Source organism: Puma concolor, chromosome D2 (genome assembly GCF_028749965.1).
Source record: "Puma concolor isolate L17-30 chromosome D2, mPumCon1.1.hap2, whole genome shotgun sequence".
NCBI classification, from domain to species: Eukaryota; Metazoa; Chordata; class Mammalia; order Carnivora; family Felidae; genus Puma; species Puma concolor.
In genome coordinates this window covers 61549433-62040639 of record NC_141677.1, presented here as the reverse complement: position 1 = coordinate 62040639, position 491207 = coordinate 61549433, and the positions used below count along the sequence as shown (strand labels likewise).

At 46.5% G+C, this 491207-nt stretch overlaps 15 protein-coding genes and 1 pseudogene across 51 annotated transcripts in view; 6 read left to right on the top strand and 10 right to left on the bottom strand.

The window, feature by feature from the left end:
* Positions 1–4305: 4305 nt before the first annotated feature.
* Positions 4306–62454, bottom strand: SFXN2 (sideroflexin 2). Of its 11 annotated transcripts, none has more exons than XM_086680736.1 (14): positions 26843–26940; positions 26383–26594; positions 25058–25185; positions 13480–13664; positions 13117–13305; positions 12067–12165; positions 11247–11322; positions 10886–10971; positions 9545–9605; positions 9112–9178; positions 8337–8386; positions 7953–8002; positions 5382–5429; positions 4306–4542 (listed from the first exon to the last, which is right to left on the bottom strand). In XM_086680736.1, exons 3-14 carry the CDS (start codon positions 25076–25078, stop codon positions 4443–4445), a joined length of 1032 nt encoding a protein of 343 aa, XP_086536862.1. In that variant the 5' UTR covers positions 25079–25185; positions 26383–26594; positions 26843–26940; the 3' UTR covers positions 4306–4442. The 11 variants fall into 11 exon arrangements, with proteins under 11 accessions (XP_086536862.1, XP_025773825.2, XP_086536863.1 ...); XM_025918040.2 differs by having other exon boundaries at positions 13135–13305; XM_086680737.1 differs by having other exon boundaries at positions 26511–26594.
* Positions 27156–64847, top strand: ARL3 (ARF like GTPase 3). 2 transcript variants are annotated; one of them, XM_086680748.1, is made up of 6 exons: positions 27156–27274; positions 33328–33471; positions 38339–38455; positions 53893–53943; positions 55498–55683; positions 64569–64847. In XM_086680748.1, the coding sequence occupies exons 1-6, from the start codon at positions 27272–27274 to the stop codon at positions 64614–64616; spliced, it is 549 nt and encodes a 182-aa protein (XP_086536874.1). In that variant the 5' UTR covers positions 27156–27271; the 3' UTR covers positions 64617–64847. The 2 variants fall into 2 exon arrangements, with proteins under 2 accessions (XP_086536874.1, XP_086536873.1); XM_086680747.1 differs by lacking the exon at positions 27156–27274 and adding an exon at positions 30682–30732.
* Positions 64848–78164: 13317 nt separating this feature from the next.
* On the bottom strand, positions 78165–92475 carry TRIM8 (tripartite motif containing 8). The gene is made up of 6 exons (XM_025917775.2): positions 91528–92475; positions 81809–81904; positions 81223–81456; positions 80368–80399; positions 80120–80235; positions 78165–79767 (listed from the first exon to the last, which is right to left on the bottom strand). The coding sequence occupies exons 1-6, from the start codon at positions 92095–92097 to the stop codon at positions 79160–79162; spliced, it is 1656 nt and encodes a 551-aa protein (XP_025773560.2). The 5' UTR covers positions 92098–92475; the 3' UTR covers positions 78165–79159.
* Positions 92476–93368: 893 nt separating this feature from the next.
* On the bottom strand, positions 93369–218867 carry SUFU (SUFU negative regulator of hedgehog signaling). 6 transcript variants are annotated; one of them, XM_086680730.1, is made up of 12 exons: positions 218486–218867; positions 214989–215123; positions 182139–182275; positions 138030–138172; positions 137010–137095; positions 136661–136733; positions 132923–133079; positions 130977–131088; positions 117456–117590; positions 115483–115621; positions 106687–106755; positions 93369–94812 (listed from the first exon to the last, which is right to left on the bottom strand). In XM_086680730.1, the coding sequence occupies exons 1-12, from the start codon at positions 218665–218667 to the stop codon at positions 94705–94707; spliced, it is 1476 nt and encodes a 491-aa protein (XP_086536856.1). In that variant the 5' UTR covers positions 218668–218867; the 3' UTR covers positions 93369–94704. The 6 variants fall into 6 exon arrangements, with proteins under 6 accessions (XP_086536856.1, XP_086536857.1, XP_086536860.1 ...); XM_086680731.1 differs by having other exon boundaries at positions 132923–133076; positions 218486–218866; XM_086680732.1 differs by lacking the exon at positions 93369–94812 and adding an exon at positions 101036–104267 and having other exon boundaries at positions 218486–218866.
* A 1975-nt stretch (positions 218868–220842) lies between these two features.
* On the top strand, positions 220843–236933 carry ACTR1A (actin related protein 1A). The gene is made up of 11 exons (XM_025918154.2): positions 220843–220989; positions 228654–228718; positions 229202–229277; positions 230021–230146; positions 231000–231124; positions 232557–232773; positions 233519–233611; positions 233971–234145; positions 234247–234308; positions 234920–234960; positions 235134–236933. Exons 1-11 carry the CDS (start codon positions 220942–220944, stop codon positions 235234–235236), a joined length of 1131 nt encoding a protein of 376 aa, XP_025773939.1. The 5' UTR covers positions 220843–220941; the 3' UTR covers positions 235237–236933.
* Positions 236934–238230: 1297 nt separating this feature from the next.
* Positions 238231–251277, bottom strand: SLC68A1 (solute carrier family 68 member 1). The gene is made up of 9 exons (XM_025918366.2): positions 251183–251277; positions 243805–244047; positions 243376–243458; positions 242362–242814; positions 242087–242210; positions 241389–241485; positions 240427–240598; positions 240160–240353; positions 238231–239067 (listed from the first exon to the last, which is right to left on the bottom strand). Exons 2-9 carry the CDS (start codon positions 243970–243972, stop codon positions 238805–238807), a joined length of 1554 nt encoding a protein of 517 aa, XP_025774151.1. The 5' UTR covers positions 243973–244047; positions 251183–251277; the 3' UTR covers positions 238231–238804.
* Positions 251278–257760: 6483 nt separating this feature from the next.
* CD2H10orf95 (chromosome D2 C10orf95 homolog) lies at positions 257761–258955 on the top strand. The gene is made up of 2 exons (XM_086680746.1): positions 257761–258092; positions 258248–258955. Exon 2 carries the CDS (start codon positions 258296–258298, stop codon positions 258953–258955), a length of 660 nt encoding a protein of 219 aa, XP_086536872.1. The 5' UTR covers positions 257761–258092; positions 258248–258295.
* Positions 258956–268432: 9477 nt separating this feature from the next.
* Positions 268433–276342, top strand: CUEDC2 (CUE domain containing 2). The gene is made up of 9 exons (XM_025918019.2): positions 268433–268475; positions 274353–274439; positions 274795–274938; positions 275032–275093; positions 275179–275309; positions 275395–275577; positions 275719–275780; positions 275862–275922; positions 276008–276342. The coding sequence occupies exons 2-9, from the start codon at positions 274366–274368 to the stop codon at positions 276152–276154; spliced, it is 864 nt and encodes a 287-aa protein (XP_025773804.1). The 5' UTR covers positions 268433–268475; positions 274353–274365; the 3' UTR covers positions 276155–276342.
* Positions 276343–276462: 120 nt separating this feature from the next.
* FBXL15 (F-box and leucine rich repeat protein 15) lies at positions 276463–278565 on the bottom strand. Its single transcript, XM_025917957.2, has 4 exons — positions 278443–278565; positions 278118–278271; positions 277292–277797; positions 276463–276780 (listed from the first exon to the last, which is right to left on the bottom strand). The coding sequence occupies exons 1-4, from the start codon at positions 278493–278495 to the stop codon at positions 276591–276593; spliced, it is 903 nt and encodes a 300-aa protein (XP_025773742.1). The 5' UTR covers positions 278496–278565; the 3' UTR covers positions 276463–276590.
* An 878-nt stretch (positions 278566–279443) lies between these two features.
* Positions 279444–295955, top strand: PSD (pleckstrin and Sec7 domain containing). Of its 4 annotated transcripts, XM_086680725.1 has the most exons (18): positions 279448–279561; positions 280902–280960; positions 282215–282951; positions 283234–283336; positions 283826–284186; positions 284915–285355; positions 286577–286771; positions 286936–287016; positions 287223–287335; positions 287902–287960; positions 288068–288157; positions 291847–291890; positions 293282–293472; positions 293557–293627; positions 293737–293894; positions 294067–294211; positions 294500–294643; positions 295133–295955. In XM_086680725.1, exons 3-18 carry the CDS (start codon positions 282298–282300, stop codon positions 295361–295363), a joined length of 3081 nt encoding a protein of 1026 aa, XP_086536851.1. In that variant the 5' UTR covers positions 279448–279561; positions 280902–280960; positions 282215–282297; the 3' UTR covers positions 295364–295955. The 4 variants fall into 4 exon arrangements, with proteins under 4 accessions (XP_025773803.1, XP_086536851.1, XP_086536852.1 ...); XM_025918018.2 differs by lacking the exon at positions 280902–280960 and having other exon boundaries at positions 279444–279561; XM_086680726.1 differs by lacking the exon at positions 280902–280960 and having other exon boundaries at positions 279468–279569.
* Positions 295956–296034: 79 nt separating this feature from the next.
* NFKB2 (nuclear factor kappa B subunit 2) lies at positions 296035–303962 on the bottom strand. Of its 2 annotated transcripts, XM_086680729.1 has the most exons (23): positions 303824–303962; positions 302382–302497; positions 302033–302114; positions 301876–301916; positions 301517–301615; positions 301286–301437; positions 300951–301057; positions 300683–300841; positions 300288–300392; positions 300074–300159; positions 299851–299989; positions 299502–299630; positions 299156–299365; positions 298936–299077; positions 298396–298510; positions 298091–298304; positions 297782–297951; positions 297557–297659; positions 297277–297428; positions 297059–297128; positions 296656–296828; positions 296420–296531; positions 296035–296317 (listed from the first exon to the last, which is right to left on the bottom strand). In XM_086680729.1, the coding sequence occupies exons 2-23, from the start codon at positions 302400–302402 to the stop codon at positions 296196–296198; spliced, it is 2703 nt and encodes a 900-aa protein (XP_086536855.1). In that variant the 5' UTR covers positions 302403–302497; positions 303824–303962; the 3' UTR covers positions 296035–296195. The 2 variants fall into 2 exon arrangements, with proteins under 2 accessions (XP_086536855.1, XP_086536854.1); XM_086680728.1 differs by lacking the exon at positions 303824–303962 and having other exon boundaries at positions 302382–302883.
* Positions 303963–309571: 5609 nt separating this feature from the next.
* Positions 309572–430872, bottom strand: GBF1 (golgi brefeldin A resistant guanine nucleotide exchange factor 1). 15 transcript variants are annotated; one of them, XM_086680709.1, is made up of 42 exons: positions 430618–430872; positions 422940–422992; positions 417821–417926; positions 415606–415672; positions 341768–341899; positions 336733–336851; positions 336091–336199; positions 335502–335562; positions 334163–334217; positions 333367–333465; positions 330365–330512; positions 329808–330031; positions 329114–329282; positions 328469–328680; positions 328033–328131; positions 327243–327437; positions 326820–327009; positions 325280–325420; positions 324877–324965; positions 323469–323671; positions 322930–323053; positions 322540–322665; positions 322188–322270; positions 321282–321518; positions 320899–320992; positions 320311–320487; positions 319924–319988; positions 319717–319840; positions 319446–319517; positions 319206–319300; positions 318793–318946; positions 315369–315594; positions 314437–314597; positions 314056–314302; positions 313726–313931; positions 312466–312616; positions 312229–312359; positions 311921–312022; positions 311530–311643; positions 311218–311398; positions 310924–311052; positions 309572–310431 (listed from the first exon to the last, which is right to left on the bottom strand). In XM_086680709.1, the coding sequence occupies exons 3-42, from the start codon at positions 417914–417916 to the stop codon at positions 310151–310153; spliced, it is 5688 nt and encodes a 1895-aa protein (XP_086536835.1). In that variant the 5' UTR covers positions 417917–417926; positions 422940–422992; positions 430618–430872; the 3' UTR covers positions 309572–310150. The 15 variants fall into 15 exon arrangements, with proteins under 15 accessions (XP_086536835.1, XP_086536836.1, XP_086536834.1 ...); XM_086680710.1 differs by lacking the exon at positions 430618–430872 and adding an exon at positions 427295–427530; XM_086680708.1 differs by lacking the exon at positions 422940–422992.
* LOC147576133 (large ribosomal subunit protein eL37-like) lies at positions 346689–356871 on the bottom strand (annotated as a pseudogene).
* Positions 430873–434212: 3340 nt separating the features above from the next.
* Positions 434213–445055, top strand: PITX3 (paired like homeodomain 3). Of its 2 annotated transcripts, XM_086680723.1 has the most exons (5): positions 434352–434480; positions 441158–441407; positions 443065–443194; positions 443372–443574; positions 444127–445055. In XM_086680723.1, the coding sequence occupies exons 3-5, from the start codon at positions 443077–443079 to the stop codon at positions 444712–444714; spliced, it is 909 nt and encodes a 302-aa protein (XP_086536849.1). In that variant the 5' UTR covers positions 434352–434480; positions 441158–441407; positions 443065–443076; the 3' UTR covers positions 444715–445055. The 2 variants fall into 2 exon arrangements, with proteins under 2 accessions (XP_025773949.1, XP_086536849.1); XM_025918164.2 differs by lacking the exon at positions 441158–441407 and having other exon boundaries at positions 434213–434480.
* A 603-nt stretch (positions 445056–445658) lies between these two features.
* Positions 445659–449141, bottom strand: ELOVL3 (ELOVL fatty acid elongase 3). Its single transcript, XM_086680724.1, has 4 exons — positions 448822–449141; positions 447705–447836; positions 446671–446822; positions 445659–446417 (listed from the first exon to the last, which is right to left on the bottom strand). Exons 1-4 carry the CDS (start codon positions 448920–448922, stop codon positions 445990–445992), a joined length of 813 nt encoding a protein of 270 aa, XP_086536850.1. The 5' UTR covers positions 448923–449141; the 3' UTR covers positions 445659–445989.
* A 36477-nt stretch (positions 449142–485618) lies between these two features.
* Positions 485619–491207, bottom strand: part of NOLC1 (nucleolar and coiled-body phosphoprotein 1) — a 9311-nt gene continuing 3722 nt past the window's right edge. For both annotated transcript variants that reach the window (XM_086680707.1, XM_086680706.1), the window contains exons 5-13: position 491207; positions 489811–489944; positions 489556–489691; positions 489106–489234; positions 488803–488913; positions 488079–488717; positions 487820–487926; positions 487557–487649; positions 485619–487379 (exon numbers count right to left, since the gene is read on the bottom strand). The exon at position 491207 is cut by the window's right edge and continues 165 nt beyond it. In XM_086680707.1, coding sequence (XP_086536833.1) covers positions 487221–487379; positions 487557–487649; positions 487820–487926; positions 488079–488717; positions 488803–488913; positions 489106–489234; positions 489556–489691; positions 489811–489944; position 491207 — 1509 coding nt within the window. In that variant the 3' untranslated portion in view covers positions 485619–487220. The remainder of the gene's footprint in view (positions 487380–487556; positions 487650–487819; positions 487927–488078; positions 488718–488802; positions 488914–489105; positions 489235–489555; positions 489692–489810; positions 489945–491206) is intronic.

Here is a 491207-nt window from a genome sequence, read left to right as displayed (position 1 = left end):
GGCGGGGCCCTGTGGTACGAACATCGGAAAGTCTAATTCGGATGCAGCCATCTTAAGCGTGGCGGAAGTACTAGATTTCTACACTTCTGCACAGAGCGAAGAGGGGTATGGTAATTCTGAAGAGTATTGGAAAATAGGTTGTGGTACTCCTAACGAAGAAAACAATTGCAGCCTAAAAGTCTTTTGACGTCTTTTGTTTTGAAGCACAGCCCTGGTACCTTGGCTCAAATCGCCCAGTGGTAGGTTAGGTCCGTGTGAATTCTCTGTGAAATAATACCTTTACCTGAGGCACGGTGCTGTGTCACCCCAAGTTCCAGGGACAACATTCTATTGACTCTACCTCAGAAATCGCTCTGAAATCCACTCCCATTGTTTCCGTCCGTGTTCTCATCTTCTGGCTAAACACAAATGCTCTCCCTGCTGGCCCTAGTTGCCAATTCTTCCCTCTCGAATGCCTGCCGCACGCCACAGCAAGTGCGCTCTTGCCATACTGTCTTACGGCTTTCCCTCTTGAAATACTTCAACTACCTACGGAATATATAGTCCAAACTACTCAATAGGGTTCTCTCTTGTATCCTGATGCCTGCCTACTTCTTTTTATCTCATCTGCCGCTACATTTCCCCACACATTCCCCTTACACCAAACTCTTAAGAGATGCCCCAGTGTGCTGGGGAACTTCTAGTTCCCACCCCCTCCCTTGTTTCTTCTTCTGGATTCCCATAACACTAAAACACACTGTGTCTGATTGTGGTATCTGCCTGGCTGGCCCCTACCACTAAATTCACAGCTTTTTGTATGGCACACCGGGTGTTATTTTTATTTTTTTTTTTAAGATATCCCTGCAACATCTTGTACAAAGCCCAACCATGAGTCCAACAATGTTCGTAAAATAAATGAACAAGTGAAGAACCATGCCAGAGAGGCCAGATTCCTGTAGCTGCCAATTTCCTCTCAAAATCCTGCCAAAGCATTTTGTAGCCTGGCCTAGTCTAGCCCATGGCTGAGCCCACAGGGAGTTTGTTCTTGGCTTAAATGGTGGCAAAGTGGGAAACAGATAAGAGTGAAGAGATTGGTTCTGCCTCTATCTTGATCCTACTTTCCCAAGTGTTACAAAAGGTAACAAGTGTTTTTGCCAATCTCAAATGTCTTAGAAATTCATCCATACTACAATCAAGCTCCCTAGGGGAGAAATAAAGATTCAGTACTAGGCACAGGCCAAATTATTTTCACAGCACAGGGTCTCAGTCCTGGCTTCAAGGTTTTAGAAGCCTTCCTATATAAAAGCCAGGTATCATCATCAGGATGCTAATTTCAATTTAGCAAACACAGGTTTTTGTCCTAACTTCCCTTTCTTTACCTGAAAGCTTAAATTGAGCCGCTGCATGGGACAAACACTAAACCCTGTCTGGATTAACACTTCTCACACGAAGGCGTTTGAGTCACCCTAATCACCTGGCTTCTGACATCCCACAGGTGCCAACTCAAAGAGAAGCAGAGAGGTCTTGCAAAATGGAGCTGAGGTGCAGTTTGAGGGAGCACTCTCTAAAGTCCTCTAAACTGTAGCCACTACAAACTTCAGACTTTTCCAAAAGAGCGATTGTCTATAAAAGGAGGAGGAATGCTAGGAAGTTTAAGGAGCTGGGAAGGAAAGGAGAAGGTTGTCAATTCTTGAAAGAACATCAGTGTGGGACTGCTTCCAAGCTCTGGCTTGCTCTGGTAATGTTTTTCCTATTTGCCTTTGGAAATGGGCAAAGCGGAGGCCAGAGCTCCTATCCTAAGGAAGCTGGCTCAGAGACACAGACTTTTCTGCTCAGAAATTAGCTAAAGTCAAATTGCACATGTTATGGAATGGATGAACTTTGAAAATATCATGCTAAATGAAAGAAGTCAGACACAGAAGGCCATAAACTGTATGATTTCCTTTATATGAAAAGTCCAGAATAGGCCAATCCATAAAGGCAGAAAGTAGATAAGGAGTTTCAAGGGGGTGCGGGATGAAGGCAATCCAGAGACTGCCAAATGGTACAGAGTTTCTTTGGGGAGTAATAAAAATATTCTGAAATTAGTGATAATGATTACAACTCTGGATGTACTAAAACCCATAGAATTGTACACTTTAAAAGGATGAATTTATGAGTTCTGTTTTGTTTTAATTTTACTTATTTTGAGAGAGACAGAGTGCGAGCAGGGGAGGGGCAGAGAGAGAAGACAATCCCAAGCAGGCTCCCAACATAGGGCTTGAACCCACAAAACCGGGAACTCATGACCTAAGCTGAAAACGTCAGATGCTTAAGTGACTGAGCCACCCAGGCACCCCTAAAATTTTTTTAATGTTTACTTATTTTGAGAGACAGAGAGAGAGAGAGAGAGAAAGAGAGCGCCACAGGCGATAAACAGAGAGAATCCCAAGCAGGCTCCACACTGCCAACACAGAACCCGACACAGGGCTCAAACCCAAGAACCATGAGATCATGACCTGAGACAAAATCAAGAGTCAAGACACTTTAAACGACAGAGCCACCCACACACCCCTGTATGTCTTCTTCAGAGAAATGTCTGTTCATGTCTTCTGCCTATTTTTTTTTTACAAACCTAATTTTATTTAAATACTCTCTACCCAACGTGGGGTTTGAACCCACAATCCCAAGATCAAGAGTCCATGCTTTTCCAGCTGAGCCAGCCAGGGGCCTTTTCCTGCCCTTTTTTTTTTTTTTTTTTTTTTTACTGTATTATTTGTTTTTGTGTGTGTTGAGTCGTATAAGTTCTTTATGTATTTTGGATAAGAACCCTGTATCAGCTATGTCATTTGCAAATATCTCCTCCCATTCAGTAGCTTGTCTTTTAGTTTTGTTGACTGTTTCTTCGGCTGTGTAGCTTTTTATTTTGGTGTAGTAACAATAGTTTATTTTTGCTTTTGTTTTCCTTGCCTCAAGAGATATATCTGGACCCACAATTTCTATTTTAACAACCCATCCAGGTGACTCTGAAATATATTAAGAACCATTGCTCCAGAGTAGGGGTAACATTTTGTGTACAGGGCCAGAGAGCAAATATTTTAATGCTTTGCATGCCACATACATGGGGGTCTCTGTCATATATTCTTGGCTTTTTCTTTTTTTGCCTTTTAAAATATAATTCCCAGGCACACAAAAACAAGTAGCAGGTGGATTTAGGCCCTTGAGCCATGGTTTGCTGCTCTAGAACAAAGCTCCCATTCTGCAGCGTCCAGCAGATTTTTCCTCTGTAATAAGGGAAATAAACAATCACCTCCAGGCATCAGACAGGTTCCCTTATAGTTGTGATAACCTCTTGCATGCCAAGGTCAAAGTGAGACCAGATCCTGCTTTCCATCCAGGCTTTACTAATTCAGTCTGCATACAGTTCATTACACTCTTTCAAGAAATTTATTTGATTCACAGTGATATCCTTTGAACAGTCAGGAAATTCTACTAGATGAAACTCAGACAGACATTGATCCCTCGTAAGCCACAATGGTCTCCTTCCACCCCCACCCCACCCCGAGCCTGAAAAGTCACCTACAGCAGCCAAGATGGGACGGGCAAATGGCTGCATGCACTTTGCTGTGTGTCCTTTAAGGCTCTTTGGTCCTGGTTGGTTACTTCTCAGAGGTATCCAAATAAAACTTCTCTTTCCTATTCAGAACACACTAGTCTTTGGTGTTTAACCCAATGGGCTGAGAAGGGAGGCAGCTAGGAAAATATACCCATTAAAATGTGCTGTTAATGCCTACATATATTCTTTTTACTCACAGTTAGTGGACTTATTTTTCAAACACAGAGAAGCAAAATCAGACATGATTTTAGCATATGAGATCAAAGTCAGTGTCAATAGACAGGGCTTAAAGCACCATGAAACTTTGCTGCCTCATGAAACGGCCTGACTATCTCAAGTTTAGCAGCACTCCCAAAGACGCTTTCTGACCAGGGGACACTGGGGACGAGAATGAGAAAGAACAGAGAAGAGCCCCATGTTGGCAAAGGCTTCTTCCCCTCCCTTCCTGAGTTAGCTAGAATTGCAAGGGTAAAAAGTTTCATAGCATGAGACAAGACGAGGAGGAAGAGGAGTAAGAGCATCTTTTTGTCCCAGGGGCTCTTCCCCAGTTCTGGCTGGAACTAGAATCCCCAAAGATTCCTAATTTTTCCAAACGGTCTGAGTATCTCCCTCAGGGGGGGTCTCAGCTCCTGGTCTCCAGGGGATGGTGGTTAAGGGAGGAACAGATAGAAGACTTGGCTTTTGCTCCCCTTGTTCACTTTTATCCTCTGGAGTCCAATAAGCCTGGGTGAAAACACGAGGCTCTCCACCTCCCAAATCCACCCTGGCCTTCAGGGCCTGTGGGCAGAGGAATGAGGGGACAGGTATACAGAGCAGCTGAGGAGCTGGTGAATATGGGCACAGACTGGTCCTTACTGGGGTGGGGCATTTAGAGGCCCTTATTGAAGTAGACATAAGGCACAAGTTCTCCATACTTGGCTCTGATGGCATCTTGGAGCTCTGGTTCCAGATAAGAAACTGGCAATTCACTGAGAAGACAGAAGGGGATTATGAGCATGCCAACTGGACAAGCAACAAATTATTGTCAGATAAAGTCCAACTCAAATGCCATCTCTAAGAAGCCCTCCCTGATTTTTCCATCAGAATGAATGGCCTCTATACAACATAATATATTGCTTTTACTTCTACTCGGGCCTGACTTCATTTTCCTTGGTGCCAAACTTCCATCTTCTCTGCAAAATTACAAGCACAAGCACTTCTCCTGTGTGCTTGGAACACAGTAGTCTAGCAGACGACACTGAAATATGAATACCACAGCAGGGGAACCTGGTATCTTCTTGGTATATATCCAAGCTGCAGTTCGTCTCCTAGAGCTAATCCTCTCCCCTCCCACAATCTGATGCTTTGTTTCCCCTTTCCATCATCCCTTTTCACATCCCTTCCCTGCCAGGACATGCAAGAGAAATAGAGAGGCCCAATTCATCCACCCCCTAGCAAACACAAGCCAGAATAAGTACCTGTACCTTTGTTCAATTTCAAGGACCAGATCTAGCCAGGGAGGATGTATCTAATAACCTAACCAGCAGGGACAGAAAGTTTCTTGTTGTTCCCCCACTTCCCTCCAAGGCAGTCCTTGCTCCACTGGGAGGAAGCCACTCATGGCTCCACCCCTTGGAGCTCTGTTTTGGTTTACCATTCCCCCCCACCCGGGGCTAAGAGGCCCAGAGTTTAGGCTGATAGGCACTTGTCCTTAGACAAAAATGCTGCCCTTCCTGCCCCTCCTTGTCTCCTTCAGGACAGCAGGCAGGTCAGGGAGAGCAGGGACAGGGCATTCAGTAAAACAAAGCGAGGAACGAAGAGCTGTTACCATTTCTGTGGGAAGAGCCCACAGGCCACTGGCACCATGAAGATGAGGCTGGAAGAAAGGAGAAACAAAGTGTCAGGGGCATCTCCCCACAGGCCTACTCACATCCTATCTCTGAGTCCCCCAAAGGAAGGAGGAAATGCCCACTCACCCAGCCTGCCCTCCCCGCCACCCCATGGTTCCTCTCCCTGCAACTCTTCTCTTGGTCTCTCAGTGCCAGGATATTCATTCTGGGATGGGATGGAATCAGCCTCCCTCCACCTCCCACATCCACCTGTTGTCCAAGCAGATGAAGATAACGAAGGCGCTGGGAGTATAACTAGCAGCCCTAAAGACCACAAGCACTGAGCAGTGAGGGTTATGACACCTGAGGTCCTGCCCCCCATAGCCATGAACACCTGGGCTGGTGGAGACCAGAACAGGGCAGCTTCTCAAACTTCACTGTGCGTGCAAGTAACTCATGGGGCTTGTTAAAAAGCGATGCTGGGGCGCCTGGGTGGCGCAGTCGGTTAAGCGTCCGACTTCAGCCAGGTCACGATCTCGCAGTCCGGGAGTTCGAGCCCCGCGTCAGGCTCTGGGCTGATGGCTCGGAGCCTGGAGCCTGTTTCCGATTCTGTGTCTCCCTCTCTCTCTGCCCCTCCCCCGTTCATGCTCGGTCTCTCTCTGTCCCAAAAATAAATAAAAAACGTTGAAAAAAAATTAAAAAAAAAAAAAAAAAGCGATGCTGACTCGGGAGGTCTGGGGAAGGGCTTAAGAGCATTTCTAAGGTTCTCAGATGTTTCAGCTCCAGGGTCTTGTCTTACAGGACTTGGGAATCTAACAGACCAAGGTTCATATCCCAGCTTTGCTACTTCCTCGCTGTGTCATATTGGGCGAGTTACCCCTGAGCCAGCAGGGGGAAGACAAGGATACCTACTCTGCAGGGCCACCGTGGGGATTAAATGAAAAGTGCACATGTGGCACTCAGCTCGTGGTAACCACTCACTCAGTGGTGACTCACCAAGCAGAGTCACCTCGGAGACTACCGAGGATCCGACCACAACTCCGGCAATTATGGGCTACAGAGCCTTGGGTGAGTGTCTCCATCTCTCTGAGCCCCGGTTTCCTCATTTGTAAAAGGAGATGATGGCCCTATCTATACTTCTAGGGCGGAGGAGATTCAGCGAAATTATAGATGTGAACCATGAGCACAGCAGGGACACACAGGAAACACTCAATACGTGTTGGTTATTCCTGTTATTGTCATTAGCCCCATGGCCTTGTAAAGTGTGACTGACACTAACTAGGACACAGCCAGTCAAGGGCAGGCACCGAAGCACGCCGCCATGGCTTGTGTTTTATTTACTTACTTACTTACTTATTTATTTATTTATTTATTTATTTTTTTTTTTAAATTTTTTTTTTTTTAACGTTTTTATTTATTTTTGGGACAGAGAGAGACAGAGCATGAACGGGGGAGGGGCAGAGAGAGAGGGAGACACAGAATCGGAAACAGGCTCCAGGCTCCGAGCCATCAGCCCAGAGCCTGACGCGGGGCTCGAACTCACGGTCCGCGAGATCGTGACCTGGCTGAAGCCGGACGCTTAACCGACTGCGCCACCCAGGCGCCCCGATTTATTTATTTATTTTTGAGAGAGAGAGAGCACGAGAGGGCGCGCATGTGCACAAGCAGGGGAGGGGCAGAGAAAGAGGGACACACACAGAATCCGAGCTGTCAGTGCAGAGCCCAGCGCTGGGCTTGAACTCAGGAACTGTGAGATCATAACGTGAGCCAAAGCCAACACACTTAACCCACTGAGCCACCCAGGCAGTCCATTTACTTATTTTTCAAATGTTTGTGTATTTGGGGGGCGGGAGGGAGAGAGTGTGAGTGGGCTAGGACCAGAGAGAGAGGGATTAAGAAAGAATCCCAAGCAGGCTGTGCCGTAATCACAGAGCACAACACAGGGCTCGATCTCACGAACCAGGAAATCATGACCTGAGTCAAAATCAAGAGACAGATGCTTAACCGACAGAGCCACCCAGGCGCCTATGGTGTTTTCCTTTTGTGCGAGGTTGGGACACGTGACGGCCACAGGCTGTCCCATCACTGTTATGTCTCAGCAGGTCTGTGTATTTACTTAATTGATTTATACTGAGATATAGTTGGCATAGAACACGGTGTCCATGTAAGGTGTAGAGCATGTTGACTTGATACAGTGAGACATTGCAATACGTTTACCACCTCGGCATTAGCGGACACCTCTATCACTGTCACAGAATTATCATTTCTTTTTTGTAGTGGGACTGGATTGTGGTTTTCCTCTCTTCTCCAGTCTGAAGGTCAGAGGAGGCCCCGGACAGGAGGGCACCCAAGCACTCCGCTCTCCATGCGGATGTGTGCATAGAGCCTAGCCAGCCTGATACCTTCAAGAAAGATGGGGCCAGAGCTCTCTGTGTGGCCCACATACAAAGCTCAGGCACTATGGAAGTCAGGTAAAAGAGAGCACGTTCTCCAGCATGGGCGACACAAGAAGACAGTGCTTGGGTGACCCAGCTGCCACAGAACCCACAACGAGAAAACACATTACTCACAAGCACCCCGACAGCAGAACTTGCAACGGGGCATGCAGGACCTTGACTTTCTGGACAAAAAAACAAATAAAAAGAAAGATCCACGTAAGATTTACAGATCTTAATGTGAACCCCACGCCTGCCCTACCCCTGCTCAGTCAGCCAGAAACCCACAGGCATGAAACGCCTAGCCGTGAAGGAGGGAGAACGGGGTTCCTCTTGCTCTCTACGGACAAAGCCAAGCAACCAGCTATGGCATCTAAAGCGGGCAGCCAGCGGAGACTGGTATGGGCCCTCCCTGAAGGAGGTAAGGCCAGCAGCTAGAGGGAAGGATGAGGATCAGGTGCTCCTAAGTATGGCTGGGGGGCTCTGGGCAGAGAAGATGCAAAAGGGAACCCCACTCACCTTCATGAAACGCAGCTTCTCCAGCCTTTCCATGATGACTGGCAGCAAGACTGCAAGAGACCAGGGAGAATCTCGGGGGAAGGCCATAAGACTCTCTCCAAGACCCCTTCCCAAAGTCAGGTGATTCCCTCCACCTCCCCTGACGTTCCTGAAAATACTTCAAGACTGTGTAGGTGCAGCCACCCCCAAGCTGTCCCCTAAGTCCTAGGAGAAGGGTGCTTCCCAAACTTCTCCACTTGCACACCTGTGACAGGACATGTACTGCAGGCCCCAAGCGTCCTTCTCAAAACTTAAATCTTTGAAGGCTCACGCAAACAAATCTCCTATCCTACTCTGTAACATGCCTCTGCTAAAAGCAAAACCAGGGCAAGGAATTTATTTTCTTTACCACTGTCTTCCTGGCACCCCACACTGTGCCCAGCACATTGAAGGTACTTAAGGAGTATCTGTGGAATGAAAAAGAACTTTCTTCCCCACATCTCTGACTGACTGATGTTCTGGAAACTACAGTGTGGTCTCCCGTGGGCTTCTGCACTCCAGCACTATGTAGGAGTAAGGTATACAGCATGTGGATCTGGTAGATTTATACAATGTAATATGGTCCCCAGCATAGCCTCAGTTGCAATTTCTACCACATCACAGAATTATCATTTGTTTTTTGAGAAGCATGGCTATAGAAGCTGGGGCCCCACCTCCCACCCAAAAGCTGAGTGTGGTTGAGGCCTCCATCACATGTTCCAGGGTCCCCCAGGACAGGAGGACTTCTTTATCTTACTCATGCCAGGGGCTGCCATGGTGATCCGAGAAATGACCACTTGGGTGATGCCTATGGCCGCAGCTCTCTGAGGGCAGAAAAGAGCAAGTTGTCAGGCATGACCTCATCCAGTATCCGTGGGCTGCACCAGCAGGCTGGGTCAAGGGTCAGGATCAGGTCTGAGTTGGTAAAGCGGAAGGGATGGATCTGTCAGGGGCTGCATCCTCACCCAACCCTCTCTCACCTAGCTAGACTTTTATGGCTTCAGGACCAGAAATGATGGAGAAAGGACATGACAAGCTTGTTCTGAACAAGAAATGTACGGAAATCAAGGGGAAGGAGGACGGAGTCAGGGGGACCCTGCAACAGAACCCGGGCCAGCTCTGACCACTAACAACAAAACAGGGTATAAGACAATTCCCTCCTCCCACTCCAAAGGGATGCCTCTGCTCACCCGGGAATGACCAATCTCATTGTGATTTCCGTCCTTCACGCAGATGCCCTGGATGAGTTCCCTAAACACAGACAGGAGCTGCTGAACGTGGGAAGGGTATGCTGGAAGCTTGCCAGCAACGTGACACAGCAGGTAACCAAGGCCAGCACACTCCAGCTCCAGGAAGCCACCTCCTACAGTCTGGCCCTTTGATCTTCCTTCTGTATTCCAGTGAGCGACATCTTGGAAGTGATCTAGGGCAGTGGCTAAGAGAGCTAGGCTGGGGCTCAGACTGCCTAGGTTGGATTCTGAAAATGCTGAGTAAGTCTTTGATCTTGAGCAGGTTCCCAAATCCTTCTAAAGACTCTGTTATCCTCATCTGCAAAATGGGGATAATCATGGCACTCGCTTCATAGGAATGGTGAGGATTAAATGGGACCAATGCCTGCAAAGTACTTAATCCGGCGCCTGACAGAGTGACTGCTCCATAAATAGTGGCTGCACTGGCTATTATTCTCTGGCCAGTTCTCGACAGCACTCGACCCCAGACCAGATAGGTGGCTGGGGCTCATTCATTTGTTGGGAAGGAGCACCTGGATAGAGGAGGGAAAGAGAGGAACAATGTGTATGCATGACTCTTCCCGTCGTGGACTCTTTCCACAAGCGCTATTGTGCTGAATTCCCGCTTGCTAGCAGTCCCAAGAAAACAGGGCTAGTAGAGACTGGTGATGGTGATGAAGGCCGTGACAGTAACAGCAGCAATAATTGCTAACACTTAGGTAGCACTTGATCCCTTCCAAGAGCTACTGTGAGTGCTTTATGTATATTACATCATTAAGTTTTACAACAGAGGAACATCTATGCTTTCTCGAGTCAGAAAACAAGAACTACAAGACACACGGATTTCTCCTTTAACCTTTCCTGCTGCGAAGCTTAGAGCCCGGTGCCTGGAAAACATCTGTCTACTCCTCTGGCTTCTTTCAAAGCTTCTTGGCTCTGTTCTATCTTTGGACGCCTCGCTTTGCTACATTTCGTTCTGTAAGCCATGCCCAGGGCTTTGGAAGTAGGCAGAGATCACAACTTAAATTGCAGTTGCAGTTGAAAGGACACGATCTCGTACAAACCTCCAGAGTCCACCCTACCCCCACCCTCATCCCACACGATCCAAAAAATGACTCCCACAACATTCAACACAGACTAAACCTAAGTCACCTGCCACTCCTGTGGCCATCACTGTTGGAGCAGCCCGGCAGCCCTCCCCACACCCACCTCAGCCCCCAAAGCCACCCACTGCCTTGGTTTCCTGCCCTGGCCCCACTAACCTTAGGGTTTGTAGGGAGGCAAAGGGAGCCCCATACTCACTGCTGTCGCATCATTGGGATGTTGACACAGTTAGCAGCAGCCACAGCGGCAAAGGGCACCCAGCGGCCCACCAGGGGTGGAGCTCTCTGTTGGGGGAAAGGAACAATAAGGACTATAAACCAAGAAATGAGACCTTGCTTCTGCCACTCATCCAGACATTTGGTCTAGGAACCCAAATTCCCTCAAAGACCCAAGAAAGACCAACCTGGGGATAGCTCGGCTACCTCTCCCACTAGTTGGCTTTGGTCTGGGCCATACCCCACTCACCCAGACAAGGGTAGTGCCAGGCCTGGGCAAAGTTTTCCCTAGGACTTTGCTGCCCCCTAGTGGCCACCATGCCCACAGCCGCCCCAGACCGTACCTTTGTCAACATGTTCATGCCCACAGCAGTGGCCACCGCGGTGGTTGTGGCTGTGATGTAGGAGAGGGCCATCTGCCTAGTGGAGGAAAGACATGCGTGGGAGTGGGGAGCCCTGCTGGCTGAGGGCAAGACCGAGACTTCATTGAGAAAGTCTGGACACGAGGCTTCATGCCTGAGAAGCTCATGTGAACTATCCCCCATCCCGTCTTATGACACGCCCCCCTAAACACACACAACGCTCCAGCCCCCTGGGCCACCTTCAGTACTTTAAGCAAAGAGCAAACTCATTTCTGCTTCAGAACCCTTGCATGCTGTTGCTCCCTATATGGGGAATTCTTCTGTCGGCTCCACGTTGCTAAATCCTTATCCTTCAGAAATCCGCAGAAATACGGGCTCCACAGAAAAGATTTCCCCCAACCAGCCTATCTACACAGATGCCCCTCTGCTGTTTGTTATCTTGTCACCTGTTTATTTCCCTAATGGCAGCAGTTACAATCTAAGATTATCGTGCTTGCTTCCTTACAAGTCCTTAAATTCCATAAGAACAGGGACCTTAGAACCATGCCTGGCACTTAATACCTACCCAAGAAATATTTGAGAATGAATGAATGAATGAACTTTGAACTAGTCTAGGAAGATACTCTCCTAGTCAGCCTCAGAAAATACTTGCAAACCGTAAAAAGAGGGACTTGGTCACCTGCCCAGAATAAGCCCCGCCTGGAGAAGATAGCCCGAGAACCCTTTAGAAGGGCTGTTCCCCTCACGAGGACAGCTACCTGCTCCTGACCCACGTGGACAGCCTGGGGTTCAAGTCTCCTACCTGACCGATGTAGGGGAAGCTGCATTCCTGTTGGTATAGTTGACTAAGGCATTGAAGGACTGGTTCACCCACTGCCAGAAGATCACAGCCGGCATCGTCCTACCATAAGGAAGGCCCAGAGACGCAGAGGGGAGTCAATGCAAGGCTTGGTGTACAACCCAGATCACCTGCTGTTCCCCAAACTTCCCATGCTGTTTCATGCACCTGGGCTTTTGCACAGGCTGGTCCCTCTGCCTGGAACACACACACACACACACACACACACACACACACACACACACACACACACCCCTTTCATACATGACTAAATCTTGCTTTGTTGAGACATCACTTCTTCAAAACCTTCCTGACCCTTCCCCGGCCCTTCCTGGAACAATGAGTCATTCTATGCTCCCCGTTCTCACAACCCCATGCTCTCCCCACAACCTACCTATTAGCAAGCTGACCTATAACTGTTTACTTGTTGGTTTCCTCAACAAAACTGGAGAAGCTCTTTAAGGACAGGGGCTAAAGTTTTTATATGCCTAACACCTGGCCCGAGGCCTGGCTGGACAAATGGATGCATGGGGGAGAAGGGGCAGAAAGAAGAGGGGAAAGGAGAGGAGTAAAATATCCAGCAGCTACAGAGAAAGTTTATTCCCTCCTATAGGTCTTCCTAATTTTGGGGGTGGGGAGGAGGGGCGGGGGGGTCACCTTCCTATATTTTTTACTGGGACATTACGTTATAAAAATACGTTAATATTTCATTGTTGAATAAGTACTTTCTAAAGAGGGAAGTAGGATGGCTGATTCGTTGAGAATTCTAGAGAGGCACCCGTATTTCCTGGCTGTGTGTGGACTTGGACAACTTACGTCACCTCTCTAGAACCTCCGTTCTTCATCTATACAGTACCTCTCTGTAGGGCTGATGAGAAGATTAAGTGAGGTAACATACGCAAAGAATTTCACACAGTGCCTGATATTTGGTAAGGGGTCAATAAAGATGGCTGTGATTGTCATCATAATATGGCTCCCTGCCTAGCAGATCCAAGTGGCCACACTGCCCACCACCTTGCTCCCAGGTTCCACCTGTAGAACTGGAGCATGAAGCCCGTGATGATCATGCCACCAGGGACCTGGAAGGACATCCGCCCGATGACATTCATCTTGTCCCCGGTGTCAGGATGGAAGGCTGAGTCGTACAGCTTCTTGGCATACAGCAGCTGCTCCACTTGGGTGCCTGGGGGCACAACACCCATCCTGCCACCCAAGGATAATGGACACAGTTACCTCCCAGGCCCCTTGCCCCAGGTCATCCTGCTCCCCCCTTCCTGAGAGCTCTGCCTATTCCCATATCTTTAGTTTCCACCTTCTCCACAGGGATCCATCAGTGTTGCCCTAGTGCCTCCAGCCCCCTCCCCCCTAGCTGCTCACCTGCTCTTCTCCACCATCACCTTGGCCCAGTCCAGCTCCCGCTCTGGTACCAGGACAGTGCGAGGGTCTGTGATATTGAAGAAGTGCTTCACCCGCCCCAGGAAAGTGCACTGGTCCCAACGGGGAGCATCAATGTTAAAGCCAGACAGATCAGCCTCCATCTTGTTCACACACAAAACTGGGGACTTAAGGAACAGAGAGGGGAAATGAGGATTGTCCCCCAAATTACAGTCTGCCCCGGAGGCCCTGAACACCTCCCGCAGTTGTAGAATGCCTGCTTTCACCCACCACTAGCATCGTTTGACTAAGTTTGGGCAGGCCCCAGTGAATGGTCCCAGACTGAGAAACCGACACTAATATGTTTCCTGAGTGCCTGCTGGTAGCCAGCCCTGTGCTTGACCATACTGTGGGAGACGCTGGAAAAAAAGGGCAACACCGTGCCTATCCTTGGGGAGCTGAGTGTTACTGGGGAACAAGAGCCCACCCATGGAACAGGATATAATATATATGCAACAGTACGTACAGGAGATGAGAGAAAGCAGAGATGGAGGAGCAAAGTAAGAAAAGGGGGCTTCCCACAAGAGCTGGAATGTGCACCCCAGAAGACAGATTGATCTGGGGCGCCTGGGTGGCTCAGATGGTTAAGCATCCGACTTCGGCTCAGGTCATGATCTTGTGGTTTGTGAGTTTGAGCTCCGCGTAGGGCTCTGTGCTGACGGCTCAGAGCCTGGAGCCTGCTTTGGATTCTGTGTCTCCCTCTCTCTCTGCCCTCACCTGCTGGCGCTCTGTCTCTTTCTCTCTCTCAAAAATAAATAAAAGCATTAAAATTTTAAAGAAGAAGAAGAAGATAGATTGATCTGAAAGAGGCCGAAGGCATGGATCACATTCAAGGTAGAAACAATTACAGACAAAGGTGAAAATGAACATGTGGCATGATCACTCTCATCACTTCTGTGTACGCGTGTGGTGCATGCTGGTCCTGTGAGAGGTCTCAGGCCATGGCTCTGACTGAGGTAATGCACCTGCCCTCAAGGAGTTACAGAATGGGACGTAAAAGACAAGTAAAGCCAAAAGGACAGCAGTGTGAACAATGCTGTGGACACTGAGGGCAATGGAAAACCAGAGAAGAGGCATCTAAAATTGAGACGATCTTATCTCCCAGTTTTCCTGGGATTATTGTCCTGAGGCAATTGTTAATAGCATCCCCTTCCACTCTCAAAAGTGTCCTGTTTGGGGTAGTAAATTATATGATCACTTTATCTAAAATGGACGAGGGATAGGGCGCCTGTGTGGCTCAGTCGGTTAAGGTCCAACTCGTGGGTTTCCACTCAGGTCACGATCTCGTGGTTCTTGAGTTCAAGCTCCACATCAGGCTCTGCACTGACATTTCAGAGCCTGCTTGGGATTCTCTCCCTTTCCCTCTCTCTGCCTCTCCCCCACTTGCACTATCTCTCTCTCAAAATGAATAAATAAACTTTAAAACACAAATAAAACAGATGAGGGATTCTGAACATGCTTTGCGAAAACAAGAAATAATGTTTTGAAGGACGGGTAGAAGATAGATAGAGGAGAGGTGTACCAGGCAAAAAGAACAGCCAGCGTTGACCGCACACAGGGCATGTGGGGACCAGATGATATTTATCACAGCTAACACTTACTGAACTTTGACTCTATGCTAGACACTTTGCTTGGTGCTTACATGCATTTTCTGAATTTATCTTCACAATAACCCTATAAAATAAATACCCTTTAATCTAACCCCATGGTAAGGATGAGAAAACTAGGGCACAGATAAGCAACTTTACCAAGTCACACAAGTATTAGCCAGTGGCAGAGCCAGGATTTTAACTCAGCCTGATTTACTTTAGAACTCTGCTTCGGATTCTGTGTCTCCCTCTCTCCCTGCCCCTCCCTGACTTGCGCGCACGCATACGCCCTCTCTCTCTTTCTCAAAAATAAAAATTTAAAAAACATTAAAATTGTTTTTAAAAAAGGAATTTAAATAACTATGACTGATACGCTAAGGGCTGCAATGGGAAAGTGGACAACATGCAAAGAACAGATGGACAATGTAAGCAAAGGAATGGAAACTCTAAGAAAGAATCAAAAGGAAATGTTACAAATCAGAATCCAAAGCGGGCTCCAGGCTCCAAACTGTCAGCACAGAGTCCAAAGCAGGGCTTGAACTCACAAATCACGAGATCATGATCTGAACCAAAGTCAGATGCTTAACTGCTTGAGCCACCCAGGCACCCCACCTTTTTATTTTTAAAAGATTTTGTGATCTCCACACCCAACGTGGGCTCAAACTCACAACCCTGAGATCAAGAGTTGCATGGTCTACCAACGAAGCAAGCCAAGCACCCCATTTAATATGGTGAGTGTCAAACTCCTTTTATTTTTAACATATACTTTTTAATTTATGTATTTATTTTGAGAAAGAGAGCATATGGGAGGGGCAGAGAGAAAAAGAACCCCAAGCATGCTCTGTGCTGTCAGTGCGGAACCTGACGCAGGGCTCAAACTCACGAACCATGAGATCATGACCTGAGTCAAAATCAAGAATTGGATGCTTAACCAAGTGAGCGAAGGGGCCCCTGCCCCTCTTTTTTTTTTAAAAAGTAGGCTCCATGCCCAAAGTGGGGTTTGAACTCATGACTGGGAGATTGAGAGTCACATGCTCTACTGACTGTACTAGCCAGGCACCCCTGAGAATTCCTTTCATAAGCTCATTGGTACCTTGGACATGGCCAAGGAAAGAATCAGTGAGCTTAAATATGTGTCAGTAGAAAACTCCCCAACTGAAAAGTAGAGAAAAAGTAAAATGAAAAAACCAGAATAGAAAATCCAAGAACCCTGGGGCAATTACATAAGGTGTAACATACATGGAATGCAGAAGATGAAGAGGGGAGGAAACAGAAGAAATATCTGCAGCAATAATGACTGAGAATTTTCCAAAATGAATGACAGACATCAAACCACAAGTCCAAGAGGCTCAGAACACCAAGAAGGATAACTACCAAAAAATCTATACCTAAGGGTGCTTGGCTGGCTCAGTCAATGGAGCATATGACTCTTGATTTCGGGGTGGTGGGTTCAAGCCCCACACTGGGTGTAGATTACTTAGAAATAAATCTTTTTAAAAAATCTAGGGGCACCTGGGTGGCTCAGTCAGTTAAGCATCTGACTCTTAGTTTCCGCTCTGGTCATGATCTTGAGGTTTCTGAGTTAAAGCCCTGTGTTGGGCTCTGTGCTGACAGTGCAGAGCCTGCTTGGGACACTCACTCTCTCTCTCTCTCTCTCTCTCTCTCTCTCTCTCTCTCTCTCTCTCTCTCCTTTCTCTGCCCCTCCCCCACTTGCATGCTCTGTCTCTCTCAAAATAAATAAATAAACTTTAAAAAAAAAAAAGAGGGGCACCTGGGTAGCTCAGTCAGTTGAGTGTCTGACTTCAGCTCAGATCATGATCTCACAGTTCATGAGTTCGAGCCCCGCGTTGGGCTCTGTGCTGACAGCTCAGCCTGCTTCAGATTCTGTGCGTCCCTGTCTCTCAGCCCCTCCCCTGCTCATGCTCACGCTCTGTCTGTCCGTCTCTCAATAATAAATAAACGTTAAAAAAAAAAAAAGATTAAAAAAAAATCTTAAAAAAAAAAATCTAGGTGAGCCTGGGTGGCTCAGTCACTTAGGCGTCTGACTCTGGATTTCAGCTTAGGTCATGAACTCGAAGTTCGCGGAGTTTGAGCCCTACATCAGCCTCTGCACTGAAAGCACAGAGCATGCTTGGGACTCTCTCTCTCTCTCTCTCTCTCTCTCTGTCCTTCCCCCTTCTCTCTCTCTCCCTCCCTCTCAAAAATAAATAAACTTTGAAGAAAAAAAAAAAAAACTACACCTAGATAGGAATACAAACTGTTATAGCCACTATGGAAAACAGTATGGAAGTTCCTCAAAAAATTAAAAATAGAATTACCATATGACCCAGAAATTCCACTACTGGGTATTTACCCAGAGAATATGAAAACACTAATTTGAGAAGATATGTGCACCCCTATGTTTATTACAGCATTATTCACAATAGCCAAATTACGGAAGCAGCCCAAGTATCCATGGATAGATGAATGGATAAAAAAAAAGATGTGGTATATGTGTACAATGGAATATTACTCAGCCATAAAAAAAAAATGAAATCTTGACATTTGCAACAACATGGATGGACCTACAGAGTATTATGCTAAGTGAAATAAGTCGGAGAAAAACAAATACCATACGTCTCCACTTATATGTGGAATTTAAAAACAAAACAAATGAACAAAGAAAAAAGATAACAAAAAAACAGACTCTTAACTATAGAGAACAAACTGATGGTTACCAGAGCAGAGGTGGGTGGAAGAATGGATGGAACAGGTAAGTGGATTAAGAGTACACTTACCATGGGGCACCTGCGTGGCTCAGTTGGTTAAGTGGCCGACTCTTGATTTCGGCTTAGGTCACGATCTCACAGTCATGAGTTCAAGCCCCTAATTGGGCTTTGCACTCACAGTGTGGAGCCTGCTTCAGATCCTCTGTCTCCCTCTTTCTGCCTCTACCCTGCTCATGCTCACTCACTCTCTCTCTCCCAAAAATAAACATTAAAAAAAAGTACACTTATGATGAGTACTGAGTAATATACAGAACTAAATAAATTACTACATTGTACACCTGAAACTAATATAACACTACATGTTAACTATACTCGGATTAAAATTAAAAAAAAAAAAACTACACCTAGTCACATTATATTTCAAATTGCAGAAAATCAAGACAAAGAAAGTCAAGGAAGAAGTCTGAGGTAGGGAAAAGAAAACACCTTACCTACAGAAGAACAAAGAACTATATTGGATTTCTCCTCAGGTACCATGCAAGCAAGGAGAGTAGAGTGAAATATTCAAAGCACTGAAAGAAAAAAAACCCCACCAACCCTGGAATTCCACACCAGCAAAAGTATCCTTTAAAGTGAAGGAGAAATATGGGCTTTCCCAGAAAACAAAATTGAGGGAATTTATCACCAATAGACCTGCCTTGCGAGATACGAGAAGTTCTTCAGAGAGAAAAAAAAAATTATACAGGTCATAAATTCAGACCTACATAAAGGAGTGTCAGAAGGAATAAATGAAGGCAAAATAAATTCTTTTTCTTTTTTTTGTTTTGTTTAAGTAATATCTACACCCGATGTGGGGCTCAAACTTACAACCCTTCGATCCCGAGTCACATGCTCTACCAGCTAAGCCAGCCAGGCACCCCTTTATTTTTCTTATTCTACTTATTAACAGTAAACAGATAACAGTTTGTTCAAAATAAGAGCAGCAACAATGTATTCGATGATTACAGCTTATGGATACTCCCCATGAATAACAGCAGTGCTGTAACAGAAGAGAGTAGCTAGGAATACTTGCATAAGTTACTGGCACTACGCTCGAGTAGCTAGGAATACTTGCATAAGTTACTGGCACTACGCTCGAGGCGGTTTAGTGTTATTTGAAAGTGGACTTGGATTAGCTGTAAATGTACGTGGCAAACTCTAGGGAACCACTAACATTTTTTTTTCAAAGGAAGTAAAATTGATACGCTAAGACAGGAAAGAAAATGACGTTATATAAAAAAGCTAAGGCTTGTAGGGCACCTGGCTGGCTCAGTTGGTAGAATGTGTGACTCTTGATTCTCAAGGTTGTGAGTTCAAGCCCCACATTGGGTGTAGAGATGACCTAAAAATAAAATATCTTTTTAAAGTTTATTTATTTATTTTAAGGGAGAGAGATAAAGAAAGGGAGAGAGAGCATGAGCGAGGGAGAGGCAGAGAGAGAGGGAGAGACAGAATCCCAAGCAGGCTCCACACCATCAGCACGGAGCCCAATGCGGGGCTCCAACCCATGAATTGTTGAGATCATGACCTGAGCCGAGATCAAGAGTAGGATGCTTAACCTGCTGAGCCATCCAGGCATCCCAAAAATAAAATCTTTTTTCTTTTTTTAAAAACAGCTTTTGAATTTTTGCCTGAGAAATTTCAGGAAGCCATTACAAGATTTTAAGCAGAGTGACAAGATCAGATGTGTCATTTAGAAAGATAACCCTGTTCCCCACCTGTGTTCTGTCTCTCTCTCTCAAAAATAAATAAATGTTAAAAACAAAATTAGGGGCGCCTGGGTGGCTCAGTCGGTTAAGCATCCGACTTTAGCTCAGGTCATGATCTCACGGTTCACGGGCTCAAGCCCCGCATCAGGTTCTGCGCTGACAGCTCAGAGCCTGGACCCTGCTTTGGATTCTGTGTCTCCTTCTCTCTCTGCCCCTCCCCCACTTGTGCGCTCTCAAAAATAAATAAATGTTAAAAGAAAAGAAAGAAAACTCTGGGCAATGACATGAAAATAAACTCAGTGTGGTAGGACTTCACAGGATACAAAGAGACCAGCTGGAAGGGAACTTCAATGATCCAGGCAAGAAGACGTGGAGTTCATATGAAACCAGATGCACAGGAACAGAGAGGAGGGACCAAAAGGACAGAAACTTTTAAAGCAGCAGAAGCTTGGGATTTGCTGAATGACTGGCTACAGGAGAAATAGTCTATTAGTCAGGGTTCGAGCACAGGTGCAGAATCAATAGGATACATATATCCTTTATATATACTCACCTAATATTGATAAATATATAAAAATGGGTTTAGTATGAGGAATTAGCAAACTGGCTTATGTAATTGTGGGAATTCTGCTAGGCAAGCCTGAAGCCAGCAGCTGCAAGCAGTTACCAAGGGATGATCCTGGGAGGGAAGGAGAGCAATGGAGGCCCAGCTATGGCTGCAGTTTGTGACCCCAGGGGATGCCTAGCCCTCTTTTAAAGGGATTCCATCTGATTAAATCAGGCCACCCAGGATAATCTCCCTTTAGATTAACTCAAAGCTAACCAATTAGGACTTTAATTACGTTTGCAAAATCCCTTCACCACAGCACCCAAATTCATGTTTGATGGAATTACTGGGAGGTGTGTGCGCTACAAAATAGCTGTTTCTCCCTCCCCGCTCACTCTAAACTGGAAGCATACCAGAGAGGGGGACTGGGGGGTGGGGAGTGGGGAGGGTGTTTGACCTAGATAAATTGACACATCACAAGTATCCAGAGTGATATACAGGATTTCTGACTTGGACCATAATGTGACAAGACAAAGAATATAGAAAAACAGTCTTTAAGAGAAAACAGGGAGAGGCGGCTGGGTGGCTCAGTCCGTTAAGCAACCGACGTCAGCTCAGGTCATGGTCTCACAGCTTGTGGGTTCGAGCCCCGCGTCAGGCTCTGTGCTGACAGCTTGGAGCCTGGAGCCTGCTTTGGATTCCATATCTCCCTCTCTCTCTGCCCCTCCCCTGCTCATGCTCTGTCTCAAAAATAAATAAAAACATTAAAAAAAAATTTTTTTTTTTAAAAGACAAAACAGGTAGTTGGATTTTCCATGTGATGAGTTCCAAGTACCACGAGACTTTCTTAAATGCAGTAGGCTGCCACCTGTCTCAGGTCCTTTACAAATGCCATTCCCTGTCCAGAATACTCTTCCTTCCCCTCTTCACTAACACCTACCCATCCTTTTTTTTTTTTTTAAAGGAATAATTTTCAGATTTAACTCTCTATCTTCTACGACTAGGTCTTTTATTTTTCCTTGAAAAACACACCTTGGGGCGCCTGGGTGGCTCAGTCGGTTAAGTGTCCGACTTCAGCTCATGATCTCAGTTTGTGAGTTCGAGCCCCACGTTGGGCTCCACGCTGACAGTGCAGAGCCTGCTTGGGATTCTCTCTCTCCCTCTCTCTGCCTCTGCCCCTGTCCCTCCCTCCCTCTCTCTCAAAATAAACAAACTTAGAAAAAAAAGAAAAACATCACCTTAACTGAGGATTTTCTATATATGTCACATAACAAGTTCATAGGCACAGTTTGAGCAAGATTTAAAGTCATCTCGAGTTATACATTCACCAAACTCCAAAGCACTCACAAAATTAAGCAAACAAAGCCAGTATTGACAGTATTAGGGAAAGGAAACATATTGCTGATGGAAGCCATAGGACTAGTTAAAAATAAATGTTTTATATTAAGTAGAGGTAAAACAAAAGAAGAATTCTACCCAAGACTCCCACCCCAGTAAAGACCCATGCACCCCTATAGCTTCCAGGGAAGGCACAGCAGAGCCAGCTCAGAATAAATAGCAGCTTGAAAAGCAGATGTATTAGCACATAACTTCAAGGGTCCACCCTCTCCCTCAAAAAGTAGCCTTTTGCTACAGTCCAGAGTTACTTGCAAGGAAGCACCTACTCATCCTTTAGATCTTGGCTTAAACCTTTCCTCAGGGAATCCTTTGAAGGACCCTTACCACTTCTATCCTGGCAACTAGATGAGGTGTTCTGTGTAAGCCCTCTTGGCTCTGTGCTCTTTCTTCAGAGCCATACCAGTTTGCCTTAACACTCTGTGGTTTCAGTTTTAAAATTTTTTTTAAGTTTATTTATTGGGGGGGGGGGGCAGAAAGAGAGGAGAGGGAGAGGGAGAGAGAGAGACAGAGAGAGAGAGAGAGACACAGAGAGAGAGAGACAGAGAGAGAGAGAGAGAGAGAGAGACAGGCAGGCAGACAGACAGACAGACAGACAGACAGAGAGACAGAATCCCAAGCAGGCTCTGGGCTATCAGTGCAAAGCCGGACTCGGGGCATGGGGCTCCAACTCCCTAACCGTGAGATCATGACCTGAGCCAAAATCAAGAGTCAGACACTTGGGCGCCTGGGTGGCGCAGTCGGTTAAGCGTCCGACTTCAGCCAGGTCACCATCTCGTGGTCCGGGAGTTCGAGCCCCGCGTCGGGCTCTGGGCTGATGGCTCAGAGCCTGGAGCCTGTTTCCGATTCTGTGTCTCCCTCTCTCTCTGCCCCTCCCCCGTTCATGCTCTGTCTCTCTCTGTTGCAAAAATAATAAATAAATGTTGAAAAAAAAAAAAAAGAGTCAGACACTTAACCAAATGAGCCACCCAGGCGTCCCTCAGTGTTATTAATTAATGTCTACCTTCCCCTCTAGGCCATAAGCTCCTTGGAGCCAGGGATTATGTCCATTTTGCTCACTCTGCTACCCTAGCGCCTAGTTCAAGAATTCAAGTAAATGCTGAATAAAAGGTCAAGTTTCTCAGCAACTGGGTATTAAGGCTTAAAAGAAAGTACGGAGGTCTGAATTAGCAGTAAAACAATGAGAGGCGCCTGGATGGCTCAGTCAGTTAAGTGTCCAACTCCAGCTCAGGTCATGATCTCACAGCTCGTGAGTTCAAGCCCCGAGTTGGGCTCTGTGCTGACAGCTCAGGGCCTGGGGCCTGCTCCAGATTCTGCGTCTCCCTCTCTCTTTGCCCCTCCCCTGCTCATGCCCTGTCTCTCCGTCTGTCTGTCTCTCTCTCTCTCTCAAAAATAAATAAACATTAAAAAAAAAAAAAAGTAAAGTGATGAGTTAGCAGCATCGAGGCAGTTTAAGATGAAGTTTTCCAGTGAGAATGCACAGAACGGGAAGGATAAAGTGCTGAGGACATGCCCTGAAAACCACTACATTTAAGAGGCAAGACAAAAAAAGGAAGCCCAAATAGATGAGAAAGAACATCCAGAGAGGTAGGAGGCCCGAGGAGCCAACAAATGGAATAAAGGGAGAGATGGCCAATGTTTAGATTTTTTTGTTGGGGTGGGAGAGACTTCACCAAGTTGACATGCTGGGGGTGAGTCGTTTCCTGGAAGAAAGGAGCCAGGAGAGAAGGGGAGACCTAACATGGAGTTTCCATGGTATCCTCACCTGGCCCTGAGGCCACCACTCACCTCTGGAGAAGTGAGAAGCCAGCCAGACAGTGTCCACTGCCAGACTCCTACCTCTCTCACTCCGCCACAAAGCCCAAGGGAAAGTTCTGGGCTTTGCCCTCTGTGGAAAGGCTGACTTGGCCTCCTGCAGGTTGGTTCAAAGACCAAAGGTATTTCATGCAGTCAGAACTGAACCCAGGAATGCTAGAGAGGCAAGAGTTTACTTTCCCTGACCCTACAGGGGGCTAAAAGGAGTGGCCAGCAGATCACACACTGCCTTGGCCTACAGAGCCCCGTGCTGCAGCCCCACTCCCCTGCTGGAGACAGCCCAAAAGAACAACATGCTACGCTTCCTTCTTCACACCACACACACACACACACACACACACACACACACACACACACACACAGCCTGTCCTCGGACATCTGTCTCCATCCTCAACCCAACACTGGAAAGTCCTCTGCCTTTCATAACGGAAGTACTTCTATCATGAAGGGGTAATCATTTGCTATTATTCAAGAAAATTTGCCCTCATTACTGAGGTCAGAATAGGAGTTGCTCAGCCCCTGTATTACACAAAACGTAAGGAAAAAAACACACACACACACCTAAATTCTACGTCTAAAACACTTCCCCAGGGGCACGTGGGTGGCTCAGTCAGTTAAGCATCTGACTCTTGATTTCAGCTCGGGTCATGATCTCACAGTTCGTGGGATCAAGCCCTGCATCAGGCTCTGCAATGATAGCGTGGAGCCTGCTTGGGATTCTCTCTCCCTCTCAAAAAAGAATAAACATTAAAAAATAATAATAAATAAAACATTTCCCAAATATCTGCTGCCTGCCCCTCAATGGGCACAGGTCCAGGACTCCTTCATGGCATACTCAAACCCCTCTGTCATATACTCTCACAGCATCCTATCTTCATTTGCAATATGCTTGGCTTTGTAATCATCACTTTCTTATCATGTACAGTAATTTGTGTAAAGTTAGCCTCCCCTGGCAGATTGTAAGGTTCATATGTAGCTCTCGTGGGACCTCTAAAAATATTTACTGCCTGCCTGAAATGCATTTCAGCTTATTCCCGGGCTCTCTAGGCATCAAGGACATCACTCTTTCAAGTCAAACTCAGAACCTGTCTTGGTTACAGAATTAAGAGCAGGCTTTCTGTCACAAAGCTGCTGATGGCCTACCCCTCCTACATGGAGGGGGTACATGGTCCCTAGGTTTGCTCTAACGGTTATGCTCCCTCTTCCTACATGAGCTGCATCTAGTATTCCCTAAAGAAGTCGTAATCATGTCCAGGGTGGCCCCAATTCTGAAGGAATATGGTTCTACTACTGGGAACAAGGGGGGAACTGGAAATCAAACAGGTAACTGACCGATAATTCCCTTTCCTTTGAGGATTGGAGAATGTCACAGCTCAAATACGTAAGGGATCCAAGGTCTCAAATTACAGAAGAGGAAACTGATGCTTAGAAAGGTTCCCATCAATTGAACCAGCAGGGTGAACATCCGTGGTACACACAGCCTACACTAACCACAGCAATAGTGGTCAACAGCTTCCATCCTGTTCATTCATCCAACTATCTGACAATAGCTAGGGCCTACTTTCCCAAGGTCACAAGGCTTAGGGTCAGTTAGATTGGTCCTCTCCATACTACAGGGAGAGGGAGAGAGAGAGAGAGAGAGGAAGGAAGGGAGGGAGAGAGAAAGAAGGAGAGAGAGAAAAAAAGAGAGAAAAGAGGAAAAATGAAACAACTTATTACCTCTCCTGAAGTAATGCTCATCCTTCTTATAGAGATTTGATTTTCAGGGTGCCTGTCTGGCTCAGTTGGTAGAGCATGCGACTCTTGATGTTGGGTTCCTGAGTTCAAGCCCCACGTTACAGATACAGCTTATGTTTAAAAAAAAAAAAAAAAAAGTTGATTTTCTCTGGCAAACAGTATCACAGCTCAGGGAACAGGCTTCCAAACTCCCTGTAGGTATCTTCTTGCAAGTGGAGAAAGGACTCAAGATTGCCTGTTTGTATCCCACATAGGAAGAAAAACAAAACATCATCACTGGTACTTGCATCAGTGGAAGATCAAGGCAGCCAAAGACTCAAGATCAAACACAAAGACCACTTGAGATGGGGGAGGGATGGTGCCAAGGCTGCCTAGAGAAAGTTGGAAGAATGAGGCTAATAATTACACAAGCAAGCCCAGATACACTGCTGTGACCCCAAGGAGACCATGATGTTAGACACCAGACAATTCAGAAAGAGAAGTCTGCCCTGACTTTTTCACAAAAGAAACAACAGGCTACAGATGGGTAGATGGTAGGAGTGCAGGCTCTGAATTAGCCATTCATCTTGCACCTATTTAATCAAGGTTCTGAACTGAGTTTTCTCTCCAAGAATCTGAAGCAAGTATGCAGCCAGCAGACGTTTAAAAACACACTTTAGTTGAATGCATAAACAGCTAAGGACCATTCAGGGGAAATCTGCCTTCATTCCAGTGATCTTAACTAGAATGGAAAGCCTGCTTATAGGAAGAGGGGCAAAGCCCAAAAACCTAGATGGAACAATAATAGCTAAGACCTATGTAGCACTTCCTATGTGCCAGGCAGTATTTTATGTACTTGACACATAACAATTCACATAATCCTCACAAGAAACCAGTGAGGGAGGCAAGAGGTACACACACGACTGCAAACGTCCAGGTTTGTCATTAGTTGCAACACTTTATCAACTCAAAAAAAGTTCTGGGTTCACATCACAAATATAAGTCGTTCTTTTCCACCTGCCTGTACAATACAATAGTGTTAAAGTCATTTCCTCAAGAGTCAGAACTGAGTTCAAGTCCCGACTCTATATAGCTTAAAACAACCAATTTCTAGGGCCGTGAAAATGAAATGAAATCTTATGTGAAAAGCATTCCACTAGGAAGGATGTAATTTCCATGAAGGCAGATTTCGTCCCCAGCTGTGTCGCGAGAGTCCAGAACAGGACCTGGTACATATGAGATTAATTCCTCTTTCTGACGTCAGCATGGGGAAGGGGTGGGAGGTAGCACCTCTCAACCCACCCAGAATCCCTTTCGCTCTTGCTTGCCTGTAAGTGCAGGCCCGTTTTTTGCCTCCTCCAGGACTGCAAACGGTGCACCGCCTGGTCCAACGCTGCTTAGCAAAACCTGGCCATTCCAAAACGCCTTTCTTTCACCCCTGCTGCCATCGGCTCACCTCAGCGTTCAGGGGCAATCCCCAGGCTGTCTCTTGCCCTCCGACAGGCAGCCTCCCACCACCGGGACTCCTCCATCCAGGACCCTAACACAGGTGTGGAGAAAGATGCATATCCCATAATGCCCCCACCCCTCAGCTATGGAGCTGGGGTCCACACGGAGAGGCCCCTGAGCAGCCCCAGGCTACTATTCGCGCCACGTGGCTTCGGCAGGTGGAATCCCAGCTCCGGCAGCAGCCCCTCCCGAGCAGTCAGGACAGAAATCCAAGCTCCCTCCCGGGATGTTGGGCCTAAAGGAAGGTGTGGTAAGCGGCCTCCTCCCAAGACCCCTTACCTGGCCCCGAAAAGAATGCACTGAGACAACTGCCAACAGAAGAACCCTGCGTTAGAAGCCTGGCCAGTACTAACCTGCTGCCCAGGCCCGGAACCGCCCCTCATCCCGCCCCCGCCCCGCTCCTTCCCGACCAATCACAGGCCGGGCAGCGCCCACTAGCCACGTGGGCAAGCTTTAACCATTCCCCCGGTCTCCATCAGCGGGCCGCTACCTCCCGTGGACCCAGCAGCCCGCCTGCGCAGTGGGCGGGCACTTTGGCACGCTTGCGCACTTTAGGGAAAGCGGAGCTGAAACACGCCCCGTACGACTGCTTTGCTCCTCCGCTGTGCGTGCGAGGGACGTCGGGGGCGGTGCCGCAGCAGTTGCCCCTGGTAACGGGGGAGGCCGGAGGAGGAGGAGGAGGAGGAGGAGGAGGGATTCGGCGGGAGGATGGTGAGTGTGGGGGCCCGGGCCCCTCCAGAGCTGACCGATCACCCCTCTCCTGTCCTCAGGCCCAGGTCGGGGCACTACGTTTAAAGCCAAGGAGGGAACGGAACGGCGCTCAGCCTGCTTTCTGGGTCCTGGATTGGTTTCGGGGGGCAGCGGGGAGCCCCGACGGTGGGCCCTTGGAAGGAGACCTGGGCCTGGGGAGGAAGGCGAGGTTTGCAGCGGGTCTGAAGCTACGGGACGGGGCTGGAAGGGTGTGTGGCTATCCCGGTACAGAGCCGGGTTTCCATCCTTACTAAGGAGATGAGGGCGGATCCGAGTAACTGCGGATAGCAGCCTCCGCAAGCAGGCTTCGATCTTCCTAGGGATTCGACTTGCCCGCGCCTCTGGGTCCGCCGGGGCCCAGCCAGAAGCCAGGAGAAGGGCCAGAGCTACTGCCTTTGAGGTCGCCCTGGCGGTACCAGGAGAGATGGTAGCCTAGCTCTCCTCTTCCTCGAGATGTGCGGGCCTCTGGGGGGAGGGGTGTAAATCCCAGGACACAAAGAGGTACCGCTTGGTAGGGATGCCTGGTGGATTTTACGTGGTCCTGGTGGCTGCGTGGCGGGCGCACTTCTGCAGGAACGAGTCATTTACTTGCTGAGGGTTCCGTAAAGGCTATTTGTTGATGATGACCGATTTTCCTGTGAATTCTTAATCCATATTGATGGAGGCAAATTTGCTGCCCGGTCCTTAGTATTTCATTTCAAACCTGTTGCAACGTTTTTCATATGACCACACCAGAACCAAAGATCTTAGTCTCATCTTGGGATCCCCAAACTAAAAAGAATGGGAAATTAAAACTGGAGTGGGTGTCAATTGGCTTTTCCCTGTCAGACCTAATTAAAGTTTTCTCTAATTGTGAATTATGATGTGTGATTGGACCGTTGACACGCTCGCTGTTCCTTTTTTATTTCTGTGTGGTTAGATGGAGAGTATTAAAATGGAACTGAGTAGTTTTAGAGCAAGTCAAAGCAAAATTGACTTTGAAGCACTTAGAATAGGTTCGTTGGCTTACCAACTGAACAGAGCCGGGCACTCAAACTTACAGTTACTTGTCTTTTTGACTTTTAAAAATATTGATCCACGTTCATTAATTTATGAAGAAAAAACTAGATGTCTGCAAGGAAAAAAATGCATGCACCTTTGGTCAGATTATCCAATGAGTAAATTCTTATAGGAAAAAAATTGATTTTACATTGTCAGATTGTTTAAAAAAAGTAGAATTATTTGATCTGAAGTTGCCAATCACATTTCACACTTGCTACACTGCAGTTTTATTAACCCCAGGCTAAACAGATTTTTACATGTTTTCTTATTATTAATCGTTTATACATGAGCTGTCCCTTTAAAGGCTAAGTTTTTCTCAACAAATGAATACAAATATAAATATTTACACAGAAAACAACTAGAATTGGAATGAAAAAGTCAGGCCAAACCAACAGAGAATGAGATGTCATCATGAGAAATGCATGAGAGTTGGCTAACTTTTCCCAGTTTGTTTATCAATTAAGTGGACTGTGTAATTTCATGATTGTTTAATTTATAATTACAGGACACAATAAATTAACCACTGCTCATGTTTCCAGGTGCAAATTGACAGTGTAACAACACTATTGTGTACAACTGTTGCGTTCATTGATCAAGACAGACTTTGTTTTTCTTTTTCTTTTTTCCTAAATTGAACAATATGAAATTAGGGCAAATCATTCTGGATTCTAATCTCCAAAAGTGTGAGCTATTCTTAGAACTGAAAGCGGAACATAGAACTTAAACCATCAGTGCTGTGATTAAATGTGTCACATCTGGTATCCCATGAATCCCTGTGGTAACTGTACAACGGAAGACAGCCCCAGGTTTTTGTTTTTGTTTTCTAAACCTTCAGCTATGACTAATAAATTTTATTTTTTATTTAAAAGCCCAAATGTTTTCTCTGAACATTTAGTCAGCTATTTTATCCCCACATTATGATATCGAGTCTTTGGTGAAATGCTAAGATGGCAGCAATTTTAGTGCATGAGTGATCGTTATTATTTAATAGATGACTTCTTCACGCAGAAATTATTTATGGGGTCCATTCTACATACAGGAACCTAGTGGTAATTATCAAGCATTTTCAACATTTGAAGTTCGTTCCCAAGATTGTATTTTCTGGTCAGAAAATGGTCAGTGAAACGTAGAAAAAAAATGAAAGAAAAACACCCACAACTACTGCTTTGAATACCTACTATGCGCCATACTTTACACACATTACCACATTTCATCTTAATAGCATTTTTCTTAAGAGTATTGTTCCAGTTTTCTAAATGCCCAGGATTATATATATAAGGAAGTTGAATTCAAGTCTATGAAATCCCAAAGCCCATAATAATGTTGTTGTTGTTGTTGTTGAAGTTTATATATTTTTAGTAATCTCTACCCACATGTGGGGCTTGAACTCACAACCCCAAGATCAAGAACCACATGCTCTACTGACTGAGCCAGCCAGGTGCCCCCCTCACCCATAAAGTTTTTATTGGGACTATGGTGAGGTGGGAACCCACTGCTCCTGGGGAAATGCCCCTACTTTGTTCCTCAGGAAACATTGTATTTATTTAGTAGAGCAATGAGAAAGTAGACAAGTTTGGGTGAGTTTCTCCCTATGAAAGCTATAGGAGTTCCTGGAAGTTAATAAGGTCTCAGTGAACAGGGTATTTTGTTGTTGTTGTTGTTGTTGTTAAAGAGGTAAAAATAAATTGAAGTCAGTTTCATTCAGGCTAGTTATGAGGGGGGTGGGGCACCTGGGTGCTGGGATGAGCAACCGACTTAGACTCAGGTCACGATCTTCTGGTTCGTGGGTTTGAGACCCACATCGGGCTCTTTGGCTGTCAGCACAGAACCAGCTTCAAATCCTCTGTCCCCGCTCCTCCCCTCCTTATACTGACTCTCTCAAAAATAAACATTAAAAAAAAGAAAAAACTAGTTATGGGGAGTGCAGGTACCTGACAGTTGGGTTACTAATTTTAATATTTAAATTTTAACTGCTCCTCACAGCCACATACACTTTCCATCACACTACCATCACACACCTCTCTCCCCCTCCGCCACTCCAGTTTCTCTGAATGACCTAGTTTGCATCATTTTAGGTCAGCGCACCATGCCTCTGCCAGTAGTGGAGTTGAAGCTGATTTTGAGGCAGATAAAATATCTGTAGTCAATAGCACATCTATTCATAATTTGCCTGTAGAAAGTTTAAATGTTTTGTGGCTGAGTCAGACCACTTCTGTCCACCAGGGTGCAGATAACTTATATGCACACATGCTGGTAGCAGACCTTATACAATTAACTAAAGTTCTGATTTCTTAAATTGCCTTTATTCAGTGTCAGAGGAGGACATATCCTACACGGAGATCATGTCTGCTTTGCTCCCGTTGCACTTGGGGCACATTGTGGGTGTTTAATGTGAATGAAGGAATGAATGAATATTTTAACCAAAAAATCACTTTAAAAATTCATTTCCTTATGTTTATATGCAAAACTCAGGCCCACAATAAAATTAACTTCCAATAGCTGTCTCCCTTCATTCGACATTTAAAATAAAGTATGGTCCTTGTGTTTAGAAACCTAGGGTAGACTTATTCTTCTGTCTTTCCTCCAGCCTCTTAAATCAGCTTACTTTGTACCTTTCAGGCAGAACTCTGATATCTATAAATATCCTCTTCCCTATTTAGCAAACCCTGATAATCCTGTGATCCCCTGTCCTCAGTAGTTGGGTTAATATGATGTGGTACCGTATTTGCATTTGTCTTCCCTAGACCATGCTTCAGATGCCATTTATCACTTTGATAGAAGAAAATAGTAGCAGAATTTTCCATTTCTCTGTCATGTCACTTAAAGGTAAAGCATATGAAGTTATTGTTTCTCAAGGAAAATTACTCATTAGAAATATAGAAGTATCATTTTTTTTATACATTAAGTTAACAACGTTTAGGTATAGTTAGAATGGTTTTCTCTTCTGTGCTTTGCTTCTCCCTTTTCAAAAAGAAATTATTTTCTCTTCATTTTTCAATTTCAAATATAATCAATGTGTAACAAGTCTCAGCCTGCAGAAAGCCATGTTTTTTGTTTTTTGTTTTTTTTTTTTTAGAAAGCAGGGTTTTTATTTACTGATTTGTTTTAAAAGACACATGAGAAAAAAACCTAAAACGTTCATTTTGAACCTTGCAAATAGTCTATGGAAACATCTTTCATAATTTCTACACTCGTAGATAATGCATGAGAAGACTTTTACCTGTACTGTCATTTCATGTACTGACGTGATAAATTCTGGTTATTTTAGAATTTTATTGGAAGAAGTAATGAGGACATCTAATCAAGAACTCAGGATGAGTAGTACAATGTGTTTTCCCTGTTCTAGCCTTTTTATATTACCAGTCCCCTGAGGATCTCAGAATTCTAATTTTAACTGTTCTGAAAGGTGGTATTATAAATGAGTGATTGCAATGTAGCTAATAGAAGCCGGGGAGACTTCTCATAAATATAGTTTAAAAAAGGAATGGTGTCAAAGTATTCAAGGCCAGATAAGATAAAAACAAAAGAAAAACGTCATGCCCTTAAGAAAAAAAAAAAAAAGTCCTGCCTATCTGTTTGTTTGAAATCTGTTCAATCACTCTTTCCCAAATCTTTTGGTATAGATTTTGTCTCTCTGTTTTAAACTAAATCTTCCATTTTATTGCTGGAAAAAAATTGAGGCACAGAGAGGTTAATGTAATCCTTAGCAAGTCAGTGCAGATACAGAATACTGGAAGTGGTAAACAACGAGTCTCTGAGGCAGAAAGGAATTCTTAATAATTATGCATATTTGCATATCATTGTCCAAAGACTCAATTGTTGAGAATTATTTCACAGAATTATTATTTGATCTTAGTGAACAGACTGGTTTGAATTATTGCCTGGTGCAATAGGGATAAAAGTATATAACCATTTTTATATAATTCTAAGACTCAGCTTGAAGGAATTTCTGTTTGGGCTGGGAGATTAGATTATATGCCCTTTAAACTCTGGAATTCTTTGATTCTTGTTGTAACTCATGCCTTACTGGAACGAGATTGTCAGCTGCAGGACAGAACAAATAACCATCTTACATGATTTTTCTTATGTTCGTAGCTAAAAACCAATATGATTTATTTCCAGCCATTAAAAAAAATAACAAAAACAAGGAACAGATATCAGATTACTAGTCAAAAATACTCTGGTTAAATTTTGACTTTTTTTATTCGTGACTGACTTTGACAATTTTCTAACTTCTCTGTTGTATCAGATTTTTCATCTGAAAAACATAATTTCTACCATGCACCTATAAGGATCTTGTGAAAATTAGATAATAGAGGTTGTGTGGTTTTTTTTTTAGATGAGGATATATATATTTTTTGATGGTAGAGCATTTTGAATGATGAAGTCTTAAATGTAAACTGAAATAAAGTTTTAAACAGCTCAGATACAATTTTATACAACTTTGTTTTTGTTTTTGTATAGCATCTTAAAATCTTTCACTTACTGGGTGGATAATTTTATTTAATTCAACAACTATTATCTAGTGTCTATCTATAAGTGCCAAGCATTTGGGGAGACTGAAGCTATAGCCCTTACCTACAAGAAACTTCACTCTGGTAAAGGAGAAAAATGCAGCAATCAATGCCCTGTAGTCTGATATGATGTGTGCTCTACTAAGTGCACAGGAAGGGCTTTAGGAGTATGAGATTAGTAGTTCACAATCCCAGAAGATTTGGGGTGATTGCTAAGCTGGATTAATAGGAGGAGCAGGAATAAGCCATGGTACTTACTAAATTGCAAAATTTACTGAAAGATTTCTGCCAAAACTTAGAAGGAGGCGGCAAATGGAATAAATCACTTTCAACTGGAAAATAATACGATGAGCTCTCCACAACCAAGAACGTTTTTCAAGGAGGAGAAGACATTCTGATATCCAGTAATATCAAAGTCAGTGCCCCAAAAGTAATCTGTCTTCTTCATGGTTGTTTAAGGGCTTGCTCTCAATTTTGCGCAAATTGAAAAGTGCACCAGACCAGGAGGTGAGAATCCTTCTCCTGGGCTTGGATAATGCTGGCAAGACCACTCTTCTGAAGCAGCTTGCATCTGAAGACATCAGCCACATTACACCTACACAGGTGAGCACTGCCCTGGCCCCAAGGTGCTTGTGTGACACAAGGAAGGTGATCATAGCAATATGGAAGACAAAACGGGATATAGAATTTTGTCCACTCCCAAGTTTTGTTACTGAAGAAAGTCTGTGCAATTTAAAAATAATCTAATATTTCAAAAATCTATCAAGAGGTTCCATAGATATAAGGTACTTAGAGTAGTCAAAATCCTAAAGACAGAAAGTAGGATAGTGGTTACCAGAGGCTAGAGACAGAGAAGAATGGAGGGAGTCATTGTTTAATGGGCACAGAGAGTCAGTGTTGCAGGATGAACAGGTTCTATGGATGGTTGGTGGTGATGGTGTAAAGATACTTGGTGCCACTGAACTGTGCATTTAAAAATGGTTAAAATGAGGGGCACCTGAGTGGCTCAGTCGGTTAAGCATCCGACTTCAGCTCAGGTCATGATCTTGTGGTTTGTGGGTTTGAGCTTCGTGTAGGGCTCTATGCTAACAGCTCAGAGCCTGGACCCTGCTTTGGATTCTGTGTTTCCCTCTCTCTCTCTGCCCCTCCCCCCCCCAAAATAAATAAACGTTAAAAAATTTTTTCAAAAAAAAGAAAAAAAAAGAAAAAAGGGGCGCCTGGGTGGCGCAGTCGGTTAAGCGTCCGGCTTCAGCCAGGTCACGATCTCGCGGTCCGGGAGTTCGAGCCCCGCGTCGGGCTCTGGGCTGATGGCTCGGAGCCTGGAGCCTGTTTCCGATTCTGTGTCTCCCTCTCTCTCTGCCCCTCCCCCGTTCATGCTCTGTCTCTCTCTGTCCCAAAAATAAATAAACGTTGAAAAAAAATTTTTTCAATTGTTAAAATGATAAATTTTATACTTTACCAAGTTTTATATAAATCATTCAAATAAGCATAAATATATCAAGACACAATTCCCTCAGCTCTAAATGATTACTTTTATTTAATTTTTTTTAATGTTTATTTTATTTTTTGAAAGAGAGACAGGGTGCAAGTAGGGGAGGAGCAGAGAGAGAGGGAGATGGGAGACACCGAATCTGAAACAGGCTTCAGGCTCTGAGCTGTCAGCATAGAGCCTGATGCAGGGCTTGAACTCAGGAGCCATGAGATCAAGACCTGAGTCAAAGTTGGATGCTTAACTGACTCAGCCATCCAGGAGCCCTCTAAGTGATTACTTTAAAAAAAAGTAGCTTAATCTTCTGATTATGAAATTAATACATGTAGAAAATACAGAGAGAGTATAAAAGAAAATAAATTTAAAAATTACCTGGGGATGCCTGGGTGGCTCAGTTGGTTAAGTGTTCGACTTTGGCCTAGGTCATGATCTAGGTCCTGAGTTCAAGCCCCATGTCGGTCTCTGTGCTGACAGCTCAGAGCCTGGAGCCTATTTCAGATTCTGTGTCTCCCTCTCTCCCTATGGTCCTCCCCCATTCATATTCTGTCTCTCTTTCTCTCTCAAAAATAAACATTAAAAACATTTTTTTAATTACCTGTATTTTTTAATCCAGCCTGTTTCCTAAGGCTAAGCAAGCAAAATACAACGGTGGTGCTTCCAGTGTGGAAGTTGAAAGACAAATGCTAAGTGTAACAGCCCTCCTTCTTTAGAGCTGTTTCTTTAGACCTCCTTCCCTGTAGGAAATCATGAGAAAGCTTGACCTTTGGCCAACTCGTTGGGCTTCCTAACTAGAGCACAGCCCCGTTGGTCTTAGTCACTTTAAAGTGCATGAGCCTTAGAGGTTTTAGGAAAACCAGAGGTTTTTTTAGCATTTTACTGTGATACGAGTTTGGTGTCAGCTTTGAATGGCTGTGCCAAAGTGTGTGCTTCACAGCTTGTGAGGCTTACTGATCTACAACTTTTTGCAGAAAAGTCACTTCAATTGCTACCAAATGAGCAATTTTACAGCTTCCGAGCAAATTTAATGTATAGCCTAAGGAGGAGCAAATTACAGTAGTCTAGCCTAGAAGGGCTGAAAACACATATTAGTGTGTCAGGATTTCTGCCAGAAAAAGAAAAGTCTAGGGTTTTTTCTTTTTAATTGAGTATTAGAAGTAGGCTGTATCTCCTAAGAGTACCACTAAAATGAGAACGTCCACACTGTGAACATGGAAATGAACTCTTAAGTTAGAACTGGCCTCAAAAGTTCCAATTCTAACTTTCAGGCTTTATTTGATGCGTTATAGGTGATTTTGTTATTATATGATGTCGAGGTTTCATATTTATTCTTTAAAAACAAGCTTTTGTTGTGTTTTTGTTTAATATCAGAAAAAGCAATAGCTGCTCATTATAGTAAATTTACAAACGATAAGTAAATAAAATTGCGAAACTAGAAATCATCTACAATGCCCAGACATAACCACTGTTAACATTTAGGAATGTATCCATTCAGGTTTTTATTCTATGCATGTATGTGATGGGTGTATTTAAAGATTTTATTTTGGGGGCACCTGGGTGGCTCAGTTTGTTAAGTATCAGACTGTGGCTCAGGTCATGATCTCATGGTTCGTGAGTCAAGCCCCACACTGGGCTCCCTGCTGTTAGCTTTGGATCCTCTGTCTCCCTCTCTCTCTCTCTGTCCCTCCTGTGCTCACACACACATACACGCTCTCTCTCAAAAATAAACATTAAAAAATATATAAAAAATAAAGATTTTATTTCTAAGTAATCTCTACACCCAACATGGGGCTTGAACTTACAACTCTGAGATCAAGAGTTACACTGTGTACCGACTGAGCTAGCCAGGCCCCCTATGATGGGTATATTTAAAATAAAAAATAGGGTGCCTGGCTGGCTCAGTCGGTAGAGTGTACGACTCTTGAGTTCAAGGTTGCAGGTTTGAGCCCCGTGTTGGGTGTAAAGATTACTTAAGAATAAACTCTTGGGGCGCCTGGGTGGCTTAGTCAGTTAAGCATCCAGCTTTGGCTCAGGTCATGATCTTGCAGTTGGTGAGTTCGAGCCCCACATCAGGCTCTGGGCTGATAGTGTGGAGCCTGCTTGGGATTCTCTCTCTCCCTCTCAAAATAAATAAACTTTAAAAAATAAAATAAATTCTCAGAATAAAAAATAAAAATGACTCATAGAGAATATACCATATCATTTTCACTGAATAATGCATCTTGAACATCTTTCTACATTGATATATATGTAAATACTTAGTAATACCCATCTCTAAAGGTTTGTACCCATTCATTATTATTTCCTTAGAATAATTTCTTGGTAGACTTGTTGGGTCTGACAACTTACAGAATTTTTTTTCTTTTGATAACTTATAGAATGTTAAGGTAGTTGATATACATGGTCAGATTCCAGGAGTTTCTCTTATTTATCACCTGCTTCATTCCAGAAAGATTTCACGTTACTGGCTTTGACAGTTACTATTGTAGTTAAGTGTCCAATTTTTAAGTACACAAAAGTGGCTTTATCAATGAGTTGAGAATGAAGCTGCCTTTTACAATAAGCTTAAGCCACTTCCCTTTGGAGTTCTTAAACTTCTAATTTATTCGGTCCTTGGCTTCTTACAGGAGCTGTAGTCCGCCTCCTCCCAGGTATCCTCTAGTGACTGTTTATCCTCGGTGGAAACTGGGTGGCAGTGTTCCTGTGCTGTCACACTGTGCCTTGTCCTTCTGTGCTAGGCAGTAGTGTTGGCAAGCTGCCAGATGAGGCAAATGTTTATGGAGGCATCCCCAGGCCCACTCGACTCCAGTTATTCTGGATGAAATGGCACTTCTGTGGTAGCAAGCTGTTGATTGGATTTTTAAAGTCCTGATTTCACTATATCATTCTCAGAGAAAGATTTATTTTTTAATTATTGCTCATGAAATGCCTTCTCTCTGAACCCCAAAGGTCTTGTTAATTTGTTTCTCCGCACACTAACTCCCAGCTCACAGTTCCACCTGCCTCTGATTTGCTCACCTTCCTCAAAGTTCCACCTTGAGTCACTGTCCTGAAAATGAATACTTTCTTTTTGAGTTCATCAGAGATGCTTATTAAAGAATAGTTTCAAATGCCTGCTTGTTTATTTTCATCACTGCCTGTAACTGAGGGCTCCACTTCAGAGTCTGAACATGCTGTTCCAGCAGGCCATCCCTGCCTCGCTGGGTTAATACTCCAGTCACAAACCAGCTTCTCCCATAGTGTTCTGACTTCAGTTCCTTCCTTTTTCTGATTAATCCATATGAGGAAATTTTTGAAAGAATCCTAAATTCCAGATTGTAGCTCTTGCTTTTTTTTTTTTCTTTAACATTCATTTTTGAGAGACCGAGTGTGAGTGGGGGAAGGGCAGAGAGTGAGGGAGACACAGAATCCGAAGCAGGCTCCAGACTCTAAGCTGTCAATACAGAGCCCAACGTGGGACTCGAACTCACGGACCACGAGATGATGGCCTGAGCTGAAGTCAGACGTTCAGCCGACTGAGCCACCCAGGCGCCCCAACTCTTGCCTTTTTTGAAACTTTAAGAATCTGTTCTGTTCTGTGTTCAGATTCAGCTTCTGTTTTTTGGTAGTTAAATGTAATGTTCTATTAAATGTTACCATCTTGAGGATCCATCAGGAAGTGTGGCTGTGTTGATTATCAAAGCTATTCTCATTCCCAGGTGTCCTCACAGGTATGTGTGTTGTGCACGTGTGCACATTTATGGGCACTTACTAGAGAAAGCGCCACGTTAGCCGTGACATTAATACTGACTCCAAAACCTGAATGAAGTAAGCATGTAAAAACACATTTCTTTTTTCCTTATCATAACAGACTATTTTCAATATTACCAGTATCATATCTGGCAGAGTACATAATAATTAATAAATAACATAGCTGTTAAATGTAACTTTGTTGGAATTATGACCTCAAAGCTTAATAAAGCTTGGTGTTTTTGCCTGTTTCAGGGTTTTAACATCAAAAGTGTACAATCACAAGGTTTTAAACTGAATGTATGGGACATTGGTGGACAGCGAAAAATCAGACCATACTGGAGGAATTATTTTGAAAATACTGATATTCTTGTAAGTACTCCTTCTGAGGCATTAATTCATAGTCTTTTCTGCAGTGTGTTAGGAATATTAACATTGCTAATATTAACATAATATTAATGTTCTTTCTTGTTAGTACTTCCATTGCCATAACATTAGTCACTGTGAATTTAGGACTAGCAGGAGGCTGCAAATTGTGAGAGAGAAACATCTTTTTTGTTGCTGTTGTTTTAATGTTTATTTATTTTTGAGAGAGAGAGAGAGACAGAGCACAAATAGGGGAGGGGCAGAGAGAGAGGGAGACACAGAATCCAAAGCAGGCTCCAGGCTCTGAGCCGTCAGCACATAGCCTGACATGGGGTTCAAACTCACCATCTGCAAGATCATGACCTGAGCTGAAGTCAGACGTTCAACTGACTGAGTCACCCAGGCATCCCAAAAGAAAAATCTTTGTATAACTTGTATAAGAGTTTTGTTTTTGCTCAGTGACAACGTTGTACCCACATTCACCTTGGCAAAATATTTATTAATTACCATAGTGATTTGAAAAGCAGAAGGGAAATCAGAAGATCGTGCCACTGACTCCATCATCCCAAAGAAATCCAACAAGTAAGAGTATCCCAAAGAGGCAACCAAGATGGTGGAAGTCCTGGAAATAATGATGCATAAGGAATGGTTGAAAGACAGATGTTCTTTCTACAAAAGAAACTTGGAACTGTTTTTTCAGTTGCTTTAAGAGCTATCAAGTCAGAGAGATTAGCTTCATCATGAATAGTTCTAGAGGACTGGGTAAGGAGCAATTTGGGAAGTATTAGGTGGTAGAGTTTAACTCAGAATAAGGAAAAAGTCTATCATTTTAACCATCCAGAAGTAGAAGCAGTTGACTCATGCATTGGAGATTCCTGGCTCAGGCAGCATTCAGGAAGGGGCTGAGATTTTAGCTCCCAGCTCACTGTCACGTTCCACAGGACTACCATTTCAGAATCCCGGAGATTTCACTATCCACATACTTGATTTCTCCAACACCTCAGCTTCTCCGTTCCTTCACCTCCCCTTCAGGGATTTTCTCACCCACCCGACCTCAGCTACTCGCTGTCACGATCATAACCTAAAACAATGGGGTCTCATGAACTTGCATAGGAAAATAAATTGCACATTCTTTTCATTAAACTCTAGTGAAAAGTTTGAATTTACTACAATTCTGCCTATAGACAAGGAACAGCCATGCTGGTGTGTTCATTCATTACCAATAGACGTCATCCCACGTCTCAAATAACTTTACTCTCTGCTTCTGCTTCCTAAGTGCCTTTCTACTGGATCATTCTTTCGGCATGCACACAGCCTGTGGTTTCTCTTGTTTAGAAACAAAAAACTCTTGTCCTGACCGTGTATCCCATCTAGTCCTAGTCCTAGTCCTCAGCCTCTATTTTTATTTACTTTTTCAAGTAGGCTTCACACCCAGGGTGGAGCCCAGTGAGGCTTGAACTCATGAGCCTGAGATCAAGACCTGAGTTGGGGCACCTGGGTGGCTCAGTCACTTAAGCGTCCAACTATGGCTCAGGTCATGATCTCTTGGCTCATGAGCTCGAGCCCCACATCAGGCTCCATGCTGACAGTGCAGAGCCAGCCTGGAATTCTCTCTCTCCCTCTCTCTTCCCCTCCCCCACTTGCACACACACACTCTCCAAATAAACAAACAAAAATAAATACATAAAATACATAAAAAAAAAAAAAAAAGACCTGAACTGAGATCAAGAGTTGGACACTTAACTGGCTGAGTCACCCAGGTGTGCCCCTCAGCCTCTTTTTAAAACAAAACTCTGTTAAAGAGTTTTTTGAGTTCTCTGTCCTCACTTCCTCCTCCCATTCTCTCTTGAACCCTCCATTCAAGCTCACCAAGAATCCACGTTGCTAAGGTTTTCCATCCTCCTCTTACTTGATGTATCTGCACAGTTAATGAAGTCGGTCATGCTGTCCTTGAAACTTTATCTTCCCCTGTTTTCCAGAAAACCATTCTATCTTGGATTTTCCTCCTATCTCACTGGCTACTCTTCCTCAGTCTCCACTGCTGTTTTTCCCCTTGTTTCCCAACCTGCAAATGTTGGAGGGCTCTAGAATTCAGCCTTTGCTTTTCTTCTCTAAGTTGTGGCTTAAGTGATCTCATCCAATTTAAGGTATTAGTTACCACCTACAAGCTGGTGAATCCCAATGTATTATCTCCAGCTGGAAACTCTCGCTTGAACCTCAGTTTCATATGTAGCCAGCTGCCTGTTTGATATCTCCACTTCAGTGGCCAGTAAGCCTCTTCAACCTGAATAGGTCCGAAACCAAATTCCAATCTCCATCCACCCCTCCCCAAACCTGCTTCTTCTACAGTCTTCTCAGTAAATGACAATTCCGTTCATTCAAAATCATTGGAGTCATCCTTGGCTCCTTTTCTTCTCACCCCCCACCTCTGACCTATCAGCCAGTCCTGTCAGTTCTACTTCAGAATATTTCTAGAATCCAACCACTCCTTTCCATCCCCCTGCTACCATGCATTGATTACTGCAGTGTCATCCTCACTAGTCTCCTTGCTTCTGCCTTTCCTCCCTCAAGTCGCTTCTCAATGCTGTATCTATAGTGATCCCATTCAAACATAAGCTTCCCAATGTCACAATAAAGCCAGTGGCCTTACAATGGCCTACAAGGCCCCCTACCTTCTGGTTTGTCTTACCTGTCTCATCTTTCCCCTCTCTAGCTTGGTGCCAGCCACACGGGCCTGCTTGCTGTTCCTGGAACACTGGCATACTCCCACCTCAGGGCCTTGATCATTGCTATTTGCAGTGCTAGGATTCTTTCCCCTTAGATATCCTCATGGCTTCTTCCCTTACCTCCTTCAAGTCTCTGCTCACATGTCACTTTTACCACTGAGACTTTCTCTGATTACTATATTTAAAATTATGACTCCTATCCCTACCCTTCTGGCACTATAATTTTTCTCTTTTTTTTTTTCTCTTCGATTAGACCTATCAGTATCAGACATGTTTTTATTTATTACCCTTCTCCCTCCTGGAACGTAATGTTCACAAAGACAGGGACCTTGCTTTTCCTCCCAAACTGTTGTATCCCAAGTGCTTAGAAAAGTGCCAAATGAAATGGACAACTGTTACAGATGGATTCTGACATTAGGTATAATATAGAATTATATGACTTCTAAATTCACTTCCAACTCTGAGGTTCTCTGATTCTGCATCATTGTGGTTAAGTCCAAGGGCTTGTTAATTCCTTCTATAAAATAGGTAGAACATTTACTTCAGGAGGGGTTTATGAGAAGTAGTGAATTCATTTACTCCCCACAATTCTTAAATGGAGAATAATACCAAAATGTAAAACTGTGCTATCATCAAATCAATAAACACATGAGGTACTGACATAGGCATCCCACAGCCTTCTCTTATTTCTTGCCCTCAGTGAAGGTAAGTTCAAGTATATACCTAGTGCCAGGTTAGAGGTTTAAATGGATGAGGAGAGGGGTGCGTGGGTGGCTCAGTCGGTTAAGTGTCTCTCGATTTCAGCTCAGATCACGATCTCACGGGTCATGAGATTGAGCTTCTTATCGGGCTCTGTACTGACAGTTTGAAGCCTGCTTGGGATTCTATCTCTCCCTCTCTCTCTGCCCCTCTCACGCCCATGCATTCTCTCTCAAAATAAATAAACATTTAAAAATTAAATAAATAAGGGGTGCCTGGGTGGCTTAGTCAGTTGACTGTCTCTTAATTTTGGCTCAGGTTGTTGTGATCCCAGGGTCATGGGATCCAACCTGCATCGGCTCTGCACTGAGCATGGAGCTTGCTTAAGATTCTTTCTGTTTCCCTTTGCCCCTCTCCCCCTCTTGCACTCACTCTCTCTAAAATTAAAAAAAAAAAAAAAAATGGGGGGGTTGCCTGGGTGGCTCTGTCAGTTAAGCACCCGACTCTTGATTTCGGCTCAGGTCATGATCTCATAGTTTTGTGAGTTCAAGCCCCACATCAGGCTCTGCACTGGCAGCAGGGAGCCTGCTTGGGATTCTCTCTCTTTCTCTCCCTGCCCCTCCCCAAACTCATGTTGTCTCTGTCTCTCTCAAAATATATAAAGTTAAAATTTTTTAATAGGGGCGCTTTGGTGGCTCAGTTGGTTAAGCGTCCAACTTCAGCTCAGGTCATGATCTCATGGTTTGTGCTGTGCTGACAGCTCAGAGCCTGGAGTCTGCTCCAGATTCTGTGTCTCCTGCTCTCTCTTCCCCTCCCCCACTTGTGCTGTGTCTCTCAGTGTCTCTCAAAAATAAATATTCTAAAATTTTTTTAATATTTTTTAATAAATAAAAAATAATTTTTAATTAAAAAAACAACTGTTCATTCCTTTAAAAAATAAAAAAATAATAAATGGATGAGAAGAAAAAGATGAGATATATGCATCTATCTGTTTATCCATCTATCCAGTTATTCCTCCAAAATATGTTATATACCTTCTAGGAGAATAGAAGAGAATTGTGAGAAAAGGAAAAATTTCCATTTATTATAGAAAGAAACCTGTAATCTCAAATAATGTGCCCATTCTTTTTTTTTTTTTTTAAGTTTATTTATTTGTTTTGAGAGAGAGAAAGAGAACACGCAGGGGAGGGGCAGAGAGAATCCCAAGCAAGCTCCGCACTGTCAGCTCAGAGCCCAACTCGGGGCTCAGTCCCCTGAACTGTGAGATCCTGTCCTGAAGTGAGCTGAAATTAAGAGTCGGAAGTTTGGGTCACTTGGGTGGCTCAGTCATTTAAGCATCCAGCTTTGGCTCAGGTCATGATCTCACGAGTTCTAGCCCCGCATAGGGCTTGCTGCTGTCAGCACAGGGCCTGCTTCAGATCCTCTGTTCCCCTCTCTTTCTGTGCCCACCCCCCACTCTTGCGTGCTCTCTTTCTCAAAAATGAACATTTAGGAAGAAAAAAAGAGTCAGACGCCTAACTGACTGAGCCACCCAGGTGCCCCTGTGTCCATTCTTAACATATAATTTTTTAATTTTAGAAATTTCCAAATTTATGCAAATGTCAAGAAAATAGTATAACAAACCATCGTATGCCTACCCATTACCTAGCTTCCTTACTTTCATTTTTGGCAATCTTGTTTCATCTCCCCCTCCACCAATTCCCCCTACTTTTTTAAGTGTTTTAAAACAAATCCAAGCCATCATATATTACTCACAAATACTTGAAATAGAAATTTAAAAGATCAGTCTCTAAACTGTGATATGCAGCTACATGTTAGAAAAACTGATCATTGAAAGTATTTCAAATCCCAAAATCAACAAGGAAACTCCTAAAATAAGTTGCATTTTGCAGGATATAAGGTTAATACACAAAAGTCCATTGCTTTCCTTTATACCAGCATTGAACAATTGGCATTTGAAATGAAAAGAAAAATGCCATTTATATTAGCACCCCCAAAAAAGAAATGCTTAGGCTTATATATAACAAAATATGTACAGAATCTGTATGAAGAAGACTACAAAACTAACAAATCAAAGAAGATCTAGGGGCACCTGGGTGGCTCAGTCGGTTAAGTGTCCGACTCTTGATTTTGGCTCAGGTCAAGATCCCAGGGTTCGGGGGTGCCGAGGTGGCTCAGTTGGTTAAGCATCCAACTTCGGCTCAGGTCATGATCTCATGGTTTGTGGGTTCAAGGCCCACATCAGGCTCTGTGCTGACAGCTTATAGCCTGGAGTCTGCTTTGGATTATATGTTTTTCTCTCTCTCTGCCCCTCCCCCACTCGTGCTCTGTCCCTCTGTCTCTCAAAAATAAATAAATGTTAAAAAAAAAAAATTAAAGGAGTGCCTGGGTGGCTCAGTGGGTTGGGCGTCCAGCTTCGGCTTAGGTCGTGATCTCTCAGTTAGTGAGTTTGAGTCCCACATTGGACTCTGTGCTGACAGCTTAGAACCTGGAGCCTGCTTCCAGTTCTGTGTCTCTGCCCCTCCTGTCATGCTCGCTGCCCCTCCTGTCATGCTCGCTGACTCTCTCTAAAATAAATAAACATTAAAAAAATTTTTTTTAAATCTTAGGGTTCATGAGATTGAGTCCTGCAGTAGGCTCTGCACTGATAGTGTGAAAGTGTGAAGTCTACTTGGGATTTTCTCTCTCTGTCTCTCTCTCCCTCCGTCTCTCTCTCTCTCCCCTGGTTGCACTCATGTGTGCACACACATGCCAGTCTCTTTCTCTCTCTCAAAATAAATATTTAAAAAAAAAAAAAAAAGGAAGATCTAAACAAATAAGGAGATATTTCATGCTCACGGACTGGAAGACTCAATATTGCTAAAATGTCAAATCCACCCAATTTGTTATATAGATTAGATAGATCAGCTATAGATTCAGCACAATCTCAGGCAAAATCCACGTGAGCTATTTTGTGGATTTGGCAAATTGATTACGTGTATATGCAAAGGCAAAAGAATACAATACTAAAGAAGAACAAAGTTGGAGGACTGACTACCTGGCTTCAAGACTTACTATAAAGCTACAGTAGGGGCGCCTGGGTGGCTCAGTTGGTTAAGCGGCCGACTTCGGCTCAGGTCATGATCTCGCGGTCCGTGAGTTTGAGCCCCGCGTCGGGCTCTGTGCTGGCAGCTCAGAGCCTGGAGCCTGTTTCGGATTCTGTGTCTCCCTCTCTCTGACCCTTCCCTGTTCATGCTCTGTCTCTCTCTGTCTCAAAAATAAATAAACGTTAAAAAAAAATTTTTTTTAAATTAAAAAAAAAATAAAGCTACAGTAATCAAGACAGCATGTATTAGAGAAAGAATAAATTGATCAACAGAACAGGATAGAGAGCTCAGAAATAAACCCACGGGAATACTGTCAACTGATCTTTGGCAAAGGAGCAAGACAATTCAAGGAAGGACAGTCTTTTTAGCAAATGATACTAGAACAGTGGGACATCCATTAACTCAAGGGGCGCTTGGGTGGCTCAATCATTTAGGCATCTAATTTTGGCTCAGGTCATGATCTCGCAGTTCACGGGTTCAAGGATTTTTAGAATGACAAACTATCTCTGCTGTCAGCATGGAGCCCAATTCAGATCCTTGGTCTCCTTCTCTCTCTGTCCCTCCCTCACTTGCGTGTGTGTGTGTGTGTGTGTGTGTGTGTGTGTGTGTGTGCACTCTCTCTCAAAAAATAAACTTAAAAAAAATTGGGGCGCCTGGGTGGCTCAGTCGGTTAAACGTCTGACTTTGGCTCAGGGCATGATCTCATGGTTCGTGAGTTCGAGCCCCATGTCGGGCTCTGTGCTGACAGCTCAGAGCCTGGAGCCTGCTTCAGATTCTGTGTCCCTCTTTCTCTGCCCCTCCCCTGCTCACACTGTCTCTCTCTGTCTCTCAAAAATAAATAAACGTTAAAAAATTTTTTAAAAAATTAACTCAAAATGGATCTTAGACCTAAATATAAAACCTAAATCTAAAATATTTCTAGAAGATAATACAGGAGAAAAAATCTAGATAGCCTGGGTTTGGTAATAAGGTTTTAGGTATAGTACCAAAAGCACAATCCATGAAGCAAAAATTTGTAAGATATACTTTATTAGAATTTAAAACTTCTGCTCTGAGAAAGACACTGTGGGTGCCTGGGTGGTTCTTTCATTAAGCATCTGACTTCAGCTCAGGTCATGATCTCACAGTTCGTGAGTTTGAGTCCCACGTGGGGTGAGCTCGAGCCCTGCTTCGGGTGAATATGAGCCCCACTTTGGGTGAGCCCCACTTCTTTCTCTCTCACCCCCTCCTGAGATTCTCTCTCTACCCCTTGCTCACTTGTGCCCTCTTTCTCTCTCTCTCTAAAAAAAGAAAAGAAAGAGAAGAAAAGAAAAGAAAAAAGAAAGACACTGTTAAGAAAATGAAGAGAAAAGCCACAGGCTAAGGGAAAATATTTGTAAAGCACATATCTGATAAAGTACTTATATCTAAAATACAAAAAGAACTCTTAAAACTCAACAATAAGAAAACAAACAACCAAATTAAAAATGGGCAAAAGATTTGAACAGACACCTCACCATGGAAGATACACAGATAAGCATATGAAAAGATGTTCAACATCTTAGGGACCTGAAAATTAAAACACTGAAATGCCACTACATATCACTAGAATGGCTAAAATCCAAAAAACTGACAATACCAAATGCTAACAGGGATGAAGGAGGTCCTATTCATTGCTGGTAGGAATGTAAAATGGTATAACCACTTTGGAAGACAGTTTGCAGTTTCTTACAAAGCTAAATATAGTCTTACCAAACTCTGTGATCCAGCAGTCACTCTTCAAGGAATCTAACTAATTAGATGAAAACTTATATCCACACAAAATCTGGCACATGAATACTTATTTATTACTTTATTCATAATTACCAAAAATTGGAAGCAACTGAGATGTCCAGCGGTAGGTGAATGAATAAACAAACTGTGGTACATCTATATAATAGGATGCTATTTCTTGATAAAAAGAAATGAAAAAAATATTTATTTAAAAAAAAAATTTTGATGACCTATCAAGCCACAAAAAGACATGGAGGAAACTTAAATGCATACTGCTAAGTGAAAGTCAGTCTGAAAAAGATACATACTGTTTTCAATGATATGACATTTTTTAAAAGGCAAACTATAGAAATTAGTAAAAATCTCTACAAGTAAAGGATTAGTGGTTGCCAACTCCCTGGGTGGAGGAAGGGGGGAGTGGAGGGATGGATGAGTAGGCAACATACAGAGGGTTTTTAGAATAACTATTCTCTATGAAACTGTAAGGTGTTTACATGTTATTATGGGTCAGTTGAAACCCATAGAACTTTAAAACAGAGAATGAACCTGATATATCAATATTGGTTCATGAACTGTGACAAATGTGCCGCCACACTAATGCAAGATGTTACTAGGGGAGGCTGGGGGAGGGAGTTGAGGTGAGGTGAGGTACATGGAACTGTACGTGCCATCTATCCAATACTATAAATAAAAACTGCTTAAAAATTAAAGTGAATCAGTGAAACTGTAGATTCAAGTCGAATCATTTTTTTTATGTGTGTTTATTTTTGAGAGAGACAGAGCATGAGCAGGGGAGGGGCAGAGAGGGAGGGAGACACAGAATCCGAAACAGGCTCCAGGCTGTGAGCTGTTAGCACAGAGCCGGATGTGGGGCTTGAATCCATGGACTGTGATATCATGACCTGAGCTGAAGTTGGACGCTTAACCAACTGAGCCACCCAGGCGCCCCTCAAGTCAAATCACTATGCTCTACACCTTCAACTTGTACAGTGCTCTATGCCAGTTATACCTCAATAAAATTGGTGGTGGGGGAGCTATTAGGAAAAAGCAGATGGTTGAGAAAAATAGCAGTTCAATTTGTTCATCTGCTAGATTAGGTACTTTGAAAGAAATACCCAAATAAGAACAATATATAAGGACATTAATGACCGTGAGGCTCCATAAGGAGGCCCCTAAAACTTTCTACTCCACAGATCAGGGTAATTTTAAATCACAAGCTCTAACACCTTGAGGGTAGACTGCAAGGTATTTGTAACATGACCCAGGATTCCACACTTCTTATTAGCCGAGAGTGCCCAGGAATTATCGTACAATCCAGTAAAAGTCAGTTCAGAGCTGCCCCAGAGGAGCTTTCTCCAGCCACCTTAGACTGCCAATTCCAGACAGTGTTTTGGATTCCGAGTTAACCTTTCATTATTTTCCAGTGCTGTTTGAGATTAAACAAGTCTGGGGGAGCAGCTGAGTCCCCAGGGTTAGAGTCTAAGGCCGGTGACTCAGCCCTGTCTGCCAGTTTCATAAGCAGTTTGGAGTGGCAGTGGTTGATGGGTTATATTAGTTTGTCTGTATTTAATAGTTATTCATTGTTAGTTGAAAAGACCTATTACCCTAGCCTCCATACTGCCTAGAAGAGCAGGGTTGAAGCTTGACACATTTAGTTGCCTGGTTAATTCTTTTATCTGTAGAGTGCAATAAGAAATTCTTACTTTGGAGCAGGTGTCTGACAAACTGATCCAGACTACCTCCTATTGTTATGTAGCCTGTGAGCAAAGAATGGTTTTTACATTTTTATTTTTTATTTTTATTTTATTTTATTTTTTTTTCTAACATTTATTCATTTTTGAGAGACAGAGAGAGACAGAGCATGAGAGGGGAAGGGGCAGAGAGAGAGGGAGACACAGAATCTGAAGCAGGCTCCAGGCTTCTGAGCCATCAGCACAGAGCCCGACGCAGGGCTCAAACTCACAAACCATGAGACCATGACCTGAGCCGAAGTCGGATGCTCAACCGACTGAGCCACCCAGGCGCCCCGGTTTTTACATTTTTAAATGGTTGGGGGAAAAAATTGAAAAAAAGATTTCACGACACGTGAAAATAATATGAAATTTCAAGTTCAGTGTCCATAAATAAAGTACTATTGGGACACAACCACGTCCACTTGTTTAGATTTTTTTATGGTTGCTTCTACACTACAATAACAAAGTTCAGTACTTATGAAAGAGATTGTATAGGCCACAAAGCCTAAAATATTTACCACCTGATTCCTTGTAGGAAAAGATTGACAAACCCCACTTTTAAACATTCATTGGTTCTCTAGAGGTTTGAAAGAGTCAGGGAAACTCCTAAAAATGCCAGTTATTCTCATGGAAAATGATATTGACAACAGCTGACTTCAGCTTTAATAATTTAGGGAGAGTGACTAGGAAACAAAACTTGAGGGATCATAAAAGGGAGGGGATAGAAAGTCTTCCATTTCTCTTGGGCCAGAAAATAACAGCTTTTTGACAGATTAGAAAATATACAAATTTTTTCAGATCTGGTACTATTACTACTAAACTCCATTTACTTTATTACCGGTTTTTTGTTCAAATGTAACAATATAAACAAAGCAAGTGTCATCATTTCCATGTCCAGAGTAGAGGCATCAAGTGAGATGGATCTCAAACGGTCTCTTGCATTATTTCCATGATATCACTCACACCTGAGCATCAATCATACTACTAGAGCACAAATAATCAAAAACCACATTACCCAAAAACCTTACTTGTCAATTTCAGCTTCCTCTTAGACTTTTGCTGGAGCTAACATAAAAATCCCACTCGTTAATGTCATCTCTCTTCATCTCTGCTTACCCCTCTTGAGAAATACTTAGGACCAGTAAAATGGCCAAGAGGTGGCAGCAGGAGGGAGGAGGACCAGAAGCAAGAGGAGAAACAAAGAGCTTCTCCCTTCCCATGCTAGATAACTAACTAGTCTGTGGATAGAGTTGGTTGACCTTCCATCAAGAAAAAATCTTTTTCTCTAGCTCTTCCTCCCACAACCAAATAAAAAATTCAAAACAATTGCCAAAGAAGATATGAATTGGCCTTGCTTTACCTAAAGCATCATTCTGAGTACCATGATACCAGTAACTTGATTTTATTTTATTATTTTTTTAATTTTTTTTTCAACGTTTATTTTATTTTTGGGACAGAGAGAGACAGAGCATGAACGGGGGAGGGGCAGAGAGAGAGGGAGACACAGAATCGGAAACAGGCTCCAGGCTCCGAGCCATCAGCCCAGAGCCTGACGCGGGGCTCGAACTCACGGACCGCGAGATCGTGACCTGGCTGAAGTCGGACGCTTAACCGACTGCGCCACCCAGGTGCCCCACCAGTAACTTGATTTTAGAATAGCTTTATGAAACTTGACTTTTGAAGGTTTTAAGATCAGTCAGGAGCACTATAAACATTTAACTTTCCCTGATACTTTCAGAGTATTTTTTTTTTTAGTAGTAGTTTGTTTTGGGATTAAAAACGTTCTTTTTTTTAAGGTTTATTTATTTATTAATGTTTATTTTTGAGAGAGAGAGAGAGAGAGCGTGAGTTGGGGAGGGACAGAGAAAGAGGGAGACAGAATCCAAAGCAGGATCCAGGCTGTGAGCTGTCAGCACAGAGCCGGACGCTGGGCTCCAATCCACAAACTATGAGATCATGACCGGAGCTAAAGTTTGACACTTAACCAACTGAGCCACCCAGGCGCCCCTATTTATTTATTTTGAGAGAGAGAGAGAGTGAGCAGGGGAGGAGCAGAGAGAGAGAGAAAGAGTCCCAGACTCTGAGCTGTCAGCACAGAGCCCCATGCAGGGCTCAATCTCCCAAACCCTGAGATCATGACCTGAAGTGAAACCAAGAGTCATACACTTAACCGACTGAGCCACCCAGGCACCCTTTGGATTAAAAAGTTTCTAAAAACTTTTTTTTTTACATGACTAGATTAACAGCTACTTAAAAAAAAAAAAAAAAAAAAAAAAAAAGATAGAAGGCTACCCTTATCCTTAGCTATTGACCAGAAGAAAACAGATACTCACATGAAGACACTGGACAGCACTGGGGAAGGGAGGTGACAGGGAGAACTGCAGAAAAACAGATTTGTGGGATCACCAAAAACTGGCTTGTGCTAATGACTTTTTACTTGGCCCTTTTAATAAATTCGGCAATTATTTTATAGACTCCAGGAATTACTGTGTAGTAATTTTCAAATTTTATAAGTTATGTGGGCAACATACTAAATGATAGAATTTATGTGTAGTTGAGTAAAATTTTCCTTTTGAATTTTTTTTAAGTAATCTCTACCCCTAACGTAGGCCTCAAACTCATGACCCAGAGAGAGAGATCAGGAGTCACAGACTCCACCAACTGAGCCCACCAGGTGCCTCCTCCTTTTGTATCTTTTAATGAAAATGTTTCCTGTGAAATTTCATGTCAAAGCAATAAATAGCAAGTAATTTAGCAATTTTAAGTTAAAAATGCCTTCTCATTCACCTTCAGACTCTGGTATTTGGTAATCTTTCTTGTGTGTGATTTAAACCACCTTTCCCGTCCTCACTTCTCTCCAACTGCCTGTTTTTCATCATGTCAGACATCAATTTCCTAACTGTGTCTTTGTCTTCTCAGCCTTGTCTCAGCCTCCTCTTTCCACTCTTACCTTCTGACACCCTTTGCTCCCAAGCAGAGTTTTTCCTACTTTATAATTTCTTTCTTGCCCAATGACCTGCTTCCTGCCTTTGGGCAGCCCTCTGAGCCCAAAACCCCCTCCCAGCGATCACCTGACCCCTCTTCCCTCCCTGGCACTGTTGCCTGAGTGAAGACCATCCTAGTCGCCTGTAGACCCCCAACTAACTCCAATCAACTCTATATTGAGGTTTACTCTCCCACTGCATTCCTTCTTTCCGCATCTATGTTTATACAATGCCTCCTTTTCAAAAACATTTTTTAAATGTTTATTTTTGAAAGAGGGAGAGACAGAGTGTGACTTGGGGGGTGGGGGGGGAAGGGGCAGAGAGATGGGAAGACACAGAATCCAAAGCAGGCTCGAACTCAATGAGCCATAAGATCATGACCTGAGCCAAAGTAGGACGCTTAACTGACTGAGCCACCCAGGCGCCCCTTCAACGCCTGCTACTTTAAAAATGCCCACCCCTCCAGGAGAAAAACAAAGCTACCACCATGTTCTACATGCTTACTTATCAGTCAGTATCAAATCTGGGGTATCTGTGGTGTGCGGAACCCATTAATGCATGTATTGACATTGAGTCAGAGTAATATTAACAACAACAATAAGGCTGCAAAAAAAAAAAAAAAAAAAAAATACCAAGGCCAAACACATCCATCTTTCATTCTCCTGTGATTCTCCATGAAAGACACATAGGTAGACACATAGGGTATTCTTCAGAGGAAAGGCTGAAACTTGGTTCCCACTATAATATTTGGCACTAGTTACTCTAAATGAGAGAGCATTAAGCAAAGGAATTTTAATTTTTCTTTCAAAAGAGTGAATTTTCAGAATAGCACAGAATTGGACATGCATACAGAAACGCCTGTGTGCATCACGGTGTACCAGTTTATGTAACTGAAGGGAGGTAAAGGTGAGACTTGCAGATTGGTTTTTTTATTGTTGCTTTTTGGTGAATATTCTCTTTTAAAAGAGTGTTTCCATTAATACCATTAGTTTAATAACAATTCTTTTTTAATGTTTTTAAATGTCTTTTTTTTTGAGAGAGAGAGAGAGGGGGAGAGAGAGATAGAGAGAGCAAGCCAGGGAGTGGCAGAGAGAGAAGAAGAGAGAGAACCCCAAGCAGGCTCCATGCTGTCAGCACAGAGCCAGACACGGGGCTCAAACTCACAAACCATGAGATCATGACCTGAGCTGAAACCAAGAGTTGGGCGTTTAACTGACTGAGCCACCCAGGCGCTCCCAATAACAATTCTTTTGTAGGGGCACCTGGGTGGCCTAGTCAGTTAAGCACCTGACTCTTGATTCTGGCTCAGGTCATAATCTCCCGGTTCATGAGTTCAAGCCCCACATCAGACTCTGTGCTGACAGTGTGGAGCCTGCTTGGGGTTCTCTCTCTGCCCCTCCCTCTCTCCCTCCCTCAAAAATAAATAAACATCTTTTTAAATAAAATAAAAAGATTTGCAAATTTGATAATTTTTAAGATTAGCAACTGGGAAAACATTTGTCATTTAATGAAAAAAAGGCCTACAAAATTATATCTCTAATTTTATTTTTTAATTATAAAGAAGAATTAGAAGGGAACTTTCATAAGAAATTAAAATAATTAACGTGTTTGGGTTCTAAAACTATAGATGATTTTTCTTTTTTGGTCTTCATTTCCCTTGTGATGATAGGATGTTATTTATGCAATTAATAAAATTCAGTGATGGGAGAAAAAGCTTGGGATTTATCATTTTAACAGAGAGTCTTGAGACTTCTCTTACTTCTGGCAAAGCCCTTGCTATTTCCAGTACTTGATCTTAACCTCCCGGCAAGCCTAAGAAGGTGGGGATGGAATGGAGATCAGAGGGTCTCCTACCTCAGCACCTGAAGTCAGTGTATAGTTCATACCACAGGATGTCCTTTCAGAGCCATGATGTTCCAGGACTATAGCACTTGTAAATGCCTCAAAACACCATCCCTTTCTGACATTTTGGGAAGCAGAACAGCAGAGTGCTTAAGAGCACCTGTGGACTTTACTGTCGGGTAGGTCCAGGTTTGAATCCCACTCTTGTTGAGTACCAGATAGAACTTGAACAACGAACTTAACTTCTTTGGGCTCATGTTTGTCTTTGTATAAAATGGGAGAATAATGAAACTGATCTCATAGGGTCATAACAAGAATTAACAGGGTAAATCTAAGCAAGAATGTTTAGTGAGTGCACAACACACGTAGCTGTTTTTGTCCTGCTTGGTTCTCCTGACATCTCTTAGCTGGACATATTTTTTGGATACCCCCATTTAATCAATCAATTAATTTGTTAGTTTACTTTGCATGCATAGATGAGGTAAGAGTTTTCAGTTCAGTTTTTGTATGCTGTGCTAATGAGAAATCTACTGACTGGGGATTCTTTGCTCCTTCCGCAGAAAGTGCCCCGTCTTTTTCCATATCTGCTTATTAAAGTAACCTTCTCCTTTTACTTTACAGATATATGTAATTGACAGCGCAGACAGAAAAAGATTTGAAGAGACGGGTCAGGTAAATAATTCTTCTGTTGAGATATTTTTAAAATAACTGGGTATTCATTAATCTACCTTGTAAATATATGAGAGTGAGGAAGGTATTGTTGTTTAACCTTTGAGGTTTAAACAAGGCAGTCTTTCTGGCAAGCAGGCAAAAATACCAGTTGCAAAAAAAAAAAAAAAAAAAAAAAAAGGTTTCCTATAAGGAAATTACTTGAGAATCCTTTAAACTATTTTTTGGTTACAGCCTTTGAGTTTTAGTCAAATTAAATAAACCAAGATATAAGCAAATGGACCTTACCACCATGCCCAAAAGCTCTTCCAGTGTCTTCCCAGGCTACTGAGAAATGAACCCCGAGGAACAGTTCATTTGTCATTTCTGGGTACAGTTTTCAATACCAACCTAATTGATCCAAGGATACCTTTGACAAATTTGAGGGGATCTTAGGAAATATGCAAGCCAAGACTAAGCTGCCCTTGCTTCCAAGCCAAGAGTAGATATGCTTTGAACCCAAATATGGCTTCAAATGCAAAGTACATGTCAACATGATTACACGGTGCAATTTGTGTACACAATTTTAAATAGAGAAGCAGCGGGCATAGACCATTTTACCGAGACTGAATATACTGATAAGGAGCAAGAAGAAGAATGACCTCTTTAGAGAATTGTGCAGAGTCCTTGGCCTGTGTCCTAAACTACCACAGGTGGCCTTCCAAAGGTAGTACTCCCCATGTTTATGTTCCTTTTTCCTGAAAATTCGTTTGAGAACTTTCCAGACTCCTGGAGACAACCCCTCTCCTTTCCATACCTTGATGGTTTCTCTGTCATCACTCATGTGAAGCAATGCTAAACATGAGCTTAGGGGTAAAGGGTGTTATAGAATGATCTGCCTCTTGAACCCTCCAGTTCCCTTTGACAGCCTAAGTATCTTAAGTAGCTAAAATGTGAGTTTCATAGGGAAGAGGGGAGTCCTCTTAGGTAAATACATACCCTCTCCTATGCATATTGCAGACAGAATCAGCATACGTGTAGACCCCAACCAGTAACCAAAACATCAGAGATGTTGCCAAATGGATTTTAGGATGTGGGTTTGATGAAGTGCAGTGCACATGCATGCATGTTTTGAAGGTAGAGATTGAGGAAACAGAATTAGTCTATAAAGTCATTGTCATTTTCAGTTTAAAATGTGTGTGTGCGCGCGCGCATTGAAAGTCATTTGCAGAAAATAGCCTTGAGTAAATTTTAAATCTCCGTCCACAACCTGTGTTTTCTTTTTAACAGCATTTCTTAAAGTATGAGCTCTAAATCCCCTATAGCAGAGCCACCTGGGGAGTGTATTGAAATGCAGATTCCTAGGCCCTACCTCAAACATCCCACAGTCACCTACTCTGGGGTGGGCCCAGGAATCTGCCAGGGAATTTTTCCACAGCCTCAAGTTTGAGAACCACTGCCCTTGGAAGTTGCTAGTTGATCAGCTTAATACTTTTTTTTTTTTTTCTAATTAGAAGTACATGGTTAAATATCATCATTTTCATCCTTCCCTTCCCATCCATTCCCAAAATGATCCAGGAACTAGCTGAATTACTGGAGGAAGAAAAACTAAGTTGTGTGCCAGTGCTCATCTTTGCTAACAAGCAGGATTTGCTCACGGCAGCCCCCGCCTCTGAAATTGCAGAAGGACTGAATCTGCACACCATCCGAGACCGAGTCTGGCAGATCCAGTCCTGCTCAGCTCTCACAGGCGAGGGCGTTCAGGTGAGATTACCAGAAGGCTTGGTTACCTGGCAACGTGGCACCCAACCAGCGTGGTCTGTCTCACTGGTTGGGCTGATCTAGATAGAAAAAGATCTGAAACAAATAGCTTTCGATTAGTAGATGAACCGCTCCAGGATGTGAAGGGCACAGAGGAGTTTGGTTCTTTTTACTTAGCAACCAATCTGATAATCATTAACTGTTCCAGGAAAGCCACAGATAAACCACCCACACACAGGACAGACTACCCCACTGGGTAGGAGGTCAGAACCGAAGACCTTCGGAGATGCTTTCTAACTCTAGGATTCTTTGATGATTGGGTTGGGGGTTTGTGTTGTGTCTAATATTATGGATGCTAAATAGTTGTGTTCCCGCGGTAACAGCCATCAACAATACGCACACCAGTTATCCTAGAAGTGTTTTGATTTTTCTGTTGGCTATCTCCACTGCCCGCGGGGGTGGTGTCTCTTTCCTGTTACTTCAGGTTGGTTTCCCGCCGGAGGCTTCTGCTGACAGAAAGCCCCATCATGCTTTATACTGAGGAACCGTATAAACCAGGTTCTTCTGAGGAACCAGAAGAGCAGTCTCCCCCTCATTTGTTATTAATTTAGGGCAGAAAATGGTTGTATCCCAGATACCTGAGAGCCTATATCCTCAAAGAATGATAAACCATTTCAGCTCTGATGCTTCCCACCAGGCAGCCTCAGACCAGTTGACACTCAGGGCTACTTCTTTACGCTGGAGCCCCAGCATGTTCCCCATGCCTCATTTTAAACATCTGGTGTACCTGCCAGGGAAGTGACACAGTGCTGTGAGAACCAGGCAGTACTGCTCTAGAATGCTGTGGGGCTTAACAACATCTGAAGAAATGGTATCTTCCCTCATTGCCATATGGCGTGTGTCATAATAGCATGGCCGGTTTGCTTTTCTCTCAGCTTGGTTTGTTGGGATTTGATTCTCAATTTTTGTCCTGCAGCCTCTCTCCATTTCCCTTCTAATACCCTTTTTCCCTCTCTCCTAAGACATTTGACATTGATTTGTCTTAAAACTGCCTGACTGCTTTTATCTCAAGCAAATAATCACTTCCAAGAATTATCTCAGTTGTTCCATCTGTTTGCTGCCTTGGATTTTTTCTTTTTGTTACACAAACAGCCAGAGCCTGCTCCCGTGCTTGGCCTCCGGATCTGAGGGCAGACCAGCCAGCACAGGGCAGGCGCCTCCTCCTCCACACTCCTCAATACCTGCACCCTCGGAAACACTCCGTGCGCGTGCGCGTTATGGGGCTCTCAAGTAGCCAGACATTACCTTCGCTGCGTCCCCAGAATGGATGGCAGAGCTCTGTGGGTCTCTGTGAGTTTTAGGTTTGGGGAGGGGGCAGGTGTGGACTCTTATTTCTGTCCTTCCTTTCTAGACTCTGATTATAAAAGTAATATATTAAAAGTAATTGTTAATCATATACAAGTATATAAAACCAAAAACTGAAAAGTTCTTTACTCTCCCCTAATCCTGCTCAACAAAGGAACTAATCCCACTAATAGTTTTTTCTTCTCGAGTCTCCTCCATAAAATGGCAGTCACATATGTGATTATAGGTCTATCAGGTTTCAAATTAACTGCATTTTTCAGCTTAATTTACAAGCTGGTCCAACAAGTATGCTGCAACCCAGGATGGTTTTGATAGGTAAACTTTAATCATTTTATTTAGCTTCTCACTTAAAAAAAGAAACCCAAGTTTTGCCTAAGGCAGTTAACCTGGATTGTGCATAAAATGCTATTCAGGAAGCCTGAGGTTATTTTGGGGAGGAGGAGGCCCGGGAAAAGACAGTAGCTTTCTTATGTTTGCACAAACTACTTCAGGAAGAGGATTCTGCCTCTAAATGGTTTAGAATGCAAATATAGAAAGTAGAGAACAAGGATGCCTGGCTGGCTCAGTTGGTCATGGGACTCTTGATCTTGGGACTGTGAGTTCGAGCCCCACTTTGGGTATAGATTTGAAAAAAAAAAAAAAAAAAAAAAAAAAAGAACATCTTGAGATGGGGACTCTAAAGGTGGGACTGGAGGAAATAAATACATTTTGTGTGCGTACGCCTGAGAAAGTGGGAACTGACTGCTCTGTAATCCTCACTGGGCCAGAGTGCCAAAAGGAAGAAAAAGCAAAGCTGGAATTAACAGTGAGTCTCTTGTTTCTTCAGCCAGCCTTAGGGATGTCAGAAGGAGGCCTAGAGTTATCTAGAATCAGTATTTAGAGTAGTGGCATTCAAGTCAAGGGTGCTTCTTCAGAGGGGCCTGGAGGTTGGGAGGGAGCCCTCGCCATTGTCTGCCTGGCCTCTGCTCCCCCTCCAGTCAGGTGGAGATTACAAGGGTAGAGAGCTCTGTGTTCCTGGCTGTGTCATCACCACTCTAGAAATGGAGTTCCCTTTAAGTCACAGGATCTTTATGCCAAAAAAGACACAGTGAGCTATTAGACAGAGGGTGGGGGTGGAAGGCGAGGGCTTTAAAATCAACCAGTTTGAATCGAGTGAAAGTCACGTGTGGTTTGATTTTGTTCAGAAAGTTCTTCTCAGATCAGGACCTTCAGCAACCAGGTTCAAAAGAAATGATATCAAGAGAGATACAACAAAGAACTGTGAACCAAAAAAATAATGATTTTATATAGAGGAGAAATAGTTTGAAGGTCACTTAATTAGTTTAGTAGATAGTACCATGGTGTATAGAATTGGGTAGTTAAGACTGGGATTTCAAGGTTAATGAGATTAGATTATGGTTAATAGAATGATATAAATTTAGAGAATTTAACCATTATTTGAAATGGGTTATTTAATAAAAATGTTAATTAAGAAGGGAATCTGCTGTCTATTGTCCTTTAATGGTAACCTTTGGGGACTGGAGAAAGGTCGGGGAGTTTTCTGTGGAGTCGCTTTTCATTGTGAGCCACTGATTGACCATGTCCCTCCCTCAGGTAATACTTCTGACTCCCTCTCTTGCCCATTCAGCCAGTTTCTTGGTTTTCACTTTAAAAAGAGTCACTTACATGGAATTCTTTTCCTGCATGGCTTAGTTCAAGTGCAAGACTTTAATGATTCTTAATTCATTAAGGCTTTAAGTATTCCTCAAAATGAAAGGCGTCACTAGAAAAATGTCCATAAGATCACTTTCAGGCATGGATACTGTGTAATAATTACTAAAATTCCCTAAACTCCTGTTTCCTCCTCCTACTCTACCCTCCCACTTTTCCACTCACTACCCCCTGAAAACTGGTCAGTAATGGGCAAAGCTTGATCAGGCGTTAAATGGGTCAAGTAACATCTGGCACCCCAGCTCTAAGGACCCTGAAAGAAATTGTACAAAGGTTTTTAAAAAGACCTGGAATTTCTGTGACAGTTTCAGGTGTTCAAAGATAATGTCCCTATTTACATTGTGCTTGAGTGTATTTGTTTAATCTAAATTCATTTGTGAGACCTGCCTCTTCCCAGAAAAGTGACACCCTCAGGTGGGTGAATGGAGGAGCAGCCACAGATCTGAGCTAAACCCTCCGGACTGATGGGGCAGGTGTATCATTTCTCCTTAGCTGAGTAGTTTAGACACGTCATTTGAGATTATGAAAGTTAGTGATTCCTGGGATGGATTTCAGGTTCTTCTTCTACCTGATATTCTGGAGGCAAACGTGTGGTCTTTACAAGGACAGGCGGTCCACGTGTTGTTCAATAGCTCCTGCTCTGGGTGTGGAAATTGACTTTTGAGGGCTTTGGGAGAGTTCAGAACAAGTCTTTCTTTGCCTGATTGATGGTGATGAGGAGGCCAGGCCATCATGTGATTAAAGCAGGTTTTCATGGGAAACTGTCAAAAGCAGAGCATAGGTAAAGGGCACTAGAAACTGAAGGAGAACATCAATCTTAGAAACTCTGTCCTGCTGAGAGGCGCATAATCCTGAGGAGTGAACAGAAAAGACCCAGTTATGTCAAGTAGTTGAATGCAGAGAGAGGAGAAACTGAAAAATGTCTGGGATGGGAGACCTGCAGCCCCCTCAGCCAGACTGCCTTGCAGACATGGGGGCAGCCTCCCTCTGTGCCCTTGGGGCTCGGCCCTGTCCCAGTGCATGACATCTGGCTCCAGGACTCTCTTCTGTTCCTGGGCGCCTAGAAAATAGTGAACAAAGGATCTGGCTTAGAGCCAGAGGAAGGTAGTGAAGTCAGTCCCTCTTCCACCTGCAAACCTGAATTGGAACCCCAAACCACAGCTCTCCTCTGCTCTTGTACAGTTCCAGGTGTTTGAAGATACTCCCTCTCTAAAACACCAATGTGTATTTAACTAAAATTACACCAGATTATCATTTCATTTCAGCACAGAGATCAGCAGTTTCAACCTGGCCTCTAGCATCAGTCATAACCGAGGCCTGTCTACACCAGTAGTTTGGATCTAGCAGAAGGTTTCCCTGGGGATTGCTCTCCGGGCCCTCCACCTTGTGCTCACCTTCCTTCCCACATCTCTCCCACATTCCCTGTCTTCCTTCTCCAAACAGGAGTAACGATCTGGCTCACAACCATCTAACCTACGTAGAAAAGACCACTAGCAGTCTGAGCCCCAATGTGTGAGCTGCACTTCAGAGTGCTTTGCAGATGGCCGTTAAACATTCACTGGCCAAGTTTCTTGTTTTTGTTGCTTTTTTCCTTGATCTAGGGGATTTTTCCCTTAATAAGCCAACAGAATTTCAGTATTAAAAAAAAAAAAAACACGACATTTACCACTTCTTTCTAAGGCCTGACATCAGTTATTTTTGACTCCAAGTGTATGTGGAACTGCTTATCTACAAGTCAGACCTCAGGTTTATTTTTAAATTTTCAAACCTCTCCGTAGACCAAGAAAATAAACTTGGGACATGCGATTTTGCTACCTCTCTGGTACAGTACCCTTTGTCTCCAGAAAAAATATTAATAGCAAGCAATATTTTATGTACACTGCACCCAGCTGCTCCTTGACCCTGGGGGCCCAGTGGCACAACAGGACAGACAGCAGTGCCCTGAGCTCCTTGTCATCTTAAAGCAATTACTGATGTGACTGCCTAGTCCTCATAGCGTTACAAGCCAGGCCCACCCAACCACGGCTACTACTGCTCTCTTCCAACCATCAGGCAGTGATGGATGCACTGTAGAGAGAGCAAGCTCAAAGGAGCAGCACAGTCAGAGGCCACTCTTCCCTAGAAAGGGGCATCGCACCTCCAATCTTGGAACGCAGGGATCTGTGTGTGACTCCTTGGCCTCCACCCATGTGGTTAGGGGGAGCCTTGTATGTTTCCCAGCATTTATCATAGGGAGTAACATCATGACATAGTAAATGCCTTTCCTTTCCATGATGCTAAACAAAGCCCAGTATTTGAGGGTTGAGGTCTCTCTTTAGTCTCTATTATTGCACTGAAGCTAATCAATTCAGATCCAGTTTCAGCAAAGCTGGTCAGAGGGAGGTTGTGGTGGAGGAAGAGAGGGGAGGGCTACCCGTGCCATAAGATTGCCGTCCTGTGACGAAGATCAAATGTGCAAAAATTTGGTCAAACCAGTTTTTAAACAATAAAAGTTCAACCATTAAACAAACCTATGAGTTCATTTCCTTCTTTAGAGGCAAAGCAGTAACCTGCTTCAAGTAGATGATCACCTTTACCCAGTCATCGGTTTTTAAAAAACAAAGCCTTGCCGAGTTGAGGCGAAAGCAGTGTGGTAACACGAGGAGCAGAGAGGGTCCTTCCTCTTAGTTTCCTCTAAACGTGGACTTGCCACCGGAGACAGTGGTCTGGCACATAGTTAATATGCTAACGATCGCAGGGTAAATATGCAGGCTTCCACACGCAGCAGCAGCCCTGAGAGTTAAGTGGCCAAAAACAGCCTCTGGCACCTGAGCTGCAGCAAAACCGAGCAGGGTGCCTGGCTGGGGGCTCTTCCGGTCTCATGACCCTGTATCAGCTGGAAGTCATAACAAAGAAGACCCTGGATCGCCCTCTTTCCCAACTTCAGGGCGATTCCCACCTTCTCTCTAAGCTTGAGGCATTCACTGGGAAATGGTAACTGGCTAAAGAGCGAGGGTGCTGGAGCTCTTGCCTGGGTTCACAGCCCGCCTCTGCCTCACGTGATTCTGTGCCCCCATTTCCTCACCGTCCTGTGGAAATTATAATAGTGCTTACTTTGGGCGTTGTTACAAGGATTAATTTAAAAGATATAAATTAAGCGTCTACTGGGGCACCTGGGTAGCTCAGTCGGTTAGGCCTCCGACTCTTGGTTTCAGCTCAGGTCATGGTCTCATGGTTCGAGCCCCACATCCGGCTCCCTGCTGACCGGATGCAGAGCCTGCTTGGGATTCTCTCTCTCCCTCCCTGCCCCTCCCCCCCAAAAGTAAATAAATAAACTTTTAAAAAACTAATTGTCTACTGTAGATCAGATACCATGATACCATGCTAGGTTCTGCGAACACCACCTCGGGCCAGTCTGACATGGACCCTTGTCTCAGGGATCCTGGGCAACACCACTGTCTTTCCTTTTCCGTGGGCAGCTTGGCACAGCCTGCCCTGATTTGATTGAAGAGGCATTAACCCGTTAACCGTGGCCTCCCCAATACCTCTTACCTCCAGCTCAGGTTCTCCACTGGATACGAACAGGAAAGGTACAGTTCCCCAACCTCCAGCCGCTTCAGACCGGGACAACCTCCTCCGAGAGCCAGAGCAGCCACAGGGCTTTGCCCTTATTCGTTCTCCCCGTGCTTCCCACACTCCTTCAGGTTGCAGGCGGCAGCTGTGCGGGCCTAGGGGCCAGCAGGTCAGCTGGTGGGTGCTGACCTCTGAGCGCCCTCTGTTGGCAGGACTGTGGTTGGAAGGGCTTTGCCACCCCTGGCCCACATAGACATCTGGAAGACACTGCCCCCCCCACCCCCCAGGGCTCCCTGGTTTAAATCCCCTCTGCCTCCATAACAGATAACTGGGGAAAAGCTGCCCCTCACCCTCCACATTCTGCTTTGCGTTCCTGCAGCTGAGCAAATATTTTTCCTATCTCTTTGACTGCATTCATGTACTGTTACGTATAATGAAAAGAACCCTCCCCTCCCCATAATCAGCCATAAAACGAGGTGGGGGGAAGTGCCATTCATGTAGTGTGGGAACACGGTTCTTGATTTCTCTGAGAAGATTTGATAAAATCTGCAAGTCTCTCTAGAGGAGAAAATATTGAGGTACACACCTTTTGATAGTGTTCGTACGGGTTCCTGAAGGTGGAAAGTGCTACGTAAGTGCTGAGCTATTCAGCTTCGAAGGCAAAGAGAAGATGGTTATCTTATTCATCGCTCTTTTATTTGTAAAATCTTTTTTGTCTCCTGGCAGGTGATCTTTTTTTTTTTTTCCTGGAAACCAATTAGCTACTAAAATTAAACATGCTTCTCTTTAAATTAATCCTTTTCATAAAATGGTCTTAAAATTGGCCTCAGCTTTTCAGAGTAAGTAGCTGACCCAGTTGTAACTGGAGATGCATTTGGAGCCACCTTCCTCCCACCCCGCATCCCCCCACCCCTGCCCCCACCGTTGCCAGGTGCTGTCCACCTTTGGGCTTTGGGCCATGGCCAGCCACATCTTGGCAAACACCCTAAGGTCTTCCCTGGGACAGCCAATGGATTATCTGGTTCTCCTGCCCAAGTGCTCTGATGGCAACTGGCAGAATTTTAATCACTGTAAATTCAGGTTATGGTCAGATTAGCCAGGAGATAGGATGCCTGCTGGTTGTTTTGCAGTGATGTATTGTTTATGGGATTAATGCTCCGAATGGCTAAGGGTGTCAGCTGATATTTATTACTTTAAGCTGCCTCAGCTGTTCAGGTTCAAGTACTAGCTCCATGGTCACAGGAAATGCGGGGCTCTGCATGTCTTGTGTGCCCTGAGATGTGCAAATGTGACTGGGAGCGTAGTATGTGTTACAGATGCAGAGGAAAGGGACTCATTGCAGGAGCTTCCTTTGATTTTGTGCGAGGCTTCTGAGGGAACTCCATACACCCCTGAAGGTCGGAGGGACTCTGGGGAAAGGGAGAGCATTCAGGGATGGCTCCAGAGGGGGCTGAAAAGGAGGTCATCTCTGGCAGACCTGGCATCCATGAGAAATCATGCTGCCTGCCAGGTGGCTGTAGGCATTGTGTGGTTTTTACCCCTGTCCCTCTCCAGCCTTCTAAGAGAGGACACGTTCAAGGTCACGGTGCCTTTAAGGGAACCTTCTCCCCAGTCCCTCAGCTTGGTAGTGCTTAAATCTGCAAGAATCAGGCCAGCCCTTTTAAACCTCTGTGTAGCGCTGCCCTAAGAGAGAGAAATGCACATTGCCCCAGTGTGTGTCTCGTCACACACACACTGCAGTTTGGCTTGTTTTTCCAAAAAAATTTAATTTAAGCCAAGTGTACACTGTCACACTGTAAATACACCGGGGCACCAGAAGGGTGACTTATTGAATTAAATGCCCTAGCAAAGGTCAGCTTTTAGAAAAAGCCAAAAATGGCTGGAATCTCTGATAGCTCTTCAATCAGGCCTTGGATCCAGGCAGATGTGTTTATTTTTTCAGAGGGAGTTCCTGAGGATCCATCTCAAGTTCAGACACTGGGCACTCCCCCTCCCATCTTCTCCCTGGGCTCTCAGAGTCGCCCCCCCCCCCCCCCCCCCCCCCCCCCCCCCCCCCCCCCGCCTTTCTCCTCCCCAGGAGGCCACTGTGCCTGGTCAGTCACCCAGGTGGGCCCCTGGGGCCACCAAACTCCCTGGAGCTCAGGGGGAGGGGAGGGAGGACCCAGGACACCCGCCCCCGCCCCCCACTCCCTTCCGGGGTTTGAGCGCGTTGTGCCTTTCTTACAACTAACACTGCCTTTCTTTGCCCATTTCCCTCAAAGGACGGCATGAACTGGGTCTGCAAAAATGTCAATGCAAAGAAGAAATAAAATCTAGACGAATGGAGACGCGGGAGCTGCGGGAGCTGAATTCTGTCCTGAAAAACACTAATTTGCTGCTTTCTGACCAAATGTTTTTCCATCTGTGTACAGCTACAGCTGTTTGAAGAGAGGGAACAACACAGTTTAAAAAGAATCCCCATTCCAGCAGTAGATTTAACTGATCTCTGAGGTTCAGTATCATTTTTCAAATAAAGGAATTATATTATTTCCTCGGCATAATTGAAATAGTATTAAATGTCTCAAAGCACATGATTAGAAAATGAGATCTTTTAAATGAGCAAGAGATTACATTGCAGTTTAGACAATTCCAGTGGGCTTTTTTTTTTCTTTCAAAAAAGAAAGAAAGGAAAAGAGGAAGAAGCAGCTTATGCTGCATTCATTTATTTCCTGACCTGTCCCTTACATTCCCCCCTCCCCCCCCATGGTTCTGAAGCCACAGACGGTGTTTGCTGGTGCTGGGCAGTGAGTTTTACCATCACAGACTGAGCTGGGGTGGGAAGGAGCTGGGGGGGAGGGGAGGGATAGCAGATGATTAAACCATCTCGTCCTGCAGGTAGGAGACTGCGTGCGTAATCCTCACCCTTTGGAGAGAGAGGGGGAAAAAAAACCTTTCTTGCAAACAAGTCACCACAGAAACATACCTCCTCCCCGCCAGCCAGCCACACAGGGAAGCAAATTCTTATGACTTTTGACTGTAATGACATCTGGAATGTAAGGAGAGGTGGGAGGTTTAATTCCAGAAAAATTACAAGGTCCTTAAAAAGCCCTCACATCGAGGGCTCAGGCTAGCGTAAACAGGCTTTCTCCAGCTCAGTGAAGCAGTGAGCCTCCGACTCTGAGATTAGCCGGCTTCTCCGTGGCCGTCCTATAGAAGGGATTTCTAAAGCTCAAAGAATTCCGTTTAAATGATCACAATAGGCCGCTGCTATCAGATTTCAAAAATAAATGCAGCTTTACCATGAACCTGCTCCACTGAGAAGAGGCTGGCAGATCGATTTTTAGAAAAGATCAATTTTTACAGTGCTGGCAACTTGGTGTGGGATGCTCATGAGTGGAGAGGGTTTGCTGCTGGGAAGAACACGGGTGTGTGTGATTGCCAAGGCCATGCCCAGGGGAGCCAGAGTCACCCCAGCCGCTGGTGTCCTCTGCCTCTCTTCAGCAAAATGTGCCTCTGAGGGGGTCCAGTGGAGAAGGAGGGCAGGAGACTTCTCCCGCCCTGTGTTGCAGAAAGAGCTTGTTTCCCTGAGCCCTAAGAAATCCCCAGCTTCAGACACAGGAAAGCAGGCCAGGGCGACGCTCGGCTCCTGAATTGAACTCTGTTCTGGTGCCTGAGCTCAGGGGTTTTCAGAGAGTGAATAAGAGACTGTTACTGTTCAGTGGCTGGTGGGTCCCCGGAGGCCAGCTGCCTTCTCATCCTGGGAGGTGGCCCTTCCCAAACCCGCGGAGGCATGGGAGCAGACGGAAGGGGCCACTCCAGCCCCGGGGCCTCAGTACCCAGCTTTTTTTTTTTTTTTTTTCTTGGACCAAGTTGTACAGGTGAGGCTGCAGCAGGATCAGCTTCCAAGATGGTCTGGGGTGAAAGTCATTAACAACGCCAGAGATGAAAAGGTGCCCTGGGGTGGCTGTGGACAGACCAGTAAGGACTTGCAAAACAAAAGCGGGTGAGGTTTTTTTAAACCCCTGAGCTCCTTGCTCTCTGCAGCCTCCTCCTCTGGCTTCGCCGGCTCACCCAGGTGCCTCTCTCGGCTTTGAACAGAGGCAAAACAGAATGAGAAGGAACCAGCAATCCCTCTTCTGTCAGGCTGGCAACGTGGGTCTAGCACTTGAAAATGGCTTTTCCCTCCAAATAGGGCACCAGGGATGTTACCTGAGGGGCAAAATGCCTGCTTTGAGCTCTGCCATTTGGAACACTGTGACGTGAAACTTTTGACTCTGGCAGTGGACCGCCTGTGAAGTATTTTTGTTCTTTTACCATCAACTTAGGGAACTGTTTGAAAGAGCCCTCCCAAGGCCTTGGCCAGCCCGCAGAAGCCACCGGCCGTCCTCTGATAACAGCCTCTGTGAATACTCAGATTTGCTTTGCAGCTAAAGACAGAGCCATTGCGGATGTCACAAGCTTTCATCTTCCCTTTGAGCCCTACTGAACCCTCCGGGGGCTCCTGGGCTGGAGGAGCGGAGCCTGAAAAATGCAGCTTGAAAGCTCCCATTTGTAAAAACAAAACGCTCCTGAAGTCCTCTCTCCTCTCCCGGCCCCACCCCACCCCTGCGGCCAGGACCAGAAGGCGGAATTTGAAGCTGAAAAGGGGACACCGGGTCTCGCGCCCTCCCGCCCGCCGTGGGGGGTGCTCCGCACGCCTCGAGCCCGGCGGGCGGCCTCGGGACGTGCGGGAACCGGCGGGCGGGCCGCGTGCTCGCGCAGCTGCGGGACAGGCTCCCCTCCCCTCCTGCGGCCGCCCCGGTGCGCCTCCCGCCGGCCGGCGCCCGCGCCCGGCGCCGCACACCCTTTCCCCTTCACTCTCCCTCGGTTACTATGGAAACAAGGGTGTCATTGATGTGGGCTGAGCTGGGGAACATGTCGGCGCACAGCTGAAAGTCAGCGATTATGCCGGCGGGTAGAAATGTGCCGGGGCGGAAGAAGTCCGCAGCTCCCGAAACTGCTGGAAGGACGCGGTCCTGCCCCCTCCCTCCCTCCAACTCCACTTCTCTCTCTCCGAGCTTTTGACAAATTTCTTTATTCCCCTCTGGGCTAAAGCGGGCGGCTATTTTTGTGCCACTCGGTGCCCCACCCTCACTGTCGGCCGCTCCTTATCCGGCCTGGCCTGGAGGGTGACACCGTGTCACCCTCGCCAGGACTCGTCCCTTGATTCCCGTCAGAGTTTGCTTTGATTTCTCTTTCCTTCTCAGGGGCCAGTTCTTACTTCCTTTTATTTTTAGCTCTGCACTCCATGTGGTTTCAGGGTTCAGTCTGATCCATCGAAAGGTTCTTTTTTTATAGTCCCTTTTGAAAATGATAATCAAAGGAAGGGACGTGGTATTTGGTCATGTGGAAAATTCAATGTATAATTTAGACGTCTGTCAAAAATCTGACAAATGAAATTTAGCTGAAAGGAAGGCAGCCTGGAATGTGTTGTGTTCTTTGCCAAAGCTCGGAAAGGGCCTCGAATGTGTTTGTCCTTTCAGAGGTTAGCATTCCTCAAGGTGCTTCTTTCAGAAGGGTGAAATACTAACAGCCCACCACCAATAAAAGCAACGCTTTCCGGAGCCCCTCCTACACAGCGTGAGCCTTACATGCCCTAGGGGCAACAGTAGTCCCACTTTTCAGTTGAGAAGACTGAGGTACTGGCCTGGGTTGAGGAGTGGGCTCCACTTCACGGAACCTTCAGTGCAGAAAAGGGCTGGAGCCTGGTTCCCAAAGCTGTGGCCTTCCAAGTCCACACCAGCAGTGCTCCCTGGGTGCTCTCTGTCCTCACCCCAGGGCAACCATAGATTTTGTACCATCTTTGGCACGGGCGGGGAGAAAGAGAAGACACCAAGTATCAGGAAAGGTGTCAGGAACGGCCTGGCGAGAACACTTGCGACTACCTAGTGCCTAAAACTGTGTCTTCCTGTAAGAGAGGGTTCAGAGAGGGAAATAGACTTGCCAAAAGTCACACAGTAGGTGACAGAGCAGGCACCGGTCCAGGGCTCTGCCCCTAGAGCAGAAGAGCGTCTATTTATTCCCCTTGGGCAGCCTCACTTCGGCAGCCTAGCGACTCACCAGAATGGCTAGTCCCGAGGGCCCGCCTTTAAAGGCAAGCTGTTGGCAGCAAAGAGGGGTGCTTGAGGCAGAAGGAGAGAGGTCTAGGGTTGCCAGATACACGACAGGACATTCAGTTTAACTTGAATTTCACATAAACAAAGAAATTGTTTTTAATACAAGTATATCCCGTGTAATATCGGGGACATACTTCTAATACTCAAAAATATTCATTGTTTATCTGAAATTCAAATTTAACTGGCCTTCTCGGTTTTTTGTTTGTGTTGTTTTGCTAAATCTGGCAACTCCATCCAGAACACCCTGCTCAATAAAGAGACAGCGAGGTACAATTAAAAAGTCTGTTCTCTGGAGTCAGAGAGGCCCGGAGTTTAATCCTTGCCCATCATAAATCAGCTCTGTGATCTTGGGCAAGTTACTCTCTTGGAGTCTTGCCTCTTCATCTATGAAATGGGACTAAAATGGTAGGGATGTTTAAAAAAGATATAATGTAAATAAAGTACCTAGACCTGGGGCAACAGCTAGCACAAAGCAGGGACGCTCTGTGCCTCTGTTTCTTATCTGTAAAATGAGGTAACATCATCTAGTTCTCCAGACGACTGGACGAAGCTATGCGTGTCCAGTGTATAGCAGGTGCTAAATCATTGGCAGCTATTATAATAACTGGCAGAAATTCTGGAGTCCAGACCTTCCCAGGCCCCCAAGACCTCTGCCGCCCCACCTCCCCTCCCATGTTGTTCCGGAACTCTCAAGGCGACAAGCAAGAGGCCAACAGTCTCCTGAAGGTGCCGGCAGCCCCCTCCTCTCCAGGGCTCCCAGGGCCACCCCAGCCACACGTCTTGCGATTAGATTTGTAAGTGGGAACAGGCTCTTGTCAGAGGCTCCTGATTGGCTCCAGGCAAAAACACAGTTTAGCGCTCAGTCAAGCTGCATTTTAGGGCCTCTGTCTCTCTCTCCCCCCTCTCCCCTCTTAATCGCAATCTGTTCAGTAATTTCCTTTTCCAACACTGCAGAACACAGGGAAGCTGCAGCACCAGGAGTTGGGCAGGGAGGAGGGAAAGAGAGTTCCTGCTCCCTGCAGTGAAATCTGCTGGTCCAGCACTGTGACAGCGTGTGCGCGCGCGCCCGTGCATGTGCGTGCACGTGTGTGTGTGTCCAGAACCAGCCACACACACGCACGTGTGGAGATGTGACCAACAACCAGGCCCCTACTGCCAGACCAGGGCAAACTGTCAGGGGGACACCCCCTTACACTGGGGACTTCACAGTTACGATCTTATTTAATCCTTTAATCCTTGCAACATTATTAACTGTAGGTATTGTCACAGTTTGGGGATGGGGCTCACATAATTTGAATCGCTTGCTCAAGATCATACCAGCGGGGCAGAATCCGGATTTGCACCTGGGCCTGTTTGCTGGGCCCCAAGTGCGGACCATGACACAGGTATTCGTCGCTTTCCGAAAGTCCGTGTTTCGCCACTTCACTTTTGCGAAAGACCTGCATTGGTACCTGTTTTCACTAACCAAAAGAAATCTGCAGAGGATTTTCGCTTTAACGAAAAAAGCCACTACCATACTAATGTAGGTCTTGCATAAAAGCAAAGTGGCGCAACATGCGCTTTTGGAAAGCAGGGCGTACTCTACACCATTTCGGCTTGTGAAAAGTTTCGTGTGAAAGCTCTAGTTTCAGATGGCAGGGGAGCGGTGGGGGGGGAGGGGGGGCGCGGGGCCTGCCCCTTCTCATCTTTTGGCTTCTAAGCTCCGAAAGGGAGCTAAGGAAGCCTCCTGCACAAAGGAACACGGGGAGATTTTTTTTCCCTACGGTGAATAACAGTGTCCAAGGGACAAAAAGCCTTTGCTTAAGACATAAAACATTCATGACAGAATTGAAGAGATCACGCTAAGTCAAGGAGGGGCAAGGGTTATGGGAGAACTTTCGCGAATACCTGAAGCTGAAAGCTGCAAGGGCTGGGGGCAGCTTTGCTAAGCAAACTGCTAGCCCTGTCAGTCAGTCGCTGACTGGATCCGTGGAGTGGCCCTGCGAGATAAGTATCCCCATTCCTGTTCCCTCACTGGGGAAACCAAGGCTCTCAAAGGTAAGTCACTTGCCTGCAATCACAGGGCTAGGAAATGGCTTGTCTGGGCTTCCGGCTGACTGCAAAGCCCGTTTTTCTCCAGGATGCCTTCTCCACTAGGCACAGGGCCGTGACCTGCTGACACAGGGTCGTGGTGGGGGTGAGGCTCTGGGAAACAGGGAGGTGGGTGAGAGGCCTACCTCCCTCTTGGTCACACCCCCCTTCAGGACGCACGAGACCCTTCCTGGAGTCCCAGAGGTGGCTGCTGCTCTGGAGACCGCCGGCAGGGGGGGCAGGGGGGCCTGGCCCCACCCCGACAACAAAGGAAGAGGCTGGGAGAGCTGTAGCCCTTTGGGCCCCACCCAGGCATCAGCCACCTCCATTCTTACCTGGGGCTTAGTCCAAACCTATGTCCTGGCCCAAAATGGAAGAGAGGGAGCGCTCCCTCCCTCCTCAGACCACCAGAGGGAAGGAGGAAGGGCGGGCTGCAAACAGATGCACAGGGACATTGTCTGCCTACGGTCTTTCTTTGCCTTGTTAGCAGAATGCATATTCCTGAGACTGGACAGGCCCATCACCTGGGCCACTGCTGACTCATATGGGAGCGGATGCCCCACATCAGGGTGTGAGGCTTGGCGCTAGCTGACAGTCCCTCAGGCACAGGCTGCTCAGCCATACTCAGTGGCCCTGCCCATGACACCAGCCAGACCCCTCCCTGGGTCTGGCTTTTAGCTCTCACCCCCTAACCCGGTCCCTGGTCCCACCTGCTTGACCTGCTCTGGGGAGTTGGAGCCCAGCAGCCCCCCTTCTTCAGCCTTCCTCGATGCCAACAGTGAGGAATCTTGCAAAATCCTGCTGGCACGCCACCCCCACGCCCCTTGGATTCTGTCTGGGGGCACACGCAGCAGCCTGATCTAGGGCTTTCGGTATGAATAAGGCTCCTCTGAGGCCTCCAGATGAGAGGGCCAAAGCACATTTCCTGCCTGGATGCCACAGATGGCTTTGGGAGAGAAAGGGATAAGGAGCTTTGGTTTGTGAGCGACGGCCCATCCTGCGGCCAGGGGGTGGGGACACAGCCCAGCCCAGCTCTCCCCCTCCATTCCCCCAGCTCCTGGGGGTTCACCCTGACTCCCTGGGCTCCTTTCCCACCCTGAGACCTCCAGGTCTCCCAGAGCAGTGGGTTGGGAGGAAGAAAGAGGGAGGAAGGGGAATGCAGGGGCTGGGCTGCTGCTCCAGGCTGGGGGAGGCGTCCGCACAGCTGCAGGCAGGGCCCCCCCTGCCCCCAGTCTGTGAATGGGCACATCGCCCCCTCCTGCCCGCCTGCCACCACTCCTGGAACAGTTGGTCCTAATGAACGCAAAGCAGGCAGGGCAGCTGTGAGCATTATCCATATGCATGGGGAGGTGTTTATTTATCCTCACGTCCCACCCCACCCTGCAGCTGCTGCCGCCCCCTGTGCCAGGAGGGTGAGTGGGCATGAGCACCCAGGCTGCTCTGGGGCCCAGGGCCTCCTCTCCTTCCAGCCCTCCCTCCCCAGCCCACGCCCACAGCCTTCACTTGACCCATTTTGGAGGCAGAAGTTTGTGTGTGTGTTTGAGAAAGAGAGAGAGGGGGAGAGAGAGTGCACACATCATTTCCCCAGTTGGTGCTTTTGATTTCCTCTGAAGTATCTTGATTGCAGACGTACAATGGCATCTTGCTGCCAGTGCTCCCTCAGCAGCTTCTGGCTCTGCACCGCCTCCTCCCCAGGGCCCGGGGTTTTCTGCTGACTCCAGGGCCCATGGCTGGCTGGCAGGGAAGGAGAAGGCCTGATCCGGCCTTCCATTCCTTGGCTGAGCAGTGGGACCTGGAGGCCCTTCCCGTCCTTGGGCTGGGGCCAACCTGCACCCTGCAACCAAACCTCCTCTCTCACTTGGGCCTCCCTCTGCCTCCTTGCTCGCCATCTTGTTCCCTGCTATCTGGCCCTCACCCCCTTAGGGCTCAGAGCCAATGTCCTAAAACACAGTTCCCCTGCTCAGATGTCTTCAGGAGCCCTGCGGCACTGGGACTTGAGGCCAAACTGTTTATCCTGTCATTCAAGACCCCTCTGATCTGACCCCAAACCTTTTTTATAGGCCCGTCAATCATGGACTCTCACACATATCCTGACCTTCACATGAGGATCCTCATTGTCCCCCAACCTATCCCCCCCAGTTTTATTTCCCCACCTGTGCTCATAGTCACCTTCTCCCTGGAATGTCTGCCCCCTCTTTTGTGCTTTTCTTCCTCCTCTTTTAGGGCATGATTAAATTCCCATATGCCCAGGAAGATGGCCCAGTACCCTCTAGTCCACAAGGCTCCCCTATGAGCTCTGAAAGCCTAGGCATTTGGCATTTGGTATGCATTCATCCAACCATCCATCCATCCATCCATCCGTTTCTCCATCCATTCATTGGTTCATTCATTCAACAAATTATCACTTGAGCGGAGGCAAAGCACTTATAACGTCTCATGTCCTGGCTCTGTTCCCTCATGCCTTTCTGACTTCACTGCTCACTTCTCTGCCCCTCACTCTTTCCAGCCACTCACACTCCCCCTTGCTGTTCTTGAAACGAGCATCATCTGCCTCTGGTCTTTGTGCTTGTTCCCTCTGCCTGGAATACTGTTGCTTCAGATACCCTGAGACTTTGCCTCCTCACATTCCAAAATATGTGCTCAGTGTCACCTTCTCAGTAAAGCCATCCTCAACCATCTCCCTATATAAAAACTCCCATGCCCCCTTGCCCCTACTGACATGTCCTCTCCCCTCACCTTGCTTTACTCACCTTCACAGTACTTATCACCAACTCACTGTATTGATTTATGGTTTGTCATCTGTCCCTTCCCCACTAAATTCTCAGCTCCAAGAGGGCAGGGAATTTGTCTATTTTGTTAACTGATATATCCTCAACGCTGGACCAGTGCCCAGAGCTGAAGGCACCTCGATAATTATTTGTTGAATAAATAAATGAGTGAATGAATGAAACAGGCACTGTCCTAGGCTCTGAAAAATCACAGAAGACCAATATTTCAGGTCCTCCAGGGACACACAGGCTAGATGGACATGTAAGCTATGCAGCTGGTAAGCTGACATGTAAACCACAATAGTTAGAATACCATGTGAGAGCCCTAAGTGCATGGGTGTGTGTTTGGCCCACAGGAACGTAACCATTGTGATAGCTATCGATGCCCCAAAAGTGGATGGTGCCAGCAGCAGACCGGGCACTTAGCATGCATCAGTTCACTTTTTCCTCACACCCTCCTGGAGAGGGGAGGGAGGCGTACACAGAGGAAGCAAAACTCTGAGTCTAGGTATACAATCCAGGCAGAAGCCTCGGCAGAACCACCGGGGCACGGAACCACCCGGGCGGCTGGAGGACTGACTCTAAGCCTGGGATGTGACAGGTGGAGTTTGGGGAGCTGCAGCTCCTAGAGATGGCATTTAGTGTGGCTGGAGAGTCCCTATCTGTTAGGCCTTGCTGCCCATTTGCCTCCGAACCCCCTCCCTACTCAGTGCCCCGCAGCAGACACAGACATGGAGAGCGTCTGATGACGACATCCAATTCACAACCAGGCAGCCAGGACATCCATAGGTCAAATGACGCACGGCCATTTTTTTCCAGGTCGACCAGGAGTCCACACCATCCTTCATGCTTAGGTCTTGGACACCTGCTCCTGCATTTCACTTTTTACCTGCAATTCTGCAATGTTGCCAATGCCGCTACTAACACCCTATTCTACAAGCTGTTGAAAACTATGCCACACACCACCCCGTGCATCACCCTCTTCTTGCCTCCATGTAAATAATGAAAAATAATCTATGGCACTGAGCAGATGGGTTCTTTCTTAAGAAAGACCCAATTATTGAAGATCTAATGCAAGGGGAAGTCATAAATATCCCGGTTTGCTGCAGTGGAGAGGAATTAACGACACAGCAATTAAAGAAAACTGGTTGCCCATGGAGGAAACATGCAGACTTCCAGTGCAGAACTCAGGGGGAAGCCCATTGTCAAGGCCCTGCGTCATAAATGCCAAGGACAGAGGATTTTAGAGAAGAAGCCCTGGGCTCTTGAAGGCTTCCCTCACTCAGTGGGTGTAATTCCCATATACCATGGAGAATATGGTAGAGACCAAAGCTCTATCCACCAGATTTCTATTTCTATCTGTGAGAGCTTTCCCTGCAGGAGTTTCTTGAGGAATTTAAGCACAGAGTGACTACAGCTTGCTCGGGAAGGGAAGAAAGTTTTTTGGAAAGGGTAGAGTGTTGGGAGGAAGAAGGAGAGAGGCTGAAGGAAGATCATGATATTCTTGAGGCCAGCCCACCTTCTGGTCCCAGTCTAGAACCTCTCCCCTGACGACCCGCCTGTCCTGGCTGCCTCTGCCCCACACCCGGTCTGTCTCTCATTTCCTTCAGCCTCTATGGACGTTTATGAGATCTTAGCCCTGAATCCCAGGGCCTTGCCAGGCACTTCTGCACAGAATATAGGGAAGGGGCAAACCAATAGTGTCCTTAATTTCCTTCCCTGCCCCTTAATTCAAAGAAACAGAACTCACAGGGTTCTAGAACCAGTATAAGGATCCCAGGTTCTAGAGGCTTCTTCTAAGGCGCCTCCAAAGGAGAGTTTTCCAAAATCACACAGGGAGACACTCACCATAGAAGAGGGGCTAAAATGTGATGGGTTCTGTCCAGGGATACCCAGGAATCATTTTTTTTTTTTTTCTACTTCCCTTTACTTTGCAGCCCCAGGAGGATCCATATCCCACCTCCCCTTTCATTTTAGGCCTAGATCACTATGCTGGGTAAGGACATATCCTAGACTCTCCATCCACCCACCCGGAATTTACAGGACACAGAGGTAGGGTAGGGAATCCCCCAGGGGCCAGGTTTGGTCCTGAAAGTGTTCATCGGTTCTCCCCCACCCTCAGATGGGAGAAACTGACGGTGGCTGAGGAAGTGGCATGGTGACAGCGACAGGGCCTGAGTGGGTGGGTGTGAACAGGGCTGGAAGAACCCGCAAGTGAGCTTAGAAGGTGGGGTCTCGCTCAGGAGAGGGGCCTGAGGCGCTGACTCAGCGGCGACGCCTGCAGGGTGTTCCCGGCTGCCGCCCCGCCCGCCCCGCCCGCAGGGTGCCCTTTGAAGCCCGGAGGGGGCTTTGATCTGGGGTCTGCCCCTCTCTCAGCTGGCCCGGCCAGATGCGCTGGGGGGAGGGGCGGAGGAGCCGACCACCCCCTGCCACGCCTTCCCCGCCCCCCTGCATCCCCCCTTCACCGCTCCCCGCCCCGCCCCCCCCGGGCCCCAGGACTGTTTCCGGCTGTTGCGGGGGCACCCGACCCTCCCCCCCCACGCTTTGCAGCTGTTCCCCAGCTGCGCGGCCCCACCCCAAAGACAGCTGGGAGAGAGGCTGGGGGCGGGGAGCGGGGCACAGCTGCTGGCCCGGGCTCGGACGGGGAGGGCAGAGACTTGAAAGGGCTCGGGCGGCGCGGGTGGCGGGCGGAGGAAAGCCCCCGGCGGTCGCCTCCCCGCTGGCTGCGCACATCTGGGCCACAGCAGCCGCCGCCCCCCACCGGTGGGGTGGAGGAGAGGCGCTCCCGACACCCAGCCCTTCCCGGAAAGGGGAGGAGTGACCGCCTCTAGGGGAAGGCGGGAGGGCAGCGCCTGGGGTGTGAGAGCCAGTATCTCTGAGTCGTTCGCGGTGTGAGGCGCAGGGTGTGCCTGTGGGTGCCCAGAGGTGTGGGAGTATGCACACCAGGGCAGGGTGGGGAAGGCCCCCTTCACACCTTCCCCTGCAGGCCTTGTGTCTTGGGGCAGCTCCAGGCTTTTCTGGGCCTCCTCTGCCCCTGACCCTTTTGGGAGGAGGGTGACAGCTGCTCCTACAAAGCCGGGGACAGCTGGGTGGCTGGGGACAGCTGGATGGGGTTAGTGTCTCCCTGCTTCCCTGGCTGCCCAGGCACCCCCAGGCTGGACTACTGGCAGCTGGCTGCTTTGCCTGCAGCCTGTGTCCTTAAGTGTGTAATTGTTGGGGGGTGGGACCTGGTGGGGCTCAAACCGTCCCACCCCCACCAGAGTCTCCCTCCATATCCCAGTCTGACCCAAGTATCTGGAGAGAGGAAGGACCCCTCCCAACAGCTAAAACGAAACTAGGCCAAGTGGGAAAGAAATTGGGCAGCTTTCTGCCTTGGCTCCTAACCCTTGGCACAGAGGACGTCCTAGGGTCCCTGACAACTAGAGAAAGGGAGAGTGAGACAGGAGCAGATGTGAGTGGAGTTAAATGTCTATCTGGCCACCAGCACCTGCCCCCAGGCATCCTTCCACCCCTGGGCTGCAGGGGCCCTGTGCTCCAACCATCTGCCCTCTCACTGTAGCCCCAAACAGGTGCAGGGGAAGAGAAGGGGGCAGGCCAGCTGTTGTCATCTTGTCCTGGCTCTGGCTCCCTGCCAAAGGGAGGAAGGGGGAGCAATGAAGGAAGGGTCCACCCACCCCACACTGAATCGTTTTCTATTCCCACAGGATGGGAAGATGGCTTCTACTTAACAGGACTAAGACTCTGGTTTGGTTGGCCAACCCAGCTGGCCAGGGGAACATGGCTTGACCATGCCTTCCACCCTAGGTCATTACTTGTATGAAAAGGGGAGTAACTAGGGCCGGGTGTGGCTTGGACCCCTGGCACAGGACTCACTCGTGGCTTTTGGGGGTAGGAGGCATTCAGGCCCTGACTCTACCCAGACAAGGGGAGAGAACTAGGCACCAGCAAAGGTTGCCCCTCCTCCTAGTATGGAAGGGCACAGGCTGCTTTATGACATAAGATCCAAGCGGAGTGTTAGGTAACAAACCAGAGATCCTTTTTAAAGTTCACTTCCCGGCCCCAACAGAGGAGTGCCTTGGAGTGCTCCAGCCCCTCCTTCCACACAGGGGTCCCTATAACAAGCAAGACCCTAGCGAGTCCGTCATCGCAGCACTTTTAACTGGGGAACTAAAATGCAGATTCCTGGGCCCTTGAGGAGTCCCACGGAGTCTAAGCAGGCCCCAGGAATCAGCCCTTTTAACAAGCTCCCAAGACATGGTCGAGTTTGAGCAGTTCTGCCAAGGGGGATGGGGGTAGAACGGCTTCACCTACCTCCATGTGTCTCAGAGCCAAGTATTTTCCTGTCTGCTCTTCTTCTATGTGCGGGGGCAGGGGCCTAGACCCAAGTCACCAAACGAAGCATGGAGTTGAGTGACTCCCCCAGTGGTGGCCAAGGCCTGGTTCAACTAAATCCCCAAAAGAGGGTCTGCTCTGTTTATGCCCATGGCCCCACACAGTGCCTGGCACTTAGCATGTGCTCAATAAATATTTGTGGACTGAAGGAGGTAATTTTGCAAGACTCAGAGAGGTATTTCTTTCTTTGTCTGTTCTAGCTAAGAACATGCTGGCAGAACCTCAAAGAGATGCCAGGGCCTATGCAGCAGGGGGCTGGGCCTGGGAGGCCCTCACTCAGCAAATATTTGTCAAATGAACCCAAGACTGAGAGTGGACGTAGTTAGTGCCTGACAAATTGACATTCACAGGCCTGGAACAGACTAGGCCGAGCACAGAATCAAGGCAAGGAAGGCAGGGGCTTCCTTCCCTCAGTGCCCTTTCTTGGACCAACACCTAAAAACTCCAGGCCTGGGGGAGTGGGCGGGGTAAGAGGCGAGGCAGGGAGCGGGACTGCGCCATTATGTTTATTAGAAGGTTGGATTTCGGTGTGTGCTCTAGATAGATTACAGAATAAATACCTGCGTCTTGAGAACAGGAAGTCCACGATTCATACAAAGTGCTCACTACAGGAAGTTGCTGTGTCAAAATCCAGGCAAGGACCCAACTCGGGGCAGCCCCTCCTCCCCCACTGACCTCAACAAGGGCTGTGCTATGGTTTTTTTATTTTATTATTTCTTTTATTTCTCTTTATTATTATTAATATTATTATTATTTGCTTTTGCTGTGGTCACTATCATTGGCAAAGTTCCTTTTCCCCTTTCCTGGACATGGGGTTCCTGTCTTTAAGATTCCACTCTGAGGCTGAAGGTGCCAAAAGCTGCTTGAGAAGTGGCCTTTGAACTCCATCTGGGAGGATGTTGAGAAGAAGGAAGCAGGAGAAATCATTCTTGGTTTTAAAAAAATTAAAAAAAAAAGAAAAAAAGCCCCACAATCTACAGGTCATTCCTTACTCAGTCAGTGATCAAACTGCCCAAAAGAAAAACAAGACGAGCAACAGGCCAGTGGGCACTGGTCCATCCTCCCCGGTCTGGGTGAGGAGGGTGGGATCCCCCAAGGCTTTAGGGGAAGCTGAGGCTCCTACCAGCCAAGGGGGTGGGAAGGGGAAGGAGTGGAAGAAAAAAGGAGAGACAGAGAGAGAGAGAGCTCCATGCCTTGAAGTAGATGCTTTCCCAACTCCAGGGCTACCTGCAGCCCAGCCCAGGCCAGCTCTCACTGTCACCTCCGCGTCCAGGAGATTCATTAAAAAAAAAAAAAAAAAAAAAAAAATCAAAAACAAAGCCCAAAACAAAACAAAATCCAAAAGGAAAAGACTTGGGGGGGGGGGGGGGATGAAGGAGGAAGGGAGGGAAGATAGGAAGGTAGAAGGGCAGGTCTCTGGATGCATAATTCCCGAGCCACTGGGGGCTAGGGGGGAAGATTCCCCAGCTCCCCACTGCCTGCGTGGCGTTAGCTCGTCACGTAGTGTTTGGTGGACGGCTGCCCATACACCCTGTAGAAATCCTGGTGGCCAGGCTGCTGGGAGGCGTCGAGCCAGTCTCTGACCGCCAGGCCAGGAAGGGACTGGGGGACGGAGGGTGTGGGCGGGAGCGGGTGTGAGTACTCCTGTGAGGGCACTGTCCAGGGAAAGTGGCCGGAGCGGGGGTAGGGCTGGTGGCCACCATGGTTGGCCACGGAAGAACAGTAACAGTTGTCCACAGAACAGACGAGAATCTTGCGGCCGCCATACTGGGGGAGCATGGGCTGCTGGGTGGCAGAGCCATTGGGATACTGTGATGGGGGGAACACAGGACTTGAATGCACTGGTTGGGCGCCGCCCGGCAGGGCCACCAAGTGCTGCGTGGAGCTGCAGGGCCCCAGGGGCTGCCCTGACTGGCCCTCGCCGCTGGCTGTGCCTGCTGCCCCATATTGGCTGCCCACAGGGCCTGACGACGTCTCTAGGAAACTGGCCTCAGGGAAGGCCGTTGAGTGCTTGCGCTTTTCCGCCCCAGAGCTGCTCACGCCACAAGGGTACAGGGGGACGCTCTGCAGGAAGGGCACCGGTGTGCTGAAGGGGCCTGTGGAGAGTTTGGGGCAAAAGTCGCCAAAGCTCCCATCCCAAGCAACCCAGGTCTCCTTTCCCCACTTTCTGTCTATAGGACCAAGCTCGTTACATCATGCACCATCTTGGTCAATGCTGACTACTCCATTAGCAGGTAGATACTATTATTATTCCCATTTTATGGCTGAAGGAACTGAAGTTTAGGGAAGGCATGTGGCTTTTCCCAAGGTCCAATAGCTAGAAGGGGCAAAGCCAGGATATGAAGAAAAGACTATCTGACTAGGCCATGCTGCCTCTCAGAGAGAAGGCTCTGGCATTTACCCCTGCCCAAAGGGCTCTCTCCTTTCCATTGAGGATACCACCCTCACCTTCTAGCATCTTGCGCAGCTGCTTCTCCTTCTTGGCCACCTCATTCAGGAAGAGCTTGGAGTTCAGGTGGCCGATCTTAGGGGGAGAAAGGCTGCTGCCCGTGCAGGTCTGGGTCCTGGGGGCAGTGGACGGGGCATCTGCTGTGAGGAGGTATCACCGGTGAGCCTGCCCTACCTCCCCCCGTGGGCCTGGCCCTCCCTGCCCTCCCCCAGATGTGTTCCCTGGGGGCTGGTGGCCATCTGCTCACCTGTCCATTAGGATTTTCACAGACTTGGTGTTCTAGGGGGAGAGAAAAGGGTTAGTCAGTGGGAAAGGCAACATGAGAAAGCAGAGCTGCCCCATGCTCCCTCCCCCCAGGCAGGGCTGATTGTCTGATTCCCCCAAAGTATGGTAAGGGCCGATGGGGGGGGGGGCGGGGGGGGCAGTCCTCCATTTCTAGAAGTTAAGAATAGCTAACGTTTACTGAGCACTTACTATGTGACAAACACCGTCAAGTGCTTTCTATACATCCATCATTTTATCTACACAACTACGGTAGCAAGGTGTTACAGGCACTCAGTCTTTTATCTGAAATTCATGGGGCCAGATGTGTTTTGGAATTTGGAAACTGTTGGATTGTAGGAGGAAAAATATGGTGCCTGTTCTATACGTTACGTATTATCCCCAGTAGGACACGATCATCCAATACATCAATGTTTCTGCAGCAAAATGTTTGAATACTTGTATCAAGCAAGATAAATAAAGACCATTAATTGCCAACATGAGCTCAGGTCAATTTTTTTTTTCTGTTAAATGAGTTGTCAGAATTTTTCCTATTAGTTTTCAGAGATTTTTAAAATTTGGAATTGTGGATAAAGGATTATAGATCTGTATCATCAACCCCATTTTATAGGTGAGGGAATTTAGGCATAGGGAACATATATGACTTGCCCCCAAGCTCACAAAGCTAGAAAGGGCAGAGGAGGAGGGTTCTGAGTCCATGCAGGCTGGCTCCAGAGCCCTGGGAGCATACTGGCAGGGGAAACTGGTTGGGAGCAAAGAATGGCAGACTCCGACTGAGGAATGACCCGGATCCCACTGGCTGGTCCCGGTCCCAGCCCACCTTCATGAAGCTGACGTCTTCTGTCTTGTCGAAGAGCAGCTGCAGGGAGCCCAGCAGCTTCTTGGCCTCCTGCATGCGCTCCCCGAGGTGCAGCGCCTGCGCTGCGTTCTCGCTGCAGAACTTGGCCTGGGCCTTGTCCAGGACCTCCACCGTCTGCCGCAGGTCCTCGTCCAGCAGCTGGTGTAGCTTTTCATACTGCAGCCGCACCTCTTCCTTCAGCTGGCTCACCTTCTCCTGCGGGCGCGGGGGCGGGAGCGGGCGGGCAGTGAGTGCCAGGGACCTCGGGCTGCGCTTCTGCCTGTCTCGCATCCTGGGCGGTGGAGTCTGGGACCCCGAATCCCCAGGCTGCCCACGGCTCCCCTCGGCGAGGTCTGAACCTGCTAATTCCCTGCTGGTAGCATAGGGCTCTGGGCCGGCTACCCCTGACGTCAGTGGGGGCTCAGCAATCGACAGTTCATTGAATAACTGACCAAGGGATTCTGGCACAGCGTCGACCACACAACAGATCCTAGCCCCAACAGGGAGCCAGCCCAAGGCCCTGCACCCAAGCCGGCCCACCCCATACCACGGGCTTGGGCTTAGCTACCTCCACTAGGCGCTTGTCGGACTCGAGTTTGTACAGCTGGTCCTCAATGTCCTGCTCTCGCTCCTCCAGACGGTCCTGCTGCTTCATCAGCATCTTCTGCAGGGACAGGTGGGGAAGGGGTGTCAGAGGGGGCTGCGGCTCTATCCCTTACCAGGGATGGGTGAGCACCATCCTTCCTGCTACAGAACAGACTCATCCTATAGATTCTTGGACTCAGATGACCTAAATTTCTGCCATCCAACCCTTTCTGGCCCCCCATGCAATCCCAGGGGCCTGGTGACAGCTGTCTGGGAAGCCTGTTCCCAAGAACTGAAAGCCTGGAATAGCTTCCCACACGTATCTAAACCATGAGCTTTCTGAGGGCAGGGTCCAGCCAGCCCATTCTGAGTGCTTTTCCTATACACTTATCTAATCATCCCAGTAATGCTGTGAGTTAAGCACTACCATTATCTTCATTTCAGAGAAGAGGAAACCAGAAAGATTAAGTAATCTGTCCAAAGTCACACAGCTAGGATACAAACCTAGGTGATTCAGCAGTAGGGTCTGTTCTTGTACAAGTCATGCCGCTTCTCTGGGGAGCCCCATCTTAGAGATGAGTACCCTAGGTTGCAGAGGGACAAACAACCTTCCGAGGTCATCCAGGCCTGCTGGCCTAGTCCAGAGATATCACCCTACACTTGCCTTACTTGCACTTAAGGGCATCAAGGGCAGCTTTTTCTTGACGCTGAGGGTTAGGCCTCTGAAGTCCTTGCTAAAGCCTCAAATGAGCCTCCAAATGAGAGCCTCAGCCTCTCATTTGGACCCAAGTGGAAGGGAGACTCTGTGGCTTGCTTAAGAACCTGAGGCCAGTCTATTGGAAGGTGCTGGATGAAGCTGCTATTCTCAGCCCTTGATCTCCTGTCTCCACAATCCTCTCCTCCCGGCCCTGTCCATCCTGCCTGTTCCATCCATCCTGTCATCCTCCCTTACCAGACATGCTTCTTCGAACACGGTCTCTTCCTGCTCAAGAACCTCAATGACTCCCTCCTTCCAATATTTTGGCAATGACGGCTCTCTTACAACTTGACACCCCCCCCCCCCCAGCCAGGTGGGCTGGTATCCTTTCTCCAATGCTCTGTGCACACTTGAACTCCCTGCACTCTGCTGACGTTTTTCTTTTTTCTTTTTCTTTTTTTTTTTTTAACATTTTTATTTATTTTTGAGACAGAGAGAGAGCATGAACAGGGGAGGGTCAGAGAAACAGGGAGACACAGAATCTGAAACGGGCTCCAGGCTCTGAGATGTGAGCACAGAGCCCGACACGGGGCTCGAACCCACGGACCGCGAGATCATGACCTGAGCCGAAGTCGGCCACTTAACCGACTGAGCCACCCAGGCGCCCCTCTGCTGACGTTTTTCTACAGCCCACCAGTGCCCCCTTCCTCCCTCTGTCCGTCCTTCAAGGCCCAACTTAAGGCCCACTCCCTAGGAAACTTTCCATGGCCCCTGTTCGAAGTTTGCACAGGTCACTCCCTATCCTTGCCATGCAGTGGGGCTGTCACAGCGTGCCTTCCCTCTGCAGCTGTACTGTCCAGTATGGTAGCAGCTAGTCACATGTGGCTATTTAAATTTAAATAAATTCAAATAAATTAAACATCAGTTTTAGTTGTACCAGCCTCAGTTTGAGTGCTCAATAACTATATGTCACCAATGGCTAATGTTCTGGACACCACAAATACAAAACATTACCATCATCACAGAAAGACCTATAGGACAGCACTATTCATTTTTAAAAATCATTTACTTATTTATTCATTTTATTTTAGCGAGAGGGAAAGTACGAGTGGGGGAGAGGGGCCGAGGGAGAGAGAATCTTACACAGGCTCCACACATAGTACAGAGCCTGAGGCGGGGCTTGATCCACAACCCTAGGATCATGACCTGAGCCAAAATCCAGAGTCTGATGCTCAACGAACTGAGCCACCCAGGCGCCCCAGGACATTATTCTGTAGCCTGCCTCTCAAAGTTGGTCTGATTTCCCTGCAAAGCTCTGAGCCTGCTGAAAATAGGGTTTGCTGCGGTCTTTTTCTACCTCCCTTCTCAGCCAGGCGACACAGAGACCCCAGCACTCGACAGATGCATAGCATGTTGACTGAATAAAGGCACGGTTTTGCCCACAAAAATAAGGTTTGCAAAGCAGGTTACACAGAACCTAGCTCACAGTAAGTGTCCACTCAACAAGGAATTGTTCTTTTTCTTCCTCTGCGGGGGCCTCAGAGTGACCCTCAAGTTTGACCTAAAACCCCCATTCCCACCCACACCCAGCTGGCTCCCCAGACACAACCACCAATCCCTTCCTCACTCTTCTGACCCATTTTACATTTGGGGAAACCAAGGCCTGCAAGAGAGTTCAGCAACCTCGCTGCGAGTTGCTGGCTGCCCCAGAAACAAAAACCTGGGGACAGGAGGAGATGGGGGGTATGAAGCCGGATTCTAAGCTGGAGAAGCCTGGGGTACTGCCTGCCCCATCAACTTGACCAATGACCTAGGACAGGACCTGTAAGAACCAGCCCCAGGAGACCTTGCCCTGTCCCAGGCACTTTGCCCTTCCAGCAGGTCCCCACACCAGCCCAACATGCACAAGGGTTGCTGCCAGCCTGAGAGTCAGAGCCTGTAAGGAGACACAGCTGAGTGGCGGGGGAGGAAAGAGGCAGTCATGCATCCTCCCTGCCAGTGAGACTGCCCACAGCTAGAGCAAGAGGGTAGCAGCCCCTGGTAGAAGTTCCCAGAACACACACAAGCACGCATCGCCACTTGGGCCCTGGCACCACCTCATGCACAGTGCTGCACAGAGCTACACGTATACTTGCATCCGGCCCCCTACAGGTGAAGACTGGGCCTCCTGAAGGCCCAGACACTTAAGGGAGGCCTGCCATAAAGGCAAGGTGGCCAGGACACCCCTTCAGGAACAGTAGGGCTTTTTACCTCCTTTGTAACAACTGGCCCTCAAATCTTTGCCTTCTGGATGCCTTGTACCCACACTGAGAGGACAGGGCCCCTCTCTCCAGATGTGTCTCAGACAGCGGGCCATTCCTGCCTTCCCAATGCTCAGGATATTGGAAAGCCCCCCACCCCTGACTCCATCCCATACATCTGCGCACTGTGGTCTCCCCACCTAGCTAATTCTCATGACCAAACCCATCAGTATCAGATTAGGGGCACACCTGGGGCTAAGTCCCAGATGAGAGACGGGAAGGAGGCAGCACCAAGGTTAGCTTCCCAGCCCAATTTCCCTCAGAGGACTGGAATGGGGGCTGTTCCATTCCCATCCTTTGGAGCAGTGGGAGGCCCCTCTCCCGCCCCTCTGGAACCCTTCAAGGAATTCATGGCTGACTCCTCAGGGAAAAGCCAAAGGAGGCACCTCCTGTCCAGTTCTAGGGGTGGAGCTCAGCCCCGGCCTTCTTCCAGACCTTTCTCAGAGCCTTTCCTGGCAGTACTTCTACTCTGGGACATTGCCTGCCCAGAGCCCTCTGGGGTGGGAGCCCAATCTAGGCCTAGCAAAGGCAGGGGCCACACTCTCTAGCAGGTGGCTGGGTTTCACTCCCCCTCCCCCATCTCAGAGGACATGGAGCTCCTGTCTCTGCTGCAGGGGTAGGTAGGGGAGGGGGTAGGAATGGGAAGGAAACTGGCCAAGAGTTGCCAGTCATCACAGAGGGCTGGGAGGAGGGCCCAGGGACCCAGGCTGGCCAGCTCACCCTTGCAGGGATGGCCCTCTCTTGGGGCCAGATGATCTTAATCCTGCCACAGACAAAACCTGAGGGAGCCAGAGGGTTGGGGGGAATCACTATTACCTCAGGCACCGGGAAACTGGGGGAAGGGACAGGAATATTCACTTGTTGCCTCTTCATTACCCCTCACCTCAATTCCACCAAATGACTGAATCAGGCTGCTGAGAAGCTGGAAGACGGGGGCAGAGGAAGCAGGGCCTATACCCTTCCCCGCTACCAGCAGCCTCTTTCCATCCCAATGTCCGAGGAATCGCTGAGAGCTGAGGCCCCATTTCCCATCTGGGAAAAACCCAAAGCTGAGAGATAGGACCAGATTTTCCTGCTTGATTCAGAGCAGGGGCTCTCAGTGCAGGGGGTAAGGATACGAGGGCTCTTTACAAACCCCTCCCAGAGCACAGTGAGTCACCTGGACTGTGGCACACCTCAAGAGTGCAGTGCAGGAGCACAGCGGAGTGGGGAACCCTGGTCTAGACTAGCAGCGCTGGAGGGACCAGGCCTCCAGCAGGAAGGAGGAGGGGCGATATGAGGCCCAATTCCACTCAGCGGCGCTTGTCCCTTAGAACCTAAGTAAGGCCTTTTGTGGTCTCCTCCTGGTCCCGTGAGGGCAAAAACATCAAGAAGACATGGGGGCACTCCATTCCCATTCCATCATACATGACAGGTATGAAGAACAGGCCCCAGGACATCCTGCTCCTCCTACCTGTCGCCCAATGTTCTAGACTCCGCCTGGAGCTGCTCCCTCCGAGAGAGGGGCACTCCTAGCTCCTTACATTCCTGCCCCAGGAAAGCCTCACATCCCTCTGGAGTCTGACTGGTCAGGCCCAGCTGGCATTGTTGATGCCAGACTGGACTGGGCAGACGGGTGAGGCCATGGGGACTCTGGGCTGCATAAAAGTTAATAAATAATAATACTAAAACCCTCAAGTCAACCTTGAAGAGAAGCAAGGTCAGGAGGGAACAGGGCCCCAGGGGTTGGGCCAGAGGCAACCCCTGTCTGAGATTTTCAGACAGGGCCAGTGCTGGATCCAGCAGCCCCTGTGGTGGTGGTGGTGGGGAGAGTCATGGGGGGCAAGAAGAGGGGGCTGGGCTGCTGAGCACCTCTCTCTGCTCACACCCCTGCCCAGAGAGCTGCCATTTCAGCTCTAGCTCTGGCTGCAGCCCCTGCTCAGAGCTACCCCATCCTGACCCCCTCCCCAGCTTCCAAACCTACCCCCCACTCTCCCTATAGCCCTCGTCCCAGGAGCATGCTGGCCTCCTCTCTCCCTGGGCCACAGCATTCTCCCCTTGTCACAGGGCAGTTTCCAGGCCTCGGCCCTTACCTTGGGCTACCATGCGGACCCCCAGGCAGAGGCAACCACAGACGCAGAGGGAAGAGGCTGGAGGGCAGAAGCCAAGGCAAGGAGAGAAGCAGGCTCTCTGAAACAAGCCCCGGCAGACCCCAGAGAAGGTTTCCCAGCTGCAGAGTGGAATTAGCTTTTGCCATGCAGAGAGCAGCGCTCTGGGGCAGCAGAACAAAGAGGCGAGAGAGAAAGCCCCCCTTTGTCTGGGTTTGAATACCAGGCCGGCCGGGAAGGAAGGCTTTCCCAGAGCAGGGAGGAGGCCAGCCAGGCCTGCCTGCTTGGTCCAGGGCAGGGGCCCAAGCCAGGCTCACCTTCTTCCTAGGCCCACCCACACTGCCCCCAACACAGCATCGCAGGAGCCACCTGGACCTCTGCCTCCAATACCGGCCACAGGCAACAAGCTCGCCCGAAGGTGAATTCCATCTTTTCTTCCCCTCCCCAACGCCCCCACCAGTTGAGAAAGTCGCACAAGTCTCAGAGTCCGAGCAGGCAGCCACATGCTAGCAACATGGTGCTGACAGTCACGCAATACACCCTCAACTTCCAATCACAGGTATACAGCAAGCGGGCCATGCAGTCAACCTCGTCTCTCACAGATGCGCGCTTGCACGCCTTCCGGACCCCACAGCCACACGCAGGACAGCTACACAATTAAGTCGGTCACTCACGCTGTACCTTCTCAGAGATATACACAGGAGATACAAGAAAATCGGTCACATGGGAGATGCACAACCAGACACTCCGGTTACACGCGTGCGCGCACACCTGCAGACAGACATGGACGCACGGCCATCCAGAGCTGCAGGAGGCAGAGTAATCAATAGGGCGTGCATGACAGGCGCCTGGCTGTGTCAGCAGGATCCTGGGGTGGCGGTGGCAGTGGCGGTGGGGGCTGGGCCTCTGCCTCAGACTCCTCTCTGCCTGGGGCCCAGGGAGGAAGGCCGAACCAGATCCACCTTCCCTGCAGACTCAGGATGATCAAGGAAGGGGCAGCTACATTGCCCTTCACCTTACACAGGTCAGCTGCCTCCCCACCTGAGAGGTCAGGAGTCTGGTCTGGGGAGGAGGGAGCAGTGGGGTCTGTGCTGCCCGAGTCAGCTGGGCCAGGGCAGCCCCCACCCCCACAGCCCACCTAGAGACGGACACATGGGGCGGAGACCTAGGGTCCCCGCCAGGGTCCCAGTGCAAGCCCTCCAGCCAGGGGCAATGGGGGCAGTGAAAGCAGCACCTCGCCTCTGGCAGCTACAAACCCCAAGTTGGCCCTGAGCAGTGGGATCCTCTCCCCACACCCCACCCCCCCACCCCAGGGAACATCTCTCAACATTAAACCTATGAGACATGTAAGGAAAAGGGTTCTGGCAACATTTCCAGTCTTGATCTGGGGGCCTAGGAATGACACGGGGGCACTACTATGACCTGAACACACACACACACACACACACCCTGCATAGTCCCTCATACATATAACTAGGTCTTCTTTTCTTGTTGAAGGAGGTCATGAGATAGGGATACTCCCGGCTTACACCAGTTCCCTGTTGCTTAGATGAACCGCTAAACCTGGGGGCTGGAAGAGGCTTTGACTACCTAGGGCTGCCAGACTCCGGCCCACCTGGATATCCCCATTTTGGGCCATTATCCTCTCATAGCCCCAAGGGAGAATATATTTGGGGTCTGGGCATGTCCCATAGAGTGGTCTCTGGGGCCAACCCAATGGGCCTCCAGGCTTCAGGGCAATGTGGTCTACACAATGGCTTTGCAAGGGCAGAGTGGGGTAACAGAGTTGGCCTGACTCCCCTGCTAGTGCCCTAGGCTGGAGAGAAGCCCTGCTTGCCTCCCTGCTGGGCTCCTGCTCTAGACTACTGGCCTTTGCACATGTGGGTGCTTGTGAGTATGTGACTAGAGCCACCAAGGAGAGGTTGATCAGAGTTTCCTATTTCTAACCGATAGGACGTTTCAGCAGCACCTCCCACCCCTACCCCACAGAAGACATAAGAGGAAACACAAGAAGCAGAGCCGTATTTTAAGGCATGTGCCAAGTCTCCATGTATCTGCTCCTATATCCCTGAGAATTCTGCTGCTCTCATCCGTATCCACGGCATCAGAGGCCCTCAGGCAAGGGAAAAGAGGCCCAGGAAAAGGCCCTTCTCCCTGGCTGGAGGAAGGACAGTGTGATGGGTTCTTCCACTCAGATTCCCTATGGCTCTTCCCCTCTCCTGAGGGTGAGGCCCCTTTCTCCACATTCAGTAAGTCCAACTCAGACTGAGGAGTGCTGGCCTGTTGAAGGGTTTCCAACTCCAGTGCCCTGAGTCACCAGAGAGAATCCAGAGGGCCTGGGGTGGGGGCACCCGGAGGGGAATAAGACTCAGGTTGCTGGGTACACAGATGCTGGGTGCACAGAATTGCACATCTGGCCCTGATGCAACCCCCCTACTTGTGCGCCTGTCCACATCAGGAACAGGAATGAACACACACACACACACACACACACACACACACACACACACACACAGAGGCATGCTCACAGGGGCTGACAAAGTTCAGCACTTCCTTCCCAACCAGTTCCTTCCACGAGCCAGGATCGTGGACCTGGTGGTGGGAACCCCAGAGTATAATCTGCATGCCTGGGCAACCCCTTCCCCCACCAATCCCCCACCAATTATACAGACGGGAGACAGGTGCATTTAAGGGCAAAGCAAGCAGTCTCAGAGGCACTTGCAAACATAGACACACATCTAAAGATACCCTCCTACTACCGAATCAGGCACAATTATGTTTTCTCCCCACCCAAATGAAAAGCACCCCTAGCACTCAGACACAGTTAAGAGCAAAAGCGTGGGTGCAGGCACAAATTCACTCATCATCCTGGCTGCTGCCCCCTCCTTGGTTCCTTTCAGCCACATCTCGGTCTTTTCCCTTCCCGTCACTTTCCACTGCCAAACCCAGGACAGAGGAGAACTGGACAGCGCTCCTTTCTCCTGCCTCTGCGCTTTTCCCTTCCTCCCCCAGTCTTTCCATCTTTATTAATAGCAGCAGCTTCCCCATACTGAGAAAAGTCTGGGCTCTGCCTCCCGGAGTTGCAGGTGGGCACTAGGGGTTCACTGCTTTCCCTAGGCCTCTGATTCTCAACTCCAGGGAAAGGAAGAGAATGGCTCCTCTCTCTATCCCCTATGCTTCCTTTAAGAAACCATAGGTCCTGTCCTGTACAAAACCCAGAGTTAGCCCATCCGATTGGAAACTAATTATACAGCAAATTTTATTTGTTATCCCTGCCCTCAGCTTGTGGTGGCCCTCCTGCCTTTTGTTAGTTGTAAGTGTATGTTTTTTAATTGCTAAACAGTGACTCATTCTGACTGGTTCCCCCCCACAGGAAACAGCCCCCATCCACAACCGTCCAGGCTCAGAGCTTCCTCATACCCAAGCTCCCCACTGACCTCAACTAGCCTCCAGGGCCCCCACCCATTAAACACTCCCAGTGCAACCAAAGCCCAACCTCACCCCCATGATATCACACCCGGGCTCCAAGCTGGGGCTTCTGAGATGGCTCAGGCCAACCCCTTCCTTCTGGTATGACTCAATGCTGAAAGCCAGGGGACCAGGGAGGGACCTAGGAGGAGCCCCCCTCCACGGAAGGGGACGGAAGTATTGCCTCAGTCCAGCTCCAAAGCCAGGCCCAGAGGCCTGAGGGAGAAGGCGGTTTTGACATTGGCCGCTGCTGCCGGGTGTATACAATGGGAGGGGATGCGGTTCTGTAATCACCCAGCCGGCAGCCCAGGGGAGCCAGCTGCCTGAAACCAGATTGCAAGGCAGCTCAACCTTAAACCCACAGGATTCTTTTTCCGTCTTCCACTTCCCCTCCCCAAATGTGGGAGGGCTGTGATAGAGGGCTGGGCTGGGAGAAACGGGTTCACAGTGATGAAGACACATACTTTAAGGTTTGTTCATGCAGACGCATGCAATATACACAGGCACACAGAGAGCAGTGATTCTCACAAATGAAGAGTGGGCAATTGGGAATAATCAGAATGGCTGAGACTGTTCAGTGATGCCGCTGGCTGTCCAGGCCTTGTCCAGATAGATACCAGAGTTCTGTTCTCCCTCCGGAAGCTCCCCTCCACCCCACCCCCCCGCCCCCAGTGTGTTTCCAATAGGGCTTGAAACTAACATGGCTGCTTTTGTTTACTTCCTCATTGGTATGCCAGCATCATGGATCATGTCAGCCACAGCAGCGGCACCAGGACACTCATTACATAAACAGCAGCTGGAGAAGCAGGACCTGGGTCACTGCCTTGGTGACTTCCCATAGGGCCCACAGAACAAGGCTGGGGGAGGGAGCCGTGCGCAGAAACAGAAAAGCAACACCCAAACTCTACCCCTCACCTCAATTCTATAAATGACTCAAAAGATGGACTCTATGTGCACAGGTGCAGAAATGTATCAAGTAGTGGGAGACCTTTCTTCCCAGGACCTTGCCCCCAAACTTTCAGGGTATAAGAGTTTGGAAGGGCGTCTCTGGCCTGATGTCACAAGAGTTAGCCTGTCTGGAAGGGTGGCCCCGAGGAGGTAGGGAGTGTGTGTGTGTGTGTGTGTGTGTGTGTGTGTGTAGGGTACTTGCCCGGATCTCATTCCTCCGGATCTCCACGTCGCACACCGAGTGTCCCTGATGCGCACCGCTGTAGTAGCAGCAGTACTGGCACACGGCCACCTGCTCGGCCTCGCAGTGGTAGAGGCGGTAGGCGTTGTGCTGGGGGCAGCTCCAAGCCCGCACGTCGTCCGCCTCCACCAGGAGGTGCCCGCGGGCGGTGGAGGGCTGCTGCAGGTGCGTCTGCACGTGGGACTGGCAGCAGGGCGCCTCGCAGCGCAGGCAGACCTTCTGCGCGGGCAGCGGGGGGCCGCGGCGGCAAAACACGCAGTGCAGCGCCGCCGGCGGCTTCTCCACGTGCAGGGCGTTGAACTTCTCTACAATGTTGGTGAGCTTCAGGTTCTTCTCCAGGCCCGGCTTCTGGTTGTAGGCCTGGTTGCACTCCGGGCAGCGCACCAGGCCGCTGTCCTTGGCCCACGCCTCGCCAATGCAGCCCCGACAGAAGTTGTGTTTGCACGGCAATTGCACCGGCTCCACGAAGACATGCAGGCAGATGGGGCAGATGAGCTCCTCCTCGAAGCAGTTCTTCCAATTCTCCGCCATGGCTGCTGCGGGCAGGGGGCCCGGGCAGGCCTCCCTAACTGCCCAACTCTGGGGGGCCGTCCGGTGCAGCTGCAGGCCCACCGAACCCCGAGCTCCGGCCCCAGGAAGCCCCGACAGTCGCTCAGTCACCAGCGCCCTCCGCGCGTCTGCCCCCCAGAGGAGGGAGCCTCGGTCGTCCCGCCGCGCGCGCAGCCGGCTGCGTCTCCTCCTCCTCGCGAGCGCCTAGCGGGAGGCGGCGGACTGCGCCAGGGCCGCGGCCGGGGCACCAGCCCTGGAGGGGAGCGCCGGGGTCCAAATTCCATATAAGAGGCCGGCCCCCCGACCGCGCGGCTAGGCCAGCGGCGGCCCGCGGCCTGCGCCCGGCTTCGCGGCTGACATTGGGGCGCGCCCCGCGGCGGACAGAGCCAGCGAGCCGCACAGTTCCTCCAACGACGGCGGCGGCGGCGATGGGGCTCCCTCTCAGGTCGTCAGCGCCGCACCTCACTCGCCTCGTCCGGGGTCCGAGAGGCCGGGGAAGCGGGAGCGGCCGCGCCGAGGGCGGCTAGATCCGGAGCGGGCGGGCGAGGCGAACTGGCGGTTCTCGGGCTGCGGCGCGGGCGTCCCCCGGCTGGCCGGCCGGGTGCGGGTGCAGGCTGCGGGGCGCAGGCGGGCCGACTCCGGGGCGCTGCGTGCGCGCAGGGGCAGTCATTCAGATGAAATTCCAGTCCTCGGCCAGAGACACCAGCCCGCCTCTGCCTTCCTCCTCCCTTCACAAATAGAAACGGAAGGGGGAGGGAGAGAAGTGGAAAAAAAAAAAAAAAAAGCCAACCAGAAAGGGAGGGAGAAGCCCCGGCGGTGCTCCGGCCTGACCCCCTCTTCGCGACTTCTGCGCTTCCCGGAGGCCCGGCGCCCTGCGCCCCCGCCGCAGAAAGACCCCGCTCTCGGTCTCCGCGCTGGGCGGGCGCCTCGGCTCTGCCGAGGAAAACAAGGATTGATCAAACTAGAAAGGAATTTTTCTCAACTGCTAATGAACAGGAGGCTCGGCTCCCGGCCCTCCCCTCCCCCCCGCCCCGGCCCTCCCCCTTCGCCACCCCGGCCCCCCTCCCCCCCACTTTCTTTTCTTCTCGGCCTCTGCTCCGGCCTGGAAGGCTCGGGGCTGCGGTCGGAGCCAGCCTGCGGCGGCGGGGCCGGGCCGAGCCAGCCGGGCCAGGCTGCCTCCCTCAGAACCCAGCCATCTTGGGCTCCTGGCGGCAGCCGCGGTGGCCGGGGGTCCGGGCGCGCTCGCTCGAGGGTCCTGCAGCGGGCTTTCTCTATCTCTCTCTCTCTTCTCTCTCGGTGGGATTTTTTTTTTTTTTTTAAGGGGAGGGCTGGCGGCCTCCCTCAAATTAGGAGAGAGAGAGGAGAAAATGCCAAGTCCCGATTTCTCTCCACCTCTGCTCCACCCACCCCGGTCCTTTCCAAAAAATAAAAAAAGATTAGAATTGGAAGAAGTCGGCAGAAAGGCGAGCGCCGGCGGCCCCCGGCTGCTGCCCAGGCGACGCGTCCGGGGCGGGCCCACGCCAGTCGCTCGGTCTGTGGGTCCGTTTGTCCACCCGAAGCTTCACAACTGAGGGGAGGGCACTTCGGGCAGGGTCTCCGCAGCGGCAGTCGCCTCAGAGCTTTATCCTCAGATCAAAAAAAAAAAAAAAAAAAAAAAGGAAAAAAAAAAAACCCAACAGTCTCATCAGGGCCACCTTCAGCCATCTTGCGCGTATTATTATTATTTCAGAAATAATCTGTTTAATAAAAATAGCTGCGTCTCTAGCCCCCTCCCCCGCATCCTGCGCTCCCCGCCCCCTTTTAATAATAATCTCGATAATAAAAACGAACTGCGCGCCGGGCAGTTCTTTTCCTGCCTCTGCTCTCTAGGGCTCCGGCTCTCCTTCCCCGGGGAAGGGGACGTTGGGGGGGCGCCGCTGGGGATGGGGGGGGTTGAGTCCCTGCTGCCCGCCTGTTGGCCCCCTCCGCCTCTGCACCGAGGGAAGGGCGCCCTCGCCGCTACCTCGCCGTTGCAAAGAGGGCGGGCGGGGGAGGGGCCCGGCTCGTGGGACCGCTGGAGGGGCGCACAGGGGGTCCCCGATCTTCCCGCCACGGCCTGGCCTCGGAGTCTGCAGCCGGGGGCGAGGGGATACAATGGGCTCGGAGCAGAGTGCGGCCGGCAGGGTGGGGATGCCGGCGGGCAGGGGGCTGCAGTGAGCCGGACTCTCGAGCTACAGCGGAGACAGGCGGAGGGTGGTGTCCCTACATCAAGGCCGGTCCCGCTACACGGGAAGGGGGCGGGGAGACCGGGAGGGGGACGCGAGGAGAAAGCGGCAGCGCTACGGCGGCGCCTTTAATCGGCACCCGCTGGTTCTGCCCACCCGGCACTGGAGACCCAGACCGACGGAGAGGGGAGGAGGATGAAGGCGGAGCATATTGTCCGGAAGTGCTGTTACAGCTGCTGTGGCTCCCGGCTCCTCCCCTTTTCCCTGTCTGGAGTTGGGGCTGTTCCGGAGGCTGCTCCTACTATTGGTCTCCAAGCTGGGGCTCCGCCTCTTCAAGGCGGGGCAGCCCCCAGAGCCTCACGTGACTAGCACTTACTTCGGTACATTAAACACTAGGGTGGGAGGAGAGTTCCGCGCTTCTTAAAAGGGCGATGGTGCCGCTGCGTAGTGGGACCGCTTCTTCCTGGGCCTTTTCACCCACAGCTGCTTTTACCTGGGAGGAAAAGGAGGGTTTATAAGTCTGCACCTTCGGTCTGAGGGAACTGAGCAAGGAACTGCGAAGGTTCTCTGTGGGGCAGTTTCCTGATGTCCTTAACTTTCCCCCACATTTCTGACGCTTGAAACTACCAAGCAAAATAGGCATTATAATCCCCCTTCTATTAATAAGGGAACGGAGGCTTAGAAGTAGCCTGCTGGAGGTCCATTGGTCAGTTAACAAATATTTAACAAAAGCCTTTAAGTGCCTGACATTTTTTAGGGGATTCCCTGGAAAACATATACATACATACATATATGCACAAAAAATACTAAATATGTAAGAATTTCTGTGATAGAGCTTAAGGGGCTCACACAGACCTCTCTGGAAAAGCGACATCTGAGCCAAGACCTGAATGTTCAGGAGGAGTCAGGCCATTGACAACCTGAGGAAAGAGTGCTTCAATCAGAAGGAGAAACAAATGGGAAAGCAATAGATTAGGCATGTTCCAGGGCAGAAAGGAGGCTTTGTGGTGAGAGAGAAGACAGTCACGGCCAGAACACACAGGGCCTGGTAGGTCACGGTAAGAAGTTTAGACTTGAAACTAGTTATAAGAAGCATCAGATTTGGGATATATTTTGGAAGTAGTGCCAACAGGACTACATATGGGTTAGATATGGGGGGGTTGAGTCCGTGCTGGGGGGTTGAGTCCCACCCAGAAATGGGATAAGAGTGGGATCGAGATGTGCTTTTCACTGTATATAGTATATCCTTACAAACTTCTTTTTTTTTTAAGTTTTTATTTATTTTGAGAGAGACAGAGTGTGAGCAGGGGAGGGGCAGAGAAAGAGGGAGAATCTCCAGCAGGTTCCACACTGTCAGTGCAGAGCCCCATGTGGGGCTCAAACTCAGGAACCATGAGATCATGACCTGAGCCACAATCAAGACTCAGGTCACTTAACTGACTGAGCCATCCAGGCACTGACCCCCAAAATGTTTTTAAATGATTGTCAGGATTTGGGCTTCAGCAAGAGGCTGGATGGTCGTGTCATTTACCAAGAAGAAGAGAATTGAAGATAATTAGCTCTAAGTTGAATTTGAGTTGGCTCAGATATCCTAGTGGAAATGTTGGGATGACAGACTCAAGGGGAAGGTTTGTCCTGAGATTATAGATTTTGGAGTCATCAGCAATTAATGTTCTAAATGGTAGAACTGAGATTCAAATCCAATTCAGTATAACCCATGGGTCACTGATCCTTCCATAAAACCAGGGAGCCTCTCTGCTCTAGGACCTCCATCTCTTTATTCCTGATGGGGGTGGGGTGGTAATGTAGTCCCTTTATGGACAGAGCCTCTGTCTTCAGCATTTGGCATCCCCTCACATGGGAAATCTTATCCTGAATGGATGAATAAATGAATGCTTGCATGTCTGAATGAACAAACAAGGAGAAAATGGCTTCCAAGTCCTAATTCTTTTTTTTTCTTTTTTTTTAATTATTATTTTTTTAACATTTATTTATTTTTGAGACAGAGAGAGACAGAGCATGAATGGGGGAGGGTCAGAGAGAGGGAGACACAGAATCCGAAACAGGCTCCAGGCTCCGAGCTGTCAGCACAGAGCCCGACGCGGGGCTCGAACTCACGGACCGCGAGATCATGACCTGAGCCGAAGTCGGCCGCTCAACCGACTGAGCCACCCAGGCGCCCCTAAGTCCTAATTCTTAATTCCATGTTCTAAAGATGGTGAGGAGAAAAAACAAGGCCTATCTTAGAGCAGCTAGAGGGTCCTTCTCTGTCTTCCTCACCAATGCCCTCCAGGATAAGGATTCCTTGCATTCCTTACCTTTCTAGACCGCTCCCCTTAACTTGTAAGACATCACACTCTTCTTCTGATTTTCTTCTTATCTTTCTTACCACAGACTTCTCCAATTTCCATCTCATAAAAGTTGACAGTCCGTAGCGTCCTGCCCTCCAACCTAGTCTCTTGCTAATAATCGACACCGGCTACCTGGAGCCTTTGGCTCCTTAAGCTTTATTTCTGTCTACTGGTGACTCCCCAGTCAGTATCTTCAGCCCACACATTCACCCTCCTGATTGCCGATCAGGTAGCCAACCAGATGTCGCACGGGCACTTTGAATTCAATGTATTGGAAACTAAACTCATCATCTTCTTCACATTCCAGCCTGTTCTCCTCCACTGCGTCCCCCATCTCAGTCAGTGGACCTGTCAGCCACTTAATCACCAAGCCAAGCATCAGGGAGGCTACCTTAATATCTCCCTGTCTTTCACCTCCCTTATCCATTCAATCAGTCATCAGGTGTTACAGATCCTTTGTTAAATATCTTTCAGATTATCCACTTGTATACTACTTGACATCTTCACTTGGAGGTACAATGAATATCTCAGTCATCATGTCCTAAATTGTACTAATTTCTGCACACTTCCCCCCACTCGCCCCTCTCCCACTGCCATCTTCCACTTCTCGGTGAACATTCCATAGCTAAACCTTCAGCAAATCTCGACTACTTCTTCACATCTCCATTAGTTCTCGGTGAACATTCCATAGCTAAACCTTCAGCAAATCTCGACTACTTCTTCACATCTCCATTAGTTCACCATAAACTCTAGCCTGGATTATTTCCTAGACCCTGACTGGTTTCTCTGCTTCTGCCTTTACCTTCTGGAGTCAGTTCTCAACACAGTAGCCAGAGAAATCTTTTAAAAATGTGTTAGATTGTGTCACTCCACTGCTCAAAATCTCCCAATGGCTTCCCACTTCAACCAGAGTAAAAGTCAACGTTTTATAATTGCCTGCAAGGTCCTACACAATCTGCCATCTGTATAAGTAATCTCCCGTTATTCCTCTCCTCTCATTCTGCTCTAGCCACACTGGCTTCCTCTTCTGTTCCTTAAGTAAACCTGGTGTGTCTCCCCCTACCCCTGGGATCTTTGCAGTTGCCCTTTACTTTGCCTGGACCACGCTTCCTCCAGATGTCCCTATTGCACGCTTCTTCCTATCATTGAGATTGTTTGCTCAAATGTCACCTATGCAGCGAGGCCTTCCTTGACCTCTGTATTTAAAAACACACTCCACCCCAACCCTCACCGTCTCTCCTCCTCTGCTTTATTTTTTGTCCAGAGCGCATATACCCATGTACTCTGTATTCTATTTTTCAAAAACTTTTTTGTTTATTTACTTTTTGAGAGACAGAGAGTGAGTAGGGGATGGGCAGAGAGAGAGGGAGTCACAGAATCCAAAGCAGGCTCCAGGCTCCGAGCGGTCAGCACAGAGCCTGATGCAGGGCTTGAACTCAAGAACCACGAGATCATGACCTGAGCCAAAGTCAGACACTTAACCAACTGAGCCACCCAGGCACCCCTCTGTACTCTATTTTAAACAAATATTATCTACCTCCCAACACTAAAATATAAGATCTGTGAAAGGAGAAAAATTTTTTTAAAGTTTTATTTATTTATTTATTTAGTAATCTCTATACCCATTGTGGAGCTCAAACTCACGACCCTGAGATCAAGAGTGCCATGTTCCTCCACCTGAGCCAGCCAGGCACCCCAGGAGGAATTTTCTTTTAATGATGTATCTCTGGTGCCTAGAATGGGACCTATCACATAGTAGGTGCTCAGTAAATATTTGTTGAATCAATGAATGAGTTCCATTCTCTCCATCCCTACTGCTTCTCCCTTAATCCGGGCCTGCCTGGGCCTTACCTCTAACCTTGCTGTCTTTCAAAATGTTCTCCATCCAACAGGCAAGGGAATGGCTCTCAAATGAAAGCTTGATGCCTTAAACCTAAAGCAATTTGAACTCTACCGATCCCAAGAAGAGTTGGGGGGCCTTTGTCCTTGTTCCATCTGCCTAGAGGGCTTTTGAAAGTAAAGACCCCTCTTCATCCTTAAGTATCCTTCAGGTTTTGACTTAGATGTCACTTCTTTCTGGAAGCCTTTTTTAATCTCCCCAGATCGGGTTGGGTACCTTTCCTATGTCTGTACCCTAGCATAGCCCTTTAATAAATGGTTAACACTAATCGAGCAATTACTATGTGCCAGGGGTCTCATGTGTATTGTCTCATATAATCCTTGCAAAAGCTCTGTGAAGTGAATATCCATTTGCAGATGAAAAACCTAAAGTCATACTGACAATAAGTGGTGGAGCTGGTGTAGGACGGAAAGCGGCTTACTGCCTTTCTCTTTTATGGCTCTTCCTTGCAATTGTTTCCCTGTTTTCCCCACTGCACTACATACTCTTTAAGGCTGGGCCTGTGTCCAGTCTCCCAGAGTATAGCAGAGGGCCTAGCATGCATTTGTTCAAAGAATGAGTGAACGAACACAGACCATGGACTCCCACCAGCAGGCATCTTGCCCCCTCCCCCATCCTGTCCTTAGCTCTCTCCCAAAGACTTCTGGAAGTAAGGGGGAGAGAAAGGGACTGTCCCATGGTACCCTCAAGGAAGGGGCCTGGAGATGGTTGCCCCTCCCAAACCACATCCTGACCTGCCCCGCCCTCCCCCCTCCCCCCCCCCCCCACCCCCAGCCTCCCCGCTGCTGTATTGGGACAGATCTCTCCCTTTTCCTGCCCTGCGCCTCAATCCCTCACCCCCACCCTGGTCTCCCCACCTCCTCTGGGCTGCAACCTGTAGCTGCCTCAGTGCCTGGCAGGCTGCGTTGAGTCACTTCCAGCTTGCATTCTCCTGGTCAGGCTAGTTTGGCAAATCTCCTAGGCTCCCTAGCCCCATGGCTCTGGAGCCTGTGGGTTCCCCACAACCCAGGGCCCCTGAACCCCATCCCACCCCCTGCCCCCCAGATGGGGCAGAGCGACACCTGGAGGAATGTACAGGTCTTTTGGAGGCTACATTACATAACACATGGCAGATTTCTCCCCTCCCTAAATCTAGGGTGGGGTCTCTGATATAGGCACAGGAGCCTCTTTCCAGAAATAACCACAGCCTAGTCCTGTCTCCTGGAACTACCTAAACACAGAATCTTGCAATTCTGTACTCTCTGGGGCAGGAACTCTGTGGCCCTGGGTCCTTCTAGGTTGGTCAGATGAGGAAGATTAGATAATCACCCCCCAACCTCCAAGGAGAAAAGAAAAGGGGAAGGGGTGTGGCCTGGGCCGCCCTGTGCTTGTCAGCCTGGCTCCAGACCCTCCTAGCTCCCTTGCTCTGACTGCCAGAGTGACTGAGGGCCCCAGACAGGACCTGCCCCACTGTTCCAGGGGCCAGCCACGGTTCAGTAGGAGTTCACAGGGAAGGAGTACTGACCTCGGCTTGGGGAAAGTCCCCCAGATACGACTGGTTCTCAAAGAGGACAGGGAGTCCCTTCATAAGAAATGACACCCTTTGCCCCCTCCCTTCTCGTGATCCCCCCAGGACTTCTGCCAGTAGCTCCAGCAGAAGCCTCTGGGTGCTACGGCTCCATCCTGAGGACCAGAAAAAAGGCCCTGCTGTTCTCCCAGAGAGCTAGGCCTAGCAGGAAGGGAAAGGACACGTGAAGGCCCAGAGCAGTCCTGCAGGTTCTGGGTACCCGGTCTGGGTGTGGATCCTCTCCTTCCTGCCTCTGAGGTCCCAGGCTGTTGTCTTCTCCCCACGGGCACTGGGCTCTGTTTTCCATGCCAGGCCCCGAAGAAACAGGAGCCGGGAAATCCACAGAAGGAGGATCCATCACCTCCTCACCCAGGCCACAGGAAGGGAAGGCTGGCTTCTGTGTCGCCCAGTGGGTGTGACGGCTCTGAGGCTGCCCCTCCAAACTGCTATCAGGCAGTGGGTTAGGAGGCTGAACTTAGATGGTTAGGGGAGTGGCTGTCTCCTGGCCCTCGCTGGAAGGGACACGAGGACTCTAAAATGGGAGGTAAGGAAGGCCCACCTTTCCAAGGGGAAAGGGCTTTTTGGTGAGAGGAGGGCAGAAGGGGAATAAAGAGGGTCTTGACCCACCCACTCATCTTCCCAGACCTGTGCCTTGCACCTACCCCCACGACCTTAGAGGAATTCAAGACCAGTGAAAAGGAGCCTGTCCCTGCAAAGTCATTTCTGCATGACTGAAGAGTCACCAGCTGCGTGATCCTGCTCCTTGGCACCCTCACCACTCCCGACAACAGTCTTCTGGGGCCTTCCCCCATCCTGGCTTCTTCTAAGTGGCTGCGTCCAACCCACCCCCTCTACCAGGGCCCCAGGCTTTCCGCTCCCCTACTCCAGGCATCCAGAAAGGAGCACAAGATCCAGGCACTTCTGCAAATATGTTTAATGCACTTAGATTACACAGAGGAAGAGGGAGCAAGAAGGAAACGACATCTAAGTGAGTCACCCAAAAATTCTTACAAAAGTCCCAAGCTGGCTGCAGCCCCCAGGAACCGAGTCACAATTGACATTAGAAACTAATATAAAATTTTACAAAAGTCTGCTCACTGCAGCATTCAGGTACTTATACAAAAGGAGGGCTCTCCCTACAGGGCTCCTGTCTTCTAACAGGGACCCAGGTACCTCCCATGGCATAGAGGACCTGGAAGCCAGAGAGGAAAGACAACCAGATAAAAAAATACAGTCAAGGGAGTTCTCTACTGGTCTGCCCCATAGGGGCACCAACCTTCAGGGTTTTTTCCCTGCTCTCAACTCAATCTCAAAACCCAGTCCCAAGACCCTGTGTTTATTTTTTAAAATGCTCTAGCCCTTTAGACTCTCCCCAAGGCTTCCTGGTTCCTGCCCTGAAGGCTTGCCTTTGGAAGAGGAAGAGAAGGGCAGGAAGAGGCACCCAGCTCCCTGGCCAGACCTGAGACCTTGCATGAGCTGCTCTACCCGTCAGAATGACAGCTGGGTCTGTGGTCCTCTTGTAGCCCACACTGGACCTGAGAAGTTCCAGAGTGTACCATATGTACATGGAAGTCCAACTGCATGGGGGAGCCCCTTCCTCTCAGAAGCTTTAGCCACAGGGACCTGGAGGGAGGGACTGGGCAAGCCACAAGGAAGCCTCTGAAAGGTGCAGATTTAGGGAGGGAGGCTTCTTACCTCCCCAACTCACTATGTCAGGGCTCCCAAAGAGCTGCAGGGAGGGAAAGAGGCATTTAATGAGTACCCACCATATGCCAGGTGCTATGCTGGGCATGCTACACGGTCGGCCTCACTTGGTCCTCAGTGAGGGTCCCTTCTCCCCAGCCAGAAGCTCAGTAGAGAGTCCCCCTCCCAGAGAAACCTCTGGAAGGCCAGGTCAGAGATGGTGTATGCTCTGCTACTCCACCAGAGCCAATGCACTGTAGGGAAAGGAGATGGACACCTGGCCTCAGCCGGACCTTGGAGGTTCCTGACATCACGGGGCAGGAAGGGGCCACAGGCTTCACGCTCATTGTCTCAGAGCTCACCTGCTTCCCGCCTGCCTCCCATACTGATGACGAAGCTTAGTCCAGAAAATACCCTCCTCCCCATCAGCCAAACGAGACAGGAAGAGGCAGGTCCCCAGAAGGAAAGAATTTGTGGAGAGGCAAGGTCAGGGTGGCAAGGAAAGGAGACAAGCTAAGGGCACCTCTCTGGCCATGAAACATCAGATGACAAGAGCTTCAAAGGCAGTGATTCTATGGTGCGCGAAGGCCAGAAAAAATGTCCTTTTGGAAAAGTCCTTGGAGCGGAAGGCACAGCTACTGCCAACATCAGGTCCAAAGGAGCTTCCTCTTCATTGGTGGAGGCCTGGAGCCTGTCTTTCCCAGTACTCCAGACTGATCCACCTTGAAGCTCTGAGTCTGATGGAGCTAACTGAGTAGCCCTGAGGGTATGTGCAGAGAAGCAGCCAGGCCCCAGTGGTCCCTTGGAGGTCCAGATCTTGCTCCCTAGAGGGCCTGGCCACTGCCCTCATGACCCCTAGAGGCAGCTCTTTGGCTGAAGCTCTCATCAGAGGGGTCCTGCCCCCCATGAGCCTCCTGTAGCACTATGGTGGTGCCCATGTGTGTATGGCAGTGCAGATGGGGCAGTGTGTGGTCCTATTAGGTCCCCGACAAGACAAAAGGAGTTTGCTTTGGAAAGGCCTGAAGGGTGATCTTGAAATAGCAGTCCCTAGAGTGGGAGGTAAGAGGGCACGAAAGGGGCCTGTTGATTCCAGGTCAGAAGTGGGAGATAACCCAAGAGGAACCCTAAACCCACGGGCCAGAGATTGGTCTGTTTCTGGGAGGAAGACCATGAGATCTGCAGTAGGGGGGCAAGAGACAATGAGAGGCCAGGATGCGGGGAAAGAGGCCCAGGGAAGGAAACGGGGAAGGAAAGACGAGAAAAGAATGGATGCAGGGAGGAGGAGGGCGGCAGAGTGCGGTGTTTGCAAAATCAAAGTGAAGGACATGTTGAGAAGTTGATTTTTTCCATTTTTAATATGCCAGAGTCCTGCAGCCTGGAGGCTGGGAGGCCCAGGGGATGAGGAAATGGGACCGGACTGGTCAAAGAGCTGGAGACCTAGGCCCTGAGGGGCAGGTGGGGATGGTCTACGCAGTGCTGGGCCTCACCCTCTCAGGCAAGCCTGGCTGGGTGGATAAGGCCCGGAAGATGGGGCCGGGGCTACCAAGTCTCTGAGACCCTGGTGGTCCTTGAACTCTGCCAGGGGCCTAGTCCACTTGAGAACAAGCAGCACGTCCAACTGGCCCCAGCGAAACTCGGCTGAAGGCTGCATGGGGGCGTAAGTCAGCTCTCCCCCTGCCCCAGGCTCCACCAGGCCCAGCTGGGAAGAAAAGCCTCTCTGTGAAGCTGGCTCCTCCGGGCCCTGGGCTGGCAGGCGGACACCGGCACCTTCTCTGGTGGTGGCTCAGGGAGGGCGAGACGGCCCTAGGCCCCTGTCCTAGAGAATGAGAAAGTTCATCTGGGAATAAAGTTCTGTTTAAAAAACATTATATACACGGCTTCTGGACATCTTTGAAGACCAATAAAATACCATCCGGTTTCTACAAAATAAAATAAGGAGGAAGAAAAGCAAACACGGCTGGAGGAGCTGTTCCGTGGCCAGAGGAGCTTGTCTACCAAAGGCTTCCCAGAGCAGAACTGGGCAGGGCACACACGCGGCCACTCCACTCCCTCGTGCTGGACTGTGTGGCAGGGGATAGGTGAGGATGAGGCCTGTCTCCACCTAAGGGCACATCGAAGGTCCAGAGTCAAATCTCAAACCACAGCCTGTGGCAGCAGCTGGAGGGGAAGGTTTGCATTTGCCGGCTCCCAGCCCAGGGGGCTTGGCTGGCTGGGGGGTGAGGCCCCTGAGCTGCAGGTGAGGCGGGGGTGCGGTGGCTGCGCAGTCATCCTCACACTTGTCCTTTTATTTGTGGGAATCTCTTTTACGCAGTTGTTATACTGGAAGTCACCGGGGAGCAGCTGGGCTCTCCCTTGGCCCCTGCAGGGCCCAGCCCAGGCTAGTGCAGTGGACTATCGAACACCACGTCGGGCAGAATGGAGACTTTCAGCTTCTTTTCAGGCCAGCTGTACTCTTTGGGAAGTTTGAACTGTGGAGGGAGCAAGCACAGAGCCAGAGTGCACACAGTTAGCAGAACTTACTGCCTTCTTTCCAGGCTGCCTAAAGAGAGGCCAGGGCCCTCACCCATGCTCTGTCCCCCAGGTGCTGGGGGCAAGAGAGGCCACTGGTTGCCTGGCTTCAACTGCAAATGCTATTCCCAGGTGGGTGGCTGGGGTCAAGCTGCTGGAGTTCGGTGACCCCTTCTTTCCCCTTGCCCTGCCAATAATTAACTGGGGTTGGAGGAGGCATGTTTTCTAACTCTTTCTTGACTGTGCTGACCTCCCTCCAGCTCACTTCCTTGGTTCTGCCTCCGGCCACAAGCATGTAAGGAATCTGCTCCCTGAGGCCCTGGGGCTGGGGGGATGGGGGGCAGGGGGAGGGTGCAGATGATACAGGGAAGTGGCTTGAGGTCTGGAACTTTGTGGTCCTGTCCCTGCCATGGCTTCTCTTCCAGAGGCTGGTGCAGAAGGACCCTGGAACCTGCCCTCTGTGGCCTTGGCCAAAGGGTCCAAAGGGAAGGAGGCCCTGGCTTGGCCTCAGTGGGAGCAGGGGAGCAGGACAAGGGTGGCTGGAGGTGATTTCTTGGGCCTGGTGCATCCCCATCCTGCTCTCCTTGATTCAAGCTCATCTGTTACCCAGGGTTACTAGCCTGAGCATGGTGCCAGCGGAAGCCAAAGAGAGTCCAAGTTCTTCCTACCCCAGCCCAGGAATCACGGATTTGCTTACAGTTTTGTTTCTCCGGCTTCTGTTTGGGGTAGGGGAAAGAGGCTGATACATCTTATTCCCTCTCCAGGACCTTGCATGTGGTCTGGTACACAGCTGGTGCTCACTAGATGCTCACTGACTTGGAAACTGGGTCTGCTGTTTATGTCTCCTACTGTCCCAGGGCTAGGTGAGAAGTCAGCCCAGCCTGGAAAGGTGGGAAGAACAGGGCCCTCAGCCTGCCTAGAACTGGGGCTGGAAGTGGACGGACCTAATACTTCCTGGCTGGCCCCCTCTCCCTCCCTCTGATGGGGGACTTGTCCAAGCCAGGACCAAAGTGAGTGGAGAGTGGGGCAGGATGTGGGGACAGCCTCTGGACAGAGAAGCAAAAAAAAAAAAAAAAAAAAAAAGTCATTTTTAGTGACCTACTTTCCTAAGCTCCCCCTGGCTCCTGTCCCTCCTGCCTGGACTGTCCCCCTCCTACCCCTTCAACACCCAAGCTCAAAGCAGCAGTCTGGCACGGTGCCATCCTAGTGCGACACGGCCTCTCCGGAAGCACTTCTGGGCAGCTGGCTCTGGTCTGAGTGAATAGGAGCCAGGCCTCAGGGACCGGTGACTTGTGGGGGTTGATTGGCTGGCACAGACTGGGTGCTTGGTGACTTTGGAATGTATAAATGAGTTAATCTATCAAGCCACATCCCAGAGGGCAGAGGTGACCTCAGGTTCTGAGGAGTTCCTGTCCACCTGGGGACCTGGATAGGACAGTCTCACCCTGTGTTCTCTCCTCCACCTGGTGGACATCAGAGGCCACCATGTCCTGGCTGATACGGCCCTGGGAGCCCTGGCAGCTGTAAACTCCAGCCCTGGCTGAAATCTAGCCCCTGCATGGCCTCCCTCTGGCTTGAAAGCCTGGCTGCTGGGAGGTGAAGGAGTTCTCCCCCAAACACACTTCCCCGCAGAAAGGCCAATAGAAGCATCTGTCTGTCTCTCGCATAGGCAGAGGAGGGCCCTCCAGAGGCCTGGCTAGGTTGCTAATGTTCCACTAACCTATGGGGCATTGAGGCCAGGAAGGCTCAGATCCCACTGGGGTGCAGCTTAGTAGGAGGCCGGGGGAGGGGACGGGACTTTCCAGGATGAGGTAAGTCCCTGCAAATGAGGATGCCAGGAACAAGGAAGAAAAACAAAGGGGATTATGGGCTCCATTCATGTACCCCAGATGAGGAGCCAGGGAAGGCACAAGCCCCCACCTGGCCTGCCAGCTCCTCCTGCTGGAAGAGGCAGACCAAGAAGGGAGAGCTCATGGCTGGAGAAGGAAGGAGGCTGGCTCCTGGGTGGCCTGAGGCGAGAGCAGGAGTCCCTTACTGCCCACCAGAACTCCCCAGTGGAATGTTCTCTGGCAGCAGGCGTGGGCTTTCTGTTCAGAACCTGCCAGGGAACAGCAGGGGCTGAGGAGAACCACTAGCCCAAAGGCCCTGGCTGCCTCTTCAATGAGGTTCTCGGAGCCACCAATTTGGACAATTTGCTGGGTGTCCTTATGGCAGCTGGGGTGGGGCAGGGGGTGGTGGGAAGACAGAAATAAAGCCGTTTAACATCTCCAGGGTCTCCTTTCCAGCCTATCCCCACACCTTGGAGACAGACAGACGGAAAGACACACACAGGCTCCTGGAGACTGGAAGCCGCTGTTAGAGAGAATCAAACAGGCTTACTTCCTCTGGAGAAGTCAAATCTTCTAAGTCCTCCAACATTTTCTCTACAAACTCTTCAGTCAACAGAATCTGGGAAGAAGGCACAAGACAGGCTTTTATTATTATTTCTTAATATATGGTCTTTTTGCCAACTGCCAAGCTGTGGATCTTTCTTCTGGCCACGGAGGAGATATGAGCCCGTGGTGGATCTGTTCTAGGGACAGAGGGAAGTGCTGGAAGCCTATCCCTGACTGTCATTTCCCCCCAACTCCCACCAGCCTGCCATATCAGAGGGACGAGGACAGTGAAGGAGGGCTGTCACAGGACAACGGGGAAGCAAGGTGTGGGTACGTGGGAGAATGGTACTGCCGGTCCCCAGAAGGGACAAAGGAATGGGCAGGAAAAGAGCCTGTTTGGCAGTTCGGGCCCCCTGCACGCGGTAGTGCAGCAGAGAGGAAACAGAAAAGCTGATGACTGGGGAACAGAGATTGCCAACCATCCTCTGTGCCCAACTGGGCTCACATGTTCCTCTTTACCCCCCACTTGGTAGGACAAAAGGAATCTGTTTGGATTTGGAATACAAGCCTCGTCTGGAATCTAGAAATGCCCCAGAAGGTACATCCAAGAATGTGTAAGCCGGAGAATTTGCAGATTGTGCACCAATCTCTCTCATTTTACAGATGGGAAAGGGGCTCTCAACCCGTTTCCCTCCGCAGTATCCACATCTCAAGCTGGAAGCTCCCAAACCCCTGCTCTGCTGGGCTCACTCAGCCACTGAGTTCTCCAAAGCTTCCTTCGAGAAACCTCTCCTCCAAGTCACCTCCCAGCTGTCCCACTTCACTGCTCTAGTCTGATGCCTTGTCACTTCATGCTTTGATGTTCAGGACAGCCTGGCCCCACTACTCAGCTGGCACAACCACTACCCTCACAGGCCTTCTTCAAGCTGGTGGGCCATTTCCCCAGCTGGCTCAGGCTGGCTCTGCAGAGCTAGGCCAAGCTCACACCAGGCCTGCACCACAATGGGCCCAGGCTGAGGATGTCTTTCCTCTTCCCAACCTGACTCTCTCCTCCACCCTTTTCCTTCCTGTGCTGGTCCAGGAGCCTCCTGGTCTCCACACCTGACCCTTCCCTACCCTCCAGGCTGTGGGTCCACCTGCCTCTGTTCTGCCTCCTCCAGCAAACTCTGAACACCTTGGGTGAGGCACAGAGGAAGAAGGACAATGGGGTGAAGACCAAGGTGAGTGACTCTTCTGAGGGAAGCCCCTTTAGAAGGATGGGGATCGAGAACTTGAGAAAATACCCTTCAGGTTTCCCCTGGGAGTTGTCCACTCTGGGAAGAAGAGAAGTTTCAATATTTGGAACACAGTCAGCTTGTGCGATGAAGTAAAATGGCAGAGCAGTGTGGGAGAGCAGCAAGCAGGGTTGCTGGGGACCACAGAGGACGGAGGGCTCCAGAGGAAGGAAGTTGATGGCCTGGAGGTGGGAGCGAGGAATGAGAAAATGACCCCGAGCGAGCAAACCACCTCTGTACCAGGCACTGTGTTGACTGCTCAGTGTATCTTATCTCCTTCAGTCTCCTCACAGATGAGGAAACTGAGGCACAGACAGGTTATGTAATTTGCCCAATGTCACGTGGCTTGTGCGTGGCTGAGCTAAGACCATATCCCAGTCGTGTCTGGACTCTAAAGTCATCCCCGAAGTACTGCTCTTCCCCCCACAACATTTACACATTTATTCATTCTTCCACTCATCTGCCCATCAATCTGTTCAATCCCACAGCATTCCCTGGGTGCCTCTGCTAGGCCTGGCCCTGGGCGGAGCCCCAGAGACAGGCATGAAAGCAGTCTACACTCTACCTGGACATGCACCCTCTCCTGGTTGACAGGGAGCCAAAGGACATCCTCCCAGGCTGCAAGCCCACAGTCAGCAGCAAACCGGCTCTGACCATTGGCTCCCACCTCACCGAATTTTTTTTTTTTTTCTTCTGTTTGAGGAGCTCAGGCCTCAGGTGAGGGCAGAGACCAGATTTAAACAGGCAAAGTCAGTGGAGAGAAATGCCCACTTGGGGGGGGGGGCCCTCCCACCCACATTCTTCTTCCAAGTGCACCTTGAGCACTCCCAGACTCCAGGGACTCTTTCCTAATCACACCTCAGTCTTCCCACTGCCAGGGCCCATGCCCCTCCATTATCCCAGGGTCCCCCCCTCTCAAAGTCCAGAGTTTCCCTACCAGTTATCGCCAGTCTGCGGGAGGAGTACAAAAGTCACATTCATGGTTTTGGCATTTCCGGGGCTTGCTGCCATCTCTGCAAATGCTAGCACAAACACGAGCATACCTAAAACCCAATTACATTACAATGGCTCCAGTCTGGGCCAGGCCGGGCTGATTTCTAAGCCACAAATAATCTGGAGGGAGGGACTTTCTGCCAGAAAGGTAAATAGGTCTGGGACTATAGTGCTGGGCTGAGGTGGAGGGGAGGGTTCACCGGGACCGGACCACCCAGTGAGACACCAAAGAGCCATTTTTCGACAAAGGGAAAGGCAACCCCACTAACGTGGAGTTCCGTCCTAAGCCAGTTCCTGTGACAAAGGTCTGGAATAGGTGGTGGAGAGAGGGTACGCTATGGTGGCTTTTAGCAGAACAACCACCAAGCACGTACCCTCTGTGTGTGGACTCATTTTATACCCGGCTGGCGGAAGGGATGGCAAGACCAGAAAAGGGGACAAACCCTAGTTACTCCTCAATTTTCACTTTTGGTGCTTTGCTGGTTCCTGCTGGAAACTTCACATTATTTTAAAAGAATTAAACAGAGAAAATTATACATAAGATCTGCATGATATTAAGGGTGACATTCCCTGCAAAGAAACACGACAGACTGTCATAGCTGCAGGCAGCTAATTTAATTTCCTTTGGGAGTTAAACCTTAGAAGCTTGGATTGAACAAGCAGGCCCTGTTCTTTGTATATTTCAGACCTGGAGCTGAGAATGGTAACAGATCTTATCCACAGGACACTGGAGATAGACAACTGTGACGGAGCAGCTCCTGGGCGCTCTCATGAGCAACAGACTCGCCGTTGTGATGCAACTGTGGGAAAAGCCTGCGATGCTACGCTTGGGGCTCTTGAAGCTCACTGGGTCCCCGTGGAGCTGCCTGGCTCTGCCACAAATGAAAACAGGATGGTTATGAAGACAGTGGCAATGATAACACCACCAGTGGCAGAAGCAGTGGTGCCTCCTCCATGTGCCGGGCACTGGGCTAAGCGCTTGACTGGTATCGTTTCACGGAACCCTCCTGGCAGTCCCGCAAAGGCGGTAACTATCACCCCCATTTTGCAGACGAGCCGGTGTCGAGAGGAGACAAGGCTCCTGGACTTTAGAACAGTGATCTGACCTCATGGTGGTAGAGGATACTCTTTTTCCTGTCTGGAGAAAATACCTCAATTCTAGAAGCCTTGTTTACTCAAGGCTAACTCTTCTCTCTCTCCTCTGAAAGGGGAGGTAAAGGTGACTTTGGCTTCTACCGATGGCCTGGAAAACCAGCCGTCCTAACCCCAGCCAGACCTATATCTCCTCGAGAAGAACAACCCTGATTAGCTCAAGACGGCTGAGTACCATAGACACCCAGCTGCTCAAAAATTGAGTTGGCCAACTGGAAAGGAAGGCAAACCATGCCCAAAGATGGTTTCCAAGTGGGAACAGCAAGGCAAATTTCCAGGCCAGCTTAGTGAATGCATACATAAGGGAACATTTACTCTAACCCAGAAAAGAGCAGTAGAAATAACAGTAATAATACTGAAAATAACAACAGCACTCAGTAACACGTGGTCCCCATGAGCTGGGCATAAAATGCTTAGGTTTCTGTATAACCAGCCCTTGGAGGCAGGAGGCTCTCTGGTGAGAGGAGAAAGCTCCCACCAACCAATCTGAACAGCAAACTCCCCTGGCAAGCTTCTGAAAATATGAAGATGCCATCCAGACTTTCAGTATTGGAATATCCTGGCAAGGCCAAGACATCTGCACTTTTGAGGCACCCCAGGGGATCATGGGAAATACCCAGGCTCACAGGGGAAGGGGGTTTGGGCGCAGGCTTAACCAACAGGGGTGAGTTGGTGGCTGCAGCTTCAACACCTTCTATTTGGCCAAGATGTGAGGGGAGCAGTGGCTCCTTGCTCCCCACTACCAACCCCCACTGTTGGTCAGAAAGGGGGCTTGGAATCCAGATGGCAGCTTACTCCAAGTGCTCACACCAGGTGCCTTAGGACAACCTGGCTGGCTGGTGATGAGGGAGGGTTGTCAATAATCTCCCAATTCCCCAAGCCCCAGCAAGGTCCACAAGGAACCCAAAAAGTGATCTTTCATGGGGCCTGCCCTGGGCAGGCCCTGCTGTGCCGCAGACAGGAGCCCAGCTGCTGCAGATCTGATTCAAACGTCTGTGGTTGGTGCTATTTCTGAGTCTGCAAACAGCGTTGACAATGCCCACTCCTTCCCCTTGATACGACAATCCACACTTTGTCCGGGGCCCTGTTTGCTCTTCGTGTTGACACGTTGTTCTTGCTTCCCAACAAGTTTGGCTTTCTTCTTCCCTCTCTTTCCTTCTCTCAGAGGCGGAAATGTGTTGTTTACAGGGTAAGGCCTGCCAAGGAGCTGCTCTGGCACCCACAATGGCCAAGGAGGAGGCAGGACGAGGAAGCAGTCCGGTCTGTGTCCACCCCCCTCCCCAGACTCCAACAGGCCAGACGAAAGCCGGAAAACAGCCTGGAGACCCCCCAGGCTTGGGGGCAGAGGTGTGTGTGGCACACACTCATTTCCTGTTCTCAGTGGGTGGTGAGAAGTTGGCTTTGGTGGCCAGGAGCAGGCTCAGAGCCCTCCTGCTCTGGTTGCCGGCTTGTGAGGGCAGAGTGGGCCATCACAGTCTTCTCCTAAAGGGAGGGTGCTGTACTCCCCAGGCACAGTGCTAGGATTTAAACCCTGATGGGTGTACCCTGGGACAGTGAGGTCCCAGGATGGCAAACGTCTCCAGGGAGAACAGGTTGTGGCCAGGTTTACCAGAAGAAGGAGAAACAGTAGAGGCACGGGAGAGGAGCTGCCCAGGGCCTGGGCCAGGGACTGCCAAGTGTCTTCCACACAACGTCCAAATGGGTGGATGAGGACAGAAGGCGGGGGCTTGTCCAGAGGACAGTGGTGAGTCAGCCACTGGGCTAGGACCAGAGCCCAGTAGTGATTCCCAAACTTGGCCTGGAGCGGCGAGCCCACTCGGAACAACAGCTGGGCATCGTGTCCTGAGGCCGGAGCCTCCCATCAGGGCTGGCAGGAACGGCTGGGAATGGGGGCTCCACTTGGGTGAGCTATCAGACACCACACAGCTGAGAAAGCATTGCAGGGCCTAAAAAAATATTCTCATATTTGGTGATATGACCTCCATGTGACCTCTGGGGCTGACTTCTCCCCCCTTCAGATCAACCCTGGCTGGGGATAGATGAACGACTCAGTTCTGGGCTGGGCTCCTGCTCAGAAGACTAACAACCCAATGTTGACAGCCTCAAGGGAGAGAGGCTTGTTAAAGCTACCGGGATGTGGAATGCTGGGGGAAGGTGTGCAAGAGAGGATGCTGGCAGGCCTCCCCCAGGGCCTGGAGACCCTCCTGAAAAGCTCTGGAGCTGGTTGACAGGCTTTACAATCTCCATGAGGATGAAAACAGCAGATGGTAGGGCAGATGGAGTCAAGGTGTTGACCTCCGGAAACTGAGAAGCCTATGGAATTGGTGCAGGATTCCTGACTCTCCAGCTCCTCCAGGAAGCAGGGAGTGTCCACTGAGCTCACCCTGGGGTTGCAGACGGCCCTGCCTTTCTCTGGGCTGGGGCCTTGACTTTCCTGCAGCTGGAGAGTGGGGGAAGGGGAGGAGCATAGAGGGTAGGTGCAGGCCCAGGAGAAGGTGGGTGTGGAGGCCTGTGTGGGGCCACTCTGCACACTCCAGTGAGGGCCCAGATTCCCTCACCTTCTGCCTTTTCCTCTCAGCCTCTCCTTTGTCACTCTTCCCCCATGTGGGGTGTCTTTGCCATGCCTTTTCCCCAAGAGATAACAGGCCCGGGCTGGTAGCCAGAACAAGGTGCCAAGGCTGGGAGCAGGGCTTCCAAGGCTGTTGAGGCTGATGTAAGAAAGTCATCCCAGCCCCTCCCCATTCAGCTGGGATCAACAGGGAGAGTTCAAGCAGCAGCCAAGAAAACAGAAGTCTAGAGCTCTTCACGTTCTTGGGCCTGCCGCATTCAGCTCCTTCCTGCTCCTCTGTCCCTAACAGGCCTGGCACACAGAGGCCAACGAGACACCCCAGATCCTGGGAGCACGCGCAAGAGATGCCTGCAGGGGGGGCTGTCCTCTCTGTGTTGGGGAACTCCCTCCAGAGGGGCTTGGGGCCCTTCTTGGTCCAGTGGAGAGGCCCCTCTTTGGTAATGAGCCTAATCCCAGACCTCCAAGAGGTCCTGCAGACTCCTGGGGAGACAACCAACCCCAGAGGGAGCCCCAGAGGCCCACAAGTAATTACAAGCCCAGGTTCCCACAAGCTAGGCAGCTGCCTGTGACCACAGTGGCAAGACCCTAAAGGGGAAGGCGAACAGGCAGTCAGATGCAGAAAGTGCTGACTGCTTTGAGGGCAGGGAGGAGAGCTGTTTGGGTGTTGGCTCCATGGCTGAGGACTGGCGGATAGAGAGTGGGGGGTACGGGCAGAGGGTTTCCCAGGGCTCCTTAGGCCTGAGAATCCCCTTGGTGAGTGAGGGTGCAGGCTTGGGGAATGGGGCCCCAGCCAGCCTTCCTAGGAGCTCCCCCGTGAGCTGGCCCGTGCTGGACCACACTAATGAGCCCATAACACAGGCCTTTGATTAAGCAGCTCCCCAGCACAGCAACTTTATTGAAACATGCCGAGGCTAGCGGCTGGTTCCCACCGCTCCGGTTCCCTGGGCAACAGTGCATGGGAGGGGCCGTGCCCAGTGCTTCAGCTCCCTTGAGGGGGCTGCCCCAGGGTGAGGGGAGTGGGGCTGGGAGTACAAGGCCAGTAGCCCGTGGATAAGCGGTTGGATTCAGAACTCTGGGGGCCCTGAGGGGCATCATGACATCTGCTGAGTCCTCTGGGGGCTGGGGCTCCTAGGCTGATGAGAATGGAGATGCTGACCAACCCCTCCTCAGGGTGAGAAGACTTTCTAAGGGGGATGGCAAGACTCTAAGGACAGGTTCAGAGTTGAAGATGTAAAACGTACTGGGGGTAATTTCTTCTTGAGTTTGGGGAGACCCTGGTCCCTACTTTCCCAAGAAAATGTGCTTGAACCTCCAATACACACAAATGCCATCTGAGGACACTTCTGAGACCTGTCAGCACAGTCATCTACTGGGAATGATGACCTGTTAACCCTTCTGCTGGGTCCCCACCTCCCCCTTCCTTACCAGCAAGAGGCAGCCTTGCTTCCTGGGACATAGCTGGGGTGGGGCGGTGGGGGGCAGGGAGGCCCTTTCCACTTGTGCTGGGCTAGTTTCAAATGTTACACTTCAGAGCTTTTGCTACAGTAACTACCAACACCACATGGACAGAAATCTAATGTTACCAAGTGGGACTTTTAAAATGTATTTATAACTTTATGGTTCAAAGTAATTTTGTTATGAAACAATGTAATAACAACAGTGGAAAAAGGCAAGATAATTTATGGAACACAATATTCCTAAAGCACTAGCTTCCATTTCTTCCTCACTTAGTCTGAGGAGTGTGGTTGGTATTCTTTGTTTGCTGTTTGTTTTAATTAAGGGTTAGTATTTGTGCAGGGGGGCGGCGGGGAGGGCTGGCCTGAAGGAGGAGAAATTCAATGGCAAGCTCAACCACACACACACACACACACACATGCCCACATCGACAGTTAAGTATGTTTCACAGACCCCCCCAGACAGGGTTAACCCCACAAAACCAGCATAATTCTCTTCCCCGCTACTATAACCATCCTTCCATATACCATAAACAGGGCACAGTCAATTTCTGAATTGCTGTCAGATCCCCTTTCTTGATACTCCTCAGAGAGGTAAGGTAGAGTTTTCTTCCTCCCGTGCACCCAACAAACAAAGAAAAAAACAATGTTCCCCTAACACATCTGGGAGTATGCTGGACCAGCCAAGCACCAGTTATAGACCTGGGACAGGGGTGGGGGCTGGAAGGAGGCCTGTGGCTCTCAGGTCCCAGCACCCCACTTGGCAGTGGCTCTGAAGCTGTGCTCCAGCCAGAAGAGCAAAGGAAGGACAAAGTGTTCTGGACAAGCCAGCAGGTTTCTGTGCAGAAAAGCTGGGTTTCCATTAGGAGGAACAGGACAACCATTAGATGAGGGGAGTAGGGAGGCTCTGTCTGCTGAGGCCTGCCCAACCCAGCCCCAGTCCAGGTCCACACGTCCATTATCTAGGAGTTCTGGTGGCATTTCCACAGAGGCACCTGCAAGTGGCTTCCAGACTCCATCTTATCCTGCTTCACCCTTGGTTTCCTGGACTTTGGTTTACCCGGGGTGCGGAAAGTCTGGTACCTCTCAAACCTAGATTTCCATGGCAAACCAATGGCCAGGGCCTAGAGAGTTATCCCTGGTGTCTCAGGGGATGGCGGAGAGGCCAGGAAGTACTACAGCTGATGGGATAGGCAGCAGCATCCACACTCCACATGGTTTCCCATAACCAGCCCTTCCGGAAGGGAGTCAACAACAGCTGCCAAGGGAGGGTAGGGGGAGGCAGGTGTGGGAAGAGCCCACGGAAGACAAGGTAGGGAGGGGGAAAAAAAGGTAGGGAAAGAAAAGGAGCCTCTCACTTGTAACCAGGGTCCATGGGCTGCGTAAGGGTGCTCCTCAGTGGCGAAGGCGCCTTCCACTCCCGTGGAAACAAATGTGATGGCCATGTCACCTGTGATACTTTTATACGTAAAGTGCCGTCCATGCAGGAGCCTGCCCCTGGGGGTAGGAACACAGAGACAGTGAGCAGCAGGCCTGGCCAAGGCTCAGGGACTGTGGGGGCTGTGCTCCCTGGGACAGGGTGCCTGGCAAATGCCCTCTGGACTGCCCACCTGCCCGCCAACAGGGGACTGTAACCAAACACGGTCCAAGAGAAACCTCTCACGAGTTCTCTACTGCCATTCTTCCGAAGTGCTCAAAGCTAGCAGAGACACTAGATCAGCATTCAAAGGGCCTGCAGGGGCAGTGGAGTACACCTCCTTCACGTCCTGGTGAGGAAACTGAGACTAGAGAAGGCAGTTAGCAATACGCCCAAGGCCATGCCCAGAACTAAGAGCAGGGTCATGTCCCCCTTTACTTTGAAGGTGGGGGTGAAGCAGTACCTAAACAAACTTCCCAAGCCCCAGGGAGGATGGCATAGTGCCTTCGCAGCACAACTCCTGTGCTCAGGGCAGTGTCTGCCACCTGCTCCTGGGACCTCCCACAAGAACAAAATGGCTAGCCCCGGGGCACCTGTGTGGCTCAGTCAGTGAAGCATCAACTTCAGCTCATGTCAAGATCTCGCTGTGTGTGGCTTCGAGCTCCACATCGGGCTCTGTGCTGACACTGCAGAGCCTGCTTGGGATATTCTCTTTCTCTCTCTCTCTCTCTCTCTCTCTCTCTCTCTCTCTCTCTCTCTCCCCCACTTGTGCTTGCTCTCAAAATAAATTAATAAACTTAAAAAAAAAATGGCTAGCCCCAAGGCCACAAGCATACCTCAAAACAAACAAATAAATCGTAAATCATAATCATCACCATCATCATCATCATCATCAAAGCTGAAGCCAAATGGGGTCACTCTGAGGGAGCCACAAGAAGCTCCTGTTAATCCCCAGTCTGGAAATACACCTGGGGGAAGGGCAGGCAGGGACAACTAGTGAGCCAGAGATGCCAGTCAGCAAAGGAAGCAAAGCCTGCCCCTTTGCTTTCTCAGGCTGCCTTGGATTAACCCTTTACCAGTCTAAAGATCTTGAGCTTGGGCCAGAGAGGGAGCTGGGGAGGAAATGGCTGGGGTCCTGGTGGGGGGGTCTTTCCAGCCCTTGTTCGTTCTGACCACTTGCTATCTTTGCCCTGCTGCCCAGGGTGGTTGGCCAAGGTTGGTTAGCATCTAAACTCTTTTCTCAGGCTCTGGGCTCAGTGGGGAGGGACCAAACCAGGGTAACCCCGTTCTTCCTTGTCATGTTGTCTGAGTTCAGAGTTATTCTGGTCGCCTCCCCTGCTATAAAAGTGAGGGTGGAAACCCCAAGGGCTATGCAAGAAGCCAGCTGAACAGATTCAGCCCAGTGCAGCATCCCCAAACAGAGAGCTGAATGCTGGCCACAGGGCTGGGTTTTCTGGCACTGTGGACAGCAGCAGAAAGGACACAGCTGGGCTTCTTGGTCCCTCAAGGAGTTTGTTGTGCTGGCCACTGGGTTTGGAGAACTGAGCGCTATGCATGGGAAAAGCAACACGAAGAGGAAAATAGAGCCTGACCCACCAGAGCCCTGCCCTGCTATTCCAGTGCTACTGACATTGGGCTTGTGGGATGGTAGGGGCGACTGAGATTGCCGAGACCACTGAGCCTTCCGAAGAGAGTAAGGCTGGAGGGGACACCTCTCTGGACAAAGGAGTGTTCTTCCACACAGTGTGGGCTACAGCCTGGTTCAGAGTCCACAGGCCCCCCACAGGCCCAAGATGGACCTGCCCGACTGGCTCTCCTCCCTCCCTGGGTCCCAGACTCCACCCAGGTGTGTGGGAGAAGGCACGCATAGGCCCGGTGGCTCCTTGAGGATGAGCTGTGTGCTGTGGGGCTCACCTTAGGCAAAGGGGAATGAGAGCCCCTGACTCCTGGTTGAATTTCAGATGCACACTCTCAAGTTGTCGTGTGCGGATCAGCTCATGGGGAATGATGGCCGTGGAGCTGTCGCTTTCCAGGCTGTCTTTGCGGCTTCTGCAAAGCAAGCACAGGGACAGGTTCAGCACAAGGTAAATAAATACCACGAGGAGCAGCAAGATGGGAGTCTCTCAGGGTGGGCTCCCGAATAATGACAATGACCGTGACTGATGATAGTGGTTAACAACACCCACCGTTCACCGTGTGGTGGCCAAATGCCAGCAGCTGTGCAAAGCACTTCTCACTGACTACTCTCAACATCCCCATGAGGTGGGTACTATTGTTATATCCCTTTTACAGATAAGGAATTGGGAGATCAGAGAAGTTAAGTAACTTGTGCAGCTCCCACTGCCAGGGAGTATGGAGCTGGAAGCTGGTCGAAGTTAGATTGGGTTCCAAAGCCTCATCTTTGGCCAATACACTATATAAAAGTTTACCTCGCAGTGGCTTGTTCTTCCCTATATAGCAGCAGGAGCATCTGGGAGCCCTTTCTCCCCACCCTGGAGTCTCAGTTCCCAAGTTCTCCAAAGCTGGAGTGCTAGAGTACCAGAAGGTGCGGCTCCAAGAACTTCCTTCCAGCCAACCCTGAAAAGGCTATGACTTCCAGCAGGCTCTGAGCATGCTCGCTCCTGCTAATGGCTAGGAGCTGCAGTGACATACACATCCTTCATCTAACCAGGAAATGATACAATCCTCAGTGAGGGGGTGGAAACCAGATTCTTAGGAGTCAGACCAGTGGGCCTGGCTGGGCAGCAGAACCAGGCCACCATCCTGCTGGGTTTTGAGGCCCCAGGGGCCCTGTACTAGATTCCTCCTGCCTGTGGCCTTGGCCACAGTGAGCTGTCACTGCTGCCTCACACTCCCTCCTGTCCTGCTTCCCGCCAACAGCTTGCCCACAACTGGGCCACGGGGTCCCTTTGCAATCTAAGATATGTTCTTTCAAATTCAGCTGCCCCCACTGACAGCCTCTCAAATCTGCCTCAGCCGGAAATGAGGGTTACCCACTGATCCTATTCAAAAGGCCGGATCCTAGTTTGGGCTGTGAATCGCAGAACAATTCCCCAAGTGTCCATCAAAACACTGGGTAAGAGGCTCTAGTTATTTATCATTCAAGGGGCAGGAGCCATCCAGGATGTCCAGGCTCCACAGTCAGGCAGTCAGTGAGGGGCAGGCCCAACCTCCTCACATGCCGGGGGCACTGAGGTGCTAGGGCCTTTGGCCAGTGAGGCACCCCGACAGGCAGAGAACCTCCCCAGAGGGAGGGTGTGAGGTCAGCAGGCAAAAGGATAGAGGGTGACATGGGGCAGCCAGGGTCCTGCCAAGGCAGTGGTTTACGAAAGCTCTTGAGGTAACGGGGACCAGTCCTATCAGCTGTGTGGATCCACCCCCAGATGTAACCGCTCTGTCACAAAGTGGTCCCTTCCTCTGGTTTGCCAAAGTGAATTCTGAAACTGCCCTTTGCCCTAGCTTCTCTTTTGACAAACCCTTTCACAAGACCCGTGAAGGAGACAAATGCTACGTACGGCCAAGCGGGTCATGGAAGTTCAAGACTGGCAGGAAACTCTGAGGTGGTTTAATCTACTTCTTTCCTTTACAAAAGAGAGCTGGAAACAAGTCCAAGGCCACAGAGATGGTCTGTGGCAGGCCAGTGTGGGAGCCTAGGACCTCTTGCTAGATCTCCTTCCCTTACCACCAAACACCACATCGCAGTGGGTGCCCTCAGGGCCCAGACAAGAGCAGAACTCAGAAGACAGCAGCCCTATTCTGCCCCAGAGCGAGGAGGCCAGAGACTCACTCCTGAGTCCTCACAGCAAGCACCCCCTGTATAGGTTATGGTTAGCCCTTCTTTCACAGATGAGGAAAATGGAGGCTCAGAGAGGTGAGGTGACAAGCCTGAGGTCAGAGTGAGTTTAAGGGGAAGAGGCAGGGTGTCATTCTTACAATTGCTTCCCTGTGCCATCTCTGACAACGTGACATACCAGAGACATACCACCGTGTGCCCAAAAGGAGCTGAAGCCTGGCTGCCAGGCGGGGCCTCTGAGCCTACGGGGCCCACTAGAGGATCCCCGCCTCTCTGGCATGGGCAAAATGCTGATGAACAGCAACTGGGGTAGGGGTGGGGGGTGGAGGGCTGAGAGAGAAGAATCAACAGCACACAGGGCTAGAGACATCTCACGCTGGAGGGAAAAATAAATTGTTGAAAGTCAGCTAAAGTCACCTTGGTAACTGCTACAACACACTCACCCGGAACGAGGACATCAAACCCAACTGCAAACAGCTTTAAAGAAATGGAAAAGAACTTAATCATCTGAAGAATTAATGTGACAAGTGCCCACATTTACACCTCCCACCAACCTTCAATCATTTGAAAACGTACTTTAATCTTTTAAGAGAAAAAAAAAAATTGCAAAATGCTAGATCTGCAATCCTGGGGCTTGGGTATTTCCGGCATGCTGCTTCAATGGAAATGCGGCTGCTACACACACACACACACACACACACACACACACACACGCACACGCACACACGCAGGAGCCCAGCTTTTTGCTGATTTGTTTTTTCTGGACATCGATGCAGAAGCATGAATTATTTGTGTGGCTGGGTGAGGTATTAAATCTGCAGCCGACACAGGTTTGCAATGTTTTGCATGGTTGTCAGCTTAATCTTAGTCATAAAAAAATAAGTACTGTGCTCGCCAGCGTGGCCTAATTTTTCAGCTGGGCTGTTTTTGCCCTGAGCTCCCTGTGGAAGAGAAGGCAGAGCTCCAGGGGGCTGGAAGGGAGAAGGGCTCCCAGAGAAGCACGCCCTACACCCACTGGGGACTGCTAGGGATATGGGGCCGGGGGTGAAGGACTGCTTCAGGTGGCAGAGTGGCTAACGTGTAAGTGCTGGGTTCGACTCTCTCATGACCTTAGGCAGATAATGAACCCTCTCTCTAAGCGCCAGTATCCTCTTGATGGGGATAAATAATAATACGCTTTTGTTATGGGGATTGAACAAGATGACCGGCATGAAGCATCTAACGGTGCCTGAGATGTAGCAGGGGCTCAAAATATATCTGGGCTGGATCAGGGGGCTGCCTCTAGAAGTCTGTCTGCTCTTCCTGCAAGAATGCTGATAGCTTAATAGGGACTTATTTGCCTTTACCAACTGCCTCTGCCAAATCAGTCTTTACTTCTGAACAAAGGTCCTTGCCCTCAGCTTGGGAGACGGGACTTTTGAGATGGGGTTTGAGGGGCTCCTGACTCCCTGAGCAGTCACGGTGGGCCCTGGTCAACTGCTGGTCCTCTGAGAGGCCAACAAAAACCCTTGAGGCCTTTGTTCTGCTAAGGGAGGTACCGGCAGGGCCGTCTTCCTTCTACAAAGCACAATGGTCTTCCTGCAATTCTCATCTGCTGGACCTCAAACTACCCAGAAGTAATTTAGTCTCTCCTCCCGTGATAGCCTTTCAAATCCCTGAAGCTGCTCCCACAGGCCATCATCAGTTTCTCTTTTCCAGTATCTGTGGCTCTGACTTTCAACTATAATCTTAAGACATGGCTCTGAAATCTTCCAGCTATCCACGTCACTTTCCCTTGCGTTTACTCTAGCATGTCAAAGCCAGAGTGTCATGTCCAGAAGTGAAGTGTCCTGTGTGGAAATAAATATAGCATGTGGTCTAACCAGGGCAGATCAAAGAGGGACTATGAGCTTTCTTGTTTGGGAAATTTTATTTCTATTAAAACTGTCATCAAATTGTCTATTCTTTATAACTTCGTCATATTACCAACTCTTACAGCACACCCTCTGTCAACATCTCCCTCAGGCTCTCTCCCATGGTCTGCGCTTAGACCTCCTCTCCCCCATCTTGTATGTACTGTGGATTAGTTGGAGCTGAGAGACAGACTCTGCATTATCTGGCTACTGTTTCAAGCAGTCCAGGTATTTCTGAAACCTGACTCTGGCATCCATCATACTGCCATTCCCTCCTGACTTCAAGTCACTGACAAAACTGATAAACTCACCATCAATGTTCTCATCCCAGGCTTTGATTAAACAGTGAACAGGACAGGGTCAGGCAGACAGGCTGACAGACTGACATCATTACTCTCTGGGTAGGCTCATCCAACCAATTATAAATTTGCCCAACCGTCCCATCACCAAGTCCTTCACCCTCCTGGATGCTCTTGTGGACATTCCTCTGTCGTGCCAACAATGATGTCAGAAGACATTCTGAAAATGTCTTGCTAAACCCCACCTATAGATCTATAGCACTTCCTTTGTCTATCAGGTAGAAATAGGTAACTATTTTTTTAAGGTGAATTTAAAAAAAAGTTTTTATTTGTTTATTCATTTAAGTAATCTCTACATCCAATGTAGGGCTCAAACTCATGACCCTGAGATCAAGAGTCTCAAGCTTCTCCAACTGAGTCAGCTGGGTGACCCCCTCCCCGCCCCGGCCCTCCCCATAACTATTTCTAAAAATAGATGAGGATGGTCCAGCGGGCCTGATTCTGATTCTTCGTGAATCCATGCCAACTCTCAGGGTTCACTGTGCCTCTTAAGGAGTATTCACAGCCTGTTTGCCTTATAATCTAGTCCAGAATTTTCCCTGATGGCTGACACTAAGCTCACTAGTTTGGAGAGTGCAAGATGCTTTTTGCATTTTGAAACTTTTGAGTGCTTTCAGTCTGCCAACACCTTTTTCTTATTCCCTCAAAGGTTGGGGACACCAGCTTCATAAATCCCATCTGTCAATTCGCCTGGTGTTCTGGGGCACAATGCATGTGGACCAGGCAGTGTGAAATCGTGGCTTTCCATCTTCTCATCAATGCCTGTGTGACTCTACTCTGATAACCATTGTGTTTTTCTTGAGATGGAAGCATAACAGAACTGGAGTAAATCTTGCTTTCTCTCTGTGTTACTGTGTCCAAACGATGGGGCTTAGGTTTTCTTCTTGTTGCTCCAAACAGAAGTACAGAAAATAAAGTCCTTTTTGCTGGTCACAGCACTGTGTTGCAAGACTCAGTTCTTCTTGCGTTTCAGCCTATTTTGACCCCGTTCCTTAATAGTCTCTGCTGGTATAACATACTTCTCCTTCTAGATTTTGTTCAAATTCTTCAAGAAATCCGAGTTAAGTAAGATTCTCTACATACCTGTACTGGTCCCTGGAGGTATTACACCTCCTTTTAGTTTCCAGGGGACTAGTCACAATGCTAATAAGAGGGGCCCTTTACTGAGTGCAGACCGTGGTGCCACGTCCCCGCGAAGACCCTTTATATACTTTGCTTCCTTTCATTTTCATGGCAACTCTGTCAAGAGGTATCCTTTTCCCCATTTTACAGATGAAGAAACTGAAACTCAGAGACTTAAATAACTAGCCCAAGGTCACACAGTGAATGAATAATGGGCTGAGACAAAATCACCAGGTCTTCCTGACGCCAACTATAACAACCACAGTATTTCTCCTTAAGAACTTCCCATCCCTTTGAGTGGGCTTTCGTTCTGGGCTTTCAAGGCCACAAGGGCACATCTATTTTTTTCCCTGAACTCTTAAAAAAAAAAAAAAACAACAACAACCTACTTCCTAGAAGCCAAGGCAGGGCTTCCCAAAGGGTATTTGATGGCATCTTAGTTTCAGGGAAGCTCCTGGAAAAGCAGATGGGGCAAGAGCCGGATGCAACACACTGGGTCTCAGGTTAGAGACCTAAAATGTTGGCATTTTGAAGACTCTGAGGAGGACTGCAGAGGGCAAACCAGCCAGTTTCATTTTATGTAAGCCAGCATCTTCCAACCTTAGTCATGGAACCCCCTTTTACTTAACACCCAACAAAACCCCCTAAAAGGCTGTGAGGACCCTCCATCTGGGGGCGACGGGCCTGGCACTGCTCTGACAGGGCACAGGGTTTTCCTTCCTGATCTCGCTCTGCCCTGATGCTCTCTTCCAGCGCCCTATCACTTCCACTCCATCCATCTCCACTGCTGGTCAGCATCAGGTGCACAGCCGAGTGCCCCTCACTGTTCCCTTTATGCCAAGATAGTTGCTCTCAGGAGACCTGTCGGGCAGTTACCGGCTGCTAACCTTCAGCTCTCAGCCCGGTGCTGGGGCAGCTGAAGTGCCTCTACATGTCCAGGGCTGCCTTGGTGCTAATTCTGTGATTTTCAGTGAGAACAGGTTATCCTTTCCTTTCGCTGGACGGGGTGAGCTGTAACAGCTCCTACAATATCACTTCTTGGACTTTTATTTATGATTCTTTTTAAAGTTTAAAGAGTCACAGAGTCCTGGCAGGTTCATTCCAACAGGCAGCAGTCTTCCCATCCCACTCCTCGGAGACAACCACAATCCTCTCTGTAGGCTGACTCTTTTGATGTTTTCCTCGTTATTTCTGATATACTTTATTTCTTTCTACTTCCCGATATTCCCCTCTCAGGTTTTACCTATTGACTTCCTACTAAGGAATATGAGCTTTTAGCTCTCTTCTGTCCCCTACTCCAGCCCTCCCACCTTCCCAAGAGAACTGTATCGTAAGTTGGTTTGGATCAGTATAAAGTGTCTACATTATTATATGAAACCAAGGCTGTTTACATCTGAGCCTGTTACAACTATGATGTCTACTCTTAGTAAAGTATACTTCCCTGGTGCAGTTTTCTATTTTCCTTGGTTTTAACAACAATCTTGGTTTTCTACTGTGTTTATTACTAATTAAATCCTAAACTACCAATGGTCTAGAGATTTCCCCAAGACCCTCATATACATCAAGTATTTATCAATTTTATCTCTTTTATTAAATTTTATTTGAGAGAGAGAGAGAGAGAGTGAGCGAGCAGGGAGGAGGGACAGAGGGAGACAGAGAGAATCTTCAGCAGACTCCACGCTCAGCCCGATGCAGGGCTCAATCTCATGACCCTTGGTATCATTACCTGAGCTAAAATCAAGAGTCGGACACTCAACTGACTGAGCTACCCAGGTGCCCCTAAATTTTATCTTTTCAAAGACCTTCCTCCAGAGGTCCTTCCAAACTGGCTGCCTTCCATTCTTGCTGCACAGCTGTCCTCACCGTCACCCTGGTGCTTCCCCTTGCTTCTTTCCCATGCTGGACCCCATTTCCTGTACCCCACTTGTATGCCTCACTCATTCTGCTGGAATAGTGAACAGAGTTCACTGTATTTTTTGGCGTGCTTTTCTCAAAGAGTGCCCGCTGACCTGCTACCCTCATGGGTTTCGAGGCAAACTAAAACACCAGCTTTACTCTGTACAGTGGTGTATAAACTTCCAAGGCCTACTTTCCAGTTACTTTTTCCTATGATTGGCAGGAACCCCCTCCACTTTATCCTCTTTTAAAGGCAGCACCCAAGTGGTGAAGAGGCCTGGCTCAAACAATCCAAGGTTCAAATCTTGGGTCTGACAATTATTCCCAGCTTACTGACCCTAGATAAGTTATAAAATCTGTCTAAGCCTCCGTGTTGTAATTTGTACAAACGGGGACAACAGCAGCCCACAACACGGGGCCTGGCACACGGCAGTGCTTGATAAAAACTGCCTGCACAGCCACAAGAACCTGTCCAGCCCAGGATGCTTCCTGTAGTGGGAACAGTGAGGGGTGGTGTATGGGACAGCTTAGATGCACACCTCGGTAATTCAGGAATTGATCTAAATCTTTCCATTTATTTCTTTACCACCTGTCTATGTAACACATTCTATATTTATGCTTCCCACTACATAAGGTGACTTTTTACATATCCTAAAACACTCTCTGCTTCCAGTGTCAAGAGAGATTCCTGATTTCTAGGACTGTATAGTTTATGGCACATGCTCTGTTCACCCTACCCACACTTTACAGACCGACAGAACTGTATCCATATTTCCTCTCCACCCAGGTCTCTTCAGATCAAAAAGTCTTAACTTTTCCATTTAAGCCTAAGGGTACTTATTGGTCATATTCTATCAATGGCAGCAGGCATGGAAAGGAGAGCAGCTGAACCTCTGAGGCTCCCTTTAGCCATAATCCCAGTCCCGTGACAGTGGTGACATCTGCACTGGCCACACGACTCGGGGCCTCCCCCTTGGAGATGCCCGGGAGTGGGAACCAGGGCATCAGAGTTGGCAACTATTCAATAGTGAAGCGGGTTTGGCATGCGGAGCCCTGCCCAACCTCTGGCTTCCGCCTCTAGCCTGGGAGATTATTCCTTTTGCTTTCAGGCTGCTGACGAAAGCTCTGAACTTTCCAGAGAAAAAACCAGCTGAAGGTCCCCCTTCAGGGCAGGATTGGGACAGGGTATAGGTGTGGGGTCAGGGTAAAGGCACTAGCTCACCTCCACAGCTACTACTAAGCCCAAGGCTGTATCACCTGGTAAACACCAGTAGCCAAATGATAAAGAACCGTATTTTCACTGTGAATACCCCAAGGGCAGGACGTGACGATGGAACAGCGGGGCAGGGTGTGACTAAAGAAGAGTGAGTGAGCAAAATTGCCATGATGGTGAGGGGATTCCTTCAGCAACCATTAACTCCTCTGGGCACCAGGGACCCCCGCCCCCTTGCCCAGCCCCCCAACTTGAGTGGGAGATGAGGATGCCTGCTTTCCTGAGTGAGCCCACTCTCACCAGAACGCCTGGCTTTCTGTTTTCTGAGACACTGAGTCATTTCCTCTCTCCAGCTCTCACCTTCGAGCCTTCCTTTTCCCTTCCCTGGAGAAGTGACTCACTGCTGAAGTGTTGGGTGACACTGAGGATCAAAGATGGGCGATAAAAATACTCCTGATTGTGCAACTTGAAGAAGGGGGATGCAGTGTAGACTGAGGATTCAACACGCTGGCCATGAACTCTGAGGCCACGGCTCCATGTCTCTGGGATGGTGGAGCAGAGCAAGGAGTTCAAACACCAATCGGCCTGGGCCGGATTTGCTGTGGGGCCCCTTGTTCTGTCCTCTCAAATGTTTGTCTCTGAGAAATGCACACAAAGGCAGGCACTTAGCACAACATGCGTGGATCACAGAGGCCTGGGCCCTTCCTCCCATCAGCCCTGCGGAGCCTGGCTGGGGCCCTGTGAGCAGGGCTGTTTCTTTCTGGGTTTTCTCTCCAGTGAAAACAACCGTACTTCCCCAGCGTGGGAGTGGTGAGGGAAGCCAACGTGACAGACTCAGGCTCTGGGCTGGCCGCTGCACTGATGTGATGGATCCTTTGAGCAGGGTCACCCACAACTGCCCTGCACGTGAGCCCTGCACCCCGATGGCCCAGCTGTTTTCCCGGACCGAAACTCACCTTCCTTCACCCAATTCACTAGATGCAAACTAGATATTTTCTCCTCCTAGTGAATCATCACAGACCTCATAGGGTGAGCAAAACAAAACACAAGTTTCTCTAAAGGATGACTCCCTGGCCAGGTTATAAGCTATTCAAGATGGGAACAGAGGCAGCAAAGTCACTCCGTCCAAAAGGCAAACAGATGGGAGCAGAGACACTCATAAAAGTGGGGAGAAATATACGTGCACGCGTGTGTGTGTTGGGGGGTTGTGCAGTGGAGACTGTCACAACCAGAGAATTCATGCTAAAAACCTTAATTCTTCAGGAAATTAAGGCAAAAAAGCAAAAATGAAAAAAAAAAAAAAAAAGCCTTAAAAGCCGCTGGCATGATCCCAGAAGACTGAGAAACTTGGCTCAGAAATGATGGTTAGTTTGCTTTTTAAAGATGCCTCAACTACAAAGTGGTTTTCTCACAGTCAGGAACCTTCCCCTGCCAACACATATGTACACACACGCATGAGCCCTGCCCTTCTGTGGGAGGGTATGCGACCCAGAGAGCTTCGTAAAGGTCCTCCAACCTCAGTCAAGTGAGACCCTGGCAGAGAGAGGGGGAGTCCTGGAACACTGCTGCAGGTTCCCAGCATCAGAGAAGTTTATGAAAATGCAAAGCTCCCCACCCAGTGCACCTGACCACACACATCCTCTGAGTCCCTGCGAGAGGCTAGGGAGCAAAGTCCAAACTCCACAGAACAGTCTAGGCAACCTCAGACAGAGAAGAAGCCCGGGGCCTCTTTTCCCCCTCAGGTCCCTACCACTGCCGGCAGGCACAGTCCTTAAGCCAGGCTCTCAGTGGCCAAAAGGAGTTGCTTCTCAAGCTTCCCAAACTCACCCGGGGAGGGCAGTGGGAAGGGAGGCGCCAGTGAGCCGAAGGAGGCTTTTCTCAACTGATCATCTTGGGAAAAGCCAGATACAAATTTCACGGCTGGAATGCAAGGGTTGTGAAACCCTGAAAGAAGCCCCAAAAGGGGCCAAGGACTCTCCTTCCAGGAAGGCGGTGGGAGGAGGGCTGGCAAGCGCAAGTGGGAGAGGAGCAGGTTACCCAGAGGGGCCTGCCTTTCTGGGAAGCAGGAAGTAAGGTCAAAAGAAAGAAAGGAAGAAAGAAATCCCCTAGCCCTGAGGTGGTAGAGGGGACAGAGAGATAGGGTTGGTTTTGCTTCTGAACATAAAGAAAACTAGGCTTTGTGTCAAAAAGTAATTCTGGTATAAACGAGCCAAATATGATACAGCTCGTTATCTCTGGGATTTGGAAGCACCGAACTGACCACATGTCCTCCCTAGAGTTAAATAAGCATAGTAAGCTTCTAACATGGGACTTAGTCTTGTCCTCAGTGTCATGTGAGAGGTTCCTAGTCCTGCTCTAACTAGTTAGATGAGGTCCCCCAATGAGGGTCACTAGTACCTCAGCCTTGTGTGTCCCTCATGTGGTCCCTGAGAATGGGGTAAGGAAGGTCACAAGTAGGGAAGACTGCCCTAAGCGCCACCCTTTTCTAACCTTGGACAAGTTACTTACTAGCCTCTTTGTACCTCAGTTTCCTCACCTATAAAAGGGGGATAATAAGATTATCTACTTCACAAAGTGACTCAGAATAAATTAAGCTCATGTGGCATAAAGCACTTGGAACATTACTTGGCACACAGTAGTCACTATGGAGACGTCAGCTGCTTTTGGGGTGTGAAAAGAGCAAGGGCTCGACGCCCCCCTCAAGTGGGCCAGAGTTCACACTAATGCCCAGGCTCCATCGGCTCTTCTGAACCGTAGCCTTCTCAGACCATACCCAGACCCATGTGGAACCAGCGCGCCCCAGCCTAGAAAGCCTGACTAAAGGAAAATCAGACATGCACACACAATAAGGCCCACACTGGTTGTTCCCCCACAGGGAGAGGAGCAAACACTAGTGCCAGCACATTTTGGGCCGGCTTTCTCAGTCGCATCCATGTGGTTTATCTGAAACGGGGTCAGGTCCCAGAGTGGGCAGCATAGATATTACAATCGTGCTTGCTGATCTAAACTGAGTCCATCATCATCGATCGTGAGATAACAGCGAGCTAGAGCCTCGAGACACTTGAAGAGTGTGTTGGAAAAGGTTCTTGGCAAAGCAGGAAGAACCATTTCTCAACCAATTGCTAACAAATTGGTAACTAGTACCGAGAACCTCAGAAGAGACGTTCTGATTCCCTCCAGGCTGCAGATTCCAGCACTTTGGAGACCTGACTGGGCACTTGAGCTGCAGGGAAGGGAAATGACCCCAAAGGGCCAGCACCCCTGATCTATTTCCACCCATCTACAGATAGCCCTTGGATCAGACCCAATGCCCCTCTGCCCAGTCAGGGGTGGGCTGAGTCTGGGCTGTACGTATGCATCCGGGAACCCTGAATCCTTGGGTCCCCACAACGTGTGGAAGTGCAGCAGCTGGACGTATGCCCAGGACAGGGAGCGAGATTTCAAGCCTGTTGTACAAATATAAGAGGGGCAAGTGGGGTGTGTCTCTGCAGGAGCCCCTGCCCTTCTTCCCAGAAACCTGGACCTTCCAGAGTTGACAAGGCCATCTGAACTGAGACAGTCTACAAGTTATAGGCAATATGCTTAAGCCTTTAAGACTTCAAGTACCTCCCGGCCTCCCTGCCAGTGCCAACGGGGCCTAGAAGGAGAAGCCAAGCTCAGGGCATGGGAAGGAGCATGGCCCTGGGACAGGGTCCAGACTCGTAGGTGGAGAGCTTCCAGATGCCCCACGCCTCAGCCTGGCCATCTGCTGCTGCCAGGGGAAGATCATGGTGCCTCACGCCAGCTACTTCAAAGCAGATGGCTGGAGAAACCCACTGGCTGGAGTTGAAAGCTGCTCGGAGGTGGCAGTGGAGGCTTCTCCAGGCTCTTGTCAAAAAGTTCAACCCCTGGCTTCTGGATGGCAGATTCACCAGGTGAGCCATCTTGGGCAGCCAGAGTAACCAGCCCTCCCTCCTCCACAATCTGCTCCCAGGTTGAAGCTTTGACTTTAACCAGCCAGGCCTCCCCTGTTCCATCCACGTCAGCTCCTTCTCCTGCTTGAAAGTTCTAGGGCACCTTCAGGGTCCGTCTCATGTTCTTCCTCCTCCAAGAAGCCCTCCCTGACTATTCCAGATCATGCCGACTTGTCTTTTCTGTAGACTAGTAGATCACTACCACTTCTGGGGATCATGGATGAGCAGATGGAGCTAGAATTCAAAGAGGTAGCTATTTCTAACTAACTGCATCTACACCCAGACTCACACCAACTTCAGTTCACGCACCCCCAAAGGAAGAGCCTATATCCTAGGTGGCCCTCTGGGCCCTGAGCTTGCCACACAGCAAGCATGTAATAAAGACTTCTCAGAAGAAGGATAGATCACCCTGGTCTTGCAGGAGTTCTGTGCTTCCCTTTTAGCCCAGGGTGCAGCAACTTCCTCCCTGGCAGGCAAGGTTTCTGCTCTGGGCTGCCAGCTCCCAGGCAGCCCTTGCCAGCATCTATTCCCTACAGCTTCCCTGATTCAAAGGGCAGAAGGGGGTGCCCAGCTCCAGCCCTGCCTACCACTTATCACCTATCAGAGGAAGAGAGGTCAGCAGGAAGAGGATCTGACCTGTAGGGGTGGCCACAGTCTCTCCCAAGGGCTATTGGGGCCCCACGACAGGCAGCAGAGGCCTGCAAAGGACTTCCCTTCCCTTCCCTGGGCCTCATGGAAGGGAGGCAGGAAAAAGGGCCTCAGCAGCAGGCATCCACTATGGGGCTGGCCAGACAGGGAGGCCCCTGGGGCTGCAGCTATCAGCCGGAGACCAGGCTCCAGGAAGGAAGGAAGGGCAACTCTGGCCGAGGCCGAGATAAGGAGGGGAGTCGTGCTCAGCACAATGGGCTCCCACGAGGCTGGGATTTTGCCCCAACTTGGCCTCCCGTCTGCTCACACAGCCCATGTAAATATTTACTGATGTTTATATTTCTGGTCTGTTAGGTTCCCTCTGAGGTCCTTTTATGACCCACAGATCTGTGTGCCCCAGAGACCCTGGGCCCATCCAACAAGGGCTATGGGCATTGTTCTCTCTCATGCAAGCCCCAGGGACAGACCCTTCAGAACAAAACTTCCCCCCACTTGTACCAGCCCTGGAACACTGCTTTCAGGAAGCTGTACTAGCCCCCTCTGTGGGCAAGGAACTTACGGGGCCCGGTCGTGGGTGAAGCCGTTCTGCCGCTGAGGGTTGATTGGCGGAAGGACAGGTTTGCTGTTGATCTCAAGTCCTCTCCTCAAGGTCTCCCGGATCTGCTCCGTGTCTGCAACAACACCACTAAGCTGCCTCATGGGCTCCTAACATCCCACTCAGAACCTGGCTCTGCAGACATGCTGGGGAAAGGCCCTGTGAAGCCCATGAGCCCACCCTAGAGCTGAGTGAGAGCAGTACGAGCACACAGGGCAGATGAGGCACCACGCTCTCAAGAAACTTCTGGTCTCAAGAGTGCCATTCTTGTAGAAGACAACAGGGGGTGACCTTCAGACTTCAGAAGGGCACCTTCCAAGACAGGGCTTTTCACTGTCCTTCCCCTTCCCGGGCCACAAGCCCTAGGTTTACCCTTATCATAGCCCCAGACAGTGACTAACAAGGTCTTTGCCAGTGCCCAAGATCACTTAGGGATGCTTCCCACTGTAATGGGTGCCACTAAGGGCTGCAAGTGTCTTGCCATGAATGAACTCTTATATAGTTTCTGGGTTCTGGCTGGTCATATGGTATCTGGCCCTGCCACCCTTCTCCTTGGGCCAGGTCAGTGGGATGATGAAGTCACCTCCCTACCTTGGCCCAGGAACCTTGTCTCTCCATGGGTCTGCCAAGGGCCAGGGGGTGAGAGAGGAATCTCTTGGTGGGACTATTTCTTTGCAAGGTGCTTTGCTGATCTTTGGGATGAAGCTCACTATTCTGGTCCCCTACAGAGATTTTGGTCTAAGACTTACCTCTGCAAACTGCAAACACGTCCAAAAAAGCAAATTAATGCTGAGTGCTCCAAGGATGGGCTTAAAGTGGACTACAGAGGTAATAATACTAACTTTTCTAACTGTCTGCCTTGTTACAGTGATGCAGGTACTTGTATAATTTTTAAAAATGAGCCAATCATGAAATTGGCTAATTGAAATTGTGGACAAGACTATGAATCCCTCCTTATACTACCTCTTTCATCAAAAGCAACTGAATGATTTTAATAACTGCTGACTTTCTCTTGGAACTTCTGATGGGTTTAGCACACCAACAGAACAAGCAAGAAGGCAAAAGGGAGTCAGATATTTGCACCAGGGGTTTAAGTTTGTCCTTTATGGAAAGAGAAGTGCTTTTGTGCTATCACATGTGTAGGTATTTTATTCAGGACTGTGGGTATCTTACTCTTCAAACAATAAGAAAAGGTGGAGGAATTCGAGAAAGAAAGTAGAAAAAGCTGTGAACACACGTATATGTAAAGGCCTGCTTTCCTTTTGCAGTTTGGTAGGGATGCCCTTTGCTAAGAACCACAGCTGTTTCTACTGCCAAGACCACCTTGGTGAGCTTCTAACAGGAGAGCCATATCCTCCTTCCCCAAGGCCCTGCTCAGAAGGCAGCGGGTACAGGGTGCCCGGCACACAGCCACTTACACTATATCTGCAGGACAGTGAGGCAGGGAAGTTAGTGGGCTGGCCTCACACTCAGGCCTCTCTCATCTAAGGCCTGGGAGGGCCTGAGGCCATAGTGATTCTTGGGTCTGGCATGGCTTTCAAGCCAGAGCTGGGCCCTGTGTCAATTCCGTGGGTGGCCAATGCTTGTTCTTTTGCACTTGGGTGGACTATGGCCTTTTCCTGTAACTGTTCTGTGGCTTCCACTCACCTCCATGACCTCAGATTGCAAGGGGCAAATCTAAAACACAATGGTCACTGCTCGTGGTGCATCTGAAATACACACAGGAAACACAGGAGAAATGGCCCAATAAAGCTCTCCTCATGCCACCCTTTGGAAGGCTTCACTTGCTGTTTAGATCCTGCCAGGAAGGGAACTATTGAATGGGCTGCTGTTGTTAGAGACTCGTCCTAGAGAGCCCGAAAACTGGGCCTGGGGCAAGGGGAAGGGGAAGGCTTGGTGGTAGCAGGTACCTTTGCCAGAGAGCCGCCGTGGCTGCGTGCCGATACAGATGCTCCGGCTGTCCTCGTCATCCTCAGGGGGCCGGCTCAGGTCATCCCAGGCACATTTGGCACTGACGCCACTCAGGTTGGAGCCATCCGTCTCGATGCCTTTGTCAACTCTCTCCTGCTTGGAAAGAACCAAAGAGCCAGAGTTCCTTCAGCGAACCGGTGGCCCAGGGTCACCACCACCCTTCTGGTATTTAACGATTCTTGTAGGTGCTGAGCACAGGATAGGTGCTGGAAGAGCACGATCTCTGATCTTGTTCTGCCCTGGTTACTAACACATGACAGTCTCTGCCAGCCACTGGACTCCTCCAGGGGAACCAGGGATCAGGGGAAGCCAGGAAGCATGAAAATCCCAAGGGAAGCTTCTCCTCTAGCTCAACCTTCCAGTAAAATGACCTGCACACCTGTTTCGGAGCTCTAATTCTGCCCACCTCATGCCAGCCCATGGAGCTGATGCGGCAGAGAAAGGAACTATTTCCCTGAGGAAAGGTACAGTCCTTCCTCTCCTCCCTGGTTAGCCAGGAAAAACCCCTTGTTACTGCTACAGAGAACAGGGCGGAAGCCTGCCAGGTGGGAGAGGCCAGGACTCAGCCCAACTTCTCCAACCTCACACCTGCAGTTTCCTCTTCTAACAGCAGAGGGTGTGGTCACCCACAGAAGCGTCACCAGAGAGCAGAAGGGCAGGACTTCCTCTAGCTGCATCACTAACTTGTTTGGCAAAGGATTCTGGATGGAGTTTCTCTTCCGTGTCTTAGACTGAAATGGGGGCCTGGAGGGCAGTGACCAACTACAGACCCCACCAGAGGCCCTTCCTTTGTGCAGGCCTTGGCACTGTGGAGTCCAAACACTCTCCAAATAGCCTCAAGGAAGAGCTGTACCCAAACATCCCTGGGATTTCTGGTAAAACATAGTTCTGTGATGCTGGGCATTGGATTAAAGGTCATCTGGAAGGCTCTAGCAACATTGCTTATAAACAGCCACGTGGGCCAAATAAAGCTCCTAAGTGAAAGCACCTCAATAAGAGTCTGCACCCCGCTGTCTGCCTGACCCTCTCCCTGCGGCTCCACAGGCATCACACCAGCCTGCTGCTCAGCCAGGGAGCTATGTGTGGAAACAAGGAAAGGTCCTTATTTCTTGAGACCAGTAGCAGATGGCCCCGCCCTGATGCCTCCTTTCCAGCGCTACCATCAGCTTAGGTGAAGCTCAGGATTCTTTTTTTTTTTATTTAAGATTTTATTTTTAAAGAATCTCTAACACCCAGCATGGGGCTTGAACTTGAAACCCTGAAATCAAGAGTTGCATGCTCTACTGACAGAGCCAGCCAGGCACCCCGAAGCAGGGGATTCTGAGCAGAGACAGGGAGAGGCCGACGGCAGGAGCAGCTCCATGTTCCAGGTAGGAGCATGTGGGCCCTGCTTTGCTCAGGGTAGAGTCTGAGTTTTTCCCTTTCCATTGGCTGCCCTGAGGACACTCACCTAAGCAAAGAGCTGAGGAGGTCTCCTGACTCAACTAGTTCAGCCCACTTACTTTACAAGTAAAAAAAGAAAGAATTAGGACCCGGAGAAGGGACTTCTTTAGGCACACAGCTCGCTGGTAGCAGGGCCTGGAGCAAAGGAACAGGAGCCAGCTTTAAAATGAACTGCCTATGAGCAGGCCCCAGACAGCTACAAAGGAGTACAGCAGAGTTCCCCTTGGTGCACAGGGCAATCAGGTGAGAAAGCTGGACTTTCTTACCAAGGTCTCCCCCTTTTTTTTTTAAATTTTCATTTTTTATTTTTAAGTAAACTCTACACCCAATGTGAGGCCTGAACTTATGACCCTGAGATCAAGAGTTGTGTGCTCTACCACTGAGCCAGCCCCCCAACACCTCCTGCTTGCTTTCAAAGACCAGTAGGTGCTCTGGGTCCTGTTGGCTGGTCTCAGCAGAGCCCCAAGACTAGGATGGAGAACTGTTCTTGGCATGCAGAGAAGGACGGGCTGCTTATCCTACTAGTTCAAAGGACCAAGTTCTTTCTTAGTACTTGGCACTTATGACAGGGGCTAAACAGTGGCCCATGTTGGATCCCAGTGTGGCTGCCGAACAATGACATAGGGAAACATAGGGAAACAAACCTTCATGGTTCCTGGTTTTTGCATAAGCAGAAGCTACAGGGAAACCAAGTATAAAGCAGCAATAACAAAGGATCCTCCCAGCAATTTAAAAACTTCAGTGTTACAGGCACTAGGAAAATAGAGGAGCATCATCTGTGAATGAGGAGGGCTTCTGCCCAAGAACTCATGGGTCTACAGTAAAGAACCCACAGGGACTGCTGGCTGTATGTCTGCCTGCCACCTCTCGTTCCTCCTGAAGGACATGGAGCTCCTAGTGCCTGCCCACGGCCTACCAGATTTTTACAGACACATAAAAGATTCAGAGACGGCAATGACCTGCAATTGGTGGGGGGAAGTAGAAGAAAGCGTACACAAGCCAGGGACATTCTTAGTTGTCTACTGTCCTGTTTCATGAGCAGCCCATTAGGAAGGAAGTTATGCTCTAGGTGGTTTTCAAAATTAACTTGCATGCAAAGAGTGTTTCTTCTAAGAAACCAAAGATGTCACTGCACAGCTGGGTCACAGTGAGTGGGCAACTGCAGGCCTGCATGTATACAGACTTCCTTTAGACATCAAAGAATGCCAGCCTCCCCAGGGGAGGAGCTTGGAGTCTGACTGCCCAAGGGGAAGATGTATCTAAAAGGGGGGAATACGATCATTAGACCCATCAGAATTCCCACTGCAGCTGGGTCATGGGGTCAGTATCACCTGCTCCGTCGGTTATGGGGTGCTGGCGGTGGAGGGGTGGTTCCCTGAAGGGCAGTCTATATTCTTTTAAGAAAGGGGAAGTGGGAGGAAGAATACTGGGCAAGCAATATTGATTTTCTGTAGCTGCTGCTGATCTTTTTTTTTTTTTTTTTTTATGTCAGGTGTACTGATGTATGATTTACATACAATAAAATTCATCCTTTTTTTATCCTTAAAAAATGTTTTTTATGTTAGAGACAGAAAGAGAGAGAGAAAGAGAGTGGGGGAGAGGGGCAGAAGGAGAGAGAGGGAGAGAATCTTAAACAGACTGCATATTCAGCAAGGAGCCCGACTCGGGGTTTGATCCCACAACTCTGGGATCATGACCTAAGCTGAAATCAAGAGTTGGATGCTCAAATGACTGAGCTACCTAGGTGCCCATTTTCATCCTTTTTTTTTTTTTTTTTAATGCTTATTTATTTTTTGAGAGACAGAGACAGAGCATGAGCGGGGGAGAGGACAGTGAGAGAGGGAGTCACAGATTCCAAAACAGGCTCCAGGCTCCAAACTGCCAACACAGAGCCTGACGCGGGGCCCGAACTCACGAACCGAATCGCGAGATCGTGACCTGAGCTGAAGTCAGAGGCTTACCCGACTGAGCCACCTGGATGCACCCTGCCACCACCACCCCCACCGTTTTCTTCCTTTTTAAATGCAAAAAGACACGTGTCAGAGGCAAGTTTCCTGGCCTGAAATCTCTGCTCCCTGTGTGCTCTGCAGAATTCAAGGAACAAGTTGAAATCATGCCATATTTCTATTCACTCACAAATAAAACTCCTCCATTTTCCCAGCATGAAAGCCAGTGTTATTTGGAAGAGGCCTAGGCAGAATGTGCTAGAAAGGTTTTCCTCACTCAAGACATACTTGCAGGTGTGGATCGATCTCAAATATGGTCTCTCCCCTCCTCATGTCAGTTATCAGCCAGGGGCCGCCAGCGCTGTGGACAAGGAAAGGGGACAGGATGGTAACTGAGGGCCTGGGGCTGATGGTCTGGGGATTCAGACTGCCCTGTTTGCTGCCCTAGGCCCAGAACACAGGGGAGCAGTTAGAGGTCAGGGGCTGTCAGGGAGCAAGTCGGTAGGAATCCCTGACGTGAAAAATCGGTGCCTGAAAAGCAACGTAAGGGGAAACCCACATACGGGGTTAAGGAGGAACCCCCACCCCCAGGCCCAGGGAGCCAGGCCCCCACCTCATAGGCTGGGGGTGTACTCACACAGGCACCGTCCGCAGCAGCTCCAAGATGCCCTGCCCGTTCCACTGCTGGGCTGCATGGAGCTCCTCGGTACAGACGCCAACAATCTGGGACCCCGGGGACAAGATGCGGTTGTGTGTTAATGACCACTCCCCCCCTGCCCCACCCCCCGCCCCAGAAGAACCACCACCTAGGCTCTTTTAGGGTCAACTCAAGTTGGGGGACCACAGGCAAGATATGTGGTCAGAGGCTGGTCTATGCAAAATGGGACGGTTTCCTGGCTAGGAGAGAATAGCTGCCTGGCTAGGAGATGGAAGAATTCACAGATAGGGCACTAAGGCCTGACCCTTGCCCCGTTATAATGGGCCAGACTTGTGTCTGGGTGACACAAAGTCTAGCCCTAGACTACAGAGGCAAAAATCAGTCTGGGTCCTCAGCCCGTCCCTGGAAGCAGAGGGTGTTCAGCGAGATGTTCCTGCCGGGGCTATGATCACAGGGAATGTAAACAGAGGAGATTCTGAGACCCTTCAAGCTCAGAATGACAACCAAAGGGCCCCAGAAGTTTGCAGAAAAGCTTCCTTCCTCGTCAGGGGCTGGGCCTTTATGTAAACCTCAAGGGAAACAAGTGAACCTTCACACAGACACCATCATGCCCACAAGCGAGCCCAGGTGCAGCCAGAGTGGAGGCACACCCCTTCGGTGAGGGCAAGGCCAGCCCGACACTGCCTTCCTGCTAGGAGGTCCTGTGCCTACTGCTGTCTGGGTCTTTACTAGTTCATCAAATACCCACCCTGTTAGCCACTCAACTACAGCCATTCTCCAGCCACCCCCACATGGCCCCTTACCTTTCCCCCTTCTCCCATCTCAGCAGGCTAAATCAGACCATCCGACTATACCTGACGAACCATCAGAGGGGACAGAAAATGCAAGAAGACTGAAGGAAATCTCCTGTTCCCTTCACCTCCCCTACCCAAGCCCTTCTGTCCTACTCGGACTTCTCGCCCAGGAAAGGCTTGAGCCCATGTCCGACCCGCGCCTCACCTGGAGGAATGTAACTACCCCAAAGGGTGTCTGCACGGGCTGCATCTGTGGGTCTTCTGTCAGCAGCATGTGCTGAATTCTTGACTCACTGTTATCCAAAGGGCTGTGCCAAGACACGTGGTCCCCACTGCAGAAGGTGTTCTCTGTGGGAGAGACATGGCAACGCTCAGTGTTGGAGGCCTCGCATCTAGGCCTGGAACCCTGGTATCTGAGAAGCCTGGGCTGGGAAGCTGCCCAGCCTTCCAGGGGAAGCATTCACTCATATGGGAGAAAAGATTGTGGATATTCCCCCAAAACCAAACATGTCCCTGCTTGCCAGTTCTGCCAGCCTTCAGTGGAATAGGACAGCCTGCTAGCGTGGATGCTCACTTGGCCTGGCACATCCAAAAACTTATTTGGGGTGGGAGGGAGCCATGATCAGGTCTGCCAAAAAAGAATAAAGTGCTTTAGTGTGGGACCACCTGGCCAGAAATCCTCAGGGAGGCTAGAGGGCAGTGAAAGCACTTCACCTTGGAAAAACACACGCCTGGTTCCAATCCTTTTCTGTGCTGCTGAAAGTGTTCTAAAAGGAACCAACAACTGTGGAGGGCCTTTGAAATTGGTCACTGGCTTCCCACAGGTAGACAGATACAGGGATTTCTGAGGAACACTGGAGGCTTCAAGTACATGGAGGTCTAAATTGGGCCTCACACACCTCAGCAGAGATGTACAGTCTGGAGGGACAGGTGTTTCCATGAAAACACAGACACTGTGCCCAGGAGAAATGTGCCAAAATGGCCAACTCACAGCCTCACCCCTGCACTTCACACAGGCTCATCACTTCAAAAAACTGTTTAGGGTACCATAACCACACAGAAGAAAACACCCATGTGGTATGAAGTCACCCCTGACCCCTGACTCTTATGTTCGGCACCCTTCCAAAGGTGCTCTGCATTTACCAGCCTGTGTGCATCTACAGTTCTCTCCACCCCTTATTTTATTTATTTATTTTTGTAATACAAATGGCAGCACACTGTTTTGCATGTTTTGCTTAATGATATATCTTGGGGGATCATTTCATATCAGCACATAATAAGCTACCTCATTCTTAAAATATGTTTTAAGTTTATTCATTTTGAGAGAGAGAGAGAGAGAGAGAGAGAGAGAGAGAGAATCCCAAGTAGGTTCTGCACCATCAACATGGAGCCCGACTCAGGGATTGATCCCACGAACTACGAGATCAGGACCTGTGCTGAAATCAAGAGTCGGAAGCTTAACCAACTGAGCCACCTAGGCACTCCAAAAGCTACCTCATTCTTTTTTTTTTTTTTTTTTTGAGAGAGAGAGAGAGAGAGAGAGAGAGCAAGAGTGAGTGGCAGAGATAGAGAATCCCAGGAGGGGCAGAAGGAGAGAGGGAGAGAGAGAGAGAGAGAGAGAGAGAGAGAGAGAGAGAGAGAAGTGGGGCTCACCCGAAGCAGGGCTCATGTTTTTACCTGAAGAGGGGCTTGTGTTCACCTGAAACGGGGCTCAAGCTCACCCGATATGGGGCTCAAACTCATGAACCGTGAGATCATGACCTACCTGAGCCAAAGTCAGATGCTTAATGAGTGAGCCCCCCAGGCACCTGCTACCTCATTCTTTAAAATGGCTATATGGTAGTTCATTGTGGTCTATCACTTATGACCTGGGAACCTTAACAGCTGGGGAATCTTCACTTTTTATTGATATTTAAGGCAAGGCAGAACATGAAAACGCGCGCGCGCGCACACACACACACACACACACACACGCCAGGGAAACCTGAGAGAGCTTCTGCTCTCACTTGTCTCGGTCTGAATACTAATTCCCTCCTGTGTCAGGTGTGGTTATACAACTACTTTTTCCACCTAAGAGGCTCAGTTTTTTGGTCCTAACCTCAAAAGCATTCATTTATGAGGGTGAAGGAAGACTACTTCATCTAGGAAACATGGGTGATAAAGGGAGAGAAGACACATCTCCAAGCAGAGTCAACTAGAAACCTTCAATTTTCCCAATTCCTGCTGTGCCTGCTCTTCCCAGATTCCTTCTCCTTTTACAGAAACGTGTGTCTACAAGCAGCTTGCATGATCTATAAGTTAGAAACAAGGCAACAAGTAAAAAAGATTGAATTAGTTAATTCAAAAGCTTATCCCACAATAAGCTTACCCCATATGGCCTCACTGGCAAATTCTACCAAACATTTAAAGAATTGATACCAATTCTTCACAAACTTTTCCAACAAAAATAGAAGAGGTAACACTTCCCAATTCTTTCTATAAAACCAATATTACCCTGATACCAAAGCCAGACAAAGGCATTACAAAAAAAGAAAGCCATAGACCATTATCCCTTATTCATACAGACATAAAAATCCTCCACAAAATAGTAGTAAACTGAACATAGCAACATAAAAAAAAGGGTTATATACAATGACCAAATGAGATTTATCCCAGAAATACATGGTTAATGTAACATAAGAAAATCAATGTAATACACTACATCAATAGAATAAAGATTAAAAATAACCCCACAGGATCATCTCAATAGACAAAGAAGAAGCATTTGCAAAATCCAATACTCTTTTATGATAAAAACACTTAAACCAGGAAGAGATAGGAACTTCCTCAAACTATAAAAGCGCATCTACAAAAAACCTACAGCTAACATCATATTTGATAGTAAGGACTAAATTATTTTCCTCTAAGATCAGGAACAGAACACAGATGCCTACTCTTATCAGTTCTATTTTACATTGTCCTAGAGGTTCTAACCAGGGCAACTAGGCAAGAAAAATAAACAAAAATCTGGGTAAACTGGAAAGGAAACGAAAATGTATTTGCAGATGACATGATCTTGTACATAGAAAACCCTAAGGAATCCACTAAAAAACTATCAGTATAAACAAATCCAGCAAGGCTGCAGGGTACAATAGCAATGTACAAAAATCACTTGTATTTCTGTACATTAGCAGTGAATAATCTGAAAATGAAATTAAGGGGCTCCTGGGTAGCTCAGTCGGTTAAGCATCCGACTTTGGCTCAGGTCATGATCTCGCTGTTCGTGGGTTTGAGCCCCATGTCAGGCTCTGTTCTGACAGCTCAGAGCCTGGAGCTTGCTCTGGATTCTGTCTCCCTCTTTCTCCACCCCTCTCCAGCTTGTGCTCTCTGTCTCTCAAAAATAAATGAACATTAAGAAAACTTCCATTTACAATAGAATCAAGAAGAAAACAATGCTTAGGAATAAACTTAACAAAAGAAGTGTAAAACTTGTACTCTGAAAACTACAAAACACTGTTGAAAGGATTTAGAGAAAGCCTAAATAAATGAAAAAATGCAGTATACATGGACAGAAAGAGAGACTTAATATTGTTGACCGTAATATTCCCCAAATTGATCTACAGATTCAATGCAATCCCTATCAAAATGCCAGGTACCTTTTTTACAGAAATGTACATGGTGATCGTAAAATTCATATGAAAACGCAAGGGACTCAAAATAGCCAAAAGAAGCTTGAAAAGACAAACAGGGGTGCCTGGCTGGCTCAGTTGGTGAAGTGTGCAACTCTTGATCTTGGGGTTGTGAGTTTGAGCCCTACGTTGGGTGTAGCAATTATTTAAAAATAAAATCTTTAGGGGCCCCTGGGTGGCTCAGTTGGTTAAGCGTCTGACTCTTGGTTTCGGCTCAGGTCATGATCTCACCAATGTGGGTTTGAGCCCCATGTCAGACTCCACAGCTGCAGCGTGGAGTCTGCTTGGGATTCTCTCTCTCTCTCCCTCTCTCTTTGCCCCTCCCCCACTTGTGCTGTCTCTGTCTGTCTCAAAATAAATAAATAAACTTAAAAAAAATAAAATCTTTAAAAAGGAAGGAAGGAAGGAAGGAAGGAAGGAAGGAAGGAAGGAAGGAAGAAAAAGACAAAGTTGGAAGACTTAATCCTACTGATTTCAAAACCTGATACATGGCACAAAAACAGACACTCAGATCAATGGAACAGAATAGAGAACCCAGAAATAGACCCACAAATATACGGCCAACTAATCTTTGACAAAACAGGAAAGAATATCCAATGGAATAAAGACAGTCTCTTCAGCAAGTGGTGCTGGGAAAATTGGACAGCGACATGCAGAAAAATGAACCTCAACCACTTTCTTACACCATACGCAAAAATAAACTCAAAATGGATGAAAGACCTAAATGTGAGACAGGAAGCCATCAGAATCCTCGAGGAGAGAGCAGGCAAAAACCTCTTTGATCTTGGTGGCAGCAACTTCTCCAGAGGCACATCTCCAGAGGCAAGGGACACAAAAGCAAAAATGAACTATTGGGACCACATCAAAATAAAAAGCTTCTGCACAGCGAAGGAAACAATCAGCAAAACTAAAAGGCAACTGACAGAATGGGAGAAGCTTTTTGCAAACGACATATCAGATAAAGGGCTAGTATCCAAAATCTATAAAGAACTTCTCAAACTCAACACCCAAAATACAAATAATCCAGTCAAGAAATGAGCAAAAGCCATGAATAGACACTTCTCCAAAGAAGACATCCAGATGGCCAACCGACACATGAAAAAGCACTCAACATCACTCATCATAAGGGAAATACAAATTAAAACCACAATGAGATACCACCTCACACCTGTCAGAATGGCTAACATTAAAACTCAGGCAACAACAGATGTTGGTGAGGATGCAGAAAAAGAGGATCTCTTTTGCCCTGCTGGTGGGAATGCAAACTGTACAGCCACTCTGGAAAACAGTATGGAGGTTCCTCAAAAAGTTAAAAATAGAACTACCCTTGGGGCGCCTGGGTGGCGCAGTCGGTTAAGCGTCCGACTTCAGCCAGGTCACGATCTCACAGTCCGTGAGTTCGAGCCCCGCGTCGGGCTCTGGGCTGATGGCTCAGAGCCTGGAGCCTGTTTCTGATTCTGTGTCTCCCTCTCTCTCTGCCCCTCCCCTGTTCATGCTCTGTCTCTCTCTGTCCCAAAAAAATAAATAAACGTTAAAAAAAAAATTAAAAAAAAAAAAATAGAACTACCCTACGACCCAGCAATTGCACTACTGGGTATTTATCCAAGGGATACAGGTGTGCTGTTTCGAAGGGACACATGCACCCCAAGGTTTAGAGCAGCACTATCCACAAGAGCCAAAGTATGGAAAGAGCCCAAATGTCCATTGATGGATGAATGGATAAAGAAGATATGGTATATATATACAATGGAGTATTACTCGGCAATCAAAAAGAATGAAATCTTGCCATTTTCAACTACGTGGATGGAAATAGAGGATATTATACTAAGTGAAATTAGTCAGAGAAAGACAAATATCATATGACTTCACTCATATGAGGACTTTAAGATACAGAACAGACGAACACAAGGGAAGGGAAGCAAAAATAATATAAGGGAAGGGGACGAAACATAAGAGACTCTTAAATATGGAGAACAACAGAGGGTTACTGGAGTGGTTTTGGGAGGAGGGATGGGCTAAATGGGTAAGAGGCATTAAGGAATCTACCCCTGAAACCATTGCTGCACTATATGCTAACTAACTTGGATGTAAACTTAAGAAATTAGATTACATTAAATAAAAAAAAAAACAACTTGATACAAAGCTACAGTTACCAAGACAGTGTGGTACTAGCATAAGGATAGACATTTGATCAATGTAACAGAATTTAGAGTCCAGAAATAAACCCTCACATTTATGACCAATTAATTTTTGAAAAGAGTGCCAAGACAATTCAATATAAGAAAGGCAGTCTTTTCAGAAAATGGTACTGGAACAACTGGATATCCACACACGAAAGACTCAAGTTGGATCTCTTCCTTACACCATAAACAAAAATTAATTTAAAATGGATCATACGCCCAACTATAAGAGCTGAAACCGTAAAACTCTAAGAAACACAGGAATAAATCTTCTGACCTTAAATTAGGCAGTGGTTTCTTAGACACCAAAAGCACAAGCAACAAAGGAGAGATAAATTGGACTTCATTAAAATTAAAACCTTTTGTGCTGCAAACAGTACTTTCACAAAGTAAAAAGAAATGCAAACCAAAACCACAATGAGAGGACACTTCACAACCATTAGGATGGCTATTATAAGACAAAACAAAATACCACCCAAAAAATAACAAGTGCTGGTGAGGCTGTGGAAAAACTGGAACTTTGGTGCACTGTTCCTGGAAATGTAAAATGGTGCAACCACTGTGGAAACCAGTGTGACAGTTCCTCAAAAGGTTAAACATAGAATTATCATATGATCCAGCAATTTTACTTCTGGATATATACCCAAAAGAATTATTTAAAAAAATTTTTTTAATCTTTATTTATTTTTGAGAGAGAGAGAGACAGAGACAGAGTGCGAGCGGGGGAGGAACAGAGAGAGAGGGAGACACAGAATCTGAAGCAGGCTCCAGGCTCTGAGCTGTCAGCAGAGCCCAATGCAGGGCTCGAACTCACTAACCGTGAGATTATGACCTGAGCCAAAGTCGGACGCTTAACTGACTGAGCCACCCAGGTGCCCCTAAACACAATTAAAAAAAAAAAAAAGAAAAGAAAGTGAACAGACAATATACAGAATGGGAGAAAATATCTACATAGATCTTGTAGGTATCCAGAATATATAAAGAAACTTACAGCCCAATAATAAAAAGACAAATAATCCAACTTTATAATGGGTGAAGGATCTGAATAGAATTTTTCTCCAAGAAAGATATACAAATAGCCAATAAGCACATGAAAAGATGCTTTACGTGATTAGCCATTAGGGAAATGCAAATCGAAACAGCAGTGAGATACCATCATTTCACACCCACTAGGGCGGCTACAATTAAAAATAACAATAACGAGTGTTGGTAAGGAAAGAAATTGTAACCCTCACACACTGCTGGTGGGAATGTAAAATAGTGGAATGCTTTGGAATACAGTTTGGCAACCCCTCAAATGATTAAACTTGGAGCTGCCATATGACCTAGCAATTCCAAGCCAATGTATATTCCCAAGAGAAATGAAAACACGTTCACACAAAGACTTGTACATGAATGTTCACAGCAGTGTTATTCACAACAGCCCAAAGTGGGAAATAACCCAATGTCTATCGACAAATGAAAAGATAAAGGAGAGGCGCCTGGGTGGCTCAGTCGGTTAAGCGTCCAACTTCGGCTCAGGTCATGATCTCACGGTTCGTGAGTTTGAGCCCCGCGTTGGGCTCTGTGCTGATAGTTCAGAGCTTGGAGCCTGCTTCACATTCTAGGTCTCCCTCTCTCTCTGCCCCTTCCCTGATCATGCTCTGTCTCTCTCTGTCTCAAAAATAAATAAACACTAAAAAAAAAAAATTTTTTTTTTAAAAAGATAAAGGAAATGTGGTATGTCCACACAATGGAGTATTATTTGGCAATAAAAATGAAGTACTGATACACGCTATAACACAAACCTTAAAAACATTATACTAAGTGAAAGAAGCCAGTTCCAAAAGGACATATGCAATTCCATTTGTATGTAATGTTCAGAATAGGCAAATCTATGCAGACAGAGAGATTGGTGGTTGCCTAAGGCTAGAATGGTTAGTGACTTGTATGGCACTGCTTTTGGGGGTGATGAAAAGGTTCTGGGGTTCATTGTGGTGACAGTTTCACAACTGTGAATTACACAGTATATGAATTATATCTCAATAAAGATGTTAAAAAATAAAGAATATAGTAGGTGAAAGGGAGGAATCTTGAGGGAAAGGCAAAGTAATCAAAGCAAAGCCAAGGTCTTGGATTCTTGGTTACTACCTTCTCAGGTAAGCTGTGGCCTGGGAGAAATGTGACTCATAATGCTGAGACATCACAGCATTTTATGGTCTACACGACCTGAATGACCAACGTTTTCATTTTCCACAAATCAGGAAAGGATCCGTGAGACAGACTGCCCGAAGTCATGGGGGCAAGTCAGTGATGGTGAGCACAGTGCCACATTACCCAAACTTTCTAGTCATCCGTAACACTTCTGTGTTGGTACCAGCTGTATGACAACCTGCATTTACCCCGAGATTGACTCACTTTTTAAAACCTAAACAAACTTAGTTTAAAAGGAAACTTCATATTACTACTAAATCAGGAAAATAAAAGGAAAATCAGTGTTGCATATGGTAACTGCAAAGCGATTTCCTGAAAACAAATTTAATTTCTAACAGCTACTGTTATCTACCTGACATTATTAAAAACTGAAATGAACCAGAGTTGAAGAGCCATTAGAGGTTTAAAGAGTCATATCAAACTGATAAATCAGAAGGATTGAATCAGAGACCTGAAGAGGGAAGAGAGTCCTCACTATTTGGATCATTGAATGCCTTGTCCAGTCATGAACTAAAATCTCCAGCTGGCTTTGGCAAACCCTGGTGTCGTGGTTAACTTTGCGGTTGGGAAGGCCCAGATCCTATTTGCTTCTGCCCCTTACTAGTTACAACCCTCAGCAACTTGCCCAACCACAATTCCCAAGCCAGTTTCCTCATCGGTAAGCAGGGAATAGCGTGCCTCAGTTTGCTTTCCACCGTTGCATGTTATTCCTGTACTGGAATACGTACGGTACAGCTATTCCTGCCCAGGTCCTAGTCCCTCTACCAGAAATCAAGAACCTGCCACAGAGCCTGTAGCTCACAGCAGAGGCCAGTAGGTGGCACCATCGCTCCTGTTTTAAGAAAGAGTTGGTCAAGTTCTCTCCCCTGACCCACATCTGGCTGTCTGGTCTATACAAATATACTCCAAACCTGACAGGAACAGCAATTGGAAACAGGGAAAAGGCTGAACGGTTTTGGAGCCATGATGTTTTATTAATCAGAACGGACCGGGTTTAAAAATAATTGTTGTACAAACCCAAACTGTTTAAATGAAATAAGAATGACCAAAAAAATACCTCGTACAGGTTTAATTTGGGAAGGGGCCTAATTTAGGCAGCTGGGAGGGGAGATCCTAAGGCAGAAAAGGGAGACGGACCCAGTGGCTGCTCTGGGACCAACACACGTGGGATCAGGAGTGAGTTAAAAAGAAGGAAGGGAGAGGAGAACGCATAACCACACCAGAAAGGTTTAGAGCGTGAGACGCTAACAACCTTCCAGCATAGGACATGGTCTTTCTTCCCCAGCTCTGCCTGGTGGGGGAACCAGACTTATTAGCTCTGCTGTGGCCAAGAAACAGTCTTTCTTAACAATGAAAGAGCCTTGGTCACAGTTTTCAAGCCTGGGACAAAGCCACAATGGGCTCATTCTTGAGTCCAGTCTGGTCTTTATGCCCTGGATGCTCGGCCCCATTCTGTGTGGAGCCACTGCGGGCCTCAGCACTCAGGCCCCAGCGCCCACCCCAGGAAGCTCTCAGCCCCTTCAGATGGGTTTTCAAATGCTAATAATGCCTCGGTCGGAGGCCCAGCTGTTCAGTCCAGTGGTTAGAGGGGCGCCATTTCCTCTCTCTTCAGCTCCCTGAAGTGTCCTAACCAAGACATTAGGATGCAAATCCCTGGGACCTCCACCCAAACCACATTAGCAGAGGGGCCTTCTAGGGTCTCAAGGCAGGCCATTCCAGGTGAAGCCTGGATGCTCACTTTCCCTTCCCTTCCCTCTTCCTCTGAGCTCTAGCTCCAAGTACCTGAGAAACCTCCCTCAGCTGCTGCCTATTGGGCAAAGTCACAGGGGGGAAGGCCACTCCAGGATGGCAAAGAGAGTCCAAAAACTGCTGCGTATACTTCTGCCCCTTGCTTAGCTGAAAGAAAGGGTTCACTACTCTGTGTCTCCTTCCCCATTAGCAAACAACCCCCTGGCAAGAACTGTATGGGAACACGAGTGCTAACAGGCCCCTCAGATTGGCCCTCACCCTACCCCCACCTCCCAAACATCCAGCTTTAGTCTAGCTGTTTGAAGTTGGGCTGTGCCGGATATAAGAAGTTAGCAAAATCTAGGGAAATGGGTTGCAGAAGAAAACAGCCATTGTTTGTAAAATAATTAGTGCTGCCTTTGAAACACTGAGGAACAAATACATTCTCTAAGAGTTCTTAATTCATCCCAACTCTGGAAAATGACTGTCGGTCTCCATTCTGTGTGAAAGTACAGTCCCAGCGATGATGTTTTACACAACAGTTTGGAAAGCGGTGCTCCACCCCCCACACCCTTTACTCGAATTAATTCACTTGGTCGGAAGAGAATGGGTTAATGTTGTCTTCCAGAGCGGGAAAGAGTGGGTATCTCATGGCTGAAGCTTGGACCCCTGAAGTCAAAGGCACTTTTGAGAGAGTGCTCTGAGAGGATGAAGGGCAAGGGCAGGAAACCCTGCTGAATTGTGCCAGGTGTCACAGGAGTGGCTGGTATACAAGGGGGATTTTAGAGAGTGCAGGAAAATGGGAGGTGGTGCAAAGCAGGCTGGCAGACTGGAGTCTGTCAACTCCAAGGTCAAATTTTTGAACGATGGGGTCGCCATCACAGTATCACAGTCTCGCAAGAAGCGGTCTCCAGTTTTCTTGCCTTCTTGGCGCTCACACATCACACCAATGCTCATACCTGCTTTGACAACGCGGGCTTAAGTGTCCTGTATGAAGACCCAGAGCTGGCTGGTTACTAGGAGGGCTCAGCAGTTCTTCCCTAAAATGCCAAATGTGCCAGACACGCCCCCAGCAACACAGACTGCTGATAGGGAAGCGTCAGGAAGCCTGTCCTCCTGTCTCCTGAAAGTCCCAGCATGAAACCAAGGCCCAAGGGGAGCATCTGGCAACTGCCCGACCCCACCCTCCTTCTTGAGAAGGCCTAAGAGGCTACTGCAGCCACTGTGGCCTGCTCGGCGGAGCTGGGTCCAAAGGCTCCCTCTGAGATTAGAAGACGGCCCCTTAGAGTCAACTGAAGGCCCACAAACTGAAATATCCTTATGGGGGCTGAAACACAAACCTGCACAGTCCCAGGCAGCCTCATGACACCCCAGTGAGAGGAGACAACCTGGAGGTTTTGCTGAATGAACCAGCCCTGGCCAGAGCAGTGGAGGAGGCAACGTTCAAAGTCAGTCCTGTTAGCCTCTGCCCAGCCCAGATGGTCCTAACTGGGGCCAATGAGTTGGCCCACTGCCCCCGCTGGATCTCTCACGGAATCCTATCCTAATTTCTAAAGCCCAGGTGCTTTCTCCTTGCTCTATGCCAAGCTGTGGGGAGGGGAGGGATGTGTGTGCCTTGTTTACTTGTTTCTCGAGCCTACAAAATTTTAGGAGGGCATAAGGTATAGGACAGCCTAATGTCACTGCTACAGATTACATTTCTGGAGGCCTCAACACAGCCATGAGATGCTATGCCGATTCTGGGGAGAGTACGACCCCAGGCACTGCACTAAGACCCAGGGCCTCCTCCAGGTCTCCACTGCTTTCACATGACAGCACCCATCCAAGGACCAGTGGCACAGACCCTCTTCTCGCTGGGGAAGATCAGCAGCTCTCCTTCCTCCAGGAATCCAAACAAAGCGGTGGGTAAGCACTTCCCTGCCTGCCGGCCCTTACTCCCCATCTCCAAACCAAGGCTAGGATTTCAGCTTAGAGACTTGCAGCAGTGGTAAGGCAAGGCCCATCTCAGGAACTTGGGATAGCAGTTGAGAGCAGTGAGGAACACACATCACAGAGGAGCAAAAAATAAATATGTCCTGGGTTGATTCCCCTCTAACACTTCAGCGTGGCAAGGAGAACATATAAAAGGATGGGATATTCTAGAGCTTAGAGGCTTCAGCTGGTACAAAACAACAGAATTTGGCGCCCCCGCTCTTCTTCACACACACATGCACAGCAGACAAGACGCCTGCAGGGAAGGAGATCTCAGGAGCATGATGGCACACCCCCCTTGCAGGGTTTCAGATCAAACTTCTCCAAAGAAAGGCCATTTCCTTTTAAGAAAGAAAAAATAGCAAGAAGGCAGACAAACTGTGGGGGGAGGGAGAGAAACAGGTTCCCTGGACGTGTGAGGCTGTCCGGCAGAGTTCTTCATAGCTGGATGGCGTGGATGGTGGCTGGCTGACAAGTTTCTCCAACCCGGTCGAGCGGTAGAAGAAAGAATGAACTCCTCCCGGCCCCTTTGAAGGTTCTGAGTGCAGTTTCATGACTTGAAAAGTTAATTTGAGTGTTTGGTTAGAGAGCTTTCCTCAACCAGTTCTGTCTGATATTAATTTGGCTAAATGTGGTTGCAAGACACTGCGAGGGAAATGAATGTGCTGTACCACTTAATTAAATAAAGAAGAGCGAGGGGACATGTTTGTTCTTACAAAACTGAAAGGAAACGTAAAGGATATTCCTTCTAGGTTTTGCCCAGAATCAAAGGAATCGCCAAGGATTAGAAAGCCAGTCAAAAGAGACTCAAAATTGTTTCCCTATGTATTTTCTCAAAACCCTCTGGCTCCCCAGCTTCCTCCTCCCTCAAAGCCACAATCATGAAGGCAAACAGTGAAGTGTAAGGAAAATCCCTTTTATAGGCAGAGAAGCTCAGCAACCTGGAATAGGGGTCAGAGCAGTGGAGGCAGGAGGCTGGCGAGCTGCTGGGGTCTCGGGAGACACTCACCCACAAGCAAGTCTCTGGGGCCTGCAGGACTTTTAGGACTGGCAGGACAGCCTCACTCCCCACCCCACACCCCCCGCCCCAGAGGGTGAGCCCCTCAGTGCAAACAGAGCTCAGCAGGGTTTACCTGCCACAGCTTGTTGCTGTCACAAATCCTGTCCGTCCACCCTCTATGTGCCACGCTCTTCTATGAGGAATACAGATCCTTGCTCTCCATTTCCAGAGAGCCCTGAGTCCTAAGCTGGCAGATGCTTTCACTTTTCTTTTAAGGCAGCTCCATCTGTTTAGACACCTGTCAGTACGAGAAGAAGTCTTTTGCCCAGAGGCTTGTAACTGGGCAAAACCCACTCCTGCTCCTCTCACGCTCCTGAGCCGGCACGGAGGGCCTGCCAACTGCATGCAGGTCCCTTTGTTCTTAAAGCCAAAATAACTATAGAGGGTTTTAAATGTGCAGTCCCTATATACATTTCAACCCCCCCTCAAAAGTGCCAGGAGATGCTTTGAAGCTTTAAAATCAAGCACATGCTTCCACTCTTTCCATCTTTTTCCTGCAGAGCCTAGGTAGGTCTACATCTACAACAGATGCTGCCAAGCATCTGTAAAGTAGCACAGTCACCTTGGAGGGCCACATGGCAGAATCTATTAATATAGAAAGTACTTTCCCTTTGACCTAATCGTTCCACCTCGTAGTACATATCTGCCCTAGAGCAAAACACGTTCACAAGGAGGAATGAATAAGGATGCTCACAACATCTGTGTGCTGTTTGTGATAGTGAAGAAATGGAAACAATCTGAATGTGCATGAAGGTTAAAATATGGCTTATCCATACTATAAAATCATGAGCAGCAGTAAAAGGGAATTAGATAAATCTTTATATGTTGACGTAGAAAGATCTCCAAGACGCACAGTTAATTAAAAAGTCCAATTGTTAAGGACAGAACAGTTTCGCTTACATTAAAGAAGGAAAGAGGCACCTGGATGGCTCAGTTGGTAGAGCATGGGACTCTTCATCTGGGGGTTGTGAGTTTGAGCCCCATGTTGGAGATACAGTTTACTTTAAAAAAAAAAGGAAAAAAATATATACACAAACCCAAACCATTCTATAGGTACCCAGAAGGAGGTGAAAGCACAGAAAAAGTCTGGTCTGGTGCAAGGAAGCCACCATACAGATAAAGTGGTTTGGGGAGGGGCCTGAGATTGGGTTGTGTGGTCAAGGAGGACTTTGGCTTGATTCATAGAGTCTGAATTGTTAACTTCTGTTAACTTCTAAGATGGATTTATGTATTATTTGTATGCTTAAAAAAATAAAATGAGAAAGAAGCACTCCTCCTTCACATCTCTGGCATGCAGTGAGAACTCCTTTGGCGGCTCCAGCAGCCATCACACTGGCTACCATGCCACTCACTCTGAGTGCAGCGGTTACAGAACTGGGTGGTCCCAGAACCCAGGTGCCCATCCTTGGCTTGTATCTAAAATGTCACCAGTGGCACTTTCACCAGCTAAAGCATTTAAGTTCTTGAACAAACACCGCACCTTATCTTAAATTAACTAGGCTAATGATGCTGGTACTCTTGCCACAGACTTCAAACTTTTCTTGTTTGTTTTTCTTTTTCTCTTAGTGGTTATAGTCAGTTACATTAAAACAATCCCCTTCCTCTCCCTTGCTGTTTTTGTTCTTAGTCTTATTTCTGTACACTGTACATTATTTCCCATTAGCACTTGCTAAAATCTAAGATCAAAATGGTAGACACATCTATAGATCAACAACCAGACAGGGCCAGGTGATGATGGCTGCACACATCCACTATTCCGTTAGGGGTGGACACAGCTGATGCACTGCATCTATAACATTCTTCTTCTTTTTTTTTTTTTTTTTAATTTTTTTTTAACGTTTATTTGTTTTTTAAATTTTTTTAACGTTTATTTATTTTTGAGACAGAGACAGAGCATGAATGCGGGAGGGGCAGAGAGAGAGGGAGACACAGAATCCGAAGCAGGCTTCAGGCTCTGAGCCATCAGCCCAGAGCCCGACGCGGGGCTCGAACTCACGGACCGCGAGATCGTGACCTGAGTTGAAGTCAGACGCTTAACCGACTGAGCCACCCAGGCGCCCCTATAACATTCTCTTAAGTCGAAGAACTTTAGCATAGCCCTCATTCTGCCTAAATTCCAAGGAGGAAAGGCATTTTACCCCTCTGCAGTAGTCTGGAAATCTGGAGGGACAGACACACTACTTTAGGATAAACTTTTTTGCTTTGTTGTCATTTTATGTTTGTTTTTGGGAGTGGAGAGAGTTGTATTCTTGGCACTTATGGGCTAGGGAGGTGCGGGCAAAATAAGCATCTTTTTTTCCCTTCAGGAAAGAGGATGATGAGGACAAAATGTGGCTCTGGCATCTTTCAAAAGGAGAATCTGGTTCTGCCCTGACCCTGTGTATATAAAGCATTTGGTTTCCAATTAATATAAAAAGAGAAACCTTCTGGAGCCAGGTAAGAAGTTAAGTAGACCAAAGCAGAAATTGTTACCTTGAGTGCTACCCTCATTACAGAAAAAAAGTCTATCCTCGCCTAGACTGCAAGTTCAAGTGTAACCAAGTATGGAACTATTCAAGGGCAGGCCTGCTGTGGAGCACAAGGTTTTGCCCTAATACTCTCAGGAAGAAGCCGCTGCTGAGTGGGTCACTACATTCAGCCTGGCAGCAGAGAAAACCGGATCAATCAATCAAACCAAACCAATAAACTTCAATCCTTCTTCCTATCCACCAACCATACTGAGACAGTGTGAAGAGAAAGGAAAGCAGGTGGTATGAAGGTGACCTGAGTACTAAAGAAGACGGTTTCCAAGGAGTTCTTTTCACATAATCCACTAGGGCTTGGCCAATGCACCATACAGCTTTGGACTTCAAATGTCTCCAAAACACATTGAAAAAATTATTTTCCATTCCTGGTCTGAAACTCAGGCTCTAAACACACACACACACACACACACACACACACACACACACACACACACACACACACAACTTGTTAAGGCGAATTTTCAACCAAAATTGAGAAAATAATACAATGAACTCCCATATACCCATCCCTTGGCTTCAATGATTATCAATTTATGGGCAATCCCCAAATCATCTATAACCCTACCCCCAAATTCCCATGCGATCCCCATGGGATTATTTTGTAGCAAATCTCAGACACCATATCATTTCACCCATAAGTATTTTAGTACAGATTCTAAGTGGTAAGTATTCTCTTTTAAAACCATAATTATGATTACAAGCATCACACCTAAAAAATTTGGCAGTAGATTCTTAGTATTGTCAACTATTAAAGTTATTGTCTAAATTGACTTTCTACAAATGTCTTTTACAGTTGGTTTGTTCAAATTACTATCCAAATAAGGGCCACACAGTGCATTTGGCTGGTTTAGTTTTTAAGTCTTTTCCATCTAAAAGTTTTTCCCTCTTCCTCTTTTTTTTTTTCTTATTGAAGGAACCAGGTTGTTTGTCCAGTAAAATTCCCCAAAGTCTGAATTTTGCTGATTGCATCCCCATGCCATCATTTAGCATGTTCCTTTGTCCCTTGGTGTTTCCTGTAAACGCCAAAGGTTAGAGCCAGAGATTGTGAGGTTAGCACCATGATGACAACTGCTAGATCCAGTATTTCATTAGAAGGTTCCAAAAACTATTCTATCACTCTTTATAATTTTCTTGCTGGAAATCTTCTTTAAAGGTACCCTGAGGTAATTTATATAGGAAAGGCAGAAAGTGTGGTTCTTTTCCATTATTCACTAACTTTCAGAATAATAAATTATCAAATCTTCTAAACATGGTAAGTGAAGTTTTCCATTGTTTGTTTGCCTTTTTAAGTATTATTATGAACACATGGATTTTAATATATTTGATATGTCTCAATCCACTGCAGTTGTGATTGTTATTAATATTTATATTATTCCATCTTTGGCTGGTAGATGTTTCTAAAAATAGAGACTCTCTTGGGTCTGTTGATATGACCCTGACAATCTTTGGTAGCTGCCTTGTTTTCTGGTATATAAAGATGTTATAGGCTCATCCTGTATATTTTCTGCCCCAGAACTGGACATTTCTCCAAAAAGCCTTAGTTTGTTTTAGAAATAGTATATGGGGACCACAATCTGGAACCAGAAGTGTCTACTGCTACTGGATTATTGTTTCAAGACTTTTTCAGTAAACAAAGATAAAATATACATTTTTTAACAAAAAGAAAAAGTAATCTCAAGTTCATCAATATTTCCAGTTAAAATTTAAGAACACAGAATTTTTATTTATTTGATTTTATATTTGTGCTTCTTTTTCTCTTCCTGAAAACCTTGGGTTTTTAAAAACTTTTTTAAATATTGTTGATTTTTTCTTGTGAGAAAGAGAGACAGCATGTGAGTGGTGGAGGGGCAGAGAGAGAGGGAGATACAGAATCTGAAGCAGGCTCCAGGCTCTGAGCTGTCAGCACAGAACTGGACCTGGGGCTCAAACTCATGATCCTCAAGATCATGAATGACCTGAGCTGAAGTCGGATGCTTAACCAACTGAGCCATCCAGGTGCCCGAAAATCTTGGTTTCTAATATAATCATTTATTTGCTTTATCCTATTATATGTGTATACTAGTTTCAGAATAACACTATTATTAACAATATGATCACTGAAAATAGGTTTTTTTGCCTTTGTGATAGATTAGAGGTCTACAGTCACATTAATGTGTTTTAAAATCTATGTGTATTGTTATGATATCCATTGGATACGCTATGAATTTCATTTGTCTCATTTTGCTTATAATTTTTAGGAAGTGTTGGTAGGCCAACTTTAAGGTGGCCCCCAAAATTCCTCCCCACCTCCAGTGTTCACACCTTGAGTGTGAACAAGACTTGTAACTTGCATTTTGCTAACAGAATATGGCAAAAGCGAAGGTATTTTACAGGTATAATTAAGAACCCAAATCAATTGATGCTTTAATTTTTTAATTTTTAATTGTAGTAAAATACACATAACATAAAATATACCGTCTTAACCATGTTTAAGTTTACAGTTCAGTAGTGTTAAGTATATCCATATTGTCATGCAACCAGTCTCTACAATTCTTTTCTTACAAAACTGAAACTCTGTACCCATTAAACACTAACTCCCCACTCCCTCTCTTCAGCCCCTGTCCCTGTGAATTAAACTACTTCAGGTACCACATATAAGTGGAACCATCCATTATTTGTCTTTTTGTGACTTTTTTCTAAGTACTTAGCATAATGACCTCACAGTTCATGCATGTTGTAGCATGCTCAGAATCTCCTTGCTTTTTAAGGCCTAATAATTTTCGCTTATATGGATATACCACATTTTGTCTATCCATTCATCTGTTGATGGACACGTGGGTTGCTTCCACCTTTCGGCTTGTGAATAATGCTGCTATGAACATCGGTATACAAATATCTCTTTGAGACCTTGCTTTCAATTCTTTTGGATGTATACCCAGAAGCAGAAATGCTACATCATATGGTAATTCTATGTTTAATTTTTTTGAGGAATCGCTATACTGTTTCCCATAACGGTTGTACCATTTTACATCCCTCCCAGCAATGCACAAGGGTTCCAATTTCTCCACATCCTTGCCAACACTTGTTATTTTCTGGTGTGTGGTTTTTGTTTTTTTTGTTTTTAAGATTTTATTTAAGTGATCTCCACACCCAATTGTGGGCTCAATCTCACAACTCCAAGATGGAGAGTCACATGTTCCACCAACTGAGCCAGCCAGGAGCCCCTTTTGTTTTTTAAATAGTATCCATCCTAATGGATATGAGGCCAAATCAAATAATTTTGAGTTAATTAAAAGGAAGATTACCTTTGATGGACTTGACTAGATGAAGGTAAAAGGCCTTAAAAAAAGGACTGTACATTCCACCCCACCCCCACACTTTTCTGCATTGCTTGCTTTGATGAAGCAAGCTGCCCAGAATCCTGCAGCTACAAGGAAAGGAGTTCTGCCAACAACCTCAGGGAACCTGGAAGCAGATCCATCCCTAGCAGAGGCTCCAAATAAGAATGCAGCCCAGGGACGCCTGGAGTGACTCAGTCGGTTAGGGTTAAGTGTCTGACTTGGTTTTGGCACAGGTCATGACCTCAAGGTTCATGGGATTGAGCCCCGTGTCAGGCTGTGTGCTCACAGCACAGAACACTCTTGGGATTCTCTCTCTCCCTCCCTCTCTGCCCCTTCCCCACTCACATGCATGCTCTCTCTCTCTCTCTCTCTCTCAAAAGTAAGTAAATAATCTTAAAAAAAAAAAAAAAAAAAAAAGAATGCAGTGCAGCCCAGCAAACACTGATTTCAGCCTTGTGAGACTCTGTGAGACCCCGGTGAAGTCTAAGCAATACCCAGACTATTGACCCAAAGAGGCAATAATAAATGTGTGTTCTTTTAAGCCACTAATTTAGTGATAATCTGCTTTATAGCACAAAAAAAGCTAACACATAAAAATACTCATTTTGATTTGTCTTATAATTATATAAAATTTTAAATGGTTCCAAAGTCATAAATCTAAGAACAAGATATATTCAGAGAAGTTGGCTTCCTGTCCTCTCCATCTGTTCCCTCCTTCTCCCATAGATTACCATTTAAAAAATATTATGGTTTACCCTTCCATTTAAAAACATAAAGAAAAACATGTTTTCTTATATAAATGAAACTCACTATAGATACTTTTCTCTGCATTGCTTTTTTTTTTTTTTTTCTTTCTCAAGATTGCAACGGCCATAGTTTTATTTTGGTTACACTACCACCACACACTTGATTCCATATCCCTGAATATTCAACAAATCTTTAGGCTATATGAAAAACAGAATTCTTTGCTTGATTAATTTGCTGGACATTTTAAATAACTGAGAACATTGCACAGATATTCTTGACGAGGCTGTTCCACTGGTCATCCTCATCGGTGTTACCATTATTGCCATCAAATCTTTTACTGCACAGAATGATAAGGATTCATATTCCCAAATATAACTGGCTAATGTATACTGAAATATCTGAAATAGAGTAGTTGGGTTTATATATTTTAAGAGACATCTTGTTAACTTAGAGTGTATTCTATTTATATGATCAAGATCATAAATCTATAAACCATGCTGTATGAATTACACAAAAGACTGCAAATTCCCTATGGTAAACTGATTGCATTAATAGCCCCAATTAATACCATCTCTGAGGGTATTAATTTTGTAACTTTGTAGTCCCCTCCCTCCCTGACCCTAGGCTTGACCATGGGACTTACTCTGGCCAATGGGATAGTCAAACAGAGGCTTGACTAAACATGCACACATTTCCACTTCCTCTCATGGCCCCACCGCTGTCATAAGAAGATCCTTGTGCTAGTTATTACAAACACTGCTTCAGCTAATAGCCATTTGTGAGTATCTTTTCATGTTTTTGCTCATGTCTTTGGGATTCCTAGAAGTGGAATTGCTGCATCAAGGGGTAAATAGATGTGTTTTGCTGGATATTGATATGTTCTCTTCCACAGGGAGAGCACCATCTTGCATCCCACCATGAACACATGGAAGTCCCTGTTTCCTCACAGCTTGACAACAGGATATGCTCTCAAACTTGGAATCTACCAATCTGACAAGTGAGAAGTGGTATCTGAGGGTAGTTTGACTTACATTTCTCTTATTTTGAGTGAGATGACATCTTTCTTTTCATGTGTTTATGGGCCATTTGCTTGAAACATCAACATTTAACCCAGAGAGCTTTTTGGTTGGCGTCATCTCTGGCAACTTCAGAAAAGATAAATTAATGAAACACTGACTTCTCTTAGCTCTGTCACTGGCCACCATGGTGTGAGGTGAAAGCATCACTCAGCATTGACTGATTTTTTTCTACCAGATCATGGGGGCAAACAGTCACCTTAAATGTATGATATTTACCCTCAGGGAAAAGGCAAAACCAGATCCTCGAGTGAAAGGTCTCCATGTAATGGTACTTCCCTTCGCTTTATTCTTGGGTGCATTTTTCTTTGCTGTTTAAGGTTACAACCTTAAACAAATCATTTAAATTCTCTGCATTTGTTTCTTTATGTATCAAAACATGATCATACTATCTACCTTGCAGGGTAGTTTTTAGAATCAAATAAATGAATTAAAATACATAAAAATTGCCCTATGTGCTGAATGTACTATACAAATTAAGCAAGTGTTATTCATTGGAAATATTCTATCACTGGAAAACACAACCACTGTTCATAAAAAAAAGATTAATCCATCCACTGTGGCAGAGCAGACATCTTCCTCAGGGAGCCAGGACTCTACTTTTTGGCTCAGGAAACTAACCTACTTCCATAGTTTACATCAAGAAACACAGCTACGGTATTTATGGGTGTTCTCAGAGATGACCCAGCTGGATGAGACCTGGAGGGTTGTGGGACAGAAAGCATCAAGGAGGAGGAGGCAGGCTATTTGCAGAAAGCCAGACTGGAGCACAGGAGAAGCGGTCATAAGCACACTGGATTAGAAGAAAAATCAGCAGGTATTAAGTGGCATCTGGGCCCAGTGGTCTGAGCTCCCAGATCACCAACCCCATACTTAGCACTTAGAGCCCCTCTACAAAGGCCCTGGCCAGCAGCTGCCCAGACTTTACAGGGACAACTTCAGAGATGGTCAGTTTACTGCCTCCTGAGGCCTATGCATGAAAGAATAGTTAACAGCTTCCTAGTTCTCTTCTCTGGGCAACAAAGAAAAAATCCAATTCCTCTTCCATATGGCTAGACCTCAATATTTTTAAAACACCTGTTGTAGGTCATAGCTCACCACTCCCCACACCTCATCCCAAAGTCTTTTCTTCTCCAGACTAAAATGTTTCTAGTTTCCTTACTTATAAAGCCATTTCTCACAGACCACAGTTTAAGAGAGCTTTTGCCAGTCTGAAAGTCACTCTTCTGGAGATATGTTCTGAATTGTCCATGCCCCTTGCAGAATGTGGCATCTAAGGGACTGTTGGGTTGGAGACGGAATATGAAGCAGGCACTTACTTCTGGGCATATGTGTAAAGACCAGACGCCCCACTGTCTGTGTGTCGGCCCACATACTTCCAAAATTCCCTATCAATCAGACACAGGAAGAGGGTTGAAAATAACCAATTTTGGGTGATCTGGGTATGGGAAGAGGCAGCAGTAAATTATGCTGATAATTAATATCAGCATAACCAAATAACCAAAATGATAACATTTTGGTGCTTAGGCCAGACTCCTTGCCAGGACACTTCTTGCCTGGAGGGATGGAATAGGGAGTGAACATGAGGGTGAACTTGGAAGTTTAGCTAGGTTTTCCAAGAGCCATGGAGTCTGCTAGGCCTAAAGGCCCCAGCCTCAAAGAATTTCCTTAACATTGGAGTGAAGCCAGCCTTGGAAGTTACCGAAAACTGGAAGGCTCTCGTGACTCATTCTTTGGACTTCAAAGGCTACCCAGTGCTTCCTTAGTGCTGGGTTGCCAACTGGCCATGACTACAGGTTACGGCACAGGGGCAGTTGTGGCCAGGGGCCAATCAGCCTCATGGAATGTCCTTCATGGAGGAGAGCTGGGCATATGTGCCAAACTGCAAAAGTGCAGACCTTGTGACCCAGAAATCCCACTTTAGAAATTTATTCTGAGATAACTGAACATGGTTGCCAAGATGTACATACATGTTCCTTAGAGCATTGTTTAAAGGGAGGAAAACTGGGGTGCCTGGAGGGCTCAGTCAGTTAAGCGCCTGACTTCATCTCAGGGTATGATTTCGTGGTTTGTGAGTTCAAGCACCATGTCAGGCTCTGTGCTGACAGCTCAGAGCCTGGAGCCTGCTTCAGATTCTGTGTCTCCCTCTCTCTCTGCCCCTCCTTCACTTGTGCTCTGTCTGTCTGTCTCTCTCTCTCTCTCTCTCTCTCTCTCTCAAAAAATAAATAACAAACATTTTAAAAAAGGGAGGAAAACTGGAAACTATCTGAGGGTCTGTTTGCACTGGAGGAGTCTGTTATCTTAGTATCTGTGGTATCAGGATATAATAAGAAATATATATTTTGGCTTTTGTCCCTGGCTCTTGGCCAGAACTCTTAACACGTTTGCCATTTCCTAAGTAACAAAGGTGTTAGGAGCATCTTTTGTGCTTGATCTTTGACCCCAATTCATGACACAGAGCTCCTAAATTCCTTGGAATTTCTTGAATGATAGGAGTGTCTTTTGTTGTAATGAGGCAATTCTTATGGGCTCCTAGGTAGCTTCAGGATGGAAGCTAATAACTAAAAAGACCAAGTCATGATTAGAAGCTTGGAACCTTCTGTCTCAACCCCCATACTCTAGGAAGGGGAGAGGGGCTGGAGATTGAGGTAGTAATTGATCATGCCTACATGACGAAGCCTCCATAGAGACCCCTGGAGTATGAGGTTCAGAGATGTTCCAGCTTGGTAGTCAGGTGAAGGCACTATGAGGGTGCACCTTAGACAAGCATGGAAGCTCTGTGCTCCTTCCCACATACCTTGCCCTAAATAATACACCGCTTCCATCTGGTTGTTCCTGAGTGGTGTCTTTTCTTTTATTTCTTGTTGAGATATAAATGGCATATGACATCATGTTAGCTTCAGGTGTATAACATAATGATTCGTATTTGTATATATTGCAAAATGAGCACCACAATAAGTCTTGTTAATATCCATCACCACATGGAAGTCATAAGTTTTTTTCTTGTGATGAGAAATTTTAAGATTTGCTTTAGCAACTTTCAAACATATAATACAGAATTATTAACTATAGTCACTATACCATATATTGCACTCCCGTGACTTATTTTATAACAGGAAATTTGTACTTTTTGACCACCTTCACTCATTTAATTTGCTCTCTATATCTATGAGGTTTTTTTTTGCGGGGGGGGGGTTATTTGGTTTCACATATAAGTGAGATCATATGGTGTTTGTCTCTATCTGACTTATTTCACTTAGCATAATGCCCTCAAGGTCCATCCATGTTGTCACAAGTGGCAAGATTTCCTTCTTTTTATGGCTGAATAATATTCCAGTGTATGTATATACAGCATTTTCTTTACTCACTCATCTGTTGATGGACCCTTACATTGCTTCTTTGTCTTGGCTATTGTAAATAATGCTGCAACTGAGTTGTATTCTTTTATAAGAAATCAGTAATCTAGTAAGTAATAAACTATTTTCTGAGTTCTGTGAGCTCTTCTAGCAAATTATTGAACTCAAGGAGGGAGTCATGGGAGCTCCGATTTATAGCCATTTGGTCAGAAGTATAGGTGACAACCTGGGGCTTGTGACTGGCACCTACAGTGGGAGCAGTCCTGTGAGACTGAGCCCTAACTTGTGGGATCGGACATTAACTCCACAGAAATAGTGTCAGAAGTGAATTGCATTGTAGAACACCCAGCTGGTATCTACACAGAACTGGAGACTTGTGTGCTATGGCCAAACCCACACATTGGTCACATAAGTGAGTAGAGCAGTGGAGGACAACAATGCATTTTCCTTTCACTACCATACAATGGAATGCTGTACAACCATTATGAACACTGCCATTGATCTCTATTCACTCAACTAGAAAGACTTCTATGATGTGACACTGGGTAAAGAAAGCATGCTAACACGTACAGCATTAAGTTAGTAAAACTCTATTTTCTGTGTAGAGACATGTCTAGAAGGATGGTAACCAAATGCTAAGAGTAGCTATCTTAGGGGCTAGAATTTAGAGAATTTTTTTTTTTATTAAAAATTTTTTTTTCAACGTTTATTTATTTTTGGGACAGAGAGAGACAGAGCATGAACGGGGGAGGGGCAGAGAGAGAGGGAGACACAGAATCGGAAACAGGCTCCAGGCTCTGAGCCATCAGCCCAGAGCCCGACGCGGGGCTCGAACTCATGGACCGCGAGATCGTGACCTGGCTGAAGTCGGACGCTCAACCGACTGCGCCACCCAGGCGCCCCTAGAGAATTTTTTTTTAATGTTTATTTTTGAGAGAGTGAGAGAGATAGAGCGTGAGTCAAGAAGGGGCAGAGAGAGGAGACACAGAATCTGAAACAGGGTCCAGGCTCTGAGCTGTCAGCACAGAGCCCAATGTGGGGCTCAAACCCACAAACCATGAGATCATGACCTGAACAGAAGTCCGATGGTTAACCAACTAAGCCACCCAGGAGCCCCAGATAATGTTTGGGGTTTTTTTAACATTTACTATTTATCTTTGCGAGAGGAGAGACAGAGAGAGAGAGAGGGAGAGAGAGACAAGAGTGCAAGCAGGGGCGGGGGGGAGCAGAGAGAAAGGGAGACACAGAATCTGAGGCAGGCCCCCAGGCTCTGAGCTGCCAGCACAGAGCCTAATGCGGCTCAAACCCATGAACCGTGAGATCATGACCTGAGCCGAAGTAGGACACTTAACTGACTGAGCCACCCAGGCGCCCCTAGATAATGTTTATTTTTCATTTTCAATTACATGCCTATTTAAATTACTAAGTAATACAGGCTTATCACACAAAATTCAAACAACAGGCCTATGTATAATGTAAAAAAAAAAACAAAACTCTTTTCCCATCAGTCCCATTTCTCATATATAACCACTGTTAATGTTGGCATGCATTCTTCAAGATTTTATTTTAAGCATATGCAATCAAATTCATCATTTTTAACTTTTTTAAATTTATTTTTAAAATTTACATCCAAGTTAGTTAGCATATAGTGCAACAACGATTTCAGGAGTAGATTCCTTAGTGCCGCTTATCCATTTAGCCCATCCCCCCTCCCACAACCCCTCCAGTAATTCGCTGTTTGTTCTCCATATTTAAGAGTCTTTTATGTTTTGTCCCCCTCCCTGTTTTTTATATTATTTTTGCTTCCCTTCCTTTATGTTCATCTGTTTTGTCTCTTAAAGTCCTCATATGAGTGAAGTCATATGATATCTGTCTTTCTTTGACTGATGCATTTCACTTAGCATAATACCTTCTAGTTCCATCCATGTAGTTGCAAATGGCAAGATTTCATTCTTTTTGATTGCCAAGTAATACTCCATTGTATATATATACCACATCTTCTTTATCCATTCATCCATCGATGGACACTTGGGCTCTTTCCATATTTTGGCTATTGTGGATAGTGCTGCTATAAACATTGCGGTGCATGTGCCCCTTTGAAACAGCACACCTGTATCCCTTGGATAAATACCCAATAGTGCAATGGTTGGGTCGTAGGGTAGTTCTATTTTTAACTTTTTGAGGAACCTCCATACTGTTTTCCAGAGTGGATGCACCAGTTTGCCTTCCCACCAGCAGGGCAAAAGAGATCCTCTTTTTCTGCATCCTCGCCAACACCTGTTGTTGCCTGAGTTGTTAATGTTAGCATTTTTTCTTATTTAAAAAAAATAAAGGGGCGCCTGGGTGGCTCAGTCAGTTCAGCGTCTGACTTCGGCTCAGGTCATGATCTCATTGGGTTTGTGTGTTCAAGCTCCGCATCGGGCTCTGTACTAACAGCTCAGAGCCTGGAGCCTCCTTCAGATTCTGTGCCTCCTCCTCTCTCTGCCCCTCCCATGCTCATGCTCTGTCTCTCTGTGTCTCTCAATAATAAATAAACATTAAAAAATTTTTTTTAAATAAAAAATAAATAAAAATAAAAATACACTCCTATCCACTGTTCTGTGACTGGCTTTTTTCAAGTTTTAAACAGTGCTTGGATTTTTTTTAGCATCACTTTTTATTTTTTTTTTTAATTTTTTTTTCAACGTTTTTATTTTTATTTTTGGGACAGAGAGAGACAGAGCATGAACGGGGGAGGGGCAGAGAGAGAGGGAGACACAGAATCGGAAACAGGCTCCAGGCTCTGAGCCATCAGCCCAGAGCCCGACGCGGGGCTCGAACTCACGGACCGCGAGATCGTAACCTGGCTGAAGTCGGACGCCTAACCAACTGCGCCACCCAGGCGCCCCTTTAGCATCACTTTTTAAACCGGACAAACAATAAAATTATTTTTGTTTGGGGGAATAAAAGTGCATCAGCCAGGACAGAACATAATGCATGTGTGATCTGAGTGGCCCAGTGAAGAGAGGCACAGGACAAAGGCTTCCTGTGTTCAGATCACCATGCTGACCAATATGGGTGGAGACCCTGACATGCTCAGTCAGCTCAGGAAATTGATTAGTGTCCTGTTCTGCCTAAATCTTTGAACCCACAGAGGGACTATCAGAGGTAGGTCTGGGGCTCAGGAAGGCCTAGACACTGGGCTGTAGCCTGTCCCAGAGATGCCTCCCCTGCATCAGGGCCCCTAGGTACAACTTCCATAGGCTCAAGCAGGACAAGGAAGAGGAAGAATACCCACCGCCGTCTGGGAGGCCCCCTGCTACACGCCAGCAAACCACCACCTGCTGCTTGGGCTTGCTGCAGTCCCTCTTGAAAAGTACCCAAGGTCCTTTCTCTTTTCCTCCTCTGGTTCTAGTTTCAATTGTCATATTCCTGGAGAAGGGGCTCTGTGAGGGGTCAGAAATGCTGCTGGAACCTCATCAGAACTCTGCAGGGAGGAGCAGGCTGGCTCCTGGCCTCTGAGTCCCAGAGAGAAATCAAACAAGTCTGTCGCCACATCTGCCCTGTAAGGCAAAGAAGTCAGGCCTGGCCATGGAGACCCAATGCCAGGGGAGCCAGAGCAGAACTGTGTCTGGCTTAGGGAAGCCATTTATTTCCCACTGAGAGAACTGTGAAGAAACTGAGCAAGAAAGCAGAATCCTTTGCACTGGCAGACCTCTGCATGGTATTCAAAGCTTGTTCCAGTAAACGCGCCAGAAGGCACACCCTGAGGTGGTGACTTGCCGCGCAGTAGTGGCCTGGGGCCGCTTCTCAGGGTTCACTGTCCTGTCCTCTGGGCAGCTCTCTGAAAAATTCACTTGTGGTTATCCTTTTGGTTTTTCTTTTCTGATAATAACACCCATGCTCTGTGCAGAAAATTCTAAAATGACAGGAAGGTCCCAAAAGGAAAATGTCAATGACTCATAACTGTGTCATCCTAAAATGGCCTCTGTGATACATCTTCATGTGTCTCTTCCAATCATCCACGTGAACATGTATATACTGTTAACAAGATTAGGACCCGACTCTATACAGTGTTGTTTGGGTTTTTTTTTTCTTTAAGCCTGTTTCCTTTTTTTCCTGCAATATACTTCTTAAACAACAATGTAAATAATATTAATTGCTTCCATCTATTATTCCAGATATAGTACCAGGAGTATTAAATATATTGGGAAGTAGATATTAATATTACCTCATTCCATAGATAAAATAACTAAGTCTTAGAGATGTGCACTTAAAAAAAATGTCTATTCATTTTTGAGAGAGAGATAGCATGAGCAGGGAGGGGCAGAGAGAGAAGGGGACAGAGGATCCAAAGTGGCTCCGTGCTGACAGCTGCACACCCGATGCGGGGCTCAAACTCATGAACCTCAAGATCATGACCTAAGTCGAAGTCGGACACTCAATGGACTGAGCCACCCAGGCACCCCTTAGAAATGTGCACTTTTGACCCCAGGTCCCTCAAGTCCCACAAGGTCAAGCTGGCAACCTGCCTCCTGGGCTCCTGTTCCCATCTGCACTATTCTCCAGCCCTCGTCATTGAACATCTATTCCATCATGAGCCATTTCAGGGTACCAAAGGGCTCACCTCCTGCAGAGGTGCTGGGTCTACTCCTAACTCTCCAGCTGCTGGGCTCTACTTGCCTGAGGCTTGCACCGCCCCCTGCAGGGAGCATCCCTGAAATGCAGGTGCTAGAGACAAAGGAGCCACATTCTGCTTAGAGCCAACAAATTAACACTCCACAGGGGGCCAGAGATCAGAGAACTAGCCTGAGGGTGAATCATCTAGCTTAAAGGCTGTTTCAACCCCCCCCTTTTTAAAAGAGTTTATTTTTAAGTGATCTCTATACCCAACATGAACCCCCAAAATCAAGAGTCATATGCTCTACTGACTGAGCCAGCCAGGAGATCCTCAAATAACCCCTAATTATTAAGAAGCTCAAAGCATTTCATGCGGTTCTCCAGGTAAGATACTGATCCATGTAAGCTGAAGGAATTTGCCTCAGATCCTGCAGCAGCTCAGCAGGACATGCCTTCACCCCTCCCCAGCAAACCTCTGGGTACTGTGATCCTTCAATCCTGGGCCAGGGCACAAACCCCAGCTAAGGTAATTCATTTCACAGGGCATCTGGATATATCATAGAGATATAAAGATGGCCACCCCTCCATGTAGGTAGTTATTCAGAAGTGGAAAACACGAAGTCAGAGGTTGGCAGACTTATTCAGTAAAAGGCCAGATATCAAATATTTTACACTTTGAGGGCCATATAATGTCTGTTATAAACTACTCAACTCTGCTGTTGTAGCACAAAATATGCCATAAGTAGTATGTAATGGGCATGGTTGTGTTCCAATTTTATTTACAAAAACAGGTGGGTATCAGGATTTGGCCCGCAGGTTGTACTTTGCCAGCCCCTGCTTCTGGAGTTTGAATCTTCCCTAAAAACACCTAGACTTACTATTGGATAGACTAAAATTTACATGCAAACCACCTAAATTTTAGGGCATACGCTCATTTCTGGGGGTTTGGCTCCTCCCACCCTCAGTGGAGTATCTTTCAACTATTAATCTAAAATCTTGGGAAACTGCAGAGAAGTCAAGGATTGTTTAGCCTTATAGTTGGTCGGTATTACTAACAGATGAAAGGGAAAATATTTTACAGATCCATAGCAACCAGAAAAGAGGATAAATCAGGCTGAGGGAAAGAAAACGTCAGGAAAATTAAAAAGAGTACGAGGAAGAAAAATGATATTAATATAACCAGGCAGTTCCATTTGGCTTCAGTTAGCTGACTGGGGCGATGGGCAGCTTATCCAAACCAGGAAACGAGAGACCTTGACAGCTCTCATTGGCAATGATGGAGCGTCTCCTTTCAGAAAACTTTACTTGAGGCAAAGATATTAAGATCACATCCACTTGGGACCTCTAGAAAGAATGCCAGGTAAGCTGCTGCTGAGAGCTAAACTGCTGCCTAGCAACATCTCACACCTGGGGACATGCTCTAAGCTCCTCACTCAATCTTCCTGACTTCCTTCACTCACCTGCAGAGCAGGGGTGAGGAAGCAAAGCCTGATCTGCCTCCTGGATGTGGAAAGAGATCCCTGCGGTATGCGGTTGGGCATAGGTATGCAGAGGCTGCTTACACCCCCAACAGAGAGGAGGGGTCCCTCCCTAGGCTGGAGGGCCTTACAAGAGAGGGTCTGGGGGGCAGGATTATACTAAGTTAAGGTCCCAAGCATTAGCAGGGCAGCACTGAGAGGAATCCCGGGGACTCCAAGTGCTGCAGGGGGCCGTAGTACCTTCTGGGGAAGAGCCACTCTCAAAATCAGGCAGAAAGTCTCCAATATGTCGAATCCAAGCACATCTTAATTTTTTAAAAAGGGGGAGGATGGTTTCAATCCACAGACTAGTCATTTCACCTTCCTCTTTCAAATGCTTTCTACTGCCCTTTGAATCAAAGTCAGACTCTTCATGAGACTTTAAGCGCCTGCAAGCTCAAGGTCCAGCACTTCCCCACGTCTGCTAAGCCTCCAGCTCTGCCTGAGCCCTCTTTGCCCCGTCCCCTACTTCCAGCCTCAGGAGGCTTCTTCCAGCTCCTCATATGCCTCCAGCTCTTCCCCTCTTCCGGGGACTACATACTGTGTTCCTTCTGCAAAGAATGCTTCTTCTCACCTTTTGCCTTCATCGTGTCCTTGCTTGACTCTACAATTTAAAATGAGTCCACTGGGGCGCCTGGGTGGCGCAGTCGGTTAAGCGTCCGACTTCAGCCAGGTCACGATCTCACGGTCCGGGAGTTCGAGCCCCACGTCAGGCTCTGGGCTGATGGCTCAGAGCCTGGAGCCTGTTTCCGATTCTGTGTCTCTCTCTCTCTCTGCCCCTCCCCCGTTCATGCTCTGTCTCTCTCTGTCCCAAAAATAAAAAAAAAAACAAAAAAAAAAAAAACGTTGAAAAAAAAATTAAAAAAAAAAATAAAAACAAAAAAAAAACAAAAAAATAAAATAAAATGAGTCCACCATCTTATTCTTTTGAAGCACCTTGATCTTTCCCTTCCATTGACCTTATAGAATCAGATATTTCTGTGCCTGTGTTTTCAGTGTCTCTCTCTAATGCCTAAGGGGAGGGACACTATCTGTTCCACACAACTTCCTTGGCATCTGGTACAGTCCTTGGCATGTAGTAGGCCTTAAATAGAAAATACAACTGATGAGGGGCACCTGGGTGGCTCAGTCAGTTAAGCGTCCGACTTTGGCTCAGGTCATGATTTCACAGTTTGTGAGTTTGAGCCCCGCGACAGACTCTGTGCTGACAGCTCACAGCCTGCTTTGGATTCTCTGACTCCCTCTCTCTCTGGCCCTCCCCCACTTGTACTCTGTCTCTCTCCCAAAAATAAAGTCGAACACTGAAAAAATAAAAATAAATAAAAAGTATATACAACTGACAAAAAAAATAGCTCCTTTCCTTCAAGTCCTCTCTTCTTTAAAATGGATCCTTGGAGGCTCAAGAGGCTACAGCATGCAAACCAGTGCTGGTTAGGGTGTTCCTGGAGGCTCGCTCAGCTGCAGGAAATTCTGCAAGGCTCACCACTTCTCTGAGCCCATATTCCCATCTGAAAAGTGGTGGCAATACTAATATCTTCCTCATCAGGCCACCTACTGAGGAGGTTAAATAAGAGAATGCAAGTGCCTAGGATAGCTTGGTGCGTAATAGCTACTGTTCTATTCACTTACTTTAAATTATAAAAAAGCAAGTGAAAAAAACAGGGGGACCTCAACAGGAAAAGACTGAACTGTAAGAATAACTTTAACCTTAGAAAAGGTAGAAGAAGGCAAAAACTCAAGAAAATGCCATAATTCATTGAGATTCTGTATATAAAACCTGACCAGCTGTCAATATCTGGAAAAGTCTGACTTCAGGCAGCAGGCTGTGTCCCTCACCACTTCCAACTTCAGAGCCAAGAAGCATGATGGATGTGTTCCTGTGCTAACTATAAGCCATATGAGACACTGTATAAGGGCCTATTCTCTTCCTAGCCCCAAATGTATGCCATTTAACATGTATTAACGATCTCTCTTACGCCAAAAACCTAAGAAAGGGGACCAATTCTCAAGGACTCAGGAGGGTACTTTGTCGTTATAAAAACAATTTTATATAACAACTATTCTGTTGTTTGTTGAAAACAAAAGCATTTACTACACAATCACAACAGTATCATTCTAATAATATAACCACTCATCTCCACAGCTATTAACATGTAAAATGTTCATTTCACCTAACCCAGCAATCGTGCTTCTAGGAATTCATCCCACAGAAATTCTTAGGCAAGAGTATAAAGACACACATACATGTGTGCTCACTGCAGGTTTGTGGTAGGGAAAATTGGAAATCACCCAAATGTCCAATAATGGGAGACTAGTTAAAAAAAAGTGCAGTGTAGGGCGCCGGGTGGCTCCACTGGTTGAGCTCTGACTCTTGATTTCAGCTCAGGTCGTGACCTCAGGGTCGTGGGATAGAGTCCCCATCAGGGCTCTGTACTGACAACTCAGGGTCTGGAGACTGCTTCAGATTCTGTGTCTTCCTCTCTCTGCCCCTCCCCTGCTCATGCTCTGTCTGTCTGTCTGTCTCTCTCTCAAAAATAAATAAACATTAAAAAAAATTTTTAAAAGAAAGAACATACTAACATAGGAAGATGTTCAAAGATAAAGTAAAACAAGCAAGCTGAAAAACACTATGAAAAGTATGGTCCACTTTTATAAAATAATGACGATTCTATATGGATCTATGCTTTGAAAAGAAAATTTGGAAACAGGATAACCAACATTTTCTCAGGAGGGAGATGAATTATGAAGGATTTTCACTTTCTGGGTCATAAATCTCTACGTTTCAGTTTTCATAATGAGCAAGTATTTCTTTTATAAATGGGAAAAGGAAAGAAAATATAAAAAAAAAAAAAAGAAGTCTCTGTTGGCCTTAGTCTGTCAATACCACAGAGTTCAAACAGCTACCGGCTCTGATAACTCAGGACGCTCCACTGTGCTGCCCTGTCCCCCCGCTTGGGTCCGAATCACAAATTGAGCAGACTCAGCACATGTCATGAGGTTGCCATTAAACAGCAGCAAGTGAAGGCACTTGAATTTCCACAGTGTCAGTTACAAGGTTGGGGGGCCATGTTTCTCCTAAAACTCAAGTGAAATTGCCTCGGAATCTGTGGTTAAGGCCCACCAATGGCAGAACAGGGAGCAGACAGCCTCTCCAGCAGAATTCTGAAGCGCAGCTTGGAAATCAAGCCCTGCTGAGTTGGGGAATGGTTTCTCTTTAATGAAACCCAGAGGGTAGGGGGCAGGGGAGCAGTCACTGGCAATCTGAGAAGAAGGAATAAGCTGATCATAAAATTAAAAGGGAATGGGAAGTAAGAGAAACTGGCTGCAAAGTGGGAAGGAAAGAAGCTGAAGTGTCTGCTGGTAGTTCCTGATGGATGTACTACAGAACTTACCAAATGATTCATGCCGGAGGCTGGATTTGATTCTAAATCTCCTGTAGCAGGTGAAACGACAGCTCCCCTGTCCTTGTGACTAGAACATTCTCTTTCCACTTGATACTTTAGTACTGGCCAAGTGTCCTGATCAATATGCAAGGGTCCTCTGACCCCAGGCCGGGAAAGGGCTCCTTGGGTGGGAGTGCAGATACTGTTTTGCCCACCTGGAGCCATTCCCTTCCTTATTAACAGAACTCCAATTTTCTTCCTCTGCCTTTCCTTGGCTGGCCCCTCAGGGCACCAGGGCCCATCCCAGCCCTAGGAGGTGGATACTGATTTGTAAACCAACACGATTGCACCTTCCTGACATAACCCTAGCCAAGGAGATGTAAGGGGAGATCAATGAGGGCAGTTCTATGCAGTTGTTTGGTCTTTAAAAGAGACACGGGGCAGAAGTGTCTCTTTTACTGCTTATAGACTCTGTCAAATGTGATTCCAGGATGCTAGAGATAATGGTAGCCATCTTTGGACTATGAAGGAACCAGTTTTTTTTTTTTTTTAATTTTTTTTTTTCAACGTTTTTTATTTATTTTTGGGACAGAGAGAGACAGAGCATGAACAGGGGAGGGGCAGAGAGAGAGGGAGACACAGAATCGGAAACAGGCTCCAGGCTCCGAGCCATCAGCCCAGAGCCTGACGCGGGGCTCAAACTCACGGACCGCGAGATCGTGACCTGGCTGAAGTCGGACGCTTAACCGACTGCGCCACCCAGGCGCCCCTGAAGGAACCAGTTTAAAAAGGCAAGCCAAAGTGCTGAGTAAGGCAGAGCAGGAAGTCAGAAGGAACTCAGGTCCTAAACAACTTCACTGAACAAAGAACAACCAACCCAGGAACTGCCCCGCTTCTAGATGACTTGTAAGACAAGTGCCATTATTGTTAGGCCATTTTACTCAGGATGTTCTATTACCTGTGGTCAAAACCATCCCCAACAGATACAACAAGGCAGAACAAAAGGCACCCGCTCAATCTATGCACTCTCTAATGATTGGACTTCCAAGCATAACTGTACACCAAGATTACTAGGTAACAGATATCCCTGTGGCCCATGAGAGCCACTGATTTTGCCTACCCAGAACTATACCTAATCTTTTTCTTCTAGGAGTTGCTCTTTGCTTTAGAAGACTTCTTTCCTTCTCCATGAGGTTGGAAGTGAGGAGAGGGGAGAAGCTTAAACATAAATTCTGGTGCTCCATCTCAACCACCACCAACAACCAGGGTGGTCACATGGCCCGGGCAGAACTAATCTGAGTCCTTCCCCAAGACTGATGTAGGAATGTTGGAAGAAAAAAGCCTCCTACCTGCTGGGACTACAAACTGAGAGAACCAGGAACTAACTGGTGGTGTTCAATTTTCCTGGAATGTAGGGAGAGTCAGTCTATAGTACAAGACCAGGGGCGCCTGGGTGGCGCAGTCGGTTAAGCATCCGACTTCAGCCAGGTCACGATCTCGCGGTCCGTGAGTTCGAGCCCCGCGTCGGGCTCTGGGCTGATGGCTCAGAGCCTGGAGCCTGTTTCCGATTCTGTGTCTCCCCCTCTCTCTGCCCCTCCCCTGTTCATGCTCTGTCTCTCTCTGTCCCAAAAATAAATAAAAAACGTTGAAAAAAAAAATTAAAAAAAAAAAAAGACCAATACGTGAATCAGAGCCTTGAGGACACTGTTTGAACAGATAGATCAAGCCATGCCTGAAACCCTGGACATCCCATTTTCCTGAGCCATAAAGTCTGCTATTGTTTAAGGTAGTTTGAGTTGGGTTTCTGTCATTTTCTTTTTATTTTTTTTTATTTTTTTTTAATGTTTATTTATTTTTGAGACAGAGACAGAATGCGAGTAGGTTACGGGCAGAGAGAGAGACACACACACACAGAATCCGAAGCAGGCTCCAGGCTCTGAACTGTCAGCACAGAGCCTGACACGGGGCTCGAACGCATGAGCTGTGAGATCATGACCTGAGCTGAAGTCGGACGCTCAACAGACTGAGCCACCCAGGTGCCCCTGTCATTTTCTGATAACTAGAAGCAACCCGACTAAAATAAACACTAACCTGCCCCACCCCTACGGCTTGAATCCTTCACCTTCTCTGGATATTCTTTCCCAGGCCTCTCTCATTTCTACTTCCTTTTTGCTACAGCTCAACTTCCCACCTCTGAGCAAACCAACCAACCGTCCTTCGGCTAAGTTGCAGGACCATTCTGAGTCATTCTTCAGAGCTGGCTTCAGAGGCAGCCTCACACGGCCCCACAACTGGGTGTGTGCTCTGCACCCACCACCACACTCCCTAGAGCTTTGTCCCTCTTTCCCTTGCCTATCAAGTGCCCTGATGCTACGTCCAAGGCTGTGGATGCTATTTAGACCTGGAAAAGCAGGTCTAAGCATTCCACTTACTTGATGACGCTGCTCAGCATGTTCTCACATGCAAATGGGTGGAGTGCTCCATATAAAGTCACTGAGTTTAAGGTAGGCAGCACAGGTGAGGCAAAACCATCAAGCAGAATTATATTGTTAGTTACACACGTAGGTATATCTGTGTACACATCAAACCTAAAATATGTGTTCTGTATGACAGCATATGTGTAACCCTTGTAGAGGGTAACCACTCAGGGCCAGAGCAATGCCCACTCACTACAAGGGAGGTTCTCTGCAGCATCAAAAGAAGGCTCTGAGAAATCCTGAAAGGCCTAAACTCAGTCTTACAAAACAGTTACAATAGGGGCAATTATTCACACTAAAAAGATTTGGGGAGCTTGGGTGGCTCATTCAGTGGTTAAGTGTTTGACTCTTGATTTAGGCTCAGGTCATGATCTGACAGGTTCATGAGTTTGGGCCCCACGTGGGGCTCCACCTCGGCGCTAACAGTAAGGGAAGCTGCTTGGGATTCTTTCTCTCTCCCTCTCTCTCTGCCCCTCCCTGGCTCGTGCTCGCTAGGGCATGTGCACATGCATGTTCTCACTCTTTCTCAAAATAAATAGACTTAAAAAACATAAAAATAAAATAAAAGATTCTTCACCTAATAAAAGGAATTACTACAAGGCCCCATTAAACTGCATGGGCTCTATTGCACTTAGAATACGAATTGATCTGTATAAGATTTTACAGGTACTGTCAACTACATAAATCAAGGAGCCAGAGTTAAACTGAATTTGTTTTTTCGTTGTATATGATGAACACAAGGTAATTTATTTGTACCACTATTATTGATTCTCTTTGTGGCAGAAAGATAATGGCATCAAATATCATCATATCAGCTGAGACAAGCATCTGATTCAGGGACAAGCAAGTCACTTCCTTCCTAACAGGGTTTTGCTGTCAAATGGCATCTTTATTGTCATTGCAAAGAAAGATCAAGGTACCGACCTTCTCCATCCATATAGTTTTTAATAAAAATATTAATAATATTATATATTTATAGTAATTATAAATTATATATCAATTATAAATTTATATATATTTATATTATATATAATAAATATATAATAACTACAATATTATTAATATTACAGCTAACACTTACATAGTTCTTACTATATATATCAGGTACCATTCTAAACGCTTTAGAGGTATTAGCTCATTTCATCCCCTCAATAACTTCATGTGTAGTTACTATTATTACCCGTCCTTTACAGATGAGTAAATGGGTTACACTGCCCAAAGTCAGGAGGTAGTAACTGACAAAGCGAAGAATGAAGGCAGTGGATCAGGGGCCCAGGGGCCATGCTCTTAACTGTCATACTAGGCTGTCCCCTTGACCTGGCAGTCACACACAGGATGGCGAACAGTACTCTTGGTTTAGGAGCAGAGGAGTGGAAATGGGAGCTCCTTAGCTTAGTACCAACAAGTTAAGGCATATGGCGCTCAGGACTTGTATTATGCAGTGAAATGGGGGGAAAAAAGGAAAGAAAAGAAAAGAACAAGGGACGGTGATTAAAAGGAGGCTCAAGGTAGGTTTCTGGAGAACTAGCCTGTTTCTTGATTTAGGTGCTGGTTATATGGGTGTGTTCAGTTTGTGAAAAGTCATCAAGCTGTAATTTTTTTTTTTTTTAATTTTTTTTTCAATGTTTATTTATTTTTGGGACAGAGAGAGACAGAGCATGAACGGGCGAGGGGCAGAGAGAGAGGGAGACACAGAATCGGAAACAGGCTCCAGGCTCTGAGCCATCAGCCCAGAGCCCGACGCGGGGCTCGAACTCACGGACCGTGAGATCGTGACCTGGTTGAAGTCGGACGCTTAACCGAATGCGCCACCCAGGCGCCCCAAGCTGTAATTTTTATATACATTTTTTCATGAATGAAAAGTTAAAGGGTGGAAGGACGGATTTAAGAGGATTTTGGTGATATCATGAATGGTTTCTGCTCGCTCTGTTTTTCAAATGTTCCAGAGTGATAGAGTGAGACATGATGGAGCTCACAGGCCATGTGAACCAGTGGATTCATCCACAGTCTCCAATCTCATTGCCCAGCCTGAGACATCTAGCGACCCAGACAGCAGCTGAGCCACAGGAAACACAGCCTCATGGTTAAGAGAATGGCATTAAGAACTAACCTGCCTGCGTTCAAATCCTGCTTTGCATCTCCTAGATGTGTGATCTTGCACATGCTACTTCACTTTTCCATACTGTCTTGCTCTCTGCAACTGTAAAGCTGGTATAACAGTGCCTAACTCATGGGGCTTCACTACATATTCAGTGAGCATCTGTAATCGTGGCTGGTACATGGAACACACAACTAAATGTAAGCTCTTGTCCTTACCATTTAGGCACATAGCCACGGTCTCCAACCTTATATCGGTTACCATATACTTTTAAAAGTCATTTTCCCATTATTTAAATAATTTATTATTCCCTGCCATGTTCCAAAAAGAATTTCAGCTAGACTTGTTTTAGCTATTATTTAAGTAGTATTATCATATTACACAAAATCTGGAAAACAGAAAATCAAGTATCACACTTTTAGGAGTGTAGTCATCCTGCTGCTGCTGTGCAATGCCTGAAGTGATCTGAAGTCACATTAAAGACACCATGAAAGGGGCCACTGGTCCAGAAGGGACCGTGGAACATACACCAGCCAGAGTACACTCAAGGAACAGCCTCAACTTTTATTTAAAAAATTTCAGTCACATAGAAAAGTTAGGTCAGTATGGTGAATACCCATATACCCTTCACCTAGATTCACCAGGGTCATTAATATTTTGCTACATTTGCTTTCTCTTCTCTCTCCACACACTATTTTTTCGCCTAATCATTTGAAACTTAAGTTGTAGAATTTGTGTCATTTTATTCATGAGTACTTCAGCTTTTATCTCCTAAGAACAAGCACATTATCCCATATAACCATTATATTATATCACACCCAAGCAATTTCACAGTTGTATGATACTTTTATCTAATATACAGCCTATATTTATACTTTTCCAATGGACCTAAAAATATCCTTTTTTTCCCCAATACAGGGTCTAATCAAGGATCAAAGTGCATTAAAAAAAATGTTTTTAATGTTTATTTTTGAGAGACAGAGAAAGAGAGACAGAACGAGTGGGTGAGGGGCAGAGAGAGAGGGAGGCAGAAGATCTGAAGCAGGCTCCACGGCGACAGCAGACAGTCCAACGAGGGGCTTGAACTCACGAACCATGAGATCATAGCCTGAGCCCAAGTCAGAGATGTTTAACCAACTAAGTTACCCAGGTACACCCCCTGTTTTTTAAAAAAATTTTAAATGAAAAGTTCATTTAAACTGTTATGTGTCAGGGCGCCTGGGTGGCTCAGTAGGTTGAGCATCTGACTTCAGCTCAGGTCATGATCTTGCAGTTCGTGGGTTCGAGCCCCGTGTTGGAACCTGTGTTGACAGCTTGTAACCTTTAGATTCTGTGTCTCCTTCTCTCTGTTCCTCTCCTGCTCACGCTCTGTCTCTATCTCTCAAAAATAAATAAAGATTAAAAAAAAAAACAACTGGGGCATCTGGGTGGCTCAGTTGGTTAAGTGGCCGACTTCGGCTCAGGTCATGATCTCGTGGTCCGTGAGTTCGAGCCCCAAATCGGGCTCTGTGCTGACAGCTCAGAGCCTGGAGCCTGTTTCAGATTCTGTGTCTCCCTCTCTCTGACCCTCCCCTGTTCATGCCCTGTCTCTCCCTGTCTCAAAAATAAATAAAACGTTAAAAAAAATTTTTTTTTAAGTAAAAAAAAAAAAAAAAACTGTTATGTGTCCTTTAATCTAGTATAGACCCCGACCCCTGCCCTTGTATTATCTTGCATAGCATTGACATTTTTGAAGGGTCCAGAAAGTTGTCTTGTAAAATATTCCTATCATCTAGATTTGTCTGACTGTTTGCTCATGATTCAACATAGGTGAAACATTTTTGTAAAAGTGCTACACACTTGATATTTTAATGATTATTTTTTAATGTTTATTTATTTTTGAGAGAGAGACAGCACAAGTGGGGGAGGGACAGAGAGAGAAGGCGACAGAGGATCCAAAGTGGGCTCCGTGCTGAGAGCAAAGAGATGAAAACAGGGCTCAAACTCACGAACTGCAAGATCATGACTTGAGCCAAAGTCAGGCGCTTAACCGACTGAGTCACCCAGGCACCTCCCCCACCACCGTTGATGTTTTATACTTCACACTGTCACACATAAAAAGGTACATAAAGGGGCGCCTGGGTGGCGCAGTCGGTTAAGCGTCCGACTTCAGCCAGGTCACGATCTCGCGGTCCGTGAGTTTGAGCCCCGCGTCGGGCTCTGGGCTGATGGCTCAGAGCCTGGAGCCTGTTTCCGATTCTGTGTCTCCCTCTCTCTCTGCCCCTCCCCCATTCATGCTCTGTCTCTCTCTGTCCCAAAAATAAATAAATGTTGAAAAAAAAATTTAAAAAAGGTACATAAATAATAATTTATTTCACTATTAGTATTGCTATGTTCTAGCATTTGGTTAAGGTGATCCAACAAATCTTGTCACTGTAAACGTATTTTTCTCTATAACAAATATGTAAACTGTGGAGGGTTTCTCTGAGTCCCTGAGAATATCTTGCTCCCCAACAATCTTTTTATCCAATGGTTTTAAGCAACTGTTGATGATCTGCCTGAACCGATGATCACATTAGTGGTTCAAAATGGTCACTAGTGATGTTTACTGTGTGAGTGAAATGAACCACTGCAGGTTAAATCTTACTTTTCCACTTACTTGCACTATTACTTCAGAACTATAAAGGAGAACTATTTCAGAAGTTCATCTGCTTGATTCCTCCTGACAGTGATTCATAATACCCATTTTTACCTTTCTCTGATCTCTATCTACCCAAACAGGTACATTAAATGGAAACAAACATAAATGCACTGGCTTAAGCAGTGGGCAGGGAATTACCTGTCTATACAAGCAAGACCTAGTTTTTAGAGCCCCCTTTCCTACAGCAGATCAAATTCCCCATCAAGAAAAGTCTATTTTTCCAAAGGCAGGTTTTTTTTTTCTAATGTTTATTTATTTTTGAGAGAGAGTGGGGTCTGAGGATCCCAAGCAAGCTCTGCACTGACAACAGCAAGTCCAATGCAGGGCTCAAACTTGCCAACCGTAAGATCACCACCCAAGCCGAAGTCTGATGTTCAACAGACTGAGCCAACCAGGTGCCCCTCCAAAGACAGTTCTGTATTAGAGTCAGCCTCAGGCATCCCAAGAAGGGAAAGAGGGAGGACACAAAGTGTTCAGGCAATAGACTCTTGGCACAATTTTATTTTATTTTGTTATTATTATTTTTTTAATTTATTTTGAGAGAGAGAGTGAGAGCAGAGAAGGCGCAGACAGAGAGGGAGAGAGAAAAGATCCCAAGCTGGCTCCACACTGTCAGCACAGAGCCCAACATGGGGCTTGATCTCACAAACTGTGAGATCATGACCTGAGCCAAAATCAAGAGTTGGATGCTTAACCGACTGACCCACCCAGGCACCCCTCCTGGCACAACTTAAAAGATTCTGCAAACCACATTAGGACAGTACCAAATCACATGGTCCACTGCTTCAAGCAGGCTGCTCCCCCTTCCCCTGTGAATGTTACTTCTTCCTGGTCAACCATCCTTTAGAACCCAAACATCATCCCCAGACCAGCTGCATTAGAATCCCTTGGGAAGCTGATTAAGAAACAGATGCCTCAGTCTCATCTCTGATCGATCAACTGAATCACAGCCATGCAGGGGGTCTGGGAATCCGTGTGTGGACAAACTCCCCAGAGGATCTCATGAGCAGCCAGGTTTGGGAACCCTTGCTTAGAAAAGGGCCTCCTATAGTCTCCCAAAGGGGACTATCCTATAGGACACACAATGGTAGATAGTAGTTAAGGATCAGTCCCATTATGTGACAGTCACCCTGCCAACAACTGACCTCAGGGGTCTGGAACAAGGACAGATGAGTGCAACCTAAAGGATCTATCGCACCTCCAATTTATAACGTACTTAAAGCTGTGGGGGGGAAGTCACTCTACTTATTAGAGAAGCTGCCAGATCTATGGTTCTCCAAATTTAGTCTCTACCAGAAGCATCTGGGAACATCACCTCTAAAAGACTGAGTCAGAGGTCTCCTTGGGGCCTACGAATATGTGTTTGTAACAAGCTCTCTAGGTGCTTCTGATGCAGGGGATCCAAGGACCACACTTTGAGAGACCCTGGCCTAGATGCTGCTCATTTATGGCAGCCAAAGAGCAAATGAGTTGGACAAAAAAGTCTTGGCCTTCATCTGAAGGCTACTTACCAAACCCAAGAAACAAAATCGAGGTCATATGGGAAATGTTTCTCAGCAATTAATTAGCCGCACAGAAACATTCAGATGTTAAGAAACCCTTCATAAAAGGTACTAAATTTTGCTCTAACGTTTCATCCCACTGAAAGACTATAGGCAAGCTGAGCTAAGAGCGGGAGACCAAGGTGCCAGCACAATGTCCCCACTTCAGGTACCATGTTAGCAGTCTCCAGAGGGGCAGTAGGAGCACAGGACCATCCCCTGGAAGCCACTTGAATCATGTGAATCAAATTTTTCTGTCAAGGTCCTGCCTGATTCCAGCTTCCCCTTTACACTCTGAGGGAGCAAACTCTTGGCAATTCTCTCTCTCTGCCACACCCTCTACTGTTAATCCAAGCCTTAACCAAGATTAACACATGAGCTTGTAACCCCAGAAATAGAGATGGCTAGGCCACTGGCAGCATGGAGCAGGGACCATGCTAATTATGGGAAATGGGACAGACAGAGAAAGAGCTAGTCAGTTTCATGCTGAGTTGGAATTTGGCTCACTGGGCATCAGAAGAATGGCTGGCAGTCTGCAACAAGGGCTCAGGGTATTAGAATAGTGGCAGGAACCAATCTTCGACAAAGCAGGAAAGAATATCCAGTGGGAAAAAGACAGTCTCTTTGGCAAATGGTCTTGGGAAAACTGGACAGTGACATGCTGCAGAATGAACCTGGACCACTTTCTTACGCCATATACAAAAATAAACTCAAGATGATGAAAGACCTAAATGTAAGACAGGAAACCATCGAAATCCTAGAGGAGAGCAACCTCTTTGACCTTAGCTGCAACAACTTCTTACTAGACATGTCTCCAGAGGCAAGGGAAACAAAGGCAAAAATGAACTACTGGGACCTACCTCATCAAGATAAAAAGCTTCTGCACAGTGAAGGAAACAATAAAACTAAAAGGCAACGATGGAACGGGAGAAGATATTTGCAAATGACATATTGGATAAAGGGTTTGTATCCAAAATCTATAAAAAAACTTACCAAACTCAACAACCAAAAAACAAAGAATCCAGTGAAGAAATGAGCAAAAGACATGAACAGACACTTTTCTAAAGAAGACATCCAGATGGCTGATAGACACATGAAAAAATGCTCAACATCACCCATCATCAGGGAAATACAAATCAAAACCACAATGAGATGCCACCTCACATCTGTCAGAATGGCTAAAATTAACAACTCAGGAAACAACAGATGTTGGCAAGGATGTGGAAAAAGGGAAACACTTTTGCACTGCTGGTGGGAATGCAAACTGGTGCAGCCACTCTGGAAAACAGTATGGAGGTTCCTCAAAAAATTAAAAATAGAGCTAAACTATGACCCAGCAATTGCACTACTAGGTATTGATCCAAAGGATACAAAAATGCTGTTTTGAAGGGGCACATGCACCCCAGTGTTTATAGCAGCATTATCAACAATAGCCAAATTATGGAAAGAGCCTAAATGTCCATCGACTGACAAATGGATAAAGAAGATGTGGTATATATATTCACAATGGGGTATTACTCAATAATCAGAAGGAATGAGAGCTTGCCATTTGCAATGTGGATAGAACTAGAATGTATTATGCTAAGCAAAATAAGTCCGTCAGAGAAAGATAAGTACAATACGATTCCACTCATATGTGGAATTTTAGAAACAGGACAGATGAACTTAGGGGAAAGGAAGGAAAAATAAGATAAAAACATAGAGGGAAGCAAACCATAAGAGACCTTTAAATACAGAGAACAAACTGAGGTTGCTAGTGGGGTGTTGGGGTGGGGGATAAATGAGTGACGGGCTAAATGAGTGACAGGCGTTAAGGAGGGCACTTGTTGGGATGAGTGCTGGGTATTATATATAAGTGATGAATCACTAAATTCTACTCCTGAAATCACTATTACACTATATGTTAACTAACTTGAATTTAAATAAAATTAAAAAAAAAAAAAAAAAAACTGTGGCAGGAACTCCCACTTGCTGCTGGAGGTCAGAGCAGCATATCCTTCTCTTCCCTGACCCAGGTAGCTTCCCACCCAGGAAACTCCAGGCAAAACAAGCCACCTTCATAGCACAAATGGGGTATGGTAGTCCCAGGAAAGGTCACTCCACAGCTATCAAAATATACCTATGAGTTCCCCTTTAAAGCCAACCAGGCTTATGGCAAAAGAACCCCCACACCCACCAGCTCGTGGGGCTCTTACCTGACTGGAACACGTATCTGGCCAAGCCCTGCATTAGCTCTGCTGGCCATGTTGGGGGGGCAGACTCTCCTGTTTCTCTCTTCAGACGAAATGTCAATTCAAAGCCAAAACCACTAGGTCCGTCTGTTCCTGTAAATCTGAAAGGAATAAAAAGCAAATGTTTTTAGTTCAACTACCTTAAGAAAACACTGTTTTTAAAGTTCATTAAAGTTCTCCCCTATTTTTGGTGGCCTCGGCATCCAAACCCCTTAATCAGAGGACTCTCCCTCAATAGCCTGCAAGGAGCCACAATACTAGTCTTGCCCTCCAGCCAGCCACAGTACATGGGTATGACCTTGGCCCAGCCAATCAAATTCCCCTGGTGGCACTCTAAATTATGAGTTCCACATTTTGTGGCTCTGGAACATTCCTCTGTGTGATTAAGGCTCCATTACTGAAAATCTTCCTTATTCACACTCCTTATTCCTTTGAACTGTTATTAAGTACCTACTTAGTTAGCTAAGGATACAATCCTACTGTATGCTCTGTGAGGATGAGATCCTTTCTCCACTCTCATCTGTACTCTGTCCCACAAGGGTACATACAATCTTTGAGCTGGGCTGGCTGGTCTCCAAACTCAGCAGTTGTGGACACATCCCCAGGCAGATTCCAAATACTGGGAAGGCCTGTATTCTTCCTGAAACCCAGCAAGCCACATGCACTCATCGATCGGCACATGCTCTTCCTGAAAACTGGCACCCTGTGTATACCTGTCAATCACTAGAATACGGGGGAAGTATGGTTTGCTCCCACTGCTCATCCCCAGGTGGCCAAGAGTGATGACAGTTACTGCCTCTGTGGCCACACTCATCACAGTGATGATGAGGCAAGGGAAGAATGCCTGCCTCTGATGGCTAGGAAACACTCAGGGGCCCCAAGTCTTCAGGGAAGCCCCTGAAATGGACTTCTGCCAGAGAAGAAAACAATGTAGATGTGATAGCAAGGCCTGGCTGGGGAGTGGCATGCCCCCTTATGTGAGGGAAGAGTCCAGGGAAGAGTTCCTGAGAGCTCAGGAGGCTTGCCAGCATGGGAAGGGTTAAAAGTTAAACTATGTTCATGATATAATTTCCAGTAATTATATCTTGTACAAACATGAGCCACAATGATTATACACATGTAAACTCCTCAGCAGACAAATACAAACCATAAACTAAGATGACAGCCAGCACCTCCTTGCTAGACAAGCTACCGGAACAGGCAGTCGGCGGCAAGAATTCTGAAGGGAGGGTGATGATGTCCAACCCTGGAATCCTGTGTGGCACCTTTCGTTCATCATCATCCTCATCAGCCTCAAGAGGCCAGGCCAGGAGACTGGACAAAAAGAGAGTCCAACGTCTCCGAACCTCAGACACCTTGCTTGTGTGCCTGGGTGAGCTCAGCCGTCCTGCACTTGCTGCACCAGGGAGATCACCTCTGAGAAGCCACATCCTCCAAAGGAATGAAAAGGAATCCGTCCTTAAAGTTGTCATGCTTGTGCCTAATTACATCTAAAGGAGGTGTCCATGGTTTGCAACGTGGGAGACAGAATCCATTTTGAGGGTACACACCTAGAATTTCAGAGACCAGACTAGAAGTTGTTCGGCAGGACACAGTATGAGCTATTTTCTTCCCCCGATGAGCTGTCAGGTTTAGGGGCAATTTGATGCAGGGGGGCTGAGGGAATAGCTAAGCAAGCAGAGGCCGGGAAAGCCACCTCCCTGCGGCTGTAAGCGTGAGAGGAGTGTGAAAATCCGAGGTAAGGCAAGACTGACTCAGAGTTAAAACTCCACCAAAGAAGATGGGTCACTAGGCCAAAGGGAAGATTTCAAGAAGCCTCCAATTAGAAGCAGCTTTGTAAAATGTATTAGACCATTATTCCAGGGCTTTCATCTTGGGCCAAGAAAAATACATGATTTCTAACCACAAAAACTTGAGAAACAGACAAAAAGAACATGTTCCTCAGGCTGCGCGATGGGGAGAACTCTCCGATGCAGAGAGAAATCATATGCATCCAAGCAACACCACCTCTCTAAGGAGGTTGTGCACACACACATGCACGTTGGGGCGTGCATGTGCGCACGTGCACATGTCCACCATCTGCCTGCACGAAGGGTGCTTTCTGGGCCAACTCTGTGGTAGGCAGGCCAGCCCTCACTTGGTTGGCTGGGAAGGACAGGCCGGCCAGATGGTGTCCACCTGCATTTGATTACCACCCACCAGGCTGGCTGGAGGCAACCTCTAAACTCTGAAACATGCGTTTGGAATGGCCCAGCCTCAGGATAAACACACAACCTGGAGCCTGTCAGAAGGTCTCTTTTTCAAAGCAGACTGCCGAGGCAATAGCCAAGTGACAAGGTCATTCAGTCTTTAAAGTCCCCCGGAGAGGCCTGGCTTGGTGTGGACTTCCTCACGTGAGCGCTTCTCCAGCCAAACCGGTTTTGTCTGACCAGAGGACGAAGCCCCTCCTAGGGGGTGGCTGTCTCTCACATACTCTGAGAAAGAAAAGCATGAGAGGAAACTGGCACACGCTGCAGGAGGAGGAGGGAGTTGGGTCAGAGCAAAGAATGTTTCTAACACAGAAGGCTGCTAAAATACTAGCTGGTGGTAAAGAGGGCCAGTGGAATTTCTTCCTACGGAGATTTTAAAGGAATACAATACAGACTCTCCCCAATCTGGTAGGAGGGGGTGAGGGGTTCTAACAGTCTTGTTGCAGAAGGATGGTTGAGACCGTTTTCAGCTGAAGAACTTCAGATCCTGCTCACTGAGGTCCCCAGGGGAGAGGCTGGCTTTGTCCCAGCAGTTTGGTGAGCCTAAGGACGGATGTGGCAGCCTCAAGAGTAACACCAACCTGTGCACAGAGAGAACCTGTGCCTTTAATCCCAGACACAGCTGCCTGGCACTGGAAATCTGCCCCAAAAGCCTGCCCCAAGCACCAGGATTAAGAAGGTATCAGTCAGCCTCCAAAAGGCCAGAATGACCACTAACACCAGGCAGAAGATGAGCAGGACCAGGAGACACTTTCTGGAGCAAACACAGCAGCTGGGGTGGGCAGAAAAGAGCTGACCTAAAAGCTGGCATCTCATGCTCAACACTGTTAGTTAATAGGGAAATTCAAATCAAAACCACACTCAGGTACCACTTCATATCCTCTAGGATGACTAAAATAAAAGACAAGAACAAGTCTTGACAAGGATGTGGAGAAACTGGAACTCTCACACGCTGCTGGTCAGAATGTAAAATGGCAGAGCTACTTTGTAAGACAGTTTAGCAGGTCCTCCTAAAGTTAAACATAAACTTGCCAGAGGACCCAGAAGCTCCACTCCTAGGTGTACACCCAAGAGATGGAAAATATATGTTTATACAAAAACTTGTACATTAACGTTCACAGTAGCATTATTCGTAATAGCCACGGAAAGTGGAAGCAACCCAATGTATCAATGGATGGACAAACAAAATGTAGTATATTCATACAATGGAATAAAGAAGAATGACGTACCGATACAACACAGATGAACCCTGAAAACATGATGCTAAGTGAACAAAGCCAGATACAAGAAGCCACATAGTGTATGATTCCATTTATACAGAATGTCCAGAATAAACAAATCCAGAGACAGAAAGTAGATTAGTGGTTGCCAGGAGTTAGGGGGAGTAGAGAATGGGGAGTGACTGCTAATGGGTACAGTTTCTTTTTAGGGTGATGGAAATGTTCTGGAATTAAATAGTGATGATGGTTGCACAACCTTATGAATATACTAAAAAAACACTGAATTGTATACTTTAAAAGGATAAATTTCAGGGTATGTGAATTATATCTTTAAAAAAAGAAAAAAGCTGATGTCTCAGGTACAACTAAGTGCTAGAGGAGGTAAGGCCAACCACACCAAGTAAGCTGGGTTTACCTGACTCTACCTATTAATAACCACTATGATTAACTGAATGCCTGTTAAGTCTGAGGCCTTGGACTAAGCACTTTTCTTATAGCATTTAATTTTCCAAGACTCACCCACTGTTATCTTCATTTTAACTAGCATGAGAAAAAGACACCAGAGAGAGTTTAAGTAATATTCCACATGTCACACAGCAAGCAAGTGATAGAGCTTGGACTTGAAGTCTGCCTGACTCCAAAGTCCATCCTCTTATTGTATGTGACCTTAGTGAGACATTTAACCTCTCTGTGCCTCACTTTCCTCATCCATTAAATGGGGATAATAACAAAACAGTCACTATATCAGAGTTGTTATGAGGATTAAATGTTAGAAACGACTTGGAATACTGTAAGCATTACATCACTTACGGTAAGCAAAAGGAGCCAGTCACAAAAGACTATATACTGGGGCATCTGGGTGGCTCAGTCGGTTGAGCATCCAACTTCAGCTTAGGTTACGATCTCACAGTTCCTGAGTTCGAACCCCACACTGGGCTTGCTGCTGTCAGTGGCAGAGCCCGCTTCATATCCTCTGTCCCCCTCTCTCTGCCCCTGCCCCACTTGTACTACCTCAAAAATAAATAAATACTTACAACACATTTTTTAAAAGACCACATATTGTATGATTCCATCGATATGTGACGAATGATATAACTTGTAACATATAATACATATTATGTGTATATTATATAAAATGCCCAGAATAGGCAAATCTGTAGAGACAGAAAGCAGATTAGTGACTATGTAGGGCCAGGGGACTGAGGACAAACGTGGAGTGTCTGCTAATGGCTATGGGGTTGCTTTTGAGGGTAATGAAAAAGTTCTAAAATTAGATAATGCTGATGGTTACATAACTCTGTGAATGCACTAACAACCATTAAATTATACACATACATGATATATGACAAGTATGTATTATATATGACAGGTTTATGTTAGGTGGGTGAACTGTATGGTATGTTAAGTTATATCTCAATAAAGCTGTTCTTAAAAATTGAGAGGGAAAAGAAAAGATTGATAGTAAAAAAAAATGACAAACTATAGATATATAGATATATCTGCTGTAAGCATACAAGGAAATGTTCAACCTCACTCATAAGAGAAATGCAACTTAAATACAAATTAAAACAAGAGACACAATTCTCATCTATCAGGTTGGCAAAAATTAAGACGTAGGATATCATTCTCTTGATGAGGCTGTGGGCAAAGAGGTATTCTCATACACTGCTTGTGGGGATACAAGTTAGCACAACCGTTTTGGAGAGCAAGGTAGCAATACCTAACAAAATTACATATATTTTACCTTTTCTTAGAGAGAGAGAGAAAGGTTGCAAGTGAGAGAGGGTGAAGAGAGAGAGAGAGAGAGAGAGAGAGAGAGAGAGAGAGAGAGAGAATCCCACAAGGGGCAGAGAGAGAAGCGGGGCTCGAACTCACCCAATGTGGGACTCGAACTCACGAACCGTAAGATCATGACCTGAGCCGAAGTCAGATGCTTAATCCACTGAGCCACCCAGGTGCCCTATATTTTACCTTTTGACCCAGAAATCCCACTTCTAAGAATCTGTAATTGCAAAATAGCGGATACAATCTAACTGCCCATTCAAAGAGTATTAGGCAACTGTGAGGGAGAGCTAACAAACTGATATGGATACTGTCAAGTAAAAAAAAAAAAAAAAAAAAAAAAAAAAAGTACTACAGTATACTACCTGTTGAGGAAGAAAGAGGGGGAAGATAGGAAAATATACATATATCTGCTCATTTGTGCAAAAAGCAACACAGGAATAATCAATCAGAAACTAATAATATTGGCTGTCTACAGGCAGTAGGCAGGAACTAGGTGGAAAGGACTGCAGAGCAGGGAGCAGGGACACTTCTCTGAATATATATCTTGGTGTACAATAGGTGCTCAGTAAAGACGAAAAGAATGAGCTAACAGACTCAGGCAGCAACCCTTTCCATCAAGAACCAGCCTGACCCCAGAAGAAGTGGCCCCTGCTGGTCTCGAGATACTCTAATATCCAGTGGAAGTGCTCTGGCAATCCTATAGTGGAGCTGGCAACAAGCCTTATCCCTCTCACGTCACAAATGTGACCACCCACCTATCTTTTCAAGATGTGTTTGCCTACTGCCAGCCCACAGCTCAGGATGTTGCAACATACCTGAGCTGCACAGCAAACACTCTAGGCATTGTATAATTACACTCAGCTGTGCTCTGGGCAGAAAAAGTGTGCTGCAGGGGAGGGTTAGGCTGTTAGCCAGCCCAAGTATCCGGGGTCCTTTTACACCTCTCTCCAAAAAGCAGCAAACACCCACCAACCATCAAAAGACAGTTAGTTACGAAGAGTCATCACATAATCTGATCTACTGCTCTGCTGGGCAGTTTAAATTCCAGAACACCAAGTAGGAGCCCTGGTCAGTGTGCCCAGAAACAAATGTGGACAGGTCAGGGAACAGGAAGTGTATCTGGCAACTTCCTCTCATCCTTCTGGCCATCACCGGCCTCCCATGATCTGGGGAAGCTCCAGCTCTTGATCTAGTTACTAAAAACACTTCATCATGGGCCCCAGGACTCCGGTGTCACTGAAATAGGGTGACCAACTTGTCCTTGTTTTCCCAGGATTTCCTTGGCTTTAGAATTGAAAGCCTCATGTCTAGGGAAAGCCATTAATCTTGGGCAAATTGGGGCAATCACCCAACACTGAAGTGTCACTATCTGACCCACACAAAGCAAAATGTTGCCAAATTAGAAAGCGCCAAATATGCATCAAGAACCACCAAAATGTCAGCAGTGCAGAAAAGAGAGTCTCTGGAGCCAGGTGACCTATGCTCAAGTCCTGGCTCTACTACTTCCTGGCTGGAGGGCAAATCACCTATCCTCTCTGTGCCTCAGTTTCTTCATCTATAAAAATGGGGACATGAAGAATAAACCCTAAGGTAAACTATGGAGTATGGGTGATAATGATGTGTCAGTGTAGGTTCACCAATTGTAACAAACATACCATTCTGGTACTGGATGTTAATAGTCAGGATGGGGCACCTGGGTAGCTCAGTCAGTTAAGCATCTGACTTCAGCTCAGGTCATGATCTCACAGTTCACAAGTTCGAGCCCTGTGTCAGACTCTGTGCTGACAGCTCAGCGCCTGGAGCCTGCTTCAGATTCTGTGTCTCCCTCTCTCTCTGCCCCTCCCCCGTTCATGCTCTGTCTCTCTCTGTCCCAAAAATAAATAAACGTTGAAAAAAAAAAAATTTTTTTTTTAAATTAAAAAAAAAAAATAGTCAGGGAGGCTGTGCATGTGTGAGGGCAGAGGGTATACAGGAACTCTACTTCCACCCAATTTTGCTATAAACCTAAAAAATAAAGTCTGTTTAGAGAAAAAAAAAAAATAAAGTCTATTTTCTAAAATGGAGATAGGAGGGGCACCTGGGTGGTTCAGTCGTTTTAAGCGTCTGACTTCGGCTCAGGTCACGATCTCACAGTTCGTGGGTTCGAGCTCTGCTTCGGGCTCTGTGCTGACGGCTGAGAGCCTGGATGGAGCCTACTTCGGGTCCTGTGTCTCTCTCTCTCTCTCTCTCTCTCTGCCCCTCCCCTGCTCATGCTCTCTCTCAAAAATAAACAAACATTAAAAAGAAAGACAGAGCGTGAGTCGGGAGGGGCAGAGAGAGAGGAAGACACAGAATCCGAAGCAGGGTCCAGGCTCTGAGCCCTCAGCACTGAGCCCGAAGCAGAGCTCGAACCCACGAACCGTGAGATCGTGACCTGAGCTGAAGTTGGACGCTTAACCAACTGAGCCACCCAAGTGCCCCTAAAAATTTTTTTACTGGAGATACAAGTAGCTATCATATGGTAACTACTTAAATGAGTTAATATATATGAAACACACAAAACAGTGCCTGGAATACAGTGCGTACTGTCTTGAGTGTCAGCTATTATCTATAGTAGTTCCCAGTTCTGGAAATTCACCCTAAGAGGATAATCTTGTATTTGGAAAAAGTCTTTTGCATAAATATATTCCATGGTATTTATAAGAGAAAAGAATTTAGAAACAGTCTAAATGTTCTATAAGCTGAGGTATTCTAAGTTCTGGTGCATGTTGTGGTGGGACATCACAGAGACATTCAAAATGAGAGTTCTGAAAACAGGAGGACTAATCTCTTAAGCTTTGAGAAGCCAAGGGCTTTGCACCTCTAACTGGTGAGGAGAGAAGGGAAGATTATGTCAGAACCCCACTCTAAAGCCTCTATTATTTGCTGTTCACCTATTGTTAACTATAGAATAAACGTTTAAATAAAGTGGTCATGACACTAGAAGTCTTGTGAGTTGCTGATGGGAATGTAAAATAGTGCAGCTGGAAAATAGTACGGAGGTTCCTCAAAAAACAAAATAAACATAAATTTATCATATGATTCAGCAACTCCACTTTTGAGTATAACCCAAAAGAAACGAAAACGGACTTAAACAGATACCTGTATACCAATGTTCATAGCAGCAATATTCACAATAGTCAAAAGGTGAAAACAACCCAAATGTTCATTCACAGGTGAATGGATAAAGAAAATATGGTACATCCACACAATGGAATAGTATTCAACCTTAAAAAGGAAGGAAACTCTGACACATGCTACAACATGGATAAACCTTGAAAAGGATAAACCTTATATCACTTATGGCTAAGTGATATAAGCCAGACACAAAAGGAAAATGGATGATTCCACTCATAAGAGGTACCTAGAGTAGTCAAATTCATAAACACATAAAATGAGATCATGACGCAGAGATTACAGAAAGACCTCAATCAACAGGAGATCATGACCTGAGCTGAAGTCAGACACTTAACCAACTGAGCCACCCGGGTGCCCCTGTATTTACCATTTTAACCATTTGGAGATGTACAGTCCTGTGGAATTAAATACATTCACATTGTTATGCAGTCACCATCCGTTTCCAGAATTTTTTCATCTTCCCAGCTGAAGCTCTGTATTCGTTAAACAGTAACTCCCCATTTCTCCTTCTCCCCACCCCTATTCTAGCTAGTCTTATCTCCTGTTCGTGAGTTCGAGCCCTGCATCAGGCTCTGTGCTGACAGCTCAGAGCCTGGAGCCTGCTTCGGATTCTGTGTCTCCCCCTCTCTCTGTCACTTCCCCACTCATACTGTCTCTCTCTGCCTCTCAAAAAATAAATGCTAAAAAAAATTTTTTTTCAATGGTAAATACATAGTTTACTACAAATGGTCATGAAAAAGCATGAAACAAAATTTAATACAAAATGTAGTTCGAAATATTTGTGCAGGGGCGCCTGGGTGGTTCAGTTGATTGAGTGTCTGACTTCAGTTCAGGTCATGATCTCGCAGTTCATGAATTCAAGCTGCACATCGGGCTCGCTGCTGACAATGAAGAGCCTGCTTCTGATCTTCTGTCCCCTTCTCTCTGCCACTCCCCTGCTTACGCTCTCCCAAAAATAAATAAACATTAAAAATATATACTTTGGGGGGCATCTGGGTGGCTCAATAGGTTAAGCATCTGACTTCGGCTCAGATCACGATCTCTTGGGTTGTGAGTTCGAGCCCTGCATCGGGCTCTGTGCTGACAGCTCAGAACCTGGAGCCTGCTTCAGATTCTGTGTCTCCCTCTCTCTTTGCCTCTCCCCTGCTCGCACTCTATCTCTCTCTCAAAAATAAACACTAAAAAAAAATTTTTAATATATGTATTTGTGCATACACACACAATTTTATGTAAAAATACATAAAATATATGTATGTGTGTATGTTTGTGAAAAAGAAAATACAATAAATTATAGTGGCTACCACAGTCAACTTTTCTTTCTCAAAGTCTTTGCATTTTCCACATTTTCTGCTGTTATAATCTCTGGTCTAGACTGTAAACCCCACAGGGACAGGGCTGTGTCTTATTACTACTGTTATCTGCCAGACTTCTCATAGAATCTGTTCGCTGAGTGTATATATTGGACATTCATGATATGACAGGAGAGGCCCGTGGGCAGTGCACCCTTTCCCTGGTGGTGGCTTGGATACGCCATTGGTATCTGAAGCAAGGAATGCCAGGCCAGCTAAGGCAGCTGTAAAGGCTCCGCCTTGAGAAGGTGGTACCTCTAAAGGCAGGTCTAGGGACTGTGGCTCAGTCTCAAGCTCAATATTGTTATCAAAAGAAAAGGAAGAGTAGACTATTTGCCTCAGGAAACATAGGGCACAGGAGGCCAGGCCAGTCCAATTTCAGAACCAGGAGTGATGTCACTTCATCCCTACAAAGTCTCCTCTTATCTCTTCTTCCCCCTTCCTCTTTCCCTACTCCCTCGTTGGTCTTCCCTTCTAACCAGCCCTTCTTGTTGGAAATTAAACTTAGTTCCCAGCCTTTCTGGGTTAGATATTCTCTCCCAGAAGAATGGAGCCTTTAAATCCTCCTATCCCTGGGAACAGACCTACAGACCTTTTCCTTTGGTGGCTTCCCTCCAAGGCCACATACACCTCCCATGCATATCTCTAACAGGCACAGGGCAAAGCCTAGCCTTAGTCCCAGCTGGACGCAGAGATACAGAAAGACCTCAACCAAAGACCTCCAGTAGCTCTGGGGCTCTGCAAGGAGACTGCCTCTTCACCTCTGCCTCCCAGAGCATGCCAAATAAATTCAAGGGCCTCTCATCCAAACTCTGGCACTTGCTTAGAGCACCAAGTTTCTCAAAAGTCAATTTGCTCCAAAGTCCTCAGTGCTGCCCCAAACCTCATGATACCCTGGAATTAGCCACTGCTCTGTCCCTCATACACATGCAGAGAATATAGATTTGCTTGGCAAAAGGAGGGCACCATTGGAAAGCACTTCCTCAGGGAAAACAGAATGTGAGTATTTCTCTGTGCATGGTCTTCACCCGTCCCCTAGGGAACTCTGTAAGTGAAAAAAGCACAGAAGCCAAAGCCCCACTTCCTGCAGTTTCTGCCATCTCCTTACCACACGCAATCTCTGCAGGTAACCACACAAAGTGGCTTCGGGCACCATGCCTCTGTTAAAGATTCCCAAATCTGGGGCGCCTGGGTGGCGCAGTCGGTTAAGCGTCCGACTTCAGCCAGGTCACGATCTCGCAGTCCGTGAGTTCGAGCCCCACGTCGGGCTCTGGGCTGATGGCTCAGAGCCTGGAGCCTGTGTCCGATTCTGTGTCTCCCTCTCTCTCTGCTCCTCCCCCGTTCATGCTCTGTCTCTCTCTGTCCCAAAAATAAAAATAAAAAAAATAAAAAAAAAAAAAAAAGATTCCCAAATCTATCCCCAAACAAAGGAGCAGACTCTAACACCTCCAACTCAATATATGCAAATCTGAACTCAGTATCTTCCCAAACCTGGTCCTTCTCCATCTTTCCCTAACTGAAAAAGAGTACTGTCATGGTAGTCTATATAATGGCTCCCCAAAGATGTCCACATTCTAATCCCTGGAACCTGTATTTGTTACCTTACATGGCAAAAAGGACTTTGCAGATGTGATTAAGTTAAGGATCTTGAGATGGGAAGATTATTCTGGATTACGTAGGTTAGCTCAATCTAAGCACATGAGTCCTTCAAAGAAAAGATGAGAGATAGAAGATGTGGAAGAATAGGCAGACAGGTGTGGTATGAGGACTTGGCCTACCCTTCCTAGCCATGAAGATGGAGGAAGGGGCATGAACCAAGGAATGAATGTGGCTTCTGGAAGATGGAAAAGGGAAGGAAATGGGTTCTCCCTTCAGCCTCCAGAATGGAATGCAGCCCAACTGACATCTTGACTTTAACCCGGTGAGACCCATGTCAGACTTCTGGCCTCCATAACTGTGAGATCATAAATGTGTCTTTAAGCCACTAGCAATAGGAAACTGATACAGCCATGAAGCCAGAATCCTGAGTGTCATCGTCCAGTCCTGCCTCATTCCCCTGCATAGCCAGACAAGCAGTCACCAAGTTGTCACCAAGTTGTCCTTCCTCCTCAGCAGCTCAAATCAATCCTCTTCTCTCCATCCTAGCTGCAATACCATAGGTTGGCCTTCTGCATTCTTCCCCTGGATGTCCCTAACACTCACTGATCTGCTTCTTGCCCTCCTTAGATATTTGCTCTGATATTCCCCAAAGGGAATGTATCTCCCAGCTGCTTAAAAATCCTCTAAAACTCCCCCCACTAAATCTTCAAGAGAAAGTCCAGACCTCTCCCCAAACCTCACAATGACCTGGGTCCCATCCACCTCTTCTGCCGAACACTCTAAGCACCAAGCCTAATGAATGGAATGGCAGATATCTGGATACCCTAATGACCTCCTTGCCTTCGAGACTCCACACAGGTTGTTCCCTTCTTCTCCGCCCTCTGCCAACCTTCAGGAAGGATCAGGTGTTAATCCTGCAACTTCTCTGCACCAGGTGTCTGAGCTGAATATTTTGTTTGCCCGTCCAGATCCATCCTCATTATAGCAGATGGATCCTGAGGTGGCGCCTGTGATCTCTGCCTCCTGGTACTCATGCCTTTGTGGAATCCCCTCTCCCTGAATGACAACAGGACCTGTGACCTGCTTCTAACCAACAGAATACGGCCAGGTGATGGGTTATCATGCCCATGAGGATGTTACATTATATAAGACTATGTTTTGCTAGCAGTCGCTATCTCTGTTGTTGGCTTTAAAGAAGCTTCTGTAACCCCTATAGCTATAAGAAAAGGTGTTCTGCCAATAACCTGAGGGAGTTTGGAGGTAGATCCCTCCCCAGTGGGGCCTCAGATGTGAATGCAGCCCAGCTGATACCATGATTTCAGCCTTGTGAAATCTGAAACAGAACATTGAGCTAAGCTACACCTGGACTCCTAACCCAAAGGAGACGTGAGGTAACGTGTGTTGTTGTAAGCTGCTGAGTTTATGATAATTTGTTATGCATAGAAAACCAATATACTCACCTTGCTCTCTGCCTTGTGAAGTTGACCTGTGTGGGGCTCCTAAGCCCTCTGGCTTCCGATTGAGTTCAGTCAGTGGGAGCTCTGACAGGAAATTAGAGGGAGGCAGGGGAGAGAGGCCAGGGCTCACTCTCGCACGACTGCCTAGGGCTGGCAATCTCCCTCGATAGAAGGTCACTGCTAAAGGTCACTCTGAAGAGGAACACCCTACACAATTCTTTCTTTGCAGGTTCTCAAATCTCAATCCCTCCTCTGGTCCCTTCAGCGCTAGGAGAGTGGCAACCAAGCCAATCACTATACACTCAGACAATAAAGAATTACTATTTTCTTGGTTCACAAACGTGGACAGATTTTTCATATTGGAAATCATTTTCCCTATTATGAAAGAGAACTATCATATACTACAAAAGAGGAAATTATATATGCTCCTTTACTTGACCATGGCTTTCTTGTAGGACAGGTGGTTGCTTCCAAAGCTGCACTCTTTTGTGCTTTGGCAAACATCTTGACGCATATTGCTTGTTTTCTTTTTTCCCCTCAAATAACCCATACTGGAGGAAATCCGTATCATTTGCTTGGGTTTAGGAGTCCCAGAATAAGAGATTTCAGAAGTTGGTCTATGAGCAATAAGGAAAGAAGGCATCATGACTAGGATCCAAGTGTGTGTGTGCGTGAGTGCGTGCGTGTCCAAGACTGTATCATGTTATCATGTGTGGCTAACTTCATCCACCGTTTTGTGCAGGGTCACCAAACTGGTAGGTCAAGAAAATGAGGCAGGCCACAGGTGTCGTGCAGCATTTCTGACACTGAGCAGCCTTTCTGCTCCTAGGTCCATACCATTACCAACACTACGCCGTGACACCCAGCAACCCCATGTCCCAAACACATGATCCCATGACTACTGTTGACCTCCCACCCTGGAAGGCCCTTCCAGTCCAGGCTTATCTTCCCAAGTCCTCTTGTCAAAGCCCTTCTGAATTACCATGTCTTTAAGTGAAACTATGCTCTTTTTTCCCACACTATGTTCTCTCAAAGCACTGTTGTATCTCTAATACAATTCTTTGTGTGGTCTCCCTTACATTTTAAGCAAGGGTCTCTCACATTATACTGTGTGGAGTCCTGCCATTCTTCTACGTCTTTGTAGTCCCCCAAAGTGACACACACTGAACACAGACCAATGCTGGGTACTTAGTAGGTGGCAAAAGACATCGGATGACTGACTACTGGTGACATGCACACATTGAGACCAAACAAAGGTTTACTAACTACATTGAATCTGAGAAAAGAGGCAAAGTTTTATAATATTTAGAATGGTAAGTAAGGGGTAAGGAGGGAAATGCTCACCCAAGGTTATGGGCTGAAGGGCTTAGGCAGAGTGGTGAGCCTGCCAACAGTGATCAGGAAGCGGGAAGTGAGGAAGGTAGATGTCAGAAATTCTTAGTCTTGATCTCCCTGGACCCTTTGGAGGTCCCAGAGTAGACTTAGGGTGAAAATTACACAAAATTATACTACTCCAGCATCCAGTAAGATGCCAGAGATGGGTCCAGCAATGTGGGCAAGAATATTGGCGGAGGAAGATGCCTGAGCTAACACAAGCCCAGTCCACTACTCCCTCGCTGCTCCTTGGGCAAGTTAAGTTCCACATGCCCCCATTTCCTGAGCTACTAAACTGGGATAAGGATACTTGCTTCAAAGGGCAGTTAGGAGGCTTAAAATGGGATGGTCCAGTGTCCAGCACCTGGCCAGGGCCCCCCGCCTCCCAGAGAAGCTAGTATTCATCCTTCCTTTGTTTAGTGCTCACTAGAAGCAGTCTCTGCATATCATTTCTCCCTTAAAACGTCAGCAGATGACTCTAGGTTCCCAACTTCTAGGCTCTGGAATTTAATCAGCTGCATCCTTCAAGGACTGCCCATGTCGTCCAGCTTTGCCCAACTTCCCAATCTTGGACCTAAACATTTGCAAAGGTGACATTTTTATTTTTGAACAATTCACATTTACAGATACTTCATTAGCTGTTCTAAAATCGTGTTTGGTGACTTACACAAATATTATACTGGGTAGTGAAACTTTGTACACTTCTTTTGAAATATGTTTTATGGTAATATTTTGACATAGCTAAGATTTTTTTAAAAACTTCCAGCTATATTATAGTAATTTTGTATAATCATAAGAAAAGAAAGGGAGGAAGGGAGAAGGGTAGAAGGAGGAGAGAAGGAAGGAAGGAAGGAAGGAAGGAAGGAAGGAAGGAAGGAAGGAAGGAAGGAAGGAAGGGGGGAGGGAAGGGCAAAATAACACCCGCCAAGACTGCATTCTCACACCGAGCTGGGAGTCTGATGAGGCCACGGGGCAGGGCAGCGGCCTCAGAGTTTTAACTCTGAGTAGTAGATGCTCTTTCCACTACACGGCACCTAACCAGATTCATGGAATGCATTTGCCTCACTCAAGTAGATGTTTCCTGAGATCCCTTGCTGGGAGCCAAGGACCACATTCCCAAAGCATTCCTCAAGTTTAAAAACAGTAGCTCACAGGACTGATTCAGCTGAGAAACCAGCCGAGTTCACCTGGCTCTCAACACTTAGGGCATTTAACTCTATCCCAGGCTTTCAGTGAACAAAGAGCTTCCCCAGACTGAGACACTGAGTCTAAGAAAAACACCAGGCAGTCAAAAGGTACAAACTTCCAGTTACAAGGTAAGTCCCAGGGATGTAATATACAACATGATGTCTATAGTTAGCACTGCTATATGGTATATTTAAAAAATTTTGGGGTGGGGGGGAGCCTGGGTGGCCCAGTCAGTTGAGCATCCAACTTCGGCTCAGGTCATGATCTCATGGCTCCTGGGTTCAAGCCCCGCGTCAGCCTCTGTGCTGATAGCTCAGAGCCTGGAGCCCGTTTTGGATTCTGTGTCTCCCTCTCTTCCTCTCCTGTTCACACTCTGCCTCTCTCTCTCTCTCTCTCTCTCTCAAAATAAATAAACATTAAAAATTTTTTTTTAATTTTTTAAAGTAAGCTTCATGCTTAGCTCCAACATGGGGCTTGAACTCATGACACCGAGATCAAGAATCACATGCTCTTACTGGGTGTTGTACAGAAGCCAATTTTGACAATAAATTATATTAAAAATAAAGAAAATAAAAAGAATCACATGCTCTTGGGACGCCTGGTTGGCTCAGTTGGTTAAGCATCTGACTTTAGCTCAGATCATGATCTCATGGTTCACGGGTTGAGGCCCCGCATTGGGCTCTGTGCTGACAGCTCGAAGCCTGGAGCCTGCTTCAGATTCTGTGGCTCCCTCTCTCTCTTCCCCTTCCCCTTGTCTCTCTCTCTCTCAAAAATAAATAAACATTAAAAAAATAAAAAAAATAAAAACAGTCACATGCTGTAACCGACTGAGCCAGCCAGACGCCCCGATGTGAAAGTCACCAAGAGAATAAATCCTATGAGATCTTATCACATGCATACACACACAAACACATATACATTTCTTTCTTTCTTTCTTTCTTTCTCCATATAAGATAATGAATGTTAATTAAACTTACTGTGATAATCATTTCATAAAATATGTAAGTGAAGTCATTACGCTATACACTCTAAACTTACACAGTTGCTGTATGTCAACTATATCCCCATTAAACTGGAAAAAAATTTTATGTTTATTTGTTTATTTATTTTGAGAGAGAGAGAGAAAGCAGTCATGTGCAGGGGAGGGGCAGAGAGAGCAGGAAAGAGAGAATCCTAAGCAGGCTCCACACTCAGCACAGAGCCCGATGTGGGGCTCAATCCCACGAACCGTGATATTATGACCTCAGCCAAAGCAAAATATCAGACACTCAACCCACTGAGCGACCCCGGTGCCCCAGGAAAGATTTTTGAATAAAATAAAATAATTTTTAAAAAGGAAAAATACCAAGCCAAGAGCAGCACCTTTTCTGCAAGGTGGTGAAGCTCACAGTTCAGCTTCGCTTAGTGGAGACCTACTATACATTCTCCCCTCTACTCCCAACTACCAGCAAGAAACCAAAAGGTTGGTCTCCAAGCCAGCTGGTGCTGTATAAGAATTCTGGGCCAATGAAGAGCCTAGTGCTTGGGTTTCTTGGCATCATTACAATAGCTCCCACTCTTGGCTTTGGCTTAAACAACATCTGTACAAAACCTTTTTAAAAATAAGAATAGATTGGGGCGCCTGGGTGGCTCAGTCAGTTAAGCGTCCGACTTCAGCTCAGGTCATGATCTCGCAGCTTGTGAGTTTGAGCCCCATGTCGGGCTCTGTGCTGACAGCTCAGAGCCTGGAGCCTGTTTCAGATTCTGTGTCTCCCTCTCTCTCTGTCCCAACCCACTCACATTCTGTCTCTGTCTCTCTCAAAAATAAACATTTAAAAAAAAAAAAATAAGAAGAATAGATGGGGGGGGGGGCGCCTGGGTGGCTCAGTTGGTTGAGCCTCCAACTCTTGACTTTGGTTCAGGTCATGATCTCATGATTCATGAGATCAAGCCCCAAGTTGGGCTCCAAGCTGAACATGGAGCCTGCTTGGGATTCTCTTGCCCTCTCTGCCCCTCCCTGCTCACTCATTCTCTCTCTCTCTCTTGCTCAAAGTAAATCAATAAACATTTTTTAAAAATAAGAAATGATGGGGCACCTAGCTGGTTCAGTCGATAGAGCATGCAGCTCTTGATCTCCGGATCATGAGTTTGAGACCCATGTTGGGTGTAGAGGTTGCTTAAATAAATAAACAAAAAAGAAGGAGGAGAAGGACAGGGTGGGGGGGGGGGGTGGGGGGAGACAGGCTAGGCCAACGGTGGCAATACCAGTCTGATATGGTAAGCAAGATGCCACCTGCATACACATGTACAGCTCGGGACTTCTTACAGTCCCAAGGGCCAGAGCATTCTGCCCAAGGGCCTTTGTCCACCCACTATCCTCCAGGACCTTGGGAAGCCAGCCGTCCCAGAAGATCAAGACATCTGAAAGAGGATAATGGGAAGAAACAAATCTTTTCAGCATCTCAGTTCCCCAAGGGCAAGGATTGTACTTTTTGAGCTCTGTACATGGGTACATTATGTCACAGCTGAGCAAATGCTAAATGGTAATCATATTCCCATTGCCATCCAAAGAGATAATAAGGCTGAGACATTCAACAACACGCAAGATAAGACAGTATTAAAAAAGCAATGAGCCCTCCTCTCAGTCACTATCAAAATGACTTAGTGGCATTTCCTTTGAGCCACTTTTGCTGCTGTTTCCTTTTTAGGGAAATAAAACACATCACTCGACTCTGTTCCCATGCTTTCCTACTGGTGCTGAGGTCCCACACTACTGGAAAAGTTTCCTAAAACCATACTCCTGCTTCCCCTCATCACATCATCCCTTGACTTCCCTCGAGTCGACAGATAATTTGTTGAATGTCACATTCTTTACATTGCCTTCAAACTCTCCAGCCTCATCATGCTCCATTGTCCTCTCTTACCAAGTCCCAGACATACTGGTGGGTGATTTTTTTGTTTTTTTCTGGGTTTTTTTTGTTTGTTTGTTTGTTTGTTTGTTTGTTTGTTTTAGTTCCTTAAACACCTCAAGGTCCCTCCTGCCTCAGGGTCTTTGCTCTAGCTATTTTCACTGCCTACAATTTTCACATGGTAGAATGACCAGAGCATTGTACAACTCCAAGGAGCACCAAGTGCACAGAATAATATGAATGGTGCCCGTGGACTTGAATAATGTGACAGCCCTGGTTACCACTTTGTCATTGAGTTCAAATGTTATATCTTCAGGGAAACCACCACTGGTTCCCTACTAAACATACCCTCTCCACCCACCTCAGCTCTTACTTCCACTCAGGTGCTCCCTAGCACATCACCCCTGCTGTATTTTCAACACAGCACCTGCATTATCTAAACCTATATAAACCTTTCACATGTTTTTCCTATAAGAATGTAAGATCCATGAGCACAGAAACATTGCCTTCTTACTCCCATGGTACTCTCGGCATGTCACAGAGCACCACACATTTAGATAATGTGCACTAAACAGGTCCAGAAATCAATTAAAGGTTTATCATGTCCCAAGCATTGTGCTAGATGCTGGAGGTACTCCACCACCCCGATAAAGCAAAGTTCAGATATTTTTACCAAAATCACACCCCTCCTCTCAAAGGAACACTCTGACTCTATGAAAATGCTGTACACTTGGATTATCTCCCCTCTTAGGGGAATAAGGGTCCAGACTGAAGGAATCCTCCTGAAAGAGCTAAATGCTCAGGCTTGATGCTGAACCGAGAGAATTCTTCACCTCCAATGTGAGAATGCTTTCTCGACAGCCAGAGAAACCCCAAAGTTACCAGTGGGAAGCCAATGGATGGTTCTGAGCAGGGGAGTGATATGAGTAAGATGCTATGGACAACTGCCCTCAGCCACAGAGCTAGCACAGAACTAAGGGATCCATATCAGCAATGTTCCTTCAAAGCTCCAAACCCAAAGGCTCCACGTGCAGCTAGTGCCTTCCTTCTGGGCCTTTTCTCTGCACAAAACCCTGGCCACGGGAATGAAAAACTGTCAGACTGGCTCCAGGAGGGCAAGAATCCAGGATGCCTGCAACCTGATATATTGGAAAAGCTAGAGCAGAAAGGAGAAGGGGTTAGGGCAAGCCACAGAATCGTTGGCTGTCAGTTTTCACTACACTTTCTCCTCTAACCAACCAGCTTTTCAGAAGCATTTAGGAGTCAAATCCATCACAAGCAGAAAGTGCAGCCAGCTGGCTTGACCCCCTGGGATCAGATGGAGAGCCTGGGCTAGGCCCCATTCTCTAGTAGTTACCCCTCCCCACAGGCATGGCTCCTCAGCTCCTGACCTCATGTTAAAAGGCCTGAGATCAGAGGGCGCCTGGGTGGCGCAGTCGGTTAAGCGTCCGACTTCAGCCAGGTCACGATCTCGTGGTCCGTGAGTTCGAGCCCCGCGTCGGGCTCTGGGCTGATGGCTCAGAGCCTGGAGCCTGTTTCTGATTCTGTGCCTCCCTCTCTCTCTGCCCCTCCCCCGTTCATGCTCTGTCTCTCTCTGTCCCAAAAATAAATAAACGTTGAAAAAAAAAATTTTTTTTTTTAAAAAATAAAAGGCCTGAGATCAGAGTAAGGGAAACCAGTGGTCAGAGGCAGGGCTCCAAGTGCCCCCAGGCATCACAGGGCAGTCAGCCCTGGAAAAACAAAAGCATCTCCTTGACTGGCCTTCTTGTGGCAAAGCCGGTTCTATAACTGGAGCCTCAAGAAGCCTGAGTAACATGGAAGGGAGTAGGAAGGAAAGGGAGCTTTGAAAGCCACTATCTTTTACTAACACACTAATATAGAGCCTGGAGTCCAGTGGAACACGTCCCTCTCAGAAGTTGCTATGAACCCACTTTCTCCCCAACAAATGGGCAACTGGTCTAGCCCCAAACACAGGCCTCACCATGTTTCTGAGTCTCAGGACTCCTGCTTGAGAAAAGCCTTCTACCAGGCTTCAAGGCAGGGACTGCAGAAAAGAAGGCAAAGAGGTTCCGTGTGATGACCTAAGGCTCCGAGGCTGTATCAGGCCCACCTGCCCATAATGTTTTCCAGTTCAAGGACTCTTCCGCCAAAAAGACTGGAGGCTCCGTGAAGACCAGACAAAGAGTATGCTGCCATTAATATATACCTCATGCCCAGAATTGCCCAAGCAGTGACTATCTCTGTACCAAATGAATGGCTGGCCTCCAAACAGGCCAGTGATTAATGCTGAATGGGAATCAAGTGTCCCCACCTATCAATGGGAGACCCAGTGCCAGGAGAGATCTACTATTGTTCAATTATTTGATTCCTGTGTCTGGCAGAAAGCCTCACAAGCCCTAAATGATAGCCCATTTATTTCAGGCAATTACCTGAAAAGGATCTCATCCTTTGTGCTTATACTTGTGCTTATACCTATGAAACTTCTGTGCACATTGGGTACGAGGAGCCTGGGGCACTCTGTAAGCCATCTCAGTCTTCTGTATCCACACACCCAAGAAAGGGAGAAATAAGGAGACTCATGGTGTCCATTTCCGGGTGATGGTGATCACCAGATCTAATCACCGATCACGTTTCTAAAGGGAAAACAACAGCTGGAACAACACACATCCTCAGGGCTACCACCACCAAGCATGGTGATTTGTATTTAAGGGACTAGGTATTAACTGAGAGGTGGGTAGCCAGCACAGCACATTTACTATGGAAACTGCTCTTTATACCTGTGAGAAGTCAATCAGCTAAAGCAGGGGGGCAGGGGGCCAAGAACGAGGAGAATGTAGTTAATGCAACATGACAATGGGTAGGAACCATCTTCCCAAACAAATGTGCTGTTTTCAGAATTTGGAAACCCTAGCAGCTGTGGGCTGAATTTCGAAATTTGAATTTCGAAAAGAGCATTAGCCATGCAGTGGGGAAGCTCTGAAAGACGTTAACTCCCAAACTGAGGGGACTCGAAAAAGACAGAAGCCCTACACACACCTGGGACAGCAACACTCATCACGAATTACTTATGGAAATCACCATGAAGATAGATATAGGATCACAGACAAAAGGTGAGAGGATTAGGAATACTTTTTTCTCCTCCCTTCTCTAATTTCCAACATTTTGGGTAAAATGGTTCAACTGTCTTTATGAGTGAAAAAAGCAAACTTATAACTAAAAAGTAACAACAATGATGGATGGAACAAGAGAGGTACAGGCCAGGAAAGTTTTGGATTTTGGAAAGTCTTCTCAATGCTGGTTCAATTAAGATGGAGAGTTTGAGGTCTGGGTGGGACCTCAAGGAGCCTGCTGTATTAATTTCTCATCTAAAGCAAGAAGAAACTCACCAGGACCTAGAGTGGAAAGTTTGCTCACAAGTCCTTCTATCATCCGTACTGGAAGGCACAATCAATCTTGAACCTTGGTCTTGAGACTATGGGTCCCAGTACCAGCTACAGATTTTATGGAAGACGCCATGATCGGGGAAAAGGTACAGAATTCACGAGCTAGCCCCAGTTAGTACCAATAGAGACGGAGGAATTCTGATGTGGACTCAGCATCTACTCAGGGGAACTAACTTACTTAATAGCTTGAGAAGTGACCAAAGGGCAAACATGCCAAAAACATGATTAGCCCCACTGTCTGAACCCATAATGTGAGAAAAAGGGTTTGTGTGTTTGGGGGTGAAGTGGGGAGTGGGAGGACGTTAGGAACAGAAACCAAGTCACCAAAGCAGAGATACAGATGGCAGATAAGCAGATGGAAAGATGCTCAACATCGTATGTCATCGGGGAATTGCAAACTAATACAACAATGAGATACCAATCCACCCCGATTAGAATGGCTAAAATCCAAAACACTGACAATACCAAATGCTGGTGAGCACACAGAATAAGAGAAACTATTATTCGCTGCTGGTAGGGATGCAAAATGGTACAGCCACGTTGGAAGACAGTTTTGCTGTTTCTTACAAAATTAAATACAGTCTTACCATATGATCCAGCAACTTTACTCAAATGAGTTGAAAACATGTCCACACAAAAACCTGCATATAAATGCTTATGGCAGCTTTATTCAAAATTGCCAAAAACTGGAAACAATCAAGATGTCCTTCAATAATAAATTGTAGTACATACACACACAATGAAACATTATTCAGTGATAAAAGGAAATGAGCAAGCCACAAAAAGACTTCAAGGAACCTTAAATGCATATTGCTTGTAAAAAAAAAAAAAGTCAGTCTGAAAAGGCTATGTTTTGTATGATTCCAACTATGTGACATTTTGGAAAAGGCAACACGGCAAAATAATCAGTAGTCACCAGAGGCTTGGGGAGAGGGAGGGAGGGATGAATAGGCAAAAAACAGCACATTTTTAGGGCAGTGAAACTATTCTGCATGATACTGTAATGGTATTTGTCAGGACATGTATTTGTCAAAACTTACAAACCTGGGGGCACCTGGGTGGCCCAGTCAGTTCAGCGCCCGACTTTGGCTCAGGTCATGATCTCACCGCTGGTGATTTCGAGCCCTGCGTCGGGCTCTGTGCTGACAGCTCAGAGCCTGGAGCCTACTTCAGATTCTGTGTCTCCCTCTCTCTCTCTGTGTCCCTCCCCCCACTCACACTCCGTGTGTGTGTGTGTGTGTGTGTGTGTGTGTGTGTGTGTGTCTCAAGAATAAATAAACATTAAAAAAATATTTTAAAAAAACTTATAAAACTGTATAACACAAAGAGTGAACCCTAATGTAAACTGTGGACATCAGTTAAAAATAATGTATCAGTATTGGTTCATCGATTATAACAAATGTATTGCACTAATGCATGATGTTAATAACAGGGGAAACTACAAACAAAGTAAAGTAAAGGTGTGTATGGGAACTCTTTGTCCCATTGTTCAATTTTCTGTTAAGCCTAAAGCTGCTCTAGAATATAAAGTCCATTGATTTAAAAAAATCATTACATTTCATTCATAGGTGGAAATTAAGAAACAAAACAAATGAACAAAGAAAAAGACCAAAAAACAGACTCTTAACTATAGACAACAAACTGATGGTTACTAGAGGGGGGGTGGGGGGGAGGGAGGGGGAGTGAGTGAAGTAGGTAAAGGATATTAAGAGTATATTTATCATGATGAGCACTGAGTAATGTACAAAATTATTGAATCACTATGTTGTACACCTGAAACTAATATAACTCTGTATGTTAACTATACTAGAGTTAAGATTTTTAAAAATAATTAAACAAAATTTTTTGAATGTTTATTTTGGGCAGGGAGCAGAGAGAGAGGGAGAAAGAGAATCCCAAGCAGGCTCTGTGCTGTCAGCAAGGTTTAATCCCACAAACCATGAGATCAGGACATGAGCCGAAGTTGAACGCTCAATCCACTGAGCCACCTAGATGCCCCTAAAGTTTTTTTTTTAATAAAATTTTTAAAATGGCTAAAATGGTAAATTCTATGTTATATACATTTTACCACAATAAGATAATTACAGAAATTAAAGTGTTTTTTAAAGTAATACACTAATTTGCATTAATAGAAGGACAGAGGAAAAAAAATATCCTCTCCAGGGTGAAAAGACACCTTTATATCAGAAAAAATATCCTTCCCAGATTAGCACTGCAGACGCCCCAGCCAGACGGTGTAGGCACTCCCAACTTTGAAGTGTTCATTTCCACACGCCCTCCCTCCCCAGAGAGAATGATCAGAGACCCCACCACACATCCTGGTCAGGACACACTCTGGGCTGATGGAATGCTGGGCACATCCCTGGCCACTGAAGAAGCATGACCATGTGAACTTGACACCCAAGCTGGAAGCATCACCTTTGTGCTTTTAAGAGTTGCAGACTTTTCCTGGCAACTTACTAAAAATGACTACACTAAGGCAGCAGAGGCCCTGACTGGAGAGATGACACAGGATCCTGTCACCTACCCTCTAGTTTTACCCTCTTGTCATTACCCAGCAGGACTCTTTCTTCTCTACAAAGTTGCTTCAACGTCCAGTTCAACATTTCTGCTACAAAGCACTTCCTGCTTAACTATTCACACTCCATTAAGCCAAGAAACTTTTGAACTTAGGTGCACAACTGTAACAGCTGCCCCCCACTCTGCCCCTGTGCAAGTAGAGGAAGGGACGGGTGAGGCCTGCTGGAGCCAGACTGCCTGGGTTTACGGCCCAGTTCCAGCATTCACTGGCTGGGTGCACAAGTTCCTTAACATTTCTGTGCCTCAGTTTCCTTACAAAAAAGATATCAATTCCTATCCCACAGAGCTGCTGAGAGAAAGAAATTAGAACAGTGCCTTGCACATAGTGAGAACTAAAGTGCTTACAATTATTATTACATATGTTGAGTTTCTCAAAGCGCTGAAGTTCACAGGGTGAGGGGAGGCAGCCTCAAAGCCACAGAAATCAGGCAAAGCCAAAAACACTGCTCCCAGCCCCAAACCTCATTGTCTTCTTCTTTCCCAGGGTCTCGGCCCCTTTTATCAAGCAGATGTTGGGTGTTTTGAGGACAGAAGGTAGGTGTAACTTCTCATTGTCCCCCCACCCCTCTCCAAACACATCACCTTCCCAAATGTTCTGTCTGTACCGGACCCTCGAGATAGTTTTGCCGGGGATGTGTGCTGTGCAGCTCCAGGCTCTGTGTCAGAAAGCTCGGCAAGCAGGGCGGTGAGCTACAAAGGTACATGCCGCGCGAGGAGACCATGCCTGTGGAGCTCGGGTCAGAGAGGACAAGGTCACATTGCACACATACCTTGGGACCCGACGTCAGAACTACACTACTGAAATAGAAAAGGTAGCTGAATGGGATACCTCAGAGGCAGGATGGAAGAATGAATTGAGGAATCAAAGATTAAAGTCCAGAGTCATGAGCTCTGAGTCAGAATTCTGGGCAAGGCAAACGCTGGCAAACTGAGACCCGGAACACGGCCGGTGCAAGGACCGGAACACGGCCGGTGCAAGGACCAGCAATCTATATGGAAAAAGCCTCATGTGTGGAAGATGGGAGACTAGGAGGGCAGGCTGAACAGGGAAGATTCCTGGGACTGAGAGATCCAATCATGTAAAACCCATAAAGGCTTCCAAGTCTTTGTTTCTCTCTGTGGAAAGAGAAGGAAATCTTCCAGTGCTGACCAGCCCAGTGTCGCTGTGAGTGGCAGTCACTCCTGATAATCAGGCTGCTCAAACTTTTTAAAGTGAGTTTGACTGGGCCAGCTCAAGGAACCTCTTCCCAACTGTCCGCTATCCGAATTGTCTCAACTGTCTGAACTGAAATATCTGGAATCCTTACCCCATGAAGGAAGAGATGATCCACACTGCAAATGAAATGCTTTTTCAGGTCACATACCCACACAGATCTGCTGGGAGCCCCACACTTCCTTAGGTCTTCCTGAGGTTACAAAAGAAACAGAATTCTCAACATTTCAAAACTCGGAGATCTGGGCCCTGAAATCCAACCCAAAGTGGTGGTTTCAGCTTCAAGAATTCTAGCCCTGCTGCTGGCCGTTACTCTCTGGGCAAGGACCAATGGCACCCCACTTTCTCTAGGTAGTCCAGACCTTCTGCCCTTAGCAGAGAGCACCACCATTTCACACGGTCCTCCCAAAACTTAACGCCTCTGGGATGAAAGGCTGAGGGGACCAAAGCTTCAGGGAGGCCTGCCCTGCCATGAGCCTGCAGAGCATTTCCTCAGCCTGCTGTGCCAGCCAGGAGGAGGGCCAGGGCCTGCCATCTGTGGGTGGCTTACAAAAGGGATTCCGGTTGTCAGTTTCTCGAGAGCTCTGGGAAGAAAGCAAAGGCCTGATCAGAGGACGGACCACGCTCCCAGGACAGGTGTGTTATGGCAAAGGCAGGATTTCCACTGGAAACCCCAGGGGATGAAATGACACATTAAAAAGTTCCTGCAAACCCAGCTTTAAGGAGGGAAAATTAGCATTTCCCAACTGCAGGGGACCAAGGCCACACAAAACAACAAGAGGAAAAGTTAATCTGTATCCAGTATTTTAATAAATAACTCATTCGGTACAGAGCCCAACCTGAAGGGAACCTGAAGGGAAAAGGAGGTCCTCTACCAACCCAGCAGGGGCAGCCACAGAAAGCCGGGCAACAGCAGTTCCAGCCTCAAGGGGAGCAAGAACAACTCCAAACTCCAGACATACCCACCAAGAAGCCAGCGTTTGTGGGGCAGGGCCCAGATCGACCATGGGCGGTAGAGGTGAGGCTCTAGCCTGTGGAGCGGCCAGCCTGTGGGCCAACACCACACAGAGGCTGTCTTTGGAACCAGCCAACATGTACAGCAGATGACCTGCTCAGTGGAATCCCACCAGGGAAATCGGCCTGAGATCACAAATACACTGTGCAACTGGCCAGCCTCTTGCACCCTGGTTAGGGCGCCTGTCGCTTGGGTCCAGCTAGGGCTGCTGGAAGCACCAGGGCAGCTAGAAATCCCCACAGAGAGTGGTGCTGAAGCCACCTCTTCCACAGCCCTGCAAATCTTCACGTTCCAGTACATAGCTGCTGGCCACAAAGGGAAGGGCCAGAGCTGGAAGCTTCCAACAAGCACTTGGCAGCTGACGCTCACACCTCCCCAGCCCAAGGGAAGAGCAACACGACAATCCCGGCCGCTAAAGTCAGCTGAGGGGAGCCTTTGGGGTTCCTAGAAAAGCACTCCATTCTTGCCCGTGGCTGCCCGGAGCTGGAACTTGTTCCATCTCTCCAACTTCAGAAAGAGTCTCTTAAGAGCCTTTTAATTCAAACAAGTGCTCTCTTGTCCTGTTTCCTTTGGTGAATGTGAAGAGGGAAAGAACCTGGCCATCTCAGGGCTCATGCAACCAGCTTGCTCTTCACTCCTTTTAGGGCTACCAGGGTGGGGGTCCCCTCCTGCTCCCAAAGCAAGCCTGCTAGGAGCAAGAAGAAATGCAAGGGACCCCTGGACTTCTGCTTGTCCCTATCCTCAACAAGCTGTGAGAAGGGAAGATCTTAATGGGAGGAGGCACGCTGTAGGCATTTAATAAATGCCAGTAACTCATTAAAATGGAAAGACAGGACGCCTGGGTAGCTCAGTCAGTTGAGCATCCGACTTTGGCTCAGGTCATGATCTCACAGTTCGTGGGTTCCAGCCCTACTTTGGGCTCGCTAATGTCAGCCTGTTGCCATGGAGCCCACTTGGGATCCTCTATCCCCCTCTCTCTGCCCCTCCCCCACTTGTGCTCTCCCAAAAATAAATAAATATTTTTTAAATAAATATTTAAAAACAAATAAATAAATAAATAAATAAATAAAATAAGATAAAACGCAAAGGCAATACAGCATAGTGGTTCAGAATACAAGCTGTGGGATCATTAAACATGGCTTCTAATTTACCACCAATGCAGTAAGTTCACTAAGCCTAAATGTCTGTATCTATAAGCAAGATGTAATAAGAATTCCTTGTGTCATAGAATTACTATAGGGATTACATAAAGGGATAACTTTATAAAAAGAATTTAGCACTAACCTGGAATACAGTAAAAGCTAAAAAAAAAAAAGTTTGCTTATGTTATTAGGTTAAAAACAAACAATATCCATGCATTCCTTTCTTCCCACTCATGAAAGAGAGCTTAGGAGAGTGGGGACACTGGGAGAACCTGCCACTCTCATTTGGTTGCTGTATGGTCTTTAGCAGCCTGCTGTACTTTCCTCCACTTACAATTAAGGGACATGGACTAGATCAGTGTTTCCTATTTGTCTGTGACAATAACAGTACTGAATCAGGGGCACCTGGTGGCTCAGTTGGTTAAGCGTCTGACTTTGGCGCAGGTCATGATCTCACAGTTCGTGAGTTCAAGCCCCACATCAGACTCTGTGCTGACAGCTCAGAGCCTGAAGCCTGCTTTGAATTCTGTGTCTCCCTCTCTCCCTGCCCTCCCTTGCTTGCGCTCTGTCTGTCTCTCTCTCTCAAAAATAAATAAACATTAAAATAATTTAAAAAATAATAATAATAGTACTCAATAATTTTTTTTTTTTAAGTTCCCTTTACAATTCACTTTCAATTTTTCTAATCATGTCTAGGGCCAGGCTTTATTTGGTGTTAGTGTATCTTTTTAATACCTCTCTCATACTTGCTTATCTCTTGAACAAAGAGAATGCTGGCCGGGGCACCTGGGTGGCATGGTTGGTTGAGCATCCGACTTCGGCTCAGGTCACGATCTCGCAGTTTGTGAGTTTAAGCCCCGCATCAGGCTCTGCGCTGACAGCTCAGAGCCTGAAGCCTGCTTCAGATTCTGTCTCTCCCTCTCTCTCTGCCCCTCCCTTGCTCACACTCTGTCAATCTCTCTCTCAAAAATAAATAAACATTAAAAAAAACTTAAAAAAAAAAAAAAAGAAAGCTGGCCTCAGATTTAGAATCTTCTGTGACAGGCCACAGTACTAAATCAGAATTTAATAATATTGCTTTGTTATCACTGCATTTATTTCTATAGTTACCTTTAAATTATGGCAAGTGATACTGGTTTCCATACATGGTAGTGACTGAACTTCTATTTATTTATTTATTTAAAAAAAAATTTTTTTTTAACGTTTATTTATTTTTGAGACAGAGAGAGACAGAGCATGAACGGGGGAGGGACAGAGAGAGAGGGAGACACAGAATCCGAAACAGGCTCCAGGCTCTGAGTGGTCAGCACAGAGCCCGACGCGGGGCTCGAACTCACGGACCGCGAGATCATGACCTGAGCTGAAGTCGGACGCTTAACCAACCGAGCCACCCAGGCGCCCCATGACTGAACTTTTAAATATATATTTAATATATATTAAACTTTTAAAAATATATTTATAATAGTTTTTAAAAGGGGAGAGTCAGTTAGTTAGTTTGTTGATTTTTAGTGAGCTCTATGCCCAACGTGGGGCTTGAACCCATGACCACAACATCAAGAATATCACGTTCCTCCCACTGAACCATCCAGGCACTCCAAAAGGGGGGTTAAAGAGAACATAGAATTGATGATCTTACTACATGGCAAAAATCATGAAGGCAGCACTAGAAGTTTGGGAAACACTGGGCCAGAAGATTTTTAAAGTCCCCTCAATCCTGACAGTGAGTGCTGGCACCCTGGAGTGCCAGGCTGCAGATTCCCCCTGTGCCGTTCCTACTGGCCTGCAGCTTGCAGGTGCCTCTCAAACTTCATCTCCTCCCGGGAGCTTCTTCCAATCCAGCAGCTTGACCAAAAGTCACACCCTCTACTCTGCTCCCAGGTCATGTTCTTCAGCCATGGATTACAGCATTTATTACCCAGTACTATAAGCCTCTCTTTATATTCATCTCCCCTCTAGAACATGACCTCCTTAAGACAGAAATTACGTCTTGGCATTTTATCCCTCAGACACCTATTAGGATGTTCTGCGTCTGGTACAAAATAGGTGCTTGACGAATGTATGCTGAATAAATGAACCAATGCTTTGGCCCTTTTTTCACTGAATGGAAAGAGAAAAGACAGTGGGAGAAGAGCATTACCAGAGACTCATTTGCCATAATTCCAATTCAACATTTCTTAGCATTTAAACTGGATGATAGAACACTCACCTTTCTAACCTCAACTTCAAACACTAAATTAAATAAGAATTTTTAAATCTGTTTCAAAGAGGCCTTGCCACATGAAATGTTTGGAAAAGCAAACTTTTCTTTAAGAAACTTACCAGGATCGAGAAGAGACCAGTCACACCAGCACAAGGCCAATTACAAAGGTACTTTTGACTTCTGTAACATAGACCAGAACTGGGTAAATATCCAAGAACACTCCTTCCATGTCCTTCTAGACGTAGGACATAATATCAGAAAACACTAGATTCCAGTGGTGAGATACAGCCCAAATGGAGATCTCACTATTGTCATAAATGACATACAAATATCAAAGTGTTTTATCAGACAGAAATTGTACACATATAAAGGGGTACTTTCAAACATGAAAAAACAGTAAGGAAGGCCGTCTTTAAAATTCAGAGGTTGCCCCCTGTGAAATATGGAGCTTTCTCAATTATGTTCTTCTTGTCACTTTAGGCCTTGGACCCATACCTGATAAGCAGATAGAGTGTAAGAAGCTTTAACCCAAATAGGAAATGATATTCCTTTGACTGGAATAAATCTGTCAACAAAAAGGTACAGGCTGACTGCACTCTGCAGGTTCTTATTAAAAATATACATTAAAGTCCAGCATAGTGCCTTTACTCCCCACATCTGTTTGCTATTTTATCTCCATTATTAATACTGTAATGCAGGGTCCCCATTCAGGCAAGATTAATTCACTGTTCCCAAAGCCTTCTGCTGACATTGCAATGGATCTGTTTGGAAGGCTGTAAAGGCAGGCCCAGGCATTGCTCTCGACATGTGATCAGTAAGGAGATGAGGCCTGCGCCCCCAGCTTAACAAGAGAGAAGAGGAAGTTGGATTGGACCTGTGATCATAGAGGTAAAGTAGCCCAGTGGTTAAGAGCTCAGACTTTGGACTCAAGACAGCTCAAGTGAATCCTAGTTCTTTTATTTTAGGCAATTCATTTACCCCTAAGTGACTCCGTTTTCTCATCTATAAAACGGAGATAACAAAAGAACCTGGTAAGATTGTAAAGTATTTGATGCAATGATAAAGAAGCTAGTAAGAACTACAAAAAGAAAAAAAAAAGATTATTATCATCTTCTTCATCATGATACCACCAGAACCAGCCTCTTATGCTGAGGCAGGGCAGGAAGAACCCTCCTAGTCTTTCAACCTACACATGCTAAGTAGTCATCACCAAGATACCAAAATGATAGTATAGGAGGCAAAAGGGGACAAGAAACAAAAAAACAGGAGAGGCTATATAATAGAAATAGAATCAGCTCTTGATTAACCATGCTAACAAGGGGGAAGAGAAGGAAAACACTTATTTATTTGTTTGTTTTGAGAGAGAGGGCACAAGTGAGCGAGGGACAGTGAGAGAGGGAGGGAGAGAGAAACCAATGAGGGGCAAAGAGAGAGAGAAGGAGAGAGAAGCAGGGCTCACTGAAAGTGGGGCTCAAGCTTGCCCGAAGCAGAGAAGCAGGGCTTGTGCTCACCAGATGCGGGGCTCAATTCATGAACCGTGAGATCATGACCTGAGCCAAAGTCAGATGCTTAGCTGATGAGCCACCCAGGTGCCCAAGAAAACATTTGAATTGAAGAAAAGAATCCTTCCCATGAAAAAGTGTAGATGGAAACAAAAAAAAAATTTGTTTTAATTATAGACAGTAACTTACTGGAGTACATGATATAATTGTTTAAGAAACGGGAGAGCATAGTCATTAAGAATATGAACTCTGGATGGGTGCCGGGGTGGCACAGTCGGTTAAGCATCCGACTCGTGATCTCGGCTCAGGTCATGATCTCATGGTTCATGGGTTCAAGCCCCATATTAGGCTCTGAGCTGATGGCACAGAGCCTGTTTGGGATTCTGTCTCTCCTCTCTGACCCTTCCCTGCTTGTGCGCTCTCTCCCTCGAAATAAACTTAAAAAAAAATTTTTTTTTTTTAAAAAGAGTATGAACTCTGGAGCCAAAATGCCTACATTAGAATCCTGCTCCACCACTTCTAAGCTGCGTGACCTTAAGCAAGTTATAGATTCTCTTTGTGTCTCAGTTTCCTGATCCATAAAATGGGGCATATATGAGCATCTACCAGTATTACATGACTGTGTTGAAAATAAAATTAGTTTATATATACAAAGTGAAGAGAAGAATACCTGGCTCATCATCAATACTTAATAAATGTTAGCTTTCATTATTGTTAATGTAACTTATTTTTTTAGCGGACTTAACACTAAGTTGATGTTTAACTTAATATTAAAAATTGTTTAAATTCAGTGGTTACAGAGGGAAGTGGGGGAGGAAGGTATGTACAGAAATGTACAGGGCAGAAATGTACAGGGCAGAAAATGGGACTAGACTAGACTAGAATAAAAAATGTACTATAAATAATCTGAGTACAGACAACCACAGGTTAAAAGGAAGTAGACAAGGAGTAGATAAGATCAACAGAAGGATAGAGATGGATATATTCATAATAAAGCAAGTAGGTAAAATGTTAATTGCAGAATCTAGGTGGTGGGTATTTGTGTGTTCACTATAAAATTCTTTCAACTTTGCTTTATGTTTAAAATTCTTCATAATAAGCTAGAGGGAATAAAACAAGTAGACCTAAAAGCATCAACTCAAATTCTGGGTCATAGCTATGCTGACTGTCCTCTGGGCTCAAACACCAAAGCAAGCTTAGAAAAATCTGATGGTTTTGGAACACTTGCTCATCATCAACACTGTCCCACACTAGATGAACAGAACTCGGGTGCTGACGTGGATCACTCTGGCATATGCAGATACAAGCAGAGGGCAGAAACCCAGAGGTTCCACCTGAAAAATGCCAACTTCACAGAACTATGACATTATCATCCCTGCTGAGGGAAACCCCAGAAATAAGGCTCAAGGCTAAGAAACAGACAGGTGGAGGGTGGGCGGCTGTCACACACTCACTCATGGACTCTGCTGTCACCATAGAGATCGCTCAGGCCAAAGCTGATGTAGTGCCAGTGTTCAGGGATATTGGCAGAAGGGCTCCCCACGTTCCTGTACATGCTAACATAGTCCAAGGGGTCTGGGCCGCCCAACCTGCAAAACACAAAACACAAGGGAGTCAGTGTGAGTCTGAAAGCAGACAATGTGAAGCTAAGCAGTTATGCCTTACAAATCTAAAGACCCCATCGTGGAGGAACCTGGGGTGAAAGGTAACTAAAAGGAGGCCATACCTCTCTGGGATAAGACCAAGGGATGGGCAGCTAGAAACTGCCCGATTCCATAAGCACAAGAGGCTCCCTTCTCCTGTCCCTTATATGCAGGAACTCTTTTAGAAATAAAACAGAGTGGGTGGTTGTCCCTTTTGATTGCTCCTGTTTCAAATTACCAATCCCAAACGGGATTGGAAGGGATTATCTCTCTTCCATGGCGCCTGTAAACATGCCAAGCTTCAAAGCAAGAGGTGCATTAGTCAATCAATTGGCTTCTGTTGAAAGACCATCCTGAGCATCCCCAATGGGCATTGTTCCTGGAAGCAGAGGCTCAGCTCCACTCCTGCCTCTTAGACAGCTAATTCCTGAAAGACTATATTGTGCCCTATGTTAATTACAGTTTGTTCTAAACAAACCCAATGCTTCTAGACCCCAGCCTGCACCCCACAGACCAAAGCTGGTCTTTTATCATGCAAGTGACAAAGGCCAAACTTAGGCTAGCCCAGCTCTGCACAGAGAACCGCAGCAGGCCAGGCTGAGCCTTGTGAGTGCCTGCATTTGGAAGATGATCCTAGGAGACTGTTGCCTCAAAGGTAGAGCTAGAATATTAAATGATTTGGGGCCTCTGAGGACCACATTAAACTTCCCCCATAATTCCAACAGAGAAGCAGCTGAGGAAGAGATTCAGTCATTATCTCACTCTGAGGATTTAATTCCATAAGGGTTTATTCCTTTATTCCTTTAGTAGAGCAATTAGTGCTCTTTAAAAAAAAAAAAAAAAAAGTCCTATGTTTCTTCAGAATGAATAGGGAAACTTGGTAGACTTGAGAAACAGACTAAATGGAACCATCAGCGGAAGGAAGTCTGCATTTAGCCCACAAACACTCTGCATTTGAGCTGCCTTGGACATCTGACTGTTTCACAGACTGCAAAAACTCTGCCTGCCCCTGGGACATTGATGGAGTGCACTTTGCAATTGGGATCATATGCTGAAGGAAAACTAATGATCAAATAAAATACATGTTACATGTAATCCCAGCACGTGTGCCAGTATCATGCAATTAAAATACTATTTAAAACTAGTAGGTCTGGTTTCATCCTCCTTTGTCAGGGTATTATTTGCCTTTATAGAAATCCCTATTCTCTGCTAGGAAATGCTGAGTTATTTATAGAACTTGTAAGAGAGTTGCTACAAATAGCTAAGAATATGAACTGAGTGGATCAGGAAAGGGGACAAATCTCTGTGTCTTCCCTTAACTGTGATTTGGCCAAATCATGAGACTATTTCCACAACCAGTTGGATACAGAAAAGTTTGCTAGGGAAAGGAGGAAACAAAAGGGTAGCTATCCCGAGAAGAACCACATGGTAGTTGCAGAACCCCAGAACAGATGGGAGTGCCTACAGGCTCCGTATCTGCTTGGGTTTCCTGCTGCAAATTCCCAATCTTGCTCCTTCTTCAGCCTAGGTCCATCCAGCAACAAGTAGAAAAGGGTATCTGCAGTTCCATACTCTATCTGCCACACCCCTGCAGCCCTCTTTCTGGCCAAGTCTCTCAGAGGATATAGCATCACGTAATGAGGCTTTATCTTAAAACTATAACTGCAGGGAATAACCAAGAGTCAGACAAAATTAACCTTGTCCCAAGCACAGAGTGTTCTGTTCTTACTCATAAACCTGATGGGAAACAGATGAGTATATAGAAAATAATCACATTTTGCACTTAGAAAAAGATGTTATCCAAGGACCCAGAGAATCCCTTGATGCTCTTCCTTGAACTTACTTCCTTGAACACCTAACTACACCCCACAAGGCAGTTGCAGGACTGTAGTGACTCCAGGTCACTCCATGCTGTCAGCCTCTTTACATCCTCCTACTGACACACGGAACTGGCCTCAGCCCTAGCCAGTCTAGTTTCTGCCACCTCCAGATGAAGTTAAGAGGTTATCCTGGAGAAGACTCAGCCCTAAAGGGAGAGGTAACCAGCAAAAACATCCATTCTATCAACCTCCCCCTTTGGGTCTACCTGCCCCGTTGGCCACATTCCAAGCTGCTTCCTGAAGAGACAGTCTTTCAGGACTCAATGAAGGGGATCATCTAACACAATGCATGAATGCGGTTCTGGACAGATTCAACCAATTCCTCAGTCAATTTGGTCCAGAAAGACCATGAAGACAGGCTCTTTGTCGGAGTCCCTATAACACCTGTTTTGCCCAGAGGCTGCAGAAAGAGAAGGTTGCAAACAGGAATGGGAAACAAGAAAGGACCATTCCTACCCCAAGGGCAGCCCTTCTGTATACAGGTCTGATCTTAACAGAGCCACTTGAGGGTTACTCTCTGCTTCCCTTAGAGACTACAGCCTAAATCCTGAAGTTTGTGGACAGGAAGCTCCTCTTAACATCTTAACTGCACTTCTTTCCTCCGTGTCAACGTCCCAGATTTTCATTTTTTACTGTGGTCCCCTTCAATCCCAAACCATGGCTCTCCCGGATCCTGCCTCTGTTCCAGTCAATGTCCTAAAGCAAAGCGGCTGCAGAGCCAGAGGCAGCTCTGCTTGAAGAAAGAGAACCGTGCCGAGTAAGCAGAAAGTTTATCGAGAAAACTTGCTCCGTGAAACTTCAAACGCGAAAGCACGGCACCGATCTGACGTCTGAGCTCACTGGGAAGGTATCAAAAGAGACCTCCTCCTCCTCCTCTCTTCACCAACACAACTCCCGAAACTTGCTCCCCCTCTTAACCTACGGGAGAGCCGGGGTTCCCAGAGCCGCCCCTACCCTGTGCAGTCTCGAGCCCTCTGAGCTCCGCCAGCCGCACTCCTCCAAAGCCCTCTCCTATGCTCCCCAGGCCCCGCCTCGCCTCCCCCAGCCCACTTCAGCCGCCCCCCGCCCCCGGCTTCCCCTCGCCCACTAATGACCCCCTACAGGCGCCCCCTCCTTTCACCACGTTTACAGTTCCCTCTCTCCTGTCGCCCCCCCCTCCTACACACACCCCCAACTCACTCTATTCTCCTAATCCTAGTTAACCCTTCATCCTCCCTCGTTAACCCTTCGCTACCCACTGGCTCCATTAACCCCTTTGTCCCCATTCTCAACTTGAGCCTTAACTCCTTCCCTCGCAGCAGGACGCCCTCCTTCTAAGTGCTTTAACCATTCTTCTCCACCTCCTTCTCCCCAGCAAATGACTTCGCCCTCGGCGCTCTAACCCTTCCCATCCCGCCCCTGTCCTTCTCCCCGCGGCCCAGAGCATACCAGTACTTGACGATAGCGGTAACCTGGAGCGGGTTCGGCTGGTCAGGGTAAAGGCGGCGGCACTCTCCGTAGATGGCGTGCAGTCCCGGGGGGAAGAGCGAGGCGAAGGCCGGGGGCGCATTAGGGCCAGGGGCCGGGGGCGCGGTGGGGCCGGGGGCGCCGCTAGGCCGCAGCTCCGCCATCCGGGCGCGTAAGGGCGCTGGGGGGACCGGGGAGGGTGGACGAAAGGGAGAGCACTGACGCGCCAGCAGGCGGACTCCGTGGGTGCGACTCCCCGAGGCGATGGGGGCTGCAGCGAGGTCTAGGCTCCGCGCCTGCGCACCGCGCACAGTCTGCCCAGGCCGTCGCCGCCGCAGAGACGGCCAGAGGGTGCCTCGGGGGCCGCGGGGCGCTCAAAAGGGCGGGGCGTCGGAGCGCCCTATTCCGGCATCCATTGGCTAGTGTCTGTGCCAGTCACAGGTGGGGAAGGCGTGACTTGACAATAGGTCCCGCCTCCTTCTCCTTGTGTTGGGGCGTCCCAAGGCTCTTGGCCTCCCCCTAGTGTTAGGAGGAACCCAGGTTTAAATAGAGATGTTGCGGCATCCTGAGGGGCTAGGGTCCCACGAAAGCAGTGGGAAGTGCGCCGCCAAAGAGTTTGTCACTATTCCAACATGATGCTAACAAGAATTTAAACATAAATCTGACAATAATGGATTGATTCATTCACTCCTTAGTGTGGCATTAGTTTTAACAGATTATAAATCTGAATGTTTCCTACCGTCTTTGAATGTCCTTCTGACATTCTTACTGACTGACACTAACACCGCCAAATTCAGGAGTCCTATGTTGAAATACTTATTTTGGAGTCCTCTTAAAAGTGGCAAGAGTTAGTTAAACTAGGATCAATTTAAAAGACTTGGTAATTTTTTTTTTAATTTGAGAGAGAGAGAGAGAGAGAGAGAGAGAGAGAGAGAGAGAGAGAGGGTGAGAGAGCACGTGAGCAGGGTAGGGGCAGAGAGAGACAGAGGGAGAGAGAGAAGATCCCAAGCAGATTCCCAAGAGAATCTCCACTGACAGCGTGGAGTCCTATGCAGGGCTGGAACTCAGGAACGGTGAGATCAGGACCTGAGCCAAAATCGAGTCAGACGCTTAACCGCTTAACCAGGCGCACCAAGACTTGGCAATTTTTTTGATAAATGCTTTTAGTGATGACAATCTCTTCTTTGTTCTGTTTTATGCAGATATATGCAGATTGCCTTGAGGAACACCAAAATTCGTTATCTACTATGGATCTGCTCTTTCCCATTACCTTTGACTTTCTGTCACTGGGAGAAGTTTTAAAAAGATTTTATTTTTTAAGTGATCTCTACACCCACCATGGGGCTGGAACTTACAACCCCCAGATCAAGAGTCATATACCCCACCGATTGAGCCAGCCAGGCATCTCTGGGAGAATTTTTAGTTCCTAAGGCACCGGGTTGAGAATTATTTTCCTGTGTACAGTAAGGAATTCCAAGAGAAAGGAATAGAAAGAAGTCCTGATTACCAGTGGTATTGACTAAAGGGTTCTTGCAATTTGAAGGGGGGGGGGGAGGGGTGCCTAATCTGGAGAAAAATGCATTGGTGTCATTTGAAAGCAGTGACACAAAACTTCTCTTCACCTCCATTTTCTCATTCCTCAATGTCCATTCTAATTCTCCATGGAAAAATAGAGATATTAAAGCAGTTCCTGAAGCTATTAAATGAACGATGTTTTAATGAACAAAAGATCATCTGTACCCGTAGTTACAAATGCCAGTCTTCAGACCAATGTTAACCTGTTGCAAAGTCTACACCTACCCAGGAATAAATGCGAAAAGAAGCAAAAAATGTGCCGGTTTTTTCCAAAAAGCAAATTTTATAAAATGCATTTTCTTTTGTTCTGAGAGTATGTCCTCCTTCCCCGTGTGCGTGTATTAAATGTTCCTTTATTCGAATGTGATGCTGATAAATGTTTATTAATGTCTTATTGACCCAAATAAAAACACAGCAATTGTCCAGGAGAACTGGTGGCAGGGACTGACCTGGAAAATCTAAACATCCACGAATTACCGGCCAATTCAAACCCAACTACAGACAAGTACTCCAGAAGACTACATACTTCAGCATGCACTGCGAATCCCTTCAATGGAACTACAGAGCCAAGCGTGCAATACAGTCATCAATCTGCGTCCCCGTCTATTCATCGAAGGAGACTACAAAGCCCAGGGTACTGTGCGTCGAAATGCGACGCCCTACTCAAACTAGGCGGGGCTCCAAAGGGGCCTGGCGAGTTAAACCCAGGGGTAAGGCATGCTGGGGGTTGTAGTTCTTCGGAGGCGAGGTCTGGCCGCTCCCTAGCCGCCTTGGACCGGCGGCTAGACTGCGCATGCGTGTCAGTGGCGTTAGCAGCAGACCCGGCTGGCAGTTCCTTCCTCGGAAGGAGATATTCTTCTGCCATGGAGTCCTACGATGTGATCGCCAACCAGCCTGTCGTGATCGACAACGTGAGTTGCATCTTTCCTATCTCTAAAGGGGTTTATGCTCTCTTCCCCAAAGGGATCGCTCCCGGGTTTCGGCCTGGGCCACCGGCTCTTTGTCACTGGCCCAGCCTGTCAGGCGGGTTCAACCGCCGCCACCTCCGTCCTCCCTTCACCCGTAGTCCATAGGCAGGGCGGCTGGCCAGCAACCATGGGATGGAGAAGTTTGGGATGGATAAAGGCAAAGGCTGTAGTCCGAGCCGGGTTCTTGGGCCCTTGGCTCGAGGGGCCTTAACCGCTCTGTGAACGCCCGGCGTCCGCCCCGTCCCCTGTTTCCGATCATTCTATTGGTTGTTCTGGCTGTCCATCTTGGCCGATGACCCCGCCTCTGGGCCTTGCCGGATGAGGGCAGCCCTCCGCAGTGATTGGCTTGCGCCCCTGCCGTTCTTCCGGGCCGCCATAGTAGTTCCTCTCTCTAAGGGGCGGGCGGGTGCACGAGGGCTGTGGGGATTGGCTTCGGGAACTCACAGCGGAGGGGCCTGACGGGCTGGGGCCCGCCCCCGGGTGGGGAAGGGCTAAGTTTCCTTCGGTCCCCAGCAGGGCGGGTGGCTTGGCGGTGTATATGGGTGGGGCTCGGGAATCTGGTGCCGGAAATGGCCAAAGGATTGCAGTTATTTCTGTGATTATAAATTACAACGTTAATAAAGATCCAGAAGAAAGAGTGACCAGGCAAGCAGGGAGGTACTATCCTTTTCGGAATGTGGGAAAAAATTACTAAACATATTTGCCAGGTGCTCTAGCACGTACAGGGGGCTTTCACATACATTTGAATTGAAAAATTGGGTGCATAGTTAGGCAGGAAGTTTGATCCTCGTTTTACGAATGAAAAAAAAAAAAAAAAAAAATCTGAAGCACGAAGAGGTGAAGTGAACCCAAGGTCGTACAGTGGAGGTGACCTAAAACCAGTGCTTTATCCGCTATTCCTCCTGCTAGTAGCCAACGTATATGCATCAATAGTGACAAACGGAAAGAAACTGAATCCTGCTTTTATTTTGGGCGGAGGGTGACTTTTGTAAAACAACTCAATTTCTACGTTCCACTCAAAGGCTTCGTATCGCTGAGATTGGTTGGTACCTTCTGTGCCCCTTGAGGCAAAACTGCCAGTTCTGTCCTAAGCTATCAGATTCATTCTGTTGATCCAGCCTTGAGACCTTAGGCATGTTACAAGGTGCTTTTGTTTGCATCATCTCCTTGAAGCGTCAGCTCTAGTAGGTGGATAGGAATTACTGTCCCCCCGTTTATGCAGAAAAGTGAACCTTAGAGGTTAAAAACAGTCAGTATTGAAGCCACCTGTCTTAGAAGTTGAGCCAAGACTCAAACGGAGATCGATCGGGTTCCAAATTCCTCACTTTTTTTTTGGGGGGGGGGGGGTCTCCCTCACTAGACTGTTAAATGCTTGGAGGAAAAGATGGTATTCCTTAATTTTTTTGTTACTCTCCCCTTCCCGCCCTCCTTCATACACACAGCATCTAGAGCCTATCACCACTATGTGCTCAATAAATGTTTTTTGTTGGATTGATGGGTGGGTGGATGAGTGACCAAATGTCACAGTAACAAAGATGCCCCTAAATAAAGATTTGAGGTGGGGAGAGAAACCTAGTCAGTTGCTGCAGCGGGCTGAGTAGGGTTCCTTGTTAATTGATTTTCAGAGAACACTATTTCTATCTTCAGCCAGTTTATGGGTACTTCATCTGCCTTTTTCTTAATTTTAAAAAGAAAAAAATAGAAATTATCGATTTCCTGTTTCCATCAGCGATGCAGAAGGAGCAGTCTGTCCATCTCATTAGATCCTTTGATTCTGGAATTGTTGGGCAGGAGTTCCGTCTCTAGCCATTTTCCTTAAAGTCAATTAAGCTAATGCTTTTTAGTTTCTCCTTTGTCTCTCTCCATAGTATATTTGAAATACATCAAAGCAGTGGTGCATGTTGAGTTTTAAGATTTAAAGAATTGATTTGTCTATTTTCTCTGGGAAAATATTTTTTTATTATGCCAATAATAATGCCAAAAATTGAAGTAGGAGAAATTCTCTCACATTATTATTTTTTTTTTTATGTTTATTTTTGAAAGAGAGAAAGAGTACGAATTGGGGAGGTGCAGGGAGAGAGAAGGAGACAAAGAATCAGAAGCAGGCTCTAGGCTTCAAGCTGTCAGCACAGAGCCCCACACAGGGCTTGAACCCACAAACCGTGAGATTGTGACCTGAGCTGAAGTCGGTTGCTCAACCAACTGAGCCATCCAGGTGCCCCTCTCCCACATTTTTAGATCTGGGGCCTCAGATAGTTCTTGCTGTTTGACATTTAGAGAGCTTTATTTTGTTTCAAAGTGAAATAAGGATAGGAAAAATAATTTGAAATATTTGAGCCAACTTTATATTATTATGAGAATGGTGTGTATCTAGCAGATTTAACTGCTCCATAGCTTAATACATTGCTACAATTTTATTTCTGGGCTACAGAGAGTATAATTAAAAGAAAGGAGAGCAAAGAACAGGAGAAAGAGAGAAGAGGCTCATTATCATTTCACAGCCTTTCTCAGTCTTAAAATAATTGTTGACCACTCCTTTCTACCTATTCTGGCACCAAACCAATTCATCAGAATTTAATGAGGAAAATGGAAGGGAAGGTGTACATACATGTACTTTAATGACAATGATAAACTGATAGGTGTTTTTATTTTTTTTTTTTTTCAACATTTATTTATTTTTGGGACAGAGAGAGACAGAGCATGAACGGGGGAGGGGCAGAGAGAGAGGGAGACACAGAATCGGAAACAGGCTCCAGGCTCTGAGCCATCAGCCCAGAGCCTGACGCGGGGCTCGAACTCACGGACCGCGAGATCGTGACCTGGCTGAAGTCGGACGCTTAACCGACTGCGCCACCCAGGCGCTCCCTGATAGGTGTTTTTAAAAACTAAACACAAGTCATTCTTCCCAAAGGTATGTAATGGATAGTAATACAAAAGGAGGGCAGCTCCCAGGCCACATTTTGAGGACTTATTTTTCAGCTTTCTTCTTTTTATTATAGAAAATGTGAAACATAAACAAAAGGAGAGGAAGAGTATAACAAATATCCACATATTCACCTAGCTGTAACAGTTATCAACTTGTGGCTAATCTTTTTTAACTTATTCCCACCTACTTCCCTCTCCCATACTTTTTTTTTTTTTTACTTTTTTTTAATTTATTTTTTAAGTAAGCTCTATGCGCATTGTGGGGCTTGAACTCACAACCCTGAGATCAAAAGTCACATGCTCTACCAACTGAGCCAGCCAGGTGCCCTCTCCCACACTCTTCTAAAGACATAATCAGTATACTACTATCAAACCTAATACAATTCATAATTCCTTAATAACATCAAATATTTTGTCAATGTTCAAATTTTACTGATGGACTCAATTTTATTATTATCATCTTTTTACAATTTGTCATCAGCTCTTGAGATGTACTGATTCACTTAAGTTTAAGAAACACTAGAATTAGCTGAGGAAATGAAGTCACTATATTTATTTTACACTGTCACTTGCAATGTGATATTGACCCCATTGGTTGTACAACAAGCAACAGCAAGAATCCATCCCGTTTGTTGGAAAAGCTGAGAAGAGGTGACTTATAAAGATAGCTCACTGTTCAATTATGTGTATTTTGAGAGCCAAGGATGTGCTTCACACCAACCTAAACACTCTGAGGGTAAAAAAGAAACCAGGTATCATGTGGAGGGGGAAAATATCATGAATTAGTTGCTGGCAATGCCTTGAATAGGAGTTTCAATCTCAGTGCTTGCAGAGGCCAAGCAGGCACACAAAAAGGGGGAGGAAGAGAGTACCTTTAAAGAAGTCTTGAGGAATCTGAAAGGTGCTTTGAGCATGTCTAACCAAAGGGCCAGCTGCTTTTCATTTCCAGCCAGTGGTCCCCATCCAGGAATGCAGGCCCAGTGTTGCCGGATTTTCTGATGTTTCAAGAGAAATCAGAAACACCAAATTTTATATGCAGTCTCTAATTTTTAACTGTTGGAAGTTAACGTAAAAGTAATTCGTGGTCTGCAGAGACGGAAAGTAGTTTAGTGGTTGCCTAGGACTGGTTGGCAGGAGAGGGCAAGGTAGGATGGAGAGAGTGACTGCTAATGGGTACAGGTTCTGGGATGATGAGGAAGTTCCAAAATAAGATTGTGGTGATGATTATACTACTCTGTGAATATACCACGAACCATTGAGTTATATACCTTAAGTGGGTAAATTATACGGTAGCGAATTTTATTTCAATGAACTTGTTTTCCAAAAAGTACTTTGTGGGCCAAAATATATCTTTATGCCAAAATGAGCCACTAGTGCCCTAGAATCTGAGGCTCCACCTCTCAGTATCCTTTTCCCACTTGTAAGATGGAGACAACTAGCCTCTTTGCCAGCATGTCAAGAATAATCAGGAGTGCTTAGGCTAAAGGTTGCCCAAGCCCCAGGCCCATAGTTAGCAGATAACTGGGAGAGCCTTGCTGAGGGATTTGCTGTCTGTTTGCCTGCTTCAGAAAGAGAATGGTCATTGGTGACTGGCCGCAGACTTGAATCCTCAAAAATCAAATATTTATTATGGAACTGCTTTTTCAAGAAGCCTCTGCAAGGCGTTTGTTTACTTGGCTTTGCCAGAGTGAATAACAAAGAAAGTGGTAGCTCATTTGCCAGGTACATAGTTCTTAGTTAACAAATACTATTAAAGAAATTGACAGGGCCTTTTTTATAATCTTTGGTTTGAGCAGAATAGAAGCAGCTCAGCCGCCTCCTCCGTCCCACTCATTCTTTCCCCAACTGCTGGCCTAGCAGGCCAGCTCTTGGGACTGCAGGGACAAGCCGGGTCTGGCTCCACCTTGTGCATCATTCCCAATGCTGCCTCCACCTATCCAGCACCACCTCTGCCTGGGGCTTCTGGCATTCCAGCTGCTGGTTCAGGTTCCATATTTTAGGCTTCATCTGCCAATCGTTTGAGCTTGGATTTAATTTTAGGCAGCCAGCATCTATTTGAGTACCCTCAAATGCCAGATACTGCTGATATAGAAAGTCTCTGAGCTTGAGGACCTTGGGCTGAAAACAGGCAAAAATGGAAACCATAAATTCAAATAGAAGGCAGAAGGAAGGGGCGCCTGGGTGACTTAGTCGGCTAAGTGTCTAACTCTCGATTTTGGCTCAGGTCATGATCTCATGCATTCGTGAGATCAAGCCCCACATCTGGCTCTGCCCTGACAGCCCAGAGCCTACCTGGGACTCTCTCTCCCTCTCCCGCTGTCCCTCCACCTCCCCCTCCCTGCCCCAGTGCGCTCCAACACGCGTGCTCTCTCTCAAAATAAACCTTAAATAAAAATAAACATTAAAAAAAATAAATACAACAGAAGGAAATGCAGACTACCTTGTGGTATTGTGGTACAGGTAATGGTGATTCTGTGAAATAATAGGAAGAGGATAGTTAATTCCAACGGGATTATTCTTCATGAGGAAGGCGATGATATTTGAACTGGGTCTTTATACTCTCTTGCTAGGAGGGCCAGAGAGGAAGAAACGAACCTAATATCTTCATTTGCCTTAATTTACTCAGACTCTAGTCTGATTTTGCTATTAAACTCACAATTAAATATCCAGGAAAATCGTCTCTTCAAAATATCTAGAGTCTGAAATGTAGGTCTCATCTTTACCTTTCTTGTTTTCAACCTCTGCCAGGAGGTCCAATTAGTCTGTTGGCATCACCACACCCAGGTGAAGGCAGTGAACAATTACTGGAAGCGTGAGCCAACAAGTGCCCGGAGTTCTGTACAGTGTTGTGCGCACTACCCATGCCACCGTCCCAGAGCCCGCAGGCTGCGGTACGATGGTTCTCCCTCCTTCCCAGTCTCTCAGCTCAGTTTACAGCTGCACCTTTTCCAGGCTCCTTGCTGTCCTGCCCAGGCCGATGAGTTTGCACATTGTCTCCTGTTTTTTCTGTTGGCAAAGGTTCCTGCTGTCTTAGAGAACTGGCATTCCCTATCCTTCAGCCACCTCATCCTCTCTGTTTTGCCAGAGTCAGGCACCAGAATGGCCTATCTACCCGCCCCCCCCCCCCGCCCCCACTTCTCCTATAGAAGAGCAGGAATAAGAGACAGAGAGGGAACCAGGGATATTGCAGGAAAGCCTTTGGTGCAAAGATAACCTTGGCTATTTAGCATCTCCTGATGTGTTTACTGCTTGCCGCATGGGTTTGGAAATACCGCTGTCTGCCCCAGGAGAAGTGGTTAACAGGCAGCAGGAAAAGGCTTGCCCCTACTACATGTGCAGCTGCAAACCGTGTTGGGGTAGAAGGGTGAGCATATTGGGTGTAGTGGTGCAAGAGTTAAGAAGGAAGAAGACAGGCTATATTTGCAAGCAGTAGCAAACCTCGACATCTGTCCTGCACAGAGTTGGTATCTGTATCTAGAGTCCCTGTTTACTTTGGTTGGGTCCCAGGAGATACCAGAGATGGTGGTGGGGAAGTCACTCTCTTCCCCACCCGACTTACCAAGTATTGGAGCAGCAGGATTGTAATGTGGGGTCTCTTTGTAGCTGATGCTTTAGAACTTCCCTGCTCTTTACAATCAGGAGACCAGTGAGTAAAACAGAGCATAATAAAAACAAAAAACAAAAAGCAACCACAATCCTCCAATAAAGCATAGAGGTTTGCCCCTGCAGTAAGAACCAGACAACATGTGCTCCATTGGGAGTCAGCTTCAAGCATGGCAGTGTTCCATGGTGGTGTCTGTCATAGAGACCCTGAAGGGCAGGGAGAGTTCAGGCTTGAGCTGGGAAAGTAGGTTAACAGCGTCATGGTGGTTTAACAGAATCACGCGTTCTTCCCACCTTGGTTATGTTCCTGAACTTGGCTGCTCTGGTGCTTCTAGGTACTTTTCTCTTCTCTCCTCAGGTTTTCTCTTTTTCTTCCCTGTGTTAATAGTATTTTTTTATGTTTATTTTTGAGAGAGAGTGAGCATGCACATGGGGGAGGGGCAGAGAGAGAGGAGGACAGAGGCTCTGAAGCAGGCTCCGCACTGACAGCAGAGCACCTGATGTGGGGCTTGAACTCATGAACAGCAAGATCACGACCTGAGCCGAAGTTGGACTGAGCCACCCAGGGGCCCCAATATTATTTTCAATTCCAGAAGTAAAGCATGTTCAGTGTAGAAAAGTCAAAGAATACCAAAAAAAAAAAAATCAAATAATACTTTGAGTGTGCAGTGAAAGCTCTCCTCCCCGTCCCTAGTCCCACTTCCCTCCTGGTGACACGTGTTCCCTCTATAAATGCTCATACAGATGGATATACTATACGCAGATAGAAGGTCATCTCTGTTAAATAAAAATGGAACCAGGGGTGCCTGGGTGGCTCAGTTGAGAGAATGACTCTTGATTTCGGCTCAGGTCATGATCTCACAGTTTTGTGAGTTTGAGCCCAATGTCAGGCTCTATGCTGACAGTGTGGGGCCCACTTAGGATTTTCTCTCTCCCTCTCTCTCTCTCTCAAACAAAAAAACTTTAAATAAATAAATAAATAATAAAAAATGGAACCGTATTATACATATTGTATGATATATATCTCCTCTTGTTTTTGTCATACTTCTGACTTTTCTTTGTCTCTCCTCTCTCCTCAGGGATCTGGTGTGATTAAAGCTGGTTTTGCTGGTGATCAGATTCCCAAATATTGCTTTCCAAACTAGTAAGTAATTGTGTACCTCAGTCAGAAGCTTGAGAGGTATGTGTTGCCTGGCTGGCTCCGTTGGTGGAGCACGCGACCCTTTATCTCAGGGTTGTGGGTTCGATCCCCACATTGGTATGGAAATTACTTAAAAAATAAATAAAATCCTTAAAAAAAAAAAAAAAAGCAGCAGCAGCTTGGGAGGCTTGTCAGCTTTGTTATGGGGTCAGCCCTCTACCTTTTGGAGAGAAGGGATCTCTCGTTTAGGTCAGAAATTTGAAATAATATACAAAAAACTTAAAATAATAACATGTTCATTGTAGAAATTGCAGGAAATGCAGAAAAGTAGAAAGGAGAAAATCAAAATCAACTGCAACCTCACTCCTCAGAGATAAACACAGTAGAACTGAGTCCAGCTCTTCCTGTCTAAGCATACACATCTGCACATCCTTCCTGTGTTATGTCATGAAAGGAAAAGTGACGGTCCCCCGATCTCTTTTATAGTGTGGGCAGACCCAAACACGTTCGTGTCATGGCCGGAGCCCTGGAAGGTGACATCTTCATTGGCCCCAAAGCCGAGGTAATTCCCAGTCCTACTGTAGAAGCCTCAAGCCAACAGAGGACCTTCATTATTCCCAACATGGGCAGTGTCCCAGCAGTGGGACAGCCATGAGTAAAAGGAGCAAATTCCTCTTAAATCCCCCTTTGGTCCTCTCATCCTAGGTCTGATTGGTTCATTTCTCTCAGGAGCAGCCTCTGGTTTTGGAGAGGAAATATCTGGAAACCCACTTTGGGAAATAGAAACCAGTCTAGAAAATAGGGCTTTTGCTTTCCTTCTGTATTCTGTCACTACCTTGCCAATGATGAGATTAGCTAGCTTGGTTCTTTTTTTGGCAAAAGGGATTCAGGGGGATATCCTAGCTGGGATACCCTGGGGATGAGTTAATTAGCATAGTTTGGCAGAGCCCTGGGGCAGCCTCTGGATACAGAACAACAGAATCATTGTTGCCAGCCTGGGCTGCAAGTGCTGATGCCCAGAGGTGGGAGCCAGGAGATTGTGTCCTGGGATCAGGCAATGAGAAGGGTGCCTCCTGTCACTTGCCATAAGGGCACCCAGGGCCCAGGGAAATGCAGAAGCCCTCTGCTTTGCCAGCTAAACAGGCAGTGAGAACAGTTTACAGCATACAGTTTAGAGACTTGGCAAATGGGGGCCTGCCTTTAGCCCTGGCTGAGGACTGTGGGGTGGGAACTCCCTGTGCTGGAAGAGTGGGCCGCCTGGCTGAGAGACTGGCTGCTGCTGTAACTCCTGCTCTCTGCCCCCAGGAACACCGAGGGCTGCTGTCCATCCGCTACCCCATGGAGCACGGCATCGTCAAGGACTGGAATGATATGGAGCGCATCTGGCAATATGTCTATTCTAAGGACCAACTGCAGACTTTCTCAGAGGAGGTGAGGGTCCTATGAGCACGGCATCCATGCACAGTGTGAGAGCTGGGCAGAGCCACTACCCCAAAGAGGAGGAGGAGGAGGAGGAAGGGGAGGAGGAGGAGGAAGGGAGGATAACTGCCAGGAGGGTTTGAGTCTTACCGTGGCACCAGGCCATGTGCTCTTCAGACATGTTTGCATTCAATCTTGAATAGGACACCAGTCCTATGAAATACAGGTAGTATTATCTCCGTTTTACAAACAAGGGAACAGAAAAAACGTTCAGAGAAGCCAAGTAGTCTTTCCAAGATCACCTAGGGAATACAGTGGTAGAGCTAGGATTCAAACCCATGTCTTTCAGACTCCAGAGCTTATACTCTAACTTCTAAGGAAGAAACGCTCAGCTCAGGAAAACAAAGGAAGGTGTGTCCTAGACATCAGAATTTCCAGGGGAAGGAGATACAACGTCTTTCAAAAATATATTCAATATTTAAATGTAATTTTCTATTTAGAAAAAAAATTTATACTATTTTTTGTATCATAGTAATTCCAAATTTAGAGTTTAGCAAAATCTTCTGGACAATTGGAGATTTACAGTAAATACAGAGGCCTACGTAAGAAACTTGGAGGATAGGGAGGGGAGGAAGGAGGCAGAGGCAAGGACGGAATGAGACTTCAGAGCGAGCGTGAATTTGGAAGGCTGACAAACTGGCTCACGCTGGGGTAGATGGCAGGTCCAGCTTGCCTGTTTTTGGAGGGAGGCTCACAAAGTTCCCCTCGGTTCTCTAGCATACCACACAGGGGCCTCCTGCCCGGGTGCTAATGAGAGGTAGAGATCTCACTTGGCCCTGATTGCCCTCTGGGCATCTTTCACCAGCACCCTGTGCTCCTGACGGAGGCACCTTTAAACCCACGGAAAAACCGCGAACGAGCTGCTGAAGTTTTCTTCGAGACCTTCAATGTTCCAGCCCTTTTCATCTCCATGCAAGCTGTGCTCAGCCTGTGAGTAGCAAGCAGCCTGGCCCCTTGCGGGCAGAATGGAGGCTGCCTCTCCTTTGGGTAGGAAAGGGGGTATGGAGATCTTCTCCCAGTCTCGCTTCTCTTATTCTCTCAGTGGTTTGGTGCCCAAGGCTCTCTGCTGTGCCTGCTGGGAAGGCCACACGCTGCTACAGCTCTTCCTAAAGGCCCCTGTAACTTATTGAGATATTTATCCAGTGCCTGTTTATGCCAGACGCTGTGCCAGGCTGGTGACAGAGTTGTGATGAAAACACCACCGTGGTCTCCGTCTTCATACGCCTGTCATGCCTGTCCTGCGCCCAGCCTGCCTCACACTAGGGTTAGATCTAGGGCCAAGATTATACACTGGTGAGCTGCAGATAGGATGTGTTTGACCCTAGTGAGCCAGCATTTTAAGTTTACTTATTTATTTTGAGAGAGAGAGTGCATGCATGCGAGCGAGGGAAGGGTAGAAAGAGAGTGGGGAAGAGAGAATCCCAAGCAGGTTCCACGCCCAGTGTAGAGCCCACAGGAGGGCTTGATTTCACGAACCATGAGATCATGACCTGAGCCGAAATCAAGAGTCAGACGCTTCACTAATTGAGCCACCCAGGCGCCCAAGCCAGCATTTTAAAATTGGGAGATTTCCAGGGCTCAGTCAGTAGAACATGAAACTCTTGATCTCAGAGTCATGAGTTTAAGCCCTACATTGGGCATGCAGCCTACTTTAAAAAAAGGAGGAGGAGTGGATTTCCTATCAAAATACTAATTTCTGGAAAGATCTGGCAATACTGGGCATGTATTCCTATAGGACAAAAGTCAGCTAGAGCTGAAATAGCCACTGCCATGTTAGGTAGTTTGCAAGTTTGACTTCACCGCAGCCTGCTCTATTCCCTGCTGTCCTCCCAGCACGAGGCAGCGTCAGTTTCTACTTACCAAACATCACGGGTTTTTTCCCTTTGGATCACAGAAATATATGTCTGTACCCTTGTCTTTACCAAAAGAGGAAAAACAAAAAACAAAAAAAACTACGGACCTAGGAGGCCATGTGGGAAAAAAGCAAGTGTTTTGTGGAAGTGAAAATATTCTTATTTTCCTTTCCTACCTGGCCCCTGTAGGCATTTGAGTGTTTTCTTCTTGTCTGGGAAGTAAAAACTGCCCCTGGGCTGGGCCCTGAAGCAGTTGAAGGCTAGGCTGTCTCCTGAGATTGGAAGGCCTCTTCTTCCGGGAGAGGGGAGGGGCTGGGAGAGGCTGGGCTCCTTTCATTCAGGTTTTTCAGGCTTGCTTATGCTTGGACTTAGTACTGTGGCCAGTCTAAGGCCCCTAGAGAAAGGCAGGCTGCAGCTTAGCCTAGCTGACTTTGAATTCTAAAAAAAAGCGAGTGTTTTGCCATAGTAAAGAGGCAGGGGTTAGTGACGATTTGTTCCCTGTGCTGCAGTTATGCCACAGGCAGGACCACAGGTGTGGTGCTGGATTCTGGAGATGGCGTCACACATGCTGTACCCATTTATGAGGGCTTTGCCATGCCCCACTCAATCATGCGCATCGACATTGCTGGCCGAGATGTCTCTCGCTTCCTTCGCCTCTACCTGCGGAAGGAGGGCTATGATTTCCACTCATCTTCTGAGTTTGAGATTGTCAAGGCCATAAAAGAAGTGAGTGCTGCCCCATGGGCCCAGGGATGGGATGGAGAATGGAAACAGGGCAGCCGGGACCTCTGTGACCTGGAGTGAAAAGAGGCCAAGCCCCTGTCTTGCGGGGGGGGGGGGGGGGGGTCCCTAGTCAGGCTCTGTTCTCCCCAGCCAGGCCTCCTGGCTACCCTGTGATCCCAGCTAGGCCCCCCTCACACTGACGGTCACTGTCCCCAAGTGCTGCCATCTTGTGGGGAAAAGGGAGGTGCTGCTCTCTCTTAAGCTGGTGATGGGCGTACCAATGTTCATTATGTTTTTATACCTTATGTCCAAATCAGGTATGTTCTTTTACATCTTTGAAGAAGTCACAATACAGTTTTCTTTTTAAGTAAACCAGATCCTTCTGCCACCCACGGCTCTAGGGAAACCTCTGAGCTGGGTAGACAGGCCCCAGAACCATGAGTAGTAGAAGGAAGAAGAAGCCTAAGTCTAGATTAAAATTGGGTTGTGGTCTCAGACCCGGCTCCAGAGAGCCAGTTTCCACGCCTACCCACAAGGAAGGTGGAGCAGGTAGGAACTCCTGTCCGAAGTGCCACCCAGTGTAGGCCGACAGGCCACCCTGCCCTGGCTCCAGAACAGCAGCTCTGTGGACCTTTAGGGCAATCACTGTGGAGAGGCTGATATCTGCAGGAGTGCATCCGGCAGCCCTGGGGCTTTGACCAGGTGGGCCTAAGTTTCATGCCTGCCTGACTCCTGCTTGGTTCTGCAGAGAGCCTGCTACCTGTCCATAAACCCGCAGAAGGATGAGACACTAGAGACGGAGAAGGCTCAGTACTACCTGCCCGACGGCAGCACCATTGAGGTAGGCGTGGATCTCCCTTCAGTCGTCCCAGGCTCTCAGAAGCTCTGAGCCCAAATAACTCCCCAGGGGGAGGCTGGAGTCAGACGCACCAGCCCTTTTACACCCTCTGCCTGGAGCACCGGAGCTCTGGAGCAGCACTGTCTCCCGCAGAGCGAGGCGTCAGGAACTTTGCTTCTCCCGTGTAGAGGAGAGGAAGCATCAGGGGCATTTGCCTAGGTCAGGAAGGGGTTCGGAAGAGGGTGGTTCATGTTCTCCGTAATCACTTGGGCACAGTATAGTGTGAGCTGCCTCTTCTGTTTTCACTCCCAAAGGGACCTCAGCCCTGGTCCCAGCCTCTGAATTTGCTCTCCACCCTACAGATTGGTCCTTCCCGATTCCGGGCACCTGAGCTGCTGTTCAGGCCAGACCTGATTGGAGAGGAGAGTGAGGGCATCCACGAGGTGCTGGTGTTTGCCATCCAGAAGTCGGACATGGACTTGCGGCGCACGCTCTTCTCTAACATCGTCCTCTCGGGAGGCTCCACCCTGTTCAAAGGTTGGTCTTTGCTCTCGGCCCATCTCCAGGAAATTTCCAGATCTTGCTGGGCCCAGACGCCCAGAGGATTGACATGAGATTCTCCTGTCTTGCCCATTCAGGTTTTGGTGACAGGCTACTGAGTGAAGTGAAGAAACTGGCTCCGAAAGACGTGAAGATCAGGGTAGGAGCATGGTGGGGGCTGGCGCTGGGGCTGCGTGGAACCGGGGCTCCCCTCCAAGGCTACACAGTTCCCAGATTCCACATTGACCTTGAGGTCTGCCAGCGGGAAGAACCCATTTTCCCTCTCCTTCCCCACAAAAGGGGGCAGTTCTGAGACCCTGATATGGCAGGGTGTTAGGCTAAGGGCCCACGTGTGGTCTGTCAGAGAAACTGTAGCATTGGCAGACTGACTCTTGCTGCTCTCATGACACAGTCCGACATCTTGGTGCCTGTTGAGGGGAGCGAAATGTTGGAGTGTAGTTCCTGCCATGGAGTCTGCTTCCCATCAGCCCCCAGCAAAGCTGGATCTTGGCCCCGGTTAGCACCAGCTTTCCTGGGAGCTGTAGATACTTAGCGCTGCTGGAAATCTGCTTCTCCAGATGAGTGTCAGGTTGGCCACAATACCCCCCAGAGAGCCCACTGGGTCCAGCAGGGGCATAAGTGAAAGCCTGTTGTGTGAGACAACACATCCACTGCCATGGGCAGTGGAATGGGCCGTAAGGATGAGCGTTGGGCAGAAAAAGGACAAGGAGGTTGAAAGTCTCAGATTCCTCTTTCCACCCACCTTTTCAGATATCTGCACCTCAAGAGAGACTGTATTCCACATGGATTGGGTGAGTAGTTCTCCTAGGGAATAAGAGTGTGACAGGAAGTGAGGGCATCATTACCCCTCACCACCCCATCCCTTGAAAGCAGAGCCTCATCTGCTTTGGCCCCACGGGGACTGGCTGGCTCCACGAACACTTCCTCCCTCTCACAACATTCCTTGGGATACCCTCCACTTCAGGGGCTCCATCCTTGCCTCCCTGGACACCTTTAAGAAGATGTGGGTCTCCAAGAAGGAATATGAAGAAGACGGTGCCCGATCTATCCACAGGAAAACCTTCTAATGTTGGGACATCATCTTCACCTCTCTCTGAAGTTAACTCCACTTTAAAACTCGCTTTCTTGAGTCGGAGTGTTTGCGAGGAACTGCCTGTGTGTGTGAGTGTGTGTGTGAGTGCGTGGATACGAGTGTGTGCGCATATGCGAGTGCCGTGTGGCCCAGGGATCCCAGGGCCCAGAAAGGACGATGAACTACCCATGATGGTGATGGCCTGAGGCCTGGGGTTGACCACTAACTGGCCCCCAACAGGGAAGAGTGCTGGCAGAGGGCCACTTCGTCAGCTGGGCCTTTGGCTGGCTGTGTGGGACTATGTTTACTACCATAGGGAGACAGAGAAGGTAAATCCTGGGAGACCTTGCTGCTGCCCATCCCAGGCTGGGCTAGCCCCACCCCGTCCCACCCCCAGGGTGCCCTGAGGCCCAAGGCAGCCGCTGCCTCCCTTGCTGGGCCTTCTGCTCTTGATGCCAATCAATCATGGACTGAGGACTGGGGCCAGGGTTGAGTTCTGTCTGGTTTTGTTGCAATTTGGGTTCGGGAGTCTGGAAAAGCACTCCAGGAGCTGTTACTGAGACTCTGGGGTCAGGAGACGGCAGGGTCCCCTCAACCTCACCTGGGGACCAGTACCACGCTGGGCATTCAAAGAGGCAGGAGTAGTGCTACTTCTGATTGGTGGCAGAGCGAACACCCCAACCCTCAGCCCCTGTCCAGGGGGGTCTCGGGAGAGTTTCAGGAGCCTGTCAGCCCCAGGCCCTGTTACTTGCTTTTCATTCATCCTTGGGCAATGCCATCTTCAGTTTTATTTATTGAAGTGTTTGTTCAGTATGGGACTGGAGAGAGGGAGCTCATCGCCTCCTGCCCACCAGTCACCCTGTTCACACTAATGTTTACAGCACCTCAGTTTAGCATAGCATCCAGGGCCCCGCCATTCCCTGCTAATGGTGAACCGACAGTATCCATAGGCCTCGGGCCTATTTAGGATCAGAGGCTACATTCAGAGTCACTACCGCCAGCCTCTTTTTTCCTCTTCCTTTTGCTCACTGCCCTGGAATCAACAGGCTGGTTGCCGGTTAGATTTTCTGAAACAGGAGGTAGAATTGCTCTTTGGCAGAGGCCCCTAGCAAAGGAGGGGTACTGGGGATCCAGCGCTCTTAGGACTAGAGAAAGAGCTGCAATTAACCAGGTTGCCTTTTCCTACTCTAGCTGACCCAGGGGGGTAGGCTGTAGAGGAGAGAAGGCCCCCCACTGGGTTGATTTGTGCCATTCGTAATTTTGGACTTGTCTAGTTAAGGAGGGAGGGGGCCAGACCAGAGTGCCAGAAACTAATGGGCCTAGGCTCATCTCCTCTCCAGTGGGGCCCGGTGCCTACCCTGGACTGGGCTGGCCTAGCAGTGTCCAAAAAGGCTCCTCAGCCCAGATGTGCAAAGCTGGGGCTAGCAGATCTTCACCGGCACCCTCACCTGTGACACCGAGACCCGCCCCAGTCCCAGATTCCAGGCAGCACTCCCCCCATGCCGTCCAACGACCAAAGGCCCTGCCAGGTATGGGCCACAGCAGCAGGTGTGTGTGAAAGCGATGTGGCGACCCGCAGACTGCAGTGTGCTTAACCAGCTCACCTCCCTTCTCTTAGCCCAAGCCTGTCCCTTGCACAAACCACGTTGCCTGGTGGGGCCCAGTGTACTTAAATAAAGTCGTTCCAATAGACCCGGCAGCTGGGCCTCTGTCTCTTGGTGCTGGGTGGGAAGAGAGGAGCTGCAGGCCCTGAATCTGAGGCAGTGATTGGGCCTCATCTGTCCTCTAGAGGGCACTCTCGTACCAGCAAGACTTACCTAGCTCTCAGCCCAAGTCCCGGCCTGTCAAGTGGATACAGAGAAGATGGTGTTCATGCCAAAAACCCAGGAACTGAGGGTCCCAGCCCTGCACATACACAAAAACCTATGAGTGAGACCACCTCGAATGAGGGGAGCAGCTACTGACATCCCTGAAGTCAGAGGCTCTCAAAGCTTCCACATGGATGAGAAGCTCAGGAACTTACTAAAATATAGTTCCTGGGGCCTACACTCAGATATTCTGACTAATCAGTTCTCCATTTGAAACCTGTATACTTGGGGGGGGGGGGGGGTGGCAGGGATTGCCAGGCATTTTACAAACACTAACGTATTTGATCCAACAACCCTACAAAGTGTGTAGGTATTTATATTATCCACCTTGCAGGTGGGGAAATAGAGCCACAGAAAGATTATGTAATTTCCCAAAGCTCTGCTCTTTATCAGCTAGGATATGAACCCAGGCAATACAGCCCTAGAGCCTAAATCTTTAGCCACTGTATAGACCTTCAAAAACCATTGGCCTTGAGCAGTAAGTTCCCAATCAAGCCAATTTTGCCTGTGGGACACATTTGGTGATGTCTGGAGACATCTGGTTGTCACAACTGGTAGTGAGATGCTACTGGCATCTAGGAGAGGCCAGGGATGCTGTTATAAATATCCATAACAAAGAACTATCTGGCTCCAAGTATCTCTAGGTTGACAAACACTGGCCTAGAGCACAGGGGCATTAGTCACAGGTGCCCAGTAAAATCACAGAGCTTTCCAAAACCCCAGTGCTCAGGCCATACCCCAGATCCATGAAATCCGAATCTGGAGGAACAGAACTCAAGACCTCAGCATTTTTGAGAGCTCCCAGTGACTCCAGGGTTGGGGACCTCAGTCTTGGAAGCAGCTGCTCTTGCTCACCGTGTCTGGCAGTGGTGTATAGGAAAGGCACCGGGACATGACCACAGGCCTCCAAGTCATTTCGCTCCCAAATACCCACGCAGATACCAGTCTGCATGCTTTTCCTGCTCCCTCAGTGAAAAATCTGATGAGGGTGCCCTCCCCCATCACCACCACCAACTCATCGGCAGAAGAACGTTCTCAGGGTACTTTTCCTATTAAGTGAGGAATCCTGTTCCCCAGCCCCACCAACCCACTGCTCCCACACACAGCACACACCTCAAGAATGGGAATAGAAATGACTGACTTTAATCAGTCTGCGATGAAATGAGCCTCTTTTAGAGGCCAGGTGGGGGTGGGGAAGCCCTGCGGCAGCTAGGGCACACTCCTTCAGGCACAGCTGAAGCAGACAGCTCAGAGAGACCACTGGAAAGGTGGAGGGAGGGAGAAGTGGGACTCACAGCTTCCCCTGAGTGGGTGAAAGTGGCTTCTGAGACCGCACAAAGCACCGGCCCCAGCCAGGTAGTGGGATAGGCCCCCATGCTGCCCATGCAGCAACCCCGTGTGACCACAGGGCAGCCCCATCCCTTCTTGGTTCTCTTCTTCCTCCAGCCCCAAAGGGGGAAGAGGTCCCTGAGCACATACAGCCCAGCCTGTGCCCAAGCTGGGTCAGACAGCCAAGCAGGAACTTAGACCCCAGTGACGCTCCCGGCTCAGCCTCAGAAACTCCCACTCTGCCATCTGTCCTCCAGGCTGTGCCCCAGTAAAGGCACAGCGGCAGGATGGGGGGCTGGCAAAAGTGGCTCCTGACCAGGGTGGCAGACCGTGTCATCAGCAGGATGGCCTTGCTGTGCCTGCCTGTCACACCATCTTAACCTCCAGGGTTTGGGCCCGTGATAGGTTCTGGCGCTGGGCTTTGACCATGTGCAGGCGTCTCCCGTGCAGCGTGAACTGGGACCAAGTGAACAGCTGCAGCACAGCACAGGTGATGGGCACCAGCACCAACAGGTAGAAGCAGCCCTGGCGGAGCGTTGGGGCCTGCGCCGGGGGCGGGGCCGGGGGCTCTGGCCATGGCTGAGCACTCCCCACAGGGGCCAGCGGGGGCTGCTGGAAGAGATCGTGACCTAGGACAAGAGAGAATGCAGAAAGAACAAGGTCAGCCCTGGTCTCCTCCAAAGTCCACAGCACAGCGCCACATCTCAAACAACACACGTGTACGTCTAAACCACAGCTCAATTCCTCCCCAAACTTGCTTTGCCTCTGCTCTTCCCTTCTCGGTGTCTGGTACCACTGTCTACCCAAAACCTCAGTCTTCCTGGGTTCCTCAGTAAACCTCACCACTCCCCAAAAGCCAATCCTTCACTTCCCCCCAATTCCAAAACACATCCGGTACCGGGACACTTTCTTCCGGCCCCCTTGGCACCGCTTGCTCCAAGCTTCCATCGCCTCGGCCACAGCCTCCCCACAACCCACTCCCCACACAGCAGTCAGGGTGAAGTTGAAAAAACATAGATCAGACCACGTCACTCCCCTGCTTAAAACCGTGGCAAATAGAATCTCTTCACAACGAGAATAAAATCCAAACCCTGCCCTGATTTACAGAGCCCTCTACTTTCCCAGCCTTGTCTCCTAACCATGGTTAGGATACCTTGGGCCTTTGCACTTGCCTCCCCTTCTGTCTGGGATTCACTGAGATCTTTCAAGACCAAATCCTTGCCCTTCAGTCCACATCCTAGGTGTCATCTCAGAGAGGCCTTCCTGGACCACACTAAAGTAGCTTCTCAGTCCCACTGTCCATTGTACCATTGCTTTTACCACTACCTGCTGTTTTCTCATTTGGCTGTTTACTGCCAACCCCATCCCTCCCCCCTGACTAGAATAAAAGTTCCATGATGGCAAGGCCATTGTTATTTCCCTAGAGGACCTGGAGCAACTCTTGGCAGAGAAAGTATTCAATACACATTTGTTGAATGAATGAATGAATGAATGAATGAATGAACGAACGAATGAACGAACTATTGAAAGACTGGAAGATTGGAGACTCAGTTCCTCTACCCATGTAGGGAGAGGCCGAGGAGGAATGGCCCAGGCACAGCTTCTGTCGGCCAGCTGCCATTCTCTCTCCCTTACTGGACCCAGTTTGTCTGCTGGTGTGCCAGGTAAGCTTTGACCCCTGGAGCCTCAAGAGCCCCTGCGCCAGCTCCCAGGGCCCTCACCTGTGTAGAAGCAGAGCAGCCAGGTGCCCAGCAGCGGGGCGAAGGTCTGGCCTGGCTTGGTCACCAGGGCCACCATGCCAAAGAGAAGAGCTGAGGCCGCCTGCTTACGGTGGTTCAACACCAGGTCCTCGTCCACCAGGTCAGTGACCACCAGAGTCAACAGCTTACAGGTGCCCTCAGTGAAAACACGGTTACTGCCAGCGGAGAGAGGGGGCGAGAATGAAGGGGTGGAACAGAGGCGTGGGGGTGAGGGAGGGCAGCGCGTACCTGGCAATGAAGAGGCAGAGCAGGCCGGGGCGGTCAGGGCCAGCCAACAGCATGAGCAGGCTCAGGCCCAGCTTGAGCAGGAAGAGCCCCCGCACCACGGCGTAGACGCCCCAACGCCGGCACAAGGGCAGGAAGTAGAGGTTGTTCAGGTGGGGAGCGACATAGGAGATGCCTGGGCAGAAAGGGTGCGGCTTTGTCAGGGGCCACTGCCATAGCTTCCACAATTACCCACACCTTGGGGTGCCCCGGGCGGGGGGTGGGGGGGGAGGAGGGCTCAGTCATTTGAGCAACCAACTTTGGCTGGGGTCATAATCTCACAGTTCATGGATTTGAGCCCTGTATCGGGCTTTGCACGGACAGCACAGAGCCTACTTTGGATTCTGTCTTCCTTTCTCTCGGCCCCCTCCCCTGCTCGAGTTTTCTCTTTCTCTCAAAAGTAAACATTAAAAAAATTGTTTTTAATTATCCACATCTTAACGATCAGAATCAGAGTTGGCATTGATTGAACACTGACGACGTGCCAGGCTCTGTGCGAAGAGCTTCACATCCTTTTCTTTAATCCCTACAACTCTTTAGGGTAAGTACTATATTATTCCTACTTTACAGGTGACAAATGGAGGCCCCAAGAGTTTAAATAAAACATACCCAAGGCCACACAGCGAATAAGCAGAGTCAAGAAGCACACCCAAGCCCCTCAGCCTGTAATCCTAGCTGTTAAATAGCTACTGCGGGGGGCACCAAGAGAGCAGCCCTACCCTACTCACATCCGCAACAGGCCCCGCCTCCCCTCCCCCGCAAACAGGGCCGGGTGGCGGCTGGACATGCAACCCCACAGCGGCCTCTGCCCCCTCTGCCCCCTGCCAGCCAGGCCCCAGCGCGGGAGGGAGTTGCGTCTGCAGCTGGGGGAGGGGTCCTGGGGTGCAAGCTTCAGTTCCTCCAGCCTGCACGAAGCGCCCACTCACCCAACAGGAAGGAGCCCGTGGACAGGGAGATGTGGTCCGACAACAGATGCTCCAGGAAGAGGGGGAAGAAGTTGCTGTTGAAGTGGCAGTGAAACACCTGCAAGCCGACAGGGTCAGTGAGGAGGCCGCTGGGCCGCAGGGCTGGGCAGCAAGGGCACCAGCAGGCTCTATCCTCATATCCCTCCACCTGGAGCATGCCAGAATAAAACCCCAAACCAAATTCCTATTGCTTATCTAGTTTTGCTAAAAGGTAGAAGGAATGATAAGATGGTCCACGGAATGATTAAGATTTTTTTACTCTTTAGTTTCAAATACTTGAGTAAAACAAGCTTGACAGTATAAACACCACCTATGTCTAGGCTGGGCTAGCCTCTGCACTGCATGTGTTTTAGCTATGGCACTTAGTGTTTTAAAAAGACTGTCACAGAGTTCCCAAAAGGGCACCCCTTTTTCATATCCTCACTGTGCAGGTGAGGACACCCAGGCCTGCCCTGACAGACCTTCCCAAGATCACACAGGGAGTTAGAAGCTCTGAGGGCGCCGGAATCCAGGCCTCCTAACTACCCGACCTGTGTATCCACTATCAAATTGCCCAGCAGTCCTCACACGAGGCCCAGAACTGCTTTCCCAGCTTTTGAGGAGCCTGTTCCCTCGAGTGGAGCGCGGCCTACCCGTCGGGCGGGGGCCCGTTCCCATACCTGCACCAGGTCCATGCCCACGAACCACAGGAAGTTCCGGTGGCGTGCCAGCTGCTGGAGGTACTGGCCCAAAGTGATGCTGCCTGCTTCCTTGCAGCCCACAAGCAGCTCCTCTCCACACAGGCTACAGGGCAGAGGGGAGTCACCGATGGCCTAAGGCTGGGCCAGAGCCATCTGCCACCCCAGGCCAGCCACCCATCAGCCAGGGGACTCAGCGTTGAAATCACACTCAGAAGTGTTGGTGGGAACCAGAAGAGCTGGGCCAGGCCACTCACCCGCCATCTATAGCCAGGGCTGGGCACTCCGGCTCCCTACCGGCTGCCTCAACCCGCCTCCTAAGCAGCCGTGTGGCCCCCACAAAGCCCAGCCCAGAGCCAGTGGCCAGTGCCACACAGAAGGTGCGGAAGGAAGAGAAGTCTTCCTTGTTCCAGAAGGCATAGGAGGCAAAGACGGAGAGGGAGCCAGCTGCACTGAAGAGGGAGCAGTAGAAGTTGAGGTGGGTACGGTCATGGGCAGAGAGGGCCAGGTCAGCCAGCAAGGCATGATGGTGCAGGTCCACGAGAGTCAGGAAACCATCATAGAGGCACAGGCACAGCAAGAACTGCAGGCCAGCTGGGGCCCAGGGCACCCAGAATGCCAGGAACGACAATGCCAGCAGCGGCCCGTGCCAGCCCAGGGCCCGCACCCGTGCCAGCACCACGGCCCTGGAGGAGAGCCCGGCACCCGACCTGCCAGAGAGAGGAGGAAAGTTGGGAGATGCTTTTACAAACTTGATGAGCCCCAGTTCCCCCCCTGCCCAGGCCCCAGAGGAAGGACAGAGGCCCAGAGTATGGAACTCACACCAGGGTGGTCCCACTGAGCCCTGAGTCCTCAGCCTCTGATTTAGGAAGCACAACTCTCCAGGGGGTACACTCTCTTGTCTGGTCCCTTGCCAAGCCTGCCAGGGCTGATGGCCAAAGGGTGGTGGGACACCTATTTCTCAGGGTTGGGGGCAGTGGTGGGCCCAAGCAGGATGGGGTAAAGGAATCTGCCAGAAGCAACAGAGAGCTCCCAGTTCTAAGGACCTGACAAGGCAAGCTGAGGTAAATCTCTTCCCACATGAGCAAGGCAACAGTTAGTCAAGGCCATTCTCCCACATGGCCAGAGCCTGACTGACCTTGGGAAGGGAGGGGGCCTGGTCAAAAGCTGAAAATGGTTTCCTTTTTCTCTCCCCACCCCAAACACAGACACCCCCTGGGGAGGAGTGGGATGGGACAGGACCCGTTGTGACCCACCCACAGGACACAAACCGGGGCTGGGAGCTGAGGAACTGACGGTCACTCAGCCAACCAAAGAGGGGGTCGTTGAGGCTGTTCCAGAGGAGAAACACCGTCTGTGGGCAGAGAGGAGATGGGGCAGGTGGGATCCAGGCAACCTCCTCTCCGGAGGTTTCCCCACCCAGCCTGCTCGCCACCCCTCAAGATGAGCACAGCTTTCCTGCCTGCAAACCTCTGCTCAGGTCAGTCCCTCTGCCAAAACCCACTCTACCAGCCACCGCCCCCCATCAAACTCCCACCCATCCAGGGTGAATTTATCCAGCTGATAAATGGACATTTATCAAAGCTCCAGCTCCAGCTTTTCTTGCTGAATTGAGGTGGGCAACCTGGCCAGCCCCAAGCTCCAGACTGGGTGGGACCCAGCCTTGCAATCCGCCTGGCTCCCACCCACTGCTGGCCTACCTCTCCAACCCAGAAGGCAGTTTTGTTGATCTTGTACACCGAGACAAAGGTGTCCACGTAGTAAAGCAGGAACACGTTGTGCAGGACGGAGATGAAGAGGGCCAGGGAGCCATAGACCACAGCCGTAGGCAGGCCCAGCATCCAAGCCTGGAGCCTGCCCAGCCCCATGGCTGCCAGCTCAGCCTCAGCCCCAGGAGCACTGAGGAGTGCTCACAGCCAAGGGCAGTCTGGCCATTCTTGTCCCTGGGGAAGAAGGAGCCCGTTAGCTGCAGGGATCAGAGCCAGCTCTGTTCCCAACCCCAGACCTCTGAGTCACTTAAAAACTCATTTCCACTGGCAGAAAGTTTGTACATCAAACCAAGCTGGGGAATCATCACTGACATCAATGACTGTACAGCTGAAACAGTGCTGGGCTGGATACCACTGAGAGTAACCCAAGAAGACTGATAAAGTCGTGGGAAAAGAAGTGCTGAGCCAGGTCACATGCTAGGGGAGTGTGCTCAGTATCTTCTTTCATCCACACTATCTTATCACACACACCTTCACAATCTGGATGTGATGACTGTGGGCCTGGGCACACAATGTCCCTGTAACCTCAGGCAAGCTACTTGACCTAAGCCTCAGTTTCCTTTTCTGTAAAAGGGCAAAGGGGATGATCATGTCCACTCTGCAGTGGAGGGTAAGGGTCAAGTGAGGTAACTCACAGAAAGCGTTCAATAATGGATGGTGGTGGTGTCATGATTATCCTTATAAAATCCCGACAATACAAAAATTATAGCACAATTACGATGTTATTGGAAAGCACCCCCAAGCTCAGATATGTTAAGTAATTTGCCCAATGTCAGACAGCAGAAAAGTGGGAGAGTTGACCCCTGACCTGTCTGGTTCCAAACCCTTTTCTGCCACTTGACCTTTCAAATCAGGTTCCTATACACTGTTGGGTAGAATAGAGAAAGTTGCTACGATGTCAGGTTCTGTAGGTATAGAAGAATGATATCATCTGGCAAGAGTCCACACCTACTCATGCACTTTGATTCTGGAAATTCCACTTCAAGGAACTAGGCCCAAAGGAATATGTACAGAGACGTTCATGGCAGCAACAGTAATAAACAGCAAAAAATTGGACACAGCCCAAGATGCAACAAAGAGACTGGCTCAGCAAGGCCAATGCTCTCCAGAAAAGGCAAGCATGTGGGCCACCTTGACACATAGGAGAGAAATTCAAGAACATGTTACATGAAAAGAGAGAATAAAGCACAGTGTGGGTTCCTGTCTTCCAACCAGGCTGACTTGTACACAGAGGCGGGAAGGCAAGACTGGCCATGAGTGGGAAGGAAATAAATCAGATTTTTATTGGAGCAGGACTTCTCAAACTGGAACGTACTTTCAAGTCACCTGGGTACTTCAAAATGTAGATTTTTGACTCAGGAGGTCTGGGGAGGAATCTGAGATTCTGTATTTCTAAAGGGCACCCAGGTGGCGTTGGGCTACTGGGCCATGACCACACTTTAAGCAGCGAGGCATTAAGTCTGGCTGTCTCTTTTTTTAGATTCAAAGCTGCTGTTCTCTTTTCAGAATAACCCGTGTGTGTTTGTCTGACCCCCCAAAGGGAAGCTATGAGGACTTCCTTCTAACTCCCTGTTGCAAGTTAAATCAATGTCCCCCCCCCAAAAGATATGTTCAAGCCCTAACCCCCAGTACCTGTGTGACTTTATTTGGAAACAGGATCTGTGCAGATGTAACCAAGTTGAGATCATAATGAATTCGGTGGGCTCTAATCCAGTGATGGGTATCCTTACAAGGAGAGGGAAATTTGGACACAGAGACAGACACACACAGAAAGAAGACGGCCATGTAAAGACAGGTAGAAATTGGAGTGATACAGACACAAGCCAAGGAACGCCAAGGGCAGCAAGCAACCACCAGGAGCTAGGGAAGAAGCAAGGGAGGATTCTTCCCTAGAGCCTCTGGAGGGAGCACAAGCAACCAGAGTTGATTCAGACTGTGAGAGAATAAATTTTAAGCCACCCAGTTTGCAGTAATCTGTTACTGCAGCCCTCTGAAATTTACACATACTCTCAAGGACTATTCCTGTTAGAGCCCTTGTGACCCAAGCCTAAACTCAGGCACATTGATGTGCGCACACACACACATAGCTGAAACTTCTGCTTCCCATCATGGCCGGGCCCTAGAGAGCCAATTTCAGCCCCAGTCCAACAGTAGTGACCCCCAGGACCTGTCCTTGCCCCATGACCCACTATGGCTCCCCCTCCATGTCCACCCTTCCAGAGCCTCTGCAGTCTCCCCGAGTCTCCAAGTCACCCTCTCCTCTGGCCAGGCCTTTGTCCTTGGTGGTACTCCTGCCAGAAGTGGCCTCCCATCTCCCATCCTTCAAGAGACCACACCATATCCAGACTTTCTCCAGCCCCTCACGGATGCCTCCTGCCGAGACTCTCCTGACTGCCTCCACTCCAACCTGTGGGTTTCCAAGAGCAGGGCCTGCTTCTTTGCCCGCCCTCTCCCTCAGAGGGCTGGACTCCACCACTCTCTGGTAGAGAAACAGGCCCTGAGGGGAGAATAAGTAAGGAATCCCAGAGGGATCTCTCAGGCTCATTGGAAAATGAGGGCAGTTCATTCAAGAGATCCAACCTGGCGCTCGTCTTTGCCTAGTGGTGGGGAATGAGGGAAGGAAAAGCAGATGGAACAACCTAAAACCAGCCACGTCTGTGAGAATGTCTCCTGAGCTACAGTGATCCTACTTTGGCATCAAAGCCGGAAGATGGCCAGGTAGCCTCTCTCTGGGGCTCTTGAGCCCCTGAAGAAACATTTGTTAGGAAATATTTTCCCCCCACAGTTTTATTGAGGTATAATTGATACACAGTGATCTGCATATATTCAAAGTGTGCAGTGTGATCAGTTTAAACTGTTTACACCTGTGAAACCACTGCCACAATTGACATCATGAACATATCCATCACCCTAAAAGTCTCCCTGGCACTTTCTAAGGAACATAGCAGAAAGAAAACACAGTTGAGGGTCTTGTAAGTCCTGACTCTACCATTTACTACCTGTGTGACATGGAGCGATTTGCTTAACCTCTCTCTGACTTTCTTCATGTCCAATGTGGGGCCGACTATTGTTAGCAGTCTAGGGGAAATTATTCTAAAGCCCTTAGCACATAAGTGTGGTGAACACTCAAACTTCAGACATTACTGCTATTGAGCCTCTCAGACCTTCCAAACCCACCACACAAGGATGGGGTGAGTGTTTAAGTAGGCTTCACACCCAGCGCGGAGCCCAACGAAGGGCTTGAACTTCCGACCCTGAGATCAAGCCCTGAGCTGAGATCAAGAGTCAGACGCTCAACCAACTGGGCCACCCAGGTGCCCCAAGGATGGGCTATTAATCTAAAGGTGCTTTGGGGCTGTGAAGCACAACTTACACCTCTGTTGCTATCCTTAACCCAGGTCACTTTCTCTGATTCCCCAGGGCCTTTCAGAACCCCTTGCCCCCACACACACCCCACCCCACCTCACCTCACCTCCAAAACCTTTGTCCAAAGGGAGTGAAGGCTCCCAGGCCCCTACCCAGATGTCCAGTGTCCTGCCCTGGTTGCTAGAAGGTAAACCTTGCAGGCAAGTCCCCAGCCTCCACCAGCTGGCTTCCTGCTGAAATGGCAGAAGAAAACCTCAGAGGGGGTTGAAGTGGGAGGGAAGGGTGTGACTTTTGCCATCAGAAGAGGCGGAGTTTAAATCCCAAATGCACTTCCTACTAAGAATGTAACCTCAGGCAAGTCACTTAACCTGTCTGAGCCTAGGTTTCCTCCTGTGTAGGATGTGAACAATAATATCCATCCTTTTTTTTTTTTTTTTAAACATTTTTTTCATTTTTGAGAGAGACAGAGACAGAGCACGAGCAGGGGAGGGGCCGAGAGAGAGGGAGACACAGAATCCAAAGCAGGCCCCAGGCTCTGAGCTGTCAGCACAGAGCCTGACGTGGGGCTCCAACCCACGAACCGTGAGATCATGACCTGAGCTGAAGTCAGACACTAAACCAACTGAGCCACCCAAGTGCCCCATAATACCCATCCTTTAAAGGAATGCAGGAAGGATTAAACTAATGTCCAGAAGCCCAGAGCACTGTTACATGGAAGATGTTTAGAAACTGGCTTTTTCTTGGGCTCACTCATAAAAGATCGGAGTAGGAGCAGGGGAATATCCTGGTAATCCAGTCCCTTCTCATGGTAAGGCAATTTGAGAGAAAAGACAGGGCACACAAGGGTAAATCAAAAGAGAGAATCTAGGGGCACCTGGGTGGCTCAGTGGGTTAAGTGCCCGAATCGAGTTCGGGTCAGGTTATGATCTCATGGTTCGTAAGGTAGAGCCCCTTGTCCTGCTGGGATTCATTCTCTCATTCTCTCTCTCTCTTAAAATAAATAAACTTAAAAAAAAAAAAAAAAAGGTTAAGAAAAAGAGAGTCCACAAGTAGCAGGAATGCACGCAAAATTCAGGAGTGCCAGACACAAACCCACGCCACAGGCCAAAGCCGGAGGCAAAACAACCTGTCCAGATAAGCCTCTGCCTGGAAGAGGAGCTGGGGAAGGAGTGTCCAGGGTCCCTCCAGCAGTTTCTCTTCCGGATTCTGCTCCTCCCCCAGGAAACACCTTCTCCTACTCACCCTTCCCACCCTCAATACGCCCCAGCAGAGAACAAGAGCTCAGCCTCTCCAGGGGAGGAACAGCTTGGAACCCACACCAGCTCAGGTGCATAACCCAGGGGAAATATCCTGTAACCAACTCCAACCCTACCTTGGCACCTGGCAGGAGAGCCTGTTGGAGGCCCCCAGAGCCTACCCCCTCCCCCCACCCCCTGCTGGTATGGTGCCAGTTATGTGGCTTTGAGCCAGCCTCTTCTTCTCCCTAGGCCCAGTCTCCTTATCTATAAAGTGGGATGATAATGCCAGCCTCTCGGATTGCTGAGGGGCTGAAATGCAAAAACGCACCAAGCACAGAACCTGGCACATACAAGTTCCTCAATAAATAGTAGCTACTGTTACTCTTTTTCATATCTCTGCTGTCTGGTTTCTTGGTCTTTCTAGCACCCAGCACTGATGCCTCTTGCTGCCATCCCTCAAATTCTCTTTTAAATGCCACCTCCGCACCTTTGTTCATGCTGTTGCTTCCACCTAAAATACCCAAGATGTAACTACATATCATTGCTCAGGCATCTGGGTATGCCTGGCTTTTACATCCATCATCAAGAATCCTTACAACTCTTGTTACGATTCCCATCTCCTAAGTGACGAAACCAAGGCTCTGAAGGTTAAATAACTGGCCCCAAATCACAAAGCTATTAGGTGCTGGAGGAAAGATTCACAACAGGTGTTTTTGACTAGAAAATCTCAGCATTTCTCAAGTCACTGTGCCCAACCCCACCACCATCTTATGAAACTCTGCTGATTCAAGGCCTAGTTCAGTGGCATGGCCTTCCTGAGTACACCTACTCACGTGTTCTCTCCCTGTTCAGGTCCCTTGGCTTCTTCATCAGGATCCAAATACCTCCTGTCCCCTCCTCCAGTACCTAAGCTCCTTAAGAGCAGGGCCAGGTCAGACCCGTTTTCTACTCCCTGCCCCCACCAGGCTTCTTCACCACACAACAGGTACTCAATTAATACCTGCTAGGTCAATTTGCCCCAAACAGGCCGATATGGGCATCTCCAGCACTAGGGAAGAGTAGCAGCCATAGGAGTGCCTCCCAAATCCCACTGTACCCCTCAGCTCTGCCTGGCTGTGGGAGTCAGAAAAAGGCAACCCGGGGAGCTGTGATGTACCCTGCTGAATAAAACATGTACAGCAAGGCAACTGGTGCACAAAGAGGAATAGTGATAACAAAAAGTAACATTTATTCATCTCGTACCATGTGTTAAGAAAGCAGATACAATATGGAAAGGAAGCTCAGAGCAAGCAGGCAGAAGAAAGACACCAGATCAGGAAGGGTTTTGCAGACTACACACAAGATTCTATCCTGAGGACAATGGGGTGGGGGACACGGGGGGCGGGGGGTGAGGTGACAGAACCAGATCCGTTTGGAAGGAATCCCATAGCATAAAAACTCTCTCCTCTTGACCCATCGGGCCTCTGGAAGAGAAAGAACTAGAAAGGACGGAAATCGTAGCATCTCCCTGATTTCTGAAACTTTATCAGGCTTATAGTGGGTAGGGGGCTGGTGGATTTTGTGGAGGAAACCAAGAATGCCAGACTGGGACCCTAGAGTGAGGGGCGTGGGGAGGATGGGTGTTGATTCCCTCCAAAAGGCCTACTGACTGTAGGCAAAGCAGTTTAATGCAGAGGGAAAAGGCCACTGACAAGCATAATTTAGAGTTAGGAGCCCTGAGTCAAGTTTGAACATTATCACTACTAACTACCTGAGTTTATTCCTACATCTGTGAAGCAGGAGAAAACAATTCCATTCTCTACCTGTCCTCAGGGGTATCAAATGAAATTGAAAGGTGTAACTCCCTGTGCAAATATTAGGTGTCCTTTTCTCAACAAGTAGCTGACCTCTGAATTATCTGCTGCATTTTCTGTTTCACAACCACCTTGCCTCCTTGCCCAGTCTCCTCAGAGCAGGGTCCAGGCCTGGCAGGAGGACCTCCCCTGGGGGTGGGGGGGGGGGGGGACACCCTCCATTCCAAATACTCATGGGCCTATTCTCCTCACGCTGGAAATGAACTTTCTACTTACTGGGGGAGGGACCTTCCTCCTCTCCCTCCCCAACAGGTAACTACAGCAGCACTGGATGGTCAGCGACTTCACCCTAGGACCACCTGTCCCCACCAAGCCACTGAGCCGTCTGGGGCTAACCCAGAAGCTCTTTACTCAATAGCTGGCATGCTGCCGCTGAAACATGTGGTTCTCCAGCCCGTCTGTACATTAAAATCACCTGAGGAGCTGCTTAATATCGAGGTCCAGGCCTCACTCCTGACCAATTTAATCGGAATTTCCAGGGATGGGGCCCAGCATCAGTGTTCTTTTAAAGCTCCCCAAGTGGTTCTACTATGGAAGCAAGGTTAAGGGCCATTATGTTAATGAAATGGATCCCAAGCCTGATGCATCCCGCGACCTCAGCTCCCCCCCGCCCCGGGGGGCCCTTCTGCAAAGATGCCACCCTCACCCCTTGAGCCCAAGCTTCTCCCACCCTGACCCGGGGGCTCTCCCATCCCACAACCTCATCACTTCAGGGACCCCCCCGCAGACAGCTCCCAGGACTCCCAGAGCAGAGAGCGTTCCTGTCCCCCTCGGGTCCGTTCTTTGTGTGTAACCGGCCCCCAGTCCGGCCCGCTCCTGTCCCCGCGCCCGGGCCACGGGAGAGCCCCTCACCGCAATCGTGGCAGGCGAAGCCTAATCCTGCGGCTGCCTGGAGCCAGGTGCGAGCCAGTGCGCCTGCGCATTGCCCGCCGGAGGCTTCCCCAGCCTCTCCCTCCGCCCCCGCCCGGCGATTGGCTCCGTGCGGCTCCCGGGACCGCGCCCCGGCAGGTGCCCGCGCCCGAGGCTGCCGCCGCCATATTTGTCACGGGCGCTTACCCTTAGGGACCGAAAAGAAAACGTGGACGCTGGCAAGAAGAGCAGTTGGCCTGGGTTCCTGACGCTTCACCCCTTCTCTTTCAACTCTGTGAAAGCTTAAAGCCAATTTCAGTTCAAATCAATAAGGCTTTTCTGAGCGCTCCCCCTTCTCTCCCCCGTCCTTCCTTAGTATTAATTCACAGAATGGAGAACACAGAACCTTCCTACAGGCCTTGTGATCTGCCTAGATGCACAGCTAGGCAGGTGAAGAGATGGCAGTGGCACGACCTGGGACTTCCTGACGCTGGATTGTGAGCCCCTCAGGAGTAGACGGTCCCAGCTTAATGTATGGGCACCGGGGCTCAGGCCACAGATGCCAGGCCCGGAGAGAGCAACCTTACAGCCCAACTATTTCGTATTAAAAATAGTAATGATAAGGGCGCCTGGGTTGCTCAGTTGGTTGGGTTCCACTCTTGATTTCGGCTCAGGTCATGGTCTCCTTGTTCGTGGCCCCAGGACAGGCTCTGCGCTCCACAGCGTGGAGCCTGCTTGAGATGCTCTCTCCCTCCCTCTGTCTCTGTTCCTGCCTTGTGCTTTCTCTCGTTCGGTCTCAAAATAAATAAACTTAAAAAAATTTTTTTTGATAGTAATGATAAAATATAAGGTGTACTGAGCTCTCACTATGTACCCTGTACTGTGTTAAGCCCTCTACATGCATTATGTTGTTGAGTCCTCACATCCCTGGCAGATAGGTGATATATTCCCACTTGACAGATGAGGAAATAGGTTTAGAGAGATTCAATGACTTTCATACAAGCAAGAGGCCCAGACCAACTGGAACCCAGCTCTCCTGACTCTCAGAACATGAGTCTTTCCTCTTCCTACCACTGCCCAGGCCCTAAAGTCAAGTTTTGTTTTGCTCAGTCCAGTCTGGTGAGGATGTCTCATGTCTTCTCCCAATAAACCTATAAGCCTCATTAGGTTTCCAGGCAATCAAACAGCACACACTTCAGACCTACTGTTTTCCAATGGAGCAATGCGCCTGGCCTTTAGCTTCTGGGGGACCTGGGGCTCAGTCCCCTAGCTCCATTTCTTTGTTAAGGGACCCACCTTTTGTGAGCCTCTGTTTTATGCCTTGTAGGGATTTTGTAGGCATTAAATGTGAAGTGGGAGTGTTAGTGTTTTGCAGGTTTTTGGCTTGTCAACAGCCTTGATGGTTGTCAACAGGAAAATCGTCCAATTCCTCCTGCCTGACAACATGGCAAAGGGCCCACAACAAAAGAGCCCTGGAGTGCAGGGATTAGAGTCTGTCCAACCAGTTCCTGTGGAGCCCCAGGGGTCCCATGAACTTTGCTCCCAGCATCCACCTCTCACCAATCTCTCATTTCCCTCCTCCCCAATCCTGCCCCTTCAAACCTCCTATCTATTCCCTAAGCCACACAAATCATCTCTCCAAGCAATTTCTGGAACCCATTCTGTTCCAGAAAGCCCTCATGAGCAAAAGGAAGGTGACCATTATTCCCCCATCCCAAACCCATACCCCCATCTGTGCTTTCCTGGCTGAGAATACAAGGCAGCATTCAGCATGGTGTCTGGAACCCTAGAGCCTCCATAAATTGACGAAAGGAGTTCCCTTTTCTATCTCAGACCAGCATGTGTCTTTGTTGCAAAGCAACCCTGACTCTTCACTTAGACCTCCCTGGGTGTCCAGTGGGGAAACAGGGGACCGAGAAGGGCTGCCAAAGGGCCAGAACTTAATGTGACCCAATACGAAAATCTTTGGCCCTCGTGTTGCACTTAACGTCCCACAGTTACACTGAGGTTTCTCATCCCTCTGATTTTATAGACAATGCAACCAGTTACCCTCTTGTGTCAGCACTGGGACTGGGTCTTGTAATTATCTCTGATTTCCCTTCCTGGTTGCCAACCGGAGCTAACTGGGAGGTGACATAGGGATGCAACTAGGGAGTCACAGCATCTCCCTGAATTCTTGAGTCATATCAGAGTCCTTGAATTGTGGGACAAATAGATACATAAACACTCTCTCTCCTTGAAATTCTGTCCTCCCTTGGCTTCTGACCTCTCTGATCTACGGTCTATCATGTTCTCTCCCTATCTCTCTTCCTCAGTCCCCTTCCCTGGGTCACTTTTCCCCCGAGGCTTTCTAAAAGTGGAGGGCAGATCCTCAAGTTTCCATTTTCAAAACTCTTTTCATTTATTCTCTCTGACTTGCCAGGCCAGGGTAAAAGGGACTTCAAAAACAAGATTGCTGCCTTCAAAAGGCAGCAAAAGTGGAACCCAACAAATTGGCAGCCATGACGACAAAGTGAGGTGTGGGCCAGGAAGCAGCTGTTCCGGTCCTTCAACTACTATTTTTCCCTCCATGACTACCCCACCTCCCATCTCCAGCCCGAATACAAAACTGCTGACAGGACAGCTCCCCAAATGAACCACCTGACTGCATCATCGCCTTAACTTCCAATCACCCACTAGGTTTTTTTGGGGGTTGTTGTTTTGTTCTTGTTTTTATCTCCTGGCTTGCCTTGATTATTCTCCCAGACAACCAAGCCAAAAACATGTGCATCCACCCCTATTCTACCCTTTCCACCCAGGCAACTATATGGGATCAACTCTAGGTGAATCTCCTCCCCTCTCTTTTCCAACCCGTTCTCCTGTTTTGGGTGTCAGTTTTCCTGGGCTAGTGTGAGAACCTCCTCCGCAACTGGCTTCCAGCCTCTCTCACCAAACCATCCTCTACTTTGCCCACAAGACAGCCTCTGAGCATGCGTTTCACTGATCAAAAACCTCTCAGGGCGCTGTATTTTCAAATTTTTCATAAAATGCTGGGGAAAACACTCAGGGTGTATTGCTGATGCAAGCATCAGAAGACTCCACTCCACAGTGTGAGAACCCAAACTTTTACTTTTGTAAGGACTTAGGTGACGGTGCTTTGTAATTAAAAATAAAAGCCTATTTCATTATGTCTTCTGTAATTAAATTTATATAAAGGAAACACAACTGGCTATGTGGGGAAAGAAAAAATAAGACTCCACTCAAACCAGATTAAGCAAGAAAGGAATTTATTGGGGAGGGGGGGCATAAGGAGGAGGCATTGGATGAAGGTAGTCCAAGGTACAAAATCCAGTTAAATACTAGGGGTGTAGTGCACAACATGATTATAATGAACACTGCTGTTACGCCGTATGGTATATATTTGAAAATTGTTAAGAGAGTAGATCCTAAGAGTTCTCATCACATGGAAAAAGATGTTTTCTTCTCTATAAAATTGATGGATATTAACTAAACTTCATGTGGTAACCATTTCACAATATATATAAGTTTAACCTTTACGCTGTACACCTTAAACCTATACAGTGGGGTATGTAAATTATATCTCAATAAAACTAAATGGGAAATAAAGAATTTATTGGTTCATGTAACTTGATTTTTTAAAAAATTTTTTTAATGTTTATTTATTATTGAGAGACAGAGGCAGAGAGTGAGCAGGGGAGGGGCAGAGAGAGAGGGAGACACAGAATCTGAAGCAGGCTCCAGGCTCTGAGCTGTCAGCACAGAGCTCGACGTGGGGCTCAAACTCATAAACTGTGAGATCATGACCTGAGCTGAAGTCGGACGCTTAACCAACTGAGCCACCCAGGTGCCCCGGTTCATGTAACTTTAAAGTCCAGGGTTCAAATGATGACATCAGGACTGAATTTCTCTGTCCCTTGGTTCCACTTCTGTGGCGCCATGCTCAGCCTTTACCTCTCCACCCAGACTGCATACTTTCAGATTTCCATCCAGGGGAAAGAGAGCACTTCCCTCCACCCCAAGACAACAAAGTCCTGGGCCTGGCTCCCACTGACCCAAACTGAGTCACTTGGCTACTCTAAACCAATCCCTAGGGCCAGAGGGATGGCAGGTGCAATTGATCTTGCCATAAATCATTCCTAACTTTAAGGACAGAATAGAGCCAACTCCCCCCAGAGCCACTTTACTGCATAGATTATGGCACCGAACCCCAAAAACCTAGGAGCTGTTACTGGAGTCAGGGTGAATGAATGTTGAGAAACTCCGTTTGGTCCTTATTTTTCACATTTTGCCTGAACCACCTCCAGACCAGCAGAGGTCTTCAGCAAGCGTGTAGGGACGAATTGTTAAACCACAGGCTTCTCACCCTCCCAAACTCCAACTTGGGCTTGGTCTCACACTTTCCCCACCTCCCACCCAGGTGTGACCAAATCCCCATGTGGGAGCAGGTGGAGAAAGGAGCTAGTCCCATAGGTCCCATCATTGAGCTCCAGGCTGGGGTGAGGTCAGTCTATAGGTAGTGTTGGACATTCCTCAAGCACTGAGATTTGGAGAGGGCAAAGCTGTAAATAGGAATGGGGAGGGATATTAATTTCCTATTGACACTGTAACAAATTACTAAAAACTTACTGGTTTAAAACAATACAAATTTGTTATCTTACAGTTCTGGAGGTTAGAAGTCTGCCTCATTAACTAAAATCAAGGTGTTGGCAGAACTGTGTTCCTTTCTGGAGGCTCTAGGGAAGAATCCATTTCCTTGCCTTTTCGAGTTTCCAAAGGTCAAAAGCTCACGACCCTCTTCTATCTTCAAAGCTAGCAACAGCTGGTTCACCCTCGTCACTCTGACTCTTCTGCCTCCCTCTTCCACATTTAAGGACCCCTGTGATTATATTAGATCCACCTGGATAATCCAGGATAATCTCATTTTAAGGACAGCTAATTAACTTAATACCATCTGCAACCGTAATTCCCCCTTGCCATGTAACATAACATATCCACAGGTTTGCAGGGATTAGGCTGTGGACATAGTGGTGGGAGGCCTCTCCCAGCAAAGGCCACTGTGTTCTGAGACCAGTTCTTAGAGTGTACGGAAGGTAAGGCTCCCTTCTTGGAGCTCTGGGATAGGAAGTGTTAGGTAGATAGTCCAGCCCGGTCCCAATAGCTGTCCTCACTAGGCCAATGGCCCAAGTTAAGACTTGAGAAAGCAGCTCACTCAGGAATATAAAAGTGTGACATCACCAAGGTGAGTGTAGAATTTCCCAGAGGGCAGCTGATCTTTGAGGGATGCTGAGAACTTAGAGGAGAACCTGTAGGGGTTACTGCTGATGCTGCTTGAGTCAACAGAAGAGGAAGAAGGAAAGTATGATGGCCTCACAGCCCACCATCTGGGAGAGGGTATCAGTTTTTAACCATCCAGCAACTACCACCCACCTCACTGGAGAAGAGAGAGGTGGAGGGCTGTGGCTTGCAGCCAGAGGAGCCTGGAGCTTAGACAGGGTTTCACGCTGCCTGGATGAAACAGTCTGGTTTCACCCAAGCAGCTTCTGGGCTTTGGCCTTAGTTGGACTGGGTTCAAATCCCACTCTATTTAGATGGTGTGAACCTTGGAAAGGTTCTCACCTTCTCTGAGCCTCTAGTTCCTTATCTATTAAATGAAAATGGCATCACCATGCTCTTCACATGGCTATTAAGAATTAGTTCTGGGGCGCCTGGGTGGCGCAGTCGGTTAAGCGTCCGACTTCAGTCAGGTCACGATCTCGCGGTCCGTGAGTTCGAGCCCCGCGTCAGGCTCTGGGCTGATGGCTCAGAGCCTGGAGCCTGTTTCCGATTCTGTGTCTCCCTCTCTCTCTGCCCCTCCCCCGTTCATGCTCTGTCTCTCTGTCCCAAATAAATAAATAAACGTTGAAAAAAAAAAATTAAAAAAAAAAAAAAAAAAGAATTAGTTCTTGGGGGGGGGGGGGCGCGTGGGTTGTTCAGTCAGTTAAGGGTCTGACTCTTGGTATCAGCTCAGGTCTCACTCATGGTCTAGCTGATGAGATTGAGCCCTGCGTCGGACTCTGTGCTGACAGCACAGAGCCTGGTTGGGATTCTCTCCCCCTCTCCCTGCCCCTCCCCACCTCAAAATAAACTTAAAAAATTAAATAATTCTTATGCAACATTCTAGAGGCGAGGATTATGAGATAGTGTGAAAGAAGCCCCAGCATGGATTAGCAATAAAGCTACATCTTGAGACAGACATGGGGTTGAATTTTGCCCTTACCATAACTAGTTGTGTGAGTTTGGGCAATATATTTAACCCCAATAAGCCTACATCACTGGGAGTGTTTCCTAGTCATAGAATATGTTTCCTGTGTCCCAAATCCGAGGCAAGCAGCTTCCTATTTAAATGGGGAAAATATTAGTACCTCCTCCCTAGGGTTGATGTAATCTTATAGATGCTCATAATCAACTTGATTCAGTGCCTGATGTACGAACTTCACTCAAGTTAGGATAACTCAACCCATTTAGAGGAGCTGGGAGGACGGGATGTGGGGAACAGAGGGCTAAAATGATTGCAAGATATCCTCAGGGATGTAGTGGTGAGGGCATCCCTAAGCACAGGCCTCTAGGACAGGCCAGTATGAACAGCAGGCTCACCCAGTGTAGGCACAGGCTGGCTGGCTGGCTTTTGGCCAACAAAATGTGTTTCCCTTTGCCTGGAAACCAGAAGGTGTGGCTGAGGCAGGGCATGGAGAGGCGCCTGCTCTGGACCTCTCTCGTTCCCCAAATGCTGGGAACCAGCTCCCCCCGGGCTGAAGGAGACAAGTTGAGTGGGACACCACCTGGAAGAACACTTCACGGCTGAAGGTTTGAAAAGGCCTTAGGTCCTTACTGCCTACTGGGTGCCTAGGGTTCAGGCCCAGCCCTGGGACAACAGGTGAGATGGAAGCTGAACGCCTTAGGAAGAGTTCCCCCAAGCCATGATGCGCGGTGCACGGGCTCCTGCTGTGAACTAGAGCCCTGGGTTAACAGGCCCCAGGGACGGGTGGTGGAGCTAGAACAAAGGGTATCCACGCACACTTCCCACCGCAGGTGTGGACCAGGAGCCAGTATAAATGCCCGCTGCCTGAGCTTCAGACCATGTACTCGTACAGCTGCCTGGAGCCCGGAGCGGGCGTCTGGCCTCCGCTGCAGCCCCTCACTTACTCCTACCCGTCCCGCCCTTTGCTGCTGCCCCTCATCCACGCCCACAGCTGCTGCTGCCGGCTTCCGAGCCTGAACGCGGGCGAGTGGCCGGCTCCGCGGGAATACCACTGCTTCCACAGCCAAGGCGCGCCCCTGGCGGCCGCGCCGCCCTCGTGGGCCTTCCCGCAGACCTACGCTGCGGCCCTGCGCCCGCCTTACCCCACGCCCGGCTACCTGGGGCCATTCCTACAGGGGTGCGCGGCGGAGGGGATGGCGACCGCCCAGCGAAACGCGCCGTGGCCGGAAGGCAGTAGCTTGCAGCTCGAGCTGCGATGGGGCCGCACGGAGCGTGCTCTGGGCCCGCGCCTCCAGCTACCCGACGTGGTGCGGCGGGAGCTGCGGCGGATGTACGGCACGTACCCGCGCACCGACGTGCGCGTCACCTACCGCGGCGGCCAGTTCCTGCTTCAGGCCGCGCCGCGCGTCCCCGAGCCTGAGAAGCGTGTGCAGAGGCGCGTGCTTCGGCCGTCCGCCAGCAGCGGCAGCGAAGACAGCAGCCCGGCCGCTGAAGCGGCGGAGCGTAGCCGTCGGAGGAAGAGAAAAGGCCAGAGCTGAGGACGCTGAAGGGTCCGGTGGCCGGCCGGGTGAGCACGCGTGCGGCTCTCCTCCCCTGCGCGCCGCTGCCCACCCGCGACGAGGGAGACCTCCGCGGTGCGCGGGCGCTGGGTGCATCTGTCACTCGCCTTTTTTTTTTTTTTTTTTTTTTTTTTTAACCAAAACTGCACGCCTCCCACCTGCTGCATTTCCCTGATTTCTCTCATTTTATTGCTGGATGGCGGGGGGAGGGCGAGAAGATTATCAAGGACATCTCTTCTTGTTTCTCTTCCCTTCTGCTTGGGCTTGGGAAGCCTGGGTTTGGGGTGGAAGAAGGGCCTGGACCCTTTGTTTCGTCTCTCCCTCCTCCCCATCTTAGAAGCCTGCCCTGCACCAAGCACCCACTTTCCCTTTTTCCTCTCCTCCCTCTACCAAAGCTCCCAGAACTGCCCAAGTTCCTTCCCAAGCTGAGGGCCCACCCATCCGCAGATTGTAGTGAAAAGTAAATAAATGAGTGAAGTCAAGTGTATGCTGCGAGATCACTTTTCTGTTTGGGGTGAGTGCGGGTGTTCCTATTTGTGTATGTGAGCCCTACTTCCCTGCCTCTGGAAGAGCCCGTGTGCCTCCCTCATGGGCCGGCCCTACCTCCCTTCTTCATTAGCTCTTCTCCAGTGTGAGGGACGACACACTCCTAGGCCCTGCAGCCAGCCAGGTGGCCTGCCACCCACGGAGGTATTGCGAGAGCATAAGCTCTTTTCTTGAAGCATGGGTGGTAGGCGCAGCTGAGGAAGGAATGCCTAGGATGTAGATTTAGGGCTGCCACTGACACTTTCTAGTCATGTAACTAGTCTTTCTGAGCCTCAGTTTCTTCATCTGTAGAAGCATAATATCAACCTAGTCTACCTGGAAAGTTCACTAGGATTGGAATTTAAGATGAATGTCACTTTTCGTCTCCTAATTCTTGCTAACAGTCTTTAACAGGCTGAATTTGCAGTATTCCAGAAGTTTGCGGGAGGGGTAGGCCACACATCCTATGTGAACTATGGGTCTGGCCAGACCCCACATCTGATGCCCATGCTGTACAAATTTGGCTCCTCGTTAAATTGCTTTTACTGAACTTCCACTTGTTGGATGGAAACAGCTAGCCTGGGTATACAGGTATGTTATTGAAGCTGTGCACCACTTGATTGATTACTGCTATATTTGTGAACTTCATGGAGAAGTTCTCTCAAGCCTCACTACTTGGGAAGGGTGTTTCTCCTAATGAGTGGTTTACTCTTATCTTGGAAGCACCAAGGATCTCATAACTGGTCATATTTTTCTCTTTGCCCTGGCTTCTAGGGAGCTCAGAGGCAAATTTGCTTAGCATCTTTTGTGTAAAGCCTGGATCATGAAATTAGGATCATCCCTAATTTCATCTTATTTTCCTTTCCTTTTTTTTTTTTTTTTTTATTATAAAAACACAGGGAGGTGGTGTAGTGTAATGAGTCTGCTGTGTGGCCTTAGGTAAATTGCTTAATGTCCCTGAACCAATTTCCTCATCACAAATGGGGATGATGGGGACTTCTATCTCATGAGGTTATTGAGAAGATGCCATGAAATGCACAAAATGTTTACCACAGCGTCTGGCATGTATTAAGTGCTCAAATGTTAGTGTTTGTTTTTAAAATAAAATAGTTGGCTATATAGAAATATATCAAATAGGATAAAAGTCTTTTTTATATCCTCAACCCCAAATGATAAGTAGGTTCCAACCTATTATTTTTCCAATTTTTTTTCTGTGCACATAATATTAATTGCATAAAAGGAATTTCACCGTTTTACCTGTTACATTTTACAGTAAGTATATTTTGGACATCATTCCATGGTAGTGTACCTGGAGCTACCTCATTCTTTAACAGCCACCCAATATTCCATAGCATTTGGATTCTTTCCAGGTTTTAGCTGTTAAAAGTCCATCCAACAAATGTTTTGAGTGCTTATTATTTTTTTAAGTTTATTTTGAGAGAGAGAGAGAGTGAGCGAGCAGGGGAGGGGCAGAGAGAGAGGGAGACATAGAATCTGAAGCAGGCCCCAGGGCCTGATGTGAGGCCTGCACTCACGAACTGTGAGATCGTGACCTGAGCCAAAGTCAGAAGCTTATCCGACTGAGCCGCCCAGGCACCCCTTGAGGGCTTATGATTTGCCAGGAACTGTTCTAGACCCTGGGGATACAGTGATGAATGAGACAGCCATGGCAGTTTCTGCCTGTACGAAGCTTACATTTTAGGGGGAGAAATGAGGATGGGGTAACAGGCAAATAGATGAAGGGAAGTTGTTATAAGTACTACAGCAGGAATAAGAGGCTGAAATAGGAAATGTGAGCAGAATAGTGGAGCCTAGAATAAGATAATCAAGGAAGGTTTCTCCGAGGAGGTGACATTTAAGTTGAGATCTAAAGAATGTGAAGAAGGTAGCCATGCAAAGAGAAGGGTGAGGGAGAAACCAGGCAAAGGGTATAGTGGGTTATCTGTGGGAATATAGTGGGAATGAAGAAAGTTATCTTCATTCACTCAGGAGGCAGTTGAGAATCCATAGCATGCCAGGCCTCATTCCAGGCACTGGGGTTACAGGAGAGAAGCAAACAAGTCCCTGCCCTCATGGAGCTTATTTTAGAAGTGTAACACAGAGAAACAGAGACTGACAACAAGCAAATGGGTGAAACTATGATGTAATATCAGATAGTGATAAATGATGGGGTGCTCTTTTCTTTTTTTTTTTTTAAGTTTATTTTGAAAAAGAGAATCGCAAGCAGGCTCTGTGCCCAGCTCAGAGCCCCACGTGGGGCTCAACCTCACAAACTGTGAGATCATGACCTGAAATCAAGAGTCAGATGCTTAGGGGTGCCTGGGTGGCTCAGTCAGTGAAGCGTCTGACTTCAGCTCAGGTCATGATCTCACGGTTCGTGGGTTTGAGTCCCGCATCAGGCTGTGCGCTGACAGCTTAGAGCCTGGAGCCTGCTTTGGATTCTGTGTCTCCCTCTCTCTCTGCCCCTCCCCTGCTTGTGCTCTGTCTCTCTCTGTCTCTGGGAAATGAACAAATGTTAAATAAATAAAAACATAAGTAAAAGAGATGCTTAACTGAGTGAGCCACCCAGGCAACCCTGGGGTGCCGTTTTCAATAGGATAGCGAGGGAAGGCTTCTCTGAAGAGGTGATTCTTAAGTGGAGACCTAATAAAGACCTTTACAAGCCATTTGAATCCCTGGGGGAGAAAAGCAGGTACAACAGCCCTGTGGCTGGAGTGTCCTTGTCCTGTAAGTGAGCAAGAAAATAATGATTAATGAGATTAGAGATGAAGCCAGATCCCGTGGTACCTGGAAGCCGTGTTGAGAATTTTGGACTTTATTCTTAGGGGTGGAGGGTTATAAGCAGAGGAGAATGTGATCAGATTTTTTTTTTTTTTTTAATTATTCTGGATGCTGTGTGGAAAAGAGACTGTAGAGGGGCCATTGTGTAAATAGGGGGACAAGTTAGGAGGCTTTTAAAGTCATCCAGGCAAATTCAGATGGTGGCTTGGTCTCATTTGGAAGCAGTGAGGGTGATGAGAAAAGGAATGTCCTTGAATATACATCTTTGTTCACATATACAAGTATTAAATTGTTGAATATAAAGTCTTAGAATTAGAAATTGAATCATTGAGCAATGACACCCTGGTGGCAACAAGCACAGCCAGCACCCAGATCTTTGGTTCTAAATTCCATTCTCCACTGAAAGAAACCAAGCACATTGGGAAAATGGCTGTTTCCAAGGCTGTAGCAGGGAAGGTACAAGATGAGCCTGGAACAACTTGTGCCAGAAAATAAAGGACTCCTCAGAAATGTCAAACAAAGGAGCCAGCTTGAAGGGACCTCCACTAGCCAAATCAGGAACAATTTAAACATCAAAACGATCACAGTAACAGATTATTATCTACTGAATAAAATAATATCTATAAGTACATACTAACATTAACTAAATAAACCAATGTGAAAGGAAAGCTTGCTCACAGCAGGAGGAACAATGAGCTTAGGAAATCAGCCCAATCAGTAATTGATTCCGGTGAGAATCATTCATAGATACTAAAATTATTGGGCAAAAGTTTGAGGAGAAACAGGCTGTTATATAGTTTAGAGGTATGTTCCAATAAGATATTTATTAATTACAAAGAAAAAAGTAGTAACTTAGTAGAATCGTAGGGAAAACGAGGATAACACTTTAAGCCCACTGCCCAAGTGGTCCCTCTTGAATAAAGGCATTCTCACCATCTTTAATGAGTGTCTTGAAAATTTTTTCTTTAACAAAGACATCATGTGCTTTCTGGTATATTGAACTGAGAAAACACAACATCAACTCAGCAGTAATGCATAATCATGAGGAAACATCAGATAAATGTAAACAGATAACCACAGTGACCTTTATTGTTCAAAAATGTCCATGTCATAAAAGACAAAGGAAGGCTAAGAAGCTGTTTCAGGTCAAAGGAGACTAAGAGACATGAAAACTAAATTCAGGGCATGATCCTGTTTTGGATCCTGGAACAGAATGAAAGTCGTTATGAAGGAGGTGATTGGGACAAGTTGCAAGATTTGAATAAGGACTGTAGATTAGAGGAAGCAAAATGGCAAAAGGTTATTAGTTTCTGAATCTGGAAGAAAGGTAAGCAAGAGTTCTTTGCATTATTCTGCAAACCTTTTTACCTCCAGCCTCCAGCCCCAGTGAGGGAGGAGGGCCAATGATTACAGGCTTTTTGAAGGAGGTACTACCACTCAGCTCAGTCCAGCATGCTGCCATGCACGTACTTCCAAATCCCAGTGTTTGCTCCAGGCCATATGGATGTAAAAGAGCCCTGAAGGGAGCCTAGATGCCCCCTTCTTTGATCTTTTCTTTGAACTTAACCCTTAGAAGCTTATAATTCATAAAACATCTCTGCTGCCAGGGACCTTGCTGTTCACCTGGTCCAATGCCCTCAATTTACATTATGCTGGGAATCCAAAGCCAGAGAGGAGGAGTGACTCACCCAAGGTTATACAGTAGGTGGGAATCCAGAACTCCTAGATCTCAGTAGGGCTTGGTCTACCAAACCTGGTCCTGACAGCCTCCTCCTGATCTTGCCCCAGCCTTACCTGACCCTGGTATATGGTCTGGAACCCTTCACTCAGTAAACCCTGACTGATCAATTTTAAGCCTTAACCCACCCCCCAAAAGAGTAACTCACATTCTACTAAAGGAATAATCCTAATAAATTCACACACATAACTGAGAACTTACTGTGTGCAAGTACTCTGCTAAAGCCCCAAACGGAAACTATCAACTCATCTAATTTAATCCTCACAAAACTTTGATGTCTATATAATTATTTTTTTCCATTTAGAGATGAGGAAACTGAGGCCTTTGGAGGTCAACAACTTACCTGAGGTCACACGTGGAGAATGCACCTGGGAAATCTGGCTGTACCTTAACTTCTAGGCCAAACTGCCTCTTCATACCTTAGACACACTCAACAAAATGCGAGGACAATTTTTTGAACAGCTACTATGTGCCGAACCCTGGACTAGACACTATGGGCTCATGAATTGAGCCCCGCTGGAGAGGTGTGTGGAGGCTTGGCAGGAGGTCGTCTGCACTGTTGGGAAGTTGAGGGAGGCTTCTTGAAAGAGGTATCTTGAGAAGACTTTGAAGGATGTTTTTGTTTTTGTTTTTGTTTTTAACGTTTATTTATTTTTGAGACAGAGCATGAACGGGGGAGGGTCAGAGAGAAGGAGACACAGAATCGGAAGCAGGCTCCAGGCTCCGAGCTGTCAGCACAGAGCCCGACGCGGGGCTCGAACTCACGGAGCGCGAGATCATGACCTGAGCCGAAGTCGGCCGCTTAACCGACTGAGCCACCCAGGCGCCCCTGAAGGATGTTTTTGAAGGTCTCTCTGAGAGAGACCTTGTGTCCGAAGGATTTATAGGATCCTAACAGGTAATGATGGGAAGGAGGTGTTTCAGGATGAACTGAGGAGGGTTCCGCATAAGTAACAGCAGGTTATGACCAGGGAGCAATTGAATCTTGGGCTTGAAAGCTAAGTGGAAGCCATACTGTGGAAGACTTTAATGACAAAGTAAGGAGTTTGGGAGAGGCACTGAGATCTTTGAGCAGAAAGGTAGGCCAAGTTGATGTTATTAAAAGATCTGGCCAGTGCCTGGAGGAGCACCTGGTTGGGACTCCATGAGCCTGAGCCAGCAACTTCCATGACCTCTATATTGATGTAATAGCACAGCCGAGCGCCAGAACTGAGTCCCTAGGCCATTTGCTTGAGCTTACAGCCTATGGAATTCAGTTCTCAGAGCCAGGTGGCCAACGTTCTCTCAGCCTTGATTCTGCCCTCCTGTGCTCTCTTCTGTGTATTTCCCCCATTCCCAGGGTGGGCCAGATGAGGAACCTGGGTCCTATCCTAGAGAGGGTCTGAGCTTAGAGCTGAAAATAGGGCTCACAGCCAGGGAAAGGGGCAAGCGTTTTCTGAATTCCAAAAGGATTGTTACAGGATATGAGGAGAGGAGAGGTTGAGGGCCATGGCAGGGATTCCATGAGTACTATGGAGTCATTTCTTGCCAGATGTGCTCCTGGCGGGACCAGATGTGGAGATGTACTCCAGGAGGAGTCAGGGCTGCGGGAAGACCCAGAATATATATACTGAGAAGGACATCTCTCTGGAGACTGAGGGGCTTCCTGAGCCAAAGGGTACCCCTAAAACATGGATCCTGAAGATAGGAGCCCAGAAGCTCCAGCTCCCTGAAAATTTCCCCACCACAAATGAAGATCTGAGATACCTGGCATAGATAGGGGAGTGGAAAAGAAACCTTTCCCTGAAACACACTCTTATTTCTGGAGAGTTAAACAGAAGGCTAGGTGCTATTCCCACTCACCAGGCAGAGCTGTAACCTATCCCTAGAGAGGGAAAGTCAAGCATGCAAGCTCAGGAGCCACCCTACCCCCACCCTGCTTGTGTTGTGAGTCAGGGCCCACACTTACCAATGAAGCTTCCTCTACTGTTCCTGGGGCTGGATCTGCAGTGATGCTCTTAGAGAATGCTCCTTAAATAGGGCCCCCTCCCCGCCCTAGCCAACTCCCACCCCCGCCCCATCCTGGCTCTTCTGAGAAAGGAGGAAGGTGTGGGAGGGCTGGGCGCCTTGCCCAGAGAGCCCTTTCTGACCTCCAGCAAGAGCGGGGACCCCCTTTTTCCCCCCATCCTTTTGAAGTGTCCCCTTCCTCACCTCAGTCTCTGACTTTGTCCCTTCCACCCCTTGAGACCAGCCAGCTGGGCTTTTATCTCTGCTCTGAATGTCTAGGAAATCTGCCCTTCATGCCTAATTCAAGCCCAATCCCTCATTCTGAGGTTGGATGATGGGGAATTGATGTTCTAGGGGAAGCTTCAGCACAGGCTTCTAACTTTTCCCTTCAGCCGAGGGGACCTAGGTCTCCAAACATCAGCTGCAAAATTCACTTGAGGGAATGGGAAGAGAGGAGTCATCATGTCACCTTCTTTCACCTTATGTGGCTTCCAGCAGCACCCAAAGGGCAGATGGAAGTCTGCTCCTATCTTGGGGATGGAGAGACTAAGACCTGAGGGGACAAAAAAATGAGGGGCTTAAGGTCCAGCCAGCTATGGAATGCCAAGCAGAACACATGTTCCCCAGAGCCCCTATTTTACAGTTCGTGTGTGTTGTGTCTGTAGTGGTCCCTCTCCTCAGCCCATCCTCTATCCTCTGACCCCAGAACCAAACCCCTGCTGCACAGAGTCGGGACCCTTCAGAATAGGAGCTAGTAATCAAGGGGCTCCCCCTAAGAGGTCTTTCCCATCATCCTTCTCCCAAAGCTCAGGAAGTTCTTTCTGAGATCTGGCTACATCCAACTGCCATCCAAGAAACACGCCGGAGGGGAGGGAGACGAAAGGCACTGGGATGGCTGCAGGGATCTTGGGCTAGAACTAGGCACAGCTCTACTAAGGAAACGTTAAAGTTCCCGTAATGGGGGTGGTAGGGAGAGAAGAGTCATCTGCATTGTGCAATGCTGGGGGCGGGGGGGGGGGGGGGGGCGGGGGAGGTTGGGGCTGGGGGAAGGGAGGGATGGCCAAATCTTTAAAGAGCTGGCAGAGGCCTGAAGCTGATGAAGCTAACCTTCACCCCTTCCCAGGGGCTAGCCTAGCTCAAGTTCAAAGCGGCTGTCACCCCACCCCTCATTAACCCTAGCAGCGCCAGGCTGGCAGCGGGAGTGTTTTTATGGGAGACGCAGACGCCAAATGGGCTCCTTCCTCCCTCCCCTTTCCTGCTCTGTCTTCCCAAGCAGTGAATGTCTAGCTTTTTGAGGCCAGAGGATCCTGGTGGGGGGAGGTGGGAGCCTGCAGCGAGGGACAGAACTGGACTCTTCGATTCTTAGTCCTTCTCCCTTGGGGGAGAAGAGTGGATAGGACTGTCTACCTTGGACTATGAGCTCCTGAGGGCAGTGACAGTCTCTGAGTACCCCGCAACTTATGAGGGAACTAGCCGAAGGGGCTCATCTCTGTTGACTGGGGATGAACTAGCTCACCCTTGAAGGAAGCTGTTTCCTTCATGACCCATTGCGGGATTCCTGGGAAGGGATGGCTGCGGGCTTCCCCACAGGATAGCACCAGGAAGCTGAGGCAGCAGGAACAGAAAGAAGAAGGCGAGGACTTGCTGGGTCCTGGAGTTCATTTGTCCTGTCCTAAATGAAAAGTCCTGTCAACATAGTCATGAAGGCCCTGGAAGTAGGCATGGCCTTTAGGCTGTCCTGGATCTGAGCTCAGGTCATCCTCACCCAGAGCACCTGCTCCCTGCTGCCCCCATCCAAACCAGGCTTCATGGTCCCAAGACCCAGACCCTGCAACCCACCCTAATTTGGGGGGAATACATCGCTGTTAAGGGAACGCAAAGGGGACAGATATGGTGGGGAAGTAATCACCTAAGAGTTGATTGCATGACGGGGCTTGAACCTAGACTGGACCTAAAGGGGGAGAGACACTGGGATTTGGGAAGAACACCAGGTCTGGGTGTAAAAGGGGCCACCAGATCCAGTCCGGGAGCCAGGCCTGTGGAAGAACTGTAGAGATAAGGGGAGAGAAAAAGCTATAGGATTTGAGGGGACAGAATTTGGGGAAAGGAAAGTGGACGAGAAGACAACAGGGTGGGGTCTAAAGGTTCTAGGTGTTTGGCGCTGACAAGGAACTGGGCGGGGATACCGTCAGTCACTGAGACTCCACCCACTGGCGGGACCTCCACGCCTAATTTCTCCCAACCCGCAACAAAAATGGCCGCCGCGGGAGCCTGTCCAAAACCCTAAAACAAATGAAAATGGGAGCAGAAGCCCCGCCCAGTTACGGGCAATTGCCCTTCTCAAAAATGGCTACCGCGGCGCTTCTGGAAGGGAACCGCTCTGGGCCCCGCCTTTGATCTCGTTGGTGGGGCTGGGGGATGAGAGCTGTACCGCGCGGGACAAGTCGCCGGCGGCGCCCGACGGAGCAGGTGATTTCCCCTCCGGCCCCCGGCCCAGGGCTAGGAGAGTCGCGGAGAACGCTGACCCAGGGTACCCGTCTTGTGTGTCCCCCCACGGTACTCCCTGGGGCCCGTCAGCCCCCCATCTCTGATTCTCGCCAAGGCCTGTATCAAGGCACATCCCAGCTTACTCAAGCCTCCCTAGTCTTGTGTCCCCAAGGCTACAACCTCATTCCGGTGCCCTCGGGCCCACTATTCCGTACCCTTAGGGGTATCCCGCTAGCTTGTTTAGGGAGCTCCTGCTTCAGGGGTGGGCCGTCATCGCGGTTCCACTTCCTGTGCACCCCACTATCCCCGTTTGTGCGCCCGTCTGACTTTGGATGCCCGAATCCCTTGTAGCCCTCAGTGTCCTTGGCGCCTCTAAGACTTGACTTGGGGGTCAGAGGACAATGATGTCTTCTGGAACCTGCATTATGGGACTAGGGCCTCAGGAGCTGGGCTTCATAGTGTCTGGGAAAGCAGGGAAGACCTCCATGCTAGACCCTCTGAGGGCCCACACTGGTTCCCAGGACTCCTCCCACATGGCCTTCTGCTCTCCCTCCACCTTGAGCACCTCCCCACCCCAAGGGAACAGCATAGTGCTCCTTCCCCCAGTCTCACTTGAAGTGGTCCAGAAGGTCTGTATGGAGCATCTGGAGAGTCCAGGCTTATGCCTGGTCCTAGGGCCACTCTCACGCCAGCCAGGGACAGTGAGGATGGGGCAGTCAGTGTTGGCTACGGAGAGGAAGTGAGTCCTGCAGAATGAGAGTAAGAGGAAAAGGCATTCTGAGTGGGGAGAACGGTGTGAGCAAAGATTCTGAGGGAGGCAAGAGGGCAAGCTAGGCAGGACAGGAGGATCAGAACATGGGCTGGGGCCACATCATTTACTTCATGAGAGGTGGTATAGCGTAGCGTTAACAGTGAGGGTTCCGGAGCCAGAGTCCTTGGGTGTAAATGTGCCATTAACTTACTGTGTGGCCTTGGACAAGTTACTTAACCTCTCAGTGTCTCCATTTCCTTGCGGGTAAAATGGGATAGTATAATACTATTAGTATCTATATTTTAGGGTCATTGTGAAGATTAGGTAAGTTAACACATGTAAAGTGCATACAACAATCCTTGGCACAGTGTAAGCATTCAGGAATTGCTAACTATTACCATCATCAGAGGTACTTAAACAGGGCTCATGACAAGATGATGATCGCATTTCATGGATGCTAGTAAACCAGTGAGCCCTGATTTAAAGACCCCAGGAAATAATGGAGTTCTGCGGACTATATCCAGAATTTGAAAAGTCCCATGGAAATCATGTTCTTACCTGGGAGAAGCCTGGCTGCTTAGGCTGCAGCTTTCCCAACTCAGAGACTGTGGAGGAGAAATACTAGGAGAAACTCCTGGGCAGGAAAACAATGCTAAGGAAGGCTAGGGGGATGGAGAAGGGTGAAAGAAAGAAGTGGCAAGCTTTGAAGGCTGGGTAAAGTTTGGGCAGCCCTGGAAGAGGAGAAGAGAGGTGTTGCCTTAGGAGATAAACCAGAGCAAAAGCTTAGGTGAGGAAGACTTTCTTTGGGACACAGTGAGGAGTTTCCCAGTAACAACTCCCTGGCCCTCAGACCTTGATTAGAAACCTGAAGTCATCAGACAGATCCCTTCTTCCCTAGAAACTAGACTTTCTTGCAGCGCCCTTTGTCCCAGCAGAGATTGCCAAACAACTGACAGCAGGCAGGATTTGATGTAACTCGGGGTGGATATAGGTCTCTGTAGGGGGCTGACCCCTTGGGGGAACTGCATAATGGGATCTGGTACGCCTGGTGTGAGCAGTTCTGCTCCTCCCCAGGGCCCATGGTAGGGTCTGGAGCAAGGGTCGACATTCCTCTTGGTAGGCTAGAGTTTGTCAGTTCTGCTATCCAAAGTGAGCCCCGTACTGTCACTGCAACACTGTGTTACTACTCAGGGGACCCGGGAACTGTGATCACAGATCGAAGCTCTGTCTCAACCCACTTGGAAGTCTTGATATCCTCTCATTCCCTGGAATATACACTCAGCTAGGTGACCTGGATTTAAATCTTAAGTACCACAGTTCAGCCAAGTGATGTTGGGCCAATCATTAAACTCACTGAGCTTTAGTTCCTTTGTCTGTAAAGCGGGGAGTGACTGTTTGAGTGTCCTACTTCATGGGATACTCAATGTACACTGATTAATAAGCCAGGAGTGGAGTCCCTGCCCTCATGAAATGACTGGAAGAAACATTAAATATTGCCCAGAGGATGATTTAATTATACCTATGAAAAGTCCTGCTAAATAAGGAAAAGTGTAGTCTGCAGTGAGGGTGTATGATGGAAGGACCAAAGCAGTTCTACAGAGTCAGGGGCAGCATCCCTTGAGGCCGGAATTTTTAAACTGAGACCCAATAGGTGAGAAGGTGTTGGACAAGTGAAAGGGTAGAGGTGGAAGGTTGCCCAGGCAGAGGAAACAGTTTGTGGAAAGGCTCCTGCTGTGAAAGAGCTTGAATGTTGGCAAACTGAAAGAAAGCCAAGGTGGATGGGAGTGATCTGGGGAGGGTGTAGTGCATGATGAGGCTAGAAAGACTGTAGGCAGGGGTAAGGTCCTGAACTAAAGGCCACAAAAAAGAATCTGGGCTAATCAGAAGGGAGGTGGGGGGTGGAGCACCTGGGTGGCTCAGCTGGTTAGGGATCCATTGGTTAAACTTCAAGCCTAGCATTGGGCTCTGCACTGATGGGGTGGAGCCTGCTTGAGACCCTCTTTCTCTCCTCTCTCTGCCTCTCCCCTGCTTCTTGTGCTGTCTCTCTCTCCCCAAAATAGATAGATAGATAGATAGATAGATAGATAGATAGATAGATAGAAGGGAATTGGGAAGTCACTGAGAGATATTAAGCAGGAAAAACATGATTTTTTTTTTAATTTTTTTTTCAACGTTTATCCATTTTTGAGACAGAGAGAGACAGAGCATGAACGGGGGAGGGGCAGAGAGAGAGGGAGACACAGAATCGGAAACAGGCTCCAGGCTCTGAGCCATCAGCCCAGAGCCTGACGCGGGGCTCGAACTCACGGACCACGAGATCGTGACCTGGCTGAAGTCGGACGCTTAACCGACTGCGCCACCCAGGCGCCCCTGATTTTTTTTTTTTTAAACAGATCACACAATTGTGATCTTTGTAAAGAATAGGTTCTTGGAGGCACCTGGGTGGCTCATTCAGTTCAGCATCTGACTTTAGCTCAGGTCATGATCTCACAGTTTGTGAATTCAAGCCCTGCTTTGGGTGAGCCCCGCTTCTCTCTTTCCCTCTCTCTGCCCCTCATGGGATTCTCTCTCTCTCTCTCTCTCTCTCTCTCTCTCTCTATCCCTCACTCACTTACACACTTTCTCTCTCAAAAAAAAAAAAAAAAAGACAGAGAGAGAGAGAATAAGTTCTTGGTGGGGGGGCTCTTGGGTGGCTTAGTCGGTTAAGCATTTGACTCTTGACTTTGGCTCAGGTCATGATTTCACGATTCATGAGACAGAGCCCTGTGTTGGGTGCTGTGCTAACAGCACAGAGCCTGCTTGGAATTCTCTCTCTCCCTCTCTTTCTGCCTCTTCCCCCCTTGCACATGCTCACTCTCTCTCTCTCTCTCTCTCTCTCTCTCTCTCTCTCTTTAAAATGAATAAATAAACTTAAAAAAAAAAGAATAGGTTCTTGAGGAAAAGACAGTAGTGGGGGAAGGGTTAGGAAGCTCTGGCAGTGAAGACAAAAGGTGGAGCAGAAAGGGAGGAGGGATGGAGGGAAGCACATGTCTTAAGATGGCAGTCAGGCCTTGGTGCCTGGATGTGGGAAGGCAAGGGGTAGGATGGTACCAAGGATAATTCCCAGACTTGTGGCAGGAGTGGCTGGGTAGGTACATGGACATGCATTTACTGATGACAGTCTTGGAGGAGCAAAGGACTTGGGAGGATGTCAGTTTGGAACAGGTGAAGTCACTCAACACGGAAGTGTCAGAGAAGTAGATATGCAAATATGTAGCTCAGAGGGGGGACCTAGACTAAAGGATTGGCATTTGAGGATTGTGACATAGAGTGACATAGAGTTGGTTCATAAACATGTGGCCCAGACAAGGTCTTCCAGAAGGAGAGGGTGCAGAGTGAGGAGGGACGAGGAGCAGCTTTGAGCCCGAGCTTTCCTGCCAGTAGAAGAGAGGGGGACAGAGAAGGGAGCCTGGGACGAAATGGCCAGAGAGGTAGAAGAGAAGCAGGAGAGTGTGATGCCTCAGAAACTTAACATTGACACTGCTTGAAAGGGCAAGTACTAGGTGAAACCATAAGAAATTGCCTTTCCTTCTTTCCTTCCTTTCCTTTCCTTCTTTCTGTTGACCAAAAACAAGCATACTGGCAAGCTTATAGGGTTCAACCTGAATAGACCCAAACTGAAAAAGTAACTCATGACCTTAGACTGAGAAATTTTTGTAGAGACGTTGTAGCAGAAGCCAGATGAACTGGGGAGAATGGATAGAAAGGACACTAATAAGGGAATAGAATCGACAGGATTGGTGATCAGCCGAGTACAGCAGGTAGAGTTGAGAGAGGGTGAAAGCAAGGGTAATTTCCAAGTCTCAGGTTTGGCAGCTGAGTGAGTGAATGGTTGGGTCAGCCAATGAAGTAGGAGGGGGATGTACACTAATCGTGAAAATATTGTTGAGTGTGGGGTAGATGGAATGTGAGATATCTCTGAAACTTCAGAATGGGATGATGAGCTGACAGTTGGACCTGTGGCTCTGGAGCCATTCATTACCATCTATGTGTTCCTGACCCCTACATATGGACTTTGGGGAGTCAAAATCACGTAGGTGGAAATGAACTCAGTCAGTGTTTATAGAGCATCTACTAAGTGCTAGGGTTACATCAGTGAATAAGACGAAGTCCCCCTGTACCTTGGAGCTTATTGCATTATATCAGGGAGGTCAGACAATAGGCAAACATAAAACAACATTAAGCTGTAGTAAATGCCATATAGAAAATAAAGCAGGGTGAGGGATTAGGGAGTATGAGGAATACCTATTTTTGGTAGGTTAGTCAGGGAAGGTCTGTCTCAGAGGGCAACATTTGACCAGAGCTCCAGAGGAGGTGAGGGGGTGGGTATATGAAGGAGACAGGTAGGAAGAAACTGGACAAATTCGAGGACCAGCAAGGAGGCTGGTGGGGCAGGAGTGGAGTGAGTGGTGAGGTTGGAGAGGCAGCCAAAGGCCAGACCTTGTAGGGTTTTACAGGCTTTGGGAAGGAAAATGGAGAGGCCTTTGTAGATAGCCTTTTGTGCAGGAAGAGAGAATTCCTCAAAGACTTCCCCTTCTATCAGAGCCTTGTAGCCAGAAAAGCCCCTTTGTGCGGAGGGTGGGTGGGCCATTCTGGGTGGGGGAAGGCTGTGCTTGGTCCTGGGGCCTGCTCTTTGGGGGGCTGGACAATGGGCCCCTTGTGGTTAGACTTGAGGGCCAAGTGGCCCCCTCAATGATGGGATTCCTCAGCCAGGAGGCATGTGACCCCAAGACCTTGGCTTCTTGCCTGAGGGTCTGGGCCTGCTGCTGGGGAATGGGGTGGCGAGATGGGGAGAGGTCGGGGGAAGGGTGAGGGAAACCGCTTGGGAGGCCTTCTCCTACGGCAGTGCCCTGTCTTGTCTCAGGCTGAAGGAGGTAGAGAGATGGGCAGGGAGGGGGGTGTGGCTCTGCTTGAGAGAGCGGGGGAGGGCTGGCGAGCTGGGAGTTATGGACAAGAGTAACAAATGGTTTCCACAGCAGGGCAGGAGGGAGGAGCTGGCCGCCCCTGGGCCTAGTGGGTAGGAGCAGGCAGAAGAGGGCCTGACAAACCTACATCTTCTGTCCCTTCAGAAGAGGAGAGAACATGGAGCTGGAGAGGATTGTCAGTGCAGCCCTCCTTGCCTTTGTCCAGACGCACCTCCCCGAGGCTGATCTCAGGTAGAAGCAGCTTTCCTGGGAGGATCATGCTGGGGTCTGGGTTGGAGCTGCTGGGCAGTGCTCCGGGCCCCAGCCAATGGAAAGACTGGGATGGCAAGCACTCAGCTCTATTCCTGAGGTGGGGGAGGGCTGATTATGATTTGCTGGTATGGCCTTACATCTTAACCTGTCCCTGGCATCTTGTTGGACAGGTAGAAAACCAAAGCTCTGTAGGAGGATGGGATACTTTCTGGCTTCAAGACTTGAAGTCTGGCTCATAGACCCAGGGAAGCCGAGGGCTCGAGTCTCAGGCTAGGTGGGGGTGCTGGAGGTATCCCGTGTCCTACCTAGGACTTGTCCTGTCCCCTTCCTGCAGTGGCTTGGATGAGGTCATCTTCTCGTATGTGCTTGGGGTCCTGGAGGACCTGGGCCCCTCAGGGCCATCAGAGGAGAACTTCGATATGGAGGCCTTCACTGAGATGATGGAGGCCTATGTGCCTGGCTTTGCCCACATTCCAAGGTGGGATCTGGCTGGGGTGAAGAAGGGGTGGAGGGCTGGCTGATTGTGGAAGGTAGGCAGGGGTGTCCTTTTACCACCCTCCTATCTTTTCAGGGGTACAATAGGGGACATGATGCAGAAGCTCTCAGGGCAGCTGAGCGGTGCCAGGAACAAAGGTGAGCTTGGGGATTGGGCACTTGGGAAATTCATAACCCCCATCCCCCCAAAGCCCCGGCAAACCTGATGCTCTGCTTCTTTAAGAGAACCTGCAGCCACAGAGCTCTGAGGTCCAAGGTCAGATGCCCATCTCCCCAGAGCCCCTGCAGCGACCTGAAAAGCTCAAAGAAGAAACTAGGGCTTCTTCTACTGCTGCTGGAGACACCCAGGAAGAGGTACTGGTAGGAGAGGGGACTGGTGAGGGAGTCAGGGGCCAGGAAAGAAGGAAGTACTGCCTGTGGTCAACATCTATGCCCACAGGCAGCCAGTGCCGAGGAGGAGCTGCTGCCAGGGGTGGATGTACTCCTGGAGGTGTTCCCTACGTGCTCGGTAGAGCAGGCCCAGTGGGTGCTGGCCAAAGCTCGGGGAGACTTGGAAGAAGCTGTGCAGATGCTGGTAGAGGGGAAGGAAGAGGGGCCTCCAGCCTGGGATGGCCCAAACCAGGTATCCTCTGCTAGACCCCCCCCCTTCGACCCAAGTAGCCTTAGCTACATTCCACCTTAGTGTTAAGCCCCCACCCCTAGCCTATCCCTGCCTGCTTCTGCTGGTGCCCTAGGGTTTAGATGAAGCTTCCCTTCTCTGCAGGACCTGCCCAGGCGCCTCAGAGGCCCCCAAAAGGATGAACTGAAGTCCTTCATCCTACAGAAGTGAGTCTGGGCTGGGCTGGGCTAGGCCCTTAGAGGGTCATCCCAGGGTGGCAGGAGCTTCACCCAGCCAGTTTTTGGCAGGTACATGATGGTGGATAGCGCAGAGGATCAGAAGATTCACCGGCCCATGGCTCCCAGGGAGGTAAGAGAGTTTATGGCTGCTGGAGGTGTGAAGTGGGTGGGACTCTCTCCTGGCTTCTGCTACTCACTGCCCAATTGCCTCCCAGGCCCCCAAGAAGCTGATCCGATACATCGACAACCAGATAGTAAGCACCAAAGGGGAGCGATTCAAAGATGTGCGGAACCCCGAGGCCGAGGAGATGAAGGCCACATACATCAACCTCAAGCCAGCCAGAAAGTACCGCTTCCACTGAGGCATTCGCCAGACTCTGCTGGAGCCTTCTCGGCTCAGATCCCAGAGGGATGCAGGAGCCCTACACCCCCACACAGGGCCCGCTCTAACTCCTGTCCCCCTTCTCTACCCTGCTCTCTACTTCCTTGCCCCACCATGTTGACCTCCTCTTGGAGCTGCCCACGGGCACAGTAAAGGTGGCCCCAGGAAGATGTGAGTGCATTCTGGTCATTTCTGCCTCAGCTGGGGTGCTGGGGTACTGTGTCTGTCTGACCTTCTCTCCCAACTTCACATCCCTTATCTCCAACACGGCAGCAGCGCCAGGCAAGAGGGGGTAAAAAGCTCTTTATTTGAAGCTCCAGGGTGGGGCAGGGCAGAGGCCTCCACAGTCCAGTTTCCCTACAGTTCATAGTCAGGCCCCCGCCACACAGTCCAGCTGTGACCCATCGGCAGGCAGGTCAGACCTGCAGGTTGACAAAGGGTGCAAAACCAGCCATGTCCTGCAGGAGCACCAGGGCCTGATGCAGCGGCGGCTCCACGTCGATGTCCACGCCGCGCTTCCGCAGGCGGCTCAGGCTGGGCTCGGCCACATGGTGGCAGTGCCGCACCCGCAGCGAGCGCAACGCCGGGCAGTACTCGGCCAAGGTCCTGGGGGAGGAGCCGGGTGAGGCTAGGGGCCAGAAGCTGTTTCGCCCACGGTGGGGGAGCCAGCGAAGCCCCTGCCTCCTTCAAACTCAGAGCATACTTTTTCCCTCCATAAACCTGGATGGGGGGGGGGGGGGTTATGAGGAGGTCTGGATGGGGTCATACACCAATGTCTCCAGTGAACTCGGGACTTCCTCCTATCTCTTAAAGGGGGAACCTGCTCCTCAGCTCCGCCCAGGATTTCAAGGTTTTCCCCTTGTTGAAAAGAAGCCTGAGAGTCGACTGTCTGTGACATCCGCTCACGCGTAAATACTGGTTCCAAAAAGTTTTTAAACTATGGGTTCTCTGGCCTCGGCAATCCTAGAGATCTTTCCTGGTCTGAATGGGAGTGTCGTGGTAGCAGAAAAACCCAGAAACCACAGTTCTGCCTTTTGACAGCTGCACCCCGTCCCTAAACCAGAGGCTTAAAAAGTGATTGCCCTCTTCCCATCCCACCAACCCAAGGCCCAGGCACCTGACGCCGTCGCTTCCGACGCGGAGGCAGCCGGTTAGATCTAGGTGCTCGAGTTCCGGGCAGTTCCGAGCCAACTCCTGGACGGCGGTATCCCCCACATTGGCGTTGACTGCCAGCGAGAGGCTGCGAAGGCCTGCGCCGCGCCTCTGCACCAGGTATACGATGGCCTCATCCTTGAGCTGACGGCAGGCGGTGAGGTCCAGCTCCTCAAGGGCCGGACAGCGGTCGGCGAGGCCGCGCAGCGCCAGACCGTCTACCCAGTCACAGTGCGCAAGGGAAAGGCGCTGCAGGCGGGGGCAGCCCTCCGCCAGCGCCCCCAGCGCTCGGCGGCTCAGTTGTCCGCAGCCGGCTAGAGCCACGCTCCGCAGCTGCGGATTCCGCGTCAGCACCGGCACCAGATCCTCATCCGACAGCCATTCGTGACACGGTGCTAGGGCCAGCTCCTGCAGCCCCTCAGCGTCCCGCAGCAGCCAGGCCAATGCGGCCCGCGGGATCTGCGGACCCACCTGCGGGCAGGGAGGCACCTCGACTTTCAGCTGGTCCCGAGGGCGGGGCGGGCGCTGCCTCTCCGCCCCATTAGAGTTATTTCCCGGCAGCAACCTGCCTTCGGAGTTTGCCCCCTGACTCCCAGGAGAGACCCCACGTGCCCTCTGAGTTGATACCCGGTACTCGCCCTTTGAGGGTACTTCCCGAAGGGTGGGTCGCTTCCCGGGAGTTCCTGGACGCGCAGAGGGTGGGGAAGGGTAGACAGCTGGGCTGGGGGCTGGGTTGGAGGCGGGGAGGGGGCGGTACCCGGACGGGGGCGGGGCTCTGGCCCCTGGCTCACCTGAGCGGCGTCGAAGCGGCGCAGGCCAGCCAGGTGCAGCTGCACTAGCGCCCGGAAGGCCCGGCTGACGCGCTGCAGCCGGAGCAGCTGGCGCAGCGGCACCCGGCTCAGGACGTGTGGGAGCAGCACGTCTTCCCAAGGCAGGTCCAGGAGCCTGCGGGTAAAGGGGCGTTGGCGGTGGCGTTCCCGGGCCGCTGTTACCTGCGAGTCCGCCTCTGTTATGCTTCTGCGCCCTGTCTCCTAAGAGCGACCCCCAAACCCGGCCCAGCCAGCTCCCTTCCCCCAGGTTCTTCTTCCCTCTCTCGGCCCCTCCGGTGCTCGGTACCTGACGGCTCCGGGCTCTTGCTCCCCTCCGGACGGCTCCATCGGTGGCTCCATCGGCGGCCTATTGCGCGTGCGCAGTAAGGTCCTCTCGCTTTGGCCTTGGAGCGGCCTCAGCGAACCCGCCTCTTCGGGCTGTAGAGACAGACCGATTCAATCGAGTGTGGTCTCACTGAGGATCCTATCTGAAAGCGTTCCGGATGGATATCAAAACTGAGGGCCGAGCCGACCGGTGGGGTAACATCAGACCTCGCCTTCTCGGCTACAGGGCTTGAGACCTGAAGCTGGAGAACGCGATGGTGCAGCAGAGACTGGCTCTTTTTTCCTCTTGGGCCAGTGGCCGCCGCTGAATGAAGTGGTGATGGGAGGAGCAGGCAAAGCCAAACGCAGAAGGGGCGGAGCCATGACTCCAAGGTTCTGGGCCTATTCTCTGCCCTCTGGTCGCGCTTAGCGACTTTGAAAAATGGGGAGAAACTATCCAGGCTTTTACTGTCTCGTGTGTAGTAGGTGCCCAGTAATTTGTTGAATGAATTGAATGGGCGAAGCTAGAATTTTTCTTCCTTCATCAAGCAAAATTGCCCAAACCCTCATTCCTGGTTAGTTGTCAAGTACAGGGCTGTCCAGCCCCTTCCACTCCCAGACGATTTGGAAAAGGTTTGCATCTTTAGGGGAGAGGCGTAGAGGGCGCTAAAAAGGACTATCTTCCCAGCTGGGTCCCTTTCTTTTCCCCAGGAGGTCTAGAGTCCTGAGAACAATGAGTGCTCAGTCCAGCCCACCAGGAGTACCGCTTCTGGGCTGACCTGGGGATTAAGCTGTAGGGTTTGGGGCTGGGCCCGCCCTGGGGCAGTGATGCCCCAGAACTCCAGGCTCAGACTCTGGGCCACCCTCTCACCGCGTCCACAGTTCCTGGTTCCAGGGTCCGCTCCGGGGAACCTCCAGAGTAGTGCTTTCCCCATCATCCATTGGTGGGGAGAGTATGAAGGACGCTGAGGGCTACTGCTGTCGCCGAGAGCTGCCCCCCAACAGGGCTGCGCTCTCCCTTCGTGCAACCGCTTCACCTGCCTCTGCATAACGAAAACTGCTTCCCATCCATTTTTTCATCAGGGTCGGGCACTTCTGCAAGGTGAGCAGGTCTGTGCTGTTACTCCATTTTAAAGATGGAACCGAGGCCCTTGGAGAGGACGCGCCTTGTCCAGGGTCAAGCGAGTCGCGATAGAGAATTCAGGCATCCTAGTTTTCCCAGAATCCCTTACACAGTCCCCCCCCCACCCCACCCCCCCAACGCAGCAAGAAGGGAGAAGCCAGCAGCGGGGAGGGACCAAAGCGAGTTAGCTTGGGTAAGGGACTTGTTTCCTCTTCCTCAGCCTGCTTGGGGAGGGGGTAGATGAGAGGACCGACCTATGCTAAGATAGAGCCTTGTAGGCGCGCACCACCTCGGGCCGCGCGCCTCCTCCTCCTCCCAGCTTTGTTCGCGCCTCTGCGCCTGCGCAGTGCGACAAATCTGGCGCTGTCCCCTTCAGCACCACGCGGAGCCCGCTCCCCCCCCTCCCCGCGGTGAGCCCCGCGCGCCCCCGCCTCGCACGTCCTCGCGCCCCCTGACCGCCTGAACAGACCCCTTGTTCCTTCCGAGGTCACCACCTCCTGCCCTGGCGTTCCCAAGGAGAGCAGTTGCCATAGGAACTCTGGCGGAGCTTTCTTAAAATAGCTGGGCCCCTTTCTACCTTGGCCAAGGGCACAAGAGTTGCCTGTTCCCCACTTCCTCCACTCCAGGAGTCATCCCGTCTAACCTTTTACCCCATATGGGCAGGACACCTAACTCAGGCAGCAAGGAAGTTCTTTTTAAAGTCTGACTAATATCCCTCCTGCTGCATCCTGAGCAAGTGGTCAAGGGTTGGGTCTCCTGGGTCCGAGACTCAGAACCCCTTAGGGTTTGAGGCAGTGTTTCCTAGATCTCTTTTCCATAAGTTGATGGTCTCCTGGATTTAGGGGGCGGGTCCGGTCTACACCCATAAGGTGTGCTTGGCGCGGCCGCGTGCTCGTGGGGGCGGGAGCGCGTGTGGCATGTAACAGGTCATGTGGCAACCTCCTAGGGACACGCGTGGGGTCTGGAGCGGGACACGCGTGTGCAACTGGGTCCGGTGTGTGGCTCAGGGGGCGGTGGAGGAAAGGGACGGGGACAGGATTAGGGTGGGGCACGTGAAGGTCTGGCCAACTGAACCGGGCGTTCCATATATCCTCCCCCTCGTCAGGGGCGGGTCTCAGGTTGGCGGGAGAGCCCAGTGGGGACCTAGCGTCGAGAAGGGGGGCCAGCCTCCGGGGCTCAGGGCCCCGGGAGAGGGCGGGGGGGGGGTGGGTGGGGGGATTATCTCTGCCTGAGCCGCGCGTAGGGGGGAGGGGGAGGGAGTGAGAGGCAGGCGGGCCTGGAGCAAGCAGGAGCAAGCGGGAGCCGCGCTGCCTTCACAGCTGAGCTGGGCCCAGCCTCTTCCCTGCCTTTCCTCGGCCCCAGCTCCAGGCGAGCAGCGGTGAGTACTGAGGCAGCTCCAGTCGGAGCTGCACTGGGGATGCCCTGGGCCCCCACTGAGCTTCAGAAACCTGCCTGGCAGGGTTGCTGCTCCTGACCTCTGCCCCTACCCTGCATTGCCACCAGAGGCCCCTTTACCCCCTTTAAAATCTATCATTCCCTTGAGAGGGAGGAGGGAGAGGGGTCTGGTGGTCTGGTGCAGCCTTCCCACCCAGAGACAGGTGACTGGTGGGGGTTGGGGGAGAGGGTGTGTGTACCTGCTGAAGTATGTGTGTGAGCATGCATCTGTATTTGTGTGTAACTGTGACCATAGGTTTCTGTGAGTGTCTGATATGCCTGTGTCTGTGTGCATTGGAGAATGAGGGCCTGGGTGTATATTTGGGTATCTCTTTGTGTGTTCTTGTTTGATGACAGTGTGTGTGTAAAATAAGCATGTGCCTTTACATTACACGCATATTTGTTATGACTGTGAGACTGTATGAGGGTGTGTCTTTGAGCAATGTGTGTGTGTGCCTGGGTCTGTGTGCACTGGAGAGTGTTGCCTTTGAATGTGTTTAACTGTGTATACCGATATTGTCTCCTTGTGTGTGTGTGTGTGTGTGTGTGTATGAGCGTGTGTACCTGTATGGAGAAAAAGAATGTCTCTTTCCCATTTGGCATGTATATATTGGGAGTAGGGGCCTCAGTTCAGGCCTTTCTCCTCCCCTTCACCCTATGTCTTTCAACCCCTCATGGTCCCTATATAACACCACCCCCCACCATCTTCCTGCCTTTCCTTCTAGGAGGCCTGGGTTCTCTCTCACTGAGTAAGGCGCCTCCATAAGAGAGACTTTGGGGGACCCGTGGATTTATGATGATTATGAATGGCTGACATTCCTGGTCCAGAGTGTGGGGTACCAGCCTTCCCCAGCCCCCATCAGAAGTAGCTCCAAAATGCCACAGGGATTCTGAACTTACTCAACTTCTGAAATAGCTTCCTTTCTCCTCCCAGGGTGATGCTCAGGGCCCCCAGAAGAAGGAAAGGAGCCAGGGGCCTATTAGGGGTATAATTCTTTTCTCCTCAGGCCTCCATGGAAGTAGCCCAAATAGGAGGCCTGATCACCTCCAGGGGTGGGGTCAATGATGCTATATTCCAAGGGTGGGCTAGGCCCCCTGGCACTCAGATGGCCTATCCAGCTTTCCCCTCCCTATCTGTGCTCTCCTGACCATCCACCTCCCCTGCAGCTCACCCCCTGCTTCCCTTCCTCTCTTGCAGGCCTGTCCGAAGAGCATGCTGCCCCCTCACTCCCCGCCTGGCCTTGCCATCCCTGCCCCCCCAGCCTGACCCCCGGCCCCAGCATGGCCCAAGGTGCCATGCGCTTCTGCTCCGAGGGCGACTGTGCCATCTCCCCACCACGATGCCCGCGCCGCTGGCTCCCCGAAGGCCCAGTGCCACAAAGCCCCCCAGCCAGCATGTATGGCAGTACAGGCTCCCTGCTACGGCGGGTGGCAGGGCCAGGTCCCCGAGGCCGGGAACTGGGACGTGTGACAGCACCCTGTACACCCCTGCGTGGTCCCCCCTCACCCCGTGTTCCTCCTTCACCCTGGTCACCCTCTTCACCCACTGGGCAGCCCCCACCGGGGGCCCGGAGCTCTGTGGTCATATTCCGCTTTGTGGAGAAGGCCAGTGTGAGGCCATTAAATGGGCTACCTGCTCCCGGAGGCTTGAGTCGGAGCTGGGACCTGGGTGGGGTCTCTCCTCCCAGGCCCACTCCAGCCCTTGGGCCTGGCTCCAACCGGAAGTTGCGGCTAGAGGCATCCACATCAGACCCACTCCCAGCCAGAGGAGGCTCAGCTCTGCCTGGTAGCCAGGGCCTTATACATGGGCCACCAGCCCAACCTCAGGTTGGGGCAGATGGCCTTTACTCCTCTCTCCCCAATGGGCTGGGGGGACCTTCTGAGCACCTGGCCAAGCTATTCCCAGGACCTGCTGACACTGGACTCCTGAACCAGGTATGCGACCTCCCTTGGGCTCCCTGGAACTCTAGAGCCCCAGAAAAGGGGCAAGGCTTGGCCCTTTGGCAGTCCTGGGCCTGTCAGCTCTTCACTCTAAATTCTTTGATCTGTCCTAAATCTGTCTCTTTCTTGCCCTCTGTGTTTGCCCCTGTGTCTTGGCACCTCTATTATCTGTCCTTGTGTGTTTTTCTTTCTGTCTTTCTGTCCCATGTTCTTGTGTCTTTGTATGTGTGGCTTTATCTCTGGATGTCTGTGTCTATTTCTCCCTTCTTGGCTTAGGGGGACACCTGGTCCTCCCCCCGGGAAGTTTCCTCTCATGCCCAGAGAATTGCTCGAGCCAAATGGGAATTCTTCTATGGCTCCCTGGACCCCCCAAGCTCAGGTAAGGTCCTGGACTGAGACAAGGGGAATAGGGCAGGGTCTTCTCCCCAGCAGCTGAGGCATGGTAGGGGGCCTTCCTTTAAACCTCCCTCAGTCCTTCCTGGGGTCATGAGTTGGCTAATGCCTCTCCAGGCCTCAAACTTTCCATCTGTCTTATGATGGAGGGTTGGGGCGTCATCGCTGGGTTGGGCACCTAGAGGAAGCTAGATAGAAAGGAGGGCATGACAGGATATCAAGGGTCATTCTGCGGAGCAGAAAAGAAGCTGGTCTCCCGCAGGCCCCTCAAAGTTATTTGACAAGAACTTGATTTGAAACGAGCTCCACTGGCACAAGGAACAAGCTGGGTTCATAGCAGGAGGAATGGTGGCTAGACAGTGAAGGAACTTCCTGCCAATATGAGGCAGCGGGGAAGAGCTCCTTCCTAGAACAGAATCAGGACAGGGAGCTGACCAGGATAATCTGCTGACCGGGATGCCTATGCATACTACAGGTGCTAAGCCCCTGGAGCAGGCCCCCCCATCTCCACCTGGGGTGGGCTCAGGGCAGGGCTCTGGGGTGGCTGTGGGGCGAGCAGCCAAGTACTCCGAGACGGACCTGGACACGGTGCCCCTGAGGTGCTACCGCGAGACCGACATCGATGAGGTGCTGGCTGAGCGGGAAGAGGCTGACTCGGCCATCGAGAGTCAGCCCAGCTCTGAGGGCCCACCTGGCACTGCCCGCCCACCTGCTCCACGTGCCAGCCCATGCCTTGGCCCTTGTCCCAGCCTGGGCAGTGGCGATGAGGACGAGGATGAGGCAGGTGGGGAAGAGGATGTGGACGACGAGGTGTTTGAGGCCTCAGAGGGGGCCCGGTGAGTGCGGGAGTGGGAGAGGACAGTGGCTGGCCCCTTTGAGCTGGCCCAGAGGCAGAGCTGGGGGAAGAGGGGCTGGACTAGAGATGAGGGCTGGACCGGGAGGGTCAGGACCAAGCTAGTGGTGCCGACGGGGCGATGCACCTGGAGACCGGACAGAGGCCCGAGGCCTGGCAGAATGCTGGGGACGTGGAGGGTGTTGGCAAGAGCCCACAGGGCAGGGAGTAGCCAGGACAGGGGAGGAAAGGCATTCTAGTAAAGAACAGGAGGCAGAGTGAGAGGCCAGGGTTCAGAGTCAAGCCTGGGGGCACAAGAGCATCAATCTGGATCCTGGCTTCTGGCAGGAGAGTGGGGAGCGTGGGGGCTTTCTTCTCCGTCTCACACCCCACCGCAGCCTTGGAGCCTCATCTTCTCCTAAGATGTTGCCGGAAATAGAAACGGGATGGCAGGAGGGGAGAGGATCAGGGAGGAGGAGAAAGGGAGATTAGCAGGGAGGAAGAGAGGAGAGGGATTGGGTACTGGGGACGGGTAAGGCTGGGGTTCCTCAGGGGCACTGAATAGCTTGGTGAACCTGTGGTGGGGACTCCCTACCCAGATTCCTTAGAGGGCTGGGGACCTGTGAGAAGGAGAGGATAATCCCCTCCACAGAGTAGTATGAGAATTCAATGAAATGCTACCTAAGAACTGTCTTCTGGGCCCCTGATCAGAGACTCTCCCTGCCCCTGCAGGCCAGGCACCCGGATGCCTCACCCTGGGCCTCTCAAGTCGCCCCTGCCCTTTCTGCCTGGGACCAGCCCCTCGGCTGACGGGCCTGACTCTTTCAGTTGTGTGTTTGAAGCCATCTTGGAGTCACACCGGGCCAAGGGCACCTCCTACACCAGCCTCGCCTCCCTGGAGGCCCTGGCCTCACCTGGCCCAACCCAGAGCCCCTTCTTCACCTTTGAGCTGCCTCCCCAACCCCCTGCTCCCCGGCCTGACCCACCTGCTCCCGCCCCACTTGCACCTCTTGAGCCAGATTCTGGTACCAGCTCTGCTGCTGATGGGCCTTGGACACAGAGAGGGGAGGAAGAAGAGGCAGAGGCTGGAGCCAAGCAGGCCCCAGGGAAGGAGCCCCCTAGTCCCTGCCACTCGGAGGACAGCTTTGGGCTGGGGGCGGCACCTCTGGGCAGGTGAGTGATTCCTTTGATTCCTCAGACTTGAGGCCCCCCCCAGAGCCCCAGGAATAGTTGCTTCAAGGGAAAGATCCTGAGTGGGAAGATGTAGTTTATATTCCTGACCCCTGACAGAGTGGTTAGGGAATGCCGATGTTTGTTTTTCCATTTGGAGGACTACTTCCTTTGGCTATGAGGGGGAGCCCCTCACAGCCCACCCCTAGGACCCCCTTGGTCCTAGACCCAGTGACTTGACAAACAATGATTCAGGATTGAATGGGTCCCAAGAGAACACTCTCCTTTCCAGAAAGGCCCTTCCTACCACAGGCAGAGCCTTTAACCTACTTAGAATTCTTGTGCCCTTACCCCTGCCCAGCCTGGAGGCTTCTCCCAAAGATGCAGCCACCAGCCTCTCTCATTGCCTCCCTCCTGTGTTGCCTCCCCCCTTCAGTAAGGAGCTTCTTACCCTTCTCCAGGAAGTCCTGTCACCAGTCTAACCTTTCTGCTCTCCCTCTGCCAGCTACCCTCTCAGTCATGGAAGCCATGGCAACAGGAGGGGGTGGCCAGGGAGACAGGGTTGCCTAGCAACCAGGAGTTTCCGGCCTCTGTCTCTGGGGTGACAGGTGGCTTTGCTAGTAGAGCAGCTGGGATGGCGGGAAGGGAAGGGGAGGAGGAGACAGGGGATGAATGGAGTGCACTCTGACCCCCAATCCCCTCTGCTTGTTTGTGGGTGGAAAAAAAAGACCAAGGAGGAAGAGCCTCCTCTCCTTAAAAGGCCAGAAGAAGAAAGACATAGGCGTGGGAAGGTGTCCCTGCTGCCCTCAAATCATGGTTTGACCCTCCACTGCTCTTCTCTGGCAGCCTATCTATCCCACTTTTGCCCATATTCTCAGAGATAGAGGACTATGTTCTGACTAGGGCCAGTGTGACAATGGGGAAACTATGCCTATGCCTAAGAGCAAACCTAAGACCTAAGGGCTTTGGGGAACCAGCAGAAATCCCCACAGCAGAAACATGGATGCTTGTTTGAATTTGATGCAGGCCTTCTACAGAGAGATGGTAAGGATGGAATCGGCTGATGGAGGGAACCCATACAGTGTCCTTCTCTGGAGAAAAGAAAAATGCCTTCTCTGTGTCCCAATCTCCCCCACTCTGTCTTCTGGCTTTGGAGGCAGAGGAAGGATCTGGATGGTCCCAGAGGGACTGCCCCACCTCTGAGCTGGTGTTTTACCCTGGCAGTGAACCACCGTTGAGCCAGCTGGTGTCTGACTCGGACTCAGAGCTGGACAGCACAGAGCGGCTGGCCCTGGGAAGCACAGACACCTTGTCCAATGGGCAGAAAGCCGACCTGGAGGCTGCACAGCGCCTAGCTAAGAGGCTATACCGACTAGACGGCTTCAGGAAGGCTGATGTGGCCCGGCACCTGGGCAAGAAGTAAAGCCATTGGCCGGGATTGATAATATGGGGAGAGGGGATGCATCCTGTGGGCAGCACCTCCACACCCCCTCTATCTAATGCCCCCAGGTCTCTAGGTAACCCCATCTGGCCCCTTGACCCTTTCCCTTGAGACTCCACCTGACTATCTGCCCTGCCCACAGCAATGACTTCAGCAAACTTGTGGCTGGCGAGTACCTCAAGTTCTTTGTCTTCACGGGCATGACTCTGGACCAAGCTCTCAGGTGGGTGTTAAGCCCTTTGAAGGCAGGCCCCACGCTCCAGACCTGCTTTGCAGCGCCTCAGTTGTGCCTTCTCTGAGCACCTGTGCCTTCCCTAGGCTGCCCTGATGTCATCCTTCCCAGGCTATCAGGGCATGGCTAAAAGCTGGGGCTGCCTGGTTAGGGGACCTTGGGTAGAGGTGACATGCTCCCTCTTTCCCCCTTCCCAGGGTGTTTCTGAAGGAGCTGGCCTTAATGGGTGAGACCCAGGAACGGGAGCGTGTGCTGGCCCACTTCTCCCAGAGATACTTCCAGTGCAATCCAGGAGCCCTGTCCTCAGAGGGTGAGGAAGCCAGGGGGCAGGGCTTTCCCAGCTGGTCACTGAAGCAGATGGGCACAGTGTGTGCACATAGGAGCATGAGTGTGTATGTAGAAGTGAATGCATGCACAGGCTTGCAGGCATGTGAGCATGCGCGTGTGCAGTGCTGACATGGCTACGTGGTTGTGGAACGGAGCATGCGGGCAAGCATTGCTAGGGTCTAGTGTGTGTTGCGAAGAACCAGGTGGCAGGTGTATTTGCATGCCATTGTTCACATACAAGTGCAAGACAGCGTTTGGCTTGAGTGTGGATTCTGTTTGGCTGCACTGATCTGCAAACTGTGAGGGGCCCACTGGCTTTTGTGCATACTCACAGAAGCATGTAGGTGTTGGGGAAGATGTCCCTTTCAGGCATCTGCTGGAAGAGTGAGGTCTTTTGGCTGAAGGAGGTAGGGTTCACTATGGGGTTCAGGACTTATAAAAGTATGATTGTGGGCCAGAGTGGGCTGGGGGTGAACTGGAAGGCTGGGGAAGACAGCTGTGGGAAGAGTCCCTGGGAGGTAGCTGAAGCTGAATGTCAACTTTCCCTAGACGGTGCGCACACGCTGACCTGCGCCCTCATGCTACTCAACACTGATCTCCACGGCCATGTGAGTGAGAGGCTGGCAGGACGGAACCCCCCAAAAACAGACTGCCTTGAGACTTAAAGGCCTGGGAGCCCAAGGCCCCCCTCACAGGCCTCTGTGCCCTTCCTTAGAACATTGGGAAGCGCATGACCTGTGGAGACTTCATCGGGAACCTGGAGGGCCTCAATGAAGGCGGAGACTTCCCCAGGGAGCTGCTCAAGGTGGGGGCCGGGGGTGGGAGGCTGGGGGGTGGGGGGGTGGGGCAGGGTAGAGGTTGCTGGAGGGGAGAGATTGGGACCAATCGGGCAGAGTGGAGGTTGGAGGCTCCTGCTGCTGGAGCCTGGGCTCCCGTGACTCAGCTTGGGGACCGCCCCCTCCCCCAACCCCAACACGCAGGCTACCCGGGAACATGCGCACTCGCGTGCAGTCTTGGCCGCTTAGCGGGGGAGGGGAGACGGCTCTCGAAATCCTGTTTTCAGGCAGCCTTGGACCTTGCATTTGCCTACTTCGGTGCCCCTCCTCCAGTGTTCACTGAGGATAGGAGGGGTTCCAGCACAGGGCAGGCATACTGCTTCCCTCCTTCTCCTCCACCCCCTGCCCCAGGGTGTATGACCACAAAGCCCTTCTGGTATCGTTGCACAGGAGGGACCCGGAGGTAGAGGGGCCCAAGAGGGACAAAGGCTTTTCCAAGGTCTGGAATCCAGTTACCTCCAACTTGGGACTAGATTCTGCTCTCCCGACTCCCTTGTTGCCAGGCCCTGCGCCCAGGCGCCCGCACTTGAGGGGTTAGCTACACAGGGGCTAATATGCATGGGAGGAGGAGAGGGCACCCAGGTCTCATGGATTCACTCATTTCCTTGATCCAATGGTTTTATCCAGGGATGCCTGGACCTATTTGAAACGTCTATGCTTGGCAAAGGGGCTCTGGGCCACCACATACATGTGACTGCACAAGAGTGTCCTTGGGCGCGTCTGTGAGCTTGGGGTGTGTCGGGCTTCTGAGTTTGGAAATTTATTTGTGTTTGGGGGTGTCCATTGTGAGTTCGGGGTGTCAGAGAGTTGGGGTATATGTTTGAATTGGGATATATGCGCTTTAGGGTGTTGGTAAATCCGGGGATTTGGCTGGGGTTTGTTTGTGCTTACGATTTAGAGAGTGTGTCTGAGCTGGGGTGTAGATTGGGTGTTTCTGTGTATTAGAGTGTACATCTACAAATTGGCTGATTTGTGACATGTATCCATGATCAGGGGTTGTTTATGAGTTAAAGACTAAATTTTGAGGTGTGTATCTGAATTTGTAGTCTCTGTGAGTTGGGGTGAGTGTGAATTGGTGCATCTGGTTAGTTGGGGTGTATATCTGTAAACTGGGGTGTGTGTACGTAAGTGGGGGTATAGCCTTGAGCATCTGAGCTGTCTTCGGTTGGGCGAGTTGGATGAGGCTGGTGCGATTCCACGGCTGCCTCCATCCTGCGCGGCCCCTACTGCGTGGCCTCTCCTGGCTAGGCAGGTGGTGGTGGGGCAAGAGGACGCGTTCCTACCTCTCCCGCCCCTGGCCCCCCAACCCTGACCAGCCAGGAGGGAGCTGCAGATCCCACAGGGTCAGCCCGCCTTTGCAGCAGCAGGCCTAGGGACTCCCGGTGCCATCCGCAGCATCCCCAGAGCCGCCCACCCTCTGGCACTTGCCCGGGCTGGCCCCCGAGGCCCCGCCCCCGTGGCTGCGCGTTGAGCCGCGGGGCCCCTGCGCGGTGGGACGCCTCCATTTTGCGCCGTCCCCGCCCCCAGCCCTCGCCCTCCCTCCCCGTCGGCGGCCCCCTCCCTCTCGCGCCGAGCCGCAGAGCCGACAACGCCGCCGCCGCCGCGCGCTCCGTGCGTCGGTGGGAGCCGAGCCGGGCTCGGGCCGGGCCGGGCCGGGCCGCTCGCGCCGGCTGTCGGGGGAGCCGTCCGCGGGCCGTCCGGGCCGTCCAGGCCGAGGGCGGACGGGGGCATGGCGGGGGGCCGCAGCGCGCCGGCCGGGCCAGCATGATCGGTGTCAACAGCATCCACAGCAGCGCGGGGCGGCTGCGCTCGCGCTCGCTGTGCTCCGTGCGCTACGGGCGCACCCACCGTGGCGCGGAGACCCTGTGCTACGGCTGGCCGCAGCGCTCTCGCAGTCTCAAGCCCGTGCTCTACACCGACCTGGTGGTCAGCCGTCTGCAGAGCCGCAAGAAGAAGAAGGCGGTGAGGGCGTTGGGGCCTTGGCCCACGCCAGGCTGGGGGGCGGCCGAGGGGGTTGTGGAGGGCGGCGTGGCTGAGGGGGCGGCTTGAGGGAGGCACCGAAGGTGGCGCGAGCTGGGGGGGGGGGGGGGCATCGGTCAGACCAAGGCGGGAGGCCAGCACGGATAGAACCCATGGGTAGCCAGGAGTGGGCATGGACTGGAGGGGGAAGGGCACACACCGTCGGATCAGTGTGGATATCTCAAACCAAAGGGTCTTTGGGTCTTCTACCTGGGAGCATGACATGGGGTTCACCGATGGGGTTTAGGACTTTGGAAGGAAGACATGGTTGTGGGCCAGAGGTGGTCCTTCGAGGGGCCAGGGGATGAACTGGAAGGCTGGAGACAGGTTGGGTCTGGTTGGACACTTCAATCTCCTGGTCGGAGTTGGAGAGAGGATTTGGGTCGGGGTTATGCTGGGCTTGGGCTGGGGATGTGCTGTGAGGGCTGTGTGTGCACAAGGCTGGATTGTGCTGTGTAGGGGGTGGAGGTTGTGGAATGTACCCATCCCTGGACAGGGTGTGCACATGTGGGATGCCTGACTAGCCGTGTGGCTGAGTGTGACAGTAAGCAGTAAGATAGTCAGAGACTGTGGTATGTTGGTGGTGGAGTGGGGGGCTGTGTCCCATCACGGAGAAGGCACCGACGTCACCACTGCACCCAGCTCACGCAGGCAGCATCACACGCCACACGCATAGCCCCACACGCACATGTTGGGGACACACCCACTCACAGACAGGCTGGTGGAATCGCCCCCACAGTGGGAGGTGCTGCTGTGGACCCATGCTGCAGGCCACCCCCGAGAAGAGGGGTCCCCTATACAACTCCTGGAGTCTATTCTCTACTCAGACCATCCCAAGGCCCCCACAGGTCCCCCATGCCAGCTCTACAGAGGGGAAGTGACTGGTCCAGGAGCTCACAAAGAGCTTGGGGTATGCAGGGTTTGGAAGCTGAAACATCTGCCTTTTAGACTAGTGTTCACTCTCCAGTAACATGAAGGATGTGGGTGGGCAGGGGCCTGGCCCACCCTGGCATTCAACTCGGTGGGGCTCTCTGGGTTGGGGGAGGTGCTCAGCTTGCCCTGGGGTTAGGAGTCATGAGAGTGTGTTCTCTACTAGCCAGGGAGGGAGGTGACAGGGTGAATCCCTGTTGCTGGGCCTCAGTTTCCCCATATGTTCTGTGTGGGTTTATCCTATGGAAATAGGCCAAAGCACATGGTCCGGGAAAGGAGAGCTTCTTGGGAATGCTCTTTTCTATTCCTTCCAGGGCTGTGCTTCTCCCACCCAGGATCTGGGCAGGATGATCCCTAACAATAACAACAGCAAAGATAATAATAGCAGCTGCCATTTATTGTGCATCAGCCATATGCCTGGATGCCCTGTGCTAATTGCCTGCCCTGTGTTACACACCTGTTAGTACGTTTGTTCTCCCCATGGTTACTTGCCCAAACTCATGCAGCAAAAGTGACACAGTACCGTCTCCTAATACTCTGTTCCAGAGCCCGTGTTCTTGGTCCTTACACCCTGCCACCCCCATCCCCACCCCCCATTGTCTCCTCCCCTCGAGTTTGGAGGGAGGGCTCTGAGTTCTGGCATTGGGGTACATAGTTTGCCTCCCTCAGGAGTGACCCATACCTGCCTGATTTGTTCCTCCCTTCCTAGGCCTTGTACAGCTCCATCAAGAATGAAAAGCTGCAGTGGGCCATGTGAGTCCTGGAGCTGTGTGGTGAGGGAGATGGGGTGCGGGGAAGGGGCTGCCTGGAGAGGCTGAGAGCACTGGGGTGGGCCCTGTGAGTCCAGGTTGGATTGTGGGGCAGGGAAGGCGGGTGAGGCCATGAGAGGCACTGAGGCTGCTTCATTTCCTTCTTTGGAGATGGCTGCCTGGACTTGGGGTTCTGTGTCTTTTCTCTAGCTGGGTTGTTATGACAAGCTAGGTTGGGATGGATGGCCACTGTCAGCTGGCCTGGGAGGGGGGATGCTGAAACAGAAAGGGGAGGTCCCTTGCCAACCCAAGCGGGAAGACAGAAGTGTCTGGAGATAGAGCCCCGACCAATAGCGTGAGAGCCTCCTCTCAGGTCCTAGGGAGTCCAGAGCATCACAGAACAAGGGACCACATTGTCTACTCTTGGCCATGGAAACAGACTCAGAGTAAGTCTTAGAGGAGTCCAGTCTAAGGGAGGAGGTCCAGTTTAATGTTGGGCCCCCCAGTCTGAGGGTAGAGCCTCATCTAAACAGTCAGTAGGTCACTCATACTTGCTGGTGTCTGCTGAGAGTTCAGTCACAGATCAGGTCGGTTGGGAGCTCCCAGTCTGCAGGAAAAGACCTCAGAGGAGGCAGAGCTCAGCACTGGGATGCAGATTGGGGGCAAGCCTTGAAGGAAGGGAAGCATTTGGAGAGAGAGAAGTTGGTATTTGGGAGGCAAATATGTGGTGGCTGAAATGAGCGTGGGTTGGGGATACCAAGAGGAGGCAGGCCTAGCTGGCTGGAGGGTGGAAGGAGAAAGAGGCAGTATGGGCAGGGATGTAGCATAGGCCTCATGCAGGAGGAAATAGGGAGCTACTGCAGGTTTTTGATCGATGGAGTGACAGGATAGAACGGGATTCTTTAGATGGTATCTAACAGAGCCTGTGGACCAGGAGGTACTAGGTGACCACTAGGAAGCCACTTCTGCCACCACGTAGCCAACAAACTATGAGCAAAGCATGCTGCTGGGTATAGCTGGGACAGCCGAGTCAGACATGTCTGCTCTAGTGGAGAAGGGTATGAGGGCTGGTGTGCAAGTGCAGAAACAGAGGATGGGGAGGAAGGGACAGACATGGCCCTACCCTTGGGAGCTCTAACATGAGCAAGGAGATACGCTGCCCGGAGAAGCCCTCATCTGAGCAGGGGGACACAGCTACCCCTGGGGAGATCTGGTGTGAGGCAGGAAACAAGGCTCCAGGAGCCTCAGGTGGAGGGGAGCCACACCCTGTGAGAGGGGCAGTTCCCCTATTCCCTCCACAGACAAGAGGGCGCTTTCCTGGGTGGGCAGAGGCCAGGACTTAAGCGGGGGTTGTGGCTGCAAGGCCAGCCCCCTCTGAGGTGATCACACCTGCAGAGACGAGGAGGAGCTGAGACGCTCTCTGTCTGAGTTGGCCGACCCCAACCCCAAGGTCATCAAGCGGGTCAGCGGGGGCAGTGGCAGCGGCTCCAGCCCTTTCCTGGACCTGACTCCTGAACCCGGGGCTGCAGTCTACAAGCACGGGGCCCTGGTGCGAAAGGTGCACGCAGACCCTGACTGCAGGAAGAGTACGTGGCTGGGTGGGGAGGGTCTGGGGGATGGAGGGGAGGGGGCCTGTCTCAGGCCCCCTGACCTGTCTTCCTTCCCCCCAGCACCTCGGGGCAAGCGGGGCTGGAAGAGCTTCCACGGGATCCTCAAGGGCATGATCCTCTACCTGCAGAAGGTGCGGGGCCAGCCCGAGGGGTTGGGGCTAAGCTGGCTCAGGGGAGTGTGGGTGGGCTGGGCCAGGCTGGGGTGGGACCATGGCCAGGACAAGATGGGCACTCCTGCAGGAGGAGTACCAGCCTGGGAAGGCCCTATCAGAGGCAGAGCTAAAGAATGCCATCAGCATCCACCACGCGCTGGCCACACGTGCCAGCGACTACAGCAAGAGGCCCCATGTCTTCTACCTGCGCACAGCTGATTGGCGGGTCTTCCTCTTTCAGGCCCCGTGAGTGCCCTCTTCCTGCCCATCCTGGACCCTTTTGCCCCACTCCTACCTTGCTCCCCTCCCTTGTCCCTGGATTACCTCCTTGCTTCCCAGGCCGCACCCTGAGCCAGGACAGGCATCCCTGGACAGGAAACCTGGGGCTAGGTCCTAAGTGGTGGTGTTGTCTCCCCAGGAGCCTGGAGCAGATGCAGTCCTGGATCACTCGCATCAATGTGGTGGCTGCCATGTTCTCTGCACCCCCCTTCCCAGCTGCTGTTAGCTCCCAGAGGAAGTTCAGCCGCCCTCTGCTGCCCAGCGCTGCCACCCGCCTCTCCCAGGTACCCCCAGCTCTGTCCACCTGGTGCCAGTGGGATGGAGTGTGGCAGGCCCAGGCCGACTGCACTCAGGGCTGCCCTGTGTGATCATGTAGATGTCACTGCACCAGGACACTGGCCATGGGGGGGGTGAGTGAAGGCTGAAATCCAGTCTCCACTGCACTTGCCAAGGTGTTAACCTAGATATGGTGCTTTGCTCATCCAAAGGCAGGGGCACCTTTCTAAAAAAGCTTGCACAAAGGCACTACATGTGCTCGAATGACCCTGACCAACACTCCCCCTGGCCTCTAGGAGGAGCAGGTGCGGACCCATGAGGCCAAGCTGAAGGCCATGGCAAGTGAATTGCGAGAGCACCGGGCTGCGCAACTGGGCAGGAAGGCCCGAGGCAAGGAGGCTGAGGAGCAGCGGCAGAAGGAGGCCTACCTGGAGTTTGAGGTGAACCTCCCTGCCCTGGCACCTCTTTGGCTCCTTTCTTCGTCAGTGGGGTCTCACTGTTGCCACATACAGGCTCAGGCTAGTGGTTAAGGGCACGGACTCTAGTAGGAGAGTGGGACCAGCTGGGTGACGTTCGGCAGGTTGCCTAACCCCTCTGAGCCTGTTTCCACGTCTGTGGGCCAGGGATGACGTTCTTTACCCGCTAGGGTAATGAAGGGAGATGAGGTCTGTCAAGGGCTCAGTTTTTCCCAACTCTGGTTCGGGCCTAACAAGTATTAGATGTCATAATATGCAGTCTCGAGAGAGCCCAGAGAGGGTAGCTAGCTTACGAGGGGATCGTGTCATAGTCCCTGGGGGCTCTGGGGGCCTCAGAGTTGGGCAAGAACCTGTTGTCTCCTACCCTTTTTTGGCATCCCTCCTTGGTCCACATTGGGGTGAGATGGGCAGAGGGTGGAGAGCAGGCTCACAGCCCCTGCCCCTCTGCCTCAGAAATCCCGCTATGGCACATACGCAGCGCTGCTTCGGGTCAAGCTGAAGGCGGGCAGTGAAGAGCTGGATGCAGTAGAGGCAGCACTGGCCCAGGCCGGGAGCACAGAGGATGGACTCCCTCCACCTCACTCTAGTCCCTCCCTGCAGCCCAACCCTGCCAGCCAGCCCCGGGCTCAGTGTCATGGCTCAGAGCCTCGTGGAGGGGCGATCAGTGGGCGGTGGAAGCTCTGAGTTGAGGGTAGGAGCGTGGGGGTTTGGCGCCCACTGGGCACCTGCATGACATAGCCTTGCCTGAGCCCGGGCCGGCCTCGGGCCGCCCACGAGGGGCCCCCGGCCCAGGGCCCGACCGCGCCGGACGCGGTGTCCGGGGCAGCGCAGGGCTAGGGCGTGGGCCTCGGGAGCCTAGGCCAGGGGCCCCTCTGAGACCCCCATTTTGTGATAATGTTTTGCACTTTTTCGTACGGGGGCTGGGGTGGGAGGGGCCAGGGCCCCTTGGACTTTTGATGCTTTTTTTTTTTTTTTTTTTTTTTGGGGTGGGGGGAGGCCTGACGTTTCTGCTTTCTGCTGAGACCACCCACACCCAACACCAGCAATCCCCCCTCCATCCTGGGGCCTGGCTCAGATAGAGGCCAGGAGTTGGGGCTGAGCTGGTTTTCCCTCCTTCCTCCCTGAGGCTCACCCTCTCTCGTTCCAGAGGTGGAGGAAGGGTATCCATGCCTAGGCCCCCATACGGTCTGGGGGCAGCATGGCCTTGCTTTCCCTCCTTCAGTGGGCCCTGCCCTTTGTACAGCCTCCAATCCCATTAAAACTGCTCTGGACTTGCTGGCTGGGCCTCCTTTTCCATTCTCCAGTACCTGGTTTGGGTAGGCAGCTGGTTCCAGAGAGAAGAGTCACATCAGGGGTTGCCATAAGTTAGGGAGGGAGCCAAGCACCCTCCCTTTCCCATGAGAATCTTTATTTGCCCCAACTGAGGGGTGGGCATGGGGTGTTAAATAAGAACTAGAATAGGTAGGGATGCTGTACAGAGGGGCCCAGGGAGGGGAGCTGGTGGGTTGGCAGCAGTTCAGTGCACCTGAGGCTGGGGATGCCCGTGGCAGAGCCCTCCTGGTGGCTCAGGGGGTGAGCCCAGCTTCTCTGTCTCCTGTTCCACCGACTGGCTCCCGTATGCACTGTCCTCTTTCACCTCTGCTAGGCGAGTGTGCACGGGGAAGGGGATAGGGAACAGTCAAGGTCTCAGGCCTCCCACTGTCCAGGCCCAGACCAGCCTACCAGGTGGGACCCCTTTACCTGTGCTGGGCAGCTTGTCTCGGGCCTCAGGGCCCCTCAGCAGCTTCACTCCTTCCTCCAGGCCCATTTCAGACAGGGCATCCAGCAGGCCCGCCAAGTCCCCACCAGCCAGCTGGGGAGAAGGAAGAGGCATGAGTCTGAGGTGGGGGCAGGAGCCCTGGGGCCAAGGGAGCATCTGGGATCTGAGACTGGGGGAAGGAAGCCAGGCATGCAGCAAGGGATGGGGACCAACTGACCTTGTAACTGCGCAGGAGGCTGCCGCTGGGTGAAGCTGTCTTCCGATATGTATCCACCAGACTGCGCAGCCCCAGCCGTTCTGCCAGCTCTGCCCAGCTGCCCTGGGCTCCTGGCCCATCTAGCAGATGCTCCAGGTTCTGTAGGACTGTATCCTCAAGGGGCAGCTCTGGCCCTGATGGGAACATACAGACGTGTCTGGTATGCCCAGAGATGGGCTCAGGCAGACACTTCTTTCTCAAGGTAATCTGATAGACAAGACGGACAGAGTACTAGGGCACTGGGTGGCAACAGGAATGAAGCAAGGGACACCCCCCCCCCCCCCCCCGGCTCCTTCAGAGGTCCTGAAGAAGAGCCCTCTGTGAGCAAGGGTCTGAAATCTGGCAGTGGGTGAAGATATCTCACCTGCAGGGCTGGGAGGGGTCAGGGGGGGTGCTGTGGTGTCCTGAGCAGCGTTTAGCAGCAAGGTCTTCACCTGGGGAGACAGCCTCAGTTTGATGACCTCCCACCCCAGTCCTCAAGCCCAGGTGCCAGTCATCTGGGCCCCAGCCCTAAGCCCAGGTGCTCTATTCCCTGGGCTTAGGGAACTTCCCTGGAACTAGAAAGTTCCAGGCTAGCCTCACCTTGGTGCTGCGAGTGAGGTCAAGAGGTGTGTGGCCCCGGAAGCTGCCTCGGGTGTCCCTCTCAGGTCCCTCAGAATCTGAGTCACTACCAGAGGTGGGGGGCGAAGGCAGTGGGCACAGGGGCTCCTCATTCTCTGCGTGGATGTCAGCACCTGAGGAGGGAGGCAGTCGTGGGGAGGTACAGTGAGAGCCCACATTAAGAACTGCCAAGTGGGGGGACTGGTAGGCACCCCTTTTCCTCCCCTCAGCCCTGTTCATATGTCCCAAGGATGAGGCTCACCAGCCTTTAGAAGGAGACGGGTGAGGGTGGGAGATCCCAGTCCAGCTGCCAGGTGTAGGGGTGTGTTTCCCGCAAAGGTGCGGGCATTCACATTGGCACGGAGCTGTGGGGTTCAAGGGAGTCGTTGATGGCACCACTCACTGGCCGCCTCTCCCCCTGCATCTTCACTGTCCTTGGTTCCTCCACAACCCTTGGCCCCACCCCTTCAGCAATCCTCAGTCCCACCTTGGTAACCAGATGTGTGACCAACCCCAGCTCCTCCATCTCTGTGGCTAAATGCAGGGCTGTTCGGCCCCCCTGCCGCTCTGCAGCCTCCACTTCAGCCCCACTGTCCACCAGCAGATCCAGGCACTCGGGGCTTCGGGCACGGACCGCCAGGTGTACTGGGTACAGGCCTAGGAACATAGATACTTCGCCTACAGCTGTGACCCCATCGTGGCCCCTGACACCTCACGTTCACTCTAGGCACTCACCAGGTACCCTCCCTGGTCCCCACACCTTTGCCCCCCGGTCCACATGAGGTGATGAACTCACCCTCAAAGTCTGGCATGTGCAACAGCTGGGGAACAGCGGGAACCCCACTGCGCAGAAGGACGCGCAGCAGTTCAGGGGCACTGGCACCAGCCCGGAGCGCTAGGTGCAATGCGGAGTCTCCATGCCGATCCAGTAGTGCCGGGTCTGCGCCCACCTGCAGCAGGAAGCTCACCACGCCTGTCTGCCCAGTGATCACTGCCAGGTGCAGTGGCGTCTGGAAAGGCAGGCAGAGTAAGCCAGGCCCACCCCTGGCCTAGGCCCACGTGCCTTCCAACTCCTGCCCCTCACCGATTGGTGCCCCTCACCTGGTGCAAGTGATTGGTGAGGTTGACAACACCAAGGTGCCGGGCGTGGTAGATGACATGGGCTATCTGCTCGATGACACTGGTCTGCCCGTGGATGATGGCTAGGTGCAGCGGCCTGAGGGTTGGGGAGTGAGACTCTGGCCTAGCAAGCCCAGCCACTCAGAGCACCCTCTACCTCCAAAACCCCACCGCCTCCATAATCTCCGTGCCTAGGGCTTCTGGAGCCCAGACATCTCCAAGGACATCGCTGCCTCTGAACTTAATCCTCCCGAGCACCTTGTGCAGTATATAAGTACTATCATCTTGCTCTTTTAACAGTCAACAAAACCGAAAGGTGGAGAGATCAAGCACCTTGAGCAAAACTAGTACATAATGAAGCCGGACTTGGAACCAGGTCTGTCTGACTCCACGGCTCTGGCTCTTTGCAGGGTCCTTTCCCGCCCCGTACCCCGACCTACCGTCAAGCTCCAAGTCCCGGACTCCCCTCCCACCCCCCTACCAAGGGAGCCCGGGTCGCTCTCCCTCCCTTCCCCCACCTACGTGTCTCCGTTCTCGTCTTGAGCTGTCAGCAGGTGGCGCTGTCCCGCCAGCAGCGCGCGCGCGTCCGCCGTGACGCCGTAGTCGAGCAGGGCTCGGGCGCTGCGCTGCGCCAGGCCGAAGAGGCGTGCGTTGTACTCCCGGGCTGGGGGCAACAGGGACGTGGGCGCGGGCTTGGTCCCCACCCGAAGCGCCCCGACCGCCCGGATTTTAGGGGCCGTACCTCGCTGCAGCAGCTCCGGGGTCAGCGGTTCGCGCTGGGGGGTCAGAGGGGACGCGCTCGGCTCTGCTGCTTCCTCCCCGGCATCCACGCCAGGCGCCTCGGCGGCCATCTGCGCCCCGCCCCCGCCTCCCGGGTAGCAGCCCATCGGGGCCGAGCCGGACGGGTAGGGGCTATAGGCCAAGGAGGAGGGGAAAAAGCCGAGGCTGCCACCTGTGGATATAGGCCGGGCTGTGGGTATAAGGCACCATCCAGGACTCTCCCCGATTTTTTACCCCACAACTTCTCTCCCCCTTACCCCTCCCTCCTCCATCCCCCTTCCCGCCACGAGCACACCCCCCCCCCTCACCTCCTCCTCCAGCTCCTCCATAACCTCCGGCTGAGCCCCCAGAGCCTCCACCCATGTGGGAGCCACCCCCGAAGTGCTGGGAGAAGGTGGGCAAGGCTTTCCTTCGCTTCCGCTGCACCTCTTCCTTGTCTGGGGCCAGAGGGAAATGAGATGTTACAACCCCAACTCCTGCACCAAGCCTCAAGAACTCTGTCCCCAGTAAGGTCATGGCCCTCCCTCCAAAAGCCCTCAGGCTAGCTTCTAGGACCACCTCTTCCCGGGCCCTTCTCCACTCCTGACTTGACTCATGGGTCCCCTGATCTAGTCTGGGGACACTCCAGCCCAGCCCCCATCTTAATTCCAGCTCCACCTTCCACCAGAGGGTAATAGGTGAACTGTTTGGAGTCCGAGACATCCCCCCCACGCTTGCGTTTCAGTTGCAGGAACACGGTTACAGGACGCTCAATCTTCATCTTGTGATAGGGTGGTGTCCGGAACACAATGGCATACTGGCAGGAGGGGAGGAGGGCATAAGGTGTCATTGAGGCCTTGGTCTAGTTCAGCCCCCAGCCCTGGCCCTGGCCCTAGGGTACCTGTTTATGAACATCTGTGGGAGAGAAATCCCCAAAGGCCTGCCATCCATTCTCATCATCCTCGTAGAACCGAACCTCAATGTCATCTATAAGGGAAATTGAAGCTTGGCCACACCTCCTAGTAGAATCTCCAGGGCCTTTTATCCTAGAGCTGCCCTGGCTCCCCATCTTGATACCCAGCGTCCCTAAGTCCCAGCCTGGGGTCCAGTCTCACCTTTCTGCACCTTGTCACAAAGGAGATAAACCTCATCTCCACCCCGCACAGAGCCAGCTGTCTTGTCCATTCGAGAAATCTTCAGGTTTGAGGCCCCAGGAGACTCTGTGGGGGTGGGATATCAATTACTTGAGCTGACATAATAGTCATGGCCCCATTTATGGAGCCAAGTGTTTTGCATTATTATTTGAACAACCCTAAGAGGTACAGAAACTACTAGTATCTTCATTTACCCAAGGTGGAAGCCATACTCAGGGGAAATGACTTACTCAAGATCACTCAGCTCATATGTGGTGGGTCAAGCTGAAACTCAGGCTGGACTCCACAGCCTGAAATTGCCCCCCATGCTTCCTCTGGCACCTAGCCCTGGCACCCCAGATGGTCAGGATACTCACTGCTGTCGTGGATGGGCTGGGAAATGACTGGCTTCAGGGGCAGGGAGAAGGAGCCATCACTGGCTCGAAGGAAGGCAGAGAAGCGCAGCCTCACAATGCTCAGGTCCATCACCTTCTTCAGCTCCTTAGCCTCCTGCTCCAGCTCCCGCCGCTCGGCCTCTGTGCGGTGGATGTACACGTGACCCTGGCACTCCTCCTTCTCCATTCCTTCCATGACCACCTCCCATGACTCCCTCTCTCCCTACAAGTGCTCCCCCCCCCTCAATACCCGTAAGGCCCTGGGGCCTGGAGCGGAGTCGCTGCCTCTGAAGTTTTTGTATCATAATCTCCATCATGTTCTTCTTGGTCACATGCAGGACGCCCAGGTTGTTAAATCTGAGTGGGGGAGTGGGAGTCAGAGCTTAGCAGGCATTTCCTTCCTGAAGCACCCTCCCCACTGCCAGGGCTCAGCTCAGCCCTACTTCCTCCAGGAAGCTTTCCTGGTTTTTACTTGGGGCCTTGGGTTCTGGGGTGAACCTAAGTCTCTCCCCTTGGTCAGATGCTAAGCTCATAGAAGTGGGCTGGGGCCTAGGACAGGTGGGCCTAGGACGGAGGGGCACCTACTGGGCAGTCATGTCCTTGGGCCCCACAGACACGGCGCAGACCCCCAGCTCCGAGCATTGCTTGCCCACCAGGCTGTGGGCATGAGCACGAGGCGGGTCACTGTGCGTTACCAGGTCCACCTCGATCTTGGCTGGTCCCTCGTAGTTACAGATCTAGGGGAGGTGAGGGCTGTCAGTGATGTCCCTGAACACACTATCCACTAGCCCACCCTCCAGCACCATCCTAACTCACCTTGACTGTGGGATAAGTCTTCCGGCCCTTCTCACTGGAGGCACCTGGCAATCCTCCATGGGAGGGGCCTTCACAGCCATATCGAAATCGGAAGCCACGCTGAAGGTCCCAGGGCAGATTGATATTGTGACCAGGAGAGACCCCCCCCCCCAGCCAGCCACGCTCCCAACCAGCAGTGACCATAATAATTGGCAGCGTCTCTCCTGAACCACAACACAACCATTGTGATTAGCAGCAGCCAACCATCCCAACCTGAAGTGTCCTCTGGTCAGTGACCCTCCCCATGGCCACCCAACTACAACTACCCCACTTGTCCCCAAGGCTGAAGTCATCCCACACCATCCCTTCCATTCACTCACCTGTTTAGGCTGCTCCACTATTACCAGGTAGGGGCCATCAGCTGGGGAGAGAGGGGCCTTGTTGAGCCAGGATTTCTGAGCCCATTCCCAAGGCAGAGGGCACATGCTCCTCCCTCCCGCTCTCTCTAGGACATGGGAAGGTTAGGAACTTACTAACCTGTCTCTGGGGCTGGCTCCTTGGGCTCCACAATGGACGGGTCGAATTTGAAATCATCATATTCAATCATGCCATCCAGACCCTGGTTTGGAGACAGACTGGGGTGGCAACTGATTCTGAGCCACCCCAGAGCCCTGCACTTCCCAGCCCTGAGTAACCACTCCCTTTCCTCCCAAGGCCGTTAAAAAAGCTCCTAGTAGAAGCAGTTTGCAGATAGAGACTGACAGGCAGGTTGAGATAATGAGAGGGCATTACAGGTGTAGGGAAGCAGAGAGGACTCCGACAGACAGGCAGACAAGCAGACAGACATGGGGGTAGCCGGCTGGCTTCAGGGCCAGGTGTGACTCACTGGGTCGTAGCAACTTTCCATGTCTCTGGGCTAGGCCCGGCTCTGTCTGGTGGCTCCGGCCGGGTTCTGTTTCCCAGAGTTTCAGGCGTCCGCCTTAGGGGGGGAGGGGGGAGGGACTGGCGGGGGAAGGGGAGAGACAGATCAGGGCAGGAGTTGGGGGGGCAAGGGGAGCCCAGATTTGGGGGAGGGTCTGATCTCTTCCAGCCACCCGTCCGGGTGTGGCGGGCGAGATCCGGTGGAGAACGAGATCCGGAGCTGGGCTGGGTTGGGCCGGGGAAGCGGCAGGAAAGTTAGAACAGCTTAGGAAAGTCCCGAAAATACCAGAGGGAGGCGGGGCCGGAGGGGGGCGGGCCTGGAAATGACGCCACTAGCCACGCCCCCGAGGCGGGAGGGGCACGAAGTCGTTGCTGGCCGGCGAGCTCTGGTAGCCTCTCTTCGGGCAGAGGGGCAACCAGACCCAGGGAAGCGTCCTCGGGTGTTGGTCCCCACCCCCTCGTGTCAGGGCGGGCGCCCGGGACTGGAGGGTCTTTCTAGGCCGGAGGACGCTCTTAGGCCGGGGCCAGGCCCGCCTCCCGCCCCCTTCGCCTCCCCCGTCCTGGAGCAACCTTGGGATTTTCTACCCCGAGAGAGGCCACGGCTGATTCACCCGGGGGCTTTTGTGGGGACATTCCTGCTGTAGGAAGGCCTCCTTTCCGAAGGCCTGTAGGCGGGGGCTCTTCCCAGTGGGGGGCCCCAGGGTTCTGCCCCAAGAACGGACTCTGGGGCCGCTGGGCGGGGGAACGAAAGGTGTCTGTTTCTTGAGATGGGGTCTTCTGTTACCTCTCCCCAAAACGTCAACAGCCGTTGGATTCCCGCACCACACCTGCTCTGGGTGCCCACGCCCCCTGCCCCAGTCCCGTATCCGTGCATGATACTGGTGTGTGTCTCTAGCACACGTACAGAGTGTGTGTTGTCCCATGTGCTTGCGTGAATGTTGTGTGTGCGTAGTGTCAATATGCATGTGCAAGTGAGCATGGCTGTGTACAGGTGAGCGTCCTTAGACTTCTCATTGTGGAGGCGTCTAAGCTTGTCTTGATATATAAGAGCACAGGTGAACATATTTGAGTTTGTGAGTGAAAAGTATGGGTCCAGGCACCTGTGCACGGGTGAGCATGTTTGCGTGTGCATATGTGCATTCTGAGTGAATGGACAATGCTGTGCACTCGCCAGCACACGCGTAGGTGCACGTATGGCTCCGCGTGTTTTTTTATACAGGATGTCGATGGGTATCCATGTGTCTTGTTTGTGTGCGTACTGTGTGTGTGTGTGTGTGTGTGTGTGTGCGCGCGCGCGCGCGCGCGTGCATAAGCCGCTCTCCAGCCCTGGGACTCGGTCAGTTAAAGGCCCTCCTTCCGCCCTTCGCCGTGTCCTAGCCACTCAGGGGTTTGAACCCGGCCACTCACCGCGGCGGCGGATCCGATTCCGGCTTCTCTCCCGGCCCGACCCACCTTGGACAGGTCGCGTCACCTCTCCACAGCCACTGAGGCTCCAACCGGGAAAGCCCCTTTTCCACCCCCGGGAGGGGGGAATTCCCGTGACGTTCCCGTGCGTCACGCCCCGTGCCCTTTTTCATTGGCTGAAAGTTTAACTCCGGACTTGTGCAGCCAATCATGAGCGACTCAGGCGCGCCCCTTAGAGGGGAACTATTAGCTGCGCCCCGGGAGCCTGGAGCGAGGTTGACTGTCAGCTAAAGCGCGAGCTCTGGCTTGGGGACCTGCCTGAGGCTGGATTCTCTGACCAAGAAGCATCCTCCGGCCAAGGGCCCCGGCTCCGGTCTCCTCACCCACCCTGCCTGCCCCAGACGGTTGACAGTCCCCGCTGCTACTCGGCTTATCTGCTGGACCTAATGCTTGGTCACCTCTGAAGCCGGGGAACCCCAGGGGGAAGCTGGCGGGCCCCAGCCCTCCGGTCCGCCCGGAGCGGGGCCCCACTGACGGGAAGAGTTAGGGGAAAAGGAAATTGATCTTGCAGTCGGTCCCGGGGCGCCATCTGGCGGCCCTTGTGGAGCCTCAAGGAGACTCCATAATCCTTTCTTGCTCAGTCTCTCTTACTCAGCCTCCCTCCCCCCCTGGAAGAGACCATCTGAACCTAAATCTTACTCTATAAATGCCCGGGTCACAGAGGGCCAGACTTTCAGATCTGAGCTCCAGAGTTCTGGGCAGAATGAAGAAAAAGAGGTGTTTATCTGGGAGACTCAGGTCTTGCTCATCCATCACGGAGATTTGTAATATTAGAATTGAAAAGGCATCCAGGGGCGTCTGGGTGGCTCAGGCGGTTAAGCGAAGGGACTCTTGATTTCGCCTCATGATCTCACGGTCGTGAGATCCAGCCCCACGGTTGGGCTCTGCGCTGGGCATGGAAGCTGCCTAACATTCTCTCTCTCCCTCTGCCCCTCCGCCCCCAAAAAAGAAAGAAAAAAAAGTTTTTTGAAATGGCATCCAAAATCTTAATAGTTCAAACTTCCTCCAATGTAGGAAATTTCCTTTTATATAGCTCCCAACTGTGTTTGAACACTTTCAGTGGCAGCAAGATCAGTACAGGATTACCTAAAGTAGGGACTCTGAGGCTGAAGATCTGTGACTGGTAGAGTTTCCCTTTAGGGGGTCCATGAGCAATCTCCATTCCTGGAGTAGTCCTCCCTTAGGCTCATGACCTTAGGCTCATGGTAGAACACTGATTTTTTTTTTTAATGTTTATTTATTTTTGAGAGAGAGTGTGAGTGGGGGAGGAGCAGAGAGAGAGAGAGGGGTCAGAGGATCCGAAGCAGGCCCAGCGCTGATAGAAGCAAGCTGATGCTCTGCTCCAACTCCACAAACGTGAGATCATGACCTGAGTCAAAGTCGGATGCTCAACCGACTGAGTCACCCAGATGCCCTGGACACAGACTTTTGTTTCAGAGTTCCCCTGCAACTTGCCTCTGACCTTGGTAATGGAATTACAGGCCTGCATGGGTCTGCATAAAAGGCAGACTGTTATGGCCCTTGATGTGGGCTATTTCCTGTTACTTCCCCCTCCTCTTCATCTTCCCTGCAAATGGAATGTGTCAGGTAGTGTGTTAAGGTACTATTAGTATAAGTTCTTATTCTTCCTCCCAACAGCCCTTGGAGATAAATATTACCTCTACTGATGAAGAAATTAAGTCTCAGAGAGGTGAAGTAACAACCAAACACAATAGCTAGAAATGAAAATACCCAGTCTACTAATTCTAGGATGAAGCTCTTCCTTAAACTGATATAAAACAAAGCAGGCCTTTTCACTGTGAGCCTCTCAAGTCAATATCATAAGATACCACTGAAAATTTTGCTGACATCCAGGGATATTGCCTACTACATTCCCCTGGTAAATCAGATCCATAACCCTTACATTAAAATGGAATGAGGTTGGTTTGATAAACTCCAACTTAGTGAGCCTGTGCTTGTTGCAATGATCACAACTGTCCTTTCAAAGTGCTCATAAACTACCAGCTGAAATTGGCATCAATTCTTCCAGTCTCCATGACTGCCTCTAAAAAAGCCCATACAAATTGAGCTATTTTATTTTTAAGTAATCTCTCCACTCAACATGGGGCTTGAACTCACGACCCCGAGATCAAGAGTCACAGGCTCGGGGCGCCTGGGTGGTGCAGTCGGTTGAGCGTCCGACTTCAGCCAGGTCACGATCTCGCGGTCCGTGAGTTCGAGCCCCACGTCGGGCTCTGGGCTGATGGCTCAGAGCCTGGAGCCTGTTTCCGATTCTGTGTCTCCCTCTCTCTCTGCCCCTCCCCCATTCATGCTCTGTCTCTCTCTGTCCCAAAAATAAATAAAAAACGTTGAAAAAAAAAATTAAAAAAAAAAAAAAAAAAAAAGAGTCACAGGCTCCACTGACTAAGCCAGGCACCCAAGGTTGAGCTATTTTAGTTATAAGATTCTGAGTTTTAATTTATCAGAAGATTAAAAAAAATTTTTTTACATTTATTTATTTTTGAGAAACAGAGTGAGACAAAGTGTGAGCGGGGGAGGGGCAGAGAGAGAAGCAGACACAGAATCTGAAGCAGGCTCCAGGCTCTGAGCAAACAGTCAGCACAGAGCCTGAGGCGGGGCTCGAATCCACAAACTGTGAGATCATGACCTGAGCCAAAGTTGGACGCTCAATCGACTGAGCCACCCAGTTGCACATATCAGAAGATTTTTAAAGCAAAACTATTATAGAAAATTTCAAACATATAAACAGTGGAGAGAATAGTATAATGAACCCCCATTTATCTATCAGTCAACTCCAATTCCCACTATTTTGTCTGGAGATTTTCACTGACTCAAAGTAGTTTGTCAGTTACTATAGCCTCATCTATCTGGGATTAGAAACCTCTTGTTTATTCCACTAATTTCCAGCCTAATGATTATCTCTGTTTCTGTACCTAGCCCTATCACTATACCTGGCCCCAAAGCAGAGGCACCATGAATTCACTCCATTCGTTCACTAATAAATAGTGAGGGCCTACTCTAGAAAATAAGGTCTTCGTTTGTAGATAAAAATCAAATGGGTTATATCAGTTGGTGATAAGTGCTAGTAGAAAAATAAAGTAGGCAAGGAGATAATAACAAGGGTTTTCTTTGTAGCAATGAGGGAAGACTTGTCTGATGAGGTAACATTTGAACTATGACTTGAGAAAAGTGAGGAAGGAAGTGATGTGGACATTTGGGGGAAAAGCTTTCCAGGTGGAGGGACCAGTTTCAACACAAATGTGTTTGGTATGTTTGAGAAAGAGCAAGAAGCTTAGGTAGGTGGGATAAAATAAGAACTTTGGACTCTATTCTGATGAGATGTAAAGCCTTTGGAGGTTTTTTTCTCTTTAATGTTTATTTTTGAGACAGAGAGAGAGAGAGAGAGAGAGAGAGAGAGAGAGAGAGAGAGAGAGGCGGGGAAGGGCAGAGAGAGAGGGAGACACAGAATCCGAAGCAGGCTCCAGGCCCCGAGCTGTCAGCACAGAGCCCAACTCATGAGCTGTGAGATCATGAACCTGAGCCCAAGTCAGCCGCCCAACCAACCGAGTCACCCAGGCGCCCCTGGAGGGTTTTGAGCAATGGAGTGAAAATGATATGACGTGTTTTAAAAAGATACACTTGCCTGCTGTGTGGAGAGTAGAGAGTACAGGACTGGAATGAAGGAGGGAGACCAGTGGTCCAACAGATGGTGGCTTAGACTTGGGTGAAAATGGGTGAGGATGGCGAGAAGTGGGCACATTCTAGATAAATTTGAATGACAAAAGCAACAAGATTTGCTTGAGGAGTCAGATGTAGGATGGGAGCGGTTTGGCTGAGAACCTGGAAGAATGAAGTTGTCCTTTAGTGACATGGGGCACACCGGGGGAGGAGTGGGTTTGTAGGGGGTGATCAAAATTTTTCCTCTGAGAGCCTGAGGCATACAAGTGGAGATGATGAGGGGGAGTTGGACAAAAAGTCAGTGTAATGGATGGTATTTAGTCTTGACAGTGGACAGTATCACCTAGCAAGTGAGTGTGGAGAAAGAATTTGAGGAACAAGGGCCAGGCCCTGGGGCATTCTAATGATTAGGACTGAGGAGCCAGCAAAGGAAACTTAAGAGGTATGGCCAGTGAGGCAGAGGAGAACCAAGAAAAACTAGTGTCTCCGAAGCTGAGCGAGGAGTATCGAAAGGAGGTATACTTGAACTAAATAAAATTCTTTTTCTTCAACTGAAGCTCAGGGGCTGAGTGGTTTTTACTTACTCATAGCCACCTGTGTCTCAAGCAGTGAACCCAGAACAAAAGCAAATACCTGAGGGGTGCCTGGGTGGTTCTGTTGGTTAAACGTCCGACTTCGGCTCAGGTCATGATCTCACTGTTGGTATGTTCAAACCCCAACACTGGGCTCTGCACTGGCAGTGTAGAGCCTGCTTGGGATTCTCTCTTTCTCCCTCTCTCAAATAAATATTTAAAGGCAGTGCTAGTGGAGCTCAAATGGGAGAACAGAGACATCATAGCTCATAGCTGAAGGAGAGGGCCCTAGTGTCCACCTGACTGAAGATCCAGGCCTGTCTGCATTCATACAGAAAAAGTGCAGATCAGGGGTGTGGCCATTCTCCTAATTTTCCTAGGGATAGGGTCAGGCAAGGTTTCTGGTTAGTGTGGAAACCAGGCATGGTCTGGACTACCTGGGGAGAATGAAGGAAGAGGGAAAAACTAGTGTAGGAACTTCACGACGTTGCATGTATTTTTCCACATCAAGCTCTTCCCATTTCCAAGGTGCCCTTTTCTATACGTGAGGAAGGTACTTCCTGAGGTTTAGACTCCCAGCAACATCCAGGTGGTGGTACTGAGCAAAGGAAAGCCCGAGGTCCTGAATGATCATATAGCCAGCTGGTCCCAGATGAAGAGGGCGAGTGCCCATAACTCCCCATGGGGGAGGCCAGCCGGTAGTACAACAGGTAGTACCACTCCCTTGTCTCCCCCCAGAGGCGAAGGGACCACTTTGGAGGAAGAAGCCAAAATGAGGTAGATACTTCATCTGGAAAAGCTCAATACATAGCATTCTACATCCCACCCTCAGCCCTGTAGGAGCCACTCTGCCTGCCCCCAACACACTCCCACTTATCTTACCATAAAACAAAGGGGAAGAAGGGGAGGGGTTCTCCAATCATGCTTCAGTAACTGAGATGGATGGACAAAACTGTCCCTCCTCAGTCTGGGGCCAAAATGAATGCCCTGTGCCCAGAAACACACGATCACAGCTGTGGACAAGATGGCATCCTTCCTAAGCCCCACGGACTCCCCTTTGTGCTCCTGGACCACGAGGCACATCTGAGGGAAGACTTCTGAAGAACTACAGCTCAGCTCTGGTTCACTTTCCTTTTGACCCCAGTCTAGGCTGTCTCAGGTGTCAACCTTGGAGCAGTTAGGGAAGAGGACAAGTGCCCAAACCCTTGAATATCCCTGGTAACAAGGGTGCACTGCTGTTGTAGTGGTGGTGGTGATGGTTGTAGGGCAGCAACACTGGGGAAGGAATCCTGACTGGCGCCTGGATGGCTGGTAGTCTGGGGCCATGTGGGCCAGACTGTTGGTAGGCCAGCCTCACTTCTGTTCATGCAAGGTCCAAGCTCTGGGTATCCCAATAACATGGTGCCCATAAGTTCAAGAAGGAAACCAGAGGGAAAAGCAATGACATTGGTACTAAGACATTTATTACATCATAAAAAGTCCATTGTTGTCCTGTTTTTCCATATGTACATGCTCCTGTGGGTAGCAGTCCCTCTGTCCAGCCCCACCTGCCAACCCTCCATGGTGCCAATCAACTCTCCAAACCGACCAACTAATTAATAAAAGAGGAAGAACTGGAGGAGGTGGCCCAGGGCTGATGGGAATGGAGATGGGAGAGGGACACAAAGTGCAGAATAGTTGGCTTGGCTATCAATGCCTGACCACAGGGCAGGAGGGGCAGGAGGGCAGGCACTGCAGGCTGGCATAGAGATGCCTCCCCAGGGCTGCCAGGCTGCAGGCAATACCTGAGTGCACTCTCAGGTTAGAACCCCAGGAATGGGGAGCAAAGGAAAAAGGTTCCTCAGCCTGATTGTGGATTCCAGGAGGGGCTATAAAAGTTCTCTTTTTCAGGTCCCCATCCAAGTAGCAGCGACAGCAGCTCAGGCTGGGCCTGAGAAGTTTGTGGCCCTTGGGACAGGTGGGAGGGTGGCCAAGGACAGCCTGATAGGAAGTACTGGTCCTGATCTCTGAGGAGCCTGCCTTAGTTGACCTCAGAGGTGGGCATGGGGTCTGTGGGGCGGGGTGTAGCCAGGAGGGGCACTGGTGAAGTGGCCTCAATGAGAGCAGGGTTGAGGATGATGGGCAGAGTCATGGGTGGTACACCCACCTGCAGTGGGGAGGCCAAGGGCTGCAGGATCAGTGGGGGCTGAGCCAGGGGAGGAGGCCCATCTGGAGTAGGGCTCAGTCTGCTGGGGCTAGACGCCACTGGTGATCCAGGGGAGCTGCTGTTGGCAGGCCGAGGGCCCTCAGGCTTCTCAAAGTCTACAGGGAGAGCGAGGGGCTGGTCAGACTCCCTCACATTCTCCAGCTGGCTTACCTAACCTCTGCTTTTCCCCATTGCTGTGAACAAAATGACTCCTACCAGGCTATGTAGTTGGCAATCTCCCCTTTAACTCATTCAAAAATGCAGTTACCTTATACCTACCCTCTATCTCCTTTGCTGTACCTCCAGTCAAGTAAATTATAGTCTGATCTTTACTAGGATCCCTCCTGAAGGGCAACTGCTGCATATTTATGTCAAGTCCCTGATCCAACCTTCTCCTCCCACGCCTGAAAATCTCAAGCAGGTAGCTCATCAGAGCTTATTTGGTCCTGTCACTTCCCACAGGAAGAGCAGGTGACCAGAATACTCTGGTTCCCTCCTTTCCCTGGCTCACAGCCCATGCTCAGTGGCAATCCCAAACTACCCTGGGCTTCCTCTTAGGCCTCCTACTTCTTGCTCAACACCCAGGAGGCTAGCTCAGAAGGACTCACCACAGACCCCCAGCTCAGAAGGCATCTCTGGAGGAGGTGGATGGCCAGGTGTCCTTGTGTCCCCAGCAGCAGGAGCCATGTGGGCTGAGGCCATAGGTTTTTGGGCATGTGGCTCCATGGGCATGGGGTCTGGGGAGGGCAGAAAAATCAGATGGCAGCTCTTAGTGTTTTCCTTCAAGCAGAGCCCTGGCTACCCAACAATCCTCCCACAAATAAGAGATACAGAGAACTATTTATTAGCTCCAGACTCTCTGATGGGGACTCTTTTTGATAAAATTGAGCTAAGCCTCCTACCCTGGATGACAGTCTGCTTGAAGAGCTCATCTCGTAGGTGGGGCAGAAAACAGTCAATGCGCTCCCAGGTAATCTCCCAGAGGGCTGAGGGGCTGCCTCCTCGGGCATCTGCGTTGTGGAAAATCTCTGCTGTGTCCATCACCAGGAGCATGTTCTTCAGAGACTCAGGGATGGCCTCTGACTGTAGGTGGCAGTGGGACCATGTGGATGGGAAAAAGGGCATGGTGGAATATGGTAAGGAGGCATCCATCGAGGGAAAACAGCATGTCTTCCCAGCAGGTGGGAGAGGAAGCAGGCAGTGGTAGAACATACCAGTAAGTCACTGGAGCCTGCATGCATATACTTGTCCATGAAGTCCAGGATGGTCAGCCAGAGGGCCGCAAAGGTAGAGAGTGACAGCAGCGGAGACAGGTGCTGCAAGAAGACCTATGGCCCACCAGCCCCTTTTAGCAGAGGGGTCAGAGCTGTCTGCATCCCTCTCCAAGGCTGGGAAGGAAGCCTGCTCTATCTTGCATGGGAATCCTATAGCGGAGATTCCTCTGAATTCCAAGATCCTCCCAGGTCTCTGGGTTCTGCCGAGTCTCCACAGCTGGGGATCCTGAGCACCCACATTGCATCTCTTGGTCCTAGCAGAAGCCTAGCTTCCCTCCTTGCAGAGAGGCAAGTATGGGGAGAGTGGGTGGGTGAGGGCATTGAGCAGTACCTTAGAGAGCAGTGTGGAAGCCCTCATTCGAGTCTCCTCCATCCCACCCACATCTGCAGGGCTGATGTTCTCCAAGAGTTTGGTCAGTAGAGGAAACAGCACCTGGTAGGTAAAGAGCCAATGTCTCCCTAGCAGGGTCAGTTGGCAGCCTTGCCCCAAGGAAGCCAGGGGGTGGGGTGGGGTGGATAAGCACAGAGCAGAAGGGAAAAATAGGATGCAGGCTGAGGACTGACATCAGGGGCTCTTCAGGCTGCCCAGCTCTATCTTAAGGCTTTGAACTTTGCCTTAAGACTAGAGGGGAGTCCTACCTTGTTAAAACAGGACTCCCACTCCAGGGCATCTAGCTTTTGCAGATCATGTACCAGTAGTGCTCGCTGCAGATAGGTCAGTGCCTGCATCCGCACCTGGCGCCGGGCATCACAGCACAGGCAGGCGATGCCTGAGAGTGAGAATAGGCTCAGGATCCTTCAGGCATCCTGATCCTGGTGCTTCCCAAGCTCCAGCTTCACTTCTGCCCCTGCCCTGCCTGCTCCCCTGATGTTTACCCTGCAGTAAAGGGCACCAACAGTGGGCCCAGAGGGTGCGTGAATCTGCTTCGATCTTCCGACCACCTGTCTCCAGGTGGCGCTGCTCCTCCGCCCACGAGCTGTAGATAGAGGCCGCTCTCGTGTGTAGGGTGTGCATCAGGTCTAACAACTGGGGGTCACAGGAGAGGCAGGATGAGTTAAGGTCCGTGGGTGCCCCCCCCCCAAAACACTGTCCCTGACTGAGTCTTCAAGGGAGACCCTACTACCAGTGACACCATACTCTACCCCTCCCACCCCTCCTTTTCTCTTCAACTTCATGAGCTAGTTGCCCCCTTCCAGCCAGTGCTTCCCGAAGTTGGGTATTACTCCTAGTGCAGGAGACATGAGGAGGTGTGTGGAATAAGTATTTAGTAACAATGAATTACATGGTGAAAAAGGTACTTTCTTTTCAATTCTCTTTCATACTTCTGATGACAGATTAAGCCTCATCTTATTAATTTCACCTTACAAACAGAAAGCAAACATCAGACTCAGAGGCTCTGGTGGGCAATAGTGTGTGGTCAACTTTAATAATTTTTTTGTTTTCAGGATTTTTCTACAGTTATTAAGGCAACTAGTTCTCCATTTATTCAGTGATATGAAGTCTGCTTGTAAAATAAATTTTATATACCTTGAATAGACAAAGAATAACTCTGGAAGGATAGACAAGAAACTGGTGGCAGTGTGTACCTCTGGAGAGGGGAACTTAGCAACTGGGGGCAGAAATGGAATGCGACTTTTTTTTTTTTAAAGTTATGCGTGTTTTTTTAAAATGTTTATTTATTTTTGAGAGAAAGAGAGACAGAGACAGAGAGAGGGGGAGAGAGGGAGCAGAGGAGGGGCAGAAAGAGAGGGAGACGCAGAATCTGAAGCAGGCTCCAGGCTCTGAGCTGTCAACACAGAGCCTGACGCAGAGCTCGAACCCACTAACTGTGGGATCATGACCGGAGTCAAACTTGGATGCTTAACTGACTGAGCCACCCAGGCACCCCAGACTTACTTTTATTTGTTTACCCTTTTCTACTTTTGAACTTTGTACCATATGCATGTATTACTTATTCAAAACATAAACCTTAAATATTAAGGTCTGGATATTGGATAGGGGAACACTGTGGAGGTGGTGGCTAAGGTCCTGGGTTGGAAACCAGGTCCTTCTCAGCCTTGGCTGTCCCTGGCTCTGCCCAGGCTCCCAATGTCACAAGGAGGGAGAGGAGAGCAAGTAAAGGATGCCATACTTACGTCCTGACTGACCTGTAAAGACACCGTATGGTAGCTGGCAGGCACGCCTTCATCCTCATCATCGTCACTATGCCCACCTCGAGCGGCATGTTGGCTGGAGGTTCGAGGCCGCCGAAGCACTGAGCCTTCCTTGGATTTCTTCTTGAAGCGGTTTCCTTTGCTGTCATATTTGTGACTCTTGCCACGTTTCTCCTGGGACTTGCACCCTGAGCAGAGCCAGACCCAGGTCACAATTCTACATCCATGGACACAGACGGCCTACCTTTTCCTCCCTTTCCCCCGTATATTCACATGGTTAGTCCCCAACTGCCCCTTCATTGGGTAACCCACCGCCATTCAGACTGGCCTCCACAAAGATGCGGAGAGTCTTGACGCAGAGCTCAAAGTTGTCAGGTGTAATGTGGGCAGCATCACGCACAATGAACGACAGAGATTCCACACACTTAAGCAGGGACTTAGTGTCATGTGGCCCGAGGTCCAGCCCCACTGTTAGGCTGTACTGATTGACCAGGGGTGAAGGGCCTAGCCGGCTGGGCCCAGGACCTGGCTTGGAGTTATCGATGTCATCCTTCCCCACCTGTAAAGTACACAGAGTTGCTGGGAACCCAGGCTTGAGCCTGATCTTCCCCCTAGATGTCCTGCTGGAGGACCAGGAATCTTTCCCACAGGCCAAGGAGGGAAGACTCACCCACTACCTGTATGCTCACTTACCACTAACCAACCGCTGTTGACCACATCAGCATCTGTGGCTGATCGGTGGATCTTGCCAGGCCTACAATGGTCAGCATAGACCTCTGAGTCAGAAGTGTATCCTCGGTCCAGGCTCACATCATTCTGATGGTAGGATGGGAGTTCGCTGTCTGATTGGGCCCCTGAGTCAGCAGGGAGAAGGGCAGAGTCAGGGTGGAAAGGGGGACACTGGGATGAGGGATGATTTCAGTTCTGAGAAGTAGGTGCTAAAGCCTGGCCTCTCCTCTCTCTTGGTCCAGCTTAGTTTCAACCCTGTCATCAGAGGGCTGGAGGATGGTCTGGACAGATTTTTTTTTTTTTTTAAGTTTGTTTATTTATTTGGGGAGAGAGAGAGAAAGAGAGACAGAGACAGAGAAACAAACAGATAATAAGTGGGGGAGGGGCAGAGAAAGAAGGAAGAGACAGAATCCCAAGCAGGCTCTGCACTGTCAGCACAGAGCCTACCATGGGGCTTGACCCCACGAACTGTGAGATCATGACCTGAGCCAAAGTCAAGAGTCAGATGCTTAACCGACTGAGACTTCCAGATGCCCCTGGACAGATTCTCTCTTGACCAAATGTGGCAGTAGGCTAATTTGGGCTCCTGATGGTATCTAGTAGCAGCTGTCAGGGGGTGCGGGTGGTGGTGAGGACATAGTTTCTGATAAAACAGTCCTCAGGACAGTAGGAAGCCTGGTATCATAGGTGTTTATATTGCCTACTAGCTTTCATGCTGTTTAACCCATGGGTGCTGGGGAAAGGCCAGTGGGTACAGGAAGCTCTGGAAGCAGATGGCAGAAGCCAGGGGTGTCTAATCTGCTAAATGCAATAGCCTGTATTTTGTTTTCCTGTCTCAACCCCTGGGGCCATAACTGTTTATCTGCCAATGTGGGTCTCCCTGGGAAAGGGCTTACCAGCATCAGGTGCATCAGCCCTGGCTGTGGCCTGCAGTGCAGCTGGAGGTTTTACGCCTGAGCCAATGCATTCCAGTAGCGTGAAGAGGGTAGCCCAGTCATCACCTGAGTGGATGTTGGCTGCGTTGGTCTTAAGGAGTTCATGGAGCCCATAGGCTACCTGGTGACTGACTCGGGACAGCACGCTGGGCTTCATTAGTAGCAAAATGCGCAGGGAGAGCAGCACCTAGGTGGATGGGAAGCAGGAAGTGGGCACACAGCTTCTTGTCTAGTCTCCTTTCCCACCAGTTTTCTTAGGCCAGTGAGGATGGTTTGGCTAGGACCCAACTGGTCCTGCTCCTGGTCTTTTCTTTTTTTCAGTCTTTTTTTAATTAAAAATTTTATTGAGCTATAGATTCATATGCAGCTGTAAAACCTAACACAGAGAGATCTCTTCTATGCTTTGCCCCATTTACACCAATGGTAACGTTACGTAAACTATAGTATATGATAACAAGGATACTGACATTGATACAATCCACTGATCTTATTCAGATTTCCCCAGTTTTACTTTACTCATATGCGTATTAGGTTCTTAGTCACCTAAGTCACTTAGTCAACTTAGTCACCTAATTTTAGGTCTATGTATCCTTTGCTAGTCAAGATGCTGAATAGTTCCACCACCACAGGATTCCCCGTGTTGCCCTTTTATAAACACATCTGCCTCTTTTTTGCCCCCATCCCTATCCCCTGGCAATCTGTTCATGACTTCTAAAATCCTGTCGTTTCAAAAATGTCATATAAATGGAATTATATAATATATAGCCTTTTGAAATTGGCTTTTTTTCACTCAGTATAATCCCTTGGAGATTCATCCAAATTGTTGTGTTTATCAATAGTTTGTTGCTTTGGTTACTGAACAGTCTTAAGGACTTAAGGACATATGTCCCACAGTTTAACTATACCTGTTGAAAATCATTTGGGCTGATTCCAGTTTTTGGCTATTATAAATAAAACTTCTATGAACATTCATGAATAGGTTTTTATGAGAAAGTAAGCTTTAATTTCTTTGGGATAAGTGCCCAAGAGTGCAACTGCTAGATTGTGTGGTAACTGCATATTTAGTTCTATGAAGAAACTGCTGACAGAGGAGCTGTACCATTTTACATTCCCATCAGCAATATATGAGTGACCTTTACCCTTGCCGGCATTTGGTAATATCACTATTTTTTACTCTAGTCTTTGTGATAGGTGGGTAGTAATATCTCATTGTGGTTTCAATTTCCATTTCCCTGTGGGGTAATAATGTTGAACATCATTTAAGTGTTTTCATGTGCTTATTTGCCATCTGTATATCTTCTTCAGTGAAATGTCTATTCATATTTTTTGCCCATTTTCTAATTGGATTGTTTCCTTACTGTTGTATTTTGAGTTCTTTTATTTAGATGTTAGTCTTTTCTCAGATATGTAATTTGCAAAGATATGCTCCTTATCTTTTCATCCTTTTCACATTAGCTTCCACAGAGTATAGTTTTAATATTGATAGAGTCCAATTTATCAATTTTTCCTTTTATGGATTGTGCTTTTGGTATCAAGTCTAAGAATACTTTGCCTACCTCCTGAAGATACCCTCCTGTATTTCTTCTTAAAGGTTTCATACTTTGGGGCACCTGGGTGGCGCCTGAGACTTTGGCTCAGGTTATGATCTTACAGCTCGTGAGTTCAAGCTCCGTGTCGGGCTCTGTGCTAACAGCTCGGAGCCTGAAGCCTGCTTCTGATTCTGTGTCTCCCTCTCTCTCTGCCCCTAACTCACTCGCATTCTGTCTCTGCCTCTCTCAAAAATAAATAAACATTAAAAAAGTTTAATAAAAAAACCCAAATTACTTAGCCTAACTATATTTAGAAAAAAAAAAAAAAAGGTTTCATACTTCTACAGTTTACATTTAAATCTATGATTCTTTTTTTTTAATGTTTATTTATTTTGAGAGAGAGATGGACAGTGCGCACAAGCATGAGCAGGGTAGGGGCAGAGAGAGGGAGAGAATCCCAAGCAGGTTCTGCACTGTTAGCATGGAGTCCCATGCCGGGCTTGATCTCATGAACCATGAGATCATGACCTGAGCTGAGATCAAAAGTTGAACCCTTAACTGGCTGAGCCACCCAGGTGCCCTCTAAGATTCATTTTGAAATAATTTTTCTATAAGGTATAATACTTAGGTCAAGGTTCACTTGTTTGTTCCCCACCCACTGATTTCAATTGTTCCAGCAACTGAAAAAGCTATCCTTCCTCCACCGAATTGTTTTTGCACTTTTGTAAAAAAAAAATTAGTTGAGCTGGGCACCTGGGTGGCTCTGTCAGTTGAGCGCCCGACTCTTGATTTAGGCTCAGGTCATATTTCCCAGTTTGTGAGATCGAACTCTGCATCAGGCTCAGTGCTGACAGTATGGAGCTTGCTTGGGATTCTCTCTCTGCTCCTCCCCTACTCACGTGCATGCTTACTCTCTCTCAAAATAGATTAAATATATAAGCTGAAAATAAATTAGTTGAGCATCTTTGTGTGAGTCTATTTCTGGGTTCTTTCTTCTGTTCCACTGCTTTATGGGTCTCTCCACAAATACCAGTCTTGATTACTGCAGTTATACAGTAAGCCTTAATAGCAGATGGAGTGATTCTTCCCTCTTCCTTCTTTCTCAAGATGTCTGGCCATTCTAGGGCCTGTGTTTTTCCATCTACATTTTAAAATAAGCCTAGGTCTACAAAAAACCTTGCTGGGATTTTCATGGGCATTGTATTAAACTTACAGATGAATTTATGGGAGAACTGACATCTTTACTATGCTGAGTCTTCAAGTTCATTAACATGGTATGCCTTTTCAGTTATTTAGATCTTCTTTGATATCTTTCATTAGAACTTTATACTTTTTAGCATACAGATCCTATACATGTTTGTTAGGTGTGTATCTCAGTATTTCACTTCATTTGAAGCACTTGTAAATATTGTGTTTTTGGTTTCATTTTCTATACATTCACTGTTAGTATCTGGACATGTGATTAATTTTTTGTGTTAATCTAACATCCTGTAACCTTGCTGAAGTCACTTACTAGTTCTATGCTGGCTGTCTTTTATACTTGAGCCAAGAGATCTCAGGAGGGTCCTAAGCATGAGAACCAGGAAACCAGGTATAGGGCTGAGAATGCCACAAGGCAGTAACCATCCAGCCCTACAGAGCAGAGCAGATACAGAACCTGCAGAGATGCTAAGGACCAGCTTAGGCTCATCCCCAATGCCAGCTGTTAGATTTCCTCCAGCCCTGTGACAGGTCACTGGGCTCATGCTATGGAGCACTAAATGTACTTACTCTCTGTCTCGGGCATTACCCATAACCGACACTGTGGCTTTAGTCCCCTGCATAACTGCCTGCCCTCCCAGCTGCACTCTGCTTACCTGGCCACTGATCTCTTCTCTGCGGAGCAGTCGAATGGCCAAGCGTAGCAGCCCCACCACTGCCCGCTCCACAAGGAAGCAGAAATCCTGTGCCTGGACACATAGGTGATACAGATGGTCTCGAACAGTCTGCCACACACAACCCACACGGTCCCTGAGGAACATAAGGGTGAGGACAGTTTCAGTTGGAGAGGCCACAAGGTAATAAGTCTCTTTTTTAGATCCAGGTTAAGCCTTTCAGGGCTCATTGGTTATTATACCCTAAGCAGGCAGGTATAATGAGCAAGCTTCTCCTCCACTGTCTACAGCTTCATGTGCTTCTTGCCCCTAGAGCCCACTCAGCAAGATGGCTCCAGTCTTCCATCCCTTTGGCACAAGCCCAGTATGAGGCCTGCCTAAAGACTGACTTCTACCTGTTCTCCAGCACAATCCTCAGCAGCATCTCCAGGCAGAAAGCAGCATCCTCCTCATCATATGTCTCTTCATCTGGTGTTACTGAGACTAGAGCCTAGAGGAGAACAGCAGGAAAGCATGGAGAAACCAGCCCCTTGGGCCTGCCCTGACAGAAATTAAGGCATTTAAACATCACTGTCCCCACCTCCCCTCCTAGACACAGCCAGCCCTTTCATCTCTCTTTCCTCTTCATTCTGTACCTTCATGAGCTCCTGCAGTGACTCCAGCTGAAGAAACTTGCTTTCTGTGATCATTTTTTCTGGGTCACATTGCTAGAGGGGGCATGAGAGAGAGGGGGTCAGTGACAAGCACTGGAGGGAAGAGAATATTCCCAAGAGGTAGGGAGAGAGAGTAGAAGGAGTGAGCTCTGGCCACAAGTCCTGGGTGATTCTACTCTTCAGTTCCTAGGGCAGCATCTATCTAGTAGGGAGGGATCTAGGCTTGTTTACCAGGGGTAGGCAGGCCAGTTACCTTGATACAGTCTAAGGCTGCTCTTTTGGCCTCTTGGTTCTCAGTGGATGGGCCTCGCACACTAGACTGTTCAGTACCACTTAGTGTCAGCCAGCTCACAAAGCTTAGCACTGTTGACTCTCCTCTGTAGAAAGAGTTCAAGCCCTGGTGAGCTCCAGAGTTCTGACCCTCCCTTCCCAAAGCCTTCATCCTCTGATCTGCCCTCACCGATTTGATGGTGTCTCCTCCCTCTGTAGAGAGATCTTGCCATTGGGATCCACGAAATCTTCTACCTGGAAAATCAGGCCAAGAATAATTTCTCTCCATATGCCCTTTGCATTTCCTGCTCCTCCATGTAAAGTTCTCTGGCTTTCTTCCTGAAGCTCACTGCCCCACATTACTGACTAGACCCCCCACAGTTGGTGACCGGCAATGGTTTATACCAGCCTTCATTTATAGCTATCCCTTCGCCCAAGATCTGTGGTCTCACATTTGAGGTGTTCTTGGTAAGCTTCAGCAGTCATCAGGCCCAGTGCTACTTTCAACCAGTTCAATACACAGATAGCACAGAGTTTACAGGCTTTTGCCTTGTTATTAGTCTCCTATAAGAATTACCTCCACCATAGCTTTGGGTAGCAGTTGGGCCCGGAAGAGCTGCAGCATGGCCTCCATGATATTCTTCCAGCCCTCCCGCAGGATGTCACCATGACGATGGGCTAAATGGAATACCGTCTTAGCTGCAATATGGGCTTTGGGGTTGCTTCCAAACACACTAGGCAGGTTCTCAATAGACTAAAAAAAAGGAAGATGAGAAAAGGCTTAGGGTCTGGTAAATATCTAGAAAGAAGATCTCTAGGACTCTGCCTATGGCTCCCTGAGGGCCCTTCTGTTTGCTACGCTTCAATCCCTCCTAATACTGGTCGGAAGGGCTAACCTGGATAAGGCTTTCCCCAGTGATGTATCTCCTCTCCCACCCCAATTACATGAGGTGACATTATTCTCATCATAAGGGGTACAATACATGAGGTAACATTATTCTCATCCTAAGGGGTGTGAAACAGAAATGGCCTAAGTGCTGCTGTAGTCTAGAGGGAGTGAAGGAATACTCTGAGAGAAAACAGCTCCACAGATAAGGATAGATCCATGACTAAAAGAGAGGTCCTCCTTTGGAACTCTAAGTACATAGTTCTTGCCGCTGCTCACCTCACTGCTGAGAGCTGTGAATTTGCACAGAGATATGATGAGATTGTCAAATACATCGCTGAGGCCATAGTGGGCGGAGATCATGGCGCACTTCCTGTAATGTCACATCCCAGAAACAGAGTGAGTTACTGGAAGGCCAGGCAGCCCTTCCAAGTCCCTGAGGAGGCTTACTTGGGATTCTTCCCCAATCAGTTCCAGGAAGAAACCTTCTACTCTTGAGTTTGTTTAAGACTGAGCTTTCTCAAGCTTCGGACTCCCTCCAAACACTCAAGAGAAATCCCTTTCTAAGAAACTTAAGAGCAGGAGTCTGAAAGGCATGGAGGCAACCATGTTAACTCAGATAGGTGGGAGGAGGTCAAGACCAAGGCGCAAAGCTGAACTACCTGAAGCCCGAGATGGCTTTCTGGATGATTGTCTCCTCAAGGCTTTTGTCAAAGACGTAAGAGAGAGCAGCAATAGTGGGGCCCCAGGTCATGGTGAAGAGGTCAAGATCATAGCTGCCAGCAGGCACACGCAAGAATATGCCTTCTGGGGTGGCACCTCGATGAAGCAGCACATTCCACACATAGTTCTCCCGAACCAAGCCTGTCTGCTCTTCAGGCATCACAATTTCCTCATTCCTGTCCAGAGGTAAAGGAAAGAGTAGGTGCACTGCTGTGAACCTGACTGGTTCCAAACTAGGACAACAGGTTTGGCCCATACTGGTTCAATCCGTCAATGAGAGGTCACCAAAACTGCAGCTCAGTGGTCTGCTTCCTACTCACCAGTGGGACCAGGGAGAAAAAAAGGGAGTGTCCAATAATCCCCCATAATCTCAAAGTCCTGTCTCTAACTGTGGCCTTTAATCCTCTAGTGAGATCTCACATTCTTTCTGGGTATGACAGGATGAATATTTCTATCTTTTCTGATTTACAGTGAAAAACCTAAGTGTCCATCTCTGACTTCTGACCCAAACCTCACCCTCCAGAGCCCCTCTTGTGTCCTCTACCAGCTTCAGAATGCATTTTGTGAGCTCAACAAGAAAACCCAGCTGCTTTGGGTTCAGAAAATGAGCCCATGATACTCTACTTAGCAGGGGCAGTTTAGATCCTGGCTCAGAATCCTAGAGCTCCAGTGTTGTTCAGGCTTCTTTAAGGAAAAAATGGGAAGGAAGGGGCTGCCCAGCTGAGTCTCAAGGCTAAATCCAGGGCATATGAATCACTGAAGTCTGCTGTGACTCTAAAATCTGGAAAAGGAAGCAGTGTGCTTCTGCTTAATAGAAAGCCAAACTATCTTCCACAAATACTCACTTGATGGCATGATACATGTCCTCCAGGATGTCTTGCTCAAAGTCCTTGCCTCCGTTCACACCTTTTAGGTTTTTGCGAAACTCCTAAAGACAGGCCAATAAGCATTTCCCCCCATGTGTGAATGCTGAAGCCCCCCCCAAAGAACTCCTGGGTCTATGGTAAATAGGACTCAGGAAACAGAAAGTGAAAGAACCCACCTCCCTAACACAGTTCTTCTCTTGGATTGGTCAGCCCTCCCTAATTCCCCTGGACAGACTCTGTCCATTGCACCCACTGGAAATCCCATGTCCTTCCTGCTACACCCCCAAAACTGTGCTGGACCCTCTCTGCCTTGGCTGGGATCCAAACTTACCTCTAGAGTCATGGGTGCATTCTGTTTGCGAACATTGTGGTTGTGCTGGTCAGTATTAAGCATGATGACAGCATAGGCCAGGGCAAAGCAGGCATCGCTATTGGCAAATGGGGAGCCATTACAATTCTGAAAAAGCAAAGACCCCATCTGTGTCAATGCCCTTCTCTGGCCAAACCCTTACTACCAACCCACTGGCCAATGCTAGGTAGAGTAGGGCTCCCAGAAAGAAATCTGCCAACCTCTTGCCAACTCCTTAACAGAAGCTGGCCTTTCTATAGAAAGCTCACTGATGCTGCTCTCAGCCTTCTAAGGAGACAGCAGCAGGAGCCATAAAAACCCTCAGTCAAATGAACTTGGGATGCTGGGCTCAGGCCCTACCATTCAACTCACCCTCCAATGCTCTGTGAATGCCTCCAGCAACCTCTGGATGACTGGTGCTTCCCCAGGTAAGCGGAAGGCTTCCAAGTAGAGACGAAGAGCTTCATCCAGCCGCAGACCCTGAAAGCTGAAGGTGCTACAGGGAAAGGAAGAAGGATGAAGAGACTAAAGATATATAAGCTGCAAATGTTGGGTTCCCTATTAGCTCCAGTCCCTCTAACCTTCTTATACTAGAACAGAGGAGGCTCAAGTCTCTGGAAAAGGGGCCATCTCTATCTCCTGGTCATCTTTAACACAGAGTAGAATCTGACAACTCCTAACTTTAGTCCTTTCCACATCAGTGAGTTCTTGCCTGGAAATCTCATCCACTGGAACCCATAACCTACCTTGTGCTCAGTAACCCTGTTCCATCCCTTTGCAATGCTCTCTATGCAGAATGGAATTGCTCCCAAAGCTATCTTGCTGGAGACACTTTCAAGTCCAACAGACATAAATCATGGGAAGAGGAAGAGTATGTGACCTATGTCCCCCATTTCTTACAGCTTCCTCACCTTACAAAGCTCTCCAACAGGTCAATGTTTTTGCGGTCACTCACAAACTCTCCAATCATTTTCTTGTCCAGCCGAGGGTTCTCTCGGAGCCACTGGGCTACTTCTGTGTTGTCCATTGGGATGGTGAGGAGGCCTTTTTCTTGCAGAAACTGGATCCCCTTCTTTGGTTTCTGGTTGAACTGTTCTGTGCCCGTGATTAGCAGCTGGAGGAGAAATACCAGAGGTGTCACAAGATGCTCTGCTCCTAAACCAGACAAGGCCAGGCTGGGCTCCATCATGGTCCACAGTTGGTAACCTAACCGGCTCCTAGGATGTGGTTCTAAGTGACTCCAAAACTAAGGCTGGACCATACCGACTCTAGCTTTCCCCAATCTTCATGTCTAATTAGAACTGGCTGAGGAGTTCCTTTTCACTCATTTCTGAATTCCCAAGATGCATAGGACAGCCCTTCACCAACTTGGGGATCAGGAAAAAGTAAAAGAGAGATTAGAGGAGGTTCTCTTCTCTCCAGTTTTACAGCCATCCTGGCATCAGTTTACAGCCTAGCTTGGATTTCTCTTCTTACTTTGGTTTCCCAGCTCTTAAGGACAAGGTGAACTAACTATGATGATAACTCCACTTTTTATCTGTCTAGTCACAGCCCTGCAATTAAGGGGACACATAAACCAAAGTCATTTAGGCTGACCATAAGAGGAAAAAAAGGTTTTCTTGGAGCTCCTGAGGGGTTCAGTCAGTTAAGTGTCTGACTCTTGATTTCAGCTCATGCCATGATCTCACGGTTCGTCAGATTGAGCCCCATGTTAGACTCTACACTGACAGCACACAGCCTGCTTGGGATTCTCTTGTTCCCTCTGATTCTCTTGTTCCCTCTTTCTCTCTGCCCCTGCCACATGCATGCTCGCTCGCTCACTCTCTCTCAGAAATAAACATTTCTTTTTTAAAAGAGAGGTTTTCTTTGTTTTAAAATACACACACACACACACACACACACACACACACACACACACACACACAGTTATTTGAATTTTATTAAAGCAGCAGATACATGTCAATTTCCTTTCACTGCCAATCTTCACCCTAGAGCTTGAGATGACCAGTTAACCTCCAGTGACACAACATGACACCAGGTCCCAGGCTCTTGTTACCACCAGTAATACTTAGCTGTCACCTACGGCAGATTTTGCCCAGAGGCACACAATAGAGTATACTTAATTACAAGGCTTAGAAGTGAAGGTCTTCAAAGGAGACTGGGGGGTTGCTGAAGTCCCAAAAAACTGCAAACATTAGCTTTGGGAAACCATTCAATGAGCTGCTAAACTCTCCCTTATCCTTTGAGACACAAACCCTACAAAAGACACCCAGACAGAGGCAGGCAGAGGTTAAGCTCTGGGGATAGTGCTATATATACCTTCTTTTTGTTTTTAATTTCAATCAGCTCCCGTGGATCTGGCAGGAGACAGGAAAATCGAGGTGGCTTCCGGGTAAACTTTTTGTCAGCTAGGAATGGGAGATGGGTGGAAGAGAAGAAAATACCCATAAGATCTCTTTTCCCAGGCTTTTAGAAAGGTTGCCAATAACTCTAGTAAAAAAGGAGAATGACTCAGAAATTTTCTTGTCTTCATCAGTCTTCCTACAAATCCTATCTTCTAGGGCTCCAAACATTCTATTTCCTCTCTCCAGGTTTGAGGGCATGGGTGAGCAGCCAAGGTTTACCCACATATTGCCCTAGGGTGTCTGTGCACCCCACCCCTCTGCTCTCTACCAGACCCTCCAGTTGAGGGGGCTGAGGATCATGGATACCCAGTACCCACCCCCAGAGTCACCAGCTTCCTCCAGATCACTGCATCCTGGCTTCCCGTGTTCTGCTGGCAGCCGCCCTCCACCTGGTAAATGTAGGCCTGGGACATCTGGGGCTATGCCTACAGGTTTCCCGTCGTTGGCTGCTCTCTCAGCTGGTAAGAGAGAAGAAGATAAATGAAGATGGGGTAGGAAGCCAAACAGAGTTATAGGAGAAGTTGAGTCCCAGGTCAAGGAGACCTGCCTAGGTCCCACATAGACCCACATAGGTCACCAGCCCTGAATAGGACAAACCTAATCCCAAACAAGTAGTCAGGTTAGCTAAGCATTAGATTCTATAATTTATTTTTTTTAATTTAAAAAAAATTTTTTTAATGTTTATTTATTTTTGAGAGAGAGAGAGAGAGAGAGCAAGCGAGAGTGGAGGAGGGGCAGAGAGAGAGAGGGAGACACAGAATCGGAAGCAGGCTCCAGGCTCCGAGCTGTCAGCACAGAGCCCAACATGAGGCTTGAACTCATGAACCGGGAGCCAAACTCGGACGCTTAACTGACTGAGCCACCCAGGAGCCCCATATATATATATATTTTTTAATGTCTATTTATTATTTAAAAAATTTAATTTTATTTATTTTTAATGTTTTTATTTATTTTTGAGACAGATAGAGAGACAGAGCATGAGCAGGGGAAGGGCAGAGAGAGAGGGAGACACAGAATCTGAAGCAGGCTCCAGGCTCTGAGCTGTCAACACAGAGTCTGACACAGGGCTCGAACTCACGGACTGCAAGATCATGACCTGAGCTGAAGTTAGACGCCCAACCGACTGAGCCACCCAGGCACCCCTATTTATTATTTTTGAGAGAGAGACAGAGCATGAGTGAGGTTTGGGCAGACAGAGAGGGAGACACAGAATCCAAAGCAGGCTCCAGGCTCTGAGCTGTTGGCACACAGCCCAATGTGGGGCTCGAACTCACAGACTGCGAGATCATGACCTGAGCTGACTGAGCCACCCAGACACCCCTAGATTCTATAATTTAATAGAGATTACCCAGTCCCATTCTCTGGTCATCTGCAACCTCAGTCTCAAGGGGATGTCAGAGAAGATTAATTAGGGTAGAAGCAGATACTGGGGTGGGGGACGGTAGGGCCTGGAGCTCTCAGGAACAGAAGTCCTATATCCTTTAATCTAGGTTCTCTTTCCCCCCATAAATAAATAATTCTCCTATGCTGTACACCTGAAACTAACATAACACTGTGTGTTAACTATACTTTAATTAAATAAATAAATTTAAATAATTACTATAATTAGTATTAATAATTATATTAATTAATAATTTATTATTATTATTAAATGAAAGCCAAAGTGTGGAGAAGAAAAGGACAAATCCATGAGTGTTGCGAACCTGCCTGCCTAGCCTATGATTCAAACCACCAAATCCTGGAAACATAGAATTGGGAGAGCCCCTAGTGGAAGTGATATAAGGAGAGAGGATTTGGTGAGTAGAGAAATGATAAGCATAGAACCCAGGGATCCTCAAAGAAAGAAATGCTTCTCACTATTGCTGGCTTCTCGGATGCCATCTACTGTCTCATAGCCAGGTCTAGCTGCTTCTTTCTTCTCTTGTTGGGTAAGACTGTTGAGGACTTTGGCCTGGCAGTGAGCCTCAGTGCTATCAATCACTGTTAACAGGGCATCAAGAGAGAGGAGGTGTGTTGTGTAGAGCTGACCAGACACAGGGAAGGCATTCTGGAAAGTAAACAGATTCAGTAGACTTGAGGTTAATACTTTATCTTTTTCCAAAAATCCTGAAACCACCTATAACTTCTGCATTGCCCTGAGAAAATGCCTTTCTTCTTCCTGTTCCCCAGCTCTCAAATGTTGCACCCCCCCCTCCCCCCCCCGTGTATAATATGCTCACTACCACCAGAGATTTCCTTAATAGAGCCTTCTTTCTAGAGGACAGTAATAATGCTCAGCACCTTGGACAGCAGCTTGGTGAGGTCTTCAAAGAGGTTGGAACAGTAATAGTCACAATCATAGTTGATATAGAGCTCAGTGACAAAGCTGGGGATGTGCCAGAGCTGCACAATGGCCTCCAATGCCATCTCCTTCATCTCGTAAGGCATCTTGGGGTTCTCCACAGTGATGATTTCCATAAGCTTTTTGATGTACATCTGGCAATAACCCAGTAATAGCCATTTGAGTAGGATAAGGATTCAAGACAGAAGAGAAAAATTAGATAGGAAAAACATTAAATACAAGAAGGAGACGCTCAGCCAGGAGGCATGAGTTAACATATCCTTAAAGACATTCCGTCCTTCTCTTTGGCCTCCACATTGGGGGAGGCCTGGCTCTCTACCTTATGCCTGATCCAAAACAAGTTGCCTATTGCCCTCTTTGTGCTTTCTATGGGAGCCTTACCTGGTACTATTCAGAGTTCCTTTTTGCAACTTAGTGGCAAAGCCAGTTTGATTTGCCTGCCTGTGTTGCAGAGGAACTAATGGGCAGAAAACCTGTACCCACTCATAGTGAGGTTGTCCACCAGTCCTCATATTTGGCTTCTTTCATTTTATAGCCAACCAGTTTTCTCTGGGCTCCCTTTAATTTCTCCACCAAAGAGGACAGCCAAGGAACCAAACTACAGAGGCTAATAGCTCTCTAGGATTTTAGGAGTCCCTAAATCCCATCCCCGCAGCAGGACAGAGCTGGCCCCACTGAAGATGCTATATATCTTGCTATTTTTTCTTTATCCAAGTTCAAGAAACTCACCTCCAATTGGAACTTGAGGTGCTCCCTCATGCTCTCAAACAGTAGGAAGCATACCCGCAGGGAAGCAGCATAAAGGTTTAGTCGCTCTACACTGAGTAGCTGGAGATCAGAGTAGGGTTAAATCATTAGGTTTCTGAACCTATGGCTCAACCAAGAGAAAAGTAGGATAATAAACTCTGTGAAGTTGCCACCAAGGTCCTGTACTCTAAGGAAACTATATCTAGCCATTCCTATATTTCTCTTTGGCTGCCAGAGTCCCCAGAGAACTAGTAGAGTCCTCTTGATGATGACCACTGGCCAACTGGGAAGGGAGATTCTTTTCTGGATCCTATACTCTTTTCACCAATCAACCAAACCTCCTTGTGCTCCCCCTGGTCCCTGAGAGACCGTGGAAAATAGCCAAGGGCTCAGAGACCCTCTAGAAATCCAGTCTTACCTGGAGTAAGTGGCGGCACATCTCATCCTTGATGAGGCCCAACAGGGTTTGGCACTGGGCTACAGGGGCTGACTCAAGAGCCACTGTCAGCAAATGCAATCCCATGTGGATCATAACCTCTGAATTATGGCGGTCGTGTGGATTGGTGAGGGAGATGAGGAAGCGGAAGAGTTCACGGATGCAGGGAAGACCATAGGGGACCAATGCTGTACCTGGGGAAAGCCAGAAGTAAAGTGGGAATGTCAGGAAACAACTGGACTGAAAAGTTGGCCTGGACTGCCCTGCATTATACAAGGCAATTTCAAATAAGTGATTCTCTTCAAGAAAATTTTTTTAAAAAAAGCTTTTTTTCTGGAAAGGTAAGACTAGTCTCACTTACTAAAAGGAATCAGAATTGATGACCCTACTTTCTGTTAAGTCTCAAGCTTTCTATTCTTCCCTCTCACTTCCTATTGTTCATCAAAGACCCTCTCTGTATAGGTTGGCAAGGGCTCCATCCATGCCAAAGTCCCTCTGGCTTGATTCCATTTCCTGACTAGAAAATCTGGACAGCAGACACCTTGGGTCCAAGATCATCTAGGCTCAGGATGCTTAGTGGGCAGGATGGGGGAGGTGAATAGGCAGAGACTGCCTGAGAGAACTCACCTTCCTTCTGGGAGGACTGTGTAAAGCGTACACCCCGGGGATTGACGTAATCCATGTCATGAACAGAGGCAGAATCAGAGTGGTCAGCAGGGGACGTGCACTCCTCTAACACTTCGGGGATGGATTCCACGGATGCTGACTGGGCCTTTTCCACATGAATCCCTTCCTGCTATGACCAACAGCAGGGCGATAGGAAGAGGGATGAAGCAAGAGCAACTTGGAACTTACTCCCCCCTGAAGTGTTTAAGCTCCAAGTGTCTGCAGGTGTAGGGCCAGTTCAGTGAGCTATGAATCAATGCAAGATGGCCCAGAGCAGGAGTGTGAAGGACTCAGAAAACACTTCCTGAGGCATCACTGACCTAAAGTGACTAGAACTCTAGAAACAATAGAGGCTCTCATAGGCTTGGGATTTATATCATTATCTTCCAAAGCCATGGCCATTTCCCTCCCCTTTGCCTAGTACTACCTGTATGCAAGACTTGATAAATCCCATGAGCTACCTCTTACAGTGAGTCATGCTGTGGATTTTCTAGCTTGCACAGCTGATTCTAGGAAATAAGAAATAATGAAATAACTCTGCACCGCAACCCCCCCCCCCAACCTGACCTTCTTTTGAACCAAAGCCTGGATAAAGGATGAAAAGGGTCAAGCCAATTCTACACTAGAAGATTAGAGAGGGGCCTTAAAGCCATACCTGGGGATCAGGCTGCTCAGGAATCCCCAGCTCGCTGCTGCCAGGCTCTGTAGCTGTGTTATACCCTGGAGAGCCAGGTTGTTCCAGGTCAGTGAGGTCTTCCTTGGAGGTGGTCTGGGAGGAGAACTCCAGGCCACTGTCTGTAGAGGGGCTGACCACTGCTGAGGCAGCTTCTGAACTTGCAGAAGAGATGGGAGTGGGCACATCAATGAAGGGCATTCCCCCTGCCAAGCAAAGTAGGTGAGGCTTGAAGAAAAGAGACTCTGTAGGAAAAACATAGCCTCCATGGCACTAGGGGCTCTTTTCCTAGACCACATACTAATCTCTGCATACACTGGTCACTAAAGTAGTCAGAGTTCCTCTGGAAGGATAACAACCCAAAGTCACTGCAGAATTGCTAAGTGGTCACAGTCTGAACAGACCTGGAGTTTTCCCTTTTTACTCTTAGCAGAAAGACCAAAGCCCCTCAGTTGACTAGTTTTCAATGTTAAAATGCCTGAGAGAGGAAGGTTTTCTTCTATCTATTCTAATTAGAGGAAGCAACCCAGGGCACTCACCAGTGAGGTTAGAGGATAAGGTAGTTCCGTTGGGGGTGGGCAGCTCTGAACCTGGTGTGACTTTGGTCATATGGCGCAGAGGCCGGGGGGATCTCTTCTGTTTCTTCCACTTGGATGAATCACTCATGCCTCCTGCTCTCATTTTCAGCTGGAAATATCATACCTCATTAGCACTGGTACTCAAACTAAGACTCTTTCCCTAGAAATCTCCCTTCTTTTATTCCTACTGGTCCCTAGAAAACAGCCTATATGCCGTGTCTGTGGCAAAGAAAGAATCTAGACCATCAGAGCACATTCCTATTCCTCCAACCTTGTTTCTAAGTCTGCCATTTCACAGGTCAGCCTGGTGACCTCCTAAACCTTCTGCTTTTCAGGTGATCACATATTACTCTGCTTCCCTGAGTCGTGGGTGGCAATCTTAAGTCCTGTAGATGGTGCCTGACCCTCCTGCAGAAAAGCTAAGGGCAGAGGTTCCTTTGCCTGAGGCTTCAGATCTACAAGGACTCCAGGGCTTTGCTCCTCAACTATCTGTAGCACAGCCTTCTACTCCTAGGTTCTTAACCAACTATGAGAGTCTATTCCTTCCCTGTCACTCTCTTAGCTTCCCTACTGGTTCGTGAACGGGGCGTAGATCCTAAATACATCCCTGACTCTCTGAAATTTTTGTATCAAAGTGGTCAAGGAAGGGGTCAAGGAAGGAGTTAAGGAAGGAGTGGTATCCCAGCTGATTTTTGGAGTTAAGGATGGAGGGTCATGTCATGCTGCTGCTCCCAATTTTGTATATCAGTGAGACCTCCTGTCTCACTGTTGGGTCTTTCTAGATGCAGTTTTATGTTTTCAGATGGTAAGGCTACTGATTTCTTGTACCTTGCTCTATTCTGTTTTCTTCTCTCCTGCTATATTTCGTATAGCTTCCTTTTAGTTACAAAGGAAAATTTCTAAAATCTATTGTGGGAACTACTCTAGGATATACATTTTTATGCATTTTCTCCACCCTCAGTTCACAGTTACTTTATTTAAGCCCATTTCATTTTTCTGGTCCTGATGCCTTCTGTTAGGGTTTGAGACCAGTCCTTTACCAGTCCCTCCACAGTTATACCATACTATTTCTAGACTAAGGGACCATTCCTGGACTGGGTAACTGTAATGGTCGAGGAATCATCAGAATGCTCTAACAAAGTAAGAGCCTCTTTCTAAAGGCCGAATATACCCTGTCATCCTTGGCCTGTTCAATTCCTTCTAGCATTTGGGGGATAGGCCTCCTTCTTCATCCTCCCCCAAGCCCTCCAGAACCTGGGTAGCCATTAATCCTTTGTTTAGAAACCATATAATTCTTCCTTACCAAAAGCTCCACCCAGAAAGGAGAGAGGTCCAAAAGTTGAGCCTCACACCCAGCTCTTACTAATGTGGCAACAACCTCACACTGGATTTATACTATGCCACCATCGCCAGAATGCCTACAGTCATATGCCTAGAATGGAACTTCAAGTGTTCTGAGCACTGTGGTTAAACAGGAACTAGAATGCTCTCTCTAGTAACCACTGAAGCTCATCTGAAGCAAGTTCGTGGTAAAAAAACAAAAAAAAAACCCCAAAAAACAAACAAAAAAAAACCTCTGGGAGTAAGAGTCAGCCAAACATACAGACAGTCAAGAAGCTCAAGAGATCAATGAGGGAAAACAAGAACCTCCTGGCTTTATTGGCAATTGTCACTGAGGTCCAAAAAGTACTAACATCCGTATCCACTTTTGTGAGATATCTTTTCTCTCTAGGCGGATTCCCAATTTCAGTGACTCCAGGTGGTCCTACTTCCACCGAGAAACCAGTCACTCAATGAGATTCCTTCTGACACTAGGATTAGTCCTGCCTGTTTCCTTCTTTAATCTCTGCAAAACTAGCTCCAACCTGATCATTTCAATTAGTATTCTCTGCCTCCTGGCTGGAGTAGGGGATGAGAAGCTCCAATTCTCACAAATGCCTCAGCCCTGACAAAGTACAGTTATGCTCCCTGTTCATGGAACCCTCCAACACCTAATCCGTATAACTTTGTATTTCCAAAGGGCAGTATAAGCTTTACAAAGAAAGGGCAGGTCTTAGGTTAATAATCATGGCAAAAGGCAGGGTAGCCACTGAAGAGAGAGCTGCAACTTGAGATGAGTCAAGCACATAAATGAAAATGGACACTGTGCATGCAAAAAGAATGCAGGCCTAGGGACCTAGGTGTACACACACATACACAGTTCTTTTAATCTTCAGTGACCTGGATTTCCACAATCACACCTCCAGAATGCCACTCATGTGACAGCCTAAACATAGACAGCCCATACCTCCTTCTCTCCCTCTTCTTCCTAAAGCAGGGATATGGGGTTAGGGGTAATCTTTAACTTGGACCTCTCCCCTAAACTCCTCTACATCTCAACTTTTAAGGGACAGACAGCATCTCTGCAGAACCCATCTTGAGCTATCCAGCTCCTTCCCCTCCACCTAGAGTCCTAAACCTGGGAATGAACGAACGCTTTAACATTAACTATGAAAAATAAAAGACCCCAACTAGATGGGACTATCCTTTCCCTCCAAACGCAGTTCAGGTATCTAAATAGAGCCAAAGACTGTGCTTAAGCTCCATATGCCAGCTCTGAGACAGGCAAAGGGTAGAAGAGGGAAGGGGCTTGCTCAGAGGTCCCTCACAGTTCACCCAAATTGGTAGATATTAAACATCCCCGCAAGATGTCAGCAGGACCCAAGCTCTCTATCCAGGCTCACTACATGATATGTCACCAGTTCAAAGCTTCCTTCTGCCTCCATGCAACCAGATGCCCCCAGGGAAATTCCCAACACTGCAAAGCCACAAACACATGCAACTCTTCCAAAACCGTGCTGTGTTATTAGGTAGGGGTAAGTTGTGCTCTGCACAATGGAAATGTGACCCAGATGTTACATATTAAAAAAATAAACATTTAAATAAATAAAAAGGGGGGAAAGGAGAGGGAGAGGGAGAGAGACCTTGAGGTTCTTAAAGAGTAGTACCCTCTCTAACTGGTTCAGGGCTTTGGTCTGCTCCCCACTATTTAGCTCCAGTTTGTTGAGGAGACATGGAGAAATCTGTGAAAGACAGGCAAACGAACGATTTAAACAAAGTGAAATAAATTCAGACACACGCCAATAGGGCATAGGGCAGGAATAGGGATGGGGAGAAGGGAAGGTCAGGTGCATGCACCAAACAGCCAAGGGCCATCTCCACAGGAAGAACCTCTTAGGGTTGCAAGTAGAATCCTCATCAGAGGTCTGTGAAGTTCAGGACTTCAGTTTAAAATAGAAAGAGGCCATTCTTCTGATCACATTCTTTTATCAGTTTGAGAACCTTCTGATCTAGAGTCAGGCTTGATTTGTCTCATCAACAGAGACAAGCCCAAGTATGAGCCCATTCTAATCCAGCATTATGGTGGGACTTAGGGCATAGCCTCTTTAGGCCTCCTACCTACTGACAAGTCTGGGCTTTGAGGGGATGGCAGAACGTTCACTTTTATCAACATACATTTTTAGCCCAATCTGATGGGCCTTACCGAGTTCACCAGCTTATGTGGTGGGTCAACAAAGATAGGCTGGGAAGAAAAGGTTGGGGAAGGAAAGGTATCTGGGAAAGAATAAATTTCTCACTAAATGAATGATAGCTATTTTTAGATTCCAAGCAGACCTGTCTAGGCAAAAGCATGTTTTTGCCAAGCAAGGGTGTCCAGGAAAATCCCCATAGCACTAAAGTTGAGAGACCAAAGTTTGGATGAGGGACAGCAGCTCATACCTTCTTCATGTTGGTCCCCATATAGTTCTTGGGTTCTTCTTTAAACTGAGGTAACCTACAAGATAGAGAACCCCATGAACTGTCATTAGGGATAACAACAAATCTCCCCAGCATGCTAGCCCAAGATGCAGCCCAAAGATGCAGTGGGCCAGGGCATGCCCTGTCTCTTAGGAAAAGCTAGGAAGAGAAGCAGGCTAATTTCATCCTTTTGAGAACCTTATCAAAGTAAGAAGTTGGGGGAGACTTATAATACAGACACATTCTTAAAAAGAAGGGAGTCACCAGGGCAAAGTGACTAATGCCCTTGGAGTGTGGAGGCTCTTTTCATCCTAAACTGACCCCTCCCTGCTTGTATTTACTTAACAAGTACAGGTGAAAGGCACAATATGGGGAGAGGGCAGTCCATCAAAATCCCAGGAGACTGGACATAGTGTGAGCAGTAAAAGGCAGGTTGAGTTTTGAAACCAATAAATCTGAGCCTGAAGAGTGGGAATGCTTTGTAGCCGGGAGCAGGGGCAGATCTAATGTGTGGATAATAAGAATTATTACTTATGGATCTGAGAGCAAAATGAAATACCATGGGGAATTTTTTTGTTTTTTTTTAACTAGATTGTTTTTTAGAGAAATTTTAGGTCCATAGCAAAATTGAGCAGAAGGTACACTGATTTCCTATATAACCCTGGGCCGCACAGATACATAATCAACCCCGTTATTAATATCTCCCAGGGGAGGCTTTAAAGCTCTTGCCTCAGTCAGCTCTTCTCAAAGTTAGTCTACTGAAAAGAGGTGTAGGAAACAGGCAGTTAGGCATAATATGAAAAGGCCTCATAGCCCCTAAATTGAGGGCCTTGATGAGGGTAACCAGCAGTCTTGGTTTGCCAGAGAATGAAGTGTTTGCAGGGATGCAGGATTTTCAGTGCTAAAATTGGGAGAGTCTGGGCCAACAAGGTTTGTCACCCTAGCCTTGGTCCTTTCTCACAGAAATCAGACTGAGCTCTGGGAGTTCAGCACCCTGTTCCAGGCTCCCTTGAATTTGGCTTCCTCTCTGCGTTCCCTTTCCCAGCTGCTACCTGCACAGAAACAGACACAAGTTTGGAAAGCAGAACAAGGTCTGTTGGCCTAGATCAAATAACCCCCTGCCTCTCTCTGAGGCCAAGCCAGCTCCCTTCTCCTTTTCCCTTATTCAGTAACCCTGGGCCCAGTGAACTACCCCCATCCATAATCCCAGTGGCCCCTGAAGTGGCTGTGGGGTTGGCCAGGTCCCTGAAGTGGCTGTGTGGAAGCAGGCAAGCTCAAGAGGCCCAGGCAGCCGGGCTGAAGCAAACAGCAGCAGGTTTACCTTGTGAAGAGCAGCTGCACCATGTCTACGAGAGTGTGCTCTGCGGATTTTCTCAATAACTCTGCACAGGCAAAAACAAATAACACAGGTGTCATTACTTGCTGTGCTATTATCAGGAGGCTTCTCAGAGCAGACTCCCCTCCAAACCTTGTTTACTAAGGATTATGCCAAACTTATTAAAACCAGCTCCAGCTCAGCCTGGCAGCCACAACTTCAGTAGCCCACTAGGTGGCACTACTGAGACAGGAGAAAAAGCTGAGGGCGGGCCGGGTGTTGGTGCACGATGATGCGTTTTTAAGGGTTGCAGGCTGGTGTCAATCCCCGAAAGCCCAAGGGAGGCAGATTTGGTGCCTGGGCTAAGTCATTTGGGGATCTATCCCAATTTCTGCCTTGGCACAATGAACTAAGGTCTCTATTCTAGCTGCACAATAGTCAAGTAAAGACTTCTAGACCCCTTTGGCTCCACAAGGTAGGTGAAGGACAAGTCCAGAGTTTTCCACCTCTCTGGGGCTCAGAGACAGTATCCTATATTTATACTCACAGACACTGGCCCTAGGAATGGTGACAGGCCCAATATTCAAGCACCTACCACTGAGCCTCATTTCAAAGCAGATCCGGAAGCAAGACTGCATAATCTCACACACAGATTCATTGGTTAGGTGGGAACCCACTGGGGTCAGCAACAGAGTCCGCAGCACCTACCAGGAAGAAAGAGGAGATACAGCGATAAATAAAGCAGGCTAGGTAAAGTGGGGTGTACCTGAGGGGAGAGAAGCTGCCTTCTGTTCCTTTAGTCTCCTACGGAAGCACTCGGGTGAGAAAGAGAGGTTAGCAAGAATGCTGACCTCACTTCAGTTTGATGGGTGTGGGGGGATCTCCCAGGAACTTATCTTGGGAACTGTGCCTTTACTCTCCATGACCCAGATATAGTTCAGCACTCATTCCAGCCCTAGCCCATGAGTCCCACAGATGAACGGCAGATATGGTCCACCAGAGGTACAAATGTATTAAGGGCTTGTGGTATTTGATATCAATTCATCTAAAGCTGTTAATTATTTTCATTAGAAAAGCTTTTACTCTGGGTACCCGAGCTGCTTATTTAGAAACAAAGTAGCTCCCTAAGCCCCAGCGGAGTCAAAACACAGCCTCATGCTGCCGGCAGTCTTGGGTAAGGAGAGCCGATAGCACCAGCTCCTGGCCATTAGCCTAATTGCTCTTCCCCTCCATTTACCTGAAGGATTTTCATCAGGACAACCTCATCGCTGGCAGGATCTGTGCCCACAAAACGGGCATGGGTGACAGCATCTGCCATGTTCTCCATGCCCTCTGCTGTGCCCTCATGAGTGGGATCTGCTCCAACAGAAAAAGAGACTAAATTGTATGGAGAAGAGAGACAGAAAGGCAAGATATCCTGTATAGGCACTGCCTTGAGAGACTGTTTTTCTCCTCTTCAATTTCCCAACCCATGGTTACTTGAACTACCGGAGAATTTTGCTCATAACTGGCTTTAACAAGCTCCTCAGCACAAATCCCACTGTGTAAAACAGTGGTTCTCAAACCTAAGTATATATCAGAATCACTAACAAGATTTGTTAAAAATACAAATTGCTGGGTCCACTCTGAGAACTTTTGATTTAGTAGATTTACAGTGGGGCCTGACAATGTGCATTTCTAACAAGATCTCAGGACAAGTTAATGCTGCTGGTCAGGGGGACCACACTTTGGACTCACTGGTGTAAAGCCACTCATTTTATATAAGAAGGGCCTAGAAATAGAGGAGTTTTTGGCCCAGAGCAAGGGCCAAGTAGGACGAGACCTTCAAACACCAAGGTTGTAGTCTTTCTCGGTTCATGTTTTCTCCTTCAACACATCTCTCTCTGGTTGCTTCTGGGGTTTTGTGTTCAGGTGCAAGTGAGGTAGGAGAGTAGTGGAAAGAAATGGACAGTCCCTGCTGCCAATACATATATCTGGGTGCCACTTTATAGCAAATCAGAGACTTCTTCCTGCTTTGCATTCTTACTTAAAACAATATGACATGGAGCAAGAATCATTCTACCAGCTTAACTAAACATGCATTAGGAGAAAAAGGGGACAAACTAAACAAGACTGGAGGCTGGCTGACCCGGGAGTAGGAGGAAGAGAGAATTTCAACAGTGAATAAGAAGAGGGGAGAAGCTAGATCAGACAACCAGCACCATGCTGGAAACTAACACAAATACTGCCAAGGGAGAAACTGCTCCCATTAATCTGCTAAATATCCAAAAGGAGTAGCCAAAGAAGTGGCCTCCCTCAAGCCCTTCAAGGGTCTTGCAGAACTTCCCAGATTATCCTTGAAAGGTAAACATAAGTAGGGGAAAAAAGGAGGGACATGGCAAGGCTTTGTGAGTGACAGAGAAAGGCTGCTCCAGAGGTGGCACGGTGTACTACAGGAGCACCTCCTAGTTTTAAGTAGTGGGAATTAAAAGAAATTCTTACCATTTTTTCTTTCTTGGTACCTGAATAACAGAGTTCCTGAGCCTAAAGCTCAGGGGTGCGGCTGAGAAACCAAAACATTTCCCTTGTAACAACGAGCCTGAAGACTTTCATGAATTATAAGTGATTCTCATTTGTTTTCTTTTTTCTCTTCTGTCCTGGTTAGTCTCTGACACCTGGTCAAAGACACTCTGTCCATACAGCACGCCCCCACTGAGCACCAGGAGTGGTTACTTAGAGTTCATGCAGAAGAAAGCCAATTTCGGGGCACCTGGGTGGCTCAGTTGGTTGAGCGTCCAACTCAATTTCAGCTCAGGTCGTGATCTCAAGGTTCGTGGGTTTGGGCCCCGCATCGGGCTCTGTGCTGATAGTGTGGGGCCTGCTTAGGATTCTCTCCCTCTCTCTCTCTGCCCCTCCCCTGTTAGCTTTTTCTCTCTCAAAAGTAAATAAAAACATTGAAAAAAATTTTTTTAAAAAAAGGAGGAAGCCAATTTCATGATGATACATAGTATACGGGGTGCCCTAGCTCCTTCTATCACCCCAACTCTCCATGTTTCTCCCATTCAACTCAGAAAATCCTATAACCTGAAGGCCCTCGCCTGAGTCTTCTCTCATAGCCCTTGCCTGACTATTCAGGCCTCCATGGTCCGTAGCTAGACTTTTCCTTGCACAGGAAATCCAGGTCCTCAGTATTATGTGGGGTTTCAGAGCTATGTGAATGGCAGCTTTACTCCTGCTTCACAAGGCTCCTACAGGTCTATTTCTTCCCCTCTTTCAGTAATCTCCCTTGTTAAAGTAGTTTAACTGATCTCTTTGTTGCTCTTATCCCCTGAGCTTGAATGAAATAGCACAGTTAATTTTCTAAAAAAGGCAGGTGAGAGTGATAGGTCTTTAGAACCACAGACATAGCCTGCCAGGCAATCAGTGGCACAAATCCTGGTCTGGCAGCTGTGTGGGGCCAAACAAAAGGCTGATCCTTGGAGTAGGATCTAAAATAATTCTAGAAGCCTTGGGTCACAGGATTGACAGGTGAGGGATAGTTTTTTCTAGGATAGCCTAAACAAAATATTGTTTGGCTTGAGCTCACTTAGCGGAACGCGTCTTCCTTAGAATGTCCTCCTTTCCTAGCCACTCTGGAGCAGACTGAAGGGAAAGCTGCCAATCTCATCTCCTTTGCCTTCTGGCTTTCATACACTCCTTCCTGCCCCCTCTCTCATGCCCACTGCAATCACCACCTCCAGCATTCTCTTTTCCCACCACAGGAAACTCCAGTGACCAGCTGGCCTGAGGTCTCCAATGACAAGCGTGTCTGCCAAGTCCAGGAAGGGGAGACAGTAACACTGACAAGAGAGCAGAAGGAAGAAGCACGGAGGGCAGCCGCTGGAGGCTGTGGAGAGAGATGACCTGCAGGTGGTGCTCAGGGTGAGGCTGGAAGTAGCCGGGCCTGGTTTTTGCTCAGGAAAAGTATGAAGCTAAGACTAGGGTATCTGGAGAGATGGATGCGCCTCTTCAGAACCTAGCTGGCACCCAGGATTTCTGCTCAGGATCCTGAATGCATCTGCTAAGCAAATCCCACTTTCTAGAAAAGATAAAGCGCTTTCTTGCCCTGAATCAAAGGTCTTTTTTTTTTTTCCCTAGCTAGCTACAGCCAGAGCTAGTCTTTTCTTGTCTCCTTCCTTAGAAACAAAGACAGCTGTCTGTTTTCTATGTTCCTCACCCCTGCGCATGGGCTAGCAACAGGGGAAAAGGAATTCAGGATCCTGAGTGACAAGACCAACTAAAAAGGAATCCAAAAGACACCATAAGCAAATTCAGAGATAAACAACAGTCTGGATAAAATATTTGGGCTAGATTGGGAGAAAATATTTGTAATACTATGATAGACAATGGGGTGATATCCCCACTATACAAGCTCCTATAAATTAAAAAGACAAACAAAAACAACTCAGTAAAATAATAGAAAAAGGAGAAGAGATTCAAATGTTTAACTTAAAAAAATAAAAACAATAAAATACTAGTTTTCACTCACCAAATTAGCACAGATGAATAGTGCTAATATTCAGTGCAGGTGTAAGGGTGGGGAAATGGAAACTCTCAAACATTACTGTTGGAAGTATAAATACTATAAGCTTTTGGGAAAGCAACCTGGTAGCACATATAAAAATGTAATTTGCGGGGTGCCCGGGTGGCTCAATCGATTGAGCGTCCGACTTTGGCTCAGGTCATGATCTCACAATCTGTGAGTTCGAGCCCCACGTCGGGCTCTGTGTTGACAGCTCAGAGTCTGGAGCCTGCTTCTGCTTCTGTGTCTCCCTCTCTCTCTGCTCCTAACCCACTCACATTCTGTCTCTGTCTCTCTCGAAAATAAATAAACATTAAAAAGAAATTAAAATTAAAAAAATGTAATATGCTCATGGCCTTTAATCCAAAAATTTCAAGCACAGGAATCTATCATACAAAGGAAAATTAATAAGTAAGGACATATGAATAAGGATGCTTATTTCAGCATTATTTGTAAGTGCCTCAAATTAGGAAACCTAAATATTAAATATTATTCAGTAAGAAAAATATTGGTATTATATCTATATTATAGAAATTATACACTTTTACTACGAAGAAAAAAATCTTACCAAGGGCTTGGGGGGAAGGGAAATGCTGTATTGTTCCTTAACGTTTAGAGTTTCTTTTGGGGTAAAAAAGTTTGGGAAACAGATAGTGGTGATGATTGTACAACACTGTGAATGTAATTAATGCCAATGAATCGTATACTTAAAAATGATAAAAATGGCAATTTTTACATTATATATATCTTATGACACTAAAAGAAGAATATATAAACTTCCAGTTATAAGATTTATAAGTTCTGGGGATGTAGTGTACAACATGATGACTACAGTTAATAATACTACATTGTGTATTTGAGGAGTGCCTGGATGGCTCAGTCAGAAGAGAGCATGAGACTCTTGATCTTAGGGTTGTGAGCTTGAGCCCTAAGTTTAAATAAACTTAAAAAAACCTACATCGTATATTTGAAAGTTGCTAAGAGAGCAGACCTTAAAAGTCCTCATTACAAGAAAATAAGTTGAAACTATATGAGGTGATGGATGTTAACTAGATTTATTGTGGTAATCATCTGTAACATATATTGAATCATTATGTTGTACACCTTAAATTAACACAATGTTGTATGTCAATTATATTTCAATAAAACTGGGGGGAAAAGAACAAATCAGATGGATAATTATATCATGTACATCTTTCTAAGTTAATACTATTAAGTAAAAAAAGGAGAAAATGCATAGCACATAATCCTATTTTTTTAAATGATACTTTATATATAGTTGTATACATGTAGAGAAAGGTATAGAAAGATTCAAATCAGTCTGTCAACATTATTTACCTAAGGAAGAAGGAGGAACATTACGAAAAAGGAGAAACCATTAATTCTTTTAGTCACCTTTTTATTGTTTATCTTAAAATAAGCATGCACTGTATTTGAAAAATAATTTTAAAAATAAACCAAACCAAACCTCCAAGGGCACCATACCCTTAACTCCCTCCAAAGCACAAAGAAACCAGAGTCCCAAGGAAACGTTCCCTCCCTCCCCACACTGCACGACCTGAGTCAATTAGCATAATGAGTAACCAATAACAGTCCTATTTCTCTCCTTACAAGGAAACAGATGGCTGGGACAAACTTTCCAGTATCACCAGATCATTGCCTAAGGCCTGACCACCCCAGGCGAGGCAGGAAATGAAGTGCTGTGGTCATCCAACAAAGCCTGAGTTCTTACCTATGAGTGCATAGGACAGGAACTTGTTGACAGAGGTTAGCGCCAGTCCAGTGATAGGGCCAGTGGTATCTTCAGAGCGAATCACTTCCAGAAATGGACGGAGGAACACATTGGGCTCAATTTCTGAGAGTTCTGCAAGAAAACAAACAGAAATGAAGTGATGCCATCTGACAAAAGCTAAACTCTAGAAAAAGGCCCTTCTTATCTGTGCCATGAGGCTAAAGTTCCTGGTTGCTGGGTCAATCTTCCTCCCTTTGGATTACCTTAAAGCAAATCACAGATGTATCATTTTATCTGTAAAATTTTTAGTTATGTAGCTCAAAGATTAAGAAGTTAAAAAAACCCACAGTATCATTATCACGCTTAAAAAATTAGCAATGGGGGTGCTTGGGTGGCTCAGTCAGTTAAGCATCCAACTTCGGCTCAGGTCAAAAATGATCTCACGGTTCTTGAGTTTGAACCCTGCATCAGGCTGTCTGCTGTCAGCACAGAGCCCACCTCAGATCCTCTGTCCCCCTCTCTCTGGCCCTCCCCACCCTCAAAAATAAATAAATGTTTAAAAAAATTTTTATGTTTATTTATTTTTGAGAGAGAGAGAGACAGAGTGCGAGTGGGGAGGGGCAGAGAGAGAGAGAGGGAGACACAGAATTCAAAACAGGCTCCAGGCTCCGGGCTCGCAGCACAGAGCCTGATGCAGGACTTGAACTCAGGAACCGCGAGATCATGATCTAAGCCAAAGTCGGATGCTTAACTGACTGAGCCACCCAGGTGCCCCTAAAAATAAATAAACTTTTAAAAAATTAGCAATATGGGGCACCTGGGTGGCTCAGTCGGTTAAGCGGCCGACTTCGGCTCAGGTCATGATCTCGCGGTCCGTGAGTTCGAGCCCCGCGTCGGGCTCTGTGCTGACAGCTCAGAGCCTGGAGCCTGTTTCAGATTCTGTGTCTCCCTCTCTCTGACCCTCCCCCGTTCATGCTCTGTCTCTCTCTGTCTCAAAAATAAATAAACGTTAAAAAAAATTTTTTTAATAAAAAATTAGCAATAAAACGGTTAAGATGGTAAATTTTATCATATATATATATATATATATATTTTTTTTTTTACCACAATTTTAAAAATTAAAAGTAATTCTTTAATATCACCAAACATTGTTGGGTCAATTTTCCACATCCATTTCACCACTCTCCCTAGTGACACACAGATAAACCTCATCTCAACTATAGTCAACATAACCAAAGAGGTTCTAGGATGAGCTATCTTTATGTCTTTTGCTGTTATGGTCAAGGTCACTTCTCATAGAGATAAAGAACGTAGCACATCCCAGGAAGGTGAGGCGAAACCCTGAGGTTTATAGTCCCTCGCCTGAAAAATAAGCCTAAAAAGAACAAAAGGCTGCACAGTCCCAACTCCTGGAGACAGCCTGTATTCTTGGAAAGTCCTATCCACTCTTTAGCTCCCTTTCTGCATAGAGTAAAGCAAAGGGCTAACTGCTCTGAGATGAAGGAGCAATTCATAATTTTTATTTTACAGATGAGAAAAATAAAGCTTAGATAAACTACATGATTGGCTCCAAATTACACAGCTGATAAGAAGCAGAGCCGGGATTTGAACACGGTTTCAAAATCTGTGAAACCATTAGATATATTCTACCTAATTACCAGCACGTACTCCTGAATTTAGAAGGTTTCATTCCAGGTCTGAGAAGCTGCACTACACTGGACTAGCTCTCCACACTGCTGTATAGCGTCTGCATTTCTAGATTTGGCTGTGCTCCAGCCTTTGAGAGACCAGCTCCTTGAAAGGCTTCCTAAATTGCCCAGAAAGATTTAGGGACAAGATCAAGGCTGCCCACCTTTAGAGACAAAGAAAGCTGGGTTTTCCGAGCACGTTCACATTCATGCAAATGCAGGGAGCTTCCCACTCAATTCCTACCACTCCCCTCTTTGAGTAAACATTCTCCAGCCTGGCTGCTCCTCAGATTAATGCTTTAATTAATTGGCAGATTGGGTAGCATTTTCCAAGCCTGTATGTACAGTGATCACATCAGCTGTATAAAACCTGCTTCTTATCCCCCACCTACCCCCACCTAAAGATGTACAATTTGCAGGAAAAACCTGGAGAAAATAAACCTTTGTGTGTGTGAGGTAGTAGAGGGTTGAACTATGCAAGGAATAGAAATACTAGAAAAAACGGAAATATATAAAATACTTTTTTAAAGCACATTAAAAAATGTAAAGTCATCTAGTCTTGCTGCTTTAGAAACATAATTATTACATATGATTTGTTCTGTCATTTTAAAAATATGGTTGGGGCACCCAGGCAGGTGAGCATCTGATTCTTGATTTCAGCTCAGGTCAAGATCTCACAGTTCATGAGATCGAGCCCCGTATCGGGCTCTGCGCTGATAGCTCAGAGCCTGCTGGGGATTCTCACTCTCCCTCTCTGCCCATCCCCTGCTTGCACACTTGCTCTCTCTCTCAAAATGAATAAATAACTTAAAAAAAAAAAGGTCATGTTTAGTATATTTGAGATATAAAAGTCTAGATGGAAAAAATAATCTTTAATTGAGCAGTGGGGCAGGGAACAGATATTCTGAGCTTTCATCCAGTTGCTATAACTGTACTTTCTAGAAAGACTAGGGAAATTTCACAGCCGTGGTTTGACACTTCCAGAGCCATGTACACCATTTTTTTTTTAATTTGGTAAAATCGATTTTTTTTGGTATAGTGTTCTATAAATTTTTTTTTAATTTTTTTTTTCAACGTTTATTTATTTTTGGGACAGAGAGAGACAGAGCATGAACGGGGGAGGGGCAGAGAGAGAGGGAGACACAGAATCGGAAACAGGCTCCAGGCTCTGAGCCATCAGCCCAGAGCCCGACGCGGGGCTCAAACTCACGGACCGCGAGATCGTGACCTGGCTGAAGTCAGACGCTTAACCGACTGCGCCACCCAGACGCCCCTATAAATTTTAACATATGTATAGATTCCTGTAATCACTGTGAAGATGTGACAATTGGGATACAGTACATGTTCTATATGAACTCCCTCTTATCTCTTTATAGTCACAACTTCCTTGCCACCCCAACCCTTCTCAACAACCATGGATGTATTCCCCCACACTGTGGTTTTATCAAGAAGGTCATAAAATGAAGTCATACAGTGTGTTACTTCTGAGACTGGCTTCTTTCACTCAGCATGATGCGTCTGAGATTCATCTAAACTGTTGCACAGATCAATAGTTTGTTCCCTTTTTAATGTTGAGTGGTATTCCATTGCATGTATGTACCACAGTTTGTTTATCCTATCCATTCACTAGTTGAAGGACATTTATTTGGCTTCTCCAGTTTGAGGCGATTTTGAGTAAAGCTGCTATACACATTCACATAAAGGTTTTTGTGTGAAGAACGTCGGTTTGCATTTCTCTAGGATAAACACCCAGGAGTGGGATCTCTGGGTCAAAGGGTAAATGTATGTTCAGCTTTATAAGAAACTGCCAAACTGTTTTCCAGTCTCTGTGTGACTTTGCATTCCCACCAGCAGTGAGAATTCTGGTCTCTGCCCATCCTCTCCTGTACTTGGTATTTTCAGTATTTTTACTTAAGCCATCCTAGTAGGTAGGTAGTGGTATCTCCATGTGGTTTACATTTGCATTTCCCTAATGGCTAGTGACACTGAACCTCTTTTTTCATGTGGTTATTTGCCATCCATGTATCCTTTTTGGTGGACATGTGTGTTCAGTCTTTAGCCCATTTTTTAAAATGAATTATTTGTTTTCTTACTGTTGAATTTTTTTTTAAGTTTATTTATTTATTTTGAGAGAGAGAGAGAGAGAGAGAGGGAGAGAGAATCCCAAGCAGGCTCCGCACCATCAACGCAGAGCCTGATACGGGGCTCAAACTCACAAACCCCAAGATCATGACCTGAGCTGAAATCAAGAGTCAGATGCTTAACCAACTGAACCACCCAGGAGACCCCTTACTGTTGAGTTTAGAAACTTTTTTTTTTCTTCTAAGTTTTATTTATCTATTTTGAGAGAGAGAAACAGAGGCAGCACCAGTGGGGGAGGGGCAGAGAGAGGGATAGAGAGACTCCCAAGCAGGCTCTGCACCATCAGCACAGAGCTGATGCGGGGCTCAAACTCATGAGCCCCAAGATCAGACGTTTAACCAACTGAGCTACCCGGGAGCCCCCTTACTATTGAGTTTACAGACTTCTTTGTTAATTCTGGACTCAAGTCCTTTATTGGCAATACAGTGATTTACAAATGTTTTCTCTGAGACTGTAGCTTGTCTTTTCAATCTCTTAATGGTATCTCTCATAGAGCAGGCATTTTTAGTCTGGTGTATCCATTTTTTTCTTTCATGCATTATGTTTTTGGTGTCATATCTAAGTACTCTTGGGGTGCCTGGGTGGCGCAGTCGGTTAAGCGTCCGACTTCAGCCAGGTCACGATCTCGCGGTCCGGGAGTTCGAGCCCCGCGTCGGGCTCTGGGCTGATGGCTCAGAGCCTGGAGCCTGTTTCCGATTCTGTGTCTGCCTCTCTCTCTGCCCCTCCCCCGTTCATGCTCTGTCTCTCTCTGTCCCAAAAATAAATAAACGTTGAAAAAATAAAAATAAAAAAAAAATAAAATAAAATAAGTACTCTTTGCCTAATCCCAGGCCACAGAGACTTTCCTATGTTTTTTTCTAAAAAATATATTGGGGCGCCTGGGTGGCGCAGTCGGTTAAGCGTCCGACTTCAGCCAGGTCACGATCTCGCGGTCCGGGAGTTCGAGCCCCGCGTCAGGCTCTGGGCTGATGGCTCAGAGCCTGGAGCCTGTTTCCGATTCTGTGTCTCCCTCTCTCTCTGCCCCTCCCCCGTTCATGCTCTCTCTCTGTCCCAAAAATAAATAAACGTTGAAAAAAAATTTTTTTAAATATACAGGTTTATGCTTTTTGTTTTACATCTGTGATCTATTTTGCGTTAATTTTTCTACAATGTGTGATGTTTCAATGGAGGTTCTATTTTGTTTTGCATATGGATGTCCAGTTGTTCCAACAACATTTCTTGAAAAGAAATTCTTGCTCCACTGAATTGTCTTTGCACCTTTGTCAATCATTAATTGGCCTTATTTTTGTGAGTATATTCTAGGTTCTCTATTCTGTTCCACTGATCTGTGTGTCTAACTCTCTGAAAGTACACTGTCCTGATTAACTTGATTCTAAGTCTTAAAATAAGGTAGTGATCCTTCCAACTTTACTATTTTTCAATACTGCTTTCAGCATTCCGGTTCCTTTGCCTTTGCATTTCAACATAAATTTGTCTGTATTTACAAAACAAATCTTGTTGGGAATTTGATAGGAATTGCACTGAGTCTATAGATCAGTTTAGGGAGAAATTACATCTTTACTAAGTTGTGCCTACCAATTCATGGACACGGTAGTCTCTGTTTATTTATATCTTCCTAATTTCTTTCATCAGTATAGTTTTTAGCATACAAATTCTATATATGTTGTTAGATTTATATGTAAGAATTTAATTTTTATTTGGTATGTTTATAAATGATACTGTGTTTTGTTTTCAGATGTTTTAGTATTTAGAAATGGGACTGATTTTTTTGCTTTGCTTTGTTTTAAACCAGAACATGTATTATGTGACTGATCATTGAAATCCTTAAGATGAACTGGATACTGCAAAAGTTGCCCTCTTGGGCTTAGATGCCATTCTTTCACGGAATCCATGCCTGAATCTGCAGTATACAATTTTTAAGTGCCTCATTAGACCGTCCCAGTGGTATTTCATCTTTTAGCCTTGGCACTCCAGTTTTACTTTCTCTTCTGCTTGGCAGGATAGCCGTAACTGCCACAGGTTGATTTCTGAAGGTGGTAGGCCTTAGAGTCACAGCAGTGTCACAACATGTGTGTCTTATTGTAACACTTTCCAAACGATGATATCCCCTTCATCATCTCATTTCTGTGGCCAAGATCAAAGAGATGAAGTATGACTGATTTTTGTATTCTGGGACCTTACTAAACTCACTTATTAGTTTTAGGATTTTGTTGTTGTAGATTCCTTGGGGTTTTCTACATAGACAATTATGTTATCTGTAAATAGTGAGTTTTATTTCTTCCTTTCTAATAATGTACATGCCTTTTTATTTCCTTTTCTTGTCTCACTGCACTGACTGGGACTTCCAGTAGCGTGAAAATAAACATCTTTCTTTGTTGCCAATTTTAGGGTAAATGCATTCAGTGTTCCACTGTAAAGTATGACGTTAGTCATATGTTCACTACCAGGAGTGGATATTATATTTTATCAAAAGCCTCCTCTTCATCAATTGATATGATGAGTGGTTTTTCTTCTTTAGAATGTTAAGATGGTAGATTAATCGATTTTCAGATATTAAATCATCCTTGCATTCCCAGGATTAAACCTTACTTAGCCTTGGTATATTATTCTTTTAATATATCGCTAGATTTTATTTGCAAATCTTCTGCTCCATAAGGTGAAAGAGTTCACTATGGCATGAGAGGCCTGGAGCAGTCAGGAGTGATACCATATAGAAGCTTGGACAAAGTCCCATAGAGAACTCTCTGGAGGCTCTGGATGTGGCTCACATAGTATATAATCCAGTCAACGGACAAGTGATCATTAGCCTCACTACTAACAATAGCCAGGCATACAACACCCAAGCTCATCTGTCAAATTAGGTAGCTGGAATCTATAACTGCTAAAATACATTCATTCTAGCACTTCTATTGTGTGAGTCAATGCTTATGGAGACTTAGTGATAGGAAACTAGAAGAGCTGGATTTTTTTTTTTTTAAGATTTTATTTTTAGGTAATATCTACACCCATTGTGGGACTCAAACTCACAACCCGAGATCAAGAGCTGCATGCTCCACAGCCAGGTGCCCCAGAGCTAGACTTTTTAATGAGCCTACCAGGAACCTTCATTATCACCCTCACTCCCATACCCCTCCAAAAAAAAGAGAATCGTGATATATACAATTAACTTTCCCAAGAGTTTGGTCTAGGCAGAATCAGTTTTGCTCTCTAGGTTCAACTGCTGATTGCTAGGAGCATCAGAGACATTCTAACAAGAATACCCCCTGCAGCTTTTGGTGGTGGGGGGGAGGGAGGTGGGGATGGTGGGAGATTGTGCTTCTAGCAGGGCACCACTTGTAAGGTCCTTTCCTTCCTTCCTTCCTTCCTTCCTTCCTTCCTTCCTTCCTTCCTTCCTTCCTTCCTCCCTTCCTTCATCCCTCCCTCCCTTCTTTCCTTCCTCCCTCCCTCCTTCCCTCTTTCTTTCTTTCTTTCTTTCTTTCTTTCTTTCTTTCTTTCTTTCTTAATAAACACTGTTTTTTTAATGTTTGTTTATTTATTTTTAGAGAGAGGTACAGCATGAGCAGAGGAGGGGCAGAGAAAGAGAGAGACAAAGAATCCCAAGCAGGCTCCCCACCATCAACACAGAGCCCAACATAGGGCCCAAACCCACAAACTGCAAGATCATGACCTGAGCCAAAATTAAGAGCTGGATGCCTAAATGACTGAGCCATCCAGCTGCCCCAAGATATTTCTGATTATTTTTTCTTTTTAAAATTAAAAAAAAAAAAGTTTATATTTATTTTTGAAGGAGAGACAGAGTGTGAGCAGGTGAGGGGCAGAGAGAGAGGGAGACACAGAATCTGAAGCAGGCTCCAGGCTCCAAGCTGTCAGCACAGAGCCCGACACGGGGGCTTGAACCCATGAACCATGAAATCATGACCTGAGCCGAAGTCCTACACCCAAAGGACTGAGCCACCCAGATGCCCCAGGCATTTCTGATTTAAGAGGCACCTCTTTATAAACACATTAGTAAACACATTTAAAAAAAACAAAACTGGAATTTCAATTCATAATCCTGTTAAGATGTTCAGATGGTCCTCTAAAACAGTGCTTCTCAAACTGTCTGTGGTTAAGGGCCAATTTTTCCCCCTTTATATCAATCCATTGCGGATCCATTGTTTTATAAACTATAATAAAACGAACTGCTAGAGAATGAAATTTAAAAAACAAAGACATAATACAATATAAGCTCTATTTTATTATTATAACATATATAAAATTGTCAACATATATAAACTGTCAAGATGTTATAAAAGTTTCTAAGTGTTTTCCCTCAACTTCTGTACACATCCCACCATGTACCAAGCAGCAGTTTGTGAACCTAAAATGGTTTACAGATTATACTTTGAGTAAAAGTGCTCTACAAACATAAACCCTAATTTTCAACTGGCCTTTCTAGAAAATGCTCCAAATCCTAGGTATTACAGCTAAGATAGGCCCTAAAAATAATTTATGAATGAGAGATTTAAGATTTAGAAAGGTTAAGTAATTTGTACAAGGCTACAAAGCAGGTTAGTGTTGGAACCGAGACTAGAAGTTGAGGGCACTATGTAAAAACATGAACCTCTGAGCAGGATTCAAATTCTAGTTCTGCAACTTAATGGCTGTGTGATAGATACTAAATTTTCAAAGACTGTATTTTATTAGGTGTTAAAATAGGTGTTAGAGAATTAAAATAAATTATATTTAAAAACAAATAACAGCAGCTAACATTTATTGAGCATATACTATGTGTCAGGCACTGTGCTCGGTAATTTACACATATTATCTCATGTAATACATGTAAAATATGTTGTACAATGCATGGAATAAAGTGTAATGAATATAACTAAGATATTATTATTCTAGTTTTTTAGTTCTGGAGTCCCAGTCCAGGATTCTTAATACTCTAAGTTACTGTAAGTTCAGTTTATTTCTTAAGATTTAAGTAAATATCAAAAACTTCAAAGGCAGGTCTTCTATCTTTGATTACTAAAGCTTAAAAGGGATAAAAATGAAGGATAGATGCCAAGATAACTAGTAGTTATTATTTAGGTAGGGTGCAATTTGGGATAGCTCTTTTAATTTCTGAGGGTTTCAGCTTTTTCTAAGGTATGCACAGTTATCATAGAAAGGAAGAGGCTTCCCTTTTTAAACAAATGACTGAAACATTCATCCTCTTTTTAGAAGAGATAAAAATAACAATATTAATAGCAGCTACTATTTATATTACCTTGTGCCATGCCATGTGCTAAGCACCTTATATACCTTTTCTCTTCGTAATTATCCCCATTTTGAAGATGAAAATGAGACTTAGGAAGTAGATCTACTCTTCAGCTAAGACTGTACAACCAGCAAGTGGTGTAAGTAGGAATCAAATCCAGGTTCATGTGACTCCAAAATCTGTGCCCCTAGCTATTCAACTCCACTGCTTCCTATGAAGCCAGAACAGAAAAGTTTCTGGTGCTCTGCCGCCTGGCTCAGTCTGCCCTGGGAATGAGATTCAATTGTCTAGATCTTCTTCAGAAGAGTGAGAAAAGCTGCCTGAGTCCTTCAGGGGAAAGGTGCCATGATGCTGCTCATAGTAAGCAGGCTGATTAATTTCACAACCAAGGAGACATCTGATACCACTGCCAAGCGGCCAAAATTCCCGCCCTGGAAAGTTGTCAACTTCAAGGCACAAACAGTCCAGTAAACAGAGAGTGCAGATCAGGTAGAGGGGTACTCTGAAGGTGACTGGTTCATGTTCCAAGATGGGAAGGGAAAAAAAGGAATGATTACAAGGAGGGGAAATTCAACTCCCTATTGAAGAAAGAACACTTGGGATCCTTCTAGGACTAAGCCACCTGCTTCTAAAACCAAATCTGAGACCTACTTCTGGCTAGTCAGTGCTGAATAAGAACAATTACAACAAGAATTATTAAACTATTTCTGGAGAAGCTCATGAACCACTTCAACACAAAGCAAAGTGAAACCCTTTAGAGATGTCTTGGTGGTACTCTGCTCACACTCTGTTCAACAGCAGTAAGCAGGGAGCTCAACTCCATATATAATGATATTAAAACAGAGAAGTCTCAGTTTGGCCCAATAGCAATTTGAGAGTCTACAGATGTCCCCCAAGTCTCTTGTCTTTTCAGATGATGAGGTGACCTGTCCAAAAGGGAATGAATCCTGACACTGTTTTCTCTTTTTACGTGAGAGCTTGCCATCCTCTCTGATAATCTATGTCAAAGGTCTCAACAGTGGCATCAAGGGCTGCCCTTAGACAAAAGGAAACACTTTCTTATTAGCCTACAGGGGAGCCGTCACCAACCTCTCAGGAGGTTGGTGTTCTCCAGCCTGCAGTAGCCTTTTCTCATTTGGCCAGCATTGGGCTGGCACATTCCTGAGCCAAAATGCACACATAAGCTGCTTTCCCTGGTAGCGAAGCTCTTCACTCCTGAGTGACTCTTGTCAGGGGCGGTTGGGCATTCTCAATTGGATTACGCTGACAAGGAAAAAGGCCTGTGGTATATTATTTCAACACCATTTGGCTTCAGAAATGCCTGTCTCGACCCTTTTGCCCTCAGAGCCTACTTCTCCCTTCTTACTTTCTAGAGGGTCACCAGCCTGCTCCCATCCTTGCTCTTCATCCTGCAAATATTGGCTCATGTTTCTGGAGACAGAATATCGTCACTCACAAGGTGGATCATGTATAACAGACTAATAAATCAGAGCATGATATAAACAGAAGTTCATTTACCCCTCTTGATACTTCTATATCCAGAGGCACAGAACAAAATTATCTGAGCATAAAAAGCTTTTCAGTTTTTGGCTTTTCTGTTTATGCCTGCACATTCCATTTTAGGAAAAAGTGTTAGGTCCTCATATTCTACTTTTCTGACTATGCTATACCCAGGAATATTTCTTGTAAAAGACAAAGCAAGATTGGGAACAATCTACAAATGGAATTTTTGAGATACTGTAATCTCAGGAGGAAGGAGCTGTGCTCTTTGTGGTCACTAGGGGGGACATCAAGTGTAGTGGTCCAAAGCATAAACAAAACTAAACTTTGGTAAAGCCAGAAGCCTCTGGAGTATCTGCCACACCTGCCATCCCTATATTTCCAGACCTCAAATGGTCAGGTGGGGATTTAGATTTGACTTCAGGAACTGACTTGAAGGAAGACTACCAAAGGACAGCTCTCAGAGAAATGTACTACCTTCCAGACTTAAGGGTCAAACCCAGACAAGGCTTTGCAAACTGCTCTCTACAAGAGGAGAAATAAAATAAAGAAATGTGAGTCTTGGCCTATCACTAACTATGTGACCTTGGGTAAAACACTTCACTTCTTTGGGCCACAGTTTTCTCATCCACAGAGTTTTCTTAGGGAAGATGGTGGTGGCAGTAGTTTAACTGAATTCCTTAAGGCTCCTTTAGATCCCTAAAACTTAACAAAAAGCAAAGTACAGTTTGGGAGTAAGTGCACATGAATGCAGACTGTCTGTTAAGAAGGTAGCCCGGGGGAAAGCAATTCGTTTGTCTACGATCTTGACAGTAGATCCTCTTTTTTCCTTTTCTTAAACAAATGCTTAGTTTCTCAAGGCACCTTTAGATTTGGGATGGGAGAGTGGGGAGATTGTCTTTGATATTATAACTCTTTATGAGACAAAATATGATGATGGCTTGATCACTATCACATCCAGGTATAAGGTGGGTCGATGGGCCAGCTAGAAGATAATGGTACCAACCATTTACACTAAGAAAGGCAAATTATTTCTAATACTTGATCCTTTAAAAATTCTTTGGGAAGTATTCATTTTTAGGCTGATTCTAGCCCTTAATGGCCAATCCAACCTGAATAGCCAATTTAGCTTGATGCTAGAAGCTGCCACCTACCACCCTTTCAAGAATAATACTACTCCACTGTCCAGGACAACAACCTTAATTTGACTCAGACATCAGTAACAGCTACACAGATTATTAAGCTTAATTGTTATACATAGATTATTTTATCCTCCCAATAACCCTGAGAAACAGTATTACTGTTCTTATTTTACAGATAAAGAAACCAAGGCTCTAAATGGTTAAGTGACTTGCCCAAGATCACACAAAAAATGAAAGAGGCAGAATTTAGAGCCAGGTCTGTTCTGGTTTCCAAAGTCCATGCTCTTAAACACTTACTATATTCTTAAATGTTATACCATGCTATTGCTACAGGTTTACTACTAGATGTATTAACTGCATGAGTCGGATGGCAAATAAAAATTTAAAATTCAAATATCCTGGAATTGAAGTTTCTTCCCTAACTTTCCTCCTCCCTAACTGATGACTAAACACTGTTAGTTATTGATTTTAGTACCGCCACAAGAATTAAGTATCAGGTTTGCCCAGGTTCCCTCCTAATCCAAGAGGAAGAGTGAGGCCCCTTTAACAAGGCCGGCAGGGCTAAATGAGGCCCACAGGGACTGGCCTCAAACGTATTGCAGAGGCCCAAGGACAGACTGATCCATCTGTCTTACTGAGAGCAAAGTTTGATGTGTATCAACTCTATAAACACTAGTTTTCACCCTTCTAGAGGAAATTGGCACATATTGAAAGGAAAGCAATTAGATTGTAACATACAGGCAAGCCAGAGCTGCTCTGGTCCTTTACTCTGCCTTGCCATTTTCTGCATACATTGTTCAAGACCAAGCCCAAACTTAAGCAGGCAATTTGAAAGCCCAGGAGAAATTATAAAACTTGTGTTACTATACTTTAAAACAGAACAATTCACCCCAACTTTATGCAGTCATTACACTTGAAGCAACTTGTTCAATCCTAATTCCTCTCGTATTCTAGTAAAAAGTTCCAGTGTTCGATAGCAAGAAGAGAAGACAATTACAGGTTTATTATCAATTACTATCCTGTCAGGCCATTAAGAGGAGACCCTAGACGGGCCCTAAAGAGGCAGTAAAAGGAAATGAAAAAGAACTAAATTCTGAATTAACATTAGCAAAGTCTACAGATACGTAAAAGACTAAAGGGTCAAGAGCCAAAACTTCTGGAGAAGATTCAGAGAATCCCCAAAGAGTATCAATTATAGGCCTGGGAACAATCTTCCCTGCCCCTTACGTGTACAGAATCCTATTTTTCAAAATTTATGTTTATTTATTTATTTTTTTAATTTTTACTTTTTTTGAGAGACAGAGAGAGAGACAGGGCATGAGCAGGGGAGGGGCAGAGAGAGCGAGACACAGAATCCGAAGCAGGCTCCAGGCTCTGAGCTGTCAGCACAGAGCCCAACGTGGAGCTTGAACCCATGAACCACAAGATCATGACCTGAGCTGAGGTCGGATGCTCACCAACTGAGCTACCCAGGTGCCCCTATTTTAAAAAAAATTTTTTTAAGTTTATTTATTTAATTTGAGAGAGACAGAGGGAATGAGAGCAGGGGAAGGGCAGAAAGAGAGGGAGAGAGAGAGAGAATCCCAAGCAGGCTCTGCAGGGTCAGCACAGAGCCCGACTTGGGGCTCAAACTCTTGAAACTGGGAGATCATGACCTGAGCAGAAATCAAGAGTCAGACACTTAACAACTGACTAAGCCACCTAGGCACCCCCAGAATCCTATTTATTCACTTTTTTCTAACAGCTGAAAATGGTTTCTACAGCAGCAGATCATAAATTCTTAGGACATTAAGACTAAGGAATCTTATTCTGCCTCAGCCACTCTTTGCACTATTGGGTTCATCAAGAATTTGATGATAAGGTACATTTCCCATTTTACAGATGGGGAAAACAAAGGCATCAAAAATGTAACCCATTTTTGATGTAACAAAAATGTAACCCTGGCCCCCATAAGGGCCAGGACAAGTGTTCTAACCGCTTGCCATTGCTGTCTCTAAAGACATGTCTGTGAGCTGGAGAATGAACAAGAACATTTTTGGAAACAGCAGTACTCTGAGAAGTCATGTTATTTGCTCTGAAAGGTGCCCAGGGAAACTTTTAGACAGCTGAATCTGGAGGAGCAATCCTAAAAGTGTTGGGAAACAACCATATTCAGAATACATGCAACAGAACCCGAGTTCAGCCAACACCTGTTTCCCCAACAATATCTGTCTATCTGTCTCTTATTTTATCCCAACTGCACACAATACAAAAGCTGCATTATTCTGGTAAAGTTGCATACCAGCCCAGAGCACACAGTTAATGTTTTTTACAGCCCACATGCCTTCTTGTGATGGATGGCCATTTTATAATGAAATACTTTATGCTCAATCAACTAACTTACAAATAATAAGTGTTCCATTACATGCCATTAAAAATAAACCCAAAATCAGGAAGACTCCAAAAGAAATAAGAACAAGAGGACAAGGGTGATTCCTGGAAAGAGAGGAGGGACCCAAGTGTGAATCCTCTGTAACTCTTTCAGGACTAAAGAGGTACAGTCCTAAGGAGAATTTGGTCTAAAAAAGGCATTGATTTCAACAAATGATGTTAGAACAACTGGACATCTATATAACAACAACAACAACAAAAAAGAACCTCCAATGAAACGTCACACAGTGTAGAAAAATTAACTCAAACAGATCACAGATGTAAACAAAAAGCATAAACCTGTATATTTTTTAGAAGAAAACATAGGAAAGTCTCTGTGGCCTGGGATTAGGCAAAGAGTACTTAGATATGACACCAAAAACACAATGCATGAAAGAAAAAAATGAATACACCAGACTAACTAAAAATGCCTGCTCTATGAGAGATACCATTAAGAGATTGAAAAGACAAGCTACAGTCTCGGAGAAAACATTTGTAAATCACTGTATTGTCAATAAAGGACTTGAGTCCAGAATTAATAAAGAAGTCTGTAAACTCAACAGTAAGGGGGCTCCCGGGTAGCTCAGTTGGTTAAACGTCTGATCTTGGGGCTCATGAGTTTGAGCCCCCATCAGCTCTGTGCTGATGGTGCAGAGCCTGCTTGGGAGTCTCTCCATCCCTCTCTCTGCCCCTCCCCCACCGGTGCTGCCTCTGTTTCTCTCTCTCAAAATAGATAAATAAAACTTAGAAGAAAAAAAAAAGAAGTTTCTAAACTCAACAGTAAGGGGTCTCCTGGGTGGTTCAGTTGGTTAAGCATCTGACTCTTGATTTCAGCTCAGGTCATGATCTTGGGGTTTGTGAGTTTGAGCCCCGTATCAGGCTCTGCGTTGATGGTGCGGAGCCTGCTTGGGATTCTCTCTCCCTCTCTCCCTCTCTCTCTCAAAATAAATAAATAAACTTAAAAAAAAAATTCAACAGTAAGAAAACAAATAATTCATTTTTTTTTTTTTTTAATTTTTTTTTTTTCAACGTTTATTTATTTTTGGGACAGAGAGAGACAGAGCATGAACGGGGGAGGGGCAGAGAGAGAGGGAGACACAGAATCGGAAACAGGCTCCAGGCTCTGAGCCATCAGCCCAGAGCCTGACGCGGGGCTCGAACTCACGGACCGCGAGATCGTGACCTGGCTGAAGTCGGACGCTTAACCGACTGCGCCACCCAGGCGCCCCACAAATAATTCATTTTAAAAAATGGGCTAAAGACTTGAACACACATGTCCACCAAAAAGGATACATGGATGGCAAATAACCACATGAAAAAAGAGGTTCAGTGTCACTAGCCATTAGGGAAATGCAAATGTAAACCACATGGAGATACCACTACCTACCTACTAGGATGGCTTAAGTAAAAATACTGAAAATACCAAGTACAGGAGAGGATGGGCAGAGACCAGAATTCTCACTGCTGGTGGGAATGCAAAGTCACACAGAGACTGGAAAACAGTTTGGCAGTTTCTTATAAAGCTGAACATACATTTACCCTTTGACCCAGAGATCCCACTCCTGGGTGTTTATCCTAGAGAAATGCAAACCAACGTTCTTCACACAAAAACCTGTATGTGAATGTGTATAGCAGCTTTACTCAAAATCGCCTCAAACTGGAGAAGCCAAATAAATGTCCTTCAACTAGTGAATGGATAGGATAAACAAACTGTGGTACATACATGCAATGGAATACCACTCAACATTAAAAAGGGAACAAACTATTGATCTGTGCAACAGTTTAGATGAATCTCAGACGCATCATGCTGAGTGAAAGAAGCCAGTCTCAGAAGTAACACACTGTATGACTTCATTTTATGACCTTCTTGATAAAACCACAGTGTGGGGGAATACATCCATGGTTGTTGAGAAGGGTTGGGGTGGCAAGGAAGTTTTGACTATAAAGAGATAAGACAGAGTTTTCTGGGGCAATGAAACTCTTTTGAATCCTGATTGTCACAGTGGTTACAGGGATCTACGTGTGTCTTAAAATTCATACAACTATACACTAAAAAAAGTCAATTTTACTATGATAACGAAAAGAAAAATATCTACAGAAAGAATTGTAGTCTATGAATTTCAGCTTACTTCATACGCAGAATGGCAACCACGTGATGCAGCCCAACAGCAGACCCTGCATTCCAAGAGTGAGGTCTGAAGATATCCAGATTAGGTGTAAAGGAATGGCCACCTGTGAAGGTGGACCTAAATTCAGAAATGTCCTTTCCCCTCAAGGATTTGTGGAAACGCTAGACTAGCATGGGGAGCTTATTTCTTCTCTCCATGGACTCTTCTAACCAATATTAGAAAAGATTTAAAATTGGAACCTATTCTTTCAAATTCTTCAGTTGAAGCAGCCCTGTAATGATAGATTACACTTCTGTCAACTTTGACTCCACTGAACATGGTTAGAGAAACTACAGTTTTGGTATAATACGTGCCTGCACCCTAGCATTCAATTTCTTGCTTTAACCTTTGAGAATTAGTTCCCCAAGGCCTAGGTAAGATAAAGGCAGTAAAAATATAGAGAAATACTTTACCAGGGAATAATTTATCTCCCATAATATTTGACACACAGGATACTAAATCCTACCTGGCTAAAGGCCCTTGGCAAAATTAACATCACTAAGGGAAGTGCTGACTTCTACTGCACATAGCCTCAAGGAAAAGAGTGGGGGGTTAATAAGCAAGGATAAGGAAGGGCGTTCATCTAGCACACAGACTCACGTATGTTCAAGAAGCACTTGGGACACTAAAGGCCCCTCTCCTACATAAACATGTACATCTACCTGCTTCAAATATATCAAGTCACAGTATATACACTATTATGTAGCCATGTCCCGCAAAAGTCTCTAATCCAGCATCCATTAGATTAGGTCTGAATTCTGCTGGCCGAGCCTCAGCCTCTCAGGGGGCTGGCATCAAATAGGGAGGCTGGAGTAGGGTTTCAAACACCTGTTTCAACTTTTTAAGTGTCTGATTCAGCCACTGTTCTCTGGCAGCAGGGACCCTGATGATGTGGGTTCTCTTCTCCTGCCAAATCCTTAACTTAAAGAGCCTAGCTCCTCAGGGGAGAAAAAAGATAGACTGGGTGTTACAGCCACTTTGAAAAACTAATTCTTTTAAAGTTAAACACACATCTACTCTATGATTCAGTAACTTCACTCTTAAGTATTTACCCAAGAGAAACTAAAACATACATTCACAAAAACACTTGTATATGAATGTTTATAGCAGCCTATTCATAATGGACAAAAACTGAAACAATCCAAATGTCCTTTAGTAAGAGAATGGATAAATATTCTGTGGTTTATCCATACAATTGAAAACTACTCAGTAAAACAAAAAACAAACAAAACAAAGATCAAAACAAACAAAAAACTAGTGAGACATGCAATTAGAGGGATGAATCCCAATGTGCTAAGTGAAAAGAAGCTAGATATAAAAGAGTATATCCTGTATGATTCCAACTATATTAAATCCAAAAACAAAACTGATCTATGATAACAGGGCACAGAAAGTGGTTTTGTGTGTATGTATGTGTCGGGGGTAATTTAAAGGGGGCATGAGGAAACTTTCTAGGGTAATGTTAATGGTTTTTTTTTTTTTTTTTTTTTTTGGTATGGTGGTTACAGTGGGTTTATATAAATATCAAAATTTATCAACTAAACACCTAAGATCTGTATATTGTATTGTATATTAATTATACTTCAATTTTAAAAAGGGACAGAGCTGGGAATTTGGGGTAAGCCTCTCCTACTGAGCATTATTTGGAAGAATGAAGATACAGAACAAACTTGGTTCCCAACTCACCATTCTGGGAGCAGAGGCTCAACAGCCAGCTGAGCTGCCACCTCAGTGCCCTTTGGGCAACCTTTGGGGAAAGAAGACATTTTCAGGTGGTAACTGACATACCCTCAGGGGCCCTGTGCTTCCCGAAGGAGTGTCACTGAAATGTCTTCAACAGTGTTTACTTCCCCATTGCTAAAAGTATAATCAGAGTTCCAATTTAGAAGAAAGTTCACATACAACAAAAGCTATGCCCTTAGTAATTACAACTCAAGTCTTCAAAAAAATTAAATTATAACCAGACTAACAGACAAGTAGGTCAGCACTCTAGTTTCAGAACCACCACTACTGTGTCAAGAGGCCTTGCATAAGACATGGCCTCTAAGCCACAGTGCTCTGTACAATGGACTAGAAGGCTTCTATGTTTCAATTTTAACTCTATCAAGGTATGATTTTATAACTCTTCTAAGTTCATGCAGCCTTCAGGATCAGATGGGATTCTCAGCATTGTTACATAGACTCATTCTTTCACCTTAATGAGGATCTCCAGAGAGATCCTGTGTTATCATGTGAAATGATGTCTCCTTTCTAACACAAGAAAGAGTTAGAGAGAAAAGCAACAAATCTATGATGTGAGAAGCTGCTTAAACAGCAAACCCAAAGTGGGCATAGGATAAAAGAAGAGTAAATATCCTCAAAATCCAGTAGGAAGATTGGAGAAAAAATAAACAAACAAATGTATGTTGAGTGCCTACTATGTGCAAGGTATGCAATGTACTAGTGGGCACCTTGCACACATTTCATAAGTCCTCACAAGAACCCTATTAGAAAGTTTTTATCTCCATTTTACAGATTAAAAAATAGGAGGTTCAAATAGGTCAAGTAACTGCCCAAGACCACCCAATGGTAGAGATGGGATCTGAACCCAGGTCTATCCAACTCCAAAGTTTATGCTTTTTTCCACAACCATCTGGCAGGAAGTAAGCTGGAGACCCTAGATCTTCAAGGGGGTCTGTAAATCCTAGCATTTTCTCCTTGCAAATAGCTCATTTCATCTATCTTGGGTAGCCCTTGACACTACACTGAAAAAAGGGTTAAACCTACAGTTAAGAAGAGGAAATTCCCTGGAAAATTGAAACACATGCTGTGGCTCTGACTAAATTTCACACCCGTTCTGTTGAGCAACATCCATAGTGTGTGAGAAAAGATTCCTCCCCCCACCCACCCCCCTACCCATACCCCTATCTTTTATGCATTCCATCACCTGCTGCCTTCCTTCAGACCAAGCTAAGGGGGAGGAAGGGAGGAGGACTATACATCTTTGCTTGGTGCATATTTAAGCCCAAGTTAGTAAACCCAGGGTGGGAAGAAGTACTATGTGAAAAAAAAAGAAAAGGAATAACATTTTATTTTATTTCTACTTGAACCAGCATAGGAGAGAGCTCTTGTGACAAGCCATGATGAGAGAAAGGGTTAGACTGGTGCTGGGGAGGAAAGGGGGAGGCTATCCTTCCTGGAGAGTAGGCAGATTCGGAGAACAAGTACAATTTACACCTGTCCCCTTGTCTGGCATTCCATGATCAAGTGAACTCTGTATTTCTGTCCATGAGAGTTATGCCTCACCAAAGAGAACAAATGGGAAGGTGGAAACATTTTTGTTTTTCCTCTGCTACCCTGTTCAACCAGATCCCTCCTTACAATAATAAATATAGTTATTTGGTACTGGAAGTTGACTAGACAAAAGATGGCTGTGGGAAACTAAGAGTTTAGAGTAGCTACTTAGTCTAAAAGAGGGAATTAACAAAGAAGGTAGGAACAAATTCCATTATGATAATTAGTCTTCAAAAACAGTCCCATACAGGGGTGCCTGAGTGCTCAGTTGGTTGAGCATCCGACTCGGTTTTGGTTCAGGTCATGATCTCATAGTTTCGTGGGTTCAAGCCCTACATCGGGCTCTGTGCTGCCAGCACAGGGTCTGCTTGGGATTTCAGTCTCCCTCTCTCTCTTCCCCTCCCCTACTTGCACTGTCTCTGTCTCTCTCAAATTAAACAAATAAACTTAAAAAAACAACAACAACAGTCCCATACCAACCCCTCACATGCCCATCCTCCAATCAAGAAGTAGAACTGGGGCACCTGGGAGGCTCAGTCAGTTAAGCATCTGACTTCAGATTAGGTCATGTTCTCGTGGTTCATGGGTTTAAGCCCTGCACTGGGTTCTCTACTGTCAGTGCAGAGCCTGCTTTGGATTTTCTTTTCTTTTCCTTTTTTTTTAAATTTTTTTTTTTCAACATTTATTTATTTTTTGGGACAGAGAGAGACAGAGTATGAACGGGGGAGGGGCAGAGAGAGAGGGAGACACAGAATCGGAAACAGGCTCCAGGCTCTGAGCCATCAGCCCAGAGCCCGACACGGGGCTCGAACTCACGGACCGCGAGATCGTGACCTGGCTGAAGTCAGACGCTCAACCGACTGCGCCATCCAGGCGCCCCTCTTTTTTTTTTTTTTTTAATGTTTATTTATTTTTGACAGAGAGAGAGAGACAGAGCATGAGCGGGGGAGGGGCACAGAGAGAGGGAGACACAGAATCCGAAGCAGACTCCAGGCTCTGAGCTGTCAGCACAGAGCCCAACACGGGGCTCGAACCCACAGACCATGAGATCATGAACTGAGCTGAAGTCAGATGGTCAACTGACTGAGCCACCCAGGCGCCCCTGCTTTGGATTTTCTATCTCCCCCTCTCTCTGGCCCTCTCCCACTCTCATGTAGGCTCTTCCTCTCTCTCCCCAAAATAAATAAACATTTTTTAAAAAGGTGGCAATAAAGATATTAAGGGGGAAAAAAAAAGAGGTAGAGCTTATGTCTGCTCCCCTTGAATCTGTTCTGTGAGTGCTTTGACAGATACAGTGTAGACAAAATGGCAATCTGAGACTTCCACATCTAGGCACTAAAATGGCCACACCCAGGCACTAAAATGGCCCTGAAGCTTCCATTTCTTCCATTTTGGAGATCTGAACTGTCATGTACAAAGTATAAGCTACCCTGTGGGAGAGACAGGTCATGAGGAAAAGCCCTAGAGACTGGAGCATCACGTCAAAAGAAGCCACATGGTGCCAGACATCCAAGCAACAGCCACAGCTGACTTTAACCACAGAAGATACTCCGAGTGAGACTATTAGAAGAACTGCCCAGCTGAGCCCTAGTCGACCCATGGAATTTTGAGATACAATAAAATGGTTGTTATTTTAAGCCACAAAGGTTTGGAGTGGTTTGTTATACAGCAATAGATAACTGAAACAGCTGGCTTTTGTTAAAAATGAAGCTAGTAGTTCTTTTGTCCTGGCTGGGCAAGTAACATAAACTCTATTGCAGGAATACAGGAAAACCTATCCAATTTTAGTTAAAATAAAAGGAATTTATAATGGGGGCAGGGGAAGAGTCCCATTCCCATTAGCAACTGAAAATAATACCTAAGAATAAACTTAAGAAATTTATGGGACAAAATGGGGGAAATTTGACTAGAGTCACAAAAGAAGTCTTGAACAAATGAAGAAGCCATAGCATGTTCCTGGTTTGGAAAGCCAAATATATTATAAAGATGCCAATTCTCTCCATATTAAGTTATGTTTTTGAATCAAATCAAATCAAATGGGAGTTTTTAAAAGAACTTAAATGACTTGGTATATGAAAGAACAACCAGACGAGGATAGCCAGAATATTTTTTAAAATAACTAATGACAGGGGCGCCTGGATGGCTCAGTCAGTTAGGCGTCCAACTCTTGATTTTCAGCTCAGGTCATGATCTCACAGTTCATGGGTTCGAGCCCCACATTGGCTCCGTACTGACAGTGAGGAGCCTGCTTGGTATTCTCTCTCCCTCTTCTCTCTCTCTGACTCTCCCTGCTTCTGTTCTCCCTCTCAAAAATAAATAAACTTGGGGCGCCTGGGTGGCTCAGTCGGTTGAGTGGCCGACTGCGGCTTAGGTCATGATCTCGCAGTTGACGAGTTTGAGCCCCATGTCAGGCTCTGTGCTGACAGCTCAGAGCCTGGAGCCTGCTTCCAATTCTGTGTCTGCCCCTCCCCTGCTCATGCTCTGTCTCTCTCTGTCTCAAAAATAAAGACAAACATTAAAAAAAATTTTTTTTTAGTAAATAAACTTAAAAAAAGAAAAGCAAAATAACTAATGACAAAATTTGCAATACCATTTAAAAATGTATAATAAAGCTATAACAAGTTTATTACCAGCAAAAGAACAAGTAGGACAATATACAATATATTATATATGATAAAAGAATATTTGATAAATAGTCCTATAACACATGGTTAATTATTACAGAGTAAAACTTAAATTCCTATTTCATTCCACTTGATAAAATAAATTCTATTTGATTAAAGGAAGATACTAATTCACTAAACAAATATCTATAAGCACCAACTCTGTGCCAGTCACTGGAGTAGGTAATAGGTGAACAGGGCAATGCAATCCCTGACCCCACTGAATTTCCTGTGTAGTGGAAGAGAAAGACATTATGCAAGGGCTCACACAAGTATTATGAAGAAGTCTAAGATGCTAAGAGTGTTCAAAAGTTAAATATAAAAACTGAAATATAGAGTACGTAGAATAAAGTGACTTGAGGTGAAGAGAAAGTACTGAACGAGATTCACCAACATATTCTTAGCAGAAGGAAACGGAAACAGATCTGAAAAGGCTGAATAAACCAAGTGCCTTTAAAGAGAAGCACCAATGAGAAACAAGCTCTGAAATGAGAGGACGAAATTGAAGATAAGAAAATAGAAGGACCAGTTCAGAGAACAGGAAAAAAAATGGAAGAAGGGGAAATCACTGAAGAATACGAGATCATCCCCTAAAATCAATTAATATGATTTTCTAGACCAAAAAGACCCTCCCTAAGAACCTACCACAATGAATAAAAAGAGACCTACACTAAGTGTTTTAGAACACTGGGAACAAAGAGATTGAAAAAAAATATGTCTAGTTCAAACACAAAAGACTAAGAATCAATATGGCACCAGACTACTCAAGATCAACACTGGAAATGAGAAGACAAAGAAGCAAAGCCATCACATTCTAAATGAAAATAATTTCCAAACTAGATTTTTTTTTAAGTTTATTTATTTTGAGAGAGAATGTGCAAGTAGAGGAGGGGCAGGGTGAGAGGGAGAGAGAGAATCCCAAGCAGGCTCCACACTGTCAGTACAGAGCCTGACCAGGGCTGGATCCCAAAAACCATGAGATCCTGACCTGAGCTGAAATCAAGAGCTGGACGCTTAACCGACTGAGCCACCCAGATGCCCCTCCAAACTAGAATTCTACATTCTGTCAAGTCTTCAACGTAGTGTCAGTATAGAATAAAAATAGTTACAAATCTGCAGGGTCTAAAAAAATTACATCCCAGGTATCCTTTCTCAGGATCCTTTGGAGAGTGTTTTTGTTTTTGTTTTTAAACCAAAATAAGAGAGTAAACAAGGAAAAGGTGGACACAGAATCCAGGAAAATGGAGTCTAGAGAAAAGTGGAGGGAAGTTCCAGAGTTCTGCCTGATGCCTAGAGAGCAACAATGCAGAATGGAAGATGAGAGGATGGAGACTCTGAGAAGTGTGCCTCCAGGAAGAGAGAAAATGGAATAGTAGAGCTGTGTGTTTGGTCACGTGGGAAAACAGTATTCGGAGAGTTTTAAGAAATGTATCGTAGAGCTGGGGAAGAAATAGTGATAGTAACAAAACTGAGCATTTTAAAAAAATGTGTATTTATTTTTGAGGGCAAGAGAGAGAGCATGAGTGGGGAAGGGCCAGAGATAGAGCACGACAGAGGATCTAAAGTAGGCTCTGTGCTGACAGCAGAGAGCCCAACACGGGCCTCAAACTCAAGAACCATGAGATCATGACCTGAGCCAAAGTCAGACGCTTGAGCAACTGAGCCACCCGGGCACCCCAGCATAGATATTTTTTTCCCTCAGCATATTTTTTGAATAGGGAGAAATACTTGACTGGGTAGTGCATAATACTTAATATCTTAATAAAGTAAAGACTGAATACTGGTTCAACCAATTGGAGAGACAACAATATTGGGAGGATAGAGGGAAGGAAAATGTAAATATGAAGTACTACAAAAGTGGTCTCTCTACATCTACGAGTAAGAAATCAATAGATGCTCTTCAAATGTAAAAATTTTATTTTAAAGAAAGGTGGTATAAGCATATTATTTAGAAATATAAAAGTAAATATCTAAACAAATAGCTAAAAGAGTTTAGGGAGGGACTGTAAAAGCTGAGTGTGAGGGCAGCACTGGTTACAGGCATTCAGCACTATTTGACTTTTTAAAACTATATATTACCTCAATGTTAGTAAAAATAATAACAAGAATCTATCATTAGGAAATAAAATAATAGGCAAAGAATTCTGTACATTTATATTACATCACTTATAATATTGAAAACTGGAAATAATCGAAGTAACCAATGATAGGAAACCATTTAAATGAACTTTGAAACATTCATACAATGAATATCATTAGATCTTGTTTTCTAAGAGTGTGCAATGACATGGGGAAATGCCCATAATATGAAAAAACAAAAAAGAGGCAAAAAAACATAAAATACGATCCTAAGTTTGCTGAAGGGTATTATTTTGTGTGTGTGTGTGTGTGTGTGTGTGTGTGTGTACACATACATAAAAAGAGATAAAATAATAGTTATTTATAAATGATTAGACTATAGACGGTTTTTATTTCCATATTTTACACTCTTTTAATATGTTTTAAGTTTATTTATTGAGGGGGGGAGGGAGAGAGAGAGAGGAAGAGAGAGAGAATCCCAAACAGGCTCCGTGTTCAACACAGAGCCTGACATGGAGCCTGATCCCATGACCACAAGATCATGATCTGAGAGGATATCAAGAGTCAGATGCTTAACTGACTGAGCCACCTAGGTGCCCCTTAATATGTTTAAAAGCTAGTCGGAAGAAAGGGAGAATTAGGCAGCCTAACTCACAGAGTGTGATGCAATATTACTACTCAGTTTTAGTAAAACCCACCCAAAACAATATGAATACTGATTTTGTTGTTCACAAACAGCTGAGAATGATTTTTTTTACTGTAATATTCTCTCCGTTTTTAGAAAATTAATCATAAAAACTTTGCACTTGTAAGATCACTGAAATAATATTGGCCTTTCTAGATTAAACCCCTCATCTTCTCCTTCAACAAATACTATTTTATACGTCCTGTGGGGCCTGGCCCTATGCTAGACCTTGGAGCTACAAAGATAATAACCAAAGTTCTTGCTTACGGACTATAGACTACACTAGCTTGTATGATCATGGTCAAACATCAAATTTGCGGGGAGGGGTCTTAACTTTCTCATTTTTCTGTCTATCTATGGAACTGGAAATGACTATACAGCTCTGAAATTAATGACTATGATCTCTAATTGTCAGGCATGCCAAGTGTTCCTACTTGTTAATGAGGGCACAGTTTTAGATCTGTAGCTCACATAGCTACATGAATGTGGTTCTGTTCCTAAAGCTTGTTGAAGAGTTGCTAATACTGGGATAATATGAAGTATGAAGAAAGGAGAAGGGGAAGACGACAACTAAAATTACCAAGAAATATAAGCAGGCCATGTCCTCACCTAAACTATACTCAAAAACTAGAAAGTAGAACTTCTCACAAACATGATCTAAACATAGAAGTAACTGACAAAAGACTATTGTCCTCATTTGGATATGAACTGGCATGTTACTTTGAAAAAAGTAGATAAACTGAATGACAAAGAAAAGTGAAGAGTATAAGCAATGAAGAGGATTACCACTGCCCATCTTGCAATAAAACTAGTACTATTTGCCCTCATGATGTGTCAAGATCCCTATTCTGAGTTAGTTCTTATCTACTGGTTCAGGGTACACATGTCTCTGCTTTGATGGCAGTAGTGAAACCAAGGTCTGGCTCTCTACTCACTTTTTCAATTTCAGCAAAGATAAGTATACTTGATTTCTTGCTACCAGAATTAACCTCACCCTTCGTGGTACGTCCAGGGTGCTGTTGCTTTAGTATAGCATATATACTGGTTTATGGAATAGCTAACCATAGTTTGTAACCTGGCAGAAAGGGACAAGGCTTCTTTGCTTTTGTGTTAACCAGAAGACCTACTACAGGGCCATGTAGTATTCAACACAGTAGTATTCAACCAATGTTTTTGAGTTAGTTAAAAAAAGGTCACAGGGAAGTACTAAAGAAATCCACACTCTAATCTTCCTATCAAAGATTTCTTGTCATTTCCAGGAAAAACTGGTAAAAAGTAATGTTTACAAGGAATAGGGCAGCACCTGAACAGAACGTCCCCCCATATGTAACCAGTGGCCAATGGCCAAGAGTGAGAGTTTATAGAGAAGTAACATCTCTAAGAACAGCCTGCCAATAGTGATGGAAAGCAGCCTAAACTTTGAGGTGGCTGTATTGGGAGAGGAGAGGAAACGGAGGAGAGGCCATTTTGTGCTCTTTGGGGAAAATGTTAATGAGAGGTTTCACAAATGTCAGACTTGCCTGATTAAACGAAGCCAGCTAGGTAGATGTTTTTCATATTAATGCCATCTCTGCTAAAAGAGCAAAGAGGGGGAATAAAAGGAGGTTTGAGAAAGGAAAATGATAAACCTCAATTATTTACAAAAGAAATTATGCTTCTGCTAGCTTGGGCAAGGATATCAAAGAACAGAACTGTTATCTGGAAGGCTTGGCTGCTCTATCTCCTTGCCCCTTTCAAAAAGAAAAATTTAAGCATTGAAACCAGAAGAGGAGATAGACCAGCATGCCTAGTGCCCTGCCTAGGATGTCTACTGATTAAGAACTCAAAGAATCTAAGCAAGTTAAGTCATAGAGAAAGTTCTATTTGAATACTCTTAAAACTTAATGGAAGAAAAAGTATAGGAGGAAAGTCATTCAAATATAATTGATATGTTCAAGGGATTTCTTCCTCCTTAGTTTGGACCTATGTCTTTAGAGTTTTTGTAGTTTCTGCCACTTAAATTAAAAACTAGGGGTGGGCAAATGCTGTTGATTAGAGAGCTCAGCCTCCTTTTGCCCTTGTTTCTCCCCAGTCCAGCCCGCAATTGTGTCCCAATCAGCCAGCATTAATACAGATACACAGAGGTATTTATATGCTGCTGATTCCGCCTGGCTGTATTCAGACTCGATCTCCATGTGTATTTAATAAATCACACTAGTTAGGTGGACAGGATTAGTTCCAAGTCACCTAATGACTATATCATGAACTGCAGCATTAAAGGGATTAATATTAATCTGAGCCGTTGCTGTTCAGTGGGAAAGGCCAGTCTGTTTTCCAACAGGAGCTCTAGCAGGCAAGAAATCCTCAACAAGACCAGAAAGATTAATGAGGGCTTCTACATTCTGCCTGCAAATCTTCACCTACCAGGGTGTGGGGTGGTGAATCCCAGCCCAGACAAGATCATAAATAACCCACAATATCACAAGTATTTGGGGCAGCTGAGCAAGCCCCAGCAAGGGAGGGCCAGCTAGCCCTCTCCATCTTCTCCTCCTGTAACCCACACCACCGAGGTGGCACAAGAATTTTACAGGCCCACACAGCAGCCGGTTTTGTTTTCTTTCACATAAGGGCCCACACCTCGTAAATCACTTTCTTATTCAGGAAAAGAAGAGTACTAACTAACTGCAATGTGGACTTGTGTGTACACAGAACACGAAGCTTCTTGTTGTAGTGTCACTTCCCTTAAGTTGGGAAAATAACTTGCCCTCCACAATACAAGGAGCCTGCTTTCAAGTCATGTAATCTTTCCATTGCCCAGAGGCACAATTCCTCTTCATGAGCACCCACAGTATGCTACCCTTGCACAGGCCTCTGAAGTGCACATTCAGAACTACTTTCTTGGTCTTGCCAAAATGAGCACTCAGTAAGAACAACTATATCCACAAGACACCACAGAAACAAGGTTTCCTTGCACCTTGGTCCTAATTTCACCATCAGGAGACCACCAACATGAGCCTAACCAAGCCTTAGATCTCCACAGGACAAGGTGCATCTTTGCTTTGCTTGGCTTGGAAAGCAAACTAACGGTGCCAGTGTGAGATGCAGAGAGAGAATGCAACAGGCCACAATTAAACTCAATTTATTGGATATCTGTTTCTTCCTCAGTGACTCTGCAGGGATCTGAGGAAAACACCTGGAGCGGAGTTTCATGAGCAGAGTTGTTTGTGCTAGAGAAACCAAACTGAAACAGCTGCTTCTACCTTGCAGCATCTCAGTTTCATACTTTGGAACACCAAAAGTATGGGTTCACTCCAACTGAAGACTCTTTAACACAGACAACAGTGGATCGGCTGCCAAGACTCCCATGGAATGGATGAGAATGCCAGCTAGAACAGTTAGGCCCCCACCAACAGAGGTTATCGAACTAAAAACTAAACTTCACTAGCATTAAAACATAAGTGAACCGAGGGCCTGGTGCCAGGTTATCTGAAGTTTCTAAATGCTTGCTAAGCTACCAAAGCATAGGCCTGCCTGGCTGCAGCTAAGAAGAGACCCTTTAAGTGCATCATACTTCAACCTCTCAGCCGAGTGAGGGCAGAAAGAAATTTAACATTTTCTGTTTGTAAACATTCCATCACCCTTATAGGAGGGATGTCTAAAAGTGGGGCCCATTCAAGCTCTTCACTCACAGAACACTGGATCTCTCTTTTTCAGTTAAGATGCAAGGGAAGAAAACCCTCTTATTAGTGGGGGAAATGCCTTGATAAACTAGAGAACCTGTTAGCTCTTAGTTCCACTGGAGTGGAACTTCAGGGAAATTCACAGAACACAGGAATGACTGACTCTATAGCCAACAAAGGCAGTTCACCTGGGTGGGGACAGAAGAAAATTAGGCCCATATCCACAATTCATGTTTTCCTGACAGGCAGGCTAGTTAAGCATGAAGTTCCCACGGGATTGATGGACCTAAGTGACAAAGGCTTTCTCATCACCCTTACCAAACCAATGAATACTCAGAAGCTACAATCAGACATCTAAGTCTCATCCTCCACAAGACAGACAAACAGGAATAGCAGCATGTGATCATCCTGGAGAGAAAGATGGGTACACACAGCAACTTTTCTTGATAGCTGCAAAAGGCTCAAGTCTCTCTCCACCTACATCCCGTGTACTGTTCACTCACTTTCTCCTCCCCTGCAGCGTCTCTCCTGGTTCTGAGATAACCACCAAACGCATAGGCTCCAAAGCCCTTTCTTCACAGACAAGTTAGCCCAATTTAAGGCTCAATCAAGCCAGTGGCTTCAGGACAACTAAGGCCTTAATCAGAAATGTTTCCACACTAAGATCATGTGCATACACCACAGCAATCTGCTTAGAGCTTCAGCCTCAATACAGAAAGGAAATATTTATAGTTCTTAAAACCTCCTCTGTCTCTTGCCAGGCATTCCTGTACTTCTAACAAATAAGTCCTCAAACCATCAAAAGAAAGGTGCTCCCCAGACATGAGGAACCTGTGTTACCTAAGTTTATGGGAAGGGGATTTCTGCAAGTGGCAGTAAACATTCTTTCCTCAAAGCACTCTCTAAAGGAGAGTGCCCTGCACACTGCTGAGTCCCCAGGCCATGATGTACACAGGAACAGGGCCATCCAGCGAGATGCATCAGGCTCCAGGAATGCTGAAGTCTACATATTTGCCATTCAACACCAAAATGGCTTTTCAAGTTCAATCAGCTATAAATGTTGCTTTGTTTTAATTTTCCACTGAACTTCCTGGAACCTATTATCCAACTGTCAGGGATGTATATTTAGCAAGAGCAACATGGCCTCTTTGCCGCTGCCCCACTGCTCATGTCACCTCTAATAAATAGAAAATCAACCCCTTCCTCAACCCCTGCTCAAACCCCCATGGCTTGGGGCTGATAAAGAACAGCCTTGTGTAGAGGCCACAGACTGACCAACCCCCCTCGCCCCATAGTTACCTGCAAACTCCCAATCTCTTCTAGGTTGATGTTGCTGCAAGGTTTTCTAACAGTCCCAGGAAAAACCCCTAACACTTGTACTCATCAGAATACAAACATGCATGCATGCCTCTATTTTAGGGGATGCCAGGTGTAGAAATGACTTAACAGAGACCAGAAATCTAATGCAGATTAATAGGGAACTCAACCAATACAGGCATAACTGACTGAAATATTCAATGCTAAAATACCATATTTAATAGAAGATTTGAAAAAAAAAATCAGGACTAAGAAGAATAAGCAGGGCAGATATACAACTTCAGTTTCATGTCAGGAAGCTAGTTTGAAAATATAACCTCCTCTTGGTTAATAGAACACAAGGCACAACTTTTCCACTCTGTCAAGATGTTTTTGCCTTTTCAAGCTACTGAGACTTTTTACTGACATCAAATAGACTACACTTGAATGAAAAACACGTGTACCCTACTACTTTTCCAATTCACCACTTCTACCCACTGCAAATCCACCTAAATCCCATAACTATCCACATGGCCTCTTTCCAGTTCGACTATATCCAACACAGCTCTTTAGGTCCAACAGAAAAGATGAGGCCTATATATATTTAAACTACAGGTGATCGCATTTTCCTGAATTATACAAATGTAAACAAAGAATCATAAAATAAGATTTTTCTATAACCCAGAAACACAGAATAAATTAAACTAGAATTGAAGGCAATTTCTAGGACTAACTCCATCACTAAATTAGTTTCTGATTAAAGCTTTATGACAGCAGATCTAGAATAGGGAGAAAACTCAGGTAATTTTTGCAGGTATATTTTTTCCAAAATGTATCTTGCCTTTTATTCCACAACTAATAATGAATCAAGTTCCAGATCCATAAACAAGGACACATAAAAATCTTAACTAGAAAGACCAAAAACCTACCCTAATCTGAACAAACATAATGTATAAGAGCTGCTAATCATACATGGCAAGCAATATCTTACTTATGAACAAAGACAGTGAGGCAAAACTAAGAAAAGCCACAAACTGAACTGTATAAAGAGAAATATCAAGCTTCACGTATGTATAACAACCTTTGGAGCCTGACTCTGATAGGGGGAAAAATTAGTATCAGGGTAAATAGTACACCTTCTCTTGGGTAAATAGTACACCTTCTCTTGCCATTTTATTTTAGTGATCTTACATTCATTTCCCCAAAAGCCATCTTATTAGTACAGATAACCAAAATAATATATACCCTTGCATCCATAGAATTTAACATTTACTATTTCAACTATTTAAGAGTGACTCTGAAGATTCAAGACAAATTACAATTACTAACTTTTCTGTGCTCGATTTGGCAGCACATATACAATTAATAACTTTTCTCACACAGAAGTTTGAATCCTGCTCTAATGCTGATTTGTAAGTTATTTAGCTAGTCAATGAGGCTGGTTGATTCCTCAGCATCTGCAAATGTTAAGCCCTGCTTCCCTTTTAAGGAAATGTTAAAGTACATAACATCATTAAGTGTAGCTCAATAAATTTTCACAAATTTAACCACCCATGTAACCAGGACCCATATCAGGACATAAAACATTACCAGGATCCAGAACAGAAGTGCCCATCATAACTTCTTCCAGTCACAATCTCTCCACAGGTAACCATTCATTATCTTGACCTCTACTCTCACTGATTTGCTTTGCATAATCAATGTAAGCCATTAATGTATAAATGGTATCATGTAGTATAGACTCCTTTCTTTGTGTTTGGCTTCTTTTGCTCAATATTACATTGGAAAACGTCATCTGTGCTATAATATGTTATAGTTCACTAATTTTCCTTGCTGTACAGCATTCCATTGAGAATACAGTATACCAAATGAGAATACACCACATTTTACTTATCCATTTTATTTCTGTTGGACATTTGGGTAGTTTCCTCTTTTTGCCTTCTATGAACAGCACTGGTAAACACATTGTTATACGTATCTTTTGGTGAATGTATTGTATAAATTCTTTTGGGGCATATCCCTAGATATGGAATTGCTGGCTCACAGGATATAGGCATTATCAGCTCATTTTAGTCATTCTGCTCTATGTCTAATAGTATTCCACTGTGCCTTTGAATTTCTCTAATGACTAATGAAGTTGAGCACCTTTTCCTATGTTTACTGACTGTTTAGATATTCTCTTTTGTAAGGTATCTGTTCAAGTCTTTTATCCATTTTTCTGTTGGAAAACCTGCCTTTCTCTTACTAATTTATACATGTTCTTATAAAGACTTTTTTATTTGCCGAGTTTGGTGATTTGTATCATCAGGAATATTCCTCTCAAACATCAGGAGTTTACTGTGTTTCATACATGTCTTTATCATGCTCTGGATAAAACCCAATTCCAATTAAGCTTGTAGTCCAATTTTTAACCAGCAATTCCAACTCTGATCCTACCATCCTGAGTCCCTTGGCATCTAAGAATAGCAGGAAGCACTAAAATGTCAGGTCCCAGTAAGAGCTACAAATCATCTTCCCAATATAACAGGGACATAGTGTAAAGAAATAGAAAGAGAGAAAGCAATACTTTTCCTGGGATGAAAGCCCCTCTAGCACACAGACCTGATTAGTAAATGGAAATTCTAGATAGCCTCTGAATAGAATCCTTTTCCACCTTTCAAATAATTTACAGCTTAATGTCAGCTAAACTTAGTAACTTCTCCCATTTGTCCATGGCAAGGAGATTCTTGGCTGGCTTTCCATGGTCATTACAGGCCTTCTCATAGATCCTTGAAATATGATGTGGCCATCAAAATGTCAGCACTTACCTGCTGCCCACACTTGGGACACATGTTCCAGCTCTCAGGTCAGTAAATGATAAAATTAGGAAACAAGGCTAGCTTTAGATCTGATTCAAGAACAGATACTTGGTAGTTCCCAAGTCCCTAAGAATATAACCTAATAATGATAATGATGGCTCACTCCTTGACCACATCAAGAACTATCTAAAGTGAAAGTCCCTCCAGATCAATACATAAGTGTGGAAGAAGCAGCATTAGTAAAGAGAAGCATCCAAGCAGTAAAACGGCAGTAATTCTGCTGATAACAACACCAATGCTCATAAACCTTCAATGATTTCCCACTTCTAACTGAATTAAGGAGTATAATAGAATCTTAGAGTTATAAGGAAACATTCATCCAGCCATTTCCCACTGTGTGGATGTGTGTGTGTTAATGAAACTAAAGTTAAGAGAGGTTAAGTCACTTACCCAAGATCACACACATAATTATGAAAAAGCCCCAGTCTATATCTCAAGTCTCCAGATTTCCAGTTAGGTCTCTTTTCACTATACCCAGTGGCCTTCCTCAGTTGCAAGAGGAAAGTCCTCTACAACATGAATCCAACCTACCTATTACCCTTCTCTCTCATTAGACTCCTTGCTCTCCCCCCAACCCTGAATTGTCATACCTCCAACTATTAGCAGCAATGTTCTTTTACTCTTTACCTGTCCAAAACAGTACCTGTCACTCACTAAATGTGATTATCTTTGTGTTCTACAAATCACCCCAAAGTGTCTGGCATACCAAAGACATTCAATAAAAATTTATTGAAATGACTCTTTAGGAAAGAAACATAGTTGAAAGGACTTAGATTTGTACAGCTAGGAGAGCGATATTGCCCAGGATTAGAAGTGGTACCTCTTAGTACTATTTCACTGTGATCAAGTTTAATACTTCCTCAGGCACATGGAACCAAGAATGCCAATTCATAAAGAAAAGGAAGTCTGAACACCAGAGTTGAAAAGAAGCTAAAGATCACAGGATAGCTCTATCATTTTACAGATGAAAGAAAATGAAACACAAAAAAAAAAAAACAACAAAACAAAAAAAACCAAAACTCAGTTCACAGAGATTTAGAAATGTATAGCTCTGAGATTCCGATGAGATACAGATCTTCTCAGAAAAGTGTGCATATAGAGTATACACATATACATACACAATTCTCCATATAATTTCAGGAAGTCTATTAATCTCCTGAATCCCATTCCCAGACTCCATATCAGAATGTCTGATCTTAATCCTTCCTGAATCAATCTTTTGTATAAAATTTTATAAATTTACTTACAACCACACAAGGAAGAACTTTTACTTTTTTATATTTATTTTTTTATTTGAGAGAGAGGGGGGATGGAGGGAGGGAGGGAAAGAGAGAGAGAAAGAGAGTGTCAGTCTCAAGCAGGCTCCATGCTCAGCATGAAGCCCAATGCAGGGCTCAATGCCACAATCATGACCTGAACCAAAACCAAGAGTCAGACACTCAACAGACTGAGCCACCCAGGCACCACAAGGAAGAACTTTTTCTTATACTTAATTCCAATGTAAAGATTATGTTCCTGAATTCTAACATTCCAAGACTTGGAAGTCCCTTTTTCATTTTATTTTACATTTCTCTGAATTTTTTTCAGGTTCTTAAAAAATATGTATCTTTCTTAGATGTCGCAACCAGAACCACGTACGGTATTCAAGGTATTGGCATGCTATAATTTTGTTTTCAAAATCTTATAGGATGAGGCCCACCATTATAGGAACCTCTTTAGTTATACAGCAAATAAGAAGACAGTGTGTTCAGAGAACAATCTATATTACCTTTCTGGGTCAGAATACAAACTAAAAAAGGTCAATGAATCTTAAACATAGTTTAGATTCCCTCCCCACCTCCACACACACACTTCAAGTATATATTGGTTTGAACTTAAATCTCATGTACCATTTTTCTGTTTGCATATATTTTTATAGTTATTTTATTCCTATTAGAAGAACTCCATTTATGTGAAGATGTAGACCTCATTATATGCTCTCTAAGGCAGTAGCGTTGAAGTCAAAAAGACCTAGACTCAAATTCCAGTTCTGGTATGACCATGGCAAACTCTAAGCCTCAGTTTCAGCATCTATAAAATGGGAGATTTAAAAATCCTACCTCACAGGCTTGAGAATTAAATAAAATAATGTCTATAAAACATTCAGGCAAGAATAGCTAAGAAAATTTCTGAAAAAGCTGGGTACTGAGAGCGCACTTGCCTGTACATTAAAATATATTATAAATAATAATGTTAGAATTCAGAATACTTGGTAGAGAATTGGATTAAATCATCCCTTCACAATTTTTTTTAAATTTTTTTTCAACGTTTATTTATTTTTGGGACAGAGAGAGACAGAGCATGAACGGGGGAGGGGCAGAGAGAGAGGGAGACACAGAATCGGAAACAGGCTCCAGGCTCTGAGCCATCAGCCCAGAGCCCGACGCGGGGCTCGAACTCACGGACCGCGAGATCGTGACCTGGCTGAAGTCGGACGCTTAACCGACTGCGCCACCCAGGCGCCCCAATCCCTTCACAATTTTAATGCCACACCTTAGCTTGAGGAACTCTCAGGTTGCATGGTGTGGGTTGCCTAAATATATGACAGGAGGAGGCTTAGAGACACCCTAACCCTCACTTAACCTGTTCTTACTCAGGTGTAGCTTCATCCATATGGAATCATTCTGCATTATTCTTCAGATAGCTAAGGCAATAGAGTCATCAAGATTATCTAAGCCTGTGTAAGGCTTTTCTGGGGGAAATCTGTATAAATATCAAAGTGATTTATACCAGGGTCATTTATGGTCAATTGATTTTGACAAGGGTGCCAAGACCATTCAATGAGTAAAGAATAGTCTTTTTAACAACTAATACCGGACAACTAGATATCCAAATGCAAAATGCAAAATGCAAAAGAATGAAGTTGGACCCCTACCTCATACCATATATAAAAATTAACTCAAAATGGATTGAAGACCTAAATGTAAGAGCTAAAACTATACAAATCTTAGAAGAAAACACAGGTGTAAATTTTACCCCACTGTTTTTCAACCTTGACACTAACCATAGTTTGAGCCAGATAATTCTTTGTTTTGGAAGTCTACTGCGTGACTGTAGAATGTTTAGCAGCATCCCTTCTGGCCTCTACCCACTACAGACCAGTAGCCCACCTCCCTCTCCAATATATGCCTCAATATATCGCCAGATTTCCCCCGGGAGGTAAAACTACCAGTTGAGAGTCATTATTTTAAATCAAATGATACTCCTTACCCTCTTCCCTGGCAAAACTACCAATGTTTATGTCATGAATACCCGAATGGCTATTTGCTTGGTAGATGAACTCCAAGAACTTTTCAGAAAAGTCATTTAATACTCCATAATCCATCATTTTGAGATGATCTCAGAATCCTGCCTAAGTACCAATATCCATCTGGAAAATTTTTAGTCCAACTCCTTCCATGAAAAAGTTATAGATCAGTATGGCATTTTGGGGGGTAACAAACAACTTTATTGAGATATAGTTCACATGCCATATAATTTACCTCTTTAAAGTGTACAGTTGAATGTTTTTTTAATATATTCAGAGTTGTGTAACCAAGCATGGGAATTTTTGAAAATACTGATCCTCTTTATTTTAAACCACTATCCTAACCAACTACTTGGCATAACTACCAAGAAACTAAAAACCAAAACCAAAGCAAAATAATAGGCTAGTCACCTTGGCATTGTCTCATCATAACCTAGAAAAGAGTAATGTTCCTCAGAGCAATCAATGACTTAGTCACATATATAATAAGACAAGCTATGGAAGAAGCAAATTGAATGACAGGCTTTGCTTGAAATTTAGTGTCACCACTGTGAAGAAACTAGGAAAAAATAAGTCATTCCTAAACCACAGTCCTGTACTAAGGTCCTCAAACATCCCCCCCCCCCTTTTTTTCCCTGCTTCCTGAATTCCAGTGTCATTAGCTAAAACGAATGTAATTCACAAACCAGTAAGTGCTAGTAATACTGGTAAGTAACTAGTATAGCAGACATTCTAAGGTCAGAATCCTTTTTACTACCAGTTCAACTTGTTTTAATTCAGGTTCTGAGCTCTGTACAAGACAACTAATCTATGTGGTGTAAAGGTCAAGGTTTCACTTCAGAGCCTCTTTTTCACTGCTAGTACAACTACAATGCCACTTCGACCTTAACTTTTTTTTTTTTTAGCTCTTGAATAATGCTTGCCCTGCTGCTGTCACTGTCTAATCCAGAGACTGTGGCTGGCAGGAGGAAATGGCTCTGGAAGCCACAGCTGTTATACAGACCAGCTACCATCTTCCAAGTATGAGAACCACTTCCAGCTCCTTCTTTGATCAGTTTGCTCAATCAAAATTTCAGCTCTAATCTGAAGCCAGTGAAAGGAGCTGTGGCTTCTGAGACCAAAGCTATTTTATTGAAGAATAATATCAAGGGAACCGTACATGCAGCCAGAAAAGAAGCCAGCTGCAAGATACTCCTAATCTTTCTCTACCTTCCAGAAGACCTCAGGTCCCTTGCCAAGACATGTGAAAACACATACTCCATCTGACTCACAGTTACTCATTTTTCTGTTTACTGACTATACCCATGTAGATGGTGTGAAAGTTTATTCCGTGTTCCTTTCAATGAATGTCACTGTTTTTAATATCATATTTTATTTTTTTTTTAACGTTTATTTATTTTTGAGACAGAGACAGACAGAGCATGAGTAGAGGAGGGGTAGAGAGAGAGGGAGACACAGAATCGGAAACAGGCTCCAGGCTCTGAGCGGTCAGCACAGAGCCCGACGCGGGGCTCGAACTCACGGACCGCGAGATCATGACCTGAGCCGAAGTCGGCCGCTTAACCGACTGAGCCACCCAGGCGCCCCTTTAATATCATACTTTTAATGATAAAAATAACAATAAAAAAACCTTTAGTCATCTGTACTACATGCCAGGTGCTGTGATGAACACTTTTGTTACATTATCTTACTTTTAATTTTCATAATGACCTTATGAGAAAGGTTTTATTGCCATTTCTAAATTTATTTTCTATAATTAGCATACAGTAAATTGAATTTTTGGGGGTTGAGGGATATACTTTTCTGAGTTTTAACCTATGAATGGAGTCATTTAACCACCAAACACTGAAGATACAGATCAGTTCCATCACCTCAAACATTTCCTCTACTACCCTTCTTTTCAGTCACACCCTCTCCCCACCTCTAACCCCTGACAATTATAATCTGTTCCTTGTTGCCACAGTTTTGCCTTTTCCAGAATATCACATAACTGCAATCATTCACTCAGCATGATGGCTTTGAGATCCATCCAAGTTCTTGTGTATATCAATAACTTATTCCTTCTTATTGTTGCGTAGTAGTCCACACTGTCCTTGTTTTGTAGATAAGGCAGATGAAGCTCACCAAGTAACCCACTGAAGGTCACCAAGTTGAGGCCTGTCTTCTAGCCCAGGTCTTTGTGGCTCAAGAACCCATACTCTTAACCACTATACATACTGTGCACTGTTAGCCTCCTAGGCTCTCAGAAGAGCAATCCATGATCCTAATTTAAACATAAAGGGCTCTAGACCCATAGAATAAATGAGTTTCCTATTTACTAAAAAGGAAGCTAAGAATACTTTATCAAGACTACTAGCAATGATTCCAAAGCTCTTAAGGGAGCATGATATGGAGGTAAGAGCAGTAGCTATCATCAGTGAAACAGGCCTAGGTTTAGAATCCCACTTCTGCCACTTATTTTTTTTAATGTTTATTTATTTATTTTGGGGGATGGGAAGGGAGGGGGGGAGAGAGGGGGGAGGGGGGGAGGGGGGGAGAGAGAGAAAGAGAAAGAGAATTCTAAGCAGGCTCCACGCTGTCAGTGAGGAGTCTGACATGGGGCTCAATCTCACTAATGGTGAGATCATGACCTGAGCTGAAATCAGGAGTCAGACACTTAACTGACTGAGCTACCCAGGTGCCCCTCTGCCACTTATTAAATTCGTGAACATACAGAAGTTCTTCACTTTTTGGAACCTCAGTTTTCTCTTCTATAAAATGGGGATAACATTATGTTGAAGTATTCTCAGAAAGATTAAATGAAAAAACAGATATAAGGTTCCTGACATACAATATTATTGCCACCTAAAAAAAGGCGGGGGGCCTGGCTAGCTCAGTCAGAAGAGCACATGACTCTCAACTTCAATGTCATAAGTTAGCCCCACGTTGAATGTAGAGATTATTAAGAAATAATAAATAAACTGTAAAAAAAAAATAACAAGGGGCACTTGGGTGGCTCAGTAGGTTAGGCATCAGACTTGACCTCAGCTCAGGTCTTGATCTCACAGTTGTGAATTAGAGCCCTGTACTGGGCTCCACGGTGGGCATGAAGCCTATTTAAAAATCAATCAATCAATCAATCAATCAATCAATCAACCTTAAATAAAACAAACAAACAAACAATAGGAGCCCCTGTGTGGCTTAGTTAAGCGTCCAACTTCGGCTAAGGTCAGTATCTCAGGGTTCAGGGGTTTGAGCTCCACATCAGGCTCTGTACTGACAGCTCAGAGCCTGGAGCCTACCTCAGATTGTGTGTCTCCCTCTCTCTCTCTCTGCCCCTCCCCTGCTCACATTCTCTCTGTCTCTCAAAAATGAATAAATGTTTAAAAAAAAATTTTTTAAACCCACAATATTATTGCCATGTAAGTTGAAAATAGAGCCAATAAAGTCATGCCAAACAAAATAACTACTAATACACAAGTCAGCATTTATTAAGCTCTGAAACTCCAAGGAGCATACATTCTGGCTAAAGAAACAAACACTTCCTAAAACAGCACTGATGCCATTATATAGTATAACACTAAATTGTGTAGCTGGGTCTATAAAACTATAGAGATAAACTAAATTTAATTTTAGCCAATAGCTTTAACTTTCTATTTAATTTTTTTTTTTTAATCAGAATCAAGATTCAGCTAGGGAATCCACCTGTCTTCCAGTCTAGAATACACCTTAGGCATAGTTAAGGGCAAAGTCATTACCAGTCAACATCTAGAACGTATTTTCAAAACTACTGGTTCCAGCTCTTTCCTTCTAGGTATCTGCATCAATTTCAAAAATGGCATTTTTCCCTAATAATTTTTGACACTTGAGAGGAAGAAAAATACATAAAGGCCTAAATTCTATGACAGGTGAGTGATTGATGAGTGACTAGTTTAATAAAATTTTCGGTTTCTTTAGAAAAAGAGTATGTTTCAAAAGGGTTATTGAACTAAAGTCTAAAGAAACTCAATTTCCATACCCAAAGGAATTCTGTAAGATCATTTCCTTCCCTTCTGCCTCTGTTTGATCTTGGTGGGAAAATATATAAACAAACAGGCTTAGGGTAGGAGGGTAAAAAAGAGGAGAAAAAGCTAGAATGGTGGAAAGACTATTGAAATCTATCTATAAGAATCATTCTGGGGCGCCTGGGTGGCGCAGTCGGTTAAGCGTCTGACTTCAGCCAGGTCACGATCTCGCACTCCGTGAGTTCGAGCCCCGCGTCGGGCTCTGGGCTGATGGCTCAGAGCCTGGAGCCTGTTTCCGATTCTGTGTCTCCCTCTCTCTCTGCCCCTCCCCCGTTCATGCTCTGTCTCTCTCTGTCCCAAAAATAAATAAACGTTGAAAAAAAAAAAAAAATTAAAAAAAAAAAAAAAAAAAAGAATCATTCTATCTTCTTCTGGTACTTTCTATAAATCCTCTTCCTTCAACTGGTGTTTACTATGTGAATCTTTGCCAGTATAGCAATAATTCTTTGTAAGTCAGCTCAGGTTTATTAGGCTTTTAAATTAAGCATGAGGGGTGCCTGGGTGGCTCAGTTCAGTTGGGCGTCTGACTTCAGCTCAGATCATGACCTCACAGCTCATGAGTTTGAGCCCTGCATCAGGCTCTGTGCTGACAGCTCAGAGCCTGGAGCTTGCTTCAGATTCTGTGTCTCCCTCTCTCTCACTGCCTCTCCCCTCATCATGCTCTGTCTCTGTCTTTCAAAAATGAATAAACATTAAAAAAATTTTTTTAATAAAATAAATTAAGCATGAAAATGAAATATATACAGGGGTGCCTGGGTGGCTCAGTTCGTTAAGCATCCAACTCTTGATTTTGGCACAGGTCATGATCTCAGGGTGTGTAAGATTGGGCCCTGAGTCAGACTCTGCACTGAGAGTGCAGAACCTGCATGGGATTCTCTCTCCCCCTCCTCCATGCATACACACACTCTCTCTCTATCTCAAATAAATAAATAAACATTAAAAATAAATAAATAAGGGGTGCCTGGGTGGCTCAGTCGGTTGAATGTCCGACTTTGGCTCAGGTCATGATCTCAGAGCTCCCGAGTTCGAGCCCAGCATCGGGCTCTGTGCTGACAGCTCAGAGCCTGGAATCTGCTTCAGATTCTGTGTCTCCCTCTCTCTCTGCCCCTAACCCACTCGCATTCTGTCTCTCTCTCAAAAAGAAATAAACATTTTTAAAAAAAATTTTTAAATAATAAGATAAATAAATTAATTAAGTTAAATATATGTAAAGTAAGACTAACTAAATCCCTATTTCCCAATTTGACCTGGGAACAAAACCTAGCAACAGCTCTATAGCAAAGCATCTTACCAAGGCTGTTACAGCTACTTAGTAGCACATATTCCCCACAGTTGGCAAGTCTGCACAAGTCTAGTGCTCTGGACTTGGAGAAAATAGTTAAAATAGTTAATAAAACAATTTTTTTAAATTCATATAAACAAGTAGTTTTTAGTGGAAGTGAAATTTCACTTGGGGATTAAATAGAACCAATGGGTTCATTTTTCCAGTCCTGCCTCAGCTAAAGTTTTATGCTTATAACTTGCTTAAGCTCTGGAATTCCTCATCATCTTAAGAAATATAACCATCCCTAGGCCTGAATTTCCACCAGACTTTAAGGCAGAATCTCTTAGCCCTATCACCTTATAAAAAGAAAGAAGCCAAATCTCTAGCCAATGCTCTAAAAACAAATATCTAAGGTTAGCAAACAAGAAAACTGCCAAGCATAACCATAACCCTGTTTTCTTAAGTCAGTTGGGCAATTTTCTCATAAGAAGTGATGAATATGGAAGCACCTGGGTGGCTCAGTTGGTTAAACATCCAACTTTTGGTTTCAGCTCAGATCATGATCTCACAGTTTGTGGGTTTGAGCCCCACATCAGCTTCTGCACTAGCAATTTAGAGTCTGCTTGGGATTCTTTCTCCCTCTCTCTGCACCTTCCCTGCCTGCACTCTTGCTCCCTCTGAAAATAAATAAATAAACATTAAAAAGAAGAAGAAGCAATGAATATGGAACACAGGAGACCTGTGTTCTAGTTTTTCCCCTCATAAGCTGTGTGACCTTGGTCAAATCATAACTACTCTGTACTTTAGTTTCTTCTGTAAAATGAGAAGGCTGGAACAAATTAATAAATCACAAACTGAAGTCCAGGTAAAAAATCTGGGCTGGATCCACAGATGTGGTTTTTTTCTTGGTATATGCTGTTTTAATATTTTTTAATAGCAATAAATGAATTTATTGAGAATAACTGAAACCACATTTTGGAATTACATGTTATTACCCACTACTTCAGAATACAAATAAATATTTAATTGAGTATATAAATATGACAAATATTTATAATAACAAATAATTATTTAACTGAATATATTATTAAGGGTCTGGTGGCAACCTTTATTTTTTTTTAATGTTCTATTTATTTATTTTTTTGAAAGAGAGAGTGCAAGCAGGGAAGGGGCAGAGAGAGAGGGAGAGAGAGAATCCCAAGTAGGCTCCATGCTATCAGTGCAGGGACCGACATGGGGCTTGAACCCACAAACCATGAGATCACGATCTGAGCTGAAACCAAGAATCGGACACTTAACTGACTGAGCCACCCAGGCACCCATGGTGACAACCTTTAAACAGTACAGCTAATACAACTACATTTGTTCTAGCCTATTCTGGATTCCTTTTTACCTTCCTTATTCTATGCTCTTCTGTTAAGGAGACTAGATTTGAATAATGTAATGTTTAAAATATTTATTACGAAAATTTTCAAAATTACACAGAAGTAAACATATTAGTGTAATGAATTCATTTGTACTGTACACCCAGCCTCAATAATTAGCAACTCAAGGCTAATCTTGTTTTTTCATTATCTCCTCCCACTCCCCTATTATTTTGAAGCAAATCCTGCACATCACATCATTTCATCCATCTAGAACATAAGCATAATACCATGTCATCACATCTAAAAGAGTAATAATTGCAAAAAACATATATATAAAAGAATAATGTTACATTTTATCAGTTAACTATTTTAGTGCTCAATTTGCAATTATTCAATTTCTATCATTATCATAAACTTTTGTTTCTTGTTATTTTTGTTTGTATGAATCAGGATCCAAACAAGGTCCATATACATGCAGTTAAAAACAGAACTGAATGTTTAGGTGGGGGTAGCCTTCTAACTTCCTGCAGTCCACACTGCTCCCTATTTTCATACTCATTTTGATAGCCCCTTGAAGTGTTTGGGTTTTTTTAATGTTTATTTTTGAGAGAGAGAGAGTACACGTGCACGTCAGCATGGGAGGGGCAGAAGATCTGAACCGGCCTCTGTGCTAACAGCAGAGAGCCTGATGCAAGGTTTGAACCCATGAGCCATGAGATCATGACCTGAGCTAAAGTCAGATGCTTAACTGACTGAGCCATCCAGGCGCCCTGGCCCATGAAGTCTTTTAAGTTTGGGTCTCTGGAGGATCTGAAGTCTCTTCCAGTTCTAGGATATCTTGACTCAGATAGAAAGAAAGAAATGAGTGGAACTTCATGCTTAAAACTAAAAAACCGAGAAGTAGCAATTTAAGCTTGTTACCTAAGTATACAAATGTAGAAGTGAATTCCAAAAGAATCTGCTAGAAGAGGTGAAAGGAGTTGCCAAGGAAGTAGCATATAATGGAAAGACACATCTTCATGCCTACCTCACAGGATTATTATGAGGCTTAACTGACACATACTTATATATATCTTCATATATATATCTTCATATATATTAATATATAAAATGTAAATTATAATAAGTAAAAAAATTTTAAATCAAAATAGAACATGCTCTCTTGACATTCATGCGGTATTAATCCATTTTTAAGACATACTGAAGGGGCGCCTGGGTGGCTTGGTTGGTTAAGTGTCCGACTTCGGCTCAGGTCATGATCTCACGGTCCGTGAGTTCAAGCCCCGTGTCGGGCTCTGTGCTGACCGCTCAGAGCCTGGAGCCTGCTTTGGATTCTGTGTCTCCCTCTCTCTCTGCCCCTCCCCTGTTCATGCTCTGTCTCTCTCTGTCTCAAAAATAAATAAACGTTTAAAAAAAAAAAAAAAAAGACATACTGAAAATTTGGGGGCACCTGGGTGGCTAAGTTGGTTGAACACCCAGTTCTTGATTTCGGCTCAGGTCATGATCTCACAGTTCATGGGATCAAGCTCCACATCAGGCTCCACACTAACTGCTTAGGATTCTCTCTTTCCCTCTCTCTCTGCCTCTCTGCCCGTTCCCTGCTTATGCGTGCTCAAAGGCATGTGCTCTCTCTCTCAAAATAAATAAATAAATGTAAAAAAAAATTACTGAAAATTTTAAGAGATACAAAAATCTCAAAATCATTCACTTGATATGTATAATGACATTCATATAGAACAGAATCCTTCTGAAAGAATTTCCAAACTTGTGTGGGGGGCAATGAACCCAAAGACTCTTAGGACTTCAGGGACATTAGAGACCATTTGGTCCACTTTTCTCATTTTAGAGAAGAAAACTGAGAGCCCAGAGAGAACTCTAGAAACTTGCACCACAGACAAAGTTCTAAGAGTTTGGGCCTCTGTCTCTCTGCAGAGACCAATCAGGATGACTGGGCATGGCTGTTTATAAAAGAGGTAAAAAAGGACCTCACTCAATGGTGAAAAGAATGACACATGCTGGGTTACCAGCTCCCCTTTCACGTGGTCAGTCTGTCCCAGGCATGGTGCCACAGCAAAGGGATACGGGGCCTTTCACCGTTTAGAATTCCACTTTCTTACTTAGGAAGCTGGATAGCATGTCAAGTTAAATCCCCAAACGCAGACTTCTCACTCAGTCATCTCACGCCATGAGAACTGAGAAAGGAGGCAGAGCTGGCCAGTATCAGCACTCTTCACTTTTCTGAAAGCTAGAAACTGTAACATTTTCTCTAAAAGTCCTAATGCCTCTTCTTCATGGCCAACTGGTAAAAAACAGGGAAGACAATAAAAGTGACCTAATTTCTATTTTAAAGTACAAAGCTAAACCTTAGGTTATTTATAGGTCTGGTGTCAACCTTGTCCTCATCTCCCCTCCTTACACCTTGGACAGCCTGCTCTCCACACAGGGAGACTCCCATGTACATTCTGAGCCAAAGGTTCTCACAGGACCTCTCATTTCTACACTTCAGGTGCAAATAAACTAGTTGATGCCCAAGCACTTTTCTGTAATGACCCCAAGTACCACCACCTACCTGGTTTTAAATAGCCCACAGTAATAGGGGAAAAAAAGACCTGGCAATAAATATGAAAAGATAAAAAAGCATTATCCATATATGAAGGAGCTGATACAAATGTGAAAGAACATTAACCAATTTCTGTTAAATACGTGGCCAAGAGTTAAGAACACACAGGAAAAAATCCAAACAGTAAAACACTTGAGAAAATGCTAGTAATTAAAGAAATATAAAACAAATTATAAAGGTATCATCTGATCAACTAAATTAGCAAAAACAAAAAGTTAAACTCAATATAGGACATAGCATGGCTATAAAACTCAGTCATTCCACTAATGGGACTATTATGATAATTAAAAAGAAAAACAATATTATCACTACAAAGATGACGAAGGTTTCATTATATGTAACAAATTAAAAATTTTTAAAGAATAGTTAACCTGTGGTACTCTGATTCAATGTATTTTTATAGTACCATTAAAAGAAAATAAATATAGGGGCGCCTGGGTGGCGCAGTCGGTTAAGCGTCCGACTTCAGCCAGGTCACGATCTCGCGGTCCGTGAGTTCGAGCCCCACATCAGGCTCTGGGCTGATGGCTCGGAGCCTGGAGCCTGTTTCCGATTCTGTGTCTCCCTCTCTCTCTGCCCCTCCCCCGTTCATGCTCTGTCTCTCTCTGTCCCAAAAATAAATAAAAAACGTTGAAAAAAAATTAAAAAAAAAAAGAAAATAAATATATAGGTGACTTCAGGGAAAAATTCTGTATTAAATTGTGTTAAATGAATAAAAGGAACAAAAATAATATGGCATATTGATTAAACTACTTAAATTATGTGTCTGTAATGATAAGGACTAAAGGAGGTCAAATAGTTAGGTAAATAGTGATTTTAATGGTGAAAAGGTTTTTTATTTGTCTGCTTTGTCACTTTCGATTATAGTCTTCTATGGAATTAAACACAACTTTGGATCCTCTCTGGTTCTGTACAGTCAAAAACAAAACAAAAACAAAAACAAAAACAAAAACAAAAACAAAAAACAAAGCAAAAACCAAAAACATATGCAATGGATTTTGCCAGGTATGAATTTTCGACTAGGCCAGTCAACAGCCACAGGAATATGAGACCAGAGTTCATTCACAGCTTCAGACTGTTTCCCAAGAAGCCAAAGATGATCTAGAATTTTTGAGAAAGCTAACTATTCTCCATTTTAACCCCCTAAGAGCTGAACAAGTTCAGTTTTACAATAGAGATTTCTGTTATCAGGTAAAGAGTTTGGTATATACCAAGGTGGGGGAATGATGTCAATGTAACAACATGGCTCACATGGTGACCAAATAGGAAGGACAGTGTCCTTGGTTAGCTTCAGGATCAACCTACATATTCTTCCTCACTATGACTATAGACCTGCTTGTCCTAGAAAGGTGAAGAATAGCAGATAATTCTTCAGTCTCTTTTCTGATTGGTATACAAAGAACCAGTTGAATCCATCAAGTAAGAGAAAAGTGATTTAGTCTTTAACTGTTTTATTTATTTATTGGGAGAGAGCACGCGAGAGCACACATGCGCACGGGGGAAAGAAGGGGGGAGGGGTGGACAGGGAACAGAGGATCCGAAGTGGACTCTGTGCTGACCGCAGAGAGCCTTATGTGGGGCTCCAACTTACAAACTGTGAGATCATGACCTGAGCTGAAGTCGGACACTTAACTGGCTGGGCCACCCAGGTGCACCAATAAGTAATTTAGTCTTTAAGTATCTCCCATGCAGAAGGCCTTTACCTCCATTTCAGAGCTCCTGAACAGAATCCAAGAGCTCGCATCATTACATATCTCAGTCTGGAAGATCCATGGTGGCTCCATAAACTCTGGTGACTGTAGTCTATTTGTACCAAATTTTAGATGATCAGTAGTAAAAAGGATTGAGGAAGCACATAGGATTACCTGAATCCAACTGAGGGGTTCTCATGAGAAGAGGGGTCCTTGGACCAGGTGCCGCAGATGTCCCCTCGAAAGAAAGAGAGAGAAGAGGGAGAAGAAAGAAGGAGGAAGCAGCAAGAAAGGGAGGGATCATGCTTACTGGCTTGCTTTAGAAAAAGAGAAGGTTTTAGGGGCGCCTGGGTGGCTCAGTCGGTTAAGCATCTGACTTCAGTTCAGGTCACGATCTCATGGTCCGTGAGTTCGAGCCCCGCGTCGGGCTCTGTGCTGACAGCTCAGAGCCTGGAGCCTGTTTCAGATTCTGTGTCTCCCTCTTTCTCTGACCCTCCCCCATTCATGCTCTGTCTCTGTCTCAAAAATAAATAAATGTTAAAAAAAAAAAATTTAAAAGAAAAAGAAAAGGTTTTTGTTAGTGCTTATGGCTAAGATGGCAATGCAGGAGAAAGAGATTCACATGTTGTAGCGATGTTCGTACATTTATTTGCCATACACACTCTGGATAATTTCAGAGACAAAAGAGTTTGAGAAATGGGAAAAGAGAGACAGAGCGGGGGGGGGGGGATGCTGAGCAGAGAGAACACAATTTTTCAGGAAAAAAAAAAATCAGTCTTTAAGTACAAGTAAACATTTGAAATTTTCCAATTAACTTCCCGTGTAGCCAGCCTCTAAGACAACACACCTTTGTTCAATCTTCTCCCAGACTGTGTCAGGGTTCGTCTGGGTGACCAATATAATGTTGTAGAAGTGACAGTAAATTACTTCTAAGACTAGGTCAGAAAAGACAGTGTGGTTTCTGCTCTCTATCTTGGATCTCTTTCTTGGATCATTCACCTGGGGAAAGCCACCTGCCATCTAACAACATAGCAGCTCCATAGCAGCTCTATGGAGAGGCTCATATTGTGTGGAACTGAGGCCTCATAACAGTTACATGAAAGCTTGGATATGATCCTCCAGCCTGGCCAAGCCATCAAATGACCACAGTCTTGGCTGACCATCTTGAGAGACTCTAAGCCTGAACCACTAGCTAAGCAGCTCCCAAATTCCTGACTCTCAGAAACTGTGTGAAATAAAAAATAAAAAATAAAAAAAATTTAAGCATCTAAGTTTTAGGGTAATTTGTTATATAGTAATAGACAATAACGTCACATCAAATCAAGTAATTTTGAGGAGGAACTATGCCATGTGGTAATATCATGATTTCATCTACCAGGTGAAGTAAAGAATCATCTCCAAATTAAAAGTGGTACAGACAATAAATTATATTTTTAAAAAAAAAGTGGTATGCTGCCCAAGATGCCACTAAAAGCTAAAGAAGGCTAAAGAACAGGTACCACTGGAGGGAATGAACTGTTCCTCTCTCCCAACACTAATTTAAGGATTGTCACAGTCAAAGAGAAGAGTCCAACACAATTCCCTCCCACTAGTTATGTTTCCTATAGCCACAGACATGGGTTAGTGAAGCATAGGTTTCACATACAAGCCACCATGAGGGTGGTGTCCCATATCAGAATAGTCAAGGGTTAAAGTTGAGGCAGCAAACTTATCCCCAGAGATGTATGCCTGGAACTAAGCTAAGATTCACAAGATTCTCCTTGAGTTTTCCTTACCTCTAAATGCTGGGATAACTGATGCTCACTGAATGCCGATATTTGTATGAATAAAAATGAAGGGATTTAGCAAATCTTGTTCCTGCACACAGTTGTCAAAAAAAATCTGACCTTTACAACAGGAAAAAGAGGGGGGATTTAAAGATTTAAAGAAGAGGCAGTGACTGTCTGATGTATAACAAACCTTTGAAAAATTATGAAGCAGTGAAAATCCCCTACAGGTCCCAACAAAATGTGTCCAATTTGCATTCCAGCAAAGCTTTCCATACATACCATTTGGCTCCTGTGTGTACTTCCAGGCAAATAAATCCCGAGGAATAATCCCACTGGGACCTAAGTCTGATCTCTGATATATTACTGCTCCACAGCTCCAGACCAGCTCCACAAACTGCCTTTTTGGTTCCAAATAACTAAATCAAAGTCATCCTGATAAGCTTTGAAAACAGGGAATGTGAGGAGTGGTTTAATGAATGTTACAACTCAACCTATTATAGACCACAGTGTATTACTGGAAGAGAGAGAAGGAAAAAAAAAAACCCTCATACTTTTACATCCCCAAATCTCTCAAGACCAAATCCAGACATACCTGTCATTCAACCACACCTAACTATAAAGCCTTTTTCAAAGCCTGACTTTGATCAAATGGTTAGGATGCATTTGCAAACCTAACACCAGTGTGTGTTGGGGGGGGGGGGGAGATGCAGTAGAGACTACAATTTTCTGTTTGCTTTGAAAACTGGTCCAAACTCATTAAAACAAACAAACAAAAAAAAAGGCAAGCAATGAAAGCAATAAACATGGAAATGTATTCTGATTTGAAATATTATAAGGAAAAAAATGCAGCAAACACATTATGGTTAGCAAAAAAATATTTTTTCTAAAAGTCAGAAAAATCTACCACCAAACACATAAACTAGAGAAAGTAGTGTCAAGAAAAAAAGGAAAGCTAGATTTACAGAAAAAACTGAGAGAGCTGGAAGTGCAAGCATCCTAGATCCCAGCATCAATTTTCTCCTTCCACAAAAAGAAAGTAACTTTCACAAAAGGAAAATAAATTTAGATAAGACATACTAACACATTAACTATAGTGACCATTAGACAAATCACAAATATATAAACACAAGATGTAGAAACTGATGACCTAAAAAAGACCACAGTAAGAGAAAGTCATGTAGGAACTCAGTAATTTGATGCAAGACATCAAAATAAGAAACCATCCAGCCAAATAGCAAAGAAATGGGAACATCAGAGTTTTAATATCTGTATGTAATCTCATATAAGTAGTAATGGAGTGACAACTGAAATCAGTTTATACAGCACCTTCAAAAGAACCAGTCACTAATCAGGAATTAGAGTTAACCCACTTTCCAGAAGAAGGTTATTCAACAAGCAGGAAAATAAGCTGGCAATCTACAAGCAAACTGAGCCTCCGTATAGTCAGCAAGACCCAGCCTATTGCCTGGTCCAGGATTCTGATGGCAGATGAAACCAAAAATACCACCACCTACTCTCAAGACCCAAAATGTAACCAACAATCTTTTTTTTGACAACTGAGATTTCAACCCTGCCTAGGCAACCCTTATCAGCTGTGATCACCATGTTTGTGGCAGATTTTGGAAGCAAGTTATTCTTTTGCATAAAAGCTGGAACCTCAATACCTTTTTAAGCCCAGAAGAGCCATCCAGCTACTTCAAGAGAAGTATACCAGGAGATCCATAAAGATTGGAAGAAATTTTATTGTCAAAGTCTTATCCAGTCTCAAAAGATTTTGAAGCTATAATCCAAAAAAAAAAAAAAAAAAAAAACCCCAGAAAATCACAAGTATTGGTAAGGATGTAGAGAAAGGGGAATCCTCACACATTACTGCTGGGAACCGTGAAATGGTTCAGCCTCTGTGGAAGACAGTTTGGGAGTTCTTCAGAAAGTTAAACATAGAGTTACCATATGACCCAGTAATTCCACTTCTTGGTATATAATTCAAAATAATTGAAAATAGGCACTCAAATACATGTACACACATAATCCTAGCAGCACTATTCACCATAGCAAAAGGTGGAAATAGTCCGAATGTCCATCAGTAGATGAACGGATAAATAAATTGTGGCAGATGCATATATACTGGATATTAGTCATAAAAAGGAATAAAGTACTGATACATGCTACAACATGCATGAAGCTCAAAAACACGATGCTAAGTGAAAGCAGCCAGATACAAAGGTCACATATTATATAATTTTATTTATATTAAATATCCAGAATAGATAGATCCATAGAAACAGAATGCAGACTGGTGGTTGCCAGACGTTGGACAGAAAGGAGAAGGGGAAACAACTGCTGAACAAGGACATGGTTTCCTTTCAGGATAATGCAAATGTTTTGGTTTTTTTTGTTTTTTTGTTTTTTGTTTTTAACGTTTATTTATTTTTGAGACAGAGAGAGACAGAGCATGAACGGGGGAGGGGCAGAGAGAGGGAGACACAGAATCGGAAATAGGCTCCAGGCTCCGAGCTGTCAGCACAGAGCCCGACGCGGGGCTCGAACTCACGGACCGCGAGATCATGACCTGAGCCGAAGTCGGCCGCCCAACCAACTGAGCCACCCAGGCACCCCAATGCAAATGTTTTGGAACTAAACAGAGGTGGTGGTCACATGATATTATGAATGTACTAAATGCCACTGAATTATCCCCTTTAAAATAGCTGATTCTATGTTATATGCATTCTACCTCAATTTTTAAAAAAAATCTCTTGAAAATGAAAGTAAAGATCGTCTTATCTCCAATTCTACTTTATTTTTCTAAAGTGCTTTAACATATGAGCTTCCCTTCTGGGAAACCATAAACAAGTTCCACTTAAAGCCTGCTGGTGTCTCCTCTGTAGCTTTTGTAGAGACAAGCAGTTACCTCAGGCTATGGTACAAAGGGATCATTTCAGATTCTTACAAAAATGAAGTACCCCTGGTAGCTTTCCACTCACCAAAACTGGTTGCCCTTAATCAGAAATGTCAGTGAGCCATCTCTGTCTTGCACTCCCACTGCAGGCTTACTGAACCTGCACTTTAGCTGGCCACAAACTCCTTTATATCTACTAAGATCTCATGAAGGTTTCACATTATGCAAAACCACAGGAAGGAATTTCCCCCTCCTCCATCACAGCGCAATGCAGTTCAGAATATACAGTAATAGACTTCACTGTCTCCTGTCTTGTATTCTGAACAAGATATCTTCTCCTAGTCTTTTCCTTTAACCTGAGGATAATTTCAATCTCACCAACAGATGGGATTTTCTGGTAGAAGCACTTTGAATAGTCATTCTTCATACTGTCATTTTGTCTTTCACATTTTCTCTTTGTAATTGTTGAAGCAAAAGCATTTTCAGAGTATGAGGTCCAGCCTGTGATGTTTAAAACCTGTTGTCATCTTTGCTCCCATCAATAGCCTCCCACCCTCTGAGCAGAAGGCCTCAGTTACCAATGCCCTTAATTTAAAGACTCCTATAATTGCTAGTTTATATCTACCCTGTTCCCAACCCACTCTGGGATGCCATGAAAATACATAATACATACAAAGGGCTTCCTAAAGCTCTTCCTCAATGCTATTTCCACAGCTTCCCTTTGGAGAAAAAAATTAAGCTTTTGCCAGCCTCAGAGTTAACCAAAAAGGGCAGTAATCACTACCACAAGGTCCCAAACCAGCCCCTATGCTCACAGCAATACATCATAAAAGTATAAACTGAAAAATATCCCCTTAATACAAAACAACAACAACAAAAACCCTTGTGCTCTAATCAAAGTGGTTGTTAATGGTATCAATTGACCTCTTACCCTGTCAGCTTAAGTTGGAACACTTTAAAGGTTGTCCTTTACGATCCAGGTACAATCCTTATGACTACTTGTCTCAGCAAGAGGTGCTACGCCCTTCCTTAGGATCTGAGGATTTGTATCCCCAATAGTTTCCATCACTCTGAGATGATCTTTAAATAGAATCTAGGAATATCAGTAATATACTACACTTGACCTCTTCTCACCTCTCCCCTCACTCATCCCTCTAGGTAGAGCCAGTAATTGCCATGTCTTGTTGTATTTTTAGTCTTTCTACTATCTCTCAGCACTGCATTTCTGTGAGTCTCCTAACCCCAAGCCAGAATTTCGGCCTGACCAACTAGATACTAGAACTAAAAAATTCGGGGGGCGCCTGGGTGGCGCAGTCGGTTAAGCGTCCGACTTCAGCCAGGTCACGATCTCGCGGTCCGTGAGTTCGAGCCCCGCGTCGGGCTCTGGGCCGATGGCTCAGAGCCTGGAGCCTGTTTCCGATTCTGTGTCTCCCTCTCTCTCTGCCCCTCCCCCGTTCATGCTCTGTCTCTCTCTGTCCCAAAAATAAATAAAAAACGTTGAAAAAAAAAAATTAAAAAAAAAAAAAAAAAAAGAACTAAAAAATTCGGGCGCCTGGGTGGCGCAGTCGGTTAAGCATCCGACTTCAGCCAGGTCACGATCTCACGGTCCGTGAGTTCGAGCCCCGCGTCAGGCTCTGGGCTGATGGCTCGGAGCCTGGAGCCTGCTTCTGATTCTGTGTCTCCCTCTCTCTCTGCCCCTCCCCCGTTCATGCTCTGTCTCTCTCTGTCCCAAAAATGAATAAACGTTGGAAAAAAAAAAAAAAAAAGAACTAAAAAATTCATGTGCTTTATTCCAAGACAGTTAACCTCAACACACTCCTGAAACAGTCTGGTTGTATTAATGTGTATGCCAGGCTTTCAGTGAGCGTTTCTACTGAACTTGGGTATCTAACAACAGGGACCGGTGAGTAGTCTGAAGTCTTCTGTGAGAGAACGACATCAGGGGAGCAGGAGGCCAGGTTTCTCTGGAACCTGGTCCTTTGGTAGACACAGTGGAATCACAGAGAGAAAGAGTGTTTCCCCCATGGAATTGTTATGAAAATGATAATGTTAATTTGTATCCAGGTAAAACAGAAAAGTCCAGAAACAAGTCAGCTATGTCTCTTGTTCCTCTTCTGCAAATGTCCCACTTGAAGGTTTGCTATGGTTCTGCTCTCATTCACATAAAAAGGAAATAAAGTTACCTCACTTCCTGTTTCTAATCATAGTCATATTCTACCAGAAGCTTCTACTGTGTAGCCTTGAACATGTTACTTACTCTTTCTGAGGCCTGAGTTTTACCTGTGAAAGGGAGATGCTAATAAAGGTTCAATCTATTTTGTGAGTTGTTATGAAATTTAAATGAAAAAAACATATGCAAACTGTCACAGCCAACAGGAGCTTAAGAAAACATGACAACTAAATGTAATGTGGTATCCTGGATGTGATCCTACAACAGAAAAAGGCATTAGGTAAAAACTAAAGAAATCTGAATAAAGTATGAACTTTAGTTAATACAGTATATAAATACTGGTTCATTAATTGTGACAAATGTAACATACTAAACTGTTAATGGGAGAAAGAAACTTGGCATGGCGTGTATGGGAACTTCATTACAACTTCTCTCTAAATCTAAATCTATTCTAAAAAGTTTATTTTAAAAAGTAAAGAAAATATGCAAAAGCACTTTATAAACTGTGAAGTTCTACTCAACTGTAAAATACTGCATAATTTAGTAGATTTAGTTTTTTATGTAGACTGCTGGTAGGTAGGCAGTCATTTTAATAGCTCATATAACAGAGATGGCTTGAAGAGTTAAGTTCTGGTGTGGAAGAGTCTAGCCCCCAGAAACATCCCAGCTGTTTCCTGCCAGCTGGTGCCTCATGTCTGACTTTCAATAGAGTTGATTCTCTTTGTATAATTATCTCTCTCAACCTGTCAGTTTTACTAAAGGAACAATTAGTTTTTAAAAAGAGGCTCTCTGCAGTTACATGCTTTAAGACTGCAAAACGTGAACTGTAAGGCATGGATATAGCTATTTATTGGGTCCATTTCCTAACTGGCTGAAATAGATCTGATTTCTACTCCCAACTTCAAATGTAGGAACAGACAGACACTCAGAGATAGAATACAGCAAGTGTACCCAACTCCTGCCAACTCCTGTTCTGCCCTGGAAAAAAAAAGAAGAAGAAGAAGAAGAAAGCAAGAGTCCCAGAAGTGCAGGAAATTGTTTCTCAGACGAAAGACAACACTTCCTTTCCCAGAACAATCCATCTCCCACACTGACATCCTGCTCCTGCTATATTTACCCAACCCAAATCTGCCGATGATATACTTCCAGCTGCACTCCTGCCACATGGTCCTGTCACTCAGCCACTGCACTCTGAGGGGACTCTGTCCAGAGGGCAGAGCCTAGAAATCACTACACACTAATCCACGCTTCCTCTATCGGTAGCCTTCAGAGTAAAGTGAGACAAAATACGGACAGTATTACTCCCTGTTTATTTTGGAAGTGACTGGGGAGACAAGAGGTACTTTATTTTATATAGTTGCTAATTTTGACTGCTCTCATGGTAGCCAGTGGAGGAGCCTGAACAATGAAGGGGTTGAAATGGGAGGTTAAAAATAACTCTGTTAATGCTAGCTGCCCAAAAAGCATCACTTAATAGCCTCTTCCACCCCAACCTACTATGATCAGGCTCTCAACTCACCTTATTACAGGGTAAACTCACTGGTTTTGAGTAGATGAATCTAAGGAGTCAAAGATGAGACCATTTTATTCACCTCACCTCACCTTACCTTGTAGCATACTCTACTGAAAGGGGAAAACCCAAACACTGTACTCGGTAAAGGTAAATGCTAGAGCTGACTCCCATTTTCCTATTTTAGCAGCTCTGTATTCTTGGTCCTTCCCTTCCACTTCTGTATTCCCAGTCCCAAGTCCTTTTCTTTTGTTCCTTTCTGTTCATTCCTCCTTACTTTCTGCCTCTCTACTTGCTTTTCTTTTCTTTGCTTACTTATCTCTTTTTCTTTTAATTTACCATGGGCAAGATTCCCTCAATAAAACATAACTGATAGGGGCGCCTGGGTGGCTCAGTCGGTTAAGCGTCCAACTTCAGCTCAGGTCATGATCTCACAATCCGTGAGTTCGAGCCCCGCGTCGGGCTCTGTGCTGACAGCTCAGAGCCTGGAGCCTGCTTCAGATTCTGTGTCTCGCTCTCTCTCTGCCCCTCCCCTGCTCATGCTCTCTCTCTCTCTTTGTCTCAAAAAAATAAAAACATTAAAAAAAAACATAACTGATAGCTGATAAGGCTTTCATTAGTAATATCATACCATTAGCTTACTCTCTACAGTAACAGCAAAGAACCTGAGACTCAAGAGCAATACCTCTCTCTCTGCCTTTTCTTTTTTTTTTAATTTTTTAATGTTTTATTTATTTGTAAGAGAGAGAAAGAGACAGAGTGAGAGAGGGGGAGGGGCACAGGGAGAGGGAGACACAGAATCCGAAGCTAGGCTCCAAGCTCTGAGCTGTCAGAGCCCAACACAGGGATTGAACTCACAAACCATGAGATCATGACCTCAGCCGAAGTTGGATGCTTAACTAACTGAGCCACCCAGGCACCCCACTCTGCCTTTTCTTTTAAGGAGGTTCAGTCATGCATATGAATCAGATCCTTCAAGGAAATGAAAGGAAAACCGAGGCAAAAGGAAAGATGCAGAAACAAAAATGAGGGAAAGAGAGAAAAGGGTGATAATAAATAAGAATGGGGAAATATTTTTCTAAACTTTTCTCTCTTAACTGGACTAAGGGCATTTCCAAACTTTACAGATTTTAAAAAACTAAAGAAGGGGGAAACAAAAAAACAGAGAAGGGACCCAGCTTCACATGACTGTTCCCAGTCTGGCTTAGAGAAGAAGCATTTATGCCGTTGGCTGAGGGGAGAACAAATGCCACTAGGTGATGTTACCATATCCTAAGAAATTACTAAGCCTCTAGTCAACCCTCATGAGATAAACCTTTTTCTGATTTTGAAATCTCTCTTTAGTTAGTATTTTTTAAAGAAGCATCACCAAAGTCATAAAGAAATATAAACTTTTAGGGTATACAATTGTGTTTCTTAGAAAAGAAACTCTTGGGGTGCATGCCTGACTCGGTAGAGCATGAGACTTTTGGTCTCTATGGAGTTCAAGCTCCATACTGGGCGTAGACATTACTTTAGGATAAAATCTTCACAGCAAAGGAAACAATCAGCAAAACTAAGGCAACCGACAGAATGGGAGAAGATATTTGCAAATGACATATCAGATAAAGGGTTAGTATCCAAAATCTATAAAGAACTTATCAAACTCAACACCCAAAAAACAAATAATCCAGTGAAGAAATGGGCAAAAGACATGAATAGACACTTCTCCAAAGAAGACATCCAGATGGCCAACTGACACACAAAAAAATGCTCAACCTCACTCATCATCAGGGAAGTACAAATCAAAACCACAATGAGATACCACCTTACACCTGTCAGAATGGCTAACATTAACAACTCAGGCAACAACAGATGTTGCCGAGGATGTGGAGAAAGAGGATCTCTTTTGCACTGTTGGTGGCAATGCAAGCTGGTGCAGCCACAGTATGCAGGTTCCTCAAAAAACTAAAAATAGAACTACCCTATGACCCAGCAATTGCACTACTAGGCATTTATCCACAGGATACAGGTGTGCTGTTTCGAAGGGACACATGCACCCCCATGTTTATAGCAGCACTATCAACAATAGCCAAAGTATGGAAAGAGCCCAAATGTCCATCAATGAATGAATGGATAAAGAAAATGTAGTGTATATATATGCAATGGAGTATTACTTGGCAATCAAAAAGAATGAAATCTTGCCATTTGCAACTATGTGGATGGAACTGGAGGCTATTATGCTAAGTGAAATTAGAGAAAGACAAAAATCATATGACTTCACTCATAATGAGGACTTTAAGAGACGAAATAGATGAACATAAGGAAAGGGAAACAAAAATAATATAAAAACAGGAAGGGGGACAAAACAGAAGAGACTCATAAATATGGAGAACAAACTGAGGGTTATTAGAGGGGTTATGGGAGGGGGGATGGGCTAAATGGGTAAGGGGCACTAAGGAATCTACTCCTGAAATCATTGTTGCACTATATGCTAATTTGGATGTAAATTTTTAAAAATAAAAAATTAAATTAAAAAAAGTAAACTGATTTTTGATACCTTAAAAAATAAAATAAATAGGGGCGCCTGGGTGGCTCAGTTGGTTGAGCGGCCGACTTCGGCCCAGGTCATGATCTCGCAGTCCGTGAGTTCAAGCCCCATGTCGGGCTCTGTGCTGACAGCTCAGAGCCTGGAGCCTGTTTCAGATTCTGTGTCTCCCTCTCTCTGACCCTCCCCCATTCATGCTTTGTCTCTCTCTGTCTCAAAAATAAATAAAAAACGCTAAAAAAAATAAAATAAAATAAAATAAATAAAATAAATAAACAAACAAACAAATGTTGAAAAAAAAAATTCACCATCAGTTGACCTAATTAAATGTTTTGACACCAGTTAGGCAAAGAGAACACTAAAACAACCTCTGGTGGCGGAACAAGCCAATCTTTTCCTTCCCTTTGGAGCTTTTAGAGGAAGACTATTACCAACATAAAGATTTCTATTCTCTGCCTTCTGTTACTGCATGCACACAAGTTGATTCTTGAGCTGTAGCCTACTTAGGACCCTGGCAAAGTCTTCCATTTTCTGAGTACCCAAGAGTTCTACCAAATGCTCATTTCCTTCCTTACAGAGAACCTAGAGAATGGAATGAGGTTTTTTGTTTTTTTTTTAATGTTTACTTCTTTTTTATTTTTAAGACAGAGAGGAGAGGCAGAGAGAAAGGGAGACAGAGCATCCCAACCAAGCTCCACACCATCAGCACAGAGCCCACATGGGGCTTGAACCCACAAACTGTGAGATCATGACCTGAGCCAAAACCAAGAGTCAGAATCTTAACCGACTGAGCCACTCAGGCACCCCTGGAATGAGTCTTAAAACCTCTGAGATGAGACTGATTAAGATGCCAATCTTGGGCTCCCTTGGGAGGATTAATGAGCCATATTTGGATTCTGGCAACAGAAATCCATTTTCCCTTGCCTACTTTCCCCACGATGCTTCTGACCAAGTGAGCCAAACCAAGAACTTCTCTTCCTTGGCCAGAAGGAACCAGGATCCTCTGCAAGCATCACCAGGCTCTGGTCACAAAAAGTATTTGGCTATGGTAGGTATTAATGATGTACCTTGGCAGTAGGCTAATCTCAGAAAAAAAGAGGCAAAGGAGGGGCACCTGGGTGGCTCAGCTGGTTGAGCACTGACTTTGGCTCAAGTCATGATCTCATTGTTCATGAGCTCAAGCCCCACGTCGGGCTCACTGCTGTCAACATAGAGCCCGCTTTGGATCAGATCCTCTGTCTCCCTCTCTCTCTACCCCCACCCCGCTTGCACTCTCTTGCTCTCAAAAATAAATACACATTGGGGCGCCTGGGTGGCTCAGTTGGTTGAGCGTCCGACTTCGGCTCAGGTCACGATCTCACTGTCCGTGAGTTTGAGCCCCGCATCTGGCTCTGTGCTGACTGCTCAGAGCCTGGAGCCTGTTTCAGATTCTGTGTCTCCCTCTCTCTCTGACCCTCCCCCATTCATGCTCTGTCTCTCTCTGTCTCAAAAATAAATAAACGTTAAAATAAATAAATAAATAAATGAATAAATAAATAAATAAATACACATTAAAAAAGAGAGAGACACAGAAGAAAGAACTACTCTTTAAGTTCAGAACACACTAAGCTATCAAGCAAAGAATAGGTCACCGATCTTTTTGTGGAATATATTTGTATTTCAACATCCACTCCAACTTTCTCTTTTAGAAATATCTTAACCACTGTTTAATTGCTTCACTGTCTCACTGTATCTTTTTCTGCCCTTGAAAATCCTAGAAATACTTTTCCTAAGGAAAAAGGGCATCTCTAAAGGGCATTCTCTGAGAACCCAAGGTTCCCAAAGGCTACTTCTAAATAAGGGTGCTTTCTCTGGGATTCAAAAGATAAATATATGATGGGATACTCTACCAATCTGAAACCAAATCCTACCCAAAGTTACATGGGTTTTGATACTTCTTTCCTCACATGAGGCTTGTGGACTAAAGCCAATGGGTTGCTACTAAAAAACATTCATATAGCTCAGTTGGTTAAGCGTGAAACTTCAGCTAAGGTCAGGATCTTGCCGTTCATGGGTTCGAACCCACATCAGGCTCTCTGCTGTCATCACACAGCCCACTTTAGATTCTCCGTCTCCCTCTCTTTCTGGCCCTCCCACTGCGCACGCACATGTGCGTGCAATCTCTCTCTCCCTCTCTCTCAAAAATAAACATTAAAAAACCCCAAACCATTCATACCATTTTTGAGGTGAGACTACTAGATCTAAACTATAGCAAAGGATTTTCCTCATTCTGTTAGCATTTTAGCTAAGCAACCATTAACATCTTTGTTTTGTGCTCCTAGACTTCAAAATGCTAACAACTATGTCAGAGACCCAAGACTGAGAGCTGACTTTTATTGGCATATTTTATTAGAAGCTAATTTTAATAGAAAAGGTAAACAGCCATTGATATCTTATCCTATGGTACAATTTTTGTTAGTTCAGTTCTGAGATGCACAGATTGGTTAATCACAAGTAAATATAAATGGGCTAATTGAGCCCTAGGATATCCAAGGCTCTAAAGCAGCTAAGTAAACTTCCATCCACTTGGCTACCGCTGCCAGGCAGCCAGGGCTAGGGCAGAGGATGGGGGTGGGATAGACAATGCAGACAAACACCACTGCTATTCTTCTGACCACCCTAGAACCTCTTTCAGCACACCAGGGCATACAACAATTTCCTGAGGTCACATGTGGAAGACAGGTAGACTTCAAACCAATGCCCAGCTATCCACTCAAATTCCAGGGCTTCTCAAATCACCAACCCACTAGACCATAAACTTTATGAGGACAGGAACTGTGTCAGCCTCCTCGAAAACTAGGTCCCTAATACCTATTCAATGTCTGGCACACATTAAGCACTCAAGAAATATCTACTAACTGAATATATAAATGAATTTCTGCCAAGGGCAAACTTCTTGGAGAAGATGCTATTTTGGAGTCTTTCCAGAATAAATGATTCCATCCTCAACTCACCAAAAGGACTCAAAAGCATGGCCAAGCCATGTGTAACACAACACGCTATCCCCCTTTCCCTGAACAATTAGCTTAACATCACATAAAAGGGATCAAGTACAAGGTGCAAAGTGACTAGTCATCCACAGTCCTATTTCCTTGGGAAAGAATACTTATTCTAACATTCTCTAGGGATGTTATGACTCAAATGGTCTCAAATTAATCTCTGCTTTGCAAAAGCTGCTTCATCCAGAGAGAAACAACCATATTAAAAGAACTGCTTCAGCCATAAAAAAGAAGGAAATCCTGCCATTTGCAACAACATGGGTGGCCCTTGAGGACCTTATACTAATTGAAATAAGTCAATTTCAAGAGAAAGAAATAATGTATCTCACTTATATGTGGAATCTATAAAAAAAGTCAAATTCATAGAAACAGAATGGTGCTTACTAACGGGCTGGGTGGTAAGGGAAATGGGTGGTAAGGGGTGCCTGGGTGGCTCAGTTGGTTAAGCATCTGACTCTTGCTTTCAGCTCAGGTCATGATCTCACGGTCATGAAATCAAGCCCCATGTCAGGCTCTACCCTGAGCATGGAACCTGCTTGAATTCTCTCTCTCCCTCTCCTTCTGCCCCTTCCCAGCTTGTACACCTCTCTCAAACAAACAAACAAACAAACAAACAAACAAACAAAACCTTCCAGTTATAAGATGAAGAAGTTTTGAGGATCTAATAAGATAGCATGGTGACTATGGTTTAACAATACTGTATTACAAACTTGAAAGTTGCTGAGAGTAGATTTTAAATGTTCACACACATACAAATTAAAATTATGCAAGGAGATGGATGTGTTAACTAACCTTATTGTGCTAATAAATTCGCAAAGTATACTTGTATTAAATCATCACACAGTACAGCTTAAACTTACATAATGTTCTGTCAATTAAATATTTCAATAAAGCTGAGGGGAGAGGAATAAAATAACATGTAATAGTAGATCTTTAAATAAATAGATAACAGAAAAGATAAGATGATAGACAGATAGATATGCTTTTCTGAAATCAAAGCTGATAAGAATAAAACGCAGGTCCAACAGTCCATTGGATCCCAAATATCAAGGGGGCTAACTCACTTCACAGAGTCCTTCACGGAATGTCAAGAACTCAACACCCTCTTTGACTCCTTGCCCGAGAAAAATAATGCTGCAGAGAGACAAATTCAAAACAGTGCTAGAACAGAAGTAAATCATAAGCTCTCCCCATCAAAGCTTTCAAACTTTTTTGAGCATGACATACAGAAAGAAATATAGTTTACACTAAAACTCAGAATACATCATTTCTAACTGAAACAAAAGTTCCCCCAAATAATACTTATCCTTACTATGTGTGATGCATGGATACTTTCTATTCTATTCTTTTTTTAACCTCCCTTCATAATGGAAGCTTATAACAGAAAACAGGGAAGTGCTCAAAGGGATCGCATCAAAGGAAGAAAGGAACAAGTTTAAAGGGGCAAAACTCAAAATGATTTGAGCACCAAAAATAATCAAAAAGGTAATGAATTATAAAACACTGAATAAATAAAAATTCACAAGCCCCCAAAATGGAAGGAAAATCCTCATTTGCCACCATTAGTGGTCATCATTAACACTAACTCCTTACTCTGAAAGTTGGCAATGAAAAGAATTAAAGCATATTCCCTGCCTTTTTAGGAGAAACTATGGTTCATCCTCCAGTTTATGAAGGTAAGTGATTCTTTACAGGGAATGCCAGTTAATAAACGTAGAAAAAAATGACAGAATTAGAAAGTCATCGTTTTGCGAACAACACTGAAATAAATGACTGGCAAAAATTCATTAGCAGATGACCATTAAGTAAAAGGTGCCAAATTATTACTTCAGATTACTTACTAATTACAAATAGAAAAATTAATTCATTTTACACTGAGGAAATGTGGCAATCACAACCAGAAGCAAGTAATCAAACTTACCACCACCTTAGCGGGATCATCCTGACAGTATATACTTCCTGTGATGATATAATATGAAATACACAATATCATCCACAAAGTACTCTTGCCAAAAATGTTTAACCTGCATTAAGTTAAGCCTTTAATCCTAACTTCTAGAATATAGGAAATACATGATAGAGAAGCAAGTTAAATGATACCACAAGGACACAGACGAACCCAGAACATACAACATTCTAAAGATAAACGGCCTAGTCTCTTCAAAAACTCAATGCCTAGAGAATTAAAAAAAAAAAGAAAAAAGGTGAAGAAAACTGTATTAGATTTTAAAAGTCTACAGAGATATAACTACTTAATGAAATGAGAATTTTGCTTGGATTTTGGTTTATAAAAACTGCTATAGCTATAAAAGGCAGTTTGGAGGCAAATCGGAAATTTTTAATATGGACTGGTATTAGCTAATACTGGTAAATTATTGTTAAGTTTCTTAAGTGTGATAATGGTACTATGATTATGCAAGAGAATGTCCTTATTTAGGATGAATGCTGAAGTATTCAAGGGTAAAATGCCAACATGTCTGAAACTTATTTTCAAGTAGCTTATAAAAAATAATACACACAGGGGCACCTGGGTGGCTCAGTGGGCTAAATGTCCAACTTCGGCTCAGGTCATGCTCTCATAGTTTGTGAGTATGAGCCCTACGTCAGGCTCTGCACTGATAGCTCGGAGCCTGCTTCGGATTCTCTGTCTCCCTCTCTCTCTCTGCTCCTTCCCCACTCATGCTCTCTCTCTCAAAAAATAAATAAATAAACGTTTAAAAAATAATAATAATACGCACACAGTGACTCTGTCAGTTAAGCATCTGACTCATGAGATCGAACCCCACACTGGGCTCTGTGCTGACAGCTTGGAGCCTGCTTGGGATCCCCTGTCTCTCTCTCCTGCACGTGCTCGCACACATTCTCCTCTCTCTCAAAATAAACAAATAACCATTAAAAAAAAAAAAAAGCAAATATGGCTAAATGTTAATAGTAAGTATGAAAATAAATGTGCAGAAGTTTAAAATTTTTCACAATAAAAAACTGAGGAGAGGCGCCTGGCTCAGGTCACGATCTCACAGTTCGTGGATTCAAGCCCCATATCAGGTTCTGTGCTGGCAGCTCAGAGCCTGGAGTCTGCTTTGATTCTGTGTGTCCCTCTCCCTCCCTGCCTCTCCCCCACTCACACTCTGTCTCTCTCTCAAAAATAAACGTTAAAAAAAAACTTAAAAACAAACAAAAAAAACTGAGAAGAAAATGCTGTGTGACCCTTTAAAATGATTTCACAATCCACTAACAGAATGCAACTTGCAATCTGAAAGATACCACTGTAGCCCAAGGTAGAACAGTCAGAATAATATCTTAGCTCTCACTTTATCATCAATTTGGAGCCAGTTTTCTTAAACCTGTTGTTTGCCCAAAGAGAAGAAGGAGCCTTCATGAAAAAGCTCATGTGGAATGAGGCTTCCTTAACAAACTTTCCCTGTTAGGAGTCTCCCAAGTTTTGTATTTTTTTCTACCAATTAGTAACTCACTTTATTTGAAAGGAAAGAATAATCAGTGGAAAAATCCCTACCAGTATCAGGGAAATTTCATTTGCCCCTACTTTTGGAGGATTTTTCCCAATTCAAGGCCCATCACAGATAACACTGAAGTCCTTTTGATCCTTTTCCTCCCTAGTTAATGTTCCCAACTACCCTTAGCCTCCAGTTCCCAAGCTGCTTTCCAGGACACCTGGAAGCAAGCTGCATGGCTGAATGCAGAAAAACCCTTGCTCCCACACTACATCTGGCCCTGCCTTTCCACCAAATCATATGCCAATTTATTGCCCTCTGATGTACAGTCTATCAGGCCACTTCCTGGATGCTCCCACTTCACACTGGGCCAGAAACCCAAGGCAATAATGTGAGTTCTACAAATGGGCAAGTAATTGCTCAATAAGCGTGGAACAAGGAAAGGTCAGTTGTGATGTGTGCACATGTGGCAGCTCTTCACAACTCAACCTACAGTGGTAATAGAAGGCTGGTGTTACAGAAGAGGTATGCAGGAAGAAGCCAGACAACAGGCAGCCATGAGTGCTTGTCCATCTAAGTCTTCAGGATCTCCAAAGACCAAAGTAAAGAAACAAAAGCCTTAAACCTGTTAAGGAGCATCTTATCTTCTGGTTTCCAGAAGCAAAACTAAGAACTTAAGGTAGTCACTGCTCTCCATCAACTACCCTTTCTTAATGAGGTGATCTGAGCTGAAATGACTGAATCTTCATTTTCCTGTATACGCAGCTCTATCTTTTAATGGATGCCAGGAGAGAAAAGACAAATGCTTTCATTCTTTCCATAAACATATCCAGTATCACTTTAAAAACTACGGTGACCAATTAAGCATCTATGAACATAGAGAGGTGGTTAGAAAAGGCAAGGCTGAGACAAATAACTCTTTACTATCTCTAATCAAAACTGCACTTTGAATTTCAAACATTTGGCTTCTTCGGAAACTCTCTTGGCACTTACTCTGAATTTGAGTGGGTGGAAAAGAAGAAAGAGACTCTGCCTGTATCCTTGTTAAAAACAAAGCAGCAGCTGGCTTTTCCTCTTTTTATTCATCTGACTGCTGTCATGGCAAGCTGGGCACATACTCAGAGAGAAATTTCAGGCCTCCAGAGGTGGCTGTGCCAGAGAGGACAATGGCAATGACAACAACACCAGTAACTTTGACACCCACTTCAGACCACACTGTCACACTGTCCCTTAACCTCTCCTAGAAAAAAATTAGGTTCCTTTGCCTCTGCTTCTGAACCAAGCTATTAAGAATGCCTTTTTGGGGGCACCTCGGTGGCTCAGTCAGTTAAACATCCAACATCAGCTCAGGTCATGATCTCACAGTTCATGAGTTCGAGCCCTGCATCGAGCTCTGTGCTGACAGTGTGGAGCCTGCTTGGGGTTCTCTCTCTCTCTAACTCTCTGCCCCTCCTCCACTCACACTTTTTCTCTCTCTCCCCAAAATAAATAAACTTAAAAAAAAAAAAAGAATGTGCTTTTTATCATAACCCACTTTCAGATACATGTAGTGGAAAATGTGCCAGCAGACCAGTTCTGATGGCTAAATGTGTTTAAATATTACGGACAGAAAAAGGGAGAGCTGGGCTCATAAGAAGCCAGACTATGCAGAGCTGCTGCTTCTCAACAAAGTCTTCATTTTCTAATCTCTAAGACAAATAAATGTTTGGAAGAGCTTCTTGGTTTAGAAGTGTCAAATCAGGAGGATTCAGATCATTTGGATAAGGCCCCAGGAAAAGAAATGACAAAGTCATCAAAATACACCTCTCAGAGTCACCTTCTTGATATGAATATTATATGGGGAAAAAAGAATCCCAGTACGTTTATTTTCTCTTACTGTGCTGAAATGCCACTCAAGCTACCAAGATTCTAAGGTCAGTCTGACTCAAATTCAGGTCACATCCTAATGTGTTTTTCAACAATCTCCAAACTAATACAATCTTTTATTATAGAACAAAAAAGTCAAAAAGGGCACAAGAAATACTTATGTAAGTGTGCCCAACCTTGTTCTTCCAACACTCAAACCATTACATGAATTTGTCTGCCAGATGTTATCATACACACTTGGTTCTTTCAGTCTCCACTTAGGCCTTGAACAATTCACAAGCTCAATTCCAAGTGAGACAAAGCTAATGACTCATTCGACCTTCTTCTCATGCTTACTAACAATGATATATTGCTTACTACTCCCCAAACTACAGACCTCTACAGAAAAAATTAAGGTATGCATTCAATCAGTATGGGAGATGATAACTCTAGGAAAAATATTTTTCAAATAATGTACCCTTAGTCAATCTTTTTCCTTACAGAAACTACTAAAGTCTCTTTTCCTGACACCTTCCCATGTTCTAAATTAAACAGATTAAACTTGAGGTATGAGGCATCCTTGAACAGTTTTGCTTCTTCTTAGAAGGGTATTTCTAAGAGACCTAACCCAGACAGATGTTAAGTCATCATTCTTCCCAGGTTGGCTTCCAGACTCTGTTTAAATGTTCTCTGCAAACCTCTAGAGGTTACATGGATTCAAATCTCCTAGCTCAGACTGTGAATTCACAAAGCTTGAGACAGACAGTACTCTACAGGTGTGTTTGTCCAGGATAAACTATATTTAAATAAACTCCTGATACATCTACTTTCTCCAACCACCTGCTTCTCCCTCTTAAACTCAAGGATACCATATCTTACTGTCCAGTAAGAAGAAATATCCTCTCCTTCAGAGTTACTCTAGGCAAACCACCAATGTCTTTGGGAATATCTAAACTCTGACCAGAACTGCTTTATAGGACAAAGCCAAATAAGAAAATGTATAAGCTATAATTTTTGTTCATTTCTTTGGCTTGTTTGTTACAAGACATGAAAAGATGGCAACAGACTGCCCTCATTCACTACCAGCTATTCCATGCCTGACAGGGAACCATATGGCGTAGAATACAGGCTACAAAAGTTAGCCTTGGAATGGTCAGCTAGAGCTGCTAGTCTTGTAAAACCATTGGCTATGAGGGCAGGAAGTCTGTTTACCATTACAGACCCAATCCCTAAGTGCCTAATCAAAATGCCTAGAACATAGCAGATATTCAATAAATAATGGTTAGAAGTAATCCAATAAGCCAGATCCAGAAGGAATTCAAATCTTGTTGAACCCCAGCAAAAAAAGATCCAAGAAGCTAGAACAGTTCCATAGTTAATACAGGTGCTTACACTAGGCCTCAAGACCATCTTAGTCTTATGCAAATACCCCCAATCCTCATAGGTCCTTGGAATTAAAAATGTCTAGGGTTAAATCTCCAAAGGCAAACTCACTACCCACTCCACCCTATCCCCACCATCTCCAAACACAAACACCACTAAGTGTACCTCAAGCTCTGGCCCTAAAGTCTTTAAAGTTATTAAGAGGTAATTCCTGGGGCATCTGGGTGGCTCAGTCAGTTAAGCATCCAACTTCAGCTCAGGTCACATCTTGCGGCCCATGAGTTCAAGCCCCACATCAGGCTCTGTGCTGACAGCTCAGAGCCTGGAGCCTGCTTCAGATTCTGTGTCTCCCTCTTTCTCTCTCTGCCCCTCCCTCGCTCTCTCTCTCTCTCTCTCTCAAAAATAAATAAACATTAAAAAAAAATTAATGGGGTGCCTGGGTGGCTTAGTCGGTTAAGCATTTGACTCTTGGTTTTGGCTCAGGTCATAATCTCATGGTTTGTGAGTTCAAGCCCAGGATCGGGCTCTGTGCTGACAGCACGGACACTGCTTGTGATTCTTTCTCTCCCTCTCTCTCTGCCCTTCCCCTGCTTGTGCTCTCTCTCTCAAAAAATAAATAAATAAACATAAAGAGAAAAAAAAAGAGGTAATTCCTTAAGAAAAGATTCTGGTTGTGATACTTTTAGACTATTCCACTCTCTCTGCTTCAAGCCAAAAATTTCCTGGGGCACCTGGCTGGCTCAGCCTGAAGAGCATGAGACTCTTGATCTCAGAATCACCAGTTCAAGCCCCAACATTGAGTATAGAGATTACTTAAATAAACAAAATTTTAAAAAATAAAAAAAATAAGCCAAAAATTTCCTGGAAAAGAACCTCTTTAAAATGATCTGAGTTTAAAGACCAAGGACAAAGGCAGCCTAAATCTGGAGGCAAATGACCATAGCCAAACACCACAAATCATAACTGACTAGGAGCCCTTCCCATGAAGCTATACTGGATGAGGGCACTAAGGCTTGCAAGGACTTGTCTAGTTGGGGAACAAAGGGATAAAAAACCACAGACCATGTTGGCTAGAAGGATTCCTCTAAACCGCTTACTTTTTTCAGACCTAAAATCAGGAGTAGTACCAAATATCCTGATATTTCACTTTCCCTTTAACCCCCCATCCCATGCCACAGATCTAACCATCTGATCTAGCTGCAAGACTGAAGATAACTTCAATATGCAAGAGCCCCCACAAGATCTCTAGAAGGATAAAAGGAAACGTGTCTTAGGAATCTAAGCCCATGTTAGAGCTTGGACAGATGTAAGGGAGAGGCAGTAGTCCTGCCCCTAAGGCCAAGACACCCCAGCCCTGCAGGCAGCACAGAGTTAACTACCCACCCGCTCTGAGAAGCACAAAGGTACATCACTGCAACATGCCTAACATTTACATTGCCTCTCTCTGCTCATTAAACAGGTTTTGGTTAAATAATGAACAAACTGTATTACAGACTCCGATGAGAATTCCAAAATTATAAATCAACTGGGAAAGCCCAACGGGGCAGACAGACAGGGAGGGGGGAGAAGGATAATATTGACTAATATAAAGGGCGCAGCTTGACAGTGGATATTCCTGCCACACCTGATCAAACACACTCCGTGGGGGGAGGGGAAAGAGAGCAAGAGAGGGGAGATGGGACAAGACAGCCTGAAATTTGCATCCGGAAAAGATTAAAACGGATTCTTTGGGGATAGAGAAAATACATAATATATATTACTATAAATGCAAAACTGTACTAAAAGCTAACTCAAATGTCAAAGATTACAGCTTGAATAAATTTAAATATAAAAGCCATGTGCTTTTTGAGTTAATGAGAGAGACATAAAAGGACAAACTGGGCCAAGAGGCTAAAGAGAGCCTTATGCTGCCTTTGCTGGGTAATGGGTTCAAAGCACAGCAGCAACTACAATCGGAGGCTTCCCTCCACTGCTCTGAGTCCTGAGGAAGAGCTGGCAAATCCCATCACTCTTCCAGCCTACATTTTCTATTTTTAAAAATTAAGATGTAATTCACACGCCATAAACCTTACCCTCTTAAAGTGTACAATTCAGTGTTTTTAAATATATTCAAAGTTGTACAACCATCACCACTATCTAATTCTAGGACATTTTCATCACCCCAAAAAGAAACCCTATACCTATTTGCAGTCCCTCCCTGTACCCCCACCCAAACCTGGTAACCACACATCTGCTTTAACTCCTTCAGAATAACTTCCTAAAAGGATTCCAAAGAAGGCTTAAAGACCCAATGAGGGGTAGCAGTCAAGTCTCACTGGTGGTAAACTAAGGCTTTATCCAAAATAGCAACATGCAAACTCTACTCTTAGGCACCCTGCATCTTCCAAGTGCAACTATCATTTTAGATTTGGTATTAGACTATTTTATTACTCTAAATGCTACAGGGCATATAGTTGTCATGCAGTTTGGGCAAATACTGACTGCAAATGTAGTCCAGAGACATGTATCTGGGAGAATAACTGGTATGGACTTAGCCAACCTAATTAGAGACAAAGGACTTATTTCTTTCACAATACTCAGATAATACTTCTGGACAAGTAGGTAGTGTTTATCTTATCTTATTTATCTATCTATCTTATCCTCTGTTTATAAGAAAAAAAAATCATTTTGGTTTACTGTCTATGTCCAATCAACTACCCATTTCCAATAGTGGTATTTTTTTTTTTTTTTTTTTTTTTTTTAGCATTTATTCATTTTTGAGAGTGAGAGAAAGAGAGATCGTGAGCAAGGGAGGGGCAGAGAGGGAGGGAGACACAGAATCTGAAGCAGGCTCTAGGCTCCGAGCTGTCAGCACAGAACCTGATGCAGAACTCAAACTCACAGACTGTGAGATCATGACCCAAGCTAAAGTCAGACGCTTAACCAACTAAGCCACCCAGACGCCCACAACAGTGATATTCTTAACCAACCAAGGTAGCAGATAGCCTAGAAAAAAGCAAATAGAAAGCCTCTGTAGGAATAGTCTAAACCCAAGTCGGTTTCATGAGTTAAACTTATTGGAAGTCCTAGAATTCCTGCCATGCCTCCAATCTAGGTGGGACACCATTCCCAGTCACACAGCACAGGCAATCCCTTCAGTTTCTCTCTCCAAATTCAAAACCCTTTCCCAGCCTCCTACCATTAGCAGGCTTCCAAGAAAGCAGTCCTCCTGACACTGCCAATCAGAAAAATCTGTTTGTCTCAGTAAAAGAAACAAGAAATTGGTCATGGACCACAGAGTCCAGGACCACAGGGGCAGCTGACCCATAAACTTGCTTCCTGGAAGCCAGCACTGTGCGGAGTCAGAACCAATCAGAAGACTATGAGATGTTCTATTTCGGGTCCACTGTGTCATTTTCTCAGGCAGGTAATATGTTAAAACCTAAGAACAATGGGCAACCTTGGCAGGCACCATTTCAACATCTGCTCTGGTAAATACTACCAACTTCTTTCTTGCTCCAGAAGAAAGCTTGGCACCACCTAACCATGTCCTTAGTACCAGTGACAGAACTGGCTCCTCAGCACATTCTGGTTTTATTAGTTTCAAGTAGCAGATAATCTGGATTCCTGATTCAAAGATGTAGGAAAATTAAGCACAGACTCAACTTTGGCACCTCTTAGATGGTCTAGAAATCCCAAGTCCTGGACTGCACCACTCACCACAGATATAGTTCTCTTGAGACATGTCAGGGATATGTCAGGATAGAGAAAACAAGTGTGGGATATGGATGAGATGGCAAGCAGGAAATGTGGCTATATCAGGAAAACCTCACCATCTCAGCTCTTCAAGGTCTGTAGAGTGCCCAAAAGGCCAACAAGGCTACTCCAGTCTGATCTCAGACATTTTAGGGTGTTTCTAACCACATATAATACCAATATTTCACACTGTATAAATTGTGAAATGTTGTGTTTAATCCTCTTCACATCTCTTAGAAAGATAGTACAGTTGACCCTTTAACAACATAGGGGTTTGGGCACCAACACCCCTTACAGTTGAAAATCCATGTATAACTTTTGACTCCCTGAAAACTTAACTACCAATAGCCTGTTAACCAGAAGCCTTACTGATAACATAGTCAATTAATACATATTTTGTATGTCATATTATATACTTTATTCTTCTAATAAAGTAGCTAGTGAAAAGAAAACATTATTAAGAAAGTCATAAGGAAGGGGCGTCTGGCTGGCTCAGTCGGTAGAGCATGTAATTGTTGCTCTCAGGGTTGTGAGTTCAAGCTCCAAGTTGGATGTACAGATTACTTGAAAATAAAATCTTCAAAAAAAAAGCCATAATGAAAAAAAAATACATTTATTTTACATACAATACTATTATTGTACTGTATTGACTGAAAAAAAAAAAAATCCACACATAAGTGAACCTACACAGTTCAAATCCATATTGTTCAAGGATCAACTACACTCTGAACTTTGGCCACCAAAAAGAGTTGTAAATACTTACTCACTACATTTTCTTTCCAATTGAGATATGTAAGCTTTATCTGTAAAGTCAAAAAAAAAAAAAAAAAAAAAGTCCGTGCAAGTAGCCAACTTCCTAAAGCAGCCAAGTCACTTAAAGTACAGGCCACAAAATAAGAACATGCCACCTAACTGCAGCTTTAGCCCTGCTAACGGGCTAACAACCAACCACTCCCCCTATACTTGATCCTTGGCTAACATTTCCAATGCTTTTAAACTGAAAATGCTCCTTTAAAGAAAACATGCAGGGAACCTTTAGATAACTTCAGCCCATGTTTAAGAAAAGAAAAAGGAATTTTTCTCCAGATACTCTCCTACATTTCTCATGAAAGGAGAACACTGATTTATTGTTTATTTACCTTGCAGAAGCCTAGACACTAGGCTAAAAAACATTCCAGGAATATACATTGCAAAAGCCCTCTATGGTTGAAAGAGGAACACAGCTCTGAGGCTTTCCCTTTCAGTCTATCTTTCCCCTTGAAAAACCCAAAGATATTGAGATTTGCCTCCTCCTCCAACACATACATATACATAACAGAAGACACTTCCTGCATACAGTCTCCTCTAATTGTACCAACAGAAGCAATGCAGACCAGGGCACTAAACCAGGCCTGAGTTCTAGTTATGACTTCATCTCTCAGGATCAGTGTGACCTCGGCTAAATCAGTGAAAATGTCTCTGGGCTTCAACTTCATTCATAAAAAGAGGACAACACCTGCTACGCCTCCTTCACAGAGTTGTATAAAAGTTCAATAAGGTAATAAACATGGAAGCAGCTTTGAAAATTCTCAATACATGGAGGCGCCTGGGTAGCTCAGCTGGTTAAGCGTCTGACTTCAGCTCAGGTCATGATCTTGAGGTTCCTGGGTTCGGCCCTGAGTCAGGCTCTGTACTAACAGCTCAGAGCCTGGAACCTGCTTCAGATTCTGTGTCTCCCTCTTTCTGCCCCTCCCTCGCTCACACTCTCTCTCTCTCTCTCTCAGAAATAAACATTTAAAAATTTTTTTTAAAAAAGAAATTCTAAACATATAAATAATATATAGAGTTATTATGATTAGGAAAACGGGGAGTGAAAAAGGGAACACATGAAGACTGAAAGATATGCATTACACAGAATTAAGGCCCTAAGTGATGACCTTCTATAAGACCAGAGTTTTGCTGCAAGTACTAAAAACTTCACTTGTGCCACCAAATGTAAAAAGACTTCCTACCTCACAGCACGCATGAGGTAGAGAAAGAAAGTAGTTAAAACAAAATAAAACCAAAAAATTACCAAAAATAACTTCATTATAACTCAAACAATAAAGGAAGCTTATTAATTGTATGAACACTGATTCCCCAGGAAAGTAGGACATCCTCCTAGGAACTCAAGGAAAAGGACCAGCAATGCAGTAAATCAGGGGCAAACTACATCCACAGGCCAAACCTGGCTTGTACCTGTTTTTTGGGGGGGAAAAAAAAGTATTTATCACTCTCTCAAGTATTATGTCTGCTTTTGAGGTACAATGGCAGAATGGAGTAGTTGCAGTTACTATGGTCTTCAAAGCCTAAAACATTTACTATATAGTCCTTTACAGAGAAAGTCTGTCCATCCCCGCAATAAAAACACATATTCATTTTATCAGGATAAGTAATCCTACCTAGATGTGGGGACTTACCTGTTATATTGTTCAAAACCTCCTTTAGATGACTGAAACTATGCAGCAGAGGATCCCGTTCTTCATCCTATAATACATAGGTTAAAAAAAAAAGTCAGTATCAGACAAAGAGGAAAAAGGAAATAACAGACAGATCAAGGGTTCTTTGTCTGAATCCAATGATTAAGTTTTCCTTCTGAGGAAAAGAAAGTTAGCCATGGTTCAGTCTTCCAGTTCCCTGATGTCCTATTTTCAAAAAGATACTCTGGACTTACTTAAAATATAAATCCTGAAATATTAATCTATACCATGACCATAGCACTCAAGCTACCATAGATTGCCAAGGCCTTTACATGCTATGGTCTGAAGTTTATGTCCCCTCAAAACTGCTTTTTCTTTTTTTTTTTTAATGTTTATTTTGGAGAGAGACAGACAGAGTGCAAGCAGGGGAGGGACACAGAGAGCAGGAGGAGACACAAAATCTGAAGAAGGCTCCAGGCTCCGAGAGGTCAGCACAGAGCCCGATTCAGGGCTCGAACTCACAAACCATGAGATCGTGACCTGAGCTGAAGTCGGATGCTCAACCAACTGAGCCACCCAGGCGCCCCAATCCCCTCAAAACTTCTATGTGAAAATCCTAATGTCCAATATGATAAGAAGTAGAGCCTTTAAAGGATGGGTGATTAGGGCCTTCAGAAGGTGGGTAAGGGTTCTGCCCTCATGAATGGAACTAATATCCTTATAAAAGAGGCCCAAGAGAGCTCCCTTGCCCCTTCTATCATGTGAGGATATAATAAGAGGTCTGAGACCCAAAAGAGGGCCTTCATCTGACCATGCTGCCATCCTGATCTTGAACTTCCAGTCTCCAGAACTGTGAGAAGTTTCTCATTTATAAGCCACCTAATCTGTGGTATTTTGTTATAGCATCCCAATAGATTAAATTACATGTATTATTCTGTCTCTTCTCCTTCATACTCATTATATAATTGTACATGTTAATTTCAAAGACATTGCTGACTGCACTCTCACTTCTAAACAATTTTTTTTTTTTAATGTTTGAGAGAGTGCGAACACGTGCGTGAGTAGGGGTGGGGCAGAGAGAGAGAGAGAGAGAGAGAGAGAGAGAGAGAGAGAGAATCTCAAGCAGGCTCTGTGCTGTCAGTGCAGAGCCCCACATGGGGCTTACCCCAAGACATGAGATCACGACCTGAGCCAAAATCAAAAGTCAGACGCTTAACAGACTAATCTACCCAGGCACCCCTAAACCATTTTTTTTAAAGATTTTATTTTTGGGGCACCTGGCTGGTTCAGTCAGTGGGGCATGGGACTCCTGATCATGGGGTTGTAGGTTCAAGACCCACATTGGATGTAGAGATTACTCAAAAATAAAAAAATAAAAAATAAAAAATAAAGTCTTTGGAGCACCTAGCTGGCTCAGTCAGTAGAGCATGTGACTCTTAATCTCAGGGTCATGAGTTCAAACCCCACACTGGGCATGGAGCCTACTAAAATAATAATAATAAAATAAAATAAGGTTATTTTTAAGTAATCTCTACACGTGGGGCTGAAATTTACAACCCCAAGATCAAAAGTCGCATGTTCTACCAAATGAGCTAGCCAGGCACCACTAAACAATCCATTTTTATAAATGAACATAAGATATTTCCAAATATATATATATCTCCATCCATATCCACTGAGGTAGAAACGTCTAAACTTGTTTTTACAATTGTGCCAAAAACTGTTTTATACAACTGCACAAAAAATATCTTTGAACATACGTATACAACAAAGAAAGCCAGTTTTACAACTGGTAAGTTTCTTACTCATCTGATTGGCAAGACACGGCCTGCTTGGCATACTCCTATTCCTAAGGAGTACCACCAAGTCACATTCCATGTACCATTTTGACAGTTAATTATAATCCTAGGGAATCTGAAGATAAGGCATCTTTCTGACATTTTTAGGTATATTTAAGAGGTCCCAACTACTACCGTAAGTTGTCTACAAAAATAGCTAGAAGAAAAACAGTTATCATCTTTTGGGTCCCAAAGCAAAAAAGGCAGCCTATAAATTTGATGCCAGTTGGAATAAAACAGAAGGGTCCTTGATACCAAGGACAACTCTGAATTCCTTCTGCTCTCATTATTACTGGGAAATTGATAACTCTTTTAACCATGCATCAGATCCCTTACAACAACTCAGTGACCAAGTGATCTGCCCATTCCCCACTTACCAGTGGAGTATGAGTGCTCCATCGGGCATTTCGTTTGATCGCCCCAACCACAATGTTAATCTCCCCTTGAATGATGTAAATATTTTTATCCACCATCCTGGCAAACCTACCAAAACAGTTAAGAGAAAAGTTAATATTTGGTTACTCAGAGCATACCCATATTTAAATCAGTACCTGTTAAGGTCAGAATTATGATTTAACTTCTTAGTACCAAGATTTCCCACCTGTAATACTAGGATGGGATGAAATCCATCTTATGTAATGAATCCAGCCACCTGGCTCACCTAGAGGTCTCTGGAAGTTCAAGAAACAACTCAAAAAGTATCAATCCAGGAAATTTCTCAAAGGCACCTCAACAATCTCTATTAAGTATGTCAAATTCTTCAGTCAACTGTCCTCAAAATCTCTCCTGTGAGGACTTTAGGTATGCAGATACATCTGTGCTACTAGATTGTTAAAGATATATTTCAGATCTTACTTTTGTTTTCTTTATCCCCTCAATAAAGTAATAATGAAGGTTTGAGTTAAAAGAAAAGAATGAAGGCTGTTAGAAAAACAGCCTTGGTTTGGAACCACAGTTACAACGTCCACTCATCTACTACATCCCTTCTACCAGGTCAGCTCCAGAAAAGTGGACAGTGGCAGTGACACAACCTTTAAAAAGTTCTGAAAAGTCAAGTTTACTTGCTTATAGCAGTAACTCTCTAATAAGATTGAAAGGCAGACTCATTTTAAAGCTGCTTCTATATGCATCTCTGAAATGAAGCTGAAATAACTACTTTAGTATTTTATGTGCTCCCAACTGAATTATCACAGGATTTTCTTTGCTGCCTAGAAGAGCACTTAGAAAAGATATGTAATTCTCTTCCCAGGTGAAAACAAAAACAAAAACAAAAACAAAAACAAAACAAGATAAAACAGAATTTCTCCTTGGCATAGAGAAAAACCTAGGAGCATGTAAAACCAACCTTACCGCTTTCCGTTACTTAAAAATCCTCTTCACAAGGACAAAATTTTAAAAAGCAAAGAGGGAAAAGGGCAGGGGGAGCATATAGTTAGACAAACATTTAGATCAGACTCCAGGGAAGTTAAAACAGTAAGGCTATCAGGGTTAAGAGAAGAAAGAATTCCACAAATATTTACTTATTAAGCACCTACTATGCATAAGGCATCTTTCAGAGTACTAAGGATACAAAACAAATAAGACACAGAAAGAGCTGTCAGACATATTGTGGAATGAAAAAAACTGTAGTATATGACTCTATGTTACCATTTATGTAAAACCCAACCAACCCATCCTACAAAATGCTAGATTTTTGTTTTTGAAAATATGTAATATTCAACTTACAGTATGACATAAAGAGTAATATAACAGCCAGTATCCAGATTAAGAATAGTTCAACTGAAGTCACTGTGTGTTCTCCCTAAATCATATCCTCCTCTCTTTCATCCATAGGTCCCACTTTTCTAAATGTGGCGTTTATTAAACTTTTATGTTGCTTTGTACTTTTACTTCACTGATATGTATCTTTTTTTTTTTAATGTTTTTATTTTTGAGAGAGAGAGAGACAGAGCATGAGCCGGGGAGGAGCAGAGAATCTGAAACAGGCTCCAGGCTCTGAGCTATCAGCACAGAGCCCCACGCAGGGCTCGAAGTCACAAGCTGTGAGATCATGACCTGAGCCGAAGCCGGACGCTCAACCGACTGAGCCACCCAGGTGCCCCTGATATGTATCTTTAAATAATATATAACATCATTCCATATATTTTTGTACTTTTATTCAACTAATACAATATTGCAAGTAGTTTTCTGCAATTTGACCTTTTCCCTTGAAACATTATGTTTGTGAATCATCCATGCTACTAAGTATACTTTATGTATTTTGTCCAGGTAATATGTATATATGTAAACAGAGAATATATATACCCCAAACTCAATAACCATAGTTATCTCTAGAGAAAGTACTGTGAAATCAGTGAGTAATCAGAGGATACTTTAGCCTTATCTAGAATGTTTTAATTTTTTACAAGAAGAATATATTACTGTACCATCAATATAATTAAAAATTAATTAAAGAGATGAGATATAATTTCTGCCCATGAGGCATTTAGCGAGTTTAGTGGGATCTAAAAGAAAATGAGCCAAAGATATACAGAAAAGAATGCAACCTTCAAGTAGTTCCATTTGCATATTTTGCAGAAGACAGGGCCCCCAGAAAGCAAGAAGTATGAAAAACATTACAATAAAAAAATTTTTTTTAACGTTTATTTATTTTTGAGACAGAGAGAAACAGAGCATGAATGGAGGAGGGTCAGAGAGAGAGGGAGACACAGAATCTGAAACAGGCTCCAGGCTCTGAGCTGTCAGCACAAGAGCCTGACGCAGGGCCTGAACTCACAGACCGCAAGATCATGACCTGAGCCGAAGTCGGATGCTAACCAACTGAGCCACCCAGGTGCCCCATTATAACAAAATTTTTTTTAATGTTCATTATCTATTTTTGAGAGAGAGAGAGAAAGAGAGACAGAAAGTGAGTGGGGGAGAGGCAGAGAGAGACAGAGACACAGAATCCAAAGCAGGCTCCAAGCTCTGAACTGTCAGCACAGAGCCCAATGCGGGGCTCAAACCCACAGACCATGAGATCATGACCTGAGCCGAAGTCAGACGCTTAACCTACTGAGCCACCCAGGCGCCCCACAACACATTTGTTTTAATGACAATTTAAAGAAACAACTAGATTAGTCCCAGAAGACTATCTACTTTCTAAATGTCCTAGGCACACAATGTTCTCTCCTGAGAAGATCCAACAATGAGAACATACACAACAATAAGGAGGAGAACCAAGAAACTAAAGATAAACAAATTAAAAAGTAATTCAAAGTATCAGAAGAGAAAAGATAGAATCTCTAGTATCTCTCCTTCCTTAAAGTATTTAGGCAAGATGAGTATGTTCTAGATCTCTAGAAGGATTTTGAAGAAATTGCTAACAGAGGCTGCCCCCAGAGAAGGGAACAGAGGAACAGGGATAAGAGGAAGACTTACTTTTCTCTGTATATTCTTTTTTACCTTTTGAATTTTGTGTCACACATATATATTACTTATTACCTATTTTTAAATTAGAATAGTGAAGAACAGTTGTATTATTCCATATATAAGTGATTAAGATCAGCAATCAATGTTAATTAGCCTAACATTTACTTTAGTCAATAAGACGTTACCTAACACATGCTAAGCAAAATACTAGGCACAGCATACAGAATGTCACTACCCACGCACAAGGAATTTATAATCTAGTAGTTTAGATAAAACACATATATACACACACAAGCCCATATAGATCTTCAATATATGAGTAATACACAGTGTCATAGTAGTGGAAAAAAGAAAATTATTTCTGGCAAAAGGCTCTAGAAAGGCAACTAAACGACAGACAGGATTCAAACAATAAAAAATATAAGGGAAGAATGGCAAGGGTAAAGGCTCATAGGTAGGAAATTCAGTAGGTATTTAAGGAATCATGATTATTCCAGATTGGCTAGAACATTATTCCTAGAGTAATAATAGGAGGTGTGGGGCATATCATGGAAGGCCTTCAATATATAATTATTATTCAGGGCACCTGGGTGGCTCAGTCAAGCGTCCAACTTCAGCTCAGGTTATTATCTCACCACTCGTGAGTTCGAGCCCCACGTCAGGCTCTGTGCTGAGAGATCAGAGCCCAGAGCCTGCTTCAGATTCTGTGTCTCCCTCTCTCTTTGTCCCTCTCCCGTTCGCCCTGTCTCTCTCTCTCTCAAATATAAATAAACATTTAAAAAAATACAGTTATTATTCAGTATGTACCCTGAATACCTATCATTATAAAAAAATATTTTGGAAGGCCTGTAAAGGAACACTATAAAATAAGAATAATTTCTCTTTCAAAGAACAAAGAGAGGGGCTCCTGAGTGGCTCAACTGGTTGAGTGTCCAACTTTGGCTCAGGTCATGATCTCACAGTTCGTGAGTTCGAGTCCTGGGTCAGGCTCTGTGGAGTCCCACATCAGACTCTGTGCTGACAGCTTGGTGCTTGGAGCCTGCTTTGGATTCTGTGTTTCCCTCTCTCTCTGCCCCTACCCAGCTCATGCTCTTCCTCTCTCTCAAGGATAAATAAACATTAAAAAAAAAAAAAAAAAAAGAACTAAGAGAATGAGAGAAAACACTCATACTGAAAATAACAGCAATATAGGTAAACAACACTATACTACAAATTGCAAAAAAAAAAAAAGTGTCAATGGGATTAACTGAGATCTAATAGGATCTAGTGGTTATTTGGAAGGCTTCCTGGAAGAAATAAATTTTGAACTGGGACTCCAAACTGAAGTAACCAACCTAACACTTGATCAAAATTTATTAGGCATCAAAAGCTAACAACTTACTTTCTTTCTTACTTTTTTTTGAGAGAGAAAGAGAGGGGGCTCAAGTGAGCAAGGGGCAGAGAGACAGAGAGAGAGAGAGAAGTGGGGTTCACCCAAAGCAGGGCTTATGCCCACCCAATACGGGCTTGTGCTCATCCAATGTGGGACTGGATCTCACAAACAGTAAGATCATGACCTGAGCCAAAGTCAGATGCTTAACAACTGAGCCACCCAGACTCCCCAAAGCTAACAACTTTCTAAGATAGTGAGGACCTAAGCAAAAAAAATCATTGTCTTAAGCTTCTTTTCTTAGTTTAAAAAAAAAAAGAAAAAAGAAACTAGAAAATGAAGAGGAATTATTTTCAAGGACTATAGGGAGTTGCTTTATCTCCTGCCCGGCCTCTGAGCATTTGTTTCCTCACAAAGTGATTGTCCCAAGGGAATCTGCCCTTCAGCTTCAAATGGGAAGCTTGGATGAACCACTTGCTGCCTGGTAGGCGACAGCCTAGAACCCCTGATCACAAGGTCACAAAGGCCTGCAGAGGACCTCATAAATTTAAGGTGTATCTTCTATCAGAAATAACGTGAGAAGGAACAAGCAAATACACAGTAACTAACATCCCTAGCCAATAGGCCACTGGCCCAGAGACTGTGAGCCACATATATCCTTTGAAAACACTGTGTATAGCATTCCCCTCGTGCTTTGTGGCATCCCAGTTACTCACCCCAAGAGGATTCAAAGAGGAGTCACTCTATCAACTGGCAACTCCCTCTAGATCTAAACAAAAGCAGGAGAAACAGAAACAACAAATTGGATCCTTACTTCATGGAATACAAAAAAAAAAAAAAATCAACTTCAAATGAATTCAAGACTTAAATGTGAAAAAGGAAACTTGAAAATTTTTAGAAGATAATATATGAGAATACTTTTATAACCTGAGCATAAGAGAGAAGCACCTAAACAGGAAATAAAAAGCACAACCCATTTTAAAAACTGGTAAATAGGGGCACCTGGGTGACTCAGTTAAGCGTCTGACTTCGGCTCAGGTCATGATCTCATGGTTCATAGAGTTCAAGCCCCATGTCAGGCTCTGTGCTGACAGCTCAGAGCCTGGAGCCTGCTTCGGATTCTGTATCTCCCTCTCTCTCTCTGCCCCTCTCCTGTTCATGCTCTGTCTCTCTCTCTTTCAAAAATAAATAAATATTAAAAAAAATTTTTTTAACTGGTAAATTAAACCATGTTAAATTACAGACATTTGTTCTAAAGATACCATAAAAAAAGAGGGGAAAAATAAATCACAAGCTGGGAGAAAATATTTGTATATTTTACACATATAACTAATAAAGAAGCAATATCCATAATATGTTACAAAACTCTAAGAATAGGCATATAAACCTTCCCCCAAACTGGCAAGAGACATGAATAATTATTTCACAGAAAAAGAAAATACAAACAGCAAATATACAATAACATTATTAGCACCATTAATAATCAAGAAAATTATAAGTTTATGAGATACCATTTTACAGCACAAAAATAGCACAAAACATTTTTAAGTTTATTTATTTGTGGGGGGGGGGGGGGTTTGCAGAGAGAGAGAGGGAGAGAGAGAGAACTCCAAGCAGGCTCCATGCCATCAGCACAGAGTCCCTATGCAGGGGCTCAATCCCATGAACCCTGAGACCATGACCTGAGCTGAAACCAAGAGTAGGTCGCTCAACCAACTGAGCCACCCAGGGACCCCCACAAAAAATTTTTAATCTGACAATACTAGGAGTTGGTAAAAATGCAGAGGAAGTGGCTAATATGTAAACTGATTCAATTCATCTGGATTTCAATTTGGCATTATCTTGCAAAACTGAAGAACTTCATATCCTGTATCTCAGCAATTCTACTGCTAAGACCATATCCCAGAGAAACTCACAAAAAATTTAGAATACTGCCTGTGGGGAAGAGGAATGTGACTAATAGGGAAAGGTATACAAGTGACCTCAGTTTTGGTGATATTCTGCTTTTTAAGCCGGGTAGGGGACACTGATGCCCCCTATAAGCTATACATATTCTGTCTGTATGTATGAAATAGACCATCAAAAATTCCTTTATTTTTTTTAATGTTTATTTATTTTTGAGAGAGAGAGGGGGAGAGACAGAGAGAGACAGAAAGACAACTTGTATGCATGCGCACAAGCGGGGAAGGGGTAGAGAGGGAGAGGGGAAGAGACAATCTGAAGCAGTTCATGCTAACAGCAGAGAGCCCAATGTGGGGCTTGACTCGCAAACTTTAAGATCACAACCTGAGCCGAAGCCAGACTCTTAACCAACTAAGCCATGCAGGCGCCCCAAAAGTTCCTTCTTTTTAAAGTCATGGTCTTTGTTGTCTGCCTTTGCACATACTGTTCCTTTTTCTGTTTTGAGTATTCTTCTCATTCTTATCCATCTGGTAAATAAACCCTTACTCATTTCATCCAAGAGTCAATGAGTCAGAATATACCACAGTGGTTACAAGAACAAGCTTCAGAAGCAAAACTGTCTTGACCATCACCACCTCTATAATCTTAGCCAAGTTTCTTAGCCTTTCTGAGCCCCAGTTTACAATTCTCCATTGCAAAATGAAGAGAGTACCTCCTCATCCATTTATTATGAGGCCTACATAAGAAGGCTGTAAAGCACCTAGCATGGAACCAAAGCTATTAAAACTCCCCCAAATTAGCTGTTATTATAATGCCTGCTCTATGAGACCTTTCCACTCTCTCAGTATTAGTACTCCTTTTTTGTCATCCCATTACACTGTACATAGCTCTATTTAAATAACTTATACTGATTTATAATTATTCATTTAGTGTGTCTCTCCGTCTATAAGCATCTCAGGAAGACACCATGATTTATTCACCTTTTTATCCCCAATACCTATAACAAAAATGATAAATACTGAAGGACCAAATGAACAAATGGGTGGACTAACATAAGACTGACTATTCAATATAGTGCAGCTAACATCCACCTCTTGTAAGAACAATGACTTCATAGAAGACAAGGACTCTAAGCCTATGCAGGCAAACCTTTCTGCATCCCATATTTGTTTCTCTACCAAAAGTTACAAACCTTCCATACAGGCTACTCTACAGACAAAAATAACCTATATCTGCCCACCAGTCTATTCTGTTTTCGCATCTATTTTCCTGAAGTCTCCTCATGTGCTATTTGCATGTTCATCTTTCTTCTCTGAAATACATAATTCTTTACTGTCAATTCTTTTTTTCAAGTTTATTTATCTTGAGAGAGAAAGAGAGCACACGTGAGCACAAACTGGGGAGGGGGAGAGAGATAGACAATCTGAAGCAGGCTCCGTGCTGTCAGTGCAGAGCCCAACCTGGGGTTCAACCCCACAAACTGTGAGATCATGACCTGAGTTGAAATCAAGAATTGGATGTTTAACCACTTAACCTACTGAGCCACCCAGGTGCCCATGCCAACTCTTCATACATGTATATATGGGTCTTATTTTCTTTGGTTGTAAATAGGTGTTACTAGTACACCATTGTTTACGGGGTTTTTTCTTTGTTTTAATATTTACTTAAGTAATCTCTATATCCAATATGGGGCTCAAACTCACAACATGCTCTTCCAACTGAGCCAGCTAGGCACCCAGAAGTTTCTTTCTTAATTGCTTTTAAAAGTTGTCTTTAGGGGCGCCTGGGTGGCTCAGTCGGTTAAGCGTCCGACTTCAGCTCAGGTCACGATCTCGCGGTCCGTGAGTTCGAGCCCCGCATCAGGCTCTGTGCTGACAGCTCAGAGCCTGGAGCCTGCTTCAGATTCTGTGTCTCCCTCTCTCTCTGGCCCTCCCCCCATTCATGCTCTGTCTCTCTCTCTCTCTCAAAAATAAATAAATGTTAAAAAAAAAAATTAAAAAAAAAAAAAGAAATTAAATTCTCAGGGTACCTGGGTGCCTCAGTTGGTGAAGCATCTGACTCTTGATTTTGGCTTAGGTCATGATCCCAGGGTCATGGGATTGAGCCCCGCATTGGGCTCAACACTGAGTGTGGAACCTGGTTGAGATTCTCTCCCTCCCTCTCCCTCTCCCTCTGTCCCTCTACCCCTCTCCCCACCCCCCATCCATTCTCTCTAAAGGAAAAAAAAAATTACATTCTCAAAAAGCAAAGACTGTTTCATGGTGCTTTGATGTCTAATACAGAGCTGTGCAAACCAAGAAAACTGATGGACTTTCTGAGAGGGTAAAAACTAAATGACCCTCAACTGGCCCTTCCAAGGTTTATTTTTACTTAGTCTCTCAAACATTCCAGAAAAGCACTAAAGATACAGCTTGTAAGATTCCCAGAGCTGGCCAAGGACCATATATATCATAGTTCTGTGCTAATAAAGCAGAGAGCGTCCAAGAATTACTGAATTAGTAAACAACTTACTGGGCTCAAGAAATTTATCCCAAGGGTGGAGAGGTAAGTGTAAGTCAAACTAGGAAGAGTTGGTGCCCTGACAGGCCACAACTGGAAAATCCTCCCAAACCCAATAATCAGGTGTCCAGTGTACTTCAGCTCTGCCATGACACCTCCCTCTACGGAGATCCTGAGTCTATCCCAAGAACTATATGCAAGGTGAACCACTAAGATATGTCCAAAGATGTCCCTTCTATCAGCCTAGAGATAAAAAATGAAACAATGCTCCTCTCTTTCACTCATCTGTTAACCATGCAGAGCACCCAAGGTGAAAATTAAGGGTAACAGTTTGCAGAGTAGGACAAAGATAAAAAGTTAGTCTGTGTGATTATACATAGAGAACTGCAGTGATTAAGTCTCATAAGGCATGCCTATCTTGTGTATCAGGGGTCATCATCCACTGATGATGGATAAAATCCAGACCACAGACATACTTTGTTCTGCCTGCAAAAAGGTTTTCAAACACTTTATAACTAGTTGCCAAGAGTTTAAAACACAATGATCTGAATTTCAAGTTTCTCCTGAAAAACACCAAGACTGGTCACATTGTGCCCACATTCCAGTACACTACAGTCCCCACTACACCCTTATATATTCGTATGTGGCTTACTTTACTCATTTACATTACCTGCCTAAAACTCAGGCATTTAAGCTTGTAATCCTTGCTTTATGTGATGGCAACCAATCACTACTTCCATGATTACTTCCACTCTGACTGGGGCTCCAAATCACCATACTGCTTTATTGTATTTTCATTTAATTAAACAATTGCTGTTGAACATACTGAAATATAGAAAAAGAACAATAAAAGCTAAACAGCTGCCAATTACATTTACACAAGCCCTTCTAGCCTGACAGTAAAACCTCCCCTTCTCCCTTCAACTCGACTCCACCATTATCCCAACAGCAGAATTATTCTAATTAGTCACACTGAACCACAGGAGCAGACTGTGATCAATCAATAGAAATGGCAAACAAAGGCTAGGATGATCCTTCCAGTGAATGCTGTATAAATACAGTGAGTCTTCTCAAAAGCAGGAGCTGTGTCTTTTTCCTCTCTAGCTGCTCATACTAGCCAGTCTTAAGTACCCTATCAATGAAGTTAGTATCTAAAAGTGGCAATCATCCTTCATTCTGGAACACTGAGAACTTCAAGTTCAACTGGGATTGGTACCCAGCTACTCATGATATGTGCCTACAACCTGAGCTCTTACTGAGTCAATGAGCATCAATCTCAAGATTAGACATCACTGGGGGCGCCTGAGTGGCTCAGTCGGTTGAGCGTCCGACTTCGGCTCAGGTCATGATCTCGTCGTCTGTGTGTTCGAGCCCCACGTTGGGCTCTGTGCTGACAGCTCGGAGCCTGAAGCCTGCTTCGGATTCTGTGTCTCCCTCTCTCTCTGCCCCTCCCTGACTCATGCTTTCTCTCTGTCTCAGAAATAAATAAACATTAAAAAAAAAAAAAAAGAGTAGACATCACTGTCTACAGCCACTTTTGAAATGAAGCTCAAGTCTTGAAGGAAGAACAAATTTTCTTTTCTTTCTTTTTTTTTAAGTTTTTTTAATGTTTATTTATTACTGAGAGAGAAGAGAGAGAGAGAGAGAGAGAGAGAGAGAGGTGGGGAGGGACAGAGAGACAGGGAGACACAGAATCCGAAGCAGGCTCCAGGCTCTGAGCTGTCAGCACAGAGCCTGACGCAGGGCTCGAACTCATGAACGGTGAGATCATGACCTGAGCTGAAGTCAGATGCCAACTGACTGAGGCATCCAGGCGCCCCTCTTTTTTTTTTTTTTTTAATTGAAGTATGGCTGACATACAAAAGAAGAACAAAGTTTTTGATTTGAGATGAGGGTTGGAAGCAAAAACTATTACTATCTGGAAAATGACATTTTGGTAAAGAAAGGGAAAATCTTTGAAGCCTGAGATACTTCCAGGCCCAAGTGAAAAGATGCTGGATTGGTCACACTATCTAATCAAAGACTGGATTGCTTATTATGCAAAGCATATCAACTCAACAGGGCTCAACAGGGCCTATCAACCCAGGTGAGCAAGGCAGGCTCATCAAACCGGATACTTCCTAGGCTATGTCATTTCATAAAGCCACTTTTTTTTTTTTTTTTTTAATTCTGCAACTTAGATCAGCAAGTTAAAACACAAACTATTTCCTGGACCATTTCCATCCCACTTATTTTAAATCGATAAATACAAACAATAAATACTGTCCCACACCAACACACACACACACACACACACACACACACACACACACACGCTTCAGAAGGGCAGAGGGTATTAGGTAGGAAGAAACTGAGTTTAGTCACTATAGATCCTACATAGTTTTTCCTTCTAACACAAGGAGGTTTTGATGCTCCTTGTCACTACTTCACCATGCAAAGTCCTGACTGCCAGAGCCAGAACCAGGCCACAAGTCAGGATCACATACTAAAACTAATCCTAGGTAAAGATAACATTTATGAAGTGTCCATTACTTTCTGAAAGGCATTAGGTTGATACTGCTCATTCCCACTTCATGCTCTACCTAGGCCATTGCACATATATGCTACTGCTTTTAAGAAGTATGTAAGTCAGGGGCGCCTGGGTGGCGCAGTCGGTTAAGCGTCCGACTTCAGCCAGGTCACGATCTCGCGGTCCGTGAGTTCGAGCCCCGCGTCAGGCTCTGGGCTGATGGCTCGGAGCCTGGAGCCTGTTTCCGATTCTGTGTCTCCCTCTCTCTCTGTCCCTCCTCCGTTCATGCTCTCTCTCTGTCCCAAAATTAAATTAAAAAAAACGTTGAAAAAAAAAAAAAAGTATGTAAGTTAAACAGAACAATCCCAAAACAGACCTTTCTATTTGTATCCCCCACAGGGCCCAGAGAACTGCCTTGTGTACCTGAATTAAAGGCATAAAATTTTCTATGTTATGCATTAAAAAACACTACTTACACTATTCCTCATTTCTGAAGACACTCTTTACCTCTGGGGGCTTTTACAGTTTTACAATACAGAAGTTTATTGAAAGTTACCACAGCGCCATAAACTACTCCTTGGAGTTATGCTCCATCGTTCACTCTGCTGAACTTTTAAATTAGCTGAACATCTTTCATGACTCTTTTACCCACTAAAAATAATAGGCCAACAGTACCAAACCACCAATATTCAAATCCTTCTCTGTTCTCAGCCAAATATGCCATAATAGAGTGGCTTCCTTGTGAATGAACATCTCTTTAGGCCAAATGAATTGAAGACCCTGGGGTAAATGCCAACTGAAAACATACACCAGAAGAGAATATCTGTAAACAATCATGTAAAGGAAGAACAGGCTCAGAAGGTAAGTCCAGGGTTTACATATAGACGCAGACTGGCAGCTGAGCTGCCCTAGAAGAGCAGTCTTCTCTTAGTCCCAGTCTCCTAAGACTGACCTCAATCCTTCCACACTTCTTCTCACTACCTGAGTCTAGGCTGCACTAGTTCATCATCCAGGATTTAAAAAGCAGTCAGCTGTATTAATGAGGCAGTCAAACAGAAGTGGACGCTGTACAGGATCTGCAGAGACTCTCATACCTAAGGTCTAAAAATCCATCTTAAAAAGTACATACAGTGTTCTTTAGGTTTGCTTTCAGGTTTTGAGGACTGGGCTCTTTGGGATGCAGAAAGCTCGAGAAGAGGGAAGCTGAAGACTAGATTAAGCCTGAGAACACAAAAAGAAAGATTCGGACACCCGAAAGGGATCAGAAGTCAGAGCCGAAGTTGCCCCTCCAGCCGCGGGGGCCTGACCTTTGCCCCCTGCATGCCTTCCAGTTCCCTCCCACAACAATCTCTCCCCGACTTATTATTGCGTCTGCGTCCTTAACCCACCCGGCTCGTCCAATTTAAGGGCCCTCCTCCCCTCATTCCCTGTGGCGATGTCAAGGCGGCCTTTACGACACTGAAACTCTAAGAGACTTCGCTGACCTGTCAGCGGATCCAAAATGGCGGGGCCTAGTCCCAGGACCCGCAGCCGCTGCTCATGTCCAGCCCGGGCCCCGAAGGCGTCTTTAAGCGGCTCTCCCGGCTCTGGTGGCAGATGGGAGAAGGGAAGGAGCCTGTTTCCTGGAAGTTGAGGCCGAAGTCAGGGAGCGCACAGACGGCCAGAAAGAGTCGGCCGGAACGGGCGGTGGAGCCGGCTACCTTCCCTGTCAGCTCTCTGACGTGGTAACTAGCCTCAGTCTAGCCCGCTGCCTGGTAACTGCGCGAGCCCTGCTGTTTACAGCCAATCATAGCATTGTATCGTGAGAAGTGGCATTCCAGCTACCCAATAGAAAGAGAAAATTAGCTTAGGGAGGCGGGTACTACCTAAAGAGGCGAGATTACAAGGGAAAGAAAAGGGTAGGTAGGGGACAACCAACGGATACGAGGACTCTCTGAGTGACAGTTAAAAGAGCCAATAAAAATTAAAAATTGTGCTGGGCGGGTGGAGAGGTGGAGCTTGGTAGGTTTGGTTGCAGTGTGCCGCTTAGCAGTGGCTGCTGGGCATTATGGGGAGGAAAGTTACGATTTGCTGGAAAGGGGGCGGGGTCCGTTTTGAGAGCCTGAGCGGGCGACCTTACTGCCCTCCACTTCCCTCCCCTGCCCACCCCGGCCACCCCCTAACAAAAGTTATCTAGGCCAATATCTTGCCCTTTGAGGGATCACTCACTTCCTTTCGAGGCAGCTCTGGGTTCTTTCCATCCTAAAACCAGTCCCATAATCCATTGGAACCTCCCCACCCTCCCGCCTGCCTGCCCTGTTTGGCTTCTCATACGGGTGTCTGTCCCATTACAACTCTGTTTCTGCATCTTGTGCCGCATTCCTATCATTCAGAAAGAGAGAAAATGAGAGGGAGCAGGAATCTTGGATATCTAATTCAGGTCTCTGTAAAACGCGTCCCAGGGTGGAAAGATGGCCCCCACGTTCACGTACCTAATTAATGCAGAGCAGAGAGACAAACCCAGGTGTCCCCACCTTCAGTCCAGCTTCCCTTTTCACTGCCTCTCACTACTTCTTATGCCTTAGACTATCGGGTTGTACTTCCAACTCTCCTCTTCATACTAAGCACTGGACACTACTTACCTACCTGAAAAAAATCTAATCATGAGGGCTAGTCAACATCACCCGGGGCCAAGAAACTAAAACCTTTCCTGTTTGCCTTGGAAATGCTAAGAGGCCCAAGGACTAGATGCCCACCCCAATCTTCACTCTTCTACCTCCAGCTGCCTCTCCCCTTGCAAGAGATGATAGAGGTTGCCGGGATATTTAGAATTACCTAGAAGTGAGAGTGTGTAGGAAGAAGACAAGGGGATGAGTTTTCTCCTTGCTGATTGAATGGTGTAATTCTCAGACTGTCTGCTGGAACAGAGCCCAGGTGTCCCAGCAGACTTGAAGAGACTACCGAGGCAGTGGGAAAAGATACCAACTTTCTCCCCATTTATGGATGACCCGAATCCAGAGAAACTCCATACCTAACCCCACAGGAATGTGGGAATGCTCTAGATTCCTCTAATTTGAAGACACCACAAGATTGAACATCAGACCTGAGAACTCCTCAACAGCTTCCTGCACCTGCAGACCAGGCTTCTGAACTCTGGGTCCAACTTGAGGATCTTGCCTCTTTCACCCAAAGAGAGTTAGAGGAAGAAGACAGAACCACCGTATCACCTCTTTCCACAGTACCTGAGCCATTTCCACTTTCATTTGAAACCTGGGATTCGGTCTTCTGGGCCTGTCTCAGGTTGAGAGGTCCTGGAGAGCCAACTGGAAAATCCTAAGTACACCAAAACTCCCTACTCTCCTCATCTCTGCTCCCATATACTTCCAACAATTAATCAACCTAAATGCATGAATGGGAGTGTGTTAGAAATGAGGGGGGGAAAGATGACAATATCCATCATCTTACCAGGCAGAATATCTCCCTCTTAGATTTCAGTATTGAGTTCTACATAATGCCTAGGAATAGAAATATGAAGAAGACATGGTACTTGACCTCCTAAAGCTTACCATCATAGAGGACTTCACATAAGCTGATCTCTTCAGTATGGTGGGTGGAGTAATAGAGAGTGTGTGTAACAGGGTTGTGGGAGCATGAAGCTAGACATCTAGCTATACCCTGGGTATTTAAGGAACCCATTTTCTCTGAGAAAATGAGACCTGATTGGAGCTTAGGAAGATGAGTAGGAGTTGGCAAGATGAAGGCTGGGAATATGTTACTGTCCGAAGAAAGGCCAGAGGTGTGCAGGAAACCACTAGGAGATTGGAGATTTAGACAAGGTCAGGTCCAAGCAGCTCTTCCTGCCCATGGGTCCTGTCCCCATGCTTTAATAAAAACACCCTTTTGCACTGGGGTGGGGTGGGAGGGGGAGGCAGGGTCGGGTCCTGAAAGTCTTGTATGCCAAACTAGGGAGCTTAGCCTTTGTCTTAACAATCAGGAGCTATTGCAGAGTTTTAGGCAGAGACATGACTGGTCAGATTTATTTTAGGATCATACTGTATGATAAGGCCTAGGGCCCTCAGGGGCACCCAAGCAACCCAGCCTCACTCCACATGTTCTTTGGCACATCAGTCCTGTCCCTTGCAACTCCCTATCTAGCAAGCATCAAGGCCACATCTTGCCCACAGGATGAACCTGGTATCACCCTGGGAGAAGCTAGCCCTGTCAAGCCTGTGAGAACATAGCCTGGGCAAGCCAAGGGTGTAGACTAACAGGTGAACCACCCAGGCCCTGACTTACAGTGAGAGCCTCCTTTAATTCTGAGGGGTAGGCGGGAGTAGGCGGGTAGTAGATAAGTTACTTGCCCAAGGACACTCGGTGGTGGTGTCAGGGTTAGAATGACACCTTGGTTTGCCTCATTCCAAACCCTGCTTTCTTAACGAAGCCACCTTACTTGGAGAAGAGGAGAGGTGGGGGGACAGGACAGGAGATAGCTGAGAAGAGGAAGAAAAGAAAGATGTAAAGAAAAATAGCACAGAGAAAGATAAATTAGTCTTTCAAAGGGGCAGAGGAGGGAGGAGAGGGGCAAACAGCAAGAGCAAAGCAGCGGAGGAGAAAGGAGAGGAAGGAAAGGCAAGACATGGGAGTACTGGAGCAGAGACAAAAGCGCGGAGACAGACAGCGACAAGTGGAGAAAATCAGCGAAACTTGAGCGACAACCAAGCGCTGAAACCCGGTGGCCTCTCCCGGCCCGTGCGCCCTCCCACCTGGCGCCCCGGCTGCACTGTACAATTCCCCGGCACCACTGTACATTGCTCAGAGTAGCGGCCTGGCCCCACTTCGCCGCCGGCGGGCCCCGACTCCGCGGGGCCACCGGCCCCACTTTACTCTCGCCCGCTTGGCTCTGCCAAAATGTTCTGGCTCAGCGAGGTTTCAGCCACGTGGGGAAGGGCGTGGCCCAGATGCTGAGGAGTGCCTCCGATTGGCCAGGGGGCGGGCTTCTTGGCGGTGCGCCGGCCCGATCCCTCCCCCGAAGGCGGGGCCTGAAAATTCACAGCTGGAAAGGGTGGAGCCCGGGAGGCGCAGCTGGAAGGGGGCGGGGCCCGAAGCGCGAGGCTAGCAGCCGCGGGCTGGGGGCGCCCTGGGCTGCCATAAAGTGAATGGGAGCCGGCGGGGGGTGGCAGTCAGCCGCGAGGCTCACTCTCTCCCTCAGCGAGTCCGGGAGCGCCGGAGCCGAGCGGCGGTCCGGGCACAGGGGGGTGGCCCCCGCCCCGGCCGGGTGCCCGGCCCCTGGCCCGTGCCTGCCCTCCAGACTGCCGCCACCGCCGCCGCCGCCGCCGCCGCCGCGAGTCTGCCTGCTGCGGGACTCACTGTGAGTGCTTGACCATGCGGGGAGAGGGGCTCATGAGGCCGAGGGGCCACGGCCTAACTTCAGGAACCCTAGAACAGGACCTGGGTGGCTGAACTGGGGAACGGTGCCTGGGGAACGGGTCTAGACTGGGAGGGCGTACTGTAGACTCGGGGCCAGGACTTAGGAAAAGGGAAACTCAGCGTCAGGACTCGGGGGACAGAGAAGAGGGAGACTCGGGATCCGGAGGGAAGCCGGAGACAAGAAGCCCGGACCGGAGCTCCGCGAAGCAGGGAGTCGGGAAATCATTACCAGAAAGAGCCCTGGAATTCGGGGGCGCGGGGCAGGCGGTCAGGGAGCAAACAGGGTTGCCGAGGCCCTGGCCAGCGGGGGGAGCTGGAGGCGGCCGCGCAGCGTGGGGGCAGCTGACGGCTCCGGACGCCCCTCTCCCAGGGATCAGACTTGAGGGGCTGGGAGCAGGAGTGAGTCTGGTCGCACACGCTTCTCTTCCCAGCCACTTCGCAGTCGGGATAGGAGCCGTGTTGTGAGAGCCTGGCTGCGACTGGGTCAGATGGCCGCTGTGCGGGTGGCAGGGCCGAAGCTGGGCAGCCCGAGCGACTAGCCGGCGGGTCTGGCGTGTCGGGCTTGGGGTGTCACGGCCCGGATGGGCTACGGCCTGGAGCCACATGGAATTGGACGGAATGTCCGCCGCGCGCGCGGCTCGGAGCGGACAGAATGTCCGGGGAGGCGAGGTGGGTCTCTCCGGAGCAGGCACTGTGTCCGGCAGGGGCGGACAGAATGTCCCTGGCCGAGTGGCATGTCCATCTACCCGGCCGCGCCTTGCTCAGCTGCTGCATGTGCAGTGGGGTTCGCTGTGGTGGGTCGCCTCAAATCCCAGCTCACACTTCGCAAACTAGTTTCTGCCCCTAGGGGCTGCGGAGGCGGGGAGGGGGACAGGGAGCAGGGAGTGAGAGCAAAGGCCTGGCCTTGGAGTGGAGTGGCGCTGGGGGACCTTCCCTCTCCAACCCAGACTAGATCTGAGTATCATCCCCCCGCACTTCTAGAATCCAAATTTGAGGAGAGAAAGACAATGGTGGGATTGCTAGACCAGGAAAGGAAAAAATGAACCACAAAGGGCAATAGGAGGGTGAGGAGGAGTCGGCACAAGCCCCCCTGACAGCTTCAGTTCCCTCACAAACTCAGAGTCAACTCCTAATTCCAATACAGCTGACCAGACAGCCCCAGCTTCCTACCTGGGTGTCAGCAGGCTAAAGACTCCTTCCCTGCAAGGGGCAGAAGCCCAGGCCTGAAGAGAAAACTGCAGCCCTTTAGCAAAGCAAACTCTGTGGTTTTGTCTCCCTTTTGGCTCTCTCAGCCCCACCAATCCCAACAGCACCCTGGTGGCTGAGAGGAAGAAGGAAGGAATGCAGACTCTGGGGTCAACATGGGGCCTATATGGCCCTCCGAGTCTGGTGGGGAAGGATGTCTCAGGCCCACCCAACTGTCGCTTTTGTTTTATCTGCAGTTGGGGAAGGGCCTTAATTCCTTTGGACCCATACAGTGATCACCCACCCTGACCCCCAACTCTTTAACCAGAGCCTAGTTAAGCTAAAGGGAACAGAGAAGACAGAACTTTCCCTGTCTGTGTAAGTCAGCAGAGCAAGCCATCTAGGGACTGAGTTTTCATGGGATAGGTGCAAAGCGATGTGTTTAGCAATGAGTAGCCTAAACAAGTGGTTCTCAACCTCTCTCACCCACCACCCATGAATGACATATAATATATACGCCCCACACTACCACCTTCATTCCTCAATTTTAAAGTTTGCTTATCACTGGCTAGACCATTGTTTCTCAACCTTTTTTTTATCCCTTGCCCGCTTTTGATAAATATAAAGAAACACCCCAATTACTCCCACCATATTCTGATACCTTTTTCAGGGGCTTGTGCTCCCATCACCTGTGAAAAATCACTGAAAATATGGGTGAAATGAAAGGCATTTCATTTTCAAAGTCAGGAAAGGAATAGGGAAGGCATTAGAGATGGTTCCCTGAAGACCTTAGCCTAAAGTTCTGCATTTGCCAAAAAGGCCAAAAAGCAATACCATTATAATGAAGACGAGTGGAAACAAAAAATAGAACTTTCTCCCATCCTTTCATAAAACCATGTAGTTGAGTGCATGCCTGGTCACTGGCTCTTATGGAGAATGTCATGGACCTAGAGAAGGATCAGAGAATGATTCACAGAATGGGGAGCAAGGGGCTGCTAGAGAGAGCAAACTTCAAAGTTTAGGCCTCTGGAAGGTGAAATAGGATGGAAATCCACAAATAATGAAAGGCCTAGATAAGCAGAAGATTTGTTTGCTCCCCAAATCCTGAAATGGGAGATGAGGGGGCCTCATAGAACCGGAGTGATGCAAGCTCAGGATGAATAGGAAAATGTTCCTTGGCACACAGTGGGCAGCAAACTTCCAAAGCTCATTTCCAGAAAGGAGGTAGAGGCAGGAAGTAGAAATGGAATCCTTCAGGGCTTGAGAGGATCAGTGCATGTCAGAGCCACAAATGGTTGCTGGAGCGGAGGGAGCAAGGTGTGGAAAGAACTCAGACTCTGGTTTTAGGAGAACTGGATTCAAATCTCTTCAATCTGTGTAACCTTGTACAAATTCATCTTAGAGGTGAAATGAGAATGCACATTCCTGACACTCAAGGTGGTTTTAAGAGTTCTATGAAATCATGTATTTGAAAGCCCTTTGCAAATGGAGAAGCACAACAGAAATAAGAAGCATTATTGCTATTATTATGCCCAAACTGTAGGTCCCCTGTAACCACAGAATCTTTGTTTGGAAGGATGGGGTCTCAAGTCCTAGAGCAGCCTGGTAGCATCTGATCCAGTCACAGGAAGATTCTCAATGACAGATGGAACACCCTATCCCAAGCTTCTGCTGCCTGCCATTTACCCCTGCTCCTCTCCAAGAAGAGTTCTAGGGAGCTCCACAAATGCTTAACTCTTCCACTAATCTGATCCGATCCCTGCCTGCCTCCTCTTCAAGGCTGTGAATATGAGTCCAGGACCCAGATCCAGGAGGGCAGAGGGGAGCAGGCTGGAACTGAGCTGGGGATAGGCATGAGAAACGGACAGAGCCACCCAAATCTTTTTTTCTCCATTCATTCTAAATGATGAGTCCTAGAGGGTGGGGAGGAAGAAGGAAGCTAACCTGAAAGATCCATTAGGTCCTGAGCTTTGGGATCATCTGGAGTGTCTAGTCCATGGTCATGGACCAGGGACCCATGAGGAGAGTGATAGGGACAGAAAGGCAGTGGGGTAAGTGAGAGCTGCTTTCAAAACTCTGTCCACTCCTTTTCCATTGTCCTCCCTGGGGCCTTCTTTACACTTTAGTTAAGTGCCCCCTTTCCCACCTTTCCCCTGCTCAATCCATTCTGTTCACCACAGCCAAATAAAGGTCTCAGAGATGCTGCTCTTATGTCTCTCCCCTGCCTGCAAGCTTCCAGTGACTCCCATTGCTTGGAGCACTGCTTCTCAAAAGGGGGGATGGGGGGAGAGGGCAGGACAGGAGTGGAAGGGGCATGACGCTGCAAGATAAACATGGCCCATCTTCCTGCTGTGTGATGTCTCTTGAAGATGTCACGTGGAGATTTGGAGAGAAAACATTATTTTATATTAAGACAAATATAATTTAAGTATGGAACAGAATGCAGAATTTGCTTCAATTTTTACCATAAGGTTGGAGATCTCAAAGAAGTTCCATATTGGTGGCAGATGTTTGAGGTTGTGCTCCCAGTTTCCCAGAGTCATGTTCTCTCTTACTGGTCTTAGGGGTTTTTGATGGAAATGCTGGAGATGCTCTAGCCTAGACTCTATCAAACCTGAAGCACCATCCCTTGTCCTTCATTGGAGTCCCCCCGACCTGTTTTTCTCTGATGATCTCCCATGGCCCACACTGAGACCCTGGCCACATTAGGCTGCCTGTTGTCCTCTGAACCTGCCAGCTCATTCCTAATCCTGCTGTGTTATTTAGAAGCCTCTGCTCCTTTACCTCCCCAGTTCCCAGCTCTGCCATGTGCTACCTTCTCTGAGCCCCAAAACCTGATACCTTACATGGGATTCCATCTCTTTGATCCCCCACAATGTGAATATTAGTCCCATTCAGCCTATCGTCGTCCATCCTGTTTGCCTCCCCAGACTGTACAGGCTCCTAGAAGTTAGGCTCTGTGCCTTACCATTCTTAGGGATTTGTCTTAGCACCTAACATTTGCTGAAGGAAAGAAGAAAGGGGAAGAGTGGGTGTGGGGGCCCATTTCTCTGATCCTTAACTTACCCCTTGATAAATTAACCACATCAAATCATTGCTGCCTCCACTTGAGTCTTAGGGTTTCTTCGTGGGGCTGTGAGACTCATCTACAGCTGTCTTCGTTTGCTCCCATTTGCTCACCGCAGTTCGGCAAACCAGACGGTTTGGGTGTTCAGCATCCCTGATGAACTTAAGGGCCTCACTTCAGATCCAGGTTTCTAGGTGGGCTCCATGCTAGTTAAGGGCCCTGGTTTATACTCTATTGCCAACCTGCTATTTGCTGAGCAGAGCCACAGCACCCCAACTCTATCCCCTCCATCTTCCTCTTCATTTAGTGGTTTTCTCCCATCTCAGTTCTAGGGTATACCTTCTGCTTAGGCATTATTATTTCAACTACTTGGGAGCCCTCTGGCTGTAGTCCTGGTTTCTCCCGTTGGCGTCAGGACAAAAGTGGGCACACATGGCATTTGCCTTCTTGCCATGAGCTTGGGTCTCTTGGAAGCCATGGCCTCCCTACTGTGAACTCTCTGGCCTGTGATGACCTCTGCTCTCCATCTTAATATACCTTGAATATTTTGTTCTTGCTGCAGTCCATGATAGGCTTCCTGTAATTCCATGTAGGCAGCCTGTACCTCAGAATCAGAGTGCGCCTGCAGGCCCTTTCTTCTTCCCTGGGCTAGGATTGTCACCCTGACCCCACGGAGCCTTGCCCGTGCATCCCCAGCAGGGTGTGTCAGGAAGGCTGGATGGGGGACAGGCAGCCCCTCCCAGAACTGGACTCAGCACCACCGTTATATCCTGACTCTCTTTGGCCCTGCCTGGTATTTCCTACCAGCGTCAACCAATCCTGCAGCTTCCAGACTTACTGCTTGTCCCTGTCCACTGAGTGAGGCGAAGCCCCTGGCCTCAGTCCCAACTCCCCAGCTTCCTGACCTCCAACAGTTTGGGGGAGCTTAATCCTCAGCCAGCCTGTCTCCAGCTCAGACAACAGCTTGGCGCCCCCCGCCTCTGCCTGGCTAGCCCACCCAGCCACGAGTCAGCTAGAGGCCTGTGCCCCCACCCTTTATCTCCCTGTTGCCTGCCTGACTGTGGTGTTCTTGCCTTTTCAGTTTCACAGGCAAGGCCCTTCTCAGCCTCATCACGCCCTTCCCACTGTTACTACCCCAGTCAAGAGCCTGAAAGCTTCCTTCTTTCTTTCACCAGTCCCTGATCCCCAAAGTGCCTCTTAGCTTGGGTTATTCTGTCCATTTTGTTGTTACCTTATTGACTGGGCCCTCCCTTATGTGTAGGGTAGAGTATTCACAATACACCTTTGCATTCCACTCTCAAATGCTGCATACTTACCTTTATTCAATAGAGAAATTCTTCACTGGGAGATTCAGGGTCTAAGAAGGTGAACTCAAGCAAGGGCAGATGTGAGGATGAGATCTTACCACTCTAGCCTCAGTGCCTTACTCAGTGCCCAGCTCATAGAGGTGCCAAATAAACATCTGTTCAATGAGTAAGGAGGGAGGGGAAAGCAACTTGGATAGAGTTTTACCCCCACTTATTTTTACATCAAGTTTTATTTTAACCCTATAACAATACTAGAGGTAGGTAGGGAAGGAATTATGTTTTCCCTTTTAGAGATGGAAAAAATATGTCCAGAGAGGTAAAGAACACATAGCTAGGAAGTTGGGGAGCGAGGACATGAACCCAGATCTTTGTCTCCAAACCTAATTTCTTCCGGCTATACCAAATCACTTTCCTAGGTGGGAGCTGGACAATTTCTGCCCTCTTCCCCCAAGCCATCCTCTTATTCAGACTTCTCCCCACCCAGCCAAACAGGCTCTCCCCCAGCAACCACTGAGTATAGAGCACTCCCCTGGCCCCTTTGGCCTCCTCCTCCCCCATAGAGTCCTTAGTTCCTGGGACTGAGAGCTGAGGTTCAGAGGGGCCAGGAAGGGGGGAGGGTAACGGCTAGCTCCAAAACAGCCAAGGCAGCTGTCCCTGTCACAGAGAGAGGAGACTGTGTGACGGTGTGGGTCTGTCTGCCTGAATGTGGGAGCACATGTGTGGGAGAGTATGTGTTTGTATGCCTCTAGCTCCAAGTCCAAGTGCTTATTTTGTCTGAGTGGAGGCCCATGTGTGTCTGCATGTGTGTCTGTCTGTCTCTGGGAACACACAGCCTGAAGTCTGCTTTCTCGGCCTCGTCTTTTACTTTGGCCCTTGTCTCTCCTCACCCTGCCTCCCTCTGCTGCAATAGAGGGTGAAACCAAGACACAGGTATGGAATGCTGGGGGAAGGGGAGTTTGGAATAGTGGAAGTCTGGAGCCAAAGCAGACTGGAAGGACAAATGGCACTGTGGGATTTAGCTTTCCCTTCAGGCGAACCCAGTTATCCCTCTTTTCCCAGTGGTGTTGCTCCCATGGCCTCCGGAGAAGTCAGGGGCATGGTTTGCATTTCGAGAGCATCTTGGATATGAAGTAAAAGGAGACTTCAGAACACCCCCTTTTCCAGCTCCCAGTTCTAAGCCTTTTGAGCTATTTGGGAAGAACTACCAGTCAAGGCTGCCAGAGGCCCCACCCAAGGGCATTTCCCTTCTATCAGACCATCACTGGGGCAGCCCCAAGCCTGATTCCTGACTGCAGATCTGGAAGGGGAGGTAAGCTGAGCACACCCACCCCGAACCTGACGTCTCTCCTTCCCGGGTTCCCCTTTAGTCCTACCTCTCCAACCCCAGGAAAAGGTCCAAGGTCTAGACCCCTCTGCCTGCGGACAGAATGGGGACTGCTTTTCAACCTCCTGCCTTGACCTCTGTCCCATGCCCAATCTCGCTTGAGGGGGGGGTGGGCAGCTGTCATCTCTCAGCTGGTTGATGGGGGCATTACCATGTGCAAATAAAGGCTGCTGCCCATCTGTGCCTCCCTGAGAAAGGCTCCTAATAAATTCAGAGCAGCCAAGTGACACACATCTCAATCTAGGCTAATCCGCCACATTAATGCCACCTTGCACAGCCTGCATTAAGTCCTTGTTAATGGGGAGGCAGATGGACCCCTCCTACCCAGCTAGCTCTTCATCCTGCTCCTCTGTCCCTAGCCTTCTTTGGTTCTCCTCTAAGAGGCATCCAGAGTTCTTGAACCTCACTAGTGCTCCTTTCTCCTCATCCCACCAGAGGGGACTTGGAAGAGCCAGCAGGAAACAGGACCCTGCAGGGGAGACTTGGAGAGGGACCCAGGCAGTCTCCCGGGCAAAGTCAGGAGAGGTTTGGGATAGGCAGTAAGGGTGGGAATATGACCTTAAGAAGCCCACATCTACTGCTGAGGGTGGGGAGTGCTGGTAGAGACTGGCATGAGTAGAACTGGTAAGGGTGTGATAGGTGTCCAGGTAGGCACAGAAGCAGACAAGGCAAGAATGCCCAGGGATTTTCAAACTTATTTCTGATCCTGGAACCCTTTCTTCAAATGCTATCTCCCTAGAAAGGATAAACAAAACAGGCAAAAGCAAGACTGCCCTAGTTGAAGCAGATCCAAGCCAGGCCAGGCTAGAGCTCTATCCCTGAGGCTAGTCCCAAGTTCCAGCCCCTGAGGGGGTTTGGAACACAATTTGAAAAAGCAAATGAAGAAAAAGCATTAGCTGAGGAGTTTCCCAGATCTGGTTCAGATCCCAGTTCCACCACGTATGAGCTCTGTGACCTTAGTGGTGGCTTCAAGTCTCAGTTTCCTCACTGGAACAAGGGTGATAATACTTAATATCGATGCATTCTTGTGAGAAGGGAGATAATGAAGTAAAGGCAAATAGTAAGTACTCATAAATAATAGCAGTGATTTTCCTTGTGTGAGACATATTGTGCCTCATTCAGAATCAAACCTGCCCCACTGAAGAGTGAGTAACAGAGATTCAGGTAGTGTCTCATGTTAGCTGAGGGGCATGTATGAGTTTGTGGGGATACTGGACATACATGCGAAAGGGAACTGAAGTTTTTGAGGTTGTGGTATACAGTATGTGGTGTGCAATAGTGTAGTTTTCATTAACTTGATAAGTATCTATTGAACAGCAACTGTGCACCAGGCAGAGTTTTCGGTGCCCATCAGTGAACAAAACAGTTTGGTGTGCATATCTGTGCATGAAACTTCTGGGTATACACCTTCTCCCCCTTAGGCTACTGTTTCCCCATTCTATCCTAGGGTACGCACACGAGAGTAGCTTATATCGGTGGCTGAGAAAGGGGACAGTGAACTTGAGGGGAAACACTACTGGGAACGGGATAACTGTGAGATGTTAGCCCCATCAACCTGGTCTGTGTCTTCTCTCCTTTCCAGAGTCCTCCCTCCATGGAGTTCGGCCTGCTCAGCGAGGCGGAGGCCCGTAGCCCGGCCCTCTCGCTGTCAGATGCGGGCACTCCCCACCCGCCACTCCCAGAACACGGCTGCAAGGGCCAAGAGCACAGCGGTGAGCGCACCCCCTACTGGGAGTAGGGGAGATAGCAGCTCAATCCCTCTTGCGGAGGCGAGGGGACCTGAGAGTGGAAGGCAGGGTGGGAGTGAAGGCTCGGTGGAGGAGGTCTGGGAGCCGCAGAGTTCGCGCAGGCCTGGGCGTCCAGTGACCTGCCCCCATCTCGGCCCCCAGACTCGGAGAAGGCCTCGGCTTCGCTGCCCGGAGGCTCCCCGGAAGACGGCTCCCTGAAGAAGAAGCAGCGGCGGCAGCGCACCCACTTCACCAGCCAGCAGCTACAGGAACTGGAGGCGACCTTCCAGAGGAACCGCTACCCCGACATGAGTACGCGCGAAGAGATCGCCGTGTGGACCAACCTCACTGAGGCCCGCGTGCGGGTAAGGTCCTCTCAGACCTGCAACCTTCCCGGCACCGCCCCCTCCCAGTCCCCGGCCCGGGCCTCCCTCTAGCCTGACGCTCAGCGAGTAGCTCTGGAGCCAGCAGCCTGTGCCTCTGCCCTGACTGCCCACCCTCGGCCCAACACCCAACGTGCGGAGACCTCCGCCTGCTGCCCCGCACCGCCTCCTTAGAACCAGCCTCTGGCCTCTGCTCTGACTCCACCCTGTCGCTCCAGGCCGCGCGTTTCTTCTCTTTCGGCACTGTCTCTCGTTCTCTTCTTCACCCCTCCTTGACCCCATCCTACAGGACCCTCCAGACCATGCCCCCGCTGACCCAATCTTGCCGCCCACAACTGTTCTCAGCCCCTTTACGCGGTGCGCTGCCCCTGCCCCCGGCCTGGCTGCCCAATCCCGTCTCTAACCACTTCCGTCTCGTTTGTCCTCCGCCCTGTCCCTGCCCCAACCCGGGTCTCGGTGACCTAGCCGCCAGCCGCGCTGACCCCGGGCCTCCGCCCGGCTGCTGCTCTGACAGTCTTTCTCGCACTCCCGCAGGTGTGGTTCAAGAACCGGCGCGCCAAGTGGCGGAAGCGCGAGCGCAGCCAGCAGGCGGAGCTGTGCAAGGGCGGCTTCGCCGCGCCGCTCGGGGGGCTGGTGCCGCCCTACGAGGAGGTGTACCCCGGCTACTCGTACGGCAATTGGCCACCAAAGGCTCTCGGCCCGCCGCTCGCTGCCAAGACCTTCCCGTTCGCCTTCAACTCGGTCAATGTGGGGCCTCTGGCATCGCAGCCCGTCTTCTCGCCACCCAGCTCCATCGCCGCCTCCATGGTGCCCTCGGCCGCGGCCGCCCCGGGCACCGTGCCAGGGCCCGGGGCCCTGCAGGGCCTGGGCGGGGGGCCCCCCGGGCTGGCTCCGGCCGCAGTGTCCTCCGGGGCAGTATCCTGCCCTTACGCCTCGGCCGCCGCAGCCGCTGCTGCAGCCGCCTCCTCCCCCTACGTATATCGGGACCCGTGTAACTCGAGTCTGGCCAGCCTGAGGCTCAAGGCCAAACAACACGCCTCTTTCAGCTACCCCGCCGTGCCCGGGCCGCCCCCGGCCGCCAACCTCAGTCCGTGCCAGTACGCCGTGGAACGGCCCGTATGAATGGCCCGGTCCGTCGACCATCCCCGAGGGCGGGGTCGATAATTCACAGCCTCCCCGGACTGGGGTCGTCTAGACTGGCTTGCCCCTGCCCCGGGGTCTGAGAGGGGTGCTGGGGCAGCTGAAGGGTCGGGGGGAGGCGGCCGGCTCAGGAGAGAGATTTCCCCCACCGCCGACCCTGAGGGGTGGACTGGACCCTACACACAGTCCGCGCCCCTGGGACTAAGGCCAGGAAAAGGGACCAGTTCCCCAGGGGCCAACTGACCCTTGGCCCACCCCGCCTTCTTCAGACTCCTCTCCTCATTTTCAAAGATTAATGAAATAAACGTGCGCGGACTGCCAAAGGCCTGATGATTCAGAGTTGCGATTCAGCCCCCTCCCCTCAAGCTCTCCCATTTCTAAAGGAGAGCTGGGTGTGCAGGAAAGAAGGGCCGGGGCTTCTAGGGCTTCAGTACCCCCTCAGCTCCCAACACCAGGATGGAAAAGCTGGGGGATTCCTGGACCCACGGAGCGCACCTGCATGCGCGTTTGTTGAGTGTGGCTTAGGGGCCAGCAACTTGGCTGGCGTTGGCCAAAGTTGGTGCTGCGGCGCCACCCGGTGGTCTCATGGCGGATAACTGGGAGGTCTGGTCTCCAACGCTTACTTGGCAGGAATCAATTCTGCAACTTAGGAAGCCTATGATCTTAGATAAGTTACTCCGCCTTTCTGCACCTGTTTCTCACTGTTCCTATGAGGGGCTTGGGCCTCTAATAGCAATAAAATTCTGATCTGTGACAGATATTTATTAAGTGCCTACCAGGCCTAGGGTTCTTGAGTGTCTGTGTGTGAGCCTCTCATCCTTCCACACACCTTCTTAGTCTCCTCACCCAGTGATCATCCTGCTTGCCAGCAGCCCTCTCCCATCACAGCAGTCCTCCTCTTCCCCAAAATCCCAAAGCCCCCAAAATCGTGTTGAAATCTTTAATTAAAAAATAGAGCAAGAAGAAGATTTCTGGATAGAAATATAAATAACTCAGTTCTGGGGATCCTCTTCAGTCCTACCCCCAACCCAGGACCTGCTTGGCCTTCACATTAAAAATGGAAACATCAAAGTACTAGATTGCACCCCATCCCAGGGCTGACACTTCTTGTCTGACATAACTTCCTGCCACCTTGGGGCACACATCCCATGGGGAAAACCATGCAGGAAAGGCATCCCAATCATTCTCCCAAACCTAAGCTCAGCCCCTCAGTGCCTTGGTGGGGAGAGAGACTGGGGCTCCTTTTTCTCCAGCCCTTCACTGACTCTTGGTCTTGGCTTTGGCCTTGGGCGTTATGTAGGTGTGGTGGAAGTAATGGGCAAAGAGAATGAAATAGGTCGTGTACAAAACGAGGGACCAGAAGAAGTGTTCCGTTGTGGTGTGGCATCCCTGTTCTTGTCTCCAGATGTAACTTAGGATGCCGACAATGGCTCCCATAAACATCTGCAGGATCTGCAGGCTGGTGATGAGCTTAGGTAACCACGTGGGGGACTTCATTTTGGCAGCCCTCAGAGTGTAGTAGATGTACATGATGGCATGCACACCGTAGTTCATGGTCATGAACCAGCCTCCTGCAGCCACCTTGTTCTTGTATCCAAAGCTCGTGTACACTAGCACTGTGCTGTGGTGGTACCAGTGTACAAAGATGAGTGGCCGCTTACGCAGGATGATGAAGGCCGTGTCTCCTGGGAGATGGGGAGTCATAGCTGGCATACCACCCAGTGCTGGAACCACCCTCCACCCTGGCTGTAGGGGAATGGGGGGAATTCTCAGGGCATGGGGAAGGGTCTTTGTGGAAAATAATCTAAAGAGGGGCTTTGGTAAGAGGTGTTGTTAGGACCCAGGGGTGGGGGGAGGCAGTCTCCATGTGATGGGGTGGGGGCACTGAGGAGGGATGCAGTTGACCAGGCACCAGAGAGACAAAGCCTTGACACTCACCAAGTTCAATGACCTTGCTGAGAAGAAAGAGGCAGGACCAGAATTTGATTACGGAATTTTGGATGAAGACGGAGAAGCAAACAGTGTGCTTTAGGCTGCCCCTAAGTAGCACGGTCCCCATATAGCCCCACGTTCTCACTGCCCCCAGGATACTGAAATAGGAGAGAGGGAAAAGGTGTAAGGGTCATCCCCAGACACCAATTCACCCTTCCTCCTTGGCCTGGCAGATCACTGTCCCAAGCTCCACCACTTCTCCCCCACTTCCAATGAAATGGATCACAACTTCTGAGATCTGGGGCCAGGATCCAACCAGTAATCTAGAGGAGATGAGGGCTAGGGGAAGGACCAGGGAATGCTGGAGGACTGGACTGAAAGTTGAGTTAGGGAATAGGGCTCTTGGGATGGGTAGGGATGGGTGACAGGATGGAGGAGATGGAAGGAGTTTCGGGGATGAAATATGGGAAGGAGGGGCTAGAGAAGTTATTGGAAGGTCTTGGGAGAGGGTGTTAGATGCTGAGAGTATTAGGAGCTGGGCAAATTCGTTAAAAGTACACAGACTCCATGAGCACAAGGGTTCTCATGAGATAGAACAGAAGCTATCAGTATGGGGCCTGGGGAAGAAGGAAAACAGGGCATAGGCACCTGGGCGGCTCAATCAGTTAAACATCTGACTTCTGCTCAGGTCATGATCTCACCGTTCGTGAGTTCAAGCCCTGCTTCAGGGTCTCCACTGACCATGCAGAAGATCCTCTCTCTCTGTCCCTCCCCTGCTGTCTCGCTGTCTCTCAAAAATAAATAAACATTTTAAAATGGAGAGAGAGAGGGAGAAGGAAAACAGGGTAATACGAGTGGGTGGGTGGGTGGGTGGAAGCCAGGGAGGGGGCTGGAGCTGAGGGAATGGGTTAGGGAGAGGGTTAGAGGGCAAATTAGGGAGTTGACTCAGTTGGGGTTTCTAGAAAGCTTTTAAGGATAAAATGAGGGTCTAGGGTCTACAGGATAGGCAGGGAGTGGAGGTGGGGGGGGGGGTGTCTTACCTGAAGATTGCAAGGCAGAAGGACCAAAGGATCAGAGGCCCCTGTAGGTTGAAGCCCTTCCGTGCCTTCATGTAGTTCTGCCCCACAAAGATGAGCAGCAGGTAGACCAGAGCTATGGGGAATGAGGTTGCCCTGGCAGGCAGAAGGCAGAGGGGATGGGCTTACAGGTGGGTGCTCGTTAGAGGAGTACCCACCCATCTCTTAAGGTGAGTGCTCTGGGTTGGAGTCACATCTCTGTCATTTATTGGCTGTGTGACATTGGAAAAACTATTTAGTTCTCTGAGCCTCAGTTTCCTTATTATAAAGGAGAAATAACACTCCTCTCCTGGCAGTGCTAAGGTATATAAAGTACCTAGCACAGGGCAAGGGCTGTGGCCAAGGTTTCTGTAGTTATCACTCTTTCGGTGGAATTGTGAATGGGTGATGGCTGCTGGCCCATGCCTAGAACAAACCCAGGGCTCTGGTGCAAGAAGAATGTGGCAATAGTGTCTGCCTGGTTGGGTCATGGAAAATTAGCTGGAGCTCAAAATTAGCCCAAAAACACTTCTGAGGAGCTTCAGGGCAAAGCCAAAGAGCCTGGGGAAATCTTGCAAAAGCTCCCTGGCTGTGTCTCCTTCTCCACAGCAGGGACGATGTAGCACTGGGGGAACAACATGATAATTTGAAGGGCAGACTGTCTCTGGGCACCAGCACTATGCCTGCACGTGTGCACACATGGCCACAAAGGACAGAGGAGAGCCGTCTATAAGGTGGGTGGGAGTAGGAGTAGGAGTTCAGATTAACCCCCTTCCTCAGAGATCATTTCTCACTATACTCTGTCCCCTCAGTTTCTGCCTCCTACGTTTCTCACCCCATCCTCTTTCTTCCATTCTCCCTCCCGCCCTCCCTTTCTGTCTCTCTCTCCCTCTTTCTTTCTTCCAGATCTAATCTCTTTGAGGTGCTAACCCTGCACTTGGACAACAGATATGGAGCCATTACAGGGGAGTCCGATACCTTTGCTCTTTAAGAAAATCATTGCAGGCATTCAAGTGTCTCTTCCCTCACCCCCAACCCACCCCAAATAGCAGTCATCAAGGTAAGGACCTTGGCACGGCCCTTCTCCTTCTCCAGGTCTTACCAGTATTCCTCCAAAAAGGGCCTCATGTCCTGGAACAGCTCGAAGTTGTAAGGCTGGAACAGCTGGTCTATTTCGTCCGAGACATTCATAGCTGTGACCATTTCGTTCAGCAGACGTCCAAGTCCGGAGCTTCGGAAGCTAGGTGAGAGGCTAGGGGACAGAGGATGGAGCGATCTTGGGGCAGGACAAAATGCACGCCGGACTCAAGGAACTCCGCGGCAAGCGAGAAGCGTCAGATTCAGGGACGTGCGCCGCAATCAGCCAGCTTCCACTACAGCCACCACTGCAGTATATGAAGCTGATTGCAAAGCGGCGGGCGCAGGCGGCGCGAGGCCCCTCCCAGCGCCAGGCCGTTATCCAATCTTGACCAAGATATCCCCCGGTCCCGCCCCTGGGCCGCAACCCGCTCCTGATTGGTTATCCTCAAGGGAGCCTCCCCTCCAGGTGTTCTCACGCCCCACCCCATATATGCCTGTCAAGGGCTGCCGCCACGCCCACTTTCCCACCCTTTTCTCCCACACCTCCATCCTCACCTGCTTGGTTTAGCCCCTGCGGCCTGGCCAGTATCTGGGCAGGCTAATCTTCCCCTGGCACTGCCAAACATAACTTTTGCCTCAGTTCTCTTCAATCCTGACCTACCTGGCAGTGAGGAGAGTGGGGGTGTCCTCAGCCTCTGGTGCATGCATTCAGGCATAAGGGTGTCAGTTTTCCACCTCCCTGAGACCGTGGGAAACCCAAACCCTGAATGAGGATCAGTCCCCAATAGTCCCATCTACCCGCCTTCAGGTCTGTGGTTGTGGGCGGGAAGGAGACGGATGTTAGTAAGTTTTATTGTTGAGGTTGTTGATGTTTGTGTTTGGGGAGATGGTTGTTGAGGCTGTTGTGGTTTCTTTACAGTTTCCTGAATTCCCTAACTGCTCCAGCTTGAAACCCTGTAATAACCTTAAGAGGAAATGGGGTCACTCTCTGGGCTTCTGGGATTATTGTCTTCAGGCTTCCTGGAAGCCTTCTAGGGTTTATAGGAAGAAGACATGCAGTGCATCTCCCCACTGTCTTACTATTCTCTCCCAGAGTTTATGTTTGTCTAATCAAATCTATTTTTTCCTTTACCTAGCACCAAAGAAATAAATAATTTTAAAAAATTTTTAACGTGGGGCGCCTGAGTGGCTCAGTTGGTTAAATGTCCAACTTCAGCTCAGGTCATGATCTTGCCATTCGTGAGTTCAAGCCCGGTGTCAGGCTCTGTGCTGACAGCTTGGAGCCTGGAGCCTGCTTTGGCTTCTGTGTCTCTCTCTCTCTCTATTGCTACCCCACTTGCACTCTCTCTCTCCCTCTCTCCCTCTCAAAAATAAATAAAGATTAACAAAAATCTTTTTAACGTTTATTTATTTAAATAGAGCACGAGCTGGGGAAGAACAGAGAAGGAGACAAAATCTGAAGCAGGCTCCAGGCTCTGAGCTTTCAGCACAGAGCCTGATGTAGGGCTCGAACCCACCAACCATGAGATCATGACCTGAGCTGAAGTTGGATGCTTAACTGACTGAGCCACCCAGGTGTCCCAAGAAGTAAATATTTTAAAGCTTTTAGAGCCTTGCTTGTCTGTCCCTTATTTCTCTCTTAGGCTTTATGAAAGTGAGGGAGAAATACAAGGCTTGAAGGTCCCAAGAAGTAAATATTTTAAAGCTTTTAGAGCCTTGCTTGTCTGTCCCTTATTTCTCTCTTAGGCTTTATGAAACTGAGGGAGAAATACAAGGCTTGAAGGCAGCTTGAGATAAGATGGTTATTTGCAAAACAAGAGCCAAGCGGCATAAATATAAATATTTTACGTGGGGATATGGTTATAAATGGCTATGTGCAATAAAGCCCAAAGACACTAGAGCCTGAGGACCCAGGTAGGAATCCCAGCTCCACTTCTCTGAACCTCATCCACTCATCCAGGAAACCTGAAGACAATAATCCCAGAAGCACAGAGGGTGACCCCATTTCCTCTCAAAGGTTATTACAGGGTTTCAAGCTGGAGCAGGAAAGAGTAGAGTGGGAAATCCTGCCAATGCTGTCTAAATGACCCTCAAATGCCTCCCTTTGTCTCTGTACTTCATCACCTCTCACCTGGTTGTCTCGCTCTACAGCCACTACCTTAGTCATGTTAACTGGTTGCACCACCTCCTTCTCTAATACAGTGATTCTTTCTCTGTATTGCATTAGATTTGGAAAAGAATTCCAAACCTGGCTGATCAGGAGATTACTAAATCCCAATCTCAGAGATTTAGACCCCGTGAGTGATCCCAGACCATACTTTGGTATATGTGCTGCCGAAGCGAGCACTCAGACCATACTTTGGAAAGCATGCTGCTTTCCTGCTTCAAATACTTCAGTGGCTCTTGACTGCTCCATATGTAGCCTGACACTCAGGTGACTGGTACATGTTTGATGGATAAATGAATAAATGAAAGAATGAATATTATAAGAATAATACCATCTAGGTGGTACAAGACCTGAATTCAAATCTCAGCTCTACCATAAACTAGTCATGTGTTTTTAGACAAGTTATCTAACCTCTTTGAGACTCACATTCCTCATCCGTAAAATATAGACAGTCATACTTGCCTGCCTACCTCACAAGGATGGGGGCAGTATACAAATCATATAATGTCAAGGAAAGGACATTGTGGATTAGACACATGGAAATGTCAGGGTGAATCATTTCAGAAGTTTACAAATTCATATAGCATATGTATACTCAGTTCTGAGTTTCTCTCAGATGAAGATATTTTACATTGTCTTTCCCTGTGAAATTTAAAGATTTTATTTTTAAGTGATCTCTGCACCCAATGTGGGTTTCAATTTACAACCCCGAGATTAAGAGTTGCACGCTCTACCGACTGAGCCAGCTAGGCAGCCCCTCCCTGTGAAGTTTAATGATGAAGCTTGGGGGAGAGATGTGCAGGAGAGGGGAAGAAGAAGTAAAACCTCCAGAAATTATTTGCTAGGGGAAACATTCCCTGACCCTTCGACTTGGTCTGGTACCACTACTATATATAAATTGTTCTCATAGCATGGTATTTCTTTCCTTCGAAGAGAGTTTATAATTGCTTCATTATTTTTATGATTTTTTTTTTAAAGATTTTTATTTTTAACTAATCTCTACACCCAGCGTGGGGCTCAAACTCACAACCGAGATCAAGAGTCGCATGATCCACTGACCGAGCCAGTCAGGCGCCCCTCATGATTTCTTGGTGAATGCCTGTTGCCTGTTTCCCCTGCCAGTCCTTGAGCCCCATAAATACAAGGAATACATCTATTTTGCTTGACATTATTCTCCTAACACTGGGTACATACTAGATACTCTGATAATATTTGCTGCATGACTGATTGGATGGTGAAATCCTCAGCCTATAAAGCTGGGTGACACTCTTTGTTTCTCCAGGATAAACACACCAAGCTTATCCAATCTTTTACCTCTAGACCTCAGCTCTCTCATCTGTAAAATGAGGATAATGTCTACCTCAGAAGGATGTTTATGAGGATCAAATGAGATCACATGTGTTAAAGTACATTATACAAAGTTAAGTAAACATCAGTAATCATTATTTAAAAAGTAAATTTGTACAATTTTCTATTTCTTTTTAATAAAACTCAGCTAAACTTAAAAGGAAAGTCATGATCTGGTGATTGGTTGCACAACAATGTGAAATGTACTTAACACTACTGAATTGAACATTTAAAAATGGTTAAGACGGTAAATTTTATGTTACCTATATTTTACCACAATATTATAATTTTTTTATTTGAGAGAGAGACTATTAGCAGGGGAGAGGGGCAGAGGGGAGAGAGAGAGAGAGAGAGAGAGAGAGAGAGAGAGAGAGAGAGAGAGAGAGAGAGAGAGAGAATCTCAAGCAGGCTTGAAGCTCAGCGTGGAGCCCGATGCAGGGCTCAATCCTACGACCCTGGGATCATGACTTGAGCCGAAACCAAGAGTCAGATGCTCAACTGACTGAGCCACCCAGGTGCTCCTATTTTTACCACAATTTTAGAACAATTTTAAAGGAAAACTACAAAATGGGAATCATTTTAAGAAGGCCAAATAAAGAGTTAATGTGCATACTACATAATAACTTATCTTTAATCCTATCTCTGGCCCTTGGTAAGTGGCTAAAGATATAGATAGGCTCATATTATGGACTCCACTGTCTCCAAATCCACCTCTCATTAGCTTCCAAAAGATATTCCTAAAACACACGTTAGCTCCTGTCATTCCTCTTTAAGAACAAAAAAATCCTCAAGGCAGAGGTCAGAATCCTGAAGTTAGCCCTGACCCTTCCTTACCAGCCAGTGTCCCATCATCACTCAGCCTCAGCATTCCTCATTTCAGCTATTAGGGAAAAATCACCACTCCATAACACAAGTACTATATTTTTATGTTTTTCAACCCCTTTACCTCTCTCCATATTGTTTCATCTCTCCAGACATCTTTTTCTCACCTGGACAGATCTTACTCTTTGTTGGCCTTAGCTCTAATGTCACTTGCCCTACAAAAGCCTAACCTATTTCAAACAGGGTCAACCCTTTGCTTCTTTGTTTTCCACCTACAGGACTTTGCCCAGACTGTCTGCCGGTATTGTGCTTCTAGCAATGGCGTAAAGTTAGTTATGTATTTTCTATACTACCTGGCTTCCCCACCCTATCCCAAATGGTCATTTTTGTTAGATCCCTCATTCTTTTTTTTTTTTTTTTTAATTTTTTTTTTTTTCAACGTTTATTTTTGCGACAGAGAGAGACAGAGCATGAACGGGGGAGGGGCAGAGAGAGAGGGAGACACAGAATCGGAAACAGGCTCCAGGCTCTGAGCCATCAGCCCAGAGCCCGACGCGGGGCTCGAACTCACGGACCGCGAGATCGTGACCTGGCTGAAGTCGGACGCTTAACCGACTGCGCCACCCAGGCGCCCCTAGATCCCTCATTCTTGAGGGGAGCACACAGCACTTGGCACACAGACAGCACTCAAAATATGTCTGTTGCTTTGAATTGAATAGGCACGTAAGAGGAAATACAAACAATAAACATTATATATATTATATATATTTAAACATTATTTATATATTTAGACATATATTTAAACATTATATATATATATATGTATATATATATATATATATATATATTAAAGACTCAACTTCCTTAGTAATTATGGAAATGAAAATTAAAGACTGTATGTATAGTATGGTCCCAATTAACAGCCATTAAACTGAGTAAAAATTAAATACCTAACGCCAGTCAAAGCCTTGAGAAACAGATATATTCATACCTGGCTAGTGACCAGGTAAATTAACTTAATCCTCCTAGAAGCACACTTAGGTAACACTTAGCAAGAGTCAGCTGGGATGCTTTGACCCAGTCCTTCACCTAGAAATTTAAAACCCAGTGAAATAGGCCAAAAGAAAAAATCTATATGTACTAAAATACTTATGTCATTACGACTTAATAGAGAACTGGAACCCACTCATGGAAGATTAAATTATTAAACACTAACAATACAAAACAGTGCACCTACCAGAACACGAAACACGAAACCGTGTTTGTAAAATAATCTAAAAGAAAACAATATTTAAAACTGTATCTATCCTATTACCTCAGTTATCTAAAAGTGATGTTCCTCAGGATTGAAGTTGAAAAGAAACACTAAAATGTGAAATCATTTTATGGGGCGGGTGAGATTACAGAAAAAAATTAGGAGTATTTTAAATTGTCTTTTATAATATTCTTTTAAAGCTTTTTTAAAATTTAGTTTGAGAGAGAGAGAGAGAGAGAGAGCACAAGTAGGGTACGGGCAGAGAGAGAAGGGAGAGAGAATTCCAAGCAGGCTCTACACTGTCAGCACGGAGCCCGATGTGGGGCTTAAACCCACAAACTGCAAGATTATGACCCGGGCTAAAACCAAGAGTCGGACGCTTAACCAGCTGAACCGCCCAGGTATTCCTGTCTTTCAAAATATTTTGAAATTGATGATCCAAGGGGCGCCTGGGTGGCGCAGTCGGTTAAGCGTCCGACTTCAGCCAGGTCACGATCTCGCAGTCCGTGAGTTCGAGCCCCGCGTCGGGCTCTGGGCTGATGGCTCAGAGCCTGGAGCCTGTTTCCGATTCTGTGTCTCCCTCTCTCTCTGCCCCTCCCCTGTTCATGCTCTGTCTCTCTCTGTCCCAGAAATAAATAAACGTTGAAAAAAAATTAAAAAAAAATCCACATGAGTGAAGTCATATGACATTTGTCTTTCTCTAACTGATTTATTTCACTAAGCATAATACACTCTAGTTCCATCCATGTTGTTGCAAATGGCAAGATTTCATTCTTTTTGAGCACTGAGTAATATTCCAGTGTGTGTGTGTGTGTGTGTGTGTGTGTGTGTGTGTGTGTGTGTGTGTACACATCTTCTTATCCATTCATCAGCCAGTGGACATTTGGGCTCTTTCCATAATTTGGCTATTGTCGATAGTGCTGCTATAAACATTGGGGTGCATGTGCCCCTTTGAGTCAGCAATCCTGTATCCTTTGATCCAAAGTACTGAAATTGCTGAATTGTAGGGTAATTCTGTTTTTTTTTTAATTTTTAAATATTTACTCATTTTTGAGAGACAGACTGTGAGTGGGGGAGGGGCAGAGAGAGAGGGAGACACAGAATCTGAAGCAGGCTCCAGGCTCTGAGCTGTCAGCACAGAACCTGATTCAGGGCTTGAACCCATGAACCATGAAATCATGACCTGAGCTGAAGTCAGATGCTTAACTGAGCCACCCAGGCGCCCCTCTATTTTTAATTTTTTGAGGAACCTCCATACTGTTTTCCAGAGTGGTTGGACTCTGATATGTGCTACAATATGAATAAACCTTGAAGACAGTGTTCTAAGTGAAATAAGCCAGTCACAAAAAGACAAATATTGTATGATTCCACCTATATGAGGTACCTAGAGTAGTGAAAATAATAGAGACAGAAGTTAGAATGGAGGTTGCCAGAGACTGGGGGTGAGGGTAGGGATGAGAAGTTACTGCTTAATGGGTATACAGTTTCAGTTTTATGAGATAAAGAGTTCTGGAGAACTCTTTACGAATGGAATTATGAATGGTAGTGATGGTTGCACAATATGAATGTCCTTAATACCGCTGAACTGTACACTTAAAAATGGTTAAGATGGGGGCGCCTGGGTGGCTTGGTCGGTTAAGCGGCCGACTTCGGCTCAGGTCATGATCTCGCCGTCCGTGAGTTCGAGCCCCACGTCAGGCTCTGTGCTGACAGCTCAGAGCCTGGAGCCTGTTTCAGATTCTGTGTCTCCCTCTCTCTGATCCTCCCCCGTTCATGCTCTGTCTCTCTCTGTCTCAAAAATAAATAAACGTTAAAAAAAATTTTTTTTAAATGGTTAAGATGGTAAATCTCACGTGTGTATTTTACAAGAAAAATTGGAAAAAAATATAGAGCAATACATAGAATAGTTATTAACATTTTATTAACATTTTGAAACACAAACACATTAGATCTTTTATAATAGGAAAAAATGAAAATTATTAATGAAAAAAATGGAGAAATTAAGGCATTCCCAGATAAACAAAAGCTGAAGTTCTACAAGTAGAACTTCTTATCTACAAATAGACAAAGAAATGCCTTATAAGAAATTTCAAACTGAAGGCCACCTGGGTGGCTCATTCGGTTAAGTGACCGGCTCTTGATTTTGGCTCAGGTCATGATCTCATGGTTTGTGAGTTCAAGCCCCACATTGGCCTCTGTGCTGACAGTGCAGAGCCTGCTTGGAATTCTCTCTCCCCCACCCCTCTCTGCCCCTCCTGTGTGTGCCCCCTCTCTCTCTCTCAAAATAAGTAAAACAAACTTAAAAAAAAAAAAAAGAAATCTCAGACTGAAATAAAAGTACACTAGAAATCATACAGGGAAATAAAGAACAATAGTAATTGTAACTACATATAGGTAAATATAAAATTCAGTATTGTCTTTTTGATTTGTAACTTTTTTTTCCTAGACAATTTAAAAGACAAATGCATAAGACAATAATTATAAATCTATGTTAATGGGCACACAATGCATACCAATGTCAGCATAAGGCCTGCTTTGGATCCTCTCTCTCCCCCTCCCTCTGCCCATCCCCCTCTCGCTCGCGCGCGCGCGCGCTCTCTCTCTCTCTCTCTCTCAAAAAATAAATAAAAACAGGAAAATAATAACAATAATAATAAAGGCTTTAAAAAAAGAAAAACATTATGCTAAGTGAAAGAAGTCAAAAACAAAAGACTACATTAAATTTATATGAAATTCTATTTATTTGAGTCCTTTCTCTTTTTTCTTGATAAGTCTGGCTAGACGTTTATCAATTTTATTTTATTTTTTTCAGAGAACCAGGTCCTGGCTTTACTGACCTGTTCTATTATGTTTTTAGCTTGTGTATCATTTCTTTCTGCTCTAATTTTATATGAAATTCTAAAACACACACACACACACACAAAATCAGTGGAGAAAGTAGGTCAGTGGTTGCACAGAGCTAAGTGTTAGGTAAGGGGATTGATTACAGTGGGGTAAAGGTAACTTTTCATGGTGATGGAGCTATTTTATATCTTAGTTGTGGTGATAGTTAAATGACTATATACAATTGCCAAAATTTATTAAATTGCACAGTTAAAATGGATGAATCTTATTTTACAAAAATTATGCCAAATTTACAGATAAATGTGGGGAGAATCTAAAGACAAACCAAAAACCAGAAAACACACACACACACACACACACACAAAAAAGGTAAGAGTTAGGCAACTTAGTAAGAACTGAATAGCTCTCCAAAATCCAATACTAGTATTTGGTATGCTAGCATTTGTACAAGGGGGGAATGTCTGTCTGTGTCTGTAATTGCATTGAATACCTCTTGAAGTCTAAGGAAAGAATTATCAAGAGGGCTGTCTAGGGGAAGGTGAACTGAGTGGTTAGCAGAAGTGGTGGGCCTTTTTACTTTTTTGGAATTTTTCCTGGGTGTATATATTACCTGGTGGAGAAATAAATAGCTAAAATAGAGGCACCTGGCTGGCTTACTAGGTATAGCCTGTGACTCTTGATCTCAGAGTCATGAGCCCTGTGTTGAGCGTAGAGCTTACTTAAAAAACAAACAAACAGGGGCACTTGGGCGGCTCAGTCAGTTAAGCGGCCGACTTCCAATCAGGTCATGATCTCACGGTTTGTGGGTTCGAACCCCCTCTTGGGCTCTGTGCTGACAGCTCAGAGCCTGGAGCCTGCTTGGGATTCTGTGTCTCCCTCTCTCTCTGACCCTCCCCCACTCACACTCTGTCTCTGTTTCTCAAAAATAATAAATAAACGTTAAAAAAATTAAACAAACAAAAACAGGTATAAAAATAAACTGAATTCAGACTCAGAATTTTTTAGAGAGAAATATGACTATTTTTTTAATGTTTATTTTGAGAGAGACAGAGATAGAAAGCAGGAAACACAGAATCTGAAGCAGGCTCTAGGCTCTAAGCTGTCAGCACAGAGCCTGACGCAGGGCTCAAACTCATGAGCTGTGAGATCATGACCTGAGCTGAAGTCGGATGCTCATCCGACTGAGCCACCTAGGTGCCCCAAAATATGACTATGTTTTAAAAACATAATTTATTGTCAAGTTAGCTCACATACAGTGTATACAGTGTGCTCTTGGTTTTTGGAGTAGATTCCTGTGATTCATGACTTACATACAACACCCAGTGCTCATCCCAAAAAGTGCGCTCCCCAAAGCCCATCACCCATTTCCCCTCCCCTGCCATCAACCCTCATTTGAAGTGGGTCATACCAGTTATATGAGCATATTGATATTTTTAAAATACAATTGTAACAACAACAACAACTAACATTTACTGAGTCTTGCTTTGTGCCAGGCATTGGCTGAGAATTTAATGACAACTTGGAGCGCTTGGGTGGCTCCGTTGGTTAAGTGTCTGACTTCGGCTCAGGTCACAATCTTGACGTTTGTGAGTTCAAGCCCAGTGTTGAGCTCTGTGCTGACTGCTCAGAGCCTGGTGCCTGCTTTGGATTCCGCGTCTCCCTCTCCCTCTGCCCCTTCCCCCACTCATGCCCAGTCTCTCTCTCTCTTAAAAATACATAAACATTAAAAATTTTTTTTAAAAATAACTTAATGACAACTTGAGGCATACAGAGCTAAGTAATGTGTCTGAGATAATACAGCCAATAAGAAGCTTTGAATGTCTGAAGGATACCTGGATCCTTACACCATGGAAGAGAATAAGATGGAGTAAGTACGTGCTTCTTGTGGGAGCAAAGCAGGTGTGACAAGAAAGAAAGTTTACTATACTGGTCCACAGAGCCTTGGTCTGAAAGGCTGAGCTGAAACAACTAGCATCCCTCAGAGGATGGGTCCAGTGGCTCAAGATCTAAGGGTCATGTTGTGGAAGTTACATCTCAGTCATAATTCTCCATGTTGAATCAAAGATAAATAAGCCAGGCAGGCAGGACATTAAGGGTTTTCAGTACGAGCCAGGAAAATCTGAAGTGTGGGGGCAACACCTTGATCTCATATGCTTGGCCACCTACCAGGGATATAGATCTAATGTGTGCGTTTCAGTATCTGGAAGAGCCAGGATGGATGAGAGGCATTCAGGGAAAAGAGGAAAAGTGGGGAAATAGTTGGGGGGGTATAAGTAGTGTAGGTTCTGTGACAGAGAAATCTCCCCCATGTCGTCCTATACATGGCTTCAGGGACAAAATGGACACGAGGACAACTACTGAAAGTAACAGGGTGTTGCTTGATTAACCCTGAGGTCTGGCTATCTCCAGATTGTTTGATTGGGAGCTTAAACCATTGCAAGCCAGGGTCTGCCTCCTGACACTTCACCTAATCCATTGGACCTTTTCCTGGGATCATTTCCAAACCTGTATTTCCACTGCTTCTTTGAGACCTCACTTTTTTGATTCCTCTGTGGAAATCAACCAACACCCTCCAATTTCTCCCCTGCATATCTGAGAGCCTGGAAAAATGTCAGTTCTGTCCCCAAGACAGGGATATAGTACATTAGTACTATCTAATGGATTAGTGCATTGAGTAGCTACTTCCAAACACCTTAGAACTTGAGTCGATTTCTGGACTATCAGTTGGTATGACCCTGAGTCTTGGGTGTTTTTTTCTAGACTGTGTCATCCTGCCTCCCCCAACTTATTAGAACTTTTCTGAGAGCCAGCACCATGTCTGTCCCACCATCCAAACTATCAAAACCTCAAGGTTCTACCTCCAAATATATTCATTTCTCTGTCTACTACATCCAACCTGATCTAAGGCAGGAAACTGATAACACACTCAAATCAGGCAATTCTAGGAAAGTTTAATAAAGGAACTATTAAACTAATAAACTGGTGTACAGAAATACAAGTGGTAGCCACTTTTTCCCTAAAAGAAATGGGAGAAGAAAGCCATTACTAGAATACACAGACACACAGAGCTCTGTGGAGAGGGCTGACAGGAGCTGTGACCTGTCATCAATGGCTACTGGTGCCCACAGCAACATGCAGATGGGAATGCTCCCACCCTCTGATCTCTCGACAAGTTCAACCAGAAGCCAGAGAGCCTAGTAACCAGTTAATCAGTCAACATAGGTCCACTTCCTGGATTACAGAGTAGGATAGAGAAGAATAGAGTGAATCTGGAAGGGTAAACAGAACATCATCTTTTAACCTGGACTCCTGCAGTAATCCTAACCTGTAGCCTGATTTCTTCACAGGTGTCAAAGCAGTCTTTTTTTTTTTTTTTAACGTGATGAAATATATGTAAGATTAAAACTGCCATTTTAACTTTTAAAGTTTAGTTCAGTGGCATTAGTTACATTAACAATGTTCTGTAACCATCACCATTATCTATTTCCAAAACTTTTTTATAACCGCAAACAGAAACTACACCCATTAAGCAATAATTTCCCATTCCTCTCACCCCTACCCTAAGCCCCTCATAACTTCTAATGTAATTTCCATCTCTGGGAATTCGCCGATGTCAGATATTTCATGTAAGTGGAATCATACAATAGTTATCCTTTTATGTCTGGCTTCTTTAAATTAGCATAATGTTTATAGGTTTATCCATAGTATATCATGCATCAGAGCTTCGTTCTTTTCTATGGTTGATTAATATTATATTCCATTGTATGCATATACCACATTTTGTTTCTCCATTCATCTGTTGATGGGCACTTTAGCTGTCTCAACCTTTTGACTATTGTGGATAATGCTACAATGAACATTAGCATACATGTATTTGCTTAAGTCCCTATTTCCAATTATTCTGGGTATATATGTAAGAGTGAAATTTCTGAGTCATATAATAATTCTATGTTTAACTTTTTGAGGAACCCCAATGCAGACTTAAAAATATAGATTGATACCATTTCCCTCCTTAAAACCCTGTAATGCTTCTCAGTTTAAACTTATTATAAAGTGACAATAGGGGTACCTGTATGGCTCAGTCGGTTGAGCGTCCAACTTTGGCTCAGGTCATGATTTTCTGGTTTGTGGGTTCGAGCCCCAATCAAGTTCACTGCATCAGCACAGAGCCTGCTTCAAATCCTCTGACTCTCCCTTTCTCTGCCCCTCCCCTGCTCATGCTCTTTATCTCTCCCTCTCTCAAATATAAATAAACATTAAAAACATTATTAAAAAAAATAAAGTTACAATAATCAAGGCAGTGTGGTACTGGCCTAAGGACAGACATAGAATAAATCGAGAGCCAGACATAAACCCATACATTCATGGGCAAGAGGAGGCATATTTCTGTCTGCCAGCTCTTTTCACTGACCTTTACTCCCCTAAGATTACCACTGATGAGGCCAGAGATGTCCTCTTCTGAATCTGAGAGTGTGGAAGAGGGCACAAAAGCTGGCAGGGAGAAGAGAGAGGAGCTACTGATAAATAAAACCTGAACAATTTTGCTTAAAAAAATAGAAAAATATGAATAAAAACAGATCCAAAAGTAATAATGGTGACGGAACCAAAGAAGGACATAAAAGCAGTGATTATAAAAATGCTAAGTTCAAAAAGGTAGGGGAAAACATGGCCACAATGATTTTAAAAAAGAAAGATATATCTGAAAGGGAAAATACACTGGATGGAATAAATGCAGATGCTGAAGAAAAGATTAGTAATCTGAAGAAACATAATAGAAATTAACCAAGATAAAGTACAAAGACAAAAAAGAATGAAAAGGTGAACAGAGCACCACTTTTGTATGGAATATTACACAGACTGATATAGGTATAATATCCCATAAGGATCCCATAGGGAAAGAAGATGGGCGAGGAGAAGTTTAGAAAAAATATTTGAAGACAAAATGGCCAGAGAATCCAAATTTGCTGAAAGTTACAAACCTACAGATTCAAGAAACTCAATGAATCCTAAGTTTAATAACCCTAAGGAAAACCACACCAAGTCACTTTGTAATGAAAATGCTAAAACCAGTGATAAAGAGAAAATATTAAAAGCAGCCAGAGAAAAAAGACATATTACTTACAGAAAAAAAAAAAAAAAACAGAATAACAATAAACTTCTTATCAGAAACTATGAAAACCAAAAGACAGAAGAAAAATATCTTTAGAGTACTGAAAGACAAAAATCTGTTACCTAAAATCTTCACCCAGCAAAATTATTATTTGAAGGTGAAGGCACAATTCCTTAAAATGTTAAATATAGAATAACCATATGACTCAGCAATTCCCTCTTTGGTATAAACTCCAAAGAACTGAAATCAGATTCAAATAGGTACATAGCCTTCAAAAGGCACATAGCCTTTTGGCAATAGCCAAAAGGCCAAAACAACCCAAAAATCCATCAACAGATGAATAGTAAACAAAATGTGCTATAAACATATAATGAGATATTATTCAGCCATACAAAGGAATAAAGTTCTTTCTCTTTTTTTTTTTTTTGTAGTTTTTAAAATTTTTTTTTTTGTTTTTTGTTTTTTTTTTAAGGAATGAGGTTCTGATACCTGCTACAACAGGGATGAACCTCGTAAACATTATGCTAAGTGGAAAAAGCCAGACACAAAAGGATAAATGTTGTATGATTCCACTTAGATGAAATACCTAAAATTGGCAAATTCATTGAGATACAAAGTTGATTAGAGGTTACTAAGGACCAAGAGCAGAGGGTAATGGAGAGTTATTGCTTAATATGTAGAATTTCTGTTTGGGGTCATGAACAAGCTTTGGAGATAGTGGTGATGGTTGTAAAACCACTGTGAATATGATTCATGCCACTGAATTGTACACTTAAAACTGTTAAAATGGAATACTTTGTGTTATGTATATTTTACCACAGTAACAAAATGAAGGCAAAAGGAACTATTTTTTTAGATAAACAAAAGATGAGAAAATTCATCACTCAATCTTGATGAAAGAGAAAATTCATGCTCTACAAGAAATGTTAAAGGAAGTTCTCCAGGGAGAAGGAAACGATACCATGTGGAAATTTGGACCTACACAACAGAATGTAGAGTGCCAGAAGTAGTAGATATACTGGTAAATGTAAAAGACATTTCTTTAATCTTTAATCTTTTCAAAAGACAATTGGCTCTAGAAAGCAAAACTGACAACAGTGGGGTTTAGAGCACATGCAAAAGCAAAATGATGACCACAACAGGACAAAGGATGAGAGGGAAAAAATGAATATACATGTCTGTACCGTTCTTCTACTACATATGTAGTGATGTCTATTAGTTGAAGGTAGAAGATAATTAAAATGCATTTTATAGATTCCAGAGCAATAACTAAAGAAATAACGGTATAACTAATACACCAATAATGGAGACAAAATGGAATTATGAAAAATAGTCAATCCAAAGGAAAGCAGGGAGACAAGAACAAAGCAACAGAGGATATGGGACAATATGAATTTTTTTTTTTTTTTTTTTTTAGAAAGAGAGAGAGTGCAAACAGGGAGAGGGGGAGAGGTCGGGGTGGGGGAGAGAGAGAGAGAGAGAGAGAGAGAGGAAGGGAAGGAAGGAGGGAGAGAATCTTAAGCAGGCCCCACGCTCAGCATGGATCACAATTTGGAGCTTGATCCCATGACCCTGGGATCATGACCTGAGCCGAAATCAAGAGTTCAACGCTCAACCTACTGAGCCACCTAGGCACTCCGTTTGGCTTTTTAGTTGTGCTTTCTTTTATTATACTTCTAGTGATTACTGCAGAGATTATAATATGCATCACTCACTACACAAGCTTATCTCTATTTCCCCTACTTTGATATTCAATCCTAGCAGTTTGATGTATATCCTGCTACATCTTTTTTCCTTACTGTATTCATTTTAACAGCTGGGTCATATTCCATTGTATGTATAATATATTATCTTAAGATTGTATTTTTAGGTAATCTCTGCACTCAACAAGAGGTTTGAACTTGAAACTCTGAAATCAAGAGTCACATGTTCAGGGTGCCTGGGAGGCTCAGTCAGTTAAGCATCTGACTCTTGATTTTTGGATCAGGTCATGATCTCACAGTTCATGAATTCGAGCCCTGCATCAGGCTCTGTGCTGGCAGGGCAGAGCCTGCTTGGGATTCTTTCTCTCTCTCCCTCTCTGTCTCTCCCTCCCCGCTTGCACTCTCTTTCTCTCTCTCAAAATAAATAAATAAACATCTAGAAAATTTTTAAAGAAAAAAAAAAAAAGTCACATGTTATATCGAGTGAGCCAGCCAGGAGACCCTGTAATATTGCTGAAATAAACCACAATTCAAAAATTTTTGAAACATGACTTTTGGCATTTACTAAGACATCTGCATACAGAAAGAAGTGAGAGGAGCTTCTACCAGTTAGAATCCGGGTAGTATTTCACCTCAGTTCTTAACACATTGGTTTTATGGGTTCTCTTATACAGGAGTCAACTCAAGACCTGCTGCCTTCCCAATTTTTGCAGAAACCATTTTGGAATCTACAGGCAAAGAAGGCCCTTGTCCACACAATAAACAAATTTCAAAATATTGAAAAGGGTGTATCTACTTTGAAAATGGCAGGGGGTACTAATACTAATTAAGATAAAATATATGTTTGAAAAATGCTCCAAATATACATTTTGAAAACAAGTGGAGTCACAGTAAGCAAGGCAAAGTATACATCTGAAAGGGATTCAAATATTTATTTGAAAACAAAGGGAGTAGTAGTCGTACCGTACTCAGTGTTTAACCTTTTGGATATGTGACTTAGAGTTCCTTTGATTAAGGAACTGGTAGATTTCCCTCACCAGAGACTGATATAGCCATAGGTTCCCCACCATCCACTTATGAGTCACATTTAGAACAACACCCAAATCTCCAAGCTTTGATTCCAGGATCTCCCTCTATTGTTATTTCTCTAAGGGTCCTTAGAGGTGGGGGTGGAGATATTTATTATTGAGACCATCAGAACAGCTGCCAACAGCTCTGCAAGCCATCAGCTTTCATTTCTACTGCTCTTGAGGTTTGCTGGCTATTGCTCTGCTGGCTGCTGTCACCCTGTTGCCCACATTGCTGCCAATTAATCATGATGGAGCTTAGGCTGCTGCTGACCTTTTCTTTTCTTCAGTGTCATGGCTGCCTGCCTGGCCACTACCTCAGCAGCTGCAGTTGCAGCCAACCATTAGTGCTCAAAGTTCTCTGGACAAAGGGATCGTTCCTCTTTCACAACCAGAGGGGATTCTCACAGCAGAGATGTCGAGCTCCTAAGACTCAGGTCATTCCTTGACACTATAGATCCCTCCTTCACTGAACAGACTTTCTGAGAGACTATCAGAAAGTGGTCAGGATTCCTGACCATCAGAGGCCCATAAAGTTTAGAAACACCAGTAAAGAGACATATCATCAAGGACATCTTGAATCATAAAATAAAAATACTATTATCTAGGGGCACCTGGGTGGCTCAGTCAGTTGCATGTCCAACTCTTTTTTTTTTTTTTTAGCTTATTTATTTATTTTAGAGAGACACAGAAATCAGGGGAGGGGCAGAGAGAGAAGGAACCCCAAACAGGCTCCACACTGCCAACACGGAATCTGACACAAGGCTCAAACTCACGAATCATGGGATCATGACCTGAGCCAAAATCAAGAGTTGGATGTTTAACCGACGGAATCACCAGGCACCCGTGAGTGTCCGACTCTCGATCTTGGCTCAGGTCATGATCCCAGGGTCATGGGATCAAGCCCCATGTCAGGCTTCACACTGAGCATGGAACCTGCTTGATTCTCTCTCTCCTTTTGCCCCTCCCCCACCTGCACTCTCTCTCTCTCTCAAAAAAACAAAACTATTATCTATGTTTCCAGACTTTGTGGATATTCTGTATACAGACTAGAACAACTGCTCTCAACAAAATCCAGGTATGCTGTTTGGTCCAGCCCACTCCAGCAGATTCTAGCTAATGGTCTATCTTTCAAGGTTTCCAATGATTCTGACATTTTCAGAAACCCTTAGGCCATATGGTAGCACACATTTTTAATTCTATTTTTTTTTATTTTTATTTTTTTTAATTTTTTTTTTTTAACGTTTATTTATTTTTTTGGGACAGAGAGAGACAGAGCATGAACGGGGGAGGGGCAGAGAGAGAGGGAGACACAGAATCAGAAACAGGGTCCAGGCTCTGAGCCATCAGCCCAGAGCCCGACGCGGGGCTCGAACTCACGGACCGCGAGATCGTGACCTGGCTGAAGTCGGACGCTTAACCGACTGCGCCACCCAGGCGCCCCCTTTTTTTTTTTTTTAACGTTTATTTATTTTTGAGACAGAGAGAGACAGAGCATGAACGGGGGAGGGTCAGAGAGAGGGAGACACAATCTGAAACAGGCTCCAGGCTCTGAGCTGTCAGCACAGAGCCCGACACGGGGCTCGAACTCATGGACTGCGAGATCATGACCCGAGCCGAAGTCGGCCGCTCAACCTACTGAGCCACCCAGGCGTCCCACACATTTTGAATTCTAAATATGGGCCAAGTTCCAGTTTTTGCCTCACATGGACTCCTAGGCCTCCTCCATACCTGTTTCAGTATCTGTCAATACATGACCCTTTAAAGTGCTATAGTATTGGGGTGCCTGGGTGGCTCAGTCGGTTAAGCGTCCAACTTCGGCTCAGGTCATGATCTTACAGTTGCTGAGTTCAGCCCCGCATAGGACTCTGCGCTGACAGCTAGGAGCCTGGAGCCTGCTTCAGATTCTGTGTCTGCTTCTCTCTCTAACCCTCTCCCACTCGTGCTCTCTCTCAAAACTAAATAATAAACATTAAAAATTTTTAAAAAATTAAAAAATTAAAAAAATGAAGCGCTATAGTATTGTTGAGAGCTGGTCTGCAGTAAGCACACTCTAGGGGGCAGTGTTGTATCGCTACACTCCGGCTTCATAGTGTCTCCTCTTTAACCCAGCCAAAATATTATTGTATTATTATTATACACATAAGTAAACTAATACTAATTAACAATAAACATTGTTTTAAAGATTGGCTTGAAAACCCTTCAGAAGCATTAAACACTGGAAATATTACAATGTTCCTTCCTATCCCTGTATAAAAAATAAAAATAAAAATAATACCAATGCTAAATTAAGTGTAAGAAATTCCAGCAAAGTTGATTTTTCTCGACGATTTACTCAATGCCATTTTAGAATACCAACTCTCAAGGGGTGTCCAACTGGCTCAGTCAGCAGAGCATGCGACTCTCAATCTCAGGGTTGTGGGTTCAAGCCCCATATTGGGTGTAGAGATTATTTAAAACAAAATCTTTTAAAAATGGAATACCAAATATCAAATTATTTCAAGAAATATTTTTTTTATTTTTCTACTCTTACTCTGTTGGTATGCTAAGTAAGTACTTAGTGTCCCCTCTGTCAGTGTTGACTCTTGTAAATGTATAATTTTCCACTTGTGTAATTCTCTAGAATACCTCTCCCTAAAAATAGAATTATTCAAAGAGCATAACATTTAAAATTTCAAAAAATATTGCCAAATTGTCCTCCTTGAGAAGTGCACCAATTTGGGGGCGCCTGGGTGGCTCAGTCAGTTAAGTGTCCGACTTTGGCTCAGGTCATAATCTCACGGTTTGTGGGTTTGAGCCTCACATCAGGCTCTATGCTGACAGCTCAGAGCTTGGAGCCTGCTTCAGACTCTGTGTCTCCCTCTCTCTCTGCCCCTCCCCTGCTTGTGCTGTCTCTCTCTCTCAAAACTAAATATTTAAAAAAAAAAAAAAGTGCACCAATTTGTACATTTACCAACGATACATAAAAATGCCTATTTCCTCACTCCCTTACTGGACTTCATTAATCTTCTATGTCTTTGCCAAATATTAGATAAACATGACCTCTGTCATATGTGTCAATTTATATTATTTAAGCATTAGTGTAGTTGACCTTCTTTCTATATTGGCTACTTTAATCTCATTTTCTGCAATCTATTCATGTCTTTCACCCAATTTTTTATAGGGTTATTTTCTTTTTAAGATGTCTTTGTGTAATAGGGAAATTGCTCTTTGTCATATTTTGCACATATTCTTCTCATATGTCTTCTTCTCTTTTGAGTTTTTCCCCCTAGAAAGATGTGCTACATTTTTCTGTAGTAAAATCTTTTTCCTTCTCATGGCTTATGGGTTTGCTTAGAAAGGTTTTTTGCCATTCTAATATTATGGAAAGTATTTCATGTTTTATATCTAAACCTTAGCTCCATCTGAGGTGGTTTTGAGGGGTGTTTGGGGGGGTAATCCTTTTTTTTCTCTTTTTTGGGTGAAAAAAAGTGAGGTGGTCCTTCGTACTTCACTGGTAGTTCTGTAAGATGGTGCAGCCACTTTGAAAAACAGTCTGGCAGTTCTGATATGACCCAGCAATCTCACTCCTAAGTATATTACCATGATAAACGAAAACTTAACAATCTGATATGATCCAGCTACAGCACATCACTGCATAAATTATGAGGAATTACAAGAAAAAGAAAATATTCATTATCTTAATTGTGGTAATGGTTTCACAGGTGTAAACATTTGTCAAACCTCATAAAATTTACACCTAAAATACATGCAGTTCAAGGTGCCTGGGTGGTTCAGTCAGTTGGGCATCCAACTTCGGCTCAGGTCATGATCTCATGGTTCATGAGTTTGAGCTCCACATCAGGCTCTATGCTGACAGCCAGGAGCCTGGAGCTTGCTTCTGACTCTTTTGTCTTCCTCTCCTTCTCTGCCCCTCCCCCACTTGTGCTCTGTCTCTGTCTCTCAAAAACAAATAAGCATTAAAATTTTTTTTTCAATATGTGCAGTTCATTTTATGTTAATTATACCTTAATAAAACTGTGGGGAAAAGATAACTATTTTTTTTTTAATTTTTTTTTTAACATTTATTTATTTTTGAGACAGAGAGAGACAGAGCATGAACAGAGGAGGGTCAGAGAGAGAGAGGGAGACACAAAATCTGAAACGGGCTCCAGGCTCTGAGCTGTCAGCACAGAGCCCGACGCGGGGCTCGAACTCACGGACCATGAGATCATGACCTGAGCCGAAGTCAGACGTTTAACTGACTGAGCCACCCAGGCGCCCCAAAAGATAACTATTTAAAGTGATAAGAATGTATTTTTGGTTTTATAATGTGTTGAAGTAAAATGTATGACAATAATAACAAAGAATGGAGTGTGAAAAATGGAAGGCTTTTATGTTACACATAAAGTGTTATACTGTTTAAAGGTAGACAGTGATCAGTTAAAGATGCATACTATATTGCTAGAACAAACATAAAAGTACAATGCAGAGCTATAACAAATAAGCCAATAGTGGAAGATAAAATGGAATAACAAAAAGAAGAAAAACAGATGCAGAAAACAGAAAATACAGTCAAATAATAGATTTTAACCTAATAATTCCATTAAATATAAATGGTCTAAACACTTCAGTTAAAAGGCAGATATTATCAGACTAGATTTTAAAAAACAAGGCTATGCTGCTTTTGAGAAATCTACTTTAAATATAAAGACAGAAGTGAAAAGTAAAAGGATGGAAAGAGGTAATACTATTCAAATGTTAGTAAGAAAAAAGTTAGAATGGCTATATTGATATCAGAAAAAGCAGACTTCAGAACAAGCAATATTATCAAAGATAATGAGGCCTATTTCACAAACCATCTTAAATGTGTAGGTACCCAAGAAGTGAGCTTCAAAATACATGAAGAAAAAGCTAAGGGAACAGAAAGAAAAAAAAAAAATAGACAAACCCATCATCACAGTTATTTTTTTTAAGTTTATTTATTTATTTTGAGAGAGACAGAGTACAAGCAGGGGAAAGGCAGAGAGAGAAGGACAGAGGATCTGAAGCAGGCTCTGTGCTAACAGCAGAGATCCCGATGTGGGGCTCAAATCATGAACTGCGAGATCATGACTTGTGCCAGAGTCAGATGATTAACTGATTGAGCCACCCAGGTGCCCCTCAATAGTTATTTCAATATGCCTCTCTTGGTAATTTAACAAGTAGACAGTAAATCAGCAAAGATGTAGAAGACTTAAACAATCCTATCAACCAACTTTCCCTAGTTGACATTTATAGAACATTCCACTAACAACAGCAAAATACACATTCTTTTCAAATGCACATGCAACAGTCACCAAGACAGACCATATGCTGGGCCATAACACAATCTCTATAAATATAGAGGGACTGAAAAATCAAAATCAGGTAAACTATACACCTAAACAAGGAAAACAAATAATAAAGCTCTTAGAAGATAATATAGAATATCTTTATTACCTAATAAAGAAATTTTCTTGAACAAGCAAAAAGCACTAATTTTAAAAGAAAATATTAATAAATATATCAGTTAGAAGTCCAACAAGAACTGATGACACACTCATATTAAAATGGTCTGAGGGGCACCTGGGTGGCTCAGTTGGTTGAGCGACCAACTCTTGATTTTGACTGGGGTCATGATCTCACAATTCATGAGACAAAGCCATGTGTTGGGCTCTGTACTGGCATCGTAGAGCCTGCTTGGGATTCTCTCTCCCCTAGTTCTCTGCTCTCCCCCCACCTCAAAATAAATAAACACTTAAAAATAAAATAAAAAGGGGCACCTGGGTGGCGCAGTCGGTTAAGCGTCCGACTTCAGCCAGGTCACGATCTCACGGTCCGTGAGTTCGAGCCCCGCATCGGGCTCTGGGCTGGTGGCTCGGAGCCTGGAGCCTGTTTCCGATTCTGTGTCTCCCTCTCTCTCTGCCCCTGCCCCGTTCATGCTCTGTCTCTCTCTGTCCCAAAAATAAATAAAAACGTTGAAAAAAAAAAATTAAAAAAAAAATAATAAAATAAAATAAAATAAAAAATAAAATTAAATTAAAATAAAATAAAATAAAATAAAATAAAATAAAATAAAATAAAAATAAAACAAAATGGTCTCAGAAAAGGTCCTTTATATTTAAAAAGATTACTTAAAGTAGTGTGGGTATAGGAGAATTTAAGACAGTGCTTTGACTGGGAGCTACAGGCAGCAGGATGTTACCACACTTGGGCAAAAGCAGTGAGCGTAAGGAGCAGATTCATGTTCCCTGAGGAAAAAGTATGCAGAAGAGACTGCCTAAAGGAAAGCAGTGATTTTTCATTTAGGACAAAGGAAGTTGGGGGTAGGAGAAATAAATACCTATTCTCATTTTCCACCTTCTTATGATATCCTGCTGGAACACTCCATTGGACCAAACTGAAACAGAAGCCAAAGGGCACAGAGCCCAATGATGTCGTTCCTAAAGGTCAACCTCCCCAGGCAGAGAGCCAGTGGAGAAAGGTGGAAAGTGTATATGGAGGGGCAAATGAAAGATTTTGACGAGTAAGAAAAAAAAGTAAGCTTTCTGTTAGACAAAAAATACGATAAAGAAAGTACAGCAAGACACAGAACTGGACAGGATAGTTACGCAGTATAAAAACAACAAAGGAATTGTATCCAAAATACATAAAGAACCTCTACAAATCAGAAAGAGACAGACAATGCAATTTTTAAAAATGGGCAAAAGACTTAAGCAGACACCTTCAGAAGAGGAAATCCAAACACTCAGGTGAATTTGAAAAGGTGTTCAACTTCATTAGTGGTCAGGAAAATCCAAATTAAAATTACAATAAGATAACATTCTATCCAGAAGCTGGGGCTGGGGCTTGATTTAATAACTTAGCTAGAGGGGAGAATGTGGAACAAGAACACTCCTGAGCTGCTGGCAGTAGTGTAAATTAGTAAATATCTTTGGAAAACTGGCATTATCTAGAAGATTGAAGATGCACTTTACGACCAGCACTTTCCCTTCTGGTTTTAAACTCAAGAGAACTCTCACACATGTACACCAGTAGACATTTATAAGACTGTTCAGAGCAGCACTGCATTGGATTGACAGGCAGCCTGAATGCCTGTCAATAAGTGAATAAACAAGTGAATTAATAAAGAAATGTAAGTATCCAGGGGACTATTATATACACATCAGTGAAATAAGCAAGTCACAGGAGAATAGAGTATGGTATATTTACATAAAAGTTTTAAGTGTGTAAAAAAGACTATATATTCTTTAGAGATTGATATATATCAATATATACCTCTGTGTCAGGCGTTAACCCTTTATTTGTTGGATTATGGGACAGTCTGGGAGAGGTAGTGTGTGTGTGTGTCCCTAGATAAGGATATATCGAGAGCTCTAGAGAGGTAGTGAGTTGCCCAAAGTTACCTGTGAGTCCAAGACAGGGAGGAGCTAGAATCTAGGACTCCACGGTCCTGCTCCAATGCCCTTCTTACCACATTGCTGTCTCAAAACTATTCATTGATGAGCTTCAATTTTGTATCCTCAGCCCTGACCCCTCCACCAAGCTCTAGTAACATAAATTTTCACTGACTTCTCAACATTTTCGCTTAGATGTGTCAAAAAAAAAAAAACACTTCAAATTAACATATCCCCAAATAAACTTTTCCATTTTTTCCTATCCCAATGAATAGTGCCACCATTCATCCAGTTCTTGGGAAAAAAATATCTAAAGAGTCACTCTTAATACCTTGCTCTTCCTCACTGCTCCCCTACCCCCACCCCACCAACCAAGTTTTAATTTTTTTTTTTAATTTATTTTTTAAATCATTCTCAAATCCACCTACCTCTATCCATATTCTTTCTACCACTTCAATTCAGGTGACCAAAATGATCTCTCACCTGGCCTACTGTAGTAGCCTAACTGATCTCAAAATATCCACTCCAGACCCCTTCAGTCTATTCTCACAGCAGGCAGATAAAGCTTTGCAGCATGCAAATCTGATCATGTCACCAGCCTATAACAACATTCAGTGATACAGACAGGATATTTAATATCAACTGATTACTATACTGATAATTCTTTTAGATCCAGTAACAGAAATGCTTTTTTTGTTTGCTTTCTTTAAGGCTTTAAGCTTTGAGATACATATGTAAATTATTAATGGATGCAATTAAGGTCTTTTTTTTTTACTTCAAAACAATCTAATGGGAAGTGGTAAGGAAAGGTATGGGTTTGGGTATTAGAGATTCAAAAAGACAGACCATGGATTGATAAGAGCTGAATGGGAAGACGGAGGTTTATTATACTATTCTCTCCACTTTGGTATTTGAAATTTTCCCTAATAAAAAGTTTTTATTTTTTTTTATTTTATTTTCTGTAATATTTACTTATTTTTGAGAGAGAGTGTGCGCATGGGAGTGGGAGAGAAGCAGAGAGAGGAAGAGAGAGAGGATCTGCAGTGGGCTCCACACTGACAGCAGAGAGCTGTGGGGCTTGAACTCATCAACGGTGAGATCGCGACCTGAGCTGAAGTCGAACGCTTAACCGACTGAGCCACCCAGGCTCCCCTCCCTAGTAAAAAAAAAAAAAAATTTAACACATACATATATACAACTGCCCCATAACTGAGTATGTCCCCCTAAAATTCATATGTTGAAGTCCGATAGTATGAGGAGGCAGGGCCTTTGGAGGAGGTCGTTGAGAGTGGAGCCTCCATGATAGGATTAGTGTTCTTATAAGAAGACCAGAGAGCTTGTTCTCTCCCTCCCCACCATGAGAGGACACAGCAAAAAGCCATCTGCAAGCCAGGGAGAGAGCTCTCACGAGGAATCAAATACATCTTGATTTTGGCCTTCCCAGCCCAGAGAACTGTGAGAGATAAGTTTGTTGCTTAAGCAACCCAGTCTATGGTATTTTGTTACAGCAGCCAAGCTAAGACACATACTCTTCAATAGCTTCCTATTGTCTTCAGAATACAGACCAAAACCTTAAGTATGCCTTATAAAGGCTCTGCATGCTCTGATCCCCATGTACTCCTCTAGTCTCATCATCCACTGCTCTCCTCCTCATTCCGCATAGACCTTTCAGATTGGGGTCTCCATCATGCTCCCTCTCACCAAAAGGCCTTTACATATGCTATTCCCTTTAACTGGAAAAAATATCCAGCCTTACTCATGCTACACTTCCACCTTCACCTAATTAACTCTCACCATCAAACTTTGACTGAAACATCACTTCCTCAGTAAAGATTTCTATTACTGTGTTGATACAGTTTATACCTCCTTATGTCAATCTAATTAATTGTTCTCCCTTTTACTCTCAAAAGCATCCCAGTTTAAATGATAAATTACACGGTCACCCTACCTGTGAGGAAGTCCCACCACCGCATGGGTCAGCTGTCCGTTGCATGGTCTCATAGCTCTTTGCACACTGCCTTCATTAGGCTTATATTTATACATTTACTTGTGATGATTAATATCTTTGCCCCTCATGAGCCTGGGTAACCTTTGGTCACTGAGACTGTGTCTTGTTTTTTTGTTCATTCGTGATCGTGTCCTCATCATCTCTCACACAGAATAATATATTATGTGCTTGGCACGTAGTAAGCACTCATAATTGCTGAATGGATGAATTTCTATGTCTGCAAGGTTAATTTATTGAAATATTCTGTACTGTACCCACCTTTCAACCCACTCACAAGGTGAAAGCCTGGCATTTGTTCTCCTCAATTCTGAGCTCCATAAGAGGATTATGCTAGGAGAGAAGGAGAGACAGGGGAGACAGAGGAAGAGTGCCAGGGCATCTGAGTTCTCAGGCCTAGGAAGGACATAGGTCTGCAGTTTCCATAAGCAGTGGGGACCTGTAGCTAGCATCCCTTTTGAAAACCTGAGGGGAAGGCTGAGGGCTTCACAGTGAACATCAGGGTTCCTTTATAAGCCATGTTGCCTGCTGCTAGCTTTAAGGTTAACAGGTAATCTCTCATAGATAACCAGAACGGACTAGAGACCAGAGAGCCTCCCCTCCCCACTCTCCAGAACCAAAGGTCTTCAAATGAGGGCCTGTCTCATTAATTTCTGTATCCAAAGGTTGACAGCAGGTCCTGAGTCTGTTGAATATAACTGGAATAAGGATACCAAGCTTCAGCTAATCTAGTCCAGCAGCCAACAGTAGGCAAGAGCCCCATCTACTGGCCTCTTTAGTAGCTGCAGACAGTTTAAGCAGACTCTGCAGGGAGCAGGGGATGAGAGCTCAGGGATCTGTCGGAACTTGGCTTTCCTGGCAGTTGTGCTAGCGCCAGGAGCATTGCACTGAACTGTACCCATTCCCTAACATACACGGGTGGACCAAATAAAGTACTAACTCCTGATCTGGGTACAAAAAACCATTGCTGTTGAACCCTCCATCACACTTAGCATTATCTACCCCCTACCTCCCACATACCCTACACTTGCTCCATCCTAAAGTCCCTCTTCTCCCACTAGAAAAATTTCTTCTTAGGACGCCTGGGTGGCTCAGTCAGCTAAGCGTCCAACTTTTGATTTCAACTCAGGTCATGATCTTGAGGTTCGTGGGATCAAGCCCCACATCGGGCTCCGTGCGGACAGTGCAGAGTCTGCTTGGGGCTCTCTCTCTCTCTCTCTCTCTCCCTCTCCCCTGCTCACACTCTTTCTCTTTCAAGAATAAACCATAAAAAAAATTTCTTCTTTCTTACATGGCATGTGCCTTCCTTGCATCTGGCAAACTGCTACTCTCCTCAGAATCCTGGGCCAACGCCAGCAAAATCTTTCCTTGCTTGTCCCCTTTGGGGTGCTACTCTGGCCCTTGGTGACAGGACTCAGCATGGTGTGCAAACTGTTCCTATATCCAACTTCCCCCATTAGACACTGAGCTCTAAAAGTATTCTATGGCTAGTAAAACATAGATACTCACACAATGCTGAATACAGGTAGATATTCAGAAACACAGAGATCTGGATTCTTAATGTGCCACAAGTTGCAGTTTTATCAACCCTAAGCAAATTACCTGATACTCAGCTGTTTCCTAGTGGTTCTCAACTAGGGGAAATTTTGTTTCCCAGGGGACATCTGGCAATATCAGGACCATTTTTGGTTGTCCAAAGTGGGAGATGCTACTAACATTTAGTGGGTAGAAGCCAGGGATGTTGCTACACATACTACAAAGCACAGGATATTCCTTCACAACAAGGAATTATCTGGTCCAAAATGGTAAAGGTGCTGAAGCTGAAAAACCGTGATCTAACAAGGTTGGGTTGCAGTAAGGGTATAACCTGTAAAGCACAAACCTACAAGTTGTTGGAAAGTCTCCTACCTTTTGGCTACATGAAGTAAGTACACTGTAGAGGGGTGTAAACCATCACGTGTGTGAGTCACTGAACTTATGGATTTCAGCAACAGCGACAGAACACATTAGCATTGGGTGGGAATTCTAGATCCCTCACAAAACTAAGGTTTCTAAGAAATAGGACCAATTCTGCATATCAATATTTGGCATCATGAATGAAGATACTAAACAGACAAACATCAAAGAACAACAAAAAAACATTGCCTGGATATAACCAATAACCTAAGAAATGATCCAAGACTTTGTTCAAATGGTATGTTGCACATCACAAAGACACCAAAGAATATCATTCCCCAAATACCCTTTTATTGTGCAAGTGGCAGTCACAGAGTCCTTACAATGTGCCAGGGACTGTGCTAGGGTGCTTTAGTTAAATCCTCAGTGCTTACAACAGTCCTCTAGGGTCATCAGATGTTATAGATGAGATGAGAAAATACTCTCATTTTAAATATGAGAAAGTAGGGGCGCCTGGGTGGCTCAGTCAGTTGAGCGTCCAACTTCGGCCCAGGTCACGATCTCACAGTTTGTGGGTTCAAGCCCCACGTCGGGCTCTGTGCTGACAGCTTAGAGCCTGCAGCCTGCTTCGGATTCTGTGTCTCCCTCTCTCTCTGCCCCTCCCCAGCTCATGCTCGCACTCTGTCTCTGTCAAAAATAAACTTAAAAAAAAAAAAAATTAAATATGAGAAAGTAGACTCAGAGAGGTTAAGCAGTCTTTCTTGTAAATGCTGTGTTAGACAATTTGCTAAACTGCCTCATTTGTGTAACACGTTAGCTATACACACATACACACACACATCAGGTTGAGATTTGCACGGCCCTAAAGGGAAAGGAGGTCTACTAAAAGAGCAAACAAGGCTAGGAAGGGTTGTATTTACAAAACGCAAAATAAATAAACCACAAATTTAAAGAGTAAACAATAAGCTGGGACACATGGCTGGCTCAGTCAGAAGAGCATGCAACTCCTGATCTCAGGGTCATGAGTTCAAGCCCCATGCTAGTATAGAAAATACTTAAATCAATAAAAACTTAAAAAAAACCAATATACTTATAAATTATTCATCTATTTTAAGGAGAAAAATTAATGGATATATATTATATTATATTATATTTTAAGATGAAAATACTTGAAAAAAATGTTTAATCTGTGATTAAGGGCCACTATCTTTAATATATCAAGGGCACTTACAAATCATTAAGAAAAAGATAAATAATCCAATTAAAACAGGAAATAGGGTTAGTCACACTTCATAGAAAAAAAATACAAATGACTAAATGTGTAAGACGAATGCAAAGTAAGTAATGGAACAAATAAATAAAATGTGGCATATACATATAATGAAATATCATGCAGCTTTGAAAAAAATCCTGTCATATGCTACAACATGGATAAACCTTGAGCACATTATACTAAGTGAAATAAGCCAGTCACAAAAAGAAAAATACTGAGGCACCTGGGTGGCTCAGTCGGTTGAATATCTAACTTCAGCTCAGGTCATGATCTCATGGTTCGTGAGTTCGAGCCCCAGGTCAGGCTCTGTGCTGACAGCTTAGAGCCTGGAACCTGCTTTAGATTCTGTGTTTTTGTCTCTCTCTGCCTGTCCCCTGCTCATGATCTGTTTCTCTCTCTCTCTCAAAGGTAAACACTTTTAAAAATTTTTTTAAAAAAAGAAAAAAAAATACTGTATGATCCCACCCCTATGAATTATCTAAAGTAGTCAAAATCATAGAAGGTAGAAAGATGGTTACCAAAGGTTGCAAGAAATTAGTGTTTAATGGCTATAATTTCAGTTTTGCAAGATGAGTAAGTTCTAGACATCTGTTGCACAACAATATCAATATACTGAACACTACTAACTATTCACTTAAAAATGGTTAAGAGTGGGGGCACCTGGGTGGCTCAGTCAATGCGCATCCAACTTCAGCTCAGGTCACAGTCTCACAGCTTATGAGTTCGAGCCCCATGTCGGGCTCTGTGCTGATAGCTCAGAGCCTGGAGCCTGCTTCAGATTCTGTGTCTCCCTCTCCCTCTGCCCTTTCCCCACTTGTGCATTCTCTCTCCCTCCCTCTCTCTCAAGAATGAATAAACACTTAAAAAAAGGTTAAGACTGGAGGCTAGCATTACCCTGATATCAAAACCAGACAAACACTACCAAAAAAAGGAAATTACAGGCTAATACCCCTGATGAACATAGATGTAAAAATCTTCAACAACATATCAGCAAACTGAATTCAGGAATACATTAAAAGGATCATATACCACGATCAATTGGGATTATTCCAGGATTGCAAAAATCATTCAATATCTGCAAAACAATGAACATGATACAAATTAAAGAAATGAAGAATAAAAATCATATGATCATCTCCATAGATTCACAAAAATCATTTGAAAAAATTCAACATCAATTTATGATAAAAAGTCTCCCCAAAGTGGGTAAAGTGGGAATATACCTAAAATAATAAAGGTCATATACGACAAATCAACAGCTAACATCATACTCAACGGTGAAAGGCTGAAAGTTTTTTCTCTAAGATCAGGAACTAGATAGTAATGTCCAGTCTTGCCACTTTTATTCAACATAGTACTGGAAGTCCAAGCTACAGCAATCAGAAAAGAAAACGATGTAAAAGGCAACTATCATTAAGAAAAAGTAAAACTGTCACTATTTGCAGATGATATGATATTATATATATAGAAAATCCTGAAGCTATCCAAGAAACTATTGGAACTAATAACTGAATTCAGTAAGTTGTAGAATACAAAATTAATACACAGAAATCTGTTGTATGTCTATACACTAATAACCAACACCCAGACAGAGAATTAGAAAACAATCCCATTTACTACCAAAAAGAATAAACTACCCAGGAATAAATTTAATTGAGGAGGTGAAAGATATGTACTCTGAAACCTGTAAGACATTGATGAAAGAAACTGAAGATGACACAAATAAATGGAAAGATATACCATCTCATGGACTGGAAGAATACTTAAAATGTCCACACTACACAAAGCAATCTACAGATTCCAAAGCAATCCCAAAACACCAACAACAGGTTGTAGAGATTATTTCTTAAAAAGTCTTTTAAAAAAACACATCGGCAGTTGGGTGGATCAGTCAGTTAAGCGTCCTACTTCAGCTCAGGTCATGCTCTCATGGTTCATGAGTTCAAGCCTGACATTCGAGCTCCGAGCTGACAGTGTGGAGCTTGCTTGGGATTCTCTCTCTATCCCTCTCTCTCTGGCCCCTCACTCACTCGCACCCACCCTCTCAAAAACGAAACACACACACAGCCCAGTATTTTTCACAGAAATAGAACAAATAATAAATAATCCTGGGGCGCTTGGGTGGCTCAGTCGGTTAAGCATCTGACTTCGTCATGATTCAGGTCATGCTCTCATGGTTCATGAGTTCAAGTCCCATGTCAGGTTCTGTGCTGACAGCTCAGAGCCTGGAGCCTACTTCAGATTCTTTGTCTTCCCTCTCTCTGCCCCTCCCCTGCTCATGCTCTTTCTCTGTCTCTCAAAAATGAATAAACGTTAGAAAAAAAAAAAATTTTTTTAAACAACAATCCTAAAATTTGTATGAAACCACAAAAGACCCTAAGCAGCCAAAGCAATCTTGAAAAAGAAAAACAAAGTTTGGAAGTAACACACTCCCAGATTCCAAAGCTACAATAATCAAAATAGTACAGCACTGGCACGAAAACAAATACATAGATCAATGGAAGAGAACACAGATCCCAGAAACAAACCCACATTTCTATGGCCAATTAGCCTATAACAAAGGAGATGAGAATAGAAAATGAGGAAGAGACAGTCTCTTCAATAAATGGTGCTGGGAAAACTGAACAGCTACATGCAAAAGAATGAAACTGGGCCACTTTCTTATGCTATATACAAAAATAAACTCTTAGTGGATTAAAAACCTAAATGTAGGGGCACATGGGTGGTCAGTCGGTTAAGCATCTGACTTTGGTTCAGGTCATAATCTCATGGTTCGTGGGTTTGAGCCCCACATTGGGCTCTGTGCTGACAGCTCAGAGCCTGGAGCCTGCTTCAGATTCTGTGTCTCCCTCTCTCTCTGCCCCTCCCCTGCTTGCGCTCTCTCTCTCTCAAAAAAAAAAAAAAACATTAAAAACATTAAAAAAAAAAAAACCCACAAAACTAAACGTAAAACCTGAGACTATATAACTTCTGAAAGAAAACACAGGCAATAAATTCTTGGACTTTGGTCTTTTTTTTTTTTTTTTTCAACGTTTATTTATTTTTGGGACAGAGAGAGACAGAGCATGAACGGGCGAGGGGCAGAGAGAGAGGGAGACACAGAATCGGAAACAGGCTCCAGGCTCTGAGCCATCAGCCCAGAGCCCGATGCGGGGCTCGAACTCACGGACCGTGAGATCGTGACCTGGTTGAAGTCGGACGCTTAACCGACTGCGCCACCCAGGCGCCCCTGGACTTTGGTCTTAACAATATAGATTTTTAAAAATTTTTTACATTTATTTATTTATTTTTGAGAGACAGAGCACAAGTGGGGGAGGGGCAGAGAGAGAGAGAGAGACAGACAGACAGACAGACAGAATCCGAAGCAGGCTCCAGGCTCTGAGCTGTGAGCACAGAGCCCAACGCAGGGCTTGAACTCACAAACCGTGAGATCATGACCTGATCCAAAGTTGGACACTTAACCGATGGAGCCACCCAGGCACCCCTGGTCTTAACAATATTTTTATGGGGGCTTGGTCTCCTCAGGCAAGGGCAACAAAAAGAAGGAAGGAAGGAAGGAAGGAAGGAAGGAAGGAAGGAAGGAAGGAAGGAAGGAAGGAAAGGGGAGGGAGGGAAGGAAGGGAGAAAGAAAGAAAAGAAAGAAAGAGGGAAAGAAAGAGAGGAGTGAGAGAAGGAGAAAGAAAGAGTGAGAGGGAGAAAGGAAGGAAGGGAGGGAGGGAGGGAGGGAGGGAGGAAGAAAGAAAGAAAGAAAGAAAGAAAGAAAGAAAGAAAGAAAGAAAGAAAGAAAGAAAAAGAAAGAAGACCTAAAAAGCTTTTGCACAGCAAAGAAAACCATCAACAAAACAAAAAGGCAACCTAGTGAATGGGAGAAGATATTTGCAAATGATAAGCTCAGTAAGGCGTTAATATCTAAAACATATGAAGAACTCATACAGCTCAACACCAAAAAAAATCAAACAAATGGGCAGAGGACCTGAACAGATATTCTTTCAAAAAAGAAATACAAAGGGCCAACAGACACGTGAAGATGCTCAACATCATTCATCAGAGAAATGCAAATCAAAACCACCATGAGGGATCACTCCACACTTGTCCAAATGGCTAGTATCAAAAATAACAACTGTTGAGGCGCCTGGGTGGCTCAGTCAGTTAAGTGTGACTCTTGATTTAGGCTCAGATCATGATTTCATGGTTTGTGGGTTCCAGCCCCATGTTGGAGCAGTATGGAGCCTGCTTGAAATTCTGTCTCCCTCTCTCTCCCCTTCCCGTGTTCTATTACTCTCTCTCAAAAATAAATAAACATTAAAAAAAAAAAAAAAAAACTGTTGGCGAGGGTATGGAGAAGAGGGCACCCTCATGTACTGTTGATGGGAAGGTAATTAATTGGTGTAGCCACTATGTAAAACAGCATGGAGGTTCCTCAAAATATTCAAAACAGAAATTCCAGGGGCACCTGGCTGGCTGTCAGAAGAGCATGCGGCTCTTGATCCCAGGGTCAGGAGTCTGAGTCCCACATTGGGTGGAAAGAAAGATCACTCAGAAATAAAAAAAAAATTTTAAGTGGCACCTGAGTGTCTCAGTCAGTTAAATACCCAACTCTTGATCTTGGCTCAGGTCACAATCTCACGGTTTGTGAGTTTGAGCCCTGCATCAAGCTCTGAGCCAACAGCACGGAGCCTGCTTGGAATTTTCTCCCCTCTCTCTGCTCTTACCCCACTTGTGCATGCTCTCTCTCTCTCTCTCAAGGCAAATAGATAAACTTCAAAAAAAAAATTTTTTTTTTCATAAATCTGGGGCGCCTGGGTGGCTCAGTCAGTTAAGTGTCTGACTCTTGGTTTCGGCTCAGGTCATGATCTCACAGGTCTCATGGGTTCAAGCCCTGCATCGGGTTCTGTGCTAGCAGCACAGAGCCTGCTTGGGATTCTCTGTCTCCCTCTCTCTCTATCCCTTCTCCACTTGCTCTGTCTCTCTCAAAATAAAATAAACTTAAAAAAAATAAATCCTAAAAAATAAAATCTAATATAGAAATTCCATTATGATCCAGCAATTCCACTTCTGGTATTTATGAAAAGAAAACAAGAACACTAATTCAAAAGGATACATGCACCCCATGTTTACTGCAAAAGTTACAATAGCCAAGATAGGAAACAACCTAAGTGTTCACTGACTAATGGATAAAGATGTAGCGTGTGTGTATATACACAATATGTGTATATACACTCAGTTGTAAGAAAAGAATATGATCTTGCTATTTGCAACAACAAACACTGTATGATTTCACTCACATGTAGAATCTAAAGAACAAGCCACAAAACAGGAAGACTCAAAAATACAGGGAACACTGGTGGCTGCCAGAATGAAGAGGAGTGGGGAGGTGTGTGAAATAGGAAGGGGATTAAGTGGTACAAGCTTCCAGTTACAAGAATGTGAAGTATAGCATAAGGAATATAGCCATTAATACTATAATAAATGTATGGTGACAAATGGTAACTAGAGTTGTGATCATTTCATAATGTATACAAATATAATGCATATAAACATCGAATCTCTATGTTGTACACCTGAAATATTGTATGTTAACTATACTTCAATTAAAAAAAACAATTAAGGGGCGCCCAAATGGCTCAGTTGGTTAAGCGTCTGGCTCTTGATTTCAGCTTGTCACGGTCTCACAGTTTGTGGCATTGAGCCCTGCACCCAGCTCAGCTCTGGAGTGAGCAGCCTGCTTGGGATTCTCTCTTCTGCCCCTCCTGTGTGTGCACACGCTCTCTCATAGTAAATAAAAGCTTAAAATATGTATGTATATATGTGTATATATATATGTGTGTATATTTTATATATGTATAAAATATGTGTGTGTGTATACACACACACACACACACACACACACACACACACGTTATTCGTGTAGAGCAGCAGGTGCCATGGCTGGCCACAAATGTGGCAAGAAATCCCTGAAGCAGAAGAAGGTGCAGGAGATGGGAGGAAGATAAGGTTTGGAAGCAAAAACACAAAGAGAAGAAAACCTGAGCTAAAAGTGCAAGCTGTGGGGAAAGGCCTCCTGGCCATAGGTGGAATTAAGAAATGTGGCAAGAAGTAAGCTCTTCCTTGTGCCTGAGGCAATGGTGATCCTTAATTCCATTTCTGTCTTTCCTGTCATAGCATCTGTTGCTATCTATACTTAGAATGAAGAGTTGTCTTAGATCCTGTTATACATTTAAGAATAAACTCTTGTAGGGGTGCCTGGGTGGCTCAGTCAATTGAGCCTTTGACTCTTGATTTCAACTCAGGTCATGATCCCAGGATTGTGGGATCAAGCCCTGCAACCCTGTATCCAGCTCCACAATTAGCATGGAGCTTGCTTAAGATTCTCTCTCCCACCCTCTCCCCGGCTTGTGCACACTCTCTAAAATAGAATAAAATAGGGGCGCCTGGGTGGGTCAGTCGGTTAAATGTCCAAATTTGGCTCAGGTCATTATCTCATAGCTCGTGGGTTCAAGCCCCACATTGGGCTCTGTGCTGACAGCTGAAGAGCCTGGAGTATGCTTTGGGTTGTGTCTCCCTCTCTCTCTCTGCCCTCACTCTGCTCAGGCTCTTTCTCTTAAAAATAAAATAAACATTAAAAAAAATTTCTTTTTAATAGAATAAAATAAACTCTTGTAATATCCACTGTGTAGGGTCTCTGGCTGGCTCAGTCCATTAAGCATGTGGCTGTTGATCTTGGGGTCATGAATTCAAGTCCCACTTTGTGGGTAGAGTTTACTTAAAAAAAAAAAAAAAAAAAAAAAGGCACCTGGTGGCTCAGATGGTTAAGCATCTGACATTGGCTCAGATCATGATCTCCTCATGGTTCATGAGTTCAAGTCCCGCATTGGGTGAGCATGAACCCTCACTTCAGGTGAACACAGCCTGCTTTGGGTAAACAAGAGCCCTACTTCAGTTGAGCCCAGCTTCTCTCTCCCTCAAACAAACAAACAAAAACTACTGCAGGTCTATCTGTAATAGCAAAATACTGAAAAAATCTAAACATCTACCAGTAAGTTACCGGTTTGAATAGCATTCTATTTCCATACAATGGCGTACCATGCAGTCATTAAAAATGAGCTGTTATGAAATGAACTCCAAAGTTATGAAACACTGCATATAGCAAGCTACCCCATTTGTGTAAGGGAAAAAATGAGTGGATGCACGTAACAGTACATTCAGAGAAAACTATGGAGAAGACACAGATCAAGTCCCAAGAACTAGGATTAAGAGGGAAATTTAAACTTCACTTTATGCTATTAGATATAACAAGCATATTTGAAAATGGATGCATGAGAGGAATGAAAAAATACCAATTCTTTTAAACAGCTTAGAGTAGTGGTTTTCAATCTCAGCTTCTCATTAGCATCACCTATGAGTTTTAAAGAATATTCTAACACCCAGGCCCCACCAGAAAGCACCAGGATCTCACTCAGCTAGTCTGGGATAAGCCCTTGAGTATCACTGTTAAAAGTCCCCAGATGATTCCAATTTTCAGCCACTGTTATGAAATCACAGATTTAGACCAGGAGTTAGCAAACTTTGTCCAGAGGACCAAATAGTAAATATCAGAGGTTTTGTGGGCCATATAGAGTCAGCCTCATATTCTTTCAAGCACTTATAAAATGTAAAAATCATTCTTAGCACCTAAACATTACCAAAAAAGGCCATGGGCTGAACTCACCCATAGGCCATTTTGCCAACCCCCTATTAGACTATGCATAGCCTGGGCTATTTTGCCTGGAAAAGGCACCATGACACAAGGTATGGACAAAAGTGAACAATAAAAGTCACTGCCAAGAAGGTTCTACAATGAAGTCACAAGTCTTCATTCCAGCCCTCTAACTGGCCCCCAAATTCTGGTTTGAGGAGGTGGGAGGGCTCTGGACTCAATAAAAAACTCCCAAGACACATTATAAACCAGCCAGTTTATTATTTTGTAGTAAGATGTGTAACTTTTACCATGCAGACTGATGTACCTATGTCAGCATGAACAGTGTATGTTCTTCCTAGAGGCAGTTACAGGGAAAACCAAGTAATTATCAAGTTACTTGGCAAGTGTGGAATCCAAACAAGGGGAGGCTAAACTTAAAACCTACACCTCCCTCATCCACAAAGCTAGAGCACACTTTCCCACCAAAGGAACAGCTCAGACTCGTTTGCTGTTGTCTCTTTCGTCCCCATCCTGCTCTGGCTAATAAGCACGGTCATCTCCAACAGCTTTACAATAAGCTAGCTTGGCCTCGGGAGTCTTCTTTCTGCTCACTGGTTTTTATCATTCTCTCCACTGTTACTGACAGTTAAGGTTCTGAAAGGGGCACATCGATTGCTCCCATGTTCCAACTACAAGACACCATAATCTTGTTAGGATGCATACCAACTAACCCCACCCCACGTAAGTCTTACCACCTAATATGCTTTATAAAGGTTCATCCTAGTTCCATTAGCACATACACAGGTTACCTATAAATTCACCTGACTAATGTAACCTAATTCCTACTGAAGACTGAGAATTTTAATTATAGCTTTTATTCTTTCGTTTCGATCAGATTTCCAACCATGTAGGAGTTAATGAAATCAATTCTGTGTCACCACTGTTACCAAGACAGAAATACCAAGTGATATGTACTTTTCAGATTAAATTAATGTCGTTTTGTTCTGTAAAATGTAAAAACCAAGACGTACTCCTCAACTTAGTACTATTAAGGGTCATCAAAAAAAGCCTTTGAACAATAGAAAAGTTTTATGTTTTCAAATTGAAAAACTAAACATGTATTGCAAACATTAGGTAATGTTAAAATTACAGAAAACAAAATATTCAGACTAACCCCACAGCATTCACACAACAGAACTGTGTCTGCCAACAAAAGTGAATTTTACCCCAAAAAGTAGTTAAGTCCATGCTCGCTGAAAACATCAGTCCTAGACCCCATGAATGGGGATGAACTACACACTGCATGCTTACCAAACATATACACATTATCATTCTTAACTGCCTCTTCCCAAAGCACTGAGGGGTAGGACGGATGAAATGTGGACCCGTGTACTCACACAGGCAGAATTCTTCAATTATAAAAACTCGTACATGTGACCCTCACTATGTTTTAGGCAATAGCTAAGATTTTATCTGTGGGAACCCACCTCTGAAAATCACAACAAAAATCTATAGGAAATGATTTAATATAAAATATACAAATTTCTCAGTATGAGGACTTCCACAGAACAGGGAGAAGGGAATGACAACAAAAAAAAATTTTTTTTTTTCCTTAAAAAAAAAAAAAAAAAACACTCCTCTTATGTTCTCCTTACTACTCAACACTCAAAAACAAATCTGTACAAAACTATGGACACAGAAAAGGACCAGAGGAGTTGTGACAATGCAAAGTCTTCGGACCTATTCTAAACTGTCCTCACCAAGACCCTTCCTTAAGAGAGCTGATGGTTCCCAGGTCCACTGGGGAAAGCAAGTGGTCTCCAATCATCACCCTACTTCGCCACAAATGGCCCCAGGTCATTCGCTGTCAAACTTAATGGAATTGACCTGGACAGAGATGGAGCCTCCCCGGTAGCTGCCACGCTTCTTCTTGGTTTTTTCATGCCGAAACGATTTGCCTTTGGTGAACTTCAGAACCTGATTGGCTCGCTCCCCCCAGTCTCCAGCTGCACCCCGCTGGTAAGCAGAGAGAAGTGGTTAATACACAGAAGGACAATAACAAGGCCCTGTTACTTTCTTCTCTTTGCTCAAGGCAACCTGAACCCAGAGAGCTTCCCACCAACCTAAACCAAAATGCTGTCCTCTCTTCCACCCATTCCCCTCAAGAATAGCCAACACCTGCACCCCCCTCACCTTGGCATCAAAGGAGTTGTCTGCCACTCGAGCATCTACCTCGATTTCCTCCTCCCTGATCCTTCGGAATGGTGATGATGCCCTTTTTTCTCCCTGGAGAAGAATGAAGTAAGAAACTAAACATGTTCTGTCATGTAACAGAAAAGCCCTCCTCAGCTACACATAGGAGCATTTAGGGCAGGCCAGGCAGAGAGTTGTCAAGATGATCCCAGATTTTTCTTTCTACTCTTTAAAAGCGGACTCCTGAGAAAGAAATAACTTACTTTCTTCCTTTTTGGAAACGTGTTGGGGGTCTGGGGCTTTATCTTCTTGGCTTGAGGAGTCTCCGCCTCCTTGGCAGCTTCATTCTGCTTCCGCTTCTTTCCTGAACCTACAAAACAGCCAGACTCAGGAGACCAGTTTCCTATTCCTCCTCCCAAGTTCCCACACACTGAATGCATACAACTGGAAGCCTAATCGTAGGCCTCCTCTCCCTGTCCCATCCCCCAAAAGTATATCCCACCCAATTCTTTGGATATGGACCTGGCTTAGAAACTGCGGTTGTCTTTTTCTTTTCTTCTTCCTCATTGCTGTCCTTGTCTGCTTTTCCATTCTGGGTAGTCAGTGCAGAGGTCCCATTGGTCTTCAGCGCTTGTGGTCTTATATTGCCTTTGCCCTTAGGCTTCTCCTCCTCCTCCTCCTCCTCACTGGAATCATCAGAGGAAGAGCTGCTACTCTCAGCCTTTGCTTTCTTTGTGGCGGCTGGCTTGGAAAAGACTACCACTCCCGCTGTCTTCTGTGGCTTCTTTTTAACTGGGGATTTTGATATCTTCTCTTCCTTCTCTTCCTCACTGCTAGAGCTGTCTGAATCAGAGCTGCTGTCCCTACCACCCTGAGAGGACTGTTTGGCAGCCAGAGATGGAGCTGCTTTGGCCATTGCCTTTGACTTGGGGGTGGCCACAGTCTTCTTCGTCTTCTCCTCTTCACTAGAACTGCTCTCCTCCTCACTGGAGCTGCTATCAGCCTTTCTGGTCAGAGGCTTCTGGACATTGCCTGCACCTTGCTTGGGAGCTGTGGCTGATTTAGCTGCAGGTTGCTTGGGAGTGGCAGCTGGCTTACTTGGGAGATTCTTGGTGGTACCAGTTGACTTGGCAGGAGCTTCATTCTCAGAACTGTCAGAGTCTAGACAGAGAAGACAGAATAAACAAGTCAAATGGAAGGGAGCCCCTGGAGTCCCCACTGCCCTGATGGCCTCCATATGCTTCACCTGAGCTGTCTGAAGAACTCTCTGATGCCTTCTTTGCTGGAGCTGGTTTAATGGTTGCTTTAGAGATGACTGTCTTAGCTGGGGGTTTCTTTTCTTCTTCAGAACTCGAATCTGGAGAGAACCTATGGCATTAGGCTGGGACCGGAGTCCCGACCCAATCAAAAGCAATAAAAAGAAGGATGCAAAGACCCACACGGCCCTGTTTGTCCTGCTTCAGCGAAAAGCAAAAGAGACAGAGGTATTTTTGTCTTCCATATTCCTCATGTAGCTTCCCAGACCCAGTCTCCACAGGTGGGGACTCACCAGACTCATCACTGCTATCCTCACTGCTCTCTACAGTCTCCTTCTTCTCTGCAGCTTTCTTGGGAGCCTGGGTTCCCAGGGACTTCTTGGATAGGGCAGCAGAAGGTGGGGGGACTGAACTATAGGGACCTGTTTAAGAAAGACAATGTAATGGTTTTAATGTACATATAATAATTCTTTGATTCTGCTCCCTTCTAGAAATGAAGCTTAATTCCTCTTCCTTTGAGTGTGGGCTAAAATTAGTGAGTCATTTCTAACCAAAAGAATATGGCAGAGATGATGGCATATCGTTTCTGCATCTGGGTTGTAACAAGCAATGCAGATTTCTCTGGGAGAAGCGAGCTGTCATGTCAAGCGGTTCTAAGGAGAGGTCCACGTGGTGACTGCAGAGATCCTCCTGCAGTTGGATCTGGTCACAGTCATGCAGCTTGAATCCCGATGTCCAGTTACCTGGTTTTTTCTTAATGGGTTTTTTCTGCTCCTCCTCCTCTTCACTTGAGGAGTCCTCGCTACTGGAACTCTTTTGGGTAGGGGTGGCTGCTGCTTTCACTGGAGCCTTGACCACAACTTGCTTTTTAGGTACAGTCTGCATTATACAGACAAAGTCAGTTACCACAGGAAAATGCTGGTCCAACCAATCCTGCCAGGAAATGGAGAAACCCCCACCCCCGTGCCCAGTCCTCTGGTAGAAGTTACGGCCCAAACCTTCTTAGGTATGGCTGCTGCCTCCTCCTCCTCTGAGTCATCACTACTACTACTGCTGCTGCTGCTGCTGCTGCTGCTCTTACTGCTGGCTGCTTTGCCATTGGCTATTTTAGGTGCCACCCGAGCTGGTGTACCTAAGAAGGAAAAAAAAAGCGTTAAGAAGTATCAAGCCCGGGGGCGCCTGGGTGGCTCAGTCGGTTGGGTGTCAGACTTCAGCTCAGGTCATGATCTCACAGTCCGTGAGTTCGAGCCCCACGTCAGGCTCTGTGCTGACAGCTCAGAGCCTGGAACCTGCTTCGGATTCTGTGTCTCCCTCTCTCTCTGCCCCTTCCCTCCTCATGCTATCTCAAAAATAAATAAAACCATTAAAAAAAAAAGAAGAAGAAGTATCAAGCCTGTAAGGGACCATAGAAACCTGTAGCTCAGAACTTAGGAGTCTACCAGTCCTCTTGCCTTTAGAGCAGGCATGAGGGGGACTGCTGTGGCTAACTATCAAAGGATGACTTTCCTGACTAATTTCAAGAATAAAACTATCTTTAAGATAATGATATAATGTAAATAATTCAAATATGCTCTAGGAGATCTTTCATTCCAACTTCCATTCAGAGAAGCTCCTATAAATCATAACCTGTCACCATGAGAGAACTACAGAAGTTTAAACTCTCACATGCCCTATGGAGTGAATGCACAGGAGAAATAACGGTAGTGAAAAGGACAAAGGATAGAGATAGAAATGGTCATTACAGAATGGGATCTATGAGAATAGAAATCGTCTATGAAATCGACAAGAATGGCAAATGGATACCATTCTTAAAAAGTTTTCCTTACTGTAAGCTATCTCTAATACCGAACTCCTAATTACATAATCTTAACTTATTGATAAAAAGCTTCTTAAAAAAAAGACACTAATTTTATACCTAATTGTAAACTTTGTCAGAAGTCTTGTTTTGTACTTGTTAAGCTGATCATAATTTTTGGATAATGTTTAAACATTACTTTTCATACTTGAAATAAACATTTATTAAAAAAAAAAAAAAGACACTAATCAATACCTCTAGTTCAACAACCACTACCATTTCACTCCTGTGCTGAATAAACAATTTTGAAAACATGCTTATTTTTTTTTAATTTTTTTTTTTTTATGCTTATTTATTTTTGAGAATGACAGGGAGCGCAAGCGGGGAAGGGGAAGAGAGGAGGAACAGAAGATCTGAGGCTCATGCTGACAGCAGTAAGCCCAATGTGGGGCTCGAACTCATGAACCATGAGGTCATGACCTGAGCTGAAGTCGGACACTTAACCAACTGAGCCACTCGGGTGCCCCCGAATAAGCAATTTTAATACCAGTCCCCACAGCAACCCCAGACTGGGCTTTTGGGAACAGAAATAATAGTACC

Excerpts from the sequence above, each read along its gene's own strand:
- CD2H10orf95 (XM_086680746.1), top strand. The coding sequence starts at position 258,296 with ATGTACTCGTACAGCTGCCTGGAGCCCGGAGCGGGCGTCTGGCCTCCG.
- SFXN2 (XM_086680740.1), bottom strand. The coding sequence starts at position 25,078 with ATGAGCATTACTTCAGGAGAG. Across the intron at positions 9,606-10,885 it reads ATCCCAATGATGCGACAGCA|GGAACTCATCCAGGGCATCT; the intron begins GTGAGTATGGGG and ends GTCTGTGTTTAG. Across the intron at positions 8,387-9,111 it reads CATGGCAGCCCCTGGCATGA|TCTTGCTGCCAGTCATCATG; the intron begins GTAAGATAAAGA and ends GGTCTCTTGCAG.
- ELOVL3 (XM_086680724.1), bottom strand. The coding sequence starts at position 448,922 with ATGGTCACAGCTATGAATGTCTCGGACGAAATAGACCAGCTGTTCCAG. Across the intron at positions 447,837-448,821 it reads CCCTTTTTGGAGGAATACTG|GGCAACCTCATTCCCCATAG; the intron begins GTAAGACCTGGA and ends TCTGCCTGCCAG. Across the intron at positions 446,823-447,704 it reads TTCTGCCTTGCAATCTTCAG|TATCCTGGGGGCAGTGAGAA; the intron begins GTAAGACACCCC and ends CTCCTATTTCAG.
- SUFU (XM_086680730.1), bottom strand. The coding sequence starts at position 218,667 with ATGGCGGAGCTGCGGCCTAGCGGCGCCCCCGGCCCCACCGCGCCCCCG. Across the intron at positions 182,276-214,988 it reads GGTGACAGCAGAGTCCATGA|ATTTACAGGAACAGACGGAC; the intron begins GTGAGTGTGTGA and ends TATTCCTTTCAG. Across the intron at positions 133,080-136,660 it reads AGATCGATCCACACCTGCAA|CAGGAGAGAGTTGACAAAGG; the intron begins GTATGTCTTGAG and ends GTTCTTTCCAAG.
- ARL3 (XM_086680747.1), top strand. The coding sequence starts at position 30,697 with ATGTCTGCTTTGCTCCCGTTGCACTTGGGGCACATT. Across the intron at positions 30,733-33,327 it reads CGTTGCACTTGGGGCACATT|GGCTTGCTCTCAATTTTGCG; the intron begins GTGGGTGTTTAA and ends TGGTTGTTTAAG. Across the intron at positions 55,684-64,568 it reads TCACAGGCGAGGGCGTTCAG|GACGGCATGAACTGGGTCTG; the intron begins GTGAGATTACCA and ends TTTCCCTCAAAG.
- TRIM8 (XM_025917775.2), bottom strand. The coding sequence starts at position 92,097 with ATGGCGGAGAATTGGAAGAACTGCTTCGAGGAGGAGCTCATCTGCCCC. Across the intron at positions 81,905-91,527 it reads TCCGGAGGAATGAGATCCGG|AAGATGCTGATGAAGCAGCA; the intron begins GCAAGTACCCTA and ends CTGTCCCTGCAG. Across the intron at positions 80,236-80,367 it reads GTGAAAATCCTAATGGACAG|GACCCAGACCTGCACGGGCA; the intron begins GTGAGCAGATGG and ends CACTGCCCCCAG.
- GBF1 (XM_086680709.1), bottom strand. The coding sequence starts at position 417,916 with ATGGTGGATAAAAATATTTACATCATTCAAGGGGAGATTAACATTGTG. Across the intron at positions 341,900-415,605 it reads GGTTTTGAACAATATAACAG|AACTCTCAGAAATTGAGCCC; the intron begins GTAAGTCCCCAC and ends GTTTTCTTGCAG. Across the intron at positions 321,519-322,187 it reads GACATGTATCATGCCATCAA|GAATGAGGAAATTGTGATGC; the intron begins GTGAGTATTTGT and ends ACCTCTGGACAG.
- PITX3 (XM_025918164.2), top strand. The coding sequence starts at position 443,077 with ATGGAGTTCGGCCTGCTCAGCGAGGCGGAGGCCCGTAGCCCGGCCCTC. Across the intron at positions 443,195-443,371 it reads CAAGGGCCAAGAGCACAGCG|ACTCGGAGAAGGCCTCGGCT; the intron begins GTGAGCGCACCC and ends CTCGGCCCCCAG. Across the intron at positions 443,575-444,126 it reads TCACTGAGGCCCGCGTGCGG|GTGTGGTTCAAGAACCGGCG; the intron begins GTAAGGTCCTCT and ends GCACTCCCGCAG.
- FBXL15 (XM_025917957.2), bottom strand. The coding sequence starts at position 278,495 with ATGGAGCCACCGATGGAGCCGTCCGGAGGGGAGCAAGAGCCCGGAGCC. Across the intron at positions 278,272-278,442 it reads CAAGAGCCCGGAGCCGTCAG|GCTCCTGGACCTGCCTTGGG; the intron begins GTACCGAGCACC and ends CTTTACCCGCAG. Across the intron at positions 277,798-278,117 it reads GCCGCTTCGACGCCGCTCAG|GTGGGTCCGCAGATCCCGCG; the intron begins GTGAGCCAGGGG and ends CCCTGCCCGCAG.
- NFKB2 (XM_086680729.1), bottom strand. The coding sequence starts at position 302,402 with ATGGAAAGTTGCTACGACCCA. Across the intron at positions 297,429-297,556 it reads CCGTCTCCTTCTAAAGGCTG|GTGCTGACATCCACGCAGAG; the intron begins GTGAGCCTCATC and ends CTCCCTCCTCAG. Across the intron at positions 296,532-296,655 it reads GCCTCCTGCGCAGTTACAAG|CTGGCTGGTGGGGACTTGGC; the intron begins GTCAGTTGGTCC and ends CCTTCTCCCCAG.
- SLC68A1 (XM_025918366.2), bottom strand. The coding sequence starts at position 243,972 with ATGGGGCTGGGCAGGCTCCAGGCTTGGATGCTGGGCCTGCCTACGGCT. Across the intron at positions 240,599-241,388 it reads CACGGGCTCCTTCCTGTTGG|GCATCTCCTATGTCGCTCCC; the intron begins GTGAGTGGGCGC and ends CTTTCTGCCCAG. Across the intron at positions 240,354-240,426 it reads CTCTGCCTCTTCATTGCCAG|TAACCGTGTTTTCACTGAGG; the intron begins GTACGCGCTGCC and ends CTCCGCTGGCAG.
- PSD (XM_025918018.2), top strand. The coding sequence starts at position 282,298 with ATGGCCCAAGGTGCCATGCGCTTCTGCTCCGAGGGCGACTGTGCCATC. Across the intron at positions 285,356-286,576 it reads GGGGCGGCACCTCTGGGCAG|TGAACCACCGTTGAGCCAGC; the intron begins GTGAGTGATTCC and ends TTACCCTGGCAG. Across the intron at positions 293,473-293,556 it reads AGACCCTGACTGCAGGAAGA|CACCTCGGGGCAAGCGGGGC; the intron begins GTACGTGGCTGG and ends CCTTCCCCCCAG.
- ACTR1A (XM_025918154.2), top strand. The coding sequence starts at position 220,942 with ATGGAGTCCTACGATGTGATCGCCAACCAGCCTGTCGTGATCGACAAC. Across the intron at positions 232,774-233,518 it reads TTGTCAAGGCCATAAAAGAA|AGAGCCTGCTACCTGTCCAT; the intron begins GTGAGTGCTGCC and ends TTGGTTCTGCAG. Across the intron at positions 234,961-235,133 it reads CTGTATTCCACATGGATTGG|GGGCTCCATCCTTGCCTCCC; the intron begins GTGAGTAGTTCT and ends CCTCCACTTCAG.
- CUEDC2 (XM_025918019.2), top strand. The coding sequence starts at position 274,366 with ATGGAGCTGGAGAGGATTGTCAGTGCAGCCCTCCTTGCCTTTGTCCAG. Across the intron at positions 274,939-275,031 it reads GGCTTTGCCCACATTCCAAG|GGGTACAATAGGGGACATGA; the intron begins GTGGGATCTGGC and ends CTATCTTTTCAG. Across the intron at positions 275,781-275,861 it reads AAGTCCTTCATCCTACAGAA|GTACATGATGGTGGATAGCG; the intron begins GTGAGTCTGGGC and ends AGTTTTTGGCAG.